General features: G+C 42.1%; 5 protein-coding genes and 1 non-coding gene across 14 annotated transcripts in view; 4 read left to right on the top strand and 2 right to left on the bottom strand.

Annotated features, from left to right (window-relative positions):
- Window positions 1-39,798: 39,798 nt before the first annotated feature.
- RCAN2 (regulator of calcineurin 2) lies at window positions 39,799-304,413 on the top strand. Of its 3 annotated transcripts, none has more exons than XM_067006337.1 (5): window positions 39,799-39,981; window positions 79,734-79,960; window positions 281,308-281,481; window positions 283,886-284,057; window positions 301,891-304,413. In XM_067006337.1, exons 2-5 carry the CDS (start codon window positions 79,736-79,738, stop codon window positions 302,049-302,051), a joined length of 732 nt encoding a protein of 243 aa, XP_066862438.1. In that variant the 5' UTR covers window positions 39,799-39,981; window positions 79,734-79,735; the 3' UTR covers window positions 302,052-304,413. The 3 variants fall into 3 exon arrangements, with proteins under 3 accessions (XP_066862438.1, XP_058932559.1, XP_066862439.1); XM_059076576.2 differs by having other exon boundaries at window positions 39,959-40,082; XM_067006338.1 differs by lacking the exons at window positions 39,799-39,981; window positions 79,734-79,960 and adding an exon at window positions 209,186-209,571.
- Window positions 304,414-334,472: 30,059 nt separating this feature from the next.
- ENPP5 (ectonucleotide pyrophosphatase/phosphodiesterase family member 5) lies at window positions 334,473-347,857 on the top strand. Of its 2 annotated transcripts, none has more exons than XM_059077793.2 (4): window positions 334,473-334,561; window positions 337,570-338,433; window positions 340,135-340,311; window positions 344,106-347,857. In XM_059077793.2, exons 2-4 carry the CDS (start codon window positions 337,605-337,607, stop codon window positions 344,522-344,524), a joined length of 1,425 nt encoding a protein of 474 aa, XP_058933776.1. In that variant the 5' UTR covers window positions 334,473-334,561; window positions 337,570-337,604; the 3' UTR covers window positions 344,525-347,857. The 2 variants fall into 2 exon arrangements, with proteins under 2 accessions (XP_058933776.1, XP_058933774.1); XM_059077791.2 differs by having other exon boundaries at window positions 334,482-334,706.
- Window positions 347,858-348,096: 239 nt separating this feature from the next.
- Window positions 348,097-362,340, bottom strand: ENPP4 (ectonucleotide pyrophosphatase/phosphodiesterase 4). 2 transcript variants are annotated; one of them, XM_059077795.2, is made up of 4 exons: window positions 362,086-362,340; window positions 355,089-355,947; window positions 353,731-353,901; window positions 348,097-351,783 (listed from the first exon to the last, which is right to left on the bottom strand). In XM_059077795.2, exons 2-4 carry the CDS (start codon window positions 355,921-355,923, stop codon window positions 351,416-351,418), a joined length of 1,374 nt encoding a protein of 457 aa, XP_058933778.1. In that variant the 5' UTR covers window positions 355,924-355,947; window positions 362,086-362,340; the 3' UTR covers window positions 348,097-351,415. The 2 variants fall into 2 exon arrangements, with proteins under 2 accessions (XP_058933778.1, XP_058933777.1); XM_059077794.2 differs by having other exon boundaries at window positions 361,865-362,129.
- On the top strand, window positions 361,906-403,216 carry LOC131764499 (chloride intracellular channel protein 5-like). Of its 4 annotated transcripts, XM_067006341.1 has the most exons (6): window positions 362,169-362,410; window positions 380,663-380,771; window positions 381,691-381,754; window positions 386,380-386,577; window positions 389,949-390,464; window positions 394,054-394,199. In XM_067006341.1, the coding sequence occupies exons 4-6, from the start codon at window positions 386,572-386,574 to the stop codon at window positions 394,186-394,188; spliced, it is 657 nt and encodes a 218-aa protein (XP_066862442.1). In that variant the 5' UTR covers window positions 362,169-362,410; window positions 380,663-380,771; window positions 381,691-381,754; window positions 386,380-386,571; the 3' UTR covers window positions 394,189-394,199. The 4 variants fall into 4 exon arrangements, with proteins under 4 accessions (XP_066862444.1, XP_066862440.1, XP_066862441.1 ...); XM_067006343.1 differs by lacking the exons at window positions 381,691-381,754; window positions 394,054-394,199 and adding an exon at window positions 403,124-403,216 and having other exon boundaries at window positions 361,906-362,410; window positions 380,663-380,859; XM_067006339.1 differs by lacking the exon at window positions 381,691-381,754 and having other exon boundaries at window positions 361,906-362,410; window positions 380,663-380,859; window positions 394,036-394,223.
- A 37,460-nt stretch (window positions 403,217-440,676) lies between these two features.
- On the bottom strand, window positions 440,677-440,780 carry LOC131764686 (U6 spliceosomal RNA). Its single transcript, XR_009337895.1, has one exon. It is a non-coding gene; the product is annotated as a U6 spliceosomal RNA (small nuclear RNA).
- Window positions 440,781-444,149: 3,369 nt separating this feature from the next.
- CLIC5 (chloride intracellular channel 5) overlaps window positions 444,150-451,623 on the top strand; it is a 112,510-nt gene continuing 105,036 nt past the window's right edge. Inside the window, exon 1 of one of the 2 annotated variants that reach the window (XM_059077805.2) lies at window positions 444,150-444,488. In XM_059077805.2, the coding sequence (XP_058933788.1) occupies window positions 444,426-444,488 (63 nt within the window). In that variant the 5' untranslated portion in view covers window positions 444,150-444,425. The remainder of the gene's footprint in view (window positions 444,489-451,623) is intronic. The other variant, XM_067006336.1, reaches the window with a different exon arrangement.

Raw genomic sequence — 451,623 nt, 5'->3', positions numbered from 1 at the left:
TTTTGGTCCTCAGTTCCAAGAAATGTGACAAACTAATTCATAAAATAAGCATTCTGAAATTGTTTACAATACTTTATTGAGGATGTTGGCTAAGACACCAAGGATGCTTGCTGTATAGTTGCTTACACTGGTGAAAATAGGCAAGAGCATTCTGTTTTTCAGTTCATTTACCCATCAAAAGAAATGGAAACAGAGTTGTCACTTAAGAAAAAGATCTTGCAAGGCAATGTTTTTCTTTGCAACACTCGACAGAGGTCATCCACTGTCTCATGGAGAGAGCCCGGGATAAAGAAGAAGGGCCTTCCTGGACTGGGTAGTGGGGCTTAGAAGAAAAAGCTCTAAACTGAGTGCAAGTTGCATAGCTGAGTCATGCCTTCCGGGCCTTTTGTTCTCCTCTGCAGCATGAGAAGCCTGGCCTCGACTAGAGAAGCCACAAGACCCTCCACATGCCTCGCGTCCTCTGATTGCTCTGCGCACACGGTTGTGCAATAAACATTGCATTAGTAGGTGCCTAATAAAGGCAGACTCTGTGAAGTAAATAAGCCCCAGCTATAGGCCTTTCAGAATCTTTTGTCATAAAGGGGATGAAGGGCAAAGTAGGTTGGAGCACTGGAAAAATTCCTGACTCTGGACTCAAACCTCTCCATCCCAGTTCTGGCTCATGCGTTTATGAGCTCTCTTACTACTTGACCTCTCTTGGCCACAGTTTCCTAGACTATAAAACAGGGACAATGATAATAGCTGCCTTACCTTAGTGTCTAGGACGATTCACTTTGTGAACTCTGTTGCCTATCAAGTATCATACAGTTACGAGATTCAACCATGATGAAGACATGTCTGGATCAACTTCCCGGCCCCTATGCTGCAACTTTCACTGTAGCTCTCAGCACTGTTAGACCTAGGAAATGTCTAGCTGTCGTTCTGGGGAAACTCAATTGTGTTTTTCTCCAGTAGCTATAAGTGCCGCCCTCTGCTTTTCCTGTCACAGTTGCCCTGACCCTTCCTTGCAGTTTCAGGCAAACAAGGCTCATATCTGAGCCCCACGTACTTCATATTCTCCTCGGCCAGCTTGCTGTGAACAACGTCAGCTCTTTTCTAACTTAAATTTTCAAGGTTTCTATCTCCCCTTCTTTCTCTTGTGGAAGAGGCCACAGCAAATCCTGGAACCTTCTTTTCCACGAAAATGCTCTTTGTGGGGAGGTAAAGACCAAAACCCAGCACACAAGACGAAAAAGCTTGTCTAGCCTCTGAGTTGCATTTCCAGCATTCTTTTCCCATGTAGTGTTAATTTGTCATCTGTCTAAAAGGAGAAACAAGTCAAAAATAAAAAAGTAAGGCATTATCCTCCATAGGTCAGTGTCTGAAATAGAAATGGACGAAACTTCATAAAAATGTTTCTAGATGAGCCCCCAAACCACAATCCAATTTGAAAGACTCTACATGTTGAGATTTTGCTGAGCTTTTTCTATATCATAATATGTCATTCGAGATGACTTCATGGAAAGCCAGGAACTACTTTTGAGGAGATTCATCCATTCACTCATTCATTCATCCGTTCACTCATTTATTCATCACCAAAGATGAACCAAGAGAGTGCCAGGCACTGGGCAAAAATAAAAGAAGGAGAGTCACACCCTGCCCTCAAGAATGTCCTTATTAGGAGTTAGACTGTCTCCCTCCCAAGAGCCCTCCTAATATGATGTATCTATTGCAATCCTATGACGTAGGTACTAACAGTATCTTCATTTTTTGAGAGAGGAAACTGAGGCACAGAAGGGTTGAGTAATTTCCTAAGTCACACAGGGAGGAGGTGGGGAACCAGGATTCGGCCCAGGCATTTTGGCTCCAGGACCTGTGCTATTAACTGTCTTAGCTTCCTCTTCCAGAGTCACTGTCAGTGCTTTCCCTCAAAGGAGTGAGTCACGCAAAGTTTTCAGATATTATGTTGAAGGCTTTCAAATCCCCCCACCTCTATCTAAACATCAAGTAGACAGTCATCTCTTCCAGTACTTTATAAGCCCAAACATATCTGGGAACTTTTAAATCTCATGAAACAGTGTTGTGTACTAGGAGGATGATTTCGTGCCTTTTTAGCTCTTACTTGAAAAATCTGTTTTCCCTAAATCTGTTCACACTTGCTATGACTGCCATCATGGGGAGGAATAACATAATCAGAGGAAGGAGAATTAAACAGTAATAAAAAGTATTCACATTGTCTAGCGTGTTAGCCCTGTTATCAAGATGCTTCTGTGATTTCACGCTGAAAATATCTACCGAACTCCATCAACATTCCACGGACCCACAGGATCAATCTCCCGACTCAATGTGTGATAGATGGCAAGTGCCGTAAATGCTGCAAAATCTGGATACATTTCCAACAAAACAGCTACCAGTTGGCAATGACTAGCATTTACAAGGCTTGAGAGTGTAGCTGGGGGCTGGGGGAGAAGCACATTCAACCTTATTCTCCCAGGCAACTAGTTTCTATTAAATATTTTTCCTACCAGTATATTTCAGCTCACTGTCTGCTTCCCTTTTCAACAGTCTTCCATTGCCATAATTGAGAAGATTTTTATCTAGGAAGAAAAGAATGGATTAATATTAGTCAAGCTAATGAAATAAAACATCACTTTGATAGATCAAATATGAGGAAAAAAATGAACCATCTCAATGGATATTGAAAAAGCATTCAGTAATATTGTTACCATTATTGATTTAAATAAATTATTTTAAATTAAGAAAAGAATGTAAAATATCTCATTGATAATTTTTATACTGATTACATGCTGAAATGATAATATTTGGGGTACCTTGGGTTAAATATATTTTTAAAATTAAAAGAAAACAGTCATCCATTACCCCCACCAACACACACACACACACACACACACACACACACACACACACACACACAGATACAACACATCTTACTGGGACTTTCTGAAATATAAGGCATGCATCCTTATTATGAGATTAAATGAATACATTTAAAAGCAGAAAATGATAGAAAGTAATAGACCATCAATAACCTCAGTGGATGCTGAAATAACTGCTACTATCAAAATCCAAGAGTGGCCGAAGAGTCATGTCACCCCTCAGTAGTGGGCATCAAATCCCCGTCTTCTAGAACGCAAAGGAAGTTCTATCATCTGAAGCTGCCCTCAGCCTTTTTTAATGTTGTGATCCACATCTTCTTTCATGCTGGAAAGGCAAAAGTAGAAACTGCAGAGCCCTTGCTTTGTGTCTTTTCCCTTCATACAAGTGCCTCTTTCTGTTATGTCTGGTTTTCCTTTGCTGAGCCATTTCCAGTCTCCACTGACACCTTCAGAAACGTTTCCCAAGACTGTGTTCCTTTCCTCTTGGGAACAGAGCAGCATTGCATTTCCCAGCCTTCCTTGCCGTTGGGTGTGGCCATGTGACTAAGTCCCGGCCAATGAAATGTGGACAAAATTGATACATCACTTCTAGGCCTATCAAAAACCATCTCTGCATCACTTTGTTCTCTTTCTCCATCAGGGTGTCAGTGAATGGCTCTGAGTCCCTCACGAATGGTGGAGCCATGGATGGAAGGTGTCTGGGTCGCTGAATGTGCAGAGAAGGGTGACCTCCTCCCAGCCCAATGCGCATTGAAATGTAAAGACAGTACATAATAAACTCTTACAGTGTTAAACCACTAAAATTTTGGGATTGTTAGTTCTGCCAGATAACCAACACTTTATGTTTACATAAGAATTGTGTAACATAATTTAAATGCTGTGCTGTCCTTTGAATCAGATTTAAATAAGCTTCAACATCACTTGAAAATTATTTCTGTTACCATGCCATGAAGAAAACTAAGTTTTCTTAGTTTGGAGTGCAAATACCATAAAGTGAAATGAAACAAAATTAATTTAAAGCAGATTAAAATGTAATTTGATTTGATTTCCTGTATTTCATCCATCAACAAATGGGATGGCAAGACACCTCTATATTCTTATCAAATGTTTATGTTCTTTTTATATGGGTCTTCCAGAACTTGTTTATATGGGTCCCCATGAGCTTGTTTTTGTAATTCCGAGCTCCGACTTCAGAAAGTAGTTTTGTATTTAATTCAGTATTTTTGATTGTTGCTGAGCATCCACTTAGTCCAAATTAATAATCACACAAGCACTAGCTTCAAAAGCTGAAAACAGGATGGGTTGGAATGGGGGCACTAGAATTATTTCCCTCTGATTTGGAAAAACCAGAGGCTTAGCCTGTGAACCCCCAGAACTATTTTTTTTTTTTCTTCTTTACTAGGAGATTCTGGTCTAGTAAAGAAGAGAGTAAAAGTGCAAAGTTGTGACTGTTACGCGGTCAGAGGTTCATTAACTCCTCTCCAGTTCTTATTCTAGAAAAAAACAAAGCTCATTTGCAGAAGGGAAACACCTGGCAGGCAAAGAAGGCCGATAGAGTCGGGACTGGGCTGACCACGGGCATGGAAGGAAAAGAAATTACTCTGTGTACTCATCCCAGTCAGCGGAGCCTGCAAACAAAGCCAAGGATCAGTTACTGCAGGAGAGACACTTGTAGGCACACGAGCCCAAAGACAGCTGCCAAACCAAAAGACTGAGCAATGAAGTTAAGTTCCAGGTTAACAAAGGTATGTATGATCATGACACCAGTTTCGGGAAAATCTCAGGCTGGGTGTGTTGAGCCCTCTCAAGTCCCAAGTCTGAAACTTTCCCTTACCAGTTAGCTCCATGCTGCAAGCTCGATGGACCCCCTGGGACTCAAGAGTGCTGTGAGCATAGACATGCTGGTGGTAGAGAACAGGGCAGAGATTCTCCACACAAGGCAAGTCAAACTTGGCTGAAAAAAAGACACGGAGCTCCAATGAGATCTCACCTGCTAACTGATAAACAGTCATCGTGCCGACTTCTGCTAAGGAACGTCTTCATCCTATGCCAGCCGTAAGGACAGCTAGTGCGGCCCCTGAGTATAGGAGATGTACAGCCAGGGCACCAGGCTGGCTCCTCTTTGGTCCCTGGCTGAGGCTAATGCAAGGTGTTGATGGAGTAGAGGCTGGGCGTCTTCAAATGCTGATCTCTCTCCTCTTTCAGCCCCCTTGAGATCATGCTGCCACCGTTTTCCCTTTTCCCCTGACCTCTCTTTTATTTCTCCTTCCTCTTTTCTTCCCACTGCCAGAGAATCTTTTTCTAACCGGGGGTTGGGGTGAACAGAGCCTTTCTATTTCTCAAGTTTTATTTTTCTGCCATTTTATTGATCAGAGCAAATCACAGACCCCAGCTGAATATCAGCGTGGTGAGCACTGCAGTCCCCTCTTAGGGGACGGCCATTCTCCTGCCACGAGTTCCTTCTAACTAATCTGCTGTAGCCAGGATTGGACCTGTGGACTAGTGAGAGGACCAGCTCCAGACTGGAGTGTCGAAGAGCCAGAGGGAGGGGGTTTTGGTTTGAAGCTTGAGAGAAATATTGAAGGCAGACACAAATCTCAGGAAGATTTTGGCTTCAGTGAGGAAAGTATAAACCTTGGCAGAATACTAAGATTAGTAAGGCATAATTGATAAAATGTAGTTAATGAATGAGTTTTGTGTTTGATCAAGTTAACTTAAAAGATAAAGCGTTACTGGTCTGTAATACACAATAGGAACTTTGAACCTTGGTTTTATGGGGTTTGGTGGGAATGACAGGAGAATCTAATAACAAAATTCTTGGGGAAAGTTGTATTTAGTGAATAAGGGGACCCCCAAAGTTACTCAGAGTTTGGTAAATATTATCCGAATGTAAGTGGAAGAGTTTCAGTCTGTATTTGAATCTTCTTCCTTTTGTTTTGTTGTTTGTGGTTTTGCTGTTGCTGTTCCTGTTGTTGTTTCTTCCTTCCTTCCTTCCTCCCTCCCTCCTTTCTTTCTTCCTTTTTCCCCCTCCTCCCCTCCTCCCCTCCTCCCCCCTCCTCCTTCTTCTTCTCCTTCTTCTTCTTCTTCTTTTCTACTTCTCCACCTTTTCTTTCCTCATCCTCACTCTTCTCTTTGCCTCCTCTTCTTTCTTCCTCTTCCTCTTTCTTCTTCTTTCTTATTATTCTTGTCCTCATCACTGTTTACATCACACCTTTTCCGATTCTTTGAGTGTTCAATCAAGTCTCAAGAGGTTCTTTCAAAATGTACTTTTTTAATACTAAAACTGTACACCAATTGTCTCAATTAGGTTTCTGTTTGGCTGCATATAATGGAAAAATTCCAGGACGACAGCAATGTAAACACACAAGGGCTCTTGATCTCACATTAAGGATGTCTGAGGTCAGCAGTCCAGGACTGGCTTGACACCCCATAGTGTCATCAACCTGACACGTAGAAGGGCAAAGAGACCCGATAAGGTCACACATCAAATTACTGGCATAACTTGGACAGCTGGAAAACAAGACACATTTTTAACTTGAACAGTGGAATTCCAAATCATTTCTAAATTTGGTTCACTGTGAACTTGCCTTTTTTTCCTCCTTATCTTCTTCTTTTCTCTGATTTCCTTTAGCTGGTTTTATCTTCCCTTTGCAGTATCCATGTGATGAAATACATCACTTGGTCTTATTCATCAGGAAGACAGTAAGTGTCAGAAATACAGAAGGCACTGACTCTGAGGTGGTGAGGCACCTAATTATGGCCCGGGTAGGGTCTTTGGGAGGAAAAAAAGATGCAACACCCAGAGGTCAGAAAGGGAGCACAGGCACAAAGGAATCAGAGAGCATTTATGTGATTATGAAATGGGACACAAGGGTCCCACTGACTTAGTCATTTTTGGTGCTTTTGGCTTTTTCCTCTATTAATAACAGTTGGGCTATACTGATATAGCAAGAAGGCAGTGGGTGTGGTAGAAAAGGATGTGGGCTTTGATTTCAGATTTCTGAGCTTATATTCAGACACTACTTATTTATCAATTAAGTGTCTTGGGTAAACTATTTCTGTAACCTCAGTTTCCTCATGTGTTAAATAGAGGTAAGAGTCTCCATTCCAGAAGGTGGTTGTCAGAATTAAATGAGGTAACATACATAAATGTTTTGGCCCTTCTACCTAAACAAAGACCAACAAACTGGAACAAAAACAGTCATGGAAATTCACGTTTACTGAAGTAGGTAAGTTAGTTACTGATAATTAGCATTTTTAATAATATTGAAGTGGCCAAAAAGTTCGTTCAGGCTTCTGTAAGATGTTATGGAAAAAATCCAAATGTTTTGGCCAACCCAATAATTATAATGGTTTAAAATATTCCATCCCCAAAGGAAATGCAATGTCTTATTCAATTTTCAGAAAAATTTAATGTCCAAACAATTCAAGGAGTAAACTGATGTCTGTTTTACATACTTTTACATCCAGAACGAGAATAGTTTGGGGAACGTGGTATGTATGCAGTAAATATTTGTTGAATGAATAAATACATGAAAGAATGAAACAACTTTCATTTATTCTATATATATTTGGCACTGAAGTGGTTACGGGATGTATAAACAAGACCCAACTTTCACGAATCTCGGATTATAAGTTTGGACCAACCAACAAGATGATTTCAGATAATGATTAGGTACTATGAGAAAAATTAAACAGAATTATGTGATAGAAATTGACTCAGTAAATGTGAAGGAGGCAAAAAGAACTTTCAATCAGATGATTGGAAAAGTCCTGAGTGATAAGGAAGAACCAGTGATGGGACGGTCTAGATTTGTTGTTGAAGATTTCTTCAACAAGCACTGTTTTACATTTATTTGACTTAAATTCATAGAGCTCTATTTAGTTCATTCTGGAAGCATTTTCTTCAGTTATTAGTCAGCAAGGTTTATAGTCACAGATGCAGCTTTCTTCCTAGATTTTGCAAAACTTGGAGATCCTCAGGCTTTGGGCTCTCCAGGGAACTAACTTTGAAATTGTTGTATTGAGCAATGTTTTCTAAACTAGGTCCTAGCAGACATAAGACAGTCACTGATGCACCTTCCGAGAAAGAGGTCCTGTGGTCAAATATGTTTGTGAACATATTTGAATGTGGTGAATTTGAATGGTGGTATATTAAAGTCTCAGAGACATCAGAAAGCAGAATAACTAACATGTGTTAAATGTATCCTGATGGTTTTTTTCTCAACTTGTTTTTAAATTTTAGTTTAAATCTATTTTTTCCCTCTTTCTGTACACTTATTAACATTAAAATACCGTTTGGGAAATACTGTTATAAAGATGAAGCTTTGGCACAAAGGGAAAAGGAGGAAGATAATCCTTTGCCCATAAGTCTTGTAATTCTAAAATGAGACAGTTACACAGACTTAACAGAAACTTAAACTCTAGATATCATATTTACATACATTACCCACTTTGATGAAACCTATTGAACTGATTAGAGAGTTACTTATGTTTAGTTTTTTGGCTACTGGAGGGTTTTTTTTTTTTAAGTTCTGATGTAAAAGGGGGATCTGTTGGGGTTCCCTCTTTTTCTGTTTCATGAGAGTTAACCACATTCCAGCAGATCTGCCTTTGGCTTGGTCTGGTTCAGTTATAAGGCAAGCGGTAGAATATGCCAGAAACTTCATGAAGTTTTACATGTGGACACCACGCCCATTTCCATCACTCCATCGCTCACTAGAGATGATTTTAGGCAACTTACTCAAACTCTCAAAGCTTCACTTTTCTCATCTGAAAATAGGGATAGTAATCTCTATATCCCGCTGTTTGGAGGAGGAGCCAAGCTGATGTAAAGGGCCTGGAGGAGCGTGTCATGCTAGCTTCCTTCTGAAATATTTGCTTGAGAACGATGTATTCTCCCCCTAAAAGTCTTTTCAATTCCCCCTGGAGATTCAATGGGGAAAACAGAATGTTTGTGTTGGTTTCCACAATGATGACTCACAGAGTGCTGATTTATTGACTCAGTTAGTGAAGAAGTAAAATTAGTGTTCTATTTTATGGGTGTGAAATGAGCTATTCAGCAAGTATCGTGTATGACAGGCCACATTCTGAGCCAGAGCTTACCTAGACACTTTCCATCGTATTTCACTTATCAATGAAAAAATGTTGCCTCCCATATCAGTAAACAAAGGATGTTGCAGCCATCGAGCCATCACGTCACAGCCTCCCTGATTATGAGCCCTGAGGGAGCTCAGGATAGAAACGGGATACCTGCCGTCAAGCAGTCAGCAGCTGCAGCCACCCCGATGGTGCATCCAGAGACTCAGGATGAGAAAACACAGGATACTGCCCCCAGATAGCTGAGGTGCATATCAAAGGAATGACTTCAGTGAGCCCAGACCCTTGCATCTTCCCATATAGAGAAAATTCCTTGACTTGAGATGTCTGGTTTTCTTTAATCAACAGCAATCTTTTGATGCATTGCCTCCTGATAGAAAATGGGTACAGGGGCCTCCCTGGTGGTGCAGTGGTTGAGAGTCCTCCTGCCTATGCAGGGGACACGGGTTCGTGCCCCGGTCCGGGAAGATCCCATGTGCCGGGGAGCTGCTAGGCCCGTGAGCCATGGCCGCTGAGCCTGCGCCTCTGGAGCCTGTGCTCCGCAACGGGAGAGGCCACGACAGCGAGAGGCCCGTGTATCGAAAAAAAAAAAGGAAAATGGGTACAATTATTGAGTGCATCCTGTTGCATCAGAATACTATAGGGAAAATAAATCATGATCAGAGTAGAAAAAATCCTGAATGTAAGGGGCCAGAGACTTGGGGTCCAGTATTGATTCTACTACTTTACTACCTTAGGCAAATTACTCTCTGAGTTTTACTTTCCTCTTCTGTAAAATGATAATTTCGTAGATTATTTCTAATATGTCTTCCAGTTTTCGGATTCCATCATGGCCCCAAATTCATAACTTTTTCTCTCTTTCCTGATTCTTCAAGGCATTCAGGTATGTTACTGTTGTGCTACTTCTTTACCAGTTTGCTTTCTAGTAAATCTTTACCTAGAAGCCCAAGTTGTCCCAGGCTCCACAGGGCTCCTACTGGATTATCAGGAGAGAGGTTAGGTACTGACTGTGATGGTGGAATAGAACTCCCTTTCCTGAATCACAAGAATCATGAGGTTGAACCTGTAGTTCTGTGTTGGTCTTTTTCTATACCTGTTGCAGGTACCATATTCGATTCCAAATAATATTCAAAAATAAATCGTTTATTGGTGACTTTTTCATCAATAAAAAAGTATGTCTTACCACCTTCTGTGACCTGAATGATATGTCTACCTTGATTAGAAAGACCTCAGTAATAGAGACAAAGTCCTTAAGGGTTCTTACTACTGGAATAGTAAGAACCCTTAAGGACTTTGTCTCTATTACTGAGGTCTTTCTAATCAAGGTAGAGTGAAAAGGCTTGTGTAAAGGAGTGGATGAAAACTCAGACAAAAATAGAGCATGCGTTCCTTTGTGTGGTATTGGAAATAGGCACATAGAAACAAACTCCTACATGGGAGTGGGTTTTGTGGACAAAATAACTTGGTCAATGCTTCATGGGAAAAATGAATGAAGAACCTTTGGGGAACAGGAAGAATTAGGATGGAAATGGCTGATACAACGACAATTGAGGAAAGTCATGAAGAAAAAAATATATGGGAAGGTGGTGGGTAGGGGCACTGTTTTCCCGTTATCTTCTCATCTTATGAACGAAAGCTTGCCAAACTGTGGCTCCAAGGACAAAGCACAGCCCACTGGCAAACATCCAAGGAGGAGGAACTTTCCTGAAACAAAAGGGAAAGGGAATTCACACAAGAATGTACGGTGCTCTCTGAAATTAGCAAGTCCAGTAATTAACTTGATCTCTCACTAGCAATTTCAATAGTTGAGTTTATCCTAGGGCCTAAGGAACATCCAGATGACAAGAGATTCTATTGGCTGCCCTTGCTTCACTAAGATTAACTCTCTTAGATAATGTGGCTTTTTTTTCTGGGCATGTAGGTCAGGATCAGAACATTCTTTCAGCATTACGATGGAAAGGTGGCAGGAGTGAGTACATCATGTCCCAAGGTTGTTGAAGAAGGTGCCAGTCATGGTAATTTTTTTCAAGGACACTTAAGATGATCCGCCTCTTCGTTTCACATACCGGAGAATTAGGCTCAGAAGTTTAGGTGACTTACCCAAGGTCATCACAACCATTTATATATAAGAGCAGTTAGGCTATAATTTTACTACAATGTTCTTTTTTAAATGAAAAATGTTGATATTAGTTTTCCCATCCCTCTCCCAAAACTATAAAGTCCCTTTATGATCCTGTCTCAAATATAACCATTTGTTAACATCTCATGTGTACCCAAATTTTTATGTCCTTGGACACTAACTTGAAGAAAAATTTCACAAGGAATACTTATTGTGGAAAATGAAAAACTGCAGATAATAAAAAGGAAAATTAAAACCATTTGCAATTCTGTCCCTAGACAAAACCATAGCTATATATTCTATATATCCTTCCTATGCATTATGTACATAGTTTTAATCTAAAAGTGGGAATTTGCTCTTTTAATGGCACGCTATTTTTTCATTAATGTTTGTAAGCAAGTTTTCATGAAACTACATGTACCTTTAAGTCTCATTCTTGATGCTGCACAAAAAAGAAATTGAAGTTATTCCTGGTGAATGTCTTAAACCCATTCCATAAAATGCAAAGTTTCTTCAAAACTTCTGAGCTTGCTTGAAAAAACTGTATTTGGCCGTAGATATGCAGAAATGTGAAGCTCTTCCCCTTTTAAAATCAGATGGTATTAGCAACTTCTATTTTAAGCTTGTTTATGGAACTAGAGTAATACTGAACATAGATATATAAAGGTGATTACAGCAGTGGAAGTCTGACCTTTGAAAAATCCTTCCCTGTATAAACAAGTTCTGGAATGTTTTAAAACCTCTAAGCCAGTCAATTTCTTTTTTTATTTATCATCAATCTGAGTCAACATGGAATGTCCATTTTATTTAGAGTATGAAATGATAATGCCTTGGTTGCCTGACCATACATGAAGGAGGTATCTTTGCCTCAAACCCACGTGGCTCTGCTGGATTCTCAGAGACCTGAAAACCTGACCTTACCCTGCAGCCCTACCTGACTTCCTTGTATTGGTGGACCTGCTCGTTTGATTCTGCCGTGTGTTTCTTCACTGTCCCACATCCATACTGATCTTGTTCCCACCTCCATATCTTTATACCAATAAGGCTTCCCCTGGAATATCTATCCCCTCTTATTCCAACCCTATTCTTCCTTCCAGGATCACCTTCCTCAGGGAAGCCCTCCTATGATTCATCCTGCACCTCTCGCCTCCACTGGGAACTCACCGGCTCTGAGAGTATGCCTGGTGCGTATAGCAAGGCCACCTTTTCTGTTCTTTACTTTGTATCTCCATTAAGCCTACTGCCTCCTTGTTGATAGAGGCTGTGTTTTAGCCTTCATTTGTATTTTTCACAGCAACGTGCACATATTACAGATTAAGTACAGACTGACTGACGCTGGTTTGGCTTATGACTTTCCAAATTTACGATGGTGCCAAAGCAATATGCATTCAATAGAAATTGTACTTCGAATTGTTTTTTTTTTAAATTAATTAATTTATTTTTAGCTGCATTGGGTCTTCGTTGCTGCACGTGGGCTTTCTATACTTGGGATGAGCGGGGGCTACTCTTCGTTGCGGAGCACGGGCTCTAAGTGCACGGGCTTCGGTAGTTGTGGCACACAGCTTCAGTAGTTGTGGCCCGCGGGCTCTAGAGCACAGGCTCAGTAATTGTGGCTCAGTTTCCTCACAAGTAATGTCCACTTCAAAAAGTTGATGTGAGACTTAAAACAAATTAATACGTGTAAAGCACCTAGAATAGTTAATACATGTAAAGCACCTAGAATAGTGCCTGGCACTCAAATGTTAGTTCTTAAAAGGAATAGTATGAGTATTTTTTTCTCACTGTAAAAGTTAATACAGAAAATTTACAAAATAGCTATAAGGAAACATAAGAAATTAAAAACCTTCCACAATCTCAATGCTCAGATATATAAAGCTCTCAGATGTAATCACTGTTAATATTCTGAATACATTTTTAAAAATTTGCTTCTCTCTGTATCTTTGTATGTCTGTTTTTATACATATTTTAACTTTTTACCAAAAAGAGGGTATCATACTAAAGAGAACTTTATAAAGTTGCTTTTTGTACTTACAGTATGGTGAACATGGTTTTATGCAATTAAATATGTAGATGAACATTTTAAGATGTTCTAGTCTCATTTGAAAAACAACTAAACCAATCAGGGCAGATTTGGCAGTTTCAAGTATCAGGCGTCTTTCATATGAGTCAATAAGGAGAATGAAAACCAGAGAAAGATGTAATTTTCTACTGTAAATATTCAGACAGTAAAATTGGGAAATGACAAGAGATTGTGCAGAGCTTTTAAAGTGCTAAAAATAGCATTGAGGACATTTAGAAATCTAGCCATGGTCTCCTCTTAGGAGGAATTTGATTACTTAACTTTATAAAATAAAGTATTAAATTATTTTCCCTCATTTTTTGTTTCATAACTATTTATAGAAAAAGAAATAGACTTTATTCCAAGAACAAGGAGATTTTGAACTAGGGCTTCGAACGCTTTTACAAATTTAGCGATGATCTGACAAAAGCAAGTGCGTTCTTCCAGCTCTTTGGGCGTCTAACCCCAGCCCCAGTGTAAGCATGTCCTTTCTGGGTGGGAGAGAGGATGGCCACCCACCCACGGAGGAAGTGCTCTGAAGTGGTGTTTGCTGGGGGAGGAGACCAAGGTGCAGATGATGTACGGCGGGTGGGGAGGAGGGGGCAGCAGCTGGGGAGCTATCAGAGTGGATGGGGTCTGATCCTGCCACCTCACCAATTCTCCAGACAAGTCATGAACCTCTGGGTGCCTCAGTTTCCCCCTGATTGTACCCCCCCCCCCCATAGAGCTCTAGAGAAGACCACACGGAAAGTGCTCAGAACACGGTCTGGCATAACACAGACTACGTGCTCAATAAGGGTTAGCACCATGATCATCATTATCAATTATTATTATTGTTTTTATGATCTTCCAAGGCTCAGACCTCCATGCTTGCTGTGGACATCCCTGTATGGAAAGAGAAGTCAGCAGGTAGGGAGGTCCTGGACTATCTCTGCATGTCAGAGAGAGATGTGAGGAAAAGAGCTTGCACAGGCCCGTTCCATGCCTCCCCCCATGCCCTCTGCCCAATCACTTAGTGAAATCACATGAAAAAGAAAATAAAGAACACTCTAAATGGCCAAAGAAGAGCACAGATGTCAGCGATTGTCAGCGCATAAACTTACTGGGTCTGAAACACTTTGTTGGAACACATCAAGGACTGTGGGTAGACTGCCCAGCTATGCAGGGGAAGCCCAGGTTAATATTCGTGATAAATACTCGAGACTTTTCTCACCAGTGTCCCCCCGAGCCACTGCCCAGCAGTCTGAAGCTGTGGAAATTCCCCCCATTTTCCGTACCCCGGGGTACAGAGGAAGGGGAATTTTCAGCTGAGGTGGGAGGCTGGGATCAGATAAAGGGCAAGAGATCCAACACTCTAATTTCCAACTGAAAAAACAAGCAAAAATATGATAGAAATGTCAGAAGTTGATGAAGTCAGCTACCTAAGTTCTGATCTGTAAATTGAATGAATTTATATTTTGGCCATGTAAAAACTGCATATTTATTTATTTATTTTTGGCTGCGTTGGGTCTTCACTGCTGTGCGTGGGCTTTCTCTAGTTGCAGCGAGTGGGGGCTACTCTCCGTGGCGGTGCGCGGGCTTCTCATTGTGATGGCGTCTCTTGCAGAGCACAGGCTTTAGGTGCACGGGCTTCAGTAGCTGTGGCACGTGGGCTTCAGTAGTTGTGGCGCACGGGCTCAGTTGCTCTGTGGCATGTGGGATCTTCCCGGACCAGGGCTCAAACCCATGCCCCCTGCATTGGCAGGTGGATTCTTAACCACTGCACCACCAGGGATGCCCAGAAAACTGCATATTTGGGGTGAAGACAATTTCCAAGACATAAGTCCCCCTCTCCCATACTTTAATGATGCTACAATCCGTGCCCTTGACCCTGGATGATTGTTTTCTTTCCCTTCCCTTCTGAACACTTGACCTCAGAGATCAATCCCCTCCTCACTCTTGGCTTCCAAATGTCCTGCCTCCACGTGTGGCTCCAGAATCCGCTTTGATAATGAGAGTCTTTCCTCTGGTCTCAAGTGTCTGGCTGCCTTGGGAACACCACCACAGGAGTACCAGGATAAAACCAAGAGTTTAGTCTTTTAGAAACAGAACCTGAGCTCCAATTCAAATCGATCCCATTCTCAAAATGGATTCTGGAGGCAAAGCCCCTGTCATGCAACCGAAACTCTTCGTTCACTCCCTTACCTTGGCTGTCCCCACTGGGTAATGGATTCAGGACCTCTGATTCTTTCTCCCTTTGTAGCTCCATTGTCTATTGTAGTGCTTGGGAGGTGATGGGTAATAAATAAATGTGTTTTGAATGAATGGTTGAATGAATGAGTGAACGAACAAAGAAAATGATATGAGGAACACAGTGCTGCCCTGCCCTCCTCAGGCTCCCATTCCTATTGGGAACCTAAGACAGACCTACTAGAGAATGGACTTGAGGACACGGGGAGGGGGAAGGGTAAACTGGGAAAAAGTGAGAGAGTGGCATGGACATATATACACTACCAAACGTAGGGTAGATAGCTAGTGGGAAGCAGCCTCATGGCACAGGGAGATCAGCTCGGTGCTTTGTGACGACCTAGAGGGGTGGTGTAAGGAGGGTGGGAGGGAGGGAGACGCAAGAGGGAAGAGATATGGGAACGTATGTATAGGTATAACTGATTCACTTTGTTATAAATCAGAAACTAACACACCATTGTAAAGCAATTATACTCCAATAAAGATGTTAAAACAAAACAAAAACAGGCTTAAACAATGCTGTAATCGAAGCTCCTCGGAAGTGAACTAGGAGAGCAGGAGAGAGAAGAAGTTGGATGGAATGATCTGGTGAATTGGAAAAGAGGAGAGATTTAAACAAGTTTTGAAGCACTGGCGGGACCTTTCTCAAATTGTCCAGGACTGTCAATGACACCACTGAGGTGCTGCTGGAGATACTGTGCTCTCCTCAGCACTCTTACCCAGACAGTTTAGAAACTGAGGAGTCCTTGGGCCTATTCCTCCACTGAGCATATTAATCTTGGTTTGATGACAGACCACAATTTCAGATCTGAGCCTCCAAATTGAGCCCACCCAGGAGATCATGATTTTTCTTGCTACCTTAGGGAACACTATTCAACCCTTGCCCTACAAATCCAGATAATTTCTAAGGTCTATTTTTTTACTCAAAAAGTCTAACATACAGTTGTTTCTTATAGAAGATGAGGTCTCTGTGCATTCGAAAGAATGAGAGTGAACTCTATAAGTATTGAAGTGGATATTTTATATATCCTCTTTCTAATCCTCACTACAAATCTACAAAATATGTATGGTTATATCAGTTAGGACCCTTTGTGGCAATTGCCACAATATTCAATTCCAACTGCTTTAAGAATAAAGAGGTAATTCATTGGTTTAATCAGTGAAAAGCCCAGAGTTTGTGGAGTGCAGGCATGGCTGTATCCAGGGGTCCAAACAAGCTCTTTGGCATCCCGTGTCTCTTAATTTCTTGGTCCTGCTTTCTTTCTTTGTTAGCTACTCTCAGGCAGGTTCTCTCTACATTGTGACCTCCAGCAGCTCCATTCTTACATCTTTACAGCTCCCAGTCTAGCGGAGGAAAGAAACCCTCTGTCCAAATCTTAGACAGTATCTCATTGGCCCTGAATGGGTCATGTGGTCATCCCAGATCCAATCATTGCTGCCAGGGGGATCTGATGCTCTTGTTGGCCAGATCATGGATACATTCTCAGTTACATGCTTGAAGTTCATTCTGGAAAGAGTGATTCTCCCCCACAAATTTAGGGTGCTTTTACAATACGAGACAGGACAGAGACTTAGGCCTCAAACAATCCTAACAAGTTTGATCTCAGTTTCACTAATAAGATAGCTGAGACTCAAAATAGTTAAGGTCACACAGCCGGGAAGCAGTTGTACCAGCCAGAATGTGGCAGGAAACAGAATTTAGCTCAGGTAGTTAGACTGATGACGAGACTCTTTGTAGATGTGCAGACAGTATTAAGGGAACTAGCAAAAGCTGTTGAGGTGCTGGGAACCCAGGCACAGCAGGACCACTTTGAGGTCTGAGGAGGAAGAGCTGGATCCCAAGCAGAGAGGCCAACTGACCATAGCCGTGGTGATGGAGGGACACCACCTCTGCCAAAAGTGCAAAGTGCAGAGAGGGAGCATGGAATGGAAATGAGATCCCTTGACTTGTCTCTGCTCCACTCTGATCTTCTTCCAGTACCTCCCACTGGGAACCAGCCACCAGCCAGGACGGGATGCAGCTAGGGCACAGAGCCAGAAAGAGAAGGGCAGGAATGGATGGCGAAGAAAAAAGGGAGAATGATTATGCTCCACAGCTCTGTCAGGTTCTGAACCCAGCTGTACAGGATCCGAAAGGTTATATCAACTCCTCTACACACCTTTCATATTTACGAGGAGTCTGCAAGGTCAGAGATCTCCAGGTAAGAAACTCTAGATAAGGCGCTGCTACCCTACAAACTTGACTGGCAGCTCTCCCTTTGCAGCTGGCTCCCAGATACCTTGAATCTGTAGGTTCAGCTGTTTGTCCCTGTGGCAAAACCTCCCCAAAGTACCCACTGGTCTCATCACTTAGCACTGATTTTATTCGTTCAGTGCTTCACCAAAAAAACTGCTTAGACTGGAAGAAGTGTTAGCAGGGACCTCTCAGATATGGTCCACTTCCTTCCATCTGAAGGAGATGCATTGATTATCCTTTGGGGAACCTTTTTGAGATCTGTGCTCCAGCGAGGACAGACTACTTGGCTGTATCTTAAAAACACAAGGCTCTAAGCTTTAAGGAAATGAAATCAGAATTCTGACCATTGAAGCAAATGCCCAGTGCTGTCTAAACCCGGGGACCATTGTTTTCCTGGCAGTATGGACACTATAACCTCTAATTTAACAAAGTGTGAGCTCTCTGAGCTTTCCCCCCTTAGATATATTGAGGGTATTTTCATGTTTCGACACAGATATGGTGGGTGAGCCTTGTGCTTATTTTGATGCCTAGAAAATGCTTTGTGTTCCGCTTCACAAAGGAAGGTTGTTTTGGAGAAACTCGGGCAGCTTAGCCATTAGCAGTCTTGCTTCATGTCTTCCCGAAGGTTGACCGATATCAGCTTTTCTTGTCATCATCACAGTGGTCTGCACTTGGATGTTTGTAAACAGTCCTGAACTGAGAGGAAGCAAGGACCCCTGGATCTGGAGGGCCCACTGAGGTCGCCTCATCCAAACTTCGACCTAAAATTGGCTGCCATATGATCCCTGCCTGAAGATTTCTCATGAGGCAGAACTTTCCAATTCACAAGGTGGTGCAGTGTTGCATAAATTCATATTTTAAAATCCCTCTTTTTTGGTCAAAGTGGAATCCCTTTTCCATCTCTCACTAGTGCTTTCCCTGTCTATGGCATCAATGTTGCATAAATATAGGCACTGTCTTGACCACTTGTCATTTTTCCAAATCCTGACCATAGCTATCATATGTCTCTTTGGCTTTTCTAAAGAAGCCCAATCTAAGAATGTCCGTTTTCTTGTAACTGTTTCTCACGTGACTTGACTTCTAGACTCCTTCTAACTTGATTTCCCAGCAGCAGACGCTCTCTGGTTTATTATTTTCTTCAACAAAATGTGGCTTATGCTCCATGAGGCCTGGCCCATGCCAATCACCAGGAGGCCATGGTGTCCAATGATGGGTTAGAATTTTGTTTTGCTTTGTTTTCTAGCTGCTGTGTCATGATCTTGGCTCACATGGGGCCTGACTTCAATAAAACCCCTGGATCTTTTCACAGGGACGCCTGCCAAGCCACAGCTCCTCCCCCTCAATATTTGTGGAATTGATAGCTATAAAACTAACATTCACATTTTCTTTTATTATAAAAGCCATACACAATAACTGGGGGAAATTTTAAAGATGCAGTCAGGTAATTTGCTGATTAAAAAAAAATCCGCAACAATCTCACTATCCAGAGATACCTGCAACTAATACTTTTATGATTATTAAGGGTAGCAAACTACAATGCCAACGGGACCCATGCAGGGGTTGTAAATTTGCAAAGCAGCCTGAGAGTGAAACAGTAGGGCGTGGGTGGGGCTATTGCCATTGAAAGACGGCAGACATTACTCAGCTAGGGCGACCTATCTTTCTCTGAAAGTGAGAGCTCCAAAAAACCAGAACCAGATATTCTGATTTTTTTTTTCAAGAGATACTGTATATGCAGAATTTATGAGAAATTTTCTTATTGTGACTTCCCTGGTGGTCCAGTGGTAAAGAATCCGACTTCCAATGCGGGGGACGTGGGTTCAATCCCTTGTCAGGGAGCTAAGATCCCGCATGCCACGGGGCAACTAAGCCCGCGAGCCATACTTTGAGCCCGCATGCCTCAGCTAGAGAGCCCGCATGCTGCAAACTACAGAGCCCACGTGCTCTGAAATCCACAGGCCACAACTACAGAGCCCACGTGCCCTGGAGCCCGTGCGTCACAACTAGAGAGAAGCCCTATAGCCACAATGAAGTGACCATGCACCGTATTGAAAGATCCCGCGTGCCGCAACTAAGACCCGCCGCAGCCGGTGGGGGGGGGGGGGGAGGGGGGGGAGGGAGTGGAGGGAAAATAAATAAATAAATAAACTTTTTTTTTTTAAATCTTTTTATTAAGTACTGGCAATTAATTTATATTGGGCAATTGGGAGATTGGGATTGACATATACACAGTAATATGTATAAAATGGATAGCTAATAAGAACCTGCTGTATAAAAAAATAAATAAAATTCAAAAAAAATTTATATTGGGCAAAGATTTAATGTCTTTGGACCCTCTTGGGTCTTGGAGCTGCTAGCAGGTTGGCCTCTCTGCCACCCTGCCTTCTTTATTCTCTTGATGTCTCAGAAAAAGAAAAGGGGGGCTTAACCTCTCTATATACCAACCAACTATGACAGGTGATGGCCTAAGTTAACTCTAGATATCTTTGCCTTAGCGAAACTCTCCTGGTGAATTGCCCTGTCACACACCCTTTCTCCTTTCATACTCATTTCTCTCCTGTCCTCCACACATCTTTCCCATTTTATAGTTCTCACCCTGGTCCCAGCATTGCCAACAAGATTTGGTCCCCAAAACCCTTCTCTTTGCCGTATTCATGCCACTTTCATGCTGTGGACAAGTTCTGCCTTTGGAGTGTAAGTGACCCAGATTCAAACCCCAGTCCGCACTTGTCTAGCTGTATGACCCTGTGGGAAATGGATTTGACCTCTCTAAAACTTGGTTTCCTCGTAATTTGGGAAAAAATGATGTGTCCCCTGAAAAAAATAGTTTAGAGGGTTAATCATAACGTCTGTGAGGCACCTGAGGAAAGCATAGCTGTTGTGATATGATTATACTTGGTTTGCTTACATTAACTGTTTTCCCCAACTTGATGAGGAAAGAGTCGCTGCTTTAGAATATTCCTTGAACAAATGAATAAGTACAAGAATGAGTAAATGAATGAGATGAAAAGCTATAAGCCTGCTGGTAGATCCAAGTTATTTTTAAAGATAGAGATACTGGAAAGGGGAAGGAAGACAAGGGCTTACACTGGGTAACTCTGGTTCCTTTCTCTCTGATCCTGACTTTTTATGTGCCAAAGAAATACTGGCGTCAAATCAAGTATCTTGTCAGACTACTATTAGCTTTAATAATTAATTACTAAACAGCTTGTGGACTCTGATTTTTCAAATATGTGGGAAACAAAATTCTCAACTCAGACCTCTTGGAAATATTTTATCCTACTAGAGACTGTTCCCTCAGTTATGCAGTGGCATACCTTTCCCTGAACAAGTCATCAAGGACTAGAAATACATATGTTACAGTTCGGGACTCATGCGTACTCTTCTCTGTCTACTGGAAGCTCTGCCCAAGCCCTCAAGACAGAAAATTCCACAGGGTCTATAGAGGTGTCTTCTGGACTCCATGAATATTTTTTTTTTTTTTTTTTTTTTTTTTTTTTTTTTTTTTTTTTTTTTTTGTGGTACGGGGGCCTCTCACTGTTGTGGCCTCTCCCGTTGCGGAGCGCAGGCTCCAGACGCACAGGCTCCGGACGCAAAGGCTCAGCAGCCATGGCTCACGGGCCCAGCCGCTCCGCGGCATGTGGGATCTTCCCGGACCGGGGCACGAACCCGTATCCCCTGCATCGGCAGGTGGATTCTCAACCACTGCGCCACCAGGGAAGCCCTCCATGAATATTTTTGAAATAAATTAATAGACCAGGAACAAGTTCAATGGCTAAGATGAAAATATATTTTATTTACTCCCTTCTCACTCTCTGCTCTTTACTAGCTGTATAACCCTGTGGAAAGTGATTTTAATCTCTCTGAAACTTAGTTCCTTACCCATAACATTGGGAATAATGATACTGCTCCAACTCTGTGACCTCCAATATTTGCCAAGTTGCTTTTGGCTGCAAGTAAAAGAAACCCTGACTGAAAGTGACTTAAAGAGTCAGAACATGTATTGTCTCACATAACAAGATGTCCAAAGGTAGATGGGTTCAAAACTAGTGGTTACCAGTGGGGAGAAGGAAGGGGGAGGGGCAATATGGGGGTAGGGGATTAACAGGTACAAACTACTAGGTATAAAATAAGCTACAAGGATATATTGTACAACACGGGGAATATAGCCAATATTTTATAATAACTATAAATGGAGTATAACCTTTAAAAAATTGTGAATTGCCTGTAATGTGTAATATTATTGTACATCAACTATACTTCCATAAAAACATTTTTAGTGAAAAGAAAAAAATGCTGAAAGAACAACAACAAAGGTAGATGGCTCTGGAGCTCAGTGATGTCTGGGCTCTGAGGTAGCCTCTCTGTGGTTCTCCTGGCTCCTTTCACGGCCGTAGGATGGCTGCGCATCCCCTCGTGCAGCATTCAATACAGGAGGCAAACAGAATTCCCTAGGAGCTACCAGCAGATTTCCGCTTAGGTGCCAATGGCCAGACTTTAGCCACTTACCCATCCCTAAACTGGAATAAGAGAAGAGATCACTTGTACCAATCATAGTTCATCCCCTGGGGCTGGAGGGAAGAACCGCCCCTTCCCTGAGCACCTTGCACCCCCCTATCTGAACAAAATGGGGTGTTGGACATGTAGGGAAAAGAGGAGCTGGTTGTTGGAAAATAAGAGCTAACAGGTGGGCTTCCCTGGTGGCGCAGTGGTTGAGAATCCGCCTGCCGATGCAGGAGACGCGGGTTCGTGCCCCGGTCTGGGAAGATCCCACATGCCGCAGAGCGGCAGGGCCCGTGAGCCATGGCCGCTGAGCCTGCGCGTCCGGAGCCTGTGCTCCGCAACGGGAGAGGCCACAACAGTGAGAGGCCCGGGTACCGCAAAAAAAAAAAAAAAAAAAAAAAAAAAGAGCTATCAGGTATAGCTATTATTTACTGAGGGCTAGCTGTGTGCCAAGCACTGTTCTGGAGACTTTACGTGCATGAATCCCTCATAACATACCTCTATAGGGTAGGTACTATTACTCACAGCTCACACATAGGGAAACAGAAGCCCTGAGAGGCTTAGTTGCTTCTCCAATGGCCCGCAGGTAGCAGGCTGATAAGTAGACAAACCAGGATTTAAATCCAGGCTGACTGGCTCTAAAGCCTATGCAATTAAACCCTCATCTATGCCGGCTTCCCCTACCGGGGTCTGCCATTTGGCAAAGAGCCCTGGACTCTCCAAAGTAAGGGCTTTAATCAAGTGAACTGGGTGCCTGACAAATGGATAAGTACTTGGGTGTGGTTGCCAGGGCACAACCCTAGAGCATAATTACTGATGGTAACAGTGACAATAAACCCAGCCTATTATACGCCAGAGATCCTTGTGATATCATCTCACTTGATCATTTGATTGAGATGACAGTCAGCAAGTTCAGTATTCTTTCCCCCAGTTTAGAGGAACGTGAGGCTCAATTAACTAGTTGGGGAGAAGCTAGGTTTGATCTCAGTTTTGCTCGATGACATGATCCATGCTCTTTCTCCTGCATCCCACAGCCTACTTAAAACTTTAATAAATCAGAAGTTTACATTTGCATTAGTCAGGCATCAGATAGCACCTCCAAAGTGGAGGGAGTTCCCCCACTGAAATACCAGCCTGACAGAGTACCCACTGGAGGCGGCAGGAGTGATGGAGCTGTGTTAATTAATTAACCAGTGCGTTGGACCACAGAGAACAAGGTCTTTCTGAGCCTGACCCTTCATATTAGGCTGATAAGAGTTTGTTTCCACTTCTATTAAGACAGGTATTACCTTCTGGCCAGTTTATAGTAAGTTCATTGCTGTCCTGTTCTCAGAACGAAACTGTAAGCTCTTTGAAGCCGAAGTCCTCCTTTCCTGATCTCCCGATTTTCCACGGTGTTTAGCTCAACTTCGTAGTTACTGCATACTTGAGAACTATGTGTGGCCTTTTTTAAAAAAAAACCTTTTCATTTTGGAATAATTTTAGAGTTACTGAAAAGTTGCAAAGATGGTGCAGAGCGTTCTTCACACTCTTCACTGAGTTTTCTTCGTGTGAACATTTTGCATAATCTTTGTACGTTTGTCAAAAGTAAGACGTTAACTTTAGTACTAAATTACTAAACTTCAGACTTTATTCAGATGTCACTAGTTTTTCCACTAATACCCCTTTCCGTTCCAGGATTCAATGCAGGACATCACATGGCACTTAGTACAGGTAGCATTTTATTTTGAAGAGCTTTCATTACTTTGAATGTCTAAATGTGGGAAAGGAATCATATATGTATATACAGTTGCTATGTGTGATAATAATCTGAAAAATAGCTGGAATTTAAGTTCTTACTCTGTGACAGGCATTCTAAGTGGTTTATAGGGACTGTCATTTTTTTCCTCACAAAGACTCTATGAGGTAGGTCTTTATCTCCATTTTATGGGTGGGAAACCAAGGCAAGGGTCATACATGTCAGTTAGCTACTAAGAGCCATGATTAAAACCCAGGCAGTCAGACTCTCAAATGCCATACACAAATGTAATATTGGAGAATAAGCTGTAAAGAGGTGAAACGATTATGAGGTAGCTTGTTTTATTATTGTGTTGTAGTGAAAGGTAAGACGGAAAAAAGTTGCTATTCCTTCCAGACTTAGTTTCTGGGTCTTCAATTTTTCCATCCTCCTCTTATGAATGAAAGAAGGGCATCCTGCCACGCAGGGCCGTATGACTCAGGAAAACAGAACTGAAGGTTCTGACACCTAACCTCAAATTCCCTTCCTGTCGAATGAACTAGAGTGTCAGGTCCAAGCCGAGGATACCAATGATAAATGAATGTGGTTCGTCATCATCTTTTCCCATCACAAACCTCTGCCCAAGGGCTCTCACCCTGGAAGAACCGAGGTGTTGAAAGAGAGAATGGAGGTGAACTGGCAGAGTTCATGGAGAAGCTCAAATGGCAGGCTGGCACCTCCTGACACGGGATGTTCTAAATATGTCTTAGCTACAGCAACACGAGCTCCATGTAATTTACTATAGGGAGACTAATAACATATCAGCCATGAACAGCCCCCCAACTCCCAAAGTATGCAAAACAAAACTACTCTTCTTTCAACTCAAAATTCTTTTCTTTCCTCTTATTATTCAACGCAATAATCTGTAGTACTGCTTTTCATTTGAAAATTCCTGTTGGGAGCATAGAGCATATAATTCATTGCATGGAATTACAGTGATGGTTAGTGATTGATGAGTTATTGCATAAGTAGGTCCTCGTATTCTTTTCTTTTAATGATGGCAGTGGAACCAACGAGGTAAGGGATGGAGTAGTGACAGGCTGTGAAAACAGATCATAACAAGATCCACCCACCCATTCATTATTCATTCAACAAACAATACGGAATCCTTATATATGTCAGATATGGGGCCACATCCTCTCTGTCTAGAAGAGGTGATAGACATGAAACTGAGTCATCAATCTAGTGTTGTAGTTTCTCTGAAAGAAATAGTTATATACGGGGTTTTACAAATTGTCAGTTATGACCCATATAGCATGAAATAGAATAGTGTTGAAAATATCTGAGTCCACTGCACAGAGTAAGTAATATATGCTTTCGTGAGACTTTCATTTCAGCAACATACAGGTGTGTGTGTGTATGTTCCAGTGTGTCTAGAAAATGTTTCTTACCATGGATTACAGTCAAAGAAGATGGAAGAGATGGAAGATGATCTGGTTTTCGATGGGGAAACCAAGGTGGAAGTGACGAATTCCCTTTTGGAACAGGAGGAGGACGGATAGGAAGGGTCTCCATGATGCCTGAGGTAAGTCTTAAATAATGGTTCACCAGGTGGGTTGTAGGATGAAAGATACTCTGAACTAACCGGAGCAGAATGGAAAAGGCAGAGGGAGAGGCCTGGCAGCCTGGCATATTGCATACACTACGAGGTTCTGCTTTTCTACCGAAATTCGAGGGCTAGGAACCTCCAGGCATGTACTGTCAGAGGACCAGTGAGAACTGCTACTGCGTGTGGCTGAGAGCAGGGCTTCTCAAATTCAGTGTGCACACACATCACCTGGGGATAGTGTTAAAATACACAATCTGACTCAGGAGGTCTGGGGTGGGTCTGGACACTCTGCATTTTTAGCCAGTTTCCAGGGATACTGATGCAGCTGGTCCAGGGACAGCACTTGGAGAATCAAGATCTGCTCTTAGAGAGTACGAATGAGTTGTTGACAGTGTTCTACTTTTGTCCTTGGGCTGTATAGGAGCCTGCCCATTCCAGGGGGTAAGGACACAGGGAGTTGTTGGACCAGATAAAAATATGAAGTCATTGAATATTACCTATCATCTGGCAGGAGCTGTTCTAAGTCTGTTATGTGTAGGCTCTAGTTGGAAACCTATAACAAGTCTGAAAGGTAAGCACTGTTATTAGTTCCGTGTTATATGTAAGAAAACTGAGTAACTTCCTTAAAGTCACAGGATGTGGTAGAGCAAGGATTCAAATCTCAGGCTGTTACCTGTCCACTGTGCTGTCTGAACAACTGGGATGGAATATACTTGCAGTTCTGTCTCTTTACTGAGTTATTTTCCCATATTCTCTTGATTTTTCTTCTATGAATGGGAATATAAGGGTTTACTAAGCAAAGTGGAAATAACATATATACTTCACTATGTTTTTTTTTTTGAGGGTTGAATTAAATAATGTATGTAAAACATTCAGCATACTCTCTGAAACAGCAGGAGGTCTAGAAGACTTTTTTTTTTTTTTTTTTTTTAGTGGTACGCGGGCCTCTCACCGCTGTGGCCTCTCCCGTTGCGGAGCACAGGCTCCGGATGCGCAGGCTCAGCGGCCATGGCTCACAGGCCCAGCCGCTCCGCAGCATGTGGGATCTTCCCGGACCGGGGCACGAACCCGTATCCCCTGCATCGGCAGGCGGACTCTCAACCACTGCGCCACCAGGGAAGCCCTAGAAGACTATTATTTTTTAAATGGTTGTTTCCAAGACCCCAAAAACCAGAGGTTCTAGAACCAGACTTCCTTTTTCTCCCTACCCGAAACAATTCCCCAGTATTCTTATACAGCTGTCTAGGAAGATGCTGGGGCTTGGGGAATTTTTGTTGTGTCTTATCTGGGATAATTTTTGCTTTTGTTTTCTTTTTTTCGGTTTGACTTTCGTTTTTCTGAGGCAGTGGAAACAAAAGTTTCTATTCGTATCCTGGTCAGAGAAATGAATCTCATTAAAGTTATATGGTAGTAGAAGCTAATTAGATCTTCTCAAGGTTCTTAAAGCCAAGTCCAGATGCACCCCCAGCACATCACACGGACACACTATCCTAACAGATAGAAGGGAGGACCTGTATCAAATTCTATCAGGTATCACCAATCCCAAACCAAAGCTAGCTGTTAGTAACCACATTTCCTTACTTCTTTTCTTCTACATAGTATTACCTTGGGGAGAAGGGGGTTCTATCAAAGAAACAATATATTTTGCTGTGAGTTAAATTCAAGCCTATGATTGTGCTTGTTAAGATTAAGTATACTGACAAATGAATCTACATACAAAACCGAAACAGAGGGCTTCCCTGGTGGCGCAGTGGTTGAGAGTCCGCCTGCCGATGCAGGGGACACGGGTTCGTGCCCTGGTCCGGGAAGATCCCACATGTCGCGGAGCGGCTGGGCCCGTGAGCCATGGCCGCTGAGCCTGCGCGTCCGGAGCCTGTGCTCCGCAACGGGAGAGGCCACAACAGTGAGAGGCCCGCATATCACACACACACACACACACACACACAAAAAAAAAAAAAAAACCGAAACAGACACACAGACACAGAAAACAAACTTATGGTTACCAAAGGGAAGTGGCGGGGGGAGAGACAAATTAGGAGTATGGGATTAACAGATACACACTACTATAAGTAAAATAGATAAGCAACAAGGATTTACTATATAGCACAGGGAGTTATAGTCAATATCTTGTAATAACCTATAATGGAATATAATCTGAAAAAAATAACTGAATCACTATACCGTACACCTGAAATTAACACAATATTGTAAATCAACTATACTAGTTTAAAGCAAGATTGTGTATTGATTCCTTTTAAAGGTTTTTTTCTTGAAATAACTTCAAATCTTATTAAATTATCTTATTCTTTTCCTCTTTTGGCTTTCCATGTCAAAATTCTGATTAATAATAATGTTATTAATAATGTTACTATTCGTTTACCACTTTGATCCTTAATATACTATGTGCTGATAAATATCTCATTGATATTTATCAACTTAACTCAATGAGCTATTTCCCAAATGAAGTGTGATGGTGAGCAAGTAAAAATTAAATGAAATACATTTAATTTAATAAGAATGAAATGAAACTGTAATTTATCAGCCTTGGTTCTTCTTGGTGCATCTTTGGGCCAGGGATGAGATGAGTTTTCAGTATTTTACTACCAAGTATGGAAAAGGTAGAACAGTTGGCAACCTGGAAAATCTTTTCACAAGGAAGTAGAGGGAACTATTTTTATTGAAATCTAGAATATTAGATCTAGAAAAAAGTTAAAGATTTAATGAGCAACTCTCCTTCCCCAACATTTACACATGAGGAAACTGAGGCTCAGAGAACCTAGCCTTATGTCACATGGCTAATTAATTAACGGCAAAGGAGAAACAAAACAATTTCTCTTTTCTACCTTTTAGCAGCAATTTTTTATGTCCCTCATTTCATATTCATCCTCAAACTATTATTATAAGTATATTAGGGAAGGTAGTTGCAGTTGCCTTAAAGTTCAAAGGAGAGGTTGTGTAATAGTATTCTCAAAATCCAGGTAAAATGATATCAGAGGGAAGGGTACAAGCACTGCTGATTGTCTGTACCTGATCTGGAAACTCTGATCTAAGGTCTGGGGCAGCTCTTGACTGCACTGGTGAAGGGAGTAAAGATTTCATTGGATCGCGAGGAGTAGTTTTCCTTCAGTGATAACTGTGACTTTCTACCATGTGACCAGTAGCCACCAGGTTGTGTGTGTGTGTGTGTGTGTGTGTGTGTGTGTGTGTGTGTAGGGATGCAGGAGAATCAAGGCTTATCTCTGATGCTCCCCCAGCCGTCACTATGCTCCCATAGTCCCCAGTTCCAGGCTGGGTGGGTCCTAGTTCCATTTCCCACAGACGTCCGTGCAAAGCATCTGAACTGCTATTTCAGAGACAGAATGTTCCAAATCAGGTCTTGTGTTTTGGCAGAGGAATGGAACCCTCTTTTCTAATATTACTTCTGTGGGAAAGTGTTTTCTGAGTTCCAAACAACTCAACTTACAAATACATTTTTGGAAGATGACCCATATATATATATATATATATATATATATATATATATATATGTATATATATGTATATATATATATACATATATATATACATATATATATACATATATATACATATATATATACATATATATACATATGTGTGTGTGTGTGTGTGTGTGTGTGTGTGTGTGTGTGTGTGTGTATGCACTAAGGACTGCCTGTTCTGGGGGTAAAAATACTTACCATGTACAGCTCGGTGGTACCAAAGGCAGGTGTTTCTTATATTGATCTTATTCAAGAATTATCATAGAATGTGCCTAAAATCTGAAGCATGTACCAGATTTCTTCCAGAAAGGGTTAGCCACTCCCCATGAGGTAGGATTTAAGCGTCAAAGAGCCCCCCTCTTTCCCCATTCATGCCCTCCCCTTAGTCTTAGAAAACTATCCGCAGTCATCAGTGCCAATTAAGGCAGGGGTTCAATGTGGGCAGAATCAATTTGTTGGCACAACTCTTTCTTAAATCAGGGTTCTTGCTTTTGGTTTTATTTTTTAAAGTACAGATTCCCAAGCCCCCTCCTGGAGACTCTGATTCAGTAGGTGAGGGATAGGATTCTGGAAACTTTTTTTAAAACTGAAGTATAGTTGATTTACGAGGTTGCATTAGTTTCTGGTGTACAGCAAATTGATTCAGTTATACATAGATATATTCTTTTTCATATGCTTTTCCATTAAGTTTTATTATAGGATATTGAATATAGTTCCCTGTGTTATACAATAGGATCTTGTTGTTTATCCATCTGGAAATTTTTTTTAAAGTTCTCTGGAAAATTCTAATCAAGTTACTTTTGAGTCAAGACATTTATTGATTCACTGATCAGTCCCCTTAATTTTTCATTCTTTCATCATAGAGCAAAGTTTGCTCATGCAATATAGGTATTGGGTACTGGAGACAGAAGGAAAAGAAAAACACAAGCATTATAAAGGAAGAAGGTGATATGGGAGCGGCTGATATTGTCTGGTGGGATTTGGGGGATTGCAATTACAAAAGGCTTTGCGGAAGCAGTGATTGAAAAGGTAACAAAGCTGAGTGGTACGTCATCCACATTCTAGAGCCAGACTGCCTGGACTCAAAGACCAGCTCTACCATTCACCAACTTAGGATCTCTGTCAAGTTACTTAAACTTTCTGTGCCTCAGTTTTCTCATCTGCCAAATGGAGAGAATCTTAGGACGTACCTCAGAGAGCTGTGAAAACTCAATGAGCTGATGTAGGTAAAGTGCTTAGCACAGTGGTCTCAAGCTTTAGCAAGCATCAGAACCCCCTGGAAGTTCTGCTAAACCACGAGTTTCTGGGTCTCACTCCAAGTTTCCAAGTCGATAGATTGGGGGCGGGCCCAAGAATGTGCATTTCTAACAATATCCCCATGGGAGATGCCAATGTTGGTCCCGGGCCAACTCTTTGAGAATACTTAGAATTATAGTAAGCAGCACTTGTTACTATTATTTTCAGTTGATCTTTAGTGGAAGAATTTGAGAGTGTCACTTAAAGGCATCCAGGCAGAGGGAACTGCCAGTGCATAGCCCGGAAGGTTAAAAGCAGAGGGCATGTGCCAGAAGCAGAGAGAAACGGGCTGGCGGAGAGATGCACCGCACTGTGGCCTCCAGACTCTGAAGAACCTGGCCCCATGTAAGTATAGATATTATCCGAGAGTAACCAGAGAGTCTATTATCAGCCATTAGCACCTTAGCACAAATTAATTTATCAGAGTAGTCTGTCATTTTGTCAAACCCTGGAGGAATCTGACTCATGCCTGGCAAATTAGGATGACCCTGAAAGATTCATCCTCCTTTGGAAAATCAACACACACCAGTGAGTCCCAGGCATCTTTGAGGGTGCTCACTTGTCCAGGTCCCTGTGGGGGAACCTGCCTCACTAGGCGACTTGTGGATCTGTGATCATAGCTAGTATCAACCTATTGGCATCTGTACACTCATACTCCTGATATCCCAAACCATCTTGTTTTTACTTGCAGACTTAAAAAAAAAATACAATAACTTTGGAAGGCTTATAATATCATATTTATCTGTCTATCTATCTGTGAATGTTTTCCACACAATGAACAACAAAAAACTCATTTATAGACACATTTTCCACTCCATGGACTGTCAAAAGAGCTAAAAACAAAACACAACGCATCCATCTTTTTGTGTGTGTGATTTTTTTTTTTTCCCTCTTGGACAAACCAAGCTCTTCGTGAGTTTTAGTTTCACAGACCATTCCCATACTGAAGTCCCTTGCACATGCTTGTTTCTATGAAGGAAACACAGATCAGCTTAGCTGCCCTGTGGCCCTTCCTGTGCATGTCATTCTACCCAACACTTTTATCTGTACAACTTACACACTCCAGACACTCCAAAGCCCAGTAAGAGCCAACAAAGGCAATTGTGGCTTTCATCCTGGCGTGGTGAGCATGGGGCCACGGTGAAAGCAGACTCGACTATTTTGGGCATGGCATGCTGTAACGAATGGAAAAAGAGAAATCAGAGACCAGCAGTTTTCCTCTGCCATCTGAACAATAACACGGATGTGTCATGCTAAAACAAAGAGTTAGATGGAGGGAAACTGCTTTTACTGCTGCAAGAAAATGAAAAGAGGAGGAGGTTGTGAGTGTAGAAGAATCATTTATAGGAGAAAATGCTCTGGTAGGGAAAGAGTCAGAAAACCCAAGTCTCAGTTTGCAACTGACAGCCTTTCCATTGCTCTTCAATTGTAGAATACTCTTGTAGGTGTAGAGTGTGTGTGTGTATGTGTGTGTGTGTGTGTGTGTGTGTGTGTGTGTGTGTGTGAGACAGAAAAAGAGACAGAGCCATACAACCTGTGCAGAAGGGCCCTGTACTTGATTTAATGCTCTGCTGTCATTTTCCTGAAATTCTTATTTTTTGATCCAGCGACCCTGGGTCCCCCAAATTATGTAGCGGGCTCCAGAGAGAAAGTTAGTTCTACTGAGATAAGATGGTTGAAAAAAGGGCATAAATTTTTTTTTCATATTTTTAATTGCAAAAGACTATTCTTCTGCAAAAGTGTGCCTCAACTTACCTGGTGAAACTTTTCTTCCTACTTCCTGTGCTACCCCTGTGCTTTGTTCACATGAAGTCTTCATAGCTTCCAACATAGGCATGGTCATTGGACTTCTCTTGCCTTAGAGCAGAACTCAGCAAACTTTTTCTGGAAGGAGCCAGAGAGCAAGTATTTTAAGCTTTATGGGTCTTGAGGTCTCTATTGCAACTACAACTGCTAAAGCAGTCATAGAAAATACATAAATAAAGGAGTGTGGCTGTGTTCCAGTAAAACTTGATTGGCAAAACCATTTGGGGCCTGGATTTGGCCTGGGGGCCATAACCTCATGACCTCTACCTTAGAGCATTCTTTTCTTCTGATGATAACGATGATGACGGCTAAAATGGATTGAGGCCAGACACTGGGTCAAATGCTTTATAAGCCTTATGGTATTTAATTTTCACAACAATGTAGGGTATGATTACCATTATCTCGACTTGACAGATGAGAAAACTGGCATTGAGAGGAGTCAAGTGATTGATTTATTCAAGGATATCCAGCTAGTAAAAAGAGGAGGTGAGATTCAAACTTGAGACCTGTGCTAAGCCCCATGGTTCCCAGCCCTTCACGTCTCATACCTGGGGCGCTTGAACCTTGCCTGAAATTCAGCTCCATCCTGGTCTCTAGACCTGATCAACACTTTAAGTGAGAAGGATGTTGAAAGGAGCTTCAGCCTCGTTGATACAACCCACTATCAAACAGTCCTTACAGTCTCCCGAGCCTCTTGGTTTCCAAGGACCAGCCCCACCTTAGGATCCTGATGATGGGGGTCTCTGTCTTGTCCTGGATTCCATTTCTTCAAGCTTTTTTTGTTTAAGATAAGCCAGGTTCTCTATGTGAGGTTTCTTGATGACAACAACGTTTTGTCTGCTGTGGTGTTATTTTGAGACCACAGGGGCCTTTTGGACTGGACTTGCCCAGTGCTAGAGCCAATCTCTTTCCTCCTCTGCCCTCATTTATTCTCCCATCTCCATGCTTAGTCAACCTTTGCCCCTCTGTCTGCCTTGTGCTAACAGGGCTAAAGCTGACCTCTCCAGAGGTAGTACGGTTCTCCCCACTTAAAAGGTCCACCACCTTCTCGTTTTCCTCTCCAAATTCAATTCGTTTTGAAGCCCAGCCCAAGTCTCCCCATCTCTATATCTTCCCACACCACTCCAGTACTCACACAAAGTTCCTTTCTTTCAATGCCCATCATCTAGCCCCATCTTTTATTTTTCTCTAGTTGTCTTGGGAGCTTAACACTTATTTCATTTTTCTTTCAAAAGTCCTTTGAAAGAACTCATGTTACTTTTGCTGATTTTCCACTTGTGGAAAATGTGGTAGACATTCTTAGGTACTGGGTATCATTGATGATCATTGGGGATTGTTGATGGGCTGGTTATTGTGTGAGGTTGCCTAGATGAGGGAGGAATCATCTATCACAGGTACCTTATCTCACTAGGGAGGAAGGAAGAAGCAGCCGTGGTAGCTATGATCTGCCAGGTGTGATCAGTTTGGCCTTGATGTTCTCCTGTTGAATATACACAGTTTCACAAAATATCCTAGGACCATGAGGGATCAAGATAAAAGCAAGATCTTCTGCACTCACAGCTAAACTGAGACAAAAATGTGAACGTTGTCCAAACTCCAATCATGATCACATTTCCCTACTCTGACTAATATGAGTGATGGCTGCTTCTTGACCAATGATACCAGTGATAGCCTTACTTCATTCTTCCCACCTTATAGATAAGATTTATTAATATACCCAAGGAAAACAGTACCCCTGCTTTTTAATAGCATCCAATCTAGAGCAAAGTACGGCTTCCTTAAAACCTCCCCCAGATCACTTAAGACAAGTCCAAACCCTGTAAGTCCTTCCTAATGCCTTACTGCCATGCCCCACCATCTCCATGATGTGCATCCTCCCTCATTGCAAAGAGCAATAAACCCAACTTGTTTAATTACATGTGTGTTCTTAATGGTCTTTAGCTGGAGGATGCTGACACCAGAGATTCCTTGAGCTATAAGAAACACACTCCGTCATCTTGACTTTATTTTTTCCAGGGAGTGTGTGTGTTCTCCCCCACCCAAGAATATCTCTCAAGTCATTGAGAGAAACCAAATGCTTTGCTATAGGATCACTTTCTCTGTTCCCTGCTTTGATGAGCCCATTCCACCTCTCCACCCTACTCTAAAGGCTGCCAAGAAGAGAATAAAACAGATTAACTTAGAATGCTTTGAAAAGTGTTTCTTCCCTTCTTTTCACTTCCATTTCCATGACATGAGAAACTGTAAACCCAGAATGATATATATGATAGCCTCCACTTTCAGACAAGATCTGTCCTGATCAAGTTTAATTTAAAATCCAGCCCATTTTTATTTTTGCTACTGTAAAGCATGGACTACTATATAAAGGAACATGCATGTTGCTTACATGGCATTACAAGTAATCTAAATCTATAAGGAATAGCCTGACATTGAGATGGGCTACAAAGTACTTTTCTAGTAATAAACGTGGCACCAGATGAGCGAGCTTGATGCAGGAGAAAGAACGGTTACTTGATTGAGACTGAGAAGACTGGAATTTTAGTTGGAGTGTTACACAAACCATCACTTTGACCTCAGGAAAGCCATATTCTGTTAGCCTAAATTCCTTATCAACGGTTAAACATTCATTGAAAGCATACTCCATGCCAGGTAGTAGGATAAGTTGCTCGGGCCATCCATTAGGTCATTTGCAAACAATGTAATGTGACAGGCATAATAAAGGGACATGTGAAAAAGAACTCCAGGAGCCCAGAGGAGGAAGGCCTGACTCACCCTCCATGGTCACTGAAAGTGGCAGCATTTTCCTACACACAAAAGACCCCAAGGTCTTGAACCAGGCTACCTGGGTTTCACTCTAGCTCAACTTACCAGGGTCAGGCAATCTATCTGTGCTTTGGTTTCCTCACCTATAACATGGAAATAATAGTTGTACTTTTCTCATAGGGTATTATGAAGATTACATTAATGTATAAATACGAACTGCCGAGTGATTGGTACTCAGTAACCACTTAAAAACATGTTTAATGTTACTGTTTTTGTTATTAGTAGTGATATGTAATCTTCAAATATCCTCGTAAATCCAAACCCCTATAGTCTCTCCTAGTGCAGAAGCAAAGAGTCTGAAGTCCTCTCTTTGAAAAAAATACAAGCATGTATCTTTGGAAAACATGAAATCCTTCCAGGGTCACAAGTGACAAAGAATAAGTTGAGTCTGGACTATCTTGTACCAGAGAGTAAGAAAACACTCACTTGTGGCGATGTGCCAATGGACACAGAAGTCAGCTTGAAGGGGCTCCCACTGGCCAAGTCTGGGGGGATGAGCATCAAAATAAGTAATGATAGTAACAGATTAGGACCCATTAAATAAACTAGGAGTCTGTGAGTGCACATTTATATTACTAAATAGTTAAATGAGGAGAAGAAAAACGTTTCCTTTCAGTAGAATGCTAACTAATGCAAAAGAAATGATACAAGTAGAAAAACATGAATGTGACAAGTCAGTATCACGTGCCATACATAGGCTGCAATAAGAACAGAGCACCACTTTGGTGATGTTCCGGAGTATAACCTCAGTGTAAGGAAACATCAAACCCAAACAGAGGTACATTCTATACAATGACTAGCAAATAAACTCAAAGCTGTCAAGGTCATTGTTTCAGATTGAAGGAGATTAAAGAAACATGACAACTGGGTGAAAAGCAGTATCCTCTCTTGGATCCTTTTATAAAACGGGTCTGACAAAGGGTGTATAAGAGTTCTTTGTATTATCCTTGCAAATTTTCTGTAAGTTTGAAATTGTTTCCAAAAAAAGAAAAAAAGTACAGCTATCAGGAATACTATGTAGCTATAAAAAATAATGTTGACACTAAAAGCATAAGCAACAACCATAACAAAAATAGATAAATTGGACTTCGTCAAAATTCAAAACTTTTATACTTCATAGTGAGGACACTATCAGGAAAAAGACAACTCACAGAATGGGAGAAGATATTCGCAAATCATGTATGTGACAACGGATTCATATCCAGAATATATAAAGGACTCCTACACTCCACACACACACACACACACACACACACACACACACACACACACACACACACACAAGAAAAACAACCCAATTAAAACATGGGCAAAGGTCAAAAAAAAAGAGAAATACTTTGGCATAAATTTAATAAAATATGTACATAATCTATGTGAGGAAAACTATAAAGTTCTGGTGAAAGAAATCAGAAAAACTAGATAAATGGAGAGATATGCCATGTCTGTGGATAATAAGACTAAGTATGGAAAGATGTCAGTTCTTCCCAACTTGATCTTTAGATTCAATGCAATCCCAATCAAAATCCCAGCAAGTTATTTTGTGGATATTGACAAACCGATGCTAAAGTTTATATGAAGCAGCAAAAAGACCAGAATAGCCAACACAATTTTAAAGGAGAAGAACAAAATCAGAGGACTGACACTACCTGATTTCAAGACTTACTGTAAAGCTACAGTAATCAAGGCAGTGTGATATTGGTGAATGAATAGATAAATAGATCAATGGAATAGAACAGATAGTCCAGAAATAGACCCAGATAAATATGTATAGTCAACTGACCTTTGACAAAGGAGCAAAGGCAAAACAATGGAGAAAAGATTGTCTTTTCAACGAATGGTGCTGGAACAACTGGATATCCACATGCAAAAAATAAAAAAATAAATAGAATAATCTAGATACTGAACTTATACACGTTATGAAAATTAACTCAAAATAGATCATAGACCTAAACATAAAATTGCAAAACTATAAAATTCCTAGGAAATAATATAGAAGAAAACCTAGATGACTTTTGGTATGATGACGGCTCTTTAGATAAAACACCAAAGGCACGATCCATGAAATAAATCCATAAGCTGGACGTCATTAAAATTAAAAACTTTTGCTGAGCAAAAGACACTGTCAAGGGGATGAGAAGACAAGCCATAGAGTTGGAGAACTTATTTACAAAATACATATCTGATATAGGACTGTTGTTCAAAATATAAAAGAACTCTTAAAACAAAAAGGAACAATAAGAAAACAAACAACCCAGTTAGGAAACGGGTGAAAAATCTGAACAGACACCTCACCAAAGAAGATCTATGGATGGCAAATAAGCATATGAAAAAAATGTTCCACATCTTATGTCATTAGGAAACTGTAAATAAAAGCAATAATGAGATACCACTACATGCCTATTAGAATGGCAAAATTCCAAAATACTTACAATACCAAACGCTGGTGAGGATGTGGAGCAACAGGAAATCTCACTCATTGCTGGCAGGAAAACTGGTATAGCCACTTGGGAAGACAGTATTTGGTGGTTTCTTACAAAACATATTCTTATAATATGATCCAGCAATCACACTCCTCAGTATTTACCCAAGTGAGTTGAAACTTATGTTCACGCAGAACACATGGAGGAAACTTAGCTGCATATTGCTAAAGGAAAGAAGCCAAGCTGAAAATTCTATACAGTACGCTGTATGATTCGTACTATATGACATTCTGAAAAAGGCAAAACTACGGAGACGGTTAAAAATGTCAGTGGTTGCCAAGGGTTAGTGGGGAGGTAAGGATGAATAGGAGGATCCGGGAGGATATTTAAGGCTGTGAAACTGTCATGTAAGAGACTATGATGGTGAATATGTCATTATATATTTGTCAAAACTCAAAGAATGTACAACACCTAAAAGTGACCCCTAGTGTAAACTCTGGACTTTGGTTGATAATTATGTGTCGATGTCAGTTCATCTTTTGTAACAAATGCACCACTCTGGTGGGGGATGTTGATGTTGAGGGAGGCTGTGCATGTGTGGGGCAGGGGGTATATGAGAAATCTCTGTACCTTCCACCACTCAATGTTGCTGTGAACCTTAAACTTAAACAAAAAAAAGTCTATTAAGAAAATAAGAACACCTGTATCTGAGTGGTAAGAAAATGACCATGTTCATTTTTGTGACAGCTAACATAGCTTGAGTGCTGTGTGCCAGGCATTGGGCTAAGTGCTTTACATGTATTACTTCATTGAATTCTCACATATCTTGTGTTTTTCCAACTTTGCAAAATTTCTACAATAAATGTATTATTTCTGTACCCAGAAAATTTTATTTGTAAACATATATATACATAATAGATCCTATTAAGCTGAAGGTCTTCAGGTTGGTGAAGATTCTAGGAACTACTTACTGTGAAATTTTGTTCAAAGGATTGAGGATATTTTACTTGGAAATGCGGGCTTAGAGTGAGTGTTGATGGCTATCTTCACATATTTGAAAGACAGTCAGTTGGAAAAGGAATTGGACACTGTCTTCATCACTTCAAAAAGTGAACTAGAGTGAAAATCCTAGGAAAGTAATTTTGGGCTGAACATAAGGATGCTCTTCCAAACAATTCTATTCAAAAAAGTAATTCATCTAATCAGTGAATATATATGGATTTGTGCATCTAGAAGTTTGGAAGAGTAGGAGTCCGAGAACATTTTCAACTCTGAAATTCTGTCTTTATTTATATTTAATGCAGATTAATCAGAGAGAAGAGCCAAGGTCTACCTTTTCTGTTTTGTTTTGTTTTTCAAAGAGGATGCATTTCTGTGTCAGCCTTGGAAAAAACAATGTGGTGCCTGGGGGAGCAAAGAATAATTGTGAAACTTCCAAGTTGCTTCGATGCAATTTTAACATTGTTATCAGGAAACAAAAGGGCATAAAAAGCACAAGGAATAAGGCCTATTTATGTAGCATTTAGAAAGATGACAGAACGCAAAACTGATTTATATCTTATTCATTCCCTCCCTCAGGTTGGTGCACACACCCCCGCCCCTGCCCCACCCTCACCCCGCCGCCCTTCTTCCTTCAGTTTTTCCCACTTCGCTTATTATAATTTTTTTTACATTATTGGCATTCTCTTGCCAAGAGACTCAACTCTATCCCTACGGGTGGCACCCATAAGCCACGGCTCTGAGCTGCTTTATTTTGTAAAGCAGAGACCTCTACCGGGGTTAAGTTTGTTGAGCAACAGATCTACCCAAGGTTCTGTTTCACATTCAACCTTTTACTGTACGATACCGAAGGATGCCACCCACTCCTGTGTCACAGGCTGTCACACAATAGGAGTCCTTGAAGCCCTCAGTCCCCAGGTCTGGTGGCTGGGAAACCTGGCAAAGCCACGGCCCGCGCAGGGCACCTTCCCCCGCGAGGGCGGGGCGGGGCCGGGGAGCCAGCCGTCGGGTGCCTGCTCTCACCCGGCGCAGCGCCCCAGGACCCTCCCTCGAGGGGTTTCTCGACCTTTCCTCAGTTAGCCGGAGTAGGGGGGCTCCATCAGCTCAGTATTCCCCACCTACAGTTTGCTTCTCTATCAGTTTCTTCCCGGCTGTCACTGCCCAGCCACCCTTAGCTTCAGCCCACTCCGACCCCCAAGGAAGCCACCACCCCGGCCGTGACCCCGAGGAGCCCCTCCCCCCGGGACTCCTACGGATCGTCTCCTGCGCTCGGTCCTCAGAGGGTCTTCACACCCTCCTGGGCCCCGGGGCGGAGGGCAGGGGGAGTGCCGGGAAGGGGAGTGCGTGGGGGACCCGGAAGGGCGCGGGGTCAGGCGGGAGGGGAGGAGAGGAGGCCAGACAGGGGCTCTCGGTTTCCCGGGGTCTGATTGGAGGTTGGCGCGATGAGTCGGAGCTGGGGGCGCGCCCATCTCCGCTGGCTCATGCAAGAGCCGCCGGCTCGGCCCCTCCCCGGAGCCGCTTTGTCCCGGGTGACGGACGCTGAGGTTGCGGCGAGGAGCTGGCGGGAGGCAGAGACCCGCGGACCCACGGAGCCGGAGCCGGAGCCCGGGAGGCGGGGCGCGCCGCGCACGGCCCCACGCCCAGGCCCGCGGGCACCGCGCCCGTCCCCGCGCGTTCTAGGCCCGGCCGCCAGGTGAGCAGCCGCGCCACGCCAGCAGTCGCCGGCTCCGCCGACCGGCCGACCGCCCAGCCGTCGCCTCCGCCTCCACCGACGCATCGCAGGTCGACCAGCAGGTCGGTTATGTAACGGCGCCGGCTCGCTCGCCTCTGCACCCTGTCCTGTCCTGTCCTGCCGGGGCTGCGCGCGGCGCCCGGGCCGGGCCGGGGGACCGCGGCGGGGGGCGGCCGAGAGCGGGCGGGGTAAGGGGCTGGGCCGGGGGCGGTGGCCGTGGCGGCGGGTGTTCTCCAGATACAGTTCTCAGCTCCCGCGGCGGCCGTGGGGACCAAGGTCCCTTGACCCCCTCTAGAGGGCGCGGGTCTCAAGGAGCCCCTTCCCCAGTCCTAGTGGCCCACGGGTTCGTCTTTCTAGTAGCAGCAGCAGGTGCATAAGTGGAGGAGCGGGAATGACGCCTGTGGTCCCCGGGAAAGGGGGGACCCTGAGATTTGGAGAGGAGATTAGGGGAGGTGGTCTGAACGCAGAGAGCAAACGGGAAATCGGAGCGTCTTTTCCCAGTGCTTTAAGGAAAGTGCTGGGGAGGGGAAGGTGCTTTGAGACGCAGCGGGCTGGGAATTGTCCTGCCTGGGATTAGCGGGCTTGGGTCATCTAAAAATAACTTCAAGTTTGAAAAGTGAAATAGAAGGGAGCGCAGTGTGCCGAGTTCCTCCTGCCTGTGGGATGCTTCTCTCTAGAAGTCACTAGAGGGAACGGGCAAATCCCATACGCCTGATGCCTCGGCTGCCTCTGGGTTTCACTGGTTTCCAGGGTGTCTCCGTTTGACTTTAGTTAATGATTTATTCTCTAAGGCACTGCTGTCTTTCTCTTATCCCCAAATGAATTATAGCAGAGTGCATGCTTTGAATCTTTCCTATTTAGTACATTAGGATAGAAGTGTTCAGTGGACATCTAATGAGTCTGCTGCCTACGCCTTTTTTTTTTAAAGTATCCTTTCAGTAAAAACAAAAGTTTCTGAGCTCCCTTTAACATATATCCCACAACTGGAGATGAAAGATGCTAGAGAATTCCAGTCCACTCTCTCTCTTACCTAAGCCAGAATCCCACTTGTCATATGGAGGGGAGGCTTTAGGAAAAGTAGGACATTTTAAATAACGCAGCTCAACTTTCACACATATTACATCAACACAAAACACAGGCAAATGTATCACAGGCACAGGGCAACACTTGCTTAACTGGCCCCCTCCATTCCAGGAACACAATGAAGTAAAAAATAGAACTACCATACGACCCAGCAATCCCACTACTGGGCATATACCCTGAGAAAACCGTAATTCAAAAAGAGTCATGTACCAAAATGTTCATTGCAGCTCTATTTACAATAGCCAGGACATGGAAGCAACCTAAGTGTCCACCAAAAGATGAATGGATAAAGAACATGTGGCACATATTTACAATAGACTATTACTCAGCCATAAAAAGAGGCAAAATTGAGTTATTTGTAGTGAGGTGGATGGACCTAGAGTCTGTCATACAGAGTGACGTAAGTCAGAAAGAGAAAAACAAATACCGTATGCTAACACATATATATGGAATCTAAGGGAAAAAAAAAGTCATGAAGAACCTAGGGGTGAGATGGGAATAAAGACACAGACCTACTAGAGAATGGACTTGAGGATATGGGGAGGGGGAAGGGTAAGCTGTGACAAAGTGAGAGAATGGCATGTACATATATATATACACTACCAAACGTAAAATAGATAGCTAGTGGGAAGCAGCCGCATAGCACAGGGAGATCAGCTCGGTGCTTTGTGACCACCTAGAGGGGTGGGATAGGGAGGGTGGGAGGGAGGGAGACGCAAGAGGGAAGAGATATGGGAACATGTGTATATGTATAACTGATTCACTTAGTTGTAGAGCAGAAAGGAACACACCATTGTAAAGCAATTATACTCCAATAAAGATGTTAAAAAAAAAAAAGAAAAGAAAAGCCTAGAAGCTAGAAAGGATCAAGAAGCAGATAAGCTTCTTGGAACAAGGTAGGGGAGTGAACATTTGGCTGCTTTTCCATCTCCCATTGATTTTCTTTAGCCTTAGAGCTATTATCTTAAGTACAATCAGTCACTGCGTTGAGTTAGTCTAAAATGTGACTTGCTCTTTGCTTTCAAATCCACTGCAAATTGAATCAGCATTTACTGAGCACCTTCTACTTGAGTCCAGTCCCTAGAATTTTATGAGGGAATGTTTCCTCAACTAAAGCTACAAGATTCCAATAGCTTTCCAAATGCCTTGTTTGCAGCTCCTGCAGAACCCACGAAATTAGGGAGGATGTGGCTCTCTCTCTCCAGTGATGAACAGTTAACAGGCATAAGTGGGAACTTGAGAGCTTTGTCATTTGCAAGTACGCATCACACTCTTTTAAAAACTACTTGCATAATCGTTTATAGTTAGTTATGTATGTTATAGAAATTAGCTTTATTGAGATCAACTTTGTCGCTGAGGTCTCATTTTCCCATTCCTTTTATTTTCTGTACCATCCACTCAGTTTACTCAGCAGTTAATTTAAATACCTACTGTGTGCTATGTAGTCCCTGTGCCAGAGGCTACAAGAATGAGGCCCATGTTATTCAGAAATCAATCTAGCAGAAAAGGATAAGAAAATTAAGTGATAATGATCAGCATGGTGAGTGTTTAGTGGAGATAGGAACAAGCTCAGTGGGAGCCCAGGGAAGGAAGGTGCAGGGAATCTGGAAGAGCCTGCAGAGAAGTTCATGTTCAGACTGGATCTCTATAGAGAAGGAGCTAGGTGTTCCACGTTGAAGGAAAGGTCACGTTCAAAGAACTTGTAGGTGTTCTGCAGTGAGGAGGTGGCAGGAGAGTTTGGGAGGAGGTGTTTCAGTGAGCCTGGGCTATGAATATACCTTGCAGAGGAGGAGAAGCCATGCAGCCTGTATGGGAGAAATGATTTGATCTAATTCGTCTTGCAAAAGTGACTTTGGAGGCGGTGAGTAGGTGGGGTTGCAAAGAGGAACGAGCTCAGATTTTAGACCACTAAAGCGGTCCAGACCAAACAAAAAAAAAAATAAGTAAAATTAATTGTGCCTGAACCAGGTAGAATGGGGAAAGAGAAGAGAGATCTACAGAAAACTCTTTCAGAGGGAGAATCAGTGGCTCTAGGTCACCAAGTGGCTGGTAGTGTGGAAGGAGAAGCTTAAGATGTTTAGATGGATGGTCTGGCTTTGTACTGAGATAGGAAGTCAAGGAGAACGATTAGGTTTAAGAAAGATGGGGACTTTTGACTGAAACTTTTCCTCTAAGATCAGGAACAAGACAAGGATGCCCACTCTTGCCACTTTTCTTTAGTATAGTACTGGAAGTCCTAGCCAGAGCATTTAGGCAAGAAAAACAAAGGCATTCAAATCAGAAAGGAAGAAGTAAAACTGTCTCTATTTGCAAATGACATGATATTATACATAGAAAACCCTAAAGACTCTACTAAAAGACCGTTAGGACCAATAAACAAATTCAGTAAAATTGCAGGATATAAAATCAATATACAAACATCAGTTGCATTTCTATACACTAAAATAGTGAACTATCAGAAAGAGAAATTAAGAAAGCAATCCCATTTGTAACTGCATCCTAAAGAATAAAATACCTAGGAATAAATTTAAACAAGGGGGTGAAAGACTTGTTCCCAGAAAACTATGACAATAATGAAAGAAACTGAAGAAGAAGGGTGAGAATGTGGAGAAAAGGGAATCCTCCTACACTGTTGGTGGGAATGTAAGCTGGTGCAGCCACTATGGAAAATGGTATGGAGGTTCCTCAAAAAATTAAAAATAGAACTGCCACATGATCCAGCAATCCCACTTTTGGGTATTCATCCAGAGAAAACGAAAATACTAACTTGAAAAGAGATCTGCACCTCCATGTTCATTACAGCATTTTTTATACGAGCCATGATATGGAGACAGCTTAAATGGCCATTGATGGATGAGTGGATAAGGAAAATCTGGTATATATGTATATACAATGGAATATTATTCAGCCATAAAAAGGAGACCCTGCCATTTGCAACAACATGGGTGGACCTTGATGGTATTGTGCTAAGTGAATAAGTCAGAGAAAGATAAGTACTGTGTGATCTTACTTATATGTAGAGTCTAAAAAAACCAAACTCATAAATACAGAGAATAGATTGTTTTTGCCAGAGGCGAAGCACAGGGCTGGAGGATGGGCAAAATGGGTGAAGGTGGTCAAAAGGTACAAACTTCCAGTAGGTCTGTGTTTTATTCCCATCCTACCACTAATCTCTTCATGACTTTTTTTTTTTTTTTTTTTAGATTCCATATATATGTGTTAGCATACGGTATTTGTTTTTATCCTTCTGACTTACTTCACTCTGTATGACAGATTCCAGGTCCTACTAGAGCATGGACTTGAGGATATGGGGAGGGGGAAGGGTAAGCTGTGACGATGTGAGAGAGTGGCAGGGACATATACACACTACCAAATGTAAATTAGATAGCTAGTGGGAAGCTACAGCATAGCACAGGGAGTGCACCTCTGTACTTAGTGACCACCTAGAGGGGTGGGATAGGGAGGGTGGGAGGGTGACAAAAGAGGGAAGAGTTATGGGAACATATGTATATGTATAACTGATTCACTTTGTTGTAAAAGAGAAACTAACACACTATTGTAAAACAGTTATACTCAAAGATGTTAAAAAAAAAAGAAAAAAAAAAAAAAAAAAAAAAAAGGTACAAACTTCCAGTTATAAGATACATATGTTCCGGGGGTGTAATGTACAGCATGGTGACTATAGTTAACAATACTGTATTGTATATTTGAAAGTTGCTAAGAAAGTAGATCTTAAAAGTTCTCATTATAAGGAAAAAAATGTGTAACTATGTAAGATGGTAGATGTCAACTAAACTTATTATGATGATCATTGCACAATATATACATACACCTAAAACTAATACAAAGTTTTCTGTTAATTATATCTCAGTAAAACGGTGGGGTGGGGGGGAAGTATGGTTGATCTTTGAACAACACTGGTTGGAACTGTGATTAGAGATCACAATGTATGGAATCAAAAGACCTGGGGTTTGAGTCCTGATTCACTCCAAACTGTTTCAGCTTCCTGCCCTTGGGTGAGTCATTTACCAATTCCTTTGTTTTCCAGGCAGATAGCAAGACTCAGATTTTCCTCTTGGAAGGGGATATGAGTAGCGCCCTTAACCACCGAGTTGTACAAGGGTCAACAAAAAATGAGAAAGAGTTGTTTTGAGAAAGGTGGGGAATTTTGACTTTGAACATCCAAATAAAAATACTCTGTAGGCACTTTTATTTTCAAAGGTAATTTCTTCATTCCTGGTGCTAACTTCCATTCATCTGACTCACCTTCATTCCTGAGACTGTCTAGTACTGCCTTTGGAGAAGGAGATGATTTGATAGCAGGAAGTTGTTGCTGCCTTCTTCCCCCAGAGTGAAAGTATTAACTGTCAATTATCTGAACTAGTAGTAGTAATAATGGTAATAATTCAAACGATAACAACAATATGTAACATTTATTCAGTGCTTACTTTATGCCAAGCATAAAGAAGGTGGAGCTCTACACAGATTATCATGTTTGATCCTCATGATGACCTTATGAGGTGGATACTATTGTTATTCTCATATGATGGATAAGGAACCCAAGGCAAAGAGAGGGTACCTTATCTAGGTCACACAGTAAGTAAGAAGGGCACCCAGGGTTCAAGCTCAGGCAGTCTGGCCAGCACTCTGAATAGCCAGTGTGAATTAATAACCTTGAAATCATTCCTATTTAGCCTAGAATGTGTATTTTTACCCTGTGTTTGAATGTTTGTAGCTGATGCCATAAAAGAGAATGGGAGCGAGTGAGAAGTTCTGGCTCTCATCTGGGCCCTGCACTTGATTTGTTGGGTGACCTATGCAAAGTCCCATCCCCTCTCAGGCTTTAGCTATTTCAAATCTGCATTATTTCATGGGGGGAAGAGTTTGAGTAGATGATCTCTAAAGAGTCTGGGCATTCTGAAGTCCTTCCATCCTGCCTCAAATTTTACTACCCGAGCCATAGATTTGGGTTAAAATCATGTCTGCCTGGTCCCTTTCAGAATAGGAATGGGACCTGTTCCTATTCTAAGAGGATGAACTCAAGTGGTGGCCTGTCCTTAACAGCTTGATGGTAACTGGTCCATAGTGCCAGAGCTGATGGGGGTGCCTAAGGTTGGGGGAGCCCATTTCAGGCAGGGGAAACCCAAACGAGCACCGCAGTGGAGCAATCTCCGTAGTCACTGTCCAGTTTCTGTATTTTAGGTGTGTCACTTAAATTCTATGAGACTTAGTTTCCTTATCTTTGAATAACGGGGGTGATGAATACATGTGTTGTAAGGTTGTTTGTTGTAAGGATCAAAACAGATTAGATAGAGCAGGCACTGCAGAGTCTGCCACATTGAAGATGCACAGTGAGTTGGGAAGGGGGCCTCACCCCTCGCCACCCAGGATAACAGACATGCAGAAAAGGGAGGTAGAGTATTTCCAAAGGTAAACTCCTCCTACTTCACAGTTATGCTAAGGACCACCCTTTAGTGATCATCATTTCTCTCTCTGTCTCTTAGAAAGTAGTATATATTGGGAATATGAAAACACACAGCCCATTAAATACCTTTCAAAATATGCATCTCAAGTATTCATAGATAAGTTACCCTCTTAGATATGAAAGAGTGTCAACATTCCACAACACAAAGTTTTACACTCTTCTTTTGTCAGATAAATAGGCCAAGACTTCTGTAAAGAAATAGTATTGCTTAGGGTTGGTGGTCCTGGATTCCCCGATTATGGCTCCAAATGTAAAGGAGACCGACTGACTTCCTACTCTGTGTGTATCTGCACATGCTGTGCTTCTAACTTGGAGAACTTTCTGCCTTTGCCTAAAAAATATTCACTGTCCTGTATCTTTTCTTTTATATTACCAACTGCCAGGTGTCATGTTGTAGGTAAAATTAATTAATTGAGTTGAGGATTTTTTTCAAAAGGTGGAAGCAGACTTAAACTCAGTTGAAGATGCTTTGAAGTCCCTTAAAACATATGTGTGATTGTGGATGGCACTTTCTAGAAGTTAAAGACAAATTTCCAAAAATAGCTCAAACTTCCTGCAGTTCAGAATGCCCACAGAAAATGTTTTCTATAGTCAGGATGGGAAGGGACTTATTTTCATATCTGTTTTCCCCATATCCACTCAGTTTGAAACAGGGATGAAACATGGGGTTCCTGAGCCTTGAAATGTACGCATAAGAAGATGCTGGAATGGTAGCTGTTGGACAAAAGAATTGTGTAGTTTGAGAGCTATAGCCTAGTCTTTATTACCGTTGCCTTTAGTTCTTTGTGGAAATCAGTGCTTTATTGTCTCATGCAATTGAGATATGCCTGCTACAGAGTATTGTAAGTTCTGTAAGGGCTTGAGCTGTGCCTTAATACTCCTCTTACAGTGTTGGGAATAAAGTGTAAAAAGTGTGGACTTGGTGTGAAACAGCCTGGCTTCACAGCCTGGCTTCACAGCCTGGCGCTGTCGCTTCCCAGCTATGTAACCTTGAGCCTCCCATTGACCTAACAGTCATAGGAGCTGGCATTTGCTGAATGCTGCCCCTGTTCCAAACACGATGCTGAGCAGGCTGCATGCGATATCTCATTTAATCCTTACAACAACTCCCCCCATGGGTATTATCATCACTATTTACAGAGGAGCACGCCTCGAGGATGGGGAGAGTCTGAGCCACTCAGAGCTCAGGCTCTTGAGCTACAATTTAATTATCGTTACAGTTAGGAAAATAATCCTTGATCTCTCCGCCTTGCAGAGTCCTGAGGGTGAAATGCTATGGGTCTTTGAAGATGCACTGAAACATGGAATGTGTTAAGGAAGACTGTCATAGTAGGGACCTCCCAAGAGATCAGATACAGTTGGGCCTGGTATAGCACCAGGTCTGTGAGGGGAAGGAAGTCCACAATATATAAAATGCTTTTATAGAATGCATTTTTTCTTATTTTTTAATTATATTTATTTCTGAATTGAAGTATAGTTGATTTACAATGTGGTATTAGTTTCAGGTGTACTGAAGTGATTCACTTATACATATATATGTGTCTGTCCATATATTTACTTTATCAGATTATTTTCCCATATAGATCATGACAAAATATTGAGTATAGTTCCCTGTGCTATGCAGTAGGTCCTTCTTGTTTATCTATTTTATATATAGTAGTGTGTATATGTTACTCCCACACTTCTTACTTATCCCTCACCCCTCTCCCCTTTGGAAACCGTACGTTTGTTTTCTATGTCTGTAAGGCTATTTCTGTTTTGTACATAAGTTCATTTGTATCTTTTTTTAAAGATTCCACATATAAGTGATATCTTATGATATTTGTCTTAGAATGCATTAAGAAAACTGTATTTCCGGGCTTCCCTGGTGGCTCAGTGGTTGAGAGTCCGCCTGCCGATGCAGGGGACGCGGGTTCGTGCCCCGGTCCGGGAAGATCCCACATGCCGCGGAGCGGCTGGGCCCGTGAGCCATGGCCGCTGAGCCTGCGCGTCCGGAGCCTGTGCTCCGCAACGGGAGAGGCCACAACAGTGAGAGGCCCGCGTACCGCAAAAAAAAAAAAAAAAAAAAGGAAAACTGTATTTCCTTGCCCTGTTCTTTGGTAGTTTGTGTGATGATGCCTGTTTCTTTCAAGGGTGACTTGCTTGTTGTCAGTGCCAAGACTCAACCAGGCTGTGCCAGGAGGAAGCCGACCAGGCCGTGGAACTGGGTCCTGCTGGTGAAGGGGGTGTAGAGAGCATGGTTTACAGAGAAGAGATAGCTTGCCAGAGGGGTATTTCAGTATAAACAAGGAAGGCAGAAAGTCAAAGACAAGGTCAAGGGAGGCAAAGGCGTGATGTGGAGGGCAGGAAATCATCACCAGGTTTTACATCAAGCGTGAGTGACAGGTGGGACATAGCATCTGCTCAAGAAGGCTAGAGGTATTTCCTAGTGTCTGCTGCTGTCTGTCCACTCAGCAGGAAAATTTGGGACCCTCTGCCCTGATTTTTTAAAATATTTTCTTTTTCTTAGACATATGTGCTTTCTGTAAAATTTTTGGAAGACATAGAATAGTGTAACAAGAGAAAATTAAAATCACACATATTACTATGAGCACATGATAATTACTACTCATATTTTGGTGTCTTTCCTTTCAGTCTTTTTGATATGCATATTTTTGTGAAATCAGGATCATACTGAGCATAGAGTTTTGCATCCTGTGCATTTCATCAAACATTTTAAATAACTTTTCATGTCAACAGTCTTTATGAGCATCATTTTCAGTAGCCACACAGAATTCCCGCGGATGATATTGCCAAATTCATTTACGTTCTCCCCGGTAACATTTAGGTGGCTACCAGTTATCCAGAATATAAAAAATAATACTTTGATGAACATCTTTGATTATCATTTTCTCTATATTTTGGATCATTTGCTCAGGCTAGATGGTTAGAAGTGGAATTATTGGCTCAAATAGATGGACCTTCTTAAGGCTTTCTCTGTATTTTGACGTTGCTTTTAAATGTTTTTCCAGGAGGTTGTACTAATTAACGGTCCCACAAGCAATGTATGAGAATTTAGTTCTCACCTCTGCCTGGCTTGTAAGCACTCTTTATGTAAGGGGTGGCTGGTTTTTGGAAGATGACCCCCACTGCTTACCCAGCACTTCAAGGAAGTTGGGCTTTCTTTGTGGCAGTTGAGGATGGGTGCGTCAGCATCTGGTAGATTTCACATGCTTGAGTGTTTTTGTAGGAGAGTTGACTTGGGTGGATTAGCTTCTTTGCTGGTGGTTCTGTTATCAGAGACCTGGCATATGAATGTGTGTAACTCGAGCTAGTAAAGCTGACTTAAACTGAATAGAATGAAACAACCTCTGCTTAAGTGAGAAATACTTCAGCGTGCCTTTCAAATCCTGAAAAATTAACAGCAAATATGCATGCTTATTTGCATTAGTTCTATTGTTGCTTTCCTTGATTTTGACTGGTTCCCCTTCCACTGATGGCAGAGCCTCTGGGGCAAGCTCCAGACAGGTATGTTTCTTTTTTCACCGTCCATGAAATGAGATATGATGCAGAGTAAATCATTTTGAAGAAATAACTAGAATAATCAATTGGAATCTTCTTAAGAGTCACTTAAATGGTCATTATTCTAGAATTTTAATTTAATGACTAATCAAATTCATCTTTCCCCAGAAAGCCTCTGCATTCATTCTTAGGCTACCATAACTATGTCGATTATTTTGACCAATTTATTGAGGTAAACAGCCAATGTGAATTATTTTCCCCCATAAAATTATATGAAATACAGGCTAAATTAATATAATTTATTTTTATTTTGACTTCTGTAGCTAATTAAAGATAAAAGCCAAGTGATGAGGTCTGGCCAAGTGTTTTGTATAAACAAAGTACAATTTATACTTCTCTTTTGAGGTTTAATCCTTTGTACAGAAATAAATTATTTATTTGGTTACAGGTATCATCATATGAATTTTGAAATGGAGGATGGTAAATGCAGATAAATTAATGGTAGTTCAAACAAAATTTTATTTGTTTAAAAGCAAAGTCTCAGCCTTGACAAGGCAAGTGAAAGCAAAGTACTAATTCATGAATATGTTAATTTTTTCCTGCTGTGGGCATTAATGGTATTCAATTGATCTTTTCTGATGTACAAACAACCATTTATAAAAAGGTTAAATTTTGGTCAGGGAGGATATTCAGTAACTGACATATCATAAATGTGTTTATTCTGTATCCTTTATTTTCTTATTTTTCTGTCTCTTGGTGATTTCTGTTCCACACACAGCTGTTGTTTAGTATTAAACTTCAGAATTTGACAAGGTGACATTTAGGTGAAGCTCTGAATTGAAATATTTGCTTGGTCAGATTTTCAAGGCGTACCTTCTGACCTTGTGTCCAAGTGCCTCAGCTCACGTGGGGATTCTTTTTTTTAATTGAAGTATAGTTGATTTACAATGCTGTGTTAGTTTCAGGTGTACAGCAAAGTGATTCAGTTATACTACACATATATATGGATTCTTTTTCAGATTCTTTTTCATTATAGGTTATTACAAGATATTGAATATAGTTCCCTGTGCTATGCAGGAGGTCCTTGTTCTTTACCTATTTTATATATAATTGTGTGTATCCGTGGAGATTCTTGGCTTACAAGCTGGACCTTGGTTTGGTCCTGCCTCTTGAGATATCACGGACGGGGAGAGGGGATCTCCTTCTCGTTCTGCTTCCCAGTCACACTGAGAGGTCCGGTATCATTCTGGAAGGTCGGGAAGATTTTTGCAACCCCCAAAGATGTGCACACCGATTTGGAAAGGTTGTGCCGGGTGGAGGTGAGATAAATGTTAAACCCAAACAGCCCCTAGATCCAAATTACTTTGATTCCAGCCCACAACCACTTTTTGAGGCTTGCCATGAAGCTGGAAACTGAGCACATTAAGACGTTTAGGATGGCTGTAGGTGGGCTCAGTTCCGTGCTAGCAAAGTCATTAATAGCTTACCAGGGGGACAGGCCACAGTGGCCCTGTGGGAGAACCCAGCTGCATGGTTTTGCCTGTGAGGCTCTGCCCCTTCAAGCTCATTTTTATTAACCTAAACAGCTTCCTGGAGGCCACAGGGACAAGCCCTGGAGGAAATGACCCTGTATTATTCATGAAATGGCCTTCACACTCTCCACCTGTGGAAGTCTCCACATGGAGTGGTTCCTTGTGAGTCTTCTAGTTTTATTCTCTAAAAATTGCTTTAAAAATCTCACATTTAACGATACTTATCACAAGGACTTTGTCTGGAGTGAGAAGGACCAAACATATACCATGTTTTCAGTACTTCTTCTCACCTTTAATTTAACCTCTTCCTCCCAGATCAACCATTACGAGGTCCTCACGACCATACCTGGCTTATTGTCTTCCAGTTCAAGCCAACGTGCGATACTCTGTGAAGGTTATTTTATCCGAATGAAATCAGAAGTACCTTAGTGGAAATCCAGTCCTAGGGCTTTTTGTGGCGGTATAAATTTCAAGGGCATATCTTTATAGGAAAGAAAATCCACGAATGACAAAGGTTAGAGATGGTTACCTAACTGGTGTTTGGGGCTGTTTTCAGTGTATCTGGAGGCCTGACGTGGTGGATTTCCCAAATGATCAAAGCAGCCTTCCTGCTTTGCCCCTCATCCACCAGGAGCTCTCTTTGAATTCCTCCATCTCCAGAGGAGTGACTCCAGATCGTGGCAGAATCCTAGCTCTCACTCAGTTTGGGAACTTTCCCTTTAGAATCTGCCCCTAAATTCTTCTCAGACACCCTCATTTCATTGACCCGAAGGCTTTGAAAAACTAAAATAATACTTCTTCCTTCCAAAAGAATAGAAAAACAGATAAAGATAGAGATAGTCTTCCTCCTGCAAAAAAAAGAGGAGCGATGTTCAGACAGGACAACATAAGCACTTAGCTAAAGGATAATATTTTTAATATGAAAAAAAAAAAAAGAACCTAGTAGTTATTTGAGGTCATCCAGATAGATGGAAGAACATCTAGTAGAAATGGTTCATCATCTGGTTGGGTGAGAGATCATCGCTGAGATAATGGTTTTCTTTGCCAGATGATTTTTATTCAGTTTTAATTATTCCCTTTTTGATCAGGCAAGCCCTTTTAGTGATTTTCCAAACTATCAGTGAAATGATGTCTCTTGTTGCTTTTGGGCTTCTACTCTTGAGATATGTGTACGCAGCCTTTATGGTATCCTAGTCGTTGCTGAAACAAACCATTCTTATACTCTTTTCTCATCCTAGGATTGACAGTGGTTTATTTATTTATCTATTTATTTTTGAACCACGACGCTTTCCAAGGCACGGGCCCCTCTCTCGGGGCGAACCCATTCCAGGACAGTGGTTTATTTTTAAGACAACCTGCCAATAGCATGAAGAACGTATTCCTCTTACATTGTAGAGTTTCTGTCAGTCCTGTTGTCAGTCCTGTCAATGTAAAGGCTGCCAAATATACACATTTCTTTTCCTAATTGCAAATTGACTTTCTTATAGCTACTTATTAGAGAACCCCAGGAGACCAATACTAATAATTAAGCCATGACTGCTAGAGACCAGATATTATTTCTTCAGCTTCCTTTTCAAATAAATAATGAACCGTCAGGTTGTTTATAAATAAATCAAACGTCCCCGTAATAAATACCAAACAAAAAAGCAGTTGCATACAATTTACAGATATAGGACGCTGTAGAAATTCTAGACATAATAATCATCAGAATGAGGACATTTTTACTAATGAGAACTAATTTACAGCACATGGCACCTGTATAAAATTATAATTGGACCATCTCCTATCTCTGCTTCTTGAAGTTCTAGTCTTTTTTTCTGCCAGGGAGGAAGACATTTTCCTCTACTTTTCTGGTTTCTTCTGGCAGGTCTAAGAATTAGATGGACAGGAGACAGACTAACAGGAGAAAATGAAACAAAAGTTTAATAACATGTGTACCTGTGAGAGACCCAGGAAAACTGAATAACTCGCCAAAATGGCCGAAACCCTCACCTTCAGCTAAAGACAAAAGAGGATGTTGGGGGTGATAGTTTGGGACCTCAGAAGGGAGGATGGCAATTCATATGAAGATGGAAAAGCAAACGTTTGCTGGGTCATGAGGACTCAGTGGGACACAGAATGGACTCTGATCTTTAAGAGTTTCCACCCCTACACTTAGCCTGTATTCTTTGCAGATATTTCTGGTGACACTCTATTCCTGTAAAAGGCCCTCTATCTAAATTCTTCAGGCAGTTAGGGAGAAGGTCAAAGTTTCTTCCTGAGTCTTTTGGGCCTTGATTGTTTCCAGCTGGAAATAATCTCCATGCCAAAGAGTCATGGAGTAGCACGTTTTGTTGCTCTGCACTTCAGATTCTATCTTTTCCAGGTTTCCTCAATCCCTGAACCCTCCCCAGAGCCATCAGTCTTTTTTTTTGTATCTGTATTTACGGCACGTACATAGTCTAACCTTTATAGCTCATCCACTCGTGTATTTATTCATTCATTCATTCATTTGTTCACCCCTACTATGTACCAGGTGTGGTGCTAGCCTCTGGGGTATAGAAACCAGTAGAACCTAGTCCCTGTCTTTAGTGAAGCTTAGAGTCTAAGCTTTCAGCTTTCTTCTTGTTTACCTACCTCTCCCCTGGATGGGAAGTGCCCTGAGGGTGAAGACCGTCTTGTGATGCCCCCTGTACCCCTCACAAGGGCTTGCATATGGCGGGCACCCAGTCTGTGGTAAGATGAACTGATCACTGGATCCATTCTAAAGAATTCAGAAGCACACGATTGACAGTTGAACACTTTCAAATGTTTTTAAAACCTTTCTTCTCCTCCCGCAATTGTTTAACTGTAAAAATAAGTAATTCCACAAGAATTGGGGGGTTGGCCAAAAAGTTTGTTCGGGTTTTTCGTACACAGTAAAAAATCCGCATGAACTTTTTGGCCAACCTAGTAAGTTTGACGCCTTTCACTTTGTCCAAGGGCCCCTTGTCCTCAGAATCTGCTCTAGTGCCACATCCGTATTACGTATCAAAGCACAAGTGCGATTGGTAGCCTTGTCTGAACTACCCCCCACCCCCACCCCGGGCAGCCCTAGGAAAGGCTTCCACCTCGGACTCAAATGCTTCTGAAGTGCTTCCGTTTTGGTATGCTAGTGCGTCCTTCCCTCTTTTTGTGGAGCTTGGATGTCAAGGAACTGAGCAGGAATGACTGTGGCTGTTGATGGAGCACCTGTGAAGCACCAGGCATTGGGCCAAGCACCTTCCACATGTCATCACACAGTCTTCTCAACATCCCAGTGAGGTAGGTTCCATTTTTATCCCGGTTTATCTAGGCAAGGAGGCTGAGGCTCAGGGAAGTTGAGTAACCTGTCTAAGGTCTTACAGGCAAGAAGTGACGGAGCCAGGACTCACCAGCGGTCTCTTTGCCTCTCTTGCCCACCACTGCTCGTTAGAGTGGGATTCGTAGGGGCATTCATGGGGGAGGGGCATAGGACTTCTGAATGGTAACATTTAAATGTTGTGGGTTTTTTCCAGTGGTGATCTGAGATAATATTAGCACATTCTGGATCATCCAGATGACCAGCTTATAATGAATAATACTGCCTGAATTTGTGCTTCTTATTTACAATCCAGTTGGTGCCAACACTACGTCAGTTGCCGTGGGCTTATGGAAATGAACTGGTGGACTTACGATGTAACTTGCCTTCAGTGAAGGCCACGTGATGGTCCAGTGATGTTTAATTTTGCTGTGAATGAAGAAATGGGGGAGGAGGGTCCTACTGCAAAGTGGGTGGTGGGGAGCATTCTGAACTCTGAACACCTGCCTTACAGTTTGTGATTACATTTAGCAAAACATCATCCTCTGAATAGTTAGTCAGTGTTGTTAGTTTGAATTGGATTGGTTTTAAAATTTCATTTGTATTTTCTTAGAGCATTTAGTTGCAGTTTGTTGGTTTTAGAGGAGTTGAAACTGTAAGACTCAGCTTTATGCCTGTACATATTTAAGTATCATTATAGAGAAAACCACTTAAGTCAAAATTGGGAGGGAAGTCAGGGTGATTTTTTTTTTCCTAAAAAAAGTGGTCGTATATTTTTCAAATCCGAGTAAACTAAATGCCTTTGCACTGCATGATGAAAACTTTCCCCACAAAAATATGCTCCTCCACTCACTGGGGTAGACGTCTAGCCTGCCCGAGTCTTTCTTTTGGGATAAGGCATTGACATTTCCTTTCAACCTGAAAGTAGAGTCTGGGAAGGTTAAGGTCTGACCTTGGGAGAAACTCTCCATTGCTGTGGTTCTCCTGGGACTGGCCCTGTCAATCAAGGTGTCTTTGGACTCTTTGTCCTTCTTGGTCCTGACTCTGATGACTGAAAGTTGTGTATGCACATCACCCACAGTTTGTAAGCATTTTCTCATCACCACCATAAAGATCTGTGAATCGGGCTAGGGAGTGATACCAGACCCACATAGGTAAAGAAGATAATGACAATGTAATGGGATTTAAAAGGCTTCTGGTTTGAAAGATCTCTGAGTCTGTCCAAAATGACTACATCAGTTACTGTTTTGGGTGAAGAAAAGGAAAGCCCTGTTAAATGCAGACACTCAGAGAGAAGGTAATATATGACAGTATATTTAACCTTAGTGCTTTAGTATTTTTTCTGATGAAATCCTAGTAAGATTTTGGAGCACTGGAACAGAGGACAGTGAGTTTTGATGCAAAGAGAGGAGAGGATAATTTTATAGCATGTGGGCATGCAGTGCAGCTTACGGACTAAGGTCTAGGAAGCCTGGAGATCAAGGCTGCATAAGAGCAGTGCCAACTTTGAGTAGCCTTGGGTTTAAAAGAGGGAGTGTTTTTTTCTGTGTACAAGTCAACATCCTCCTCTTATTTAAAACTTTAATAAAGTTTCCCTATTTTAATAAAATGTGTAGAAAAGTGTGTAACACATCAAAGTGCCCAATTAGTGTTTGTTATTTTTTTTGAATTTTATTTTATTTATTTTTTATACAGCAGGTTCTTATTAGTTATCTATTTTATACATATTAGTGTATATATGTCAATCCCAATCTAACCCTATCATTATTGGCGTTCTCTGACATCCCTAATGGTGCAGAGAGAACACTGCTGTGTGCAGATTGGAATCAGAGGAGCTGAGCTTGTGTCCTGGGTTGGCTGTCATTTCCCCATGAGAGACAAGACCTTCCCTGAACCCCTTTGACCTCAGCTTCCTAGTTTAAATCATGAAGGGGTTGGACAGAACTGTCCCCAAGGTTCCTGCCAGCTCTTTCATCCTTTGTCTATTCTAGTCTTTGCTACAGATCATGATAGCATCCATAGCATCCTTAGAGCCTCATTAATGTGTTTCATTAATGAGAATGACCACTGGTTATTATTATTATTTTTTAATGTTCATCTTTAAATGCAGAGCTATTCTTAGGCAGGGTCTGTGGAAATGCTTTCTTTTGGCATCTCTAATGATAAAGGTATTCAGTAGCTTTGGGACATCATTAGGAAGACCTTGAACCAAAAGCTCATCAAACATTTCCATATGTCTAGGGTTTTATGGTAGGAGCTGTGGCCATTCCTTTCTCCAAGGTTATTTTTAACTGTACTACTTTCTGCAAGGGTCCTTCCATCTTCAGGATGGCCAGACAGGTGGATCCTGAATTCCAGCCAAGTCTTCACCTGACTGTGGGGAGAAAAGGAGAGCATTGGTTTTGTAGGAATCATTAACTTTACCTTATTTTTATATTTTTGTCATGGCTCTGGGTGTGTTATCTGGCAAATCTCTTTTCAATAGATAATATTGTATTCATAAGCTCTTATTATTTGCAGGGTGTCCTTTTAAGACTTTTACCCGTAGCATACCATTTGATGGTCACGGTACCCTTCATTCACAGTTGACAGATGGGAAAACGGAGGCACAAAGTGGTTAAATGACTTTGCCAAGGTCACACAGCTGATAAACGGCACGGCTGGGCTTCGAAGCCAGGCAGTAATGCTCTAGTGGTTTTAACGCTATTTGGTACTAGCTTTTGTGTGTGTTACACACAAATGTCATGGGCTCAATCATATCATTTTTCTGAGTTGAGCCTTAAAGCGCTCACCAATCGTTTTATCCTAAAGAGGATCAACTAATGCTCAGAGTTTTTGCCCCGGCTTTCCCATTTTTGGCTTTTTATGTCTGGTAAATAGACTATTAAGAGCCCATAGAGTCCTGGTATCCTTAAGTTCCAGGGTTGGGGAGGGGCAGGGGAGCAGTCTATGAGCTTAGGGATGCTTCTGAGCACTTCCTGCAGCCAACGCCTTCTTTTGCCTTCTTGCTTTCTTGCCTTTGGTGGCACACAAAGGCCGGCAGTGACCACTTAATCAATAAATAATTACTGAGTGCGTAATTTGGGCACAGTAAGGAACATGAACCAGAGAACCTTCTACCCTCAGGAGTCTTACAGTCTGTGGGGGCTGGCACCATGCTTTGTGCTCCACCGTTGTGTCCACCGTGGCCGAGCACCTCGCGTGTGACAAGCCCTCAAGAAGTATTATTGGAATTTGGGGGTTGATGAGGTGACTGTTGATAGCATTCTGATTATGTCATTACTAATATTCACTGGGTTGTTTTCTACTTATCAAAACAGTGTTTCATTAGATTTATGGATCATTTGTTTTACTTTATGCATGCCAGCGTACAAAAAAATACTGTTTGGTTGGTTTTCTTCCCATTATTTTGCCCTGGTGAGATGGAGGGAATAATAGATCAAGTTTCAGGGGGTCTTCATTTTGGTCCTGATTATGCTATTCTAACTATGAGACCTTGGGCAAGTTGTTGAACCTCTCTGAGCTTCAGTTTTCTACTCTGCAAAATGGGAATGAGAATAACTGCTCTGTGATCTCATAAGGTTGTGTGGAGGGTCAAACGGCAAAATAGCTTTGGTGACAATAGATGAAAAGCATTACTCTTCTCCGCTTCACCCACCAGCGCATTCCCATTATATACTCTCTGTTCACTTAGCCCATCTTCCTGTTGCTTCTTTTTCAAACTTGGAAAGGAGTTCATGAGAACATCTGTTAGACAAACACTGAAAAGAGAAAAGAGAAAGAAGACTCTTTTTGGTGACTCATGACATCCCCGTTTGACTCTGAAAGCCATGACAGCAGACACTGTGGTGGTTCATTTTGCTTTGTTTTGTTCAGCACATGGTAGACCCTCTATATTTCTTTGCTGAATGAATAAGCATAACTCCTGATGTCCAGTGTTAGCTCATGGAATCAAGTAGCTATTCTGCTGTGCGCAGGACCAGAAGCAACAGTCAGATGCTGGAGGGTCTAGCATTTCACCTACTCTCTTTTCATGTCATTACAGAAGCCAGCCAGAATGGAGGCAGGGAAGTGACTAAGGCAAAATAAATTGGAAGTTGCAATAACTAAAGCATGTCTGAATTACATGAATTCTGAATTCTGAATTCTGCCTGTTTGAAGAAATGTCATCTGGTGGATGACACCAGGGAAGTGAGGGGAGGACCAGCTAATCAGCGACCTGCTCTCATCTCCTTTCAAAAAAAAGCACTCACACCCCACCTGACCCCACCCCAGTGGACTCAACCCTGCCTCAAGTTAAAAATAAGCCACTCATCTTTATTGTTAAGAAATTAATCAGCCTGGGCAGAACATGGCTTTGCAAGGACAGAAGCATGCTCAAATGAGTATTTTTGGAAACGGGCACAGAGGCGCATCTATGGTGTTCTGTCCACGCTTACCCTTGACTTCTGCCATACAAGCTGTGGGAGGTAACACGCAGTGGTTACAGGGTTTCTCCCCTACTTAATGAGTAGAGTCCTGAGAAAGCATCCTCGGTCATGTGCAGAATGCCCTCTCCTCTGGCCTGGTTTCCGGGTGACCAGGTATGAACAGGTGGTTCCTGAGTCCCCTCTAAGATGTGTGCCAGGCGCTAGGGATGAAACGTGGACCCGAACCGCGTTCCCTCCATGGTCAGATAGGGCCACTCGCTGTTGGAAGATGGACTGAAGCAGAGGTAAAAGAAATATTTAGAATGAACTGGCTTGGAACCTGCTTGGAAGTTCATGATGCTCAGTGTGAGGGGCCAGGGGCTAAGGTCAAGAGTGGCACTGTGTCCTCAGGCAGCTTTTGAGGTTACTCATCTCTGAATGAGATGGATACTTGGCAGGACTTTCTGAGGATTTTCTGAAAATTGCTGTAACATCAACCTCAATAAAGTAAAAGGTTTTCAGATATTTACCTGGACTAAGGGGAAACATTTCCAAAGCTTCTGAGAGATTCTTAGGTGGAAAAACCGTAATGGCATTTTAATCTAGTATTTGTCAGAAATGGAACAATGTCGCAAAAAACCTCAACACAACCTTGGAAGTCCCTAACAGTGCCTAAAAGGATTTCCTAATTTACAAAGAAATGTATTAAAACGACAAGACAGATATGGTCACCTAGAGAAATATAAGCCTTGCCTTTCTCCTAAGGATGAGGCTGGGCTTTGCATATCCCTTCTTAAAAGAAGATCTACACCTTCTGCTGTATGTGTTCTTCCCCAGCAACTCACTCCTTAATCCTGTTCAACTTCTCTTTGCTCCTTCTTTTTGTAACTGCTCTTTTGAAGGTCATGGAACCCCCACTCTGGAAACCAAAGTGATTGCTTCCTCTTCAGCTTCCCCAAACTTTTACATGGCGTGGATGCCAGCGACCACTCTTCCTTGCCTGAAACCCCCCCACCCCTTGCCTCTGTGAGGAGGTTTTTCTCCTGATTCTTCTCCTTATCTATCCCCACCCCTTTCTCACTTTTCAAGCCTGCCATCACTTACTGTATGAGTCAACTCAACTCAGGTAACCAAGTACCAGAGCCCGTGGCTTAAACAACAAAAGTTTATTTCTCAAAGTGCTGGAACCCGAGAAGTCCAAGGTCAAGGTTCCAGTTGATTCATTTCCTGGTGAGGACTCTCCTCCTGCCTATAGACAACTGTCTTCTTGCTGTGTTGTTGCATGACCTCTTTGTTCCTGTGTGGGGAGAGAGAGGGAGGGAGACAGACAGACAGAGATATTGAGATCTTTTCCTTTTCTCCTAAGACCAACAATCCTATAGGACTAGGGCCCACCCTTATAACCTCAGTTACCCTTAATTACTCCCTAAAGCAGCGGTCCCCAACCTTTTTGGTACCAGGGAACGGTTTTGCGGAAGACAGTTTTTCCACGAATGGGGCTGGGGAGAATGGTTCAGGCGGTAATAGCAGCGGCAGATCATTCTTCATTGGCTCGCCACCACTCACCTCCTGCTGTGAGGCCCCGTTCCTAACAGGCCGTGGATCGGTACTGGTCCGCGGTCCGGTACTGGTCCGCGGCCCGGTACTGGTCCGCGGCCCGGAGGTTGGGGACCCCTGCCCTAAAGGCTCCATGTCCAAGTACAAAGTAGGGCTTGAGGCTTCAATATATGAATTGGTGGGGGGGGGGGGTGAGACACAGTTCAGTCCCTATAGCACTCACTTCTTGCAGAACCCTGTTGGTGGCTACTTAGGTGGTCTTCCGGCTGTATAGTCCTCTCACTCTTAGCTGAGCTGCTTGGAAATTTTGTAAAAGTGCATATCTGTTGATCACACTCTGCTGCTTCAACAGCCTGCCTCAACCCTGGCTTTTCCTCCTCACCGGCAGCAGATTGACATCCTGGAAAGGTGCGTGACAATATGACCTCTTCCCCACCCCATGTGTCACTCTCGGCTCCTGTAGTTTTCTAAACACTATTGCCTGAGCTCTCCTTCCTCCATGCCTTTGCTCAAGATTTTCCCTCAGCCTGGAATGCGCCCCCCCCCCTGCTCCCCACTGCCCCCCCTCTCAACGCAGGCTGCTTCCTCACCATCTATCCTGCAGTACTGCCGGCTCCGGCTCCGGCTCCGGGATCCCCGCCTGACTCCGCGCTCCAGCTGGAGCCCTTTCTCCTTTGAGTCCCCAGCACTGCCTGCTCACCTTTTCTGCCCCCCACTTCCCTCTCCCTCCCTCCGGGACCTGTGTGTCCCTGTGTCATCATACTCCTGGGTGCCCCTCCTCTGCCACCTGCTCAGAAGCAGGTCATTCTGTCCAACTCAGAATCAGTCATCTAAGCAGCATCACGGTAGTTTGCACAGAGCAGATTCTCAATACATAACTTGAAAGGAGAAGTCTACAAACTTCTATGTAATGCTCAAAAGTTAAAATATTATCTCTGTCTTGTAAATTCATCCTCAGTCTTTTCATGGTGAGTTATGTCAGGAGTGCCCTTAACGGATGAAATTACAGAAGAAAATGGTTTAATCCTCATAGATCTTTTAAATAAATTATTCACACTTGAAATGGTAACCAGCAGCCTTTCATTATCCACTATAAAAATATTTCAGTGATTGATCTGACAGTGATCAGGTTAAAAAAAAAATTCCAAATTAGTTTTGGATAACAGCATGTGGTATCCTCTGTAAAGGTACTTCTGAGGCCATAGATTGGCTGGGCTTCCACTGTGCCCCACTGCCTTCGCCGGGCTTTATGTTCTGTTGTTCTTAACGTTTGGCTCCTGGTGGTGATGTGGCAGAGTTCAGCCCATTAGAATCCTGAGGTTTGATTGATGATTTATAAATTACCATTTATTATTAAAAAGAATAAAGAGAAGGAAGAAAATAGCCCAGGCAGCCATACAATTCAGTTCCCTAGACATTTATTGAGTGCCTGCTGTATGCTGGGTATTGAGATAGAGGTGTGTGTGTGTGGGGGGGGTATGTGTAATATAATTTCTGTTACTCTCACAGACATAGAAACCAAACTTATGGTTACCAAAGGGGAAAGGAGGGGAGATAAATTAGGAGTTTGGGGTTAACAGATACACACTACTTTATATAAAATAAACAACAAGGACCTACTGTATAACACAAGGAACTACATTCAATATCTTAGAGCAACCTATAATAGAAAATGATCTGAAAAAGAATACGTATATATAACTGAATCATGTTGCTCTATACCTGAAACTAACAACGTTGTAAATCAACTATGCTTCAATTTAAAGAAATCCTTGCTATTGAGAAGCTATAGAGGAGGGTCATAATTGATCACCATGGACAGTCAAACAGTGTACCATAAGACATTGTATAGAGCAAACGAAAAGAGAGGAAAGCATGAGTATGCTTTAAGAGTTTGCAAATTAACAGAACACAAATACATATGTACATTCTAAAGACGATTTATAGAAACAGATACGTGTTCGTGCAAATAACTAATCAAACTGTCCTCAAACATGACTCCTAAGAATTCAGGGCTGTGGAGCCTGTGAAACTACATTACCATTTAAGCAAAAAAACATGACCATTCAGAAAATAGGACACTTGAAGGTTCAGCTCGGCTCTCTTAGGCAGCCCTAAGGCTAGTCCTATGGAGGCTTTCCCTCTCTATGGGTTTCCACAAGTCACGCTGAGTAGCTCTATTCTGGGGGGTAAATCCTCCTGTCTTATTGCTTCAGAAGAAGCCCAGGGCTCCTGAACTCTCTTCTCAGATTGATTGGTTTACCTCATTTGGAACAGCGCTCTGTTTTCCTTCTTCTTTCAAGGAGACTTATGTGTCATGGAGTAGGCTAGGACCAAGGCTAATTTTTGACTTCCTCTTTCCTTCAGGAAGTTCTAGTGAGTCTCCGCTAGGTATCAGGTACTATGCTGGGCTCCAGAGATACAGTGTGAACAAGATAGATACAGCCCAGCATTTGCAGAGTTAATTGGGAAGAAGGCAATTGAACAACTACAGTATAGCAAGATAAGGACTATGATGGAGAAATACAGCTTGATGGGGAATTTATCTTAGAGTTAAAATTTTTCAATAACCTATTTGTTGCCTGGCTTAGCACTAGAAAGTGATGTGGGGAAGGGTCGCAGAGAGATATGACAAGGATTAAACTGACACAGGAGCTACAAAGGGACTATCGCTGGACTTGCTTGGTCTTGGTTGGGCACCTAAAATATAGCTAGCTATATGTTACAGAACTCTGCTTTTAAAGGAAGTCCTGATATATCCATCTTTAGCATTTATATGTGTGCTTTTATGTAAGGGGGCAATCTGCCACCTTTTAAATCTAGGTTTCTATTGAGTCGTTTGGAATTTGGAAGGTATTTTCTCAGAGAAACTTCATAAAATTTGACCAGGTCCCCAGGCTAACCCAAAAGGTTCTTATATGCATGATGTACTTGAGATAAAGTACTGGGTTTCTGCTTGGAGAGATCTTAGAAACTGTTTATGTTACTGTGGGAAAATGTTCAGTATTCCAAGTTGGAAAATAAGCAAGAAACTTTCTCTCTGTAGCCTTGATGGGGAGAACAAGATTTTCTTTTCACTATCTGCCTCCTTCCTGAACAATGAAGAATTCCCCCCAGGTCCAAGTCCCTGGGATGTAGGCTGGGGGCTCCAGTGGAGGTAGGGGCAAGCAGGGGGTCAGGGGTGTGTGTGCAAGGTTGTTGATGGTTGATGAAGATTCACAGTACATTTTAAGTGCTTTACATGTATCATTTCATTGAATCCTTACAACACACCCATGAGATGCTACCTTTGCTCTGAAATGCTGGTGTGAGCCAGGGCTCAGACCTTGGACCTCTTCTCTCACTAACCCCCCTCATCCAGTCCCATGATTTCAAGTATCACTTATGATATAGTCCTCCTCCCTGAACTGTGGACTCAGCACCAACTGCTCATAGCTTAGATGAATAGTAGGAAACTTTAACTTAACCTGTCGTAAACTGCACTTTAAAAAAAAAAATTATTATTTTTGGCTGTGTTGGGTCTTCGTTGCTGCGCGCGGGCTTTCTCTAGTTGCGGTGAGCGGGGGCCACTCCCCGTTGCGGTGCGCGGGCTTCTCATTGCGGTGGCTTCTCTTGTTGCGGAGCACGGGCTCTAGGTGTGCGGGCTTCAGTAGTTGTGGCGCACGGGGCTTAGCTGCTCCGCGGCATGTGGGATCTTCCCGGATCAGGGCTCGAACCCGTGTCCCCCGCATTGGCAGGCGGACTCCCAACCACTGCACCACCAGGGAAGCCCTAAACTGCACTTTTGATTTTCTCTCTTCAAACCTGCCCTTCCCAACGCATTCTCTATCTTTGTTAATGGCAACTTCCCGCTTCTAGGTATTCAGACCAAAACCTCAGCATTATCCTTGAATCCTCCCCTACTCCATGTCCAGTCCTTCAACAAGATGCTGCTAGTACATTAAAAATATCCAGGGCTTCCCTAGTGGCGCAGTGGTTGAGAGTCCGCCTGCCGATGCAGGGGACGCGGGTTCGTGCCCCGGTCCGGGAAGATCCCACATGCCGCGGAGCGGCTGGGCCCGTGAGCCATGGCCGCTGAGCCTGCGCGTCCGGAGCCTGTGCTCCGCAAAGGGAGAGGCCACAAACAGCGAGAGGCCCGCATACCGCAAAGAAAAAGAAAATCCAGAATCCTATTGCTTTTCAATAGACTTCCAGATACTCTGCAGGATGGCTGTGCCGACAGGTGCGCAGGGATGAAAACTCCAACAGGCAGGGCACGAAGACTGAGCTGTGTGTGTTGCACCAGACTTCACCCTCCTCACATCAAAGCCAAGGGCAGAGCATGCTGATGTGGTCAATTAGACTTGCTTTCTTTTCCCCTCATATTAGGCACGTCCCAGGTCCGTTTTTCATATCCATACATCTATTACAGTTTTTAATGCTTCATATTTGGTATTTGAAGTAATTTTACATTCTAAGTGAATTGAGTGAATCTAAGTGAATCTAAGGCCATTGAGATTCTGTTTGGAAGAAGGAAAAAAAATTTAAGAAATGTAGAAAATAGAGAAGATGAAAAAGGAAGTGAATTGGCGGAGAGAAGGGACAAAAGAGAATTGTCTAGATTTATGTAACACATATTTTTGAGCATCTGCTGTGTGACACACACTGTCATCTGAAAGGTAGAACGAGATAGCTATATAAAGAGACAAACAACAACAGTCTCTCAAAAAGACAAGCTAACCTAAAGTACTGTTTTTCATCTTTCACACTGCCCCATTCCTGGTACTGAATCAAGGTTTAGGAATCCAGTCGTAAGCACTGGTCTTTGACATCTTAATAAGAAGCTTCTATTTTGTTGGCTGTTTTCTCCAGTTAAACATACGGAGTGGTGCTGGGACCGGTTAGACACGCAGGAAGGGGAAGGGGCCCTAGTTTTCTCCTCTGACGTAGAGAGCTTCCAGTGTCACGTTGGATGGACATGGGGCAGGCCTCTCACACTCTTCCGGTTGTGCTTATCAAGAGCCTGCCGCCTGCAGCAGTGAAGCTGCCATCTTGATTCTCATGGTGTCCGCCATGGTGGTTCAGTTCATTAAAGTTACAAGCGTTTCCATCTGCTCTTGTGGTCAAGCAGAGGAATGGTATACATACATCTTCCTCCCACTTCATTTCAAGCACGGTCTTTGGAGTAAGGCAGTATTGAGACCAGGAAAGGTTGTCACCAGTTCTTAAAAGGTCAGTTAGTGATTAAGCTCACTTGGTTGCTACTACTTGACTCCTCCACTGGCTCGGTTTCTCTCTCTCAGCCCTCTGGAGGTCTTCCCCAGAAATCTTCCTACCAACCCGGTTCTATCCTCGTGGGCCTGGCCCCTGATCAGTTGTTGGAAGATGGAGAGATGAGGTGAGTTGGCCCTTCCATGCAACTTATCCCAACTGCAGCCAGCCAGGAAGGACTTTAATAAAGGTTTCAGCTTGTTTTTTTTTTTGAAGCTAGAATCTGGGTCAGCTCTTTCTGGTAAACAACACATGGCACCAGAAGTGAGGAACTAATTATGGTTCATCCGGAATTGTGACTTGCTGGCAATGTGGAGCAAAACTGCTCAGCCTGGGTCAGCTTTTCAGTCGGGGGCCTTGGTTGAGCAGGCTGCGGGCAGGCAGCCCCATCTAGAGAGGAGGAGGTGTGCTCCAGTTTCCAAGGCACACGTCCAATCCGCATTTGCCCCTTTAGGGACCTAACAGATACTGTGATTGTCAGCTTGAAGGAGGGAGAGAGGGAGAGAGAGGGGGATGCAGGGAGAAAGGAAGGAAGGGAGGGAGAGAAAGGAAACATCTTCAACCAAAGCATATACAAAGAAGGGAAGGATTTAAAAAGTGACTGGAAGCCATCAGGGCCAGTGACTTACTTGCAGATCAAGAGTGAACTGGTGAATTGCCCCAGCAATGAAAAGGGAGGGTGAGAACCCTTATCCTTCTGGATTTAACACAGCAGGAGACCAATGAAAGTCTGAGACTCAGGAAGTTACTGAGTTGAGAAAGTGGTGATGAAGGTTGAACAGGGCTCTGCAACATCTGTTAGGAGAGAGAGAGAGGGACAGAGAGACGGGGGGGGGGGGAGAGAGAGAGAGAGAGAGAGAGAGAGAGAGAGAGAGAGAGAATGAGAATGAGAGAGAATAGCAGTGGCTCTGGGTAGAGGTAGTGATGTTACATTGCTTTCGTCTTGCCAGTGCTGCCATGGGCCAGGAGCCGTGCTGGGTGCAGGCTATTACAGGCAGAAGCAAGGATGCTCACCATATGGGAAGAATTGTAAAAACATCAGTAAATGGGTTCGCTTTACCAAATGTTGTCAATAACAACACATGTGTAGACCAGAAGCAGAAGGGAGACACTAGGTGGCCCTCCCTGGATGGAGGGTGCTTTACTGGTGGTGGTGGGGTCAGTGGGGGGAGGGGTCTTCCTGGGAAGGACTCTGGAGCCTCTGGTTAAGCACTTGATGATATTTTTATCCAAGTTGGAAAATGGCACTCAGGAAAGAGAATGGCAAGTAAAACTTAAGTCTCAAGCAGGGAACATGGGTTAGGAAGCCAAGTTCATGGGCTGAGAAACTGAAGGAAAGTTCTTAGTCTTGGTCCCGAAGTTATGTCAGACCCCGCGCCTACCACAAAATATGCCTTTCTTGGAATGTAAACAGTTATCTGAGAACAGACGAAGAGATAAAGGTGGGATGACCGTGAGATTAACAAGTGCCAGTCAGCGTCAGCGTCAGCAAATGCTGCTAACACCTCCTGAGCTGCAGGACTCTGGACCAGTCGGGGCCCATGATAATCTCATTTGAGTCTCTCCATCATCCTGATTGGTAGCTTTGGAAACTGAAGCTTCTGTGAGTGAAACTAACTTGCCTAAAATCACCAAGGAGAATGGAAAATGGTGGTGGAAGGAGGATTCAGCCCTAGGCTCCGGGCCTCAGCTGCCAGCCCAGTCTTTGCCCCCATGGTCACCCAGCACTGGGACTGGATTGCTGGCATTAGAATCTGGGTTTGTCTGTCTTTAGAGTTCCTTCAATCCATATAACAAACCTATGAAGTCAGTACCAGGATGGCCTCCATGTTGCATCCACTGCCCAGAGATGTTCAGTAGCACGTCCGAGGTCACACAGCAAGAAACTGCTGGTGCCAGACCCAACAGACCAACTCCAAAGTCTACACTTTGCTCGCCGCCTCTCTATGTGTGAAAAGACTGATGACTCCAGGAAAGAAGGGACGGGATCCTATGTCACGTGAAAGAACTAAGATGGCCAATACTAATAATAGTTGTATTTATTGAGCACTGCCTGTGTGTCCCATTGTCCTAAATGCCCTATTGTGTTAGCTGTTAAATCCTCAAAACCGTACTCTAAGGCGTAAACACTCCTGTTATCCCTGCTTCAGAGGTGATGGCCCTGAACACAGAGAGATTAAGTAACTTGCCCAAAGACAGCAAGTATACTGGGGAAGCTGAGAGTCGAAGGCAGGACTCCTGAAATCCATGCAATTCAAGAAATGCTAGAGGTTACCTTCTAAGGGTAAGATCTTATTTAGCAGCAACAGGGATTATCCAGATGGAGGACACAGAGCCCCTGCCCTCAACAGGAAGTGGAGGATAAGAATAAGAAAAGTACAAGGAGAGTATTGATGAAAAATTAATCAGTTGCTCTAAGAAAGAAGTGGAAAATTTTATTCGAGCTGAATTTGAGGATCGTAACCCGGGAAGAGCATCACAGAAAGCTCTGAGAACTGTTCCGCCCCTTAGAAGTCAAGGAACAGTTCTGTAAGTTTTTGAGACAGAGGGCTGTACATCAGATGATGTATTATTATTTTTATTTTTATTTTTATTTTTAATTTTTTTTGTGGTACGCGGGCCTCTCACTGTTGTGACCTCTCCCGTTGCGGAGCACAGGCTCCGGACGCGCAGGCTCAGCGGCCATGGCTCACGGGCCCAGCAGCTCCGCGGCATGTGGGATCTTCCCGGACCGGGGCACGAACCCGCGTCCCCTGCATCGGCAGGCGGATTCTCAACCACTGCACCACCAGGGAAGCCCAAGATGATGTATTATTGACAGTTTACATCATCCAGGTCTAAGCGTCATGGTGGTGGGTCATGTGACCCCTTATAAGATCAAGAAGGAATGTTACCTTTTAAGGAGTTGTCTTACTGATGCTGGGAGAATGTTGCTCTTTATGGTTGAGCAGGTATTCCTGCCAATGGGGAGGTTTGGTCGATGCCAAGTGCAGATACACAGTGCACAGTGGGGGGACAGGGGAGACCAAAGGGCAGAGAAGAATTTCTTATGTTTCAGTGTTTCTTGTATTGCCATGAAATATGAATTCTATTTCACAAGAGGCACAGCAAAGTAAGTGTTGGGAGAGGTCGGACACAGGATGATTGGGGTGATCTCTTCTTGTGCAGGTGGGGCTCAGAGTGGGGTGTGAAGGTGGTGGCCCCAGGTGTGGCTTTCAGGATGAGCAAGATGTCGATAGGAGGGGCTGGGGACCAACACAAAGGCTTAGAAGCGAGGAAGGCTTGAGTCAGTGGGTCAGGACCACACAGCTGTCCATACGTTTGATATAGATAAAGCCCTCAGAACAAAGGAAGCCCTTCCTAACTGCTGTTGCTGTTGTTGTTATTATTATTGTCCTTATTGACAGATGTGGAGGCTGATGCTGAGACTTAGGACTCTTTTTTCATACCGGCAAGAGAGTAAGATACATCTGGACAGGAAGACCGTCATCTTCCTGTGGGTGTCCAGGTTTGCTGGGTGGAAGAACTCTTCTTATTGAACGTACTAGATCTTAGGGAGTTATGGAAGACTTTTAATGTGGAAGTAACCTGAACATTTAGCTGTATTTGAGAAAAAAAGTCGAATAGGCTACGCTGGGTACTGAGATAGGGATATTTCTCTTTCTCTTCCTAGTTCCTTTATATTTGCATTAAAAAGACCTTACTAGAGAATGGACTTGAGGATATGGGGAGGGGGAAGGGTAAGCTGAGACAAAGTGAGAGAGTGGCATGGACATATATACACTACCAAACGTAAAATAGCTAGCTAGTGGGAAGCAGCCGCATAGCACAGGGAGATCAGCTTGGTGGTTTGTGACCACCTAGAGGGGTGGGATAGGGAGGGTGGGAGAGAGGGAGACGCAAGAGGGAAGAGATATGGGAACATACGTATATGTATAACTAATTCACTTTGTTATAAAGCAGAAACTAACACACCATTGTAAAGCAATTATACTCCAATAAAGATGTTAAAAAAAAGCAAAAAAAAAAAGACCTTACAGTCGAGCTGATCATTATCTGCTAATCTTATTAGAGAGAGTGTCACCAGCCTTCTTGGCCTCCTAATGAGTTCTGAGCAGCCCTCCGCAACCCACCTGTCCTCTGGCAGCTTTCCAGTCTGGCTTTCCTTTCTTAATAGAATATCTGAATAACCCAGACCTTTCTTGGTTGGATTTCCCTCAAAGGTTCAGCCTCCCTTACTCTCTGTCCCTTCGCCCCAGCCCCCTAAGTCCCCTCTGACAGCAGAAGGGGAAAGATGACATCTTACTCTGGCTACCATAGCAACCCTCACCTGCCTTGCTGCTCCCTTTAGAAGTGTCATCCTCCGGTGAAGTTATTTTGTATATATTTACTTGGCTTCTCTGGAGATGTGGGGCTTTCTTTTAAGCTTCTGCTTACAGCCATGAGAGGGTGGACTTCTGCCTACTTCCTGGGCTCGGAAATACCCCTTCCACAGTGGTGCAGGCATCAGTCCTGAAACAGAATTGCTCATTCCCCTTTCTGTCTTTTTGTTCCTCAGAAAAAGAAAAAGGCAGTCAGAAACGGTGAATCTGTGACATTATACATTCTTAGATTGAGTTCCACTGAAATTAACCTATCACATTTCTAGACTGCCACCCAGTTATGAAGACCGTGCTTGATTTCTTCACTTGGTCCCAGAGAGCCTCTGTCCATCCCTCTTCATTCTGTGACCCAGGGGCTGTTGACCCATATATCCCACATCCCAGCTGCCTTGCCCTCTGGTTCCCAGTTGGGTTTGGCCAATGCAAGGTGCCAGCAGATCAGAGAAAGAGAGCAAGGTGGGGATATTAACTCCCCTGGCACCCTCTCTGTGGTGGCACTGAGGATGGGCTGTATCCCTCCACCTGAGTGGGGGCCTTTTCCACTCAGCCCTCTGTGTTCCGGTTCTGGAAACCTCTCCCCTCTTCTCAACTCTTCTGGTCTAGGGATGGTGCTAGCCCAGGCTTTTGCATTGTCTTTCGTGGTTTCCCTAGAGCCTGCCCACACCTTTGTCAACAGTTGCATTATTTAACTCTTTTCAAATTCTCCAACTTGAGCATGCCATCTGTTTACTGCTGGGACCTCGACTAATACAATGACTGAAGCTCTTCTCTTTTGGGTGAGGGTTCCAATAGTTCTTGTTTTGTTTTGTTGAATAAAGCTCTGGTTTATTGTAGGTTATTCTTTGTAGAAATAGATTTTCCGATCTTTAAGAACAACCTTCTCACCTTCATACCCTTCATCAAAGGTGATGTTTCCTCTCTCTGACTTTCTGCCCTTGCAGGAAGCCTGTTTGGAACCCATTTTCTGGATGTTGTCAGTTAGGGCTGTGGAAATGGACTACAAAGACCCTTAACTACCTGTCCCGTCTGACCCTGCGTAGGCGTGAGGGTCTTCCTTCCCTTTTTATTTTGTCGGTTGGAAGAATATACAGGATTTGCAAATCTTCCAGGGAGACCATGGGCATTAAAACCCTACAGGTGTAAAGATGTTATGATGGGTGAGATTATAGTCCTGGATTCTGCTGTAGAATCCAGTACAAAAGGAGATAGTGGCAACAGCTTGCTTTTTTTTTTTTTTTTTTTTTTTTTAACTTCATAAAAATGTATAAGAAGCTGCTTCCTTGGGGAATTGAATTAATTGAATTATTGTTCTGTGGGAGCTTCCAGTGGAACAGTGGTCCCAGAAGGTGTCCTGAAGGGAGCTATGAGCGAGGAGTGTGGATAATTTCTTTTGAAAAACCACAGGTTGAACACTGCATCCTCTTGGTTCTTTCAAGGCTGATCCCAAATGGTATCAAGAATAGCAGGAGGTTCACACAGCTCGGCGGGTGTGAAAATTCTGTGGCTGCATTAAATAGGCTCCATTATATTTCAAAAAGAGCTCTAATGGGTTTCTCTGGAGCACAGCCTAAGAATATCATGTCTCTCCTTTGTATCCCAGGATGGCTGGGATAGTTTGATGTTGCTAATATTACACTTCAGTCTCCCTATAAGTTGGACAAAATGAGGAAAAGGCCTGGCTTATCCTGAAGAGGGTCTAGCTAGGCGACAAAAGGACCTCATCCATAAGGCCAGACCAAAACTGGAAGCTGATATGATTTAATTGTAAAATGATTATCATTATTCACATAAATTTTTTCCTAATCAGCTTATTTTGTCCCGGGTATCATTGAAGAATCATTTAATTTTAGAGCTAAAGGGGTTTTAAACACTGTAAAACGTATAAGTTGAGGTTTCTATTCTTAAAAAAAAATTGCATTGGATTTATTTACCCTTATATTCAATTTAAAAATAGCTATAGGCATTTCTTTCTACTACTTATTAATGCAACATTGCATTCTTAGTTTTGATCATTAATATTCAAGTTGACATGGTCACCTTTAACCTCTTCCAAACTAACACATCTCCCCTAATTCATTTACTTGTTTTTCAATGAAAACTGAATTTAAAGTCAGAAGGAATTATTCCTTAATCACTTCCATTTGTCCTATTTCCTTATTTATCCTCCTCAGCTGGCTGTAACATGGAATCAAGGCACACTTTTTCCTATTTGTTGCCCTTGTTGCAAAAAGTTTTACATTCTTGTTCTTAATTTAAAAAGCAGATGAGTCGAATCTTTAATATTCTTTTGTCTAAGGAAAAATAAACTCAAACTTAAGTTGCTTTCGGAATATGTCCTACTCAGTTTTCTTCCTTTGTAGATCATTATTTCCTATGTTTAAAAATTCTTGGGGCTTCCCTGGTGGCGCAGTGGTTGGGAGTCCGCCTGCCGATGCAGGGGATGCGGGTTCGTGCCCCGGTCCGGGAGGGTCCCACATGCCGCGGAGCGGCTGGGCCCGTGAGCCATGGCCGCTGAGCCTGCGCGTCCGGAGCCTGTGCTCCGCAACGGGAGAGGCCACAGCAGTGAGAGGCCCGCGTACCACAAAAATAAAAAAAAAAAAAAAAAAAAAAAAAAAAAATTCTTGCTTTCTAGTTTGAATAACCTGGAAGACCAAAAATATCGGCAGGTTTGTTATGAGCATCAGATAAAAGTTTCAACCCTGGAGAAAGCTTTTGTTGAAGGTTATATATAAGTTCCCCTTTCCTGAGCATCTTTAAGCCCAGAGATAAACAGATGTCTCTTTTCTCGTGTATTTTCTTCCAGTCATGGAAAGATAAAAATATCAAGGTGAGAAGGGACCTTAAAAATAAATGTCAGCCAGCCATCTCCCTGGTCCTTGGATTCCCTAGGTGACATCCCACAAGATCGATTATCACCTGCTCTGTGGAGCTTATTCATTGGCTGTCACTGGGACAAGTTGCTCACTTAGACACGAGGCAAGACATTTCTGTTTTAACCCGAATTGTTAAAAGATCCCTGGCTCCTTTTATTAAACTGAATTCTTTCTCCGTGGTTGACTTCTGCTTTCTTAGTGCCACACGCGACAAATATTTCCTCTTTCAGAGTTTGAAGGTAACTGTGATTTCACTCAAGAATTCTTGCCTATGCTTCCCTATTGCTATGTCTACGCATGCTCCTGTTTCTTAGATGACATGACTTTTTTTTTTTTTTTTTTTTTTTTTTTTTGCGGTATGCGGGCCTCTCACTGTTGTGGCCTCTCCCGTTGCGGAGCACAGGCTCCGGACGCACAGGCTCAGCGGCCATGGCTCACGGGCTTAGTTGCTCCGCGGCATGTGGGATCTTCCCGGACCAGGGCACGAACCCGTGTCTCCTGCATCGGCAGGCGGATTCTCAACCACTGCGCCACCAGGGAAGCCCGATGACATGACTTTTGACCCCTCAATAAGACGGGATAGTTTCCTTAGCAAAAAATTCCAGTTTTTCTGTCCTAGGTGGTTCTCAGAATCAGCCGTGTTAGTTTCTGCATGTTCAGGGGACTCAAGATTATCATCACACCACTCCTTCCAAGGTGCCATTTGCCTTTTTCATAGATCACACATCACACTATTAATGGGGTGATTTTACTTGACAGTGAAGCTAGTATGAACATCTCCATGGATACTTACAATTTTATTTTTCCTGCCATGGCCCTCTGCTGCTCTCACACGCTTATTTGTGATTTCCCTCTCCTTCTATATCTAGTTTAAGATTGTCTAGATCAGAACTCCCATGGGCAAAATGCATGGCTCCCCATTCTCATGAGCTACACCCCATTCCTAGAAAGGTCATATTTTTTAGGATTCTGCAATTCAGAAATCTAAACATCATGCATATTGTTAACACTGTGACTATAATGGTATCCGACAGAATCCGATGTCTCTTTGAGTTCCCTTTCCCTGGATTTGTACCATATCAAAAAAAAATGTTTGTTAGGAGTGAAAAGTGGGAGTTTTGGAAAGATTAATTCCTTGTGTAGAAACCCAGTAACGTCTAGATCATCTAATTATATCGAGGGGGAGAGAATATATTCACTTACGCCGCAAATATTTATTCAGTTGCTACTTCTTTGATGCTGATCAGGCATCTTTAAGTGTCAAGTGGCTAGTTTTCGTGGTAGGAACCATACTGTCTTCATCTTCGGTCTTTTAATGTTTATTTAATAAGTTCTGTCGGGTTTTCGGAGGATCTTGGATGAAATCATTTTCACATTATAGCAAAGTAATGACACAGTTGAGAAGCTTCCTCTCTCCAGGCTTCCTCTTCCATTAAAAGGAGTCCAATTCAATCATTTATATTTTCATTGCCACCTACTTTGTTATATTTAAATAAACAGTTATTTTTGCTCTTGGTGGTCTTGGGGGAGGGGCAATTTTTTTTTTTTTTTTTTTTAATGACTCTCTTTTGCCTTATAAATAACTTTCCTTTCTATTGGCTCTCCTGCCAGACCCATACCAAATATTCAGGGGCAGCCCTACTTGTGTCTCATTTTAGTGACATGGGCTTACATCATGGACATTCACTGAAGTCTGAAACTTGTTTACAGCCTTATTAGTGGTAGATGGCAACCACCCCTGTAGTGCCAGGTTCCTCTGATCTTGACCAGCCTGTGCATAGTAATAAGTGGCTTTAATTCACGTATTATTTTGGAGCCGTCAAAAGACATTCACTTGCTTCCTCTTGCTTGATATTTGCAGTAGACAAGGCCACAGTATTTCTCCATTTTGCTAACATGGAAACCACAGCCTAGAAAACATGCAACTTACAGAAGGACCAGAACCCAAGTAGGCCCCTGGGACTCTTTACAATATTTCATATAGATGTCTCTTCTCTGCATCCCAAGAAATTTTGAGGTTCTCTCAGGGGAGACTATATTTTAAAAGTGGATGGTGGTTTTTCTTTTCCAGATGAATGTAACGATGGAAATATAAACCTTCTAAATGTCAAACAACAGAAGAATAGTTAAATAAATTATGACAGATCTATACACTGGGATTCTATGTGGCTATTAAAATTAATGTTTCAAAGAATATGTAATGATACAGGGAACTGCTTTTGGCTGTATCACTGTGGGATACTAAACAGCAAGCTCCCAATTTTGTTTCAGAATTATGCATGAAAATAAAAATGCTGGAACTAAATATACCAAAATATTAACGGAGTTTTCTGGATAGCAGGATTATGGTTTTCTTTTCTTTTTTTATACCTTTCTGATTTTTCCAGTTTTTTCTTCAGTGAACTCATATAATCAAAAAAACATACATGTTACCTTAGTTATACTCCACAAATTTTAAATTTTAGCTAAAGGAATCCTTTGAGTGGTTCTTGTTATCTTTCATTTTTAAAATTACATCTGAAATGAGTGGGTTAATTTTTATTATTAGTGTATACATTTGAAATAAATAACATTTTTAGAGTATATATTTTAAGTCGATCATTGTAACTCACTTGCTGGGCTGTTTTTTCCTGACAGTGACCCCTTTTTACATAATTCACTAACTCAGTCAAATATTTTGAGGGCTTTCTAGATGTACCAGGCTGAAGATACCTTGGACGAAGGCAGGTCAGTCTCTGCTCTCAAGAAATACCATTCTGGTTGGAGATACAGTAGTTGCAGCGTAGAATGAACTGTGCGAGGGCTAGGCTGGTACTCAGGGACTGCAAGGAAAGGATGCTAAATTCATGGGTCCTGGGGGAGGTCAGGGAACCCTCCTGGCAGAGTTGCCTTTTGAGCTGAAAGCAGCTGTTCTCTTTTGGATGATCAACCTCAGATTTAGAAATAATGACAACATAAGTAAATCTTCTTAAGCTATGTAGGTAGTTGTTGCTGGAATTCTTTTAATCTTCAGCATTTCCCTTTCTCTCTGTTTATTTGGGTTTACTGAAGGTTAGTGGTTATACCAAAGCATAATAGTCTTGTTCTGAGATGATCCTAATGATGTGCTTTTATAGTGTTTCCGAGTATATATCCTTTTCCGAGTGATTAACACTGATTTTGATCACTTTTTTTTCATCCCTATTTCATTCCTCTGCCTCTTCCTACTTAGCTGAGGGAGGCAGATAGGGTTTTTTGTTTCTGTCTTACAAACATAAACGGAGTCATAGAATGATCAATAGATTTCTCCAAATCATGAGGTGAGTCAGCAGTGGAACTGGGACGAGAAACCAGGGTTTCTTTGTTCAATGCTCTGACTTCTAAAGTATTTCTCCATGTAAGTAGAATAAGTTGTTTGCCAAAAATGCATTCACCTTTGAAATCTTTACTGAAAGTAATGAGCTTAAAATAAAGTCTTACAAGGTAATCGTATTGTTACAGCTTAGAACAGAAGTTAAGGCTATTTGGGTAGATTAAAATGAGTCCTGAGTGAGGCTTAATATTTGGTCTATTTAATTAATTTGTTCAGCAACGGATTTTAATTCTCTTTGAAAAAAAGAATAATTGAAACAGTCTCAGACCCGTTTAAGAACATTATGGGATCCATTCTGATTAATTTAAAAAATGTTGGGCTTCCCTGGTGGCGCAGTGGTTGAGAGTCCGCCTGCCGATGCGGGGGACGCGGGTTCGTGCCCCGGTCCGGGAAGATCCCACATGCCGCGGAGCGGCTGGGCCCGTGAGCCATGGCCGCTGAGCCTGCGCGTCCGGAGCCTGTGCTCCGCAATGGGAGAGGCCACAGCAGTGAGAGGCCCGTGTACCAAAAAAAAAAAAAAAAAAAAAAAAGTTAACTAAGAAGGACAGGATTAAATCAAAATTGACAATATCTATATTTCATGATACTGGATGATTGTAACTTTGTTATCAAAAGGTTTTCCTATAATCCATTGATGAAAATACACTGGACCCTTGAACAACATGGGTTTGAACTGTGCAGGTCCACTTATACACAGAATTTTTTCACTGAGTACGTTCTATAGGATCTGAGGTTCGTTGAATCCACAGATGTGGAACCCTATATAAGGAGGGCCGATTCTAAAGTTATACTTGAATTTTCAACTGTGTGGTCTCTTGGTGCCCCTGACCCCCACGTTGTTCAAGGGTCACCTGTAAAAGTGTCTTAATGTTCTTAGTAATTATTTTTACTATTAAAATAATTAGTATTCTAATAATAATGTGATAGTCATTATGCATATTATGCTAAAATATCTGAAGCAACAGTGTAAATGAATATGAAGGGAAATAAATACTTTTAAGTATTTCATTGAAGTTTTTTCTTCTAATTAAAAATATTCATAGGGAATTCCTCCAGTGGTTAGGACTCTGCACTTCCACTGCCAAGGGCCTGGGTTCAGTCCCTGGTCAGGAAACTAAGATCTCACAAGCTGTGCAGTGTGGCCAAAAAATAATAATAAAAAAATTTTAAAGAATAAAAATGTTCATGTATTTTGAATTCATTATGGAAAAAAATAAAGCTTAAACCATGTACCATATTTTTATTTAAAATACGTATTTTATTGATTTAAATACAGAAAATGTTGCATTAATTGGGGTTTTGAGAACTTTAGAATACAGGAATGGTTCTATTATATTTTATATAGAATGACATTTTTATTTTCCACAATTGTAGTGATCTAACTTTTGAGTTATTATTTCAGATTCTTTAATTTTTGGCTCCTGTTCCCAACCAGACCTAAGATTTTATATGTAATGCATCATTTCTATTGCCATCAAATACTGTTTATCAGGATGCCATTTAGGCTTTGTTTCTAGGAAAAATGAAAAAACAACCTCATCACAATACTGCATTCAGAGTTCAAGAGACATATAAGTAGAAACCCATACTTGTGTGGGGATCTAGAATTTATGTCTTACCTAAACTTGATGAGGGCAGAGTGACACTTTGTGGTACCGCCTCTCTGTCTTCTACCCCGAGGTTCTGCATTGCTGGGATTGGGGGAAACAGAGGACGATCCAGCAGCCACATGGTAATTGCCAGGCAGTCTTATCTGGGTACCCGTGGGCAAGTTGTTTCACCTTCTGGGACTTCAATCACTGATCTTTGAACAGAATAGTATGATAGACATGAAAATAGATACAAAGGGAAAATATAGACATTGACTGTTGTTGAAGTATGCAGGAAAGCTGATGAAATCTATTGAATTATGCACCAGTATCAACAATTGGAAAACGTCTCCAACTGGCTGCAGTTGGGTAGAATTTTGAATGTAAGGGGTCATGAAATAATAGAATCACAGAACACAGGTAGATGAGATTAATACCGGAAAGCTTCACATTGAGGACTTTGAGGGTGGGGAAACTGTATACCATGGATCAGCCAAGATAGTACTGACTTTTTAAGATCCAGAGTTCACAAATTAGAGTAACTAACCCAGGCAGAAGAGGGTGTGTGTGTGTCTGTGTGTGTGTCTGTGTGTCTGTGTGTCCTCGTTTGGATAGATGATTAACGATTAGAGTTACCCTAATCAGGATTCAGGTGGTAATGAAATAGGTTGTACTTCCTTAAATATAGACTTGCAGTAATTTTGATCTGCTTCATTTCCGTGGTATAGGAGAGCAGACTTTCATGCCAAACTCCCTGAGTTTGAATCCTAGTCCTGCCATTTTGTCACGGACCCTGTCAAAGTTACTCAATTGCTTTGTTCCTTAGTTTTTCCCCTCCATAAAATGGGGATAATATTGGTACCAACCACATAGATGGAGATTTGATAGGTCAGTTAAGGCACACAAATCATTTAGAATCATTCCTGGAACTCAAGAAGTGAAAAGCATTAGCAGTAATGGTCGTGGTATTATATAATTCATCATGTAACTTATCAAAGCACTTTCCTATGTGCATTTTTGCCTGAATCCATTCGATTCTCTTAAGGAAACAAGGCTCAGAGAACTTTTGTAACCAAAGTTCCCAGTCTAGTAAACACTGAACAGCTAGGCTGGAGCCCCTGGCCTCCAACTTCAGTCCTGCTCAAGTGGGTTTTTTTTTTTTTTTTTTGCCCATAGCTGGGACTGGATTCTTGCCCAGAAGCAGAGCTGTGTGGGAAGTTGTAACTCAGAGATCAAGGGGAAAATGTGAACTTGCTGGGTCTTCCCCCTTCTAACAGCCCCTGCTTCTCTTCCTAATCACACTCCCCTCTCTGCCCCAGACACTCCAGAACTGCGACCTTCAAACCAAGCTTTAAGGAATCGAATCCTACTCTAACACATGCATCCGTCTCTGTATCCTCAGGAATGAGGGGAGACTCTTATTTCATTGGGATGAGGAGCCTGGGGCAGCAGGGGCACATCCCGGAAGATGGAGGACTCCTCCTGCTCTGCTGCATAGACAGAGACTGGGCTGTGACTCAGTGTTTCACGGAGGAGGCCTTTCAAGCAATCACAGACTTCACGGACCTCCCGAACTCACTGTTTGCATGCAACGTCCACCAGTCGGTGTTTGAAGGGGATGAGAGCAAGGTAAGAAGCCTTTCTGCTCCCGAAACAGGGGGAGATGTGGCATTATCCCCCCGATATTTCCATTGCTTCTTTGTGGTTAATGTTTGGAAGTTTTTGAGAATGTTTACTTGGCACTCTTCTTGGCGTGCATAGCAAGAGCAGAAAAGCCATTATCGGTTGACAGTGGAGGTACACACAACAAGGTTGTGTGGGAGACTGTGTTGAATCAGATCTCGATGTCTGTCGCTCAGAGGTCTGTCTAACAATGGTGTTGGGAATAGTGATTGCAGGGGATACCCCTTGGGCTAGGAAGCAGATGTTGTTAAAAAAAAAAGTTTTATTTTCCCCTATTCTGCCCAAAACTTAATTTGCCTTTCCCTACCCAGCACAAGCTCTCTTTTCCCCTTACTCTTCCTGCAGTTTGATGACCGTTCTAACAATAGTTTCTTAAACTGGGCCCCAAGTCCTGCAGCACTTATTAGAAAGGTAATTTGGTTGGCCATATGAGACCTGCTTTGCCCAAGTGGGTAGAATTGTTTTGGGTGTGTTGTACGAATTTGCGTGAAAATGCTTAACTCCTTGATTTAAAATAACTAGGGAATGAGGTTGTCTATGTACAAGCATTTTCCAGAATATGAAGCTTCCATTTTAAGAGTCAGCTTGATTTAGTGGAAGCATTCTTGGCCATCAGAGTAAATATTCCTTTTTGGAGGTCTTTCGAAAGTTTACTTCGGATTTCTCTGACCTTTTAACAGCAGAGTCTAAATGGATCAAACCTTCCCTTGTGGATGTGGATTTCTAATTGTAAAATCCATTACTAGGCTACGTTGTAAAACATGGCCAACATATTTTTTGGGAAAGAGCCTTTTTTTTTCTACATTAAAGTATGGCTCTGTGTGAGATTAAGAGTAGGATTTATGATAGCTGTTTCACAAACTTGGACTGTTTTTGCCAACTGCTGAAGTCCAAACTCTGTTGCCTGAACACAAGCACTGGAAGTCTTTGTTCTGAATTTTATTGGTTTTGTAAGCAATCTTGATAGCCCAGAGGATTAGGAATTATTTCAAGCCATATAAAGGTAGTTTTATAATAATATTATTTTGGAGTTGAACAGTTGAAATGATGGGCTAAAAATAACTTTAAGTCCAAGGAATTATATGTTTAGAACCTCCAGAGCTATCATCAGCAGACTATTTGAAGTAAGAAAATGACACATAGCCTTTTTGAAAGAAACTGGGAATTTTGCTCTTGGATTATAACCAGGTTATAACACAGATTATAATTTATTCAGAGCAAGTCATTTCCCCTGAAATCTACATGATGTTAACTATGAAACAAAGTTTCGTGTTTTCTTGTCCTCTCATCTATTTAAATATCAACAATTAGAAGTATTTTCCTTAGAGTTTTTTTTTACTTTAACATCTTTAGTGGAGTATAATTGTTTTACAATCGTGTGTTAGTTTCTGCTTTATAACAAAGTGAATCAGCTATACATACCCATATATCCCCATATCTCCTCCCTCTTGAATCTCCCTCCCACCCCTCTAGGTGGTCAAAGAGCACCAAGCTGATCTCCCTGTGCTATGTGGCGGCTTCCCACTAGCTATCTATTTTACATTTGGTAGTGTATAAAAGTCCATGCCACTCTCTCACTTTGTCCCAGCTTACCCTTGTCCCCGCCATGTCCTCATGTGCATTCTCTACATCTGTGTCTTTATTCCTGTCCTCCTAGGTTCTTCAGTCCAATTTTTTTTTTTTTTTTAGATTCTATATCTATGTGTTAGCATACAGTATTTGTTTTCCTCTTTCTGACTTACTTCACTCTGTATGACAGGCTCTAGGTCCATCCACCTCACTACAAATAACTCAATTTCATTTCTTTTTATGGCTGCGTAATATTCCATTGTATACATGTGCTACATCTTCTTTATCCATTCATCTGTTGATGGACACTTAGGTTGCTTCCATGTCCTGGCTATTGTAAATAGAGCTTCAGTGAACATTGTGGTACATGACTCTTTTTGAATTATGGCTTTCTCGGGGTATATGCCCAGTAGTGGGATTGTTGGGTCATATGGTAGTTCTATTTTTAGTTCTTTAAGGAACCTCCCTACTGTTCTCCATAGTGGCTGTATCAATTTACATTCCCACCAACAGTGCAAGAGGGTTCCCTTTTCTTCACACTCTCTCCAGCATTTATTGTTTGTAGATTTTTTGATGATGGCCATTGTGACTGGTGTGAGATGATACCTCATTGTAGTTTTTATTTGCATTTCTCTAATGATTAGTGATGTTGAGCATCCTTTCATGTGTTTGTTAGCTAGCTGTAGTCTTTTTTGGAGAAATGTCTATTTAGGTCTTCTGCCCATGTTTGGATTGGGTTGTTTGTTTTTATGATATTGAGCTGCATGAGCTGCTTGTAAATTTTGGAGATTAATCCTTTGTCACTTGCAAATATTTTCTCCCATTCTGAGAGTTGTCTTTTCATCTTGTTTATGGTTTCCTTTGCTGTGCAAAAGCTTTTAAGTTTCATTAGGTCCCATTTGTTTATTTTTGTTTTTATTTCCATTTCTCTAAGAGGTGGGTCATAAAGGATCTTGCTGTGATTTATGTCATAGAGTGTTCTGTCTATGTTTTCCTGTAAGATTTTTATAGTGTCTGGCCTTAAATTTAGATCTTTAATCCATTTTGAGTTTATTTTTGTGTATGGTGTTAGGCAGTGTTCTAATTTCATTTGTTTACATGTAGCTGTCCAATTTTCCCAGCACCACTTACTGAAGAGACTGTCTTTTCTCCATTGTATATTCTTGCCTCTTTACCAAAGATAAGGTGACTATATGTGTATGGGTTTATCTCTGGGTTTTCTATCTTGTTCCATTGATCTATATTTCTGTTTTTGTGCCAGTACCATACTGTCTTGATTACTGTAGCTTTGTAGTATAGTCTGAAGTCAGGGAGCCTGTTTCCTCCTGCTCCATTTTTCTTTCTCAAGATTGCTTAGACCATTTGAGGTCTTTTGTGTTTCCATACAAATTGTGAACTTTTTTGTTCTAGTTCTGTGAAAAATGCCATTGGTAGTTTAATAGGGATTGCATTGAATCTGTACATTGCTTTGGGTAGTATAGTCATTTTCACAATGTTGATTCTTCCAATCCAACAATATGATATATCTCTCCATCTGTTTGTATAGTCTTTAATTTCTTTCATCAGTGTCTTATAGTTTTCTGCATACAGGTATTTTTTCTCCTTAGGTAGGCTTATTCCTAGGTATTTTATTCTTTTTGTTGCAATGGTAAATGAGCGTGTTTCCTTAATTTCTCTTTCAGATTTTCATCATTAGTGTATAGGAATACAAGAGATTTCTGTGCATTAATTTTGTATCTGCTACTATACCAAATTCATTGATTAGCTCTAATAGTTTTCTGGTAGCATCTTTCTGATTCTCTATGTATAGTAGCATGTCATCTGCATACAGTGACAGCTTTACTTCTTCTTTTCCAATTTGGATTCTTTTATTTCTTTTTCTTCTCTGATTGCTGTGGCTAAAACTTCCAAAACTATGTTGAATAATAGTGGTGAGAGTGGAGAACCTTGTCTTGTTCCTGATCTTAGAGGAAATGGTTTCAGTTTTTCACCATTGAGAACGATGTTGGCTTGTCATATATGACCTTTGTTATGTTGAGGTAGGTTCCCTCTATGCCTACTTTTCTGGAGTGTTTTTATCATAAATGGGTGTTGATTTTTGTCGAAAGCTTTTTTTGTATCTATTGAGATAGTCATATGGTTTTTCACCTTCAATTTGTTAATATGGTGTATCACATTGATTGACTTGCATATATTGGAAAATCCTTGCATTCCTGGAATAAACCCCACTTGATCATAGTGTATGATCCTTTTAATGTGCTGTTGGATTCTGTTTGCCAGTATTTTGTTGAGGATTTTTGCATCTATGTTCATCAGTGATATTGGCCTCTGATTGTCTTTCTTTGTGACATCTTTGTCTGGTTTTGGTACCTGGGTGATGGTGGCTTCGTAGAATGAGTTTGAGAGTGTTCCTCCCTCTGCTGTATTCTAGAAGAGTTTGAGAAGGATAGGTGTTAGCTCTTCTCTAAATGTTTGATAGAATTCGCCTGTGAAGCCATCTCGTTCTGGGTTTTTATTTGTTGGAAGATTTTTAATCACAGTTTTAATTTCAGTGCTTGTGATTGGTCTGTTTACATTTTCTATTTCTTCCTGGTTCAGCCTTGGAAGGTTGTGCTTTTGGAAGAATTTGTCCATTTCTTCCAGGTTGTCCATTTTATTGGTATATAGTTGCTTGTAGTAATCTCTCATGATCCTTTGTATTTCTACAGTGTCAGTTGTTACTTCTCCTTTTTCATTTCTAGTTCTGTTGATTTGAGTCTCTCCCTTTTTTTCTTGATGAGTCTGGCTAATGGTTTATCAATTTTGTTTATCTTCTCAAAGAACCACGTTTTAGTTTTAGTGATCTTTGCTATCATTTCCTTCATTTCTTTTTCATTTATTTCTGATCTGATCTTTATGATTTCTTTCCTTCTGCTAACTTTGGCATTTTTTGTTGTTGTTGTTCTTCTTTTTCTGATTTCTTTAGGTGTAAGGTTAGGTTGTTTATTTGAGATGTTTCTTGTTTCCTGAGGTAGGATTGTATTGCTATAAACTTCCCTCTTAGAACTGCTTTTGCTGCATCCCATAGGTTTGGGGTGTCATGCTTTCATTGTCATTTGTTTCTGGGTATTTTCTGATATCCTCTTTGATTTCTTCAGTGACCTCTTGGTTATTAAGTAGTGTATTGTTTAGTCTCCATGTGTTTCTATATTTTACTGATTATTTCCTGTAATTGATATCTAGTCTCATAGCATTGTGGTTGGAAAATATACTTGATACGATTTCAATTTTCTTAAATTTACCAAGGCTTGATTTGTAACCCAGGATATGATCTATAATGGAGAATGTTCCATGCGCACTTGAGAAAAAAGTGTATTCTGTTGTTTTTGCATGGAATGTCCTCTAAATATCAGTTAAGTCCATCTTGTTTAATATATCTTTTAAAGCTTGTATTTCCTTGTTTATTTTCATTTTGGATGATCTGTCCATTGGTGAAAGTGGGGTGTTAAAGTCCCCTACTATTATTGTGTTACTGTCAATTTCCCCTTTCTTGGCTGTTAGCATTTGCCTTATGTTTTGAGGTACTCCTATGTTGGGTGCATAAATATTTACAATTGTTATGTCTTCTTCTTGGATTGATCCCTTGATCATTATGTAGTGCCCTTCTTTGTCTCTTGTAATAGTCTTTATTTTAAAGCCTATTTTGTCTGATATGAGAATTGCTAGTCCAGCTTTCTTCTGACTTCCATTTGCATGGAATATCTTTTTCCATCCCTTCACTTTCAATCTGTATGTGTCCCTAGGTCTGAAGCGGGTCTCTTGTAGACAGCATATATATGGATATTGTTTTGTATCCATTCAGCCAGTCTATGTCTCTTGGTTGGAGCATTTAATCCATTTACATATAAGGTAATTATCGAAATGTATGTTCTTATTACCATTTTCTTAAGTGTTTTGGGTCTGTTATTGTAGCCCTTTTCCTTCTGTTGTGTTTCCTGCCTAGAGTAGTTCCTTTAGCATTTGTGGTAAAGCTGGTTTGCTAGTGCTGAATTCTCTTAGCGTTTGCTTGTCTGTAAAGGTTTTAATTTCTCCATGAATCTGAATGAGATCCTTGCTGGGTAGAGTAATCTTGGTTGTAGGTTCTTCCCTTTCATCACTTTAAATATGTCCTGTCACTCCCTTCTGGCTTGCAGAGTTTCTGCTGAAAGATCAGCTGTTAACCATATGGGAATTCCCTTGTATGTTATTTGTTGTTTTTTTCCATGCTGCTTTTAATATTTCTTCTTTGTAATTAATATTTGATAGTTTGATTAATATGTGTCTTGTTTCTCCTTGGGTTTATCCTGTATGGGACTCTGTGCTTCCTGGACTTGATTGACTATTTCTTTTCCCATATTAGGGAAGTTTTCAACTATAATCTCTTCAAATAGTTTCTCAATCCCTTTCTTTTTCACTTCTTCTTCTGGGACCCCTGTAATTCGAATGTTGGTGCATTTAATGTTGCCCCAGAGGTCTCTGAGAGTGTCCTCAATTCTTTTCATTCTTTTTTCTTTATTCTGCTCTGTGGTAGTTATTTCCCCTATTTTATCTTCCATGTCCCTTATCCGTTCTTCTGCCTCAGTTATTCTGCTATTGATTCCTTCTAGAGAATTTTTAATTTTATTTATTGTGTTGTTCATCATTGTTTGTTTGCTCTTTAGTTCTTTTAGGTCCTTGTTAAACATTTCTTGTATTTTCTCGATTCTATTTCCAAGATTTTGGATCATCTTTACTATCATTGCTCTGAATTCTTTTTCACGTAGACTGCCTATTTCCTCTTCTTTTGTTTGGTCTGGTGAGTTTTTACCTTTCTCCTTCATCTGCTGTGTGTTTCTCTGTCTTCTCATTTTGCTTAACTTACTGTGTTTGGGGTCTCCTTTTCACAGGCTGCAGGTTTGTAGTTCCCGTTGTTTTTGGTGTCTGCCCCCAGTGGCTGAGGTTGTTTCGGGGGGTTGTGTAGGCTTCCTGGTGGAGGGGACTGGTGCCTGTGTTCTGGTGGGTGAGGCTGGATCTTGTCTTTCTGGTGGGCAAGACTGCGTCCAGTGGTGTGTTATGGGGTGTCTGTGACCTTATTATGATTTTTGGCAGCCTCTCTACTAATGGGTGGGGTTGTGTTTCTGTCTTGCTAGTTGTTTGGCATAGGGTGTTCAGCACTGTAGCTTGCTGGTCATTGAGTGGAGCTGGGTCTTATCACTGAGATGCTGATCTCTGGGAGAGCTTTTGCCATTTGCTATTATGTGGAGCCAGGAGGTCTCTGGTGGACCAATGTCCTGAACTTGGCTCTCCCACCTCAGAGGCACAGGCCTGACACCCGTCCAGAGCACCAAGACCCTTTCATCCGTAGGACTCAGAAGAAAAGGGAGAAAAAAAGAAAGAAGAAAGAATAAAATAAAATAAAATAAAGTAAAATAAAATAAAATAAAATAAAAGTTATTAAAATAAAAAATATTATTTAAAATAAAGTAAAAAGTAATAAAAAAAGAAAGAAGAGAGCAACCAAACCAAAAAACAAATCCCCCAGTTTTAACAAGTCCTCAAAACTATACTAAAAAATAAAAAAAAAACGGATGGACAGAATTCTAGGACAAATGGTAAAAGCAAAGCTATAGAGACAAAACCACACAAAGAAGCATACAAATACACACTCAGAAAAAGAGAAAAAGGGAAAAAAAAATCTATATATATGTATTTAAAAAAAGGAAGAGAGCAACCAAATCAATGAACAAATCTACCAATTATAAAAATCTTTAAATACTAAACTAAGATAAACAGAAAACCAGAAAGAAATTAGATGCAGAAAGCAAAACCCAAGTCTACAGTTGCTCCAAAGTCCACTGCCTCAATTTGGGATGATTCATTGTCTATTCAGGTCTTCCAGAGATGCAGGGCACATCAAGTTGATTGTGGAGATTTAATCCACTGCTCCTGAGGCTGCTGGGAGAGATTTCCCTTTTTCTTCTTTGTTCCCTCAGCTCCTGGGATTCAGCTTTGGATTTGGCCCCGCCTCTGCGTGTAGGTCACCTGAGGGCGCCTGTTCCCCACCCAGACAGGACGGGGTTAAAGGAGGAGCTGATTAGGGGGCTCTGGCTCACTCAGGCCAGGGAGAGGGAGGGGTACGGACGCGGGGTGAGCCTGCGGCGGCAGAGGCCAATGTGACATTGCAGCAGCCTGAGGCGTGCTGCGCGTTCTCCCGGGAAGGTTGTCCCTGGATCCCGGGACCCCGGCAGTGGCGGGCTGCACAGGCTCCCGGAAGGGGAGGTGTGGATAGTGACCTGTGCTCGCACACAGGCTTCTTGGTGGCGGCAGCAGCAGCCTTAGCGTCTCATGCCTGTCCCTGGTGTCCGCGCTGATAGCCGTGGCTCACGCCCATCTCTGGAACTCGTTTAGGCGATGCTCTGAATCCCCTCTCCTTGCGCACCAGGAAACAATGGTCTCTTGCCTCTTCGGTAGTTCTAGACTTTTTCCCAGAGTCCCTCCCGGCTAGCTGTGGCGCACTAGCCCCCTTCAGGCTGTGTTCACAGCGCCAACCCCAGTTCTCTCCCTGGGATCTGACCGAAGCCTGAGCCTCAGCTCCCGGCCCCCGCCCGCCCCGGCGGGTGAGCAGACAAGCCTCTCGGGCTGGTGAGTGCTGCTTGGCACCGATCTTCTGTGCGGGAATCTCTCTGCTTTGCCCTCCGCACCCTGTTACTGCGCTCACATCCGCGGCTCCGAAGCTTCCCCCCTCTGCCACCTGCAGTCTCTGCCCGTGAAGGGGCTTCTTGTGTGTGGAAACCTTTCCTCCTTCACAGCTCCCTCCCACTGGTGCAGGTCCCGTCCCTATTCTTTTGTCTCTGTTTTTTCTTTTTTCTTTTCCCCTACCTAGGTACGTGGGGAGTTTCTTGCCTTTTGGGTGGTCTGAGGTCTTCTGCCAGCGTTCAGTAGGTGTTCTGTAGGAGTTGTTCCACATGGAGATGTATTTCTGATGTATTTGTGGGGGGGAAGGTGATCTCCACGTCTGCTCCTCCACCATCTTGAAGGTCTCCCGCTTACAGGTTTAATGGGTGTTTTGATTCTTTCCTGATTAAATCATTCTCAGTAGATTGAAACAAGGATATTTAGGAAGGAGCTAATCTCAGTCAGGAAGGCTGCTCAAGAATGGTTTATCAGCTGAACCAGAATTGGTTACATAGAAAGACAGGGCCCTGGGGGAGTTCATGGGAATCTGCCCACATCTATTTTGATATTCTGATCTGTGACTGAATAATGGATTACCAAATATTCTCATTTAATTTGTATACGAAGTTGGTACTTTGCAGCTTAATAAATAGTATTGGGTTTTAAAGTGACCTTGATAAAATATTGAGATGAAATCAATAAGATGTAGTTCAGTGGAACGAGTTTCAAATGATTTAGATTATAGCTTTATAGCCAAGGATGTGAATTTTATAATTGGCCCATGCCTACCTAATCAAAGTTATTAAATGAGACAGAAAGTCTTCTGGCTTGGTGTGATTTTATAGCCCCCATTCTGTGGATGGTCTCTGGGATATCAAATAATCTGATCCAGGTTCAATTTTGATTTAATTATATAGACAGGGTTTAGGGTGACAAAGCACGATGATCAGATACCAAATGAATTGATAATAGAGGCACAATCACTGGGACTGTAGGACCTCCCATTTTTACTGCCATGTGTTTCTCTTTATATTCCAGACCTTTCTATTCCTCTTTTTACCTCCATTCCCCCCCCCCCAACTATCTTAATAAAGCTCACTTGCCTTGTACGTCATTCTCTCAGGATATCCTTCCCACAGTGTTCAAAGTTCATGAATCTGAGCCAGGAATTCTGATGATGTTTATCTTTCCCAAAGGGTGGACATCGGGGGCACTGTGAAAAGTTGGTGGCAGATATTTTTAAGTAGAGGGAAAAGAATCAAGAATGCTTTCCAGCACTTGTGTTTGCCTGTGGGCAAGGCTGGCCAGGGGATCGTCTAAAGTATTTGGCTGCCTTCAGCAGCCTGGAATTATCTGAGAGATAAGACATCAGAAATGATGCTTGGTTTTCATTTCAGAGGTCCAGGTGGTTAGGTGGTAACATATGTAACTTGCTTGGGTGAAGTTTTCTTTTCTGGCAGACAGACTTTTGATTCTTTGTTTCTTGATATTGATGGACTAGAGTTTAGCTTGTTTGTTCAATTATTATAAAGCATACATTTTAACTTCCTTAGCTGAGTGGGAATTTATAAAGCTCTTGTTTTCTGACTATCATGATTAAGTCTTGCATTAATCTCTTCTTAATTTTCCCATCTGTCTGAGACACTTTTCCTAAGCCCTTTTCCTGTTTGAGGTAATTTGGAAAGTACTGACTTGGTCTGTTCTTAATATAGGTAACACCATAGGAGATGATCTTCTGGTTATGTTTGTTTCTGCTTATCAGTATGATAAATATTCTGAGATGCTCATTTCTGCTATCCCATTTAAATTCTAAGTTCTGACACCTACAGAACATTTTTTTCAAACAGCTTCATGAGACCGTGATGTTCACTCCAATTTTTCGTTAGGCAGAATTCTGTGAGATTGTATTTTGATCTGATGCTTTTGCAAGGAGTGAGCACATACTTCAGTGTGGCTTGTTGTGGGCCAGATGGTTGAGATTTGTTTATATAACACAAAGGAGAACCAGAGCTGGAGAAAATTGGCATCTGAAACCAATAATGCAGATTGCTGTTTGCATGCTACAGCTTGCAGCATAAATATTTTTGTGTGAAACACATTTAGAGCCAGGAGCTTCATAGCAGGCAACACCTAAAAGTTATTAGGGGGTCAGTTAACCTTTGGCATTTTCCCCTGGATTGCCTTTCTACCTCCAGCTGGGCTGCAAAAGTCATCTTAAGACAGGTGAGGCTGGAGGGGCCCCCTGACGGCTCCCCTGTGTCTGTGCTGAAGATAAGTAAGGCTCTGCTCGATGGGACACTGGCAGTCACCGGGAGCTAAAGGGGAACCGTGTATCAAACCACCATGAAACCTTTAGCCAAATTGAGTTCAATAAAGAGAAGCTTGAAAGGTGAGTTGTTATTGGCCTCCAAAAGATTTGTATTCATTTAGTTCAGTGGTAATAATGATACTATAACAGCAGTAGCAAACCTTACATGGCATGTAGCAAGTCGCCTCATACTCTTCCGAACGCTTTCTAGACATTAAGCCCTTTAATCACCATGGCAACACTATGAGGGCAGTGTCTTTCTGCGTCTCGTCTCTACCTCCTGGGCACATGGCAGGCTTGTATTCCCTGGACCCTTCTGTCTAGCTCCGCCCAACGTATTGATATAAGCAGAAGCGACCTGTGTCACTTCCAGGGGCCAAGCATTTCATTGCCAATATTTGACCCTGAAGAATGTTCTTTTCACCCCCGGCTCGGGCAACAGGCAATGTGACAGGTGTGCTGCTCAGACAGTTTGGCTCACGGACTGAGGACAAGGATGACACAGAGCAGGGTCCTGGGTGACCTGTGATAAACATGCAATGTGACGACCACAAGAAGAGCCTTTGTTGCTTTAAGCCCCTGGAATTTGGGAGTTTGTTGTGAGAATATAACTTAGTCCGGGCTTCCCTGGTGGCGCAGTGGTTGAGAGTCCGCCTGCCGATGCAGGGGACGCGGGTTCGTGCCCCGGTCCGGGAAGATCCCACGTGCCGTGGAGCGGCTGGGCCCGTGAGCTGTGGCCGCTGAGCCTGCGCGTCCGGAGCCTGTGCTCCGCAATGGGAGAGGCCACAACAGTGAGAGGCCGATGCAGTAAGTACCATTACCCAGAGAGGTTGCCCATGGTTTCACAGCTGGCGTGGCAGAGCAGAGATTCAAACCTACAGAGTCTGTGCTCTTAAAACATGCGATACTGCCTCTTGCTACATAAATATTTATTGAAAACAGGTATGATGCTTGGCTCTGGGGATGCAGTGGTGAACAAGACAGCATAAACTCATCGAATTTAAAGTCTACCAAAGAAAACAATTCAAATAAAACAAACAATAAATCCAGTGATGCTAAAATCAAAAGGGCATTTAACATCTATTTTCAGCTATACTCGATGCCTTATATACACATACGTACCCATGCACAAAAAGATTTTCTTGTTTTTGTTATGTTTTGTTTTGCTTTTTAAATAAGCGGGCATTTCTGCCCACTATTAATGGCTGTATTCTTCCAGAAAGGGCATAAGATCAGAGGCCTAGTGCTTTGGGTTTCTTAGGTTTTGTGCTTCTCATGAATAGATCATCTCAATGCCTTGTGAGTGGCTGGAGTGATTCTAGGTTCAAAGATGTATATCTTTCATTCAACATCACCACTAATATAATAAACCAGCTCCTTCTAGAGCTCAGCTGAGCATGCAGTGACCTAGTCTAACACTGGCAGCATTATGCAGTCACTCTCAAGGATTTTGGAAGGTTAATCTGGTTATTTGCCATTTTTACTTGATTCCCCACTTGAGATTGTCCTTTACTCCAGTCTGTAGTGGGAGGTGAATGTTCCCTTTGTACTTTACAACTGCAGGTCCACAATCTCTTATCTGCAGAACCGAAATCTGAAAAGCTCTGGAAACTTTCTTTAAAACCCATTTTAAGACAAAACCTCACTTGACCTAATTCATTCAGAATCTAACCAGGACTTGTGAGAAGCTTCTTCTTGGGTGAATATTCATCTATCTCTTTGCAAAAGTATTCCTGTCTTTAACCACCGGGGACTGCCCCAGATCTTGATGGAGCGTTACACAACATGAGGTATGCATACCGTATTACATTCTAAATCCCCAAATTCTGAATTCCAATCCTATCAGGCCCTAAGAACTTCAGACGGTGGGTTGTGGACCTGTAGAATATATAAAAATGCACTCACACCACATGTTCTAAAAGAAGGATGAATGCATCACTGAAATCTGGAATGCCATCAAGAAGAGTGATTAAATATATTTTTCCCATAATGAGACCTTGCGTTTATCAGAAATAAAGGACACATTGAGCACAAGATGGGCCCATTCACTTAGTTTAATCATCATAATAACAATAATATTCATTATGGCAGCAGCAAACCTTACATAGCATGTAGCAAGGTGCCAGATACTCTTCAGAATGCTTTCTAGACATTAAGCCCTTTAATCGCCACGACAACCCTTTGGTGTGGATACTGCCTGAGTGACCTTCCCGAGTCAAATGCTGACAGTCTCTGAGTCCCCTTCTTTGAGTGTCTACAGTTGAACGCCTCTGACCTTGACCTGCGGTCACTGCTCACCCTGCCCTCATCCCTTCCCCTGGTTCCTGACTAATGGTCTGCTCTGGGTCCAGAGGAAAGACTCCTAGCCCATCAGGGAGAGACTTACTGTTCCATGCAAGTGGTTGTCTTAACTCAGAGGAGTTTCCGTTGTAAAACGTTTATGCCACCCCCACGTGTTTTGCCTCTCTTCATTTGTATTTGTCCTCTCTATACCCTGAAATTCTGGAAGGCAGTCAAAATCTGTATTCTCCTTCGCTGTATTTCCAGCACCTTGCTGGATCTCACACATTGTAGGTAATCAGTGTTGAACCGGACCTCCACTTCGGTGGTGACTAAATGAAGATACAGAGGGATGAATTTGCCAGGATCGCCTGATTCATTAGAGAAACAGTAAAGAGCAGAGTGAGGCTTTTGGGCGTTTAAGTCTAGTTCATTACCCACCGTACGTCTCCACCTCTAAATTCTACCATGGAACACAGGTTCTAGAAATACAGGTGGCTGTCCGGGCTTCCCTGGTGGCGCAGTGGTTGAGAGCTCGCCTGCCGATGCAGGGGACGCGGGTTCGTGCCCCGGTCCGGGAAGATCCCACATTTCGCTGAGAGTCTGGGCCCCTGAGCCATGGCCGCTGAGCCTGCGCGTCCGGAGCCTGTGCTCCGCAACGGGAGAGGCCACAACAGCGAGAGGCCCGCGTACCACAAAAAAAAAAAAAAAAAAAAAAAAAAGGTGGCTGTCCATCAGCATAACATTCAAGTCAAAACATATTGAATATAAGATAAGACAGAGAGAACTCAGGTGATTCAATAGCAAGATGCAAATTAAATGTCAATGTATTGAGTCCATATCACTCTTGCAGTTAAGATGTAACACTCACATGAATAAACCTGTTTTACATATCAATTTATATTTACAGGGTATTTTAAGTTTTTAGAGGTGACTGACCTATTTACTAAACCAAGAGAGTAAAAATTAAGTGTCTTAAACACATTTGTTTCCATAATCACTCCTAGAGAAGAAAAGGGAGAGATAAGGCAAAAGAAAAGGCAGCAAGGAAAGATGAAATCCAGTGCTTTAGAAGACCTTGGGAATCTTGTTATGGGGGTAGTTTAAAGCTGGTTGAAAAATTCATGCTGAGGATACGTAGCAAAGGACTAACAAGCAGATTAGATTGTTATCTGTAGGGCTTCCCTGGTGGCGCAGTGGTTGAGAGTCCGCCTGCCGATGCAGGGAACACGGGTTCGTGTCCCGGTCCGGGAAGATCCCACATGCCGCGGAGCGGCTGGACCCGTGAGCCATGGCCGCTGAGCCTGCGCGTCCGGAGCCTGTGCTCCGCAGCGGGAGAGGCCACAGCAGTGAGAGGCCCACGTACCACACACACACACAAAAATTGTTATATGTAGTTTGTGTCACTGAATATAGGTTTCAAAAAATAAAAATGAAGTGAACTATTGTGACCTAAGGGTGGGGAAAGGATAACCAAGCATGAATTTTATTTATTTATTTATTTTTATTATTATTATTTTTTCAACATCTTTATTGGAGTATAATTGCTTTACAATGGTGTGTTCGTTTCTGCTTTATAACAAAGTGAATCAGTTATACATATACATATGTTCCCATATCTCTTCCCTCTTGCGTCTCCCTCCCTCCCACCCTCCCTATCTCACCCCTCTAGGTGGTCACAAAGCACCGAGCTGATCTCCCTGTGCTACGCGGCTGCTTCCCATTAGCTAGCTATTTTACGTTTGGCAGTGTATCTATGTCCACAAGTATTAATTTTAAATATTAAAGCAGGAAATTATTAAATCAGATACCAAATATTCAAGGACTAAACTTAGGAGTGTCACTGTTTCTCCTGTGCCATCCTTTACAGGTGGAGGTGACATTTACAGCTTTCTTTGTTGTTTTCAAGAATGTTTAAACTGTAAAAAGACAGTGCCTATCCTTGTACTCAGTAAGTTGGTCCTGTTTTCTCTTTCCTCTGGACAATGACTGGGAACCATAATTAGTCACCGCTAATCACTTGGGGACACCTGCCAGATGAGAGCCCAGCGTGGGGCAGATTTGAAAGCTGCTGTAGGACATTCCCTGGAACCTTAACCTTTCTTGAAGTGACTAAAATATTCCAGAGGCATATTTAGTGGCTTTGCTTCTCCACAGCACTGAGTGACCCCCTGAGGCTCAGGCGCCTGACAAGCCACTCGAAATGCCCCACTTAACAACCTGCAAATAATTGAGGCAGTGGGAAGAATTAAGCCCAAAGCACAGAGAGCTGAGAGTATTTGGTTTCTGTGCCAAAAGAGTGGGTGAGCGTGTATTCCTGATGGAACCTGGGGAAAAATGGCTGCCATGTTCTGAGGAGTCTGGGATGCTATTAAAGAGGGACTTGGAGCTTTCTTCCTTTTTTGGAAAAATGAAGGTGCTTGGAACCCAGTTCATATGGTTTCCATCAGAGCTACTGGTAGCCTGTTCAGTGACTTTGTGACTTGTTAGAAGGGGCTTCCACGGGCAGAAGCTGTCTTAGGGCACACTGCCTGAGGCAAGGCAGGTGAATTTGTAAAATCGGCACCCTTTCCTCTCAGCTGATGGGGTAGATGAAGGCCTGAGCAGTTGTGGTTGGCTTGACAGGTGGCGGGCAGGCTGGATTGCATCCTCCACTCTCTTCCCGGACCAGGAGCTCTTGAGAAATGCACAAAAGGCACACCCATCAGTGTTCCTGGCCTAATATGATCATTGTCAATATTTCCTATTTAAAAGGATTTATAAATTCAAGGATAATTATTGCATTCTCTTGCCTAAGAACATTACTTTTTTAAAGACGTGGTTTTGGAGATGGAGCCCAGGGGAAGGGCGGGAAGAATAAGATTTATTATTATTTTTCCTTGCACTCACCAGCTAAAGTTGGCCTGGGCTTCACCTGGCCTTTTTCGGCTTTTTTGACTCTGGTCCCAGTTTCTTTTCTTTTTTTTTTTTTTTTTGGCGTTACATGGGCCTCTCACTGTTGTGGCCTCTCCCGTTGCGGAGCACAGGCTCCGGACGTGCAGGCTCAGCGGCCATGGCTCACGGGGCCCAGCCGCTCCGCGGCATGTGGGATCTTCCCGGACCGGGGCACGAACCCGTGTTCCTTGCATCGGCAGGCAGATTCTCAACCACTGCGCCACCAGGGAAGCCCTGGTCCCAGTTTCATGGTCTCGAAATTCTTAGCCAACTTAGAGATAACCAGAGAAAGTCAGAGTTTGGACATGAACTTTAAAACTCTGCCAAGGTATCTTTCATTGCAGGCCTGACATTTAGCTCAATGGATGAGATCAGTGTGATATAGATGAGCCAATTGCCGATTCCATTAGTATCACGTGACATTTACTCTGTGAGAGTGGGGTTATTAGTGTGCTGCTCATACATGTATTTCATTATTGTCTACTCGACCATACTCCCCTATATAGAATATATAGAAATATAACATGTAGTTTGTCTTTTTAAGTTTGATCAGTTTCTGGGAATATTTTGGTAATGTTCTATTTTACTGGGAATGTTATATTTTACAGCATAACCATCGTTTTAAACATAAAAGCCAGCATCTCTATCAATGTTTTGAGGGGGAGACCCATTGATCAGATGACATAGTTAAGATTTTTCATCAAACGTGTTGAAATATCACTTCTTATGCTTTGTTCAGAACCTACAGTTTCCCACCAGATTTGTAGCTATTATGAACTCCATACTATTTAGTATATTATTATTATTATTATTATTATTTTTTTTTTTTTGCGGTACGCGGTCCTCTCACTGTTGTGGCCTCTCCCCGTTGCGGAGCACAGGCTCCGGACGCGCAGGCTCAGCGGCCATGGCTCACGGGCCCAGCCGCTCCGCGGCATGTGGGATCTTCCTGGACCGGGGCACGAACCCGCGTCCCCTGCATTCCTAGGCGGACTCTCAACCACTGCGCCACCAGGGAAGCCCTTTAGTATATTATTTATACATAGAGTACACCACCTTATGGATTTCCTAGTCCAACTGGATGATTGTAAGTATCTTGAGGGCAGCAGAGCAAACTCCTCGTCCTTCTGCGTCCTGCACTGTCCAGCTCTGCACCTAACAGGGGCACTGACAGAGAGGCAGGAGAGCAGAGAGTTTGGGTTTGCGTTCAGATGCACTTGGGTCCAATTCCTGCCTCATCTACATCCTAATTACATGATCTTGACCAGCTTAACGCCTTTGAATCTCAGTTCCCTCTCTGATGAGATGAGTTCACCATACCTTCTTTATAGGTTTGTTGTGTGATTAAACGAGGTGACGTGGATCAAGGAGGTGGCATAAGACTAGATCTTCTTGGTAAACGTTGGTCTCTTCCTCCTTCGTTCTTCTCCCCACCAGATAAACCTGTGACTGTCTCTGGTTCCGGGAGGGAAGAGCTTTTCTAAAGCCATGTAAACCTAGGTGAAAGAAAGGCTTCATTTAGCCAACTCTTTGTAGAGTGCTAATGAAGTTGCCCCTTTATACCATAGCCTTCAGTTTCAGGAAAGTTAATCTCAGTTTTTGCCACATGAAAGCTGTTTCTGCATTTGTTGTAGGACACATGTGGTTCACTGTTCCCCATATAAAGTTCAGGTGATACGTTTCTTTTAGAATATAGTGCCAAGAAAACTCTGTTGACCCTGGGGAACTGGTATTTTTCTCATTAGGAGAATTATGTAACTTACATCTTCCCAGGGAGCTCAAAATAAAAATTAATACTCAGCCGTAGCCACTCTCTTTATTCTTATTGGTCTTGATATTCTGTTTCTCTTGCATTAACCTAATTGTGTGTATGTGCAGTGCAAAAATTTCTTCTGAATTATCTGATCAAATGTTATTCACATTTTTTATTTGTTCATATTGTTTTATGAAACAGTCATCTTTCAACATGTGAGGATGCTGGCCAGGAGTTACTAAGGTGTATTTTGCAGATGTTTGAAATTCCACTGTGAAGCAAAAAAAAGCACCTAAGTTAGTAAATTTTATATTTTTAGAATAACACACACACATGCACAATTTTTTTGCTATAACTCATGTTATTTGGAAGAATAGTTTTCAAACATCTTCAAGGGAAATATGAAGCTTGGCCATCACAACAACAGCATCTTCCACGGCACGTGGGGTCTGCGTGTTTTTAGAAAAGCACCTGGTCACATAACTGTTTCTTAAGTTTGATTCTTAAAGCTGATCCTTATGCTACTATTAATTTGTGAGAAAATGAACAAGTATAAGCCATTTGAGAATATGTTAAGTTTGTTCTTACACTAAATCACTGCTTTTGTACCCTAAAGGCCTAGAGCCAGATTATTTCTTGGGAAGGTACTGCAGTTTCAAGCCAGCCACCTGAGATTTTTCTTCTTTCCTTCAAACAGACTGGTATTGGTATTGTGTTCTCTCCAGTGGAAAAACTTGGAACAGAAGTCCACTTGCAATGAATCACTGTGTCAGTGAAGTTCAAGGCTTTGAAAGGAGCATAGAAGAGGAAGGAGTTTAGCTCTTCAAATAACCTCTCCTGAAAATTTCAGAGAAAGGAGGGTCTTCATTGTCAGAAATTTGGCGCTGATAACGGGCTTACATTACATCTGCTTCCTACAGATAGTCCTGCTCTACACGTGGGAGTCGGGAGGATGGGGACATGGTGATTTAGAAAGAGCAGCTGAAAGGGAGTCTACACTGGGTTTCCTTACCCGGCCTTTTGCCTGCTTCCTGTCGACAGCTGGACTCTGGGCTCCAGTGGGGTTGTCTTTCCCCTAAACAAGCACCTCTGAGTTCACATGTCTGAGCAAGTAGGGTCCCTTTCAAAGGGCTCCATTTTTTCTCGAGCTTGGGACTCTTGGGAATTCCAGAAATGCACGATGAAGGCATGGTCGCAACAAGGTCACCTTTTTGAAAAAGAAACACTCACTGCACATGTAAGCCCTAAGTGTATTAAATAAGATGCAGAGCTGGTTCATTATGCCTGTTTATAATGCCCCCAGCCCTGACTCTCAAACCCCTGTCTCCTGCTTTGTTGAACAGAGGCTCGATGGCCTGAGGATCATCCTGTCCCCAAATACCTCCTACAGTGGCCTAGAGTCTTTTGGAACTTGAAGACTGTTTTCTGATCGGGAATTCCCTTTTTAATGAACATACCCTCAGGAGATATGATATCCTTAAGATATATGCTAAGATATCCTCAGATACCTAATCTACATACCCAGGGCAGGGCAGTGACTCATGAATATGCTAGCTAGGGGAAAGAGTACCACCAATCCACTCAATCCATCCATTGATTATTTAACAATTATTGAAAATCTGTTGTGTCCCAAGTATTGTCTTGGCCTTGGGAGTACAAAGATTGAATGAAGATGCAAGACCTCAGGAAGCTTAATGTTGACTGGGATCTGATAATTAGAGTACAAATTGGCTGAAGTAAGAGATTAAGGTAGATACAGCATATTATAGGAACCAGAGAATGGGCCACCTCAGAGGGGAAGAGAAGGCTCTGGAATCTCAGGGATATATTTTTGTGTTTTGTTTTGAGCTCTACCTTGCACCTAGACAAGCGTCTCTAAATGGACCCATCCTTTGCCATGGAATGTGCTGGCTGTGGTGACTTGTGGACAGGATTCTTCAGGCCTGCCTGTTATGTAATCAGCATTGTTGTCCTGTCTCACGGGGGCCTGTTTGGACAGGACCACTGATGAGTGAGGGTAGCAGAGGGGAAGAACTGACTTTGACTTTGGCAGTAACTTTCTGTTCGCCAAGTAAATCCAGCCATGGAGACAGGCATGGCTGGATGGCTGCATGGATGGAACATTCTGTGACCCACCTGTCCTCATTTTCTCCTTCAGAGTGTGAAATGTTTGCCTTCCTCCGAAGAGGAGCTGTGAGCTTGCTTATTTTAAAAACTGCAACCTGTGAGGAGAGAGGGTGTTCTTTGACAACGTTACATCATTGACGCCTCTAGGTGTTGAGTCATCATTATTTTTAGGCAGCTCCATGCTTTTTTTGGTTGTTCTAAGAATAGCCCTGGTGTCTGGACGCTACAGAAAGTCACTTCAATAAAGATCCTGTCACTGCTCCACAGTGGGAATGGAATGCTTTCTTAACTTCCAGATCCTGGGCACACGTTTTAGAATTTTACCTCCCAAACATTCTGCCCTTTTAGGTTTTCTGTAGTCAATGTGATAACTTTGTCAGGAGCTATCACTTGAATGTGTTCAAACCTGTGTCAAAAAAAAAAAAAAAAAAACCTGTGTCAAACATACTTATTGTTGTAAACAATAGCAGGAAGAACAACAGAATGAAAAGCCTTCCTTCCTAAAGGCTCTTCCTCATCTTCACTCAAGGCCCCACTTGGTTTGTGAATACCTTCATCAGTGACTTCACCCAATTTCTCAACATTTGAAGACCTATTTCTATGCCTTGTGTTTTATGGATTAAGTGACTTGAGATCCCTCACATGAGGACCTGGGCTAGGGGTGCTACTGTTGGCATTTCTGTGGGATCAACTAAAAGAGGCCAAAATAAATGTTATTGTAGGTTGTTAAACTAAATAAGCGTATAAATTGTAAACCATATTGGAACTTGATGACAGGGCAATAAAGCAGACTGAGCAAGCCCAGAAATGGAATTTTGTGGGTCAGTATAGAGACTGGTTTTCCCATTGCCTATTCAGAGCATATGCCCAGATATGATCAATTTATTTTATGTGGAACTTCGAAACCTGTAAGAGCACTAATGGCTTGTGAGCCAAGCCAAATGCTGTTCTAACTGTAGCATCAAGGGAAGCAGCTTCTTGGAATAAAATGAGGCAGTCATTTAATAGTATAGTGTAAATTTTGTGTCTGGAGGGGACAGAAGGGCAGTCACATGACCTGGGTCTAAGTGTAGCTGAAAGGACCAGTGCATGTGATGGGCTGGCTGCCGGGTGCAAGCTGGGAAGGCTGACCTGCGTTTGGAGCTATAGGTGATCTGACAGGGTTGGGTCTGCTTCTGTTGTCTCAGAGCTCAAACCTCCTCCCCACCTGGGTCATCCTGTCTCTAATCAGGGAAATGGTATATAGCATCATCGTGATTTCAGTCCAGATTCCCAAATCCGCTGCTTATTCCTGTATGACCATGGGCAGTTTATTTCATCTTTCCAAACAGCAGTAACTTCACCTAGAAAATACCATCAAGTCATAGCATCTACCTCAAAGGCGGCTGTGAGGATATAAGTGGTGTAATCCAGGATGCCTTGATCACAATAACTGTGCATGTTGGCTAGGAATAATAATTTCTGCTCATCAATCTGATCTTCTGTATCTTGCATCATTAAAAACTCATAGGACTCTTTGGATTTCCTTGCCCGTGGTTGTTGCCTAACTCACCAAAGAGCAGTGTACTGGTCAGCCCCATTGTCTATGCTTGCCACCCTCAGAAGAACTTCTAAATCAAGATGGGAAGGGTGGTCCAGCCTCTTGAAATCTGAACAAATAGTTTATTCACAAGAACCACTCCCATTTACCATTGCAACAAAAAGAATAAAATACCTAGGAATAAACCTACCTAAGGAGACAAAAGACCCATATGCAGAAAACTATATGACACTGATGAAAGAAATTAAAGACGATACAAACAGATGGAGAGACATACCATGTTCTTGGATTGGAAGAATCAACATTGTGAAAATAACTGTATTACCCAAAGCAATCTGCAGATTCAGTGCAATCCCTATCAAACTACCAATGGCATTTTTCACAGAACTAGAACAAAAAATTTCACAATTAGCATGGAAACACAAAAGACCCCAAATAGCCAAAGCAATCTTGAGAAAGAAAAATGGAGCAGGAGGAATCAGACTCCCTGACTTCAGACTATACTACAAAGCTACAGTAATTAAGACAGTATAGTACTGGCACAAAAACAGAAATATAGATCAATGGAACAAGATAGAAAACCCAGAGATAAACCTATACACATACAGTCACCTTATCTTTGGTAAAGGAGGCAAGAATATACAATGGAGAAAAGACAGTCTCTTCAGTAAGTGGTGCTGGGAAAACTGGGCAGCTACATTTAAAAGAGTGAAGTTAGATCACTCCCTAACACCATACACAAAAATAAACTCAAAATGGATTAAAGATCTAAATGTAAGGCCAGACACTATAAAACTCTTAGAGGAAAACATAGCCATAACACTCTATGACATAAATCACAGCAAAATCCTTTTTACCCACCTCCTAGAGAAATGGAAATAAAAACAAAAATAAACAAATGGGACCTAATGAAACTTAAAAGCTTTTGCACAGCAAAGGAAACCATAAACAAGACCAAAAGACAACCCTCAGAATGGGAGAAAATATTTGCAAATGAAGCAACTGACAAAGGATTAATCTCTAAAATTTACAAGCAGCTCATGCAGCTCAATAACAAAAAAACAAACAACCCAATCCAAAAATGGGCAGAAGACCTAAATAGACATTTCTCCAAAGAAGATATACACATTGCCAGCAGACACATGAAAGAATGCTCAACATCATTAATCATTAGAGAAATGCAAATCAAAACTACAATGAGATATCATCTCACACGGGTCAGAATGGCCATCAGCAAAAAATCTAGAAATGGTAAATGCTGGAGAGGGTGTGGAGAAAAGGGAACCCTCTTGCACTGTTGGTGGGAATGTAAATTGATACAGCCAGTATGGAGAACAGTGTGGAGGTTCCTTAAAAAACTACAAATAGAGCTACCCTATGACCCCGCAATCCCACTCCTGGGCATATACCCTGAGAAAACCATAATTCAAAAAGAGTCATGTACCAAAATGTTCATTGCAGCTCTATTTACAATAGCCAGAACATGGAGGCAACCTAAGTGTCCATCATCAGATGAATGGATAAAGAAGATGTGGCACATATATACAATGGAATATTACTCAGCCATAAAAAGAAACGAAATTGAGTTATTTGTAGTGAGCTGGATGGACCAGCTCTGTCATACAGAGTGAAGTAAGTCAGAAAGAGAAAAACAAATACCATATGCTAACACATATATATGGAATCTAAGAAAAAAAAAAGTCATGAAGAACCTAGGGGTAAGACGGGAATGGAGACGCAGACCTACTAGAGAATGGACTTGAGGATATGGGGAGGGGGAAGGGTAGGCTGTGACAAAGTGAGAGAGTGGCATGGACATATACACACTACCAAATGTAAAATAGATAGCTAGTGGGAAGCAGCCACATAGCACAGGGAGATCAGCTCGTTGCTTTGTAACCACCTAGAGGGGTGGGATAGGGAGGGTGGAGGGAGGGAGACACAAGAGGGAGGAGATACGGGAACGTGTGTATATGTATAGCTGACTCACTTTGTTATAAAGCAGAAACTGGCACACCATTGTAAAGCAATTATACTCCAATAAAGATGTTAAAAAAAGATGTTAATCTGAAAAGAAAAAAGACTAGATATAGTCATTTGTAAATCCCATTTATACACGTGGATGAGAAGCCTGGTGTGTATTGGGCTTGAAGTTACACTTTAAACAATGTCCTTAGAAGTTTTCTGAAAAGGTGTCAGTTTTGCCTTCATAATTTTCTTTTTCATTTGATCTGTCTTTTCATCAGTTTCCAGAGAAAACTGGATTGGTCAAGCAGTTTGTGAACAATTAAAGTCATTTCAAATTTTAGTTTCAGGAAACAAATGTCTACTGAATACAAGATAGTTTTCTCTGCTGGTGTTACATCTTCGCTTGGTGCCAATTTTGAGTGTGTGTTCATTGTGATTGGCAATTTAAGTGGGCCCAATTCCTTAAGAAGAGATTAACATTTACATTAGAAAGAGAAGGTAAATGAGAACAGAGCGTTTTAAAGTCTGAATATGATATTTTTCTCATAGTCATTAAGTATGTTAAGAGTTTTGCTTAGAAGATTGTTCACTTAATCTAAGCATATTTTTCTGAAGAAAATAGTACAGGAAACATCATAACAAAATAGATGAATGAAAAGTGTCATTTCTTTGGAAGAAAAACGTCATATAAAGAGGATTTGAATTTGTATGCATGACGTTATTACACTTAAAGAAATCATTTGAAAAAATAATTCTTTGGAAAATCCTCCATAATTGGTGTAGACAGAATGGTAGTTTTTTTTTTTTTAACATCTTTATTGGAGTATAATTGCTTTACAATGGTGTTTTAGTTTCTGCTTCATAACAAAGTGAATCAGCTATACGTATACATATATCCCCATATCTCCTCCCTCTTGCATCTCCCTCCCACCCTCCCTATCCCACCCCTCTAGGTGGTCACAAAGCACAGAGCTGATCTCTCTGTGCTATTCGGCTGCTTCCCACTAGCTATCTATTTTACATCTGGTAGTGTGTATGTGTCCATGCCACTCTCTCACTTCATCCCAGCTTATCCTTCCCCCTCCCTATGTCCTCAAGTCCATCAGAATGATAGTTAATGCCATTTATGGTAAACTTTTTAAAATTTCCTTCGACACAAGTTATCAGTCATGTAATACTAATTATTGCTTGGCACAGACAAAGTATGAGGATTTATATTCTGATCTATATAGAAATGTCATCATTAATAAATAATGCATTGCAACAACATACTTAATTGTCAGAGATTTTGTTGCCAGGTAGAGAAATAATATGGGAGGCAGAGAACCTCTCAAGACCTGATGTAGTTCAAGGTTTCTCCACTTTTGCACTATTGATATTTTAGACTGATCATTCTTTGTTATGGGGGCTGCCCTGTACATTATAGGATGTTTAGTAGCATCCTTGGACTCTACTCAGTAGATGCCAGTAGCACCCCCGCTAGTTGTGACAACCAAAAATGTCCCTAGACATTGCCAAATGTCCCCCAGAGGACACAATCACCTTGGTTGGTTGTTCCTAACCACAGATTAGAGGAACTGCCTCGGCATTTCTTAATATCAGTTCTAGAACCTCATCTTACTGGATAGGAATCTCTTGTATGGGTCCCTGGGAGCAGCGGTTAAAACACAAGTCATAATCTACTTCCTTACATCTTATTCTTCTTCATTTCTTTCCTTCAGTTCAACGAGGAGGCTGAAATTCTTCAAATCTTCTCCTTGTCAACCTCCTTTGGACAATTTCTGGCTTGATGACATGGAGGCTCCCATAAGGCAGCCCTCTGAGTAGTCCTTCCTCACTCCCCAAAAACTGTTTCGTAAGATTTGCTGAGAACGTTTCTCCCTGGACCACAGGAGGCCTGTTCTTGCTATGGCTTCACGGACCCACCCCCCTGTCCCAGCGGCCACTGTTACTGCCCCCACTCAGAATGCCAGACATTGTGGCGTTCAGGCCAGTGAAGACTTCTGTCTGAGAACATTTGTTCACTGAGTTATCATTGGACCAAGGATCCATGAGATTAGGCTCAACACTTTGATAATTTTAGTGTATACTTAGTATCCCAGGAAGAACAACTGTCTTTGTCAGGTGTGTAGTGTGAACGGGGCTTGGAGAAAGGTGACACTAGGATAGTGGCTAAAGCAGCACATTGGTCAATTGGAGGAAATTTCAAAGTACTGAAGATAAATTAATGACCTTATGGGAATCACATGAAAGTCTTGGGTCCAGTGTTCACAGGTAGCCTGTGTTATTAGTGCTGTTTTATAGTTATGCCCAGTGGTAGGTTGAAGTGGGCTCTTACTGGCTCAGCTGACTGTGAGCCCCATTTAAAAATACAGCTTCAAATTGGCCATGGGAGTATTTGTATCACAGACACAAGCAAGCTTTATAAATCAAGTTCGTTTGTTCTCCTACAGTATTAGTTTCCTATTGCTGCTGTAACAAATTACAACTAACTGACTCTCTCTCCCTCTCCCCCTCCCTCTCTCCCTCATCCATCATCAAACCTCCTTCTCTGATTCTGAGCCCCCTGCCTTCCTCTTATAAGTACTCTTGTGATTATATTGGACCCGCCTGGATAATCCAGGACACTGTCCCCATAGTTAGGCCCTTAACTTAATCACATCTGTAAAGTCCCTTTTGCCATGTACGGTAACATATTCACAGGTTTCAGGAATGAGGACATGAACATCTGTGGTTGCTGAGGGGGTGGTTGTGGTCGGGGGGGTGGGTGTGTGTGTGCATTATTCTGTCTACCACACCCTGAAAATCCCTTACCAACGACTATCAGAGAGTTTCTTTGGATTTGGGAGTTTTTCTATATTGTGTACTAGAGTTTCTTAGGACTTGAGGGTAGAGACCAATCTGAGTATCATACATAGACTAACATCCCTCTCCATATTTTCCTCCCATCCCACAATTTCAGCACTGTAAAAAGGAACACTCAGATTTGATATTGTATTCCTGATTATTATTATTATTATTGTTAACCTAATTTTTGAGACACATAGAGTTAAAGAAGTTAGTTATTTACTCCAGTCCATCTAGAGAATGCTTATAATTTAGGACTTTCGTAATTGGTGAGCCAAGATGGGTTTCCCCCCAAAGGTAAAATAACAAGTATACTTAAAGATTCAAGGATAATTTTGTCCAAAATGTCACACAAATCATTCCTGGGTTTTCATATTTATACTAAATGAACATTTTGACTAGGTGATAGAGCAGAATGACATATATATATCTCACTTCCTCTTGATTAAGCGGTAAAATGACAAAATCAGATGAGCCCTCAACTGAATGTTCATTATTACAAATAAGGATTTTTGTATTGCTAATATCTCGTTATATATCAGTTGCCTAATTACGGTGCTAGTTGAATCAATGAACACATTGGCCAGGTTTGCCGGTAATTGGTCATTTTCATGTTTCATGTACAGATATTGTTTCTAAAGAAATTCGTGGCTTTTGAGGAAACATACAAAGTAAATAGCATCAGGTGATACAGTTAACACACAAATTAGTTATTATGGTGAATTAGCTTCCATAAGCTGATACAAAGTCTAGTTGGAAAGTGGGGTATCAGGGTAACTGAGAGCATTTACTGTAAACCTTCTGTCTCAGTCACATCTTATTCTCTGTGTTTGATCTTCTCTTTATCTAATTTTGAACAAAATTGCCATAATTTTGGTTTATAAATGTACATGTGTATCTTAATACATAGTCAATAAATATCAGGGGTTTTCTATCCTATTTTAATTGGAAAGAAAATTAAAATTATTTACAAAATTATTATAAAATTTTTACAAAATTAAAATAATTTACAAAATTATTCCTACACCATAAAAGTAGAAATTCCTCCTAATACTAACCACGCTTTTTGTTGTCAGATCGAATGCTGGGCTGGGGGAACCAATGGAAACTCTAGGGTGTAGGCTTCTTTCCTTTCTAACACTAACTTTTGAAAATAGTGAAAATAAAAGGACCAGTTAATAAATAGTTTGTTGTTTTTACTTACATGAGGACTTCAGCATGTGTACTTCTTATGGATTTAGGGAACAGTTTTAATAATGTCACGCGAGTAACTTTGATCATCCCTAGAAACCAATATTTCTGATTTGTCCTAACACCTGAGAGCACCACGAAGGCATATGAATCACTGCTGGCATTCGTGGCTGAGTGCTAACCAGGAAGAGGAATTCACTTTCTTAGACTGTTTTTCCCTGAGTGAATTTACTGAGGACAGTTATGTACTAAATAATAATTTTGGCATAAAACTATCATTTTCCTCTAGAGATTTTCATTAGCATTAAAAGCAAACAGTTTTTTAAAAATAAGGATCTTCCGTGGTATCTAAAATTCAACCAGGAAAATAAAAACATTATATATATATATGCTTTATGTATATATTTTATATACATAGATGCTTTAATTATATTTCATATGTATTACATAAAATATATTTTAAGCACACATATATAAATAAATATATATTTTTTATTTATATATATGTGTGCATATATATATATATATATATATATATATATATATATATATATGCACACACGCACACACATACAAGCTGGGAAGACAATCAAAGAGAAGAAAACAGTTTAGCAGTTGCTTTGAACTTTCCAGCAGAAAATTCCTCCTGGAGTCCCTCCCACTTCCATATTCTGTTTCTGCCTTCATTCATTAATTATTTACACCAGCCATATTCTTCTGTGCCAGAGGTCATTTTCCTGATTGATGGCCTCTGGGGCCCTTCACACACACATGCACACACACACACACACACACACACACACACACGAAGAAGAAAAAAAAAGGCTGTGTCAGGGAAGATGATTTTTTTCTTTTTCCTCCTCCCTCAATTTTTAATAACCCTTAGACTCCACAGCTAATAGCCTCCCTTAGTTCCCCTGTCTGTTGTTTCCTATTTCATATTGTTGGAACAAATGTGCTGGGAATATGCTATTGCCTATCTCTTTGAAGACAGCAACCTTTTATTTCTCAGTCAGTAGAAATAAAAGTGAAACCACCCCTAGTAGGTGATGGGGGTTGCAAATAAAAACTCCCCAGGAGAAGGCAAATTTTAAACTAAATTAAGGGGACTGGGAAGATTGAATTAAACTAAAAATGTGAGTGCATTTTCACTGTTACAGTCTTCTTATCTCCTTCTTTCTTCTCTCCCTAAGCAATTTTATCTATGTCTTTAATTGCCATCTACGCCCTAATTCATCACTGCCAAAATGGTATCCCTGATCTAAATCACCTCTCTGAGCTAGAGATCTGCCCTCTCCTCTTGATGACTCAGGATGTGAAAACTCAGCATGTTCAAAACTCAACTCTTCCTCTTTCCTGCTAACCAGGTTCCCTTCCACTGTTCCCGGTGTTCCTGAACCAAACCGTCCTGCACCCCGTTCTTCGAATCAGAAATTCTCCTCTCCTTCACCCTCACCATCATTAAGTAATCTTGATGCTCTTACCTCATAGGCTTCTCTCCTGTTTGATTGTTTTCTTTTATCCCTGGTCCAGGCTTCAGCCATCTCTCATCTGGACTATTACAGGTGCTTCTGTCTCCCACTGGTTCCCTCTGGTTGCTCCTCAATCCATTTCACTTTATAGGAGGAATCCTTGTGCTTTTGGTTTCAAAGCTCAAATCTGGTATGTGTAAAGGCTCCCCATTCCTTTGAGGGTAAAGAGATTATCCTTTCATTCCTAGTCTTCTTATCCAGGTCCTCAAGGCCCACCCATCTCAAAGCTTTTCCCTTAACTGTAGCCCCCTGGGCTCTTTGCTTCCAGCCATATTAACCAGGCTCTTCTTTCAATCTGTGAATATTGTCAGGTCCCCAGGGCCTTTACATGTGCTGTGGCCTCTGCTGGCATCTCTCATAGACACCCCCATCCTTACTCCCCCTATGCCAATCCCAGACCTCATGAATTCCTCTGTTATACACCTTCTTAGTATGTTGTTTCTTTTTTTCAGAGTGCTTATCTCATCATTAATGATACATTATTTCCGTGATTGTTAACTAAAATCTAGGGTCCATGACAGCAGGAACCTGTCTGCCTTGCTTGCCATTCTCCAGCACTTAGCAAAGTGCCTGGATCATACATCTGTTGAAGAAATGATTGTGTGATACCCTTTGTATAAAGTTTATATATATATATATGTATATATGGTTACAGTCCCTCTAGAGTCCCTCTAGATCCTGCTGTACTAATAGAGACATTTCACATGGAATGTGAAATGATCTATTTGATCATTTCTTTCTGATCTATTTCTTTCCGAAATTAAAACTTTGATTACTCTCAAGATATTTTTCTTTGCCAGTGGAATAACTAAGAAAACTCTTGAAGATTTGTTGTCATCTACAAAGGACTTTCCCTGAGTTATTTCATTTGACCCCCACAGCAAAGGTGTGAGTTACCCCATGTGGAGTGCTGCAGTGATTTGCCAATATGCACACAGATCTAGCATCATCAGAGCTTGAACCATGTCTTTTAGCTCCAAGTTCAAATGCCTCTGTGGTGCTAAGTTGCTTCTTAAGCGGCAAGTTCAGGATGTACCCCATAGAAGTGTTTTTGCAATTCTATTTATTTGTAGTTTGCATATCGTGTTTCCCTATATTGAATGGGATGCTGTAGGTACAGTCCCATAATGGACCCTGATTTCCATAATCTTAGATCATCATATTTTTCCCTACTACTCACACTGTGGTTTGCTTTTTAAAATAATTATAAATCTAATTTATATTGTAGTATAAGATTTTCATTAATTGATTGCCTGATATCATCTCTGAGGCTGGGGTCATCTGCTTTTACCATCGAAATATTAATGTTATTTCCATTTAAAGGTGACCCCTTGACCACATGGATTTATCTCCTCTTACTCTTGATAGTGAAGGGTAGGCTTTACATGATGGAAAAGAATGGAAAGAAAATATCACCTGTCAAGAGATTTCAACACATTTTGAGAAGAAAGCAGATGGAAGAATTGTACCTGATTTAGTAGAATGGAGAAAGCTGTCAGCTAAGGTGCTGGCAGTGGGGAGAAGCTATTAAAAAAACAAGCCCACAGAACTTCTGAGTGTTCTGGGCTCTGGAACACCAGACACAGGAAAGGGAATGTGTGGGCTGCATGGCTGAAAAGGGAAGCAGAATGAAGGTTTAACCATTCTCCCCTGTCCTGGGTCCTGAACATCCACAGCTTGGAGATTACTTTCTAGGCCAGAGATTGAAAATTCTCTAGAAATTCTAAGCCATTGACCCAGAGGAAATTGCAGGCAGATCATTTATTTAATTATTCAATCAAGAAATAATTACTGAGCTCCAACTATGTTCTAGTCATTGTTCAAGACACTGTGAACAAGCCTGACAAACTATACCATCACTCACGAAGCTTATCTCCTAGTGGAAAGAGAGAGACTAGTAACACATAAAGAAATAAATAACAACCAAGAGAGCAAAATAAAACAGTAATAAAATCAATAAAAGGTTAAAAAAAAATCTGATTTTCAAGTGGGAATAAATGCCACGAGGTGACATGGATCGCCTTTTGCGCCATTTTCATTTTGATGAGGGAGTCTTCTGTGGAATCAACTGATAATGTCTGCCACAAACTTGTGTCTGCATTGCCTGCAATTTTCAATTGTCCTTTTGTTGGTTTCTCCTATTTCCCTTGAAAATCCAGAGCCTACTGTTGATCATATTATCAGTACACATATATTGCTTTCAAGACCATGTGACTCTGGAAGCTGTGTTAAGGAAGTAGGATGTTAGTAAGCATTCAGAATGCTCTTTGTCATATTCATCTGATGGGTATGTCATCATTTATTTATTCGATACAGATATTTATCTAGTCCTGATATGCACCAAGCCCTTGGGAAACAACTTAATGAAAAATAATTGTTAATATTTATTGAGCTCTTATTATGTGCCTGGCACTATTTTAATTATTTTACATACGTGAACTCACAACTTGAACAACAATGCAATGCAGAAGGTACTTCTATCAATGCTCACTTGCCAATAAGAAATTGAGGCATAGGTTTAGAAACTATTCCAAGGTCAAAGTATGGATGTGGACCTAGAGAATCTGGCTGTAATGCCCATGCACACAACTATTAAACTGTCCCACTGAGAGGATAAGTAGCGATTCTATGGAATGCAAATGGACATAGCAATAGATGATAATGTGATTTTTAAAAAGGAATTAACTGTATAATTTTTTGTGGTTATCCATTTAATTTCCCTCAGATTTTGGTTTACGTGGTTCATTTAGTCAGTCTTTAAATAATGTTTAAACGTTCGTTAATCAAGGCTTCTTATTTTTAGATTTCTAAATTCAAGTTATTCAGAACAGTTCTAATTATTTCAAGGGCTCGGGAAACCATCCTGGTGATAGAGTCCCCCCTTTGTCCCCCTTCATCCCCCTCAGTAGGGTGATTTTTTTCTTCTATAATACTCCCTATGATCCTACATGGAAGGGGCATTGTTATCTCCATTCTATTTAGAGCAGTGAAGTAACTTTTGCAAGGTCACATAGCTGATAAATGGTATCAAAAAGTTTGCTGACTCAGACCCTATGCTGTGCTTGTCACAAGTCTGCTGTAGTTCAAACCCCATCCCTATCACCAATTAACTGAGTGACCTTGAGCAAGTTATCTAATAGGTCTGTGCCTCAGGTTTGTCATTTGTAAAATGAGAATAAGATTAACTAAGGATGAGGATTAAATGAGATAATTTGCATAAAGTACAGAGAACACGACATGTTACATAGTAGGTGCTCAATAAAAAATACCCACTGGTATATCTGTTTTTCTTTTCCCTCCCAGTATGCTAATTGGAAGGATTTGTTTTGAGAAGGGATTTTAGTTTTTCATTCTAGAGTCCTAAAGCTCTAGAGCCCCAAATACCTTTACATATTTGCATAGCCAGCTGCTCTTTTGATTCAAGACTGTCTATGAACCACAGAGGGTCAGCTGACTGCTGTTTTCCCATACAGATTGATTAAAGTGGTTAGTACTAAAAATAGTGAAATAGGATGGCTTTTTAAAAACTGCTTGATGATGAAAAGATTACAGTTGCCAAAAAGCCCTGTTGTCTTTAGAAACCATTATTTTATAGGAATATTACAGATGAAACTTAGAGAAGATCCTTTAAGAATAGTGAAATGCAATTATGAATCATTTTAACTATGTTTAGAAACACTTTGAAGAATCTTATTTGTTTAAAAATAACAGCAGAAACTAATACAACATTTTAAGCAACTCTACCCCAATTTAAAAAAATAACTATAAAATAACAATAAAATTGCCTTGGGAAGGAATATGACACACCTTTATTCTCTCTGAACCAACTTGGAGAGTTAACGGTGTTGATAGGTGAACTGCTGAGAAATGTTTAATATGTAATCCTTATTAAAAAAGTAAATTTTATGTCATAAGGATGGCTGTGTTTCTGAAGATCAAGAATTAAGGTTTTGAAAGTTGCTTGTTTATTTTTTTTTTTTAAGGTAAGTAAGCCCTTAAAAATACAACTCAAGAAACTAATCACAGGTGTTCATACTTGATGTTATTCAAATTGTAATCTAGTTTTCTTCAGCTTCTGATTGGAGAAGAATAAGCAAGAAGATATCAGCAGAGAGGGAAAAATATATATATATATAATATTTTAAGCTGGTACCAGTCTAGATATATTTTCATTAGAACAGCGGCTCCCAAAGTATAGTCTGAAAACCCTGGGTGGTTGTCAAGATTCTTTCATGGTTTTGTGTGTGTATATATATATATATATGAAACACTTTGCTGTACACCTAAATCATTGTAAATCAACTATATTTCAATAAAAAAGAAAAAAAATCCGATAAGCAGAAAAAATAAAACCAAGACATTGAAATATTTATAAACTGTTGACTATGTGCTACTCCTATTATTATTCAGATATATCTTTTTGTTTTGTTTTATTTTAATTTAATTTTATTATTTTTATACAGCAGGTTCTTATTAGTTATCTATTTTATACATATTCGTGTATATATGTCAATCCCAATCTCCCAATTCATCCCCCCCCGCAATTTCCCCCCTTGGTGTCCATGTGTTTGCTCTCTACATCTGTGTCTCTATTTCTGCCTTGCAAACCAGTTCATCTGTACCATTTTTCTAGATTCCACATATATGCGTTAATATGCAATATTTGTTTTTCTTTTAATTTTTAATTTAATTTTATTTATTTTTTTATACAGCAGGTTCTTATTAGTTATCTATTTTATACATATTAGTGTATACATGTCAATCCCAATCTCCCAATTCATCACACCACCACTCCCCGTACCACAAGTTTCCCCCCCTTGGTGTCTATACATTTGTTCTCTACATCTGTGGCTCTATTTCTGCTTTGCAAACTGGTTCACCTATACCATTTTTCGAGATTCTACACATATGAGTTAATATAAGATATTTGATATTTGATAATCTAAGATATTTTTCTCTTTCTGACTTACTTCACTCTGTATGACAATCCCTAGGTCCATCCACACCTCTACAAATAACCCAATTTCATTCCTTTTTATGGCTGAGTAATATTCCCTTGTATGTATGTACCACATCTTCTTTATCCATTTGTCTGTCGATGAGCATTCAGGTTGCTTCCATGACCTGGCTATTGTAAATAGTGTTGCAGTGAACACTGGGGTGCATGTATCTTTTTGAATTATGGTTTTCTCTGGGCATATGCCCAGTAGTGGGATTGCTGTGTCGTATGGTAATTCTATTTTTAGTTTTTTAAGGAACCTTCATACTGTTCTCCATAGTGGCTGTATCAATTTACATTTTCACCAACAGCGCAAGAGGGTTCCCTTTTCTCCAAACACTCTCCAGCATGTGTTGTTTGTATATTTTCTGATGATGCCTATTCTAAGCGGTGTGAGGTGATACCTCATTGTAGTTTTGATTTGCATTTCTCTAATAATTAGTGATGTTGAGCAGCTTTTCATGTGCCTCTTGCCCATTTGTATGTCTTCTTTGGAGAAATGTCTGTTTAGATCTTCTGCCCATTTTTCGATTGGGTTGTTTATTTTTTTAATATTGAGCTGCATGAGTATATTTTGGAGATTAATCCTTTGTCCGTTGATTCATTTGCAAATATTTTCTCCCATTCTGAGGGTTGTCTTTTCGTCTTGTTTATGGTTTCCTGTGCTGTGCAAAAGCTTTTAAGTTTCATTAGGTGCCATTTGTTTATTTTTGTTTTTATTTCCATTACTGTAGGAGGTGGGTCAAAAAAGGTCTTGCTGTGATTTATGTCATAGAGTGTTATGGCTATGTTTTCCTCTAAGAGTTTTATAGTGTCTGGCCTTACATTTAGGTCTTTAATCCATTTTGAGTTTATTTTTGTGTGTGGTGTTAGGGAGTGTTCTAATTTCATTCTTTTGCATGTAGCTGTCCAGTTTTCCCAGCATCACTTATTGAAGAGACTGTCTTTTCTCCATTTTATATCCTTGCTTCCTTTGTCATAGATTAGTTGACCATAGGTGTGTGAGTTTATCTCTGGGTTTTCTATCCTGTTCCATTGATCCATATTTCTGTTTTTGTGCCAGTACCATATTGTCTTGATTACTGTAGCTTTGTACTATAGTCTGAAGTCAGGGAGCCTGATTCCTCCAGCTCTGTTCTTTTCCCTCAAGATTGCTTTGGCTATTTGGGGTCTTTTGTGTCTCCATACAAATTTAAAAATTTTTTTGTTCTACTTCTGTAAAAAATGCCATTGGTAATTTGGTAGGGATTGCATTGAATGTATAGACTGCTTTGGGTAATATAGTCATTTTCACAATATTGATTCTTCCAATCCAAGAACATGGTATATCTCTCCATCTGTCTGTGTCATCTTTGATTTCTTTCATCAGTGTCTTATAGTTTTCTGAGTACAGGTCTTTTACCTCCTTAGGTAGGTTTATTCCTAGGTATTTTATTCTTTTTGTTGCAATGGTGAATGGGATTGTTTCCTTAATTTGTCTCTTTGATCTTTTGTTGTTAGTATATAGGAATGCAAGAGATTTCTGTGCATTAATTTTGTATCCCGCAACTTTACCAAATTCATTGATTAGCTCTAATAGTCTTCTGGTGGCATCTTTAGAATTCTCTATGTATAGTATCATGTCATCTGCAAACAGTGACAATTTTACTTCTTTTCCAATTTGTATTCCGTTTATTTCTTTTTCTTTTTTGATTGCTGTGGCTAGACTTCCAAAACTATGTCAAAAAATAGTGGTGAGAGTGGACATCCTTGTCTTGTTCCTGATCTTAGAGGAAATGCTTTCAGTTATTCACCATTGAGAATGATGTTTGCTGTGGGTTTGTCATTTATGACCTTTGTTATGTTGCGGTAGGTTCCCTCTGTGCCCACTTTCTGGAGAGTTTTTATCATAAATTGGTGTTGAATTTTGTCAAAAGCTTTTTCTGCATTTATTGAGATGATTATGTGTTTTTTCTTCTTCAATTTGTTAATATGGTGTATCACATTGATTGATTTGCATATACTGAGGAATCCTTGCATCCCTGGGATAAATCCCATTTTATCATGGTGTATGATTCTTTTAATGTATTGTTGGATTCTGTTTGCCAGTATTTTGTTGAGGATTTTTGCGTCTATCTTCATCGGTGATATTGGTCTGTAATTTTCTTTTTTAATAGTATCTTTGTCTGGTTTTGGTATCAGGGTGATGGTGGCCTCGTAGAATGTGTTTGGGAGTGTTCCTTCTTCCACAAGTTTTTGGAAGAGTTTGAGAAGCTCTTCTCTAAATGTTTGATAGAATTTACCTGTGAAGCCCTGTGGTCCTGGACTTTTGTTTGTTGGAAGATTTTTAATCACTGTTTCAATTTCATTACTTGTGATTGGTCTGTTCATATTTTCTATTTCTTCCTGGTTCAGTTTTGGAATGTTATACCTTTCTAAGAATTTGTCCATTTCTTCCAGGTTGTCCATTTTATTGGCATAGAGTTCCTTGTAGTAGTCTCTTAGGATGCTTTGTATTTCTGCAGTGTCCGTTGTCACTTCTCCTTTTTCATTTCTAACTTTATTGGTTTGAGTCCTCTCCCTCTTTTTCTTGATGAGTCTGGCTAAAGTTTTATTGATTTTGTTTATCTTCTCAAAGAACAAGCTTTTAGTTTCATTGATCTTTGCTATTGTTTTCTTTGTTTCTATTTCATTTATTTCTGCTCTGATCTTCATGATTTCTTTCCTTCCACTAACTTTGGGTTTTGTTTGCTCTTCTTTCTCTAGTTCCTTTAGGTGTAAGGTTAAATTGTTTATTTGAGATTTTTCTTGTTTCTTGAGGTAGGATTTTATTGTTATAAACTTCCCTATTAGAACTGCTTTTGCTGTACCCCATAGGATTTGGATCATGATGTTTTTGTTGTCATTTGTCTCTGGGTGATTTTTTATTTCCTCTTTGATTTCTTCATGATCTCTTGGTTATTTAGTAATGTATTGTTTAACCTCCACCTGTTTGTGTTTTTTACATTTTTTCCTGTAATTGATTTCTAATCTCATAGCATTGTGGTGGGAAAAGATGCTTGATACAATTTCAGTTTTCTTAAATTTACTGAGGCTTGTCTTATGACCTAAAGTGTGATCCATTCTGGAGAATGTCCCATGTGCATTTGAGAAGAAAGTGTAATCTGCTGGCTTTGGATCGAATGTCCTATAAATTTCAATTAAATCTATCTGGTCAATTGTGTCATTTAAAGCTTGTGTTTCCTTATTAATTTTCTGTCTGGATGATCTGTCCATTGGTGTAAGTAAGGTGTTAAAGTCCCCACTATTATTGTGATACTGTTGATTTCCTTTTTTATAGCTGTTAGCAGTTGCTTTATGTATTGAGGTGCTCCTATGTTGGTTGCATATATATTTGTAATTGTTATATCTTCTTCTTGGATTGATCCCTTGATCTTTATGTAGTGTCCTTCCTTGTCTCTTGTAACATTCTTTATTTTAACTTGTTTTATCTGATATGAGTATTGCTACCCCAGCTTTCTTTTGATTTCCATTTGCATGAAATATCTTTTTCCATCCCCTCACTTTCAGTCTGTATGTGTCCCTAGGTCTGAAGTGGGTCTCTTGTAGACAGCATATATGTGGGTCTTGTTTTTGTATCCATTCAGTGAGCCTGTGTCTTTTGGTTGAAGCATTTAATCCATTCACACTTAAGGTAATTATCGATATGTATGTTCCTATTACCATCTTCTTAATTGTTTTGGGTTTGTTTTTGTAGGCCCTTTTCTTCTCTTGTGTTTCCTGCCTAGAGAAGTTCCTTTAGCATTTGTTGTAGAGCTGGTTTGGTGGTGCTGAATTCTCTTAGCTTTTGCTTTTCTGTAAAGCTTTTGATTTCTCCATCAAATCTGAATGAGATCCTTGCCAGGTAGTGTAATCTTGGTTGTAGGTTCTTCCCTTTCATCACTTTAAATATATCCTGCCACTCTCTTCTGGCTTGTAGAGTTTCTGCTGAGAAATCAGCTGTTTATCTTATGGGAGTTCCTTTGTATGTTATTTGTCATTTTTCCCTTGTTGCTTTAAAATTTTTTTCTTTGTCTTTAATTTTTGTCAATTTGATTACTATGTGTCTCGGCATGTGCCTCCTTGAGTTTATCCTGTATGGGACTCTCTGCGCTTCCTGGACTTGGGTGGCTTTTTCCTTTCCCATGTTAGGGAAGTTTTCGACTATAATCTCTTCAAATATTTTCTTGGGTCCTTTCACTCTCTCTTCTCCTTCTGTGACCCCTATCATGCAAATGTTGGTGCATTTAATGTTGTCCCAGAGGTCTCTTAGGCTGTCTTCATTTCTTTTCATTCTTTTCTCTTTATTCTGTTCCACTGCAGTGAATTCCACCATTCTGTGTTCCAGGTCACTTATCTGTTCTTCTGCCTCAATCATTCTGCTTTTGATTCCTTCTAGTGTAGTTTTGAGTTCAGTTATTGCATTGTTCATCTCTGTTTGTTTTTAATTCTTCTAGGTGTTTGTTCTTTAATTCTTCTAGGTCTTTGTTAAACATTTCTTGATCTTTGCCTCCATTCTTTTTCTGAGGTCCTGGATCATCTTCACTATCATTATTCTGAATTCTTTTTCTGGAAGGTTGCCTATCAACACTTCATTTATTTGTTTTTCTGGGGTTTTATCTTGTTCCTTCATCTGGTACATAGTCCTCTGCCTTTTCATTTTATCTATCTTTCTATGAATGTGTTTTTTGTTCCACAGGCTGAGGACTGTAGCTCTTCTTGCTTCTGCTGTCTGCCCTCAAATAATATCTTATTTTATTATCTGTAATATTCTCAGCAGCCCTGTGCAGGAGGTGCTATTGTTATCTCCATTTTGCCTTCATGCTTTGGAAGTAAAGTTCCTTGGCCCAAGTCACATAGCTAGTCAATGGCAGTGAAAGGACTGACCATAGGTGTGCTAACCTCATTTCTTGCTCTCTGCCTGAACAACCCTGCTATGTTGCTCCTTGCTCTGGCTAGGTGAGTATGTAGAGGGTGTGGCAGTATCATTCATCTAAGGAATTCAGTCTAGACAGGCCAACTCATCAGGAAGAAGACAACAAGGAGTTCTAGGTGTAGGTGGCAGGCAGGATCTAGTTTCAATGTCAGGTCAGAAAAAGGCACTAGACAGAGGTGGATTGATAAACTGAGTCCATGAGAAAGGCAGGCAGCCTCCTGACTTCTTTTATGCTCTTTGCTTGTGAGGCAGGACACCAGAGTAGTTAAGAAAGGGAGGACTCGAGCTGGGCTGCTCAGAGTTGAGTCCTGGTTCTTCCCCTGGGGCTGCATAATCTTTGGCAAGTTGCTTAAGCTTCTTGTACCTTAGTTTTCCATATAGAGTGAATATGATAATAATATTCCCACCTACCTCATAGGATTGTTTGAAATTAAAAGAATTTATGAAATAAGCCCTTCAGACAGTCCCCAGCCCTTAGTACATTTTACATACATCTATGTAAGTGTGAGCAATTTTTTTGTATTCATGATTGTCTGGGACTCATAAATGTTGATTAAGAACAAAAGAGATGAATCCAACTTCCAACAGAATGAGAGGCAGAGCTGTTGGGGTGATGGTGCTGAGGGCTTAGCACGCAAGGTCTGGAACCAAGCTTTTGCTACTTATTGGCTGTATAAGCCTGGATTATTAGCTAACCTTTTTGTGCTTTAGCTTCTTTCCTCTGTAAAATGGAGAAGATAAGAATGCTCACCTAAATCAATTATGGATAATAGTGGGCTAATGAATATTAGCTGCTTAGATGAGGACTTGGACCATCATAAGTATTTGACTGAGGTCATACTGTAAAAGCAAACTATGCCTTCAGCGACTGGAGAACAGAAATTCTGTCCAGTTTCAAAAATCATTCGAAGCAGTGGCAAAATTCATAGCTCTTTGACAATAGGATTTTGTCAAACAAAAGACAGTAGGGTCTTTCAGCATAGTAAAAACAATGAGCAAGTAGGGCTCCCATAATTTGCACACAAATGGATAGAAAATGTATACAGAAGGCAAAACTCTGTGTGCAGATTCCTGAGATAAAGGGCCAATCTTCTCTGTTAGCTGATGGTCCCAGCATGTCCCAGGAAGAGGACAGGGTTGGGCCCGACTGTGGTGAGGAGGTCAGGCCTTCAGTAGGTAGGAAGGTCCCATTGTGTCACTTTTCCTTTCTTCGTTGCTTTTTTTCCTCCTCCATCCCTCACCGTACTGAAAAGCATAAAACATAAAATCCATAGGACTGGTAGTCTGAAGACCTGGGTTTTGTGTCTTGATCCACCATCACCCAACAGTGGGACCCCAGAGAAGACACTTGATCTCTTGGGACCTCAGTACCCTCATTTGGAAACAAGAAGGCCAAATTAAATTATTTTAAAAGAACTTTCCTTGGCTGATCCTTGGAATTCAGTTAAGCTACCCAGAAATCTAGGGACTTTCTGGAACGAAATTAGGAATCCAGATGGTCTAGCACAAATGTTAAGGCCCACCCCTTCAGCCAGGCACTAGATATCCCAAATGAAACATCTGGAGAGCCCCAGGAGCAAAGGTCCCCCTGACCCTCTGTCTTGGCAGCCATGGGAGGACAGCCTGAGGTGAGTCTGCGTAAGCGACGCGTGCTCAACCAGAAGTTGTTTATCTGGACACCGTCATCATTCCCTGTGAAAAATGCCCCAGAGAACTTTGTGCATCCTCTTCACCTCCTCGTCAGGACCTCTGCAGTCGTACTGTGCTAGTGTTCCTGTTGTTCGTCATGTTTTAAAATTAGCTTCTTAATCCCTTTAATGTTTTCAATGTCTCTGTCTTGAGGTATGCACTCAGCCGGCACTTAGTGTGAAGCAACTTTTTACAGCATATAAATAACAAAAATAGATTACTCCCATATCCCTGGCCTCTTCACTAAATTAAGTGCATTTACTCATTGCTCTTATTTTTGTTCTTGGTGAAATAAACCTGAATTTTTGGCAATAAGTTTTGGCTTTGAAATTCCGTGGTTCATTCTTTAGCTTCATTCACTGAGAAGGCAATAGCATTTTACTCCTTTGCGTGGAATATGTCCTCTTTTGTTAGTGACAGCATTCTTTTACCAGGAGGCTTTGACTCATTTTCTTTTCCTTTCATTCACTTTTCTTTCTTCTTGACTCCCTATACATGTCCTATCCTGAGCACTCACCTCTTCTTTCTAAATAGTCTTCCTTGGAAATTGTATCCACTAGCAACTTCATATCCCCTTTAAGCAGTTGACTTCCAAATCTTATGTTTTGATATTTAGATAGCTTTTTCATCAGATACTTACTTCTATCATTCACTAGACATTTACTGAACACCTTGAACGGTATCCTGTGCTGGTGCTACGGATGTAAAGATGGGTGACTTTCTCTACTTCCAGCATTCTCATGGAGTCTATCTGAAGTGACAGACACACAGTCTGATAAAACCAACCCAATATGACAAGTGCTAAGATAGAATATTTAAAAAAATGCTTTTAGAACATAGAGAAGTGAGTTAACTAAACCTCTGAGGGCTATCAAAGATAAGCTTCACAGACAAGAGGATATGGGAGGTGGGTCTTGAAGTTTGAGTAGGAGTTTGTGAGGAGTGACCTCTCTGAACTTCCCTCTGTTGGTTTGCTCTGATGTTCTGCTGTCACCTCAAACTTCACATGTCAAAAGTCAAATTCTCTGCCTTACTCCCTAAATTATGTCACACACTTGACTTTCCTATTTCATTATTCCACAATCATCCAGGGAATATATTTTAGGGATTTTTGTCTCTTTTCTCTCTATTGCCCTACTGTCATGTCAATCTGCCTGAGGTTATTTTCCCCATTTCATTTGTCTTTTAAATCATTGCCATATCAATTTTTTATGACCATCATTTTGATTTTGTCACTCACCTAGTCAAAAATAATGGCAAACTGACGTTTGTTCAGGGCTTACTTTGTGAAGTGTTCTCTTTAAGTTATCTTATTCTCAGAACAATCTGGTGAAATAAATGCTGTACTTTTCCGAATCTCTCTGAAATGTATAATCCAGTACGCAGTGAGCTCCTGGAAAGCAGAGATGACATTCTGTTCATCTCAGCACCCTCAGTACCTCTTAAACTGCTGGTTCATAAATGAGGTCCAATAAATACTGTATTGTGTATCTGTTCCTCCCTTGTGCCTGCACATCTTTATGTGACCAGTAAAAATTATTCGATAAAAAAAAAATTCGATGAGAAGACATTGAAATTGGGTCATAAAAAAGACAGCTTCCCCCTTACTGCAGTGCTGGTGCTGTGTCTCCATACACTACTCAGCAATCAGAGAACCACCTCCTGATGCCACGATGGCCACTGTTGCATAATTCTTGAACTTCAAGCTCCCTAATGGATTTTTAACATTCAGTGCTGTGTAGATGCAGAACCACTCCATGTAAACCGCTTTCCTTAATTATGCCACCAAAGACACCATGTACGCAATAGTTTGTTTAAATCATTGTTAATACCAGGCTGAATTTAATTGCCTTGCATGGCTTTTTGGTATTACAGACCTAGAGAGTCTATTTAAACACTCTGGTCTTTCATGTTTCTTTAAAAATAGGGGAGGGGGTAGGTGTCTGTGGCTTATAATCTGTACTCTTTATTTGCATATCTTGTCTCCTGAATTTACAAGAAAACTGGTTGTAGAAGCCATAATATAAAAAACATTTAAAAATATTAATGAAGTAAAATAATTTAAATCTGAATCTGTAAGAATTTGAAATGTTTCAACCTGGCAACGTAGAGTAGCCAAATACTCTCCCTCTGGTCTGACATGGGCTAATTAGCGTAAAAAGAGTCAATGACTTTTTCGGGGTTGTTAATGTTCTCATGAAACCTTAGAACATAGTCGATCTTGCATTTTAAAAGGAAGTTTGCTGACATGAAGAATATGATGAATCAAAAAACTGTTCAGAAATGTGCTTGACTTTGCAATAACAGTTTATGTTCTTTCTCAGCCAAAATGCTTTGAACACATTAGGCGCTCTTTCCAAGAGCCCCTGCTGCCATCTGCTGGTTTTTATGATTCAGCAGCAAACTGCTAAATGGAGAATGGATGACAGGGTTCAGTTATAACCTATAAGGGAAGAGAATCTGAAGAATATATATATTTTTAAATTCAATATATATGTATATTCATATATATATATGTATATTCATATTCAATATATATGTATAGGTATAACTGAATCGCTATGCTGTACACCTGAAACTAACATGATATTGTAAATCAACTATACTTCAATAAAAAAGAAGCTATGTACCAAAAAAAAAGAAAGAAAAGAAAAAAAACAGCAAAAAAAAGACGTTATTTTCAGGAAAAAAAAATCATTTTGTAATTTCATCATGTTCTAAAGAATAGAAGTGAATACTAAAATGAGATTAGGTTACAACTACTTAGAAAAAAATGCCTCTTTATAGAATCTTGGACATAAAATAAAATGGGGATTTACCCTGGGTCCCAGGAAAAGCCCTTATCTTCCCTGTGAAAAAACAGACTTCCGTCAGTGAAATCAGGTTGAAATGTATCTGGGATAGATGTGAAGTGAAGCAGACTCCAAAATCAGGCACTCTTTGTGTGACTGAGGGGGAAGTTAGACTGGTTCTGGTGGGGGAGGGAAGTAGGTGTTGAGAGATGGGCTGGAAAGGCCTTCTAACAGTGGTTCTCAAACTCCAGGGGATCCGAATCCCCTGGAAGGCTTGTTCAAATGAAGATTACTGGGGCCTCCTCCAGAGATGTACTGGGAAACGCTTAAGAACTGTTTCATGAGCAAAAAGACCCTGCTTTGTAGCAGTTGCTGATTTCCATGGTGAATGCTCCCACCATGGCTGATTTCAAGCCACCAACATGGTATCACTAAATGCGGGGTCAGGAAGGATGCCCTGTAGCATCTCTTATGTAGCATTTCCACCGCCCACCTACACTCGTTCACCTGCACCTACAAATGACCTCAAGAGCATAGATGACAGTAAAATGTAGTTATTTTATTAAGAAGCATTGAATTTCAAACGTATTATTTCCATGTTAAATATAATTTATTTACTTGAAAGTTTATGTAATTTAAGGTTTAGTCATGGTTGCGTTTAACAATCAGCTTAAGAAATTCTTGGACATTTAACAATCTATTCTCCAGTGTGGGTAGGAACTGGCTCCAGCACACAGCTGACCCCACCCCCAGAGTGGCTTCGAGGATTTCATTGTTATGGAGTGGGGTCCAAGAATTTGCATCTCTGACATCCCCAGGTGATGCTGATACAGCTATTCCATGGCCCACACTGAGAACCGCTGGGTTAGAATACACCACTGGAAAGTGACTGGGTGCTTCGTTTAATCTAGATGAGTGAGGGAGGTTCTGTGAAAGGCTCAAATTGGAGCTGAGCCCTGAACCGTTAGAAAACTCCACACTTGGAAAAACTGGGATCAAGAGAACCAGGTAGAACTTGCCTTGGTAGGAGCAGGGTTACTTCCTCCAGTGTGGCAGCTGGAAAGATCACGGTGGGATCCAGATGCAGGCAGTTTTTAACGGGAGTGTGAAGGTGAGGCCGTCCCCGAATGACTGAAGCTAGATTCTCCATGTGGAATGAGGCAGGTTCATCAGCCTATGAGATGGGGAAGGACATTGTATATTTGAGACACCTATCTGTGCAATAGCCATTTTGCAGTGGGAGAAAAATAAATATTCTAAGGAAACATATTTCAAATTGCTGGCGATGTTAGCTGGCTGTTTGAGATTCTTTTGGTTATGAATGCAAAGTGAGAGCAGTTGGCATGGTTATGTCATTTTCTCTAGTAACACTGAGTTGCCAGGGTGCTGGTGCAAAGGAGTGGGTGATTGGGAAGCATAAGGCTGGTCAGATTAAAATGATGGAGAAAGATCTCTGCAGTTATTGTGGGTATTGGCAAGGCACTGATGACAGGCGTGGGATATAGAATCCAAGGTTTGCAAGGAATTGAGGACGTGGGGTTGCTTTGATTCTGGATAGTGGGAAAGTCGGAGCCTTAATGACTGGAGGGTTGAATGAAATGGAAGAATTGTTGGAAAGGCCAGAGAGAGGGATGCTTGAAGTGTTTGCTTGAAAAACTCAGGCTATTTTTTTTTCTGATCTAGCCATAATAATAGACTTGTCAGCTACAGTATTTAAGATATTTTGTCGATACTGTTAAATTGCATATTATCACAACTTTCTTGAAGTCGAAACAAGGATAATAAAGATAATGATAATAAATTGTCTCACAGATTATTAATGTCAAATGACATCCAGAAGAGTGGGGTTTGGGGAGAGAGCACTGGCCTTAGCCTCGGACTAAGCTTAGCATCCAGACAGCTGGATGTGAGTTTCAGATCATTCACTTAACAGCTGCATGACTTGGGGTATAGAAAAACCTCTCTGAACCTCAGTTTTCATCAGTGAAAAGGGCCTGATAGTTTCCTCCATGTAGTGTTGTAAGGGTTAATCATGTATGTAAATCACCTGGCCTGGTGCCTGGTTCTTAGGACATGGCAGCTTTATTTTTATTCCTTCAATACAAATACTTAGGAAAGTGTTATAGCTTGTTTCTCTGAAATACGCCACCCCAAGTAAAATAGAATATGTTGGATTATATATAAGGAATCAGAGAAAATGGATGCACCCGTATTTTACATCAGCTCCCATGATTGTCTGGGGAACAAATGAGACTCCAGAAAAATAGCCAGAAGGATTAATGGCCACTGGATGGGAGTACTTCCCTGCAGTACTTACAAATGAACAGCTTCTTTCTCTCTCTCCAAATTGATATGTCCCTTCGATGGTTTTATAGAACTAAATTGTAATCTGAGTTCATTTTCATAATCTTTCCTCGTCAATTTGTTTCTCTCTATTGCCTTTTTAATCAGGAGGCTTCAAAACAAATCACAGATCTTAAAGGAGAAATCTCATTTGAGGGCTCCTTGAGCGAAGATATGCAAATTAAACCAACAGTGAGATATGGCTTTTATCTCTCAATGGGCCAAGTGAGTGAAAAGAAAATGATGAGGGCTTCCCTGTTGGCGCAGTGGTTGAGAATCCGCCTGCCGATGCAGGGGACACAGGTTCGTGCCCCGGTCCGCGAAGATCCCACATGCCGCGGAGCGGCTGGCCCCGTGAGCCATGGCCGCTGAGCCTGCGCGTCCGGAGCCTGTGCTCCGCAATGGGAGAGGCCACAACGGTGAGAGGCCCGCGTACCGCCAAAAAAAAAAAAAAAAAAAAAAAAAAAAAGAAAATGATGATACTCAATAGGGGGGAATGTACAGTGAATCCTTGCTTGAAGACGGTAAATTGGTACAATCTTTCTGAAAAACCATTTGCTAATACATCAGGAGTTATAAAAAAAAGCCCATGTTTTTTGACATAGCCATTCCCCCCAGGCATGTATTCTAAAGAAATAGTAAAACAGTGTTGCGCAAAGATTTAGGAATAAATATATTCATTATGGTGAAAATAAAAATAAATAAAGGTGAGATAACCTAAAGTTCAGCAGTAGGAGAATGGTTTGAAAATGATGGCATGTCCATACAGTGGTAAATGCTATAAGATTGAATTTTTAAAAATACAAGTTATAAAACTGAAGGTTTTGCCTGATGCCAGTTCTATAAATAATAAGCACAGAAAATTTTATGGAAATAAATCTATCACAACATTAACCATTGTTATTTCAGTACAGTAGAAAGTCAGTTGATTTTCATTTTGTCCTTTTTTTTAAAAGCCGCTCTACATTTTCCAGGTACTTTAAAATAACAATATATTATTTTATATGAAGAACAAAACATTAAAAGGTGTTGAACTTATTGAGGAAAGGGTACAATGCTAGATCCTTCCACTTTTCCACACTTTCTGTGCATTCAACAGTCAGATTTCTGCCATCCCCTCTCTCCTGGAATTGTTCATTTAGAGGTTTTGGTGCCTGAAATTGTCAACTTCACAGGCATCTTCTCAGCCCTGAGTTTACTTAATTTCTCAGCATAGCTTACACAATTGATTTATCCTTTATTCATTTTTTAATACTAGCTTTATTTAGATGTAATCTACACATAGTAAAATTCACCATTTTAAAATGCCCAATCACTTCTTTGTTCTTGAAACACCCTTCTTAAATTGCTGTGTCTGGACACTACCCTGATTTATTCATTCATATTGGGGGTCATTGGGCCCAGCCACTCCGCGGCATGTGGGATCTTCCCGGACCGGGGCTCGAACCCGTGTCCCCTGCATCAGCGGGCGGACTCTCAACCACTGAGCCACCAGGGAAGCCCCCGACTATTTTCTTTTATGACCGCCTTGTCTATTTTAAGGATCTTGATTCTGTACCATTCAAGCCATTTCTGTAACCAATGCCCTGGTTTCACCCTCATTGGCTCGGCACCTCTCAAGTGGACAGTGCAGTTGCCTTTGGGGATCCCGTCTGTATCTTCCACGCTGTCGCCAGGGTCATCTTCCTAGTGATAGTCCTGGTTAAGTCCCTCTTCTGTTCCAAAACCTTTCTACAGTATAAAGCTAAAACTGCTTGGCTCAGTAATCAAAGACATACATGACCTGGCCCCGAACATACTCTTCCAGGCCTACATACCACTGTTGAGCCCTGTGACTCTCCTACAATCTAGCCAGGTTTGAGAATTCACGAGAATTCATGAGAATTCATACACCCCCTTCACTTAACCCATCATGGTGCACTTACTTCCATCATTCCGTTTTTCCTCCATTTCTGCTAATTAATACATGGGCCAGTTCCCAAGACCAGTTCAGATGGTCCAGTTTCTAGGAAGTCCTCTGTCATTTCTTTAACATTTCCCACCTTTCCACTCCCATCGCCATCTGTCTGGAAACTTCGAGCACTTACCACGCTCTACAAGGCTGTTGCAATTTGCGCATTTGTATTTATCTCCCACTTATACTAATAGCAGCCACTGGGGCTCCTTTATCTTTGTGTAATTCATGATCCTAGCATAGAACTCTATGCAAAATGGGCACTTAATAAATATATTTAGATTGAAAAGGAATTCAACATCCTGGTATTTTAATCTCTAATTTGGTTTCTAATACACAATGTTCAAGGCCTCCACCAATAGGCAGATTACCCCCACCTCCCTGCCAGCCTTTAATATCTCCGAATGTTTTTAAATCTAAGCAAGTACATAATTACTTAATTACTGAGGGCTGAGTGGCCGGCCTCATGGTCTTATGATCAGAATCAAACTGATGGAGAAGAAAAACTCTAGGACTTGTCACCATGCTTTGCCTCAGTCCATTCCTGATTCCAATCTACCAGTGAATCTGGTAGCACTTCTGTCATTACACAAAGCATCACTTTCACTCTGCCAGGGGTTGATCTGCCCAGTTTGGTGAGCAGACATAGTTCAGAGCTGTGGGCTTTGCTCTGTAACCATAAAGAGACTTCATCTCCCAGGATCTTCATATGGTAGCATCCTCAGCAGGTGGCAAAGAAAAAGAGGGGACATTTGGTGCTCACCACTGGAGTCAACTCTGACTCAAAAGATCCATCAACCCATAGTAAATCTTATATTTTTAAGATCATATGCTTTAAAAAAAAATTTTATAACCCCCAAGTTAAAAAAAAACACCTCATATATTTGAAATTGCACTCATACTGTTGATTCATTCCAACAATTTCCTTCAATGATATCTTCCGATTTAGCTAATCCACAAGTCACAAGAGGACTTTTAACTGCCCTACAAAACTGGAGGGAATTTCCCATCTAAAAATCTTAGCAGGAAATCTATCTTTCAAGAGAATTGCTCACATTTCCTAGTTTAATTAGCCTAATTAATATATTTAAGTACTGACTAATTATTATCATGTTTTCAGGATGTAATCTATTCTTAAGACACACACACTTCTGCTCTTCTTTTCATTCAGTTTGTCTCTGAGAATCTTTGATTCAATGCTGCCTCTCTCCTCTTGGGGAGAATTTTTTTTTTAATATAATAAAGTTTTTGTTTCTCTTTTTTCTACTTATCTATTCTGCCAGTATCAGTGAAAGCGCTTTTCTTTAGTAGAAGTTAAATCTTTAATGCCACTCAATTTATTTATTGCATCTCAGCAGAGCCACCATTTTGGTTAAAGAGAAAGAATCGTTTCTCTTATGAAAAAAAAGGATTAAGGATTAAGGGTTAAGAGTAAGCATAAGAACATAAAATTAAGAGAGAGCTTAATAATTTATTCTTCGCTTAGTTGGCTAAGTTAATTCTAAATTTGAAAAGAAATGTGCAGAATTAAGATTGTATAACTTTATCGATCCTTTTGATAACTGTGTAGGCTAAATTTAAATCAAGGGGACGAATTATATTATCAGCTAGGAATGGAGAAGGGTCGATAGTGGACTGGAAGAAGACTAGTTTCTTTCCCATTCTATGAGCTCTTAAAATGTCATTGATAATATAAGAATAACGATGGGGACACTCAACAGAGAGTCTAAATGAGAGGCTTTCTTGGCCAGCATGGAATACCTCTGTTTCATTCATCCTTGCATTACAGTGTTCCTTTTTGTTTATTTTAATATACATGAAATCAAATATACTCAACAAGGTATAGGCACTTCCTACTTTTTTTTTGCCACAAAGCTGTATAAGATCCTGCTTCAGGTGGCAGGATAGTGAGAAACAACAAAAATGACTCTTCCCAAGTCTAAAACTCAAGTATCTGGCACAACACAGGAGGACCAGGAAGTCATTAAAATAGACTTCTGAAGAGGGGAAGAAGCATCCCAAAGTCAGTGTGAAAAAGCATGGCTCCCCTGAGGGTCCCATCTCCTACTGCTTGCACCTGTGGGTGCTGAAGGTCTGGTTTCCAGGTCCTTGGTGTTATTCTATATGCAGTAACCATAGAAGCGGCAGCTATGAGTCTGACAAGAAAAGATGAAAAGGCTGAAAATAATCAGGAACATGAATTACAGGAGAGTAGTAATCTGTGGTCCCATAATGTAAGGACAGACACCAGTCTGTGTATTACAGTGGACATGATTATAAGTAGCAACCGTGAATGAGCACCCTCCATGTATGAAAGTGATTTCCATATGTTATCCCTGACCTTCAAAAGAATAGGAAGTGATGACTGTTTTATAGATAAGATCTCAGAGATGTCATATGACTTGCTCAAAGGCATATAGAAAATAAGCAGAGAAGCCAAGTTCAATCTCATAAGTTTTAGAAATGGGGCTACACTAGGAAATGGTGATAAACAAGTCATTCCTTGTTGAGAGCATGTCCCGAGTTTAAACGTTTGATCCCAAGCATCCTGCTTTTTATTATCCTTTATGTACTCCCATAGTTCCACTCTAGCAACTTTTGAGTGACTCCATTAAACCCTTGAGGATAGACCTCCAATCCATCCCCTTTCACGACCTTACTACCCTCCTTACCAGCTTGAGTGTTATGGCCCACCATTATAACAGCCTCCTTCAGAATGCCCTTAGTGGTCTTGCTCTCCTTATTATATTCCCTTACAAGAGGCTTCACCCTAGCTTAACTCAATTCATGAGTCCGCCCCTGAGCAGTTGCCGGAGAAAAGTACACAACTGGCTGACTGTTCTCACTTTATACACAATACAGCCGACTACAACTGGACATTCAGTACGACTGGCATTTCTCCTGTAGGTGTCCCCCTTTTCCACTCTCCGAAAGGGTTGTTTCACACTCTTTCATCTTTTTTTCCAATCCCCATCTCAAATGATAATATTGCCTCATACGTCATTGAGATTCCAGAAACAAGCAGAGACTCCCCACCTCATCTTTCCACGGCCAAGTCTACCCACCTGATTTCATGTTAGCCTGTGCTCTCTGCCTTCCCTCCTTTGGCAAAGGCTGAATCATCTCTGATCCTAGCAAAGACCCAACCCTCCACTGTGCCTAGGATCCCAACCCTTCTTGCCTCCAAAACTTTTGGTACCTACAATGAGCCTTCTTTCCTAAATGATGAATTTCTTTCTCCCTACTAGGTTATCCTTATCAGCATGTGAAGATATCTCCTGTCCCTAAAACAGAAAAGTCCCATCTCTGCCCTACGTCTTCTTCCAACTATTTCTCTTACCCACGTCACAGAAAAACTTTTTGGAATAGTTTTCTATAATCATTGTCTCCCCACCTCAGATTGATTCCTCAGCCTGCTCCCAGTTAGGCTTCTCTCCCTGTCACTCCACTAAATGAGACAGCTCACATTAAAGTGATAGTGAATTCATGTTGCCAAACCCAATAGTCATCTTTTTCCATAGTGTTCTTGACCTCTCAAGGGCATACGTCAAAGTTGACCATTCCTTCCTTCCTGAAACTCTTAACGCTCATGACACAGTAATCTCTGTTTCTCTTTCCTTGTTGCCTACATCTTTTCCGAGTCCTGTTCTCCTCTTTTTCCTCTGCTGAACTTGATGAACTCCATAGGTACGTTATTGGCCTCTTTCTATTTTCTATTTATACATTCTCCGTAGGTGATCTCATCCAGCCCCATAGCTTTTAATGCCATCTCAATGCCAACAACTCCTTCAAACTCTACTTCTAGTCTTGACCATACCCCAGAACTCCAGACTCAAAGATTTAATTGTCTACTGGACATTCCCATGGAAGTTGGAACTTCTCCTTTTCAGGTTTAACATTGGCAAAGCAGAGCTTTTGGTCACCCCACCAGAAAGCTTTGGGCTACCCCACCACATCTCAGTAAACACCATCACCACCCACTCAGTTACTCAAGTCAAACATCTAGGAAGCATCCTCCTTCCTAGCACTCTCCTTAACATATAATCCATATCAAGTCCTATAAGATCTATATATGAAAAATACTAGATCAGACTTCTTCACTCTGTCTCCGCAACTATCATTTTAGATCAAGCCGCCATTTTCTTTTGCCTACGGTGATCTCCTAGTGGATATTCCTGCTTCTACTATCAGGCTGTCTACAACCCATGCTCCTCACAGCAGCCAGAGAGATTGTTACAAAGCACTAATATGATGATCATGTCAATTCTTTATTTAAAGCCCTCCAATCACTTCCCATCATACTTAGAATACAATTCAAACTCCTGACTCTGATTATGCCCTGCCAACATTTCAAATCTTACCTTATAACCATTCACCTTTTCACCCATCATGTTTCTGCCAAACTGTCTCTCTCTTTTTTTGTTTTGATTCTGAACCAGCTGTTCTTTCTTCCTGGGATGCTCTTCTTTTAAATTATTATAGGATTAGGTACCACTTTTCATTCAGATCTCAACTTCAATGTCTTATCCTTAGAGGTAGGACTTACTCTCACATCCCTCTTTTTTTCATTCTCTACTTGAAAATAATCTGACTTTAAAAATGGCTTATTTTGTTGATTCGCTGGTTGATTGGTTAGTTCATTTCTATCTCTCCCAACAAGTTCCATGAGAGAAGAGCCTTGTCTGATCTGTTTTCTGGCTCTATTCCCGATCCCTGTATCCCTTTTGTGGATGAATGAATGAATAGGCTAGTGAACCAGATGAGGTTGTACTCACAAGTCTTGTTTCAGGGATAGCAAAGCACAGCAAAAAGAATGGTTTGGTACCAGAAACAAGAAAACTAAGCCAGTGCCTTACATGTTAGTTTGAAGAGCTTGAAATGCATAAAAAAATAAAAACAATCAGCCATTCTGAATTACTGAGTAAGGTTGGGGAGGGGCTTGATATGATGAGAACCACCTTGAAATAGCTGCTGTGTTTCGGCAATTTAGATGTAATTTAAGTTGGTTTCCCTATCGTGGTGGGAGGGCAAAAGAGAACAATGAAATGGTCCAAGCAGAAAAAAGCAACACTGACTCAAGTAGACCACAAATGAAATGATCAGTCCTTTCATAATTGAGGACTTACGATAATCTCTAAAAACTTCACCTCTAACTTTGCTGTCTGTTGCACCTGGAGCATCAGCTGTGTGGATTGGGCAGATGCAGGTACCTGAGCTGGGCTTCTTACCTAAACTGTGCCATTTCCCAGTATGTCAAGGAGAATGATCCTGTCCTATAGGAGGAATGGGGGCCCTTATGATGCTCTTCTGCCTCCTGTGCCCTTCTTATCCCTCTAAGGGCAGACCTGCCATTGTTCCCAGGTCGATCGACTCATTGACATGTTCGTTGAACACTCAGCATGTGCCAGGCACTGTACCAGGCCTGGGGCTGTTGCACTGCCTCCCTTCCTACCCGGTTGCTTCATCTCCTTCGGGTCCCCCAACCAGTGCCACTTTTCAGACCACTTTGTCCCCGAGCAAGGTCTTCGGTGCATAACATCTTTCCAACATAACAATATGTCCAAGCGGAGACCAGAACTCTAGCCATTGATTGGTTTATGGTGGTGGCTGTTCACAGCCCACATTGATCGATATTTTCTTGCAGCAAAACCTTTTCACTTAGCTGTGTGGAGCCCATCGACAGATCGATTGATGCCAACATTTCCTTCGTGGCAGGCACTGAGCTGTATGCACACATGCAGAGGGAAGAGGACTCTGCCTTTGCTTTCTGAAATTAACTCCAGTGGGGACCGCCATGATTTCTCGCGGCTCCTAACTGCAGATCTTTGGAACACCTGAGGATGCTTTGACTCTTACGCTAAAACACAAGGGCAGACCCAGTAGATAATAGTAGATAAGCACAGACTTCGGGGGCAGACTTGGCTTGAAAACCCAGCTCTGCCACTTCGTAACTGTCTAGCCTTACAAAATTCCTTAATATCTCTGACCCTGGGTCCTTGGCGTGTCAAATGTCAAGAGCGTTAGAATGTAGGAAGAGTACACAGGGTAAGTGTTCAGTAAATAGTAGCTAAAATTAAAAGAGGAAATAACTGTTCTTTGATACTCTCATTTAAATATTGAAAGGTCACTAAGAATTCTTTAAACAGACCATATAATAAATACATGGATGAATAGAATTATAGCAAACTCTACTCTGTGTTGCTTGTTTTTCGTTGGGCTGGTTTGGGGGAGGGGGCCAGCAATGACGCCTCTAGTTTAGGCCTTCTGAGGTTTTCACTTATTCTATATAGAACCTTAGACTCCTACGGTGAAATTTTGGGGCATCTTCGTGTGAGTGAGGACTTTACTGAATATCCTATTCAACCCCTATTGATGCTTTACTGAGAGGATATTTTGGCCACCTTGAGTAAATGCTGCAGATACACTCCACTCCGTTTTCTACCACCTTCCAGCCCCTCCATCCCCAGCCTTTGCAGAGAGCAACGCAGATCCATGACTTTCCTGACAACCCACCAGGCTACTCAAGATTTATTCAGGGACTTGGGCTCTTCATAAAACCTAGTCAAGTTTATTACTATTTTGAAATCTTTTAATCCTAATTCTATGATTCAGTGAAACCTGTAGGACTCTAGTATAATGTGGGGTGAGCTACATCTTATACTCAGCCAATGACTTTGCCGGAAAACTTGAGTTTACATATGGTGGAGAGAGATGTCGGCCAGTAGCTAATAGAACTATATCGTGTTTCATTATATGGGTCAGGGCCTTGGTCCTGGAGATGGTCTATTACATTAAAGTCTGTCTTACCTAAAGCAAAGCTATAACAAGCAATGGAAGCCATATTCTTTTCAAATTGACTGGGAAGTTTAAAACTTGCCTTTATTTGGCATGACCTGTGTTTCCTTGGACATCACATCTGATATCAGGGTGCAAGCTGTTAGATTGTTCCTAAATGTTAAAATCTCTCGTAGAAATACACACCTCAGTTAGCCCAGTGGAAAGGTCCTGGAGGCAGCTTTGCCATAGGGGGTAACCTTAGGCTCATCATTTGTTGAATGATCAGTGGTGGGGACATAGCAGAGAATGAGAGCTGTGATAGCTTCTAGGAGCTCCCGATCACCTGACACTTACCATGGATGAGGTGTCTATGAACTTTCTGTTATTATGGTAAAATATGCATAACATAAAATTTACCATTTCAACCATTTTAAAATGTATTAAGTACATTCATATTGTTCAACCATCACCACTCTCTATCTCCAGACATTTTTCATCTTCCAAACTGAAACTTCATATACCCAATGAAAGTAACTCCCCATGCCACCCTTCCCCCCACCTGCCGGCCTCTAGCAATCTCTGTTGTACTTTCGGTCTCAATGAACTTGACTCCTCTAGGTACCTCATATATATATGGAATCCTACAGTATCTGTCCCTTTCTGTCTGGCTTATTTCACTTTGCATAACGTTCTCAAGGTTCATCCATGTTGCAGTGTATGTCAGAATTTCCTTCTTTTTAAGGCTGAATAACATTCCACTGTATGTATGTACCACATTTTGTTTAGCCCTTCATCCATCCTTGATGGAAAATATTCTGTGTGTTCTTCCGAAGAACCACAGACTGTTCTCACTGCTTGATACTTGAAGCTTGTGTCTTCAGAAGGTTCGGGTATTTTTTCAAGGTTTCACGCTAAGAAATGGAGTTGCTGATGAGCAAACTTAGCCCTGTGAGTTCCCTCCTGCTGTCGGCTTCCTGCAGGCACCAGCCACCTTTCAATTATTGTAAGGATGCCCAACATCTTGGTTATAAGAGAACTTTGAAACCCCAAATTGACAAATATCTTAAGATCATGTCACCCTAGTTAACATTTCGTATTTTCCAAATAATATTAATTACTGTGCTTTTGAATTGTTCAAAGATTTTCTCTATAAGTAGGATTTTTCACAAAACAAGAAAATCATAATTCCTACAGTCTGCTCTTATGAATCTGCTTCTTATCTGGAACCTCACCTCTGCTGGGCATTCAGGAAATATTTGGATACTGTAGTGACAGGCAAGAGATGCCCATTGTAAGAGCTGCTCTGTTCTATTGATATTTCTTGGGCGTGCCTTTCTGCCTGGTGGCCAGCAGATGGCGACATACCACGCGCTGTTTCCTACTCTGGAAAAAATCTCACCAAATCCTCTTCAGCTTTTTCAGCGTGTCCTCATCCACTTCAAGTATGCCATTGAGAATGGGATCTAGTATTGATATATTTATTTCACATCAACTGGTAGCTGTAAACTTTGGTCAAAAAATATGAACTTGTACATGGAGAAAAAAATTTTAAAGAAGGTACGAGAGAGTAAAATGTTGGCATGGTTAATGAATAAACCTTTAAAAGGTGTAAGAACAAACTCAGTTTAAATTTCTTATTTCCTCCTATAACCCTTCTGTACCTACAAAATGTGATATTTTTAAGTTATTGCATTCATATTTGCTTGTAGAATTGTATACAAAAGAGAGTTAATCTGTAGGACTCTGGGGTTGATGAGAGCCTTGAGAAGTCATTTTAGACTTCCTTTTCTTTACATGGAATTCCTGATATTTATGCCCAATGCTCCTAAAAACTCCAAGACAACTTTTTCATTCAGATAAATTGGCATATAAGGAGTCTATTTGATAGCATAATTAAAAAGACATCTGAGTGGCAAATGATCTTCGTTTGGATTTCACGGTTTGGTATATCCCGATGAAATTCATGGAACCTGGAATGTCTCCCAGAACCCAGGATTTTATGTGATGGTTGGCCCTTTCTTGTCCTCTTGACTTCCTGCATATAAATAGGAGCAAACATGATACAGGCATTCTTAAGAGGATGGCATTTCTCTTGGTCACACTATCTCCAGCTGGAAAAAAAAAAAACAAAACAATAAGGCAAGTTAGAAATGTCATTTCCTTGCCAAGTCCCTAACCTATCTTTTTCATATTCCTTATTATCTGGTTATTCAAAGTGGCTGAATCACTCAGTCGGGTAGGGCACCAAGGTAGAGAAGCCAAGGAGCTGAGTTCCTTCTCTGCATGGGCTGGCAGCTCTGCTCTGTTTGGCTGGCAGGACCTGTATCCTAATGTTGGTCGCTGCCCTAGGAGACCTAGTAGTAGCATTCAGCATCAATCTGTCTTCAAATTATACCCGCTTCCCTCCCAGAGGAATCTTCTATACATGAAGGGCAGCACATCCAGCTCCTTTTCTTTTTTTTTTTTCACAGTAGAGGGAGGCCAGCTAAACTGCTTAGCTAATTAGTAACCATCTTCTGGGCAGGACAAAGAGAACCGGAGTTGCAGGCTGAGCCAGCTGGTCCCATCTGCAGCAGGTTGCCAGAAGAGCCTGCAGGCATCACAGCTGTTTAGCCCCATATCGGATGGCTCTAAACCTGTGTGAACAGGTACCTGGGCAAAATAATGTAGAGCAGAGAGGTGAGAGCTGCCCACCAGGAAGTAATAGGAACATTGTCAAACAACTTTGGAAAGCTACCTCTTCGAGGGAGCTGACAGAGGCCACGGAGGAAACAGAAAATATTCGTGGTTCCAGAAGGACTCTGACCAGAAAATCCTCAGAAGTTGCTCCCCTCCTGAGAGAATAATCACGGATTTTTGAAAATATCGTTCTCAACATGCTGATGACTTTCAAAAATCAGAGCTGCTCCTTTCCAGATGGGCAATTTCAGGGTTGGCTTGTATGAGTCCATTTTAACCTCCTGTTTCTTATTCTGTTTATACTTCTTTGGGCAAGGTTTCTGTTTTTATGTAGTCCTCCATCAATCTTTTTCTCTTTTTTCCTCTCTCTTAGGAGGCTTGCTTCTAAAGGTCTGCCCCTCTGTAAAATTTTGTAATCTCACCTTTATTTTTATCTAGTACTGGTAAGTTACCCATTCGTCCAAAAATCTCAGGAATCAGCTAAAGAAGAGTCTGGGGAACCTTGGTATCTCTACAGGCCAGTGGCTTTAAGCCTCGGCTGCATCCCACTTACCTGGCAGCTTATTAAAACACAGATTGCTGGGCCCCTCCCCCAGGGATTCTGCTTTAATAGGTTTGCCAAGGGGCCCGCTCATTTGCCTAACAGGTTCCCAAGTGATGCTGATTCTGATGATGCTGGTCCCTGGACCACACTTTGAGAACCAGAGCTGTAGGTCAAGGTTTGGGCTTCCAGACTTCATTGAACATGAAATCACCTAAATAACTCGCAACAAATACAAGTTTCTTGACATTGTCACAAACTAGGATACTGACATACACAAAAATAAAAACGACCAGAAATTATCAGTCTTGAAATGGATTCCCTTCCCCTAACCCCACCTATATTTTAAAAAATCCTCGTCCTTCTAGCCCTCCCTCCATGAAGCAGTTGCCCACAGCCAAAGGAGCTCTTTCCTGTTTCTGAACATTCAGAGTATTGTATTTTCCCTGTCTTACTATTATTTGAATGTGGACTTTTTCAAGATGGGGGCTTTGCCTGAGTCTTCTTCAAATTCTTTTTGGGGACTTAGAGAAAACATTTAAAAATGTTTAAATCTTTACTTTCTTGCTTTCTCATGAGAAATTAAGATTTTATTTCCACTAAGATCTTTATATTTGGGTGGTTGCTGCCTGTATGGGAAAGAGGTAGTTTTTATTTTTTAATTTTAAAAAAATTTTATCTTTTTATTGCTTGGCCACGCCATGCGGGATCTTAATTCCCCGAACAGGGATAGAACCCATGGCCCCTGCAGTGGAAGTGCGGTGTCTTAACCACTGGACCACCGGGAAGTCCCACAGATGCGTTTTTTTTTTTTTTTTTTAATTGGAATATATTTGCTTTACAATGTTGTGTTAGTTTCTGTTGTACAATGAAGTGAATCGGCCAAATGTATACATACATCCCCTCCCTCTCGGATCTATTTCCCCCCCCCTCCATCTAGGTCATCACATGGCACAGAGCTGAACTCCCTGTGCTATACAGCAGGTCCCCACTAGCTATCTGTTTTACACATGGTAGTGTGTATATGTCATTCCTAATCTCCCTATTCATCCCACCCCCCCGTGTCCACATGTCCATTCTCTATGTAGTTTTAAAAAATAGCAGTGTACACTGCTATTGACTCTTGACGGCATTAGCCTTGGACCTAGTTTTGTGTCAATTTCGTTATCCTGAGGGTGCTGAAAGGGAGCTCTGGCTGTGTTGCATTTCTGGGTGTGTCTATATCTCCTTCGGTGCCTCCCCCGCACAGACCCCCAGGCCCGTCTATGGCTGCCTTACCAGACAGCATCAGCTGTCGAGGTAAAGAGCTGCTGAGTGCCTTCTGGCACTGGAATAAAACTGAGTTCTAGTTCCAGGCTCTAGGAGCTCAGACTTTGGGGTTTTAGAGTCACTTTTGGAGGACTCTCTCACCTTTAGGAGGCAGTGAAGGTTTGGGGACACAGTTTAGGGGTATTTGGTGCTGAATCTCCCGGGCACCTAATTGTATACCTAGTTTCCAACTGCAATACTGTAACTGTTATTTTAGAGAAACTGTCAGCTAATTGTGTAGTTTTTTGAAATACAAAGTTATGGGAATGAAGCCTAAAGCATCAGGGATTAAAGTGCTGTTATTGACACTGAAAGTTCCCGAATCATTTGTAGCCAAACCATTCAGGGCAGTAGCCTTTATAAGTAGAAAATGTGACTTTCAAAGTGCACACGGTCGACGTTATGTTAAAGCAAACGGTTTATTAAAAGCTGGGTGCTGGGGCTTCCCTGGTGGCGCAGTGGTTGGGAATCCGCCTGCCGATATAGGGGACACGGGTTCGAGCCCTGGGCCGGGAAGATCCCACATGCCGCAGAGCAACTAAGCCCATGTGACACAACTACTGAGCCTGCGCGTCTGGAGCCTGTGCTTCGCAACGGGAGAGGCCGCGACAGTGAGAGGCCCGCGCACCGCGATGAAGAGTGGCCCCCGCTCGCCACAACTAGAGAAAGCCCTCGCACAGAAACGAAGACCCAACACAGCCATAAATAAATAAATAAATAAGTAAATTTAAAAAAAAAAAAAAAAAAGGAAAAAGCTGGGCGCTGAAACCTGTTTCTCTCTGCGAATCATTCATTTGTAAGAGTAAAAAGAAAGAGCTGACAGAAACATTCGCTTTAAATTGCCCTAAAACTCAAACGGCTGTCCTTGGTCTCCCGTCAAAATCATGAATGCCGAGAAGGCTGAAGGATAAGTCAGGACTGAACGAAAGGTTTATTGCTTTGATAAATACATCTGAAGCCTTAGAAAAGAAATGAAAACAGATCAAGAAATATCTGCCAGAATATAATGAGATTTGGAGGAATGGCTTTATTTGAGAAAATTAGATAATATATCTATTTTTAACACTGAGTCTGCATGGAGACCCTTTCATCCAAATTCTCCAAGCCAGTTAGAAGATGGTAGCATGAATCTTTGCCGACGATGATTTATCGATAAGGCCATCTTTTATTGCTAAAAGGTGTGCATTCAGCTGTTCAATCTTTGCAATATACTCGTTAGAACATAACTCTTCAGAAGAAAGAATTGCTCAAAATTTGGGAGAGTGCTTTAATCCTGGTATGCAGAAAAGGAAGTAAGAACTGTGGTACAGTATTATGTGGGTTATTAGCTTTTTTCGACAGATTTCCACGGGGAAGCTGATAGAGCAGAGTGTGGTGAGCAATCTGTTTAGTGTCATATAATTCAGATTTCTTGGGCCCCGCCCTCCATTTATCTACCAGGTTAGGCTTTGTCTACTTTAGCAACGTTTAGCATCCAACACTGTGTGTGTGTGACCTTTAGAAAGGAATTGGCAGATACAAAATCAGTATATCTGCTCATACCAAAGAACTACATGTCTAAAGTGTATTGAAGGTTCACTTATTTTGTGGGTTCTATTATATTTCTAGAATAATTTTTGGCTTAACCCATATTTAAGAATTATGTATAAAGCTAGTAAGATACTCTTGACCTGGCTGGAGGGTGAATGACTAAACTTTAGCAAAGAGTATCAGCGCTTACACTAAATTAATCAGTGTTATTTTTTAAAGTGCGTGTTTTCATTTTATGGTATTTAATTTGTAGATCTGTTTTGCTCTTAGATGAAAGCAGTAAGTGCAGGGAGTTTGTGCCTCTTTCATTTTTGTGTTGTACTCATTTAAGTAGCTTATTGTTGAAAATACTAAGTCTTTGCTAGAGTTTAGTCACTGGTCACAGGGTGGATGGGGTGCTGACTGCTGAGGGCAAGTTATTCTGAGTTTGACATGCCTGGTGTTCTCCAGAACTTTCTCTATTAGAAATGCTGCAAACTGCAACTTGTGCAGTGGGCTGTGGTTTTTACTAGCTACAGATACATCATCTGTTACATTGGACTCTGTTTCTTTTCTCATTAGTCTGGAAGATTTAGAGTAGTAGTGCTTGTCAACCTTGCAGACATAAAAAGAAATGCAGGTATGGGCATTGCCATCTCTGATACACCGTGATCATCCAGTTAACCCAGGATATGTCCATAGTATTATGTTAAGGTTCTCATCTTGATGAAAATACCACATTAAACATTCTCATAGCAGTAGTCGTGGACCACTATGAACAAGCCTTTGAAACTTCATTCATTCACCACAGTTTGGAAACACTGGTCTCTAAAGAACTGGGTTTAATATATGCATTGTTTTTCATTTTACATTTATTGTAAATGTAATAAGTATCTCCTGTAGATATTTTAGAAAATTGAGACAATTTAAAAGAAGAATATAAACATTATTTGTAATGCCGTCATACAGAGAAAACCACATTTAATTATCTGTTCTTCCCCTATGCAAATATATACATATATATATAGTTGTATGCCCCATTAAATTTTGTTTTCCACTTAGCAAAACATTGAGGGCAGCTTTCCAAATTACTAAGAACTCTTCAACAATAATATTTTGATTGTCTTCAATTTGTCAATTCTGGGTGTCTGCCGAAATGTACTTAAGAAGTTACCTGTTCTTAATATTTAGATTCTTTCCAGTTTTCTGCCATCATAAACTATGCTGTGATAAACGTACTTATTCCTGAATTTTGGTGCACATAAATGAACCTATATACTCGTAGGATTTTTTCCTAGTATTAGAACTTCTGTCTCAAAGAGGATGCAAAATTTAAAAGATTTTTACGTATGCTAATTTTCTAAATCAAACATGTTAAAATAGATAAAGATAATTCATAGCTGGATGAGGAAGCACAGCTTAAGTAATCATCAAACCCTGCTTGTCCATTATTGGCTACTTTGGGATAGGGAGAGTCATTTATTTTGACTTAAAATGAAAAGTTTTTAACATTATTGGACATTAGTTTATTTACATGTAAAGGGTCTATTATTATGTTAAATGAATTAATACATGATTTTTTTCTTTAAAAATGTTTTGAAATAATTATAGACTTACGGGCTTCCCTGGTGGCGCAGTGGTTGAGAATCCGCCTGCCGATGCAGGAGACACGGGTTCGTGCCCTGGTCCGGGAAGATCCCACATGCCGCGGAGCACCTAAGCCCGTGAGCCATGGCCGCTAGGCCTGCGCGTCCGGAGCCTGTGCTCCGCAGCGGGAGAGGCCACAACAGTGAGAGGCCCGCATACCGCAAAAAAAAAAAAAAAAAAAAAAAAAAATTATAGACTTACAAGAAGTTGTAAAAATAGTACAGAGAGGTCCTGTGTACCCTTCCACCAGCTTTCCCCAAAGGTAACATCTTATACAACCATAGCACATTATCGAAACCAGGAAATTGGCATTGGGATTATACTATTAACTAGATTATAGGGCTTCCCTGGTGGCGCAGTGGTTGAGAGTCCGCCTGCCGATGCAGGGGACGCGGGTTCGTGCCCCGGTCCGGGAAGATCCCTACATGCCGCGGAGCGGCTGGGCCCGTGAGCCATGGCCGCTGAGCCTGCACGTCCGGAGCCTGTGCTCCGCAACGGGAGAGGCCACAACAGTGAGAGGCCCGCGTACCGCAAAAAAAACCCCACAAAAAACTAGATTATAGAGTTTACTCAGATTTTACCAATTTTTACATACACTCACTCTGTGTATATGTGTGTGTGTGTGTGTGTGTGTGTGTGTGTAGGTCCGTGAAATCCTATCACATGTGGAGATTTGTGTATCCACATGAGATACACAAATCACCACAGCCACCCTGGAGAACTGTTGCATCACTGAATGGAAACTCCCTGGGAGGATCTATTATAGTCTCTCCTTCCCATCCCCCAATGCCTGGCAACCACCCATCTGTTTCCCATCTCTAAAGTTTTGTCAGTTTTAGAACGTTACATAAATGGAGTCATTCTAGGGCATTTGTTGTTAAGCCTAGAAACTATATCCTAGGTTACTGTTTACAATTTGGCTATCAATGTTGTTGTAATGGGGAATGGAAGGGAGAGATAGCTGCTTGAAATCATTAAAACAAACAAAAATCCCTGAAAGATGGAAATGTATTCTATTCACTTTAGTATCTCTAGTATCATGGATGATATTCATTATATGTAACAGCCTACATGGAACAGTGACTGACCAATCAGAATAGACACCAGCTGTAAATTATCAGCACCTACCAAGTGGACGCAGCTGTATCTCAACCCTGCCTAATATGTGGGACAGTGCCAGGCACATGGTAAGTGTGCCTTAGCTCAGGATGCTATAACAAAAATACCATGTGCTGGGTGGCTTAAGCAACAAACATTTATTTCTCAGCTATGGAGGCTGGGAAGTCCAAGATCAAGGTGCTGGCTGACCCAGTGTCTGGTGAGGCCCCACTTCCTGGTTTGCAGACGGCTGTGTTCTTGCTGTGTCTTCACATGGTGGAGATCAGAAAGCCACAGCAAGCTCTTGTGTCTCTCCTTATAAGGAGCCCTCCCATTCGTGAGGGCTCCACCTTCATGACTTAAATTACCTCACAAAGAGCCTGCCTCCTAATACCATCCCGTTGGGGGCTAGGGTTTCAAAGTATGAATTTGGGGGAGACACAAACATTGAGTTCATTTCGAGGTGCCAAATGAATGTCTTTTGAATGAGTGAGGCGTATGCACCCTCCTTTATGGGTCCTCTAGCCCTCATTCCTGAGACTGCAATTCTTCTGGGTGGTATTCTCACAGCTAAGCAAGAGTAGGCTGTACATCTTTCACAGTCTGAACATCATTCTAACAAACCCTGGGGCAGTAACCCTCAGCGTTATGCACCGGAATAAAGAAATCCAATCTGTGCTGGGTCCTCCTGCTTCCATGGACCTTAAATTCAATTTTCTGTTATCCATAAAAATGATTCTAGAATTATGGCCAAGATCAAGACAAGAAAAAGAGGAAAAGAATGTGGAATTCAATCAGGGAACAAAGACCTTTGTTGAATCCAATTGAGGGACAAAAGAAGTTTTGTTGCAACTTGGCTAAAGGTGCAGAATTTCCTCTACCTAAATTAGATGAAACATTGACATGAGCTTATGATAAAAATTGGGTGAAGGTGTAACTTGAATACATTCTAGAAAATGTGTGGTATGCAGAGCTGTGGAACTAAACTACAGCTGGAAGGATTGGGTCATAGGGTCCCTGCTGACATAGCACACAGATCTCAAAGGAATTATAAAGGAATCAGCTTGTTCACCTGGAATTTGGGGAGATTCAGCTTCGAATGACACTGTACCCAGATCCTGTGTCTTGGTACTGAATTTGACAGATGAATAAGTGTGTCCTGAATCTTTGGCCTGAGGAACATGGCACCCCTGATAGAGTAAATGTTTCCTCCTGAATTGGAAAAATGACTTTACAACCCATGGAAGATGTTAAAGGAAGCAGAGGGATGAGAAAATCAGCCAACCTTCATAGCCTGACTGCGTTTGTGTTAAGTTTAGGAATACATCTTGTCACTGTTAATTTTATTTGTGGTTATTTGTTATTAAAGGTGTTTGAAACAGTCTGACCTATTAGAGTATCTGACAAATTTGCCTTGAGAGTTTTTACCTGGCACGTGTAATGGATATTAGCTGTGTTATTTTTACTTTGAGAGGAGTAAAATAATTTGGTTATATTTGTAAATTGTTTTTGAATATTTAAGAGATCAGCGTTTGACAAAGCTGATCATTCCTACTTTGTCAAAACATTTTCTTCACCTAATTCTTGGGATTCTACCTCACTTATGGCCTCTTTTTGCTCCTTTGCTGATTCCTCTTTCTTTCCCCAACCTCAAGTTGAAGTGCCCAAGGACTCAGCCTTGGACCTATCTTGCCTCTGTCCCTGACCCCATGGTTTTAAACACCATCAATGCAGTGGTGGCTCCAGAATGCACGTAGCTGGCCTGGATCTCTGCCCTGAGCTCCCAACTCGAATCTTCATCCTCTCCTGGACATCCCTACCTGACATGAAAGCCTCTCAAACTTTAGCTATCTAAAGCCAAACTCATGATTTATCGCCGCCGCCACCCCATCACCACCCCGGCAACTTATTTCTCTCAAGGCTTCCCCATCTCAGGAACTAGCGATTCTTCCTTCTAGTGGCTCAGGCCAGAAGTCTTGTCTTTATCCAGGATTCTTCCCTTTTTCTTGCACGGCACATCCAATCTATCAATAAATTCATTTAGTGCTGCTTCCAAATAAATAATTCCAACCACTCTCACCATCTCCACTGTCTTCCACCCTGGTCACACCAAGCCACCATCACCTCTCACCTGGATCACTGCAACTGCCCAGTAACTGGCCTTCCTTCTTTGTCACGATCCCCACACGGCCATGAGAACCCTCCAGTGGCTCCCAGCTCACTAAGGATAAAAGCAAAAGCCTTACAGTAGCCTGCAAGTGGTCTTTTGATAGCGAAGATTTAAAAGAAAAAGAAAAATGGAGGGCATGAATAAAAGTATAACAGTATCTCAATCACGGAAGAACTTCCATTTATCTATTCGGACCCTGAAGAATCGCTTAGACGGAACCCATGTCTATAATTAGAAATCTCCAACATTGAGTCCGAATGTCCTGACTTCTGGACCAGATTTTTATCCTCTGGATTCTGTTCCATAATTATACCACTCTGTGCTTTTATTCCTCTAGCGTGCCTGGCCACATTTTAAATGAATAAGTCCTAGACATGGAACTGGCAACAGGCGGTAATGAAAAGTAACTCAGGACTTACTCAGCACATTTGAGTTTACGCAAATGCCAAATCGTAGGAGCTCCACTGACATCCCTCTGTTAAGACATGTTTATAAAGACCTTATTTCAGCATCTTTTTGTCTAGATTTACTGCTGCTGAAGAACAGAGTTCTTGAATTCAAGGGTGCTCAGCATCTGCCGAGGACTTAAATCTGATCGCTGTTCATGACATCCCAATATCGCTTCCTTACCAAGCAAGAGAAGCATTAGCTATTGTTGGAACAACACGTTCTTTTGAACAGACACTGCTGGGCATTGTCACAAAGCATGAGCCCTGGAAGGTTGATGGGTAGTTCAGCTCTCAAACATCAGTCATCTTTCATGTCGCTTGAGCCTTCAGGCTTGAAGTCACAGGCCTCAGGACATACGTTTCCATAGAATCTGGACACGTCCTATTGCCTGCTAAAGTAATGGAGCAAGATTTCTTAGTATTGATGTCAAAGGTTCTCATTTACTCTAAAAGTTTGCTGGGAGTGTCGACCCCCCCACAGGCAGGGTCGGGAGGAGGTACCATCGGTAGACACAGAAAGCAAGCAGATGGGAGAGAAAATGGAAAGGGCTCCAAGAGGCAGGAGAAGAAGTAGTAAGTGGTCTGGCATCCTGTGGAGAAGCCAGTAAGTGTCAGAGAAAGTGGGCAGTGGAAGTCAGAAGTCGGAGCTTAGGAAAATGAAAACTACAGGAGGGGAAGAGAAAAACTATCCTTTGAGTAACGAGCTGTGACACTTGTTTATTCCCCTGGTAGTAGGGGCCAGGGTTCAAGGATTTATGCTAAATAAGGAAATCGATTCCTCTGTGGGAAATTAAGAGTGTTTAGAAAGTAGTGTGTGCTGACACCATCATCCTTAAGAAAGGCCCCTCTCCTCACCATCTCTTTGGGGGCAGGAGAGCTGTCAAAAAGTGGGACCAAGCTATCATTTTTATTGAACACATACTACATGCCACTGTCTGCACTGAGCACTTCATTTGCATTATCTCAGTGAATTCTTTCAGTGCCAGGAGTGGGGAATATTATCCCGAAATCACAGGCGTGCGTGAAAACTGAGGTTCAGGGAAGTTATCTTTCCTGTTGCTAGTTTGAGTCTTGATTTTATATTCATAAAAGTCAACCCCAAAACCCCACACTTAAACAATATACTAAATTTTGACAATATGTAAACAGATTGGGAAGAACGTAAAAGTCATCTAGTTCTGTTTTCAGATTCCAGTCTCTGGATTATTTCAGGCTGACAAGGAAATTTTTTTTTTTTTTTTTTTTTTTTTTTTTTTTTTTTTTGCGGTACGCGGGCTTCTCATTATTGTGGCCTCTCCCGTTGTGGATCACAGGCTCCGGACGCGCAGGCTCAGCGGCCACGGCTCACGGGCCCAGCTGCTCCGCGGCATGTGGGATCTTCCCAGACCGGGGCACGAACCCGTGTCCCCTGCATCAGCAGGCGGATTCTCAACCACTGCGCCACCAGGGAAGCCCCTGACAAGGAAATATTTGATGGTCTGCTGCAAACTTGGAGAAGTAAGGCCAATGTGACGAAATTTTAATATAACCAAATTTGCCTAACTTAGAGAACCTTTTTATTGGGATGTTCTGTCATTCTTTCCTTGTAGGTCCCTAAAACATTGACCTGTCTTTAATGAAAAGATTTTAATAATAGTAGGGTTTTTGTTAATGTACTTAGAAACATAAAAACTTGGCAACCCTATGTTGCCACCTACCATGTTTTTTCAATTGTATTGGTCTGAGAAATCCAAAGTTCTTGGGACCGGTGATCCAGCTTTATCCCCTACTCAGCAATTCTCCACAACAGCCCTTAAAAGATAGCCAAATAGGTTTTGTTTTTAAGATTTCCAATGATGGACTCCCTGGTGGTGCATTGGTTAAGAATCTGCCTGCCAATGCAGGGGACACGGGTTCGAGCCCTGGTCCGGGAAGATCCCACATGCCGCGGAGCAACTAAGCCTGTGCGCCACAACTGCTGAGCCTGTGCTCTAGAGCCCACGAGCCACAGCTACTGAGTCTGCATGCCACAACTACTGAAGCCTGTGCACGTAGAGCCCGTGCTCCACAACAAGACGAGCCACCGCAATGAGAAGCCCATGCACCACCACAAAGAGTAGTCCCCGCTCACCACAACTAGAGAAAGCCTGTGCGCAGCAACGAAGACCCAACACAGCCAAAAATAAGTAAATAAAAACAAATTTATTTTTAAAAAATGGTTCCTTAAAAAAAAAAAAAAAGATTTCCAGTGATGGTTCACTACTTTTTTACGGAGTCTTTGCTCTGTTGGGAGAAAGTTCTTCCTTTTATTGAATTATAATCTATCTTTACCTAATTAGTGCAACAATAAAGAATAAGAATATCCCACTAGATCTGAAGGCCATGTGTGAGGGCAGACACCACATACAGTTCCGTCCTTCCTCTATCAGAAAATTATTCTGGGGACTTCCCTGGGGGTCCAGTGGTTAGAACACTGTGCTTCCACTGCAGGGGGCAAGTGCTCCATCCCTGCTCAAGGAACTAAGATGCACACAGTGCGGCCAAAAAAAAAAAAAAAATTATTCTGTTTGCTTGTCTTCCTCACCCTTTATTAAGTGTCAGCTTCGTGAGGGCAGAGACCTTTCCCCAGCATCTGGGACAGTGCCTGGCACAGAATAAGTGGCCAATGAATATTTGTAAAGTGAGTACTTTGTCAATACAGACATTCAATAAATATATGCTCAGTTTAGAAAGGCCAATTCATCTTTTAGTTGATATTACTTCAAATATTTGAATGTTTGAAGTCAGCTCTCATGTTCCCAATAAATCGTCTTCCTTTTCCCACATTAAGACTTACCAGTCCCTTGAGTTGCTTTCCCTGTGATAGGGTTTTCAGACTCTTGCTGGTGATCTGTCTGTGTACCCACTCCAGAGCATAAATGAAGTTCCTAAAGCATTGCCCTAAAACTGAAGACAAGATACCATGGGACTTGGCTGAGGCTGGCTCCAGGGGGTCTGTTTCCTCTCTGAATCTCATAATGTGGCTTAAGTCTACATTTTTAAAGTCACATCATATGGTTACCTATTGAGCTTGTAATTGATGACACCCGCTACGTCTTGGGAAAGTGACTTTCTCTCTCCGTTTCCCTGAGTCTTTGTCGCATCTATTCTCGTTAGGCGAAATCTTCACCATTTGGCAAAACGTAACATTTATGCCCTATACAATTCATCTTGAGTTTTGACCTACCATTTAGCCTATTGAGAGCTTTACATCTTGATTTTTCTTTCATTCATTCCTTCAACCGATAATTACTAAGAATCTATTACATGTCAGGCCCCATCTTCAAAGCCTGACCCCCCTCTGCCTTTGCGTTACCAGTGATCACAATAAACACACTTTCTGGGCTTCCCTGGTGGCGCAGTGGTTGAGAATCCGCCTGCCAATGCAGGGGACACGGGTTCGAGCCCTGGTCCGGGAAGATCCCACATGCCGCGGGGCAACTGGGCCCGTGAGCCACAACTACTGAGCCTGCGCGTCTGGAGCCTGAGCTCCGCAACAAGAGAGGCCGCGACAGTGAGAGGCCCGCGCACCGCGATGAAGAGTGGCCCCCGCCCGCCGCAACTAGAGAAAGCCCTTGCACGGAAACGAAGACCCAACACAGCCAAAAATAAATAAATAAAAATAAATTTATTAAAAACAAACAAACAAAAAAAACCACACTTTCTGATTTGTCATCACCCTGACCTGCCACAATCCTCTGAGCTGACATCTTCTAATACTTCCCTACTCTTGTGATCGGTAGTTCAATCAGCTATAAATCCCCCAACTCCCACTGTCATATGGGCCTCCCTGGACCTTAGGGTAGAATAAGAGATGGTTTTGTTAGCTCTCGCTCTGAAGATTTGAACTGTGGTCTTGGGAACAGAGCAAACTGTCCACAAAAAGAGGAGGCAGGTGACAACATACTCTACTGCCCATGTCAGCCTCCTAAGCAAAGAAGCTCGCCTTATACATACATGCTTAAAGCAGAGTCAGGGACAGAAAACGAACTTATGCTTCCTAAAGGGGAGGGATAAATTAAGATGTTGGGATTGACATACACACATTACTATGTACTAAATAGGTAGACAACAAGGACCTACTGTATAGCACAGGGAACTCTGCTCGGTATTTGTATTAACCTATATGGGAAAAGAATCTGAAAACGAATATATCTACATCTATATCTATATAAATATAATGGAATGTTAGCCATAAAAAAGAATGAAATAAAGCCATTTGCAGCAACATGGATGGACCTAGAGATTATCATACTAAGTGAAGTAAGTCAGAGAAAGACAAATATCATGATAATCACTTTTATGTGGAATCTAAAAAATGATACAAATGATACAAAGTACAAATACTTTGAACTTATTTCCAAAACAGACTCACAGACTTAGAAAACAAACTAATGGTTACCAAAGGGGAAAGGTGTGGGGGAGGGAGGGATAAATTATCAGGTTGGGATTCACATATACATGTTACCATATAAATAATAGATAATCAAGAAGGACCTACTGTATAGCACAGGGAACTCTACTCAATAATGGGAAAAAAAACAATAACCTATATGGGAAAAGAATCTGAGAAAGAATGGATATATGTACATGTGTAACTGAATCACTGTGCGGTACACCTGAAACTAACACAACATTGTAAATCAACTAGACTTCAATTTAAAAAATTGAAAAAAAAAAACCAGAGTCAGGCGCTGTCACCCTTCCCAGACACTCTGTGCTGAGGGCATCACTGGTCTCGCCTTAGCCCTAGCCCTGCCTTTCCTGCCTATCTCGGCTGCAGTGTAGCTGCTGTACTTTTTGAGAACTTGTTCTGTGCCAGACACGTTCAGGACCTCAATTCATCCTCACAACAGCTCCATGAAGTATAGGTACTGTTATTATCACCCTTTCACAAATGAAGAAGCAGAGTCTCGGAGCAGCTGTGTCACTCCCCCAAAGACGATCCTGGGAGAGATGGAGCTGGATATACACCAGGCTGCCGGACTCCACAGAACATACCTTCCCCTCTGACACGGGAGCTGCGGGGTCAAGTCCTGGCTGGCCTTTGCCTCAACTTCCTTCACCCAGGCCTGCCCTGAAACACTCTTATCCCTCCCGCCATGCTTTTGGCTGCCAAGACATCCAAATGCTCTATTGGCTACTTTACATACATTTCCCCACCCAACCTCCTACAAGGGAGCTCTTGTTATCACTGTTTTACATATCAGGAAACAGAGAGGTTAAGTCATTTTCCTAAGATCAGTATGCCTTCACTCTTACTGCTCCAGGAACCAGTTTTACTCTTTTCATCTTTCTATGCCTTAGTTCTCGATTCCAAATAATTCCCAACACTGTTTATGGCATTCCCTGTTCTAGTAATCCTAACAGAAATGGAGCGAATGAGACTCAGCTGGACTTTTGTAAAGCAGTGGAAGTTTGTGGTATCATACTGGTTGGTTGGTTTGACTTTTTTTAAAATGATATTTTATTTATTTATTTTTGGCTGCGTTGGGTCTGCGTTGCTGCGCTCGGGCTTTCTCTAGTTGCGGCGAGCAGGGGCTCCTCTTCCTTGCGGTGTGCGGGCTTCTCACTGCCGTGGCTTCTCTTCTGGAGCACGGGCTCTAGGCACGCGGGCTTCCGTAGTTGCATTACGCGGGTTCAGTAGTTGTAGCTCGCGGGCTCTAGAGGGCAGACTCAGTAGTTGTGACGCACGGGCTTAGTTGCTCCGCGGCGTGTGGGATCTTCCCGGACCAGGGCTCGAACCGGTGTCCCCTGCATAAGCAGGCGGATTCTTAACCACCGAGCCATCAGGGAAGCCGTGTTTGACTTTTAATTATAGCAAGTCGGTAACTGACGGAAATAGATTATGAAAAAAAAAATTACAAAGAAGAGAGGAAAGTTCCAAATGTCACATCCCACAGAGAGCCGACCTGTAGTTGTGTTTTAGACAAAGCAAAGTAAAAAGACTTGGTTTTCTACTTGGGGAGGCTCAGCCCTGGCTTTTTACTTTATTTTATTTTATTGAAGTAGAGTTGATTTACAATGTTGTGTTAACTTCTGGTGCACAGCAAAGTCATTCAGTTATACATATATATATTCTTTTTCATATTCGTTTCCATTATGGCTTATCACGGTATATTGACTATAGTTCCCTGTTCTGTACAGTAGGACCTTGTTATCCATCCTGTATATAACAGTTTGCATCTGCTCATCCCAAACTCCCAGTCCATCCCTCCCCCACACCCACCCCCCTTGGCAACCACAGGTGTGTTCCCTATGTCTGTGAGTCTGTTTCTGTTTCATAGATATGTTCGTTTGTGTCCTATTTTGGATTCCACATATGAGTGATATCACATGGTCTTTGTCTTTCTCTTTCTGATTTACTTCACTTAGTATGATCACCTCTAGATCCATCCATGTTGCCACAACATCGGCTGAGTAATATTCTATTGTGTATCTAGACTACATCTTCTTTATCCATGCATCTGTCAATGGACATTTAGGTTGTTTCCATGTCTTGGCTACTGTAAATAGTTCAGCCCTGGGTTTTGAATCTATATCCTGAAAGGACCACGAGTGCAGTGGGAACATTATCCTTATTCACTGTGTCTTATTCTCCATTTGTCAATACTTTACTGACTGTTGACAATTTTGAATAAAGTTGTCAAGTGGGACTTTGAACGATTTCACAACGTTACAGAATCTGTGGCACAGTTTACCTTTACTCTCCACCCTGGGTTCGCATCTAGATTTTTCCACTTCGAGAAGATCATTCTCTCAAAGGCACGAGAAGGCATGAGCCTTGGTCTCCGTGGAGACACTAGGTGGGGGACAGGGATGAGTCCTGAGCAGGCTCAGGAAGACTGTAAAACCACCACCGCTTTATTTTCCTTGTATTCACAAGCCACATAGAATCTCTAGCTCTGGAACAGCTTTATAGCAGGGCAGCCAACACTGACTGTGCACCTGCAGCGTCCTGGGCTAGGTACTGAAATACAGAGATGAAGGGCATGTGATCCAGCCCTGGAGGAGCTGATGGCAGACCAGCAGGGAGGCTGGTACCTAGGCAGATAATTTCAGCATCATCAGTGTACCATGGGAGGCAAATGGGCCGGGTGCTGTGGGAGTGTCAAGGAGGGGCCCGAGGTTCTGGGGTTACTTCCTGAAGGAGGTAATTCCCGAGTTGAGTCTGAAAGAATAAGTAGGAGGAGAAGGACAGTCTAGTGCAAGGGAACAGCATGAAGAAAACTGTAGAGGCCTGAAACATCCTGCTGAGCGCAGGTAGCTACAAAACTTCCCTATCATCTGAGTGCAGAGGAGGAGCCAGGCGAGAGGAAGGTGAAGCTGGAGCAGTTCAGAGAGAACATTGCTTGCCTTCCTCCCGTGGAATCCAGACTCTACCTTGTAGTCACAGGGAGCTTTTCAGACTCTTTTTTCCTTTAAATAATTAGGACAATATTTGCCTGACCTTCTTCTGGCTCCTCTTTTTCCCCCACTTCCTCCAAAGTTGATCAAAGAATTTCCTGCCTCTAGAATTTTGATTCATTTGCATGTCTTCATAGGTTTTGCAGTTCTACTTCCCTGTCCCAGTTGAGCTCTGCTCTTTCCTGCCTGGATATTTTTTATAGTGACAGAAAAGATGGAAATCAGAAGGAAGGTGATGGTGCCTCTTTTATCAGATGCAGTTCCTTGGCATCTTGTAGGATGCTGCTTTTTTTCTCAGATTGACTGACCAGTTCTCCTTTTGGGGATTTGGGCCTCTCTTTTGTATTTTCCTTGGGTTGGAATTGTCCTCCTGTGTTTGAATGTACATTAAAAAATTTCGAAGCCAAGTGGTAGAGAACACTAGAGGGATTTTGTTTATGATTTTTAAAAATGTCTTACCATGGAAAATTTCATACATGTAACAAAGCAAACAGAATAGGTATGATGAACCTATTGTAGCCTTCACCCAGCTTCAGCAGTCATCAGAATCCTGCCATCCTTAGTCCGTTCATAGCTCCACCCCCTCCTCATGCTCGGCTAGACGATTGTTTCAGTGCTCTACTTGCAAAGTAAAATTACGTACATTGTAGTGTGTATTTATTGAAAAAAATCCACTTACAAATGGATCCTCACAGTTCAGACCCATGTTGTTCAAGGGTCAACTTTAATAGATTTTTTTTGTACTGTTTGAACGCTGTGCTGGTCAGGGACTGGTCAGTTTCTGCCCCTGTAGTGATGGATGGGTGAGCAAATTACCCTATAAACCCAAGTCCGCCATCTAGTGGCCATAGCAAGTAACTTCATGCTGGGCCTCAAGGAGAAAGGATTTTGTTTTTTTTTTTCTCGTGCTGTTTTTTGTGACATTTTTCCAGGAGGCAATTGTAATGAAATATCTGCTTTCCATTTCCATGTCCATTTCCACATACAGAGTATTCTGTTCATGTACAACAACAATTTATTTCGGCATGATATTCTAGACTACTTTCTTTGTGGTCTCACTTTACTTAAAAAACCCAGGAATCTTATAAAAACACAGGGTGACTATAGCAGTATTTTAAACTAAATCATGCCCTAAAGCACTTTTATTAATAGAACCACTGTAGATAGGCAATGAGATTTTTCTAAACTCACCTGGAGTTTGTTTTGCTGTGTTGGCACTGTTTGCACACGTGCTGTTGCATTTGCTTGAGTTCAGTGGAGCACAAATTGAATTGTTTTTGTTCTTCTGGGAATTGGGTTTTTCTGCTGAAGGGAGACTATTTCTGTCCCACCATGGCTTCCTGAGGGTTCCAGGGCTTAGGAGACTGTGGTTTCCATTACTTACACTAGAGAGCAGTTGGAGAATGCGGATCCTATTTTGATTGGGATCTCTGGCTACTTGGGAGGTACTGTTCTAGGTAGTGGTCTAGGTGTTTAACAAAGAATATCATTTGGGGATTAACAGATGCACACTATTAAATATAAAACAGATAACCAACAAGGGCCTACTGTATAGCACAGGAAACTATACTCAATAGTTTGTAATAACTATAATGGAAGAGAATCTGAAAAATAATATGTATATATAGGAATATATATATATAGGAATATATATATTCTTTTTTTTTTTTTTTTTTTTTTTGCTGTACGCGGGCCTCTCACCGTTGTGGCCTCTCCCGTTGCGGAGCACAGGCTCCGGACGCGCAGGCCCAGCGGCCACGGCTGACGGGCTCAGCCGCTCCACGGCATGTGGGATCTTCCCGGACCGGGGCACGAACCCATGTCCCCTGCATCGGCAGGCGGACTCGCAACCACTGCGCCACCAGGGAAGCCCGGAATATATATATTCTTATAAACAAAGAATATATAAGAATCTATGTATATATGTATAAGAATCTATGTATATTCCATATATATTCCATATACATATATGCATATATATAACTGAATCACTTTGCTGTACACCTGAAACTAACACAACATTGTAAATCAACTCTATTTCTATTTTTAAAAAAATCATTTAATACACCCAGTCACCTTTTGAGAAAGGAATGATTAGTATTCCTGGTTTACAGGTGTGTCAGTCAGAGCATGGAGAAGTTAAATGAACTATCCAAGATGTGAATAGCTATTGGAAGGTGATCTGATGCCCAGCGGTCCCTGTCCTTAATCACCTCACTCCACTGCCTCTTACATGAGTGCATGCAAATGGGAAACCATGTGTTGGAAAATATAAGCCGATGCCTCTGGAGGACTGTTTACCTCTCTGGGTAGTTGCTCCAGCCAAGTAGCCCTCGAAGAAAGGCCTTGACAGATAAGATAAGAGGTGCCAGAAAGAGCTTGGATAGGACAGCAGTATGCTGTCACCTCTGATCCAAGGTGAGCAGGTAGGAACAGGGTACTGTGACCTTGGTTGAGTTTAATCACTGGAATGTGGCCACAGCAAAGAAGGGAATTTCTGTATGGACTTTAGTGAGACTTTTTGTTTAATGGTCATAATAGCCATTATAGGAAACCCACTGCAAATAAAACTCTTTGCCTGTAAGGCAGAACTGGAATATCCCATAGGGTTACTATATAAAGGCTTGATATGCCGAAACCCAATTCGGCTTGTATTTTTATTCCCCACCTGTGTTCGTAGATGGGGAGACAAGTTCATTTCATGTTCATTCTCACTGGATTCGTGTGTAATAAGCCTTACCCTCAGTTTATAGAATCTAATTCCAGGGAATGGAAGAAAAAAAAAAAAGCAGCAGATAAGAGAACTGAACTAAAAGAGCAGTCCTAAGAGCTGGAAATGGATACACAGAGAGGTTAAGGGACTTGCTCTAGGTCATGCAGTCCATTAATGGCCGAGCTGGGGCGAGAATTCAGGTTTCCTGATTCTCCATTCAAGAGAACTGTATTATCTCGTATTATTTGCCTTTCTGGATTGTTCTCTCTGCTGTTCATAGCACAGAAATCCCAACGGCAGAACACGTCATCTGTCTTTCAACATTATCTGAAATCCATTCTGGAATGGGATGGAGCAGGACATAAGAAAATGCATTCATTCATATATTATATATATATATATATATATATATATATACTTCATTGAATATTTCAGTCTTTTGTATGTTGCCATGTTTTAATGTGAACTAATTGAGATCATGACTCCGGGTCTCCCAGAGACAGGAAACCTGAGGGTAGATCACATTGTGAGTATATTTTTCTTATGTCGCTTTTCCAGGCGACAGTAGTACCTTTTACATGTTTAATTTATTTACTTTCTCTTATTATATATCACTGATCTGCTAATTAACTTGTGTTCCACTTAATAATGATGTTATTTTATTTGTATTTAAAGCAACTGATATTTTACTACCTGATAGTTTACAAAGCCTTTCTCCATGCATTATCTCTTTACATCTTCATAACTAACAATCCCACTAAACAAAAAGGACAGGAAGACTCAATCTCCATTTTGCAAATCGAAAATCAAATTACAAAAGGATTATGTGTCACAGCTGATTAACAAGACTCCTTCACTTTACTCCTAGACCAGTGTTTAGGCTCAGCCTCTCCAGCTCTGGTTCTCTCCTGCAGTGAGTTTCAGGATCCCCTGGAAGGCTTGTTAAGCACCAATGGCTGGTTTCCACCTTCAGAGAGGGTGATTCAGTAAGTCTGGGCTGGGGTCCGAGAATCCGCATTTCTGACAGGTCCCCAGGGCATGCTGATGTTGCTGGTCTGGGGACCACACGTTGAGAACCGCAGCTCCAGAGCTTTGTCGTAACATCTTCGAGCATTTGGCAGATAATCAGTCCCTCCTCTGCAACACCGAAAGCCAAAAGGCTCCAAACGCTAAACGTTTTTCCCTGAAGGTTGGTGCAATCTCATTGGGCAGCAAAGCCCTACCTGAACTGAGGTGAGGCTATTTATAGTGTCTCTTTATCCCCTGGTGGGACAGTTCATACAGTTTGCTGCAGAAACATTAATACGTTGGATTACAGGGGGGTGCCCCAGACCTTTCTGGGGGGTGTTCCATGGCAGACACATGGTAATTCCTTTTAGAATCTGAAATACCCTGAAATCCAAAACACATCTAGTGCCTAAGACTTCAGATAAGGGACTGTACATTTGTACTCACCTGACGAAACGGATTGTACTCTTTGCTTCTGATGTTGCAAAAATGCCATTTTTAGATAGCCACAAAAGTCCTCACACTTGAACTCAATATGTACCCTTTGAGACATCTTTCTGGAAAGATTTTTCAAAAGCTTCTGTCCTTCGGCTGCAGAAAACTGCAGCCTGCTGATCTGTAAGTAAAAGGGTTGGGTAGGCCTTCCCCCAGCTACCTGGGCAAATCCCAAGGTCACAGTGATCGGAAATGGATATTTCCTAAAGCTTAATTACATTTAAATACGCCATCAATAAGAACATTCATGCTTTGGATCAGACTCCCTCTGAAGCTTTTATTTTCTGCCTGGGAATGAGGTGCCGTTAAGGCTGTAGATTTATGTGAGGAGGAAGGAGAGGAGAGCTCAGTCATTTTATTTAATAATGAGTCAGACTGAGGTCATGAGACAATTATTCAAATCCCCCAAACCTCATTTCATTTAAATGGGAATGCTTCTTAGAGCTATTCTAAAATCACAAAACGCATATTCATCAGGAAACGCTAACACGGATTGTAACTGGATTACATGAAATTGCCCAAGCTAAAATTAGTTACAGAGCAAAAAATATTTTAAACCCTCACAATTCGTTTACCTGGAGCTTGGAATTTTGTGTTCTGTTCCCAGAATCGTTGAGGTTTGCTGCCACTGATCCTGGTGTGGTCCTAGGTATGGTCCCCTAGCTGTGCTTTCCAGAAGTCCCTCTCTCCTGGACGGTGCTTGACAGACTCAGAATTCTGAGTTCTTCATTTTCAGCGATTGATACTGTCAAGCAGAGATCTTCCAGAGGGCACTGTGCTTGGAAGCAGTCAGCCTCTGCCTCCCAGGGGCAAAGAGGCTCTTTGCTGCCTGTGTTTCTGGCCCAGCAGGGTCCGTGTCCCCATATGATCAGCAAACTTCCTCTGCCCTCTTGGACACTTATTTCTCCCAGAGTTATAATTCCCATTCACCTGCCTTCTGTTTTCTAGATCCATGTACACTCCTCTACTAGGGCCAGAACTAATTTGATTGATTAAACCTATCAAACTTATAAAGCTTATTTTGTCCTCATTTGGCAACTGTACTCTGGGAGGTCTGTTTTGTACGTCAGGCCACCTATTCAAACGATTTGATTCTATGAGCACTTTAGTTGAAGAGAACCTTCTAGATAGACCCAAAGTGTAATCTCTCCAATTTTCCAAAAAGAATAACCTCTCCACTCTATCAACACTACAAAGCAATTAGTTGGCTGAATTTCTCCCAAAATATAGATACCAGTTTTGTTCTTAAGAAACTTCTATTCTGGGTTCAGTGTCTTCAGTAAGGAATAAGGTTTCAGATACCTGAGTTGAGCCATGTTTAGCAGGGCTGCTGCAGCCTTGATTTGTACACTCCAGAACCCCAGGGTATCCTGGACCGTGTGAGTGACTGGTGCCCTGAGGCTTGTGCAGTGTACAACCTGCACAACCAAATGTGGCAGCTCTTTTTAGTGTTTCACACTTTACGAATAAAGATTCCAAGGAGACAGGACTCACTGGAGCATCATCGGGTCCATACGTCCCAAGATGTACGGGATTTACCTAAATCCCAGGTTATGAATACTCCTGTAAAGCCTGCATTTCCGTCTGGACAGGATCACTACCAGAAGACCAGATTTCAGGCTCCGGGGGTAGACGATGATAATAATAACACCCGCCACTGTTGTTTTGAATGGCGTAGGCCCTGGGCCAGGTATTCATCAGCTTTGCTGCAGCTGTCAAAGCTGAGTGATGTTTGCTAAGTTGTCTTTCATCCCATTCCATTCCCTCTCTGTGTTTACTCACTCCAAAGAAGCCATTTATACATGACCAGTCTTGACTGCTTGTAAACAAGTCAGGAAACCCAGAGCATCTGGGGGGCACACCTCAGCCTCTCTGAACTGACACCATGGATATTAACAAATGAACGGCGGTCAGCTTAATTGCAAGAAATCAATCAGCAGGTGTTTCCTTAGTGCCTTCTGTGTGCCGCATGCTGCGATGGATGCTGTGGAGATGCAGATAATCAGAGGGGCAGCTGACGTTTTCTGAGTTCTCATGCATTACCCGTGCGGGGGTTCTTTTAATCTTATGAGGTCACTCTCAATATCTCTATTTTGTAGATGAGGAAAGTGAGGCATAGAGCAGATAGCGGTAACCCGAGGTCATATAATTAATAAGTGGCCCCACGGGGGTTTGAACCCAAGGCTTTCTGACTCCAAATTTTGTGGTCTGAACCAGTATCCTCTACTGTTTTTCCCTCCCTGACCTCCCAGGCTGGCAGGATACAGCCCCATCTTTATAACTCATACCATAACAGACTAATATGATTTTAGATAAAGTGACTACAAATGCTTTATAACAAGCAGGAAGTAAGATCCTTATTTAGGCCAGCTACATAGTATTGATGGCGCAAATTGGGGGTGACCTCAAGAGGCACTCTGCCCCATTAGCTAACTTCTGCCAGAAAAAGACAGCTGGGCCCTGGGCTTTAATGGTCTTCTTCAGTTAGTTAATAATAAATAACTCTGTACACTAAGTCCCCTGTTCTTTGACTTGGGGCTACACTTCACAGCTGACTCACCCTGCTGGTTCCACTGGGAATTATGCTCCTCTGTTTAGTCATGTAAGAAAGCATTATGAGAGTTTTCCTACTGCCAGGATAGGGCACCGCTCACATCTGAATGTTTTCCAAGCTAAAGTCATTTCCACTAGGTTCTTTGGAAGAGAGCTCCAGGGCCTAATTAAGGGCTTAATTAAGCCCTTGAACCAGTGCTTGGGGAGTAGCCAGTCTTGCATTTGAGCAGGCTGGTGACTTCGTGGGCACATTCCCCTGAGCATCCAACCGGGGGGGGGGGGGGGGGGGAGAGTGTGTCTCAGCCCCTCCATTCTTCAGGAGAGAATGTGGTTCTACCTTCTTCTCATTTAGATGCCAACCCTTGCCAGACACGTAGTCTGGGGCCTCCAGCCTATGAAACATGGCGCTGTGACCTTGAAGAAAAAGCATTAGGGAAGATTGGCTGGAGGGCGTGGCGCGCCCACCCCCCACCCCCTTGGTTATATTCTAAGTTTGGTCTTTGTTTCAAGTTAGAGCTCCAGAAGGCAGTATCCTGGGACCATTTCTCCTCGTGGAGTTGCCTTTGCATTTCCCACGTTGTTCTCAGATGCAGCCATATGAAAATCACGTCTTTGTTTTGCAGTATTAATTGCTGTGGAGGACAGTATCCAGCCTGCCACCAAATGCCCTACACAAATTTCCACACAAGCAGCTACTTTCGTAACTTAATGCCAAGGAGAAGAAACAAAGAAACAAAACTTTGCTTCTGTTGAAGATGTGGTCTGCTTCCTCCTTTCTGATAGGACCTTGTAACTATCACCTTTGCCTTTTAGCACAGAGGCCCAGAGCCCATTCTCAGGGATGGCATCGATCCTTGAGATCTGCTCCCTTCAACTTTTATGGTCTCAGTGCTCTAGTTTGATTTCATTATCAATAATACTCTACGTAGGTTTTGGAAAGAGGCGAGGAGTAGATTTTTGTAATTAAATATTTGCTGAGTGTCATCTCTGCACGAAGCATTATGTAGTAGGGGGATGAGGGTGTGATCTTCAAGGGGGGTTGAATTTGACAAAGGATCACAGAGAATCATTATCTCATGAGCTCAAAAATAATGGCAGCCAACGCTAACTCCATCAAGTTCTTCTTCGGGGATGTAACCAGAAGGTTCCGGGGAGCAGGAAGGAAGAAGCATGAAATCACCTCTTAGTGGAATTGACCCATATTCCGGGGAGCATGGTATTTGAGCTGGACACTGAGAATGAAAAGGAGTTTATAGATGAGAAGAAAGAAAGACATGGCAGATGGATGTAGGAGGTCCTAGAACAGAGGTTGGCAAACCGCAGCCCATCAGCCAAATCTGCCCTACGACCTGTTTATGTCGGGTCCTGGAGCTAATTTACGTTTTTAAGCGACTGAAAAAATAAAAAGAAGTGTATTTTCATAACGTGAAAATTGTATGAAACTTAAATTTCCATTTCCATTTCCATCAATGACGTTTTAGCAGCGCAGGCACACCCAGTCTTTTACATATTGTCTGTTGACTTTTGCACTAGTACAGCCGCAGGGGTGAGTGGTTTTGAGAGTGACTGAATGGCCTGCAAAGCCTAAAATATTTACTCTGGTCTTTGATGGGAAAAGTTTGCGATCCCTGATGAAGGAGCGTAAAGAGGGGGTGTTGTTTTCTTAGAATGGCAGATTGGCTGATGAAGTTGGTGCCTGGGGCAGAAAGGTAAACCGAGGCCAAGGTGAAGGTTTTGGAAGGCCGTGTCTTCAGAACTTTAGTTCATAAGTCATGGGTCTCTATTGAAGGATTCCGAATTGGGGAAAGATACGAACCTGGGGAACGATATAATATCTGAGTTTGGGAAGAAAACCCTACAGGCCGAGAGCGGGCAGGATGGAAGGAGGTGGTCAAGTTGTTTAAGTGATACGTGTGGGAAGAGTATTAGGGCCATTTGTATTTTCCAAATAACCATGTGGTGATTTTTTTTTTTTTCTTTTTTTTTTGCTGTACGCGGGCCTCTCACCGTTGTGGCCTCTCCCTTTGCGGAGCACAGGCTCCGGACGCGCAGGCTCAGCGGCCATGGCTCACGGGCCCAGCCGCTCCGCGGCATGTGGGATCTTCCCGGACCGGGGCACGAACCCGTGTCCCCTGCATCGGCAGGCGGACTCTCAACCACTGCGCCACCAGGGAAGCCCCATGTGGTGATTTTCATGGAACCTCACGAGTTGAACTTTAAACTGTGCGTAACAGAAGTAGAATTATTTTTTCCTTGCCAGCAAAGGGGCTTTCTTTCATCTTTCTGTGACTGAGCCATTTGAAAAATATGCATTGCGTTTCTATGGCTTCCAAATTGCACTCTTACAAATATGGTTTGGTAAGGAGAACTGCTGGGCTGTTTCAGGCAAACGGAGGCATGATGAATTGGTGCATTTAGGTTTAAAATAGGAAGAGTGAAATTTTCTCACTGTTTCATTTAGTTTCATTGTCAAAATGTAGGCTTTCTTAAAAGCGTTAAACCTGTGGAATCTAGAAATCATTTAAAAATATCTAATTCTAGATTCATAGGACTGAAAATGGTGGTGAGTGTTATAGTCTATCAGCCTCGTAGTTTATCCATTCATTTGTACAAATATCAAGCATCATTATATATATTTGTTTGTTTGTTTATTATAGGCTCTTTGGAATACTAAAAAATATTTTTAAAAAATTCTATTTAAGAGTTGAGTGATACCTACAAAATGTTAAAATAATTGTATAAGATAAAATATGATCAGGCACCATAGGAATTAAGAGGAGAGGGCAACTGGGGAGGGCTGAGATAGATTCCAGGATGATGTTTAGCATGAAAAGCCAGGGGAAGATGCTGTGGTAGAGGGCAGAGCAGATGAAAAATAAAAGGGGTTTTGATGTAACAGGCACTGGAGGAGCTGTGGCAGGTTTAGGGTGGTCACATAGCCAATAATTTAGTAAATGTGTTCTATGTGCTAAGCACTTTGTTACACCATGGAGAAATCAGGATGAATAAGACATCATCCCTGCCTTCAAGGAGCTTACAGTCTCCTGGTGGGACAAACAATGAAATGACTACAACGTATCTTGAGTTCTGTGATGCAGGCAGCGTCAATGGGCTGGGTTGGCGTGGTGGAAATAGAGTTTTAAGGGTGTTGCTGTGACAGCATCTGTTGGCTGGAACATCAGGGCATAGACTTCACCTGAAGTATCCAAGACAGGTGTGGGGTTGGTTCTAAGGGGAGGAGAGAGAGGAGATAGGGGAAGAGGAGGGCTTGGGGTGGGGTGGGGAGGGAGGGAAACAGACACAGACTGACTCATCTTCTGTCTTCTCATACATCAAGTCTAGGTCAACAGCTTGTACCTTGAGACTGTTATGTTTGCTGCTGTTTTTAGGTACCCCTGTCTCCATTGTTTGTGTTTTACTAGAAATGTAAAGTACAGTATTACCGTCTTTGATTAGTCATTAAGATAAGGAAAAATATGGGGACAAATGCAGTGATACATTTTCCCTTGCTTAAGGACTAGTTCTCACTGTATGAAAAACAAAATACCAACCGAATAAAAATCAGGAGATTTTCAGGTGTTATGTTCCTTGGCCCTATAGTTTCAGTTTAGTTACCTGCCAACAACTCAACTGCCTGTCAAACAACAAAACTAAACTCGCAGTGATTTCTTAGGAACTCAGAGAAAGCAGTCTTCATGAAATAACACTGAATTGTCTGCTGACCTCCCTGTAGCTCACCGCTAGGGTGTGTCCATGACTGGTGACGTCCAGAGTGAACAATGGCCCAACCGTGGGAGATCTGGCTGCTGACCCCAGCTCCTCGATTCTCCAGGAACGTGATGGGAGACAATGAGCCCTCTCTCTGGGACTCATTTTTTTAATGACCTCAGTAACTCTAATGTGTCTTACAGATCTGAAATACTGCTCTGTTTTTATTTTTCTTGTAAGCTCAGGACACTTATCTTGCAGTGTCCTTGGGGCAAATGTTATTTTCCTTGTTTTACAAATGCAACACCTAGACTTCCGATAGTTACAGGACCCAGTAGGACATTAAAGCTACAAGTAGCTCTTCTTCTGACAGCTGGTGGTTGGCCTGGCCTTTGAGGAGTTGTTTTTATGGCTGGCCAGCGACCAAGGAGAGTCTTGGGTAGGCTTTGCTCCCAGACTGGAAGGGCTCCACCTGTAAGTGTGACCAGTCCAAATCCTTTTCCTCATTTCCCAAATGCCAGTATCCAAGAACAATTGACAAGGGTGCTTTCTGAATTGATCGTATCTCAAATGATTCCGAATGATGACGCCTAGAAAGCTTGCCTAGGAAAATGAATCCTTTAGGATTTCTGACTTTACAGGACAATTGGCAGGAAAATAAGAAGAGTCTGATGTGGTCTCGGTTTATATCCACTTTAGCGTGAGGGCTGCAGCGTGACATGCTTGTTTAACATTGGGCAATGTGCTTCATCTCCAGGCTTCAATGTCCTAGTCTGCAAATTGGTGAAATACTACCTCGCTCAGAATTGTTGCAATGTTGAAATTATATAACGAAATGTATTTGAATGTACAGCACAGAGCCTGGTACAAATGATGTGCTCAATAAATGCTAGTTGCTGCTGTTGTGGTGATGACCCCTTGGTTCCATCCCATCTGTTTTGTATCTTCAGTCCCAGTTGACTGCTAAGAAATATGATTATTGTAATCATGCACTACTCTTCAGCACTATCTTTTGCATGAATAATAAGAAACACCCTTGGGCATGCTGCCTGGGAGAGAATTCTGCCTTTGGTTATATTCCGTATAGTTCCCGTAAGTTAATTTTCAACTAGAGTTGGAAGAGGTCTCTGTGGTTACCTAGTCCACCTGGTTCCGGGACATGCATATGATGGTTCAGTACATTTGGTTTCTATTCAGCACATGTTCATTGACCCTCTATGCTCTGTTCCCTATTTATGAAATTCAACCGATCAAAACTAGATCTCAATGATAGACGAAAATGTTACTTACACAGGGACATGCAGTCCTAAAAGGTGGAGCTTTGCACGTGACAACTCTGTTAGGTGTTAGTTATCCACCATCCGCTCTCCTTTTCCTCCTAAGAGAACCCCATTTTCTCAGGCATAGCCACTGTTCCCACAGTCAGCCTAGGTGGCTAAGGACAAGCTGACCGCATCCTGATCTCCAATCCAAAGTCTGACATTCAGGGCTCAAGATATGTCGACAAAACAATCTACATGTTGTTTAAACCAATTTGAGTTGGGTTTTCTGTGGTTTGGAGTCAAAAGTACTCTGACCCATCCACTTAGTATGAATCATTTGGAAATATTAGCGTTTCCGACTTAGCTTTTTTATTGTTATTTTTATTTTATTTATTTTTTTGGCTGTGCTGCGTGGCATGCGTGATCTTAGTTCCCCAACCAGGGATCGAACCCGTGCCCCCTGCAGTGGAAGCGTGGAGTCCTAACCACTGGACTGCCAGGAAATTCCCTGACTCAGCTTTTTTATTCCTTTCGCAAGTTGCCCTCAATACTGAGTGGTGATTCGCTGACCTGTAGAACTGGCCTAGAGGTGGCATGGGATAGACTGACTAAAGTCCATTACAGAGTCACAGACAAGGCCAAGAGACTGGTGCTTATATTTCAGAAGTGTCACATGATAGTTATTAAGTAATATAACATAAAATCTTATATAATTTAAGATAAGGAGTAGAAAAAAAATGGTACAATTTGTAGATAGGGAATTTTTCTGCTCCTCCATACCTTTCTCCTTAATTACCCCTGAGGAGGTAGAATGACATATCTGATTGGTAGATCTGGGGGGGAAAAATTGGAAATGCTTAGCTTACCTCGTCTTTTCTTCTCCCTCTTGGGATTGGGCGTGCCCAAAGGAAGGAGGAATTCTCTTCTACCCTCCGTGTTGTGAGCCTTACCTGGACACACACTCATTGTGGAAAAGTCTGCCCTGGCACAGCTTTGCTTGTGATTGATGAGGAAGTCTGGCCTGCCCCATGTTACTCTTACTAAATTACTTAGCTTACATTCAGCCAGCCTCGGTGATTAATAAGAGTGGTATTTTGGCCACCATCTTTACTTGCTTATTTTGTTCCCCAAATTGTTTAGAACCAAGGTTATTATTTTTTTTGGACACGCAGCAGAGTTAATTCTCATGATGAATAGAGACCGGTCAGAAATCACTGCCTAGGGTACAAACACTGGAAGAATCATGCCTCATTAATTAAAATGGTAGAGCTGGACCCAGCTTGCTTATTTTCTTTTTCACCTTTAGTTAAAATGAGTTCTTAGCCATTTGAGAAGCTGATGCTGAAAGTTACAGACCCTCTCCCCAGAAAAAGGCACAAATACAATTTTTATACAATGTCGGGGTATGCATGTATCCCCCTCCAAATCTACCCTGGGACCCTTGTGTGTCCATGCATCTCAGGTTAAGAATCCTGAGTTAAGTCCTCAGAAGATAGCTCACTGAGCAGTGGGTTTAAATTGAAAAAGAAAGAAGCCTGGGGGGGGGGCGGGGAAGAGTGTGACACTGCAGGTGACTTGTAGTGGTACCTGGGGAAGCACATCCAATGTGGAGAGTGAACTATGTGTTGGAGCTGGATACTGACTGAGTGACAGAATCACCTAGAAGGTTTAAACAAGGAGACTTTAATGAAGAGACTCCCCATTGAAGAATATTAGGGCAACTAACCGGGCGGTTGAGGTACTCAGAGGCTGGCAATGGTGGGGAGGTGTTGCCACCTTCAGGGTCATAGGAACAAGGAGAAGAAATATTATTACTAGGCCTAGCAAGAGCTCAAATAGTTTGCCAGGGGGAAGTGATGTCACACAAGGATGCAAACATGGCCCCCAACTCTTTCTCTCGCTGACGCCTGATCTCCTGCTGGGGCCTCTCCCATTGGCCAACCTCAACTGGAAGCCAGGAGATAAGGGAGCTGGGGAGATGCATTCCATGGGGGCAGCTTCCTAGGCACAAAGCAAGGCCAAGAAGAGTAGAGAAGGAATACAGGAGGCAAAGAGAGAATAACCAGGATAGAGCATCAGCCAAAACTAAAGAGACCGGCAAGGTTAGGAGTCTGAGTAATGCACATGGGTGCTGGGGAGGCACTGACCGGGCCTTGGTCATTGTATGTAGACTAGGACTGTGCTGAGGACCATGTCCAGGAGGAAGGTCATCTGAGTGTAGAAGAACAAACCCCCAAGAGGCCCTTTATAGAAAAAAAATTTACCCACCTCTGCTCTAGACCAAAGATAAACAACTCAAATTATCAATCTGGATACTATATGCAGTTCAGAGCAGAGAATAGAGAAAAGTTTCCTGAAGCTGGTTGAGTCTGAAGAGAAATTGAGGAGAATACAAAAGCCAAGATACATTTATTTTTAATTATCATTTGCCTCATACATTCATTTCAAAATGCTAGGATTAATTGCCAGCTATGTAAGCAAACATTAGAAATTAGAACATACACAGAAAAAAGTAGAAGAAAAACATTATCAGGCCTACATGTAGTTTATTTTTATCATTTTGTAATCTGAGATTATGTGTATTTCAAGAGTAAGAAAAATTAAATCAGCAAGATAAATCCCCATACTTAGTTTAAAAGATATGTCAACTAGATCATCTGTTACTGTTGATAAGAGATTCATCAGTATGAAAAAAAAAAATGAAAGAATGACTCTCCATCTTGACTGAAAATAATGGGTCAGAATAATGAAATGATTTAAGCTGATCTTGAACTGACATTTCAAATTCATCATAACCCGCCAAGCCTTTGAAGTTCCACAGTGACATCATTTTAATACTGGGGCTTTTAAGAGCTTTCTAAATAGGTCAGCATCTCATGTAATCTTCAGGCTGTCACTAGATATTTAGGATATTTGTTGGGAAGAGCAGGTGTTCTTTTGAACTTTCTCCTTTAAAAAAATAACCACAATAATTCCATCTGATGGTGTGCTTTGACAAGTCTAGAGTTGTCAATGCCTTGTGAAGAAAAATAACCAAATAAAATGCACACATGATAGTATATCAGTAAGACTTTTCCATTCTTAATCCATTCCTTAAACTGTATCAGTAATAATTTACATGTTGAGATGGTGACTTCTTTCCAGCTGAGCCTCCCTTGTGTTATAAACACAAGTCCCCTTGCATGTTGCATTTAAATTTGCATGTAATTTCTATAAAGGTTGGACAATCAGCCAGGATAGGTATATGTCCAAGAGAATTAAAAATAAAAGAAAAAAGAGAAACTCTTGTAGGAAGTGAGGAGGTGGGCTACAAAGAAGGAATTGAATAGAAAGGGGGGAGGTAGAGGATGGCCAGTGGTCTTTGGGATTTTTGTCTGGAGGGACCCTAAAGAAATGACCTCTTCCCAGCCTGTCAGGAAGAGATCTGGATACTTTAGGATCTGGGTTTTAGGGTTTTTGCCTGGGCAACCATCTGGAAAGGTTTTGACCTTATCAGAGTTCAGAAGATATGAAAGTGAGACTTATTCCAAGCAGAATGAAAGTCAAGGTAGCAGGAAAAGAAACCAGGCTTCTTGAGGCAGCAGCCAAAGCAGCTGAGCAGGAACCACACTGTTGATTCTGTGGCCCTGGGAAATAGTCATTACAGTCGTGGCTTTAGAGTCTAAGGACCCATGTCCAAATCCAAGCCTGATCATTCCAGCTGTATAATCTTGAGTAAATTCCCTAAGCTTTTCTGTACCTCATTTCCTCATCCTTAACTGGGGACAATAAAGTACCCACCTAAGAGGGTTGTTCTGAAAGTTAAGTAAGAATGAAAGAAGAACACCTAACGTAATGCCTGACTCCAAGAAAGGCACCAATGGTGGGAGCTGGTATTATTTAAAACATGCCTATAATAACCTACACTCTCGAATTCCTTTAACTGTTGTCAACTGGTTATTTTCTCATCCAGCAACTGGCTAAGTGAGCTTTATCTGATGATTCATGATTATGGAAGGGAAAGGAATAACAAAGAAATATGTGGAGCTGAAAGTAGAGAATTTAAACCTGTAAAATATCTTAAATTCTTAGAGAAGGAAGTAGAAGGGAGACCATTAGATGAAACTGACAGTTTCCTATTGAGGGTCCCAGTATTTTTTCATATGCCTTATAGTAAAAATGAAAGAAATGCCCAAGATTCTTATTCATATTGAGATAAACCATTAGGACTGGTCTGGTGGATTGGCTGGTAGGGCAGGCAACTGTAGGCAAACATTTGCATGAGTCCATCTGGATGGGAGGAAGATGCCTTCTGGGAAAAGATATGAAGGTCAGCCTCCCTGCTATGGTGACTGTCGCCAGCTCAGCACTGGCCACTCAGCTACAGACACTGAAGAAGCTGTTTTATGAAGAGTGTTCCATTAAACACACACACACACACACACACACACAGAGGCAGTGCTTAGGGAGAGGGATCTTCTCATTTTATTCAACATTCAACCAGTACTAACTGGGCATCTATTATGTGCTTAGCTGGGCATGTAGTAGCCTTGAACAAAACAAAAACTCCTGCCTTCATGTAGATTATTTGCTAATGGAGGAAGTCAGTGTAGGGGAGGAAAAAAAATATTCCTCTACTTTTCTGAGTTCTTGGCTGAGACCCCTGTAATAAAAGACAGATTAACAAGAGAAAATCACTTTTAAATTGAGAAAGACAAACAGAAGTTCATTAACATGTATACCTCATGTATACAGGAGAAATGATAAACTCCCTGAGATGGCCCGAGCCACCACCTTAAACAGCATCTTAGGCTAAAGACAGAGGTAGGACTGGGCTGACTGATTATGGGAGGCTACCAGGAAAAGCACAGTAAACAAGGCTGAGGTTGTGATGCAGATTTAAGTCAGTGCCTTCTCCATTGATTAGATTTTCTTGTCATTTAGAGTCATCCTGGTCCAGAGAGGGAGACACTTGTAAATGGAGATTTCCTTTATTCATGTAAATTTCCCTTACAAAAGGATAACCTCTACTCTGTTTGCAGAGATTCTCCCATGTCTGCTATTTCTCAAAACACAGCTCAAAAGTAATCCTTATGACAGAGAGGCATATTTTGGGGTGGTATATTCTGCTCCCCTTCATCAGACAAGAAATAAGATAATTAAAATGTGTACTGTGTTAGACTGATAAATGGAAAAAAGCAGGACGGAGTGATAGGAAGTGACAATTTGGGATAAGGGTTGCAATTTTAGGAAGGATGCCCAGGGAAAGCTTCACTGAGGTGACACTTGAGTAAAACCTGAAGGAGATGGAGGAACAGTGCATGTCCTGGAGAAAGAGTGGTCCATGCAGAGGGAACAGGCTGGCCTGTGCCCGCCAGGTTCAAAGAACAGAAAGAGGCCGGTGTGGCTGTAGCAGAGTAAGCAAGTTGAAGAATCATATGAGATGAGGCCGTTTCTTCCTAGAACCTAGGACCACCAAGGACTCCAGAGGACATCGGGCCTCCCTGGCCCCTGAAGATTAGTCGTTTGGGGGGCTGTTGGTGATAGCACCCCTGGCAGGAGCATCAGAACCCCAAACTGTGTATCAGCAACAGGGGCTGCAGTGAGAAGGTCTCAAAGCACATATCAGACAGAAGGTGCCCTCCAGCTGAGCCAGAGGAAAAGAGAAAGCATGCAGCATGGTACAGAGCTGAAGGGGCAGTTTGGGGATACAACCCTTAAGGTCTCAAGCCAAATTGGGTGTATTATGGAACCAAACTTGGGGTCTGCTTGCCTGCTCCTTGTGCAGCAAAGCCAATCTACTGACGCCGGGTTGGGTTGTGGTGAAGGAAAGTACAGCGTTTATTTGCAGGGCCCCAAGCAAGGAGAATGGGCAGCTTGTGCTCAAAAGACCTGAATTCTCTTCTCCGATGGCTTTCAGGGAAGAGTTTTTAAAGGCAACATTTGGGGTGAGGGCTGCAGAGTATATGACTTTCTTCTGATTGGTTGGTGGTAAGCTAACAGGGTGATTTTCTAGAAATCTTAATCATCAATCCTCTGGTTCCAACCAGTTTGGAGTCTATGTGCTTGTGCTAATCATGTTGTCACCATTATCCACCTGGCTGGATGGGAGTGGGGAGGGTCTTAGTTTCTGCAGAACAACTCAAAGATACGTGTCAGATTGTTATTTGTATCCCTTGAGGAGGAAGTAGGGCTCTGTTTTATCTCTGAACTATTGTCATTACTGTACTTTTCTTGCTTAACTGCTTTTCCTTTGTTTCTGCATTCTGTCACTTCCCTAATTAGAACTACTAGTATCTGCTCTTTGGAGCTCAGGGAAGGCCTAGGAGACTAAAGCCATTTTCCTGCAAACAATGAAAAGGGGAAATGCAGGGGCTTTTGTACTCCGGAGGGCCCCACAGGGTCCTGCTCAGTTTCAGGTGAGGCCAAGCAGGCAGCTCAAGTCCCACGTAAGCCATGGAAACAAGAGTTGGTGGCATTTCTGTTACTCAGTTACCTGGTTACTTACCAGTTACCAAAAGGCTAGTGAGTGTTGGAGAACCTGGAGTTATATCGGATTCTGCAATTTACTGCTAACCCTCCATATTCACTTAAAGATCAGTTCACATTTCCAGGCTTTTCCTCTTTCTTTATCTGTGCACTCTTGGAAGTGATGTTGAAGGAGCAGGCCATTTGTGGGTTTGTATCTAACTGCACAATAAAATCCAGGAGGAAATTTACATTGTGGAAATGTGATCTGCTTTTTCATGTCACACCCTTGTTCTCCCCTCCCCATTTCTTTTTTTTTTGTCTATGAATTTCGGCTTAGTTTCTTCTTTCTTGTTTATGTCTTTAGAATTTTCTTTTTACTTCTCACGGTTTTTTACTTACTATCCTAGTTTCTCATTGAGTATAATTTAGCTTTTTTTGGTTTTAAAGAAAAATGTGTTTCTAAACTGAAATTCATTTAACTGGAAAATTGTAAGGTTAGAAATGATGTGTTTCTCTTCAAAGTCCTAAAGTACCATCCATGATACTGCAGCCTGTGCTCAGCTAAGTTATATGATGCAAACGTGGCAGAACCTTGAAACACACTTACGATACACACAGGAAAGGAAAACCAAATGAAACAGTACATTCGGACACTGGTAGTATTCTTCATCATAAAAGTACATGATGAATTCTCCACTTCTCCTTAAGAAGAGGTGATGGTTTTCATAGTAATCTGAGTTTCCTACTAATTCCCGCTTTATGCTACTGGATTTCTTTTTCTTAGAGAATTAATTATTATATTCTTTCAAAAGGCATAATTATCATTGCATCCCATTGAATAGGAGGCCAGCTCCTTAAAGAGTGTCTATTTTTAAAATTAGCTTAATAATTTCTGCATCACACAATACAAGAACCAGATATAATAAATGATAGTTCAAAATCTGCATCTCATCAGGGCTTCCTACCCTGATGGAGGAACAATGGGCTAAAGCAGGCTCCACTGGTTTATCCATGGGATAAAGAGATGCTGTGAGAGCAGGATGAGAGCAGGATGCTGTGGGTACATTTTGGCATAAAGAACTGTATTTCTTTCATTAACAATGAAAATGCATACAAAGGAAAGAATTCCTGCAAAGTCACTCGTCTTCTCTCTGTGATCATTAAGAAAATATCAACTGGGTCTATGTGTGTCATCATTATGCCTTTCCTTAGGTTATTTGGACTTTCCCTCTGGAATCCAAGTTGCAGTTAGAGAGGGAACAAATACAAAATGAAAATACAGAATTGTGACATAATCAAATTGCTAGTTTAATGCAGGCTCTAATAAAGGGAACAGCCTCCTGTGGATGCGTTTGTGGTGATGTAAGGTTACCACCTCTTTAAGGATTTATGTGGTGTATCATCCCATTGATTAACATTTCCTTATGGTGAATGTTCAGTTTACCTTATAAGGAAGGGGAGCTCCTACAGCATTTACGATCTGCAGAAAATTCTGGAGCTCCTACAGCATTTACGATCTGCAGAAAATGTTAGTTGATACATTTTCTCTAAAATAAATCTGCGTTGCTGGGAGTCACTCCTTTTGAGCAGGAAAAAAAAATTATTAATAACTTTTTCCCATTTAAGTATAAAACCCTTCATCACTTAGGTTCCTAAAATGGGGTGATGCACTCATGGCCTCTGTATTGTCATTACCCTAAGTTGGTTTTATGGCAAACATCACTTCTCAATCATGGTTTGATATCGGGCCTCAGAATCTTTCTCAACACACCAGTCCATATGAATTCATCAGAGTCAGTATGTGAGATCAAACATTTTTCAAATTCTAAGACTTGAATAAATATGTAAATTTCACATCCCTTTTTTAATTGATATTTTTCTGTCTCTTAAAACTTCATCTCTGCTGAAATCCCCAAACCATAATGATAGGTGTTGGAAAAGTTCAGATAAAAATATGTAAGTTCTCACTATCTAATCCAGTTAAAAAAAAATGACCATGGGATTACCATAAACCCCTCTTTGGGCACCAACAATATCACCAGTCTTTCTAATCTCTGAAATAAAACCTTTAGCAACAGGGAGTCCATAATGACAAACAATCTCCTGACATCATGTCTGCCAAGAAAATTCAAACTAATCCAAATGTCAACAAATCTAGGTGTCAGTTCACCTCAGGGAAAATCAACACCCTGTTCTTGAAGAAAGCATGCTATAAAAAGTCTTAATTTACCAAACTTAAAAAAAGATCCTCCTCTTTCTTTAGGCAGACATGTCATTTTGTTTAACTATAATCTAGACTTATGTTCAGGCTCCTTGGTAAATTCAAAAGCCCAAGGCAACATCAATGTAACTTCTACATGGCTTGTCCAATCGTTATTTCAGATCATAACAATACTCAAACTCAAACAGTACTCAAACTAGTTTTTCCTTAAAAAAAAAAGTTTGATTCGATTTTTTTTTTCCTTTCATCTGGACTTGTGACATAATAGAAACTCAAATGTGAATTTCAAGTCAGGGTAGCCCAGTTGAAAGCTGGATAGCTCTCTATTTCTTAATTAAAAATCCAGCTTGTCAAATAGCTCCCTATTCCTTTATATTCCTACAGACTCTGCCCATGTCTGGCTACACCCTTGGCTTCTTGCCCGCAGAGATTTCAGCTTATTTTGCTTTGATTTCCAGTCTCATTACAGGCAGCTCTATTTTCTCTTGCCCTTCCCCCAGGATAGCTCTCTGTGTCACTTCTTTTATGCTGGACCTGCTGTGTACCAAATAGATTTCCACTTTTACCATGTCAGGGCTGCAGTCCATATGGAAATTCTGGAAAATACCGGCATTGGTTTGGAGCAAGATCGAGCCTAAAACCACTTTATGATTTAAGGAACATCCAGAGGCTTTGACATCAAACCCTACTGCTGTATATAGATCAATCATTTTTCTGAAAATCCAAGTCAAGTTTTACACATACATGGGGGCAGGGGCAAGGCTTGTTATTATGTCTTCACTCTTCAAACACCATTGTACAAAATTAATGACAAATTTAAAACATGCATTAGAACCATATATAAGAATGTGCTTCTCCCTCTGTTATCAATGGGTAAGCCACTTTTCTGGATCCTTCCCCAGTGTAGCAAAGTGAGAGTTCTTTAGATTGCACCAATACAGATTTTCATGCATCTGCCTATTTGGTACCAAACAGACTGTTGATTGATGATTTAAAAGCAAAATATTAACCAGTCGTTTTTGTATCTTGTAAGCCCAGCCTCTGCTTTTGTTTCTCCTCCATTTCTTAAACCAATGATGTCTTCCTCAAAGTAGTTCTTTGGGAAGATTTTTGTCCCCCTCTTTTGTTTACGTAAAACTCTCTTTAAACTTACCACGTCTCCTAAGACCTTAATATGAAAAGCGTGGTTCATGGACCAGCAGTACTGCATCACCTGGAGACTGGTTTGAAAATGCAGAATCATAGACCCCACCCTAGAATCTGCATTTTTACCAAGATTCCACACCCCGCCCCCGGGATTCTTATCACATTGAGGTTTGAGAAGCACTAGAGGAGGACTGGCAAGCAATTTTCCAGAGCCTCTGGTGGGTGAAACAAAGAGATAGGATATATGTGGAGTGAAGGCCAAGAGATACAGCGGAAAGTGCTTGGGCTTTTGAGTCAGACATGCCCAGATTCAGATCTTGGCTTTTGTTCATTTGTACCCTCTTTTTTTAGATTCTGCATATAAGTGATCTCATATGATATTTGTCTTTTTGTGTCTGACTTAGTTCACTCAGTATGACAACCTCTAGGTCCATCCATGTTGGACCATCCGTGTTCCAAGTGGTACAGGGAACTCCACTCAATACTCTGTAATGACCTATATGGGAAAAGAATCTTAAAAAAAAAAAAAAAAAAAAAAGAGTGGATATAGGTATACGTATAACTGATTCACTTTGCTGTACGTGTGAATCTAACACAACACTGTAAATCAACTAGTCTCCAATAAAAATTAAAAAAAAAAAATCTTGGCTCTTGTTCCTAGGAGATCTGGGAACTCAGACAAATGATTTGTGATCTCTGAGCCTTGGCTCTAGCATCTATATTTGGTAACTTCTATCATCAAACGATTTTTTGACGAGAATGAAATAAGATGCATTCACGCAAACAGGATACACTCACCCTCAGCTGATGCTGAATATATGTTGGTCTCATCCTCCATCCCCTGTCATGTGCCTTTTCCCCCGTTCTTGATAGTTTTATCTTTTGAGCATCTCCAATTATTCAGAGCAATGATTATGCACTTTTTATGTGTTGGGCCCAGCTTCAATATATCTCAGTATATGTATCCAGAAAAATAAGATCATAAATAACCCAGTTCATCAAATATGAATAGTTGGAAGATTGTAGGCAAACACACTGGAGAGTTCTGACAGAATGAAATTATTGATGAAATCAGCACGTGCTCCTACATTCTACCTTCCTGTGATCAGACGTACAAATATCTCTAGGCTCTGGGCCAAACGTTGGTGAAGATGAAGTATGTCTTCGCTGTCTCCTCACTTCTCAGCCCATCGTCTTCTTTGCATTTTAGTGCCCAAACAGTGTCTCTGTATCACATCAACCTTAACCGTCCAGAAGCTGCCCGTACGGCTGATCCTCGCAGCCCTGTGCAATTTTTTCTCCAACGAAAGTTAACTTGTCCTGGGTTCTGTTCTCTGTGCTGTTGAAGCTGGGTGTCCATTCTGCTTTAGAGGAGTGGTTTCCAAAATGTGATCCCTGGACCAGCAGTAGCATCACTTGAGAACCTGTTAGAAATGCAAATTCTTGCATCCTATCCCAGAACTAATGAATCAGAACCTCTGGGGGTGGAACCCAGAAGTCTGTATTTTTCCAGGTTCTCCGTGTGATTCTAGCATGCTCAGTTTGGGGAATCAGCTGCATTAGAAAGAGCTATAGAATTCTAGAAGGGGACAGAACTGTAGAACTGTAAACAGAGCAGGATTTCCCAGCCCTAATGGTCCCCTAGTCGGCACCTAGCTGAGTGATTCTCCCCTCTGGCTGCGTGTTGGAATCACCTAGCAGCTTTAAACAATACTAATTGCTTGGATTCACCCTGATGATCCTGATTTAATTGGCGGGGACACTGGGATTCTGTTTAATCTCCTAGGTGATTCTCCTGTGCAGCCTGGGCTGGGAACCATTGGTGGAGACCGCTGCTGACAGTGGGTTCAGATGACCTGGGCGGGGGCGGTGGGGGGTTGTCTAACACAACCTGTTATACCTGGGTCCTACCCTAGAGCAATTGAAACCAAATCTCGTGGGGCCTGGACATTTGTTGGTTGTAAAAGAGCCTCTTCCCTGATACAGGAGGTTGAGAATCACTCATCAAGTTTAATGCATTGATTTATAGATGAGGAAATGTGAAAAACTCCTCCCCCAAATTCCATGCTCAGGGGTCAGTGTCTTCTAATGTGCCGCTGCTCTGGGTGTACTCCCACTCTAGCCGGGGGGCTCTTGGTTGAGGCTAGAGAAGAAGGCCAGTGATGGGACAATCCCAGGTCTTTTGATCTGCCCTTAGAGATCCCTGGGGGCCTGGGGCTTCCCCCCCCATCTAGTGGGGGGTGTCTTCCTTTCCTCCCCCATCATCCTTGCCTCAAACAAGCTGCCACAGAGAGCCCTTCTGAAGTGCGCGTATGGCAGTGAGTAGGCAGCCGCCCAAAACACACAGTATGATCATTATGGAAGCCTATTTTTCTTTGACTTGATAAATTCTGTTGTACCCCATAGGATTTACAAAAGTAGGGGAAGGGATTTCTGCAGCAGGGTCTAATATGGCTTTCAAATGCCACAACCATCATTCCTAGGACCACAAAAGTGCTTTTGCCTAGATAAATGTCATCCTAGACCTAGGGCATCACCAGGATTACAACGTTATTGAATTTTCCGTCTGTACCTGTGATTTGCGTGTTGTAAAAATAAACTAAAGATTTTATCCAAAAATTAGTTCTGAGGTGACAGGATAGATTTTTCCAGTTCATATTAGGCTGATGCCTTCTCTGGTGAGGGAAAGGAAAGATAATATCTTGGCCGGGAGTCAGAAGTGACTCCAAGACCTCCCCTGAGTCTCTTCCAGCCCTCGACAAGGTGAAAACCAAACTACTTTAAACACTTGTCCTGTCCTAGCCTCTTCTTTAGGTTGCCTGTGTTTCCCGAGCGATCTGCAATTCCTGTTGCTAACACCTGCCTGAAGTTTGGTACCCTAGTTAAGAAGTCCTTGTGGACAATTAAAAACGTCTTAGCCTCAACACGTACTTTGCTGTGTGACCTTGAACGTGTCAACCTCTCTGGGCTTCTGCAACCATATCTCTACACCAGGGAGGACATGAGCACTGCCATCATAGGGTTCCTGAGAGGATTAAACAGTTAATATGGGTTATAAAGCATTCAGTGCCTGGCGTGCAATAAGCAATATTCATGAATGTTTTATGTTTTAGTCCCATTATATATTTATAATCACTAACAGAAATATCACTCACCGGTAAGTAACTCCTTAACTAAGGCCTAGTTTCCATTCTGTAAATTTCATCTTGGTGACTCTTTTATGAACCGTCTCCAAATTTCCACATGAATTGTAAAGGCATAACCAGAGAGAGTCTGATGAATGTGTCTTCTGGTGGGAAGCCTCAGACCTAGCCTGCTGAACTCTGTTTAGTTGCCAGCAGTTTGTCTTTAGCTAGGATGACCAATCATCTTGGTTTTCCCCAAGACTGAGGCGGTTCCAGAATGAGGGGCTTTCGGTGTTAACCCTAGGACAGACCCAAGTGCACCAGGATGAGTTTTCACTCTCTTCAGCCTGTGGCCAGCTGGGCATGCATGGCCTGGCGGTGTCGGCTGGGCGTGATAGCCGCCTCTGCTCATTCCTTACTGTGAGGTATCCACATCTCTGGCAAAACCAGCCTGTATAGTGAGAGAAGATCAAGTTCATCCCAGCAGAATGACAAGGAGAACTGAATGGGTAAAGACTGGCCTCGGAAAGTAGATCCTGGGGAGACTAGGATGTTCTATTGATCTAGCTGTTGAGCTTGGATAGGTCCCTTAACCCCTCTGAGTTTCAGTTTTCTTATTTGGTAAAATGGCTGTAATATAATGTGTGTCTTGCAGGGCGGGTGAAAAGACTGGTCTGCACGGTGTGTGGGGAAGTGGGGGATCTGTTCCTGGGTAAGTGTTCACTGCAGGGGGGGGCAGGTGGTGGGTATTAAAACCAAGCCCTGGGTTAGAATCCCATTTCTCCCATTTGCTCTTTCCTTGACCCTCGGCAAGGTCCCTTCCCTCTCGGAGCCTCGCTTTTCTCGTCAATGACACTGGGAATCCCAGCATCTCCCTTGCAAAGCCTTGCCAGCCAGTGGAGGCCCAGACCTGCACAGGGGCTCACATCCACTGTGCGTCTTCCCTGACCATGTGGAGTGCGTCTGTATCCGAGAGGAGATTTCTGGGGGACTGGAAAAGAGGGTCCTAACATGGACGCACATCAGAATCATTTGAGGAAACAAACAAAAACACCACCATCCAGGCTTTGTACTCCAGCCTAGTGAAATCAAAATCTCGGGAGATGGTGGGGGGGCGTAGCCCTGGGATCACTTTAAGTTTCTCCTGGGCTAGAGGGAGGACCCAAAGAGCAGGAACAAGAGAGGACAGCTATTTCATGGATCCCACAAGGAGATCAGAGAAGAAATATGAACCAAACCTGGCCTTTTCTATTTGTCAGTTCAGTTCGCTGAGCTGGGCAGGTATGTGACTAGGAGGGTAATTCGGTTCCTTCTTGCCGTGCATCCCGCTTCTTCACTTAGTCTCTGGCTCACTGCGTCAGCTTCCAAGGATGCGTCGTGAAGTAGGGTCACCACGTGAGGCTTTCCTGGCCCTCAGGATGGCGCATTTCTGTGTCATTATGACAGATGTTCTAAAACTACCCTGCACCCTCCCCTTTCGAAGGAAGCTCTTTGGAGGTGGCAGGATGGGGTGATTGGACCAGCTGAGTCAGTAAGGAAGGGCTCTACTAGCCCAAATGGAGCAGCACCCTGGCCTCTTGGCCACTCAGGCCAAGCCTGGAAATATGAGTGTTACTTCCTCACTTTGATTTTGGAGTAATTTAATAGAGGGCTTTCTTAGATTCCTTGGATCTGCCTCTGGAGATCACGCCAAGCTTTACTGAGCTGCCAGTCGCTGCTCAACACCTTTTTATTTCTCTGCCTCCTTGGCCCTCTTGAAAGGACCTGATTACTCTCTCAGGTTACCCAGTGAACAATGGAAATGTTAATATCAAGGGTTTCCCAAAGCTGAGTTAATGCCTGGCCGCTCTGTGACACTGAGCTTTGCATGATGTATTAACTAGTTGGGGAGAATCACTGGTTTTTTAAAGCATTTTAAGCTGAAGCATCTGAACTGAATGAACTTGGATTTAGTCGTGACTTCCTAGAGGGAAAAGGGCCATGGACATTGTTACATCTTAACTTATAGAAGAGGATGTCAAGGGCTGGCATAGGGAAGCCATCAGCTTGGGTTTTGGGCTTGGTTGACTCGGGTGCCAGAGCCTCATTCCCAGAGTCCAGAATCCTGCAACCTCTACTCCAAGGCTTCTGGAACTTACTGAGGATCAGTGAACCACTTGTTTCTGTATCTTCCTATGGGAGGAGAGACGCTCTAGCTTTCATCATATTCTCAAACTGGTCTTTGGTCCAAAACATAAATAACCAGTGGTCTAGCCTTTTGCAATATAAGAAGTCTAAAATTTCATTCATAGCAGTTAGTAGACATATTTGTGGCATATTAAAGAGATAATTCTACAAGTCATAAGACATTCCTTATTTTTGTTTGGGGGCCAGGAGTGGGCTATCTCATCCCAAAGTACTAGAACACCTAAGAAATCAAAGCACAGAATTCAATGAAAATGTCAAGATTTTTAAAACCCATCATTTCAGATTTTTTATTTTTTAACAGGAGACCGTTCATTTGTTCATAAGAGGAAACAAAACACGTTTAAAGTTATTTAAAGACAAAAAGACACTGGGGTATAGCTTTATCGTTTTTCCTTCCACCATGCTGCCTGTTTCTGGTGATAGAACTCTACTGATGCCAGAGTTGCAAGACACCCCCCCTGTGAGGGTGCTTGTGATGAGATCTTTAGGGCAACTGCAGCCTTCGCCTGGTCACTCTAGTAGTGTCATGGCACCACTCAGCCAGGTGGTTGGTCAGATCTGTGGGGCGGGGGTGCCACAGTGTGTGGTCCTGAAGCAGCAGCAGTGACGTCTCCTGGGAGTTTATTAGAAATGTGGAATTTCAGGTCTACTCCAGAGCTCCTGAATCAGAATCTCAGGTGAATCTTGGTACAATGAGACCTGAGAGGCATATCTGTATATATGGTGGAGGACCCGAGTTAAAGAATAGTGGACCAATCATTAAGAAGTCTACAAATAACAACCGCCGGAAGGAGTGTGGAGAAGAGGGAATGCTCCTACACTGTTGGTGGGAATGGAAATTGGTGCAGCCTCTATGGAGAACAGTATGGAGGTTCCTCAAAAAATGAAAAATAGAGTTTCCACGTGATTCAGCAATCCCACTCCTGGGCATATATCTGGACAAAACTATAATGTGAAAAGATACATGTACCCCTATGTTCATAGCAGCACTATTCACAATAGCCAAGACATGGAAGCAACCTAAATGTCCATCAACAGATGAATGGATAAAGGAGATGTGGTACATATGTACAATGGAATACTACTCAGCCATAAAAAAATGAAATAATGCCGTTTGCAGCAACATGATGGACCTAGAGATAATCATACTAAGTGATGTAAGTGAGAGAAAGACAAACACCATATGATATCACTTATATGTGGAATCTAAAATAGGCCATAAGTGAACTTATCCACAAAACAGAAATAGATTCATAAACATAGAGAATAGACTTGTGGTTACCAAGGGGGAGGGCATGGGGGAGGGATGGATTGTGAGTTGGGGGTTAGAGATTCAAACTTATATACAGGATGGATAAACAACAAGGTCTTACTGTATAGCACAGGGAACTATATTCAATATCCTGTGGTAAACCATAATGGAAAAGAATATGAAAAAGAATATATATATATATATATATATATATATATGAATCACTTTGCTATACAGCAGAAACTAACATAACATTGCAAATCAACTATACTTCAATAAAATAAATCAGAAAAAAATAGCAGGCCTGCTCCCATGGTGGTCTAATGGCCAGTCACTGTCCTCAGGCTTGTTTGATGACCAATGTCAATGTAGGCTGTAGGTTATGATAAAGTATAAGTTAGTAGATACCAAGTTTTCTTTCGTTTACATTGTGTACCTATCAAATCATTTATGTGGATACACAGGTGGCAGTTCTTATTGTGGAAAAAGAATTTCTGTTTCTTTTTCCTTCTTTCCATTTTCACTTTATTCCTCTGGAGCAGTCTTACTTCCTATAAAGTTGTACATTCTCATGTGTACGTTTTAAGATTTTTCTCTTTCTGTCAGTATTTCTTCTCAGTCTGCACACATATAGATGTATGGAGGGGATTTTCTATTTTTAATATTTTAATAACTAACATCACATGGGGCTGATACACAGCATTCAAGGCCAGAGCCATTGAATTTTAGATTAAGAAATAAATTTATTACAATTCGTCTTCATTTCAGGCTGATATCTAAGTAAGGTCTAATGCCTTTATTATGAGGGTGTCTGGGGAGACAACTCTGGTTATGCAATGCAAAAGTTTTGAAGTTCAAGCATACCCGGTAAACAACAAAAGAACACTCTTTTATTTATTTCATTGGGGAAGAAGTATCTGTATTTTTATTTACAAAGGTAATTAAGTCTTTATGCCATAGTAACATGTTGTATTCCTGTCACTATGAACAATTGCTAGGAAGTTCATAGGGTTAGCCAATGTTCATTCAAAACACTTTAGGCATTATTTACAAAGTTAACATTCTACCTGCAACATATATTTAATCTTTCCCCTGAGAAATCTCTGTGGGTTTCCTAGACTATTAGAAAGCTCATAATAAATATTTTGTTCAGTAACTGAAATGTGCTTTATTACTGTTAAAATAATAAGCAATGTGTTAGGAGAGTCTAAAACATTTAAACATCAAGTAAACAGTTGGAAAAGATCAGTGACTATCTACATGGACCTTACTTTGCCATCACCCAGGGAGCTTTACAAAAGACTGATTCAAGGATCCCACCCCCAGAGCTTCTGGTTTAATTGTGCTAGGGTATGGCCTGTGCATCAGCATTTTTAAACTTCTTATTTTGAAATAATTATAGGCTCACAGGAAGTTGCAAAGATAATGTAGAGAGGTCCCTTGCAGCCTTCACCCAGATTTCCCCAGTGGCAACATCTCACATGACAGTGGTCCAACATCGGTGCCGAGAAATTGACATTGGAATCATAGTGTTAATAGAAGACGAGGAGCCTTATTTAGATTTCACCAGTTTGAAGATCAGGACTTTTAAAAGCTTCCCAGGTGATTCTCCTGAATAGCTAGCACAGCACACTTCTGCCCTGAGTGCCATTTCAGATCAATTCCAACCATAAGTTTGTGATTCACACACACACACACACAATATACATATTTGCATGTGTGTAAATGTAGACCACACTCACCATACGTATTCTAAATATTTAAAACTTTTTATAACAAATTGCAGGGTAAAAGGGACTGACATTTAGAAGCAAACTTAACTGCCGGAAAACTGCACTTCACAATCGTACAAAATATATCCTGGTTTAGATCCTATGTCAAACAGAAGATGTCTACCATACCTGAGAAAGTAAACTAGGGTTTATGACTCTCAGAATTAAAGTCCACGTGAGGAATGAGAAGAAAATCCCATGGGTTTGGAAAATGTTATTTATAGATACAATTTAAGTTTTAAAGTCTGGTAACATGGTAAGAGACTTCTGATGTACATAATTATGTATAAAAATTCCCATTTATCATGTTGTCAATGCATGGAAAAAACTATTGTTCTCTGTAAATAAAAGAGTGTTTCTTCCTCTGCCGCCTGGGAACTTAAATACTGTCCTGGGCAAGTTTCCATCCTTTTTCTCTTTAACAAGAGCTGAAATAGGTCTTAATAACTTAAGGAGTGGGAGGCATGCCTAAACCTCCCATCTCATCCTAGTGTCTACTGGGAGGTTAAATAGGGACGTTTATAACCATGACAAGCTCTAAGCCAAACCTGGGTCAGAGGATAAAACTCACGCTCACCTTATACAAAAAGGAGGTTTCCCTTTATTGGGGATGAAGCTTCATCAGGGTAATGAAGAACCTTGCCATGGGGTCTGGGATGTATTTACTGAGGCTTGTCTGTGCGTGACCGGTCAGATGCCACCTGCTCCTACCTCCAGCTGCACTGTCTGTATTTTCTGGTGTCTTGGGGTCTTTCAGAATGTCCCCCTCCGAGAAGCAGAATATGGCCAAATGTTCCAGATGTGGAATGGCTGACTCTTGTCTTCAGAAGCCTCCCTAGACGAACTTTCTGCATGTCTTCCTCTTTTTCAGGGCCCCTCTCTCCCCCTGATCCCTCTGTGTCCCCAGGTTACCCTAACGACTTCCCGTTCCTGGCCCTGAGCCTGGCTCTCCCAGAGGAATTTTCCTTGGATGAGTTCCATGAAGTTACAGAGCACCACGAATATTTGAGTCAGAGTTCTGAGAATATTCTCTCTACCTAATTTTTCGGGAGAGGTTTAGTTTGGAATGGCATTTACAGGAGCTTCGGGGAAGCCTGCAGAAGACCTTGGAAAAACCGTAATGAAGCCTTGTATGCTTCAGCCAAGGGCAGAGCCTGATGGGGGCTCTAGATCTGGATTCTGTAACTCTCCTGCCCTGGGCCCAGGTCCCCGAGCTCAGTCCTGGGAGGCAAAGCAGGATGGGACGGATGAAGGGAAAGGGGCCACTGTCAAAGATTTTGATACACGTAATCCTTCCCTCCTCTTTATTCTATCTGTTGATCCATCAGTTTTTACTTAAAGCTGTGAACTTGTAGCAACCGGGAAAAGTGTTTGGAACATACTGATTACCGTAGGTCAGCTGAATCAAGACATCAGGATTTTAGATGTGCACCACTTCAAGCCCTTCCTATGAACAGAGAGAGTGATTGGCCAGTTACTGTGGTTTCAGAGATCCCAGTAGGGGCGTACTGCACAATTCCCTTCCCTCGCTGGGGAATGCCTTAATGGTACACCCTAATGTTCACCTTGACATCCATGGCTTATGCCTGGAGGGACGCTGTCATCTGAGATGGGTTGCACTATTTTAAAGCTAAGAACCGTGAATTCACAGTGTAATTCACAGGAAGCATCTGACCCTTTCTAGAAGGCAGCATTAGACAGGGGGAGGAGATAAAGAACAAAGAACACTCCCAAGTACACTGAGTTCCTGAGGACACAGGAAGGGGAGTCTGGAGGGCTGGTTGCCACAGAAACATGTCACCTGTCTCAGCTTCCTGGCTTCCCACCTGCCCCGCCCTAATGATCAAAATAAACAAACCTAATCTGCACCATCAGTTCCCGGGACCATCTAGGACTGCATGCAGATGCGTTTTGTGTTGTTTATTCATCATCGCCAGGGTATTTACTACCTGGGTCCCGCTGAATCACTGATTTTCCTGTCCCTGAGCTGGCCTATTTCACCAGCTTGGCAGTGTGTGCTGTTTACTTAGAGGAGCTATTAAATTTCTCACCTGCGTGTCTTATGAGAGCTGCAGCTAGGAGATAAAGCCTCTTGGCGTGTTGGAGCATTGGTGCACGAGAGATTTTCAGGAGCATGGCTTCCTTCAAATCCCTGCTCAGGAATCTCAGATTAGAATCAAAATCAAAGGCCACCCTAGCCTCCCTGATGGGTTTCAGCACTCCGCCATAACAAGACATGCTCCAGGCTTGAGACGTTTTGACTAGAAAGCTAGATCATTAGCAGATTCTACACGCAGAATTAAAACTCAGATATCATCAAGAGAATGCCTGAAGGGGGGAAAGCTTTGACTGAGAATTGTCACGTTCCAGAAGGATTCTAGCACTGGAAACAGCTGATGGTAGCTAGCAAGGGTGTGCCAACAAGAACTTTGGGGCCAAACATAGCTGGGTTAAACTCCTGACCCCACTGACCAGCTAGGTGACTTTGGGAAAGTTCTTGAACATCTGTATCCGATCCAGGAATTTCACCGCTAAGAACCGATGGTACAGATACAATGATACTAGGTAGGATGTTTGTACGTGAACTCATTGGAGCCCCGTGACAACTCTGAGAGACGATACCGTTGCTGTCCACAGGGCACCGAGGACCAGGGAGGATGACCTGCCCAAGGGTGAGTTAGCGCACGCACGAGAGGCAGCCTGGCCCGTGGTTACGATTGGCCCAGGGCCAAACTTCTTAGGTTTGACTCCCAGCCCCGCTGTTAACCAGCTACGCAAAGGGCCAGAATATTGCCTGCTACATGAAAACTCCCATGTAGTATTTTCCCCCGAGGGAAGCGAAATATTCCCTGTTGTCATTGACACCTACAGTGTCTGCTGATTTCAGTAATTTCTAATTCCAGAAACGAGAGCTGTTCAACGCAATTCCTAGAGCAGCAGTGACTCCTGTATATCCTTTTCGGTGGTTTCGTTCAGCCTTTAGCTAGCCTCAGCAAGTGAAGAATTAGGTGAGTTTTACCATTCCAATTCTTGGGAGATAGACCCAAATGCCCAGGAATAATGTTATTTATACCAAATGGCTCTCCTCAAACACTGTATCTCCGGGATCACTTGTTCTCCTCCTACTCTGGAGCTGTTGGGTTTGTGTGCCCCAGACCCAGGAGGACCTGCCCTCATCATGAAACGACCTCCTGCATCTCAACTACTCTCCAGACACCTCTGTCCGGCCTGCTCACAAACCAAGGAAAATCTTTTAACATCAATCATTGCTCTGAAACAGAATCTAGAAGTGGGGACACACATTATAGTCAGTATTCCTTGGTGTTGTTCAATATCAGGTTTTTTCTCCAGCTGCTAACTTTATCCTGCTTTCATCATTCATTCAACAAATGTTTATTGAGGAGCTGCTATGTGCCTGCCACACACTATTGTGATGCTGGGGATACAGCAGCGAATGTGACCATTGGTGTTCCTGCCCTCACAGATCTTGCATTCTAATGGAGAAACCAATAAAAAAGTAAAAAAAAATAAATATATGACGTGGTCGGTGGTAATAAGGGCTATTGAGAAAAATAAAGCAGAGGAATGTATTAGGGAATGGGAGGTGCTATTTTAGATAGGATGGTAAGGAAGGGCCACCCTGACATTTGAAGAGAGGCCTGAGTAAAGTGAGGGAGGAAGTCGTGTGAGGTTCTAGGGGAAGAGCATCCCAAGCAAAGGAAACAAAGGCCCTGGGGCAGTATTATGTTTGGTGGGTTAAAGTGACAACAAGAACAGCTTAAGGGCTCAAACGCAGTAAAGATGGAGGAGAGCAAAAAAAAAAAAAAACAATGCAGGAGAAAACAATGGAAAACCAGGTCACGCGGAGCCAGGACCAGATGCGATAGGTTCTTATAACCTGTGGTGAAGATTTTGGATCTCATTCTCAGTGTGATAGAGCATCACTGGGAGTTGAGAGCAGGGAATGGCATGAACGAATTGGCTTTTCAAAAGGTGGATCAGGGGCTTCCCTAGTGGCGCAGTGGTTGAGAATCCGCCTGCCGATGCAGGGGACACGGGTTTGTGCCCCGGTCCGGGAAGATCCCACATGCCGCGGAGCGGCTGGGCCCTTGAGCCATGGCCGCTGAGCCTGCGCGTCCGGAGCCTGCGCTCCGCAATGGGAGAGGCCACAACAGTGAGAGGCCCCCGTACCACACACACACAAAAAAAAGGTGGATCATTCTGGCTTCTGGGTGGGAATAGATCGTCTCAGGACCAGAGGGGAAGCCAGGAGATGAGTCAGGAGGCTCTGGCCTTTGTCCAGACAAGAGAAGATAGTGGTTAGAATCAGGGTGATACAAGTGGAAGAGGCAAGAAGGGACAGACTTGAGAGAGACTCCAAAGGCTCAGTTAGCAGGATCTGCAAGTGGGTTGGTAGTGGCTGAGAGAGAAGGAGGGGGCTCGAGGAGGACTCACTCCGGAGTGAACAGTGCTGTCCTCTGAGATGGACATCTGTTTATTTACTTGTGTTATCTGTGAATATCATTCTTGCCTACTAGATTTAAAATTCCTTGGGACCAGGAATCCTTATTCTGTCTTTCTCTCCTCTTGGGAGTGACTCTCCTAGTACTTTGCACATAGTACATGCACAATAAAAGCTATGAAATGGGTAACTATAATGCCTAAGATGTTTACTGTTGAGTCCATGGCCCTCATTTTTACTGTTTGTTCTGGATTTGCTGTATTGTTTGGGGGAAAGGGCTCAGCTTTCTGACTGAATTTTCCTATTGTGAAGTAGGATTCATCATATTTGCCTTTGTCATGTAAATGCAGTGTCAATATACTTAATAGTGGGTAAACAGTATGGGATAGAGAGTTCTCAGTTCTCTGTAGTAAGGGAGAAAGAACAGTGAAAATAATTGGGGCAGAATGTCTTACTGAGGTGTCATTTCATATTTGCATTTCAGACTTGATTGTCACCACACCCCACTATGTTACTGGCAAACGGTGTTAATTAATTAAGTGTTCTTTCCTGGAATGTCTGGAAAAAGCCTCAGAATGTTTCTCAACGTAGCCCTTCACGTTGCCGTTTCTGCCTGATCTAATCCAATCTGCTCATCTAAAAGTTGAGGAAATCAAAGCCCAGAAATAGTAAATGACTTGCCCTAGTCCACCCTCGCAGGTGGGGACAAAACCAGAGCCTGAACCTGAACTCTGATTGCCAGTCCAATGTGCTTTCCAGCAGATAGTGACAGAATGATAGGAGGGTTTATGTGGGGAAGGTCAGGTAGGACAGGAGGAAGCTTATGGGCGTGTGAAGGGCAGGGTGTGGAGCTCTAAAGTAGACTGGGAGGCAGGGAAGCCCCTCAAAACAGGCTTGGAGTAGAAGGGGGTCCCAGAACCCATTGCCCTGACAGAGGAAACGCTTGCTGTCATCTAGGGTTCTTCTTTCAATGTCTGTCTACTTAAAGACAAAGGACGGATCCATTAGCCTCTTTTATCCAATCAAATCATGGAGGATGCGATCCTGCATACTAATCCTGGCATTGAACATGGATTTTCTCGTGCTCCTTTTATTAAATATTTGCAGAATTAAAAAGCACTCTCTCATTGCCTGCTGAATCTGGGTTCAGTCACCTTAGATCGACCACAAAATGGCTGTTTAATTTCCTCAACACATAAAGTGACACAAACATTATTTCAGTTGTTTTTCTAGATGTGCTGTCACTGAAAATCTAGGCTTTATAGTTGAAAGTGATGGATGCTTTGATTTAAATCACAATATAGTATTCTGCCCAGGTCTTCCTTGTAGCCAAGCTGTCTTCTCCAGATTTGGAACAATAAAATGTCTTGCTTATGTATTCTCACACAGGTTTATTAACATGCCAAGAAAGAAATCGGCCTGTTGTTCTTTGGAAACGTTTCTATTAAACAGATATTTCTTAATGAGACAACCCAAATTTTGGACTTGAGAATGATCTTTAAGCTGAACCTTCCACTGAGTGAAACCTGACTGGTTTTCACTTTGGGGGGCCAGAATTCTTTAATAGACTATTAAGCCTTTTTATGTAGTTGATAATTCTAATTTTAATGATTGTCTTAATTTGAGATTTTAGTGAATTCGTATATTTTTGACAATACAGAAAATATTATTAAAATTTAGATAGCCAAAAAACCCCCATCTCCTTATAAAATATGCAGACGTTACTTAGCCCTTACATTTTTGTTGAAATTGTTAATAATGTGCTTTTAAGCATAAGTTTAAATACTTTACATTTGAACTTAAGGTGTAAATCAGATTCATTTCTTGGGGTCACAGTCTGGAGAACAGTGATTAAATCTGAAGAGTTTTCGTACAGCTAATAGCAATGTCATTTTGCTCACATTGTAACCCAAAGTGAAAGGTGTGGTATTGGGAGGAGGGAGATGAAGATTCTAGATTTGATTCTATCACTAACTTGATGCATGACCTGATGTACAGTTTATGTATCCACCCAGGAAGGGAACTCAATTTCCCCATCTGTAAAATGCAGGCATAGGATTGATTCATTTCAAAGGTTCTTCAGAGAATTATCGTTCTGTGAATTATAGTGTTGTGTTATCCAAATCTTTCTTTGTACAACAGATTAGATTTTTTTCTATTATTAAATTATTATTCTATTAAGTATTATTTTATCATATTATCATTTTATTCTCTTATTAAAGTGACATGTTTACATTGCAGATGATTTGGAAAATACAGCAAACGAAAAAAGGAAAACAAAAATTATTGGCAGTTTCTCCAATCCAGAGTTAGGCACTGCTAATATTTCGGTGCATTTCTTTTCAGGCTTTTTACATGTATGCATGTTACATGTAATAATGGGATCAGACTACATTTTTTTTTACTAATGTCTTTCCCGTGGCATTAATTCCTTTGAGAACATACTTTTAATAGTTACATAATATCTCATCCTATAGATTTATCATAATTCATTTAACTAGTCCCTAATGGTTGGACATATGTTTTTCACTGTTACAACTCTTGCACATAAATATTTATCCATACCTCTGATGATTTCTTTGAAGAGATTTCTAAACATATTACCAGTAAAAATTATGCACATTTATTAATATCTTTAACAAATTTGGCGTTAGGACCATGTTGCCCTTATAAAGGGACTTGGCAATTATTTTTCCCTTCTCTATTTTCTGAAAGATTTTGTTTAAAATTGGTGCTTATTTTATTAATCTTACTCATCTTTTTGACATTGGCATTTAACCCTTTATATTTCCCTCTCTTCACTGCTTTATCTATATCCCACAAATGTTGATATATTGTTTCATTATCATTTGGCTTAAATATTTTTAAAAGTTTCCTTTGCATTACTCTTTGACCAAAGGATTATTTGGATTATTCGGAAGAGTGTTGTTTTATTTCTAAATACTTGGGAGTTTCTAGGTGTCTTATTTTTATTGATCTCTAATTTAATTTCATTGCGGTCAAAGAACATTCTTTATCAGTGGTTATCAAAATTTTTTATCTCACCACCTTTACACTGTTAGTTTATTGAAGACCCAAAGAGCTTTTGTTTATGTGGGTTACATCCACTTATATTTACCATATTAGAAATTAAAACTGAGAAGTTTCTTTTAATTTCTTAAATCATTTAAAAGTAATATTAAAAAATTTTTATTTTATTGAAGTGTAGTTGATTTACAATGTAGTATTAATTTCTGCTGTACGGCAAGGTGATTCAGTTATAAATATATATACATTCTTAAAAATAGTATTTTAATGTAAGTAACATTTTTTAATGAAAAACAACTGTATTTTCCAAAGCAAACAAAAGTAGTGAACAGACTGAGATTGGTTTATACTTTTGCAAACCTATTTAATGTCTGAAAACAACTGGATTTTCACATTTGCTTCCTCATTCAATCTGTTGTGATATCAGAAATCATTCAGCCTATGGAAAATTCCACTGTACGCTCATGAGAGAATAAGAATGAAAAAGGCAAATAAAGTCCCAATATTTTGAAAATAGCCTTGACTTTATGGACCTCCTAAAAGGGTCTCAGGGACCCTATGGACCCGGAGGTTTTGAGAACCTCTGATCTACATGAATTTGATCCTTTTGAATTTATTGAGATTTGTTTTACAGTCTAGTACATGGTCTTGTCATGGTGAATGTTCTATGTTCATCTGAAAAGAATGTATTCTGCAGCTGCTGGGTACAGTGTTCTATAAATGTCAGTTAGGTCAAACTGGTTTGTAGAGTTCTTCCAATGTTCTTTATTGTTACTGATTTTTTTATTTTCCCTATCAGTTTCTGAGAGGGAGATGTTAAAAATATCCAGCTGTGATTGTAGATCTGTATTTTTCCCTTTAGTTCTGTCAAATTCTGCTTCATGCATTTTGAATTTAGGTATTAAATGCATTCACACCTAAGATTGTTGTATTGATTTAAAAATCATATATGTATAATCTTAACTATGGTAATTCTGTCTTAAAGTCTACTCTGTGTGATATTAATATAGATGCACCAAGTTTGTTATGCTTACTCTTTGCATGGTTTATATTTTTCTAATCTTTTACTTTTAAGAAGTCTGCCTCTTTGGATTTAAAATGTGATATATAAGAAAGAGAAAGAGTATTGCTTTTTTGCTTTTTATCTAAGTCTGATAAATTCTGCCTTTTAATTTAAGTGTTTACAGTCCATTTACATTTGAAGTAATTATCAATATGGTTGAGTCTAAGGCTACCATCTTGACATTTATTTGTTTTCTATTTGTTCCATCTGCATTATGTTCCTCAGTTACTCTTTTTCTGCTTTCTCTTGGGTAAATCTACTATTTTCTTAGTATTCCATTTGATTCCCTTCTGTGGGCTTTTTAGCTAGTCCTCTTTGTGTTATTTTTCATGGTTGCTTTAGCCTAGAGACTGCAATATGCATCTTTAGCATATGACAGTCTACCTTCAACCAATACTCTATTACTTCACAAAGTAAGAACATCACGACAATCTGATTCCTTTCTCATCTACCCTATCTTTGTGCTCTTATTGTCACCTACTTAACTTCTACCTATGCTGTAAACCCTACAATCCGTTATTGTTATTTTACTTTAAATAATTAATACTCTTTCAAAGAATTTTTAAATAAATATAATAAGAATATCTTGTGTATTTACCTATGAATTTATCCTTTCTGGTGTTCTTGGTTCATTTCTGCCATTCTGAGTTTCCACTGGGGGTTATTTCCCTTCAGTAGAAAGAATATTTGTTAGCATTTCTAGTAGTTCAGATATGCAGTAAATGGACTCTCGAGTACTTTTTCTGTTGAATATGGTTTTTATTTTGTCTTCGCGTTGTTTAACAACCTTACTGAGGCATAAATTACATACCATAAAGTTCATCCATTTTCAGCGTACAATTCAATGATAATTATTAGTAAACTTACAGAGTTGTACAACCACCCCCACAATCCAGTTTAACATATTTCCATCCCCCAGAAAAGTCCTTCATGTCCATTTACAGGCAACCCTCTTTCTCACCCACACCCGCAGGCAAACGTCAATCTACTTTTTTGGATGTTTCATATAAATGGAATCATACATTATATGATCTTTTGCTTCTTTTCATGTAGCGTAATGCTCATGAGGTTTATCCATGTTATAATATGTCAGTAGCTCTTTCCTTTTTATTGATGAATAGTTAAGTGTTTTAATGTATAAATATACATTTCAATTATCCACTCACCAGTTAATGGACATTTATATTGTTTTCAGTTGGGGGCTGGCTATTATAATAAAGCTACTATGAACATTTTTTATACAAGTCTTTGTGTCAACAACATAGGTCTTCATTTTTCCTGGGTAGATACCAAGTAGTGGAATTTCTGGGTCGTATTTTAATTGGATGTTTAACTTCTTAAGAAGCTATCAAATTGTTTTCCAAAGTGCCTGCAGTATTTTACTTTCCCACGAGCAACAGATAAGGATTTGCCTTCACATTTGAAAGCCATCTTTGCTGGATATAGTAATCTAGGTTGACAGTTTATTGTTTTTCCTTCTTCACTTTAAATATGTTGTTCCACTGTATTATGGCCACTACTGTTACACAAAAGAGTCTTAATTCCTATCGTTGTAATATGTCCTTTTTCCTCTTCCTGCTTTTAATACCTTCTCTTTAATTTTGAGTTTTAGGAGTTTACCTATGATATGTCTAGCTCTGGTCATCTTGGGGTTTAATGAACTTGTTGAATTTATGTATTGATATCTTAATCAATTTGGAGAAAATCTTGGCCATTATCTATTTACATGTTTATTCTGCATCATCCTGGCTTCTACTTTTGGGACTCCAATTATGCATCTGTTAAAATATATTATCCCACAGATCTTTTTTTCTTTATTTTAGTTTTGGTCTGGATAAAGCAGTGCCTTTATTTACAGACTGGCTCTTTGTCTGGGGCTCTTTGGGATTCTAATCCATTATTCCAGCCCACATAAAACCATAAAAGTTTGTTAGGAATTCATCTGGTTCCTCCTTACACCTGTCCCTAGTGAAGTCTTCTTTCTCTCACTATTACACAAAAGAGGAAAGTGGACATGTATCTCTTCTCTCATGAGAAGGGCTTATTGCTATATGGAATTCAGTTCCCTTAGGATTCTTTTTCATCAGCTCTCTTAGGGGGTTTTAAAAATCTGTGATTGTGTAGTTCATGTGGCTTATCCTTTTTGAGAGAGTAGCACGACAGTTTCCTGCAACTTTTACATTTAACTGGAAGTGGAAATTTCTGTGTGCTCCATTTATTTTTTTAAAGGCGCCTTCATTCCAGAAAGATTGTTTCAAGTTATGCTTTCACCACAGAGCATTGAAAAACTCCATTTATACCAAAAATAGCAACACCAAAATTTCAAATACGTATCCCAGAGCCATGCTTAATGAAAACTTCCTCTTTGATAAGTTTATTTATGATTCCACTATCGGAAGTCTACATTTTTCTCCATCATGCCTTCCATACCAGGCGTCCCAGAGACACAGCGCAAAGAAAACTCCACCCCAAAGCAGTTTTTATTCTTTTGTAGAGCATTTGTCCTGAAACTCTTCCTCCCTTACCTATTTTGATGAAGTAGTCTGACTTGCCTGAGAAGTGACCTGAAAATCTCTTCCCCCTTCTTGCCTTGAGCCTAGAGACAGTCCTCCATAGCCAGCTTCTTATTTTCTCTACTCCTGACTCTCCAGCTCTATGAAAACACTCAAATGAACATATCTCCATCAAAGAAAGAGTTTGATTTCTCAATGCTTTGGAAATTTCCAGAGATATGGCCTTGCCCAACAGACACACACAACCCAGACTGCAATCCAGGTGGTATGAATGCGTATAATCAGCCTGCCATGTTATACCATAAACTGCCATTTTGTGCATTTCCACCTGGCTTCTTACCTCTCTTTACCTTCCTCCATCCTAGCTTTGTGATTTACCAAAACCCCTCCTTGAAAAGGGAGAGGAAAGAAAAGAAGATAGGGGTTATGAAGGAAGATTTACTTTTTTAGATGCCTTCCTTCTCAGGCTGGCCCTAGAATTGTTAGAAATACAGAGCAAGTCATTTGGTGTCCTTACCTGCCGTTTTTAGGCAGATGGAATCTTCTTCAAACACAGCGCATTTGTAGTCTGCAGCTTGACAAGATCCATTGACGTAATCATAATGTACTTCTAATTATTTCGAATTTATGTTTCTCTTTTTATCTAAACATCTGTTTCTTTTTTTAAAAAATTTATTTATTTATTCACTTTCGTTTTGGCTGCGTTGGGTCTTTGTTGCTGCTCACGGGCTTCTCATTGCGACGAGCGGGGGCTACTTTTTGTTGCAGTGAGCAGGCAGCTCATTGCGGTGGCTTTTCTTGTTGTGGAGCACAGGCTCTAGGGCACGCGGGCTTCAGTAGTTGTGACACGTAGGCTCAGTAGTTGTGGCACACGGGCTTAGTTGCTCTGTGGCATGTGGGATCTTCCTGGACCAGGGCTCGAACCCGTGTCCCCTGCATTGGCAGGAAGATTCTTAACCACTGCACCACCAGGGAAGCCCTCTAATTTATATTTCATACATATAATCCTGATGATTTATTTATTTATTTGAAATCTCACCAGTCATAACCAGCATGTATTACTAATTCAGCTATTTTTTAAAATTATGAATTTTACCAGAAAATCTTTTCTGATCTTATTCATTTGATCTTTTTTGCTTTTCAATTTTTTTCTCAAGCTCCATTTACTCCCTGGTCTCTGTCTTGACACAGACTAACCATGATATGTCAAATAACAATATAATTACCTGCTCATTTGCTAATTTAAGACATTCAAATTCAATTTAAAATGAAAGATTTTCCACATTTAAGGATTAAATCCTCTTACTTCTGGTCCTGTCCCCATTTGGTTTTTGATTCTGTATAAAATTGGATTTTGCATTAACAGCATATGTACTTCAACGCAGACATGTACACGCATGCTGTATTAGTTAAGGTAATGCTGTCTTCCGTACCCGATATGCCCTAAAATCTCAGGGGCTTACCGGAAGAGAGGTTTGTTTCCCACTCACATAAAACCCCATTGGCAGGGCTTCCCTGGTGGCGCAGTGGTTGAGAATCCGCCTGCCGATGCAGGGGACACGGGTTCGTGCCTCGGTCTGGGAAGATCCCACATGCCGCGGAGCGGCTGGGCCCGTGAGCCATGGCCGCTGAGCCTGAGCGTCCGGAGCCTGTGCTCCGCAACGGGAGAGGCCACAACAGTGAGAGGCCCGCGTACTGAAAAAAAAAAAAAAAAAAAAAAAAAAAACCCATTGGCAGTGTGATGGGGAAGAGAAGGAAGGAAATAAGTGTGTGGTTCATGCAGTCATTCAGAGACCTAGGCTGATAAAGGCTCTGTCATCTTCACTACTTAGCTCCAAAGATCAGGTTGAAGAAAAGAAATGAGGTCTGCTGGAGGTTCTTATGGTCCAGGCCTGAAAGTGGCATTCATTCTGTCCTCACTCCAATGGACAGAACTCAGACTGGGTACTGTAGCCCTGATTGGGGGACCACTTTCCAGAAACAGCTCTGCACCATGGAAGGAGCACAAGCTTCAGTAGACTTTCAGCCATCTCTCCTTATACACATTAGTATATCTGAGGCTTCATGGCTACGCTTCTTATTAGTTCTTCAGTATACATCTCTAGGACTCTCAAAGCTTGAGGAATAGGGCAGTGGGGTAGGAGAATACATGCTAAGCACCAAAGACTAAAGCAGATGGAACTGCTGCTGGGATAGATGGCTCAGAAATAGCCCATTAATGAAAAGAAGCGAGGATGACCTCAGCTTGTCTTGTCTTTTACTCATGCATTCTTTCAGACATTATCTTGATTACTTGATTTATGCCTGACAACATGCTAAGTGCTGAGGACACAATAAAACATTTATCCCTACAGTGGGGTAAGAGCTATAAAGGATCCATGTGCATTATGTATGTGGAAGCAATACGTATCATTTTAGTGGAGGAGACTTGCCTTCCGCTAAGATAGCACGAGAAGTTCCCAGCACAAGGTCTCAGAGGTCTATTTGTGCATTAGATTTCTAATGTTTCCTTACTATAATCCCTTGCATATTTGCAGGCCCTGGTTCAAACTTTGTACTCCACTCTCATGTGTAGTAGTGTGATTTATTTTTCTTAGTAGAAAGATCTCTCTGGCCACAGATCATCTGCAGGATGGATTCAGTAGCAGTGAAATTAGAGGCAAGAAGAGCCAAGAAGCTACTGTTAGTGTCTTCACTGGGTCATTCTTCCCATGGAATAAAATTTAAATTGCTACCCATAACTCACAAAGCTCTTCATGGTCAGGCCCCTGCCTAGCAGTCTAGCTGCATTTTCCACGCCTCCCAATCTATCATCCCTCACTCCACCTGGGAATTTCTGCAATATTGGGCCACTCATAGTTTCTCTTGCCTTACCACATCATCCCATGTTCCCGCCTATACTGAAAATGTCATCTTACTACTTGTCTGCCCATCTAGATAACTGGAAAACTACTTATTTTTCAATGTTTAGCAAAATGTTCCTTGTTAGGGAAAGCTTCTCTAACACCTATTCTATATGGCAAACTTGGATACTCATTCTCCTGTGCTCATACCACACTTTGTATCAACATCATTTATAGCAAATATAGTTTATATTACGTCACATCCTCATATCATAACAATCATATTGTGATTCTTTACTCCCTTTCACAGTGACCTCCTTGAGAAACAGGATAGTGACTTGCCGTCTTTCTATGGCCAGTGCCTTGCGAGTCCTGGGCACATAGTATATGCACTAAATAGACATTGAATGGAGGAATGGATGGATGAATTCTAATTGTAGGAAACCACCCATACGAAGCAGAGTGTTTTTAATGATATGGCATGTATTGAGCAGTTCAGTTTGTTTCGACAGTAGGACGTGTGCAGAGGAGTAGTTAGAAAAGAAACCGCTGGAGAAGTAGGTTGATGTCACCATATTAAAAAACAACAACGAAAAAACATTTGATTCTACCATCAATGGGAAGGCAATGAAGGTAGATGAGCCAGGGGAGTGATGTGGTCAGAACCAGTCCTCACAAGTATGAATCTGGTGGTACCAAATAAGAAGATGGGGCAGGCAGGGAGACAGAGTGGGTAGGAGGCTGATGGTGGACCTTTGTTATATTTGAGCTTCCACCATCCTCACACCCATCTGTGTTGGGGAAGTCTCCCCTCCATCACCCATGGTGAGGATATCACCTGCCACTAAGAGGCCATGGGGACCAAAATATTCCTACCCAGATCTCCTAGCTGTTGGGTTTAGGGTGATTCAGGATGTGACCAGTTGGACACCACACTCAACACTTTGACTCCAGAGAATACTGCACAAAGTCACAGGGACAGTTAGGGATCACTCATGGCAGTAGAGGAGGAGGGACATGTCCAGGACTTGTAGGTTGCGGTGGCAGTGTCCTATCCACATTCATTCCTGTAGCATCACCTTGGAGGTTGTCTTCTGCAGTTTCGACCCTCTTGGTTCCTACCTAATTTCTGAAGCTCTTTCTCAAAATTCTTGTTAATTCTGTGATACCTGATAATGTTCCTTTTCTCATAGTTAGCCAAGAGCAGTTTCTATCATTTGCAGCCAAGTGCCCTGACAGGTACAGAGTTGAAAGAGTGGTGGACATTGATGGATGCCCACCCAACATCCATTCCCTTCCTAACCCAGATCTTTGCTTGCATATCCATCCATTCTCATGCAAGCCACATACTTTAGCTTTTTAACGTCATTCCTTGCTGGAGGAGTAGGTTCAAGTTGACCTAGGCCCATCAGCACATTCCTTACCACAACCGCTGCGTGTTCAGAAGTGAACAGGTGACCTAAATGGTCTAGTTGTAGAAAGAAATACAGGCTGTGATTGCTACTGGCAGCCAATTTGGAAATCAGCTTTAGAATGACACTGAGCTTCAGAAGACAGAGTCAGAGAAACAAGGCCCTTTGACAACCTCACTGAGCCTCGGGATCAACCAGCCCTGAACCTTAGTCAAGCTGTGTACTAGTCAAGCCAATGGAAGGCATCCAAGACGATTGAGCTTATGATGTCTAAGTTATTGGGTGGAGGGTGGTGTCACAGTTGAAACAGGGAGCACAGGAAGAGTAGCAGGCTTAGTGGGAAGATTAGAAGAAGTTCAGGTCCAAATATGCTACATTTGCTTTTTTAGACGGGTTTCTTTTTTCTTCATAATTCTTTAATTTCAAATAAAGAGTAAGAGTCAGCAAATACTTTCATGTAGTTACACCTCAACTGAAGTCTAGGCCTTTTTAAAAGAGAGTAGACATAGTTGCGTGGAAAGACCACCACTCATAGATCTGGTTCCATGCTATGGGCTTAGCATGAGAGGGAGAGTGGAGCTAGGCTGAAAGGGAATCTGTTTCTAGAGTTTTGATTAGTCAGAACCATAACAGTTTTGCAATAATATCCATTCTTAATCAATACCAATAAAGACCAGTGTCTACTACTGTAAGTTGTAATCTCAGTTTTTACCCTTACCCTTTTTTTCTAATGTAAAGATTAATGTTACTAGCTAACTATTGAAGTGAACAAATGTGGACGTGTATCTCACTGTCGTGGGTGTAGAAATCTGATCACAATTTACTCTGGTCACCTGCATCGTGAAGTTCTTTCAGATAAAGTTACCACTGTCTACACAGGCTTGGAATTTTAGAATCTCCTTCCCTCCCTGCCTCCCCTTCTCCTTTTTCTGGTTCCTCCAACCTCAACGCCTCCTCACTTCACTCTCCAGCCCCAGACCATTACCTTGACAGCCAATCAGTTGTTAAATCTTGAACATTCTATCTCCATGGTATTTCTCATATCCATTTCTTTCCTCATATTACTATTACATCTCCAAGATCCAGCCCCTCATCACCTTCTGGCTAAAGTCTGGAAACAAAAATTTCCAATCCCTCTTCGCTCCAATTCAACCTAGATCTTTTCATAAACTTTTGATAGATCCCATATCTTTCTGAATGAAATATACTCACTCTTCGCCCTGGCACTCAAATTACTCACCTTTGTGGCTACCAACGTCTCTTCCCATCTTACAACTCACCATGGCCCTGCTCAGACTTGCCATTCAAACTACATGAGCCATTTGCTGGTCTTTAAACAAACCCCAACCTTGCTCACAAGACCTTGATCTACATCAGTTCTACTCAGTGTCCATATCATATGCCCTCCTCTTTCATTGAAGGCTTTCTTCATTTTGCTGGTAGATGGGATCTTTCATCTTTTTAAGAGACCCACCCTTGTCACTGGCACCATCTTCTCCTTAGAGATAACACTTTGAAACCATAACTGTGCAACACCTCCATTGCTTTTCCTGACCAGCCCCCCCCCAACTAACTCCCCCACCGCCTACCCCCCTTCTAGTCACTGAGTTCTTTCTTATATTTCTACAATGTCTCATTGACGAATTTGGTCCCTCATTGCCACTGGCTTAGATACTCTAGTCAAATGCAGCCAAGTATCTACTCTCTTAAATTTCCTTTGAGATGTCAATTTTCTTCCCTTCTGCCTTTGTTACATTCCAATCCAGTCTTCACATCAGCACTAGACTCCTTTCAAAAGTGCAGATGTGTTCATGTTCTCACTTCTAGAACTGTTGAAGTGAAGAGTTCACACTTTGGAGATAAGCCCTTCAGAGATTCAACCTGGCTCTACCACTTTCTAGCTATTTGACCTTGGGCAAATGACTTCCTCATTTCGAAATGGGGCCTATTGTGAAGTTTAAATAACACAATGCTTGTGAATTTTTGCAGAGTGACTTCACAAGTTTTGCCCTAAGTCAATGATAGTGTGATGGGATGATAAATTCCAAGTTTCAACTGAGACGTGATAACATAGTAAATACATTTCGAACAGACCAATAGGTCTGTTCTGCATATAGGTATCAGACCAATATGCAGATTTTCAAAGCAGACGGCCCAAAACTAGTTAGAGTGCTGCGAAACCTGAAGGAGGGAGAAGCAAGTGGAAATGGATAGATGATTCTGTGAGCAGGTTTTCTTTGCAGAAATCCATCCTGGGACTCCTGCTGTTACCTCAGACGGGAGGGTTAGATGGTGGCAGCTCTCTCACCTCAAGTCTAATTGGGGGCAGGAGGCATTTCCATGGGATAGTTTGGACACCTGAATCTGTGGCCCCCCTGATGAATGACTCCCACTTTAGTGTCCCCTGTTACTCTAGGGCTGTGTGTGGGGACTTTTTTGGTTGTTAGTGACAGAAACAATATCTGAATTAGCTTGGGGGGAAAAAAGGGAGGCCTTGGTTGGGATAATACTAGAATATGTAACATCACCAAGGGAAGAGTTGACTGAGGAGACCCATGGAAGGACAGGGTGCCCCCAGGCCTCCGGAGTAATGGGAAACGAGGACTGCAATGCTTCTAGGACTTGCTTCCTCCACTTTTTCTTTCAGTTTCTGTCTGAAGGTGGCTTTATGGTGAAAAAAACATGGCCAGCCACGTCCCAGGCTTCCAGCACCACAGGGCACTGGCACTCCTGACCCACTTTGGGTCTGGGAAATCCTTGCGGCAACTCTGACTGGCTTGGACTGGTCAGGGCCTCCCTCAGCTGAACCCAGGGCGGGGAGGAAGAACAGTTCCCAGAGAGACAGGGGTGCTAAGCAAACACCCTGTTAATTTTCATCCCTGTAACTTTTCAGGTGTGTTGGCTTCTGAGACATAGCAAGGCCCGGTGTAACCCCCAACAAGCCGATTCAGATGGGGAGGATGGGAAGGTGGACAGGTCTTGCTAAAGGTGGATCAGGGCAGGGATAGAACCCTGAGAACTGGGGAAGAGGGGAAGGCAAAAAAGAAGTGAGACGGCTTCTTCAGAGTGCTGCTCGGGGATGAGCTGTAGGATACTCGTGGGGCCTCTGGAGGACATTCCCTGAGTCTGACCGAGGGCATTGCGGTTGCCACTTAGCCGGGATTTGTGCAGGATGGGGAGCCGGCCTTTTGTGTCCCTCCTTCTCGAACCCTGTCAGCGTCCCTCTCAGTTCTTACGGACTGCACCATTCCCATTGCCCTGTGACCCGAAGCCCCTTCATTTGCCTCACTCTCCCTTGCCAGGTTCACGGTCCCTTAAAGGGACCCCCGGCAGCCCCTCTTCTCAGCTGGCTCCCACAGTTAAAGGATGCCACCATTCCATTATCCAGTCACCCACACATTTCCCTGAGCTGTCACTGTGTGGCAGCCCTAGGCTCGGGGCGGGTGGGGGGGGGGGGACATAGTGAGCAAGGTACAGGGGCCCTGCCCTCATGGAGCTTGCATTCCAATGGAGAGATCAACAGAAACTACGCAAATAGATATGTGATATCAGTTAGTGGTAAGTGCTTTGAAGAAAAATAAAACAAGGCAGGGAGATAGTGAGAAGGGTCCTCTTACTTAGTTAGTGGTAAGTGCTTTGAAGAAAAATAAAACAAGGCAGGGAGATAGTGAGAAGGGTCCTCCTACTTAGATAGGCTAATCAGGGTGGGCTTCTCTGAGGCGGGGGCCTTTGAGCTGAGGCCTGAATGCTGTGGAGGAGTGAGCCCTGCTGAGATGGGGGAAATGGACTTCCAGGCGAGGGAAGCCAAGGGGCTGAAGGTGAGAATGTGTTTGGCTTGTGATGACCAGACCTAAGTGAGGTATCAGAGAAGAAGAAATGCAAATAGCTCTTGACCAGATGAACAAATGCCCCACCAGCCTCATAATAAGAAGAATGCAAACCAAAACCCATTGAGAACTGTGGTTATTTTGACTTTTTGCTTGCTCAGGTCAGAAACGGAATCCGAATTAGTTGGAGGAAAGCCAGGGAGGTATTGACTGGGACAATGCTATACTAGTTCACATATAGAAAGATCCTTAGATGTCCTCAATAGTAGAAGAAATGCACTGAGATAACCACATCTCACTCACCAGATAGGCAAAGGTCCAAGGCATTCTACAACACATGCTGTGGGGGAAACCCCCTTTCTCATAAATTGCCAGTGGGGAAGCAAAATGGTACAACCCCAATGGAGGAGAATTTGTCTAAATCTAGCAAAATTATCCATACATTTGCCTTTTAACCCAGCAATTTTACTTCTAGAATCTGTCCCAAAGTAGAAAAATGTGAGTAGATATAAGCCAAGCCTATCCATTGCTGCAGTAGTTAATAGCAAAAGACTGGAAACAACCCAGATACTCATCAGTAAGGGCTTAGTTGCACCAACGTGGTAAATCCACATAAGTGCACGTGGTGGAATACTATACAGCTGTAAAAAAGGAATGGGAATACTTTTACATATGACTAATGATCTCTAGGATCATGTTTTCTAGTGATAAAAGCAAGACAGAGAAAAATGTGCAAAGTATGCTATCATTTGTCAAAGAAAGGGAGGGAAAATAATACACATATATATTTATATTTTTTTTAAAGGAGAGAACAGATAAACAATAAAGATGAAATAACAGTAACCTGTATGGGAGGGAGGGAGGGATTTTGCTGGAGGAGACAGGGAGAGAAGCTAGATTTCTTTGTAGATTTATAGTTTGAGTTTTGAACCATGTAATATGCTTTATACTTATAAAACAAAATTAAATTTACTGAGAAAGCAATCCTTAGGAATCAAATTTGAAGGAAACAAACGAACCTAACTTGGTTTCCAGTTGGTGGAGGAGAGGAACTATTCCAAATGACTAAAGCACAGAAATCTCTACCATCCTTATGGGATATACCCTTAGGACAAAAAGAACTGGGGGATAAAATCTTAAATTGTTCCTACTGAATATTGTGATTCTGAAGCTGCTGTGTATTGTAGTATTGAATAAGGCAAATGAGTAATTATGTTACTGGTAAGAACCAAGATATTTGGTGTGGAAGAAGGAGGATACAGATGTATGACTGAAAAATTCTGGATTTGATTTGGAATTATCAGTCTGAACTCATGATGCACGTTATCTTTAAAACACATTTATTCAACTATACTTCAATGACAAAATAAATTTAAAAAATATAAAAGTAAGGCCTTATTATTTTTAAAAAGTTAAAAAAACACATTTATATATTTCCTAGTTCAGTCCACTAAAAGGTCTTGTAAACAATAGCTGACTCAGTGCAAAGAAGACCTCTAAGTCTATAGATTATGATCTTGAAATATGTTGAAACACTAAATGAAACTGAGAAAGAAATGACTGATTCCTTATCTGGGGCAGGAAATGGGCAGGATGAGTCTGGAACATTTTGTCCTGCCAGAAGGTGAGGTAGCCCTCAAAGACTACTGAGATTGTATCAAAAGGACGCAGGAGCCAACCTGATGAGATTCTCACCAGCAATTTAAGCATAAATAAGATAAAGCGACAGTGATGAATTGGGAGATTGGGATCGACATATATACACTAATATGTATAACATGGATAACTAATAAGAACCTGCTGTATAAAAAAATAAATAAAATTCAAAAATTCCAAAGAAAAAAGATAAAACAACAGTGGATTTAAACCCATCAAATATGTTTAGTCCACGAGTTCATAAAGATGCTTAATAAAGTTTAAAACCTCAGTGATCTTCTTTGGAGGATAATGTGAAGCAAGTCATTAAAAAAAAAAAAAAAGCTAGTTAATAAAGGAAAAGAATCAAGTGTGTATTTTGCCTATCTTACAGAAATGAAGCTCAGGGTAACTCCATAGTAGATGAGAAGTAGTTCCTTGTAATGGAAGTACTCTATGAATAAATAAAGAGGGAATACCATCATTTTGCAACTTATAAAGAGAGAGTAAATCTATGCATTGAGCATGAAGGGCTGCTAATACCACAAAAAGAGATGGCCAGGCATTACATACCCCCAATGGAAGTATACAACACCATTCATGAAGGATTCTTGCCAAACCCAAATCTATCAAGCCTCTGGATCTAATGAACAGGACCTACAGGTAAGAGAGAAACCAATTAAATGACACTATGTGGAATTCATCAAGAAAATCCAGACTGGGGAGAATTCTAAAGGACAAATAACATGGTTTTATCATCACCAACAACGAACTGCAAGGAAGAAAATAGAAGACATGGAGGAGGACTCTATAGACTAAAAGAGACATGAGAGACATAGTAGTTTAGATCCCAGCGTAAGTAAACAAAATGTTAAATAAAGGAAGGATGGAAGGATGGGACCAGGGAGGGGATGGAGAGGGGGCGGGGAGGGAAGAGAATATTGGTAGCGCAGCTGGAGGAATGTGAACACTGGCAGGACATTTGATGATATGAGGAACTATTCTTGCTTTTGAGTGTCTGTGATGATGGGTATTATGATTTCAAAAGACACGCCCTTGTCTTTACAAGACAGACACTGAAATATTTACGGATGAAATGATATGATGTCAGACATAACCGGCAATGGGTGTGAGCGGTTGGGGACATGGAACACTGGTGCTCAGACTTGAGCTTGCATCAGAATCACTGGGGGGGCTTGTTAAAATACAAATACTGGTCCTACCTACCCAGTCTTGGGTGTGGCCCAAGAATTTGCCTTTCTAACAAATTCCGGTGGTGTTGATACTGTTCATCTGGGGACCACACTCTGAGACCCACTGGCAGAGAGGAAGGAAGGTTGATCCCAAGCTATTGTTGGACTTGGGTGGTGGGTACATGAAAGCTCATTACAGTATTCTTTCGACTTCTGAATATGTCTGAGATTTTCTACAGTAAACATTAAAAAAAAAAAAAAAAAAGTGATCCAGAAGGACACATAGAGGGAGGAAAGCCTTTGATGACCCACAGTTGTAATGGGAACATCTATACTCATTAGCAAACCAGACTTGGCTGCTGCCTCTGGGATTGGAAGGTCCCCATCTCTTCCTGCCCACTTGGGGGTTAGTACCTCAGCTCAGCTGTCAATCCTCTTGGAGAACTACCTGGCCTGAGGGGTAGGGAAGTGGTCATTGTCTCAGGGTCTGCATCGTGCTGTATCCATTTCCTTAATGTGGTCAATCACTGGAAGAACCGTGGTTTGAATGAATCCTAAGATTTTTCTGGCTACTTCACCTGGAAAGTGTGCTTCTGAGCAGAGCTGTGCCAGGGTTCAGCTGTCAGTGATGGGGGTGATTACTGAACTCAGATGTCCATGTATCCTGCAAGGACCTTTCTCAAACTCCTGATCAGGACGCACCTCTATGGGTTTGAGTCCTTCTACTTGCCTTTTTAGATTCATGTATTTATTTATCCATTCACACTTCAGATATTCCTTAGAGTACCTCCTAAGTGACAGGTACTTTTCTAGCCCCTGAGAATACAGCAGGGAACAGAATAGGCAAAGACCTCTGTTTTGTGGAGATTACGTTCTAGTTGGGGATACAACAGAGAACAAGTCAAGAAATAAGTGAACAGTTTCAGATAGTGCTATGAATAAAATTAGAGAGAAGATGCTGGATAGTGATTGAGTCCGTGTGTGTGTCCATGTGCACACACGGGTACACGTATTTTATGTAGGTGATCAGGGAAGACTTCTCCAAGGAGATGACATGTGAGCTGAGAGCTGGATGGTAAAAGGAGCCGGCCATGCGGAAATCTGGAGATTTTTTTGACAAAGGCAGTAGCAAGTGGGAAGGCCGTGAGATGAGAAGGAGCTTGGAATTTTTTTAAATTTTTTTACTGTTTGGAATCCCAAGAAGACCAGTGAATCTGGGATGTGGAGAGGAAAGGGAGAAATGGTGAGCTCAGGTGGGAGGGAGAACAGACAAGAGCTAGGGTTCATAAGACCTTGTAGGCATATCCCGGGTGCTTATATACAGACCCCAGGTACCTCTCAGGCTGCCAGTTACCCCCCAGCTATCAAAAGTACATTCTATCTAGAGAAATAGGGCACAATTTTAACAGGGAAGGCCCCTAGGGACTCTAATCTATAGGAAAGTGTTTTGTATAAGCAACTGAATAGTATAATATAGCCAATTTGTTGAACCAACCTATTAAAAATCCAATAATTTTATTTCAAAATCCCTACATGCTCTCGATGCCTATAATTTCACCCTAAGTACACATTTACTCAATTTAAGATTTGATCCCCTATAGTATTACCCATCGTACAGATTTCTCTATGCCAGGTAGTACTATAAGTTATCAGTCATTTCATGCTAATAGAAATGAATTGAGAGCTGTGTCCTTGAAAAGATATTTTTAAAAAGGAAAGCATAAAGTTAGTGGACTCAAGAGTAACAGAAGGGATCTCCAGGGAAGAAACAAATCAACAAGGAGAAACTGAAGATGCATCAGGAAAAAAAACTACCTATTTTACAGTTTGGAGTGAGGCTCTACTTCCTGGCCTGGATAGACTAATGTCTTCCTGCGAAGATGTGTCAGAGCAAAGCTCTTTCTCTTGAAATAACTCATGTATACCCTCTACAGCTCTTTCCTAAACAGAAAGTGTGCAGTAATTCGTAGAGCGCTTTAAGTGAACAGAGCAATGGTTAACCTTAAACTCTCTGAACATTAGGAACTGTCATTAATATAGTGTAGCCTTTTCACGACGATGAGACCGTTCTATCCCCGAGGCAGCTTACATGGCTGGGGTGGGCAGGTCAGTCACTCCCAACGTTGCATCCGGGGACTTTATATTGGTTGCTTAAAGTCAGCCATGATGAGGATATTTACACCAAAGGAATCAGCAAATGCTACACATCAGGCTTTTCTTTTCAGAGCTGATTGTAAAATATTTACCAGCACACTGCTGCTGTGACCCTTAAAATAATAAATTTGTGGATATACCACGGCATATGAAAAAATAGCCTTGTTTTGGTTTTGCCTCTTGAACCGATGTTAGTGATATTTAAATTTGTATTCATCTTCTTGTATGCTTTACATTTCAGCTATATTTATGTATAGATAGACCCGTTCACGTACGTTCTCAAAAACCTTTGCCGGGCATTCCATGGTTGACCAGATAGACGCAAAGGGCCCCTCGAGGCTTTGTGTCACCTGGCTCTTTCCGCCTTGTTTATCCCTGGCTCTGGACAAATTTAACCTTAAATGTGCCTCACCCCCCCCCCAAAAAAAACCCCTATTCTTTCTTTGCTCTGGATATTTCTAGTCTGCGGCCCCTGCCTTGGAGGCTTTCTTCACCCCTTCTCTGTCTGACAAAGTCTTACCCATGTTTCAAGGTCAGAGCAGAAGTCATGTTCTGCTCCTTGAGGGTCATCTGCCCCAGCTCCGTTCAGCATCCAGTGGTCCCACCAAGGGCCATCTATCCCTCCTTTGCCACCATCACCATTGCCTTGCTTTATAGATGTTTGTCTCCATGTCTTATCTCCTCCCCTGGATTTTAAGCTCCTTGAGGATAGTGAATTTTACTTATTCATCATTTTATCCTTTAGAGCAACTGGTATAGAGCTTTGTACATAGTCATCACGCAGTAAATGTTAGTTGAATTATCTGCAGACATGATTTCATATTCCCCGCAGTGCCTTGGACAACACAGTAAGTGCTGTATACACACACACACACACACACACACACACACACACACACACACACACACACAGAGTTTCATCAGTCTAAATATTTCTATTTGTGGACTGATTTCATTTAACCTGGAAGTGCCTTGTTGAAGGGGAACATTAGACTCACATATAGCCCCAAATGAGGATCAAACACAAAACTTCTACCTTCAGTCTAAAATGTCACCTCTCTCATCTGCATGCAAAATTGGACCACCTTGTCCAGTCATGGGTTAGAAAGGTGCCAATCCGTTACAAATCATGACCTCTGATAGCCACTGAAGATGCACCTGCGTTCCTACTGGGCACAGATCCTGCATTCCTACTGGGCACCAGTAGAATGTAAGTTCTACTGGCATTTTTATAACCAATGATGAAATGAAAACGATTCGGATTGTTTTCCTTTGCTCACTTCTGCTGTAAAAGAAGGCTGCCCCTGTTTGGTTTGTTCATTCATTAAACAATTATTGCCTTCTCATGCCAGACACTCGGCTAAAGTCTCAAGATATAAAGATGAATTATCCACAGCCCTGCCCTTCTGGGGTTCACATTTAGGAAAAGAGACTGAAGAAGCCATCAGACATGTTCAAAGTCTCAGGCGGAATCAAGCCCCGAGGCTCCAATAATGACCCACATCAGTGCGTTTGCCCGCTAGATTCTGCCCTCTGTCCCCGCATCAGATGTTTGCTGTAACTCCTTTCCACTGCCTGCTTTTGGTTTGAATGACCTTGGAGACAGCCTGAAATCCCGAGCTTTTAGAGTTTCTGGTCTGCACGTATGTGCTTCAAATAGAAATTCACAAACCTCTAATTATCTCCTCTTAGCAGGCTGCCTACATGACTGACGACCAGCTCTCTTTAGACACTCCAAGAATGGATTTCTATGTAGCCTGTGCCCGCCCGGGATACATTAGGATGCCCAGACCATGTGTGGCCGCTCTGAACGGCACAGGGCAGTTAACAGAAGCCATGCAATTTGCAAAATGCTTCAACTTCCTGTTCATTTCTGAGGCAGAAAATTGTCACACCTTAACCTCAGGAGGCTCATCAGCAGAATAATTCCCACCCCCACCCCAAGAGAGCCTCTGCTGTCAGATTCTCCCCCCTCCCCACCCTTGCTTTTTGCAAACATAAGCACTCGGCTGAAACAACAGCTATGACTCAGTTCCTAGCGAACGCTGCCTGAATTGATTTAGTCTGAGTTCAGATTTAGCACATAATCATGTTCAATTTGCTCCACTGCACTGCCTAGAGATAAAAGGCTGGGGGGGAAAAAAATAGCTCCAGCTTGTGTCAGTCTTTGCGGTGATGTCATTGCCATCAGAGAGCCAGCCGCTCTTACTGTGCCCTGCTGCCTGAGCCGCGGCGGGCTGTGTGCGTGCAGCGGAGTGGGCTCAGGTGCCCAGCTCGGCCATCCCCAGGGCAGGGCAGCGCCCGGCCGGCCCGGAAACATCCTCCTGGAAGGCTCTTCCCAGCCCGCACAACTCGGAGGCTACCTAGCTCTTTATTGTCAATTCCGGAGGGGGAATGCCAGCCCCTAGCATGGACTGTGATGTTTCCACTCTGGTTGCCTGCGTGGTGGATGTGGAGGTCTTTACCAATCAGGAGGTTAAGGTACGCACCTGCAATCTTCTGTTTCATTGTTGCTGTTGCTGAAGCTGCTTGGAGCCTTGTTAGCTTAAGGGAACAAGACTTTGGTTCCTAGTTTTCAGCTCACGATCTGCGCTAGAAATGCATGTGGTGAGTGCCTGACTCTGTTAATTAGAATAAGTTAGACGAGGGACTGGTACATTCATTTTAAATGTGATAAGGTTCGAAAAACCGCTGTCTGTTTGTTCTTGCCTTTTCTATTAGGTGATCCCCAGTCATCCTTTTCACAGTAGACATGTTTTCCTAGTCTCTGTGTCAATAAGAATTTGCCAGTCCTTCATGCTGAGAGGGGTTTTAAATCAATGATTAAATGAAGAAAGCACGTATAATAAACATCGTACCCAGGACACCCGGATTGTGGGACATTAACCCCTTGATGGGATGTCACTTACATAGGCCGTGATGTGGTCTGCAAATTGAACAAAAGCTATTCTACAGATGGCAGTTTTCAATCCCCAGCTCTCTGGAAGTCAGAGTTGGAGAGCAGCTGTCTAAATTTCCTTTGTCAGGCAAAAGAAGCAAGTCATTTTCCCTGAACAGTTGTCCATAAAGAAAGTTCAGGCATAAATAAATTTTGCGTAGTATTCTAGGGCGCTGTCCTCACTGACTGTCTGCAGCAATTGTTTGATTGTCATGGGTAATTGTCTCCTGATGACATGCCTTCTCTTTGCTTTTCCCCTTTGGTTTTATGTTCTGAAAAAAACGTGCCATGCTTGTGAAGTGGGCATTTTGATTTCTTCTCTCATATTGAAAATAAGAACTACCAGAAGCTTCTTATTTAAACAGTTCACACACACGACAGAAAGGATAGTTGCTCATTGTGAGGTGGGAGGAAGGAAAGGAGAATTGCACCACATAATCATTTGTCACCTTCCCCTTAGTCTTTACTTAAAGGAAGACCCAGAATTCTTTATTTTGGGGTGTGCAGATGACCCCCTGGTGCTTCCCAGGTGGGAATTTATGTGTCCACTAGCATAACACATGGCTCTGTCATTCAAGATTGCAGCTTTGAACACCCTTTTGAAATGAATTCAAGAATCTGTTTTGTTGTTTCTGCATATTTTAAGTGTGTGGCCTGCGTTTACCAATTCTTAGGCCAGTGCTGTGAAGTGTCGACCACCTGTCATGCTGACGTTCCGAAAATTAGAAGGTAATGGTTTGTTGGTGCTGCTTGTGGGGTCGTGTCCACGAACGGAAACATGCCTGTAGCGACTCACAGCCCCGCTGGCCGTACACGCTGTGTACGCTCCAGAAGGCAGCAGCCCTCAAAGCCCCTCCAGTTCAAAACCAATTTAAATTCCGATGTGGGTAACTGAGTAGAGAGCCATATCCCAGCACCTGCTGGAACAGAATTATGCGTACATAAAGTAACACTTTACGATTCCCTTATCTTCTGAACCGTTCCCTTTTAATTACGTGCTGGGCCGGTGAACATCATAAAATAAATAATCTAGACTTTTTTGGTCCAAGAAATGATGGTGAGAAAATATTGATTAGGGAGCTGCAGTCCGCTAGACATTGTGCTCTTACAGGAAGGAGTTTAAAATATGCTTAGATGACGTAGGTATTTGTCATATAGACATTACGAAGAACCACTTACCCAATATTTCTCTTCTTTTAATCATTGCTCTTTTATTACTTATTTTTTATTGAAGTATAGTTGATTTACAGTGTTTCAGGTGTACGGCAAACTGATTCAGTTATATGTATATATATATATATTCTTTTTTCAGATCAGTTATATATATGTATTCCTTTTTCAGATTCTTTTTCATTATTGCTTATTACAAGATACTGTATATAATTCACTGTGCTATACAGTAGTTCCTTGCTATTTATATTTTATATATAGGAGTGCATATCTGTAATCCCAAATCCCTAACTTATCCCTCCCTCCCCCTTTCCCCTTTGGTAACCAGAAGTTTGTTTTCTATGTCTGTGAATCTATTTCTGCTTTGTAAATAAGTTCATTTGTATCATTTTTAAAGAGTCTACATATATGTGATATCATATGATATTTGTCTTTCTCTGTCTGACTTACTTCCCTTAGAATGGTCATCTTTAGGCCCATCCATGTTGTTGCAAACATGCCCAATATTTCTTAAAGGCAGACTATTTTGTGGAATTCAGGGGACACAAAATTCTTACAGCTGGTTGTACTTGAGTGGTTGGGATGGTGTCATGGAGCAGGTGGTGCTTGAACTTGCAGACGGGTAGATTTTGATACAGGAAGAGGGAAGGCACAGGGACAGGAAGGCATTCCATTTTGCAGTCAGGTGAGTCAGTGCATTTGACTGCAGTAGGATCTCTGTGAGAGACTGGAGGCGGGGGCAGAGGGGAGTCAGGGCCAGATTATAAAGCCTCTCACCCTGTTCATCAGAAATGTATGGGGTTTTCTGGGAAGACTCCCACCAGGAAAATGCATTACATATCCTTCCTGCTAAATAGCTTCGAATTACAGTTGATTTGTTTCTTTGAAACAAGTTACTTAATCATTCTATGCCTTAGTTTTCTCACCTGTAACACGGGGATAATAGTAGTTCCTACCTTGTTGGCTTGGTAGGAGGATTAAAGAAAATTATACACGTAAAACAGTTAATACAGTGCCTGACATATTTCGTGTTCAATAAATGTTAGCTGTCACCATTTTCGTCACGGTCATCTTTTTAGACGTTCTGTAGAGGTGACAGGTTACTTTCCCCAGTTTACTGGAATGTGCTATCTCCAGCTGACTTTACAATGGTGGTCCAGGACATAGGAAGTGTTTCCACTCCCATTCCCCCCCCCACTCCCCCCTCCCACACACACAGCCCAGCAACTTAGAAAACACCACCCTTCCTTTCAGACATTTAATCATTTAATGTAAATCAATGACGTTATTATCAAGCAAAATTAAGGCAGGCCAAAGAGGTCTGTTGAGAAAACCTATATGTTCCTCGTTCAAAAGTGAGCATGGCTTAGTGTCATGAAGGGACGTTCAGATGTCAAATTCTGGCACCAAAGTTTCTCCAAAGGTAAAGATCATTAGTTACCTGTTTCAGATCCATAGTGGAGCCAGGAGTTCCTTTCTTCCAAGTCCAAAATTTCCTGTCAGAGAAAAGGAAGGCACCGGTTGGGGGTCTGTTTCACCTGCCTGCGTCCAGCTTGCTTGATCTCAGGCTCTTTATTGCTTTTTACAGACTCTCCCTTTCTACCCGGAGCCCCATTGGGAAGCAACCACACCAGAGTTATGCAACCAGCAGACTTGCTTAGCAAATACAGTGGTTAATTTGAAAGGTGTGGAGAAAATGCAAATCTAGTGACTTAGAGCAATTTAGAAAGCCTTATCCTCCATGGGGGATCTCAGCTGGTTGCCCTGGGGGCCCTTCAGGCTCAAGTTCCTAAATTTTGCCAAAGCTGCTAGAGCAGTAATACCAAATAGAAGAGGAAATCAGGCAAATGCGTCCCCACATTTGTGTTTCTCCGGAAACTCCATTGGTAGTGTTGTGAGCTTAGCTGTCTGTTTGATGGCAAAGGATGCTTAGAAAGATACAGAAATTTGAAGCCCTTAATAGAAGGAAAATGACATGGTGAACTGTAGAGTTTGTGTGCGCGCGCACACGTGCGTGTGTGTGTGTGTGTGTGAACACGGGCAGAGTTGATTTTCTCCAGTGTTCTTCTCATATTCTGAAAATAGTCTCCCCCGCCCCTCAGCAAGAGCCAGATGCTTGAGGAAATGAAAGGGATCCAAAGATGGGTACTAAAATTTGTATTTTACTTTAGTCCAGTTGTTCTTAAACCTGATAACACATTGGTATCCCCCGGAGAGCTGTTAAAATATTGACGACGCTGAGGCCGCACATCCAGAACTTCTAACTTGGCTGGTCTGAGTGGAGCTGGGCATAGATGATTATATAAGGTCAGCGTCTTGTCTCTTCTAGACACAGGTAGGTACAGGTGAAGTCAGTCCCGAATTATCTAGAATACCCTCTTTTTAAACACTTTGATCCATCTTCCCGAGTGAAGCCTTGATGGATGCCGTTTCAGAAGCAATGTCTCTAAGCTATCAGAAACGTTGAGGGTCACCCAACACTCTTGGTCCAGTTCACCACCCCTGCCATCCCTCCACCTCGCTCCAAGCTAGTGGTAAAGACCCTCGTCCACTGCTGGCTGCAGCCTATAGCAGAATGCCCCCCCTTCTCCCGGGCACATCCAAGCCTGGGGCTGCCCCTTCTCTAAAGTGGGAGCTCCCCACACCAAAAAAGGGGTGGATCCTCCTCTCTGGGCTGGAGAGCTCCAGATTCACATCCCAAGGATCCAGTCCTGTCTCCATGGTCATCCAGACAGGAGACAGGAAGCTCATAAAGCTTCTTTCTACTCCTCAGGACAGGCAGGAAACGTGGCAAGTCTTATGAGAAGATCAGAAATGTCAAAGACCCTGGGAGCTGGAGATTTAGATGCAAACTATTACATTTAGAGTGGATAAACAACAAGGTCCTACTGTATAGCCCAGGGAACTGTATCCAATCTCCTGAGATAAACCATAACGGAAAAGAATACTATATATATATATATATATATATATATATATATATATATATATATATATATATATATATAAACTGAGTCACTTTGCTGTACAGCAGAGATTGACACAACAGTGTAAATCAGCTATACTTCAATAAAAAAACAAAAATAAGAACATTTGTGCGGTGCTCTTAACTCCTAACCAGATGATGCTATAAGCACTGGGAGAGAGACAAGACAGACATCCCTGCCCTCACGGAGTGCATGTTTTAACTCAGGAGGCGGACAGTGAACTAGTAAACAAATAAACGTATACTGTAATTTCAGGCAGTGATAAGGGTTTTGAAGAAAGACGAAACAGAGTGAGGGGGTGAATTACTGGAGGAGAGGTTGCACTGGGGGCCCTTTAGGCTCCTATTTCCTAAATGTTGCCCAGACTGCCAGATCAATAGTCCAGTCCCCAAAAGAGGAGGAAATCGGGCAAATGGCGTTCCGCTGTATTTGTCCCTCTCCAGAAATTCCGTTGGCCACTTTTGAATGGATGGCCAGTAGAAGCATTTCTGGCTAGGTGACAGTTTTTGAAACGTCACTGTTCCAGGGTCATTCAGGGATCTGAAGTGAGCGAAGGGACCACGTATGGATCTGAGGGAAAAGCATTCCAGTAGAGGGGACAGGAGAGGCAAAGAGAGGCCATCTTATCTGACGTGTTCTTTCCCAGCCCCGCCATTTAACCCAGTGGTCCCCAACCTTTTTGGCACTGGGGGCAGGTTTCATGGATGACAATTTTTCCACGGACGGGGGCTGGGGCATGGTTTCGGATGATTCAAGCGCATTACATTTATTGTGCACTTTATTTCTATTACTATTACATTGTCATATATAATGAAATAATTATACAACTCACCATAATGCAGAATCAGTGGGAGCCCTGAGCTTGTTTTCACTTGCCACTCACTGATAGGGTTTTGCTATGAGTCTGCAAGCCATTGATTTATCATGGTCTCTGTGCAGTCAAACCTCTCTGCTAATGATGATCTGTATTTGCAGCCGCTCCCCAGCGCCGGCATCACCGCCTCAGCTCCATGTCAGATCATCAGGCATTAGATTCTCATAAGGAGCGCGCAGCCGAGATCCCTCACATGCGCAGTTCACGGTAGGGTTTGCCCACCTATGAGAATCTAGTGCCGCTGCTGATCTGACAGGAGGCAGAGCTCAGGCGGTAACGTGAGCGATGGGGAGCGGCTGTAAATACAGATGAAGCTTCGCTCGCTCTCCCACCGCTCACCTCCTGCTGTACAGCCTGGTTCCTAACAAGCCACGGACTGGTACTGATCCATGGCCTGGGGGTTGGGGACCCCTGATTTAACCTATTTCCATCATTTGTTCATTCAGAGACCTACTGAGGCTGTCAAGATCTTATGCCATAATTTTTATTTTTTTAACGCTGCTCCTTTTTAGAAATAGTGCTTAAGCTAATTCCCTCATGTTATGTTTTAAGCCTGGTGGTTCTCTTGGAGGAAGGGGAAATATAAGCAGAAATTTGTTCTCAGCATGATAATTTTTCATACGCTTGAACTCTTAGGATCACTGTAGGACTTTTCTTTCCCTTCTAAAAGTCTAGGGCCTTTGCAAGGTGACTCATAAGTCGTACTTTCTCTCCTCTGCTTTTGAGAATTTCCCAGTATCCTCCTAATCCATGCAATCTTGGGCAAGTCTCTTAACCTTTCTGGACACATGGTGATTATGCTGAGGAAAATGCCAATGCTTTGTATATTTTGTTTTCCTTTTTCACACAAAAATGTGATGTGACTGACTCAAAGTCTGTCATGCTGTTGCATGAGTTCTGAAAAAAAAAACAAAAAACAAAACCCCAGCACATCTTAGCCGTTTAGTACAAAGAAATCTCTTTGGCACTTGAACCACTGGAAATTTCACGACTTGTTTTGTTCGGCTGGATTCGTAGGAGGAGAAGGATGGAGCAGAGTTGGTGTGATACGCTTTGCCCTCTGCTTTGGGGAGAGACAGATGACACAAATGAAGATGTGGGTATTGGGCATGGGGATTGATTTGGAAGAGAAACTTGTGGGTATTTGTTAGGAGAGCTTGTCAGGCTTCATGCCTATTTCTTATGCTTTTTGCAAATGCAGTGCTGGGCAGAGGATCTGGCTTCAATCATGACTTTTTGGTTCTGTAGAACTCTAAAGGTCTTTCAGAATCTTCAGAAACCATTGTGTTCACTCAGTAACTTATAAGAATTTGAGTTGTGTATGATTTCATTCTCAAACACTGAAACCCTCTGGAGATATTCATGGCAACTTTTAGGAACCAAAATGTTAAGTTAACAGAAACTCTTATTCTCTGTTCAATGACTGGAATTTTAAATAATATTTGTTACATGTCTCCAGACCACTTTTAGTTTCTGAACACCAAAAGGGAGTGTGTGGGGAGACTGGGGGAGGGGGAATGGGGTGACCTGCCCATAACAGATTCTAATCCTCCAGCACAACAAAAGCGTGTTCTTCCTCTGCTAATAAAATGGACCAGAACTGAGGCCATTTTGGAAACCAATGAAACAATACAAAACTGAATGTTAGACATTAACCCTAAAAAATACTTGAAGAAACTTAACGTTCTTAAAAGTGCACTGTTGAATATTATCTTGCCTCTGAAGAAAGTAGCAAACACCTTTCACAGATTGGGAAGAAGGGATTTTATGCAAGTGACAGATGCTCCCTGAGAAGGTTAACAGGCGGATTCCTCAGCCACGTGTCACACTAGGGAAAGACAAGGTACAGTATTCAACTAACGACATTGTGAGGCAGGAAAGCCAACTGAAAAGTTGCTTCTCTGTTTAGAATCTTTTAACTGTTGGAAAGTAATTCAAACATTGACAGTTGCTACCTCTAACGTGAATGGCAGATTTATTCAAAACAGTAACAACAAAGCAGTATCTTCATTAACATCGTTCTCCTAAAGAAACCGATTTTAAGGGCTTCCCTGGTGGCTCAGTGGTTGAGAGTCCGCCTGCCGATGCAGGGGACACGGGTTCGTGCCCCGGTCCGGGAAGATCCCACATGCCGCGGAGCGGCTGGGCCCGTGAGCCATGGCTGCTGAGCCTGCGCGTCCGGAGCCTGTGCTCCGCAACGGGAGAGGCCACAGCAGTGAGAGGCCCGCGTACCGCAAAAAGAAAAAAAAAAAAAAAGAAACCGATTTTAATGTAAAACTCAGAGTACCATTTGCATCCTTAGTGATTCTGAGTACAACTATCAGTAATTTATAATAGTCTGTTTTAGTACTTTCTGATGAAGCTTAAAATTGACAAATAGAAAAGAAAATGATTCCTGAAACATTTATTGTCACTGGGTATATTTACGTTGTAAACTTAAATGGCATCACAGCTTTGTGGTGAAGAACCCAGCTTTCCAGGGAGGTCATCGACCCTCCAGCCCATTCCTGGCCTAGAATTTCTTAAAGTAAGGGGACAGTATCTTTACATAAAGGGAATGTATCTCTTCCAAGCTCTAAATCTAAGCCGATTCCAAAAGATTAGTCAAAAGAACATTGCGAGATTATTTAATGAGGTCTTCAAGCAGGTAAAAAGAAGTTGTGAACTCTTCACTCTATCTAGAATGGATCATTTATCTTAAAACTGAGAATAAAATATCCACCAACTTAGACCTTCCCTAGAAAATACTCACTGGATGTGCCTTTGTAGTCCTCTTTGGGGTAAATGTATCCAAGGGGAAAAATATACACAGGCGCACACACACACGTGAAAATGCATTGTATGTATATACTATATATAAATGTATTTTTTCTTCCGTAACCCTGGAAGGTTTCTTTCTGTTCTGCTCCGGCCCTATCTAACCAGCTATTGGAAACTGTGGGCTCTTAACCATGTCAAGAGATGAAGATCCCAGAGAAGGCTCCTGGCAAAAAGTTGAACAGAAGTCTAAACAATTGCTAAACAGTTTCTCCGGGGTGGGGTGGAGGTGGCAGGGGGACACGAAGAAATGCATGGCCTTTTGTTTTTATTGTTACATGCCAAGGAAATGTTTACATCTTGACAGTCCAGTAGCACAATTACTCTCCAGAATCTACTATACCAGCTCTGAACTATGAATTTTTTTTTAAAGGTTTTCAAAATGATCTTGACCCTTCAGCTTCCAGAAAGATAACTTTAACAAATGTATCCTTCTTTGTTATATTGGACTTCAGACCGGCTTTCATTCTCCGCTCCAGCTTCACCCAAATAACATCTTCACTAATATTCTACTTGTCCCAACGATCAGATTGTTTGCTACCTAGTTGTAAGATTTATTTCCTGCATCTCTGATGGGTCTAAAGGAATATGCAAGCAGTGTTTATGCTGTGCCCCAAAGATTTGATGGGGGGGGGGCATTTACTAAGTTGAGCATTAAACCATCTCACATGATGGCAAATGTAACCCCCCAGAGATAGTCATTTTCATGGATCGATATTTTATGTTATCAAGATGGACAATTTTAAAAATTCTAACAACCTTCTTCTTCACTAAATACTTCTGAGTACATGACACACACCAGGATACCCCTTGTCATCCCCATAATAGCCCGGGGCATCTATTTTTCTGCCCCGTTTTAAACAGGTTCCTGATCAGAGAAGTTAAATTTTTGCACAAGATCACACAGTATTAATTGACAGAACTGGGACTCAAACTGTGGTTTGCTTCACTCTTTCCCCTACTGAAATATCCCTAAGGATTAACAAGCCATTAATCGATTATTGGGGGGAAAGAAGAGATAAATATCTCAGAGGATAAGACATTGAACTCATATGTAGTATTTCCTCTAGTGTTCAAAACACTGTTTTTGTCTTCTATTACTTATCAGTTTAGGGAGTTCTACTTTACATAAATCAGTAGTAGAGATCATTTTACTTTTCTCAGTAAATCTAACATGATGGCAGTTCTAGGCATAGCATCTGTTTTGGATTTCATCTGAAAATTTGTTTCTAAACCTAATAATGCCATCTAGTTGGGGAGAAAAATAAGTGCTGGAAAACCCAGGAGCTCACCAATAGGCGGATAATAACTGGTATGGCAGTTCCGCCCCCTCTTTCTGCATGTCGGAGAATATTTTCCAGGACTGGGTGAAGGGTGATCTCTGAAGAATTGTAGAACAGCAGTGTTGAAAGTTTTCATTGCAGTAGTAATATTTTACTTTTGGACAGGGCTTTCCAAATTATACAAAAACTCAGCTTTCTCTCTGGAGATCTACAAGGTTAAACAAGACCACACAGTTCCTCAGGGGAAGCTTAGACTGGGATTAGTTCACAACACTGCTCAAGATCTCTTGGTTTATTATTATAGCCTGTATCAATGGTACATCGAAGACAATTGATTTCATCTTCTGTGACTTCACTGTACCTTTAGGTATTGACTAAGAAAACCTCTCAGGCCACCTTTCCTGGAACAGGATACGTAAGCAGTGAGCAAAGTTAATAATAGCAACAGTGTATTGAGCACTTACTATTTGTCAGGCACTGGACAAAGTGCTTTTATTCATTCATTCATTCATTCATTCATTCATCAAATATATACTGAGTGCCTTCCATACTCAAGACCTCACACTAGGTTCCAGAGATACAGAGGGTAACAGTCCTGTTGGACTCAAAACTCTGTGCTCTGTCATTATGCAGTGTTGGCCTTTATTCCACTTGGTTCCATTTTTCCCAAAAAAACAATGCTGTTTCGACCTCCAAAGAGGCCTCCTTTGCTGACTTAGGGCATGTGAGAAGGAAGCAAGTCCAGCCTCCAAGTCAGATATCCTGGTTAGAATTCTCTATTTGGCCACTTGGCCACTTACTGTGTGACCTTAAGCAAGGAGCCTTACCTCTCTGTGCCTCAGTTTCCTCAATTACAAAAGGAAGAAAATAATAGTGCTTACCTGATCACCTGACAGACAGAACACGCCCCGGTAATGTTAGCCTTTATCATTATCCATCCTCATCATCAATTATCATCACGATCAGTAAACTTCTCATATAGAGTTTTGAGTTTTCTTCTCAAGGCACTTCACCTATAATAGGGGCACTGCCCCTATTATTATCAGACACTTGCCTGTGGTTTTCAGCTCATCTTTGCACAGAGGAAGCAGTGCCCTACCTCAGCGACACTCTGAGGTCACAGAACCAGAGAGGGAAGCAACTGGTTCAGCAGGGGAGTGAGGAACCACAGACCCAGACAGTTGGTCTTGACTTCCAGACCCAAGGCCAGTTTTAATAAGCATTCAGAGAACACGGCATATGGCAGAATACAGAGGCTTTAAGGCAGGATGCCCATTAAGGAAAAGAGAAGTTGAACTCAGAACCCCTTTCTTCAAAACATATTTAAACACCTCTCTCTGAGCAGGAATTTTAAATGGAGTTGTTGACTAGTTTCACCACAGTTATGCTAAACCATAATTGCAGTACTTTCAATATTGACCTTTACTTCCCATATCTACTTTAAAACTGTGGTGATAGGTGGAAATTAGATTAATTATCCAGGCTAAGCTCAATTTCTCTTTTGCCTAATAGGCCTTTTGCCCTAGAAACTCTGTTCTGCCATGCACACCTACCTATGACTGCTTATTAACTTGTATCATAACTAGCAAATCATTCTGTGATACTTAAAACAAAACAAAATAAAAACTAAGCTAAAGTCCTACTATTCATTGCCTGGATGAATAAGCAGTAGACCAGAATTATTAATGAGAGGGATAGTAGATGATCTATTTTATATTCTTTCTCTGTAGGGGATTGTTCCATACATCGGAATGCTCAGCAAAATAATATTCTATATTTAAATAACACTTAGCATATGATTAACCACACTTGATGTTTATGTAGGCCTCAGAAGACTTGAACTCTCTTTCAGTGAGTGTGTCCTCAGGCCACCCCTCTGTTATAGGTGGGAAGTATTATTCTCTCAATGAGAAATTCAGGTTAGAAGTGTTCTCCAAACCCAATCAATAGAGAGATTCAAGTTTGCTCCTTGTTACTTCACATTCTTTTTTTTTTTAATGTATTTTATTGCAGTGTAGCTGATTTATAATGTTGCATTAATTTCTGCTGTACAGCAAAGTGATTCAGTTATACATATATATACATTCTTTTTCATATTCTTTTCCATTATGGCTTATCACAGGACATTGAATATAATTGCTATACAGTAGGACCTTGTTATCCATTCTATATATAATATGTATAATATTTTGCGTCTACTAATCCCAAACTCCCAATCGTAACCTCCTCCAAACCCCCTCCTTCTTGGCAAACAGAGGTCTATTCTGTATGTCTGTGAGTCTGTTTCCGTTTCGTAGATATGTTCATTTGTGTCCTATTTTAGATTCCACATATAGTTACTTCACATTCTTATTCCATAACTCTTGGAGGCAAAACCAAGAAACAACTTGGTACAACTTGGGATAATGGTATAGTGGCTTGTTCTTTGGAGGCAGAAAGACCTGAATTCATGCTATGTCTTATTTATGACTTTCCTCATACATTAAAAAAAAAGATACAGTTTAGGTTAAGGGCTATTGAGATGTAAATGATCAATAAAGTATTGCTGATGCCTGCATTTAGCATGAGTAGGGCATCTCATCCATTCATTCTACATTTAACAAACATGGCAGAGCACTTGGTAGGTAGCAGGCGCTGCTTCAGTACTTGGGATGGAAGCATGCCTCCTGCCCTCAAGGAGTTCATAGCTGATGGAGGAGTGAAGGTAATAAATAGATACATAGAGTTTAGAAAAGGCCATGGTTTGAATAAGCCCAGTACACTGTGAAAACTTCTGGGAGGGAGGTCTGGAATGAAGAGGAAAGGTTTCCCCAAGGAAGTAACTCTTGAGTTACTGCTTTAAAGGTTAAGTAGGTGTGCGACAGGTGAACGAAAGGTGGAAATCAGAGAGGGGCTCCCTGGGAGAGAGAGAGGAGTCTGCAGCACAGCAGAAATGCCAGGAGAGTGGTGACTCCTAGGAGGTAGACCCCTGGGCGGGTGCTGGATTGTACAGAGGCTGGGCCCACTTTGCGAAGGAATTTGGATGTTATGCTCAAGTCCAATCACATGGGCCATGGGAAGCATCTTAAACAGGGGAGTGACTGTCCACCTGGTGTGACACAGGGTCCCCTCTGGTGGTAGTATTACTGTGGCTGCACCAAGGCTGATGCTGCAAAGAGGCTATAGCATGGAGGAGGGGCTGCCGCCAGCCAGCCAGGCAGAGTGGGAATCTGCAGAGTCCGAGCATCCGTGAGTTACGCTCATAATCTTTTGTTAGATTCCCTGTCTTGTGTTTTTAAAGAGGAAAGAGGTCAAAACAGGAAAGCAGCTGCTTGCGGAAGTCATTAGGTTGCTATTCGACGAGTTTGAAGGGGAAGGGCATATATGTTAGTGCTACACCCAGGATATGCAGGGATGCATTCAATTCAGCAGGCGTATACTGATCGTTTTCTAGGGCCAGGAGTCGAAAATCCAGGAATCCAAATGCTGGTCCCCTCCCTGGGGAATCACTGGGCAAGGGAGGCTGACTTAGAATAACAGGCAAATATCTTTTATCCAATAAGTCTGCCCTATTGCTTCTTCAAATTTCTAATAACTGAGAAATAGAAATTCAGTGATGTTGAATGCTGGACCTAGAATATTCTGGGTTCCTCCTGAAAGCAAATACACATAGAGGGAAAAAAAGAAAAAAGAAACCTGCAATATTTCGCTAAAATATGTTCCTAGGGGCTACATATTTGTGTAGCATACACAAATCAAACAGCAAGAAAAGTTTAGGAATTCCCTGGCGGTCCAGTGGTCAGGACTTGGCGCTTTCACTGCCAAGGGCCGGGGTTCCATCTCTGCTCTCGGGGAACTAAGATCTCACAAGCCTCGTGGCCCAGCCAAAAAAAAAAAAAAAGAGAGAAAGAGGGAAAGAAAAGTTTGATGCCATCTCTTGTTAGTCAAAATGACTAGAGAACTCAAGTTGCAGAATTGACCTATGTTAAATGACAGCCCAGAAGCAGTTCATGAATCCTCAAAACACACAGTCTAGAAGGAGTTGGTCGAATTTCATGAGACAGGTAATCTTTGATCTGGGGTTTGAAAGGCGTGGCAGGTACTAGTAGGCTCTCTCTCTCCAGCCTGGCTACTCCCTTCCAGGTCAGCTGGTGAGATTAGAGCCCCGGCAGGCTGCCTCTCCCATCCCGTCTCCATGACTTGGCACTTGCCGTTCTTCCACACTGACTGAGCATCCCACACCCTTCCCTGCTTTATGTACGGCTGCTGTCCTCTTGGGTAGTTCTGTCTGTTTGAAGATAGGTCTGTATTGACAGATGGCAAGGCCATCTCTAGTCAGATCCAGAGTATCATTCAGATCCTTTGCAGTCAGTGGCTAGGGCTGGTATTAGGCTGAATAAGCTAGCAAGTTTCTACCCCGGTGGGTACTGAGACGTCTTCAGGTTTCCTCTGCCTTTCATTAGATGCAACAGAGCCCATGATGCAGCCATGGCTTTGGGGAGACTGAAGGAGGGCTGAACCAAGAGTCAGAAGCCCAAGGTGCAGGTCTGCAGGCCACTCAAGAAATTTAACTTCTCTCATAGACCATTGGAATGAAAAATGCCTAGATGAGCAGTGGGCGCCATGCAGAGGGAATGGGTTTTGGATTCAGACCAGTCTGGGCTGGAGCCCTAACCCTGACAGTTACTGGCTTTGCAGCTGCGGGAAGTTTTCTTTATCTCTGAGTCATGGTCTTCTGATCTGTAAAGTGGGTATAAAAATGCTGCTCTACAGAGTAGAGTAAGACTGTAAAGAATGAAGGCACTCAATAAGCGGCTATGATTTCTCTTGTCTCTTTCATCTCTAAACACTGATGATGAAAATACCTTAAATTCAACTGAGTCCAATAGTGAGATTTAGCTCTGTTAAAAACAACGCAGTGGTTCTGCGATATTGAAGATAACGTTATCAGCTCCATCCACAGAATTATATGTCATTTTTCTGAAATCCACACAATTTTCTGAGTAACATTCCTACATAGGGCATCATCCATTGTAGTGAAAAAAATAAAATTAAAATCCATCAGGTCTTTCAAGGCTGCAAAAAATATATAATAACTCAGGTCAAATTCTCCCATGTCACTAATATTAATGATATCAATTGCTTCCTTTGGTTCAACACTGTGGCAAAAATCAAAAACATGTTCAGAGCAGCTATTTATTCGCCAGTACTGAGGAGAGAGAAGCAGGCAGAGATCATGTGTTAGGTCAACTAAGAGATTTCTTTGGAGGAACCATGAATCAGTCTTTATTCTTTTTTACAAATACTGGAAAACAAAGTTTGTTGGACCAGGACACTATGTGCCCCCATTCAATCCTCCTTCTCATTTATGTTATAGAATAGAAGCTCTGAGCACAAAAATTTTATAATGACTTCCTGATGACGTTGCAGCTCCAGATTCTTTCTTGTGCATGAATGGGAAATAAACTCAAAAAGTACTTTAAGCTCTTGAATTCTGAATGAGCACAATATAATCAACCCTGAATGCCTCAACTTTCCCTTGAACCTTCTGCTTGATCCACCTACACAGTTATTCCAGGCAATTATCATCATTACCGGGGCTTGGAATCTGGAACAATCTTTACTCATCAGCCCCTTTTATTGACTTTCCACATAAGCAGAAGCAAATCTTTTCAAGTCTTTCCATTCAATCCAAGTTCAAGGCTATTTCAAGTATCTAATCTGAATGGAGCACCAAAGAGTAATCTCTGTAAAAGATTAAAAGTGTAATCTCCAAAGAGTAGAAAACTCAAAGTCCTACAGTCTAGCAGGACTGACTAGTATAAGTGCCAGGAGAAAGGTGCAAATTTAGTAACATGGGGCTTCCAGGAAGAATGATTCCCTTCACACTGGGCACCTCAGATCTAGTTTCATCTAAAAGTAACTTTTTTAGATCAGAAGTTGCAAAATGACCACCTGTGAGCCAGATCCACATTTGGATTTTATTTGGCCTGTACAGCATTGTTTTGTTAAATTGAATTCTTTGCTAGCCTTTAAAATTTGGGGAGGTTTTATATTTAAAATCTATATCCCTGCTTCTCTTAAAAGATTGGCAGAGCTGGCATCACTGAGTCACCCTTCCCACCAGCTACAACTGGCTCAAGAGGTTGCCCTTTTCAACAGAACAAGCATTCTCCAATCCCCACCACTCTCTATTGCCCTACACTTGCCTACTCCAAGTCTAGGCAGGAAGTAGTGGAGGACAATGCTGTAAAGTGAGGAGTGAGAATAGTCCTGCTGTGGATGCCCTTGAGCACCAACCAAAGCATTGCAATTAATTCCATGAACCATAGGGATCATCAGAGTGTTAAGAGCCATCATTTAGGAAGATCACAGTGCCTCAGGCATCCAGCCTAGAGAGGAGAAAGGAGAAAACAAGGGAAGGGAGAGGACAGGGAAATCAGTAAGGAGGTTGTTATCATTCTTTAAAACCCGCGTCTCCATTTTTTTATCCCTCTTTCTTAATCCTACATGGAAATTCTGTAGACTGAACTAGAAAGAATGCTGGACTGTAAGTCAGAAAACTGGGCTCCAGTTACAGGTCTGCCCTTGCTAGCTAGCACAGTGCGTGGGCAAGATTTGGGCTTTCTAGTCCTCCCTTTGCTCGTGATGAAGGGAGCCATGAGGATAACGTTGACCTCCCAGGATTATGGTGGGGATTAAGCAACACAGCATTTTGGACAGTCTTCATGGACTATATTACCACCCCCTCCTGACTTCATTTCCGCAAACTTCTCCATATTATCAGGCTTACCCCCATCTCTTTCCTGTTGATCAGCTTTGACTTTATTCCAATTATTTCCCAGCTTGGATTCCTCCTGAGCTGCTTCTTATTTTCGCCTTCTTAGTTGAGGCTTCAAGTCAGGGTTTCAGGGTGGAAAGGACTCGAGGGACAACTAAGGACCTCCTACTTGCTGTAGCCATCTCCCCTCCAGCATCCCAGCCTCTGCTTGAACCCCTCCAGGAACGGAGCCCTTACTCCTTACTGTGACTGTTTTCATGATTATTCATTTTTTCTGCTGAAACCCTGTAATTTCATCCCATGTGTCCTAGTAGTCGTGTGCTCTGTGAGCAAACAGAGCAAGTCTGCTTCTTTGCCAGAAAAATACTCTTGCTCTTTGAAGACAGTTATCAGCCCCCGCTCCCCACTGCCTGATATTCCTCTTCAGATTAAATTTGCAGTTTCTCTGGCTTATCCTTTATATGACATGGTCACAAGTCCCCCCTCTCATCCTGAAGTTCTGCCCAACTTACACCGTCTTTCCATCACCAGCTGCTCTTCCCTTCCCTCCCCTCCTTATCCAGCCGTTCTGCACTTAGACCCTTGGTCTCATCCCACCCTGGACTATGCCAAGAAAGCACCCTGAGCCCACCCCAGGCCCCCACAGTTGCCTTACCTTTCCCTTCATTCAAACTTCTCACATTCCATGCTTTAAATTGGGCCGTTTGTCTAAGATAAGAGTTCATGATCTCCAGAGTCATTAATGGAGCCGTATTCGGCATACCCATAATGTTGAACATTATTGAGTGTTTACCCCTGTACTTAAGCGTACGTCCCATATCGTCTCATTGAATCGTCACACTCCCACGTAAGTCAGTACTGTTATCACCATCCCTCTTTCACAGTTGGGGAGAGGGAGCCTTTGCAGACGAAGGAACCACTCAGGTGGCAGCGTTAGGATCAAACCCAGGCTGCCTGGCTCGGAGCCTGTGCTTCTCATCACTGCCCCGGGCCTCCTCTCAGCATCTTTGTCTGAGGGCTATTCCTGAGTATCCTGTCGTTTGTTTATTTGTTGCATAATTACTTTAGGGCTTTCACAAGATTTAATAGAAAGTGTAATTACAGTCAACATTACTGTCATGCATGAAGGCTTCTTTCCTTCCTCCTGCTTGTTTCAATAAAAGCCTCTAAAGCCGTAGCCTGGCCACCACCATCTTCAGGAAGATTTCTAAGAGGATGTTACGGGATGGTCCAAAGGCAGGAGGATATATTCAAACCCTAAGCTTTGCAGTGCATTTCCCCACCTCTCCTCATTCCGCTTTTTTGCTCTGTTTTTGTCCATAGCACTTATTTTATAATGTATGATATAATTCACTTATTTATTTTTGTTTAGTATCTGTCTCCTCTCACTAGAATGTAAGCTCCGTGAGGGCAAAAATATTGTATTTTGTTTATTGCTGCATCCTCAGCTTGGCACAGAATAAGAGCACAATAAATATATGCTGAATGAACGATACGGCAAGAAAGCATTCCACCTCCTTTTGAACATGGACCTTTGACCTTCGAGGTTTGTTGCTCTCGACAATCACCTTGACCCCCTTGCCTCCATCACCCTTATCCTCACACACACTCTCTAGCTAATGTCCACTCAGCCTTGAAGCCTCAGCTCACCTGGGCTTGGATTTCTACCCGAGCCTTAGCAGTTCCCTGTGCTTCCTTGTCACCCTGTGTTTGTCTCTGTCACTGTCCTTCCTGCTTTGTATTCGTGTAGCCTGCACTTGCAGACAGACATCTCCTCACTAACCCTAAGCTCTTTGAAGGCAGGGGTCTTCTTATTCATGTTTGTCTCCCAGCACCCAGCCCAGTGCCTGGCATAGAGTTGGTGCTCAATAAATAGTTACTTCGTGAATTAAAAAGACTATTTTTCATAATGGAGCTTTGGAACCACCAGGAGAGGCACAAACTAGCTTTGAGTGTGGTTAAGAACCAGAACTTGCCATTGGGGGTTAGAAGTTCTTTATTCAATTCGTATTTACCGAGTGTCCATTATATGCCAGGTCCTGGTCTAGACAGAAGGAGACGTCAGTGAACAAAACAGTCAGAAATGCCCACCATGGAACATTCTAGTGGGAGGTGAGAGAAGATAAGGAATATGATAAATAAATGAGTTGCAGGGTATGTTAGGAGTGATATGTACTAGAGAGGAAAAGAAACAGCAGGCCAGGACAAGGGGGATTATGAGTGGGGGAAGGAGGTGGAATCTTCAATAGGGTGGCCAAGAAAATGTCCATTTTCAATAGTCTTCTTACCGAAAAGAAGACCACAGAAGCCTTCCAGAAACACTTACTGCATTCCTACAATGAGCAAGGCGCTCTGTGGAAGCCTGAGAATTCCAAAATGGAGCTCAGACACTGGTGAGAAGACTGTCATATCAATCAGAGTATGATAAACGTGAGCGTCCAGAAATAAAATAGGATGCCAGCAGGCTCTGTGAGTAAACCAAACTGGCTTTCAAAATGCTGGGTAAATATCACCCTGGCCATCATCATCCTCATCTCTCCTTAACTCTTTTCTACACTGCTTCACAGCCTTTAAAATTGCTTACGGTCCTAGGACGGTAACTCTGAAACATGTCCATTCATTCAGAAGAGTTATAAAATGTAGTTCTCTGGGGTGGTAGGATCCTTGAGGGTGTCGGGGATAACCGTTGGTCTAGAAGCATCGGTGTGGCTGCTCCACTAACAGTAACACACACTGCCGCTGTTAATCTGGCATTCCTGGAGGAGAGAGGCCCGAGCGGGCCAGGGAGAAGGTGATTTCAGTTGAACCGTCTGTTGACACCTCTCATCGTTTGGCTCTTTGCACATGGAAACAAGCCAATCTTGGAGCCACACAGCCCCCTCAGACGTCACGCTGCTGTTGACACGCTTCTCACCACATTCCCTTCCATCGGGTGGCCTTTTGCATGCAAGAACCCCACTCTGGAGCATGCTGGCTTGATCCACAGCACTTCATTACTGCCTCTGGCGGTACCTGTAAAGACTGCCTCTTGGGCTTCCCTGGTGGTGCAGTGGTTGAGAATCTGCCTGCCGATGCAGGGGACATGGGTTCGTGCCCTGGTCTGGGAAGATCCCACATGCCGCGGAGCGGCTGGGCCCGTGAGCCATGGCCACTGAGCCTGTGCGTCCGGAGCCTGTGCTCCGCAATGGGAGAGGCCACAACAGTGAGAGGCCCACGTACTGCAAAAAAAAAAAAAAGACTGCCTCTTGATCACCTTAGCAGCATGTCCTGAGCACCTCGGCCACCAGGAGTGGTGCCAGGGGTTCCTGACCGAAAAGGCCTCCAGTTGAGAACAGGATTACGGCCTTGGTGTGGAAGCCAATGTCCAGTTCACGTTTGCAGAGCAGTCAGCTTTTTCCTATGTTTCTCATCTACTGAACTGTTCCCACTGAGTTCGATGCCTCGATTAGCTCATGAACCAGCATAAATTTGGATCCTGGTCTTGGGCCCTGTCCAACAAATATCTATGGAGAAGTATTTTCAGCTCTGCAGCTAACAGAGAATCCTGTTGATTCTTGAATAAATTACCCATGGAGCTGAAGTGTGCTGCTGATTGGAGGAATTTAATTCATCATAGCAGTTTCCCTATGAAAGGTCTGAGTCTTCCTTGGGAGTTATAGAAGTGTAGAATCGATCCACGTTTGAAATCTAATGCACTATCAATCAAGTAGAAGTCTTATTCAGTGCCCTCTTAGCCTGGGTTCCCCAGAAAGCAGGGACTGAGATGAAGTTTAAGTGCAGATGCTTCACTGGTGAATGGGAGCCAAGGAGCAGGGGTGGTGGCCAGGTGGAGAGAAGCAGGGAAGGAGGGGAAGCCAGTGCAAAGACGGGTAATGGGAACCCAGCCCCTGTGATGGTGACTGGTTGCTGGATTCCATGGAAAGCCCGAGCAGCTGTATAAATATGGTACAGAACTTTCTGTCCAGGCAAAGAAAAGGGGAAGCCTTTATCCATTCGCTTCCAGCCACCACTGGCCAAAATTTCTCCCTGTAGATTGTTACCCCCCTGACCTTCAGGACTAGGTATGTATGAGTACCAAGCAGGCTCTTGGGTTACCTGCTGCCTCTGTGTCAGCAGAGCAGCTTGGGATGGAAAGAGACAGGTACTGAGGTGAAGCAAGGCCCTCAGGTTGCAAACTGCATGCAGCTGATTAGAACCCACACAAAACTGGTCACCGCTGCAGGAGCAGAGTGTGAGACAGGTGTCTTATTAAAGACACCAGCAAACAACAGATCTTTATCATAATTGACAACTGAGTCATCCTTTATACAAAAACTCCTTTCTTAGAGACAAAAACATCCAGATTACCTGTGCTATTGAAACGCTGCAGGACCCTGTGGGACCCTCCTGGGTACAAATCCTTTCTGTGTCCATCACCAGCCCCACCTTTCTTGTTTCTAAGAAATAGGCTTTGGGACTTCCCTGGTGGTGCAGTGGTTAAGAATCTGCCTGCCAATGCAGGGGACACGGGTTCAAGCCCTGGTCCAGGAGGATCCCACATGCCGCGGAGCAGCTGGGCCTGTGTGCCACAACTACTGAGCCTGTGCTCTGGAGCCAGCGAGCCGCAACTGCTGAGCCCGTGTGCCTAGAGCCCGTGGTCTGCAACGGGAGAGGCCACCGCAATGAGAAGCCTGCGCACTGCGAGGGAGAGCGACCCCTGCTCGCCACAACTGGAGAAAGCCCGCTCATAGCAACGAAGACCCAACGCAGCCAAAAATAAAAAATAAATAAATAAAATAAATTTAAAGAAATAGGCTTCATTCAGCCTCCTTGACCTTCTCTGAATTCCAAAGGGCAGATTCAAACAGTTGCTAATCTTCGAAGTGAGGGAATACAGAAATGTAGGAGGAGCAGTCAAGAAACAATAGTGTAGCCATGGGGCAGGGTCCTGGTTCCTCCTTAAGGAATAGACATAACAATCCCTTTGAGTTCTTCTGCAGGAACTAAGGGCCCCTCCCAGGTGAAGGGTGGTACCTTCAGGCTGAGCACAAGATTCCTGGAGCACTGCCCTGTTACCTCACCACCGACTAATCAGAAGTGAGGCGCTAGAAGTATCCAATAATAGCACTAGATGCTTTGGACTATTTAACTCTTTATTTATAGTCCACCTTGTCCCAGGAAAGGCACAAGGTTGTTTGCATACCTTCCATTTGTGCAGCAGTCTGCTGGGACCCTTATTCTAAACCTGGTCAGGTGACTACTGCTCTTAGCAAAAGCATAGGGATGGTATCAATATGAGGCTTGATTTAGATCAGATTTGTCTGATGCTTGCTACTGTCATTTTCTCATAAGAAAAATTCTCCTCATTCCTCAACTCCAATTATAAGTCGTTGATTACTGCCTTCCCCCCACTGCCGAGGGAATCCCATAAGTTTCTACCCACTCTGGCACCACAGTGCTTCTTCCCTTTTGACCTCTTAAAACCTTTCTTTCCCTGTGCCTGAAAAAAAAACTTAATCATTCCCATTTTCCCAAACCTATCAAATACACAACTTTTAATTGCTTCTGAGCTTCCTGAGTTTAAAGAGACAAGATTTGAAGTAGGAAGAATGCTTAAACAAGGCACAAAAAGCACTAACCGTAATGAAAAGATGGATACATTGAACTTTACTAAAAATTAAGAACTCGTATTCATCAAAAGACACCACTCAGAGAATAAAAGGGCAAGACACAGATTGGGAGAAGATATTCACCATACATACGTCTGACAAAGGGCCCAATTCCAACATATATCAAGAAATCCTAAACACCAGTAAGAGAAAGACAAACAAACCCAATTAAAAATATGCAAAATAGGGCTTCCCTGGTGGTGCACTGGTTAAGAATCTGCCTGCCAATGCAGGGGACACGGGTTTGAGTCCTGGTCCAGGAAGATCCCACATGTTGCGGAGCAACTAAGCCTGTGTGCCACAACTACTGAGCCTGCTCTCTAGAGCCCATGAGCCATGACTACTGAGTCCGTGTGCCACAACTACTGAAGCCTGCGCACCTAGAGCCTGTGCTCCACAACAAGAGAAGCCCATGCACTGTAATGAAGAGTAGCCCCCACTCGCCACAACTTGAGAAAGCCCACATGCAGCAGTGAAGACCCAACACAGCCAAAAATTAAATAAATAAACAAATAAATAAATAAATAAAAGTAAAAATCTGCAAAATATTTGAATAGACATTTCGAAAAAGAAGATATCCAAAACCATGATTCATCAGGGAAGCGCAAATTAAAACCACGAGATACCATTAAACAGCCAACAGGGTGGCTGAAAGCAAAATCACAGTCAATGCCAAGGGTTGAAAAGAATGTGGATCAGCTGGAACTCTCATACATTGCTGGTGGGAGGACAGATTATTACAGTGCTCTGGGAAACTGCAGTGTCTTCTAGAACTAAGTATATGTCTGCCTGAGGATCTAGTAATTCTAAAGAGAAATGAGTGCCTATGTTCACCAGGAAACACACACAAGAATGTTTCTATCAGCCTTATTCATAAAGGTCCCAAAGGGGAAAATACCCAAGTGTCCATCCAGGAGAATGGCTGAGTAAGTTTAGATATAGTCACACAATGGAATGCTACAAAATGACATAACAAAGTAAGTCACTATATGCAACATGAATGATTCTCACAATTATAATACAGAATAAAAAGACAGACTTTAAAGCACATATTTATCATTGTGAGATTCATCCATCTTGCATATAGTAACTTACTTGTTTATATTGCTATGTAGCAATGGAACGCTATACAGCATATTGTTACATATGGATGAATTTCACAATTGTAGAGTAAAAGAAGGCAGATCTTTAAAGTACATATTTATTATGACATTTGCATAACCTTTAGGAAGAGGCAAAACTAATCTATAGTGATAGATGTTAGAGTAGTGGTTATGCCCAGGGAGTGGGGAAGGTTGTTATTGTCCGGAAAGGTGCAGAATGGAGCCTTCTAAGGTGTTGGAAACATTTTATATCTGGAGCTGGACGGTAGTTATACTGATGGTGATTAAGTTGTAAAAATTCACTGAACTGGCCACTGAAGATTGTGCATTTTATATATGTGTATTACACCTCAATAAAATAAATTAAGAAGGGGCAAGGTTGACAACAGAAAGTTGATGATGCAACCCACCAGGAAGGGCTCCAAGATCTCATTGTCCAGTGGGAGAGGAGATAGCACCATAATGAATTAGAAATTATTCTATCAGGTATAGACCCAAGAGACCTGATCTTCAAATTTTAACTCTTTACTAATTAGCCATGTAATCCTCAAAAGTAACCTCTTTAGGCCTCGATTTCCCAATCTGTAAAATGGCTGACTTACGAGAGTATCTTGTGCCCTCCCAAGTGACAAGATCCGAGTGACTGCCTTCTCACCCAAGGCCAGTATGAAGATATATGTCTTGTGTTGGTTCTGCTCTGCTGAATGACACTGAGGACCACAGGTCCCCCAGCTGAAGAGGCGGACAGATCGTGTAGTGACCAGCCCTGCAGGGAACCCAGGAAGTAGGTTGCCACAGTTCCTGTACCACTATCGTAAGATCATGAATTTTCTCTCCGGCGCTCACTGAATCATCTCCAGTCATGGCAGTAAAAATCTCCTTCCAACAGTGCAGAGCAGTGGTCTCTGAGACACTTTGGCGGTCAACCTCACCTGGGTTTGAACCCAGCTCTTAACACTTACTGTCTCTGTGACCTTAGACAGGTCACATAAGCCCCCAAGCCTCAATTTTCTCATCTGTAAATCAGGGTGGTCGCTACCAGTTCAGAGTTGTTGTTGTCATTATAAGGATTCAGTGAGATAAAGTTTGTCAAAACTCCTAGTACAATGCCTCTCTCATAGCCAGTGTTCAGTAAAGTGCAGCCACTGTTCTCAGTGTAGCCAGTGCCTGCTAGGCCCACAATCAATGCCTGAGTTTCAGTTGACACCACGTTTCATTATAAAATAGCTTCTTAATTTCATGAAGTAGTGAAACATAAAAGAACCTTAGAAATGATCTTGTACACCAAGGATTGGCTAAGGTCCTTTTGGGTCACAAACAATAGATGCTGAAAAAAGAGCTTAAGCAAAAGGGCAACTGATTGAAAGGATGAAGAAGCATCTTATGCAATCACAGGAAAAGCTGAACAACAAGACTGCAGCATGGCAGGGATCGGGACCACCCTGTGGACAGCAGGGTCTGCAGAGCCTCTCCTGGACACTGTCCACCGTTAGTGTCCCTCAGCTCTGATGTCGCCCAAAACCAGGACCCAACACATCATTCGTTATCTGATATAGCATTCATACTTCACTGGGCCAGAACAGGACTCTAGGCTTTTGCCCACCCCCACCCCCCAAACCTGCCCCTCTCTCAGTCTTCCCATTTCAGGAAATTGTACTAGCAGCCATCCAGCCACTTTGGCCACAAGCATAGCAGTCTTCCTTGACTGTTTTCTTTCCCATACTCTCCACCTCAGCAAATCCTAGCCGTCGTACCTCCAACTCCACTTCCCACCCCCACTGCTATAACCTTAGTCCCATCACCTTCCTCTGGACAATGGAATCATTTCCTAACAGGTCTCTTGCTTCCACACTTGCTCTCCTGTAATCCAGTCTCTACGCCCATCTCTAGATCCCTCAGCCTGAGTGATCTTTCCAAATCACAAAGTGGGTCATGTGACTCTATGCACAGCACAGTCCCTTCCAGTGGCTCCCTGTTGCACTTGGAATAAAATCTAAATGCATTACCAGCGGCTGCAAGGCCCTGCATGATTTGATCTGTTTGCTACACTTATCTCTACTTGCTCACCCCCTTACTCACGCTTCAGGTCACACTGTCCTCCTATCTGTTTCCGCCAAGAGTGATCTTCCCTAGATTTTCTATGTAATTGACTCCTTTTTATCACCTCCCCAGAGAGGCTTTTCTCACCACCCAACATGCAGTAGCTGCTTCTTTACTCAGTCACTCCTTGTCACTGCACCATTGTTATATTTTTGCCATTGCATAGGATCTGATATTTCCTTATTTGTGTGTTTGTTGTCTGTGCCTCCCAATAGAATCTAAGCTCTAAGACAATAATATCTTTGTAAGTCTTGTTCAACAGAGACTAAAACAGTGCCCTTAGAAGGCACTCAGTAGATACTTGTTGAATGAATGAATGAATGCATGAAATGGGTTGTGAAGTGTCATACGCTAGAGAGAATCTAATTGTCCCAGCTTGGGGGATACAGTGTTTATCACAGGACCACTCATGTCCAACCAAGGTCCCAGATCACAGGTATGGCCACCTGGAGGCCCATCCCTGTGTATCTTTGCAGTCCTACAGCCATTCTACAAGGGTTTAGGCCTCATTTTACAGATGCAGACAGTGAGTCCCAGAGTGAATAAGAGACTTTCTCAGTTATCGAATCCTGTAATTTTCTATGTTAGCAGAATGTGCTTAATCTGTTCTCGTTGAGACATCTCTATATCTCTGTCTTTTAAAACCAATGGTGTTAACTACATGTTGATAAATATTTTCCTTCATCTACACCTACTCTATTTTAACACCAGTGTTGGAATTCTTGTTTCCTCCTACAAGAAAGAAACATGGCCCAGATTTTCATTGTGGGACTAGATGTTTCAGCTTTCCCATGCCAGGTTTTTTGTTTTGTTTTTTCTTTATATGGCAATTCTAATTTCTTTTTAATGACAATAGAGTCTTGCTGTCCCTTTAGTTGCTAAAATCTTAGTTTACATAGCTATCTATTTTGTCTTGTTTTGTTTTAATTAAGGCCTAGCACTAGCTGGTAGATTCTGAAAGTAGGATCCCATTTTAGTTTCTTCTTCTAGCTAAATGAAATCTTTAGAATGTGGTCATTTAATAGTGAAATATGCCTAATCAGTGACAAGAATCCAAATTTTTTCCAGCTAGTTAGGATTCATCTACAGCTTTCAGTCTACATTCCTATTCACTAATTATTCTATTTGAGCTCCATCCAAAGAAATAAGTGCCATAACATATGCTTTCAAAGAGTAAAATAAAAAGGCGTTAATAAATTTGATATAGTATCTACAGAGCATATCAAGCAAAGTATTAAGCAAGATTAATTCTATTTTATTTCTTAGTCTTTTTTTTCACAGAACTTATCTATGAGTTCTTTAATAGGGTGATAAAGAATTACAGACAGAGATAGGAAATCTAGATATGATTACAGTTATTATATATTTAAAATTTTTATGTATTCATTTCCATGATAATAAAACTTTAATATAACCACTCCAGTTTTTTTTTTTGTTTTTTGAATTAGTGTTTATATGTTATATCTTTTTCCGTTCTTTGACTTTAAGCCTATATATGACTTTGTGTGTAAAGTGGACTTCTTGTCAATGGCGTGTACTTGGGTGTTGCTTTTTTAATCAATCTAATAATCTTTATCTTTTAATTTATTTGTTTAGATCATTTACATTTAATGCAATTATAGGTATGGTTGGATTAAAATCTAACACATTTCTAATTGTTTTCTGTTTGTTCCCTCTCTTTTTATTCCCATTTTCCTCTTTTCCTGCCTGCTTTTGAATTAGTTTAGCATTTTTAATTATTTCACTTTATCTCAACTATTGGCTGCTTTTAATACATCTTTTTAAAATTTTTACTGGTTGCCCTAGAGCTTATACTATACGTATAATATAAATTTTTTATTAGTTTATCTTACCGTATATGATAAATATTTCATTAGATTCTTGATCATTAGTATGATCACTTTATACCCAATTGAATATCGAAGCTGTTAGTTCCCATGTTTACATTTTTCTTAATTATATTTATAATAATAATACTAAATAACAATTATTGAGCATTTACTTTGTACCAGACACTACTGTGAGCACTTTTGTATTTATGACTTATTTGATCCTCATAATTACCCAATGTGGATAGGTCCTCTTTATCACCATTTTACAGATGTGAAAAATGAGGCAGAGAGAAGCCAAATAACTCATCCCAGGTTACAAGGCAGTAAGTGGCAATTCTACTTTTATTTTAGGAGAAAAGAGTAGCATAGTATTTAATCCATAAGAGGGGGGAGGGGAATGAAGGCTTCTTAGTTGCTCAAGTTTTTGTGCAAGAAAGGAGGAAAATCTGTATTCTCAGGACAGAATGGCAGTGATGTGCCACACTGGCACAGTCCTGTAGAGAGGCCAGCACCCCATTAGGGCTGTGAGCCGCTGCTAATTCAAACTCTACTGCTTTTGTAATTTGTGTGCAATTTGAACATTTGTGTTTTTTTAAAAATAGTTTTAGAAGAGCTTCAAGAATAAGGTGTTTATCCCCTGTTCTACATTCATGAATATTTAAATAACATTAAAATAAAAATGATTGAAGTCAACATTAGAGAGCCTTGAGAATTATTCCTTGTATACACGTCTATGGACCCTTTGGTTCAAAGATGCACTGGCCTCATGAATGTGAGAGCATTGTATGCGCTCTGTGCCTCTGTCAGCAGGAAATCGTAGCACTTCTTAGGATCTGTCCTCTACATGATTTTGGTCTTGGTTGATTCTTCCTGTCTGGACTGTTCGGTAAGAATTCAGACTTTGGGTTGGTTAGCGTGCCGAGGTTCTATGGGAGGTAAAGGAGAGGAGCTGGTTCTCTACCCCCCTTTCACCATTCCAAGGTGAGGGAGGTGTACTCTGATTATTCCCTTTCTGAGAGTAGCCTCATTCTTCTTCATTCTCTCTCAAGTGACAGGAGGCTGCATCTTCTCACCTCCAAGGCCTGGCAGAGCCCGTGCTGAGCCAGTGTCTGCAGAAACTTTGCACTGAAATCCTTTTTTTGCAAAATTGGATGCCCCACCGGGGTGCCTGCTGCAGTAAGAGGGTGCCAGCTCTGCAGGGTCATGCAAGTTCAGGATCAGGCCCTTAGAACATAATAAAGGGACAGTACAAGTAGTATCGAGGCTTTATCACAAAGTTCTCTTGAAGAGTCAAAAATGAGAAAGAAAAAAAAAAAGGAGAGTTTACACCGTAGGGAAAGAAAATGAAGAAGAAATTTAGAGTATTTTTTGGTGAATATATCAGAGTATAAAGGAAATAGACAGGATTTGACCTCTTCAGGTCCTGGCTTTGCATCTTCTCTGTGTGGCTGGTTACCTATGTGGCCACTCCATTAAAAGCAGAAACTGGTAGTGGGGAAGATTTACAGGAGATACATTTTTTTAACTTATTGCATAAGAAGATGGTTCAGTGTTGGAATGAATCTTGTCATAGGTGGTTGGTAATTTTTCTTATGCCATAATATTATAATTTATATAATTAGATATATAATAATTATATTATATATAATTAAATTATATAACTAAATTATATATTATTTGTATACTACAATGTGTATTATATAATTTATATAACATTATAATTTATATAATTACAATTATAATAAAATATGAACTTCAGTTAGATACAAAGAATTATGTATTGAGTAAATGCAGTCTTAAGGAAGGAAAAAGAAACATAAGCATCTATTTGTTTATTAGGTATCTTCAAAGTCAGATGGGATCCACTAAGGATTAATCAACTCCTCTGCCTAGTATAATTATTTTTCAGTGAGAAGGGAATGTGTGATCCCAAAATATGCTATCAGAGAAAGCAACAAGCGGTGTCCGCAGGTTACATTTTGTTGATGAAGTCTTTGTTACATTCCAACAAATGGCCCTCCAATTCTTTTGACTCAGAAAGTTGGTATTGTCAATATACCAAGAGGGGCTCAGTCTCTTTGGACCACATACCTATTAAGCAAACTCATAGGAGATGGATGTGTAAATCAGAAGGCCATTTCACTAACATGCAGTAAGAAATAGAACCACCAAAGCAACCAGTATCCAGATACTCTGACAGCTCTCCTTGCTGGGAGGTCAATATTGCAGGCTAAAGATAAACCCAAGATTCCCTGGTGATCATAAACCATAGCAATGGCTCTGTGTTTAATGGCTTAGCATTATACCTACTGTATCAGTTTGCTTGGGCTGCCATAACAAGGTACCATAAACTGGGTGGCTTCTAAAACAGAAATGTATTGGCTCACAGTTCTACAGGCTAGAAGTCTGAGATCAAGGTGTTGGCAGGGTTGCTTTCTTTCAAGGCCTCCGAGAATCTTTCCCATACCTCTCATCTAGCATCTGGTGGTTTGCTGGCAATCTCTGGCATTTCTATGCTTGAAGAAATAGCCTCTGACTCTCTGCCCTCACCTTCAAATGGTGTGAAATGTGTCTGTGTGTGTCTGTCTTCAAATTTCCCCTTTTTTATAAGGACACCAGTCATACTGAATTAGGGTGTACCCTAAGGACCTCATTTTGACTTGATTACCTCTTTAAAAATCCTATCTTCCAAATAAGGTCACACCCTGAGGTACTGGGGAGTAGGACTCCACCATATATTTTGGGGGCAGACACAATTAAACCCATAACTGCTGTATATCCACTTTTGTATTTGAGATGAACCTTCAGGAGACCCAGCTCTAACCAGTGCTGAGAGGGCTAGCAAGCCCTTGCCTCTCACTAACGTACAGTTCCTGTAGCATATGGTGTCCAACCTCATTTTGAAAGCAGCAGCTTCAGATATGTTCAAGGTTATGCTTAGGGCTCCAGCTTGGGGGCAGTTTTCAGTTACCTGCCTAATTGCTTGGCTAATAGTGACTTTCCACAATTTCATCCTCGAGAGCTCTCCTCATTTTTAACTTTTGAGCAGGTTTTTGCTATTATCCTTGCATAATTTATTTAAACAATCCTATTCTAGTAAATGTCTATTTATGATTCTATTCAGTGTCTCACTATTATAAGCCATATTTCAATAATAATGACCAACATTTATGGAGTATTTACTCTGTTCCAGGTACTGTTCTTAAGTATTCTACATGTATAACTCATTTGTAGTCCTCATGACAAGATAACGCCAGTTCAATATCATACTCATTTTTGACAGAGGAGGAAACAGATGCAGAGAGGCTCAGTGAGATAGAATCATGATTTGCACCCAAGTTGTTTAGCTTGAGCACTTAGTAATATCTCCCTGCTTCTTAGCTGTGCCATCTTGGCAAGTCCTTCACTTATGCCAGTATGTAAAAGTGGAGATAAATAACAGGACCTACCTCATGAGATTGTTCTCATCTTAGAACGCTACCGTATAGTAAGTGCTCAATAAGTGTTAGCAAACAATTATTAAAAACTGACAATACCAAGTGTTGACAAGGATGTGGAAGAAGCAGAACTCCCATATAGTGCAGGTGGGAATGTAAAATGGTACAACCACTGTGCAAAATAACTTGGGATTTCTTACAAAATCAAATGTACATGTACCATGTGACCCAGCAATTCCACTTCTAGGTATTTACTCAAGAGAAATAAAAACATATATCCGAAAAAGAAAACGAAAGTGTTAGCAAAAACAACCCCCTCCTCCTCTGATACCTCACCCCACCCCAAATGGAGAAACTGGAATACAACCCAGGCAGATCTTTCTTAACCCTTGTGCCAGAGGTTGCCTTATCGTCAATGACTATTGCTGCTGATAAAAGTTTGCCCCATTTCTTTTCCTTATCCTACTTCCTTCCTTCCTTCCCTCCTGTTCCCTTGGAAGAATTATTTCTTCTTTGGCCTAAGCTAACACTTAAGATGGATCCTATCCCCAGCTGCCTTCTCAGATCCATCACCACCCTCTTACCTCTGAATCTTCAAACCCTCCCTCTCTCCTGACTTCTTCCTCTCAACCTGCAAACAGGTTTTTCCTGTCCTGACAATGGATGCAGTCTTGATGCCAGGCTCACTGCAGCAGCTTCCCATTCTTTTTTTTTTTTCCTCTGCATTATTAAGGGTCTTTACAAAGTAGATTGTTTTCCTCTGCCATCTCTTCTCTCTTCAATTCACTGCAGTCCCGCCTTTATCCTCTCACTATGGAAACTGCCTTTGCTTCCCAGACAACTCCAATGGACACTTCTCAGCCTTGACCTTGACCCCTTCCTCAGCCTTTCACACAGGCAACCCCTCTCCACTCCTTGAAATGCTTTTCTTCATGGGCTCCTGTCAGACTCTTGTTTTCTGGTTTTCTTCTTTCCTCCAGCTCCTCTTCATCTTCATCCTAATCTCTCCTTTCCTCTTCCCTTCAATGTCAATCTTCCCAGGTTCTGCCTTGAGCCAGCAGCTCATCTCTGTCTTCCTCATCCCAATTCTGACTCCAGGTGTTACATAGATCCTGATAACTTCTGTATCTGTTTCTCAGGCCCAGCTCTCCAAGAGAAACTGTCTATTGCACATCTCCATGAGGATATTCCAAAGGCACCAAAGACAAAACACGTCCCAAGTGGAGGGCTTCATATCATTATTCCTGCAAATCAGCTGCTCCCCCTGATTTACTGAGAACCTGAGAGCCTCCCAACTCCTCTGTCCTCCTGTGCCTCTATTCCAAGCAATATGGGTTTGGCTGAGACTCTCTCCTCCTTAACATCCTTTGAAGCCTTCTTTTCTTCTCTATGCTCTGCCTGCCGCTAACTTGGCCCAGGCCCACCCCTTTTTCTCTGTATCACTACAGCCACCCCTGAATGTGGTCTTCCTCTTATCTTTTCTTCTCACCTTCCAGTTCAGCCTCCATGTTGCAGATAAATTAATATTTCCCTTTAAAAAATAACTTTAGAAGCTAAAAGTGATAGATGTTCATACCATTTTTTGTTAAATCTTGGAAATTGCCTTGGAGACACAGTGAAGAGAGTAAAAGTTTTTCATTATCTTAAAACTCAGATATAACCATTTTAAACATATGGATGCATTTCCTTGCAGTTTAAAAAAATGCATTTACTTTTTTTTTCTAATCATCATTGGGATCGTGCTCCCTGTATCGCTTTATTGCTTGATTTCTTCACACAATGCGCAATATGTTACCCCATATCATTAAAAATTATTTTAAAATATTATTTTGATGACCAACTTGTAGACTAGAAAATAAAACAAATGAACCATATTTTAACTGTTCCTCTATGGTGGAGCATTTGGATTGTGTCCTTTTTTTAAAAAAAAAGCTTTTTAATGAAGACTAAGTAAACAGCTTTGGGTTTTAATCTGCAACTCTTACTTCTCATTATTTCCTTTAGATCAATTGCTAGAAGTGCAATTATTGGGTTAAAGAATATGAATATTCTTGAAGTTTTTGACGTATTTTACCCAACTGCTTCCCAGAAACGAGGTAACAAACGATTCCTTCTGTAATGCTGCAGACTGCGTGCCTCACTCCCACTTGCCAGAATTGAATGTTCGCATTTAAGTAGTATACTTTCTGATTCAGTAATTGAAAAATGAAAACTTGGTATTTTCCAGATGACTTTGAACATGTTTTCATATGCTTATTAGCTAGAGCTAGTTGTTATTCTGTGAAGTCCCTCTTCATGTTTTCAGTTTTTATATTAAGGGTTTCGTTATTCGATTATTATCATTAATATCATTCTTTGTATGAGTGAGCAGCCATTCTGAAATTCAAGCCCTGTGTACAAGTCCTTTGTTGTTCCCTCTAACTCTCAGGGTGAAGTTGAAATCCCCGAGCTTGGCACACAATGCCCCTTGACTGTCTGCCCTTCTGCACCGAGATAAGCACAAATACACCATAGGCTATTCTGAACTATTTCCAGTTCTCAGAATGATGTGTTTGTTCTTTATGCCTCATGTCCGTGCAACATACCCTTTTTTCTGTCCCAATCACTCGTCTCTACCTGCCCCCTGTTTTGCCGAGTGAACTGCCCTCATCCTCAAACTCACTCAGGAGTTCTTTCTCTTGGGTGGGAACTGCTGTTGACCACTTGGTCTGAATTATGTGTCTCTCTTCTGTGCTCTTATAGCATCTGGGAAGGCCTTTTTCTTAGCCCTCACCACACTATATTACCTTTCCTATTCTCAAAGAGGGCAAGTCTTTTGTTTCTGCTTCTCTAGGGCCTAACAATACCTAGAAGGTTGTAGATACGCAAGAAAGATGGAAGAAATAGAGGGGAGAATGAATGAAGCTATTATTCTCCATCTTAAAAAGGGCTGTGTTTGCCATGGGAAGTTTATCTCATTTTAAATTTCTTTTTAAAAAAAATTTTTATTTTATGTTGGAGTATAGTTGATTACCAATGTGTGTTAGTTTCAGGTATACAGCAAAGTGATTTCCGTTACATATATACGTGTATCTATTCTTTTTCAAATTCTTTTCCCATTTAGGTTATTACAGAGTATTGAACAGAGTTCCTTGTGCTATACAGTAGGTCCTTGTTGTTTATCTGTTTTAAATATAGCAGTAGGTGCATGTCAATCCCAAACTCAACTTGAATTTCTTATTTGAATAATATAATAATATATTCTGGCCCTTCATTTGTTCAAGCAGATAGAGTTCTAGTATCTTGCTAATTTATTAAAGTTTCTATATATGGTATGTATGGTTACCACACATCTAGTGTCTATACTTTCTCATGAAGTTGTATGAAAAGAATTCTTTGGCACAGATTTGATTATCTCCAAAATTCATTTACTATTAAACATGAAGAATTAGAAATTATAACTTCATGAGGTCAGTTATCATAGCATTTGATGTCACAGCTCAGTTCTAAGGAGAACATAGTGAGATGCTAAGAACATAGAGAATGGCAGGAGGATGGATGGATGGATGGATGGATGGATGGATGGATGGATGGATGGAAAATAGATCTAATATTTTACGTGTTGAGTAGAAAACATGTTCATTTATAAAGATACAGTATCTATTTCCTTAGTCCATTCAGGCTGATATAACAAAATAACATAAAATGCGTGGCTTATAAATGACAAATATTTATTTCTCACAGTTTTAGAAGCTGGAAAGTCCAAGATGGTGGTGTTGGTGGATTGGGTATCTGGAGAGAGCCTCCTTCTTCATAGACTAGAGAGCTCCGTGGGCGTCTCCTTTATGAGGACACTAATCTCTTTCACAAGGGCTCCACCCTCATAACCTAATCACCTCCCAAAGGCTCCACCTCTGAATACATCACATTGGGCATTAGGTTTAAACATATGAATTTGGGAGTTGCCAGGGCAGGGGTGGGCGGGGGGGGGAGGCACAAATATTCAGACCACAGCTTTCTGTTATCTACGAATCCTTTTGTATAATTTCACACTATTTGAGTTTCAATTAATTTACATGCTAAAATAAAACATAATAACTAAAGGTCTAAAAGGGAAACTGACAAAATTTTGCTGTGCAATTAGGACAAAACTGAAAAAAAACAGTCTTTCCCAAGAAACTGTCAAAAAATAGCATAATGAGAACATCCCTAAATCAATTAATTATATTGGGAAGCCAAGATTCACTTTTTAAATGCATTTGTCTTGGAGAAAATTGAAATAATAATTGCATGCCTATAATTTACTTGATCAGTTTGCTTAATGATTTGGAGACCAACCAATCTTTCAAGTACAGAGTCGGCCAAGTTTGTTTATAGCCTCACTTATTCATAGCTTTCAAGCACTACCCTTTTATCTTCTTCTCCCAACAGAACAGGAAAGAACTGAGGTCGGCGTTATACCAGTTACCTGACAGACTAATCACAATTTAGTGTAATAAGGTTGCTGACAGGGGCAGTTCCAGGAGGCATTTCCATTTTAAGCCTTTTAATTCCAATTTTGGAGTGTAAGAAATTTTAGGCATCAGTAATCATCAGCAAGATCTGAGCTATTTGTGTTGAATACTTTTCTGCTCATGCATGCCTCTGAGCTTTTGGAAGTACTGACCTGTCTGCCTAAAACAACCCTTCATCACTTTAAATTCACTCTCTATTCACTAGTGATTCCTAGTGGGTAAAGCAAGTGTATATGCCACCCTATAAGACGGCTTCCTCCTTAGGCATGCATAGAGCACAGCAAAGCCCAGGGACAGTGTCCTTGGAAGACATTGAGGACAGGAGTTCTAGCAAAGTAAGGCTGCAGAATCCCGGAACATTTGTGGTTGTGGAATGGAATGTTTCATTCTAAGTAGAGGTGACCTTGCCTATGGGGGAAACAGAATTTAAGGTGCATATTGGTGTGAATTTTTTCTGGTGATCAAGAAAAAGACACAAGCTATTATTTAGTTTCCCTCCTGAAGCACCCACAACTCTGAGCTTTTAAATCAAAGCTCTATGGTACCTGGAGGGGAAGATCCTTGAAGCTAGTGGCACCAGGTTCCACTGGCTCTGTCCTTCCATCCTTGGCCCTGTGTCACTCCATACCTCACATCAGTTTGTAGCTCAGCATAATGAAGACACACTCATTTCTTCCCCTCATTTTCTCTCACCCCCTTCCCTTCCTCCCACCCTTCTTGCTTTCCTTTAAAAAGCAAAAATTACACCAGTGAAAAACTGGTTAATTATATTCAGTGTCTTTGAGTTCAGCTGGATTCAGCACTCTTAATTCTATTGCTGAGTTTTTTTGTTTTTGTTTTTAACATCTTTATTGCACTATAATTGCTTTACAATGGTTTGTTAGTTTCTGCTTTATAACAAAGTGAATCAGTTATACGTATACATATGTTCCCATATCTCTTCCCTCTTGCGTCTCCCTCCCTCCCACCCTCCCTAGCTGAGTTTTTAAGATACAAATAAAAGCCTTCTTAGAAACACACTGATTAAACTCTTCACCTTATTACATCATCAAAGCCCCATTTTGTTCTCTTCTCCCCTTTTCTGGACCCCAGCAAGATGCCTTTCATACCCCTGAACCTTTGACTCCTCCAATTCATGAAATTTCATCTTGTCCATTGAGTACAGGGTGTCATTGGGACACAGTTACTGGACATTGCTTCCTGGTCATGCTGAAACTTTTGTTTTGGGGGCAGAGATTATAAGGAAGTAGTAGAATACGCTTTTACTGTCCCCTATGAGTTTTAATCAGGATTCCAAATTCCACCCAGAAATTTCATCATTCCCTCAAAGTAATTTTACTTAAATGCTATTGTCATGACCTTGCTATCATACTTCCTCATACTTATGTGGACTGGATGAGATATCATTCTTTCTTTCAGGTTTCCATCTTCATGTTTTAAGTCCTATATCTTTGACTAGTGCCTATTAACTTAACAGCACCATATTAATACTGCTCTAATGATTTACTTCCTTCTACGCTTTTCCTGGATTTGCAAGATAGACACTTTTTTCCTTTAGCAAAAAATATTTTAGGCACAACAATTTACTGATATTTAAAATTGTTCTGGAACCATCAGCCATAGAAAATGTAAGGGTGACATGACTATTATGAGATGGGGAGAAAGAGTTCAAATATAGTTCAAATGCTGCAGAGTTGCATTTGTCACTGAACGGAACAATCAACCAAGAATAGACGAAGTGGCCTTCTGGAAGCTTCGTCCAAATTAGGCTTTCAGTATTTTTCTCTTTCTCATCATTTACCATCTCAGCACTGACTTATCACGTTTCCTGCCCAAGATGTCATGATGATTAATTCCGTTTACAATGTTGGAATTTCTTTCCTAATTTGCATTACTTCACAATTTGTTATGTTGTTCCTGCATATCCCAAGCGTACTGAATGAATAAAATCTTGTATTAGGGTACAGGCTAAGGCACTGTAGAAAGAGAACTAAAGATGTATGCCTTACATAAGATGGAAGGGTATTTTTTTGCATAACAGCTTGGAGGTAGCTAATAGTCCATGGTGGGTCAGTAGCTTTGCTCCACAGTGTCATGCAGGAATCCTGGCAGCAGCAAGCCCTGCTATATCCCATACTTGGCTCCACCTCGAAGTCCAAGGTGGCTGATAGCTCCAGTTTTCTCCATTTTCCAGGCTAGGGGAGGGAAAAATGTTAAGCAGAGGACAAGCAGGTTTCTTTCCTTCTCCTTCTAAAAATGAGACTGAGACCTTGTGTGCATCACTTCCTCTTGCATTCTGTTGGCCTAAACGTAGTCTCATGACCATATTTAGCTGCAAAGGAGGCTGGGATATGTAGTCTCTAGATGAGTAACCACATTCCCAGATCCTCAGCATTAGACTCCAGATCATCCAGTGTTAGAATCCTCCAATCAACCTCTAATTATCCAAGGTTACAGAGGTATAAAAGGTGGGTGAACACAATTACACACACGGAACAAGGGGTTCAGTAGGGTCTAGGTTATCTCTGTGTGTGTGTGTGTGTGTGTGTGTGTGTGTGTGTGTGTATGTATGTGCAGGTGAAGGTAAAGAAATTAAGACCTGGTCTCCATTAAAGAACAGATAAATATTTGAGAAAGGAAGGCAAATGCATATTGATCAACAAATACACACTATAAGACAGTGTATACCAAATACTGTGTGGTATAGAATCTGATTCTAATAGAGGCAGATAACTGAAAAATTAATGAGGGTTGGAAGAATATATGTTGTTTTGATGGAGGCTGGGTGTCTCAAAATGCATCTTAAAAGGTGGGTATTTAATACTTCCTCAGATCCCCTAATTCATGAAGATTGCAACAGCATACTGTTTTTCCCAAATAAACTGCAGTGAAGAATCCTTCTGGGGCTTCCCTGGTGGTGCAGTGGTCGAGAGTCCGCCTGCCGATGCAGGGGACACGGGTTCGCACCCAGGTCCGGGAAGATCCCACATGCCGGGGAGCGGCTGGGCCCGTGAGCCATGGTCGCTGAGCCTGTACGTCCGCAACGGGAGAGGCCACGACAGTGAAAGGCCCACGTACCGCCAAAAAAAAAAAAAAGAATCCTTCTGTCAGCTCTTCCAAGTCAGAGTTCCAAGAATACAGTAAACCAGGAGTGGCCAACACTGAAATGATGAATGATGTGGGTTGTGGATGCCACGTGGCCACCAGCTCCCTTCCTGGATGACTCATTCAGCCTCATCCGTGCACCAGCCTTGCGTCACTCGTGACTCAGGCTCCTCCCTCAGCAAAATTGCAGTTGCTCCATGTCCTAGAGCTTCAGGTCATTCAGCAATAGTCAAAACTCAAATGTCAACTTCTCCTTCACCAAGTGTCTGATGCAGCCTTACCTACGGACTCTGGTCTACTGAATGTTATTAAAATTAGTTCTTTTCCCTTTACCAATTTTGAAGTCCCTGTTTGCAAAGTACTCCCTTCTAGACAGTTGTGACGTTGTCTCTCCCTTCTGGACTGGGAGGAACAATTGGAGTGTCCTCACTGGGCTGGATTGTTCACCACTATGGCCCTTGTTTTCCTCTCCCCCCAGTCCTTGGCATCTTGGTAGTGATGTCCACACTGCCAGGACTCAATAGTCTTACCCTGGCCTAATGCCCACTTTGGGGTTCTTAAGCCTTTCAACTAAATATTCCGACATTTGTTATATATAAATAACACACATTTCTTTCACACTTGACAGTTTATAAAGTGGCAACTCTGGTTAATCCAGCCCTCCTTCCTCCTACCCCCAAGCTTTGATCAAGCACCTGTTTTAACTCTCACTAGGGAATTCCAACTTGGAGTCAAAAATCCTCTGGGGTATGGGGGTAACTTTTGCCTGAGGCTACTTATGATCAAAAGGCTTATAATCAGCTCCTTCCAAATGCAGCTGTGGTTACTTCAGATTCCAGATCTTTCCTGCATAGACCTCAGCTAAACTCTCCTCACTCCCACCCCCATCCCCTCCCCCATCCCCACACTAATATCTTAATGGTAGTCTCCTGGATTCTCCTTTTTGTTTCCAATTATTTGGCAGAGATTGAGAGGTGCTCCCTTCTTTTTGGTATTTAGAGTTCTTAACCCTTCACCACCATGTTTGCAGTGAGAAGGGACAAATTCACAGCTCCTGTTCATATTAATTATATCCCTTTATCCTTTAAAGTTACATATAGTTCAAGCTATTCCTCAATCGTTTAAAAAAAAAGTATACTCTGAATGAGCTTGATATTATAACTAAGTTTACCAGAACTTTAAAGTTAATTATTAAATTTAAAGGTTATTGTTTGATTATTAAATAATTAATAATTAAATATTGTTATTATTTAATTAAATAATTTTAAAAATACCTACAAGTCTCATTTCCCCTTTTTTCTGAATCACCTGGCACCTGTAATGTGACCAGCCATTCCCCTGGATTCAGCGTCTAGGTCTCTAGAAAGGTTTGTAGAGAGTGAAAGAAACCAGGCACACAGTAGGTTTGGGGTCCGTACTTATCATTATGTTACTTATGCAATTAGGAAGGTCTGCTTTTTTCCTATTCACTAGAAATTCCATGATGATTTTGTAATAGTCATAATTATATTGAATTACAATAGTAAAGAATTCTTTTAAAACATCATAATCAACTGGAAAAAGGATTAAAATCTCTCAGGAACCAAAGTGTTCAGACCATAGCCCAAGTGTCATGTTGATGGCAACCCACCATTGAGGTATGCAAATATTGAGGACAAAGAGACAAAGTGGTCTTAATTAAGACCACACATGCATCTCCGAATGGGAGTCAGAAAACCGGAGTTCATGACTCTGGCTCTGACTTCCTGTGGTTAAGTCACATTTCCTGTGAGCTACAGCTGGTATTAGTCAGTACACAGTGATATATCTGTACCTCTTTTTGTTTTTAATTGAAGTCTAGTTGATTTACAATGTTGTGTTAGTTTCAGGTGTACAGCAAAGTGATTCAGTTATACATGTACATATATCCATTCTTTTTCAGATTCTTTTCCCATATAGGTTATTGTTTTTTTCCCATATTGAGTAGAGTTCCCTGTGCTATACAGTAGGTCCTTGTTGTTTACCTATTTTATATATAGTGGTGTGTATCTGTTAAGCCCAAACTCCTAATTCGTCCCTCCCCTGCTTTCCCCTTTGGTAACCATAAATTTGTTTTCTATGTCTGTGAGTCTGTTTCTGTTTTATAAATAAGTTCATTTGTATCACTTTTTTAGATTCCACATATAAGTGGTATCGTATGATATTTGTCTTTCTCTGTCTGACTTAGCTCACTTGGTATGATAATCTCTAGGTCCAGCCATGTTGCTGCAAATGGCGTTATTTCATTCTTTTGCATAGCTGAGTAATATTCCACTCTTTATCCATTCATCTCTCGATGGACATTTAGGTTACTTCCATGTCTTGGCTATTATAAACAGTGCTGCTGTGAACATGGGGGTACATGTATCCTTTCAAATTAGAGTTTTTGTCTTTTCTGGGTGTATGCCCAGGAGTGGAATTGCAGGATCATATAGTAGTTCTATTTTTAGTTTTTAAAGAAACCTCCATACTGTTCTCCTTAGTGGCTGCACGAATTTACATTCCCCCTGACAGTGTAAGTGAGCTCCCTTTTCTCCACACCCTCTCCCTGTATCTCTTGTTTAAATTATTTAAATACTTTTATATCAGTTGGTGGGTGGCCTTTGCCCAAGCCCACTGCAAGGCCTTGACTACTTTCCTGGAACTCCCTGGATTTCCCTGTGATCCAGTCACTAAAGGCTTATTTCCGGCCCTCCTGTGTGAGCAGTGCCTGTACAGAAAAGTTTCTGAGTATTTTGAGCATCACCCCTGCTCCAGGCTTAATATTTCTTATCTTTGATATGAAGATTTAGATTAAACAACCTGTAAGTTTCCTTCTAAAATCCTGATGTTTTATTTTACATGATTAATATTGAGGGGAAAAGATATGCTTCACTTGGAGCCAGAACTCTGCCTTTGCCTCTGAAATTGGCTTTTGGGAAAGGGTGTGATGTTCTATTTGCAACGAAAGCTATGAAGACCCTCAAAGCAGGTTGCAGCCAAATGGAGCTGTGGGCTTTGACCCATCAATAACTCCCAGTGTAAGATTACTTATGGTGTCATCAATGCGTCTGAATATAGATGGTTCCTCCTGGGCTCTAACTCAGTGGCCCACAAAGCAGACTTTGGTTTCGTGGTGTAATTTAGAAAGTGAACACAAACATTTTCAATAGATGAAGACAGAGACCTTCTCTGCAGAGGAACCTAAGGGTTAAGACTGCGTCATTTTCTCTTAATACATCATGTGATCTGAGTTATCAGTAACCACAAGAATAGAGCAGAGGGCTTCCCTGGTGGCGCAGTGGTTGAGAGTCCTCCTGCCGATGCAGGGGACAAGGGTTCATGCCCTGGTCCGGGGAGATCCCACATGCCGCGGAGCGGCTGGGCCCGTGAGCCACGGCCGCTGAGCCTGCGCGTCCGGAGCCTGTGCTCCACCACGGGAGAGGCCACAGCAGTGAGAGGCCCGCGTACCGCAAAAAAAAAAAAAAAGAAAATAGAGCAGAAACCTAAGTTGAATGTTGGCTATTTGAGTGGTTTCTTTTTGATAAGCATTTTCAAATCACTAGGGAAATGGGATTATTTGTTCCAAAATACATGCATCTGGAAATTTTCTCCTTTATGCAATTAAAAATTTTTGATTGGGCAGCTCAGGATTCTGCCAGACCCTGGAAAAATGGAAGTAAACAAGACTGAACTGGCCCCTGGCCTCAGGGTGCTTCCAGTATATTTGTAACTCAGTGAAAGGAAAGTGTTATTAAAGATGATAATGGGAGGCAGATTAGCATAGTGGTTAATATTGCAGGCTCAGGGGAAAGACTGCTGCTTATTAACTCTGTGACCTTGGCCAGATTAGTTACTTAACCTCTCTAAGCCTTAGTCTCCTCATCTGTAAAGTGGGGGCAAGAATATTTACCTTGCAAGTCTGTTAATCAAAGAAAAAAATACAATGCCTCATAATGTCTTTGGAATAATGCCTGACATAGAGTAAGTGCTAATACATGATATCTCTGTTATTTTTTTATTGAAGTATAGTTGATTTACAATGATTCAGGTGTACAGAAGAGTGATAATGTGATACATATGTATCTATTTTTTTTTCAGATTCTTTTCCATTATAGGTTATTACAAGATATTGAATGTGGTTCCCTGTGCTATACAGTAGGTCCTAGTTGTTTATCTATTTTATAAAGAGTAGTGCATATCTGTTAATTCCAAATCCCAATTTATCCCTCCTCCCCTTTCCCCTTTGGTAACCATAAGTTTGTTCTCTATCTCGTGAGTCTATTTCTGTTTTGTAAATAAGTTCATTTGTATCATTTTTTTAGATTCCACCTATAAGTGATATATGATATTTTTCTTTCTCTGCCTGATTTAACTTCACTTAGTATGATAATCTCTAGGTCCATCCATGTTGCTGCAAATGGTATTATTTCATTCTTTTTTCCTGGTTGTTAATAAAGTAGAAGCACTGATAAGAATAAACAGGAAAGGGCTTCCCTGGTGGCGCAGTGGTTGAGAGCCCACCTGCCGATGCAGGGGACACGGGTTCGTGCCCCGGTCCGGGAAGATCCCACGTGCTGCGGAGCGGCTGGGCCCGTGAGCCATGGCTGCTGAGCCTGCGCGTCCGGAGCCTCTGCTCTGCAACGGGAGAGCCCACAACAGTGAGAGGCCCACATAACGCAAAAAAATAAATAAATAAATAAAATAAACAGGAAAATAATTAGCCAAGAGCAAAAAAAAAAAAAAAAAAGGTTTACCTTAGTTCTCTCCCTCAAGCTCCTTTTCGAGCACGTGCCAGTTGAAACTGAAAGCTGTTACATCACACCCAGGCCTTCCCTCTGTCTGATTAAATAACTGAGATCTCCCTTTTCACTTGTTTTAGGGTCATGACATTTTTCTGAACCACCAGCATCTTCTTATCCTTTGAATACATTTTCTGAGGAATAGATCAAAACCGATAGCTGCTCAAGCATCACTTGGGAAGCTTGTTTATGAAAACACACACTCCCGGACAGCAATTCCAGGAATCTTTGTTTGTGGCAAGCAAACCAAGGGATTCTTATGCATAAACCAACTATGGACACACGCCTTGCAAACCTCTGCCTATAAAGTAATAGCAGATGCTGTAAGCTGGACATGCATCCAGGGCTGGTATTAGCCAGCACACTCCCATTAAAATATCAGGCTAATTCCCTACTGCCATTCCTAACTAGCTTCTGCCCAGAGTCCTTGAGTGCCCTTCAGCTCCCTCTCACCCCCTCCCAGCCCAAGCCCTAGCTGCCTGACCTTCCCCCAGGAACCTTCCAACCCACCAGCAACTCAAGAGCCTAGCACAGCATGGGCCTCTGCTCTAGAGAGCTAGCTGATGTCTGCTCTAGAACGGGACTGATTAATGAATGGTTTGAACATTGCCCTTGAAAATGACCGATTGTAGGGAAAAGATGGCAGCTCTATTTCTGGATGAAACACACACATACACACATATACCCACCACACATATGTACACTCATGTGCCCACACACCTCCCAGAAGCATTTATCACTTGGTCACCACTTTACTAAGAGTCCTTCAGTGTAATAATTAACCAGCTTCTTTACTGAAGGGGCGAAAGAACAGGGTGACAAAGGCTGCCAAACCATTGATTATGATGAATGAACTTTTCTGGCTATTATTTCATAAGGAGCTACAGCCTCTTGGCAGTAGAAGTAATTCTCCAAGGCTCCACTGGAACCAACAGAATTAGAATCCATGTTAAAACACAGCTCTGGAGGGAGAGGAAACCCCTTCGTTCTTTACTTTATAACATGTTTAGTAGGTGCCTGGGGATGCCTGCTCTTTTTTGTAGTCTTCTACCCTGGAGTAATCATCTTCACTATGTTCATCCGTCTCTGTCCTCATAGACAAGGGTCCTTTTAATAATTAAGGGTTGCAAACCAGTGAATATAACGAAAAGGAAGCAGACTCACAGATATAGAGAACAAATTAGTAGTTACCAGTGGGGAAAGGGCAATGTAGGGGTAGGGGATTAGGAGGTATAAACTATTATGTATAAAGTAAGCTACAAGACTATATCGTAACAGCACAGCGAATATAGCCAATATTTTATAATAACTATAGATGGAGTATAACCTTTAAAAATTGTGAATCACTGTATTGTACACATGTAACTTATATTGTACATCAACTATACTTCAATTAAAAATTTTTTAAAAAACAATTGAAGGTTGATATCTTATACAGGTTCCATGTTCTGGTACGGCAGTTCTTTGCTTGAAGAGATTAAAAGTATTTCTAATATTTTCTGTTCCCTTCTAAAAAAAAAATTATTTTCAGGGGATGGTACTTAAGGGACTGTATGCCTTTAAATGCTCCATTGAACAGCCTTAGTTCTGACTTACCCAATTTAGAATGATTAATCACCTCACCTATACTGCCAAGTCCTGCTTATTACAGCACTGCCCAGAGCTGTCCTGCCAAGAGTTTCATCTTCCCTGGAATTGTCCTTGATCTTTCAAAGCTCTGTGTGGGGTAAAGAGCATTTCACTGGAAAACCTAAAGCATGGGCTCTGCTTCTAGTTCTACCACTGACCAGCTTTGTGACCTTGACCAAGACTTAATCACCCTGTGCCAGAATTTCTTCATCAGTGAGGATGATGGAAGCAACCATGAGTATCTACTGAGGTCTTATCATGGGCAAGGCGCTATGCTCACCACTTTACATGAACTATTTCACTCAACCGTCTTTTTTTTCTGGAAGTTACTATTCATCAGAAGCATTTTATACACTATCTCATTGAATTCTCACAACAGCTCTGTGAAGAAGCTATTCTTATGATTACCATTTTGCAGAAGAGAAGACTGAGAGTTACAAAGGCCATGTTCCTTGAGCAAGGCTCTCCTACAGTAAGTGGCAGAGCAAAAATTTGAACCCAGTCCAGTCTGATGACCAAGCCAATGTTTATAACCACATATATACCATACTGCCCCTGATCTGGCTAGTCTTAGAGGACATGTAGGGTTTAGATAAGAGGAGATGGGTGTGAATATTAGTTTGACCAAAGATCTGGGGGCAGGAAGATCTAGAGCAGTGGTTCTCTACCAGGGGCAACTCCCCCCTCCCCAGGGGACATTCAGCAATGTCTGGAGACATGTTTTATTGTCATGATTAGGGAAGGCTACTTGCATTTAGTAGAAGAGGCCAGGGGTGGCACTGAACATCCTACAATGCACAGGACAGCCCGACACAACAAAGAATTATCTGGATGCAAATGTCCATAGGTTGAGAAACTGCTATCTCTAAAGCAGGACTGTTCTGCTTTGGCATCTCCAAAGAAGACAACTGGACACGCTGTGGGTGTTGCCTGGTTGCTGAAGTACCCACATTTTTCCGTTAGGTCATGTAGAATTCAAACTACCAGGACGTGGCATACAGTGAGAATCAACGGATCTTGCCAGCAAGCAAGACTCTGGCTTTTATTAATCAAGGGTAATGCAAGATGGGTTAAATGGAAAGGTCTTCCAACCATGTGAGTCCTAAGGTGCTAAGAAAATTTAGCGCCTATGCAAAGGGAAAACAAACAAAAAATCCCTGGCTGTATGTTAGAATAATCTAGGAAGCTTTTAAAAATACCAGTACTCAGGTCTCAACCCAAGAAATTCTGATTAATATGGTCTGGCATGGCCTAGATGGTCCCATGCACAGCCTGGGTTTGAGTCACTGGCTATATTGTTATCAAGGTGGGCGGTTGATGAGTAGAACTTGGATAAAACAGAACTATAGAGATGAATTGACCATTAAAAAATAAGCATCCAGTACAAGGGAACTTTAAAATAGTCAGCATTCCAGAGATGTATAACCTGAATCAAATCAGGAGGACACAACGGACAAACCCAAATAGACTGACATGCTATAAAACATCAGGCGTGTACACTTCAAAAATGTCAATGTCAAAAACTGAGGCTTGGGCTTCCCTGGTGGCGCAGTGGTTGAGAGTACGCCTGCCTATGCAGGGGACACGGGTTCGTGCCCCGGTCTGGGAAGATCCCACATGCCGCGGAGCGGCTGCGCCCATGAGCCATGGCCGCTGAGCCTGCGCGTCCGCAACGGGAGAGGCCACAGCAGTGAGAGGCCCGCGGACCACAAAAAAAAAAAACCAAAAAAACAAAAACTGAGGCTTGTTCTAGACTAAAGGAGACTAAAGAGGAATGATAACTGAATCCAAAACATGATGTGGGATTTTCTTTTGCTATGGAGGACACTAAAAGAACAATGGGTGAAAACTGAAAATGGTTTGTAGACCAGAGTATTGTATCAATGTTAATTTCCTGAGTTTGATAACCATACAGTGCTTATGTAAAAGAATGACCTTGTTTTCAGTAATATACCTAAAACTTTTAACAGTAAATGAAATGATTCAGAAAAGAAGTGTGTGTGTGCGTGTGCATGCGCATGTGTACGTGTGTGTGCGTGTGTGTGCGTGTGTGTGTGTGCGTGTGTGTGTGTGTGTGTGTGTGTGTGTGTAGGATGGAAAGGATAAGAATAAAGCAAATGTGAAAAAATGTTAACAACTGGGGAATCTGGATGAAGGCTTTATGGGTACTCTTTGCACTATTCCATTCTTGCAGCTGTTCTGTAAATCTAGAAATTATGCCAAAATACAAAGTAAAAATACTCCAAAAGGTGTTAGAAGGATTCCTGTCTCTGGAATCCTTTGCGATTAAGATACATGCCTGTATTTCATGATGTCTTAGGTGACATCTTTTGTGCAAAGAAGAGGGAATAAGTGGAAATGGACATGAGATAGTCTGAAAGTTTTGAGGTGATTTATTTACAACCAGGGAAATTCCCTTGTGACTTCTAAGCTAGGAGATTCCCCCTAAGCGGGTCTCCTGATAACGCCAGGTCATCTCCTCAGAGAGCTTCTTTCTTCGAACATCTAATGTTGAGTCAACTTCATCTAAGTCAGTGCTGTGGTGACCTAGCCACCCAAGTGCTGCACTGCTTTTAGCACTTTGTCTTAGAGAATGAAGTCCTCCTCTTTGTAAACCCCTTATTCATGAGGTGGGGTGGGGAGATGGGAGGAGGGGCTGCTCAGGAAGAAAGAAATAGATTAAATGGTCAATTAAATATAATCCTCCACACACTTCCCTCCCTCACACCCATCACACCCCGCCTGTCTTAGTTCCTTTGGGCTGCTGAAACAAAAATATCACAGGCTGAGTGACTTCAAAAACATTTATTTCTCACAGTTTGGAGGCTGGGAAGTCCAAGGTCAAGGCACAAACAGATTTGTGCTTCCAGGTTCCTAGATAGCCATCTTTTTGCTGTGTCCTCACACGGTAGAAGGGGCGGGAGAGCTCGCTGGAGTCTCCTTTATAAGGGCAGTAATCTCATTCAAGAGTGCTCTACTCTCATGACCTAAGCACCTTCCAGAGGCCCCACCTCCTAACACCAGCACACTGGAGATTAGGATTTCAACCTGTGAATTTTGGAGGGACACATCCAGTCCATGACACTACCCTGCCTGTGCCTCCCTCTGGCATAAATTAAAAGTTAGGTGGAGAAAAACGAGGGGGAGGGGCTGTTCTTTCTTGATAGGCAATAAAATATGAATACAATTAAAAGCTACTTTCTAGAAAGAAAGTGAAAAAAGTGAAGTAGGTGAGCATTTCTGGGCACAAGGTCATTGTCTATTTTGGAGAAAGTGATTTTTTAAAACTGTTCTTTGTGACCCCTAGGTAGGTGACCACACATCTCAATTGGCCCAGTCCTTTTAGCATAATTATCAGCACTTCCTATCATACTGAACAAAGTCCCAGTTTAGATATTAAATTCTATAGTCATCTACTTGTAGAAAAAAGCATTTCCCCTCCTATGGAAGAGTAATTTACATCGAGAGTGGTATTTGACTCGGATCCCTGGACTTCATCATAGAAAATGTCACCAGATCTGGGTAAATTACCATGTGGAAATCTGAGCCCATATGAGACAGAACAGAGATGGACATACAAATAGAAAATACGTTCTACAAAGGAAACAGTAAAAGACCTGAGAACAGAAGGTCAGCTGAACCAGAGAGTTTTGCTGACCTTTCTTTTTTCTTCAACCAGCATTCTAAATTTCTTTTTTTATTTTTTGATAGAACAAAGCTGTGTTACCTCCTTGCCCCTCCCCCAGGCAGAGCCTTTCAATCTCAGCACATTTCATTTATGTTCCGTTTTCACAAAAGGGCCTGATGGTATCAGCTGAAGAACATGAAACTCACATCTGGTTTCAGGGGAAGTCAGCCCAGGTACCTGTGGGAGGCTGCCATTCGCCACGTCTTTAGCTTTCGACCCACTTCTGTCCCTGTCCACCTCACAAAATGACGTTCCCACTGGCTGGTCTAGTCAATTCGTCTGGGAAGCAAAGGCTCCATCAAGATGAAATAAATTGTAGCTGATGCACCCGCAAAGGGATGATTTAATGCAGTCCAGAGAGTTTTCAGTGCAATTTCAGCTCCCATGCTTGAGCTTTGAAAAAGTGTGACTGCTGTTTAAATTATTTATGAGTGTGTGGGATGGCTTCTTTCAAACACAAACGGGCTTTCATGTTTCAAGTGTTCCCCAAAGCAGCATTTTGTAGAAAGACTGTGTATAGCTCATGAGCTCCAAGAGAGGAACAGTTTGATTGTGACTTGAGTTTAACTACATTCTACCTTTGGCTGAAGTCGAAGGACAGGTCTCATGGATGCCTCTTTTGATGGAGGGACATTTAAATTCTGGGTCCACAGAGCCCATAGCTGTGGCCACACCTCATATGCTCGTTGACACAGTGGCCACTCCAGGTGCCTTGTCTCTCCTCGAAGACCGTATTGTGGCAAAGTATGTCCTACGATGGACACTGCTGGACATCCATAACTGAGGGCAGATGTTACCAGCTCTGGTCTGACCTTTTAGGGAATTTTTTATGGTATATTAAGATATCCAGTAGAATTCTACACATCAAACCTTGACCCCATATTTTTTTCACTTGAAAACTTTTTATCTGAGAAGAGAAACCAGCTCACAGAAATGGTGATGAACTCATAGTGAATGTTCCTCCTCTGTTGTTACATTTGTGGAACATCTTTTATATTTTAGGAAACTCTAATCTGATTTTACCATTTTATATGTGTCACTTGCATGGATAGAGCATGAGGAAGCAACCGGGCTATCAGAGCAAATGGGGGGAACAGCTTGTGTCTCCATAGCTGCGTAGCAAAGTGAAGGTCTTGGTGCTGTGGTCACTCCATAAGCCTGTGTCATCCCTGGTCTCTGACAACCAGATAGCTTTTCTTAAGAATTACGAAGTAGGTGATGCTTACACAAAGCTAACAAAAAAGCACTCATGACTTTTAGTGACCAGCTGTTAAGAGAACAACAGCGGGCTTCCCTGGTGGCGCAGTGGTTGAGAGTCCACCTGCCGATGCAGGTGGACTTCCCCCGGTCGGGGAAGATCCCGGCTGGGCCCGTGAGCCATGGCTGCTGAGCCTGCGCGTCCGGAGCCTGTGCTCCGCAACGGGAGAGGCCACAACAGTGAGAGGTCCGCGTACCGCAAAAAAAAAAAAGAACAACAGCGATTCTCTGTGCCATCTGATGGCTTAGAGGAGGTCCGTGTTTGGGGGAAGATGGCAGAGCCAACTCCAGTTTTGGCAAACTCTCCAACTGTTTTGCATTGTGATTACATTCTCATCATGAGCTCCAGAGGGGCAGAGAAGGTCTAGACTTCATGGACCACAGACTCAAAGATACAAGCAACAGTGCCCTTTAATTTTGGTAGCCAAAATGATATCTTCTGTAAAACCTTAGCGTGCTAATTGTCAAAACATAATTTGGGAATTCCCGGCGGTCCAGTCGTTAAGACTCTGTGCTTTCACTTTTGAGGGTCCGGGTTCGATCCCTGGTTGGGGAACCAAGATCCCACAAGCCGTGCATTGCGGCCTTTAACAGAAAAGTGATCTGAGGAAGGTAGAGATTTTAAAAAATAATAATAATAATCTTAGCCATTTCTGGCTTTTCTTGTAGTCAACTGCAAGGTTTTCTCAGTCAGTTTAGATCACCTGTAAACTGGTGTTGAATTAAAAAGCCTACACATTGTCTGAGTGTTGAAACATGGTTGTTGGGAGTGCGGGTGGCCTCGTTTAAATTTAGCCAAGCGACTGCTGGACCCTCAGGCTGATCCGCAGTCATCTGCATCCATCTGGCCTGGAATGAAGTACCCAGATTTCCATCTGCTGCCCTGGTAAACTCTATGAGGTTACCCTCTCTTCTTCTTGTCCCAGCCACAGAGTGGGTCCTTGGGTCTCCTGCCCTCCCTGCCTACATCTTCACTCTTCTTGGAGAATCCCAGAAAGTATTGGAAGCTCTTCCATGACTCTAGAGGAATGGGAAAACCACTGGGGCTGTCTTGGGCCCTCTCTGCCTGGACAGCCACTCCATTGCTTCTATAAAAGTTAGGGTGAGTGGGGGGATTCTAGGGCCTTGCTGCTTTCCTAGACACCCGTCCCCCCAGGAAATGAGGGCCAGATGCTGTCTATTCCAGATCTCTAAACACACTTGGGGATCCCAGAATTCTACCCACCTGTTGGAGCTTTCGACCCAGATTAGAGTAGGATATCGGGCCCCTACTCGGAGACCCACACCGGCCTGTAGCTCCTTGTTCTCCTGTCCAAAGGAGAGGAGAATTTTTATCTCCTTTGACAGAAGCAACTGACTCTGCAAATATTCTTCTAAATATTTCACATTAGCATCTGGACCTTAGCTTTTGAACTCAAAAGCTGAGAATCTGACCTCTTTGTTTTCTGCTTCCACAGTTGAGGGAGTAGACGACCCACATTTGGCTACCTGAGTAATGAGTATCAAAGAGAGAAGCCATCAGTTAGTTAATCCATCCCTCAGTAAATACAACTAACATTCCAAACGCTTTGTTTGTGGTATCAAAGGTCTGCAGGTCGAACGGCTTCTTGTCTGAACTAAACTCTGTGTTAATCTTGGAATCACAAACAGGAAGGCAGCTAGAAAGCTGCTGGGAAGTAAGTGATAAAATAATCAGGGCCCACATTCTGCTTGCTGCAGGATCCACAGGAAGCCTCCATGCTGTGTCCCATTCAGCCAAAAGCCTCGTCATCATCTTTATCATCATTTTATGCATCCAGCCTTTCACAGAGCTGACGACAGGCCAACTTTGCCCAAAGAACCAAATGCAGTGGTTAGGCTTGGTCACAAAAGAAACACACAACTCAGGATTTTTTTCTTATGCCAATTTCTTTCTGCTCTCTGAGGAGGAGATGATCATGATTAACACAATAACCACAGTACCATTTAGAACTAATGCTCATGTCCTTGATGGACCCAGCCATTCAGCTGTCTGTGTTGATTAATGTCATTTCTGCACTGTATAAGGAGAAAACACCTTAATGTTTACAAGACATTTATGATCCCATTTACATCTGTTGATATATGTAATCTGTGCATACATACATATACACACGCACACATACACATCCAGTTGGTTCTGTTTCTCTGAAGAATCCTGACAAATACAGTAACAAATTACCCCAAAACTTATCCCATCATGTGTCAGAGTCAGGAATCCAGGCAAGGCTTAGCTGAGTTCTCCACTTTAGGGACTCTCTCGGGGCTGCAGTCACAGTTTTGGCTGGGGCTACAATCTCCTCTGAAGGTTTGACCAGGGAAGGAAGCTCTTCTAAGCCCACTTAGTAGTTGTTGCCAGGACCCAGTTCTTCACAGGCTATTGGACTGAGAGCCTCAGTCCTCTCTGGAGGCAGGAGGGCACGCTTAGCTCCTTGCTATGTGGGGTTCTCCAGAGAGCATCTCCTAGCATGGCAGCTTGCTTCATCAGAGCAAGCCAGAGAAAGAGAGAGAGAGAAAGAATATGACGGAAAGCACAGCTTTTTTTTTTTTTTTTTTTTTTTTTTTCTGTGGTACGCGGGCCTCTCACCGTTGGGGCCTCTCCCGTTGCGGAGCACAGGCTCCGGACGCACAGGCTCAGTGGCCACGGCTCACGGGCCCAGCCACTCCGCGGCATGTGGGATCCTCCCGGACCGGGGCACGAACCCGTGCCCCCTGCATCGGCAGGCGGGCTCTCAACCACTGCGCCACCAGGGAAGCCCAAGCACAGCTTTTTGTAAAGTAATCTCAGAAGTGATGTCCCGTCACTTTTGCCATTTCTATTCCTCAAGCAAATGCCTGCATCCAGCCTGGACTCAGGGGAGGGGATCACACAGGGCATGAACCCCACGATGTGAGGATCACGGGAGCCACCAGAGAAGGCAGCCCTCCAGACATAGCTGGTCAGTACACATCACAGGTAAGACAAGGCACAGTTTGAGTCCAGAGCCCACCCTCGGAGAGCCTGGGGGACCCTGGTAAACACGGCGGAAACCTGCCCTGTCGACCTTAGCTCCATCTTGTATTTTCTGGAAACACGTTCCTTCTTGATATAGAGGGATGTAATCAATATGTTTGGATTCATCCTCTTGGCACCAAATGTGACCACATTCCTTCAAATTCAAGACTCTGGACCTTTGTGCTTCCTCCCGTGAGAATAGCTTACTTTCTTCTCGGAGTCCTCCTCCTCCTCCAGTGCATCCAATACTCAGTTGTCCATGGGATCCATTCTAGTGAGTCTCACCTCAAGGGAAGGGGAGGGTGGAAAAGGCGACTGGCGCTGGAATTCTATTCCTGGCAGCACCGTTGTTGAAAGTAAGAGGGCGTTGTTTTGCATGGACAGAACACACGCTACACTCGCTGGTGGGCGGTGGCTCTTCCGGAGGCAGGAGGGAATGAGGCTGGTGTTTGCTCACTGTAATCGGGTGCCACCACACGCCTGGGAGCACAGCGAGACAGCTTTCCCAGCTTTCTGTATCTCTCTCTTGGACCCCATGCGCACACACAGCCATTTCCCCCCGGGGTGCGCCTGGCGCCTCTGTGAGCCTGAGCCATTCCCAGTGCTGAGATACCCTCCACGGACACCAGCATTGCCCCCGTTAACCAGTCCGAAATGCCTTCATTCCAGCAGTGTTGTAGAATGAAATGACCAAGGAGAAAATGTCGAGCACAGCATCTGACATTGCACTGGAACTACATTATAAATTCTTGGGCATTGAAGAAGGAATGAATAAAACAAAAAAAAGATACCTTTTTAAAAAGTTGACGTTTCATGTCATTTCGTTTAAGGGAGCGATGGAGATACTCCTTGGTTTATCTGCTTTAGTCAGTGCCTCGTGGACTATTGGATTGAACCACAAGAAAGTACCAATGTTTGATGGTTATTAAGCTCCACAAAACACAATTCCATGTGCTTCAACCTAATATAATCTCAACAAGAAGTCCCAGGTGCACTTTTGGCTCAAAATAGCAGACTGAGAAAACGTTCAAGTCCCATGTCTGCCAAAATGTCTCTGAAATGGCAGGAGAAAAATATAACGATAAGCAGCAGTCCGCGGCACCGGAAATAGTGGAAAGTGTCAGGAGCAGATCAGAAATCCTTCTGGGAGACAGCAGGCAGATGGGCTCTTATGGGCAGGAAAGGTGGGTGCAAGGTTGGCTGTGGTGGTCTTGGGCCCCCAGGGAGCACTAGCTGACCAGGTGAAGCAGTGCAGGCTCCACAGGGCAGCCACCTGGGTTGGGATGGGGCCCCTCCTCACACGCTCAGCCTCAGCATTTGCTCCCAGGCGAAACCTGTGAGAAAATAATCATTCAGTAAAGTGTAGAATCAGCCGTATGTGGCTTCTTGAGGGTCATTGGGACTGCAGGGGAAAGAAGAGCTGAGCCTGAGGGAACTTGAGTGAGGTCACCCCAGTGGCTCATCCCAGGGTCCTGCACTCACTTGACTCCTCCTAGCTTCTGTGTCCTGAAGCCAGTTAAGGCATCCCACCCAGGAGCCCTCAGAGTCCTCTGGGTCCTCCCAGCATGCCTGAGACATGCTTTCCCAGTCTGTGGGGTCATGGCAGCTGAAGGAGCTCAGCTGAGTCCCCTTGTGAGAATAGCCTTCAGCCAAGGAGAAAGGGGGTCACCTCGCCAGGGCCATGCCCCTTCACTAGGGATGGCTCTCATTCCGTGACTGCTCCAAAAGATGCAAAGTCCTGAACTGGGGACACCTCTGAAGGGCCACCTCTCCCCCATTGCTGCTATGGGATCTGCTGAAGCTTTTTTGGGGACTGTCAGCCTCGTATGATGGCAAAATATCCATATATTTGACAATGCAATGGCTCAGAATGTTTACCGTCTGCCATCTTTTTTTTTTTTTTTTTTTGCGGTATGCGGGCCTCTCACTGTTGTGGCCTCTCCCGTTGCGGAGCACAGGCTCCGGACGCACAGGCTCAGCGGCCATGGCTCACGGGCTTAGTTGCTCCGTGGCATGTGGGATCTTCCCGGACCAGGGCACGAACCCGTGTCTCCTGCATCGGCAGGCGGATTCTCAACCACTGCGCCACCAGGGAAGCCCCCGTCTGCCATCTTTGTGGAGGAAGGGGGTCTACTCGAAGATGTTTTCCCATATAACAGAAAATAGTACTCCAAGAAAGAGGGAGATCCATAAACAGCAGAAATAGCCCAAGATTGAAATGAGAAGAAATTCTGTTATGACCATTGTACAACACGCCTAAAACTTAGTCTGTTGAAAGTGGGCCAGCAATTCAGAGGGTTCTATGATGAATGACTTAAAGAAGACATTTTATATGATAACACAAATTATATAAGTAGGAAGCTGGAAGTACAATTTTGTGGTGTTGCTAATGAAATAAAGGCTTCTGTCTCTTCAATAAAAATAGAAAGGCATTTATAAATTCTAGGAAGGAAAAAACTGAGACAGACATGATTCTATAATGAAACAAGCCAAAAATCTGTGCCATTGATGAAGTGAAAGAAATAGTGCTTTCTAAAACAACAAATCCAAACCCACACCTGTCAAGAAATTGAACAGTAAGGAGAATTGAGAGTGTCATGAATAGTTCTAGTCAATTTATTTTATGCCTATTGTACATACAGGTTGCAGTTACTTCCCTATGCTGCTCTCTTTTTCCCCCACCAGGCTTGCTCTTGTTACTTTTACATGATATTTTACAAATTTGTGTTTTCTCGGTTTTTTCCCTTAAGTAGGCTTAGGTTCTTTTTTAAATTAAACACTAGAGGTTTCAAATTTTTGTTTAGATATCAGCATTATCTTCTGATTTTCATAAGACAGATCACTTAGATTTTATACCTGGAAACATAAACTTACTTTTTTTCTTAAGACTTTTTCTTTAAAACTTTAGACGACTCCTTTAGGAGATTAATAGTTCTTGTTTTGGAGAAAACCTTTTTCTGAAAGTCAACCATTTTTAAGTTTTCTTTAAATCTTCTATTCTGATAAATTTAAGTAATATTGATAAATGTAATGCTTTTGTTTAATAAAGAAGTTAACAGTGACTATCTCTGATGCATGGGGTCATTTTATCCCTTAAATTTGTGTATCTTTTTCCAACTGGTCTACCATGACCGTGGTATTTTCTAAAGAGAGTAACAGTAATCCTTTCCAGTTACAACACGGATCAGAGATAGAACTTGGCAAACAGTTGTGAATTAGAGGCCTCTTATCAGCATCACTTGCTCATAACCTTTAACAAATCACTTCACTTCTTTTGGCCTTGGTTTTCTGAAATGGAAAATTGAGGTGAAATTTATATTTGAGGCTTTCTAAAAAATAATTATCATTGCAGACCTATTTTTCCTAGGGAATATCTCACTACACCTCTGAATATCTTTGGGTTATTCAAAGCTGGCATCATACACAAGGTCAAAATATATCAGAGGAGATTCTTGATTCTAAATGTTGCTGTAATTCCCTTGCTCATGGGACCCTCCAACACAGTGCCCCATCTACCCGATGGGTCTCCTCCTTGCAGTGACAAAAGAACCCGGTGAAAACAAAGAACAAGATAATAACCAGAGCAAACACAATACGGTGATTATAAGAACAAAGCCATCAATAGGAGTAATTGCTAAATGTCATTCTGTAAATGTATTAATTAATGCAAAGAATCGAAAACCGCTAATAGGCGAGGGCAGCGCTGGTAATTCCCAGTAGTGCAATTACGTACATCAGTTTATGCACTAAGTCAGGAAGCTCTTAAATCTCAAATGGTCCAACCCATATCTTCTAACCTGGTACTTATCAAACTTAAAAGGGATACTGATCATCTGGGGATCTGGTTGAAATGCAGATTATGAATCAGTAGGTCCCTTGACAATCAGCCCCCAAGGCTGCTGCTCCTGGCCTGTGGTCCACGGGTCAGACTATCAGAATGACATACAGCACTTCGAATAGTGTCTGCACTTAGGGAGTCCTGCTAAGTGATAGTGATTATTATTACTGATGGGAGGTTTGAGAATTCCAACTCTTCCTGTGTTCAAGTGCAGTAGTATTAAGAGTTGTGCAGCAGCCAGGTTTTTTGCTGAATACAGTCATCCCTCGGTATCCATGGGGATTTGGTTCCATGACCCCCATGGATATCAAATTCCATGGATGCTCAAGTTCCTTGTGTAAAATGGCATAGTGTTTGCATATAACCTGCACACATCTCCCTGCATACTTTCAATCATCTCTAGATTACTTATAATACATAATACAATGTAAATGCTATGTAACTAGTTGTAAATATGATGCAAATGCCTATATAAATAGTTACCAGAGCACAGCAAATTCAAGTTTTGCTTTGGGGAACTTTCTGGAATTTGGGTTTCTTTCCGATTATTTCTGATCTGTAGTTGGTTGAATCTGTACGTGCAGAACCATGGATACTGAGGGCCAACTGTACTGACTAGAATCCTTTTATAAACTCATTTATGGATCTTAGTAACCCTTAAAAATGTATTCTGGAACTCTCTCCGAGATTACAAATAAGTAGCCCGTAGTGAAAAGAAAGTCTATGGAATATGCATGAGTTATTGCTAAAAACTGAAGAGGAGGCTTACACATTTGAACAGGATCCGTCCATCAGAAGGACTGTCATTTCCTTCTAGTGGGCTGAGGACCACAGTTTTGGAATCAGTGATTCGGGGGACCATCCAGTTGGTGACCAAATATCTAGGGTGCCCAGGACAGTCCTCAGGTCACAGCATAACCTGTAACACTGCCCGCTTCAAATTGTACCGGCTTCAAAAACACGTTGTATAGCGATCCTAATTATAGTGGACAGTGATGACACGTCACTGGCTTCATCTAGCTTGCCTATTTCTCCCCAAACTTTCTACCACATGGAGAGAAGGGAATTCTCAGTCGAGTTATCCTTCTTGGCTAGCAACAGCTTTGGCCGTAAATCAGGCTTATGTTCAACAATCCTGAACTTCTGTATGTAGCACATATACACAAATGTGTCTGTTGTGGAAGAGACATGGTAGTTTCATCGTTTATCACTATGATACAATTTACAGATGCTTCTAGTCTGAACTGCCCATGTGAAGCTCTCAAGCTCTCATCTTTTGGACGGGAGGAGCTTCTTCTCAGGTTCCATTTTACCTAGGATTACACAGTAATTCTTCACACTGCTGCTGGCCTGTGAGATACACAGGAGCAAAACTGACTGAAGACAAAAGATGGGTCCATCTCCTTGGGTGAAATGCAAGAAAGGGATGAAGCCATATCAACCCAGCTTCTCTCTGCCGTAGGTGGGGCAGCCTGGAGGTTAAGCCTGTGGCTCCAGGTACCAGGATGAAATCTGCATTCTGTCACTGACCAACCAGCTGGCCACATTAGGCAAATGGTTGAATCTATTTCAGCCCATTTCTTCATCTGTCTCCTAAGTTTATTGTGAGATTGAAATGTGTTATCATACGGAAGGGGCTTGGGGAGGGCGTGGCCCACCAAAAGAATTCAGACTTTACCCATCCTTATCCATACCTGCAGTACTTATCTGTTGTCTCCCTAAATGTCCAAGGGAAGATTTAGCCACTGTGCAAAACTGCCATTCAAAACTAAGCTCAGTGTTAGCTGCAGTGTTGACTGCCATGTTTTAGTTCCAAAAGGCTTTCTTTTAGGTGTCTTGTGTCCCAAATTTGTGACAGGTTGAAACCATCATTTTGGTTTGACATCTCAAGGAATCTGAACATGAGAGATTTCATTTTATATAAGGTTTTTATTATAACAGGTATTCTTCTTACGTCTTTATCTAAAGCGCAGAGAGAATAGAACCCAGATAAGATAGAAAAGGTGTAACCGAGAGGAGGAAAAGGAAGAGAGAGGAAGACGATTGGGAGCATAACAAACTGTGTGTTTCCTTTCTACATTTAAAGATTGAGTCATTAGAACTTGCTCATATCTGCATCTCAAAAGAATGCAAATGCCATCTCAATTTCGGGGAAAGAATTCGTTAAGGATACCACGCTGGCTTTGAAAAGTTTGCTTTGATCGTATGCCAAATGGCAAAATGAATGGATTTAATTTGAAATTGCCTATCTTCAGAAGGATGTGATATGGAACATATTTAGGATTTAGCCCTTTCATTTAAGATTAAACATACTAAAAATGTCCTCATCAATTATTGACAGCCGAATATTAAAACAGAGGCTTCATTTCAATCTTGAGAGAACACTGCTTGTTTTTAGAAATACATTTCCTCCCTCTTTCAACTACAACACTCCATGATGTTCTCAAGAGGGATCATTTCCTAAATTGGTGTGGGAGCTGGTGAGCAGTGTGTCCTGTCTGCCTCGGTAGGCCCACGACCTGTAGTTTAGGGTTCAAATGAAATGTATTCAGTGGAGCAGACTGCTAGGAAAATGTCATAAGAAACATGTAAGAGCTGACCCTTAAAATAATGAAATCTCAAAGCTTACTTGTTTTACGTTTTCTACGAGTATTTAATAACAGTTGTGAATGGGCAGCAAGGCCACGCCCATGGAAATGTGGCTTAGGACTATTACATTTGTCCTCAGTCCCCCGAAGTCCCTTTTCTTAGAGGTGGCCTCAGATTAATAGGAATATATAAATCCTTTAATAACGTTGTCCTTGTCTGGAACAAAAAGCTTTGTCTAAAGTCTCCCGCCACCTCATTTCCACACATCAGAATTCTATCCATCTTTCATTTACCATTTTTTACCTGAAGTCTTACTTGACCTCTTCCCCTTCTCGGTGCACACACACACTCTTTGATGATCCATTATTCTGAAAAGAGATTCAGAGTGTCTTAAATAACCAAAGGAAGTGGAGATTAAACCGAGATGGAGGAAGGGTATGTCAGGGGAAGGGGTCAAGAAAGGTTTCAGGAAAGAAATGTGTAGAATTTGATTTAGGCTTCCCTGTTACATTATGATATGGAAGATCTTGATCAATGTGTTCGGTACGTCTTTGCTGATTTTATTGAATGTAGCTTTGAAGAGAAGAAAAAATTCACCATAAGGTAGCAGGGGGAGGTGAGGAGGACAGTTCTATCCACGTTGTTTTATTCATTTCATTACCAAGAGAGCCCATCCCATAGAGCAGTCATCATGCACGGTGCACAGCTGACACTCAGTAATGAATCCATGAGCAAAGGACACAGGACAAAACCATGAGCCGTTCCTACCCTTGAAGTTCTTACAGTCTAGTTAATAAGGGAGCAGTTACCCTCACTAACTAGATAACTCTGTTATGGGAGCACCGTGGGAGGCTGTGTAAACCTCAGTAGGATTGAGGAAGGATTTCTCAGGTGAGACCCAAGCTGGGACTTGAGAGACAATTAGAAGTTATCTGATGGGGATGGAATATACAACATGATAACTGTAGTCAACACTGTATTGCATCTTTGAAAGCTGCTAAGAGAATAGATTTTAAAAGTTCTCTTCGCAAGAACAAAAATGTGTCACTATGTGAGGTAATGGATGAAAACTAAACATATTGTGGCAATCACTTCCAGTATAGGTTTATCAAATCATTATGTTGTATACCTTAAACGTATGTAATATGTCAATTATATCTCAATAAAACTGGAAAAAAATAAAGGGAAAGAAAAGAAGTTATCTGAAGGAAAAGGGTGTCACAGGCAGAAGAGAGAACAAGTGAGAGACGGCTTGGAGATACACAATAGGCGGCCTTTCGGGACCTATAAGTGGAAATTTGCTGGAGTACAGATCAGGCAAAGGGTAGAATGTGAGATTTGTGGGTAGGTGATGGCCATTTTATAAAGGGCCTTTCATGCTAAGCCACGCCATGTTCTTAGAAGCTATGTGAAGCCACCGAAGGATTTTATGGAAGAGCTATATCATCAGAATGTTCTGTTTTAGAAAGACCTTTCTTGCAGTAGACTTTCAAGGTTGATTCGAGGGTGGCCAGACTGAAGCTAGGGGGACCTAGTGCGGCCATCGGGAGACCTGTGGCCAGCCAGGGAGTCGGTGAGGATGAAGAGAAGATGCTGGAAAATTGAGAGAACACAGGCTGACTGCTGGGATGCGGGGTGAGGGAGAGGGAAAAGGCCAGGATGACCTTCAGCTTCCTGGCTTAAGCAACTGAGTAGATGGGGTCCATTTGTTGAGAAAGAGGAGAAGCAGATTTAGAGGTTTCCTCCCACAAAGAATGTGGCTTTAGAGGCATGAAGTTTAAGGCGCCTATTGAATATCCCAAAGGAAATGTCCAGGCAACAGTGGAATATAGGGACTAGAGTTCTGGAGATGGGTTTGTCTAAAAGATAGTTGAGGTGCATTTGGACAGGTGAAAGGAGACAGGTGGGAAAGGCTTAACAAATCTCCTATTCGTCTGAGCTTCAGATATTTCCAGTAGTGGCTGTTGTCTTTGCGATTTACTCACTGTCTCTCTGAGCCTCAGCCCCTGCTGGTGGTGCAGGATTTCCAAAGGCAAAGATTGAAGGCAATTACCCCGTTGATTTCCTCCGTAGAATTATTTAATTTACCACATTGTTTTTTTAAAGGAAACTTTTAAAGCTTAGCAGCCAAGAAAGAAATCTTGACGGTTAATTGGGGCTTTACATTTTTAGTAGATGACATCAATAAAATCACCTTAGTGGGCATCCCTGGTGGCGCAGTGGTTGAGAGTCCGCCTGCCGATGCAGGGGACACGGGTTCGAGCCCTGGTCCTGGAAGATCCCACATGCCGCGGAGCGGCTGGGCCCGTGAGCCATGGCCGCTGAGCCTGCGCGTCCGGAGCCTGTGCTCCGCAATGGGAGAGGCCACAGCGGTGAGAGGCCCACGTACCGCAAAAAAAAAAAAAAAAAGAAAGAAACAATGTAGTAGGGCTTCCCTGGTGGCGTAGTGGTTGAGAGTCCGCCTGTTGATGCAGGGGACACGGGTTCGTGCCCCGGTCCGGGAGGATCCCGCATACCGCGGAGCGGCTGAGCCCGTGACCCGTGGCCGCTGAGCATGCGCGTCCGGAGCCCGTGCTCCGCAACGGGAGAGGCCGCAGCGGTGAGAGGCCCGCGTACCGTAAAAAAAAAAAAAAAAAAAAAAAAAAAATCACCTTAGTGTGATTAGACTTAATTTTATATGAGATATCACTCTGATTTTAAGGATTAGATACAGGTACAGGTATAGATATAAATATAGATGGATGTAGGCATAGATATATTTATATACTTGGATTTAGATTTAGGGAGATTTGTACAGCTAGAGCCAGCGGACCAAATACAGACATATAAACAAAATATTGTTTATCTTCAAATGTGGGAATCATAGTAACAGCTCGAATAAACTTATTGTGCTCGGTGATTTAAATATATTAATTTACTTAATGCTCAGAACAGCCCTGTGAGGTAGATTCTTTTATTATCCCATTTTGCAGATAAGAAAACTGAGGTGTTGAGTAAGTAAATTGCTTAAGGTTGCACAAATCCTGGGTCTGGGATTTGAACTAGGCAGTGTGGGTCTAGAGTCTGTGCTAGTAACGTGGCTTTATATTGCCTCTCTTTATCAATCTCTAATGGGTAAATCAATATTTAAATAACTTTAGAATGCAATTCCCATCCTCTTACATGATTGGGTAAGCTGTAAAGGGAGCCGTGCAGTGCATCAATGACGCATGCGCAATTCGAGCCTGTGTCTAATCAGGGCTGATGATAGCCGCAGGCATTCTTGCAGATTAACCATCAGAGAAGAGGAGTTGCTGGCCCAGAGAAGGATGTAGCAGTCATTAGCTCTCAGCAAATGCCTTGAACCCAGGCAGCCTTTGATACTGTAAACTGAAATGTAGCAGCTATAAGAGGACTGTCGGATGCTCCCTTTATATTTATAACTGTGCAGAGACGTCCAACTTTATGGCACATAGCAGACAACTGTGCTCATAGCCACTTTCTCAGAGGTCTAGTTTTCCTGGCCCATCCCCCTTACAGGTAGGGGTGCTCCTCCTCGCTACTCCCTAGGTGTTCAGAGACCCCTTGGGAGGCTTACAAGTGTCCTGGGGCAGGAAGGAAGCATGCAGGCATCCACAGATGGTATCTTGCTTGGCATAGCCAGGCTCCACAGTCCCCTGGTCTCACTGGTGGGGGCAGTGAGACCCACCAGAACCAGTCCTGCATTCAGGTGCTGGGAGGGTCTTGCTCACCCAAAGCGTGGGCAGTTGCTGTACAAGGGTCCTAGGCACACAGACAGTGCCACCTGTAAGCTCCTCTCTTGGTCCCCCCCATCTGGCACTTACCACCCCTTACTGAGCAGCTTCAGAACAGGGTCCAAGCAACCCCCTTACTTGTTCCTCCTCCTCAGGCCTCCATATTGGGTATTTACAAAATGGGGTTCATGTGTGGCAGGGACTCAGTCATCTATAATATGAGACCTGGGCTGAAACTTTGCAGATTTTAGTTTCTTGGTTCTCATCCTGGTGATTCAAACATTTAGGGAAATGAACGTCATCAGCTGAGAGTTATATAAGCATTGTACTTGTTTTAGCTATTCTGAAAACCTAGACTCCTGACTACTTGGTGATGGCCCAGGTGACTCACGACTCTCTTGGTCATACTTCCTGGGAAGTGAATGAAGTTGCAGCTTAAGGGCCCCTCATTTGCATGGGTCTCTACCAAGGCCCTGGTAGGGCCCTGCGGCCTGTTCCCCTGGTCATATATAGTCTGTAAATTTTGCAAAAGTTATTCCTTATGAATTTTTTGGTTCTCATTCAAAAAATAAATTCCAACTTCGTGCCTAATTTTGTATTATTTTGCTTCAGGAGGGCTTCCCAAGTTGTAAAAAAGTTTCAGGCTCCACAATACTTAGATTCACCCCTATTCCAAGGTCATTCCAGTTTCTAGCCCTTGTACAGTTTCTTAGTTTTGGAGGAGTGTGAGAAGTTTTGTTTTTCCAGTTCTAAATGCATAGATGGCGGCTTAGTGGAAGTAGAGAACCAGAGATTTCCTTAACTAAAGGAAGTAAAAATGGATGCTCGCATGGCAATGTTATCCAGCCTCTGGGAACTTTAGGGTCACTGCTGGGAATGAAAGAACAGAACCAAACACAGACCACAGAAAGCATTCTGCCAAGAAAGGCGTGTGATGAATTCATGAGGTTTTAGGACAATAGCAGCTCCTTTTGGAGTTTGGATCTGAGTTTTAGATCTTTGTCTCTCACAAGGACTCCACTGAGAAGGGATAAAGTCTTTTGTGCCTTTACCAGTGAATTATCTTTTTTTTGAGCCATTATGTGACATGAGGTCTGTCCTCTTCTTTTATCAGCAAGGAAGAGTTGAGAGCCTCCTTTCACAATGATTTTTTTTTAATTTAAATAATATCGGGACCACAAAGAGAACAAAGCACGATTTAACACAAGTCTGCCTGGCCTAAGAAATCCTGACAGGTTAAAATCCAGATGAAAAAAAAGCCCTACATGCAGGCCTGGTTATGCCTGTCACGTAAGGAGCCTGCATTATGGAAGATTTACAATAACAGACCTTTGACAGGAGGCCCTCCTGAGCAGCCTATAAAATCCAGTATGATCCTTAAACATGGGATTTGCACAGGGCTCACCCAGAGCATCCACTGAGAAGTGATAAACCTAGATGAATTGTTTCATTCTTTGGCAGTTTCTGGGAGGTATTATCTTACAGATTAGAGCCTTGTGATTTTGAGGGAAGCTGAATTTCTTATTAAGATAATTTATACCCAAAGGGATCATAAGTGAGAAAATTGAAAAATATATGAAGGCGTAAAGCATCGTTTGGAATGCAATAAAGGCACCATTGGATTTCTCTGGCAGCCACGTTTTCCAGGACAGGACTCTTCTTCTGGATGGACAAGGAAAGCTGGTTTTTCTCATTTTGGTTTTTCAGACTTCTCACTTGTTTGCATGTCATCCATGGTATATCGGTAGTATAAATAACTTGACCTTACTAGTTCTGGTTTTGCTAACTAGTTAGTCGGGTGACTTTGTGGAGGTCATTCACATCTTTGGCTTTCATGTGTTACTCAAGGATAATAGTAATTCCAACTCTCCTTCTAAAAGGCTTTAGTGAAGATTTAATGAGATAATATATTAGACAATATTTTTTATCTGCAACCTGTCTGGTTTAGAATTAAACTGAAGGTAATATTTCAACGTCCTAATAGTCTATAATATACCTTGGGGTTTTTGTATCAACCAATCAAGTAGAATCCATTGAGTACTTCCTAAGTCCTGAGGATGCTATTAAAGGCTATTGACTTAAAAAATAATTGTTGCTTCCATTTGGATTGGAAACTATAATGAATCACCTGCTACTTGGTCTGTGTTCTGTAGCCACTGAGGCCAGCATTCTCCACATCACCGGAGCTTCTTTTTGAGGACCCTGGACAGATCCTTCTGACTAGTTTTTTGATTTCTGGTTGTTTTTTTTGTTTGTTTGTTTGTTTTTTTGCGGTACGCGGGCCTCTCACTGTTGTGGCCTCTCCCGTTGTGGAGCACAGGCTCTGGACGTGCAGGCTCAGTGGCCATGGCTCACGGACCCAGCCACTCCGCGGCATGTGGGATCTTCCCGGACCGGGGCACGAACCCGTGTCCCCTGCATCGGCAGGTGGATTCTCAACCACTGCGCCACCAGGGAAGCCCTCTGACTAGTTTTAAGACCAGGCTCATCTTTACCCTATTGGCCCTGAGAATTGCATAACTGATGAGGATTATCATATCATGTCAGCTTTGAAAAAATTAGAGGCAAAATGTTGGCCCACCCATGGCAAATGGTCAAGACTCTATGAGAAGCTTTTCACCTTTTCTGAAGAGTCCTCCTTCTTGGCTTTATCTTTCTACCCTTGTTTTCCTCTTTTTCTGTACCCAATTTCTGTTTTTATTTTATTTTGTTCTTATATGTCTTTATAAGTCATGTTAGAATCTTTTTTAAATGTGGGGCACAAATAATAAATAAAGGACTAATTATAACAGAGATAAAGTAAGAAGGTTTAAGGAAAACCGCAGTGAACTTCTCCAGGGAAAGCAACAAATGCTTCCATTGGTAGCAATTCGTCTATACCTGCCTCCACACTGTCCAGACTACTCAAGAAAAGCAAATACATTTAAAGGTAGAAAGTGTTCAATTCCAACGTGTTCATATTTGAAACCTTAGAATTATTTGATTTCAAACATGGCCTAAGTTAGGCCTGGATCTACATTCTCTGGTAAGCAGCCACTTTCACAATTTTCAGGCATACTACCTGAAATGTCTTTATGTGTACCTTGTAATCCTTGCTATATAAAGGGTGAAGCTGATGAAAATTGATGAGGGTAAAAATATCAAATTCTGCTTTGGACCCCAAGCCCTCCAGGCCTGCATGGTCTTACCACCTACCTCACTCTCCTTTTCTGGTTATCTTGTCTACCCTGCTAAGGGTGTCAGTTTCTCAGGACACCCTCCATTGACACAGCATCCTCCCCTGTGTTCACGTCCCCATCCAGCCCCACTCTTCATCCCTGGTCCTTCTTCTCCTACCAACATCCTCTCCTAGCCTCTCTCACTTTCTTCTCTAGAGCCCCTTATTAATTTTTCTAAGAGTACAATTTGTGTTCTAAAATAATTCCTCCACGTCCTCCCCATACCAATCCTAGATTACTCTTGACGACATTTATCCCCTGGGCATCACTCAAGTGGAGGCAGACCCTTCCTTGACCTCCATCATGCTGTACCCTTAAGATTCTCACTAGACCCCTTGTCTTCACCCCATGCCAACCAAATCCTTACTTTTTCTGAAGTCCTATCATGCAGCAGTTCTCAAAGAGTAGTCTGCAGACTCCTGGAAGTTCCCATGAGGTCAAAACTATTTCCATAATAATACTAAGACATTATTTGCTTTTTCAGCCATGTTGACATTTACACTCATGGTGCAAAAGCAATAGTGGCTAAAACTCCTGGTACTTTGGTATGAATCAGTGCAGTGGCACCTAACTGTACTTACTAGTATGTGTATTCTTCACAGCCACACGCTCACAGTTTAAAAAAAAAAAAAAGTGCAATAAAGAAAAATACCTATTTAACTTCAGAATGTCCTTGATGCAGCAGCTAAAGTTATTAGTTTTATTAACTCTTTATTCTTGAGCACATGCCTTTTTAATAATCTGAATAACGAAATGAGAAGTACACATAAAGCAATTCTGTGGCATACCAAAATACAATGTGTGACTTGAGAAAATGTTCTAAGATGTTCTAAGCTGCACTAGATACTTATTTTTCTCCTGGAACACAGAAAGAACAACTAACAGACAAACCATAGTTATGCAGACATAGATATTTGGAGGACATTTTATCAAAAACGAATGAATGAGTGTGTCACTTGAAGGAAAATAACTGACAGTGTCTGTTGCCAATGATAAAGAACATACTTTCAAGCAAAAATTAGAATTTTGGAAAACTTGTGTCCACCAACAGGGATATGACAGCTCTCCAATATGGAAAGACTTTTTGATAAGATAGGTGGTAATATTAATGAATGTGATTTTTGATATTGTGTAATGAAATGTGTCAGCATTTGGAAAAGCTGTATAACTCAAGGAACCAATATTTTCCAAATGACCGATGTACACTATGACAGAATCCTGCATGAGTAAAAAATCCATTAAAGGTGCAAAGTAGATAAATGGATTTTAAAATAATCAAATAAAAATGTTATTTGATTATGGCTTCAGATTCAACATTTCAATAGACTTTTAGAAACTGCCACTAGTTGAGTTTTGATGAAGTATCAAGGAAGAATATTCACAATTATTTGAAAGCCTATTGCGATACTCTTTTCTTTTCCAACCACATATTTGGGTGAGGCCAGCTTTTCTTCAAACCCTTTAGACAAAACAGCATAATGTAACAGAAGCAGATACGAGATTCCAGGTCTCTCCTATGAAGTCAGAAATGAAAGAGATTTGCAAAAATCTAAAACCAGGCCAGTCTTCTCATTAAATGTTTTCTTGTTGGGGAAAACAATTATTTTTCATAAAAAGATTATTTTGTCATTGATGGATTTATGATTGTTACTAGGAGATGAATTTATAAATAAATACTTTTCAATTTCTCAGTTTTAATTTCTAGTACAATAAACATGAATAGATAAAGTTCACATTAACAAAGTTCTTTAGGATGGACTTAGAGATTCTCATACTAAGCAAAGTAAGTCAGGCAGAGAAAGACAAGTATACGATATCACTTATATGTGGAATCTAAAATATGACACAAGTGAACTTATCTCCAAAACAGAAACAGACTCACAGACATAGAGATCAGACTTGTAGTTGCCAAGGGGGAGGGTGGGGGGGAGGGGAGGGATGGATTGGGAAGTTGGGTTTAGCAGATGCAAACTCATATCTAGAACGGATAAACAACAAGGTCCTACTGTATAGCACAAGGAGCTATACTCAATATCCTGTGATAAACCATAACAGAAAAGCATATGAAAAAGAATGTATATCTATTTATAACTGAATCATTTTGCTACACAGCAGAAGTTAACACAACATTGTAAATCAAGTATATTTCAATAAAACAAATTTTTAAAAAATGTTCTTTAGGATCTTGCATCATTTTTGTGTGTAGCAAAATCCAGAGACCAGAGTTTGAGATCACCGTTGTACAACTTTATCCAAACCAGTGGCTAAAAAGAGGTTAATTATTGAGGAAATTGACTTATTGTGTTTGTGGGGTACCAGACTGGAGGAAACTGGCAGCCAAAGGTCAGGAAAATATTACTGTGTGCCTGGTGGGAGCCTGGGCATCAAAACCATAGAAAATTTGCTGTAAAGGCAGGTGGAAGACCCCTGGGGCTGGCTCTGATCAAGTCACTGCTTTGCCTAAGGGTACACCTGGCATGTTCACTGCACTGGATCTGCCTCTCACCAGTTTGCTCTGGTATCCCGCTGCCTCAGCAAATGAAATGTTTGTCATGTCACTAGTGGAAAAAAAAATAGAGATAGCCAGAAAATTCACAGTGCTGGGCCAGCTGTCACCCCCACCACTACAAGTTCTCAAAAGACCTGTGCAGAGAGGACAAGCCAAGTAAAAATTAGTTGTTTATTATTATTATCATTATAGAGATGGGTCCCAGATGGGCCAGTGAAAACCCTGATCTCTGAGCCCTGGGCTGTACCCCAGGTTTGGTGGAAGACCTCTTTTTGCTTTTGGTCTAAGCCCAAAACTAGTGATATCAAAGAGGCTTCTGTCACCGGCCATCTCCAGCTTGCTGCTTGTTATTAGCTGCCTGGGACCCTCTTTTGAAGAGTACAGTAGTGGAGAAAACAATTGCAGTCATCACTGACATATGACATTCATATAACCCCTGCCCTAAGCCTAAAGCCTGGCCTCCTGGATTCCTTTCTCCTAATCCAGGCTCTTGAGGCCAAACAGCTGAGATGGGAAGCATAAAGAAGACATAAAACAAAAAGCAAGGAGTTGGACTCCAAGGAAAAGAACACCTCCTCCCCCAAGGCTATGCTGAGGTCCTGGGGAGGGGGCAGGAAGGAAACTCCCGCACTGGAAATGGAAAAACATAGAGTAGAGCCACAAATAAACCCACGGATTTTGTCCTAAAAGATATGATATTCCACATAGAAATAAGATCTTTTAATTTCTTAATCCCTCCCATTCCTGAAAATTCTCAGATCAATCAAACCACCAGCTTTGATTTTTACCAGCCGAGACTACTCCCATTGTGAGGAACCAGAAAGCATTTTTATTCACCAGGATTCTTGTTCAGGAAAACACAGTAGTGTTGGGAGAGAATTCCTAAGAAATTCTTAGGAAGCAGGCCTGGGAGTTGGCTGATTCCAAGGTTTGAGAGTTGAGAATAAAAACTACCCAAGGAACAAACAAGGAAAGATCCCTGTTTTGTTCTTGCCAGGGAAAGAGGAATAAGAACAGAGCCTGAAAAGGAGAGAAAGAACCCCTCAAATCTCTTCATAAATGTCCTGAAACTGAAATCAAAAGCTGTTTTGAAAAGGGTTATTATGGGATTATTATGAAGTCATGTGTGTGAAACTTTTGAAAATTATAAAAGTTCTATAGAATGTAAAGAATCTTTCACTCAATTAAAAAATGTGGAAGGGCTTCCCTGGTGGCGCAGTGGTTGAGAATCCGCCTGCCGATGCAGGAGACACGGGTTCGTGCCCCGGTCCGGGAAGATCCCACATGCCGCGGAGCGGCTGGGCCCGTGAGCCATGGCCACTGAGCCTGCGCGTCCGGAGCCTGTGCTCCGCAATGGGAGACGCCACAACGGTGAGAGGCCCGCATACCGCAAAAAAAAAAAAAAAATGTGGAAAAAATACATAAGTAAAAAAAAGAGATTCCCTATTAATGACATTCAAATTCTTTTAAAAAAAATTGCCATGGCCACCAAGGTTTCAATAAACATCCTTATATGTAAACAAAAATAAAAACAGAAAACAAACAAAAAACATACATACAGAAAAAGAAAGAGAGGTAACAAGTGTGTGTAGCCATGAGTCAAAAATGGGAGAAGCTCTGGTGGGCCACACACTGGGGAATCTCAGAAATGGGCAGCAGCCTTTGGAAGGATCACAAGCCTTGGACTTGAGGGTCTGAGACAAGTTCACTTGGATGTCCAAGAGGCAGGAGGACCTTCCCGGACATCTGAGTTCCTCTTCCCATGCAGCCTCGGAGGGCAGTGATTCTCTAACCTGACATCACCTTGTTGATTCTATTAGATGTGGTCACACAGGAGCCTTGAGGCAGCTTATTGCTGTCCATCTCTTGCTCTTATTAATGCAACGATCTCTCCCTCTCAGTCTAGCAGGGTAATTATGGATGTAATCAAAAACATCTCTGTATTCTGGTCCTGGCTCTGCCAATAACTGCCCATGTGACCGTGGGCAGGTCCTCATCTCTTCAGACCTCAGAGCCCTGATTTGTAAGATGATGGAGGTGAGGAGAGAAAGGCTGAGTTAATTATCCCTCATGTCCCTTACAAATCCAAATGCAATGAATCTTGCAGTGTTAATCTTTCATGCATTTTCATTCCCACTTGAACTCACTCTTATGACAAAATACCTTTTATTGTAGAAATAAAAGAATCAGCGTTTTTTTTGTTTTAATTTTTTAATAGATGTTATTTCCTTAGTGGCAATTTCTCCTTTAAGAACACAGAGTAACTTAACATGCACTGGTTTTGTTACTCGTAATAGGATCTTTTTTTACTTTTTAAGCTAAGAGGAACTAGATAGGTGGTGTTAATATATATATGTATTTTTTAAAAATTCTCTAGTTTTCCTTTATGTCTTTCCCCATTCTTGCAGGTGTTCTCTTATTTGTGTCTGTGTCTGCCTCTCACCTTAGATTCTTAGATCATTGAGATTCAGAACAAAACGATCCTCATCTCTGTAGCCTTCTAAAACCTACAGATCATCCTTTGTACAAAGTGAGCATTGAATAGATCTCTCTTCAGTTGAATTGAAATTTGTATCAAATCAAAATGTTTAAATTATTGCTTTGTATTGTGATAGGCTTGGTTGTGCTGCAGAAATAAAATAATCCACAAATCTCAGTGGTTTAATGCAATAGAGAGTTCTTTTCCTTTGCCAAGGCAAGGTCAGCTATAGGATGGGGTGGGAGTTGGGGAAAAGATATTTCTGTTCCACAGAGACACTCAGAGACCCAGGCTGAGGAGAACCCTACTTCTGACTACGCTACCTTCTGGAGCACATGGCATCTTCAGAGAAAGAGACTGAAAATTTTCTCGAGGGCTTTTTTTCCTGCTTTCTGTACCCATTTCATTGACCAGAACTAATCCCATGGCACTGCCTGACTAGAAGGATTTTGGGTCGTGTGGGCTCCCATATGTGTAGGCAAGAACAGTGCCCCCAAGCTTGATAATCACTAGCAATGTCCACCACATGCTTTACTCAATAGCTATAATATTTTGGAGATAATGGACTCCTTTGAGAAGCTTATGACCATTAAGATCCCTCTCCCAGAAACAAACACATATATGTGGAAACACTCAACACTTTGCATAATTGTCAGGTTTTTCATGCATTTCAAACCCCATTCACTGGTCCCCCTACAGATCTCTAGACACAGGTTATAGTCCTTTGACAGAATCCACAGGCATGTTTAGTAACTGGTAACAGACCAACAGGTGAAAAAAAAATACATTACAGTGTTCTGTTTTAATTTTATGTTAGGAAGAGCCTATTTATTTACCTAGTTATTTGTTTTTGTCACATCTGGCATTGTACAAGATATATGGCCAATGGACTTTCCTCTGTGTTTGTTTTTAATCAGGAAAAATTTGAGGGTCTGTTCCGGACTTATGATGACTGTGTGACGTTCCAGCTATTTAAGAGTTTCAGACGTGTCCGAATAAACTTCAGCAATCCCAAATCTGCAGCCCGAGCCAGGATAGAGCTTCATGAAACCCAGTTCAGAGGGAAAAAATTAAAACTCTACTTTGCACAGGTAAGATCATTCTTTACCAAAGTTAATCCCTTCGCCCTGCATTATTTTTTTTTATCTTTTCAAAATGTAAATGGAGCCCTTTCTACTTTCAGATTGGCTTGTAGTCTGTAATTCGTTCACTGAGAAACAAACTTATATCATGATTCCCAGGCAGGGACAGCATAGCGGTTTAGAAAGCAGGTTCTGAGGGCCAAAAGTCTTGGTTCTAATCTAGGCAGGTTACATAACCTCACTAGGCCTCAGTTTCCCCATCTGTAAAATGGGGATGATAACATACTCCCTACACTGTCATTATGAGAATTAAATGAATTACTTTGTGTTAAAGTGCTTAGCATTCAGTAAATGCACAATGAACGCCAGCTAGTACTTGTAATAAGAATACTCTGATTACAGCTTAGCTAGCAGGGTTATAATTAAATTATATGACAGTTTTAATGGACTGTATACCTTTTCAGTGATTCATATCCATGAGAAAAAGTTACAAACATATGGAAATCAATTTTGTGTTTTATTTTATCCAAAAATAAATTCTGGCTATTATAAAAAGGCACGGGTAATTCTTGGCAATATTTATGAAGTCCACAGCAGTAGAAAATCAATGTCCATAATGTTTCATTAGTGTCTTCATTTCATTATTAGTTACCTCAGTCCATCTGTTATTGGTCTGTAAGGCTCATTTCCACCTTTGGACTCTGAAGAGATGACACAATGAAATGAATGTAGACTTTACTTCTTTTTAAAGCTGAATAGTATTCCATTGTATGTATATATCATATTGTCTTTATCCATTCATCTGTCCATGAACATTTAGGTGGTTTCCACGTCTTGACGATTTCAAATAGTGCTACAGTGAATATAGGAGTGCTAATATTTGTTCAATGTCCTGATTTCAATTCTTTTGGATAAATACCCAGGAGTAGAATTGCTAGATCATATGGTAGTTCTATTTTAATTTTTTTGGAGGAATCCCCCCATCTTGTTTTCCAAGGCAGCTGCTCGATTTGCATTCCCACCAGCAGTGTGCAAGGGTTCCAATTTCTCCACATTCACACCAACACTTGTTGTCTTTTGTTCTTTTGATCATAGCCATTCTGACAGGTGTGAGGTGATATCTCATTATGGTTTTGATTTGCAGTTCCCTGATGATTAGTGATGTTGATCCTTTTTTCTTTTACCTATTGGCCATTTGTATGTCTTCTTTACAGACGTGTCCTTAGCCCACTTTTTTTTTTTTTTGCGGTACGCGGGCCTCTCACTGTTGTGGCCTCTCCCGTTGCAGAGCACAGGCTCCGGACGCGCAGGCTCAGCGGCCATGGCTCACGGGCCCAGCCGCTCCGCGGCATGTGGGATCTTCCCGGACCGGGGCACGAACCCATGTCCCCTGCATCGGCAGGCGGACTCTCAACCACTGCGCCACCAGGGAAGCCCTAGCCCACTTTTTAATCAGATTAGGGTTGGTTGAGCCACAAGGTAGAAACACCCCAAATGTTCAAGAATGGGTGAACAGGTATATGCAAATTGTGGCCTATCCATTCAGTAGAATATTGTCCAACCATAAAAATGAATGAAGTACTAGTACATGCTACATCATGGATGAATCTTGAAAACATTATGCTAAGTGAAAGAAGTTAGATGCAAAATATCACATGTCCTATGAGTTGATTATAAGAAATGTCCAAGATAGGCAAATCCATAGAAACAGAAAGTAAATGGATGGTTGCCATGGTCTGACCAGAGGCAGAAGTAGTAGTAACTCTTTAATGGGTACAGGGTTTCCTCTGGGGTAATAAAAATACTTCGAATCTCGATAGTAGTGGTGATTGCACAATACTGGGCATATACTAAATGCTACTGAAATTGTTCAGTTTAAAATGGTTTAATTTCAAATTATGTGACTATCACCTCAATTAAAAGAGAGAGAGAGAGAGAGGAAGGGAGAAAGGAAGGCAGGAAGGAGGGAAGGAGGAAAGGATGGGGAGGGGAGGGATGGGGAGGGGAGGGGGAGGAGAGGGGAGGGGGAGGAGAGGAACAAGGAGGGGAGAGAAAGAAAGGAAGGAAAGGAGGGGTCTTAGGACCAGCTCCATCAGCATCACCTGGGAACTCATTAGCAATGCAGATTCTCAGGCCGTGCCGATCTCAGAAACTCCAGGAGCGGGGCTCAGCAATCTGACTCAGTAAGCTTCCCAGGTCATTCTTATGCAGCTAAATGTTGAGATCCACTTATTTGCGGATCAAATAAGATAACTGAGCACATGGTGTGTGGTCAGTAGTCACTATTATCATAGCCTGGCTCATTGGTTCACTTGTCACAGGCTGAAAGCCAGGCTCTGCGTCTTAGTGGAACAACATGGCACATCCGAGGCCACAATGAATCATGTGTCTTCATTTCTACTGTGTTTGAAAGGTTCAGACTCCAGAGACAGACGGAGACAAACTGCATTTGGCTCCACCACAGCCCGCCAAACAGTTTCTCATCTCACCCCCTGCCTCTCCTCCTGTCGGCTGGCAGCCCATCAGCGATGCCACACCAGTCCTTAACTATGACCTCCTCTATGCCGTGGCCAAACTAGGACCAGGTAAGCTCTGTGGGCCTTCCTGAAAATAAATATTTGTCAGCAACTTAGAAAAGCCAAACAAGGTAACAAGCCCGAAATCCTGGGTTCCCGGTAACACCTGCATTTCTAATGGGTTTATCGCTGTATGTGGCCAGCGAGAGGAATGAAGAATGAAAACACAGCTTCAGACTTTGTACCTGTTCAAAAACAATTCGGAAACTGGCACGAAAATGTCAGTCCGTGCAACTTCTGGATTGCAATGAAGATGTTTTAGGTTTGCAAAACAGGCAAAAATGAGCTCTACCAGCTAGCGCGACGAGGCTTCTATGCTGTGCGGCCTTGTTTTACTGCTGCCATGGGTGTGTCCAGGAATCTTCTGCTACAAGCCACCTGCCAAAGTGAAGCCTCTAAGTACCCAAGAAGCCAGTCACAATAGCCTCTAACTTTAGAAAAATCTATGGTCATTTTGTTCCGATGTTGGTACCTGTAGCTTGGATGCTCTCATTTTCACTGCAGTGTAGTATTCCACTGGGCAATTCTACCACCATTCTATATTCATCCACTCTCCTGTGGACGGACATTTAGATGGTTTCCAGTTTCTTGCCATTAAGATCAAAGCTGCAGTTAACATTCTTGTACATATCTCCTATGCACTTATCCAAAAGCTTATGTTTTATACCTAGAAGTGATACTGTCCTCAATTTCAGCAGATGGTGCCACCTTGTACTCCAAAGTAGTTTTCCTATATTCTAGCAGGAGAGGAAGTGGTGGAGAGTGGGTGGTCCGAAACCAGGTGGCAGCTGAGGTTTTAGGCACCAAAGATCCAAAGGTAAATAATGGCCATTGTGTCTTCTCTCTCTTCCAGTGGTTCTCCCGCTGTGATAGGGGGCTGACCACACCCCAAGCAAGAGATTCTAATTTAATTGACTTGGGTCAACTCAGGCATTGGGATTTTTAAAAACCTCCCCAGGTTGGGGCTTCGCTGGTGGCGCAGTGGTTGAGAACCCGCCTGCCGATGCAGGGGACACGGGTTCGTGCCCCGGTCCGGGAAGATCCCACATGCCACGGAGCGGCTGGGCCCATGAGCCATGGCCGCTGAGCCTGCGCGTCCGGAGCCTGTGCTCCGCAATAGTGAGAGGCCCGCGTACCACAAAAACAAACAAACAAAAATCTCCCCAGGTGATTCTGATGTGCAGATGAGTTCAAGAACCACTGGTAGCCAAATGCCGGGGCTGTTAAATGTATAATAAGTTCATATCAGTATTTCTTAGTGTGGTCAGGAAAATATTTGGCATCAGAATCTCCCACCCCGGAAATCTGCAGTTTTAATGAGCACACGTGTTGATTCTTGCATACACTGAAATTTAAAAACCCTGGGTATGAGGGTGACCCACTATCCTGTTTCACGCAGACTCAGGGGTCCTGGGAACTTGCGATGCTAAAACCGAGAAATTCCCAGGCAATTCAGGGAAAGCTGATCATCCCACTGGGTCTTCAGATTGGGATGAGGCTGATTTGATTAATAATTACTCCCTGCAAGAGAATTGCTGGCTGTCCCATGCGTAGCATTAAAGTCAGATTACAGCACTTTCAAGGGGAGAGTCTTTGGGGGTTTCTTTGTAATCACCGACCAGTCACTCAGCTTCCCGGAGCCTTTAAAATAGCCATTGTTTTCAACTACTGAGAAGCAGCAGGTGTCTAACTACTAAGATGGGCTGAGGAAAAAAAGAAATATAATAATAAGGGAGATGTTTATGGAATGTGATTTCCTTGAAAGTCTAGTCCACATACAGGAATCCTGGACACATACACTCCCGTGTGCATGGTATGTGCAAATGTTGTAGAGTGTGTAAGATAAATCAAGTCTGCTCAAGTCAAGGCTATGACCCATTTCTCCCAGTAATTCAGGACACTTCAGAAGCAGGACCAATGAAAGCTGCCATCCTTGGAGCTGCTCACTTGTCTCCCAAGCAGGTATTAACAAGATATTAACAAAAACACGGTTGAACATCTGGTACAGCTGTTTTGAATGTCAGCAAACAGAGCTCTACACAGAATCACTAAGGTCTTGGCTAGAGGGCCTAGGAGTCACTGGCCAACTTGGATTTTACAGGATGGGTAACTGAGGCCCAGAGAGGGGAGCAGAATGACTTGCCAGTGACAGGGCCAGGGCCCTGAGGCAGTACTCTTCCTGCTTCACTCTTTATAAAGGAAGTCCAGGCTAAATCAGACTTTCGGATCCCAGCTGGCCTCTGGTCTACTCACTGTAATCCAGTAAATTCCAATCATTTTTTATCCAGAGCCTAAAAGAAAATTCATTTATAGTCAATGTTCTCAAAGCTTGATGCAAAGGCACGATAAGGACAAGACTCAGACACCTGCACTGGCTCATTGAGCTGAGTCCCAGGTCTGAAGGGCACTGCCAGGCGCCAGTGTGACAGAGGCAGGAGGAGTAGAGGCAGGGAGAACCAGGTCTCAGAAGGGAAGCTCACAGAACCTGGTTCGGAGGAGTGAGAAAGTAGGAAGGAAATGGTCTTAAGGAGGCAGGAAAACAGGGGTTCTTTTTAGAGTTGTGAATAATTTATCGACAGTGTTAAAAATTCATGCCTTTTGCCTTAATTGTGCTGCTAACCTATGAGCCTCACCTTCCCTTACCAAGTAAATCTACCAGTTTTGAAGTGCCCTGCAGTGCAGTCAACACAGAAGTAGGCACTATTAATACTCCCATTTTCCAGATCTGACTACCGAGCTGTAGAGAGGTGAACACACTTGCTTGGGGTGACACAGCTAGTTGGGGGCAGAGACAAATGTCTACCCTGGCTCTTCTGCCATCACTGGGCCAGATCCAATGGTCTCTATTAAGGATCCTAGCTGCCTGGGTGGACTTTAGGCCAACTCTGCTCTGACATGGGCAGAACATTTATTTGTCTCAACCCTCCCTTGACAGTCACCTCTAACACCATCATAATTTACAGAAGTCTAATCCAGGGTCTCATAAGTGTACAGATGAAGATCCGTGCCCTATGTGGGCAAGAGCAAATGTGGAGACTCTCCTGCTCTTTATAGATGACTGATATCAGTGTCCCACAGAACAGCTGCAGTTTGGGTGTCTTCTCTTCATTTATCTTTCTCTCCATTCCTTGCCAGCAGTCTGAGGCCGTTTCTTTTTATTTAGTTATCCACGTGTCCTGTTCCGGTGTCCTTGAAGCTTTTACACCCCATACAGATGAATGATTTATACCCACCAATTGAGTCGAAAATATCACAGAGGTTCTACTAGAGGCCTGGGCCTCTGGCAGCTGTTTCAGTTGCACTGATGAGAGGGCAGGGCCACAGCCTGAGTCTCCCCACCCACTCCTCTGCCCCTTCCCCAACCAGGTGCCAAGGCAAGGAATTACTCCTTCGGTCTCCTCCTGGAACTTTCCACAAATGCTCACTTCCCCCTGTGGTAATTTTCTATTGTTCATCTTTCTGTCTTCTCTGCTTTTTGAGGGGAGGATGCAGGTTTCATTCATTTTGGTATTCCCAGGGCCTGATAGCAGTTTGCACATAGCAGATGCTCAATAAATATCGAATGAATGAATGAATGAATGAATGCGCCCCCCCTAGAGGGGGCAAATTGCTGCTGTTTATGGCTTTAGCCAGACTGAGTCAAGCAGCACTGAATTAATGTTTCCTCCACCAAGAGGACTTCTAGCATTTCCATTTGAAAAAAATAATAATTTAGTAAAATTCATTTTTTATTCCCTAGGCAGAATCATTTCAGTAACAAATTATAAGTCATTCTGTGTTAAGGATGACTACCTCAATTCCAGGAGTAGAAAAACAAATTAGAATGCGAGCAGAGAAAAGCAACTCAAATGATCAAAGGGATGGTGTTCTTCTTCCTTCGGAGGAGTGACTAATAGTCCTCAGCTGGTTGAGCTGAGTGACTGAGAAGGGACGCAGAAATCTAAGGATGCTGAAGAAAAGTAACTCTAACGAAAGAGCATCTCTGAGCAGGGATCCGGGGTGAGATGGTCCTCGGGCCCAGGATCATGTCGGCAAACCAGCTGACTTGTGGGAGCTTTGGCACGTCTAGCTGCCCATGGAAGGCAATCATGTGCTCTATTTAGACCCTTTCATGGAGGATACATGGGAGAGTGAGGACACAGGCCTTAGCTCAGACAGGAAGGGGCAAAACAGCACCTCACTCTTTAAGCAAGGAACACTGGTGACCCTCTTCCAGAAAGGGGCAACCTGTGCTCCCTGGAACTTCTAAAGAAGCTCTTGAAATGAGCATGGAGGGAACAGTGCAATTACAAAGGGACCGTGATCAAACCCAAGCTTGTGGGTTTCCTTTGAGATCCTTTGAAATCCTTAATGGGAGGTTACGACATGAGACCAGGGCCACCCAACACTGGAGAAGCATCTCTCTGTACTATTTATTATAGTGAGAACAAATTCATAGTCCGGAAAATATATGAGAGGCACAATTTCAAACATTTTAAACCACTGTCTCCATGACTCTATGTTCTGTTTTTCATCCAGAAAGTAAGTAAAATAGATAAATAAGGGGAAAGCTGTAAATAGAAACAATGGTTAAAACTTACATATGGGGCTTACCGTGTGTCAGGCATTGTTCTAAACACCTTACTATATAGATTATCTCATTTAATGTTCACTGTGACTCTACGAGAAGGTGGTGTTATTCTCCTCATTTATCCAGCTGGGGAATGTGAGGCTCAGAGTGGTTAAGTAATTTGCCTGAGGCCACACAGCTGGTAAGTTAAAATATGTCCCTCTTACCCTGGTGAGAAACAGAAAGGATTAATGAAGCCAGCACCCTTACCTTGAAGAGTGCGAAGTTTGCGAAACCAAGGAGATCTCTTGAAGAGTAAAATTAATTTCTCCAAAAGAAATTCCAGACTGTTGCAAAAGGACATTTTAAAAATACAAAAGAACTTAGACACTTGTTCCTCCAAATTTCATTTTTCTGTTTATTGGCACCTCCTAAAATGTATCCACAGCATTGGTTCTTTAAGGCAAGTTTGATGCTTTCCTCTAATGTCAAGCAGGACATGTGGATCAGAATTCACCATCCTCTGCTCTTTGTAAAGGACGGGTCTATATAAAACAGAAGCTTTCTGTGCAAATCAGAACTACAGTGAGGTATCACCTCACACCGGTCAGAATGGCCATCATCAAAAAGTCTACAAATAATAAAGGCTGAAGAGGGTGTGGAGAAACAGGAACCCTCCTACACTGTTGGTAGAAATGTAAATTGGTGCAGCCACTATGGAGAACAGTATGGAGGTTTCTTCAAAAACTAAAAATAGAGTTACCATGTGATGCAGCAATCCCACTCCTAGGCACATATCTGGAAAAGACGAAAACTAATTCAAAAAGATAAATGCACCCCAATGTTCATAGCAGCACTATTTACAACAGCCAAGACATGGATGCAACCTATGTGTCCATTGACAGATGAATGGATAAAGAAGATGAGGTATAGATATGCAATGGAATATTACTCAGCCATAAAAAAGAATGAAATAATGCCATTTGCAGCAGCATGGATGGACCTAGAGATTATCATGCTAAGTGTAGTAAGTCAGACAGAGAAAGACAAATATCATATGATGTCACTTATATGTGGGATCTAAAAGAAATGGTACAAATGAACTTATTTATAAGAGAGAAACAGACTCACAGACACAGAAAACAAACTTATGGTTAGCAAAAGGGAAAGAGGTGGGGGAGGGATAAATTAGGAGTTGGGGATTAACAGGTACACACTACTATATATAAAATAAACAACAAGGACCTACTTATACACAGGGAACTATGTTCAATATCTTGTAATAAACTATAATGGGCAAGAACCTGAAAAACATTATATATATATATATATGCTAGAAACTAACACAACATTGTAAATCAACTATACTTCATTTAAAAAAACAAAAACAAGAAGCTTTCTACATTTATATTAATTCCCCTAGTGAATTTACAGACACCCATCATTTAACAATGACCTGGACAAAATAAGATGAGCTTTGTCCTGGTGGAGAATGAATCGGATATTTTCTTTTGTTTATTTTATAATGCCTATTATTCCTGACTCCAGAAAGAGTATAATCCTATGTTCTTTTTGAATGTAAAACAAAATAGGAAACACAAAACCCAGCCCAGCAAAACAGCTTATCTGTACTTATTAGCAAAATGGCAAAATGGAGATGTCCGTGGCACTAGATGGGTGGTCAGTCAGAGGTGGGATGTGAAATGTCAGCTTATTCTGCTCTCTAGGATGGCTCTGGAAGGTCAAGTTCATGGTCACTGGAAATGCCTGCAAGGAGAAATACAGAAAGTCATTGTCTGGTCCTTTTTTTCCTCCTGCTATTTTTAGCTCTTGTTAGAGAGATCAATTTTAGTTAACTGCAGAGGAGGGCTTAAAATGGTGCTCGAGTTTCAAATTGCGCACATCGGCTATATTTAGATTTTTTTTCCAAATTCTTCTCCATCAAAACATGTCATAGTAAAGGAATTTTGCTGGTTTGCTTCTCAGTATACATTGTTTCTCCCCGAACGGAAAATAGATTTCATTAATACGTGTCACTTATAAGGAAGAAACATTTTCTATTCCAGGCTCATTGATTCCAAGGTAGGGAAAATTCCATTTTTTAAATATAGATGAACACCTATATTGGGGGTACCTGTAGCATGACCGCTATCTAAGCCCCAGTTCTTGTTCGACAATGGCTATACTCTGATCACAGACACGAAAAGCAAATAAAACAGCCAGTCCCAGGGTTCCATGTAGCGCAGGCTCTGCACCTCACCCCAACCCGAGGGACGCAGATTTGTGAGCCCAGGACATGAGCTCCTTATTTTACACCTACTTTCGAAGAATTTTCCCGGGGTGGGGGGGTGATGTTAAAGGGGCTTTTCTTCTTAGCATATATTCCACAATTATCCTCAATCACTATTGAGTAGCAAGATGAAATATTTCCTTTTCTTATTTCACAGGTAAAATATGCACGTTGTAGGAAAACGGAAAAGACACAGGACCAAAACGTAGGCGTGTGGGCATGTGTGCGCATGCGCCATGTGCATACCCATAATCCCATAGCCAGGTCGCTACTTTTGGGAAAGGAGGAACAGGGTGAACATTCCCAGATTGGAGAACCTCCTGATTCTATGGCCAAATACAAAGAGAGAGTGTGTCCACACGCTCTTCCCTTCCTCACGTCTGCATTTTCCTCTCATCCCGGGAACACAAGCCCCACCTCACGGGCTCCGGGGACCCTGCCTCCCTGGTTTCTCTTTATCTTTCCACCTTCTCCCTCTCTGGTTCCCTTGGTCCTTTACCTCTACCTAGGGTTCCACTCCTTTGTCTCAACCACTAATGCAGGGCCCTCAATCCGTTGTCCCCATGAAGTCCCTTTAGGTCCTAAATGACTCAGGAAGGAATGAAGATAAATGGCCACCTAATCCAGTCTTAGAGGAAAAGCCACAGAAGATAAGCATTTTATTTTACACTGAAAGATAATTGATTTACAGTATGATATTCATTTCAGGAGTACAGCATAATGATTCAGTGTTTTTATAGATTATACTCCATTAAAAGTTATTACAAAATAATGGCTATAACTCCCTGTGTGCTTCAACATATCCTTGTTACTTCCCTATTTTATACATGGTAGTTTGTATCTCTTAATCCTCTACCCCCTCTTGCCCCTCTGCCTTCCCTCCCCTCACTGAAAACCACTAGTTTGTTCTCTGTATCTGAGTAGGTTTCTGTTTTGCTATATGTATTTATTTTATCTTTTAGATTCCACATATAAGTGATATCAAATAGTATTTGTCTTTCTCTGCCTGACTTATTTCACTAAGCATAATATTCCCTAGGTCCATCCACACTGCTGCAAGTTGCAGAATCATTCTTTTTTATGGCAGAGTAATATTCCATCACGTGCGCACGCGCGCTCATGTGTGTGTGTGTGTATCACATCTTCTTTATCCATTCATCTGTTGATGGGCACTTGGGTTGCTTCCCTGTCTCGGCTACTGTAAATAACACTGCTATGAACATTGAGGTGCATGTATCTTTTCAAATTAGTGTTTTTATTTTTTCCAGATAAATACCCAAGAGTGGAATTGCTGGAACATATGGTAGTCCTATTTTTAATTTTTTGAGGAACCACTTGCTATACTGTTTTCCATAGTGGCTGCACCAATTTACATTCCCACCAATAGTGTACAAAGTTTCCCTTTTCTCCACATCTTCACCAATATTTGTTATTTGTAAGACTTTTTTTTTTTTTTTGGTTAAGACTTTTTGAGGTTAGCCATTCTGGCAAGTGTGAGGCAAACTTTCTTTTACTGAAATAGAGCACCTCTTTTTTTTTTTTTTTTTTTTCCAATTTTATTTATTTATTTATTTTTGGCTGTGCTGGGTCTTCTCTTCTGGGCGAGGGCTTTCTCTAGTTGCGGCGAGCTGGGGCCACTCTTCATCGCGGTGCGCGGGCCTCTCACCGTCGCGGCCTCTCTTGTTGCAGAGCACAGGCTCCGGACGCGCAGGCTCAGCGGCCATGGCTCACGGGCCCAGCCGCTCCGTGGCATGTGGGATCTTCCCGGACCGGGGCTCGAACCCGCGTCCCCTGCATCGGCAGGCGGACTCTCAACCACTGAGCCACCAGGGAAGCCCTGAAATAGAGCACCTCTTAAAACAAAACTATGGAAGTGTTCTGCCTCTCCCCACCTCCCTCCTCCTCTTCCCCCCCCTTATCCCTCCTCCATCTTACCAAAGGCCACTGCTGTTTTCCTACTTTGATGAGGATCAGGACTGAGGATAGGGGTGGGTGAGGAAGGAGACCCCTCCCCATCACTCACATGGATAATCTTTTCCTAACACGTGCATATTCCAGACCTACTGAGGCAGGGAGGTCCATGTATAGCCCTGATGTCTTTTCTGTGCCCTCCCAACCTAATTCCTGAACATCACAGGCAATATGGCGGTCATGCTTTCCCACTCGGTGGACCTCCATTGGAGTCCTGTCTCCACCACTTGTCTGTGGTGACCTGGAGCAATTTACTTCCACCTCTGCACCTCTTTTTATTTAATGGTGATTATTTGACAACTTGCAAGCTCATTATGAAGACACAATAAGTAATATACATAAAGCACTTAGCCCAGCGCCTGGCACATAAGAACTATCAGATCCATAGTGGGCTCTACGGTCACTCTGCCCTGAGCAGTATTGTTTAGCAAGGTGTCCTCGGGGAGATTTCTTGTTTCCTCTGCCAGTACATGAATTACAGAGTCTACCAGGCAGTAAGAACAAGGCACGTGTCCTTTGAGGTGTTGGTTGTTATTTACATGGGCTTGTTCTCGGAACTGCCAGTGAAATGTTTGGGTCGGTCTGGGCTTTGCTTTATACCTTCTGCCACCCAAGCTTAGAGGACGTTTTTTGGACAGATACAGCTGCTGCGCAAAGGAAAGGGACAGTGCTCTTCAGTGACTCATCCTGCCCTCAAGTCTACCTACTGCATTTTTCTCCGAGGTTTCCCCAAATTAAATATGAGCTTGTGGAATCACTACGGAATCAGAGAGAAAAAATTTGCAGAAGACTTCCCTCTCTGCAAATACTTCTTCCTCCCTGGATTTTTTTAAAAAAATCCTAAATCCCTCTTTCTACTTCTGCTTAGAAAATCAGTTCTTTCCCCACTCTCAGCCTGATCTGATGAATAGGTGGCTAACAAATAGCTGTGATTTTATTTATTTATTTATTTATTTATTTATTTATATTTTTGGCCACACTGCATGGCTGCGGGATCTCAGTTTCCCGACCCGGGATTGAACCCAGACCACGGCAGTGAAAGCGCTAAATCCTCACCACTAGACCACCAGGAAACTCCCAGCTGTGATTTTTTAAAGTTTCAGTAAGTTCCTCTGCCCTGGGTCATCTCCTTTTTTTTTTTTATTTTGTAGCTGTCAATCAAACTCCAACTTGAAGAGAGGTATCTCTCTTGCTGTAGGATGATGATTAAAACTCAGGACGTGAGTTTGAATCCAGCCTCCACCTTTTATTAGCTGTGTGACTTGGAGCAACGTTCTTAACCTCTCTGTGTTTCAGCATCCTCAACCGTAAAATCGGATTGTTGCAAACATCAAATGAGATGATAGTAAATGCTTAATGTGTGTTACCTACTTAACTGTCGCCTGATTTTCAAGCCATATCTTAGTCTCCTGCTGAAATGTAAGTGCCCATGTTAAGCTCTTAGCTCAGCGTTTCTCAGTGTGACAGTTTGGAACTGACAACGCAGTACTTTTAGCATCTTTGGGCCTCACCTACTAAATGCCAGTATCCACACCCTACCCAGTCCCTATGACAACCAAAAAAAAATCCACATCACATTTCCAGACACCATTGGGAATGTAGCACCTCTGATTGAGAAGCACACTAATTATACTATGGTGGTATTTATCAGGTGGTTCTCAAATATGGCAAAGAGTCATCAGAGACACAGAGGCCAGGAGTGCCTAGTAAGGTGTCAGGTACCAGTGTGGGAGCAGAAACAAGAGGTGCAAGAGGGGGAACAGTACAGAGACATGCTCCCCGCCCCCTTCCCAGACACAGACACACATTTTCTTTCCTTCCCTTTGGAAAAATAGGGGAAGACAAGATTGCCAGTAAATAACTTTAAAATATCATTAAATAACATATCTGTGGGAGGGAGGGGTGCAGCTTTGAGAAACTTTGTGATGTTTTTCACTATAACTCAGTCCTTCTACTGAGGAACCCATTGGGCCCCAAACCAAACCAGCATCTGCCCTGCCAGGATTGAGAGAGGGTTAAAAGACAGTAAGCTCAAACACTGTCTGGTGCCTGGGGTGGAGGAAAGGAGGTACAAGTCACCCCTCACCCCTTCCCGGCTCCCCACCTCTCCCCTATCTGAGAGCCGGACCAGGGCCAGGTGCCTCCATCTACACAGTTGACCAGAGAATGGTGATCCAGGGCTTGTGGGCCCTCCCCTTCCGGCCAAATGCTATCAAGTCCTAACCCTAACACTTGAAAAAAAAGGCAATCCAAATGTGAACCCTTTCAAACACATTTCAGATCATTCTGAGCCCTTCCCTCAGTCTCTGTATTCAATCTCCCAACAGGCAGCATGTTCAGTAAAAACCCACGTGGAAATTCCATTTTACTTATTCCATAAATCAGGACTGATTCCCGCTACTTCCTCTTGAAAAAAAAAAAAAATCACCTTTACAATTTTAAAAATTGGGGGTAGGGGTTTGCAGTGTCAACGCAACATGACCAAGCCTGAAATGATTTTACTCCTGGCATTTTCAGTTTTCTTCTTAATCAAATGTAAAGGGCTGTTAATCCAAACTGAAGTGTAGCACTCAGCACACAGCACAGCACGGCCCTGTGTTCAAGGGTTGAGTTAGAGATGCTCTTGGCACTTGCCTTGATAAGCCATCATCCATTCTTAAAATTCAGTATAGATTAATAACTGACACCTGCTTTTTTCCTGTTTGGTTCAGAACTTGCTGAGGGTTAGATAAGAAATAAGGTAGATAAGATTAATAATGCCAGCTTTGTTTCTGATGAAAGGCTAACGCTGAGAAGGTGGCCAAGATGAGTGACAGCCAGGGCTCCCTAATAGTCAAATCCAGGGAATTCCCTGGCTGTCCAGTGGTTAGGACTCTGCACTTTCATTGCTGTGGGCCCGGGTTCAATCCCTGGTCAGAGAACTAAGATCCCACAAGCCTCGCGGTGCATACAGAAAACAAAACAAAACAAAACAAACTAGCCAAAGGAATCCTATTAAAAAAAAAAAAAAAATAGTGAACCCAGAGCCATGCGGTTTTACCCAGCCTGTCCCAGAGATGGAAACAGTCAGACTGCCCCGCAGTGCAGGGTTTTTTTCTGCTGGGCTTAGCACGTGGCTGAGAGCATGGCAGAGCACAAGCCCTTTGCAGGCAGGGCTGGATCAAGAGAGAGGTGGCATAGGGTGAGCTGGCATTGCCAGTTCCTTTCCCCAAAGGTACCCGTTAGATGTCACTCCTCTTCCACTGGGGAGGAGTAAAAGAGGGGCCAGAGAGAGGGGTCCCAGTGATGAGCTAATGGAGCTCCCTTCCCTTGGAAGGAATCACTGGAACTGGTGAAGTATCCATTCTAACATAGCAGGTGAGCAGGGAAGAAAAGAGGAAAAAACACCAAAGCCAATGAATTTCAACTCAATTGCAGGGGGCTAGCTTGCTTTTGAACAAAGAACTTCCATGACCTGTGCCCCACTTATCAATTGCTACGTAACAAGCTACGCCAAAATGGAGGGCTTGAGCAACAACAGTCATTTATTTTGCTCACGAATTTGCTCTTGGAGCAGGGCCCAGAGGGGCCGCTCATCTCTGCTTCGTGCAGTGTTGCTGGGGCCACTCACCTGGGGACGAGCGAATCAGCTTTCAGGATGGTTCGCTCACTTGGCTGGCGAGTTGGCATGGCTGTTGGCTGGCAGCCCAGATAGGCTGTGGTTTCTCTCCGTGGGAGCCACTTCGTGCGCTGCTTGGGCTTCCTTATAATATGGAGGCGGGGTACCAAGCATGAGCACCCTGGCAGAGCCAGGTGGTAGTGCCCGGCACTTTTGTGACCTAACTCCGAAGTCACACTGGTTGCTTCTGTATGAGTCAAGGCATCCTAGAGGCCTGCCCAGATTTTGGGGGAAGGAGCAAAGAGGGAGCAGTCCTCAGTGCCGGAGTGGCAAGGTTCTAGAAGAGTAATGTCGGGCAGGAAATATTATGACCATCTTTGCAAAACACAGTTGATCTACTACAACACGTAACTTTCCTGTTGAGAATTCACCTTGAATATGAGAGGTGGTAAAGGTAAAGCAACAAGAAATCATGGAGGATCTATTTCCAGAGAGTCCAAAGTTACCATAAGGGATGCAAATTATCTCAGTCTATAATTTAGAGTCCCTTTATTTTGTATAATTTACTAAGTGTTGTCTTCTAAAAAGGTTCACTGTCAAGGAGATCTTACCTAGAATAACTAGCAATGGGCCAAAACACAAAGGGGCAAGATGCAGAAAGAGTAAATACCCAACTTTAGCTACAGACTGTTCACAAAAACATGAGTTGCCATGGAAGAATATGAAAAGTTAAAACCAGGACTTTGAGCAGACTCTCTTGTAGAATCTGAAAGCAGTAGAATCGTGAGAGGCAGGGCTGGAGAGGGATTATGAACGCATTCTTTGAGGTCAGGTGGACCTGACTTTGAATCGTGGCTCTGCCGTTCACTACCTGTGTGATCTCAATGTCCTCCTGTATCGTCGAGACATTATGAAACCCGCATTACAGAGCTGTTGCCGTAATGAAATATCCAATTTATGTGAAGTACTTAGAGCTGTGTCTGGCATTTAGGAAGGGCTCAGTAAATAGCTGCTGTTGTGTTTCAGATAGATGGCAAGTGTCTGTGACACCTCCTATGTCCTGGCACTGAGAGCTCACAGAAAATAGGACAAATACCTGCCCTTCAGTGATTTTTAGCTTAGTGGGAAAGCTAAAACTTACACACGTCTTTTGAACTGTGCCCAAGCCCGTGACAGTTCCAAAGGCCTGGATGAGAATTTAACGTGTGACCACGTGCCAGAGGAGTTTACACTTGCTTGGCTGGGAATTTGTCTCATGGAAGGAGGTAGAAAACCCTAACCAAGACCTCTTCTGAGGGCTTCTGGTCCTGGCCTCTTTTCTGAGGCCCGAGGAGAGGACAGTTTGAACACGGACTCGAGGAGTTGCGAGTGTGAAGGGTGAGCCTTGGCTTGGCCTTGAAAAGACACACTGGTCTGCTTGGCCATCCCTCCTCGTCGCCTCCTGAGCCCAGTGGGTCCCCAGGGGGTGACGGCACTGACGTCAGCCTTCATGGTAGAGGAACTAGCTGAAGCCCAAAGGGAAAGTGAGGCCCAAAACAGAAAAGTTCAATCCTGCAAGACCAAAGCTATGTCTTTTGATTCTGTGGGCTCTCAGCAGCTGTTGGCCTTTGCCGCATTTTGATAGTAAGAAAGTTTCCAAAAATAGAACAGTGAAATATCAGCATTAAGGGGGTCACAGCAGTAAAACGGCTCTACTACCAAGTAGTCTGACTTTGTTAACTCAATGTGAAAGGATGGTCCGCATCCCAAGCGTGCCCCCAGCACACCTAGTCCAAGAGGAAAGCTTCTCCTTTCAAATAGATAAACACACTGCAGCTAGAGCTGTCTTTAAGAGAATGTTCTTTATCCAAGCCAGGACAGAGAAAAGGTTTCATCAAACAGCTAGCTTCATTATGCACATTTTACTACTTTTTTTTTTTTTTTTTAAAGTTAGCTTCTTTCCAACAGATGAAGAAAGGGCAACGTCTGGTCAGTCCCCTGGCTGGGGTCCCTGCTGTCACTGTCTCACCCCCAGGTCCCTTGGTCTCCATCTGCCATGGCAGATTCTTTTCTGTCATCCCCCCCCATCAGAAGATGAGAGGCTGCTGCTTGCCTCCTCCCTGCATGACACCCAACAGGGCAACTGAGGGGACCACGGCGGCCACTAGTGTCTCTGCAAAAGGCACTGCTTCTCCAAACAGGAGGAGGTCGAAGGAATCCTGTGCAGAAAAACAAGAACTACCTCATCTGATTACTCAGAAATTATTTCTTTCTCTGTTTCTTGTCTGAAGGTGTCTCTCATTCAGACTTGCAAAGTGTTCCGGGAGGAAAGAGAAAATTCTAGAAACCCTGGGTACGATGAACTCCATCATTGTCCACAGGATTTGCTGTTCTCCCAGAAACAAAGATGAGAAGGCCAAAGACGAAGAGTTCTGGTGGCTGGGAGGGGCTGCAGAGCTGATCTGGGATGCCTTGCTTCTTCCCCCGCATGCATCTTCAGCATCCTTCCCTCTACTACCCTCTCCCCGCACTATTATCATTTTCCAACGAAAAATTATGATGCGGACTGGAGGAAGGGAGGGGGCAAGTTATTTGCACACCAGCATCCTCACGGGACCACTGCCCCCGGCCTGTCACACCAAACCATGTAACAGTGTCCACCCAGACACTGAAACATGGAGAAGCACCTAGGGGTGCTGGGTACCAAAGTAGATGCCACTACATCTGAAGTTGCAGAGTTGCATCCTCATGCTGGTAAACTCTCTTTGCAACAAGCACCCCCAGTAAGCTGTCAGGTGTTTGAAAACCGCTGCTCAAAGAAGCCACCACCCAAGGTCTGCCGACCTGTTGCCCAGAGCCTCTCATGGAACTCTCAGGTGAAGCCGGCTGCAGACAGCGTCCTCTCCTTAGCAACGTCTGCAGTGGTTCTTCTCCCTTGGGCTTTTGATAAAAATGACAAATTGCTTTAAGGAGAATGGAACAAACACAATTAAATGAGCTGTGAGTAGCATCAATGTGTACGTCCCAACTACAAGGGCACGTAGGATAAAAAGTTCAGTGTTGATTACAGGGAAGTTAGGTTCGGACAGACTATCCATCCCTGCTAGCTGGCAGGGAAGCAAAAAGCCTAGCACGAGTTCTGCTCCGTGTCCCCTGTTTCTGTCACTCTCCTCTCCTGAATCCACACTGGCCTGTCAGCTCTCTGTATCAAAAAAGTCAACCTTATGCACATAACTCTCTCTACCTACAATTTCACCCGATCTCGACTTTAAGTTATAGAGTCTTTATGGCCATATTTCTGGGGCTCTAGCTAGTTCTTGCCCTCTTTGTTGCTGCCAAGATCCAGGGAAGTGCTGGAGGTGTAATGCTCCATTTTTGTGAAATATCTGGTGCCCTCATCCAGGATGTTGGTTCGGGGCGGGGCGGAGGTCCAATAAGGACTTCTCTGACTCTTAACAGAAAGAGAACTCTCTTAGCAAGATATGGCTGTATCCGTTTGCTAGGGCTGCCATAACAGAGGACCACAAACTGAGTGGCTTACACAACAGCAGTGTATTGCTTCACGTTCTGGAGGTTAGAAGTCCAAGATCAAAGGTGTTGGATCAACACAGGGCCATGCTCCTTCTGAAGGTGCTGGGGGAGGATCTGGTCCAGGCTTCTCTTGTAGCTTCTGGTCGTTCCTTGGATGGTGGCAACATAAGTTCAGTCTTCACATGGAGTTCTCCCTGGATGAGTGCCCATGTCCTAATTTCCCCTTTTTATAAGGAAGCCAGTCATTTTGAAATAGGGCCCACCCTAATGGCCTCATTTTAACTTAGTCATCTGTGAAGAGCCTATTTCCAAATAAGTTCATGGTCATAGGTAGTGGGGATTAGGACTTCACCATCTTTGGTGGGGATAGGGGCGAGGGTGGGGAACACAACTCAACCCATAGCAACAAATGACTCTGAACATTGACATCCTCCTCAGCATCACTTAGAAGAGATTCGATGCTTATTGCATTGTCAGTGCTTCTCAGTCCCTAATGTCAGCACTAAATTTAAAACTGCGCCTTGCAAGCGTTTGCTGTTTTCACCATGGACACTTACCAAGGTGCACACAGGAGCACATAAATGCTACCCCAGCTCCGGCGCTGACAGTCATGGCCCCGGCCCTCCGGAAGGGCACTGTCCACTGCAGACTGAAGTTGACAGACAAGATGCCTGAGTGGTGTCTGGCTTTGATCCTGGAGGGAGGGCAGGACTTCAGGAACTAGGTGAGACTATAGCAAATAAAAGTAGCCGGTTTGGCGAGTATGCAAATGTGGCTTTCATGATTGGTGAGAGACTGTGCAGAGTCTTTTGTCCTAGTCTAAGAAATGAGGACTTGATCTAGTGAGACCTGGAGAGCCACTGACCAGGAGGGTGTCTGGGAGACATTGCTTTTAGGTGTTTCCCATTCATGAAGGATGGGAAAGGAAAGATAGGATGTCGGAAGAAGATTAAGCGTGTCAGCAGTTAACCTGAGAAGTTACAAGCATGCAGATTGAGAATGCCCTTTGCACCCTCCCACCTCCTGGACACCTACTACTTGTCTTTTAGACCCAGGTCAGTGTCACCTCCACTGGGAAGCCTTTCAGAGTTACTTGCTCCTTGCAGTTTGGTACCACTGTCCTTGACATATATCGCCACCCCAGCGCTTACCATAGTATTTTGTGGTACTTTCTGTTTCCATGTGCCATCACTGGGCTGTGCTCTTGTGGAAGACACAAATATTTTTGAATGTGCCTTGTATCCTTTGTGATTAGCAATGGGCCAGAGCATGGGAGATGCTCAGTAGATACACCCTGAAGTGAAACAGAGACGGGAAGCCTGCTGGCTAATAGTGAATTGACTACAAGAAGAGCCAGTCAAGAATAGACTACTAGAGTCTTGGAACTGGAGGGAACTTGACCGTCATCAAATCCTGGTACCATGTAAACCACTGCAAATCCCAGATGAGCAGCGATTCCACCTTATTCCATCCTGGGGCAGCTCTTGCCATAAGAAGTGTACAGCAGGAGGAGAACTTAGAGAACTTCTCCAAAAGATGAAGGAGTGAGATGAGGGGCTCAAGATTACTCAGCCGTTAACAGCAATGCTGGGAAATAGAAGAGAAACTGGTAACTTACTGCCAGGCCCACTGAGTCATCGCCCCAATCCTTTGGACTATAGTTATTACCGTTTTGCAGTTTACAGCTGCGGATGCTGAGGCTAAGAGAGGTGAAGGGGCCTGTTCAGGGCTGTACAGGTGGCAGGCGGTAGAGCTGAGATGCAGAGACGGATCAATCTCATTTCACTTTCCAACACCACCCCTGGAGAAGACTCAGCATCTCCTGAGACACGTAAAACGCGCCCTCACTTCTAAACAAACTTCACCAAATCATTTGTATAGAAATCCCTCCTGCTTTCTTACCCCCATTTCTCTTCCTTTTCAGGAGAGAAGTATGAGCTCCATGCAGGGACTGAGTCCACCCCAAGTGTCGTCGTGCACGTGTGTGACAGTGACATCGAGGAAGAAGAGGATCCAAAGACGTCCCCAAAGCCAAAAATCATCCAGACCCGGCGTCCCGGCCCGCCGCCCTCCGTGTCCAACTGAGCTCACTGCTCCACCTCGAAGAGAATACCTGTCTCCTCTTTATCATGCTTTTTTCCCCCCGTTGTTTGTTTGTCAAAAAAAAAAAAAATTAATTGCCTTTAAATCCCTGGGTGTTTGGTTGTTTGAGATTCCTTCCTTGTAATCAAGCCTCTCGGACAAAAGGGCTAGGAAAAGGTGATATGTTTCCTGATCATATCGTACCCATCGAGTATAATACATTATTTAGAAGATTCTAGAAAAAAAAAAAAGTAGTATTTTCTTATTAAACAATCAGCACAGCCTAATCTTCATGCTCTCATGATGATCCAAGCCGGAGACATCAGTGACAAATAGCACCTGTGTTGCTTGTGAGCCGTTCCAGTCCCAGTCCTGACGTGTGTGCGTTGTTCTTTCCTGGCCACTTAAGTAGGACCATAAGTAAACTTGACTTTGACTGCATGAGATATCCCTATCTGGTCTCCTCAGTCCTCTGCATCCCGACATTCCCAGGACATGCATGATCACCAGCATTTATTTTCATGATTTGATGATATACTGTAAGTCACAGATTGTCGGCATCCAGTCGTGTCCTATCTAGATTAGCAAAATTATCCACATCCTCCAGTGTAACAAGTCTGGGTGTAGTCACTCTTTGGAGTCAAAGACTTCATAGCTCTGTTAAAATTCCTGGATGAAAAACTGAGCTTGGCCCCAAAGACATCCCTCAGTAGATTTTGAACACGATTTCATTGTAGAAGTTTCCCTGCCTCATTGGGGAGGCTTGTCCAGGATGATAGAGACCGATTTCAGACAAATCTATTTATCACAAAAGTTTCATGGTGTCTGAATGATTGTTTTTTTTCTCTTTGTATATTTGTACAAATGTTTCAGCTGTGCTTTTAAAAATCTGGATGTTTTTTATTTAGAGGTTGTTCAGCCATTAGCTGCTTTAAAACATATGTGCATTGCTTATGAATGCATTCATATACTAATACAGGTAATCTGATAATATTACACTCTATTATGGATAATGCTGAATTTTGAAAGGGCACAAAACTTCTCATGCCAATATATAAGTGATTAGCCAACATCTTTGCTATCAAGACCAGTTGTTTTTAAATAAAGCGAAGAAGCAAGTGTCGGTTGCAGACAATTGGAATGCAGCTAAATCAATGTAGCAGCCACTGAGCATATTCAGAGGGAAAGACTGATAGATAAATGTATGCCATTCCTACTCGTGCAATGCCATATTGCTCAAAAACGTATTTGTTTTTGTTACATGTGATTTTTCTATTACTCTAGCCCAAAGTGCATTATAGACGATACACCTATAGAACCATTACCTTCTGCTATATGTGCCATCTACTCCTGTACACTCATGAATTACTTTAGATGCAAATGCCAATTACGATGGAGTGGGGAAATACTTTCATTACCCAAGCCTCAGAAAAACACACAAGAACAATAACACAGCCACCTGATGGAAGGATTGTTGTGGTTTTTGATTAAGGTGTAAGTTTCATCAGAAACTTAAAACATTAGACTGATTACTCAGAAACAAAAGTCCGTTCTACTGTGAATATAGCAATATAGTACTGGATACAGTACAGGTGAAACTGAGGACAGACAGCATTGCTTGTAAAATCCTGAGTTTCCATAGAAAAAATGAAGGCTCCTTTGAAAAATAAAATCTGAGGAGTATATAACAAGCAAATGCTTTGACTTTCCTTTGCTGTGAAGGTTTTTGGTTTCTCATGGACAAATGAAAAGATTAGATTTAATAGTGGAGAAGTCTTCCCTCTAGTGGAAGAAGTTGAGAACTACAGTCCATTTTGTGCTGATTCTCTTCTCAAGCGTCAGAATTTTTAGAAGGCAGGCTCTAGAGAAATCTGGGTGAGAGAAACTATTTGGAAATGACTTTTCAATGTTTTAAAGCAGATCCATCAGACATTTGCAACAAAATTTAGTAAAACTTGAAATGACCATTGTGTGTCATCAAAAAAAAAACCTCAGTGGACTGTATGACCCAAGTGGTTAGTCTTGGTGACATTTATTGCAAAGTGTCAATGCTAATCTGTCTCAGATCAAGTAGTTCTCTCATGAGGTTGGGTTTGGGGAGGTGGGGAGAAGCACGTGTCCCAGGAGAGGGAGAAGAAACGGGGGACTCCTTGAAGGGTTTCAGTGGCCCCTCCGAGCACCATGAAAGTCACAGTTGCCTCAGCATCTCCGTGAGCCAGAGGATGCAAACCTCTTCAGCACTATTTTAAGTTTGAAAAGTTTAAATATGGAGGAGGAGGGGGAGATTGCCACCAACTGAATCATTTGTGCACGTGTATAGCTCAAAGAGCTTAGATTTCAAATATACCTGGTGAATGACTCTGTCCACGTAGTGTAATTTCTGTGTTCTCTGCCTAAGTTGGATATTTCTGAGTGGTGATTGTGGAGGAGGGCGATTCGGCCTATAGTCTTTCTAAGATGTTACCAAGAGATGAAATTAACTCATCTGAGCTCTTCCTGAAATGGGGTGGGGGGAGCTGGTTGGCAGCATCTCATGAAGGAAGAGGAATTCAAGGCTTGGAGGGGTGGGAGGGGCTCCGATAAGGGGTCTGGGAGAGCCCCCTGTTTATTGTCACACTTCAGCCAGCTTGGTCCTAAAAGCCATTCCAAGTGTACACGGACACTTTTAATATAACCCCCACTCTATTCTTTAGTTTAAAACACTGTAATAGACCTGAAGTAGGCAAAATTTTACTACATGGAACACAGAAAGCACTATTATAAAAGAGGGGTACATTGTCCTTCATTAAAATTAAGAGTATCTGTTCATCAAATTACACCATTAGGAGAGTGAAAAGGAAAGCCTCAGAGTGGGAGAAGATAAATATCTTAATTACATAGAGTTGTAACTCACATCCAAAATGTAAAAAGAACTTCTGCAAATTAATACGAAAAAGACAGACAATTCATTTTGTAAGAACGGTCACAATACTTAAGCAGGTACTTCAAATATACAGGCAATTCACACTTACACAGGCACACTTGAAATACCCCTATGGCCCATAATGTTAAAACGTGTTCAACATCAATTTTCATCAGAGAAAGGCAAATGAAAGCCTCAAATAGCTACACTATACACAATTCACAATGGCCAAAATTAAGTATGGGGAAATACAAAGTGTTAATGGTTATCGGTCAAGGCAGAGTATAAACTGGTACTACCACGTTGGAATACTGTTTGGTAATATCTACCAAGGCTAAACATAGACTGATCTGGGAGGGATTCCACTCCAGGACAGACACCCAGCATATCTGAGTTCTCACATCCACCAAAGTACTTGTACAATAGTGTTCCCAGTAGCAGGGCTTATAATAGCCCTTCACTGGATACAACCCAAATGACCTTCAATTGTTGAGTGGATAAATAAACTGTGGTGTATTACAAAGTGATTAAAAAACACAAATTACAGAGATATACCACAACATGGTTGGGTTTCAAAATCATACTTTCCAGCAAAAAAATACATGAAAGTGTTCATGATGTACGACTCCATTTATGATGTTAAGAAACAGTCAGAACTGACCTATATGGATAGAAATTATAATAGTGTCTACCTTTTGGAGGATATTGACTGAGAAGGGGCACACAGGAGCCTTCTGGGGGCTATAAACATTCTACATCTCTCTACATCTCCATCTAGACCTCTGCGCACATGTGCATATGCAAAATTCACTCAAAATGCATGCAGTATATATGTAAATTACACCTCAGCTGAAACAAAACCACCATGAAAACGGGAAGGAACCATTAGTTGTCAAAAAGGATTGGAATGTTCTCACCCTAACAGCACATCTCATGGATCTTAGGTTGGTGAGATAGTTCCATATGCACAAAGCCTTCCTTTACAGTCTATAAATAAGTATTTTATAAACTAGAAAGCATAGGACTTAAGCCCTGGGTGAGGCACTGTTCATTCAGGAGGCAAATATATACCAAGGACCTACTATGTGCCTGACCCTGGGTTCCAGTGTTGGAAAAGGTGGATATTGTCCCTGCCGTTTCAGGGAGTAGAGTCTAGTGTGGAAAAGAGACAATAAACAAAGAAGTAAGCAAACCAATAATTAGAAATTCTGGTAGGTGGGTACAGTGAGGAAAAGCCAGAACACAGTAGGAGTGTTAGCGGAAGTCCGTGTGCGCGACGCAGTGAGGCCAAACAAACTGAGCGTTGGAGTTAGGAGCGGGGAAAGGTTTCTTGCGGGGCCCTGCAAGGAGACGGGTGGCTCGTGCCCTCAAAAGCCCAAGCTCCTCAAAGGTTTCGGCAAAGCAGTTTTAAAAGCCAGGTGAGGGGCTTCCATGGTGGCGCAGTGGTTGAGAGTCCGCCTGCCGATGCAGGGGATACGGGTTTGTGCCCCGGTCTGGGAAGATCCCACATGCCGCGGAGCGGCTGGGCCCGTGAGCCATGGCCGCTGAGCCTGCGCGTCCGGAGCCTGTGCTCTGCAACGGGAGACGCCACGACGGTGAGAGGCCTGCGTGCCGCAAAAAAAAAAAAAAGCCAGGTGAGACGGGGCCGGGGGCGGGGGTGGGTCCCAGGGTCTGTGATCAGCTCGTGCACAATTCTCTGATTGGCTGATGGTGAGGTAACAGTGTGGTGTCACAGGGGTCAACATTATCAGTCCTTAGGCTCCAGGAGGCCTCGGGGCTGTGTGCTTATCGTCATCAAGTAGTTAACATCTTCCACGTGGTGGGGCTTTTCACAACTGTAAAACAACTCAGGAAATGTGCATTAATACTGTAATCTAGGCACTTCAGAGAGGAGCTAAAGCAGAGGATGGGGGGGGGGGGGGGCGAGGGCCTGTCCCGGGAAGGCCCCATAGGGTCCTGCTCCATAACATGAGGACAGAGAATAAAAGTAGAGGATCAGGGTCAGGGAAGGCCTCTCTGAAAAGGAAACATTGACACTGAACAGAGAAAAAACTAGCCATCGATTGAGGTGCTGGAAGAGAGTTCCAGGCAGCAGGGGGAAGGCGGGGGACATGGAGATGCCTCTTCATTTTGGAGGGAACTTGAGAGTGTCATCAGTATGGCAGAGGTACAGAGGCTGAGGGCAAGTGTGGTCCCAGATGAGTTCGGGAAAGGGGGCAGGGCTTAGGCTCCATAGACCTTGGGAGGCCAACCTAGGGGGCTTGGAATTCATTTGAAGCACAATGAGAAGGGTTTTCAGCAGAGGAAATGCATGACCCACTTCATCTTGTGACAGATGCTGCTTTAATTGATACTTCTTAACACAAAGCCACAGCCCGAAGTGTCCAGATACTCCAGTGTGAGGGACCTGACCCTCTCCTGCCCACTTTGTCCTTGAAAAAGATAGCTTTGAATAGCTATACTCATCACTGTAGTTTTATCTACCGAACTCAGCACCAACGTCAGTACGCAGTGTCTTTTCATGATTCTAGAAGTTTGTTTTTGTTCTTATTCCTTCTCAAGTCGTTGACAAGGCCCTGGTGCAGGGAAGGGGAGACAGAGCAGGTGATGAAGATTAAGTAGGTGGCGGCTTCCCTCGTGGCGCAGTGGTTGAGAGTCCGCCTGCCGATGCAGGGGACACGGGTTCGTGCCCCGGTCCGGGAAGATCCCACATGCCGCGGAGCGGCTGGGCCCGTGAGCCATGGCCGCTGAGCCTGCGCGTCCGGAGCCTGTGCTCCGCAACGGGAAAGGAAGAATAAGTAGGTGATGCAGGGAAACCTTTCATTTATCAGCTGGTGCAGAGTGTCCCTGCCGGAAGCCACCACGCAGAGCGTCACGGAACACTTGGCCGGCTCGCCCCTTAAATCTACAAAATCTGAGAAACCGAAAATCTCAAGCAAAAAGTTATCTGTCAACTTCATTCATCTGCTCCTTTCCAAGAGAGTCTGGGGAAGTGTTATTGGAGTTGATTCAGGAGCTTTTTATATCTCTAAAAGGAAACTGTATCCAAGGTTAATTGTGTGTGTGTGTGTGTGTGTGTGTGTGTGTGTGTGTGTGTGTGTGTGAACCCAAGTGCGTTTGGTATAAGTTGGAAATAGGAAGCCCAGAATAAGCTGAAATGATTGAAATACTTTGCACAAAAAAGTATCCCTCCTTGACTCTCTTGCCTTATTTTCCATTCTCACCCAATAATTAGGTTTGAAGACTTTAGGGTTGTGGGGCATTTTTGACTAGTTGTAATCATTAGTGAAATGATTGTTCCCCAGACGGACTTTGGAGTTGCCTATGGGGTCATTTTGTTCTTAAAGCAAGATTTATAGCTATTTCTCTAATGTGGCCAACCTCAGCCCCTGATAGCAATGTTTCCCAAGCCCCAACCCCCTTTTGGGTGGAGACACTCCCATCCCCAGATGCCGTGGTGTTGGTTGCCCTCCACTGAGTGGCCAGGCACTGCACTCAGCTGGTAAGATTCCCCCACCCAAGGTCATACCCGCAGCCCAGGGACAGCCTGCATGCAATGACTAGCTATGTGGCAGAAGGAAAACCCCATCCTGCAGCTCTGAAAGGCCACCGCAGTTCCAGAGCTCCCTGCGGGGTCGCCTAAGGTCTCTGCAACTCAGTTCAACTCTTTTACTTTGTCTACTTGTATTGCCTTCACTCCCCCATACGTGTGGACCTTAAAGGCTCCCTGGTAAACTTCCTCTATGCACATCTCCCTCTGAGTCTGTGTCCCAGAGAAACTAACCTCACACATCCTGGACCGCCTGTTCTCCATCCTTGGAGTTCTGGGAACTGTACAAGTCTCCTCCATATGTCCCGCTGCCTTTACATTCCTGGTGTGGATCAGTTATACCAGGGATTAGTAGCTTCTCTAAAAGCAGCCCAGCGAAGCTCCATTCCGTGCTTCCTTTGTGCCGTCTGGCTGAGTTCGGGGTTGGGGGAGTAGATGTGCTGGAAACTCAGCCCAAACTCCCATGGTGGAGAAAGGAGAGCTTCTCTCAGTCACCCCTGCGACGGCAGAAGGACAAGGAACATCTGTTTTTGTCTGTTGTGTCAAGTGACCCGGGTTTAAACAACCCTTACCCCCTGCTCTGCTGCTTAGCACACTCGTGCTCTTCACACAGTTTCTTTCTTTTTCTTTTTTTTGCGGTACGCGGGCCTCTCACTGTTGTGGCCCCTCCCATTGCGGAGGGCAGGCTCCGGACGCGCAGGCGCAGCGGCCACGGCTCACGGGCCCAGCCGCTCCGCGGCACGTGGGATCTTCCCGGACCGGGGCACGAACCCGCGCCCCCCGCATCGGCAGGCGGACTCTCAACCACTGCGCCACCAGGGAAGCCCCTGCAGTCAACTCTTGAATTCAGATACCAGTGCTGGGCTCTGGGATTTGGCCAGTACAGTTGCAGCCATTCAGTCTGCAAGCTGCCTTTGTACAGAGGCTCACTCCCACCGCCATGTGCCCCAGTGGTACCCGGTACCCCTGATGCCCAAGGCTTTCTAGTTCTGACTCTCCAGGGAGGAGGCTTAGATGAACAAAAGTTAAATGAATAGCCCAAAGTGCTGAGCTTCGAGCTCAGGCAATATGTGTCTAGAGCCTACAGGACACTGTACCCCACCCCTGTTGGGGTTGAAGCAGTAATGATGGCACAGCGGCGGCAGCTAGAGTTAACTCATACCTCACCGCTGGACCTGAGGGTTGATAAAGTGCTGGCACACATGCTATATTATTTGACCTCATTTAATGCCCACGGGACACTAGCTGATGTCACAGGTGAAATACCCAACACCGAAATAGACGGCAGGGACAATAACACAAAGTGTGAAACTCTCCAGGGAGGCAGGACTCCTTCTGCATTACTATTCATTCCTGTCCTAGGACTTTCTCAGCCGCACTCTGGGTCTGTCACCAGTTCAGTGATTTCCTGCAAAGTGCACAGTCTTGGTTTGTGTCTAACGTTGTTTCTGGTCCCAGAAGGGTAGGCAGACCTTTCCAGGAGTGATGGGCTCAGGTAGTGACGGTTCCGATCTTTGGCCTCTTGTCGTTCTTTCTTTCTGGAATTGGACAGTGGAAGGTGGCCCTGAGTCCCTGGATTCATAGATCCCTGAGTAGAGAGAGGCATGAGCAAGACAGGTTCAGTCTCCTACACTCAGACAGGTCCATAGTTGATCTATGCAAGGCTCCACAGTGAACTAACCAATTCATAAATACTGGAAAATACTGGGGAAAATCATAACAAGATAAGTGAGATGCAAACATGTAAATGTGTAAAACATGGGTCGAGTTCTTTGGGGATTAAGGAGTGAGTGGGCAAGCCCAAGCTGCTGGCCAGCTTCAGATTCAGCAGGTCTGGCTGTAATTTGATGTCACCTCATGGTGGTTATCCATTTCAGCTTAAAGACCGCTGGGGACACCTCTGGGTCCTGTGGCTGCCTGGGACTCCCAGGAAAGGCAGCAAAGATTTGAAGAATTTCCTTATAGATGTTGGCACAGTTTGGGAAGATCAGTCAGGAGGGTCCTAAAGACACAGGGACCCATCCGCCCCTTGCCTGCTTCCAGAGCCCGGTTGCCTGCCATGTACCTGCAGTCCTTCCCTCCCTTCCTCAGCCTCCTTTCTCCCCTCCCTGCACCTTTGAAGAGAAATACTGGAGCCTGCTGCTATTTGTGTATGGGAGCGTGGCAGGTGAGAGGCAATCACAAAACACTCATTTCTTATGCTCTCGGGTGCCTTGTAATGGAGTTTTATGCAAATAAGTTTTAAAGTGCTTCCAAAGCTTACCTGAACTACTTCTACCAGTTCTTACGCAGTCCTGCCATCAAGAAAGCTCCGCCTTCTAGCAGGTATCCTTTCTGTTTTACTTAGACTAGATTCTCTTACTAATCTTCAGGGAGGCAAAGTGGGCTCTTTCAATGGTTCTTTTGTATATATTATAGTTCTGTGGTTACAAAACTGCTCCCCGAGCTCTCCACATCCCTCCATAAGCACGTGGCAAATGTTTTAAGAGTAAGGAAGGCGTCTTACCCTCCTTAGCTTGACCCACAGCACTCTGATCCTGTGCTGAGCATCTATTAGGTGCTCAATAAATCTTAGATGAATGAAATGGGTGAATAAATCTGCTGATTTGATATCCTAAAGATATACACAAATCATATAATAAAACTGAAAAAGGACTTTATACAAGACAATGTGAAAACTGTCCACCTTTAATGAAAAAATAAGTACCTGGCTACTTGGCTTATTCTCACAGACTCCTTGACTGCGATCTTAATCAGATGGGAAAAAAAGACTCCCTCATTCATTCACTCAACAAACATTTTTTGAGAACGTACTATGCTCCAGGCACTGTAGTAGGCTTTGGAAAAATGAGACATCTTGGTGAAAAAGACATTCCAAGTTCCTTCACTAACTGAGCTTACTTTTTATGGGTATTTAGGGGTTGGAAAGTGTTACAGACTGAATTGTGTCCTCCCACTGAAAAACCATGTGTTGAAGCCCTAACACCCAATGTGATTGTATTTAGCAGCAGGGGCTTTACAGAGATGATTAGTATTCAATAAGGTCAAGAGAATGGGGCCCTAATCTGATAGGACTAGTGTCCTTATAAGAAGAGGAAGAGGGTCTTCTCTGGTGGTGCAGGAGCCTCCGCGCTCCTAATGCAGGGAGCCTGGGGTTCAATCCCTGGTCAGGGAGCTAGATCCCACATGCATGCCACAACTAAGGAGCCAGTGAGTGGCAACTAGGGAGCCCACCTGCCGCAACTACGACCTGGCACAACCAAATACATAAATAAATATCTTTTTAAAATGAAGAAGAAAAGGAAGATGCACCAGAGATCTCTGTCTCTCCCCCCACACAGGGGAAAGGCCATGTGAGAACATGGCAAGAAGGTGGCCATTTATAAGGCAGAAGGAGAACCCCCACCAGAATTGAACCCTGCTGGTACCTTGACCTTGGACTTCCAGCCTCCATAACTATGACAAAATAAATTTCTGTTGTTTAAGCCACCCAGCTTATGGAGTTTCATTATGGCAGCCCAGGATGGCTAATACACAAAGCATCAGTGGTTACTGTGAAAGATAGGAGAGGAGAAAGGAAAGAAAGAAAATTGCTCACAGGACAGGAATACTGAGTGATTTTGATCATCAATTTGAATTCTTGTTATTTATCTAACAAGTTAAGATCACTCCTATTCTTTTAGGGATTCCAGTAAAGGAATATCTACTTCTCTTGAGACTCCTCTTGACGAGTACCTGGCTTTCTCAGCCCTGTTTAGAGCCTTTTGCTGCAAGGTTATTTTCATTGTTTATCTACCTCCTGAGACTCAGAGCTGCCTCCCATATGGCAAGTCTCAGCCTAGTCCACATGCCAGTTGCTGTTGCTCAGAGTCTGGCCTAAATATAGCTGCGTCCCTCTCAGGGTTTCCTCATTTCTCCTGTGAACACAATGCTTTGATTCCCAGCTCTGGTTTTAATTGGACACCTGGGTAATTTATTTCCATAGATGAGCAATCTCTCTGCAGTCTTTTTGAATCACCAAGACAGTCTGCCCTCCCTTGTGTCTTGGCATTAGGTAAGCATATACCCCAGTCAGCTGCTACATGGGCCTGGTTCCTGTTCACATGGCTAAACTTGGGGTGTTTGCATTTGTTATCTATTGCCGTTTAATAAATTACCACAGAGTTAGGTGTTTAAGCAACACAGATATATTATCTGCATTTCTGTGGACCAGGAATCCAAGCTTAGCTGGCTCTTCTACTTCAGGGCCTCTCACATGGTTGCATCAGTTTGTCTCATCTGAAAGCTTGACTGGGGAAGGATAAACGTTCAAGCTCACTCGGGTTATTGTCAGAATGCTTTTCCTTAGGGCTGCTGGACTGAGGGCGTCTGTGCCCTGCTGGTTGTTGACCAGAGGTCACCCTTGGTTCCCTGCCACATGGGCCTCTCCAACATGTGCATTTACTTCAGCCAACCATGAAAGCCAAGTGGGCAAATAGAGAGAGTCTGCTCGCAAGACAGAGGAGACAATCTCTTGTAACCCAGTCATTGGAATGACATCCCGTCGTCTTTGCCATTGTTCTGTTGATCAGGAACAAGTCACCAGGTCCAGACTACTCAAGGGTGGTGTGAGCTGATTACAAGAGGATGTGGCTATGTGGAGGTGGCCATCTTAGAAGCTACCTACCGCAGTGCTGGAGCCACTCTGAGCCAATGGGCATCTCTATGTTTCTTCCACACCCCTGGAAGAACTACTTACTTTCTTATTTCTTAATGAAAGGAAATCTAGGAAGGTGATACTGATTTGATTGTGATCTACTTTATAGAAGCCACGTCAATTCTGTCTATGAAATATCTCCATATTCCTTATACCTATTACCCTCAGCCACTGGAACAACTGACAGTTCCCACCTGTTAAATGCATCCAAGATGGAACTTAACGTTATGTCTGCCAAACACCACTCTTCCTGTCTCAGGAAATGGACCATCCCATCCCAAGTTCTCAAGCCAGAAACTAAGAAGTGACCCCTGACTCCTTCCCCTTTTTACTCTGCCTTCACTGAACAAAATATTAATAAGTAGTTCAATAAGTTATGGTAAGTTATGTAGAAGGGGACCTACATGTCTATAGGGGTAGTTATTTGGAGATGATGAAGGTAGGGCAACAAAAAAATTCCCATGCGATTTGGGTAAATTAATTTACCTCCCTAAGATCTAGTTTTCGTCACTAAAAAACAATGGGATAATACTGGGAGACCTATGTCAAAGAGTTGCTATGAGGATCCAATTAAATGATATCTGTAAAATGCTTAGATTATTATTTTACGTCTTGGGATCCCTCCATATGTTAGCTACCATACCAGCTATGAGAGAATCACAGGGTGGCTGCTGTTGTTTGTTCACTAAATCAGCAGTCTCCTCTGTCTTCCACTTTAGAGGCTAAAAAGCTAAACACACATTTTCCCAACCTCTCTTGTAGCTGGGGATGCCCAGGGGACATAGTTCTTGGAAAGAAAAAGTCTTCTGATAAGACATAGTTCTTGGAAAGAAAAAGTCTTCTGATAAGAACCTCTTCCTTCCTTGAAGAAGGATTCAGTGTCTGCCATTTGCATCCATGAGGTAGCAACACGTGGTTGAATTCCAACACGCTAATGATGGTGGAAAGAGTGTGCTCCTAATGACATTGTCAAACAGCAGAACCAATGCCAGCACCCAGCTACCTTCAGGCTTCTTGTCATCTAAAAGAAAGAAACCTCTACGTGTATTCTGTTATTTGCAGTTGAAAGCACGCCTAACGGATACCTGTTTCAATAGCCTGGAACTCAAATATCAGAAAATCTAGGACAGAAATGTTTTCGCCAAGGTCACAACTTCTATATCAATCCAAGATTTGAAATTCTGTCTTTTTCCACATTGAATAACATCTTATAGATCGTATGAATGCAGCAAAATTGTGTGGCCTTTACAATATGTTCCATTTGTTCTTCTTCTTATTAATTTAGTATATTTACTTTAAAATTATATTCCTGACAGTGAAAAGATCTCCACATATTCAAGGCTTTAATATAATGTCAAAGAAGCAGTAAAGGAAAAAAGGGAAGGTGGGAGCAGAAAAAAGGCAAAGCCTCTGAAAAAGACAACAAACAGAAAAGGAGATAAGTATATTGATACAACTGTATGTAATATCAGCCTTGAATTGCTGAAGTTTGTACAGTATCGACCTTAGACTTTGCCTACAGGAGTAAATTTATTATGAGACTTTTTTTTCCCCTCATTCTGTCTCCTCCTAAGAATTCCCAAGAGTGGTATTTTAGGATCATAAGAGACATATGTAGACATCAGATACACAACATGCAAAGTAAGTTAAGGGCCCATGAAGAACTTAACTGATACAAAATATTTGGTCTACACTCCTGCCTAGAAATGCCAAGACCTGGCTGAATGTACTATCATGAGATTTACCAAAATGCAGATAAATACAGCCATGAGACTGACTGTAGAGGTGCCATGGCCACTCACCACCCATGACTATAGAACACTTGACATGTGGCCAGTGCCATATGTTGAAATGGAAATATTTTGTATATATTGGGATAAAAGAAATTATATCCTAAAAGTAATTTCACTTTTTATTTTCATTTATAACATGGTCACTAAATTTTTAAAAATTATACACGTGGGGCTTCCCTGGTAGCGCAGTGGTTGAGAATCCGCCTGCCAATACAGGGGACACAGGTTTGAACACTGGTCAGGGAAGATCCCACATGCCACGGAGCAACTAAGCCTGTGAGCCACAGCTACCGAGTCTGAGCTCTAGAGCCCGCGAGCCACAACTACTGAGCCTGTGTGCTACAACGACTGAAGCCTGTGTGCCTAGAGCCCATGCTCCGCAACAGGAGAAGCCACCGCAATGAGAAACCCGTGCACCGCAATGAGAAGCCTGTGCACCACAACGAAGAGTAGCCCCTGCTCACCTCAACCAGAGAAAGCCCACACAGCAACAAAGACCCAACACAGCCAAAAATAAATAAATTAAATTAAAATATATATATATATATATATATATACTTGGTTCTCACTATATTTTTATCGGAGAGTATCCCTCTAGAACATGATGGCTCTCATTAGCCATGAGTGTGACCCAACTTCACTTACCGGATTGAAAGAAATGAATCTAAACAGACTAATGACAGGATGTGGACATTTCCACGTGGAGGACAGAAAGTTTGAAAAGGATGGGTCTAAGCAGAAAGTGGGCGTGATTCTGACAAATGAAGAGCATGCTTATGGAGGTTCATGAGAGGCTGGGGGGATGGAAGAAAAGGGAAAATCCTTAAGGAAGATAGTGGCTCCAAAATCGTGTTTAGGCCATGGTGCAATCTCACCTGGGGCCCATTCCATCTGCCTCTGCTTCTTGTACTGTTTGTCTACTGCAGTCACCTTCTCAGGGACACTTGGTCTCTACGAGCTATTTTTCTTGGAGTCCCTTCCAGTTCTCCCAGAGTGATGAAGGATTTTAATGCCCTGGGGCCACTACTATAGAATTCTAGTTGCAAGGTGGGTTAATGGAACCAAAATGACAAATGTGTTTCTGCACCGCAGAGACCTAATCAGTTAGCTCAAACATGGAACTCCTGAGCTAGCCTTGAAATGAGCTGCTAAGAGACTCTCATTCATCTTCTGTTTGAAGCCTTCCAGGTCTCCATCCCCTGTGATATATTGTCAGTTTCCACTAAAAGCCTGGAGTCCCATAGCACTTACTCTCTGAAGGACCTTGGCTGTTCTGGAGAAACCTATTAAATGAACAAGTCAGCAGAGCTTCAATAAACAATCAGATTAACAACCCAGTGGGAGAGTGAAAATCCCACAAGTAATAGATTTAAAACCCCACTAAGTCCCAAATTGTGGGTCAGCAGAAGAATTTGCCTCCAAATGTTTTTTGGGCAAAGAGCCATTACATTACCTGGTGGTCTCTGTGTGGGTTCCTTTTACATTTAGTCCTATTTGAGAGTATCAAAAAAGGCATTTTCCAGATGACAGGACTTTGTGTTTTATAATGCTTTGTGAGCCAAACCCAAAACCTTCCACATTTTTAAAATTAATGTAGCAAAAAGAAAAATATATGTACTTGGGGTTGGAGCTACTACTCAGATTTGAAGGATGTTTAACTCCAGTGGATGCCTTAAGTATAGAGGTCTCCTGGCAAGGGCTTCTCCCTTTCTTTGGAGGAGAAGCCAAGCTATTCCAAGGCCTTCAAGTCTCCAGCCAGCTCAGCTAGCATGAAGGGGAGGCAAATAGTCACATGAACATTAAACCCTGAATGCAAGAAGAAAGATTCCTTCCACCTCAATGAAAAGTCAGTTGGTGAAACAGCCACCAGGAGGGTCACGTAGATGACTCCTGTATATGAATTAGAAATCTGGAATTGCAGGGAAGCCCTCCATAGAGGTGCAGAAAGCTAAAAGCACACCTCCTTTGCCTGTGGACAGCCTCCAGGAAGATAGAACCAAGAGTCAGAACACGGAATGCTGTGGCTGAGTGTTGCTAAGGAAACTCACCTGCTTCAAGAAGGATTTCCCTGGCTGGGAGCTACTTGGGAAGGTCGGCCAAGCCATGGTAGGGTAAGAACTCACCCTGGGAAAAGTGGCCAGACACTGCCAAGGAAGAACGTGGGCATCCATTGACTCCCTTGGTAAGAAAGACAGTCATACCCCGATGCTAGTGAAACCACTCATTTGAAGAGTGCAGTCAACTCTTTTTCCTGCTGTGGCCTCTCCCGTTGTGGAGCACAGGCTCCGGACACGCAGGCTCAGCGGCCATGGCTCACGGGCTTAGCCACTCCGTGGCATGTGGGATCTTCCCGGACCGGGGCACGAACCCGTGCCCCCTGCATCGGCAGACGGACTCTCAACCACTGCGCCCCCAGGGAAGCCCCTGCAGTCAACTCTTGAATTCAGATACCAGTGCTGGGCTCTGGGATTTGGCCAGTACAGTTGCACCCCCCTCCTGCTGTCTATGACGTGGTCATTGCATCATGTGGCAGGCGCTATTGCTTGCTCTTCCCCAAACTGTTACACAGTCGTTTTTCCTCGCTGGCAGAGGTTTATAAAGGCCAACAATGCCAGCTGCTTCTTTTCCAGCATCCTTGAAGCCAGAATTTATTTCACAGGACTTAGGGGGAGTGTAGAGTGGGTTTTCAGAGGAAGGTTTCTTCTCCCTGTGAAAGAAGAAATGCCCTTTTCATTCCCTGTATTAGTTTCCAATGGCTGCGATAACAAATGACCACAAACTTAGGGGCTTTAAAACAAGAGAAATTTATTCTCTCATAACTTCGGGGGATAGAAGTTCAAAATCACATCACTGAGTCAAAAGCAAGGTGTTGACATAGCCACCTCCCTCCAGAGTTGCTAGGGGACCATCTGTTTCTTGCCTCTTTCAGCTTTGGAGGCTGTTGGCATTCCTTGGTTTGTGGCCACATTACTCCAATTTCTGCCTCTGTGTTCACTTCCCTTATTCTCCCTTGGAAATTTTCAAAACTTACAAATTCCAAGAAAATTCAACAATCTAATCCCAATTCCAAGCATTTTTTTTCCTTTCACATGTTCCCTCACCCGGTTTTTAAACACAATAGCTGTACCTGATAGTATATCATTGGCTCTAATTCCTTCCCAAAACATTAGACAGGATGGAAATTAACTTTAAAATTCATAAATTATTTATGTCTAGAAATCCTGTTTCAGCAGCTTCTCAATAACCAAGATAAGTAAACCCTTTCATTCATGAGTCAATGTGACTTAACTATGTATTCCAGAAAATTATTTCCCAGGAAAATGAGACTCTTTAATAATAATTAATTGGACTGTGTAAGGAAATTCCTGCAAATAGATCTGTCCAGTTTGCTGAAATGGAGAAGCAGTTCCCCTATCGAGACCATAGGGGGCGCACTTGGGCAGCCCCCTCCCTGATCGCACAGCAGTTCACTTTCTAGATTCACTTCAAGACGCATGCTTGTTGCACCTACCAACCCAAAATATATGATGTCATAAACTTTGTCCAGTTCACAATCAGTCCTCTGCCTTGAAAGACCTGCCTTAAACCCCTTGGTACCCGCCCCCCCCCCCCCCCAGCAACAAAATCCTGCAAATGACCTCTGGGGGCCTCCCCTCTGGGACATAAGACTGCCAAAGTCGAGTTCCCCTTCTCTGCAGTGTATCCAATAAACTTGGCTTTCTTTGATTGATCAGTAGATTTTTCCAGTGGTCGTTTGGGGAGTTGATGGCGAACCTCTACCAGTTTGCAAATTAAATTTGTTTCCTTAAATAGTATTAAGTTCCAAATTCTGGTCTGGACCACTAGGAGGACAACTGTAGGTGAGGGTTTGTGAATAGCTGCTCTAACATGACATTTTCCCTTTCAGTTTCCCCGGAGGCCCCTCGGGGGGTTCCCGCTCCCACTATGCAGAAAGCAGTTATTCGGAAGTTAGAGAATTGGGAGCCTTGTTTAATTTGTACTCCCCGTGCCTGGCATAGTGTTTATTTTCCTTTTGTCTCCCCAAATGCATCTAAAGCCCCAGTTCTGAGAATAACTCTTGAGAATGTAGCAGCCCTACGTTCTAAAGCAAGGTACTAGGCACATTAATTACGGAGTTACAAAATAGCAAAACTAGGCTTGTAACCTCTACCCCGGCACCCACCCCCAGCCTATAAAAGAGAAGACTGCATGTCTGAGAGCGGGCTTGGGGACCCCCGCTGGGTAGAGGGTTACTGACCTTGTAATGACAGCTATTACATTTTCTGCCCTGTCCCACCTGATTTTTAAAATCTGTTTATATTGGGACCCACAATTGAAAATACTTTTTACATTGAGCCTCAGTACACAAATACGTGTGTGTGTATAAACTGAAAGTTTTCATAAAATAATGGCTACCCTTGTTACATGTAGTGTACTCTGATACTCTGATATTTCTATTCCAATTCATTGTATTCTGTTTTTTTTTTTTTTTTTTTTTTGGCTGCCTGGCATGCGGGATCTTAGTTCCCTGACCAGGGATCTAACCCACGCCCCCCGCAGTGGAAGTGCAGAGTCTTAACCACCGGACCACCAAGAAAGTCCTCTTCATTATTTTTAAAATGTAGTTACCAGCCCCTAAATGAATTTGACAACCAATGGACCACAAGCCCCAGGTTAGAAAACTCTCTCAGAGATACACCTATAGAAATCGGAGAATCTAATGAAACAGCAGCCAGCTTCTTCGTCCAGGCTAGGCGATGGGGATCTCAGCTTTAACTCCGCAATTTCAGTCCAGAGGAGTCATGGGGCCAAAGTGAGTCAGGCTGAATTGATTTCAGGGCTCGCTAATGGGTCACAATCCACAGAATGAAAAGCAATAACAAACCCAGCTTCATTCCTAGACTTCACTGGGGTTGCCGATTGCCCGATAGGGTTGGGAGACATAAGAGCCGGTAAACCTCTCCCTGAAATGGTCACTTAATCCTCGTGACACAGTTTTTCACAATGTTCCCCTCTTTCCTTTCTCCTGTAGATGGTGATTCTAAAATCCAGGGTGTACAAGTAAAAAGAAAATGTGTTCCAATGCTCCTGGTAACTGGAGGAGAAACAGTTCTCTGGATTCCCAGTTGAGGACAGTAACAGTGAATGTTCTACTGGGAAGAAAGAGTCTTTTTTTTTTTTTTTTTTAAATTGAAGGATAGCTGATGTACAATGTTGTGTTCGTTTCTGGTGTACAGCAAAGTGATTCAGTTATATAACTAAAAAAATATATATATATATATATATAAAACATATATACACATATATGTATATATATTTTTCAGATTCTCTTCCCTTATAGGTTATTACAAGATATTGAATATAGTTCCCTGTGCTAAATAGTAGGTCCTTGCTGTTTATTTTATATATAGTAGTGTGTATCTGTTAATCCCAAACTCCTAGTTTATCCCTCCCCCCTTACCCTTTGGTAACCATAAATTTGCTTTCTATGTCTGTGGGTCTATTTCTGTTTTGTAAATAAACTATTTGTAGCATTTTTTTATTCCCCATATAAGTTATATCATATTTGTCTTTGTCTGACTTACTTCACTTAGTATGATCATCTCTAGGTTCATCCATGTTACTGCAAATGGCATTATTTCATTCTTTTTTATGACTGAGTAATATTCCATTATATCTATGTACCACGACTTCTTTATCCATTGAAAGGGTCTCTTCTTGGGGAGAAGTGTCTCCATGCCACAGCATGGCTAGATACTGTGTGACAGGCTTTGCCTGGGATATGCCTGTGTGTCGATGCAAACACTTTTTACCATTATCTTCCAGAGAAGAAGGACTTTTCTCCTTGTTTCCCATATTTCCTGAGAAACCACAATGTAGAAAGTTTTTTCACAATTCTAAAAGTCCTAACCATGAGAGAGAAGCAATATTGTAAATATGTCCTTCACCTTCCATTGAGAAAAACAGCAATATATGTAAAATCAGGAAAAATAATTTTCATAATTCCAGCTGTATACAAAGCTCTTTTCCTATCTCTTCAGAAACAAAGACCCCACTGGCCCATTTCCTAACCTGCTCTAACTTCTCCCATTCAAATAGAATGTCATATTTAGAGTCAGACATTCACAGGGGTTGTTGAATCTCATTTTAAAAAAATCAAATAGATTCTGAGTCCATGATGAATGACGTAAGCCAGAAAGTAGGGACAGGATAAGAGAAATGTTCCTACGTATAGCAAAAATGACTTTGCCCAAGCAAGAGCATTTAGTTCTGAAATCAAGTTAATGATGATAGCACAGGGAGTTCACCTCTGTGCTTTGTGACCCCCTAGAGGGGTGGGATAGGGCGGGTGGGAGGGAGGGAGGCGCAAGAGGGAAGAGATATGGGAACATATGTATATGTATAACTGATTCACTTTGTTGTAAAGGAGAAACTAACACACTATTGTAAAACAGTTATACTCCAATAAAGATGTTTTTTTTTAAAAAAAGTGAATGATGAAGTTACCCAGACATCACGGGCTGAAAAGAAAAAAAAAACCAAAAACACCCTGAAGGCACATGTGCACACAGTTGGTTCAGAAACCACCTTGTGGTCCAAACCTTCCAGGCAAGGCCACTGGACCACCCGTCCCTGCTTCCCCACTGACCCTTTGTCACACACTTCGGGGTTGTTTCCTTTATTTCCTCAGGGCCACCAACCACACTTCCCTTAGCCTGGGGACAGGAGAGAACCCAGTGTGACTTTCCCTGGATTAACACCCCCAAGAGTGGTTCTGTGCCTTCCCCAGCAGTGCTGATAGTGTCTGCGAGGGGGAGTGATGAATGCAAAGATAGAACGGCCCCAAAAAGGGACACAGAACCTCACAAAGGCCCTCAGACAGCTGCCTGAAAAACACTACTCAGTAGCCGCTTCAAGAACTCCAACAGAGTGAAACTCTCTTGAGGTAGGGAAATCATTTTTGAAAACATAACTAATAGGTTCCTTTATTACTTAATGTTATGACAGCACTGGGAGAAAAAGATCGTGGAATATTTCTCATCATACAGATAAAGAAACTAATCAGAGAAGTGGAGATTTACTTAATGTTCCTCACCTAGTACGTGGCAGAACCAAGACTCAAGCCAGTTATAATGCCAAGGTTAATGTTCTTTCGGTGCGCTTGTCAGGGACAGAAGGGGTACGTAGAGCCTTGGAGAAGAGCAATGACATAAAGCGTGTAACAAAGCACTGGGTGACAGGCCTGCCTTCAAGTCCTAGTTACAATCTCAGCATCCCATCCAGGGCTGAGATGCTGATATGAGAGAAAATATTTCACTTCTGGGAGAGGGGAAATTATATTAACCCTCTGTTGCATTTTATTGAGCAACATTTACCTATAAAGCTTCATTTGCAATGAAGTCATGTATTCAGCAATTTGGGGATGAAGTGATTTAACCCTAAAGGCCTGTCATGTTTATTTTGAGAAAGAATGTGCCATCTATTTGGGTCCTCTCTCTCAGGTCATTTGACTTAATTTTAAAGAGGTGCCTTAAAACAGAGAAACATTCAGACGTACAACCTGTAACACTTCTGAAGTTTTTCTAATGAAGGACGTTCTGAGTTCTGAGCCCAGTGAGGTCCTGGATACTCTGTTGTGCAGTTGGCCTGGCAGCCTCTCTTGGGTAGGGAACTTGTGTGTGGTTTACACAATGTCCCCCTTTGGAGCCGGGAAGGTTTTAATCTACTGTTTCTTCTTTACTCACTTTAGAAACATTGAGCTGAGTGCTGTGTGGCGCCTGGGTATTGGGGACACACTGGTCTCTGCTCTCAAACAATCAGACAAGTGGAGGAGGACCAAGCTATAAACAGGGCCTGTCGATGTAAGGCAGTGGGTGGTTCAGAGCACATGTGCTGGAAAGCGACAGACCCTGGGTGGATCCCAGCTTCAGGGCTCCTATGACTTAGGGCAGGGTCTTAACTGGGCTGAGTTCATTTTCTCATTTATAGAAGCAAGTAATAATAAGACCTACCACACAGTTTCCTTGAGAGGAGGAAACTGTGTGAAAAGCTACGCATCACCTAGCACATAGTAATATCTCAATAAATATCAGCCTTGACAGAGGAGAATCAGGAAAGGCTTCCCAGTTCCCTGATGGTCTAATGTTAGGATTCCGGGCTTTCACTGTCATGGCCCGGGTTCAATCCGTGGTCCGGTTATTGGGGAATTGAGATCCTGCAAGCCGTGCAGCGCAGCAACAAAAAAGGAAAGTCTTCCCAGAAGATGGGACACCAGAGCAAGGAGAGGCAGCAAAATGAGCAGAGCTTCTCAACCGAGGGGACATTTAGCAATGTCTGGAGACATTTTCGGTTGTCACAACTGGGGCAGTGGCGGGGTGGGGGGAGCAGTGAATGCTACTGGCCTCTAGTGGGTAGAGGCCAGGGATACTGCTGACCTACAATGCACAGGATGGCCCCCAGCAAAGAACTGTCCAGTCCAAATGTCAATTGTGCTGGGGTTGAGAAACCCTGATTTAGAGCGTGGATTCTATAGCCAAAATGCCTGGGTTTTGTAGGGGAGGGAAGTCTTGTTTCTCTTCTCTCTTAGTCTTAATAACAGGAGGCTGCCAATTAAGCTGACAAAAGGTCAACAGGAGGAAAAGGGGGATTCATATTGCACACAGGGGTCTAGAAAAGAAGTAGCTGCTGCGTTAAATGGTTACAGTTAAAGGCTTATATGTACACCTGACTTAGCAGAGGAAAGGGAGGGGGAGAAAGGCTTCCAGGGAAAGAACAAATAGGCATCTTTAGGAAGACAAATGGGGTTTTAGAAAAATAGGAGAGAAAGTTTGTGATAATGTTTGTCTGCACAGGTATCAGTGGTCTTTTGTCTCCTTCAGGACCACAGATCTATCCCAAAGAGGGATCTATGGTAGGTTTACTTTTGGGAGTAGAAGTTGCCCCTTAGAGGGAATTTATGGCAGCCCTAATTTCTCAGAAGTCTCTGCTCTGGGTCAGATAAGGGAAGCTCTGAGAAGACTTGTTTCTGCATCTATTGAATTTCAAATATCTTCAGCTTAAAATAATCTTTATCCCAACTCTGAGGTTCCAGGTGGGACATGACAGTTTAAATTCTGGCTCTGTCACTTACTAGCTGTGTGACTTAGGGCAACTTACTGTGCTTCACTTAACTCATTTGTAAATGGAGAAATTGAGAAAACTTATTGGGTTATTTTTTAAAATATTTATTTATTTATTTTTGGCTGCGTTGGGTCTTCGTTGCTGTGCGTGGGCTTTCTCTGGTTGCGGCGAGCAGGGGCTTCTCTTCGTTGTGGTGCGCGGGCTTCTCATTGCGGTGGCTTCTCTTGTTGTGGAGCATGGGGTCTAGGTGCACATGCTTCAGTAGTTGCGGCACACGGGCTCAGTAGTTGTGGCTCGTGGGCTTAGTTGCTCCACAGCATGTGGGATCTTCCCGGACCAGGGCTCGAACCCGTGTCCCCTGCATTGGCAGGCAGATTCTTAACCACTGTGCCACCAGGGAAGTCCACTTATTGAGTTATGGGTAAATATCTGGAACGTACTAAGTACGACATTTATACTTACATAAATTCCAATGTCCAAATCCTAATGGATATTTTCCCCCAAATCAGGAGTAACGACCTCTTTCTATGCCTTATATAGCTTCCAGACAGATCACCCTCAGTCCCGTGGAGTTCTAGTGAGTCTTTCCTTTGGCCTCTATATCTTTAGCCAAGTCTCAGCCTGGTTTACTTGGCTCTGTTAGTCCAGCATGATTTAAAACTCACATATGATGGGGCCTTCCCTGGTGGCGCAGTGGTTGAGAATCCGCCTGCCGATGCAGGGGACACGGGTTCGTGCCCCGGTCCGGGAAGATCCCACATATCGCAGAGCGGCTAGGCCCGTGAGCCATGGCCGCTGAGCCTGCGCGTCCGGAGCCTGTGCAACTCACATATGAGATGTGCAGTGTACAAACATGGATCATCCTGGGATGCTGCTGGAGAAAGGACAAACGGGGCAGGAAGGATGCAAAGCCAGGGGACCATTACTAGCATCTCTTTTGCAACTTCTGCTTTAATTATTTTATGTTTACTCCCCAATTTCCCTTTCCGTTCAGGACTCATATCACCAACACCTGTAAAATATTCCTCTGCGATTTTTCTTAAGAACTATCATGATAAGGCTTTATAGCTTCTTACTGTTCAAGGGCATTTTAGAATAATAGTCTGTGCTTGGATAGTTGAAGGATAGATGAGCAGTCAAATTCTTGGATTTCTTGATGATTTCTCTCTTAGCAGAGCAAAAGGCCAGCTGGACCAATGGTGTATTTATACAAGCACCTGCACGTGAGCCATTCATAAAAGAAAAGGGTTAGAATCACCAGCATCTCTGGCAAGTGAGTTCAGAATGGAGCATATTTGAAACAGGATGATTCTTTATTTTCTCTGAATATTTCTCCTCCACTTTTTTCTTCCGTATTCCTTGTGACTATCACAGTCTGTCCTTCAGGCTGTATGCTTTCAGAGATTTCATCTGAGTCTTCTAAAAACTTTCTGAACCTAGGTAAGAATCCAGTGGTGGCCGTGAAATTTGAATTCACTCAGGGGCACCGTCACCCCTCTTCCTCAAAGACGGTTTTCAGCCTCCTTCCGGATCATTTCACTGTATCATTTCTTGTTTGTTTCAGTCCTTAGACCAGAGAAACATTTTTCAAAGCATCAACACCCCCTGAAAGGTCAACCAAATCCAGAAATTGTATTTAGGGTACTCAAAATAGGATGAGGAGAAGAGACCAGCTCCACAATACATTTGAAACGCAGCACATCGAGTTGTTTGTTTACTTTTCCTTAGACAGCCAATCCAAGATGGGCCATCAAGGTCATTAGCAAAAATACTTGCTCTCTCGCCTACAGCATCTTCCAAACATTTGACATCAACGAACCCAGTTCCTTATAAAAAAAGGCTCTGACAGGGACTAGGTTGCTTTTTCTATCTACTATTCTTATGAAATAAGTTGTGGAATTGGAATTGGTTATTGGGGCAGATTTATAGACTTTTGTGATTCACCTTCAATCAGAGCTGATTTTACAAAATAGAGTTTAAAATGTCTCATCATAAAACAGCTTCCTGTGCAAATATGTTCCATGATTCTAAAAATGGGACTGCTCAGGCAGGATCAGAAGAACAAGGATATATGTTTCCAGGGCAAAAATCAACCTAAGAGAATACTTCCTTGTTTTCTTTTATAAATAAACACTCAGGGGCTCTTAGTAAGTAGTCCTGGGCTCATTTGTTTTTTGTTTCTGCTGCTGCTTTTTCTTTTTCCTGCCTTCTCTGTCTCCTTCTCTCCTTCTTTACAAAAACCTTAAAAAGACCGACATTTCTCTTGCTTCCTTGTTTCCTATTTGAGATTCTGTCCCCGAGGTTATTGGGTTTTCATAAGGTTATTAGTGTTGGGTTTCGGTAAAACTACATGGTTAATATCAAAATTTGAATATTCTGTGACCTGTTAAAATAAAAGGACATGGTTAATTATGTTTTAAAAAAGGGAGGTTAGGAATAATTTTATTAGTGGCCCAAATCCCTAGAACAGAGGTCGCAATCAAATCCAGCACACAGCCTGTTTTTCTACAGTCTTAGAATATCTTTACATTTTGAAAAAATTGTAAAAAAACAAAACAAAAAAACCCCCGAAAAACCCAAACAGAGAAGAAATGCAGCAGACATCTTACATGGCTTGCAAAGCTTTACTATTTGCTCTTTGGTTTTTTACAGAAAATGCTTTCTGACCCCTGCTCCACTGTGTCCTTTTTCTCTTGGCCTGATACATCATTAATCTAGTCCTCTTCAGATTGTTCAGCTGAGCTTACATTTTCTATTTGGTCTATCTTTTTGGTCTAAAAACACTTGTAACGTTATTCCTTGGGTTTATTTTTTGTGGTGACTAATTTTCTGATGTCAGTCATGCATTCATATTTATTGAGTTACTGAAACATTCCAGCCACGGAGATACTACTTGGGGTAAACTAATCTGTGATAACCAATAAAGCCTCAAGTCCAGTGGCTTAAAGATGTATTTCAAGCAAATATTAGACTCCTTTAAGCTTCCTTTTAAAAATCACTCTGATAGGAAATATGCATCTTTGTTATTTCATAACTTAAAAGTCTTCTATGGTTTCCCTTTCCCTACAGGACAGAGTGCAAACTACTTAGCCTGGCTGGCTTTAGGGCTTTCCACAACTGTCTTTCTAATCTCCCCTCCCACTAGTTCCCCACAGGGACCCTACACAGGATCAGCTGGGCTATTCATTATCAACTCAACATAAGTTGTTCTTTGCTCTCTTCATTCTGTTGAACACGCTAATCTCGCATTTTAGAAAAACACTCCAGATATTTCCACTAAAAATAAAATGAGTTGATAGAAAAAGCTGTTATGAATACATGGTGGCTAAAAGTGGTGAACCATTCTTATACAAGTCTTGTTTAACGTGATGAACAGTTTCATCCTCAAATATTGAAGGACAGTGAATTCAGAGCATTGAACAAGACTAATGTGTCCGTCCTGGTGCTGCGGCTGAAGCACAGTCCTTGTTCTGAGAAGACATCAAAGTTTAGAACCCAAACTTACCTCTGGATCTCTCAACACTCCTTTCCTCCTCATTCACTCATCCATTCATTCAGTAAACTTTTATCGCAGGGATCAGGCACACACAGGCATCAGGCCCCATCTCAGCCACCTGGAACATTAACCAACAATGACAAGTGCAATGGCTGAGGAACACAGGGCCCTCTGGGGTACATGGGTGCACATAACCAGGCAGGGCTGCAAAAGGGTGGGTGTCCTGGACGAAGGTACTTATGACCTTGGTCTTTAAAAATTTAGGGGAGGTAGCCAGGCAAAGAGTAGACAGAGAAGTGTGCAGACTAGATTTCTCACCTCAGCTGTTTCATCTATAGCTGTGAATATTATTGCTTTTTGGAGGTACCATGCTTGTCCAAGAATGGGGGGAAACGTTGTAGAAGGGGTTGGTTCTTTTTGCTCGATTTTCCTTTTACTAGATTGCATGGCTTGACCACAGAAAATGTATCTTGCTTTTTGGTATATTTAATCTTTTGCCATAAGTGATAAGTCCAAGTTAAATATGTACCACTGGGAGTATGAGATTCCTACATTCAACTCTGTGGTGTTGCTAAGTTGAGAACTGATCATTTCATGAAAGAAAGAAAAAAAAATTAACTATAAACAGACTTAAAGGAAATGTCAAAGTAGTGACTTAAAAAGGCAAGCTAGTAAACTACTTGGCAAATTATCTTTGTGCAAAAAATTAATTATCGTTGTGCTATTAGGATCTTAGGATATATTGGAGACGGTATAGAGTTAAGAGCATATACTTTAGAGCCAAACTTCTTAGGGTCAAATCTCAGCTCTGACAACACCCAGCTGTGTGAACTAGGTAAATTGTTTAATCTCTCTGGGCCAGGGTCCTCATATATAAAATGAGGAATAGTAATAATAATAATAATAATAATAATAATCTCACTGGGCCATTGTGAGAACTAAAGAAATCAATAGAGGGAAATGGCTTAAATAAGTGTTTGATACCGACGTTCTATCATGACTAAATCAGTGAACAGGTTTCTGCAGCAGGATTTTATCAAAGTCCACGGCAAATTGCGTTTCCAGGTCCTAAAATACTACCCGTGTGGAGGAATGGGGATGGAATGCAGTGAGTGGAGCACAAGCAGGTCACTCTGCGGGATTATCCAGGGCCCCTTGGTGAGTTTATGCTGCAGTTGTACTTTTCTTTAGACCATGCATGCTCACAAGCTGTCCAAGATACAGCAGGGGAGATATAGTAGCAGTCTGCTTTCCCCACGTCATGTTCAATTCACACACCCACAGTCATCGGTGCCAGTCTCTTGATTCACTCCTGCCAGATGATACCCGTGGGGTTTCCTATACTTGACTGAGCCAGTGAGTGCACTGGCTAACTCAGCCCTTTTTGTGTGTGAGCATTACTTACCTCCTGACCTCATCCCTATCTTTCTCCAGGGACAGATCCCTTCCCTTTCTAACTCTGATGCAATGAACACCAGATAATGAATCTAACATATGGCCCCTCGAATTCCTCAGTTAAATGACAAACAGATGGATAGAAGATGTGAGACTCCTGACATAAAGTTGGTCCTGCTTATTTTTTCTTCCCATTCTTATCTTGAGGAAGATAATTCATGATCTGAGTATAAACAGTGCTCCCAATACAGTCACGCAGCCATGATCTAGAAGGCCAGAGGGCTCGTGTAACGTCATTTATGAAAAAAACTAGGAATTTCTCTGGCCAGCTGTGGGATGAAAAACACATCACTGGCTATTCTACCCAATAATGCTAAGATTCCCACAGAGGAAATTAAATGTCATGAGATGCCCTTAATCGTAAGAGTTGGCAAAATTGTTCTTCAAAGAGTACAAGGCAACATAAAGAGCATCACAGGAGAGTCACGTGACAGAGAGAGAAGGGCATACAAAAGGCATGGTGCTGTGTGGAGGGGAGATTATCCCCTCTACGCTTCTTGAGTTGTGCGGCCAGACGAATAATAAAATTGACATAAGACAAATTGACAGGAGAAAAAGATACTAATTTTAATTCATGCACAAAAGGGTGACCAGTCTATTTCTACTCGCCTCTCAAAAGAAAACGCCCATCCTACCGACCCATTCTTCTAAGGGCCTTTCCCTCCTACAAACTATGCTCCTCTGAGTGAATCAGACTTCGTCACACACGTGTGTAAGCCAATGGCTAACAGAGGTGGATCGGCATCACGCCTTCGAGAAAAGCCTTAACGCAAAGAGATGACTTTCCAATTATAAAATTGTAGCCACTGGGGATGGGGCAGGAAGAACCCTCCCATCGTTTTCCCTACTCCTCCATGCCAAGAAAGCACGAAGCCGTAAAAGCAATTGCTACCTGCTTTGTCTATTCATAAACTGTAATACTGACAAAAGAACCCAGGGCACACTCCAACTACATAACAGTTGCAAAGGATGTTTATATGTACATTTAAAATATAAATACCTAGAGTGTCTTTTTGGTCTGGAAGGGGGACAGTATGTTTAGGTCCTCCCACACTGAGTAAATTTGCAGAATTACAATTGCCATGATAAGCCAATGCTTTTCAAAATAAATGGTGAGGTTAAACCAAGTACTACTTAGAGGCTTCTGAGGGTTGTATTCTCCACGAAGAGCTGAGAATGTGGTTTTGACTAAATGTTTTCACCCCGTACACCACAAACATGCGTGCAGTTTTGTATTTGGCTTCTTCTGAGAACTTCTTGTTTCAAGATAGACCTCAAACCAGATACCAAAAGACAACTGTCCCTCCTGCCTGCATTAGCACATCCTAAACTGATTTGGTTATTCAACAAATGACATTCAGTTCTAGCCTAGAAAATAATCCTTTCTTTGCTGTGTGGTTTCCAGACTTCGCTTCATAAAGTGAAAGAACATGAAAAGCAGCAGAGCAGGGGCCCCAAGGAGTCCCTAGACTTGCAAGTTCAAGTTCTTATAGGCTGCAGACTGAGCTGATCGGCTCACTGCTACACACAGAAACGTGACCACTAAAAGTCAATCTCCACTAGGCCTAATTCCTGAACTTTGTGGGGGAAGATCACAAAGCAGGCCTTATTTTTTTGTTGCTGTTGTTTATTGAGGTATCATGTACATATAGTAAAATTCAATATTTTCAGGTATATAGTTCTCTGGATTTTGACAAACTTAGACAGTCATGTAACCACCATCACAATCAAAGGTCCCTCAAGTCAGAAAGTTCCCTTGTGGCCCTTTGTAGCCAGCCAATCCCTTCCCTTCACGGCCGGCCCTTGGAAAACATGAATCTAATTTCTGTCCCTATTGTTTTGCCTTCTCTAGAAGGTCATATAAATGGAATCACACAGTACATAGCCATTTGTATCTGGATTCTTCCATTTAGCAAAATGCTTTCGAGACTCAGCCAGGTTGTTGCATGTATCGGTACTTCATTCCTTCTTATTGATGAATAGTCTCCCATTTATGGATACACCAGAATTTTGTGTATCTATGCTGTGTGGAGGACCTTTGGGTTGTTCCTAGCTTTTAATAATGAATAAAGCTATTCAACTTTGCTTATAACTTTTTGAGTGGATATCTTCTTTTCTCTTGGAGTGGGATTCCTCGGTTATATAAGGGCACATTTAACTTTATATGAAACTTTTCCAGAATGGCTGTACCATTCCCACCAGCAATGTATCATAGTTGCAATTGTTCTGCATCCTCATCAGCAATAGATGTTGTCAGTTTCCTTGATTTGAGCCATTTTAATCATAATTCATGGACTTTGGATCTAGGATGAGCCGTAAAATTAAACATTCTGCTAGCTACATATACTGGGTTGAGTAGCGTTCAACCCTCCAAATTCACATTCTCCTGGAACCTCAGAATATGACCTTATTTGCAAATAGGATCTTTGCATCTGTAACTAGTTAGATGAAGTCTTACTAGATTAAAGAGGGCCTTATTCCAATGGCTGGTGACTTATACATGGCCATGTGGAGACACAGAGACATACAGAGGAGAACACCATGTGACAACGGGGGCAGTGATTGGAGCTGCAACAGGCCCAGGAACGCCAGAACCACCGGAAGCCGCAAGAGACAAGGCAGGATTCTTCCTTAGAGCCTCTGCAGGGAGGGTGGCCCTGCCGACATCTTGATTTCAGACTTCAAGCCTCCAAAGCTGTAAAAGAATAAATTTCTGTTGACCTAAGCCACCTAGTCTGTGGTGCTTTGTCCCAGTAGCCCTAGGAAAATAATATACTATGAATACAATTTGCAAAATCCAGTAATGCAAAGAAGTTTACACAGTTATATTTGACTGACATAAAGCTTTCTGAGAATAAAACATACTAATTGTTTGTGTGAAAATATAGTTCTAATTAGTACAAATATATCATTAGCAGCCTAAATTACTAACAGGCATAAAATTACTTGGTCTAAATCTTTGAATAATCTGTAATTTAACTTTTCACTCACTGGGTTGAACTTCTGCTGAAGTTCAAATTAGTGGAGACCTACTATTTATCAAGAATTAAGATCAGTCCTGGGCGGGGAGGGGAAGGGATAAATTAGGAATTTGGGATTAACAGATACACATTATTATATATAAAATAGATAAACAACAAGGACCTACTGTATAGCACAAGGAACTACATTCAATATCTTGTAATAACCTATAATGGACAAGAATCTGAAAAGGTATATTTATATATACATATATATATATGACTGAATCACTTTGCTGTACACCTGAAACATTGTCAGTCTGTCAACTATACATCAATTTAAAAAAAAAAAAAGAATTAAAGTCTGTCCAGGACGAGAATCCTGATGGTTCCTAATCAATGGATGTTCCATATGTGAGACCCATATTTTGCAGAATGTTCTATAAAGGATTAAGAGATAGATTTTGTTTATTTTAGTTGTTGTGGTGGAATATATTACAACCTGAAAGATTTTTAAAACTGTGAAATAATGTGCTCATTTTCCCTACCACATGGTATAGACTAGTGTTGGAAACAAAACATCTGTGGCAGAGCCAGTCTTGGCTATTTCATTAAAAAAACAAGATCCTATTCCAGTTTTACCACAAACCTCTTCCAGCTCCTGAGGAAGAAAATAATTGAGCTCTCCAACCCCTATTAGGCAGGCACAGGGACCCCCATCTCCAGCCCAAAACCCATGAAAGGAGTTGATTCTTCTGTTACACCATTATTCAGAAAAATATTACTAGCTCAATGATTACATATATTAATTCAATAATATAAAACAAAGGAATAGCTACAGTCAACAGGTTGTGGCTTAGGCGACCATAACTGGCTGAGTAGTGATTGCGTTTGGACAGAAATCAAGGTAACAGGGAGGACAGAAGGGCTGGTACAGATAGCAGGAATTCCATGTTTTTACTATCATTCCTGTAGCTGTACTATGTAAGCCAGATTGTTTTTACCATTAGAGACATAAGTTATATAACAAGCCTGCCAGCTGACACTAGATGTCATTATATGGGGATCTGGGCAGTGTCTCTGGCACTCGCTGGCCCCTCATGCACCTTTTTCCGTGCTGTGCACTGTGGTTAACAGCTGCACCATGCCTGTTTCACAGGGGTGGGTCGTGAATGCAATCGTGTCTTCCATAAAACGTTTGCAGAGCCAGGCAGTGTCATCTGAACAGAGTCCAACAATGCTCAGCGATCCATGTAAGAGACAGACCTGTTTTCACTACTCTACTCTCTAAACAGCATATGCTGTTCTCTGACTGTTTGGGGAGAACATAGGGGGGGCTATTCTAGGGGGACAAAGACATAATCCTGGGCCACCCCGTTTCAAGTTGGGGCAATATAATTAAATATAAGCAGGGCTGTCTATTCATTTTACAGTCCCAGTATACCAGACAGGGAATGTGAGCCCTGGAGGGGACCCAGAGCTATTGGCTTTGCTCTCCATTTTAATGGCTTAAGTTGTTGAAGCTTAAGTTGTGACAACCAAGCAGACATTATTGCCCATTACATGGTGGCCAGAATTAGGCCTGGGAATTCTGTAGATGGACAAATTCAGAGGACCTCAAAGTCACTGCTACTATTTATGATAAATATAGTTGGGATCAAACTGGCAAACTGTGCACATGCCTGCACTCCCTCTGACCTAAAAATACCGCTGATTACAAAAAAAAAAACCCTGAAACATTAATCCACTATGGTAAGGGAGCAGTAGAAACAAGGCCAAAGAAGACTTCCTGAAAGAGGCATCAGACCCGAAGTTCATAGCCTTATTGCATATTTGGAAACAAAGCTAGGAGCAGAGTCTGGCCCTGGATGCACCCATGCTGTTCAGTCTCTCACCCTGTGTAAAGTAACCCGATTCGGAACCCGGCTTGGTGTAATATGTGCATTCTTAGGTGCCATACTATTGCAGATCCTTCAGAGACCTGACATTGCCAAAACCTGGACAATAAACATTGGGGCTGCAGAGCTCACTGAATTAAATCCTTTTAAATTAGATTTTGCATCGTCCTATCGACATCCTGGGGTGCTCAGGTGTTCCTCGGAGTAAAGTCCAGGGTATGGTGCCACCCATTTGTGGTAAGAAAACAAAACAAAAAACTGGGATAGCGCACTATGATCTCTCTGCATCACCGACTACAGGCACAACTGCCCGTCTAGAAAAGGCGCACCGCATAAAGGTTTCGTGACCCGGCAGAGTAGACCTTATCGAGCGCCCGGCGCCTTTGCCTGCCCGCCCTCGGGCCTCCCGGCCAGGTTCACGCCTCCCCTGGCTCCCCCGGCTCCCGTCCTATCCATCCTCCGAACCCTCCAGTGCCCGCCCCGCTCCCGCTGATTGACAGGCGGCGCAGCGATCCCAGGAGCCCGGCTTTTGCTCCGCAACCCCAGCAGGAACCATCCCCCTGTAGCCAATGGGAGCCAAGAGGCGGGGCCTGCGGCGGGCCTGCGTTGCTCGTCAGGTTTTCTGCGCTGAGGTGGCTTAAAGGTGAGGGACTGCAGGTTTGGGGGGGGGGCGCCCCTTGCTGCCGCCACCTCCCCGCTATTGTCCCCGGTCTGCGGAAGGGAGCCCCCTCCAGGCCCTCCCTCCCATTGCCCCAAAGCAGATGCGGACTGAGCGGATCGCCGCGAGGGTAAGAGTCCGGGAGTGTGGGAGGCTGGCCTGCCGGGGACCCACCCGCCTCCTGCGGGCTCCCGAAACTACCCTCCCACCCGTTTCCACTGCACACATACCCAGAGCCCACGTTAGGGCACCTGCCAGCCTTGCTGGGCGGGAGGTTTGCGAATTGGGAACGTACCCTACCCCGAGGTCCTTCCAGGAACTAGGATGGAATCCCGGTGAAGAAAATGGGGCGATGCATCACCCCTCCTCTTGATGTATATGCTCTCTACTCACACCTACTCCTTCTTCAGTGTCCTTCCTTTCTTTTCTTGGCGCCCCGTCCCTCCAGGTTTCCAAGGCGGTCTGTGGGGGAAGGGCTGGAGGGGAGGAGGAACTGGAAAGCAGCTCAGTGAAATCTGGACCCGGAACTCGGGATTCCACTGCGCAGTGCAGCATTTTGTGCGTGGAGAAGAAATCAGATCTTCTTCCATCACTACCTCCACTTCCCAGTTTGTTGCTTTATGTCATCGATGAGATGATGTTGATTCCTCTTACCAAACATTCCTAAGCTTGAGGCAACACTTAACCTTTGTTTATTTTCATTTGTCCCAGGAAAGCAGTTCTTTCCTGCTTACCACAGTTGCTGAATTAATTTATTAAGATAGAGGAAAATCAGATGTTTCATGTAGTTGATTCTTTTTTAGCCTTAAATTGTATTTGGTTCATAGTATCCTTCCTGTGTTAGGAAGGTGAAGGAGAGAAAGAGGAAGGGATCACTATTCTTAGCCAGAAATGTTAATAAGTATATTTGCAGTTCCTTATGGGAACTGATTATTCACGTTCCTTCCAGGTTTGGAAAGTTTATTGCTGTTTGAGAAATAGTTTTTAAATTTAATTTTTGAACCATTGTCTGGAGACCAATACCTAAAATAATTTCAGTTTAAGCAACAATTTCAGTTCTAGGTATGCTGAAATCAATTAAAAAACAAAACAAAATTCTTGCCCCTGATAGCAAAGCAAGCACGCCAAGCAGTTTTATTTTATTTATTTTTTTTGTGGTACGCGGGCCTCTCATTGTTGTGGCCTCTCCCATTGCGGGGCACAGGCTCCGGACGCGCAGGCTCAGCGGCCATGGCTCACGGGTCCAGCTGCTCCGCGGCATGTGGGATCTTCCCGGACCGGGGCACGAACCCGTGTCCCCTGCATCGGCAGGCGGATTCTCAACCACTGCGCCACCAGGGAAGCCCCAAGCAGTTTTTATTTACCTGCACTTACAGCAAGGCAAAACAGGGTCTAATTTTGAGGTTTAAATATGTCTTCAGCATATTCAAATTAGGAAGATGTCAAAAGCTGAATTCGATTGCTTTTTTTAATATCAATTTATTTATTTATCTATCTATTTATTTATTTACTTTGGGGGCCGCGTTGAGTCTTTGTTCCTGTGCGTGGGCTTTCTGTAGTTGCGGCGAGCGGGGGCTACTCTTTGTTGCTGTGCGCGGGCTTCTCATTGCAGTGGCTTCTCTTGTTGCGGAGCACGGGCTGTAGGCGTGCGGGCTTCAGTAGTTGTGGCTCACGGGCTCTGGAGGCTCAGTAGTTGTGGCTCACGGGCTTAGGTGCTCTGTGGCATGTGGGATCTTCCCAGACCAGGGATTGAACCCGTGTCCCCTGCATTGGCAGGCGGATTCTTAACCACTGCGCCACCAGGGAAGTCCCTCAAGAGATTTCTTGGCACAAAATACAGTTAGATCCAGGTTTCAGTGGGCTTATAAATATCTTCATGCAAGAATGGACAGCAGAGGGAGAGAACAAAAGATCCTTACTGGATTTGCAAACCCAGTGGGAACTGACCAAATTTACATATGTATTGTTTTTTCATATTATCTCTTATTAGCTTTGTTGAATAGAATAAAAGCTTTTTAGAAATATAGGCAGATTACCACGACAATAACAACCTTGATCCCAAGAGATTAGTTAATCCTGGGAAGTGCCTTTTCTACACACATCACTGATAAGATTAAATGTTGATGAATTTTAAGATTAGGAAGGTCAACATCAAAGTTTAGAATTATGTTTCAGTTTATACTTAGTTCAGAGTCTAATTGTTTTGTTTAAAGAAGGCTATGCTTTGATTATTCATACATGAATGCAAATTACATTTCACAAATATATTTCAATGTCACAAATTTTGTCACTTCAGGATACCAAGTTACTCTATTTTCTCCTCTCTCTCATGACATCTCTCACATCTCTTACCGTGATGGACCAGACATAAGGCCTTGCCTTTGAAAAACAGAGGTGTACACATGTACTTTTAAAAAGTATTATTTTTGAATTTGCTAGTGCAAATTTTCTTGTCGCTAGGTTCCTATAGCCCATCTAACGATAATGATAAATATGTCCATAGGTATTTGACTATATATATGTTTCTGACCAGGAGTCAGAAGTCTGAGTCAACCTGAAAATGTTTCTGAAAAGTTGTATGCAAATTATATCATCTTTTTTTTTTTTTTTTTTTCAGTATGCGGGCCTCTCACTGTTGTGGCCTCTCCCATTGCGGAGCGCAGGCTCCGGACGCGCAGGCCCAGCGGCCATGGCTCACGGGCCCTATATCATCTTTTAAAATGATATTTGAGGAGCTTATTAAATAATTTCTTTGAGGAATGTTTCAATAAACTCTTGGAAACTAAAACAGTTTCTAAAATGCAAATATAATTTTTAGCTTTATTTAGACAGGGAGCCCCAGGTCTCTTGTTTAAGATGAAGTTCTGCAGCATAATCCTTCCAGGCTGTGATTTATGGTATAACTGGGATTACTAAGCACCATCCCTTTCCATTTTGGGTAAAGTGTACAAAACAAAATTATTGCCATTAACTTCTATATGTTTCTTAAACAGATTATCTTACACTGAACTGACCAAGTACTTTGAAAATGACTTCAAAACTTCTCTGGGTGTCCTTCATACTTGCTGCATTGACACTTTCAATTACATTTTCTCTCCAACCAGACCAGCCAAAGGTTCTACTAGTTTCATTTGATGGCTTCCGTTGGGATTACTTATACAGAGTTCCAACACCCCATTTTCATCATGTTAAAGAATATGGTGTCCATGTGAAGCAAGTTACCAATATTTTTATTACAAAGACCTACCCTAACCATTATACTTTGGTAACTGGCCTCTTTGCCGAGAATCATGGCATTGTGGCAAATGACATGTTTGATCCTGTTCTGAACAAATCTTTCTCCTTGGATAATATGAACATTTATGATTCTGAGTTTTGGGAAGAAGCGACGCCAATATGGATCACAAATCAGAGGGCAGGACATACGAGTGGTGCAGCCATGTGGCCCGGAACAGATGTCAGAATACATAAAAGCTTTCCTACTTACTATATGCCTTACAATGAGTCCGTTTCATTTGAAGAGAGAGTTGCCAAGATTATTGAATGGTTTACATCGAAAGAGCCTATCAATCTTGGTCTTCTCTATTGGGAAGAACCTGATGACATGGGCCACCGTTTGGGACCAGACAGCCCACTCATGGGGCCTGTCATTTCAGATATTGACCAGAGGTTAGGGTATCTCATACGAATGCTGAAAAAGGCAAAGTTGTGGAACATTCTGAACCTAATCATCACAAGTGATCACGGAATGACGCAGTGTTCTGAGGAAAGGATCATAGAGCTTGACCAGTATCTGGATAAAGACCACTATACCCTGATTGACCAGTCGCCGGTGGCAGCCGTCTTGCCCAAAGAAGGTAAGTCTGAACTGACCGGTGGTCTGGGGCCGGGTCTGCGTGTGCCCAGCGCGATTGAGTGGGGGATTCTTGTTTCTGTGTCTTTCAAGTGTGCTTGCCTTTGTCATGGTAATATTCTGGGATTTAATCCTTAGTCTCTGAAAAGACAAACTCTCTTTTCTCAGAGTCTGATCTTTCACTTTTTCCTAGAATATTAAAACTGATACTACTCTCTCGTATTTATGGTAGTCGCATTTAACCATTTTGGAGTCATTGGATATGGTGAAAGCTACAGCCTCCATTCTCAGAGAAATTGAGATGGGAAGATATATACAAAATGTGCCTGCATTTACAGTGATTTTTATGGAAGCCCTAAAGCCTTCAATGGATCCTTAGTTAGGACCTGCTTATTAGGGAAGCAGTGGGGTATAGGAAGGAGAGAGTTTTGGTTGTCCTGAGATTTAGTTTTCTTATCTGTAAACAGGGGAAGTAGTAACAGTACCTCAAACTTTTTACAAACCTCTCCTCGAAGCCTCATACCAACTCTGTCTCTCATTATTTCTGTTTTAAAGATAGGTGAACAAGCTCAAAAGGTTTAACATCCCCAGGTCAAAAAGTAAGTGCAGAGCAAGACTCAGACTTGCACTCCTGACTTGTTTTATCACCTCCTGGCGTTAGCCTAGGTATCAAATGAGAAAACAGATCCTGAAAAGCTGAAGAGCTCACAAATGAGAGTTAGATCCCTGGTACGGGAATTAAGAGGATCATAGGAAACAGTGAATGTTAAAATAGGCAGGTGCAGCTGCATACAAACATTTCTACCAATTCAATACAAAATAGCAACTTTTTGTGGTTAAGAAAATTGCATTAACCCTTCAGTTCCCCTGATCAAGTTGGTATGGTGTTCCCTTGTTGTCAGGGAGGAAGCCCCAACAAATGGATTTGAAAAACAAGAAAAGGATTAAAGATATTGCCCAGGTTTACTGCGTTTGAAGTTACAGGGAGGGCTTCCCTGGTGGCGCAGTGGTTGGGAATCCGCCTGCCGATGCAGGAGACACGGGTTCGTGCCCTGGTCCGGGAAGATCCCACATGCCGCGGAGCAACTAAGCCCGTGAGCCATGGCCGCTAGGCCTGCGCGTCCGGAGCCTGTGCTCCGCAACGGGAGAGGCCACAACAGTGAGAGGCCCGCATACCGCAAAAAAAAAAAAAAAAAAAAAAAAAAAGAAGTTACAGGGAGTACTTCTGCAACGCCTCCAGGGTTTCAAAGAACGTTTGACCAACCCTCACCCTCCACTTACCGAATTTTCTTGTCTTGAGATTCTCTACTTCTGTACTCAGAACTACCAGAACTTAGCTCTTTGGTTTTGTTTGGATGTTGCAGTGCCCTTGACATTTTACTTTGTGCCACCAATACACACACATACCTGTGTATGTGTGTGTATTTAATCTTTAGGGATTAGAGATTTCTGGTTCTATAAAATGTCTTCTCTTAAGGTGAATTTACTTTAAGAGAAGATTATTTCTCAGTTTCCCCCACAAGATTATTTCCTCAAAGGGGATGGGAGTTCTAAAGTGTCTGGTGAGGCTTCATTACCTTGAACTTGCTGGCTGTCTACGTTAGTAGGATGTCTGCATTGATTGACCTCTGTTGCCATGGTTGTTTCTTTGGCTGTAGCAGTGAGTGTCTTGTTCTGCCTGCCTCTCCTCATCCTTCTCTTTTAGGCAGATTCGATGAAGTCTATGAAGCACTAGCCCATGCTCACCCTAATCTGACTGTTTACAAAAAAGAAGAGATTCCAGAAAGATGGCATTACAAATACAACAGTCGAATTCAGCCAATTCTCGCAGTGGCTGACGAAGGGTGGTATATTTTACGGAATAAGTCAGATGACTTTCTGTGTGAGTATGTTTATAGTATTTCTTCTCATTCTGCATCGTTGTCTGCTAAAGTGGAGGCTAAGTGGGCGTTGTTTCTGCCGTATTCAACAGTCTGTTTATCGCTCGAATAACTAGCTAGTGTCACACATTAATAGCTAAATAAAGATCCAGTAAAGATTTATTGGGGCTTTAAAATGAGGTAACCTCCTAAAAGTGGAACACTTACTTCTCTTGAAGCCTTCAGACCAAAGATAAGCACAGTGCCCTGTACTGCCTATTATAACCATTATGTTCCGGAGGAAAACCTAACTGAATTTTATAAATTGAATCATTTTCTGCATCTGTTTTATACTCTGATTTCAAAAGAGTTTCATCTCTATTTTTCTTTGCAGTTGCTAGCTTTCTAGTTTCTTTTGCGCTTCTGGCTCTACCAAATATAGGCCAGCTTTGCTTTACACCTTGGAAACATTTCTAAAAAGAAGCATATATTGGCATGGATAAAAATATATCAAGATATATTTTCCTAATGAATACCTAGTGGTATAATTTTGGAGCTATTCCCATTGAATAAATTTAGAATATAATGTAAATCCTATTTAAAATTATAAAGCATGCAAAATAAAGAGCTTCCTGCTATCCTTTTTTTTTTTTTCAAATTTGTTTTTGGCCACACCATGCAACTTGTGGGATCTTAGCTCCCCGTCCAGGGATCGAACCCACTCCCCCTGCACTGGAAGCGCAGTCTTAACCACTGGACCACGAGGGAGGTCCCCCTGACATCCTTAAGTGTAGTTTTCCCTTCTCATATAGCTTTTAACAAGTTAGTCAAATGGAAAAGTCATCCACAGGATTTCACTCATTTTTATTTTGCCTGTTATTTGCATATTTGCTCTCAAACTCCCCGCCCTTACCCTGCTCTGCTTTGTATCAGCAGTGACAGATCCCTACAGACTAAATTTCCCAGGCTCCTTTGCGAACTGGTTTCTGGTTCAGTTTGGTCAATAGAGGACCTTTGCAGGAGTGTGGAAGGCTGGAGTTTGGGAGAAAGCCAGGGTATTTTTCCCCCACTCTCTCTGCCCCAGGCTGTGTCTCTTAACAGTGACTTCATGTCCTCAGTGATCCCAGCTCTGGATGACTTTCTGCTCTATGGCCTCAGTGCCTACTGGGTAGTCCTGGCTTTGGGGTTCTGGGTACACTACCTCTTCCTTCTGTCCCTCCAGCCCTGGGGGCCATGGGAGGTTCTCACTGTTCTACTCACTGGGTAACCTTGCCATCCCATGTTTGCTTCTGACCTTCAGCACTTTTGTAACTAGCCCCCATCTGAAATTCTCTCTCTTGGATGGGCTCCACTTTCCCAGCTGATAGAGATATTAACACGCACTACCAGTCAATTCACTGGGAGTTGTTTCCATTCTGTTACTTGGATGTTGAAGCAAGCACATGGTGTCAACACTATCTAGAAATATTCTTTTAGGCACTCGTCCTTGATACATGTAAGAGATGAACAAAATGTCCCTTTAGCTAGAATTGGGTTCCCATCATGTTTATTGATAAAGAGAAAAGCAGATGCCTGGCCATGGCATTTGTAGAGCTTATGTAAGGCCTATTGGCAGATGCATACAGGTACATGGGTTCTGGTCCTGAAAACAGGTTTTATATCTAGATAATAACTGGTAAAACAATATTTAATCAGGCCAGGAGAGCTGTTTTAAGAAGGCTTTTAAAAGTAATGTCCTTGGCCAGGAGAATAGTTGCCACCTTTATATGTTCAGGTTTTCATGTATTGTGCAGGTAGCTCTTATGTTAGAGGGCTTGCTCAAAAAAGAACTGCTATCTCTGAGGAGATTGAATTGCAATTTACAATTAACATAAATGTAAGTGGCTCTCTTGAAATTTTGGTTTGGTGAACTACACATACTAGATGAGTCACACCTATTTTTGAGTAGAAAACCTTAATAGAGCTCCTGTTTCTGTTACATGATGTTCAACATAATTATTTATTCAACAAATAATTAAGTACTGCCTACTATAATCCTTCTCAGCCTGAGTTCTAAAAGAGAATTCAGCCCTAATGTCCAAAAGCAGTAGTTCTCAAAGTGTGTTCCCTGGACCAGCAGCATCCAAATCAGCTGGGAACTTGTTAGAAATGCAGGTTCTTGGGCCCAACCCAGATCTACTGAACTAGAAACTGTGAGGGTAGAGCCCAGCGATCTGTGTTTTTACCTGCACCCATCCCCCTACCCCGGGGTCTCAAGTTTGAGATTCAAGTTTGAGAACCTCTGCCCTTAGGAATCCATTATTAAATACTGTCTACTGGATCAAGCATTTATTGTAGGGGCTACCACTATGAAACAAAGTCTCTCTTCATGGGAAAAGTTTGCTAAGTCATAATGAGTTCACTTCAAATCTGATTTTCTAGTAAGATAAGTGTGATATGATTTATCTTTGCCTTCATGATTAGAGTCTAGATCCAACTTTTCATAGACATGAGCACAGCAGTCATCCAATCAATTACAAATTATATAATGGCACATTTCCCAAGGTTACTATCGATTAATTAACTAGAATAGCACAGTCCCGTCAGATGATTCCTAGGGATTCATAAATCCAGCGTTATTTTCACTTGAATAATAAACTCAAAAGAATCATGGCACTAAGAATGACTTCTTAAGATGGGTTTTGCCAGGCAGATTTGGAATTACTTTGAGGAGGTGACTCTGGGAGGACTTAATTTAGGATTTTCTTTTTTGCAATGCTATGTTCTCATTGCATATTCCCTGGTAGCAAACACAAGCAGTAGAGGCTAATTTGCTAGTCCTTCTCACCACCTTTAAAAAGAAAGCCTTTCAGTTTTCTTTGGTTGCTGTCTCATCAGCAGTAGCACCCTGATATTATGCTAGACACACATGCCTTTAAAAGGCAGCTTTTGGCAGAAATAGAGACACAGATGTAGAGAACAAACGTATGGACACCAAGGGGGGAAAAGTGGTAGGTGGGGGGGGGGGGCTGTGGTGGGATGAACTGGGAGATTGGGACTGACATATATACACTAATATGTATAAAATGGATACCTAATAAGAACCTGCTGTATAAAAAAATAAAATAAAATTCAAAAATTCAAAACAATAATAAAAATAAAAGGCAGCTTTTATTATGCAGGAGTTTTCATCCTTCAATTTTGTATCATCTTCTGACTTGATAAGTCAGGAGACTCCTAAAATTTTTGCTTCTCTGTAGCCACATGAGAGCACACAATGCTAAGTTGGATCCTGATCTGAACCACCAAAGTCAAGATTTTACCCACAAGTCCTGACTTTTTTGATAGCAGATTGTAACTGTAACTGGAAGTTTGATTTTTGTGGTGTCTTTTGTTTTCCTTTATTATTTTCCTCCTTTTATTGGTAATTATGAATTTATTGGCTTCATGACTAAGAGCACCCTTTATCCCTTTATCTTTAGAACAAGCTGGAACATAGTAGGTACCTAACAAGTATGTGTTGAATATTAGTTTATCTGCCACGAAAACAATATCACTTTCATGTTCCCCTGACTTGCCTCAGCTTTGCTCTTTCCCCTTCTTCCTGTGCTGCTGAAGGTAGTGTTGCCTGGAGAGAAAGATTTGTGATCATTTGACTTTTCGTTTCCTGAAGTGACTTGTGGTGTTGACAACAGCAGAGATTATCTGTAAAAGCTCCTTTTATTTAAAAGTCAAATTAGATAAAATTTGCATTTAAGTTCACAATTTGATGATATAATTATTTCCATTTTAATAACCATCTGATTGGCTAACTTGTTCATGCATTTTATCTTCACAGTAGGCAACCACGGTTATGATAATGCATTAGCAGAAATGCATCCCATATTTTTAGCCCACGGCCCTGCCTTCCGAAAGAATTTCACAAAAGAGGCCATGAACTCAACAGATCTGTACCCCCTGCTCTGCCACCTCCTCAATATCACTGCAGTGCCACACAACGGATCACTCAGGAACGTCCAGGATCTGCTCAGCTCACCAACTCCAAGAGCAAGACCTTATACACAGAGCCCTCCTCTCCTCCATGGTAGTGTCAAACCAAGAGAAAATGAAAAATACTCTTACTTCATAGGGGTCTCTCTCGGTAGCGTTATAGTTATTGTGTTTTTACTAGTTTTCATTAAACATTTAATTCGCAGTCAAATACCTGCCTTACCAGATTTTCAGGCTGAAATATCTCAACCATTATTACAAGCCTAATCCTCCTTTGATGTGGAGATTGCCTAGTTATGTCAGTGTTTAAAGAGTTTCAGATTCTAGGAAACCAGCTTCCAACATTTGCACAGACCATTAAGCAGTTACGTACATATGCAGAGGCAGTCACACACACAGACACACACACTCACTCATGCACATGGACCAAAATACACATACCTGCAAAGGATGAAAGATGGGGAAGTATGTTTCCATTGTCCTCTCTGGCTTCTGGTAGGTAAGATCCTGCTTTATTTGGACTTGGCACGTACAATGTATATATTTAACAACTTTGTGCTATTTGAAGTACCTTACCTATTGCACTTTAAATTACTCTCCTAATGGGTACATTTATGTGAAATGCACTTTATTGACAATTACGTCTGATCTCGGTTGAAAAAGACAACTTTTGCACCCATGTCCCAGAATACCTGTTATTCCTTGTTCAAACGGAATGAAATTTCTAATAATTCCTGAATACTGTAGAAATCTATCTATCTTCTTAAATTGGGAGAACATGAAGAAAGTGAAAACTGTTGAAAATGAAATGTGATGACCTTTGAACGTTGAATTTTGGAGAGATGCATTCCCAACAGCAGGGTGCGTCTGTGGGCACTCCTTGTCATATTTCTTGCCAATGGACATGGGTTTTCATTTTATTTTTCCCCCAAAAAAGAGATCCAGATACTGACGGATTCATTCCAGGTATGTTGTTTCCATCGTGAAATTCATGATTGCTGTTTCCTGATTAGTCATTTTTCTCTGATTTTAATAGTAAGACACCATGAGACCTCTACTCTGTAGGCTTGAAAAAAAAAGACACCATGAATATACATTTCTTTCCTCTCGAGTCTAGCACTGGTCTGACTAGAGGGCATCAGGCACCATCTCAGCAATATTTTCTCTTGCTCTGTAATTATTTGCTTCCTTGAAAACTAAATCGCTATTGGTCGCATTGAAAAATCAGATTAGATAAAACAATGTTTTCTTTCTGGTAATCTGTAGTGACAGAGCACAGCACCTTTTAGATTTGTGCATTTGAAGGTCCAGAATTGCAAGAGAGCACAAACCACATTAGGGAAAATGTGGGCCACGCAATCCGTGAAAAGAACTGTGTGGAGCTTGGGGGAAAAAAAAAATTAGACAAACGTGGGGAAAAAAATTAGGCAGGACCATTGTTGTTTGCAGTGTACCCAGGACAATGCTAAAGGGTGCCTGTTGGCAAAAAATAGTGAAACTCCTAGAGGTAACAGGTAATTGAAACAAGAGGAGCTGAGATTATAGCCTTGTTTCCTGAGATATCTGAATATCCACTCACCAAATGCTCAGTGGAATCAAACATGAAGCCAGGTTCACAAATAGACTTTACCTCCTGGGTAGGTTTTTTTCACCTGCCTGGTCATCTCAGCTCCTCACTCCCACCGTGGAAAGATGTGCCTTAGGTTTCTTAAGTAGGCTAGTTAGGGACAGGGTACTGTTACCTGTGGTTTCTTAGAGGAAAGAGAAAGCCCTGGAAAGAATAGCTTTCCTTGAAGAAAATAGAAACCAGTTTGTAGACACGTTGCCCATAGAAAATACTGTGATTTTGTGTATATTTATGCACCGACTCGCTAAAAGTAGGCAAAGTGGTAAATGTATTCCAGAAAGGATCAACTAGATGTAAAGAACAAAAGTGGCATAGTGAAAAATATAATTGAAGTGCTTCCTAAAATCAGGTGAATTCTTTTTAAATTATGATACCAGTAAACAATGTTAGCACTTAATTCTCATGTCATTAATACAACCTCTAAATGGGATCGAATGGAATTGCTGGAAATGTATTATAGATGAAAAAGCTGAGAAGTGAGATTGTAGATAGAAAACTCCTCAAGAGGTCTGAACTCTGGATTAGACATTTTACAACATGTGACCACTCGTGTTGGCTTGCTTTGTAGTGAGGAACTTATCTGCGTTATTGAGATGCCAATCTAATGACTGAAAGATGAAACTGGTCTATTTAAAAGCATTATTATTCAAGTGCTATCTGTGTATTTAAACTAATTGTTGCATTAAATTCATTTTAGAGAGTGCTATTACCTTAGTAGTAAGAAGAGAGTAGATTCTGTAACACTGATGAAATCATTAAAACTCTGATATGAAGATTTGATTATTGAATGGTTTCCTTTATCTACAGATACTTATTTTCCTGTAAAATATCAGCAGGAGAGTTTACCTGAAGGAAAATAACATTTTAAACTTTGCTGGGGAAGTATCTAGTCACTCATCATTTTTCGATAGTTTCGTTGTTGTTTTGGTTTTATCTGCATGTCTCTGTGGTCAAACTTTGTATGCAGTCAACACAAATTAGCACATAGAAATAACATGTAGACCAGCTAATCTTCCTAACTGTAAGTGAGAACTTTTAAAAGGTCCAAGGAATGGAATCCCCTGCCTCACAACACTGACATGTTTGCTCTACATCCTCTATCGGCTATTTTGAAGTTGATTAGTTGATACGATTTTTCTTGTTCAGCATGTATTTTGCAATTTCTTCTCCCTTTGCCACCTGCCATTTAAGTTGAAAATTGCTTTTCAAAATGCTTTCTGTCCTCTTAAGTAAAATTAGGATCGATTCTATTATTAGTTTCAGTTTCTTACAAGAACCTATTTCTAGAAAATCTATATTTTCTTTTTTTGATGCTATTTCTATCAGGTTTGATATCAATGTTATATTCACCTCAAAAACTCATGCAGTTTTTTCTACAGCACTAGTTTTATGAAGCAAATATAACAGGGATAACCAAACCCAACCAAGGGGCACTAAAAAAGATCATTGTTTTGGGGGCTTGAAACTTTTTTTGTAGAATAGTTTATAACTTTCTCAATCTTTAATTAAGAAATTGGTTTTAATTTTCTGTCTCTATTGGAATCAATTTTATTCAGTAAATCTGGCATCCAAACTTCAGGAAGCACAGGGCCTGGGGAATGGTTCTAGATGCAAGGATCTTAGCCCAGGAGTTAAACCATGAGTAGACAAAAGTAACTTGTTAGTATAAAGTTTTACCACTTTTGAAATGCTACAGAACTCTCTTCCAAAGTAAAGTGCCTTTTTTTTTTTGTTTTCCCACAGTTCCTAGAAGTATTCAATGAATGTCAAAATAAGAAATTAATCACTGCTCTATTAGAGGAAACTTTGTTGAATCTATATCAGAAAAGACATTAAATACTCTGGCTATGTACAAAACAAAGTTTAAATACTGTAATCCCGCCCTCACCCCGAGTGTTTTGTAATCACCTTTTTGCAAACTTCTTCCTGTCTACTGTAAGTCAATAAATTATAGTTCTAGAAACTCTGCAAAATTTATCTTGGCTTTCTTTCCAGTGATGTCCTTATGTTGGATTGCATATTTATACACTGCTTTAAAAATCTGGTTAAATGTTACAAACTTAATCCTGGTTTTAAAAAAATTGTAATGAATGCCTAGGTGGATTTTGCAGTATTACTAAGTCATGTCAACCTCTATCATTGTATGCATATTTTGCGAGAAGGTGACAAATTAAAAAATCATCAGTGATATCACATTGTATATTGAATAATTATGGTTAAAATGTTTTGGTAGATTTTATTCACATAAAATTTTTAAAACCATAACAAAGTCATAACTATGAATTCAAGCAATATGGTCAAAATATATTTAACTTAAGGCACTACACACAAATTTCTTTAAAGCACACTCATGTCATTTATTTACATAATATTTTAGGAATTTACAATAAATACACATTTCCCATCTCATCTTTGTCCTTCATTTGTAGCTTTTACAATGAAGTAGAAACCTCCAAATAAAAGGTATTAAATGCAGTTATCCTTAAAGCTTACCAGATATGGGCAAGAGAAGGAAATACCCAAGAACAAGGCAAAGGTTTTTTTAATCCTTTAATGTTCCAAGTATCTGTCAAGTCTTATACCAAGTTTAATGGAACAGTAACACAAAACCAGTGGTACAGAGCATTGAAATAATTTTTATTCTATTGCTGTTTACCAGAAAAACTTGCACATTAATAATAGCAGCAGAACTGTCCCTACATTTACATAAGTAAATGTACTTATTCTGAATTCACTCACTGAATTAACAAACTTACTAAAAAGTTTTCCTATTACCTTTGAGTATTGTTGTCATAAACAGTTAAATCTTTCCTGGAGCCAAATACTTTCTACCACCCAGAAAACACAGAAGCATATTAGTCAATTATTTAACAAAATACACACCAAGTGAAAAAGGCTGCCTTACTAAAATATTTTCTCAGTGTACTAGAGGAGTCATTGGCTTTAAGTGATCATTTTTAAAGATACAACTGAATTAACATAAAGTTCAATATAATAATATATAAATGACTCTTTGATTAAATAAATACTCTTGTCCCATCAACATATACATAAAACATTTACAATTTTAATTCCAGTTAGTATTTTGAGAATGGAATAAAGAACGAGACAAATAGGTCTTTTGTTCAAAGGGCTGAGACACTGATGGGGCATCCCTTCCTATTCCATCCTCCATAAAATCCACTCACAGGCTGGACGCTATGGACCAATTTCTGAAACTCATAACTGCCAATCAAGCCAGTACAACCACTAAAGCTCACACCACTGCAAAGACCAAGCTCTCCTCAATTAATATTTCAGACATTTCAAAAAAATGCTCACTGCCTTAAATGTGACTGTTCTCCTGTCCTTTTCTTTTTTAATGGAAATGGAAGTAGAAAGAAATTTTTCTATTACTTCGTTCAGATCAACTATTAACCTTTAGGATAACTTTTATGTGAGGCAAAAACATCAGAAATAAAATCTGTCAAAAAGCTAAATGAGTCCTGGTGGCTTTATTTATTTATTATGCTGTTCTTAATACAGTCACCTACGACTGCATGCATGGACTATTCATGCAGGGTGTAGAAATGCTTCTCAAGAATTCCAAGTACAATAGGCACCAAATACCAGGATCAGGAGATCAGCAGTGACCACAGGATGAATTGTATGGTTTTTTTTTGTTTGTTTTTGTTTTTTGCGGTATGCGGGCCTCTCACTGTTGTGGCCTCTCCCATTGCGGAGCACAGGCTCCGGACGCACAGGCTCAGCGGCCATGGCTCACGGGCCCAGCCGCTCCGCGGCATGTGGGATCTTCCCGGACCGGGGCACGAACCCACATCCTCGACATCGGCAGGCGGACTCTCAACCACTGAGCCACCAGGGAAGCCCTGAATTATATGTTTGATGACAGGCACCACTGTTCTTGACCACCACAGATAATCAACATTTAAGTGGGCTGCATATTTACTGCAGATTATCTTTGTATCTGTACAACAGTTCCCTAGTTTATTTTATATTGTCAAAACTTTAAAGATCGCAGTAGTAATATTAATTGCTTGCCTCAGCTGCTGACGAATGGTTCTTGAACCCAATTTTTCCTCTAATAGATGGAATCTCGTCTGCCACAATTCAGTTCCTTCCTACTAACTCTGATTGTTAGAAGGTACCACTTAGCAAAGCTAGGATAACAATTATTCACAACAAATCCTTCGCTCTGAACAAGTATGTTTTAAAAAATATGAGCAGACTGGTTATTTCTATGAACCAAATATGGGAGAAAAAAGCAGAGGCAGCATTCAGGCTACTGAAGGTTAACAAGAGTCCTGAGAGTTTATTCAGCCACTTAACATATGATTCATGTAAAAGATCAAAACACACTAAATTCCATTTTAAATTTAGCTACCCTATAGCCTTAAAAGTAAGGCATAAAATTCCCAAAGGTAAATAGAAAAATCTCTTTTCCTCATTCTGACCCAATCAAAACCAGATTTGTAGTCAGGTCATACATTTCTCGGCAGCACCTGGAGACCTCTGGTTACAAAAAACAACGTGAGAAAGTTAAAAATGGTAACAAAAATTAATGAATTTTTTAAAATTATGATTTTACCTTGTGAGTTTGAAGAAAGTACATGAAAGTGAAGTGCAATTATAATCTTTCCTGAGAGCTGGGTTCTATGGGGATGTGGGAAGCTGCTCCCAGGCCACGCACCTCCCACCACCTGCTGTAAGTCACACAAAATCTGTACACCCATACGTGCAACACACTGGCACGTACATACAACTAAATAACTTACACAAAGGCATTGAGCACAAAGTGAGAAAAGCACTTTCCCCTATTTTCTTAATTTCTTCTTAGCAATACTCTTCAAAAGGTTTAACTTTTGAGGCTTCAATAGCTTAAGAGTCTTAACAAAGACACACTGGTGAAGAAGACTTAGGCTTTGTATCACGGGGTCTTTGCTTGTTTTTTATAATAGTTTTTCTTAAAATAATTTCTTCATATGCTAGATCTTTTCTGCCTGCTTGATCCATTTTAATTAACCATCACAGAGAATTTCCTACCTCAAGGGTTTACTTGGGATACAAACTCTATTAAAGGTACATATAAAAATATAGGAAACTTTTCCTTCCTAATACACAAAATCCACACATTTTATAAAGATTTCTGTTGTATAATTTACAAATGTAAAAATTTATTCAAAAAGCACACCCACTAAATTTTTGCATATTTTCATCTAAAGATGTCTAATCTTCATCGCAAAAAAAAAAAAAAAAAAAAAAAGGCAAAGGCAGTATTTTTCTTAAAAAAAAAACCTTTCTAGTTAGGTAAACAGTTGGTGTTAACTAATGATCTACTAGCAATTTTTTCTAGGGTCAGAGTTTTTTGTATTAGCTAATGCCGCAAAACAAAACACAAGGAAAAACCAAATTAATTGTAGCATGCTTGGTCTAAGATCTTTGTCTTTCAAAGTATACTTTTTCATAGTTATAACACCATTCCCTGGGTGTGTGTCCTAATCACAGCCACTTTGTATAAACCCCAGCACATGTCACCCAATTAAAGGATCATCATCATCATCATCTTGTAGCTGAAGTCGGGAAAATGGCCGGGGTCCAGAGAGTCTATTCTGCATGATTATGATGAGGCAGGTCAGAGTGGTTAAGACCAAGAGTGCACCAATAACAATTCCTATGGCTTCTGGGAGATTAATGCACCACTGGTCCACTAACAAACACTTAGTATGACCAAAGGTTCCATTATTGGGATGTGGCTTTAATCCCAGGATGTAGCACATCATTGGGTAAATATCCACAATGTTAATGGTGCTGTGTTGGTAGCCTTTGTGAAATGCAGGACCGTGGGCCGCTAGAAATGGGTTCATACTAGGCAAAGAATTATCATAACCATGGTCACCTACTGGAAAAGAACAAGATGATGTTAGTAAATAAGAGCAGCTTTCCTACTATAAAATAACTTGCTTCTAGTGTAAATACACTGGATTCTTGCCAGTGTAATTCCCATTAAAATTCTGATTAGTTGGGCCGAACAGGTGCCAGCAGTAAAATTTTCTGTTTTCTTCAAGTCAGCCGTGTCCCCTATTTCACGCACACACTACCCCCACCTTTTCCCGATCGGTCACTGCAAACAGCACCAGTGATAAAAAGAGTGGTCGGCCTGAGGGTCCTGAGTAACTGGGAAGAGCAGAAGTGAGTAAAACCAGTGAATGGTAAGGAAGTGAGCCTGAGGCCTGACCTATGTCAGCTGCTCCTGGACAAGACATAGGATGTGGAATACATCACTGGTCTACTGACAGCTAATGGACACCTCAACATTTGGAGGGCCAGGGGACTGAGCACGTTACAGTAGGGATTCTTGCCTTGAACGTGAAGTCTAAACTGGTGACTCCAACTTGTAACTCTAGTAAAAGCCTAACTCAAAGAAAAACCTGATGGTCCCTGATATCATTCCAATACCAGATTCTCAAGTTTTCGCTTTATGTTTTAAAATATTGCCTTTTAATGCAGACCAGTTACATTTAATAAGATCCTACTTCCATATGAAGTGCAGGTGACTAAGTGATGAGTGTATCGGTGTTACATATTCTTTAATCGTACGTTTGAAACATTTCATAATAAAAACAACCCACGTGACCAATACAATAAAAAGCACAATATAACATTATATATAGGTATTGTGATTTCAGTAATATAAATGCATATGATTATAGTGTGAGTATATAAACCATATGATTTAATAATAAAAATATGCATTTGTATGTAACAGAGAAAAAGATTACAAGGAGGAAAACACCCACAATTAACAACTGTCTGTACCTCTGTATTGAAGGATTATGGGTAGTTTTTGTTCTCTTTTCTGAACTTTTCTGTATTTTCCAAGTTTTCAATAATTAGTAGACAACATAAGTATCAATAATATATAAACTCTAATGGCCCTCAGTCTTATCCTTGCCTGATGCGTCTGAACTGCTATAGATCAGGGATCTGCAGACTGCAGCATCTGGCCTAATTTAGCCCTCTGCCTGTTTCTGTAAAGGAAGCTTCATTGGAATACCTCATGTCAGTTTGTTTACATATTGCCTGTGACTGCTTTCCCACTATAAAGGTAGGATTGAATAGTTGAGACAGGGACCAGCTGGCCCACAAAGCCTAAAATATTTACTACTTGGCTTTTTACAGAAAAATTTTCTGACCCCTGCTATGGTTTACAAAATCAGATTTTTGAAAAATGTACTTGAATTGAATTTACCGTATGGGTAAAAACCTGTAATTCTCCCCTATACATTTCTTCAGTTTGAGGAGAGATTTTGATCCATCTGTTTTGTTTACTTGGTCGATATTTGTTTGCATACTTTCTGGTTCCCCAGTGTTCTAACTAGCTGTACCGCTTAGGTAAACAATTTCATCACTGGGGAAAGACTTAAGGTTACTTGGACAAATTTTTTTTTTAACACAAAAAAAGAAAAAAGAATTTGAACTAGCTAATCTCTCCCCTTTACTTTGTTTCTTGACTTCTCTCTCTTTTATTTTCTTTGTTTCTTTACTACTCTCTTATTTTTACAAATCAAGAGAACCAGCCTTGAAAGTTACTGACAGTAACTGAAGTTTTTGTAAACAAGTAAAACTAGTCCTTCACCCTTAAGATCACCCAACCTTCTAACCTAAGGATGAAACTGTGGTTTCTAAAAATTGCTCTCAGATGAAAACCTGAGAATCACCTAGTTGAAAATCAAACTAATTATACTGTGTGAACATCTCTAAATCAAAGTATCCTGTTAATGGAACAACGTCACAACGTGTGATTTATCCCTAGGATACAAAAGAAAAATTCTAAATAAATACTTACATTTTGGTGATGATTTATTTAACACAATTGTCCAGCCTTCATCAGCAACCAAAATAATAGGTTGAATTCGATCATTACGTTGGTAATGAAACCTGGCAGGAATGTCTTCTTTGAGATAAACATTCATGTGAGGGTCACAGATTTTCAGTTTGTTATAAACCTTTGTTCTGTCTGGAAGAAAAGGAAACAGCAACGGAAAAAAGTCATGTTGACTGATAAGGAAAAAATATTTCTAACTAGAATAACTGGAAATAGGTCCTGAACAATGTTATCTATTAAAGCCCTTTAATCATTAAAAAAACAGAGAAATAATAATGATATAACAGTGTTGGGGACACACATACATACACACACACACACACCCCTTTCCAAGCATTCACATATCTCTCTTTTCATTTTGTGATTATCCCTGGTGGACTTTTATACAAAGAGGACAAATTTCACATCTAGCTTCCTAAGTAAATATAAACTAATTACATATTACTGCTAATTACTAATTCTAAGATCAGTAGACGAAAGGTATATCTCACACAAAAGTCCAAGATGTTTTTTAAGGATAAAAATTTCCTTTTTCCAGTAGTGTGAATAAGTAAGAAATATATCAACAAGGACCTACTGTATAGCACAGGGAACTGTATTCAATATCTTATAATAACCTATAATGGAAAAGAATCTGAAAAAGAATATATATATATATGTAAAACTGCATTTCCTTGCTGTACACCAGAAACCTTATAAATCAACTATACTTCAATAAAAAAATAAAAATTAAAAAAAAGAAATACATCAAAAAGCAGGGAGGGACTTCCCTGGTGCCACAGTGGTTAAGAATCCGCCTGCCAATGCAGGGGACACGGGTCCAAGCCCTGGTCTGGGAAGATCTCACGTGCCGCGGAGCAACTAAGCCTGTACGCCACAACTACTGAGCCTGCGCTCTAGAGCCCACGAGCCACAACTACTGAGCCCGCATGCCACAACTACTGAGCCCACGTGCCTACAGCCCGTGCTCTGAAACAAGAGAAGCCACCGCAATGAGAAGCCTGCACGCTGCAACGAAGAGTAGCCCCTGCTCGCCGCAACTAGAGAAAGCCTGCGCGCAGCAACGAAGACCCAATGCAGCCAAAAATAAATTAATTAACTTTAAAAAAAAAAAGCAAAGAAATAATCCCTTTGAACCTAAACCTTAAGTTAATTGCCTAAAAACTTATACATCAGGGGAAAAACATAATCCCACTGTGAGTGAGTATAGGAGTGTATGGCTGTGAACTACAAAAAGCCTGAGCTTCATTCTTTTACAAAACCCTTCCTCCTCAATCAACTGCCCCATTCAAAGGTTCCTTGGCTAAAAGTTTACTTACTTATTTTGGGAAGTATTGCAGCAACTGGGGTCAAGTCTATAAGAGTGTAGTCTGAGGGGTCGATGCAGTCATCCAAGTTTATCAGCCTGTCCTTAGAACACTGGGTCATCCCATGATCACTTGTAATGATCACATTAAGATCTTCCCACAGTCCTAACACCTTGAGTTTGTGAACTAGCTCACCGATGTGGTCATCTATTTGTTTCAAAACTTGGCGCATGTTTTCTTTATCTTCAGGGCCATATTTGTGGCCACTTGCGTCTGGCTCTTCCCAATAGAGTGTTGCAAAGGTGACGGGTGGGTTCGAATTGCTCAGCCACGTGGAGACATTACTGAGTCTCTCCTCAAATGACACCGAGGGGTTGTAATTCATGAAATAGGAAGGTGTGGTGTTGTGAATGGGCACGTCGGTACCAGGCCACATAGCAGCAGCACTTGATCTGTTTTCCTGAAGCTGATTGGTCACCCAAATAGGGACTGCCTCATTCCACCAAAAAGGATCCTTGTCATTAATGTCAGAAAAATGTTTCTTTGTGATGACATCATACATGGAATTAGCCACAATGCCATGGCTTTCTTCATACAGGCCTGTCACGATGCTGTAGTGGTTTGGAAATGTTTTTGTGATAAAGACATTTTTAACCTGCTCTACCAAGACACCTTCTTTGATAAAATTCTGGAGATGAGGAAATTCATAGCTGTGTAGATAGTCAGCTCTGAAGCCATCAAAGGATACCAGTAGTAACTTGGGTGGCAAAGTACAGGAAGAGTTCCCTCTACAACCAGTTATAAGTCCAGAAAACAAAAATATCGGCAATAACTTCATAGTGAACATGCTGAAGGAGGGGAGTCAGGGTTCCTAAAATATAAAAACACAATTCATAAGTAGTAATGCTATTTGAGTTGGATTAGGTTTCGAAAGTTTAGACATCAGGAGAAGAAAACCAACATTTATAAACTTTTTATACACCAGCTTTATCTCCATCAACTTGAAAATTAAATAACGTCACTTACTGAAAGACAACTGAATAAAGATAAAGTGGGAAAAAATAAAAATTGCCTTTACTTGTCCAGTTATATGTCCTGCCCCATTTTTCATGCTCTGAAGGGGATATGGGCCATTCTTATGCTCCATACAAATTGGCTGCCTTGTTTGTTTGCAGCGGCCAAAGTTATTCTAGAGGTTTAATAAGAACAAACGAAGAAACAAAAGCAATCCTTTGGCACAAACCAGAAATAACGCCAAGCTTTCAGAGGCTCCAGAGAGGGCGATTATTTTTCTAGTTTAATGACTGGTGCCCTGTAGTTCCTTTTAATCCACAGAAATAGGGGGTGGAAACTCTACCATACTGGCTCATCATCAGTTCCTGTTGAAAAATACTGGCATGAAAAAGAGGAGTAAGTAATAAATATTACTTGAGAAAAAGGTCCCACCTCAATCTGAACCTGCCCAATATTCATAGGAGGCTGACAGACAAAGCCTACAGGAACTTGGATACCACGGTAATTTCTGAAGAAATGCAGCAGCTGTTGAAATGCATTTCATCACCACATCCCTTTTAAACTTCCTTTTTACTGTCAAAGACATACAGTTGGCCCTCCATATCCACGGCTTTTACATCCATGGATTCAACCAACCGTGGATGGAAAATCCAGACGGCTGACTGTATTCATGTACTATGCCATTTTATTTTTTTTTTTTATTTTTTATTTATTTTTTTTTTTTCGGTATGCGGGCCTCTCACTGCTGTGGCCTCTCCCGTTGCTGAGCACAGGCTCCGGACGCACAGGCTCAGCGGCCATGGCTCACGGGCTTAGTTGCTCCGCGGCATGTGGGATCCTCCCGGACCGGGGCACGAACCCGTGTCTCCTGCATCGGCAGGCGGATTCTCAACCACTGCGCCACCAGGGAAGCCCTATGCCATTTTATATAAAAGACTTGAGCATCTGCGGATCTGGGTATCTGCTGGGGCTCCTGGAACCAATCTCCCTGCGGAAAATGAGGGACCACTGTAACTATCCTGCCTAACACCCTAGGCTCAGAGCGCTCCCTGTTTTTTGGTTCTTTTTTAACAATCTACTGATTACAAAAAAACAGATTTCCCCAAACAAATCTCCCCGCCTTCAGACTCTATCTTCTTTGGTTCCTAAGAAAATAGGATATGTAATTTAGGTAGAGTGAGTCTCCACTGCTGCCATACTTCTTTTTTTTTTTTTTTTTAATTTTTTAATTTTTTTGCCACGCCAAGAGGCCTGTGGGATCTTAGTTCCCTGACCAGGGATTGAACCTGTGCCCTATGCATTGGAAGTGCAGAGTCTTAACCACTGGACCACCAGGTAAGTCCCCTGCCACACTTCTTCAAGTCCCTAGTACCTCCTGTCCAGAGCCCTTCCATCTCTTAACTGACCTTCCTACCTCGATCACCTTCCCCTTACTCACCCAACATCCGCTCCCAACTTAACCTTCCCAGGAATAGTCCTGTCCATGACACTTCCTTAATAAAATCAGTATTCAAAGTCTCTCTGCCTGGCATTCAAGTCCCTCCACTATCCAGGCACAACCCACCGTGTAAATTACTATGAAACAGTTACAAAAATCATGGTCAACCTTAATTCCCTTTTACCACACATTGCTGTCACAGTCTGTCTGAGATGTATTAGAGACAATAATCGTTTATCTAGGTGACCTATAGGTGACCTATAACAGCTCTTCAGTAATAATTTGTGTTTCCAAACCTCTTAAAAGTTAATTTCTACACACGAATTCTTTGCCCAAATACTCTCTTAGGTCAATTTAAAAAATCATTCAATAAATAATATAACTAAAGTCTGTAACACCAAAATTTATGTATGTGCCACTTTTCAGAGGACAAGGGCTTTATACTTTTCAAACATAAAATACTCAAAATAGGGGCATAAATAATCAAAACAACGAATCTGGATGTCATCTTGGAAGAACAAAGACGAGCTTGAATGAACTCTGTTCTACAACACCACAATTTCTTGTAATGCTGCGCTTGAGACCCATACATCATAAAGTATTGTTTTTAAAACTAAGCCCTTTGAGGAATCATGTCACAGTATGTCTAAAACTTTTCCAACGGAGTTCCTCTAAGAGCAGAGTGGTGCTGAGACAACTGTATATCCACATGCAAAAGAATGAATTTGGACCCCTCAGCTCATACCATGTACAAAAATAAACTCAAAATGACCAAGATTAAGAGCTAAAACTATAAAACTCTTAGCAGAAAATAAAGGAATAAGTCTTCATGACCTTGAATTAGGCAAAGCCTTCTAAGATACAGCATCAAAAGTACAAGTGACGAGAATCATAAATAAATTGGACTTCACCAAAATTGAAAGCTTTTACGTTTCAAAGGATATCATGGAGAGAAAAGAAAACCCACAGAACAGGAGACAATATCTGCAAATCATATATCTGATAAAGGATTTATATCTAGAATATATAAAGAACTGTAACAACTCAATAGTAAAAGTTAAATAATCCAATTTTAAAATGAGCAAAGGATCTGAAAAGATATTTCTCCAGATACAGAGATGGCAAATAAGCACATGAAAATATGTTCAACATCATTAGTCATTAGGGAAATGCAAATCAAAACCACAATGAGATACCCCTTCACACCCACTAGGATGGATATCATAAAAAATAACAAGTGTTGGCAAGGATGTAGGGAAACTAGAACTTTTATACACTGCTGGTGAGAATGAAAATGGTACAGCAACTTGGAAAACATTCTGGTAGTTCTTCAAAAGTTTAAACAGAGTTACTCTACGACCCAGAAAATCTACTAGTAGGCATATGCCTCAGAGAAATTAAAACACAAGTCAACGATAAAACCTGTACACAGATGATCACAGCAGCATTATCTGTAAGAGCCATGAAGTGGAAACATCTCAAATGTCCGTAAGTGATAAATAAATGGATAAGATGTGGTATATCCACACAATAGAATATTATTTGTCAATAAAAAGGAATGAAGTGCAAATATATGTTATAATTTGGATAAACCTTTGAAACATTGTGCTAAGTAAAAAAAGGCAGTCACAAAAGATCACTTATTGTATGATTCTATTTAGATGAAATGCCTAGATAGGCAAATCTATAGAGATGGAAAGTATATTAGATTTGCCTGCAGCAAGGGGTTGAGGAGAAATGAGGAGTAAATGCTAATGGGTATGAGGTTTCTTTCTGGGGAGATGTTCTCAAATGTTCTCAAATTGACTGTGGTGATGGCTGCACAATTCATAAAACTGTACACTTTAAATGAGTAAACTAGACAGTATGTGAATTTTACCTCAATAAAACCATTATATTAAAAAAAAGAGTAGAGAGAAATGAAATTGTAATCTTAAAAGCATCTGGATTGTCCTGCCACAAAACAGGAAACATCTCTGATGTTTCATCTTACCTCAAAAATTATGTGAAATGTGTACTCTATACCACAGACCTGAGTTTTTGAACGTGAATGTGTTTTACCCCATTTCCCACGTGCAAAACAATAAAACAAAAACCCGTGTTTGCCCCCCTCTCACACAAAATACATACAAATCAAAATCTTTCTTCCCCAAATCTTGAGTGAATAGGAGGGTCAAGGCACATGTGCTGTTTACCCTGGGGTTCACTAACCCCTTAGCACACTACTGGATTCTTGTCCCCAGACTTAGAAGCACAGACAGAGTGGAAAGATTAGAGGCTCTGAAATCAGAAGGATCCCAGAACCTGAGCTCACATTTAGTAGACGGGTGACTGTGGGCAGACCTACCAGCTTCAGTTTCTGTGTTTGTAAAATGCGGATACATAAAGTGTTAAACAATAGGCCCTCAAATTTAGTTTCTTTTTTATCCACAGTTACAAAGCTGTTATGTTAGGAAAAAAGTCTGTACCGTGACAGGCGGAATGATACTACTGTGAAACTATAAAGTAGATAGAAATAATTTCGGCTAACCTCTTTTTTTTTACACAGGATGAAGATGAAGTCCCTGGATTGGCCAAACTCAGGAAGCAATTCGTCGTAGCCTTACTGTCTGTACTCTTACTAATTTCAGGTCCTTAACAAGTTTATAAGTCTAGTAACAGTGAGTTTACAAGTCTAGTTTTTTGTGTGTGCTCCGGCCGCGCAGGGTCAGCGGCCATGGCTCACGGGCCCAGCCGCTCCGCGGCACGTGGGATCTTCCCGCACCGCGGCCCGAACCCGTGTCCCCTGCATCGGCAGGTGGACTCTCAACCACTGCGCCACCAGGGAAGCCCTACAAGTCTACTTTTAATCTCCAAACTATGAACGGCACTTTTCCTGCTTTCATTAGTGGTGCCTGTATCTATATCTACTGCATTCTGTTTCATTCCAACAGGAGTGTTAAGCTATAAACAGAAGACCAGTGAGAAGTTCTCAAGTGTTTCCAAGGAATAAAAAAATCACTAATTGCTATATTACAAAACACTGGGAGAAATTCTGTAATTTTTCAAACCAAAAAGATATCAAAGGGAAGGAAAAAAAAGCAGTCACCGGAACTACACCCAGATAATGCGAACAGAAGTTGTGTGTAGTTTTTTTTCAATTCAGGGGCCAAAACACACTCTACCTCATCTGGGATGACTTTCTTACTTGGATGAAATGTATCTCGGGCAATTCTCACTGGCATTCTTAACTGAAATTGGGGGAGTGTGACAGTCAAAGGATATGGTGAAAGCTATTTGCCACCATTAGCATGCCATCTGCTCTGTAATACAAAAGCCTTATTCTAAACACTTCACAAATACTATTTGTAGTGAAACTCTTATACAGCTTTAAAATAAAATAAAAATAAAATAGCATTGTCTATGCACGTAGATAACAGTGGTGGTTTTCCCTAGATTATTATTATTAATTTTCTTGATATTCTAAAGAAAAACTAAAATTACTCTCTGAAAGACTCTATTAACAACTCTAGGATTCTGAAGTATTCTTCAATTTTCCAGCACATACAAACTTTTCCGGCATCTTCAAAACAGCTACACTTAATCTTACTTTCTACATATATTATTTCTTTCTACAAAATAACTCCTTGTGTACTTCTTCTGTGTTCATCAGATTTCTCCCAAATTACATTTTGTAGCTGATTTAAAAGCAAGGAGGAGATATTTTATATTTTATATATTTTAGTTATAAAATATCTCCTCCCTGCTTTTAAATTCGTTTAATTTCCTTAAAATAGTTTGGAACAACCTCTGGAAAAAAGGTAGAAAGAAAAGAAAACCTGAATATTAAAAGGAGCAGTTGACTTCCTATAGTACTGGCAAGGTTTCCGGCTTGGGTCCACCAGATGGCCTGGTGGTTAAAGAAAAAAACCTAGTGGAGTCAAGGCTGGTATAAACCTGAATCTGCTCGTGGTCACTAGCTGTGCTTCACGTCTCTGAGCAGGACTTTCCCCATCTGTATAATGGGACGCTGTGATCTCACAGGGCTGCAGTGCCCAGAAAAGGAAGCGTTGTTTGTAAAATGCTTAACACAGTGTCCGGCCGATAAAAAGCACTTCAGTGTTACCTTTCTTGTTAGGTTTTCTAGGAAATTCGTTTTTAAATTTGGCTGTGTCACTCCCATGAACTCTAATCGAATACTCATGCGGAGGCAGGACGATCGATACCTTGGACCGCGTTCCTGTAAAATCAAACGCCCGCCCCGCCGGCCCCGCCCGCTCCCTCGGCCTCCACCTCTGTCCCGCCACCGCCCCCCGCCTCCACCCCATACCCCACCGCCCGCCCAGGCCGCGCCTACCTGCTCAGTTTCCTTTTCTCTTCCCACCCCGCCCTCCGTCGCCCCCAGCCAGGTAGCTCCCGGCCGCTCCGGGGTCTCTCGCGGCTGTCCGCTAGAGGGATGTGTGGGTGTGTGTATCAAGGGTAGGGGATCTCACTACCTCTATTTTCAAAGCCCCTAGTGGACGGGGGAGGGGGTGGCATTTCCCTCCGGAACGCCGGGCGCACTAGGATCACACTCACCCGCTGCCGCCGCTTCTCTGCAGCAAGCGGAACCCGGCGCTCCTGGGTCTTGGGAGCGACGGAGACCTGAAGGCGCAGCAGCCAGACCGAGCTCTTCCTGAGGCGCCTGCGCACCAGCGGGCGCCCCCCGCTGTTAACAGCCCCTTCCTCCCTGAGATTCGCGCTACCCGAGGCGCTCCGAGGGTGCTGGGCTGCCCCACGCGCGACTGCGGAACAGTTTTACAGCTCGCGGGGACTCAGCGGGCGACGGAGTGTGAGACATGTCCTCGGATTGGACACCTCAGCCGCCGTCGATGTAACTCCCTTTCCGATTGGTTGGATTCAGGTACAACCTGGAGACAGAGGCCTTGGGTGGGGTGTCGAATTGGATCTAGTAGGAGAGGTTAGTTCCCCTCTCCTGCAACGCCCCATTTTCTAGCGTCCCAGGGCTGGGTGCCCTTCAGGGGACCTGAAACACAGCGAGTCCCTGAAAGGGCACCTGGTTATTGCCAGCCTCAGGCTTAGTGCCATTCTCGGTTCGCCCCTAGTTAACATGCACCTGGCGGTAAGGTGTCTTCAGGAAAAACGTCTTTGGCAGCCCCAGGGCCCAGCACGACTCTAGAGCAGCTTTAGCCAGTTCCAGTTAGTTGGAAAAAATACAGTGTGGCTCTACCAAAGCAGTATGTGTCCGTGTTGCTGGAGAAGTCATCACCGTATTACACGCGAATTGAGTACTAGGCAGTTTATGAGTAAGGTTGCAAGAAATACAGAAACACGGTCCTTGCAGTAGGGAACTAGGAATGGCTACCAGCTGAGAAATGGGCGTTTCTTTTTAACGCATGCATGTGGGTCTGGAGCTTTAGTGTAGAGCCATCACCAAGACCCCAGAGTCTGGAAGCAGCTGCAGAGACAATTTGGGGCTGGATATTTTCTGTTGATTATTAATTTGTACCTTCAGAAGTTAATTCCAGTCTCAAAGCTCAAGGCTGGCCTGTGCACTGGTGAACTGGGGCATCTTAGATCCGTGGGCTGCCAGAGCTGGAAGGAGTGGCAAAGGCCACGTTGTCCAGTCCCTGCGATCTGCCAGACCTGAGTTTGAATCCTCACTCAGCAGCTGGGCAATCTTGGGCCAGTATCTCCACCTGTTTGAGCCTCCATGTCCTCATCTGCAAAACAGGCCCTCTTACAGTACCAGCCTCTTCGGGTTATTATCAAAGAATGAGATAAAACAGTCAAGTACTCAGCACACGTGCTGTCAGTGATTGTTATTGCTGTGACCAGAAAACTCTTCCTTAATGTGAACAATGGTCAGGGGAAAGCTGAGCTCTGGGGGAAATTACGTGACACACAACTGAAAATTACATGACACAACTGAGTTAAATGTAAACGTCCTGGCATTTGCGGCGTAAGATTATGCATGTCCTGTTTGTTCATTCACTGGGTGCATGACTGCATAAAGAATAGACAGAAACTGGCTGCCATATACGTCAGGTGGTGAGGGAGACAGCAGCTGGATGTGCATCAAGAGAGAAGGGCTCCCTTCATTCACTTCATTATCAATAAGTAGGAATATTTTGAAAGAAATATTTTTTCCTGAGCAGTTGCTCTCAACAGTAGGCTTAAGATATTCAGTAAACCATATTTTTAACAGATGTGCTATCATCCAGGTTTTGCTGTTCAATTTGTAGAGCACAGGCAGAGGAGATTTTGCATAATTCTGAAGGGCCCTAGGATTTTTGGAATGGTAAATGAGCTCTGGCTTCAACTTAAAGTCACCAGCGGCATTAGCCCCTAGCAAGAAAATCAGCCTGTCCTTTGAAGTTCTGAAGTCAGGCATTGATATCTCCTTTCTAGCTATGAAAGTCCTAGATGGCATCTTCTTTCAACAGAAGGCTGTTGCATTTACATTGAAAATCTGTTGTTTAGTGTAACCGCCTTCATTAATTATCTTAGCTAGATCTTCTGGATAACTTGCTGCAGCTTCACTACTTGCTGCTTCACCTTGCACTTTTATGTTATGGAAAAAGATTCTTTCCTTCCACCTCATGAACCAGCCCTGCTAGCTTCAAGCATCTCTTCTGCAGCTTCTTTATCTCTCTTAGCTTTCATAGAATTGAACAGAGTTAGGGCCTTGCTGTGGATCAGGCTTTGGTTCAAGGGCATGCTGTGGCTGGTTTAATATTCTATCCAGACCACTGACACGTTTTCCTGTATCAATATTAAGGCTATTTCACTTTCTTATCATTCATGTGTTCACTGGAGCAGCACTTTTAATTTCCTTTAAGAACTTTTCCTGGGCTTCCCTGGTGGCGCAGTGGTTGAGAATCCGCCTGCGAATGCAGGGGACACGGGTTCGTGCCCCGGTCCGGGAAGATCCCACATGCCGCGCAGCGGCTGGGCCCGTGAGCCATGGCCGCTGAGCCTGCGCGTCCGGAGCCTGTGCTCCGCAAAGGGAGAGGCTACAGCAGTGAGAGGCCCGTGTACCACCAAAAAAAAAAAGAAGAACTTTTCATTTGCTTTCACACCTTGGCTGTTTGGCACAAGAGGCCTACCTTTCAGTCTACCTTCATTTTCAGCGTGCCTCCCTCACTGAGCCTAGTCACTTCTAGCTTCTGATTTAAAGTGAGGGACATGGGAATCCTCCTTTCCTTTGAACACTCAGAGGCCACGGTGCGGTTATTAATTAGCCTAATTTCAATATTGTTGTGTCTCAGGGAATATGGAGGCATGAGGAGAGGAAGAGAGATGGGGGAACAGCTGGTCGGTAGAGCAGTCAGAACACACACAACGTTTGTTGATTGAATGTGCTGTCGTACATGGGAGCAGTTTGTGGTGCCTCCAAACAATTACGAGAGTAACATCAAAGGTCACTGATCACAGATCACCATAACGAGTATAATCGTGATTTAAAAGTTTGAAATACTGTTAGAATTACCGAAATGTGACACAGAGGCACGAAGTGAGCAAATGCTGTTGGGAAAATGGTGCTGATAGGGTTGCTCGATGCAGGGTTGCCACAAACCTTCAATGTGTTAAAAACCGCAATATCTATGAAGGGAAGTAAAACGAGCGATGCCTGTATTCTACTTATTTAGCTGCTCCTGCTGAAAGACTGACTCTCAATGGTTTCAACAAACGTTTCAGGATTGAATCTTTTTAGTCTGGCCTGGGGCACGTCCCCACCACCCATCACGGAACTAAGTCCTCTGGTCAAGGAAGCAGAATTCACTCTAATAGGCCAGGCTTGGGTCAGAGTAAGTGTGACCAGCTCATCGCAATTTGCCTGGGACTTTCCTGGTTTCGGCACTAGAAGTCCCATGCCCCAGGAAACCCCCCAATTTAGGTCAAAATTTGCCCGAAAGAATTCCATGCCGGAGAAGAGGGGAATGTTGTCAGCCCCATAAGACTCCCACGACTAGGAGTGAATGTGGGATGGTTTTCTGGAGGTACCCCCAGAAGGGGAAATGGATTCTGGGAGGGCCAAGTAACAAAGTAATATCTTTTCCATGTGCCTTTCTGGACTAGAGGTACCTTAAGGACAGGGATTGAATCTTACTTATTTTTGTATCTTTCCTAAAATTTAGCACACTGCCTTCCACATAGGAAGGCCTCAAAAGAATTCCTCCTATTTCTTGCACAACTTTATTAAATACTTAAAAAAAATTCCTGTAGAAGGAAGAATGTCTAACACTAAGTAGTTCATGATGGATAATACAGGATCACTTTTAACATGAGCATTTAAAATAGTTTATAGTCTTATTTGATTGAGATTATTCAAATGCAATCTTGCTGAAAATGGAGTGGGTGCAGAGTTTGTGTTAAACTTTCAAAACTATTAAAGTACTATGATTCCTAAGGTCCTTTCCCCATCATATTTAAGAGAAAACCTCTATTATGTTTTCTTTACATTAACATCTAATATATATTAAAAAGTGAAACTTAAAATACATTCCTTGTGACTTGAAATTTGATTCACTAGTTTCAGTTTTGTCGTGAAACCAGACTGAGCAGTGGACAGGAATTGTTTTTCTTGGGGCAGAGTGTGACTTTTCTTGTGAAACTTTTTTCCTGTAATTTCTAGCATCTGACCCATTCCTGCCAGCAATGAGTGCTGCATCACAGTTAGGAGTTTAAAAAATAACTGCATGAAGGGCTATGTCGTTGATTTTGAAAACAGGATAAAACAGTTTAAATCTCTTACACTAATGAATAAATGCTAAGTCTTTTTTTTTTTTGACTGTTTAAGTTATATATTTATATTTTGTGTTTAATGGGATATAAGGCCTCTGGAACAGAGAACAGATCTTCATTATGCACAGAGCATTTTAGTGTTGGTCCTCCAAACTGCAGCCTTCCCTGGGCAATGTGGTGAGAGCCTGATGTTACCCTGTGCTTGCAGTGGGGTTGCACCACAGAGGAGGAGCCCTGATTTGTGATACTCAGAAGTTGCATAGGGCAGTTAATACATCTGTCCCTCCTTCCCTTGAAGAGAGAGAGAGGCTTTCAAATATGCTAAGTCTTGAGTCTACTTAATGGGGGGGAAAAAGATACTCCCTCTCTAACATGCTGCTTCCAAACTTGACATTGGCCATGGAGGCAAAGACTCTAGTTGTAATTAGTTTGTGTGAATTTAGCCAAGTCTGTTCTCTCTGGGGCACCACATTCATGATGGATTTAGACTATAGCTCCTAGTTCATTTCAATCTCCAACACAAAAATGGGTTTAAATTTCATCCCTATTTCTAAGATTTATATGAAATTCCTTTTTCAAAAGCTGAGGTGAAAGAAAATCATAAATGCATGTTATTATTTTGTCTATCTATATAAAGCAATATATCCAAAAAATCACATTGGAAATGGAGCATTTGTTACTGTTATGTTTTCTTTTATTATCATTAAATGCCTCCAATGACCTTATAGTGAACTCTCTGGTGGCCTTCCCAGCACCCACTACACCTCACTTCCATTGACAGAAGAAGTGCAGTTTGGGAAAGAGAGCTCAGCTCGAAGTGCAGACTGAATTGGTCTGCTGAATTTCATGTGCTGGCTTAGGTTTAGGCATATGACACAATCGTAGAGTGATTGAAGGAGGTAGTTGCTGGAGCCAAACACAAAAAACAAACCGAGAAGTCATGTCCTTTGCCCAGAGGAAGTGAAAAATGAATCATATTATCCCTGCTGCTCCTGTTACCTTTACCACTAGGGGAACCAGAAGCCAATTCTGTTAATAGCTCTGTGAAGAGTTGGAAAGAACTCAGGACATAGTGACATTGTTGAGCTGCTAATTCAACCAGTTCTGAAGCCTGCCCTACCTCTGGACTTCCTGTTTTGTGAGATGAGAAATATCCTTATTATTTAAGCATCTGAAATAGGTTTTCATTTGTGGTTGACATAGTAAATATTGGTAGGATAACAGATGCTTGGGACCAAAAAAGATCCTTATGAATCATTCTGTCCCTCTGTTCTTGACCACGTTATCTTACAGAGGAGACCAGGCTGCATAGGACTCCCTGATCCGACCCAGTCACATGGGCAGGGGCAGGGACAGTGTATGACGGGAGCCCTTCTCTCCTGATGCACATCCAGCTGCTGTCTCCATCACCACCTGACGTATACGGCAGCCAGTTTCTGTCTACTCTTTATGCAGTCATGCACCCAGTGAATGAACAAACAGGACATGCATAATCTTACGCCCCAAATGCCAGGACGTTTACATTTAACTCAGTTGTGGTGTGTCATGTAATTTCCCCCAGAGCTCAGCTTTCCCCTGACCATTGTTCACATTAAGGAAGAGTTTTCTGGTCACAGCAATAACAATCACTGACAGCACGTGTGCTGAGTACTTGACTGTTTTATCTCATTCTTTGATAATAACCCGAAGAGGCTGGTACTGTAAGAGGGCCTGTTTTGCAGATGAGGACATGGAGGCTCAAACAGGTGGAGATACTGGCCCAAGATAGCCCAGCTGCTGAGTGAGGATTCAAACTCAGGTCTGGCAGATCGCAGGGACTGGACAACGTGGCCTTTGCCACTCCTTCCAGCTCTGGCAGCCCACGGATCTAAGATGCCCCAGTTCACCAGTGCACAGGCCAGCCTTGAGCTTTGAGACTGGAATTAACTTCTGAAGGTACAAATTAATAATCAACAGAAAATATCCAGCCCCAAATTGTCTCTGCAGCTGCTGCAGACTCTAGGGTTTTGGTAATGGCTCTACACTAAAGCTCAGACTACTGGGATCAGGGCCCAGCTCTCCTAAATGCTGAGGCACACACTCTAACAAAAATAATTCAGGTATATTACAGAGGAGGATGGAAAAAATAGCAAGACTCTTTATAATTATATCCAAACTTTCCAGATAATTTCATATTTGTTTTGAACTGCTTTGGATTGTTTCAGGCTGATTTTCATTCCTGAAGATACCTATTCCTTTCTTCTTTGCCATGAGCAAAACTGGCTGTGCCCTTTCCTATTTCTGACCGGTCATAACTGTAATCTGCCTTACTTAACCTAAGGTATCTAGATCTGTTATGTAATTGGTTCTGTTAGGTGAATTATCTTTGTTCCAGGTACGGTACAGGAGCCCTGGGTATTCTGATGCTTTCTGACACCCCTTAAAATAAAAGATGTACTTGTTCCGTTGGCACAGTTTGTCGGAAATAAACAGAAGGCTGCTTCTGTCTCCTAGAAGTCACTTTTCTAGAAGGAGTACAAAATTGGTTAGCAAAACGTAATTGGGTTATTGCTTCCTGAAAGTCAAATCATACCAACAAACAAAATGGAATCTTTTAAGAAATGTCACTCTTTATACTAAAACTCAAAATTAAAGAAGAAAAAAAAAAGACCTTTATAAAATCATCGGGCTGGATGAGAGCACAGAGCAGCTCATCTGTGCTTCCTTCCCAGGCCTAGTCTGGGTCTGAACAGATTCTTCAGACACAGAAACAGGTGAGAGAGCAAGAAATGCGGTAAAGCTAAATAGCTGGTAAGAAGAGAAAGTCAGGGGCTTCCCTGGTGGCGCAGTGGTTGAGAATCCGCCTGCCGATGCAGGGGTCACGGGTTCGTGCCCCGGTCCGGGAAGATCCCACATGCCGCGGAGCAACTAAGCCCGTGAGCCATGGCCGCTAGGCCTGCGCGTCCGGAGCCTGTGCTCCGCAACGGGAGAGGCCACAACAGTGAGAGGCCCGCATACCGCAAAAAAAAAAAAAAAAAAAAAAAAAAAAAAAGAAGAGAAAGTCAGGTTCTGCACTCAGCTCCAACATGCCGCCTCAGAGAAGAAGTAGGTGGGTTTCTGGCCCCTTTTCCAGAAGCCAGTGGAGTCCTGACTCCTCACCGCTGCTGCTTTAGGTCCTAGTGGTATCGTTACTGACTCCCCGCAGGGCATCCAGGCCCAACTCCCCCCAGGACACCCAGCATCATGGTTTTCAACTGCCCACACAAGCTTCTCAACCACAGGCCCCGATGTCCTCAAGGATCGCCTGCTATGGTCCAGCCTCTAGGGATTCGGTGGCGCCGCCGTGCTGCTCACCGAAATCCCGTACCTTCTCATTTTCCTCTCCACGTAATGCATCTGCAACACCCAGATACTCTTGGTGCCAGTGACCTGTTTTGCTCTCCTCTTGGATGTTTGCCAGGTTACCCACTGATTGGCCGAATCCCCCCCCTGTAGCGCATGAACTTCAGATGATCCCTCCACGTCTTCCACGTGCTTGGCAGCCTCTCCCAGCTACTTGGATGTGGGACTCAGACCATGCAGGACCTCCCAGAGATTCAGGGAAGTTATCTGCCTGTATTCGTTTTCCGGGGCTGCCATTACAAAGTACCACAGACTGGGTGGCTTAAACAACAGCAATCTATTTTCTCAGGATTCTAAGTTCCGTGAGAAACTTGGAGTTAAAGTCAAAGTTTCTTGGACTTCTAGCCTTCAGAAGGTGTCAGCAGGGTTGGTTTCTTCTGAGGGCCTCTCTCTTTAACTCGCAGATGACCATCTTCTCTCTCTTTGTCTTCACATGGTCCTCCCCTGTGCATGCCTGCGTCCTAATCTCCTCTTCTTGTAAGGACACCAGTCATATTTGGATTTGGCTCACCCTCAGGACCTCATTTGACCTTAATCACCCCTTTAAAGGCCCTGTCTGAAGTGCTGGGGGTCAGGACTTCAACCTCTGAGTTTGCAAGGGACACAATTCATAACCTACTCAAAGAGGTGGCTGGTCCACCTGCCAGAGTAATTTACCTGATGCAAGTGTGTCCCACCTGCTGGTCAGTGTCCCGTACTTGCTGGCCAGGGTCATGCGGCTGCTTGCTAACATCACCCACCTGCCTGTGACAGAACCCGCCCCCGTGCCAGGGTGACCAACCTTCGCCCTAAAGAAACCCCCGGCTTCCTGACACAACAGCCTGACCCCTGACCTCACCTACTTGCAAGGATACCCCCAGTTTGCTTCTTACCTCCTCCTGCAGAACCCCAGCCACCTTCTCTTCTTCCCTGGACTCTGCTACGCCCCCTCCTGGGCTGCTTGCTTCCCTTCCTGCCCCTTGCTGTCTCGTCCTCACTCAGCAGCCAGCTGGAGCTTTTGTTAGGAAATCACTTCCTATGGCTCAGACCCCACCAGTGGGCTCTCATCACATCCAGAACTCATCCAGGCTCCTACAGCTGCTGCTGATGTTCTGTATCACCCGAGTAGTTCTTGGACCTCGGTTCCCTCCAACTCACTGCCTCACGCACATCGTTCCTGACACACTGGCCTCTCTTCTTCCCAAAGACACAAATCTCATTCCCACCCTGAAACTTGTGCCCCGTTCCCACTGTCCGTATCACCCTCCACATGAGCTTTACACGCCTCTCTCCCCATCCTCGTTAAACCTCTGCTTATATAGAAATTCACTTGGTTAATAGAGCTTATACAGTTGTTCATAATTTCAGATGTTTTGAAGACTGCAGTGTTGTAAAAACTTAAAATGACAGAGATAAAATTTATACTAATTAATGGTCTTTTCAAGAAGAATGACATTTCAGGCGCCCTAGGTAGGTGGTTATTTATCTCCTTTCTCAAAGTCCTACACAAAGGGAGGTTGTATACAATTTTTCAGGAGCCCATTCTTTTCTTTAATGATCCTAATTATGTGTTCTGCCAAAACTAGTTATGTGACTACAGGCAAATTAGCTTATCTCTCCAAGTCCTTTGTAAATGGAAACATTTCTGTTTGCCATCCTCAAGAAGCTGTGTGATATACACATGGGGCAAACTCACATGAGAGAATACTTTGAGTGGGTATTGAGCAAGTTAAAGAAGAGAGAAAAATTTGAACTCATCTGGATATTTCATGCTATATTTGAACGTGTGCCCATCCATAAGGGAGAGATAGAGACTATCATCCCTGGCCCTTTTTATGGCATTCTCTGTTGGAGTTTGTCCCAACCTTGTTTTTCTTTTCTCTGATTTTTACTTTTAGTTTATATTATGCCACCTTAAGTCCTTTCTGGAATAAGTTGAAGTTACATATAAATACATTGTTAAAACAGCACTCATCCTTTGTATACTGGAATCGTGCTCTTAAAAAATTAATTTAGGGCTTCCCTGGTGGCGCAGTGGTTGAGAATCCGCCTGCGGATGCAGGGGACACGGGTTCGTGCCCCGGTCCGGGAAGATCCCACATGCCGCGGAGCGGCTGGGCCCGTGAGCCATGGCCGCTGAGCCTGCGCGTCTGGAGACTGTGCTCCGCAACGGGAGAGGCCACAGCAGTGAGAGGCCCGCGTACCGCAAAAAAAAAAAAAAAAAAAAAAAAAAATTAATTTAAAAATTCAACTACACTTTGAGCTCTGTGACGTATTAGCCCTTTCTTTTCAACCTATAATCTGAAGATGACTGGAGTCATTTTTGCAAATAAGAAAGCAGAAAACATGAAAATAACCTAGGATGCGAGTTTATCCTTCTGTTATCTCATTCTTCACCCCCACTCACACACTTTTTTTTTTTCTTTTTGATTTCTCAATGTATCTAGAACACACCTGGAATGAACCTAAAAATATTTCTTCCCTGAGCATGGTATGTAATGTATGAAATGATTATTTCCAAGGTGTTTAAGTTTATGAATGACTACAGAAAGTTAAAGCCAAAAAGGACCTCAGAGATTATTGAATTCAAGCCTGCGTTTTACGTGTAAGAAGCTTTAATTACCTACTTAGTTCTGAATAGCAAATTTGAAACACTCATGTCTTCCCTCAGGGCATTATAAAGCTGTCAGATTATATGGCACTACTTTGAACAGCCTTCTGAGGCATGTTTGTACCTGCTTCTTGGGTACTTTAGGAACTTCCTAAGCACTGGAGCAGTCTTGCAACCCGACTATCTTCCATCTGGGCAGATTCGTGTGTCTGGATCTGTTCACTGAACGGATTGGCATGGGGTGCACGTCGACCCTGGGTCAGTGTTTTGAGCACAGAGAATTTTCTCCTCTACAAGATACATTTCAAGCCCCCAAAGCCTCCACGGGACATTCTTTGTTTTATGGTGGATTAGGTGAGAAGGGTAGGATGTCTCAATCCAACTCTTTTCATTCAGTGCATTACTGAGGGCCTACTGTGTGCATAATTCTGTGTTAACCCAGGTAAGAATAGTCAAGAGTTTGCTTCTTCCAGAACCTTGTAGTCTAGTTACCCATCAGTCCAGCTAGGAGACTGTCACCAAGCAAATGCCTGGGTGGTGGTCAGGAGCGGCTGGGCCCGTAAGCCATGGCCGCTGAGCTTGCACGTCCGGAGCCTGTGCTCCGCAGTAGGAGAGGCCACAACAGTAAGAGGCCCGCGTACCGCAAAAAACAAAAAAACAAAAAAAAACAAAAAAAACCTCCTTCTTAAGCCAGCTTTGGTTCTAGAGAATGAGAAAGGAGGTGTTCCAGGGCTGGTCTGTGGTAAAAGAAGAGACAAGAGAAAGGAGATGAGGCAGGCCACGAGGTGATCCCCGACATACAGCGCCAGAATAAACTCTGTTCACACCTGTGCCCTCTGCGCTGTTTCCACGGCCACCGCTCTTGCTCAGACCTGCATTGCTACGCCCCTACCTTGACTTGTCCTCCTTACGAGCTATCCCAGCCCAGGCCTCATGCTTCGGGAACATGAAACTGGAAAGAACTAGAACAAGAGGCATGTAGCGATCACCAGAGCAAGCATTTTGACAGTTGTTTTGCTCTTTATAGCCTTTGAATTTCTTACATAGTGCCTGCTTTCATGTATTTCTTATATAATTTAAAATTAAAAATATATAGAATGACTTGTAAAAATTAGAATAAGATGGAGTTCATGAACAGCATCAGTCTGCTTGGGCCCCGATAAGTCGCTGCCACTGTGGTCTTAACGGTGTGGAGCTGGCACACGAGGAGGGGCAGGGCAGAGGGTGGGTACAAATTTGTAGCCGGTGCCAAGGCAGGTGGCATCACGGGCCAGCCTCTGGCAACACCATGGGGCAGGCAGCACAAGAGCAGAGTTGGGGAGCTCTTAACTCAGGGCAACCCCCAGAACCTTTCCATGCCTCAGTTTCCTCATCTTTAAAATGGGAGTAGGGGCAATGACATTAGTCCCAGCCAACTCACAGGATTTGGGTTTTGTTGTTTTCTTTGGTTTTGTTCTTTCCTGGTGACTTGATGTTCCCATGCATTGTGGGTGTGACATAGTGATTGGATATTGAAACAAGGTGAAGGGTCAAAGGCAGACAAAATGACTGGAGCCAAGGTGGGACGAGTTAACCACCCGATACATGCTGTAATGACCTACTTCTGCCTGGCATCTCCGGAGAGCTAAAAACGGGACCTAAACACCATCGTTTCCAAGAAAAGAAAGCTGGTGGCATTTTGTCAGAGTGGCAGAGAGAGGGCTCAGCCCTGTTTTTGATGGTCTTATGAATTTTAAATGACCACAGGAAAGCAGTGGAGACTTTTCTTGAGATATAAATCTCTCTCTCTATCCTTTAAGAAAGCTCCATAAACAAAATACTATCAAAATGATCACAATTCTACCAGTCCTGCTAATGAGGAAATGTACACTTAAAAATTTTTCCCTTCCCTCTCCTCATGAGGGAAGCCCAGAGAATGCCAGCTCCAAGGCCAAATTATCCATCCACTTCACTTAGTATGATAATCTCTAGGTCCATCCATGTTGCAGCAGATGACATTATTTCATTCTTTTTTATGGCTGAGTAATATTCCATTGTGTATATATTCCACATCTGTTTTATCCATTCACCTGTTGACATACACTTAAGTTGCTTCTGGGTCTTGGCTGCTGTAAATTTATCTGTAATTTTTAAACTGATTTTACTGTAGAACTAACTTCATGGTTTTCCTGAGTTTTAGATGTTCACGGTCTTTGTATAAATAAATAAATACACACACACATATGTACACACATAAAGTAAAGTGTTCTAGAAACGTAGAAAAAAAGAGTACAATTCTTCCACAGTCCCACCGCCCAAAGATAACTGCTTGTGACAGTTATAACTGCTTGTGACAGTTTTGTGTGTGTGTGTTTGAAAAGTATGTTTTCTTTTGCATACATTTAAATTTTTGTCCTGCTTTGATACATCAGAAAGACCAATAGCAAGATGATAGCTGTACAGTTTTTACCCTTTCAATACATAGTGATAATGGAGCAAAGCCTCTCTTCTGCTTTCCAGAAAGTCCTGTTTCTGAGGGAGCTTGCGTCATTCACTCTCTCTCTCTCTCTCTTTTTTTTTTTTTTGGCTACGTGGCATGTGGGATCTTAGTTCCCTGACCAGGGATCGAACTCGCATCCCCTGCATTGGAAGCACGGAGTCTTAACCGCTGGACCACCAGGGAAGTCCTATTCACTCACTCTTATTCACAACGGGGGGCTGCCCTGCAGTTGAAGGGATTATTGCACGTTGTCCGGGAGGGAGAACTTGGAGAACTAGGTCTGGTCGTTTTTCTGGCCCTCCTACTTGCTACAGGTCAGACATCCTGAACGCCAAGAGGAATTCTGACATTTGGATAGAACCCTAACTCTGGAGGAGTGTCTGCACATTTAGTCCAGTGGAGTTTCGTGTTCTGATTTGATTGTTACTGGCCTGACTTTTTAGCCATTTTCTGTCCCTTTCTCTAATAAGAGAAACTCTGAAACCTGTAACTTCCGGGAAGTTTCTAACGGTCTGTGGAACACCTGCTGTGTGCCCTCCCCACCCCTACCCTCAGGCAGCCAGTGCTAGTTCCCCACACCTGATCCCCAGGCTCTGGAAGCTTCTCAGGGCCAGCTCTGCACTGGCTCCAGGCCCTGCTCAGCAAACAAAGGACAATTAGCATGTTGTTCTCAATGGAGTTCACAGTGTAAAACCTGCTGGGCCAGGCGCAAGTTCCCTCCACCCTCCTCCTCGGGTACTTTGACTTTCTAATTGACTGGTGCCGACTCCTGTCTGGGGACCAAAGGAAGACAGAGGGCAGGAAGCAAGGTGATCCCTCGGGTGCAGAAGCCCCTTCCACTCCCTCAGCCAGGCTGGGAGCAGCTTTCATGTCCACAATCCTGGCAATGGCCATGGTTCCTCCCAGCCACCCATAGATAGAATAACTGTAATCAATGCTAATATAATTATATTTTTTTTCTTTTTTACCATAATGACTCCTCCCACACAACTTTTGAAATAGCAAATATAAATTTTTTTCCAAGTACATATTTTGGAATCTGCCCTAAACATGTGCTGAGCCCACCTTTAAGGTAATCCAGCTATGCTGATCAGATATACACACATTAGAATTTGGGACACTGGTAACGTTCTCCTAGATGTCAGTTTCCATAGGATTAAACTAATTTCTGCCAATGAGGTCTTATTAATTCTGGGAGTCTAAAGCTGAAGTTTGTTCTGTTTTAATGAGAACTCATCAACCTATATCGCACTTTGATACGTATCTCTAAGAGTTGGAAGAAAAAGATGCCCACAAAACTTAAAAACCTTTACCCAAAACAACATTTTTTAAGTAAAATTTTATCTTCTTTGCAGTCCCTTTGAAAACTTTTTAACTTTGAAAATTTAAGGTCTAGTTATGTGACGCATATTAAACTCACCAGGAGAGCATTTAAAAAGTACAGGGGAGGGAACTCCTTGGCGGTCCAGTGGTTAAGACTCCAAGCTTCCGTTGCAGGGGGCGCAGATTTGATCCCTGGTCAGGGAACTAAGATCCTGCAAGCTGCATGGCGTGGCCAGAAAATAAACAAACAAATAAAAATAAAAAGTACAGATCCCCAAGCCTCTCTCCTACCCGCCCTCTCATGTAGATTCAACTGTCCTAGGGGGGCCAGCATCACCCTGGCTTTAAAAGCTCCCCAGGTGATTCTAGTAGTAAGCCAGCTTTGGGGATCAGTGTTACACTCAGTAAGAAGAGGTGCGTACACCCCATTGGATGGGCCAGCAATGAATTCATGACATTGCTGATATCTACCTGAAATCAATTAACAAAGAAGGTTACCATTTCAAATTAACCCAGCAGAAAGACTATGGGTTAAGTGAACAAAAAATACTAAAGAGTTAGATTTATACATAGAATTGCAGACATTTCTTATACATAGAATTGCAGACATTTCTAAATTAACTATGTCAACATATGTTAAATTTTAAGCACCAAGACATTTCATTAGGGTATTTGTGAATCATGTATGGCCTGGAATGATGAACAGGTCTCAGATTTTCTCTCTCCTGTTCTCCCAGCCCCCCTCTGGTTGCCACTGGCAGCTTCAGTCCATGTTGGTCTGTGTTCTTCAAGAGGCTTAGATCCTCTGTAAGTAACTGAAGGTCCCACGTCGACCAGTATTTCTAGACCTTTGCCCTGTTGCTCTCCATCTGTCCGAGTGCACACCTGATTTTTTTCTCTCTGCGCAGGTGGTGAGCTGCACAGTGCTGTCAGGGCCTCTCCAATTTGATGTTAGAGGCATCAGCCCTGAGCTGGGATCAGGGGTACAGATATAAGCAGAAGTGTCTCCTCACTGTTGTAGGTTGTTTTCTTTTTAAACATTTTATTAGAATTTTCAAGCATTCAGAAAACTTAAAAAAACACCCATATGCCCACCATCTAGATTCTGCAGTATAGTTGTCCCTTCAACAATGTGGCTTTGAACTACGTGAGTCCACTTATATACAGGCTTTTTTCAAGAAATAGTACTACGGTACTACGCAATCTGCAGTTGATGGAACCCATGAATATGGAACCATGGATACAGTTATAAAGGAAGTTATAATCAGATTTTTGACTGCACAGAAGGTTGGCACCCCTAACCCTGACATTGTTCAAGAATCAGCTGTAAACATATTCTGTACTTGCTTTACCTATGTATCTAGCCATCTGTTTATCCATCCATTAATTCATCTTATTGTTTGATGCATTTCAATGTCAGTTGTCATTGTTATCAGTACACTTCACTTAGAAACATTTCAGCAGCAGCATATCAATAATGGTAGTACAGAAATTTTTTAGAGTTATTCTTCATTTTAAATAAAATTTACAAGACTAAAATGTACAAATCTAAAGCATACTGTTCTGAGTTTTGACAAATACATACACCTGTGTAATTCAAAGTCCTGTCAAAACACACGACATTTCATTCCCCTGGGCAAATACCTTTATAACCCTTCCTGTCTACCCCTGTCCCCGGGTAACCACTGTTTGACTTTTTAAAAAGTTATGGATTTGTTTTACCCTCTGTAACATCATATAAAAGGAATAAAATAATATAATAAGTACTCTTTTGTGTCTGGTTGTTTCACTAACATGATGCATTTGAAATTTACCCATGTTGTTGTGTGTATCAGTACTTCACACCTTTTTATCAGGAGTCTTTGGCCCAACATTGATCAAGAAAGCCTCAAGACAGGCCTGGCAGCAAGTTGGAGCCAGGCAAGGCCACAGCAGTCCTCTCTCATGGATCACTCAGTGACAGAAGTCAGTGGCCATGTCATTAGGACACTCATGCCAGCTCCATGGAGAGCAGCGTGTGGGAAGGAACTGAGGCCTCCTGCCAACAGCCAGACAAGTGAGCCATCTTGGTAGCAAGTTCTGCAGCCCCAGGCAAGCCTTCCGATGATTGCAGCTCTACCTTACATAACTGCAACCTCATGGGAGAACTCAAGCCAGTATTCCATGGTGTTGAAATTGTAGCCAGCATTGCACAGTACAGATATACCACAATTTATTTATCCATTTACCAGTTAATGGACACCAGGAGTATTTTCAGTTTTTGGCTGTTGTGAATAAAGCTGTTTTGAACATTCTTGTACAGGTGGTTTTTTTGTGGACGTGTGTTTTCATTTCTCTTTGGTAAATATCTAAGAGAGGAACTACTAGATATAGGGTAAGTATATGATAATTTTGTAAAAAACAAAAAGAAAAGAAGGACAGCCAGATCTTTACTTAAAGTAGGTACGCTATTTTAAATCCCCATTTTATGAGAATCCAGGCATTCAGACATCTGTACCAACAACTGATGTTGCCATCGTGGTGGTCTGGTTGTGTAGTGCTATCTCATTGTCTGCATTTGCCTTCTAACTTTTAATTTTCTAGTACATGTGAGTTAACACCTGCCATGTGCAAAACATTATGCAAGGGCCTTGCTGCTCAAAGCGTGGCCCATGAACCTGTAGTATTAATATTCTCTGGGAAATGCAGAGTCTCAGGCCCCACCCCAGGCCTACTGAATCAGAATCAGTATTTCAACAAGATCCCCATAGAGTTCTTATGCACATTCAAGCTTAAGAAGCATGGCATTAGGGGATGTAACGGTAAATAAGGTTTGGTTATTGTCCTCAAGAAGTGGTGCAGGATAAAAAAGGTGTTGGGGAGGGAAATAAGGCGAGGCTATTTTAATAGGTAGAATATGATGCTTGTACCATCAGACATGAAAACAAAGTCTGGAGAGATCGGAGAGGGCTTCACGGGAAGGCATCACCTATCTGGGTCATGAGCAATAGGTAGGAAAGAGGGAGGAAGACACGTAACCTTAGCTGCATTGTAGGTTACTTACCGTGGTAAAAAGCAGGAGTTAGATTGAGAGGTGGTGGTATGAGAGAGAGAAAGCAACCTTTGGACTAGAGAGACAGTCCAAATAAGAGAGAAAGATGGAAAATACAGTGACCTCATGTTCCCGAATCCTGTATGTTGTACACATAAAAGATTGTGTAGATAGGTAGATAGATAGATAATGTTCATTCATTCAAGGAGACTCCTTAGCTTTTAGTTTGAGACCTCAGGATGTAGAACTAATAAGACAGACACTATGTGCCATAATTATTAGTACTGAAGAAAATCACACAGATTTTCTTCAGTGACAGTAAAAAAACTGCAAGCATCAAGACCCAGGATACGAAAAGTGCCACAAAATATTGGTATGGAAATTGGGTACAAATGTAATTTTATATGTATATAGACAAATGTGTATACACATACACAAAATGAAACCATTTGAATTTTGGTGTGGACAATCCAGAATTTAGACAGTTATCACTACTTTTTTTCTATTCGATTTGAACATTATCAGTGTTAGGAGCTAAGACTTGGGGTAAAATGTTATGAATACTTAGTTACTTAGATAATAAAATGAACCAGAGCAGGAGTAAAACACGTTCAAAGGAAGTTTGTAGATTGACTCTAGGAAAATTTCTCTGATATTGTTTCCTCGGGTGTAAAATAGAAAAACGAATTGCCCTATAGGGTTGTTGTGAAGATCAAATGGTCCTCATGAGCTCCTTTCTTCTTTTTTAAAAAATTTAGTACATGTTAAATGAACTGTAAGGAATTTTTTAAAGGGAGGGAATTGAGCTCTAATAGGACATATATAGATAAAATATTTTAAACATATGTTTTGAATTTGAGGCACCTCATCCTCAAAGCAAAATAATTGGGAAATGGGAACAAAGCCCTTAGACCAGAGAATCTGTAAACTTGAAATAGCTACTAGCTTTTTAGCCTGGAAGACGGAAACAGCTTATGAGGTGGTGCCAGGTCCGCACTGAGAGCGGGTAACAGTGCTCCCTAGTGGACTATGAATGAAAGAAAACACTCAGTTTTCCAACTCCTGAGGGTTTCTCAGCTTGATCTTTCTTGCATATTGTGATTGCCTTTGGTAAAAACATGTTCATTTTTATTGCATAATCTATCATTCTGGTTCATTTATAGACATCTGATATTTTCCCTTACTCTACAGAGATACTTTACAGAGCATACATTTTAAACTTTTAATGATCACAGCAATCTTGAGCTATGGACGAAGTTCAGTGGCAGCTGTTAGGGGACCTGGGCCCTAATCTTAGTGTTATAAACATGCACCAGAAAAGCAGCCTGAGCCATGGCTTTCATATCTATAAAACGGATTTGGTAATACTTGCCTTACTGCGTTCTTGGCCAAAGTCATGCAAAATACTGTCTGTAAATGTCTTTTAAGTTTGCAGTTACTACAAAATACAAAATATAATTATGATTTAGAGGAAGTATCAGGGTTATGGAAAGAAAATAACTCCCAAAATACATAATAATAAATATAATTCAGAGTAGAACTAAGTTCTATTAACATACTAACATGTCATGATGTTACTTATACATATTTTTTTCCCCTCCAGAATCTCTTCATTCTGAGCTCTGAAACCAATGCAGCTTAGCTGTGGGAGAAGGATTGGAAACTAACACTGAACACGCTTGTCTAATCTATCAGGCTCTGAGGCTTCACACGTATCTTTTTCATTTAAACTTTCCACCAACACTTTGAAGAAGGTGTTATTTACATTTTTACAAATAAGGAAACCAAGCCTCAAAAAAGGTAAGTGGCAGAGTCCACATTTACACCCAGGTCTGTTTGGCACCAAAGTTTCCCTTACCCCATGTTGCATGTTGCTAAAACATTCCCCCTTCATCTTCATAATTTTTATAAACAAGAAACACTTCAATTAACCTCAAGTTTTTTTTCACCCCACAATTCCATAATTTCCCATCTCTGCTCCTCAGGTCTGCCCACTCTGCACCCCAATGAACTAAAACCAAAAGAGAATTTAAACGTGTGTAGATAAATTGAGTATGTTATCTGCAGATAGGGATATTTAAAGGAAAATCATAGGCAGTCTTGAAATACCTTGCAAAGCATTCAGTGAGCCCTGCCCTGCTGTGAGTATCACCCAATGTTACTGTAGAGTCACCATGTCACAGCCTGGGAAGCACACGGAGGCAAGAAGAATGAAAGAGTTTCCCATGTTATTGTCCCGTTAGTTGGGCCAACCCCTGACTTAAACAAAATCCCTTGCCTTTTAAAAAGTCTTTTGGCTAGACAGTAAAGAAAAATATCTTTGAATCTTCTACACTGACAAATTACATCAGCTAATATTTGAGTTGACTGAAAAATACTGGTCTTATATAAATATGCTTAAATTCCATGTATATACACTGTATAATGTCAATATTTTTAAAGCAGAATACAAAGACAACTATTATTCCAATTGAAAATATAAACATACAGGTAGAAAAGGAGTAAGAGAAAATTAACATAAGTACCTTTGGGTAGTGGAATTACAGATGATTCTTATCATCTTTTTTAAAAATAATAAGCATGAATGACATTTATAATGGAAAGAAGATCTCCTTAATATAAAGAACACAGACATCTTTGATGCCACAGCAAGAACCTAAGAAGCTGAAAATGACAGCTGTGTACTTATTTCTCAGTAAGTGTGTTTCTTGTGGAGTAACTTAAGGGCAGTGTCCTTGGGCAATACTGTTTAGAAAATGTAAAACCAAAGTATGAAAGGACAGCTTACTTGGGCATCTGTACCTAAGCCAGTGGAATTATTCCTCAAGTTTCAAAGCCCACAGCTCTTTCTCCATCTTTTCTGGATGGCTCAGAGTAACAATTTACATTATATTTGTTATACAGTCTGCTTTATATCTGTTATACAGATACAGAATCCAAGGATGCAGAGGGCGACTATACTCCATTTTATATAAGGGACTTGAGCATCCGTGGATTTTGGTAACCCCAGGGGGTCCTGGAACCAATCCCCTCAGATACCGAGGGATGACTATCTAAAGAAGTACACAATATACAGAGTGATGACTCAGAACATTACTGAGATAGATTGCCTTTGGCTTTATAATACAGAATCAAACTTCCCGGATGTCTTTGGAGAAAAAAAAGAAATCCCCAAACTGTAAAACCTTAAAACCCCTCAAACCACAAAGTAAAAATCTCCAAAGATGGAGAAATGTACTGGAAGAAGGTGGAGTGAGGGAGCTCAGTGGCGTCAAGTTGTCTATGGCGGAAAGAAGGCACATTCCCTTTAGGCAGAATGATGGAGATTAAAAAAAATAATAATAACCCAGTAATGCTCCATTAAGTTCCTAAGTAAACTTGATATTTCCTCAAGTTCCTTCAACACTGATGCAGCACGCCTTATCCTTGTCTGCAAAAGCCCAGCTAAAGGGATGCCCATCTCTCCTTTCCTCTCTTCTCAGTGGACTCTCTGGGCATTTCAGTCTTTGGACATCTGCAAATTCATCTGCTTCAAGTTGATTTTTTCCTGTACTAAAGGTTCTAGAGAAGTGATAGAAGGTTCTAGAGAAGTGATAGCTACTAAGGGGTCAGACTTTGGTCATGTTGGAGACAGCAGAGGGAGGAAGTGAAGTGAGAAAACTAGACCCAGTCTGAATAAAGAGGAAGGGCAAGGGACAGCTGGGAGTTATCCCTGAGGGTGGGGCCCTGTGGTTGAGTGTGTAGTGCCAGCCTGGGTAAGTTGACAGTGCCAGGGGCAGGGAGAGGATGAAGCAATGGTTTCCCTGCCTGAGGGCTTAAGGGTATATAGTTCATCCAATTTGAAAAATGATGTCATTTTTCCATGTTCAATTTTTTTAAATCAAATTTATTTAAATAACCTTGTTGTCCCTTCCATTTATGTGAAATTGAGTGAAGAGCATCCCATCTGTCTCATCCTCCCAATGTTTAAAATTACCCTTTAACTATTTTCTGTATTCATTTTCTCTAAGTAATGAAACATCATAAATGACTTCTACTCAGGCTTCTAGGACCTTTAGGACTTTCCCCAGATTGTATAAAGTAGACAGCACCGAGGTGGACCAACTAATGTAATGACGAGTCAAGCTATGGATGACTGTTCACAATTTGAAAAGTAAGAAAGTGCAGTAAAATTTTAAGAGATAACCTATGGTGGGTATAATGGCAGAGTCGGAATTGTGAGGAATGAAATTCAAAATGTTGGAACAACTAGATGAAGGTTACAAAAATAAAGCTATGCAGTGACCAGCTGGGAATGGTGTTTGAGGGAGCTCCAAGGAGGAGAGAGTGCCAGGAGAGGTACATGGGAGTGGGGCACATTCACAGTGACTGAAATAAATCAGCAGAACCATCTGAAGTTCTCAGGTGCCTTCTACACAGTCCCCTCCCTGGGCCCATATTGAAATGTGGTTGCCACGTTGTGATGTGACAGTAGACCAAGTTGCTCCAGTAAGCAACACCAGCTACTGGAAATGGTTTTCTCCGAGCACCTGTCTCTGTCTTGAAGCCAGCTGGAGTGTAAATGATTGTGGAATTGAACGACTTTCTGTGTTATGTGTCTGCCCATCCTTGATATCATCCTATGAACATAAAACTCAGATTTCTGATCTTGGCATTCAAGGCTATCCACAATCTAGCCCAGTACTGCCATCTTCTCTATTTTTTCTGGAATCCACATACTCCATCCAATCTGGTTATCTCCATCATTGTGAATTCTCGATTCTGCATCATATTTCATACCTTAATCCTCCTTCTCCACTGCATTGTCCCTGTGTCTCTTCTACCACCTAAGGTACTCACTTTCCCTGTTCCTCACCCCCAGCTGAGATGACCTCACCCTCTTCTGAAATCCTACAGCTCCTAAGATCAGTCCCACTTATTTGTCACTGAACATAGTACTTCATGTTGTTAATTAACTTTTCTTGCTGGAATATTATATCTTACATTCAGTCAGATTTTAAACTCTTAAATTCATGGGCCGTATCTTAACAGCCCTTTCATAACCTCAGATTAGGTATAAGACCCTTAGGTATAAGGCCCTTTTATAATCTCAGATTTTATATCTTTAGATGAATCCAGAATGTTTGCTATTCCTCAAAAAAGATAACAGAAGAATTCATATTGTTATCTAAGGAATGAAGCCTAGGATAGTACCAATAATAATGCCAATTAAGAGCCAGCCAGGCCCTGCAATAAGCTTCTAACCTACATTATTTAAGTAAATCCTTCAATAACACATACTATTACTCTCACTTTACATATGAGACAACTGTGAATAAGTAGAGAAGACAGGAAGTGAGAAATAGATCTTCTCTGAAGAGTGGAAAACAAGTTTTCACCACTAGCCACTCATTCCTTTGGGTTAGACTTTGCATTGAAATTATTACTGAGAGAGTAAGTAATTAGCTTGTTGACAGTATGTAGCTCCTGAGAGAGGAAAAGCAGAGATGGGTGGGTGGGGGGGTGAGGTGGAGAGAAGAGGGCAGAAGAGCAAACTGAGTTCCTGGCATTGGAGATAAACCTGCCTTTCTTAAAATAACTCACCAGTCTTTCCCCCTCTGTAACTGTTTTCTTGCTTTTCTGAGGCCAGCCATTTCATTTGTGCTGATTTTCCTGAAGCTCGTTTGGCTAATTTCTGTATCTCAGGCTAGAGGGTCATTTTTCTTTTTTGTTTTTGGGCTGTGCGCATGCGTGGCTTCTAGGATCTTAGTCCCTCAACCAGGGGTCGAACCCACGCCCCCTGCAGTAGAAGCGTGGAGTCTTAACCACTGGACCTCCAGGGAAGTCCCTAGAGGGTCATGTTTTAAGTCACTGGTTTACTAGGTATATCAGGGCCCAGTCACTCATTCCAGGACCTGTTATAAGCTCTGGCCTCACTATCTCTTCCTGTCCTAGAAATCTGTGGTTTGATGAATTTCAAATTGGCTGGAATGAACTGGTATTAAACTCAAGTGAGTACTCCTAGTGAAAGTCAAAGACAAAGATTGTTAGACTAGATAAAAATATAACTATCTAATGCTTATATATGAGGACACGCAAAAATTGAAAGTAAAAACTTGGGAAAATATATACATAAACACTAACCAAAAGAAAGCTGATATCAGAAGAAGGAAAAAAATAATGCTAGAGATAAAGAGTGACATTTTCTACTGAAAAAACAGTCCATTTACCAAGATTATATAACAGTTCTGAATCTGTGTGCATCCAATAATATAGCCTCAAAAATATATAAAACAAAAAATGAGATAACTGAAGTAAGAATTAGACAAATCCATGATCATAGGGAAGATTTTAACTTTCCTTTTTCAATACCTAATAGAAGAAGCAGATGAAATTCAATAGGAATATGAAATAATTGAGTAACAAAAATAAACACTAATTGATTATCATCTACAGAATACTATACCTAACAACGGAGGAACACATGTTATTTTCAAATGCACATGGAATATTTCCAAAGTTGGCCATATGCTGGGCCACAAAGCAAATCTCAAAACAAGTATCAGTAGATTAAATCATAACAACTGTATTGTCTGACCACAGTGAAATTAAGATAAAAATCAACAAAAAATATAACTAGAAAATCTTCAACTGTTCTAAAACTGATCAATACATTTATAAGTAACTCATGGATAAAGGGAAAAAAACCTAAACAGAAATGGGAAGTATTTTGAACTGGATGATAAGGAAAATAAATCATATCAAAACTTGTGAGATGCAGATAAAGCTGTACTTAGAGGAAAATTAATAGTCTTAAATGCATATATTAGAAAAGTTGAACACCAGTGATTTAAGTGTCCATCACAATTATCTTGGGATAAAAAAGCAAACAGCAACAAACAAGTAAAAACAAAAAGAGAAGAAAGGAAATAATAAAGATAAGAGCAGAAATTAATGAAATTGCAAAGAAATGCACACTAGAGACTATTAATAAAGTCAAATATTCTCAAAAGAAAAAGAGGAAAATTTAAAAATCCATAATAAGACTGATCAAGATAAGAAGAAAAGGCACAAATCACTGATATTGGGTTTTTAAAATACCCCTATTTTTAATAGGGGTATTGCCTCAGATCCTACAAACATCACATAAAAGTAATATGAGTATATTACCTTAACTGATTCCCTATGTAGACTTTGCTACCGTGAAGAGATCATGCTTATTATCTCAAGCAAATATTCAAGTCAATGGGGCAATTATGTTTTGGGGGGAAAATTTAAAAATTGGCCTTTATGTTGCTAAACTGAATTTTTTTTTTTTTTTTTTTTTTTTTTTTTTTTTAGTTTAGTTAGAGTGACTCAGTTCTACAATGTTTGAAAGACTCTGTGTAAACTGACCAAATTGAGTCTTTGTACATGCAAAACAGAAGACTAGACATTGGCCCCACAGTTATCCAAGACAATGGGCAGGGCTGCTGTAGTCCCAGTTGGATCCTTTCTGTGGAATAGCTAATTTGTAAATTTCCTCAGTTGTACATGCAGGTAAGATCACATTTTATTTATATTTATAGCCTGTATCTAGTAGAATGGGTAGCATTTTGCCCAGTGGAGGCAACATATGTGCAAAAGCATTGGGGCAGGAAATGGCATAGTATATTCAGGGAAGAGCAATGTTTCTGCTGCAGAGTAGGATATTTGAAGGAGTGCTGAGGGAGAAGCTGGCTGGACAGATAGGCTTAGTTTCATTTGTGAAAGGTCTTGGAACACACATCTTCCTGTGCCTGCTTTCACCCCAAATTTCCAAACATGGGTGTGATATAGGCAAACTTGTATTTCAGAAAGTACACAAGTTCATTCTTAGAACTTCTCGATCAAGTGAATATATGTCTTGTTTCCTTTCTTAGGTTATATGTAACAGCCATATGGAGCCCTCAAAATACTTTCAATTGATTAACTGGTTGATAGACTCTTTCTTTTATCAGTAAACAAGCCAACTTGTTTTATACAAAGTGCTATGGAAGACCCAGGTATTAGTTTTCTTCCTGCAGGAGTTTACAATATAGTAATGAAATAACACTTATGCACATAACACAGGAAGAAACTGGACCAGGAGTAAAAGGAGTTGAATTCTAGATACATCTCCTCCATTTTAGTTGTTTATAAAAATAAATATTTAATAAGCACCTATTATGTGTCAGATATCTGTTAGACTTTAGGTATGCACTGATGAGCAAAATAGTCATGGGCTTTGTGTGTCCAATGGAGGATAAAGACATCAAACAATCACAAAAATTTATTCAACAAATAATGTATTGAGAATTTAATATGTGCCAGGCACTGTTCTAGGTGCTTGAAACAGTAATGAAAAAGCAGACAGATCTGTGCCCATACAGGATTTACATTCTAGTGGGAGAAGACAGAAAACAAACTCTAGATGTGCAATAAATAAGTAATGTATATATCTTATTAGAAGGTGATATGTATTATGGAAAAAGAAATAGAAAGTCCGGTAAGGGTTTTTAGTAATGAGGAGGGGGTACAGATAGGAGTTGGGATGGATTGTCATTTTACACAGGACAGTTAGAGTGGTCTCACTGAGAAAGGATGCATAAGCAAAAACTTAGAATTTTGGAGAGTTGACTATGCAGATATCCAAGGGAAATGTATTCCCAGCAGAGGGAACAGCCAATGTCAAGATCCTAATATGGGAGCATTTTGGAGGGTTCCAGGCACAGCAATGAGGCCATATCCTCTGAAGCAGGGTAAGCAAGGGGGAGAAAAGCAGATGTAGGAGAGTTTGTGTAGATTTTATAGGGCCTTGAGGGTCACTGTATGGACTTTGGCTTTTCCTGAAAGAAATGGAGAGCCATTATAGGAGTCTGAGTGGGAAGAGAGATGATCTGATTTATGCTTTAATAAGATGACCGGTTCCATGTTACAACCTGTAACTAAATCATGATAAGTGTGTCCTGAAATGGGATAACAGGGGGGCCAAATTTATAAAATACCTGTGTATTGGGCCCTAAGCTTAGCTAGCCCCCTCAGACTCACTGAGTTATCTTGGTGAGGACCTGGTAGCATGCGGTATGTATAAGCTCACGTTGTAAAATACTGTTCCTTGGAAGTGTTGCAGAATGGCACATAATCTAGAAGTGTTCTAGCAGTGAAAGCACGTATTCTCAAAAGGAGCAATATCACCCCCAAAGGGGTGAAAATTGGTTCTTAAGGGACAAAAACTTACCCTTTTTTGATGTATAAAGCACAGATGTACATACAGTATGTAACAGATATGTAATATATTGGCAGTATTTTAATTTCATGGGAAAGATACCTAAAAAGAATCCTTTAGGGATGGGGTAGGAGTAGAAGGTTGTATGATCATAAAAAAGGTTGGAAAACACCTACTTAAGAAGGGAGTGAGTGACAGGAAGGTCACTGGGCTGGAGGTTAGGAAATCACAGCCAAAATCAGCTCCATCATTAACTCTTTGTGAACTTGGACCACTTGCTTCTGCTTTCTAGGTACCAGCCTGCCTTCAAATGTGAAATCAGTTAGACTGTATGACCTTTTAGCTTTTCTCCAGTGCTAAAATTATGAGAAGGACTTGAGCTGGCTCTCCACTGAGTTATAAACACGGGATTATGGGAACTATGGTAATCTATCAGGTATTTGGACCCATCAAACCTCACCTTTCAATAAAAGAAAGGGATAGCATCAATAGACTTTAAAGTCTGTCTCTGGTCTCTTTCCCTTTATCTATTCTTTAAGCTATCTCAAAAGCTTGAATTCTAGAAATACTGCTTTAGTTCACTCCAGAAGATTCCTGGATGCAACATTGGAGGCAAGGGTACAATTAAGTTTTGTCAATAAGATGCTCACCAGATGCTTTGGAACCTGTCAACCAGAGTTGCATTGCTTCTCAATTTTCACATGATTTCTAGACACTAAAGTCCCTTTACAGTTCATCTGGGTTGTCACTTCAAAGAGAACATGTGTGTTGTACGCGGTGGGTGAAGGGATGCAGGAATTAGCAGGATAGAGTACCAGGTTAAAAAACAAAGAGCCCGTGTATTCGTGGCATCTGTAGATGACATCAACTAGACAACTTCGTGCATACAGTTCTTTGCTTTAGAAGTCCTTTGAGGACAGAGAATGTATCTGCTAACTCAAATGTTTAGTGCTCAACTCAGTATCCTGTACATAAGAGGATCTTTGTGAAGGTGTCTTGACTGTGATGATCACACAGGTCGAAGAGAAAAAAATAAAAGTCATAAATCTCTGAGTCCCTCGGTTTGGGTGATCTGTACTGATGTGACCATAGACAAGAGCATTTACCTTCTTTTCCTTCTGTTATTTAATCACCTAGTGGAGTTTCCAGATAAGAAACGTAAATGGCATTCATTACCTAACTGGAGCATGTGTAGCACATTTATCATAGGGTATCAATACTCAAACAACTGTTTTGTGTAATGAATTCAGCTATTCATAGATGAGTTACTATTGTGAAGAACTGTGCTCCACTGAACTGCAGGGACTTCTTGAATGTGGTCAACATTTGGAGGCAATTGGAAGATGGAACCCTATTTAGTGACAAATGGCTAAATATTCAGAATTTCAATGTATACTGGGAAGATAATTCAAGTCAACCTCTAGTTGATCTGAAGAATTTTGGAGTTACTGGCAATGAGGAAAACTATAGAGTCTACTTGAAAATATCCTTAGGAGTGAAGGAGTTAACTGAGTGTGTAAGCTTTATCTCATGTCCAATGGACTTGTGGTTTGCCAATTAAAGTCTCCGGTAAATGATTGTTAGAGACCTGTCATTGATAGCTGTTGCTAGTTGCTGTGTTTCAAAAGCCCATTGATTCCTCTGCAAGGTGATACAGCATCCTCTATCCCTTTCCTCATTTCAGACCTACTCAGATCTGCCTGCAAAAGGATCCACCAAATCAACAAACATGAATGATGAAGACTGCAGCACCATCTGTGACAGAATCCAAGAAGAGAAGACATACGAGGATTCAGACCAGCCAGCAGAAAACGGAGGTCCCCTTTACAATGAGGTCCATGAAGACTTGAAGGCAGAAGACAATTTATATGCCACTGAGTTGGAAACCCATGGGTATGACTCTGTGGACATTTATGCTGTTGTTGATCAGGAGAGCACCTCAGCCTCTTTTCAACAAGAAACAGGAGAATACCTCCTGCCTGAAAAAGTATATCCTGAGGCTCAGCATCCTCAACCTGAGGAGCCCCGGGAGAATGGAAGTGAGACGGAAGCAGATCTGCCTTCTCCTTCCAGTTTCACCATCCAGCACAGCAGAGCCTTCTCCACCAGCGAGGACTCCCCTACCAGCTATTCTGCTGATGATGTTTCAGAAGAAAACGAATCAGCTTCCACTAACCCTGAGATTAACCTCTTTGTGAAGGTAAGGGCTGCCTCTGACAGACACACCTGCACACGCAGATGGTGTTTTAGTTTACTCTGAGTGACCAGGGAAGGATGCATGGTGTCATGGTCCTTGGGGGTCAATATATATTAAAGAGTAGGGCTGATGGAATGAGTCGTTCCGTAGTTCACCCAGGACTGCTCAAAATTACAAGAATTGGTAAGTGCATTTAAAGTGTGTGTCTAATCATTGACTTCTCTATACCACAGGCAAAGCATTTTTTAAGAGTTCACTTATGAGGGAGCAGAAACTGTTGCTCATATCCTTTCCTTTGTGACAGACGTTAAGTGCATTTTCCTGTCTGGTTAAATTTCCTTCGGCATCATGATTTTGAAAAGTGAAACTAATGCTTGTTGAAGTCAAATCGACGGTCCTTCTTAACGTTTCTAAGGTCACAGATAGTACTTCGTATATATATGGTCAATAAGTGTTACCTCTGTCACCGAGCTTGCCCTTTTGGCACCAATATAACTAAAATATCTGATGAGATAAAATGATTTCTCTAGTAGTAAGACACTTAGTGTCAGTGTTAATGTTTAACCCTTAGGATATTTAAACAAAGAACTTTGGTGATCTTTGTATTAGACTGATATTCTAATAAAGATTATGGGTTGTGAATATTATCAAAACATAAAGATCATTTCAGGGCTAAACAAATCATCTTTATAGATCAGGATGATGTTTCCCCCAACATTCCCCACCCCAATTCATATTTACACAAATTTTTATGTGAAGACAACAAAAATGATTACTGTATGAACCTATAAAAACCTCAGTCCACACTCATTTCTCCCCTTTCTGGTTTCCAATTAACTCCTTTAATGAAATGCACTTTATTTTCTAATTTAATACACAATTATTTTCTATTTTTCTCTAGCTGTTTGGTGTATAAATTGTCTCCTTTATTCTACCACAAGGTCCTTTTCAAAAACACCAAGAGCGTTTGGTTCATATTTAGGTACCTGGCAAACCTTGCCTGGGATTTTGTTGAGCATTTGGGAGAAAGAAGGTGTGTAGACAGAGCCCTTGCTCTCAAGAAATAACAGTGTGGTACAGGAGACAGACTTGCAAGTTGTGAAGTTTGGTGAAATGGAGGAGTGAGAGAGCGTTGTGCTGTAGGTATTCTGGGAATGCCCAAGGGTAGATGAAGGAGTAAGGAAAGGCTCCACAGAGGAGGTGACATTCAAACAGGTGCATTCACGCAGCATTCCAGCCATTATATTCATATGACCGTTGTGTTGGTTTCAAAAAAAACCCCATCTTTTTAAAAGTGAGGACTAGGTGTATTTTCCTCAAGACAGAGGCATCCCTGCAACTTCCTGCAACAGACAAGCTGAATCAATCATCATCTTCATGTTTGCACGTTTGGCAAAGTGTTGATTTCATCAGAAATTAGGCTGCCACTGTTGAACCAAACAGAAGTAGGAGGAAATAAAAGTGTTGGCATCTCTAGCTGGTACCAGCAACAGCAAAAACTACTTGATAGTACCATGTGGTTCTTTAAGATCCGTAGTTCCCTAAAGTAAATATTGGATCTAATTAACTCTTTACCTTTACATTCTTTTTAGTATAATTTTGTTAACTAAGTGGTCATAGAATGTACCATCAACCTCAGCTCCTATGTGTGAACTCCTTTTTAGAGATTCTCAGCATCACTCAGTGAGAAGAAGGGCAGTCATAATCCTGGCTTCTCCACCCCCAGCCCACCTCCACTGCAGTCCTTCATTCAATGAGGAGGGAAAAGCGTGATATGAAAACAGGTGGTACAGGGCTGCAGGGCTTGCGTGGGAGTGGAGGGTGTGCGTGTGACCAGCCCAGGCTCCTCCCTCCTCCCAGCTCTGCAGAGGGGGTCCTGGAACCCCCGCATTGGACGGGGATCACCGTCTTCCTAGTGGGCTTGTCTCTGGTATTCTGGGGTTGTTCTCCTCCTGGACTGTTTTGGTGTAGACCACTTGGGCTGCAGCTACACCTGTACTCATTTGTGTATGTTTCCACCTGTCTGGACAAGTCAGAGAAAATGTCATGCAGGTCAATAACTATGTTCAACCAACTTTTTATTGAGGCTCGGCCATTTCAGGGTGTTGACCTGTTACTTACTTAGTTAAAATATGTCATTTATTTATTCATTCAAAAGAGAGTTATTGCGCCAGGTTCTGGGTGTACAACAATGAAGAAAACAAAAGCCTGGCTCCCCAGCACTTTGCATCGTAGTGGGAGAGACAACAGACGGACAAATAGAGAAGTAAATATAAAATATGCCGAGCGGTGATAGTGCCGTAAAGAAACATAAAACGGAACAACGGGTGTGTTCATTTCCTACTGCTGCCCTAACAAATTACTACAAACATAGTGGCTCCAAACCACACAAATTTATTCTCCTACCTTCTGGAGATCAATTGGAAATGAGTCTTAAGGGGCTAAAACAAGGAGTCAGCAGAGCTGTGCTCCTTCCGGAGGCTCCAGGCGAGAATTTGTTTCCTCCCCTCTTCTAGAGGTGGTCCTCATTCTTGCCTCATGGCCCATGTCACATCTCCCTTTCTCCCTGGCTTCCAGCTTCACCTTTTTTATTTGGCCACACCATGCAGCATGCAGGTTCTTAGTTCGCCGACCAGAGATCGAACTCATGCCCCCTGCAGTGGAAGCGCAGAGTCTTAACCACTGGGCCTCCGGGGAAGCCCCCAGCTTCGCCTTGCCTTCCAGTCTGACTCCTTCTGCATCTCTCTTATAAGGAAACTTGTGATTCGTTTGGGCCCGCAAGATAATCCAGGTTAATCTCCTCATTTCAAGATCCTTAATTTAATCACTTCTGCAAAGTCCCTTTTGCTTCAAAGTTTCTGGGAATTAGAGCATGGGCCTATTTGGGAGCCATTCTTTAGCTTCCCACAGTGGGACGAGAATGATGCTGAGTAGGGGTGGGAGGCGTAGGGGTAGCCGGGGTGAGGGTGGGGGTGGTGGCGAGGGAGATAAGAGAAGTGGAGGTGGGCACAGGTCACGCCTAGGCCTGATGAGCCATTGACAGAGCTTTCACTTTTACTCTGAGTGATAAGGGGAGTCATCAGAGGGTTTTGGAAGGAAAATTCTGGCTGCCTTTTCGATGATAGATTACAGCAGAGAAAGGGTAGAGGCAGGGAGGACAGGTTGGAGGCTCTTGAAAAACTAGGCAGGGGAGGACGGTGGATTGGACAATGGTGACAACAGTGGAGCTGGTGCCAGGTAGATTGGGATTGTTGGGAAGAGAGAGCCCAGAGCTTTTGGTGGTGGGTCTGATGTGTAGTGTAAGGAAGGGAAGGAGCCAAGTTTGACTCTAGAGGTTTAGACAAGAGCTATTGAGTGAATGGAGATGTTATTCTCACTTCACTTGTGGACCTCTTCTCCAGGAACATATGATCCAGAAAATGTGTTCACAGTCATTCATATATCCCTCCCTCCCTCCCTTCTTTCCTTCCTTCCTTCCTTCCTTCCTTCCTTCCTTCCTTCCTTCCTTCCTTCCTTCCTTCCTTCCTTCCTTCCTTCCTTCCTTCCTTCCTTCCTTCTTTCCAACATTTACAAGATACTTACTACGTGCCAGGTACTGGATGTAAGAGATGAATGCAGCACAACTCAAGTGCAACTGTCCTGTGGGCAAAGACAGAGAAACACAATTCTTGAAAATAATAAGAGGAAAGAAATAACTGCTTCTTGGTCATTGGCTGAGATCCAGTGAAGGAAAAGTCTCTACTGAGAGCTGCAATTCATGTCGTAAGGCAACCAAGAGGAGTTGTCAGTTCAGAATTTGCTGATAGGATTGTAACAATTTCTTGCTGCTTTCTGCTAAAATTGAAGGACCTGTAGACATTTTCCTAATTGTGTGTGTGTGTGTGTGTGTGTGTGTGTGTGTGTGTGTGTGTATGGAAGAGAAAGAAAGAGAGTGATGAGAGGGACAGAGACTGAGGGAGGAAAGGAGATAGAGATATAGATGGAGATAAGAGAGATAAGAGATAGAGAGGGAGATGGAGAGGGAGAGGGAGAGAGAGAGAGAGAAAAAATATTCTGGTATTTAACACAAAGGAAAAAAAGTATTCTGACGATGACAGTTGCAAAGAAAAATGGTACAAATGAACACCATTTGTCCTGCACATAATTGATGTCACTGATTATGGATGGCAGTATATATATGTATGCTGTGGAGCACATTTTCAAGTCAGGTTGCATGGTTTGAATTCTGGCTTAGCAAATTAATTTCTGTTAAATTGTTTACCACTTTTCTCATTGGTAAAATGGATGTCATAATGATACGTTCCTCATAGGGTGGTTATGAAGATTGAATAAGAGAATCCATATAAATTGCTTAGTATAGTATCTGACGTATAGTAAATGCTCAATATTTAGGAGCCTAAATTATTATTGTTTATTGTGATGAATTTGAACCATCCATAAAATAATAACTTTTATTTTAAGCACCATGCCTTATAGTTAGTAACATTATAAATGTTCTGTTAGCTGATATTAATGTGACGGTGTAATATTGTGGAAAGAGCACTGGTCAGGAAATTCTAACATGAGTTTGTCAGTGCTTCACTATGAAACATTCTTGGACCCAAGTTTCCTCATCTCTGAAATGCAGTCCATTCCAGCTCTAACAGTCTTTGACCAGGGTATGTGGCTCCAGCTCCGTATCAGTGTCACGTGTCTGGCACCATCTCTTATCCACTTGAGCAGATGGCTTGATAGTGATTAGGGTCTCTAGATTTGGGTGTGGTAGGGAGGGCCAGCAGGAAATCAACACACCTTTCTACCCTCAGCTCACCTGAAGCCTGTCCCTTGGAAATCATCCTCAGGGTCTGTCTCTGATTAGGCACTCACAGAGTCCCCATGTAGAGTTGCACAGGTTGTGCACTGAGCAAAGTTAGGGGGCCCCATTCAAAGAAAATATAAATGGTGTCCTTCTAGAGTCAGGCAACATATGAGCCCTGATAAATGTTTCTTAGACTCATGGCCTGGAGTATTTTTGTCTAAAAGAGTGACTTCCTATAATTTGGTTCAGCATAATGGAAAGAGTCACAGAATTGTTAGTAGAAATTGTTATTATTGCTGTAGTACAGGGGCCTGATGCTCTTCCAGGGATCATGGCATCCAAATAGAGTATTCAACCTAATCCATGGGCTGTTAGAATACTGTAATTAGGATAAAATATATGAAGCAATATTTCTATTTAACCTAGTGCTTCCTCTTAAATGTTATTTTATATATTTCATCACATGTACAGTGTATTCTTGCAGTAGTACATTAATATAATTTGTAAATGAATAAAGATATGTACACTGTGGGTAAATGTTTAAGTTCTGCATTGAGAAGGATGCTCAGTTTTTACACTCTTATTGACTCATAGGCTTTCCTTCCTTTTCTGTCACCACCTGGGTTCTGAGACTCTTTCCTCAGCCAAGAACAAGTGAGAATAGGTCCCCTCACCTCCCGGGTCCTTCCCAGGAGTTTTCATAAGCAACACACCGAGTCCATTCGCTTTGGAGGCAAACAAAAATTCACCATCTCAGTCGAGGAACTAAGAAATCGCATTGAGGAAATGAGGGACATGCAGTTAGATTTGCATGTTGAGATCTGATTCAGGTGGGGAGCACTGGGGATGTGCCAGGTGGTGGTGTCAGCAGAGGCAAAGGCACAGCAAATATGCATGTATATGTGAGCAGATACATTTGGCTGGAATGGAGGGAAGGTCCGCACTGGTACAGAGCAGAGGCTGAGGTTGAAGAACCAGGAGTATAGTCTTTTTTAAAAAAAATCGTATGTTTTATTCTCTTATTATCTTTGGTTTTTTTGTTGTTGGTTTTTGTTTATTGAAGTAGGGTTGATTTACAATGTTGTGTTAGTTTCAGGTATACAGCAAAGTGATTCAGTTATACATACATATATAATTATTTTCAGACTCTTTTCCCTTATGGGTTATTACAAAATGTTAGGTATAGTCTTTCATGGCAAACTGAGCAGCTTGTATTTTATCCTGAAGGCAACCGAGCATAACAGAATGTTTTGGAAGAGAATATCATTAGCGAAGCAATGTTTAGGGTGATGGATAAGCAAATTAAAAAGCATTTCCAACTGTTGGTGTAGAACAGGACAAAACAGACATCTACCAACTCTCATTTATAATATTAGTTCAAGCATTTGAATGTAAATACACTGTGTATAATGATTATCTTCTTTTTTAGTTATTTATTCATTCAGCTGTCTGAATATGTCCAAGTATTTAGATCCTTGATTTCATACAGACAAATTTCTGGAAAAAGTTACCAAATGTGATGCTGATTTATCTACTATCTATATGGGTATCTAGGTACTTTATATTTGGTTGGGGGAGAGGGATAATGTGGATTTGGCACAAAGTTTTGATTGGTATTGTTTTAGTACAGTTCCCAATTAAAAAAAAAATGTGTTTGTGAGGTCTGTCTTAGCCTGACTGGACTACTCCAAAGTTTTACATTTAGATGCCTGGAAATAGCTGAAGCCCTGCAAGGGACTTCCTGTTCACAACCCCTAGGAAGAGCCCGCTCTAATGTCAGTAATAAGCACACATCAAATATGTCCTTGGAAACATTTGTGAGAAAGTGGGAGTCTGAGCCTGTTGCATGTGCCCAACTATGCTTTCGTGGAACCCTTGAAACATATGAATATGGAACAAGGGGCAGGTTTGAACAAAGATTTCTACTTCTTGTCATCATGTCCTCTTAATTAGGGTACTGGGAACAATCAAGTCCAAATTTTATTCAAAATCATTTTCTAGGTGCCCGTATGAACTACTCTGCTCTGTGAATCAATGCCATCAATCAAAGAGAGAACAGAATCCTAGTGCTATAACAAGAGTATTGAAAACCAGATGAGTCAAGTAACTTGCCCAAGGCTGATGGCAAATTAGTAGCAAAGCCAGGGCTTTGACAAGCCCGCCGCTTCCAGGGCACTTTCCTTCCTATTGGCATTCCTAGCCTGGGGTGCTGGATGCTCATGAATGTGCTATGGGAAGTTCAGGAACATTCTAAAACTCCATGCAAATTCTTTGTGGAACATGCTTCCAGGAGGGTCCATGAACTCTTGCTGTTGTCTATCTCTGTGATGCATTCCGCTTCCCTACCTGGGTCCTCGTGCTTTGTGTCTCCATGTGGGAGGGGGAGAATGACTGAGCAGCCCAACTAACTCCTGTCCTTTCTGTGGAGTCAGACGCTTGCTCTAAGCCTTTTAGCAACTTGAGAAACCATGGGAAGGAACACTGACAAAAGAGTAATAAAGATGCATTACCTGAATCATCATGGGGGGATTATGTCCACTCTGAAAAGGGAGGTGATGTGATATTCTGAAATAAATATCACCAAATTAGAATCCACCTATTTTCCAAGGGAAATTTTGGACATTTTTTCCCCAAAGGGACTGCAAACTTAATGTCAACTCAACCACACCTAATCCCACCACCTGGGTGGGCAGTGTCACCGATTGTACAAGCTAAAACTTTTTAGTAACTTAGATTTCTGCTTCTTTACTGCCCAACAGTCCAGTCAGTTTTACCTCCTAAAGTGTTCTCATCTCTCCATCTTGGCCACCATTGGCCACGGTCATCTTGACCACAGTTATTCAACTTGTCACTCTGCCTCTAGACTTATCTTCCTCCTAAGAAGCCCCACAAAGTCACCAGAATGGCATCTGAACACATCATTCCCTGTTTCCAGCTGTACAGTGGCTCCCCACTGCCCCCAGGAAAGAGGCTGGCATGAGAGAATGTACAGAAAGGTCTTCATGTCTCATCAGACTTTTTTTAAGCCAAGACCTCATCACCTGCTGTTCTTCACTCACCCTTTGCCTTGAAAAATGTTGACTTGTATTTCCCTGCATACTTCATGCCATTTCATGATACTGGGTCTTTGCTCAAGCTGTTCTCTTTCGGTGCTCTCCCTTCCTGGGATAGCCTCCCATCCTTTCAGACCCAGCAGAGAAGTCACCTTTTCCAGAAGCTTTTCTTGGCCCCTCCAGGCAGGGCTGGGTTGGGTCTTACCTCAATGTACCAGTCTTCTAGGGCTGCCATAACAAAGTACCACAGACTGGGTGGTACAAAGTACACAGAAATTTATTTTCTCTCAGTTTGCAGGTTAGAAGTCTCCAGAGTTCTCCAGGAGGCTAGAAGGCTAGAATCAAGGTGTGGCACCGTTGGTTTCTTCAGAGGCCTCTCTCCTTGGCTTGTAGATGCTGTCTTCCTCCTTTGTCTGCCTGTGGTCCTTCCTCTGTGTGTGTCTGTGTCCTAATTTCCTCTTCTTATAAGGACACAAGTCATATTGGATTAGGGGGTCCACTCTAATGATACCATTAGGATCACCCTAATGATCTCATTTTACCTTAATTACCTCATTAAAGACCCTGTCTCCAAATACAGTCACATTCTGAGGCACTAGGGATTAGGATTCAACATATGAATTTTGGGGAGACATAACTCAGCCCATAACACTTAACGTTATAATTCTCTCTCTTACTGAAGGAGCATCTGTCTTTTATCCATTTTCACATACACAGTCCATGGCTCCTTAAATGATGATTGAATTAGGAAGGAAGGAGGGAATAAGTTCCTCCTAGGGAGCCTCAGGGCAATGGGGGGAGGAGGAAGGCTTGTCCCAGTGGCCTGCAGCTGTAATGAGAATGGTGCTCCAAGCCCCTGTGTTAGTCTCATAGAGCTGCTGTAACAAATTACCATAAACTTGGTGGCTTAAAACAAAAGGAACTTATTCTCTCATAGTTCTAGAGGTCAGAACTCTGAAGTCAAGGTATAGTCAGAGTCACACTCCCTCTGACAGCTTTAAGGGAGAATCCTTCCTGCCTTTTCCAGTTTCTGGTGGCTCCTGGCATTCCTTGGCTTACCGCTGCATGACTCCCATCTCTGATTCCATAATCACATGGCCTTCTCTCCTGCATCTCTGTATGTTTTCTCTTCTCTTCTCTTGTAAAGACTTGTTAATGGATTTAGGGCCCATCCTAATCCAGCATGATCTTATCTCAAGATTCTTCATTTAATTACTCTACAAAGACACTTTTTCCAAATAAGGTCACATTTACAAGTCTGTTTGGGCATAGCTTCGGGGAGGGAGGACCACTTCAACCCACTACGTGCAGCCCCTGAAGGTAGGACTGAGTTGAGTTGAAGCATGGGAACTCTGGACATGGACAGCCACTCCTGGGACCACATATCCCACCCAATGCAAGGGGTTCTATGAGAATTCAGTGGACTGTTTGCACCTTCATCTCATTAGTTCTGCAGCATTCATGAGACTGCCTGGCAAGTGCCTAGCATCACCCTGAAGTTGGGCAGGAAGCCAACCACTGAGTGCTTAATTCATTTGCTGGGCTTAGAAGGGATGTTTGAGTCCAGGGACTTGAGGATTCCCACAGCGGTTGGTGTGAAACAGTGTAAGGAATGGCCTGCGGAAACAGTGTTGCCATAGCTAATTCAACACGTCCTGGTTCCTGGGTCTAGCTTTGTGTTTCTGCATCTATAAAATTGACCAAACACTGTTCTGACAATAGACATGAAAGCCAGATCAAACACAGTGACCAAGAGAAGGTGAGTAGTGTCAACACTGGGAGAAAGAACGTCAACTGACTGGCATGGGACTGACAATCAGAATATTTGGGGAGAGAGACAGTGACGTGGATGGTGGATCATTTTCTGGACTCCCATTTTTTAAAGGGTAACTCACCAGACTGTCAGCTCCTTGACAGAATGGATGATGTCTTTCTTATTTCCACAATGCATTGTCCTGTGGGGTGCTGGTCTTGTCATAGGGGGCTCCATAAATGTTGGACAAACTGAACTGACCCTTCAGGTAGCCTTCACCCACCTGATGGAGTGAAGACCGACCTTTGGAACAAAATTGCAAATCAGATACTTAACTCCTCTCCTTTAAGCCTTGACCATTGGCAACACGATCAAGTCCACCCTTGCACATCATGTGCAAGGCCATATGTCCCACCCCCAACAGCCTAACAGCCTCTCTGGTCCCTCCTCTCCCACCACATGCTGCTCACTCATTATGCCCCAGGAGTGCTGAGCTCCCCACAAATCGGCTGCTGTTCTGTCTCACCCGATTTTGCCTATGCAGATTCTCTGCCTGTAACACCTTCTCCCCTCTGTCGTCTGACCACATCCTCATCTTTCTGGACTCATATTTCCTGGGAAGCCATCTCTGAAGCTTCAGGTTGTTCTGAGTGATACTCGCTCAGTGCTTACCTCCATCTTAGTATTTGTCACTAATATTGCAATTATCTGGGTCGGGGTGTGTCTCCCCCGCTGCCCCCATTCCTCTAGACTGAAAGCCCCACAGGGAAAGTGTTCTCTAGCCACATCTTACTCACCTGTGTTTGTACTCCCACCGTTAGTGTGGAGGCTGGCCCATAGGCATAAATATTTTTCAAATTGAATTAAACTGAACTTGTTATGGGAAAAGTAGTTAAAAGTAGTTTTTTGAAGGGAAAGCTTATTAGTGTTTTCTGGGAAATGTGATCAGCGTTTTCAAGCAAAGGCCCTATGTCCCTGCATCCACTGATGGGGGATGGTGGATGGGTGAATGATGAGTCATGGTAAGAAGCCAGCTGATATGGAGGAGAAAAGAGAAGGAGAAATTAATATTAACTGAATGTTTTCTTTGAACTACATGCTGTAAGTCACCTGCTTTATTGAAATTATCTCTGTAATAGGACTTAGGAGCAAGGTCCGCATCTGAATTCTGACACTGGGTGACCGTGCAATGTTGGGGAAGTCATTTGTACTCTCTGGGCCTTAGATTTCTCAACTGTAAAATAAACAGTTGGAATAAGTTAAGCCCAAGAGCCCCCACTGGTTCTAACCTGTGGAGCGTGGAAGCTTCATTCTCCCCTACAGTAAAATAGTCTCCCTCCCACGCCCCACCCCCAGCTGAAATTTATATTATCATCAGGCTCTCTGAACTATATACTGAACATACTCTTAGACAGTCCCTTGACTTGTTAAATGGGGGAAAAGGGAGATAGTGAGTAACAAAGAAAAAGATGTTCTCACACAGAAACAGGATTTTGACTCAACTCATATTGAATAGTAACAGGTTTTGGAGCCCAGTTGGCTCTTCTCCCCTTTTGAACAGGTTTACCATTTGCATGGTTCAAAATTTGAAAGATACAAAAGATAGTCTCTCCCCCACCATCCTCCTTCAGACATCCCATTTCCATTTTCTGAGATGATTTATTCTAAACTTTCATGTATGTGCTTCTTGAGACATTTTACACACATCCTGGCAAATATATGTATGTTTGTATATTCAAAATTATCTTTTTTCCCTTTTATTTAATACAGATGGTATTATACTATATATCCTATTATGTACCTTCCTTTTTTGAGAGTCAGTTTTGTTGGGACATAATTTACATACATTAAATTCAGCAATTTAAAGTGTACTCTTCAATGAATTTTGAACAAATATATACAGTTGTGTAACAACCATCACAATCATGATATGGAACATTTCCATAATCTCAAAAAGGTCTCTCTTGACCCTTTGCCATGGGTCCCCTCCCAGCCACACCCTGAATCCTGGAAACCACACATCTTTCTATCATTATAGTTTTGCCTTTTCAAAAGTATCATATAAATAGAATTAAACTCTGTAATCATTTGTATGTGGTTTCTTTCTCTTAGCATAATGCTTTTGAATTCATCCATGTCAGTACATATATCAGCAGGTGGTTCCTTTTTATTACTGAGTAGTATTCCATTGTGTGAATATACCACAATTTGTTCATTCATTTAGAAGTTGATGGACATGGGTTCTCTCCCAGGTTTTGGCTATTAATAAAATGGCTATAAACATTCACATATAAGCTTTTGTGTTGATTGTGTTTTCATTTCTCTTGGTCAAATACCTAAGGGTGGAATTATTGGGTCATATGGTCAGTGAATACTTAACCTTATTTTTAAAATCTTTCAAATTATTTTCAAAGTGGCTGTAAGAATTTATAAAAGATTTATTGTTGCTCCTTTTCTAGTACTTGGTATTTTCAATCTTTTAAGTTTTAGGTATACTGATAAATATATAATGATCTTCCATGGCAGCTTTAATTTACATTTTTTCTAATGAGTAATAATGTTAAGCATCTTTTCATGTACTTACTAGCCATCATTAGATCTTCTTTGATGAAGTATCTGTTCAAATATTTTGCTTATTATTGTTATTTTAGCATTATCATATTATTGAATTTTAAGAGTTCCTTATATGGTCAAGGTACAATTTCTTTATCAGGTAAGTATTTTGCAAATAGTTTACAAAGTGACTTGACTTTTCATTTTCATAAGTGTCTTTTGAAGACTAAAGATTTTGATTTTGATGAAGTCCATTTATCAATTTTTTTTCTTCTATCGTTTGTGCTTTTTGTGTTCTATCTAAGAAATATTTGTCTAGTCCATGGTCACAAAGATGTTCTCCTATATTTTCTTCCAGAAGTTTCTCAGATTTAGGTTTTATATTTAGTTCTATGATCCATTTTGAGCTAATTTTCCATAGGGTGCAAATATGGCTTGCATCTATCTATTTATCTATCTATCTATCTATATCTAACTTTATCACAATCTCTCTCTCTTTCTGCAGCTCCATCCCTTCTGGTATTTAGATCTGCAAATTCTAGCTGCCTTGACCTTCTGAAACACCAAACTCTGTTGTCTCCTCAACTCAGAAAGACCACCGGCCTCTATTTGGGTTCTATGCTATCTGTCTCCAATGTCTGAAAACCATCACTTTGTGAAGTTTGTCTGCTTTACTCATTGTTTAAAGAAATCTTCCAATTGTTAAGTGTAAATCTGATTCCTTTTAATCCATCCTGGCCAGAAATGGAGGTTGTCAAAATTGACTTTAAGATCCTCATTTCACTTGGGTTGCTTCTCCTTTCTTTCCAAATATTGGCCCCTTAAAGTCAAGTTTGAATTGGAGTTTGGAATATAGCCATGACGTTCAACTAGACTAAAGTCTAATGATAATGACATTAAAGTGATATGGTAGGAGTCAGCTATCGCAAGTATGTTGGCCTTCAGGCAAAGACTGCTTGCTGACCTTCCATCTTTCCATTTTCTTTTAAGACTATGTTGTCTTTTGCAAAGTCTTTATTTTGTACCTTAAGTTCTGAGTAATGACAAGACAGGAAAACAAATGTCCTGGCTAATCATTCACCAACATAAGTCATAATACAATTCCATCTTCTCATCTTTTAACCTCTTACCATTCAAGCCTCTGATGATTCCTTGAGTTCCCTGGATGAGCCTAGGAAAACAGGTCTTCACTACTATCAAAAGGGAATCCTATATTTAAAAAAAAATTTTTTTTTTTATTTATTTTTGGCTGCGTTGGGTCTTCGTTGCTGTGTGCAGGCTTTCTCTAGTTGCAGTAAGCGGGGGCTACTCTTCGCTGTGGTGCACGGGCTTCTCACTGTGGTGGCTTCTCTTGTTGCAGAGCACGGGCTCTAGGCGTGCGGGCTTCAGTAGTTGCAGCATGCAGGCTCAGTAGTTTCAGCACATGGGCCCTAGAGTGTACAGGCTTCAGTAGTTGTTCCGCGCGGGCTCTAGAGCGCAGGCTCAGTAGTTGTGGTGCATGGACTTAGTTGCTCTGTGGCATGTGGGATCTTCTCAGACCAGGGATTGAACCCATGTTCCCTGCATTGGCAGGCGGATTCTTCACCACCGTGCCACAAGGGAAGTCCCAGGAATCCTGTTTTTAAGCTACCTTCCAATACCCAGGCCCAAAGTATCCAGAATGGATTTGTGTATAAATTGTATTGTGTACATGGGAAAATGCACCGACTGGCAGCTCTGCTCCCAAATGACACTCCCTTAAAAATATGAGATGACTCTCCCTGTGAGTGGAGCATGAATTTTAGCCCTGAAACCAAATATTTTGTGTAATCTTGTGAGGTCAAAGATTTAGAACTTGGGCTTTACGCCATGCCCCATTTTTATGCTTTATAAGCAGAACCTTCCTTTCATGAGCCTGTGGGTTTGCAAAAGTGCTAGCTTCTCATTATTGCCTGGACTTGGTGCACAACAGTAACATGGCAACAGCTGAAATAAACAAGAGAATGCATTGTTTAGGAAACCACTAACTTCTGAGGTTTCAATGATAACAATTGCAGGGTAAATACGTAAGGTGGTAATGAATAACTGACATGAGTGCCTTTTGTTCATTGGACTACAACTGCATATTTTCTTCCATCTACAGAAGTATTTTTGTCCTGTTGTCCTACAGTGGCAAGAAAGGAAAGAATTTGGTGGATAGTCTTTTTATATTTACAATAGCAACCCTCTATAAACTGGCTTGGTTCTTCTAGAACCATGCTATTCAAAACACTAGCCATTAGCCCTGTGTGGCTATTTAAATTTAAACTAATTTAAGTGTAAAAATCTTAAAAATGCTTTTCCTTAGTCATGCTATCCGTATGTGGCTACTGGCTACTATATTGGAAAGTACAGCTAGGGAACATTTCTAGCATCGTAGTATGTTCTATAGGACAGAGCTACTGTAGAGCGGCCTGGGTTCAGATGTGCCATGAAGACCAATCATTTATGTGGTCACAGGCCCTTCCTTGGGTCTTTATTCCCTTGTCTAAAAATAAGAGGTAGGGTGATTGCGTTTAGTGAGACAGAAGAGTGGTCATGCCCACAAAATAAAGAAATCACCAGTTAAATTTATTCTCACTGATAAATAGTATCTGTGCTACAAGTTCATATGAATCAATTGGTTGAAAATGGCAACTGTTTAGGAAAAGCTCTACAACTCATAACCAGCGCTTGGGAATCTCAGTAAATCTGTCAATAACCACTGGCCATGCCCAAACCCATTGAAGGTGTCTCTGTGGCAGTGTTATCCATCAAAGCTGCAGTAACTTTGAGGACTGAAGATGCTGCCTCACCAGCCACTTGGGCCAAACATAGCATTAAGCCTGGAACCCAGATACAGAGATTAAGGTCCTTCTCCTCAATCAAAACAACTTGCCACAGTAAAGCAGGGAGGGTTATCTGGGGTGGGGGAAGGCGGCTGCTTACTGAGAAGATATGAGGGTGAAGGCTGAGCAGTTCTCCTGTAAGTGTGGTGAGTTCTTATTCCATAATAAACATTGTATTGCTGCAAGAATGAGCTCAGGTCTATTGCCTGTTCCTTCCTGTGTATCCCTTTAATCCATCTCCAATAAACAGGTTGAGGAGTCTTTATGGAGCCTGCACTGCACTTGGCGTGCAGATGCTGTGAGAGGTAGAAAAGCAGTCTAAGATGGGGGCCTTTTCTGTGAGGCTCTGACCTGCTGGCTAGAGGGAAGGATTAACACACACCATGAAGCATTTAGAAATTGATATGAGAGTTGAGAGAGAATCAGTTGCCAGAATACATGATGTATGGTATCAAATAAGCACTGAAGGTGTTCAGAGATGGAAGAGTGCTGGACTTATCAGGGAGGGCTTCATGGAAGGGGCAGACCTTAAACTTTGAAGGAAATGTAGGCACACAGGTTGCAGACAGGACGAAGGACAAGATTCCAGGCCTCAGCAATCACATCATCCTTCTCAATCCTATGTCACTGGGAGGCAGTTTAGCATAGTGGCTTACAGCAGAAACCTTAGAGCTAGACTGTGTGAGTCACATCCTGATCCTGTCTCTTATTAGCTATGTAGACTTAGGCAATGTATTTAACCTTTCACTGGATTATTATGAGGATGAAATAAGTTCATATATGTAAAAGTCTTAGGTACAAAATAAGCATCATATAACTATTAGTGGCCCCCTCCCACTCCAGTCTCTTTTTCTCAGGTCTTATTTGTTTTTACCTGTATTTACATTGAGTATCTCTTCTTTTAATAGAAGCCTCAATAATTCATATTGACTTGATATTTCCCTGACTTTATTCAGTTTGGTTTTCCTGATTTTTAATTTTTGCAATAAGTAAGTATACCTTATTTAGGTCAAACCAACCCACAGAATTGTCCTGGTGAATGCCTCCGTTTTTTATTTATTTATTTATTTTTGAGGTATAATTGAATTACAATGTGTTAATTACTGCTGTACAGCAAAGTGACTCTGTTATACATATATATACATTCTTTTTCATATTCTTTTCCATTATGGTTTATCACAGGATATTGAATATAGTTCCCTGTGCTATACAATAGAACCTTGTTGTTTATTCTGTATATACTGGTTTGCATCTGCTAATCCCAAACTCCCAGTCCTACCCTCTCCCACTTCCCTCCCCCTTGGCAAACACCAGTCTATTCTCTATGTCCCTGATTTTCTCTCTGTTTCATAGATAGGTTCATTTGTGTCATATTTTAGGTTCCACATATAAATTATATCATATGGTATTTGTCTTTCAGACTCACTTCACTTTGTATGATAATCTCTAGTTTCTTCCATGTTGCTGCAAATGGCATTATTTCATTCTTTTTTATGGCTGTGTAGTATTCCATTGTATTGTATATATGTACCACATCTTCTTTATCCATTCATTCGTTGATGGACATTTAAGTTGTTTCCATGTCTTGGCTATTGTGAATAGTGCTGCTATGGACATAAGAGTGCGTGTATCTTTTTGAGTTATAGTTTTGTCTGGATATATGCCCAGGAGTGGTATTGCTGGATCATGTGGTAATTCTATTTTTCTGAGGAACCTCCATACTGTTTTCCACAGTGACTGCACCAACTTATATTCCCACCAACAGTGTAGGAGGGTTCCTTTTTCTCCACAACCTCTCCAGCATTTGTTATTTGTAGACTTTTTAATGATGGCCATTCTGACCTGCATGAGGTGGTACCTCATTGTAGTTTTGATTTGCATTTCTCTAATAATTTGCAGTGTTGAGCATCTTTTCATGTGCCTACTGGCCATCTCAGTTTTCGTTTTTTTTTTTTTTTTTAAATCAAAATACTCTTGTCATCGGAGCCCTGGGTAGAATCGAGTTAATCACCAAATTTCAGGCTGGGTCTTAATGTGTTTCCCAGGGTTATACCTAAATTATACAAGAGGGATTATTTGGTTTAGGAAGACCTCTGTGCTGCATCAGTGTTCTTTCCTATCAAACTCCAAACTCTTTGATGGCAAAGACTGGGCCTTTTCATCCTTGGATGCCCAGCCAGCATCTTGAATAGCAACTTGCCATCTCCTAGTTGGTCCATGATGCCTAAATTAAATGGACTTCTTTTTGTAAAATGAGCTAGTGATGCTTAACTCCCACTGGCTCCTATAGGGTAACATAATTCAATTCCATTCAATTCAACACATTTAATGAGCGTCCCCTCTGTGCCTGGCTTACTGTCAGATGCTGGGATCCAGGTGAGCAAGCCAGGCACAGTCTCCCCTGTCATGGAGTTAATGAGACCAGTCTATCATTTCTTTGCTTCTCCTAAGGGAAAGATATGCAGCGGAACCTTGTAAAGCATTGCACTGCCCTTACAATCTCAGGACACAACACCTTCAGCCAAAAACAAAAACAAAAACAAAAAAAACAACCACTGAACTCAATCTGGATTATGATTGGTCAGAAGAGTTCCCATTCCCAGATGTGGCTGAGCTGTGCCCTGTAATGATGCTGAAGATCATGTTGACCAGGATGTGACAATGAGGTGACTCTGGTTTGCCCAAGGTCTCAGTGGTTTTACAGCCTGAGATAAGGGAAGAATAGAATTTCCAATCCTCACCTTCTAATTGGGATCCTGTTCACTTCTTATTGTGACCTCATCATAGCATTTATGAGATTTCCTATGAATTTTAAACCCTCTGTATGTGTTAAATATCTCATATAGTAGAATTATACAGTAAGTTTCACCATTTTAAAAATGAGGATAACAATATCTTCCTAGTAAGGTGATTGTGAGGATTCCAACTAGACATGGAAAGCATTCTACACATGCATAGAGCAGGCACTTAGCAATGGACAGCTATCATTTTTAATATATTAAAGATGTTGTTAGTTAGATTATTATAGGAGACACAAAGGTAAACAAGACATGGTCCCTTTCTTCAAGGACCTTCAGCTCAGTAGGAAAGATTTCATATTTACAAGTAACTATTACTAAGTCAAAAAGTGAAATTTTTCAAAAGAGAAGTGCTGACAATGTTCTTTTGAAATTTAGAAGAGAAAGGCATTATTATTGGCTAAGAAGATCAGTGATAACTTCACAGAAAAGGAAGCATTTATTTGAAAGATTTGGTCCAATGGAAATAGTGAAAGTGTCACTCTGTAAATAGGGACTGCATGTGCAAGGACATTGTATCAGTCAGCTTGGTCTGTGTAACAAAACACCACAAATTAGGAGGCTTAACAACAGACACTTATGTCCTCACTGTTCTGGAGCCTATAAATCTAAGGTCAAGGTGCAGGCATGGTAGGTCTGATAATAACCCTCTTCTTGGCTTGCAGATGGCAGTCTTCTCACTGTGTCCTCATAGGAAGGAGAGAAGGCTCTCTGGTGTCTCTTTTTATAAGGACACTAATTCTATCAGATGAGGGCCCCACCCTTCTGATCTCATTTAACCTTAATTACTTCCTTAGAGGCCCCAACTCTAAATACAGCCACACTGGAACTTAGGATTTCAACATATGAATTTGGGGAGGACACAGAAATTAAGTCCATCACAGGCTTGGAGGTGGAAAATACCTTTATAAGGAACATTTGATGATATAGTTTGATTGGAGCATAAGAGGGGCTGAAAGTGGAGGCATGGGAGAAGCAAAATTAAACCTTGGGATTGTCCTGGATTACAGAAGGCCTGGAATGACAGCTAAGACTTTTAGAGGGTAATTTGTCTGCATCAGAGAGTATCTAGGGTTTTAAACTAGGAAGTTGCAAGTTCAGAACTGTGCTCTGGGAAGATGATTTCGGCAGCTATGGGTTTTACAGCCAGTCTTGCCCTTGTTATCTTGGAGCAGAGAAGGAGGTGGAAACACTGGCAGATTAAGTACCTAGCTCAGAATCTCCCAACCAGACCTTCCAAGTTGCTTTTCTGAATACCAGTCAGTGTGTTGTTTGACTGGTAAGGAAAGAACATGCAGTTTGGGACACTGACTCTGGGGTGCCCTTGTGAAAAATCAATATGGGAGGCATATTCTCTGGACCTACCCTCAACCAAGACTTTCTAAGCATCAATCCCAAAGCAAAACAGTCCTTTTTATCTCAGCGAAAGATTTTGAATGGGAACTATTGCCCCATTGACCAATGTAACTTTGGAACGGTTTCTTGCTGACTGCTGGGTACTCAGCAGAGCTACCTGATCTTGCATTTCATGAAGGAGGCAACCAGTTCTCAGGGGTTATAAATCCTCAAATGTCATCAGAGAGCTCTTCAGGCCAAGATTACAGAATGAGATGCCTCTCCCCTGGGTAAAGTTCTCATCAGTCCCTGCTGAGGCAGGTCCCAGCAGTCACTGCAGACGACTAAAAATAGCCCCAGTATAAAACCCCAGATCCCAGGACTGCTAGGGAGGTAATTTGCTGAGAGAAGCCGCCCAGACTGTGATAAAGCATTGCCTCCGGTCTCCTAACACGTAGTCAGATGGGATATTCCCTGAAGTAACTAATGCCCAGCCTCAACAATTAGAGTGGATCTTCTGGGTGAGATCGAAGGCTGCTTTCTAATTACGATGGACGGGCCTCGGTGATTATCTAGTGGAACTGCTCAGTTATACCTGAGAACAGTGAGGTCTGCCTTCCTCAGCGCCCTAACAGTCTTCCATCCACATTCTTTCATTCTTTCAGCAAATATTGATTGAATGAGGCTCAATTCCTTTATTCAGTGTCTCTGCTCAAATATCACCTCCTCACCATACACAGCACAGCTCTACCAGTCTTTTTCCTTATTCCCTGTTTGCTTTATGCCCCTGCCATTGTGCTTTGTTATTGTCAGTCTGCCCTACTAGAAGGCTGATTGGCTCCCGGGGCAGGGACTTTGCCTGTCTGGGGTCTGGCTCTTGAATGGCTGTGCTGAGTATATGGTGTGTCAGGTGTTACCCTGCCCTCTACTTTTCCTGTAACTTGTATTAGTTGGGGGCTGTCCTTCTGGGTTTGGCCTCTGCTTCTTGTTACTTCTCTCATGTTATCTGTCTCTCTTTTTTTATTCTATGTTTTGTCAACTGAAATAAAATGCACAAGCTAAAAGTTGAGAATTATGCTTTATTCCATGGACTTAAGCTGGGAAGACAGCCTCTCAGATGGCTCTGGGGGCCTGCTCTCAAGAGGTAGGGGAGGAACCAGGATGTATAGGAGTTTTTGCAACAAAGCCCAGGTAGTCAGAACCTCAAAAGATTGCTGTTAATTTAAAGAACAAAAATGCCCCAGACATCTCAAGTTACTGATTTTAGCGCTTTTCTCTATATGGGAAGATACAAGAGTCTGGGCTCATTGAAATGATTCCTTTGATATGCACCTTAACTACCTAGGACCAGTATCCCACTTTTCTCCATCCTGAATCTCCCCAGAGCTGCAGTGGCTGATGGCTTGATGGCTACAACATCCTTCATTTACTGATATGGCAGGCAGCATTTGAAAGATTTTCTTTGTTTTCCAACTCTTCTATTACATTTTTGATAGTGACATTCTTAATTCTTCATAACTCTGGTTTTATTCTCTACTTGTTGCTTTTTCAAAGCTTCCCATGCTACCCTACAAGGGAAGAGAGACAGAGGAGGCCACCTCTGGGTGAGCAGGAAGGAAGTGGATTTCCAAATGCTAAAAAAAGGAAGGATTGGGGGTGCTGCCACACCCACACTGGAAGCATCTTTCCCCAGCTCTTCAAATGGCTTCCTGTGGAGAAGAACCTTCCATTTAGAGCCTGGAGTTAAACTCCACCTCCAGCTGGGACAGCTGTTCTAAGATAGACTTTTAGTGAGACACTCCACCTAAGCACCACATCATACCTCCCACCTGCTGTGGATTTGGCCAAGTTCAAGCCCACAGCTTCTCAGGGGTCCTGGCAGAGAACCTGGCCCCCACCTCCTCTGCAGCCCCCTTGGGATTTATTCTGGGCTATAGTTTTCTCTGTCCTCTATCATCAGTCAATGTGCTGCCTTCTCTCCTCCAGAAGTTTGTCTAAATCCCTTACCCATTGGTGATCCTGTCTCACTTCCTTTTTCTTGTGAGATTATTCCTTTTCATAGGTCTATACTGTTATTTCAACAGGATCTCAGGAGGGTCTGTGGGCAGAAACCTGGCAATATTTCATGTACAAGGTTTCTAAATATAGTTTGGAACTATTGAATTTACAAGTGTTTAAACAGGGCTCTTTACTGCAGAACTTCTCAGCCCTTTCATTTGCAAATACCTACTGCAAAGCTCTAAGAGAGGGTGTAGATGGAGTATTTCCCAATTATTTGACTGTAAGATTTTCTTTTTTTTCAGAGAAATCTCACCATGCTTCATGAAATACACTGTGGAAAATACTGGATTAATTTACTGGCATTATACTAGCTCTGGGACTGAAATACACGAGACATTAACAATGTTTGCTGAATGCTTGTACAAAAAGAGGTTGAGGGGGCTTCCCTGGTGGCGCAGTGGTTGAGAGTCCGCCTGCCGATGCAGGGGACGCGGGTTCGTGCCCCGGTCCGGGAAGATCCCACGTGCCGCGGAGCGGCTGGGCCCGTGAGCCATGGCCGCTGCGCCTGCGCGTCCGGAGCCTGTGCTCCGCAACGGGAGAGGCCACAACAGTGAGAGGCCCCCGTACTGCAAAAAAAAAGAGGTTGAGGGGATGGGTCCTAAGTACCACCCTCACTCCACCCAAGTTACAGATTTACTTCCTGGCGGTGATGCCTAACTTCAGAGACTGAGTACAGTGGAAAGAACACCCAGGCTGAATTCAGACTAGCATAACTACAGGGTGCCTTCAGGCAAATTAACTTCTCTGAGTCCCGATTTCCATTCTGGAAATAATATCTACTCTTCCTACTTTGTGAGGCAGTTGTGAGTATCAAAACATAAATTATATGAGCCAGTATTTATAAAGTATAAAACAGTAAACAAATACAAGGAATTATAGTTCTTGTGGTGAAATTTAGTCACTATGTCACAGGAGTTAGAATGTGAAAGGGAACATTGGAACATTCTCTAAACATATCCTAGGGCTGGTGACCTCCTCATCCTATATCTAGAGTCACGGCTCACAGGGAGAAGCACTTAGGAAAAGAGGAGAGAAACCCTACTCATTTCTAAGTCTGTACCCAGAGCTAAATCAGGACTTCATCCTCACTTCGCTAGTGAAGACCTTGAGGTAGAGAAACAGACTCCGGGATCTTCAGATCTAGAGATCTCAGATGTCATTTGATCCAACTTGCTTGTTTTAGATGCATAGAAACTGTGACCCAGAGAGGATAAAGAGTTTGCCTCCAATCATACTGAAATAATGGTAGCAAGTGCTAGCAAGCAGGTCTCCAAGTTCAACATAACTTAACCTGGCAAACATTTACCCAGCCTCTGGTACCGGCTTGCCGCTGCCCCAGGGGCTGGAGGACACTCAAGTGGGAGCAAGGTTTCCACCCTGAAGGAGCTCACAAGTGCTCAGAGGAGAGAGTAACAGCAAACACTAGAGCAGAAGTGGGCTGTTCAGTTAAGTGTTCTAGGAGTTCGGAGAAAGGGTCATTGTTGATAGCTGAGATACACAGAAATTTTTCTGTAGCTGGTATTTTCCATTTTCAGAAATTCTTCCCCTTACCTCAAAGATTCCTTAATAAGGAGACTCTACATCACATACGTATATAAGCTTTTATTTTATATACACTTTAAAATTTCACATACATATGTGACACATGTGATTTGGGGAGGCTATTATCCTTCCTGTTTCTCCTTTTTGGTTATCTTTAGAATAGTTTGAGATGTATACAGATGCAAGCTGAAGAATCTGTTGTAAATGTCAAGGGAAATTTCTTGACCTTAAAAAATTCCAAGAGAAATGGGGACCTGCTGGTGGAGTCCATTCTGCTTAAAATATGTTTGTTTCCACCTGAGGCAAAGTGCCTCAGAGTCCATGTTCCTTTTGTGGCAAAGAAGTAGAAGAGAAAACATCCCTTTCCTGGCAACAACGTTTATTTAGTATTGAAATACTATCCCTGTGTTTGGAAAGCCCATGCATCTATTAGTGTCTTAATTTCTAAACAGAGCAGCAAATTGGTTTGGCATCTGTTAGTAACTCTGCCCTAAGATGGGATGATTCAATCTCGGCAATCAGTGGGCACTCTCTCTCTCGCATTAGGAGATGTGATGAAGTGATGTGGCCGAACACCTCAGGATGCCAAGTTTATTCTGTGTTTGGACAAATGGCATATTGTCTTGGTTTCCATTTCTTTTTTTTTTTTTTTTTTTTTTTTTTGCGGTACACGGGCCTCTCACTGCTGTGGCCTCTCCCGCTGCGGAGCACAGGCTCCGGACGCGCAGGCTCAGCGGCCATGGCTCATGGGCCTAAGCCGCAGCATGTGTGTGGGATCTTCCCGGACCGGAGCACGATCCCGCGTCCCCTGCATCGGCAGGCGGACTCTCAACCACTGCGCCACCAGGGAAGCCCCTCCATTTCTTAAAAAATCTTTTTAGAAAGACTCCTCTTTTAGTTTATGCTGGAAAATTCAGTTTAACCAAAGAACCAGAAACAGCAGGACATTCAACAGTGTGAAGGGTGGGAGTACCACCCTGCGGTATTCTGCCCACAAAGCAAGGACAGTTGAGAAGATTCGTTTTGGTGGCTCTGCATAGGGGTGTGGTACACGGACCCACGGGGACCCAGAGAAACACAGAGACAGATTAATGGGCAACTAAATAGCCTCCTGTGCACCTAGAGCCTGTGCTCCGCAACAAGAGAAGCCACCGCAATGAGAAGCCAGCCCACCGCAACAAAGAGTAGCCCCTGCTCGCTGCAACGAGAGAAAGCCCACGCACAGCAACAAAGACCCAACGCGGCCAAAAATAAATAAATAAATTTATTTTTTAAAAAAAGAATCCACCTGCCAGTGCAGGGGACACGGGTTCAAGCCCTGGTCTGGGAAGATCCCACGTGCTGCAGAGCGACTAAGCCGGTGCACCACAACTACTGAGCCTGCGCTCTAGAGCCCGCGAGCCACAACTACTGAGCCCACATGCCACAACTCCTGAGCCTGCACTCTAGAGCCCGCGAGCCACAACTACTGAGCCCACGTGCCACAACTACTGAGCCCGTGAGCCACAACTACTGAGCCCACGTGCCACAACTACTGAAGCCCAGGTGCTTAGAGCCCGTGCTCTGCAAGAGAGAAGCCACCGCAATGAGAAGCCCCCGCTCGCCACAGCTAGAGAAAGCCCGCACGCAGCAACAAAGACCCAATACAGCCAAAATAAATAAATTTATATTTTTAAAAAACTAGTGACAAAGAAAAGAAAATTTAGTTTACATGAAATCTATTTGAGATGATTTAGCCAACCTGGTGTTTTGGCACTTGATGAAATTAGTCCTACCTATTCCTACAGCCAGCTTGATGGCTCTTGCCTGGATCTGAAGGCTCTATTGAAGCTGGGTCTCATTCCTGGATCTGTTGGTTTCCAAAGCCCATGTTTTTAAGTATATGTTATTCTACTTGATATGTGGGTGCATATAAACCCCTTCTCTCTGAAGACCATGTATAGTTGAGCACTTTCATTTCTCCTACATTATCCAACTTCCCTGCTAGAAATGAAAAAAAAAGAGAGGAGGAGAGGGAGGAAGGAGAGAAGGAAGGAAGGAAGGAAGGAAGGAAGGAAGGAAGGGGGGAGGGAGGGAAGGAGGGAGGGAGGGAGGGAGGGAGGAATGGAAGATTAAGTTCTTGTAGAAGCATGGGTAGGACTTTGCCACAGGAATACTTCTCAGCACTTGTAACATTTGTTTCTTTATTACATTTTCTAACAACTATCACAACTCCCTGGGAGATGTTATGCTTGGACATAGGTTAAAAACATCATTATTTACAGGATGAAAAACATCTGTTGTCCTAGGAAGAGGAGAGGATGGCAAAGATGATTGTGAATGAAATGGTCTAGGGTGACTCTTGAAAGATTATCCCATGGAGCAGCCTCTAAGCCGTTCTTCTCAGCCTTCATTTGCAAAGCAAAATAGTATTAATGTATCGGCCTCTTCTCTTTATCAAATCTACCTACCCTAGGACTTGCAGGGGTTATTAATACAGGAGGCATTTAGGAAAGTGCCTTTGAACAACAACCTCCTTTGTTTTCCTCCCTTGCCTCTGACCACTCTGGTTTTTAAATTTTCAAACGTGAATTCTCAAATTAAGTTTTGTATGACTTTTAGCATCATTTGCAACCAAGAAGCATCCATTGTCTTTGCTGTTGCCATCATCTGGACCACGAATTCTGACGGCTAAGCCACCATGGCATGACAGACTGAGATGATGTTTCAGGCTCTCTGCCCTTTCTTCTCCCTGGAGACAAGTGGCCCCTGATCAAGCTGTCAACTTCTCATTGGCTAACTGTCCTGAACTGTCCCCTCTGCCAGCCTGAACTCCTCTCCCACACAAGGAGGGAGTCCAAGACCCTGACCGGGGCTTGGCTTCCAGGAGCTGGACCGGAACCACAGAACTGGGGAAGGATGGGGCAGGAATCCCTGCTGGGTGGTGCAGTGCAGGCCGCAAAAGTGAGATTTGGAATAAGGAGGCAAAGAGGCTGGGAGGAGAGAGATGTAAGCTGGACAGGAGGCCAGGGAGCAGGTAGAAAGAGCATTTGAAATTGGGAGGATGGAGAAGAGGCTGAGCTTGAACATATTCCCACACCAAGGGTTAGGTTAGGAACAAGGACAGAACCTGGATTCGTGAGGCCTGAAGCTTGTCTAATCAGGGAACCGTCCTCAACAAACAGATCCAAATTTACAAATATAAAACTAGACACAGAAGTGAATATTTATTTATAATGAGCAAAGAAATCAAACAAATGAGAAACTTAAAAAAAAAGCTGTCAAATACCACAGATATCAAAAACTTCAAAAAAGTAACCATGTTTTATTAAGTTCCTAACACACACCTACGATACTTTTTTCCCTGGGTTTTTTTTTTTTTTTTTTTTTGGTGGTACACGGGCCTCTCACTGTTGTGGCCTCTCCCGTTGCAGAGCACAGGCTCCGGACGCGCAGGTGCAGCGGCCATGGCTCACGGGCCCAGCCGCTCCGCGGCATGTGGGATCTTCCCGGACCCGGGGCACGAACCTGTGTCCCCTGCATCGGCAGGCAGATTCTCAACCACTGCGCCACCAGGAAAGCCCCCTGGGTTTTTTTGACTGCACACATTTTGACTGCTTCCTCGTTTGACAAGGACTTTGTAAATATACTTTTCTATGGGAGAAATGAAAGAAAACCTAATTCCTCCACTAGAACAATCGATCAATATATGATTTTTAGTATTGATGGTTGGGATGCAAAGATGCAACTAGTTATAGAACTACTACAGGTTTACATGCTATAAATACATAAAGTCTATTTTGGCTACTTCCCCTTAAAAATGTATAGTGAAGTTATTATTTTGTATGCTGCATGATTGAGTATATTCCTGACGGGAGAGAACTTCTGTTTGACCAGGCATTGGTGAGAACAAAGTCCTCTGCTTGCAATTTTACGCATCTGATAAATGGGGGAACTTAGCAGAGACTACCTTGTGGCTCTTGTGTATTTCAAACCTTGATTCTCCTCTATCACCCGCGTACCTCTGATGCCTGGTGCCTTAGCACACGTTTATATTGCAATATGACCTCTGACCTTGCACCCTTTTGTCATGACCTGGGTAAGTCAGCACACTGGACTGCAAGAGTCTTACTAGAAGCCAGTCCTTCATGAGGAGAACTAACAATAATATTACCAGAAATGACTTAGGACCACACAAATATCTCCCACTAAACCCAAACTAAATATATCCCCCAAATGAAGTGAAGTCCCCAAAATGACCATGGCCGCTTCAGTATCACCTGATACTAGACAAACGTAACAGAGGTGAAGCTGTAATGGAAAAACACTGGTCTCACCCAACTGCAGCTCAAATATCTTATGTTTGCAAATTTTAAAAAACAAGATCACGTGAACACTATGGTAGGTCCTTTCTGAGCCTTGGAAGAGACGAATGCAAGGGGTCGGGGGAGGGTGTCAAGGATTTTGAGTTTTATTAGTGTCACAATAAAAACTGCTTGGGGTAGGTCACAGGGTGCTAAGCATCTTCCTATACCTACCCAGTATATAGACCCAGATTGTCTCTGTCCTGATCTTTCAACAATCACATACACGAAGGTTGGGCCATCGCGGACTCCACACTTGCTGTAAAGACAGGTGCCTCCCGCCCGAATCCATGCTGCCTGTTAGGAATAAATGCCTCCTGTGTGAGAGATCTCACTGCCACATGCTTCCATTTAAGAAAATCACTGTTATTAAAAGAAGGACATTAAAACTACTTTAAATGGATTCTACTTCAAAGGGCTTTGCCTGGGGAATATGCCCAACTAAACGTAAGAAACACAGTTTTCAGGTGAGCAGTGAGGTCTCTGGTGACCACACCCATGACCATACGGGCTGATGTAAAATGTCTAATCCCAGGAAAGGCAGTCAGTCCCAGGTGGTCAGACAGTAAAGAGGCTTTTGACTTGCCACCCTCTTGGCACTGTTAGACGAGGGTCACAGGTTGTTTTGGGGACACTGTATTAATCCTTCATCATGTTTCTTTTGTTTCCATTAAGGTAGAATTCATGAGCCTGTCTTGCTGATAACTTTACTTTGACTAGGAAGGTCTTTAAGTGAGGCAGACCAGATGGCAGCAGAGACTGTCAGAGGAGAAAGGAGCCTTGGAGATCATCTTCATGGCACAGTGGAGGGAACCAAAGTCCCACAGGCAAAACTACAAGTCAGAGTTCAGGAAATTGGCACACTTATTGGGAAGTGAGGCAAGAGTCCTCTCTGGAAATCAAGTCCACTTTGTTTACCTTCAATGCAAACTGACATTCACACAAGAGTCTTTGTAGAGAAGATAATTCAGGAAACTAAGGGGGTAATTCAGGCATCGTTCTTCGCAGCCCTATCCCCCCACCCCTGCTCCCACCTACCTACCCCAAAGTGTCTGCACCTGTCTGTACACAGTTAAGGTGATTGTGAAATTTGTATTTGAAGGTCATAATGAAATAATTATTAATAATGAAATAATAATGAAATATTTATATTCATTGCACAATTATTCAGGGCTTCCAATGTCTAGGGCGTGGTAGAAATTTTATGGATACTATTTAATAGGAAACAAGAAGATGTGGAAGATAGTGGGATCTTGATATATACCAGCTGGTAATACAGTATGATTTCAATTTTGCAGCATGTAAAAAAATAAAAAATTTATTTTTAATTAATTTAATTAATTTAATTAATTTAATTTATTGTTAACAGGGGTTATATTTGCATAGTTAGCCCTTGACATTTTTTTCTTCTTTGTATCTCTCTATAATTTTTAGATTATTCACAATTTATAGATTACTTACTACATTTTAAAAATTATATAATTTTTTTAAAAATAAAATAAAATTACCTTGAATTTGAATAATAATGAAATTCATTTTATCTGGCTTAGTGCTTCTGATTTTGGTTATCTTGTTTGATATACAAAGAACCATGGACCCAACGGCATTAAGTAAAGTTACACATAAGATCCCCAAATTTACACATAACACTATCTTGTTGCCCAGAAAGCCAGTGGTTTCTTGGTACCCAGCATCATGGAGAATGGAGCCCCTGGGACCCCGACTCTGTGAGTGCTTTATGAGGTCACACTCGCTCTGAGTCAGTCTAGGGTGAGTCAGGCTTCCCATATCTGTGAGTGCAAGGAAGAGAAGGAAGTCAGAAAAATAATTATAACTTTGTTGTTATTGTATTAAATAAAGTAAATTCCAGTGTGTCAGGCCAGGTGGTAAAATTATAGAAGCCAATCTTTCTGAAAGTGTAAAATCAACTGTGTTGAGTCATTATTTTTTGTTTTAATTTAAAAAAATTGTTGTCAAATTTGTTTATTTTCTGAACACTTGGAACTGCCTATTAAAAAGGGGCAGCTAATTACTCTGGCAAACTTTGTGGAAACTTGACACAGAGTCTTGGGAGTGGCATTAAAAATGTAAGAGGGCGTTTTACTCTCAGAGGAGAGCAGGGTGGAGAAGGGGCAGCTGCCTCCTCACTGCTCCAGGTCAGCAAACTCAGAATTATTTATTTATGGAAAGTGTGCTAGGTGCCAGCGGGGTTCTGGGGAAGCTGAGTGCCCAAGAATGAAGTCTTCGAACACAGCAAATGAATTCCCACAGCCTTGATGATTTAGGAGAGAGTTTTGCATTTGGTTTTCATTGTTCGATGATTTTTCCAGATCCATTTCGAATTCAAGCTGAGAATTTCTCACTTTCTTTGGCTTCAATAGGATAAAACTTAGATTGTAGCTTTTATTCATTGTGTTGTAACCCTAGGAATTACTGGAGATGCATTTTTACACCTTCAGTACTTCTGTGGTCCCCCAAAGACAAACCCTGTGAAATCTATGACTGTTGAATGAGAGAATCCAGTTCCCCAAAACATCCTCGTTCAGGTCACCCGAAGGACTCTAGATTCCCAGTTCCCCAGGTGGGCGGCAAGTCTCCATTTACATTTTACCTGTACCATGAAAGTTCATAACAGTAACGAAAGCAAAAGGATTCAGAAACACAGCATGAAATTTCCAAATTTATGTATATTTCTAGAGAGGTATGTAAAGCACCTAGTCCAGTACCTGGCATACGGAAAGTGCTCAGTAAATGTTAGCTATCAGCATCAGCATCAGCATCTATCAATGGTCTCATCATCACCATCCCATCCAGCAGCAGCAACCAACCCTGTTGGTGCTAATGAGGCAAAATCATTAGGTGTGATTTATGAGCGGGCTGGGTAGAGTCACAAGGTAGAAAATCCCGATGAATTAAACACTTTTAAATATATCCCTGCTTGTCAGTCATCGACAGTGCTCCTTGGAAACAAAAACTATAAAGCAAGGGAGAATGTGCACCCAAAGTGTGTGTTCAAGGTTCCCACCTGATGGATATTGTGTTTTACCCATTGAAATGGGCAAGTGGTGGAGCAGAGAAGGTCTGGGTCTGAGGTCTGGATTCTAGCTTTCTGTCTACTTCTAATGAATAGCAGAGTGACCTTGGCCAAGCACCGCCCTTCTCTGGGCTTCTGCATCCTCACCGGGGAAACAGAAACTTAGCCTCCATACTCTCGTTCTCCTTGGGCGTGGACAGTCTCTGTGTTTCGTTTACTTCACTCCTCTTTCCCTTTTCCAATTGAGAAAACAAGGGGGAGGTGAAAACAAGTCGGAAAACAGCGCCCTCTAGGGGTTTTCAGAGGCATGTCTCTATTGAGGACGTAAGAGTATGAAAAACGCCTGGGTGAACACCTGGGGGCGCCGTACTTCCTAGGGCCTACATTACCTGCCGGCTTCTTAAGCGGTCCTTGCATCCTTTTTTCTATCTTGATGGGAATTGAAATTGAATTTGTTTTGAAAAATTTTAAAACTCCAGAAAAAACGAAAACCCTGGTGAATAATTGAAGATACAGAAACTCAAGTCAAGCAGGAAATTACTGAAAAAAAATTAAGTCCAACTCAGAGAAAGCAGCTATTATTTATTTCAATAAGTAACATTTGAAGAAGAAATACAGTCTTTTTGGTGCTTCCATTAAGAGAGTAAAGAAAATGTTCAGAATATTTAAGCAGGGTAAACTTTAGTATTTTATTAATGCAATATTTAATTTTCTTAAAATAAGAGTTTTGGAGGAAGTCCATTTTAGTTTCTATTTCTTGAGTTTATTATTCTTCTTGACATGAGGCAAAAAGAAAGAAAACATTATTCTTTCCTAGACACAGAATGTCACAAATCACCTGAACTAACCCTCCCATTGTATAAATTAGTTGGAAACTCAATGCTTTTGTTTCTGGTCTAGAGCTCTTGGTACTTTCTGGAAGAGTACATATAATAATAGCAATGATTGTATTCAATACAAATAATAATGGACATTAACTTACTCTGTGCCAGGCACTCTGCCATGTTTTACATGGAGCCCCTCACTTAACCCTGGCAACAGCTCAATGAATTTGCTACTATTGTCATTACCATTTTACAGCTGGAGAATTGGAGACACAGAGCAGTCAAGTAAGTACTCCCAATTTCACAATTTAGCAATACCTATGGGATTTTTATATTCAACCACAAACCTAACTCACATTCAAATTAATTGATACATACTTAATTGATACATATATACATACCTCTAGGTTCTTTTCTGACCTCTTTTTGGGGGGTGGGTCTTTGAAACAAGAAAATTGTTAGGTTTTGAAAGCTCTTTCTAACCATCGTGAGGATAAAATGAGAGTTGGGGTGGGGACTAAAACACAGGTGGTAAATGGGCTCCAGAACCAGTCAGTTAGTTACCAGTTATTTGGAGTGAGGTATAGCCTGAGTTTAATCATGACCTTTCCTAAATTGAGTCTATTGAGCAAGAATACGAAAAGGGACAAACTTAATTCGTAAACCTTTATTGAGCTCTAAGCACATGCATTTATATTTTCTTCTGTTCTTTGGTAAAAGCACCCTGACTAAACACATGGTTTTGTGTTGGTCTAATGCCATTTTTTATATGCATATTTCCTCGTGTTGCACTTTAAATAATTGCATGATATTATTCCATCATCTTGATGTATCATGATTTGCTTAGTCATTTCCCTGTTGTTGAGGCTTTGGATTGTTCCCAGTTATAAAGAGTACTGCTATCCCATTTCCAGGCCATTTTTAATTTGGGAGATATTTTTCTGATGTATATTCCCAAGAGTTTAATTTCTATATCAAAGTGTACAATATATTATATCTTTTGCTATATATTTCTAGATTGCTTTCCAGAAAGACTACAGAATAAATTATGAGGCCAATAGCACTGAGTTTTTAACACTTCGTTCTTCTGCTTTATCCACCAAGAATGGTAGTTATTTTAACATTTTTTTGACCACACCACCATCACGACCACTACCATCATTATCACCTTCATCAACACAAGCAAAAGCAGAACCATTAATATCATCAGCTACCATCACCATCAATACCACCACCAGCATCCTTATCCACCACCACCATCACCATCACCTTATCAATGACCACCATGGCACCAATGTCACCGTCATCACAATCACCTTCATCAGCAAAACCACCACCACCATCACCATCATTCATTACCATCACCATCATCAAATCCACAAACACCAGCACCAGCACCACCATCACCATGATCTGCTACCATCCCCACCATCTTTAACAGCACTAGTCCTCATCCACCACTACCACCATCACCTTCACCACCAGGACCAGCACCATCACCAGGATCAGCTATCATGACCATCATCAACACCACCACCACCAAAACCAGCAATACCAACCATTACTTTCACCAAGAGCATCAGCACCATGATTGTCATCAACACTACCATTACTATCATCTTCACTACCAACACCATCAACACCTTCACCAGCATCAGCACCAATACCACCATTACTATATTCCGTCACTGCTGTTACTATTAATGGAAATATTCAATATGTGCCAAATACTGTAGTCATTATGGACGTTAATGACTTTGTCCCCACAGTAACTCTTTTAAGCCTTCTGTTACTGATTAGAAAAGTGATGTTGAGAGTTTAGGACCCTTGATCAAAGACACAGCTGAAAAGTGTCGAGGCCAGGATCCATGTCTATATCTGTCTACTCCACAGCCCATTCTCTGAACAGCCAATGCCTCTGCTTCCTTTAATCGATGTACCGTGGTGTTGCAAAATTCTTTTGTTTGCATTTCTTTAGTTTCTATAGAGACTGAACATTTTTCCATGTGGTGATTTATTGTCTGCATTTCCTTGGGTGTAAACTCTCCATTTATTTCCCGTGACCTCATTTTGAATGAAAAATGAATATTGATCTTAAATAATTAGATCAATTCTCCATTTTCTATGGTAAAGCTTTTCTTTTGACATTTATAACATATAATTTTCTCACTTATATTTTATCTTTTAAGCCCTTTTGCTTTTTTTATATTCTAACTATTTTACGTCTAATTATATATTAGAAATCAAAAGTATTTCTTTCTTAATTGGAAAGAATATGCTTATTTTCTTCTAGCTTTCTTTACACGTTCATCATTTTACTTTGACCAAAATGTACTATAGTATACAATATGAGGTGTGAATCTAATATAGTCTCCTTACTGTGACTTGATTGCCTCATTTACTAAATAATAATTATTTCTTGCATTGGTATATTCTTTTGTTCATGTATTAATAAGTTCTTATAATAATTTTATTTACCGTTGACATGTCTATTCTATACCATATTTTTTCTTGCTTTTAACCCAATATCATATAGTTTTGGTAATTGTCGCTTGTTTTAAAACCTAAACACTAAATCCTTTATCAATCCTTTTGGAAAAAACAATTTTGATATTTTTCCTGCTTGTTCTTCTGGAGGGATCTTAAAACCAGTGTGTCAAATTTTATAAAATCTAAAATCTAAAATAAAAAAATACTATGAAGACTTAAATTGTTATCATATGAATAGAGTTTTGTTATCTTAAGGACACTTGGCTTTCCATCCATGAATAAGCTTTCATTTCTCATTTATTCATAGTATTCTTTTTCCCTTATAAAATATTTTTCCTTTCAAAATAATTTTCTCATTTGGAGCTAAATTATTATCTGAGCATTTAATGGTATTTTTATCACCACAGTATATAGATTTTATAGCATTATTAAGTTATTCATCACCTAAGTATCCGGAAACAACTAATTTTAGTGAATTTATCTGTTCCCAACTCATCAACTTTTGCTGTAACTGCAAAATCTGGGAAGATAAATGGTTAGATGCTGTAACTATTTTCTGTGTTTCTTGAAAAACAACACTCAAATTAGTAAAAACAATGACATCTTCTTTAAAGCCAAAATAGTTCAGAAAGGCAAGGCCCCCAGATGAGCCATTCTGGGAGAGAGAGGGTGGGGGGTGGGTGGGGGAAGAGATTCCTGGCACATGGATACTCACCAATGTAAATAGCTGAGACCACTAGGGCTGAGTTTTTACAACACTGTGATGTCAAGTGGGATTTTGATGCCACTAAACTTCCCTCTCTCTCAGTTCCCTCCTTTTCCATCGTCTGGGGCTCCTGTGTTCTGACTTTGGCAGAGAGTAACAGTCAAGACTGGGGTGTAAGCTGTAAAAATGGTTCCAGAGAAGGGCTTCTGAGACGTCAACCCACTCCACCCTTGTCTGCCCCCTTTCTCCCAAAGACGGAGCCCTGCCCCTGGGTCCAGATGAGATCCTGGGGGTATGGGGTCCCACCTGGGTGGGCAATACTTCTCTGACAGGCAGGGTCTTTAAGTTTGGAGACTAGATTTGCAGTCACAGCAAAAATAGATGAGTCCAACATCCATTCATTTAGTCAACAAATATTATTGAGTCTCGCAAGCCACTAACTATGGACCTGGGCTTCGATTTTTTTTTTTTTTTTTCATAGATAAAAGTGAAAGGGGGGAAACGAAGGCATTGGACCGGGTGAGCTCCTGAGTCCCCTTCACTTTAGAGTTAGTATGTCTGATATCACAGAACAGCTGTCCGAGGGGCTGGCCAGTGCGTTCTGCCAAATAAAAAGTTGGTCTTGGTAAGTGGGCCCTCTGAGTGCATAAGTCCCGGGCTCGGGCTGAGGCCCAGGTGTCAGCCTCTAATCCTGAGTTTCATTGTCACTGGCTTAATCTTCTCAATACAATTTCAGTATCTTCTACGGACTCAGCAATCTGCCTTTTGGTGAATCCCTGTCTGTAACCCAATACCCATCCTTGCTGTGATTCTCCAGTTATACGCTCCCCTGTGCTTTCAGGCACCCAGCAACGACCACATCCCTAGTACACACACCCAAGATGGGCAGGCACCGTTCAGCAAACCGGGGGAGCCCTCTGACAATTCTGCAGATGGTCCATCCACTTACTTATTTAGTCCTTGTGCTTTCATTAATTTCTTAGTGAGCACAACCCGTGTGCCAACACCCTCAGGCTTTTCTGCCCAATATCACAACTGAAGTAATTTGTTCTTTCAAACTGGCCAAGGCATGTCATTCAGTCGATAAAACTGTGATCAAAAGCTTGTGCTTTTGAGTTTGGAACCAAACCGAGGTTTGGGTATTCCTTTGCAAAAGAGCTTCTTAGCACTGTTCTGAGTAAGGGGTGGGAGGAATAATTACTAGTCAGTCGCCAACCAGAATCACAGGGATGTTCTCCTTATGGGAGGGGAGGGTCCCTTGAATACTCATAAGGGAAGCAAAGGAGATAAAATACAGTACATGCAAAAATATTAAGATCTTCCTAATATAGACAAATATTGAAACATTATGTTGTACACCTGAAATTAAGGTGATATAATGTTGTGTCAACTATATCTCAATAATTTTTTAAATGTTAAGACCTGAGGTTAAATAAGAATTGTTAAACTAAGAATGGAAAACAATTTTGGGGGGGTATTTTTTTCCATGCTTCTTTTTCTGCAGGAATCTTGAAGTCAGTTTTTCAGCTTTTATAAAATATACTATGGAGACTTTATGTTATTTTATTTTTAATTTTGGAGTAAGCTGGTAGACAGAATTTGGAGGGCGGTGATTTCCAAGAAGAAACTTCCCATATTCTTTTCAAAACAAGCTATCGTAACTCTTATACTGCAAAACACACAAGGTTTTTAAACCTTGAACCCTTGGGAATCCACTAATTAAATACTTGCTATTCTGCAATGCCACCGAATTCAGTCACCATCCATTCATTTATTCAACAAGTACTTCCTGAGCACGATTCTAGCACTGTGGGTGCTCTGTGGGGAAATAAAAGGAACTGTAAGATATTATTCTAAGCTCAAAAACACTGCAGTCTCATTGGGGAGACAAGATTTACAGAGCGAAAGGAAAGCTAATAATAGAACACAGTTTAGGATTAAACAATAAGGGTAAAAATAAATAAATCGCCAAATGCTACATAAATGCCAAATGAAACAATAAAAGTGACTCTGAGTTTCAAAAGGCAAAAATCACTGTAGGCTGAAGGGATAGGAGACCCTTTCTGGAGAGGTGAGACTTGAGCATTTGAACACAAGGAGGACATAGACCAGGCTGTTTGAGTGGAGAGGGCTTATTAAGAGCCAAGTCTGGTTGTGATGTAGCCACCGGGTCGGCTGGTGCCCCCATCAGACAAGTTGCCCTTAGAGTGACTTGACTAATTGTGCAACCTGACCAGTTACATCAGCCCAAAGGCCCCAAGTGAGAGCCTGGGGTAGATGCAGAGAGTGCACAGGCTTGATGTAAGTCAATGCTAGTTTTTCAAACACAATTCTGAGAGATTCAATGTCCAGAAGCAAAGAGACCCAGAGAACTGTAGAGATGGAGGCATTGTGAGGGGAGCTGAGGCCGGGTTATATCATTTAAAGGGAATTGAAGCATCGGGCAATTGCCAGGTAGTCATTAAACAGCATGTTTGTTTAAATAACATATCTTAAACCAAATGACTGTACTTGTCACTTAGTCAAAGTGCCTTTTACTTGAAGGAAAATATTTTCTGTTCCATTAGCTTTTTTTGTTTTTTCTTCTTCTAATATTAGTCAATAAGTTGAAAATTCCTACTGTCTTCTGAGCAAAAGATCCCAGCACAATACAAAATAGGGAAAAGGAAGTGACTGGTAGTAGCCAAGAGATCTGAGTTCCTGACCTGGTTTTGCCATTGATATCCTTTGAAATTTGAGATCTGTCACTTAAACTTTCTAGATTTGCTTTAGCCCCACAAGATGATGACAATATGGACTGCCTTAATTATCTTACAGGGTTATTTGGGTTGGAAGTAAGGAAAACATTTTTAATGTTTTGAGCACCTCCTTTTAACCAAGTACTTTCACATTCTTATTGTCGTTTAATGCTGAAGACAAGAATCCATATTAAATATGATCAGCCCTACTCACAGATAAGGAGACTACGAATTGGAGAGGTTAAATGATTTGTGAAAAGCCACACAGCCATTGCAGCCCCAGTTCTCCAGACCTTAGGAGTCACTCTTCCCTTTATTGTCCGAAGGACACAGTTTGAGCCGGGGCGCTGCATGCCTGCTCCTGCCTCCATCAGCTGGGTGCGCCTCCGTTTGCTCCGAGAAGGTCTGAGATAGAACGTTGAAAGAGTGTAATCCTTGAGGTGCGAGTGTCAAGTCCACACTGGACTACCTGATGAAGCTATAGCAGAAAAAGGGGGTGGGTTCCTGGGATGTGACATGGAGTGCCCCCAGCATGGGCTGCGATCCGTTCACCGGCTCAGCCCGAAGCAACTGTGTTAGAATTATCCCCTGGCTCAGGGCTACCTGGAGGGGACAGCTTGCCTTCCTTCTGTGGACCTAAAAAGACTCTCTTCAAAGCAGTTGGCTCAACTTTGGCTGCACTCCATCAACTGGGGAGCTTGAAAAATAATCCCAGTTACCCAGACCACACCCCAGACCAAGGACATCAGAGTCTCTGGTGATGGAAGATGGGAATACATATTTTGATAGGCCCCCCGAATGCAGCCAATGTTCAGAACCACTGACCTAGAGAACAAAGGAAGGCTCTCCCCAAGGGCAAATCTGAGCTTCCGGTATTTTACGATCCAGACCCTCCAGAAACAGGGAGAAGCCACTCTGACACCATCTCCACTAGTAGCTTTGTTTGTTTGTTGTTTGTTTGTTTCTGATATATTAGCAAGTGGAGAGTAGCAGTCCCAGGGCTCTACCTAAGACGTCATTGTTGCCTTTAAAAACTAAGAGCCTCTAATTTTATATGCTAATTTTATATGCTAATCAATACAATTAGCATAGTTATTCTACCTCCAATTGCTGATTTTCAAAGAATTTCATCAAATTGTGCTACATTATATTACTTGATTACCCTTTATAAAATAATCCTTTCATAAACTGTATAAACACTGTCATTTTAAAATTAAAAAAAAAAAACCAACTAAGAGCCTCTTGTGTTAACATAGCATTTGATGGCCATCCACCGGGGTTATTGTCAAAGCTGGCTCTTCAGATGCCATTTAAGGATCAAATGTTGATTGTTTTTAAATTTTATTCCTATTAAATAGATAATCGGTGGTGATCAGCCCTTCTGGCCATCTCGATGGAAGTCAGGGCAGGAAGCACCATGCCGGAAAGATGCTCCCCAGATATAGATAAATCTGCAGATAAATGCATCTATGGATAGAAATTTATTGTTACAAAGTGATGCTAGTTTCCCACCCTTTGGCATTTCTTTCTTCTCTATACAGGGTCTTTGTGGGACTCTCAAAGTCAAGACTTAAAGCTTCCTGGGCTGATATTATCAGGAAACAGGGTGGGTCTTCCTGTGTCTGCAGAGTAAAGGTAGAAGCTGTGGAGGGGCACAGGGAAGTGTCTAGCCGCCACACTCTCCCCTCCCCTCCCCTTCTCTCCTCTCCTCTCCACTCCCCCTCTGCTGCGGGGCTATGGAGCTTCAGTGGGCAAGAGAATCACAAGGGGAGGTGGGGGGAGCTTATAAAATGCAGATTTCCAGACCCCACCCTCCGATTCAGTGTTTGTGGGAGGGGCTCAGAGGAGCCCATTTTTAAAATGCTCCCTGAGTGATTCAGGAACCGACTGTCCTAAGGAAACTCTTCTGGCCCCACGCCCTGCTTGAAAGGCTGGCTTTTGTACTATTTATGGCCATCAACCTGCATTGTCCTTTGTAAATGCAGATGTGACGGGACTGAGCCATTGGCTAATTTCCTCTGTGCTGCCCGCAGATGTACAAAGGAGGGCAGTGGGAGGGTCTCCAGAGGAAAGTAGGATCTTCAAGTGTGAGGGTGTCTGTGGGGGACGAGGGTCCTGAATCCAGGGCAAGTCTGTAGAAGAGGGAATTGGCTTCCCAAAGACAAACGTGATTGACTTTGCAGCAGTGGGGGACCCACATCATCCGAGGGAGCTCTGACAGTCTCCTGACATGCCTGAAAAAAAATTTTCTAGGGCTTCCCTGGTGGCGTAGTGGTTGAGAGTCCGTCTGCTGATGCAGGGGACATGGGTTCGTGCCCCGGTCCGGGAGGATCCCACATGCCCCGGAGCGGCTAGGCCCGTGAGCCATGGCCGCTGAGCCTGCGCGTCCGGAGCCTGTGCTCCACAACGGGAGAGGCCACAACAGTGAGAGGCCCGCGTACCGCAAAAAAAAAAAAAAAAAAATTTCCAGCAACATACAAAGCAAAAATTGTAAGAAGTGAAAATAAAAAATTTCTCCCTCCCTCATCCCACTGTTCTGAAATAATCACTAGAGTTTTGTGTATAGCCTTCCAAACAATATGTGTAATTGTGTAGAATGACATATATTTTACAAAAACAAAATAAATGCATGCACTTTTCCACAATTTGTTACTTTTTTTATTTAACAATATATCCTGGACATCTTTCCATGTCACACAATCTATGTCTTTCCTGTGATAGCATTCATTATGTGGACACACCAAAATGTACCCAGTCTCCTTCTGGTGGACATTTAGTTCACTTCCAAATTTTTCCTGATTTCAAACAATGATGCAGTGAACATCTTTGAATCTACACTCTTTGCTCACATAAGAAATTCCTATCAGTGGACCTCTTGGGTCTTCATATGACCAAATTTGTCTTCAAATTTGATGGATAACAGGCCCTCCAAAAAGATGTACCAATTTACACTCCCTACCCATATTGCATATTTACCCACAATTTTTATCATGAATCTTTAAAAAATTTTACGAACTAAATAAGTGAGAGAAATTGTTCATTGGTGCAACTTCAGTTTCTTAGCTAAGTGGTATGCCTTTTCATTAATATGACTAATATTCATTAGTCCTCGACTTCCTGTTTTTGTGAACTAACTGTTCATATCTTTTACCCAGAGTCAAGGCTCACCTTTGTGTTTTCACACATCGTGTTTTCTTATTTTCACTATGGCATCTGTTGGCAAAGAGTGAATAGTCTTGTGTTGGAAAGAGTAAATGCCATGGAGAGGGTGGAGGGGCAAGGGAGCCATTTCCCAATTAATTAAGATATCAGAACCACCAACTCAGTATTAAAAAGCGCTGCTTATATTATTTAGTGTGTAAGACCTTTAAGAACTGGAACAACATCTTATATTCTGCAAAGAACAGTGATGGAAGAAAAATAGGACCTTAATAAGGATTTGTTGAACAAATGAGTAGATGTGGACAGATAGATCCAAACATATACCATGTGTTGGGCATGAGGGGAAACAAAGATAAGAAACATCACCCTGCTTTCTCAAAGCTTGAAAATGTGTTGGGGCTGTCGATGTGTAAAGTGATGAGTACAATACAAAAGGTGGTTGAAGTAAAGGAATGAGTAGATGCCTCCTGTCCTCGAAGATCTTAGCTCTAGAGGGCAACAGATACATAAACAAATAATTTCAATGTAGTAGGAAAAGAAGAGAGATTTGCGTAATGGGTTATGGAAGCATGAGTTGAAGGATGAGAAAGAGTTTGCTGGGTGAGGAAACGTGCAAAAGTATCTCAAGGAAAGGGAGCAAAGACTCGGAGATAGGAAACAGCAGAGTGTGTATATAGGAAATCAACCATCATAGGCTTCCTGGAATCTTTAGGGCCTGAAGCCAGATGAGTCCAGTTGGGCAGGCAGGTCACAACCTGTCACATCATGGTCCACACTGAGCCACTGAAGAGTTTTGAGCAAGGGCTGGTGTGACCCAATGTGCTTTTTTAAAAAATTGTTTTTTTTTTTTTTTTTTTTTTTTGCGATTCGCTGGCCTCTCACTGCTGTGGCCTCTCCCGTTGCGGAGCACTGGCTCCGGACGCGCAGGCCCAGCGGCTATGGCTCACGGGCCCAGCCACTCCGCGGCATGTGGGATCCTCCTGGACCGGGGCACAAACCCGTGTCCCCTGCATCGGCAGGCGGACTCTCAACCACTGCGCCACCAGGGAAGCCCCCAAAATTGTTATTTTATATTGGAGTATATTTGACTTACAGTGTTATGTTAGTTTCAGGTGTGTAGCAAGGTGGTTTAGTTATACATATATCTATTATTTTTCAGTTTCTTTTCTCATAGGTTATTACAGAGTACTGAGTATTACAGAGTACTGAGTAGAGTTCCCTATGCTTTACAGTAAGTCCTTGTTGATTATCTATTGTATATGTAGTTATAAGAGGTTAATGCCAACCTCTTAATTTAACCCTCCCCCACCTTTCCCCTTTGGTAACCTTAAGTTTGTTTTCTAAGACTGAGTCTGTTTCTATTTTGTAAATAAGTTCATTTGTATCATTTTTTTAGATTCCACATATAAGTGACATCATATGATATTTGGCTTTGTCTGACTTACTTCACTTAGGATGATAATCTCTAGGTCCATCCACGTTGCTGCAAATGGTGTTATTTCATTCTTTTTTATGGCTGAGTAGTATTCCGTTGTATCTGTGTACCACATCTCTTTCATCCATTCCTCTGTCGATGGACATTTAGGTTTGTAGATGGCTTACTCTGGCCACCGGGTGGAGGATGGACTTAAGGGCAAGGTGAATGGCTGAGGTGGAGGGCAGTTAGGAATGTTCTATGACCGTTTAGGCAGGAGGCAATGCAGCTGCAGCAATGCAAATGGAAAGTGGAGAGATTTGAGAGTAGGGACTTGGTGACTAATTGGATTTGGGATGACGGAGGAGTCAAACAAAAATATGGGCTTGGTTTCTGGTTTGGGTGACTGGATAGATGATGATGTCACTGGCAGGGAAAGAAAATACAGGATAAGGAGAGGATTATTTGTGTGGTATTTTGGAAATTTTGACCTTGAGGAAACTGGGATACTCGCGGGATTTACACAGCACAGTTATATATTAGCATGAGGCTCTCAGGGACGAGATAAAGGCTAACAGCTAAGATCTGGGAATGAATGAAGGAACTCCAGATGGCCTTGGATTTCACGGCATAAGCCTCATTCATAACTCACTTATAACCAGGCATCACTCCCAGAAGTTCATTGTCCCCTGATGGCCCATCACACTGCAGATCTGAAATGAATTTGGGCCTAGATCCTTGAAGCTCTTTTGATCTCTAACACGAGCAGAGGAAGCCCAGCAGTGCATTCTTTGCTGTTGAATGAGTATGAGCTGCTCATAGATCCTTGTTCAAGTTTCCTTCCCCAGAGCTCAGTTCCACAGCCCAACAATAGTTTGCTTGTGGTGAAAGGAAAATTGGGGTTCTCTTTCTTTGTGAGAAGATGCGCTCCCTTGAATAACAAGATTGGGATTGGGTGGCCCTCACCTGTCACTATCTCAGCATGAATTAGTTTCTTGTTTACTATTCTCTAGTTTGAATGACCAAGAGCCTGGCTTCAGGGGAGACTCTGTATAGAATAAAGACATCAGAGTACATCAGAGAGTTCCAGAGGCCAGTGCTGGCTCTGCTGCCCTCCAGCACAGGGAATTTGGATGAGTTATTTTACCTCTCTGAATCTGAGTTTTCTGATCTCGTTAAAATGGGGATAACAAGAAAAATACCTCTTCTACTTTTCATGACCGCTGGTATGATAAAATGAGAACTATTTCTGGAGGGCCCATGCAAACGTTCTTGTGGTCTGAAGATGCCCGGCAGAGAGTCTGCACTGACTAGGCCTCCTTCAGCAGTCATCAGAGGAACTCCAAGAACTACACTCATTCGTTTGCTCCTTTATCAACCCACTTACTCAACAAATGCCAGTTGAGTACCTCCTCTGTGTGTGGCTCTGTGCTCACTGCTAGTGAAAAAGAGAATGAACGCCATGAAAAGACATGGAGGAGCCTTAAATGCATAACGCTCAGTGAAAGAAGTCCGTCTGCAAAGGCTACATATTGCACGATTCCAACTATATGACATTCTAGAAAATGCAAAATGATGGAGACAGTGAAAAGATCAGTGGTTCCCAGAAGCTAGGGGGAGAGAGGGATTAATAGGTAGAGTACGGAGGATGTTTAGGGCAGTGAGACGACTCTGTAAGATACTGCAATGGTGGATGCATGTCATCATACACTGGTCAAAACCAATGGAATATATAACCCCAGGAGTGCACCCTACCAAATGTCAGTGTGGACTTTGGGTGATCATGACGGTCAGTGTAGCGTCTCTGATTGTAACAAATGCACCGATCTGGTGCAGGATGCCGATAATGGGGAAGCTGTGCAAGAGTGGGGACAGGGAGTTCATGGAAACTCTGTACTTACTGCTCAATTTTTTAGTGAACCTAGAGACAGACACAGAGAGAGAGAGAATGGATGCTGTATGCCTTTTAGGCCCCTACAGCTTACTAGAGGAGAGAGGAACATAAACAGATCTCTGAGGTCGATAAACGGGAGTAAGTCCTGCATGCCTACAGTGCAAGGAAGTGCCTTCCCTTTTTGTTGTTCTGATATTTTGTCTTCATTTGTCAGAGGTGCATGCAGAGGGTCAGTGCTATTTATCATTCAGACAGGACCCCCTTCAGCCTTATTTACTGCAGGGAGAGCAGCTTCAAAATGCCTGTGGCCTTCCGAGACAGGGGTGAGGGGTGCTGAGTGGAGGGCATCCACTAGGCTGGGTGCACAGCAGCCCTACAACCAGAGGGAAGGAACAGAGGAGTTGGCCTTGACTGATGAACTCAGCCAGACCACTTTGGCGTGGCTGTTTTGCACCCCTCTGCCCTTTAATTTGATGACTTCCCATGGGGAGCCGGGTGTGGAGAGGAAGGCAGAGCTTAGATCAGCATTTGTCCCTTTGGCCCTTAAACATTGGGAGGCTCCATTAAGGGCATTAAGTCTGGTGTCTAGTGATGCAATTACCCTGTGCTAGGTGGATGGAGGATCAGTGATTGAGTCCATATTCAGCTCTATTCATTTGGGGGCTTAATTTTATGACTGAGGAAAAGTGACAACGGTTTGGTTTACAACATTCCAAAAGAGCAAGGCAAAAAAAGAATTCGTTCCGCTGTAATTGAATGAATTTCAATGCATTTTTTAAACATAAAATCACTTAGATAAAATTTCAGCCTTTGGAAGTGGATTTGCCATCCAACCCTCCCCCCCCACTTCGATGTCCTAGCCTGGTATAGATGCAGCCAATGAGCCAAACCAAGTGGGAGAGATCTTGAGGTGAAAAACAGATATTGCAAAGGAGTCTTAGACTAATGTCTACCTTTTGTATGGGGGTGCATTGCAAACTTTTCCAAAGTGTATTTAACTGAGGAAATTACGCATCATTACAGAGCAATACAGAAAGTGTATTAGCTGCAAACTCAATATACATTCAGTGGAGCTGTCATTATTCTTCAGGCTGGAACTTTTTCACTGAATGAAAACCTCCAGGCAGATTTTCTCCAACAAGTCCAATAATGTATTGAAATTACAAAGGTTGTATAATGTAACTAAATAAGAAAATAACTTCTAATAATAACTAATAATAATAATGTAATAATAATAATGTAACTAAATAAGAAAAGGTGAAAATGTGACCCCGCAAAGTCACATACGGATATCATGGAGGATTTCAAGCTAGACTTTCAGTTCTTCAACGTAAAATGCTTTGTTCTATCTACCTCAGGGCCCTCACACATGCTGTTCCTTTCTCTCTTCCCTTCAGTCTTCAAGTGACTGGCCCCTTTTTATCATTCAGATCTGGGCTTAAATGTCACCTCCCCTGAGAGGCCTTCCTCAGGAACACCCTACGAAGGAGTTTCCCTCATTCCTCACTGTGACTCTTTAGCACTGTAACCCAGATTCCCAGATAATATTGAGTAATTTTATAACTATACATCTATTTATTTGTTTACATGTTTGTTCTATCTCCCACAATGAATTGCAAGACCCACCAGGCAAGGGCCATGCACAATGGTTTTTTTCCCCAAGGTACATCCAGTGTTTCCAAGAGTATTTGGTATATAATAGGTACTCAATAGATAAAGGGATGTGAAAGTAACCCTGGCCGTGGAAGTCTCAGTGCAAGAGGACTCATTCATGAGGTAGCTGGTATAGATTCAAGTGCTATCTGGTTACAAAAATGTAGGTAATGAGCATCTTTTCTCAATACTATCAGATCTATTTTGATTCTGTGTTCCTAAAAATACATTGTATCTACTCAACTAGAAGGGCTGAGGAACGGGAGCAACCCCCACCACACACACACACACACACACACACACACACACACACACACATACACACACACACACACATACTTGTTTTAGACACTGTGAGTTTCTTGGGACAGCGGCTGGGTCTTATTCATAAATTTATCCCTAGCATTGAGCATAGTGCCTGGCATAGAACAGCCGACCATGTTTGCTGAATTTAACCAAAGTGAGATATTTGAAATGCTTTCTGCCTTCTCCCTGGAAGAAGAAAGCTGAAGCAATTCAAGGTAATAGTCTCTGATTTTTCTGTCCAAGCTTTGTGGGAGTAGGGTTAATCTTCCTGGCAGCTTGTAAAAGATTGCACAGTTGGCGAAAATATATGACAAAAATAGAATCAAATCTTCCTCCCTGAATATAGATTAAAGAGAACCACTTGTTACTGTACTGCAGAAATAAATTTCTTCTGTATCTGCCTAGCTATGACCAGGTAATAATGCACAGAAATGTTATGTTCCGTTTCTCTGGGTTCCTAAAGTAGAGGGAGAGAGAGAGAGATACAAGGAAATATATGGAAAGGAAGAAAGACTCAAATACAGATATGATCCTAGAATTCTAGGAGAGGAACAGACTTATACTGCTGCTCCCACTTTTAGGATAGATTATTTTAAAAATAATCATAACAATTCAGTTAGATCAATTCTGCCCATTTCCAAGAAGGAACTTGTAATTTTCTAAATAATATACTATGCCTGTCAGGAAATAATTCCTTATGTAACTTAAAGAGCTGATACGATGGCAGGGAGACAGTCAGATAAAGATAAAGGATGAAGGCCATCAAGCGTGGTTAGGGTAATCACAGGGTACAAATTCCACTCTTCACCTGGGAGCATTGCTTTTTGAACGTTCCAGTAGCTGATTTTCAGCTTTCACTTCCAAACCGGGTGTTTATTTCCTTTCTCTGTCTCTGTCTCTCTCTTTCTCTCACTTTTCTACGCATTTAAATATAATAATAAAATAATATTAAATAGTGCTTATTTATTGAGGTCATTAAAAGTAGACACTAGGGAGTCAAACAGACCCGATTCAAACCCCAGCTCTAGAGCTCTGTGGTTAGTTATGCTTACTGACTAATTTGTGTGTGTCAGTTTTCTCATCTGCGAAATAGAGTAATGATAGTAGCTACCTTGTGTGTAGGGTTGAAGTGAGGGATTAAATGAGAAACTGCCTGTGAAATGCAGTTCTGACTTATATACATTTGGGGGAAAAGAGCTCTTTTGTCCTTTGTTTATGGGTCAGTCAGTATGTTGGCTGCATTATGTATATTCATAAATAGAATTATTTAAACTTTACATAAACTTGAGGCAAGGTACAGTTATCCCCATTTTACAGATAAAGAAACTGAGGCTTAGAGGGGTTGGATGACCAGGTTACAAGGCTAGAAAATGGCAGGAGCCAAGTCTTCAATTTGAAACTTCTGGATCTAAGCCCGGTGCTCTTTTCACTGTATTGTAAGACATTCAAAAAAATCAATTCCTGGAGACACTGTTTTATGATTTTGTCATTTTATTCTGTAGTTATCTATGATCACCTTCAATCTACACATAGGACTTTTCTCTGTAACTTTGTCAATTTCTGAACATATTTTTATTTTCATCTTATATCTTAGCTTATGAGCCTGAGAAGACTACATAGTGTTTTTATGAGGACTAGACCTTTAAAAATAATACTTTTTATTCATCTCAGGATGTGGCCTCTTTTTTAAAGTGCATCCTTCTGTTGCTGAGATCTTATTTCTGTCATATGGACCATCTCTTGCCCATGGCCGTCTTTAGTCTATGCAGGTTCTAACTGCTGTGGATATAAATCTCTAGTTGCAAACATCAGAAAACCCAACTGAAGATGGTCTGAGCCAAAAAGAGATTTTACTGACCATCAGGACAGGAAATTCTAGGCACAAAGAGGTCCAGTCCCTCACAGAACATGGTCTTCCTCTCTCCATCTCTTGGCCCTTGTTTTCTCTCTGTTGGCTTTACTCTCAGTGAGACTCCATCTTAGCGGTGGTAAGATAGTGCAAGCAGCTCCAGGATCATATCCTAGTTTCTCTGTAAGTCCAGCAGAAGGAAAAATTGTCTCAAAAAATTGTCTCTTTTCTGACAAAAGTCCCAGAATCGGATCTCATTGGATCCAAGTTGATCATGTGTCCATTTTGGTCCAATCACTGTGCTCAGAGGGATTCAGAGGCTCCCACTGGCCAACACGAATCACCTACCCTCCCCGGAAACTCCACTTGAAGCTAACAGGCTGTGAATGGAGGAGGTATAGTATCTTAAGGAAAATTAGGGACTCCTTTAACAAAAAGAATGGATTCTAGTTGTCAATCATTATAACAACACTTAACTTTTCCTTTCAGAACTGTAATCTGTTTGGTAATGGACATTTGCCCACTTCCCTCAAAACATTCTATATTCTGCTCCCACTTGTATAGATGCTGACTTTCCATCCCTCACCTTGCTTCTTCTCCAGCCCTCACTCTCTTTAACAGCACACCCTTTTTTGAGTTATTAAAGGCTGTCTCTGGTCAATTGGCAAAATGAACCTGTTGGCCGAAATAAAATCAGATGTGTGGGTAAGAGTAATATGGGTCAACAGTTGTTTTGGAATTTTGTTACATGTATTTACCTTGGACCAAGGTTTCTTAAGTGCATTTGTGTAATAGTTGTGTTTTTATGTGATCTTGCTGTGAATGAAGTATGAGCTTTGCCATTAAGTGAGGACAATCACCAGAGTAGTAAACCCAAGAGTTTAAAGCCAAGTAGTCAAGCCAAGAGTCCTTGTCAACAACTGTCACTCATCCCACTGATTCACTCATTACTCCACTAGAGTTTTGGGGGTGCCATGCTCTTTCTAGAGCCCTCTGAGAACATGCAGTGTGCATATCACTTCCTGACAATGAGCAGATTTAGCTCCTGCATTATTTCTTCCTGGAATTCCTTCATGGATTGAGTCATGTCTTTCTCACAAGAGTGAAAGCTACTTGAGGAGAGGAATCCAGTTTTATGTCTCTTTTGCACAACCCACAGAATGTAATGGCCCCTGGCTATAAACTTGCAAACAAACTGATAATATTCCCAGTCCAGCCAACTCCCTGGCCTCTCCCTTTGCTGAGAACAAGTAGGCAGATTGCTGTCAACGACGATGCTGAGCACGCCCAAGAGCACATTAGTTTATGAAGGAATAGAATTAGCAACCCACCCCATCCTCCTCGGGGCCTGACCTGTGACCTCATGCAGGTAGAAGCACTCATCTCTCTGTGTCTACCCTCACTTGATCCTCCTACAGAGGCACAATATGATTGGTGCTTCTGCAGCTGTCATCAAAATCTGCCTGTCTCCTCAGCTTGGACCTGAAGCCCTTGAGCTTGTCCAAGAGATCCTCTGCAGAGAACGTAAGGGTTGAACAACCTGATTCCTATATAAATAGCTACCTTGGGCAGAATGAGCGGATCCAACTAGATACCATTAGGTACATAAAAGTTAGAGCCTATAACTAATGATATACTCTGGCACTGTGTAAGGTGAACATATTTGGAAAATTTCCTTATAAGGATCATCATTGTTTCATGATAATATATTCTTTTTCTCTTGTAAATATAGCTAGAAGTTTATTAATTTTATTGATGTTTTACAAGAACCAGTTTCTGGTTTCATTGATTTTCTCCATTGTTTTCTCTTTTTTTCAATTTCATTAATTTCTGTGCTTATATTTATGATTTTACTCCTTCTTCTTGCCTTGTGTTTAGCTGGCTATTCTCTTTCTAATTTTTTTAAGGTGGAAGCTTAGATTATTGATTTGAGACCGTCATTCTTTTCTAAAAAGAACACTTTACATATAAATTTCTTCCTAGGTACTGTATTAGCTGCATCTCACAAATTTTGATATGTTCTATGTTCATTTGTATTTAGTTCAAAATATTTTCTAATTATCCTTGAGGCCTCTTTGTTAACAAGTGAATTTCTTAAACTGTATTGCTTCATTGCCAAACATTTAGGGGTTTTCCATATATATTTATTATTGGTCTAATTGATTCTGTTATGGTCAGAGAATATATGTTGTATGATTTCATTCTTTTAAAAATAAGAAGGTTTATTTTGTAACCCAGAATATGGTCTATTTTGGTGAATGATCTGTGTGTACTTGCAAATAGTGTGTATTCTGTTGTTTGGGTGGGATATTGTATAAATGTTTATTAGATCAAATTGTCTGATAGTATTACTTATGTCTTCTATACTCTTGCTGATTTTTTTGTCTTCTTGTGCTATCAATTTCTAACAAAGGAGTGCTGTAGTCTCCAAATGTAATTGCATATTTGTCTTTTTCTTCTTTCAGTTCTATCACTTTTGCTTCATGTATGTTGTAGCTCTGTTATTAGGTACATACACATTTAGGGTGGTTATAGCTTCTTGATGAGTTGACTCTTTTATCATTATGTAATACCCATCTCTTTATTCATGATGATTTCTTTTTTCTGGAGTCTATTTTGTTTGGTGTTAATATGGTGACTAACTTTCTTTTGATTAGCATTTGCATGGCATTTTTCCCCATCTTTTTACTTTATCCATATCATTATGTTTGAAGTGAGATTCTGTAATGTGCCATTTTATTATTAGTTTTCTGTTTGCTCTCTTTTTCCCCCTTTTAGATTATTTGAATATTTCTTGTTATTACATTTTAACTTACATATTGGGTTTTTTTAACTATATCTCTTTGTGTAACTTTTATAGCTGTTGTTTAGGAGTGGTTACCATATACATACCTAACTTTTCTCAATCTGCTTAGAGTTCATAGGTCACCACTTCAAGTAAAGTATGGAAACATTACAGCTATATAAATTCCTTTGCCTTCACCCTTTATGTCATATCATTAAATCTGAATATATTGAAAATCCAATCACATATGTTATAATTTCTTATTTCAACGATCATACAAAAATATGGATGTTGCACAGATGCACATGTCACCCTTTCATTGGGGCCATTCTAATCTTTGCTGTATTGTTCTAATTTTAGTACATGCGCTGCTAAAGTGAGCATTGAATATGTTTTTGAAGTGCTTTCCTAATGAGGATTTTTTTTTTTTTTTTTGGTATGCGGGCCTCTCACTGTTGTGGCCTCTCCCGTTGCGGAGCACAGGCTCCGGACGCGCAGGCCCAGTGGCCATGGCTCACGGGCCCAGCCGCTCCGCGGCATGTGGGATCCTCCCGGACCAGGGCACGAATCCGTGTCTCCTGCATCGGCAGGCGGATTCTCAACCACTGCGCCACCAGGGAAGCCCCCTAATGAGGATTTATCCAAAACTTGCAACAAGTTTGTGAAACTATGATTATTCGAAGTACAGTCTATAGGATCAGGGAAGTGTTTTTCTCTGAAGAAAGCTAGAATTGCTTAACCAATTATGCTTTGACATGAAAGGGTACAAAATAAGGTCTTTTTTTTTTTTTAATCATGAACTAAAACAGAATGTGGAATTAAAAACTAGAAATAGGCACAGAAATATTTTATAACCAAAGAAGAAATTTTGTGTTGCAAAATGAAAGTTTATAAGATCAAAACTATCAGTTATCTGCAGAGATGTCCAAATGGGAGGTATTATCTAGAAATTAAAAGGGAACTGTTCCTTTTTTCAGTAAATGGTAGATCTTTGGAGAAGATGAAATAAAAGCTAACTCTGCTAGGTTTGGGATTAGGGAAAGGAGAGGTCATACCACACATTGTTTAGCTCATAGCCAAGAAAATAATCACATGTGTAAAGCATCTTTCATTCATTCAAAAAAAAACCCCTCAAAGGCACTTTAGCATATAATTTTATTTACCTCTTTCATATTGCTATTGTGAACATTGTCCACTGTCCAGAGCAGGAAAATGATGAGTCTGTGTGACATGCAGTGAACGTAACAGTCTCCCTCTGTAACCGTGTCCTTCCCAGAGTATGCAGTCATTGGCTTGGAATGTACAGTTATGAAGGTGACTGCTTCTCTAAAGGCTTTGGTGATGTAAGCCCAAAACCAAGGAGGAGGAGAGGAATTAAGCCTCACCTTGATGAAGCTATAGTGTACCATGAGGGTTGCAAGTTAGGCTTGGTGACTGTTTTCTTCAGTGAGTAGGAGACATTTGCACTTGGAGTTTGTGGGAAAACAGCCTGCCATAAAGGGTGGTCAGGAAACCTTGCAATTTTCTCTGCCTATCAGATGCCTGACTCTTCAGGAAGGTTCAGCTATAGTGTCTTCTGCTCTATGAGGTCTTTCTTTCTGGCCACTCCAACTGTGGTGAATAATCTCTCTACGTGCTGACTTATGTAGCCCCTTCATCTGTCATGTGTTGCAGCCGTAGTCTTCCTCTCATGGGACTATTCTCCTGAAATAGATTTTAATCCACATTAAGACCAGGGCAGTGCCTTTGTTTCCCCAAAGTGCCTTACCCAGTGTGCCTGGAGTTTGAGAGAGGCAATTAGTAGAGTAGTTAAAAGCATGGGCTCAGTCTCTCTGAGTTCAAATCTTGATTCCACCATTTCCTATCTGAATGACTAGGGGCAAGTTACTTAAAGAACTCTATGCCTCACTTGTAAAATTGGGATACTAACACTATCTGTAAAGATTAAATAAGTTAAGACATGTAGAGTGCTTAGCATTTTTTTTTTTTTGCCGGGTACCTAATAAGTACTGTTATTGATTTTTATTAAGTGATTAATTTTTTTTCCTTAGAAAGCTGTGGAACAAATATATATTTGTAAGTAAGGCAAGAAAGAGCACAGACAAGAGCGGTTAAAGAGAAGGCAAAGAACACAAATAGAAGTTGACCAGATTCCAGAGGCAAAAGACTTAGCACCTGTTTTTAAAAGAAATGGAGGGTGGGAATGTAGATTGGTACAGCCACTTTGGAAAACTGTCTGGCAATGTTTATTCAAGAACATTCGAATACTCTAGAACCAAGCAATGCCATTCCTGAGTATATAGCCAACAGAAAAGTGTCCACGTATCGTGAAAGGATTTTTTTTTTTTTTTTTTTTTTTTGCGGTATGCGGGCCTCTCACTGTTGTGGCCTCTCCCGTTGCGGAGCACAGGCTCCGGACGCACAGGCCCAGCGGCCATGGCTCACGGGCCCAGCTGCTCCGCGGCATGTGGGATCTTCCCGGACCGGAGCACGAACCCGTGTCTCCTGCATCGGCAGGCGGACTCCCAACCACTGCGCCACCAGGGAAGCCCACGTGAAAGGATTTTTATAGAATGTTCATAGCAGCCCCATGGTAGTCATTCACTGGAAACTATGCAAATGTCCATCAACAAAATAATGGATCAATAAGTTATGGCAATAAAAAATGGGTGGTTTCCAACTACACACAGCAGAATGGATGAATCTCACCAACGTACTGGTGAGCAAAGGAAGCCAGACACGGAGGAGTATATAATACGTTTATTATAAGATTCCAGGCAAAACTACCGTGTGCTGTTACAAGTCTCACCCCAGGTGGGTGAGAGCCGTGAAGAGGGAGGAGAGCTAGAGAGGAGAGATCAGGATGAGCTTCTGGGCGGGTAGATAACATTTTACCTCTTCATCTGGTGCTGGTTTCATGGATGGGTTCAGATTATTTAACTGTCCACTTACAATATGTGCATTTTTTCCCCATACATGTATTATACTTCAGTAAAAAACAACCAAACAAAAAAGGAGAGAGAGAGAGAAAAGAAGTAAAATGAGAATAGAAAAGAAAGAAAAAAGAAGAGAATGCAAAAGACAAAATGAAAGAAAGAGGAAGAAAATCAGCCCAGAAGGTTAAAGGACAGGATCTTGGATCTGGCTGCACCTGACTGGGCTAGCACACCTCTCTCTCTACCTTACACAGCACTCCCTGCCCATCCCTGCCTCCCCCTCCCCCGAGCCCTACTCTATTGATCCAGCATGAGGATGGAGAATGCATGGTTTTCAGGGTCCTTCCTTTCTCTTCCCGCTACCCACAGCTCCTCCCCACTCTAAGCATCCCTAAGGCAAGAAGGGGCTTTCCTCGTGGGTAACGCTGCTAGGAGAGTAACCTAGAGGAGCTGATGCTTCGTTCATGAACGTAAAGCTTAAAGCCATCTTCCCTCTTCTCTTCTCTTCTCTTCTCTTCTCTTCTCTTCTCTTCTCTTCTTTTCTCTTCTCTTCTCTTCTCTCATCCTCTCCACCCCCCCGCCCACTCCCATCCCCTTTACCTTTCCCAGGGCATCCTCCTACCCCAGTGGCGGTGCCGCCCGGCCGGTCTGCGCGCGCCCCGCAGGGCCTGGGCTGCGGGGCGGGGGCCGCGCTCGCGGGGAGCCCCTCCCGCCCGCCGGGGCTGACCCCGCCCCGCGGCGCCGGCTATTTTGGGCGCGGGCGGCGACCGCGGGATCGCTGCCGGGCGCGGATCCGGTGACACCTCTCAGCGCGCGGCACTTGTTGCTCTCAGGACCTGCCGCCCATCCCTGAGCCCACCTTTCTCCCTCGCCGCCCCCTGTCCCCTCCTGGCTTCTCTCCTTTCCGTGCGATCGCCCGGGACACCGGTCTCTCAGGCACCGCTGTCACCGGCTGGAGAAATAGATTGAAGGAAATAGATAAACTCCCTCCGCAGGGGGCCCAGCCGGGCGGCAGCGGCAGGAGCGCTGGCCCGGGCGCCGCAGAGGTGGCGCCTCCCCGGCCCGGGACGCTGGCCCCGGGCGCCGACGGCATGGCGGACGCGGCGACGGCTAACGGGGACGACAGGGACCCCGAGATCGAACTCTTCGTGAAGGTAGGTCGGCGTCCCGGCGCCGCAGCACCTGCCGCGCCTCCAGCCAGGCTTGCGGCTCACGTGCCCGTGCGCCGAGCGCTCTGGGACGCCGGACCTTCCCCAGGGAGCGCAGCCCAGCCCTGACGGTCCCTTGGGTGGCCTTTCTGTTGCTTCGGGGCTCCCGGGAGGGATGGAGTCAGGTGCAGTCTGGCAGGTGGCTGTCTTCTCGGAGAGTCTGCCAGGCAGTTTGTCAAACCCGCAGCAGGACCAGCCGTCACCCTGCCCCGGCGCGATTTTGGCCTGTCCTGAAGGGCATCTCCAGGTGCAGGGAGATGGCAGGAACCTGGCCGGACCCCTGAAGCTTTCTTCTAAAATTGGGGGGTGAGGGGAAGGAAGAGGGAGAAAAGAAAGCATTACTAATAATATGACCTTTGGCAAAGCAAAAATAACATTTCTTAAAATCCCCCTTTTCTCTTTTACTCAGAGCTATTAAAAGAAAAGCAAAAGGAAACAAAGACGTTTTCTTGCTCTGTGACCCGCAAAGCAGAAACCAAACACTCCACTCGCCCACATTATTGTAATTGTCATAATTATGCTTCTGCGGGGTTGTAGCAGGAAAGGCTAAGGGTAACCTGGGGCAGACTGGGAGGAAGGGACACAGGGAAAAAAAATTAAATAAAGTTGCCTTGCTCCCTGGGCAGAAACGGGCTAACATCCAAACCTGCTGCACTTCCTTTGCAACCTGGAGGGGGAAGGATGGAGGCCGAGGCAGCGTCTCCCGGTCCTCGAGCGTAATAAGAAAGAAACATTTGATAGGTCTTCGTGCAGCAGAAGCCGGGAAACCTGAGGCGCAGGGAAGTTGCCTCCGGGGCGGTGCAGAGTCGCCAGAACTTGGGGGGAGGGGCGTCGGCAGGCTGCCTGAGCGCTGAGACCTTTCACAAAAGGGAAAAACCCTCAGAATGCAGTTTCCCTAGACATATACAGGTAACTGAGAAGGGAAGAGAAGTTGGTGCCTGTCAGGGGCCTCCTGGCTGAATTTAAAAGGCAATATATATTCCCCAGGGATGGGGAAATATACACGTCTTTTAAATTTGGTTTGGCCAGAGGATGCTTATCTAATACAAACGAATTAAACAAATAGAGTTTCACAGAAAGTATAAGATGTATATGACCTTTTGGTTTTTGGTACCTTTTGACACCTAAAAAATAATAAACCAGTTGTGACTTATCTGACACTTGGAAATTGCTCTGCCTCAGTTGGCCCAGCCTACCACGAAGATTTGTTAAATTTTTTCGGCTGGATTTTTTCATTTTGGAGGGTTATTTTTCAAAATTATCCATAGATACTACATTTGTTTTTTAGTGAGACTTACTTTCCTCAACTTGTTTCTCTCCCCCCAAATGAGGCTTCTGTCTCCTTCATTTGGTTTCTGGGACCCCTCTGGGAGGCTTTCCAGGCTCTCTGGCAGACCAGGTAATGAAAGAGGTCATGTCCTCCCAGGCTGGGAAGTGTTGGACCCAGGGCCCGGGAGGTCTGCCCTGACCCCCAGCGTCCAAGCCTGCGGTCTAGGGAGTGAATACGGAGAGCTTTTACAGAGCAAGGAGTCTTGCTGTTCTTCTTGAGGAAAGCTATTCTAGGACTTTCTCAGATTCCTTGGGAGCAGGTAGTTTCACGGTGTCAAGTTCCTGAAAGATATTTGAAACACAAATTGACTCTTTTAGAGCCAAAGGAGCCCTTTGCCCCGCTCCTAGGTGAGAAGACCATTCTACCTGCACCTTCTGAATTTCATGTTGGCAGCTTGGAGGGTTTCTCCATTTGTATAGAAAGCTCACTTCACAGCCCCCAGTGCCCGCAAGAATTCTAAAGTACCTGTGTTGTCATTTGGTTTTTTTTTTCCCTAAAGGAAAGGAACCCACGAGAGCCAGGCAGGCCTTCTTGGTCAGCGCAGAAACCAGATTGATGAGGGAACAAAAAAAATCAGATAGGAAAGCTCTTTTGATTCCCCCACACCCATTTTGAGCTTCTGGTTAGCAGTTGTCATTTACAGAGACAAGTAAAGGCTGAAAAAAAAGTTGTGAAAATAAAGACACTGCCCAGGCTTTATGGTTTCGTGTTAGAGAAGCAATGTCCTGATTTATAGAATCAGGCATTTCCATAGTTTGCTGTGTCTCTTAGCTATATGGTTCCCATGAGAAGAAAGTCCTTCTTGTTGAAGGGGTCAGGTATCCGAGGTAATTTCTGCAGGCCCAGCGGGTTGGTTTCTAGGAAGCCTCCCAGGCAGGCTTGCCTCACCCAGTAAGAGTTGTGATGTGGTCATCTTCAACACTTCCATGAAGGGACCCCGCCCCCCCAAAACCTGGCCTGTCCCCTGGGTGTGTCATTCAAAACCTCCATAATCCAGAGAGTTTCGAGGACATACGATTCTGTGCCACATCAATAGATAATCATCTGTTACTACTGCCGCTGCTAATAGTAATACTAAATGGCAGAGTTTTAGGACTTAGGAAGAGCATTCAAATGCCTTATCTCATCAAACCCCCAGCATCCTTGTTGGTGAGCCTTGGTTCACTCAGGAAAAGTGATGTAAACAAATAAATGTGGCTCCCAGGGACCTCTTGAGACGTGATGCTGTCAGAGCACTTGGCAAGCGGCCGTTTGCTGTCCCTGTAACAACCTCAGGAAGTAAGGATGACGATTTGTCCCGTTTTATGGTTGAATAACTCAGGTGCTCAGGGAGCGTATGAGAAATGCCCAGAAGTAGATGGCAGTAAAAAGCATTCAGACCCAGTCCTCAGCTAGCAGTTTAGACTCTAAATTTCTTACTCTTTTCCAGACACGCATCTGTCAGGTCTTGCACCTTCTTTTGCCAAGTCAGGCTTTCAAGTGTTTCCAAGATGACACTTCCTGGCAACTTCCTAGTCCATTCTAATGGGTTCATAAAATGCTGTCAAAGCTCCTGCCCATCCCTGCTCTCTACTCCAAGTCTTTCCCATCCAGGGAACATTCTAATGGGAATGTTTAAGAGATCACAGAGGTTTGAGGAGGTCAGCTCTGATTCTCATTTCCCAACTAATGTGGATGGGGAAGAGGAGACAGAGACCTGGGTTCAGATCTTGTCTCTGCCTCTCATTTGTCGAGTAACTCTGAACAAGTTCAGAATGTATGAACAAGTGTATGAGTCTCAATTCACCCCTCTTAAAACAAGAGGGTGGTTACAAATAAGGTGCCCGTATCTTGAATTGTCCAAACCAAGACACTTCTGAGAGAGAAAGGAGGTGCTTCCAATGGTTAGCCTGGGACAACAGGTGTCACCGATGTTCTGCAGGACGTGTGGCCACCCTGGTTATGAAAATACCTCCCACACAGACTGGCTGTGAGGATGCCACAGGAACAAATAGAGGAAAGCATTATGTAAATTGGAAATTGCCATGAACACATTGACTTCGCTAAGGATATGAGTTCCACGGCAGATAGAAGCTTTCTTGATCTGCAGGTCCCTGATTTGCCTTAGAGAACAATGGCCTGGCTGATTCCTCGCTCGCAGGGCTATTTTGAGAATAAATGAGGTCATACACAGCTGGGACTTTGATCACAAAGGGAGGACAACAGGTTAGAGTTGATAGTGGCAGTGAGTGTGGTTTATTGAAAGAAAAAAGAGCACGGAAATAAAAGCAAAACAGAAAGTGATTTGGGAAGACAAACACAGGATGTGCTGCATAGTTAGATCTCCGTCTGTATTGACTCCCTCACCCCCAGTCCCACCCCTAGACCCCGGAGGTAGAAAGCCACCGAAGTGAAGTGATGATGGTGTACCAGTTGTCAACAAATGTCTCTTGGGGCCAAGGGTGTGAGTTTCAACAGAAACCAGTGGTTCTCAACTTTGGCTACATATTCAAATCATTTGGGGGAGATTTTAAAACTCCTGATGCCAGGCTGCTCCCCAGCTCAATTACAGCAGAGTTTTTGTGAGTGGGACCCAGAAGTGGTGTTTTTACCCACACCCCGAGGTGACTTTGGCGTGCAGCTCTGGTGGAGAGCCACTGAGTCCGCCTCAGAGGCGGGTCCCGAGGCAGTCAGCTTTGCCCCAGCTGAACTAGGCGGCCTTGTTAGTGCAGATGAATGTCTAGAACTTCTAACAGCCTCTGGGCATCGTGATCATCCTGATCAAGAGCATTGTTGATAGAGAGCTTGCAGCCAACCGGTGCGGTGCTCCGTGAACAGATGCTGACGGACTATAAAGCCCTATCTGCAGGACTCCAGAACAATCCGTGCATGGGGTCGGTCTAGTAAATAATCATCAATTCAGCCTGGGGGAAACAGAACGGAGTCCTGCTGTTTGTCTGATGGAAATGACTAGTCTTTTCATTTACTGAGTGATCCGAAAGGCTCTGACAGTGGTGCAGAGCACAAGTCAAGACATGGTGACCCGTGGTGTGGTCATCTGACCTCCAGAGCACACAGGATCAAATCTTGTGGTGTTGCCTCTCAGACCCCAGCTGCCCACTGGCTGCCTGGTCACCTGCCCAAGCATGGGTTTGAAGTTCCTTTTATCACATTATGCCACTGTTTTTCTTTCCCACTACCTCTTGGTTTTGATCTTCAGTCAATAGTCCAATACACCAATTCATCTGCCCTGCTGTGTCAGCGAGTGCATCCTTACCTGGTGACACATCCATGGGAGTGCTAATGTCAAAGGGTGACTCATACACCTCCCAGGTTCCCTGGCAGGTGGTGGGAGTGAGGACTGAGGGTCTCAAGATGCTAAAGCCCACAGCCAGTGGTGTCAGGTCCTGCCTCCCTGCTGACCTGTGCTGTTTCTCTGGGTGTTTGGTGGCTCTCTCCACCCAGGGCAAAGAGCCTATCAGTTTAGATGGTCAGGTCAAAAGCTTTCCATTCTTGGTTCCTTTTGAGATTCCAGATGCTGGGCCCATGTGAGTGGTGACAGGAGGTGTAGTAGAAAAGTGCAGTTTTTGGTGTCAGACTGAGGGTCATCCGCTGTGTGAGCTAGGACAGGCTGCTTGACCTCTCTGGGCCACAGTTTTCTTACCAGTGCAGTACTGATAATGGCAATACCTATTTCCTGGGGTGGGTGTGAGCACTGAATGAGCTGTGTATGAATCTGGGGTCTAAGTAAAGCCTCCTCTTCAGGCCCAGTATAGCCCCAAAAGTGAGAAGCCGAGCCTTTGCCTATTCCTTCCTTGATGTGTCCCATAAGTCAGACTCTCATGGCTGGAGCTGGGACAAAGGCCGCTGGGACCCCGAGCACAGAGCAGCTGTCTCTGGATCTGATCGCCCCCCACAGGGCTGCTGCTTCAGGAGCTGGAGTCTCCCACAGGCCACTGTCTGAAGTAATGTAACCACAGGGAGAGTGTAGGTCTCTGACCAATGGGTGGATTCTTCCAACTCAAGGGATGTTGATTCCTCCTGGAGTTGCTCCCACATAGCTTGAGGGGCTGGGCTAGGATGCATCAAACCACTGGGGGTGCCCCTCCCCTTTCAGCTCTATGGGGATGATACTTCCGGGGTTTTATCCCCTTCTTGTCACTGGATTCCAGGTGGGGCCTCCCAGGCTCATCTATAGGTGCTACAACTTTGACCCTGCAATAAAGAGAAGGCTCTGGAGTCCAGGTCCTTTAGTTCCAAGAGGACCCCTGGGATCTCTCTGCAGATTTCCTCACTTGCTTGCAAACTTCAAGCTCTGCCTAGCCATGGTTACTCTCCTAGAAAACACACACACACATTTACATGTATTATCTATCTGGACTATAGGAAAAACATAATAGACTCTCAATATCTGGTACCTTTAAAAACTGTTACCCGGGAGACATTCTCAGTTGTCTTTTTCATCAAAGCTGGAAGACCAGAAATAGTGAAGATGCGAAGTGTTTAAAGCATGGGCTTCCTGAAGGTGTGAGTCTCCACCCCGGGGCATCTTAGATCTGACGCTGCTTGTGAGGGGTCAGCTCCAACTACCAAGGAAGTGTCTCTGTCAGCTCCCTGAGTGAGAATCTACTTTGCACACTCATATATTTATTCAAGGAGTATCTTAGTTCTGAGATGTGAAGTGCTTTAAGGATAAATAAGATAGATAATCTGCTGTCAGAACCAAAATGAATTCTTTCTGGTAAAAAGAAATGGAGTTTTTAACCTCTAAAACAAAGTCCCCTCTGTCTCTGTTAGCACGGGCAGGTTCTTTGAGTTATGTTTATTGCAGCGCTCATGGTGAACAATGGCTAGGCCACTGGCGCACAACCTTTGGGGCGTGAAAAAGTCACTGCAAAGCTTTTTCGTATGGACTTGCCCAGCCCTGTCCCCAGAGATTCACATTCAGAAGGTGGGGGTGAGCCCCAGGCATCTACCCCTGGGTGATCCTGGGATTCATCAAAGATTGAGAACCACTGGCCTAGATCATGGGTAAATAGGCTTGAACCGACCCAGTGGAGGATCCAAAGGACAAGAGAAAGTCGACTCCCCACTGGACGTGTGCATTTCTTGGGATGGAGGAGGCTGAGACAAATATGCTTATTAGCATGAATCGCCCCAGGTTGACCCTAAATAAACCAGAAAAGGGAGGAAAGGAATGCTTTTGACCTTTCTTTTAAACTTGCTTTTCTTCCTTTGTAATTTTTTTATGATATAGGAGTGACAAGTAATTTAAAAAGCTGGGCATGAAGGAAATATTAGTAAGATAAGAAATGTAGGGAGTTAAGAGATTAAAAACAATCCATCCATCAATTACCCAATTAACAAACATGTTTATGGAGCCACCTACTCTGTGCCAGCCTCAGTGAAAGCTGAAATCAGGGAGGGGAGATTAAAGAAGATGGGGTCTCAACAGCCCATGAGCTTGCAGCTGAGGGGTAAAAATGCCAACATCATGCCCCGTGAGTGGTAGGAAATGAAATGAGGGGAGCCGATGAAGGGGCCCATGTGGCTCAAAGGAGGCCTCCAGCTCTAGTCTGCGGGGAGGTGGGGCCTGGGTTGTGCTCTGAAGAGTGATGAGAGTCACTGAGTTACTAGCAGTGGGCAAGCATGTCAGGTCCAGAAACGGTATGGAGATGAGGACGTGTGGGGCCCAGTGGGTATACAAGGTTGGCTGAAGGGAGTGGTATATGGAGGGCCACGGTCGGAAATAAGATAGAAACACAGCAGTGG

This window comes from Kogia breviceps, chromosome 10, assembly GCF_026419965.1.
Source record: "Kogia breviceps isolate mKogBre1 chromosome 10, mKogBre1 haplotype 1, whole genome shotgun sequence".
In the NCBI taxonomy this organism is placed as follows: Eukaryota; Metazoa; Chordata; class Mammalia; order Artiodactyla; family Physeteridae; genus Kogia; species Kogia breviceps.
Note: the sequence above shows the minus strand (reverse complement) of the source record. Positions and strands in the feature narration are given on the sequence as shown.

What these genes read in the sequence shown, in the direction of transcription:
- ENPP4 (XM_059077795.2), bottom strand. Translation starts at nt 355,923, where the DNA reads ATGTTCACTATGAAGTTATTGCCGATATTTTTGTTTTCTGGACTTATA. An exon ending in TGCAATACTTCCCAAAATAA is followed by an intron (nt 353,902 to 355,088) that starts GTAAGTAAACTT and finishes CTTTTCTTCCAG; the next exon opens with ACAGAACAAAGGTTTATAAC. An exon ending in AAATAAATCATCACCAAAAT is followed by an intron (nt 351,784 to 353,730) that starts GTAAGTATTTAT and finishes GTTCTTTTCCAG; the next exon opens with TAGGTGACCATGGTTATGAT.
- LOC131764499 (XM_067006339.1), top strand. An exon ending in AGATTAACCTCTTTGTGAAG is followed by an intron (nt 390,465 to 394,035) that starts GTAAGGGCTGCC and finishes AACATTTACAAG; the next exon opens with ATACTTACTACGTGCCAGGT.
- RCAN2 (XM_067006337.1), top strand. Translation starts at nt 79,736, where the DNA reads ATGAGGGGAGACTCTTATTTCATTGGGATGAGGAGCCTGGGGCAGCAG. An exon ending in TTGAAGGGGATGAGAGCAAG is followed by an intron (nt 79,961 to 281,307) that starts GTAAGAAGCCTT and finishes GTTTTTAATCAG; the next exon opens with GAAAAATTTGAGGGTCTGTT. An exon ending in CGTGGCCAAACTAGGACCAG is followed by an intron (nt 284,058 to 301,890) that starts GTAAGCTCTGTG and finishes CTTCCTTTTCAG; the next exon opens with GAGAGAAGTATGAGCTCCAT.
- ENPP5 (XM_059077793.2), top strand. Translation starts at nt 337,605, where the DNA reads ATGACTTCAAAACTTCTCTGGGTGTCCTTCATACTTGCTGCATTGACA. An exon ending in AGCCGTCTTGCCCAAAGAAG is followed by an intron (nt 338,434 to 340,134) that starts GTAAGTCTGAAC and finishes CTTCTCTTTTAG; the next exon opens with GCAGATTCGATGAAGTCTAT. An exon ending in TAAGTCAGATGACTTTCTGT is followed by an intron (nt 340,312 to 344,105) that starts GTGAGTATGTTT and finishes TTATCTTCACAG; the next exon opens with TAGGCAACCACGGTTATGAT.